This window comes from Mixophyes fleayi, chromosome 11 (assembly GCF_038048845.1).
Source record: "Mixophyes fleayi isolate aMixFle1 chromosome 11, aMixFle1.hap1, whole genome shotgun sequence".
Classification (NCBI taxonomy): Eukaryota; Metazoa; Chordata; class Amphibia; order Anura; family Limnodynastidae; genus Mixophyes; species Mixophyes fleayi.
The window spans coordinates 84,303,713-84,880,428 of NC_134412.1; the positions used below are offsets into that span (position 1 = coordinate 84,303,713).

At 41.0% G+C, this 576,716-nt stretch overlaps 6 protein-coding genes across 22 annotated transcripts in view; 2 read left to right on the forward strand and 4 right to left on the reverse strand.

The window, feature by feature from the left end:
• Nucleotides 1-32,608: 32,608 nt before the first annotated feature.
• On the reverse strand, nucleotides 32,609-217,862 carry NPHP4 (nephrocystin 4). 2 transcript variants are annotated; one of them, XM_075190020.1, is made up of 31 exons: nucleotides 217,553-217,862; nucleotides 210,432-210,598; nucleotides 194,582-194,734; nucleotides 175,019-175,188; nucleotides 171,400-171,464; nucleotides 169,704-169,739; nucleotides 165,751-165,906; nucleotides 160,084-160,220; nucleotides 157,636-157,820; nucleotides 155,903-156,029; nucleotides 136,463-136,645; nucleotides 134,284-134,422; nucleotides 119,254-119,309; nucleotides 118,373-118,498; nucleotides 104,299-104,444; nucleotides 98,531-98,722; nucleotides 97,381-97,568; nucleotides 94,883-95,043; nucleotides 88,024-88,204; nucleotides 59,697-59,825; nucleotides 58,986-59,197; nucleotides 56,616-56,842; nucleotides 54,801-54,990; nucleotides 53,155-53,238; nucleotides 52,289-52,445; nucleotides 49,843-49,928; nucleotides 47,010-47,095; nucleotides 42,409-42,580; nucleotides 40,214-40,393; nucleotides 36,462-36,602; nucleotides 32,609-33,154 (listed from the first exon to the last, which is right to left on the reverse strand). In XM_075190020.1, exons 1-31 carry the CDS (start codon nucleotides 217,584-217,586, stop codon nucleotides 32,999-33,001), a joined length of 4,422 nt encoding a protein of 1,473 aa, XP_075046121.1. In that variant the 5' UTR covers nucleotides 217,587-217,862; the 3' UTR covers nucleotides 32,609-32,998. The 2 variants fall into 2 exon arrangements, with proteins under 2 accessions (XP_075046121.1, XP_075046122.1); XM_075190021.1 differs by lacking the exon at nucleotides 169,704-169,739.
• A 647-nt stretch (nucleotides 217,863-218,509) lies between these two features.
• KCNAB2 (potassium voltage-gated channel subfamily A regulatory beta subunit 2) lies at nucleotides 218,510-341,656 on the forward strand. 9 transcript variants are annotated; one of them, XM_075190026.1, is made up of 17 exons: nucleotides 218,510-218,641; nucleotides 257,952-258,077; nucleotides 261,779-261,820; nucleotides 307,447-307,490; nucleotides 308,570-308,607; nucleotides 316,078-316,157; nucleotides 319,150-319,194; nucleotides 319,830-319,874; nucleotides 319,958-320,001; nucleotides 320,277-320,363; nucleotides 321,815-321,859; nucleotides 326,761-326,846; nucleotides 330,048-330,168; nucleotides 332,464-332,558; nucleotides 332,952-333,072; nucleotides 334,293-334,381; nucleotides 334,970-341,656. In XM_075190026.1, exons 2-17 carry the CDS (start codon nucleotides 258,001-258,003, stop codon nucleotides 335,057-335,059), a joined length of 1,149 nt encoding a protein of 382 aa, XP_075046127.1. In that variant the 5' UTR covers nucleotides 218,510-218,641; nucleotides 257,952-258,000; the 3' UTR covers nucleotides 335,060-341,656. The 9 variants fall into 9 exon arrangements, with proteins under 9 accessions (XP_075046127.1, XP_075046133.1, XP_075046132.1 ...); XM_075190030.1 differs by lacking the exon at nucleotides 218,510-218,641 and adding an exon at nucleotides 218,953-219,203; XM_075190027.1 differs by lacking the exon at nucleotides 218,510-218,641 and adding an exon at nucleotides 219,480-219,568.
• An 11,968-nt stretch (nucleotides 341,657-353,624) lies between these two features.
• Nucleotides 353,625-496,082, reverse strand: CHD5 (chromodomain helicase DNA binding protein 5). Of its 4 annotated transcripts, XM_075190058.1 has the most exons (42): nucleotides 495,638-496,081; nucleotides 479,897-480,027; nucleotides 452,013-452,195; nucleotides 448,004-448,122; nucleotides 445,975-446,213; nucleotides 443,361-443,485; nucleotides 441,904-442,027; nucleotides 434,837-435,009; nucleotides 432,186-432,410; nucleotides 428,955-429,155; nucleotides 427,783-427,994; nucleotides 415,242-415,373; nucleotides 414,765-414,870; nucleotides 413,552-413,743; nucleotides 410,335-410,535; nucleotides 409,658-409,795; nucleotides 409,209-409,330; nucleotides 403,848-404,021; nucleotides 402,741-402,882; nucleotides 402,142-402,273; nucleotides 400,596-400,713; nucleotides 397,555-397,679; nucleotides 395,583-395,814; nucleotides 395,226-395,264; nucleotides 393,116-393,288; nucleotides 392,573-392,747; nucleotides 391,679-391,771; nucleotides 391,157-391,245; nucleotides 390,403-390,536; nucleotides 388,315-388,459; nucleotides 387,565-387,724; nucleotides 378,191-378,270; nucleotides 374,464-374,581; nucleotides 373,537-373,626; nucleotides 370,866-371,012; nucleotides 369,543-369,651; nucleotides 368,211-368,343; nucleotides 365,706-365,901; nucleotides 361,728-361,888; nucleotides 360,057-360,168; nucleotides 359,870-359,923; nucleotides 353,625-354,311 (listed from the first exon to the last, which is right to left on the reverse strand). In XM_075190058.1, exons 1-41 carry the CDS (start codon nucleotides 495,699-495,701, stop codon nucleotides 359,916-359,918), a joined length of 5,772 nt encoding a protein of 1,923 aa, XP_075046159.1. In that variant the 5' UTR covers nucleotides 495,702-496,081; the 3' UTR covers nucleotides 353,625-354,311; nucleotides 359,870-359,915. The 4 variants fall into 4 exon arrangements, with proteins under 4 accessions (XP_075046159.1, XP_075046157.1, XP_075046158.1 ...); XM_075190056.1 differs by lacking the exon at nucleotides 359,870-359,923 and having other exon boundaries at nucleotides 373,537-373,623; nucleotides 495,638-496,082; XM_075190057.1 differs by lacking the exon at nucleotides 359,870-359,923 and having other exon boundaries at nucleotides 391,685-391,771.
• A 10,673-nt stretch (nucleotides 496,083-506,755) lies between these two features.
• On the reverse strand, nucleotides 506,756-513,861 carry RPL22 (ribosomal protein L22). The gene is made up of 4 exons (XM_075190043.1): nucleotides 513,758-513,861; nucleotides 511,156-511,260; nucleotides 509,522-509,646; nucleotides 506,756-506,952 (listed from the first exon to the last, which is right to left on the reverse strand). Exons 1-4 carry the CDS (start codon nucleotides 513,767-513,769, stop codon nucleotides 506,808-506,810), a joined length of 387 nt encoding a protein of 128 aa, XP_075046144.1. The 5' UTR covers nucleotides 513,770-513,861; the 3' UTR covers nucleotides 506,756-506,807.
• RNF207 (ring finger protein 207) lies at nucleotides 513,519-560,008 on the forward strand. Of its 5 annotated transcripts, none has more exons than XR_012679828.1 (20): nucleotides 513,519-513,904; nucleotides 515,254-515,421; nucleotides 522,006-522,198; nucleotides 536,764-536,896; nucleotides 538,332-538,476; nucleotides 538,708-538,789; nucleotides 539,527-539,602; nucleotides 540,736-540,861; nucleotides 542,391-542,437; nucleotides 543,306-543,378; nucleotides 544,379-544,447; nucleotides 544,569-544,637; nucleotides 544,852-544,973; nucleotides 551,823-552,015; nucleotides 552,787-552,972; nucleotides 553,378-553,429; nucleotides 554,398-554,515; nucleotides 555,125-555,205; nucleotides 558,676-558,899; nucleotides 559,708-560,008. XR_012679828.1 is itself a non-coding variant. In XM_075190039.1 (19 exons), the coding sequence occupies exons 3-19, from the start codon at nucleotides 522,008-522,010 to the stop codon at nucleotides 558,812-558,814; spliced, it is 1,902 nt and encodes a 633-aa protein (XP_075046140.1). In that variant the 5' UTR covers nucleotides 513,519-513,904; nucleotides 515,254-515,421; nucleotides 522,006-522,007; the 3' UTR covers nucleotides 558,815-559,654. The 5 variants fall into 5 exon arrangements, 3 of the variants coding, with proteins under 3 accessions (XP_075046140.1, XP_075046142.1, XP_075046141.1); XR_012679827.1 differs by lacking the exon at nucleotides 559,708-560,008 and adding an exon at nucleotides 559,286-559,654 and having other exon boundaries at nucleotides 558,676-559,138; XM_075190039.1 differs by lacking the exon at nucleotides 559,708-560,008 and having other exon boundaries at nucleotides 558,676-559,654.
• A 5,390-nt stretch (nucleotides 560,009-565,398) lies between these two features.
• The window catches only part of ICMT (isoprenylcysteine carboxyl methyltransferase), a 14,290-nt gene continuing 2,972 nt past the window's right edge, over nucleotides 565,399-576,716 (reverse strand). Inside the window, exons 2-5 of the mRNA XM_075190044.1 lie at nucleotides 575,639-575,727; nucleotides 574,765-574,934; nucleotides 573,665-573,882; nucleotides 565,399-570,100 (exon numbers count right to left, since the gene is read on the reverse strand). Of these exons, the coding sequence (XP_075046145.1) occupies nucleotides 569,918-570,100; nucleotides 573,665-573,882; nucleotides 574,765-574,934; nucleotides 575,639-575,727 (660 nt within the window). The 3' untranslated portion in view covers nucleotides 565,399-569,917. The remainder of the gene's footprint in view (nucleotides 570,101-573,664; nucleotides 573,883-574,764; nucleotides 574,935-575,638; nucleotides 575,728-576,716) is intronic.

Below are 576,716 nucleotides of genomic sequence, written 5' to 3' on the forward strand. Positions count from 1 at the left end.
GTAAGACTAGCAGCATTGTTTAGGTCCCATTCCTGTTAGATTTATATTAAAATTCACAGTAGAGGAGCCTTGAAAACCTTGGTATTCCTTTAATTAACAGATTATCCAAAAATGCCCAATGTTAATGGATTTTGCCAACTCCACACTACTTGAATTCATAACCTTGTGCATCCTGCATTATGTGCTAAATACATTATTTCCTTTTTTTCAGAACTTGTGTTTATATCCAAGAAGATTATTAAACTCGCCTGAAGGTATTACATCGTTACATTACTCTGCCGACACCGGTGTTTATTTACACATTATGTTGTGCAAATATGTGAGTCCACAGTCCTGTAGCTTTTTATATTTGCTTATATATTTACAAATAGCAAATGTACAGACACTAAAGAGCAATAACCAAGGAAGCAGTAAATGGTTGCCCTTGACTAGTGACTGACAGCTGGATTCCAAAACTAATAACATCAGAACGCCGTAAGGTAACTGACAACAAGAAAAACTGGATATGACCTTCAAAAAAAAGAAGTCCCAAGTCATTTCAGTTCACACAACAATACCGTAATAAACTGTATGTCAGTACTTAAACCGGCCTCTGAGATGCTATGGAACAATAATTTGATGCATGTCTCTATCGCCCTCTCAGACAGCTCCGCATTATAACTTCCATTTTAGCTAAAGAATAAATATACGTCCGCTCTTCACAAACTGAGGGTTTTATTGATTTTTTTATCTTTCACCATCATTGTTTTTTATTTGGTATTATTTTGTTATCACAACTGACAATAATGTTACAGTTAATGTTATTGATAATAATTAAGAAACATATTAAACGCCTATTAAGGGACATGTATATAAATATATATGTATGTCCATATAAAGGTGGTATTTAACCTCTTACTGTTCACCCAACGTGTATATACAGCCTGCTGAGCCATCCGTTCACACAGTAGGACTTTCACACGTGAACACTGAGAAAGTGGTGTCTGTGACATACTTTGCCCTGGGCAATTTCTTGGCAGTTAGCTCTGCAATGCACAGAGTTCTGCATAGAATGTGCGGCTGCAAGCATTGTGGAATCATGTGCATAGGCAAACCGAGGGAGGGGGTTTCCTAGTGCCTGGAAACCCCCCATCAAAGTCTAGGGCACTGTGGCTGGACCCTGCCCCCCCTTCACACGGCTCTGCGTGCACTAATAGTAGTGCACGCAGCATTGCCCCATCTGGGGGCAGCCAATCCTGCCCCCAGATGGATAGATTTGGAGGCTGCCTCTTGCAAGATTACCTCCTTATTTGCCATTGCAGTGTCTGAAATCACGTGGGGAGTGGGGATCCTCTCTTGAAAGTATGGCACTGTTCGCACATCTCACTTTTTAGCTACACCCCTTTGTCTGGCCTTTTGGCAGGGCACGAAAATTGTTATAATAAATTTTTATAATTCCAGACGGAATACTGGGGTCACTTTGCACAGTCACTTATTCCCAATGATCTGGGGGAGGTGGTGTGGTCCTAGTGGCTCCCATATCCCTGAAACCTCCAATGTCGCCACTGGGTCACTAACCTATGGTTCTGGGGGTCGGGGATAGAGTGACACCGCATGCTTAAAATAATTTGAAAGAAAAGTTGGCAGTGTTGACAGTGCACTGCCACCTGTTGTCTATAGCTGGTATTGCAACAGATCCTGGTCCTGGTCCAGCAAATGGTCTTGGCGTGCTTCCGTCAAAGAGTATTCAGAAATAAGAAGTACAGTGGGTATGGCTTGTTGGTCAGGTACAGTATACACTGTTAGAGAATATATTGCGCAAAAAAAAATAATTGCTAACTTGTAATGGAACAATGCACATATAAATTGTTTTTTAAAAGAAAATTCTAAATGAAATCACATTTCTTTTGATTGATACATTAAACGCATTTAATGTTTCTTAAACGATCTTAATTGTTTCTTCTTTTAGCCTTGAAGGATAAGCTATAAAGGCAACAGGTTTGAATAGTAAACATATAAAACGGCCTCTATTATCTTCACAAACAATTGATTTCTGTATTATTTTTTCTGCATATAAATAAAACCATCTACATTTGCAAGGCCACCTCCATAGTGGAAATTCACATTCTAAGCATTGAAAGGTGTGGAAAAGTTTTCACTATGTCAGGTTCAGAAAGAGCAATAAAAAATGCATTGCTTGCAATGAAAGCAAAAGCATTTTACGTGTCAGCTTTGAATAGAACAGAGAATTAAATATACAGTGTATATACACACTGCATATATATTGTAGCAAGAGTAAACTTCTGGCGAAACACACACACAAACAACTTCTTATTTTGCTTTAATGCCAGAATGGCAAAGCACTTGACAACATACAGATTCCATACACTTTCTTGTGACCCTGACGCTAAATTAACAGAGACCAGTTCTCTAGACACTGGCCGACTTATTCAGCATTGGTCACTCTGAACAATGAAACAGACAGGCTTTTATACTTGGTACTCCTCCCACAGCTCTAGTTTGATGGGCAGGTGACACTCCCACCTTCCCTTTAAAAGGAGTTCTCATCAGCTGGGGGGTTCATAGTGTCTGAAAAACCCCCTCCAATCCTGGGACACTGTATAATTGAGGTGGCTGGACCCTGCCCTCGCTTCACGTGCCTCTGCATGAAAAGAGAGCTACGTGCACCTAACAGTAGTGCATGCAACATTGCCCATTTATATTATGGGGATAGGAAGAGTTGAAGAGCAATCAAGCACTGTCTAAAATTATAGCAATGCCCCCATGTATGCTGGTCACGCCCACTGCTGGCGTGGTGTGGAACCCTCATCTGCAAATCCTGCGTTTGTCCCTGCATCTAGCTACTTCTCTCCCTCCTGCCCACTGGAGAGCACTCTGCACTGCTTACTCCTCCTCCTCCTACTTTTCTGGAATGCTGCAGGAGTCGCGACCACCCTTTATTGGGCAGTGGAGGTCACGTGACGCGGAAGTCGGCTGCTACTGGTCAGTCCAATTCTCAGCCTTATAAGAAAGAAGAGAATAACTCCGATGAGGAGCAACTGACTGGTAGCCACAGGAAAAGGCTGTATTTTTTTGTGACACATTATACATACAATAGTGAATGATATCATATAAATTATTTGCAGATTTCTTTAATGCTGCTTAGAAACTTTTGTAGAAGTGATTTGCAGACCAGTTATCCTAATGCTAAGGAAATATAACCTGTTTTCACTCATCACAAACCTCTGTAAGCGCCCAGACACAAATAAACTAGACCTGCTCTTGTGTAATCCAGCGTGTGCTCAATGACATTGTCGCCTGCTTGAAGGAAAATGCATCTTACCCAGTGAAAGTGTTTATGTCCCAGTCACTGAAACGTTGCCCATCAGGCACGATTATTTATGGAATGAATGCTAAAAAGTAATTGGACTCCAGATAAGCAATGCAGACCTATTCCATCTCGCTGATTATCTGGATGACACGTAAATAAGGCTGTAATTACACAATAAGATTTCACCATTGAATAATTGACGTTTGGGTGCTCAGACTGGCCTGTAATAGAAGGTATGTTTGCATGTATTTAGATATAGATGTGTAGATATACATGTATCACATACTAAAGTACTATAGTTTCAAATACTGTATAGAAGCAGACGTTTCAGAGACACACTGGATAGGTGCATTTGAATAAGGGATTCTAGACAGATAAATATATAAATATATGAGCTGTAATAAGCATGTATGGTGTTATATGGTGTTAAGTTATAACAGTGAACTCAGTGAATGGAATAGAGTTAGAAATTGAAAAAATATGTATGTACATATTCCGGGCATTAAATTGTATAAATTCCATTATACCCTTGGACCTGTGTTTTTCTGCAGGATGAATAAAAGAGAGTAGTGTATATATGTATATATAATGAGAGGAGAAATTGCATATTTTCACTTTTTATATGTTTACGTTGCATTTTGATCATTTATCCATTTCTACATTTGTACTTTTTCTTTTTTAAGCATGGCAATCTTGCCATTTGCAGTGACCACAATATAGTTTCTGCTATTATCTTTATGTTAATAATACATTATTATATACTATGCATTAGTCGGCATACTAATATCACATACATCATTAAACTGGATGTATACATTAAATCAATGCCCCAACACAATTATATTCTTCACATGCTACCAATTGCTTTTGCTCCTCCCATTTACCCCCTCGCCAGACCACTACTCCAAGGGGTATGTTTACTAAAGATTCTGAAAAGGGAGTTGTTGCCCATAGCAACCAATAAGATTCCAACTGTCATGATCTAGAATGTACGAAATAAATGATAGTTACAATCTGATTGGTTGCTGTGGGCAACACCTCCACTTTAAGATGCCTTAGTAAACTGAGAAAAATACACTGCTCCCTTATATTTCCTGCAATGACATATAATGGAATTCATATATTTAAATGCACGGAATGTGCCCACACATTGTTTTTCAGCTTCAAACTCTATTCCACTGACTGAGTTGAGTGTTTTATCTTACAGGGACACGACACCATATGGTTAATTCCACATTTTGAGAAGTGCAGACATGTCATTTATGCAGTGCTCAATCATCCAAATTAGTAAAAATGAACAGCAATCCAGCAACCCACGTGGGAGAGGAAAAGCCTAATAAATATTCTCTCTAGAATTCCAATGTAGGTTTTGCATCCTAGTTATGATTTATGATTTTCTAAAAAGACAAAGTATTTCATGTACACGAAAATACCTATTACATTTATATCGGACAGAGATGGATTTGTCCGCTGGTGGTTTTCAGACATTGGCTAGACGGCGTGCGCGCAAAATATATGCACATATTAATATAACTGGAGTTATTTTGTTCCACGTTAACTGTTTCGATCATGAAGGCAAATAAGAAGAACCAATTTGGTTATTATTATCAGCCTATATATTCTGCAGTGCTGTATACTTAATCATTCGCATAAGTAACTCCCTCAGTCGAGCTTACAATCTATATTCTCTACCACACAGACACACTGGGCCTGATTCATTAAGGAAAAGAAAGCAAGAAAAATGAGTAACTTTGCACCTTGACAAAACCATGTTGCATTGGAGGGGGAGGTAAATTTAAAATGTGGGGACAGATTTATAGTTGAGGTAGGGCATGTCCTAGATCATCTTTATATTTCAGTGTAAAAATAAAGCTATCAAGTATTTGTGTGCTACATGAAAAAACGGCCAGTATTTAACTTATGTGCAATATAATAAACTAATATGCACCCCTTGTATTGTAACATGGTTTTGTCCAGACGAAAACGTACTAATATTTTTGCCTTACTTTCCTTAATCAATCAGGCCCACTATGGCTAATTTTGTGAGAAGCCAATTAATGTACCAGTATATCTTTTGTACCAGTCTGTCTTTCATGTCTTTCTTCTGGGAAGAAACCAGAGCACCTGGGGGAAACCCACACACACACACACGGAGAACATACAAATGCCACACAGGGTGACAACACTAGCCACTGCCCACCATCAGAGCAGTCTTTCCCATTGGGCACACTGGGAAACTGCCCATGGGCACGTGCATAGGGGCCCCATAGAGAGGGCTCTGAAGTAATTAAGAAAAACAAAACTAAAAAAAATTACCTTTGTGCGGTCAAGCGGAGGCGATCCGGCTCCCTCTCTTCCTCTCCTCCCCCCGCTCGCACTGAATGATGGGCTTGACGTCATCATGCTCGACATTTCCAGTGAGGAGCACACAACGCGATGGAAAAGCTAGCGAGGAAGAAAGAAAAGAGAAAAGAAGAAAAAAGAAGAGAAGAAGGCGATAGAAGCTAAGTGAAGGGGGACAAATAGAAGAATAATGAAGGGCACAGTGTCTGATACAGGGGGAGACCAGAACCAGGATGAAGGGGGACAAACAGGAGCATAATGGAGGGCACAGTGTCTGATACAGGGGAGACCAGAAGCAGGATGAAGGGGGACAAACAGGAGCATAATGGAGGGCACAGTGTCTGATACAGGGGAAGACCAGAAGCAGGATGAAGGGGGACAAACAGGAGCATAATGGAGGGCACAGTGTCTGATACAGGGGAGACCAGAAGCAGGATGAAGGGGGACAAACAGGAGCATAATGGAGGGCACAGTGTCTGATACAGGGGAGACCAGAAGCAGGATGAAGGGGGACAAACAGGAGCATAATGGAGGGCACAGTGTCTGATACAGGGGAGACCAGAAGCAGGATGAAGGGGGACAAACAGGAGCATAATGGAGGGCACAGTGTCTGATACAGGGGAAGACCAGAACCAGGATGAAGGGGGACAAACAGAAAAAATGTATGTGGATTAATCTCTGTAGTACAGCATGTTTATTTAATGATTAAACACTGACTTTTTTTGCAGGTAACAATAAATATAAACTTAATTTTATCAATAATTTACATGTTTATTCCTGTGAGTGGTTGTGTAGTTAGGGCCCCAGTACACTGCTTTGCCCATAATGTTGTTATGATGGCCCTGGCAACCATGTTGTCTGTGTTTATATACACAATAAACAGGCTTTTCTCATTTGCAAAGGAGATAAGTTCCATAATATAATAAGGGACAAGCACATGTCACACGCTTACAGCATCCTCAACACATGTACAACTAAAAAGTGGTTATGGAGGTGACAGGTAATCTTTCTGCTGGGCCGTGGTGGACCTACCATTGGTGCACCAGGGCCCGTGGAGATAATGGGCCCCGCTGTGCTGGGAACTAGTGAGCTGTGGGCCTCCGTCCCCTCCTCCCCGCTCCCCTGCACCGGGGCCCACAGCTCACACGCCTCTGCTGCTGGGTGATTATCTTTTCTCCTAATGTCTTGTGGGTAAATCTGACAAATAACTACCAGACCAATGAAACCAAGATGGTAACCCCGATGTCCCGTATCTTATACGTACTCTACTATACCTGCACTGCTGAGTGTATCTGCACAGTCACCTGGTGCCAGGTAAGTAAGAGAAGACTCTGTAGGCTGTGCGGGCAGCACAACTCATCCAGCGCTTCGCACCTCGATCAAAATAAATGGGATATATTTGTAAGATACAATTATGAGACAATTAGGCAGGTGAATTGCTTCTCACGCATTCATGCAAAAATCTCCAAAATTTAATGAGAGATGTCAAAACATAATCCCTGTTATGTTAATGAATTGACCTGTGGTCTGTAAGAGACTTTTATAAACGTAGATTTGCCGCCAGGCTGCCATCGTCCTGGAGGATTTAGCTGAGAGTCCATACTATCGTGGAACACAAAAGTTATGTATCTGGCTAACATGGGTACATATTAGGGGTACCATGGAAATCATTTAAAACTAAATATATAACAAATACTCATGATGTATGTACATTTACTATACAGACATGCAATTATCCCCATTCTAACGCAGCCCGATAGCAAGTGTGTTACATAATTGCACAGAACAAAGATCTTGGTAGATTACCTTACCTTCATCGGGTAATTCTATGTATGCACAGTGCATCCAGAAAGTATTCACAGCGCTTTATGTTACAGCCTTATTCCAAAACGGAATAAAATCCTTTTTTTCAATCAAAATTCTACACACAATACCCCATAATGACAACATGAAAAAAGTTTTTGGGAGATTTTTGCAAATTTATTAAAAATAAAAAACTAAGAAATCACATGTACATAAGTATTCACAGCATTTGCCATGAGGCTCAAAATTGAGCTCAGGTGCATCCTGTTTCCACTGATCATCTTTGAGATGTTCCTATAGCTTAATTGGAGTCCAGTTGATTGGACATGATTTACAAAGGCGCACACCTGTCTATATAAGGTCCCACACTTGACAGTGCATGTCAGAGCACAAACCAAGCATGAAGTCAAAGGAATTGTCTGTAGACCGCCGAGACAGGATTGTGTTGAGGCACAAATCTGGGCAAGGTGTCTACACAAGTAACAATTTGTTCTGACAATTGGATCATATTAGATGAGATCTTACAATTAGGTGTGTGGAATGCAAAAGACCTTAGTAGAAAGGATAGTTCAGAGATAGGATCATTCAAGTTTGAATATATTAATTGCTGAGGACTTGACAACAAGTGTATCACTAGGGGATCTGGCAGATTGGACTATCACGATTAACCACTTTTTCTTTACATGCTCACTAAATGAATTGGATCAGATTTAAATTGTTGTGTGTGTAGAAAGCTGTCAATGAAAACATCATTTGTGAAACAAACTTTAAATTAAAATTCAGACTTGTTGGATGTATGGGTAACGTAAAACATGTGCTTTAATTATACCCCCTAGACACTTAAACGGTATTTCCTACTTAAAATTATTATACTGATTACTACAACTTATTGGAAAATAAATCTTGATACTTGAAATAGGACTTTTGCCTGAAATTGTCTGTCAAAGGCTCAGAATTCCCTGTTGCTGACATTTGACCAATAGGCTGGGAATAACGGACTCTCCTCTTTGTAACATTGCTATTCCCACTGTGCTTTAATTATACCCCCTAGACTCTTAAACGGTATTTCCTACTTAAAATTATTATACTGATTACTACAACTTATTGGAAAAAAAATCTTGATACTTGAAATAGGACTTTTGCCTGAAATTGTCTGTCAAAGGCTCAGAATTCCCTGTTGCTGACATTTGACCAATAGGCTGGGAATAACGGACTCTCCTCTTTGTAACATTGCTATTCCCACTGATGATGGCTTACCCATGGCTTTGCCTGCGGAAGCCTGTTTAACTAGGATCGCTGCAACGTGTTCATCTCGGGATGCGACAACAGGTGAAAGTCTTTGTAAAAATGCTTTATTCTTTAAATATTTTTCAATTATTATTTAGCTATTTAGCTTTGGTAGTTAACTCTCGCCATTATCGCTCAGCTTCCCCAGGTTATATTATCTTGATAAATTGCCGCAATAAGCCACAAAAAATTCACCCATATTGCGGCATTTTGATGAATAGACCTCTACGGGTTAATGTAAAGCTCTAGGCAAAATAACAAATTACCCATATCTATCAAAAATAATAGCAACTGTTTTTATTAGAGCTTCATTCGTTTTATATATATTGGGAAAAAATGGCTATAACATTTTCAAGGATTTTAGTTAATACATGTGTTTGATACATCCATAAAACTCCAGCACACTGTAGATCATGCTAAGACAATGCCCCATACATTTTACAAGTTATTACCTGTCAAATAAATGTAATGTGTATCAGCTGTCAAAAGACTAGAGGAAGATTACCTTGAATGGATCTTCAGACAGATGTTATACATTGTTCATGTCTAGTTATCCTGGCTTCCTATTATCATAATGTCTGAAACCATTGGTCTGAGAATACCAAATGACCCAGGTTTACCTCCGCTAAATGAAAATAATATTTCACCAGGTCATGGTTGTAGAATGGTGATCTTGCTTAATGTAAGCCACTTTGTTATTCCATTTATCTAGATACAATGAATAACCCATCCGTTCAATCAGAGGACATACACAGTATAACATCCAGAAGTCAAGACCTCTCTACTGGGAATCCAATCTTATCAGCTATAAACGGCTCTTTCAATACCAATAAAGGTGTGTGCCTTTGTTATTATGTTCAGATAAGCAGCTAATTATAAAAAATAATGTCTATATTCAGATTATGTTTTTCTTTTGATACTTTGTGTACTTCTACCTTCTATGATATCATGCATCGGAATGATCTCATTTGTGTGTTTGAGTTTACTGTTTATTCATAGAACACAATGGGAAGTCTTTAGGAAAAGTGATGCACAGATGACTGCAGAAAAAGGTCATGTGTCATGTGCTATAGTTCATGTGACCTATAGCAACTAAACAGACATCTGTTAACATTCTATAAACCAGTGATAGGCCACAGGTGGTCCGAAGGTCACGTGTGATCCACTGAGCCTTCTTCTCATTGGTCCTTTTCTCTGATTTATGCCCCACAAGCTTCACCCATGCTCCCAGTTCTTATTAAACAAGTGAGTGAGGGGCTGAGGATGTTTTAGGTAAATTAGGCTCTACAGGGCATATGTTGGTAATTTTGGTATGTGACATTTGTGAAAGGTCTAAGAGGTGTTTTGCTTTGAGTGACATGTGGTGTCTCTTTCTTTTATTCAATGTATTGTTTTATCATAATACTGAGATGAAGGGTAATGTGTGGCCCTTTTGAAGGTTAGAGGGCCACCCATGGGGCCCCTGAAGGAGCTCTGTTCTAAATGGTGCCAGAAAAATAACAGAATCTGGAAATATTTTACAGAGGAAGTTCCCCCTCAATTCCTTTTCCTGTGACTTCACTTATTAATTATAAAGTGAGGAGGGAGGTTAGGTCCCAACTAATGGTCCACAAAATTAATGTCTTTTATTATTATTGGTAATATTATGACAATTGATAGGCAGAAACTCCACCATTTGAAACCCGTATTAAGCTCTAAATATGGTGTTGTGTTTCTTAAGCCTATCTAACACTTAGCCTTATTACTTTACAGTAAGCAGCTAAACTGCCACTAATAATGTATGACAACATTTAGTAATTATCGGTTGAGAAATGTTTGTTACTTATTGCATAGTCATAAATATTTTTTTACAAATACAGTCCAAGTCAACTGCAAATTCTGCTTTCTGAATTGATTATGTGTTGATTGTCATTACTTAGTTCAGCCAGGAGGTGGCAGACTCTTTAATGCCTTACTACACACACAGGGAGGATGAAGCCCAGCTGTATATTGAACAAAAGAAGTGAAGCATCTCCCTTGGTTACATTACAATTAGCGTACTGAACTACAGTGTTGGTCATCCATGTCAACCGAGCTGGTGGGCCACAAGGAATCCAATCCATACAGGTCGGTCCTCAATCTAGAGGACCACTAACTCACACATTGTAGTAGCAGGATAAACAGATGTGAGTCCCCCTCATGCGTAGACTATGGTGCCCCTCCAGTAGTAGCAGGGTCAGATCACCTTCCTTACATAAGATGAGAGTAAGGCAATAATTAACATTAAGCTGGCATGGGTCCAGTTAATACCTCTTTCAAAAGGAGGCAAGTCCCCTCTATTCTTCAGATAGGGAAAGGCCTGGATAATAACTCACTTGCAGGAGTGCTGCGAGGTATGAAGAATGCCGGCCTGGAAGTGAGCATGGTGAGATCTTAAGTTGGATCTGGAAAACGGAAGCACTTCATTGCACCATTGTATAATAAAGTAATAAAGGAAATGAAGGACTTGGTGAGGTTCTCTTTAATCCTGGACTTCAAACCATACTCTTCACTTGACACTGTTTTTAATCAAAGTAGGGGCCACCTGATCAGACAAGCCACATTGGTAGGAAGCCCAAACAGACATTCCCCTCATGGAGAGACCATTGTGTCTTACACAGAGCATTGTCCTCTCCTAGTATATAAAGCAAGTAGCAGTTATACTTACTTTGGTGACAGGAATAGATCAACCTTTTCCTGTAGATCCTTTCTTGATGGAAGAAATCGATCGACCTTTTCCTGTAGATCCTTACTTTGGTGGCAGGAATAGATCAACCCTTTCCTGTAGATCTTTACTTTGGTGGTAGGAATAGATCAACCTTTTCCTGCAGATCCTTTCTTGATGGAAGAAATCGATCTACCTTTTCCTGTAGATCCTTACTTTGGTGGCAGGAATAGATCAACCCTTTCCTGTAGATCCTTACTTTGGTAGCAGGAATTGATCTACCTTTTCCTGTAGATCTTTACTTTGGTGGCAGGAATAGATCAACCTTTTCCTGTAGATCCTTTCTTGATGGAAGAAATCGATCTACCTTTTCCTGTAGATCCTGTCTTTGGTGGCAGGAATAGATCAACCCTTTCCTGTAGATCTTTACTTTGGTGGCAGGATTAGATCAACCCTTTCCTGTAGATCCTTTCTTGATGGAAGAAATCGATCTACCTTTTCCTGTAGATCCTTTCTTTGGTGACGGGAATAGATCAAACCTTTCCTGTAGATCCTTACTTTGGTGGCAGGAATCAATCTACCTTTTCCTGTAGATCTTTACTTTGGTGGCAGGATTAGATCAACCCTTTCCTATAGATCCTTTATTTGGTGACAGGAATAGATCAACCTTTTCCTGTAGATCCTTTCTTGATGGAAGAAATCGATCTACCTTTTCTTGTAGATCCTTTCTTTGGTGGAAGAAATCGATCTACCTTTTCCTGTAAATCCTTTCTTTGGTGAAAGGAATAGATCAAACCTTTCCTGTAGATCCTTACTTTGGTGGCAGGAATCAAGCTACCTTTTCCTGTAGATCTTTACTTTGGTGGCAGGAATAGATCAACCTTTACTGTAGATCCTTTCTTGATGGAAGAAATCGATCTACCTTTTCCTGTAGATCCTTTCTTTGGTGGAAGAAATCAATCTACCTTTTCCTGTAGATCCTTTCTTTGGTGGCAGAAATCAATCAACATTTTCCTGTAGATCCTTTCTTTGGTGGCAGAAATCAATCTACATTTTCCTGTAGATCCTTTCTTTGGTGGCAGGAATCGATCTACATTTTCCTGTAGATCTTTACTTTGGTGGCAGGATTAGATCAACCCTTTCCTATAGATCCTTTATTTGGTGACAGGAATAGATCAACCTTTTCCTGTAGATCCTTTCTTGATGGAAGAAATCGATCTACCTTTTCTTGTAGATCCTTTCTTTGGTGGAAGAAATCGATCTACCTTTTCCTGTAGATCCTTTCTTTGGTGGCAGAAATCAATCTACCTTTTTGTGTAGATCTTCTCTTTGGTGGCAGAAATCGATCTACCTTTTCCTGTAGATCCAGCAGCCCCAAGCAGTTACAAGTTTATAGATTACTGTATTCATATATATCTGCTTTTAGCAGTCTAGTGTAGACATACTAATGAAAACTGGCATCTGATTGGTCGTTATGGGTTGACCCACTATTAAATGAGTACCTTTATGTTTCCTTATATCAATATACTGCAACACAAGACCGGAAATATACCATAAAATGGTGCAATTACTGCACTATGATCTCATAATTGTTGCAACACAGCTAAATTTTGTTAAGAGCAAAATTAGTGTCTTAAATGTCTTCATTCCCTAGCGCCGTTATGTAATCTCCGACGCCTTTAGTCAGCCTGGCTTGAAAAGGGTCAATCCATGGTGAGCCACATACATTTCTTATTTCTCATTTAATCTCCTCCTGTAAAGAGAACGATCAAACTGTATGATGTTTGCCTGCTCCCTGGGGAAAGTGTCAAGCACTCAAGTAATCATGATAATTCACCGCATCATAAGAATTTACTTTCTTGCAGAATTGCCCGGGTGAAAAATCAATTCATGTAGTGGGACAATATAATCACAATGAACTATACAAACACCTTGCAATCAAAGGGATTGCCTAAAGCTAGGCATAGCAGGAACTAAGCACAAACTAGGATCTCTTATAACCGAGGGCAAAGCGTTAACCCCCTGAGCTAACACTATTGTTACATCATTTCTTTAACAAAAAGATATAGAATCTTCCTATGGGTGTATCCGACATCTCCTGGTCTTTTAATGCATCCTCCGCTCATCAGTCACCAACACTTCTAACTTTATTGGGAACCAATGTAATAGAATCTCAGCACAATGTTCAGCCCCGAGCTAAAGTGATTGAGGCTGCTTTCATAGACACATAAAACACATTTTCATAATATGATGATCTCTCAGGAAAGTGGCACCGAATTAAACAAATGGAGGGACAGCAACATCGTCAATAAATTACCACCAATTTGTTGTATGCCATTTCATTTACCAGGGAAATCTCTGAATTTCCCATTTAGTGAATTTGCAAACAGCGGAAAAGCTGAAAATATTGACCACCTTTGTAGTTAGATATAGTACTTAGTTACAGGGCAATTATTCCAGCCATAGCAATTCAATTCCTTACATTTTAACTAAAGGTGAAGCGACCTCTGGGGGAAGGAAAAATGCTAATTAAACCTACATGCTTGTTGAAAGTATCCGTTTTCCATTTATGATCTACAAGCTACAAAAACACAGTCACAAATTGCTGGACGGAGCAGCATAGCACAGAATGACTCATTTTAGTGCAATATGAAAGTTTATGCTTTTATTTAGGAAATCCAAGTACATTTTTCAAGAGCAAGTTATGACGCAGTTTCACACTGATGTAGAGTAAAGGCTGTGCAGTACTGTCCTGAATAATATACCTGAAATAGCAGGAATGTTTGTAATAAATGAAATATGCCCTTTCGCTCCTCTGCACCAGATGTCATGTTAGGGAGGTTTTGCTTCGCAAACTGAGCAAGCGGAATGTGAATGACAGCTTTGCAAACCTGCACTGTGTGGATCGAAGGATTCTTGAACAGGCTTATGGACCGTGACATCACAGTAACAGCCTGTGTTACCATGACGTCCGTTCTGTGTAATAAAGAGGGGAGGTAATGCTCTATTAAGAATGAGCTACAGATGGAGCACGTTCTGCACCCCAACCCTTTTTTTAAACTGTAAAACTGTAAAAGAATGTGTAATTGACATCAGACCTGTAGCGTACTAGAAACTTAGTATGGTATACCGGACACTGATGAATACAATATGATGGACAATGAAGTGTGTAATATATTGAAGACAGGTACGTTTAATGTAGAGATGCTCACTGACCCCCGTGAAGTGGTTTTGGTTTTGGATCTGGATTAGCTTTGTGTTTTGGTTTTGGCAAAACCGCCCTCGTGTGTTTTGGTTTTGGATTTTTTTAGAAAAAAATCCTAAAATATGCTAAAATCACATATTTTTGCTCTTCTTTGTTCCTACATTATTATTAACCTCAATAACACTAATTTCAAGTCATCTGTAGTCAATTTTAACCACCTCACAGGTCACAATATTATTTTCATACACTTTCGGACAAATACTGCAGCGACCTGGCTGGATGGTAAGCGACAGAGCAATGACACAAACACACGGCAGTTCCTACCACATCTAGGACACATTGGCACACAGCAGTGGCAGAAAAGAAAAATGGGGGTCTGCCCTCCCTCCCACCCACCGTTATTTTGGGACTTAAATAGGAATCCAAAACTCGCGAGATCTGACAACGTAACAATGACGATTTGCCTCGTTTTCGATTCTGAGGGCGCGCAAAAGTACCGAGCCGGCTCGTCTCGGAACTCGGATCCCATAAATTCGGGTGTGTTCGGTTTTCGGGGAACTGAGCCTGAGCATCTCTAGTTTAATGTGCTGGGTACTGTTGGGTATAATACGCTGTTACTAGGCAACATGTGTAAGTGTTGTTTCACTAATCATTTGTCTTAGACAATAAAGATATTTTCCCAGTGATACCACACCCACTAATTTACTTAACCCCTCCCCTTCACACATAAAATTCCTGTTCCAAGCACATCGCATGCAGCTCAGTGACCCACTGCAGTAAACACTGTCACAGGAAATTTAGCTGTAATTCACTTTTGATGTCAGTCATAATCATGTTTCATGATCCTGTTTTCCCTTATTGCAATATTTTACCATGTAGCACGTGTGTCAGCAGGTGTGTTAAAACACCACAAAGGTTGAGAGTCACTGGCCTAGGGCCATACTTAATGCTGAACGTAGCCCAATTCAGCATAATTGTACTTGTTCTGTCTGTGGGTTACAAATCCCTGTCTCCCTGTAGTCAGTTCAGATTTACTGAATGTGAGCAGATGAAATACAACCACAACTGTATTCTGATAGTGTTTAATGCAAAGATGCCAAGTGTCTCGGATTTCCAGAGGTTGTAAAGATTTATAACAAATATCATTATTTTTCCATTTCTGTCTGTCTATCTATCTATCTCACATCTCTATCTATCTATCTCATATCTATCTATCTATCTCATATCTATCTATCTATCTCACATCTCTATCTATCTATCTATCTCATATCTATCTATCTATCTATCTCATATCTATCTATCTATCTCATATCTATCTATCTCACATCTCTATCTATCTATCTCATATCTATCTATCTCACATCTCTATCTATCTCATATTTATCTATCTCATATGTATCTATCTCATATCGATCTATCTATCTCATATCTATCTATCTATCTATCTCACATCTCTATCTATCTATCTCATTTCTATCTATCTCATATCTATCTATCTATCTATCTATCTATCTATCTATCTCATATCTATCTATCTATCTCATATCTATCTATCTATCTCATATCTATCTATCTATCTCATATCTATCTATCTATCTCACATCTCTATCTATCTTTCTATCTATCCATCTCATATCTATCTTTCTATCTATCTATCTATCTCATATCTATCTTTCTATCTATCTCATATCAATCTATCTATCTATAGTCTGGTATAGTGTGGATGGATCCGAGGGGGAGGGACCCCACTCAGGTACCTTGCCTGGGAGCCAATGAAGTTTAATCTGCATTAAGGTTCATCTAAAATGCACTATTGTGGACATGTTTCATATGTGAAGGCCCAGACGCAGGGAACGGCCATCGTCGCAGAACAACTCGGTTTCTAAATTCAAGTTTCAAACCTCTCGGTGCACGCTCAGCTATTAAGAACTCACAGCTTATCTCTAGAGCTGCGGAAGTGAGAGGTATTGCATAACTCCCGACCTCCCCAATTTTGGGGGAGTGCTGAGAAAGGAGTTGAGACCTTAAGGAAAAATTGCGTATGGTGGGTGGCTTAATTGATTTCAAATTTCCAAATGCTGTAAGGTATGGTGCCTATATTAAGCACGTTATCAATACAGTGAACACACTTTGCAGCAATTTTAATAGTGAACTTGTAAATATTACATACTAGATTGTCACATTTTCCTCTGTGGATAATACTGTGTCCATTTCTGGCAGAAATATGTCCCAGAAAGTGATATTCAGATATCTAAGCTGTTTTCCAGATAGCAACAACAGAAAATAAAATCCTACTAAAGAACACAGAACAACACTGTAACACTGTAAATTGCTTTTACAGTTATACTCCTATACGCCGCACAACGCCAGCATACAGTATTATGACATTTGTTGGTCTCTCGTCCTACAAAAATATTTTTTTTTTATTGTTGAAGCATTACTGTAACTGTGATTCCCTGGGATTACTGCTGGCCTGTGACTCTTATATGTTTTCGTGTAAATGATCTATGTTCCCCATAGATCCGGGAGAGGCGGTATCCATAACTATGATGTATGGGCAGCCGGTAACCTTTAGCCAGCGAGCCGATATGCTCTATATTGCTGGAACCCAACTTATAACTTATTCAATCTTATAAATAAATAATTGCAAGAACAATAAAGGTTTTTGTAACGTGTAAGAGAATCATAAAAACCATATAAAAATATCTGCTAAGAGTGAATAGGACATTTAAAGGGGATGCCTGGCTAAAATGTGCTAAAATACTGTAAGAGAAGCATTGCTCATAGCCACTGATCAGTCTGTCCTATGCACTCTGGAATTGAAACAGTTAAATACTTAATGCAATCCATATTATAATATGTGCATAATCTTTGCTGTTTGCCAGGTACATATCTAAAGTCACATACAGTGCTATCTCGACAGGGCTTGAATATGTATTTTAATTTTTTATCTATATATTTGCAAATATGTACCCTGAATGGCTGCATTGAAAATCTGGGGGTAAATGTATCAATCTGCGGGTTCTTCAACACCCGCGTGTTCAGCCTCTTCCGCGATTAAATTTCAAGCGGCGCTGCATTGTGAAGGGTTAACTTCCCTTTACAATGCAGCGCCGCTTGAAATTTAATCGCGGAAGAGGCTGAACACGCGGGTGTTGAAGAACCCGCATATTGATACATTTACCCCCTGGTGTTCCTACAAAGAATGTCCTTTTTTCCTAAAGGTATTGTTTGTGAATATTCACAGACTGCAGCTTGTCTCTCTGCACTGAACAACTTTAATTCAATTTCGATTATATCAGAACTTCCTTGTCCCAAATTCTAGAGGTTAGGGGCTACAGAAGCTGTTTAGAAAGACAAAGCCAGCAACAAAACACAGTGATGGTGAGTTACGTTCACATATATTACATTTCTCTCCTTTGAATAAAGCTTCTGTTATATTTATTGCTCTGTTTTCTGTGCTGCATTTAGTGGTCTGTAAAACACTTCCCACATCCTGGGCATGAGAAGTCTTTGTGCCTGTGAATACTTTATAGACTCTTGACCAGTGTCAGTGTGGTCAGCTTGTGATGCTTCATGGGAAATATTTGGATTACGTTTCCAAATGTCCTTGATGCTGTCCTTTTTGATGTTGACCTGATTCCGGTTGGCTGCACTTGAGTAAGGAAAACTACAGTAACTTTAACACTTCATCTTCAGCTGTCCACCTGGCAATATACTAGAGTGTGCTCTGGGTGCATTTACTATAGCGTTCAAGGAGCTCTACAAACACAGCGCATTCGATCAAGCGATATTCACTCTGTGACAGATACAGAAGCATTTGCAGCTGTTTCCCTAGCTTGAACTTACCCTAATAATTGTCACCTGTAATCGAAACAACACATATATGTTATAGTTCTTTAAAATATGGCCATCAGTCCATAACTTTGGAGCAGATTATATTATTATATTACTAGCTGGAACATGATTTATACTACATAGCTCGACTGAATAAATATTATTGTAATCAATATGGAGGTGGGACTTGTTGCATAACGCTTAACAAGCTATCACACCGGCACAGAATAAGTTGAAAATACGCACAAAATAATTCTGCCATTAACTGGAGGGGATTTCACACGGTGGTAGGTGGGTGAGAGTTGACTATAAACTGCAGAATATATTAAAATGTATGCTGATGTATGCTCAACCCATTGCAGAGATTGCTAAGTGGGAGGTTTATTGCATTGTTTGACAGATTTTCCCAGTGGGTAAATAACAGTAGCTACAACAATACTTGGAATTCTGGGAAAACCCATACACTGACATCTGTATATTCATTCTAAATAGGAATAACAACTAGCACAAACTGTGGGTACAGCCTTTTTGCATCTGAAAAATGTCCCTTAGACGAAACACCATTTATCGGATTGAGCTCCATAGTCAAGAGGGATGATAGTGTCACCCCAGGGAGGGGATTGGGAGTTAGTAGTGGGTACAGAGGATTTAAAAGATGTCCCTGTCTAATCTCAGGAGAGGTCCCTGCAGGTCGAGAGATACGTAGATTCAGTCGTGCTTCTCTAATCAGACTTTTGGGAGTCTGAGCATGACCAGCGCCCAGGTTCAAACTCATTGTGATAATGTTAAATAAAATTGTTGAGTGGTCATTGATTAAAGGGATCAATGACCACTACTGCCAGTGTGGTTACTGCGTTCACCCTCCAGTGAACGCAACTCAGGTGAACAGACAGACGGTCAATTGGAACCTTCTGTATGAGCCAAAATTAATACTAAATGCTAAATACAATGCAAATAAGCAGCTTGCATCTGGACTAATAACACTGTAAGTATGCAGCTTCTGCATATCCTCTCTGCTTGGTAAACATATTGACATAACTATTTTCCTGTCAGCTCTCTCCTCTCCCTGCTCTCATACTGAAAGTGAGCTGACAGTATACTTATTAACAGTAGGGGACCACCACCAAAAGGGGGTAATGGAGGGAGGTTTGTCTAACTAGCTGGGGTTGCACAAAGCTACAGAACCTCTGAAAATATAGGACAAGTGAAAAGGGTTATCTAGTGCTAAATCGCTAATTCCTATCTTTGAGACAGAGCGGATAACCTGGATTTCTATATAAGCAAATTAAAGACGATTATTATTATTATTTATTTATAAGGCGCCACAGATTCCGTAGTGGCGGATAGAGAAGCAAGTAACAAATAGATGAGATAATACACATAAATAACACAGATGAGTGTGAGTAATGCTACTGGGACATGGGACAATAGGCAGGGCTTTCTTTTCCATTGGGCATGCTGGGCAACTGCCCGGGGGCCCCTCGGGGAAGGGGGCCCCATAGGCAGGGCTCTGAAGTAAAAAAAGAAAAAAACTTACCTTTTTGTGGTCACGCGGTGGCAATCCGACTCCTTTCCTGTTCCCCTTCTCCCTGCTGCGCTCGCACTGAATGTCGCATTTGACGTCAACACGCCCGACATTTTCAGTGAGGAGCGCAGCACGGAGCAGCCATGCCGCGACGGACAAGCAAGTGAGGAAGTAAGAAAACAGAAAAGAAAAAAAAAGAAGAGAAATAGGCGATAGAAAGGCAAGTGAAGGGGGCAAATAGAAGAATAATGGAGGGCACAGGCACAGTATCTGATACAGGGTTGTAGGGGGATACCAGAAGCAGGGCCATCTTAACAACATTATGGGCCCCCGGGCAAAGCAGTGCACCGGGGCCCCTAGATATAAATATAGATATAGATATATACAGATACAGATACAGATATAGATATATAGAGATAGAGATAGATAGATGTAGTTGCTCAGTGACCCTTGTAGGTCTTTTTTGCAGGTTTTTTTCTTTTACAGGATTATTTATTCTCATTAAGAGCCGTGCCTATGGGGCCCCCTTGCCCGTGGGGCCCCCGGGCAGCTGCCCATCGTGCCCAATGGCAAAGATGGCCCTGACCAGAAGCATGATGAAGGAGGCAAATAGAAGAATAATGGAGGGCACAGTGTGTGAAATAGGGGCAGACCAGAAAAATGATGAAGGGGGACAAACAGGAGCATAATGGAGGGCACAGTGTGCTAAGCACTTCAATAGTAAATTATTCTTAGTTTATAATAATTTTGTTTGTGTTAAACACTTGATTAATAATAAATAATTCATAGTTTATAATTATTTTGTTTATAATAATAAAAAAAATGATGTGGATTGATCTCTGTAGTACAGCATGTTTTTTTTTAATGTTTAAACACTGACTTTATTTTAGGCAACAATAAATATAAACGTAATTGTATCGATAAGTTACATTTCTATTCCCGTAAGTGGTTATGTAGGTAGGGGCCCCAGTGCACTGCTTTGCCCGGGGGCCCATAATGTTGTTAAGATGGCCCTGACAATAGGTAGAGAGGAGCCTGCCCGCAAGAGCTTACATTCTAGAGGGAGGGGTAGTGAGAGACAGTAGGACCAACTGAGAAAAGATGCAGATGGCAGGCCAGGAAGAGGAGGTGATGGATAAAATGGTTTGGAGATGGTAGGATAGGCGAGCTTGAAAAGGTGAGTTTTGAGTGAGCGTTTGAAGAGAACCTGAATATTATAATTTGTTGAACACAATAAAAGCACTCAGCAGTAAGATAATTGGCAGACACAGTACAATGTCATTTGTTCCCAATGCTACTCAGACATGACCTTAGTCAGGCAGCAAATAATGCTTTCCTTATATTGCTGAGCTTGCTGCATGCTTTATCCAACTCAGACTAAGAGGGCCAAAAGGTTGACACTAGCAATATTAGGGAACATGTTTTGGCCAACAGATTTGAGATCTCTTTCCAAGGAACATCAGGCCCTGACTTAGTTTACTGTATCAAATCCTCTCGAGTAATGGAATAACCCAGATTTAGGAACGCGTTCATACATCACAGTCCATCAATATGTTGTATTGCTTAATCACGAGCCCGAAGATATATAGATATATAGATATATATATATATATATATATATATATATATATATATATATTACACTATTATATTTTATAGTATATTTTGATACAAATGTTAGCAGAATGTGTTTTAAAAACTATAGTTATTTTTAGTATGAATTATTTTGAAAACTTGACAATACAATAAATGGTTTGTTTAAAGCAGAAATTTCTCGTATTCTGTGTCAGGGCCCCAAATTTAGCCCCAGAGTCTATGACCAGATTGTCACATTTGCCGTATGTTCAATTATAAACTCCATCTTTTAGGGTCCAAGAAGAATGACTCATTGAGATTGCGGGGTCTATTTATGACCATCGGCAAATTGTTGACGTTGATTTTCATTTCTTATCGCAATGATAAATTAAATAACGTGGCCATTTATTAATATTGATTATCCAGGATACCCGTCCTGAGATGCTCTCTACATATGTTATCTTCAGATGGAGTTAGTTACTGGGCTCAAGCTTCGAATTCTGAAGCTTGGTACATATGGCATAATCGCAGTCCCCATAGACACCTATGTGGAATGGATTTGCATTTGAAGAGACTGCAATTCTATTAAAAAGTAGCCTTGAAATTTGCAAATACGTCAATCCCAGGAAAACTGCACTTTTCAGGGGATTTAAACTTCTTCGGAGGATCATAAATAGGCCCTTTAGGGTCTCATGTAAATAATGATTAGTGCGCAGAACACCATGAACTCAATGTCATTTCAGCATTGAGTTCCAGCAACTTACTGGATTTTTTCAAGATGTCCTCAGTCTGGTCCACTAATATCACAGTGTGACCTGTAGCTGTAGGTCAGGGAAACAGGCAAGAATCAAGTCCAAATAACGAAACCAGGGGCCATACACGGAAAGACCAAAACAGCAACAGGTTCAAAGGCACAGGAGAATGGATCCAGTTCAGAACTGGGAAAGAACATCTGTTTTTTGCTGCAAACCCTACATTTATCTTATCTTCCTTCTGGTAGGGTACCCATATAAACTCAATTTCATTTTGCTGTAATATGTGAGGTTCTTTTTTTTTTTTATGTTTGAAATAAATTGGATTTTAAGAGAATCAGTATCAATCTACAATCATCTTTTTTATTTCTCCATCCGGATATTATGAGTCAAAAATCTTTAATGAAGAGCGAAATTATCTCAATATTTCTGGGTGGACTGTAGAGGGAATTATCTGACAGCTACTCTGCGGGAAAACTTCTAGTAAGTTTTTAATCACAAGGGGAGCACGTGTTGAATCATATCTCACTCGCACATCTGTTGAATCCAGATTTGTGACGGTTTATTAAAAAAAAGGTTTTCTAGTAAGTGTTCACTTCACAAAGGCAAGAGGAAACTCATCACCATATTGGACTATGTATTATTCTAATCACTTTTTTATATATTTTTTGAGTGTAAATTGCACCCAAGTTGCTGCCAACTCGGCATCAGACCTAATTTGTCTACATCATACAGCCACATGTTAGCTCTGTGGTTAATACATTTAAATCACTGCCTTCCAGTCTCCCACTTAACTACCTACCTTATCCTCTGCCTCTCCGCCTTCTTTCCCCTTCCCTGCCTCCGTCCCTCTACTCTCCCTCTCTCCCCTGTGTTTCTCCGTCTGTCCACCCCTCCCCTTAGATTGTACGCTCCTCTGAGCAGGGCCATCTCTCCTCCTGTTCCCACCACTTCTAACTCTGCTCTCCAGCTACTTTGCCCTCCTCCTTGAGGGCCCTCCTCCCCCCTCTGGGGGTCTCCCTGTCTTCCGCGCCCTCCTTTTGGGCCCCGTCATTTGCGGATACTCCCCCCCGCCCTCACTAGCTGTGCATTGAGCTTACTGAGTTACTGTGCTTTATGTTTACTGTACTGTGCTGTCTCACCTTGTATTGTAATTTGTTTTTGTCCCTGTACGGCGCCACAGACACCTTGTGGCGCCCTATAAATAAAAATTAATAATAATAATAATACCATGCTTAATAAAGGTAAGACTATATTCTGAAACAGCATCTTTGGTACAATAAAGTCTTTTCTTTTACTCTTTTTTTTTTTTGTCTTTTTTTGTTTTTACTTGTTATTGTTAAACAAAATCTTTGTTACTTTCTCCTCAATTATTATTACTACACAGTGTAGTGATCTTTTCAATGTATAAAAAGGTTAAGGTAAAACATTTATGAAATCTGTGCCACAGGTAGCTATGAAGAAAAGAAGGTATTGTCCCTTATAACGAGTCACATTTTATCCGTCGTAGTTCTAGTACAAATTACAAAATAAAAGCAAACATCTGAATGGTTGCTATGGACACCACCATCTTTCCTACACAATTACACTTTTCACAAAGGTTTACCTGTACTGGTTTCTCTTTCCGCTCTGACTTGCTGACATTTTTCATAACTTATCCCTTCTACTTTTTTTTCATTTACTATAAAGAGTCAATTCTAATTAATAATTAGTAGAGAAACCCGGCGGTAAACACCTTAAATTAAACTGAAATGTAATGACTAAATTACTTTATTAACAGAATACAATAACTTTTTTATACACTACATTACATGCAGAAATTTTAACAATGGAGTATAAAGAATAAAGAACTATATTATCAATCACTATATTAAAGGAACTAAAGAATTTCTTTATACACTACAATATATGTATAAGTTCTTCCATCAAAGTTACAATGCTGGGCATGGTCCCTGCAAGATGCGCTGATATATGTGGCTCCAAATAACTGTCGCAGTTTCCAGACCACCCAGAAGGTTACATGTTCCAGGTCACTCAGCAGGTGCACTAAATATTTGCTTAATTTTGTTTGCACCTCATAGAGATGGAGGATTTCTCTACTGTAATTGTCAGTACAACACACATTAACCACGCGCGACAGGTTCCTGCAAATTTAGCACTCAATTAAATCGCCCCCTTTGTAGTTTTTGCTTGAAATATATATATATATATATATATATATATATATATATATATATATATATATATATATATATAAAATGTCGCAATCCATTATGTGTCTGCAACAACATCATAGGATATACTATTTTATCACCGTAAAGGAATTGTCTGATATTTCAAATTGCAGACTCCAGTGTAAGCCGTACTGTTTTATAAAAGGCAGTGATTTCCTTGACTTGGTGGCTTACAACCCGTGGAGAAATATATTACGCTGGAAATATCATTGTTTCAAGGTTATGTCCTATGGATGAAAGATGAATCCTTGTCACATATCAGAGCGGGGGGGTGATTGACAAACTTTTCTTTTTAAAATTCCAACAGTTTAATGACCTTGGAATGTTAAAAAACAAATAGGTTGATGAATAACTTCACAGCTATACTTCAGTACTATAAAAGTTATACACGATAAGTGCATTATGTAAAGAAATGTATTTTCTAATTACACTTGTGCCATATTCGGCAGCTGTTAAGCAGTTGCTAAATAATTCAGAAATACATTTAAGGCTGTAAAAATCAAAACAGAGTTCTTTGGTATTGCTTTGTGTTATTCTGTAAAGTGTTATTGTATGAAATGAATGCAGATTCTAAAGCACTTTCTCTTTTATCTTAATGTGGGAACTGGGATAGCCCATATTTCCCAAATCTCCCGGACATTCCGGGAGACTCACAAATGCAGGATAGGTCTCCTGGACTCCTGGGAGAGTAGGTCATTCTCCTGGACCCTGCCGACTTCATAGACAAGTGGTCAGTACGGCTCCCTCAATGATGCAATTCGTTGAGAGTCTTGTCATTTTGGCCTCCGCCCCGCAACGAAATGATGTGATCGCGTGAGGGGAGAAAACAAAAATTGGTAAGTATGGGCTAGCCCTCCATCCCACTTCAAGTGCAATTAATTGTCTACCATGTTTTTATCAGCACGGTGGCTCAGTGGTTAGCACTTCTGCCTCACAGCACTGGGGCCATGAGTTCAATTCCCGACCATGGCCTTATCTGTGTGAAGTTTGTATGTTCTCCCCGTGTTTGCGCGGGTTTCCTCCCACACTCCAAAAAACATACTAGTAGGTTAATTGACTGCAATCAAAATTGACCCTTGTCTCTCTCTCTCTGTCGTGTGTGTGTGTGTGTGTGTGTGTTAGGGGATTTAGACTGTAAGCCCCAATGGGGCAGGGACTGATGTGAGTGAGTTCTCTGTACAGCGCTGCGGAATCAGTGGCGCTATATAAATAAATGGTGATGATGATGATGATCTTCAAAGAAGTATTTAGATTTTGTTGTGCCCTAGATTTTCCTTCCTCTATGTTTAATCAACCACTTAACGCCCCCTCTGCTATGATTAGATGGGCGGATGGAAAAAGCCAAGAAGTTAAGATAACATATTTGGCAAAGGCCTAAAATATTACTGTATATACATTTTTCTGATGTCCAATCTGTAGCTATCTAGGCCTATGGCATCATTTTGTGACAATCGTTTAGGGGGCAAAGCCAAAATGATGCGGTTCATCAAGGCCCGCTGCCCCACCTCCCCCGGGATCTCCCTGAAGCCAACGAGGAAAAGTTGACAAGTATAATGTTAGTCATATATACTTGATGCTGAGCTGGAGAGCATTACTAAGCAGTAGCTTCAGGAATTCTTTTCTCAGGTGGTCGCAGTGATTATTGACAGCGTGTGAACTCTTTTGGACTGAGAGTCCTCTTTATCCTGTACCCTATGTTAAAGGTGAGCGCCAGATTGAGTGGTGACCACGATTAGCTCCTCGCAACCACATCCAAATCACACGTACTTGGGAACGTTTATAGGACAGTCAGGGCACAATTGATCATTCAGTTGATCATACGCTCATAGCGACCCCCCTCACATTGCACGCCAGGCCAAGACGCAGTAGGTAAACAAGAACTTGCTCTTAATTTAAAGTCCGGGTTCCTTCACCCTCACCCCCCACACACACACACGAATGTTTATGTTCCTGTGTTTTCCAAAAAACGATTTTTAACAGATCTGTATAGCAGAATGAAGGTATGAATGAGCGGTACTGAGGATGAAGATGTGAAGGAGGAGGGGGCTGTCACATCTGCGCCTCTCCCCATCCTTGTCTCTCCGACTCGCTTATCCTCAAGCGACCACGACCAAGGATGACTCATTGTCTTCAGACTTCAGCGTGGGAATACGTTACGATTAAAACTTTGCTACATTTTTATTTCGTGTTTTCGTCTTACTTTAGAGAGCAACTATTCTCCTATGTTTCAAAATGAATTTCAGTTTACATCGCAGCCTATCACAATTTTGCCCTCCAGAAATGTTGCACCCTCAAAAGCCTCACGCCCTACGCTGCTGCTGAGTCAGCCTATTGGATAATCATGCTCTGGGGACATCTACTTACGTCCTATTTAACCCGTCTCAGAGGCAAGCAAACGCAGGATTTGTACAGGGGGGGGGGTTTTCCACTCCATGCCGCCAGTGGGAGTGACCAGCATGCATGGGGGTGTGGCTATAATATTAGACAGTCCTTGGCTGCTCTCCAACTCTTCCTATCCCCATAATATACATGGGCAATGCTGCGTGCACTACTGTTAGGTACACGCAGCTCTCCCTTTTCAAGCAGAGCCGTGCGAAGTGGGAGCAGGGTCCAGCCACCTCAATTATACAGTGCCCCAGGCTTGAAGGGGGATTTCCAGGCACTAGGAAACCCCCCCCCCCCCCCTGACTCGGTTTGTTTAAGCACCGAACAATCACGTTGTAATGTAACAAAGACCAATGTCAATCCCATTCTGCTGTGAGAACAAAGCCTGGCAGACAGAGCTGAAGCACACTGTATATATCAGTTTTACTTGATGATTAAAGGCAGAGAGTTACAGTTACATTTACTTCTCAGTTAGAAACTCTGCACTGTTAATTTAAGCAGCGCTAGAACCATCCTCTTATTTATTGCGCCGTACAAACCTTGAGACTTGGTAAGTTATAATGTAACACAGTTCTCTTGGTGGAGTAATAAATGTTGCTTTATTTACTAGTGCCCTGTACAGCTATTGTTCTGACGTCCCTAGCTAAACCAGGCGGAACATCGATCATTCAAATTGTTTTGCTGTGTCTCCCTGAAAACTATGTTAGCTACAACAGGAGCTGGTTTACAAATTAATGTGGGTTGGGGGAGAACGTGTGTTTTTGTGTAATGAGTAAATCTCTATGGCCCCTTTCCCATTATGGCGTACCATAGTTGTCACCTCTGGAATTCTCAAATAATTGTTTGTTCAAGGTCCATTTACTGTAATAACACTTTCCCCCCCTCCTGACGCCCCCCTGACGTTTCCAGCAATATCGAAGGAGGTGCAACTACATCATTTTAATCAATGGCCCAGTTACGTCTCTATAGAGAGTTTGCGGCTTGTTCTGACATTAACGTTCAAAAGCAAGTGTGTGCGATAAACTATAAAGACACATCTAGAGAATTGCTATATATAATTGTTCTGGTTGACGATGCCGACTGAGAGTTAGCAAATGATCCATACCAACTACACAGATGTAATGTAGCATTTTGAGAGACCTGTTTCAAAGCCATAAATTATCGTCTGGATAATTTAGATTGTCTCCAGCCTGCTGGTAGGCAGCTAAAACATTTGTATCCGTCACACAGAAATCCATCAGAAACAGCAACACAGACATCATTTTACAATTAAATATTTGATTAACTAAATTAAAATTGTATTTTATTTTATTTCTTTAGTATTAAGATTAAAAAGGCTGTATTTACCATATAGGCGCCAAACTGGGCACATGCTTAAGGCAGCTCTGTTAAGGGGCAGTATAGAAAAGGATTAATTTAAATTTTATTGCCCCTTTTAATACTTCTTAAGTTACTTGATCTTTCCAATCTAACCAGTTTGTAAGTTTATCTTCAGATCTGTGCTCTTCATCTGTCATAACCGTTGGCTTAAAAGATCGTGACTCTGTAAGCTCAATGGAGATCCTGATCCTGAGTGCATACACACTGCAGGATTGGAACGACTTTGGAACAAGATTTAAAGTTCTGCTGAATAATCATCTTCATCATTTATTTATATAGCGCCACTAATTCCGCAGCGCTGTACAGAGAACTCATTCACATCAGTCCCTGCCCCATTGGAGCTTACAGTCTAAATCCCCTAACACACAACCAGACAGAGAGAGAGAAAGAGAGAGAGACTAGGGTTAATTTGTTAGCCTATTAATCTACTAGTATGTTTTTGGAGTGTGGGAGGAAACCGGAGTACCCGGAGGAAACCCACACAAACACAGGGAGAACATACAAACTCCTCTCAGATAAGGCCCAGGTCGGGAATTGAACTCATGACCCCAGCACTGTGTGGAGTTTGTATGTTCTCCCTGGGTTTGCGTGGGTTTCCTCCGGGTGCTCCGGTTTCCTCTCACACTCCAAAAACATACTAGTAGGTTAATTGGCTACTAACAAATTGACCCTAGTATCTCACTGTCTGTGTGTGTGTGTGTGTGTGTGTGTGTGTTAGGGAATTTAGAGTGTAAGCCCCAATGGGGCAGGGACTGATGTGAGCGAGTTCTCTGTACAGCGCTGCGGAATTAGTGGCGCTATAGAAATAAATGATGATGACAATGATGATGTTCTGGGCCTTCCACTGGATGGATTTGGATGAAAACTTATTAGCCTAGGGCGACCGGAACCTCAACCAGTCCCTGCACTGTGTACATTTTTTTTTTATATATATGTAAACTCGTGCAGCATGTTGACACAGTGATTAGCACGGTTATCTCACAGCACTTGGGCCATGAAATCCAGATTCCAATCGGGACACTATCTGTGCGGAGTTTGTACGTTCTCCCCGTGCACACATTTCTAATCTGACGGTAAATTGCACTAACAATTTAAGATCGTAGTGCATGTGATGCATAATTATCTGTGAGTAATGTTACTGACACTACTATTAAACACAATAGTGGAATCTGCGGCTGGAGATCTATGGGAGGTCTCACTAAGTACAGTACATACAGCACTAATCTATAGAGAAACTTTAAGAACACAATGTAATGCTCTGTTAAGTAGGAGATTTTTAACAGGTGTTTTCAACGCCCGTCTGTACACTGAAAATAGGTGACTTGCCCTGTAGTGATTGGCAGATGCTTGAAAGTAACTGCAATTGTCCTCCCCAATCACATGGGAAATACAGACATATAATGTTATTCAATAATATCTTGACTATTACAGAAACAATTGTACAGTGCAGCTATTGTGCCCTTTGACGTTAATACCCCAAATAATAACAATGAATAAGCAAACTGGTGATCCATTTAGGCCATATTCAACAAAAATGATATTAAAATTGACTTTATATTTCAGGGGAAACATGTTTTACAGCCACATTCACAGACATTTGTGAATTTCGGAGACGGTAACTTTTTTTTTAACAATTTAACATTTAGCATTAAAAAGAGCATTACTGAAATATTGCTATTATAAAACGGCACCATGCTTCATGCAGACATAAGAGAGAGGGACACATTGGATGGATTAATGTCTCCGACTACTCAGAGAATAGGTCACATGAATGTGTAACACTTGTTCATATGCCACAACTGCAACATTTATCCCTGTACTTAAAGAATTCTAAAAAATATAATAAAGGCAGTACACATATATTATATAGGTCCTCCAGAAATTTGGGAGTCGCCCTCCGTAAACGGAAACCAACATTCAGCGACAGTAGGCAACTATGATATAGCGCCAATACTATAAAGCAGCGATTGGAACTCCATTGGAGTTTACAGTCTAAATTCCCCAACACACACACACACACATATGAACCAGCAATATTCTCAGGAAAGCTTAAGCTGTCTGAACTGATTTATCTCCAGTGACAGCCGCCTCTATCTAGATGTCTGTAACCCTGGCAGCTAAACCGCGCAGTATATAATACGTGATTGCAGGTCATTTAGTTATTGGGCACCTGGAGAGTAGGGTGATAAAAAGGAAGAACAAGGGGAATTATCTTTCTTTCTCGTGTCTTTTATTATAACGCAGAACTTAAATGCATCTTGGCGGTCAGATGGCGACGTGTGTGTCCTGCCTCCCCTTCAGGACATACAGCCATAGGGCTTCTACAGATGTCTGCGTGCGCGGTATCATTTCATTTCTGCATTTAATACAAATGTGAAATTTGCACCGTGCTCTAAAATAAAACACTGCAATTACATTATCTGACTCCCACTCTAAATAATCAGCCTGTGATTGCATTTATTATTTTCATGTATAACATCTAAAGCACTTTTATATGTGACTCCTGCGCTCATCTGATAGACTCAGAATTGATTAAGTGGCAAGACATAAAAGTGATTGACTGATTAATTAAAATGTATGTTATGGAAATTGTTTACGCTCCAAGCGTTATTTGGTTTATATGAATAAAGAGCTAAGGATATATTCAGTAACACTGCTTAGAAGTATAAAAAAAAGTTGTATGTATGAACTTTGCTTCCCATAGAGCTGCATTTGGCAACACAATCTTCCTCCATCAGTGTGACAGGAGACTCACAAAACTGTGCGGTCACCGGGGATCCTGCTCTTCCCACTATATAACTCTCAGTCTGTGGCATCCTTCTGCCTCCTTTCCCCTTCTCACAACATGTCACTGCCTCTGTCACATGCAGCCCTGTCCTCACTAACACATCACTTATCTCCTGATATACTCTGTGCTGCTGGGAGACCCTGCTCCTTCCACTATATAACTCTCAGTCTGTGGCTTCCTGCTGCCTCAATTCCTCTCCTCACATCATGTCACTGCCCCTGTCACATGTAGCCCTGTCCTCACTAACACATCACTCATCTCCTGATATACTCTGTGCTGCTGGGAGACCCTGCTCCTTCCTCTATATAACTCTCAGTCTGTGGCTTCCTGCTGCCTCAATTCCTCTCCTCACATCATGTCACTGCCCCTGTCACATGCAACCATGTCCTCACTAACACATCACTTATCTCCTGATATACTCTGTGCTGCTGGGAGACCCTGCTCCTTCCACTATATAACTCTCAGTCTGTGGCTTCCTGCTGCCTCAATTCCCCTCCTCACATCATGTCACTGCCCCTGTCACATGCAGTCCTGTCCTCACTAACACATCACTTATCTCCTGATATACTCTGTGCTGCTGGGGGACCCTGCTCCTTCCACTATATAACTCTCAGTCTGTGGCTTCCTGCTGCCTCCATTCCCCTCCTCACATCATGTCACTGCCCCTGTCACATGTAGCCCTGTCCTCACTAACACATCAGTCACCTCCTGATATACTCTGTGCTGCTGGGGGACCCTGCTCCTTCCTCTATATAACTCTCAGTCTGTGGCTTCCTCCTTGTCTCCATTCCGCTCCTCATATCGTGTCCCTCCCAAAAAAAGAGAAAATCCCCTTCTTGGGGCTGGTAGATGTATCCTAGAACCCACGTGTTGGAGTTCAGATAAGAAACATTTGACATTTTATTCTATCTGACCTAATTCCACCCTAAACATTTTTTTTTAGCTTTGGGTGTATAAACATCTCTATACCTGTCTAGTATTTCTCTATATGGTATTTATATAGTCCTTACACCAATAGAGTTAAACATGAGTATTCATTTTGTTCTTGACAATTCTATAACCTCTGCTGAGAGACATTAATTGGACAAGAAAAGTGTCAAGGTGCTCTAGTGGGATACAATAGTAACGATCATTATTCTTGTATGGTATCCACAGAGCTGAAGGTCATTCTTGAATAGCTAGAAAGAGCTTCAGTAGCGTTAGTGGCTGGGATTTAAGCCTTTATTCTAGAGAGAAATAACAAAGGACACTGATGTAATACAGTTGTGCTTTAGCCATCAAGAGGGAAATATACCCTGAAAGTAGGGATTTTGCACTCTCTATGATGCCCGTATAACTGATGCCATGTAGCCTTTCACCCAGCTACACCAACCGTCAAAGTAATGGACAATGTAATTTCAGAACAAGGTAGAGAGAAAATGTCAGCCCACATAAGTAAAACACATATGCAATTACATTAAAAAAAATCTTTAATTTTAAACATTTTTTATAAAATGAACACTTCAATAATTTTATAGTGCCAAAATTTTACAAAAATATATATATTTGATACAATATAAAACTATAAACTGATTACAAGGACACGAGCGTTAGCAAAACCAAGCACACAATTGATATATTTCACTGCATAAAACATAGCCTAGAACTTTTCAAAGTCAGAAACGCGCATTCGATGGGACGTTAAGACAGGCTCGGCTGAATGCGTGGCGGATACAGTGATAAAATATCCTTGTATTGTGTCCTTGACATCCAATTATCCAACTGTAAACTGACGACAGAATCAGATGCAAATCATTCTCTTCCTTTGTGCTCTAATGTCTGGTATATAGAAAAAGATTTTTTCAATAGACATGATATTTCAGCTTCCATCCAATCTAAACCTTCAAAAGGGTTATTTTCTTATTTGTTTGTCATATTTGACCTTCACGCAGAAAGTCTCTTCGTTTTTATCTTCCTGGTCATTGATAAAGATCAGGATTTCTTCCAGTCCGCTGCTGTCGCTGGGCGCGAAACGCAGACCGATAGTGTACGTCTCACCAGCAGCCACCTAAATAAGTATAGTTGTAGTTATAGAGGGACGTGCTTTAATATCATCATAAATCAGTAGGGTTGAAATAATGTTTCCCTAGGTACTTTCTAAGATGGAAATAAACACAGATAATAGATCATTCCGCCACCAGCTTCGACAAATGATTTGGAGGACTACGAAATATAATCTCCACTTGTAACCTCTGTTCCTTTATCTAACATGATCCCATCAAGGTCGCCCACGCTGCCGCTTGATCAATTTAAGGCTGCTAATTTAATAAGGCATTTATGACAAATGTGAACTTGTTAAACGGGTAAACTCTTACAATTACTGTAGCATATGACTCTATAATACATTTATGTCTATTGATTTAAGAGGAGCGGTTATTGTCTGGATTTAAGTACTTTCAAAGTCACTTCCCATGAACCTTCGCTCGATGTGCATTAGAATAACTCGCTATACAAGTGTCAGGAGCATACACGGGTGACCTATTGTACTCTGCAATTAGAATGTCTTAATTAGGTAGCGCACACGGAATATAAAGAGGAGAAACTAAATGGTATAGAAGAAACAGTCGTCTGCCCTATCATTGTCCGTTGTGGTGAAATTGTATTCATGATGAAATAATGTTGCCTGTTAGATGATGCAGACAGAATATTTAAAGCCGTAGTTCTATAACGAAAAACCACCATTGTTTTACTACAACGGTGTAAAGTAAGAAGTAGAATATAATAAGCTGCATTAGATAAATGTATTTTGTGTGGGGGGGTGAGGTGATGTATTGGGGAGGGGGTTTAGTGGTGGTTGAAGCACCAAGTACAGAGAGGTGGCAGTGAGCACTTGTTAGGGTCTTGTTTAATGTACTTTTCATGTTGTGAGGACTCTGGTTCTTAAATTGAATGAGCACTCCAAAAGTAGGGACATGTGGACATTAAATACATTAATAATGACTAGAACAGAAATGGAGAACCTAGAGCAACAAGAATACAATACAGAATGTTTAGGACGTAGGGGGTAGATTTACTGAAGCTTCTAAAAAAAAGGTAGAGGTGTTGCCCATAGCAACCAATCACATCATATCTACCATGTTCTAGAATGTACCAGTTAAATGATAGCTAGAATCTGATTGGTTGCTATGGGCAACACCTCCACTTTTACTTATTAGAACCTTTAGCAAATCTACCCCTTTGGGTTTTTTGGATAAGGGGTTTCTCCATAATTGGGAGCACTAAGCCTAAAATTGACAAAACAATATTTAATAATTACCCGTCTCTTTCCTACAGAGTCTTTGGCAGTTCCCTCTTTATTAAACTGTTTAGCAGTTCTGCTCACAGTGACAGGAGGAATCAGTCCGCTATCATGTCTGGGCGTAGGTCATTACAGAAAACCACCTATCATTTACAGTCTTCTTTTTTTGGTTTTATAAACTTTGTATAAAATGGTTTTCCAGATAAGGGATTACATTCCTGTATACATTTTATGTAAACGGTTATCTTCAAACAAGGAAAACATCCTGGAAATGTCTACCAAAGACTAAAGCTGGGTACACACTACAGAAATTTCGACCAACTTTTTATGCCGAGCGATTTTACATGCGATCGATGTTCCGATCGCTCGGTCCATGGACTGCATACACACTAGCCTTGTTTAGGACGATAAAGGGAAGAGCGGACGTCCCTTTAGCGACTTTTTACAGCCATGTTGTCCTGAGCAATGACTGTAATTTCATACTCACTGTTGTGGATCGGTCGGAAGTTTATACACAATACACAACGGAAACGAGATTGGAACGAAAATATTAAACGGTACGACCAACCAAATGAGGCGACAATCGTCCATTTGGGCAGACTTTCGACCATCGTGTCACTGCACACACTGACCCGACTTTTGAACGAGCGGTCGTATGTCGGCTGATTTAGCCGATTATTGGATGAAAACCATGTAGTGTGTACCTAGCTTAAGAAAACAACTTGGACACTGCTAGAGATAATCAGGTCCATGTTACAGCTAATATGTGACATTAGTCTAACCATCCAACACTGTCAATTACTGATGCAGAAAACAGCTCAGACAGGTGGAGCCGTTTGTCGGGAATGTAATTGCTCCTAAATTGACCAAGACACTTAAAGTAGAGCAAATTAAAACTTGGATATTAGAAAATAAAGCCTATTGGATTTGGTGATACACTGTAAATTAATATCAAGCCTCTAAATATATCCATTTGCATATTATATGATACATAAAGGATATGGCTGCAGTCAAAGTATTGATGGAATCGTCTTTAAATTAATGTATAACATGATTGTGTGTGTGTGTGTGTGCGTGTGTGTCTGTTGGGAAGGAAAATAGATTGTAAGCTCCACTGGGCTGGGGGTGATGGGAATGATTCAAATATTGTGCGCAAAAACTGTTAATAAATAAATATTACTGAAAATGCAGCTTAATATTTAACTAGGAAATAGTAATATGGTGACATCATTAAAGAGCCTCACTAGTTTCCACTGAACGGAGAGGCTAAATACTGGATTTACACTGTGCTTACAGCCAGGGCCGGATTAACCCGAGGTCTAACTGGGCTATAGCCCAGGGGCCTCGGGCATCCAGGGGGCCCTTCAAAGTCCTCAGCAGCATTATTGATAGGTCCGGGGGCGGGGGCGCCCCCAGCCCGATCAATGCTGCTGAGCACTGTCACTGTAGTCCTCCGTCCCCGGCGCTCAGTAATCTGCTTACTGAGGAGATCTCGCGAGTGAACTCTCGCGAGATCTCCTGAGTAAGGAGCTTACAGCGCGCCGGGGACGGAGGACTACAGTGACAGGTAAGCGCTTGGGAGGGGGGGCCCTCACGGGGTACGGGGGGGGCGGCGGGTGGCTCACATTGGGGGCCTCACGGGGGAATGGAGGCGCCCTTAGCCCAGGGGCCTCCATTCCCTTAATCCGGCCCTGCTTACAGGACACGTACACTTTAAAAAACAAACAGCTAATCCACTCCCCAAAAAACCCACATTGTTGCTGACACAATATCTCCCCTCTCTCCCTCACACAGCTCTGTGCGTAGAACAATATTCGGTGTAAGGGCAGATGGGCCAACCTTGTTGTGGCATTTTATCTCCTCAGTGGACAGAGTCTTGCTGGCAAATTTTAGCCCGGGGGGGGCGATTCGGCTCAGAAGCCTATTAAGAAAAAAAATGCAGGTGACCCAGCCCAAGGTAGCCCACTATGGGACCGGTCCGGGGAGGGCAGATGCCCCCTGACCCCCAGCCCCTGTTACTGGACATTTATCTTCTTAAAATAACAGCTGACACAAAATGGCCGACGCTGGTGTTTACCTCAAATGTGTTCTCCTTGAATTGCAGAAGATCCGGCCTGTTTGTATGGAGGGAGTACATCTTCCGTGTTTGGTACGGGTTGGTGTAAGTGATCCTTTTGTTGCAGCCCCTTTCTCCAGCAGAAATTGTGATTTCAAAAGCCTTTAAAGACATAAGGCATTGTTTAAAACTATATATATATATATATATATATATATATATATATATATATATATATATATATATTTTTATATATATATATTATGATTAGGTATTTGCTAATGTGTTTCCCTGTTTGGGCATTTGAAGTCTGGGGTACAACAATGGGTGCATATTCGGTGCATGTTGCACCCTGGTCATGTGACGTTAGGGGCTTACATACATTTGTAACCATATTGGTCACCTCATGTTGGACTGACTGGAGCAGACAGACTGAACACACAAAACATTATATGTGGTATAAACATCTTATACTATGGATACAGCACATAACAACATAAAATAAGGAGATAATTGTGGAAGGTTTTTTAAGTTAAAGGCTCAGAATACCCCTGAGCCAAAAAGAGGAAGGCTTGTATACGGAGCACATTTCCACTACATAAGACCCGTGTAACAAGGAGCAGGGATATAGGACATTCAGAGGGAGGAGCTTTGACAACCGTTGAGCTTGTATTGAACAAGGCGAGCGGTAAGAGGAGATTGGAGTGTGGCGAGACCCCATAAGATCCATCAAGGACCCCAATGTATCCTGCAAACGGTGCATAGCTGGTCTATATGTTTCAGATGTTCATTTCACCCAAAACTATATGTTCTGTTATGGGCCAAGTTCTTCTTTCATATATCTGTTTGTACACGCTGCCCTGCAACTTGAACTAAATACAATGCCTTTTCTTCTTAGCTTCTTTCTGTGCCTTTAAGCCTTGTCTTTATATCATCAAGCTGTAGTACTCATGGGGTACGACACAGACCTTTACTATGGATGCAATTATATTTAACGCAGCTCGTAAGAGTGCTTTGTTGTGACCTTGGGCAACAAAATGAGACAACTCATATGGCTAAAAAATATATAGAAAGATAAACAAAATATATTTAGTAAAAGTTGCAAACGGGCGTCCCTAAACCAATAAACTAAAGTCACCTGAAGGCGAAGATCTGATTTAATGGCCAGTCTGAGACGGGAATGACGTGTATTTTATATTTACACTGTCCGTCCTTGGGTTAGTTTAATTACAAAGTGCAAACGAGTGACTCCGGCCCTAGCTCACACATAATCGTGCTGCACGCAATGAGCTTGCTGTAGAATTGGGAGACAAGGCCATGCGCACTCTCCAGCTCGTTAATTTATTTCCATTAGGACCGCTAGATGGCTTATTCAGCTCGCGCAGCACTTTGAAAAATACATTACAGGAGAGCTTTAATATTTTCAGATTGTAATGTTTCATTTCTGCTCCCTTAGGAAAAACCGCTAGACATACTAATTCAAATTGTTTTAACAATGAACAGCCCGGCAAAATTATACATGTCAGCTTGTAATAATCCCTTTCAGTGAGGATGCTTCAGTAATTTATCATAATGCAAAATAAATCACTACTGCAAATGTAGAGGAATCTAGAAACCGGTGAGATATATACTGCATTATAATACAAGCATTATCTATTGGACTCCTTTGGGTAGGTGTTCTCGGTGGACCAAGGCAATAGACTGTCAGAAAAAGGTGGTAGGTTCCAGGGCAATTGAGAAGTATAATAAAGCTGCTCGCTAATCCAATATGCCCCTAGCAGTCTGGTAGTTGCCCAGGAATACTAAAAAAAAAGGAGGCGCTCTTTAAAATCCTTGAGTCTTGAGCCACTTTGTGACGTGAAATAATAGTATACTGTCTGTGGACAATCACATGTTTAAATTAAATGCCCTTGCGGTAGAGGCATTCTGGGGCTGAACCAATATTTATGAGAATATAGTCTATCAACTTGCTAAAACTAGTGACATCACTAAAGCACAAACTGGGGCGAAAGGGAGATAGACCACAGCTGCACCTGAACACTGAGCTGGCAAATACGGGCAAAACCACAGATGGTTGGCCAAATTTCACAGATCCAGTCTTCTGGCGGTTTTGGGCAAATGACCAGCCCACAGGGGAGGTTTCTTGGCATTACAATACAAAATAAACTGAAATCATTAAGAGCTCCTGTCACCTACTACAGTGGGAGCAGCAATGTTGTGGGCTGAACCGACATAACCCAATCGGCTCACCACAAAGTTGTGATTTTACTAGTTCCTAGTGCAGTGATGGCTAACCTGTGACACTCCATGTGTTGTGAAACTACAAGCCCCAGCATGCTTTGCCAGTAGATAACTAGCTGATAGCTGTCAGAGCATGCTGGGACTTGTAGTTTCACAACACTTGGAGTATCACAGGTTAGCCATCACTGTCCTAGTGATTTGATAGGCTGATGATAATGGTCACACAATGGCTTCCTTCGCTGTATATAGAGACACTTTAGCCTCGTTCACGAGACACTTTAACTGTTTACCGCCACAATTTATAATGTCACCTAACACAACCCATATACAAAGCCTGGCCAACCTGCGGCTTTCCAGGTGTTGCGAAACTACAAGCCCCAGCACGCTTTGCCAGTAGATAGCCAGCCGACAGCTGGCAGAGCATGCTGGGACTTGCAGGTTCACAACCCCAGGAGAGCCACAGGGTGGCCAGCCCTGCTCTATACCAAGGTAAGTGATCACACTTTACAGAACACGTACGCCTATCACATTTATGCTTGAAATGAAGACATTGCAGTTTGTATTATGATAAACAATATCTATATGTTGCACGTATGGATCAGGGCACATTAAGTACATTGTAAAGGATTTAAATATGAGGGTTTTAATAAACAGGCACCAGTCACACAATAAAATAACAACAATGAATATTGATGCGGTTTTGTGGACTGGTCGTCACTGGTGAAGCATCGTCAGGAGAGCAGAACAAGTTTTAGTTACAAACTTCTACAACTTTGTGTCTCAGTCTATAAGAGAGCAGTAAAACAGGAGATAAACCTCAGTGATGGATGGAGACTCCAGTGATTTATTTCAGACAAGAAACAGGTCACAAATGCACTATATAACTTCACAGACAATTATCTTGCAGTAAATTAGCAATGCATCTCAGCTGCATGAATTCTCCTATTTAATTGTTAGCCAGTTCTATATCTGCACTCCTCAGCTGTTAAAAAATATGTTTAACAGTTCTACATTGTCCCCAGGCAGGTCATACTGGACATTAATTGGCATTTTTCATTTTTATCGGGCTCACATATTTTGGAAGAATAAAACTGGACATCCATAAAACCCAACATTAGATCAATCACTGCCTACAAGATAAACCTGCATCATGTTAGCTGTAATACGGTTACCGAAAACTATTCCCGTTCAACCCTACTCTGGTAATACCGAAATCTACAGACATTTGCCAGACAGGCCAGAGTCAGGGGTGGCTCCAGAAGACAGGGGGTTTTGTGTATATCGCCCCCACAAGCCCTATTCTATTCACACTGAAAGCCATTGTCCCTCTTGCTTTAAAAATACTTTTCACTAATGTTTTGGGTTTAGGGAAGTTTCTGCATTGTTGAAGCAGTTACTTCAGTGTTTTTCTTGTGCAGGTGTAAATTAATCATGTTTCATCAATTATTTAAGAGCACATGTGGATTATATTTTCATTACAGCAATACAGGAATTCCTGGTGTTTTGTAAAATGATAAACGGCGCCGGCTTACCTTAGAAATGATGGGATTCCGGCTTAATACACAAACCAGCCAGGATGCTACAAGCTGGTGCTGATCAACGTCTACTAAATTGAGATAGATAAATTTGCTGCCGGCTTTGTGGGGGTGAACAGCGATGTGAAGATCTTGTATTCCATTCGGTGGGAGCACAAACACGCCCTCCGGATCAACCTACCCACAATACACAATGATTAGCAGGAACACACAGTAATACCTAATATTCATTTACAGCTCTGTCCTTCTGTTTGCAAGACTTCCGCAGGTTTGAGTTTCTAAGTTAAAGATGAATTCTTCAACAGATAACAAAAGCATAACTCCTAGTGACCTTATACGCTAATATTCATGAGAATGTAACCTAACCACCATCTCCTCCCCTTATTTAACTCCTCCCCATCCCTAATTCTACTCCTCCCCACCTTAACTCCTCCCCTCATCTAACTCCTCCCCACCCCTATCTCCTCTCCTACTCTAATTTCTCCCCAACCCTAACTCCTTCCCTCATCTAACTCCTCCACACTCCTATCTCCTCTCCTACTCTAACTTCTCCCCAACCCTAACTCCTTCCCTCATCTAACTCCTCCACACTCCTATCTCCTCTCCTACTCTAACTTCTCCCCAACCCTAACTCCTTCCCTCATGTAACCCCTCCCCTCCTCTAACTCCTCCCCACCCTTATCTCCTTCACTAACTCCTCCCCTCATCTAACTCCTCCCCACCCCTATCTCCTCTCCTACTCTAACTTCTCCCCAACCCTAACTCCTTCCCTCATCTAACAACTCCCCAACCCTAACTCCTCCCCTCATCTAACTCCTCCCCACCCTTATCTCCTCCACTAACTCCACCCCTCCCCTATCTTCTCCTCTAACTCCTCCCCACCCCTATCTCCTCTAACTCCTCCCCATCCCTATCTCCTCCCCTAACTCCTCCCCAATTCTATCTCCTCCAACTCCTCCCCATAAATATTTATTATTATTATAAACATTCTACATAAACTTCACTGAACTACTCATCAGAGCTTCATAAAACATATAGCAAAATCATCACCCTGAATTCACAGCAATATTCTCTCCCCAAACTCATCACAACACAGGACCCAATGTTCAATTGGTCTCCTACAGGAACAACGTACAGTATTGTCTGTACCGCTCCATCTCCCAGCTGCCGTGTAAGACGCTGCTCTTATAATCCACCAGTCAATGAATTGTTTTATAAAAGATACGACAAGCTAAGTGCACGGCACTGATCATATTGATATCTAAATATTAAAACCTCCGGCATTTCCATTGGTAAAAAGCAAAATTAAAAAATGTATAACGTGATAAATATATGGGTGATTTTTGTCCCTGATGCAGAAACCATATATTAAATCTCAAATCAGAGTTTAGATGGATGTCAATCAACACCGTGACACCTAATCTGTAATTGCAATTAAATAAAATGAAGAGAACTGAAGCAAGCCAGGCATAAGTGTGATACAGAGGGAGGTAGCAGGGTTCAATGATTAAACAGCTGGCTGAACTTATCTGCAGCTTGCAGGATAAATGAAGGCGCGCGCTTATCTCTCTTACTGCTTCACAGCCCGTACAGGGATATTGTGCTCAGAAAACTCGGGAACAGCAACTTACTTAAAGTTATTTAAGTCATACTTGTCTACTCCGCAGGAATGTTGGCTGGGGTGAGATGATTCATTGCACAGTGGGTGGTGGTAGGCTTTAAGTGTAGTGATTGCCTACATAGAGAAGAAGTCATTTTGTGGGCTGAACCTATCTTTCTTACATCACTGACTACTCATAAAAGTTTCCAAATGGTGCAAAATTTTGAATTAAAAAGTATTAGTATTGGTTTTTTTCCACAGTTTCTTCCACCTAGATGGCGCTGTGTTATTGCTATCAGTGAGAAACACTCTTATCTCAGAATAGGAAGCAGTATGGCAGCTCCAACTCATAATTAATAACAACAACATGTACTCTAGGCCTGTTCTCCACACTGGAAGCTGAGTTCAGGTTAAATCGCTGCTGTCATTGAATTACTGCTCACCACAGTCACCCGCTGAGACTTGTAGTTCAACAACATGCAGAGAATCACGTGCTGCCTCCTTTGCAATGCATTATTATGATTTTACAGAAAGTACAGTGACAATCAATGTTCTAAATTGTATATACTGTCTTTGTCCTTTAACAACTGACCTTTAGTTCTTGTGGGTGGGAGCTGTACGCTCTCACTTTCCGTACGACCTGCGTACCGCGGAGGACCAGAGACAGCTGGGTCATCTGGCCGTTTACACAACTGACGTCCACTCTCTTCAGGGAATGTACGTAGATCTGCCAGATCTGAATAGGAACAGCGAGCCATGGGTCCCTGTTCTCAGTATAAAAACACAAATAATTCATATAGAACAGACAAGCAGGAAACAAAGTTACAGCTAGTTACCCAATCCCTGGTCACATCCAGTCGGAACTATGTGATCTCTCTGACAAACAGTGTAGCTGTAACCCTGAGCAACTAATCATCATCATTTATTTATATAGCGCCAGCAGATTCCGTAGCTCTTTACAATTGGGTACAAACAGTAATAAAACAATACTGGGTAATACATACAGACAGAGAGGGAAGAGAACCCTGCTCGCAAGCTTACAATCTATGGGACAATGGGAGTTTGATACACAAGGGCATGTGCTACATCATATTGCACAATGGACCAGCTAGAATGCAAAGGTAAAAAGTATTTAGTGGGCTATGTGATCAGTCAGACAACTAAGTTGGTCACAGGGTTGTTGTCTTGTGTTAGCTGTGTAGAGGGTGGTAATAGGGTAACCTAGGGAGATTAAGAGGGTGGTTGAGGAATATTATAAGCTTGTCTGAAAAGATGGGTTTTCAGAGAACGCTTGAAGGTTTGAAGACTAGAGGAAAGTCTTACTGTGCGAGGGAGGGAATTCCACAAAGTGGGTGCAGCCTGAAAAAAATCCTGTAACCGGGAATGGAAGGATGTGATGAGAGTGGAAGAGAGACGCAGATCTTGTGCAGAACAGAGGTGTCGAGTAGGGAGATATTGTGAGACAAGTGAGGAAATGTATGTCGGTGCAATTTTGTTGATGGCCTTGTATGTTGGTAGAAGAATTTTATATTGGATTCGTTGAAATACAGGCAACCAATGTAGAGACTGACAGAGTGGCTCAGCAGAGGAAGAACTATTTGCAAGGAAAATCAAAATAGCCGCTGCATGCAAAATAGATTGTAGGGGCTCGAGTCTGATTTTGGGAAGACCAGTAAGGAGGGAATTGCAGTTGTCAATGCAGGAGATGATGAGTGCATAAATTATACCAACCTGCGTTCATTTTCAAAAGTGCGTCAGAGAAATAAGTTTGAGTCTGGCCTCTATGGGTTATAGCACATCTGTGCACACAGCACCTTTTCATTACATAATCCTCATTGTCAGCCAAGTGCAGAAGACAGAATGACTAACATCCGGTTCAGATTTAATCTCGTCATTGGAACCCCGAAAGGCCTGCAAGCGTGTGAGCACTAACAAAATTAAACAGTTAACTATATAAGACAGAGGCTGTTTATATCTGCAACTAACACTGATGGTGTAATAAAATAGGACACTCGCCTCCGACATTTTTATTGGCTGTTTTATAAACGTGTTTGAGACTGAATTTGTAAAGCTATAAAATGTGATTCAGCGGTAAGGACAGAATAAAAAACATTTCTCTTGTTACATTTCAGCCAGGCCATTCTTATAAACTGGAACAAGGATATAAACAAAACAAGAATATGCTGCAGAAAAATCTATCCTTTAAAATACAATCTGTGGCCCTTTTAACACTTTTTTGTGGCCCCCAGCTTCCCTAAAATCTCCATAGATTTTACAGATGTAGATGTTGCATTACATGATTATTTAAGTACAGCATTTGGTCTATAAGCACAGTTACAACATAGTTGACTACTCCCCCAGAATGTCTGTAAGACTCCCAAATTTCTGGGAGGTCACACGGACCCCCGTGAGAGCAGGATAACCTCCCACAGACTGCCCACTTCCTTAGAAAAGTGGGTGGGGCTTAGTGACGTGATTCACCTGCTGTAATGGGCTGAAAATGGTGTTGTTTAGGAGTGGGGGTGGAGCCTAATGACGCAGTTCCTGTGGCCACGCCCCCAGGACACAGCAGCGACAAAACTGCCTTAATACTCTATTACCATCTGGAACTAATGAGCTCCTCCCCCAACGCTGTAATTCCCGGGGTCCTGTGGTTCGTTCCATTGTGTGACGCTTTGGAGGGGGAATGTGATGTTAGAGGGTTGATTAATCACATACCCTGCTCTTTAGATGCTAATGGAGCTTGAAATTGACCATAATACCCTATTCACACTGCCTAAAAGACCTGGGTTTTTGCCAGGGTGAGCCCCGACTACCCGGGTCTAGGGCATCTACCCGGGTCTCCCCGAACACCATTATAAAGTTAAAAAAACAAAACATCATCACCACAAGAGGAGCCAATCAGAGCTCCTCTTGTGATGTTGCCATGGAGACCCGGGCAGACCCGTGTTCAATGTGAACACGGTCTACCCGGGTATCTGCCTGGGTGTCCTGCACTGTCCCCCAGCAATATCCCGGTTCATAAACCCGGGATATTGCCAGGGTGACAGTGATATAGTGGTATACATGAGTACATACACATTTGTTGCAGGACCTGTTGATTAGAAAAGGATGCAGTACGTAACTATAGCCTGCAGATGGCAGCCTTGCTTTTGCTGTCATTGGAGCTGTTGGTGGCTTGGTAACATTTTAATATCATGTCCAGAGGACCTTTTCTGTTGCCCAGGTGCATCTAAGCACGTCACGGGTAACACAGTCAGCAGACCTTGGTGCACTGCAATCCGTGGCATGAAAAGTTCACAGAACATAATGTCATTTTTTTGCATTTTATATATTTATCTTTAATATCTTTTAGCTTGTAAAGCTTAGAGATGAAGAATAGATAGTGATAATTCCATGTTATATACAGAATAATAGGGTCTGTACTTTTCTTTACAGCTTGGGATTGTCCATAGGAATTAAATTTAAATTATTATCATTGTGAATATTCATTTTATTATTTATTTATATAGCGTATTATATAGCGTAAATCATATTCCGCAGCATTGTACAGGGAATATGTAATCATTTTCCATTGGTGGTTAACATCTAAATTTCATGCTACACAAACCCACGCACATGGGTTTGAAATTATAGAGTATATATTCAACAGGAATAATGGTTGTTAAAGGATAAGTAACAATTCAGCTTTGGGTGGAGTTCAGTAAATTAATCATCATCATCAATTTATTTAGATAGCGCCAACATATTCTGTAGCGCTTTACAATTGGGGACAAACATAGTAAATTAATAAACAAACTGGGTAAAACAGACAAGGAGGTGAGAAGGCCCTGCTCGCAAGCTTACAATCTATGGGACAATGGGAGTTTGACACATGAGGTTAAGTCTATATTTGCAGTCGGCCCAGCCAGACTGCAAAGGTAAAAGTGACTCATAAGCTAAATGATCCCGTCACACAGCAATGTTGGTCAAGGGGTAGTTGTATAACAGGTGGTAATAGGGTAATGTAGTGAGGTTAAGAGAGTGTTTCAGAGAACGCTTGAAAGCTTTCCCATCTGGTGGGTCCTCCAAAGTCTGTAAGAGTCAAGATACCAGACTATAGACGGGTTGGGCACCTTATCATGAAGCTAACATGGAATAGCCTGATATGATTACAAGGAAGGTGACATGCAGGGCAGGGTGGTAATAGTGACAGCTTGAAAAGCAGACTTCAAACAGTTCCGATGAATGAACATCCCGGCAGCCTGCAATGACGTCAGTTTCAAGCTCCCCATTATCATTCCTGCTGTTAAGCTGTTAATTTAAGGAGAACCCAGCTGTACAATGTTCTAGGCTTTCTAAAGAACATTGTACAGCCGGGTCCTCCTTAAATGAGCAGCTTAACAGCACAATGAGAGTGGGGAGCTTGAAACTGACGTCATTGCAGGCTGCCGGGATGTTCATTCATTTGAACTGTTTGAAGCTTCCTTTTTGAGCTGTCACTATTACCACAAGGTCATTCATGTCACCTTCCGTGTAATCATGTTGGGCTATTCCATGTCCGCATTGTCAACTTTGTGATAATAACTACCACCGCTCCAGACAAGTGATATATTGACTATTATAGTTTTACTTAGTAAACTTCATCCAAAACTGAATTTTTAACTGGTCAATTAGGCTGTATAGACCATACAGACCCTATACATAAATACATTTCAGCAACATCCAGAGGCAGAACGGATGCCCAACTAGCCACATAAAATTCAGGTGTTGTCCTCTTTTTTTTATTTTGACTAATAATATATCCGTTGTATCATCAACATTTATTTATATAGAGCCAGCAAAATCCGTAGCGCTTAACAATTGGGAACAAACAGTAATAAAACAATACTGGGTAATACAGACAGACAGAGAGGTAAGAGGGCCCTGCTCACAAGCTAAACATCTATTGTCTTCAATCTGTATAAAGCTGTGCAAGTGTCACTGCCCAATAAACCAAAAGAAGTTATAATAACAATACTCCCACTAACAACAAAAGAGAGGAATCATTGCTTTTATTTTTGAGAGCAGAGGAATTAAATGACAGCACCCAAATATGGTGGAGTCCGTGTTTTGTACGTATGTATCCGATGGAAGAGAGGGATTATTAAAATTACTTAAATGGTGATATACCCCCAACTAAACTAGTAAATAATAGAATTGAGGTCTACTTACGTATAAAGTGCAATAAAGAAGTTTTTAATCTGCGGGCTGGGTCCTCCAGCGACCTTCAAAAACACGTCTTGTGGTTCTCCGTGACCCTAGATAATCACAGGAAAATTAAATGTCTGGAGAGTCGAAATGTCAACCCACATAAACCTACATTATTGTTTTATATAGCCGCCTATGGAGTAGTCAGGAAGAGGGATAATACTGTATGATATATGGAGACAGACTTTGTCTTCGCATGGTGGAAGACATAAGAGCATCTGGTTCTTTTGATAATAAATTCCTTTGCCTGTAGGACTTATTTTTGATTAATTGACTTTGTAAATGGAGGGACGATTAACCTCTGAGACATGTCTGTTGTTAACTAGAGGCTATTCCACAGAGGTGTAGTCTATAAACCAGCCGCTTGTTACATATCAGCCTCCATATCTCCGCAATGTCCGGGAGACTCCCGAATATCTAGGAGATCTCCTGGGAGATCAGTGTTACCTCCCGCATCTAGCCCCCTTCCCTTGTGCAGTGGGTGGGGGCGGGGCCTAAGGACGTGATTCTAGTCCTTAGTCCCGCTCCCGGCAGTATTATCACACACATGGCCAAAAATGATCTAGTCCTTTTCAAAGGGAGCATTCTGGAGCCTCACACTCCTTTGCTGATAGGAGGCAATTTGCCAATATTACCAGGTGTGTGGCAGGCATAGGATGGCTCAGGATAACCAGAATTCAGCTTAGGATAAAGTATGCCTCATAGTATATATAAATACACACACATATATATATATATATATATATATATATATATATATATATATATATATATATATATATATATATATATACACACGTACGTACGTACGTACGTACGTACATACATACATACACATAGAGAGAGAGAGAGAGAGATGTATGCATGTATATATGTATATGTATTTTAAATACCAAATTAAATTTCTTGGGACTGGAACGCTAAGAGTAAAACAAGACACTTCTTAAGGACGACCAGATCTAGCAGTTAGTTTTTACATGTCAACAGGGAGAAAAAAAGACAGTGCTCAAACATACCCATAATTTCTACTGCAGCTCTGTTTACAAGTACAAGCATGCTCTGTTACTCAGTATAAAGCAGACCTGTTACCATGTGCTTTACTATATACTAACTTGTGCGCTTAGTAAAAACTCTGCTCACATTTTGTTTTGTGTTATGCCCTCTCCCAGGCTGCCTCCATTCCCCTCCTCACATCATGTCACTGCCCCTGTCACATGCAGCCCTGTCCTCACTAACACATCACTCATCTCCTGATATACTCTGTGCTGCTGGGGACCCTGCTCCTTCCACTATATAACTCTCAGTCTGTGACTTCCTGCTGCCTCCATTCCCCTCCTCACATCATGTCACTGCCCCTGTCACATGCAGCCCTGTCCTCACTAACACATCACCCATCTCCTGATATACTCTGTGCTGCTGGGGACCCTGCTCCTTCCACTATATAACTCTCATTCTGTGGCTTCCTGCTGCCTCCATTCCCCTCCTCACATCATGTCACTGCCCCTGTCACATGCAGCCCTGTCCTCACTGACACATCACTCATCTCCTGATATACTCTGTGCTGCTGGGGGACCCTGCTCCTTCCACTATATAACTCTCAGTCTGTGGCTTCCTGCTGCCTCCATTCCCCTCCTCACATCATGTCACTGCCCCTGTCCTCACTAACACATCACTAATCTCCTGATATACTCTGTGCTGCTGGGGACCCTGCTCCTTCCACTATATAACTCTCAGTGTGTGGCTTCCTGCTGCCTGCATTCCCCTCCTCACATCATGTCACTGCCCCTGTCACATGCAGCCCTGTCCTCACTAACACATCACTCATCTCCTGATATACTCTGTGCTGCTGGGGGACCCTGCTCCTTCCACTATATAACTCTCAGTCTGTGGCTTCCTGCTGCCTCCATTCCCCTCCTCACATCATGTCACTGCCCCTGTCACATGCAGCCCTGTCCTCACTAACACAATCACGACTGGACAGATCACTGCCTCCCACATCATCAGAACACTCATCTGTGCTTCTGCCAACATTCTGATGATGTGATTGGTTACAGTCAGTTCTATTCCTCCCACTAGAAAGCGGAAGTAACCCTGGACGAGAAGATTTTTCAAAAAGGTTCCCAGAGCCTAGTCAAACGCAAGGACACATAGATTTTGCAATGTCACATCAGCAATTTTATTGTGTTAAAATATGTCCATTACATATTACATTTAATTGCAGCTAACCATCAATAGCAAAACTGCATACTGAGCATTCTGTGTTACATAATATCCTTACATGAAACGGAATCTTCTCTTAATTTCATTTACAATCTGTAGTATCTGGAAATGTTTTCCACTAAATGAAGAACAACCTGGTAGGGATATTATAAAAAACCACATGTACATTATCGGAGTAGCCTACGGAGACCTGCCTACATACTTTGTATAAGACACGCAAACATAAAGTCTATTTTTACTTAAAGTCGCAGTAAGGCTTTTGCTATTGACAGATAGCTGCAATAAAATGGAATATATCTCTAAGTGGTTGAGTGCTCAGAGGACTTTGGCTTTTTATCCGTTTTCCAGCTATACCCTAGTCTGCAGCAACATTAATGCTCTTGGACTGAGCGACACCATTTTTCTATATAGCTGTCCAATATATATATATAAATGTTTCTCAGTATGTGGTAACATTTGTAGACTGATTTATGTCGCTCTATCTGCGGTTCCTTTATTAATGTCTCAGAATATAAGTAGAACCTTAAAGTTAAGGTATTGATTGATGATGATGTCACATGAAAGACAACACAGTTACCAGTTTCTTAGTGTCGCAGATGATATTGGGGTCACTGCTGCGGGCGTAAAGCTCTGGTTCCCTACCAGGCGTTCCAACAGGGGCCCCTGAAAAACAAAACAAATATTTATTAACTTAGATTTTACACTTATCGAGCCTGAGTCATTAAGGCAAAAAAACGAGTAAATGTTCTCTGGGACAAACCATGTTACAGTGCAAGGGGTGCAAATTAGTTTACTATTTTGCACATAAGTTAAATACTGGCTGTTTTTTCATCTAGCACACAAATACTTGATAGCTTTATTATTGCACTGAAATTTAAAGTTGATCTAGGACATTCCCTACCCAAACTATAAGTCTGTCCCCACATTTTAAATTTACCTCCCCCTCCAATGCAACATGGTTTTGCCCAGGTGCAAATGTTACTCCTTTTTTATGTTTTACTCTCCTTAATGACTCAGGCTCATGTATTGGATCAAAATGATGATTTGGGTTATATACAGTGAGTTTTTTTGAATATGATTGCTATTTTTTTTTTAAACTCTTCATTTTCAAACTTTGGCATACAGCAAATTATTATTATTATTATTATTATCGTAGATTTGGAAGGCGCCACAGTTCCACAGCGCCGTACAGTAGAGAATACAGTACATTCATAAAACAGGACATACATGGCAGACAGAGTAATTGCAGACATGAAAACAAAGAGTATGGAGGACCCTGCTCATTAGAGAGCTTACATTCTAAGTGGAAGAGGACACAAGAGGAGCGAGTGTGGCTCAGAGTGGAGATTGGGACAATTGTGAGGGTGTATTAGTGTGAATAGTGTTATCGGGTTAAGGTCACCCCTAAAAAAGAGATGGGTTTTCGAAGAGTGTATAAAGATGTGAAGGGGAGAGTCTGATTGGGGGCGTGGTAGGGAATTCCATAAGTGGGGAGCAGCACGAGAGTAGTCTTGTAGGTGGGAGTGAGAGGTGGTTACCAGAGATGAGACAAGGCGCAGGTCAGAGGTAGATCTAAGAGGGCGGGAGGGAGAGTATTTTGATATGAGATTTGAGGTGTATGCAGGGGTGGTGTTGTTGAGGGATGTAAGGGAGAGCAATTTGAATGATAAATGGATAATAGGTAATAATAAATACAAATAGACATAATATAGTCATAATATATGAAAAGAACATAGATGACTCACATATCCTAATAGTCCATGTTGACCACCAACTGTAAGTTTATGAATGTATACTTCAAAAACATTATTATTAAAAAAAGAAACAACAGAACCAGCAGATAATATTAGTAGTATGTAAATATACTACGGTCCAACACTATAATATCTTTAATAATGTAGGATCTCAGAAAGGAGTCAGGAACAAGACAGCCATGTGAGTTCATGTACATCTAACTCATATTTCTTCGGTGTGAAGAATATATTTTGATTGGACCATGGACATCTGGTTTGAAATACTTTCTGAGCTTCGCCTGTGTCCAAAAGGGGCAGAGCTTGCAGATCTGGGTGGGGTTTTATATCGCTGGGTATACTGGTGGGGTAGTAGGGCAGATAGGCGCTATGGCCAACTGTTGTCCCCTGATTTTTCCCTGGAATGTTAAGAGGTGGCCTTGTCCCCTACATGTGGCACAAACACAATGTGTCCATCGCAGCCATATCATCATCATCAACTACGTTTATTTATATAGCGCCAGCAAACTCCGTATTATGGAGGTTGGAGAGATAAATGAAAAACATTTAGGGCATAGTTGCCTACTCTCCCAGAGCAACCTCCTGGTTCCTGGCCCGTTTGGTTAGTTGAGTGGCAAGGGGCGTGGCTTAGTGACACGGTTCACGCGTTATCACGCTCCTCCCCACTCTAATAGGCTAAACTGACTGTGACATGCTAAGGGGTGGGGCCAAGTTATGCATCCCGCTTGGCCACAAACCCGAAAATCTCCAGAGCAGGGAAGGGAGATCTCAAATTTTGGCATCTATGATTTAGGGTGCACATTTCCTTTAAGTTCTGCGAAGATGTGGAAAATGTTACATATATGCTGCTTTTTACATTGAATAAACCAGTAGTGTAGGTTTAGTGCTTTACATCTGAATTATAAAAGAGAACAAGGGGTTATCTGCCTCTGTCCGTCGCAGACCTTATTGCACCTGATAGGCTGAAAGGTGAAAGGTTAGAGGACAAGCTTTCTGGGCAGCACAGTGGTTAGCATTGCTACCTCACAGCACTGGGGTCATGTGTTCAATTCCAACCAGGGCCATATCTGTGAGCCCTGGTTGGAACTCCAAAAACATACTGGTAGGTTAATTGGCTTCTGACATACATGGACCCTAATATCAGTGTGTTGTAGGGGATTTACACCGTAAGCTCCAATGGGGCGGGGTCTATACTCTGTACAGCGCTGCGGATATACAAATAAACAACAACAAGAATAATAATAATTGACATTTTGCTCACAAACCCCATACCTGGAAGTGTGTACCATGGTGGTAAGCGGATGGATTTTTTTAAGAACGTTAGTTCTGGATGATAAAATCGAAATGTTTGATCAACAACGTGCGGCTGAGGTTCAATGTTCACTTGGAGAATTGCAATGGGCTTTCCATCTACTGCCTTGAATGACACCTGTTTGGGATGAATAAAACTGTCAGTGCTACATGAATGTAAAGCACAAGAGACACATAAATAATTGTGTAAACAACGTCTACAAATATGCCCTGCTCCAGACAAATCATTACATCAAATAGTGACCATGACATGAAGAACATGAAGGTAGACGGTGCACGTACAACAACGATCAACGATAATTCATATCCCCATATTGATATTAATTTGATTTGCAAGTTATAGTTATTAACTTTATATATAACATATCTACTTGTGAGCTGGTGTCAATTGAGTTTGAATAAAATATTTGTCCATGCTGGGCTACCCTCCCCTATCCACAGAAAAATGAATAATAACGTTTCAAACTCATCTTAGTATCTATTGGGGACTATGTATAGGAAATTATTGGGTATCTTCTTAATTTTGTAAAGGTAATGCTTAATTTTTAACTTAATAATTGAAAAAAATATAGATTATTTTCTGAAAATAGTTCTAGGATGTTCTGCAGACTATCCCATCCAACGACATAAAGAATCCTTTGTAGATTTAAATTTTTTTAAAAAAATTAAAAGCAAATTTTAAATTAGTTAAGGCGTTTTATAGCCCTGATATTACTATAGCAGTTTAAATAGTAACCGGTCTAAATGTTGTTGACATACAAATCGTACTTCATGTAAAAATGGAACATTAATCGGTCTCCGTGACAACGGCCAATGCACCTTCTTACCTTAATCCGTTTAGAAGACATGGTGTTTGGCTTGTACGGTAAGAATCCGTCAGAGTGTTTCTTCAAACCAGTTGTGCCAGGACTCTGCATCCACAGACAAACCCATTACATATTAATAGTTAAATAGGATGTATGTGCATTCACAGCATAAAGTTTATGTTGGGGACCACCGGCTGATACACTGTACTGCACACAAAACAAACCAGCTGCTATAGGTCCCAAGTATTCAACACTTATTGGTTCGCATTAACATATACCCATTCCTTTCAATCCTTGACAGAGTGAGAACAGCGAAACGCGTGCAGGATCACAGTAGGTATCACCAGCACACAGAGCGATTCTCCTTTATGTGCATGCTGGTCGGGACATGTCATCTATTTGAATCATGCACCAAATGCCTATAAGCAAATGCTAAGTGGATGTCTTCCCAATGCATGAAGCTTAACATGAATAAAACAGAGGTCTTCACTTCCTTCCCTTAACTCTTATCCTGAAGTCCTGATAACAGTTACACTAGACACCTCTTCCATTGAATACATTTCCCATGCTCCTTATCTTGCTGCTTATTACTTGATTCATCATTCCCTTTCACTTCATGTTCAAACAATCCCCAAATCATGCTGCTTTATTCTCTGAACAACTGCTAATATAAAACCTCTTCTTTGTCACTCAACAACTAAAACACAGGCCCCAATATTGTGTCGCACTGACTGCTCTAGTCCTCCTATCCGGAGGACCATGCACCTTTGCAAGTCATCCAAAATGCAGCAGGAATGATCCGCTGTGCTTCCTGCTCTCTGTCGTGGCTCCTTCTCAACGTTAGGATAACCGTCACTGTTCTCTAACTTGCATACAAGGCCTTGATGCTTCCAGTGCTGGGGGCTTGGGACTCTTTATAGCTCCAGCTTCTCATCCGAGCATATAAACAATTGTCCTTCCCCCAGGTAAAGGACTAGGGCAAAGGAAAAATATTGGTACCTTAATTAAAGGTAGTTAGTGTAAAGTGCCGTATTGTGTACACGGGTGTCCCTGTCACCATGTGCATTGCAGGCATCCCCGGCTCACACTAGGGGGCACATAGCACATCGGGCTTCAGGCAGCCGGATCAGGTGACAGCCCATCGACTCCAGGGGATGTCTTTAAACCCCAATGTGTACACTGACATCTACACCTGATCTTAGCCAACAGGCAGATCAAACATTTCTTCTTTCATTTATATATATATAAACCTGGACACCTTCTCTTCTCCTCTCGGCAGCTTTCACTACCATCGCTGTACCCGTCGGACCCTCTTTCACTCACTGCTCCCTCCCCTCCAGAATACTCTCCCACTGAAGATTCCCCTTCACGGCTTTCTATTCCCAGATGAAGACCACCTACCAACTCAACATCACAAACTAGACGTGCTGCATTGAATGATCTCCTGCGTTCACTGCATTTATAAGTTGCCCTAATGTGTCTGTATGTCTTCCTATATACCATTTAAATGTCCCTTCTCTTTGTACTATCTTACAAATCCCCCTATATTGCACTTTTCCTGTAACTTGCAATGCGCTGCGCACACTGATGGCGCTATATAACAACATACATACAGTTATAATAAATAAATAACAAGGGTTTAGATGAATGAATACAACTGTACACACCTGCAACATTGAGATATAGTTCACGCTGAAGATCTGGTACTTGAATGGGATATAAACCGTCTCCTTGGGCCGTAGGTACAGCTGGGGTCTATCACTTTGCTGTTGGACGTTAAACATATTTTCTTCTATAGGTGTCGTTGTATTTGTCAGTTCTTTAAAGTGCCTCCATTCCTGTGTATCCACAATCACCCTGGAAAGAAAGGTCTGGTCATAGATAACAGCCCTATGGAGGAGGCCCTTTAATCTTTCAGCTCATATGTAGATTATTATCTCTGTAATTTAAATAAAAAAACTATAAATAATTTGATTAGATTGATGATTTTGTTACGATTAGGGGTCTATATATCAAGTTCAGTCCATTATGTTTAATTTGAACATGAAAAGAACTTACTGTATTATTCTATTTGTCGGTCTCTGCAGTAAAGACTCCCAAGTTTTGTTATAAAATTGTGTCATAATACACCAAGAAAACCAGTGCTGTCAGGCCAAGACATCAGGATCAGAGTTTAGGGGTTTTTCTTTTGCGTTCTCTTACTTTCTTCAGCTTGTTGCTGAAGCAGTGGACCAGGGTCATTGCTCCCATCAGGCAACATAAGATCCTGGTTTCAGACAGCACAATTCTAGCAAAGATGAGTTTCTCACTTCACGTCTCGGCCCCCAACCTTCTTCTCTTCCTCCCAATAGCTCCAGTCACCACACAAACATTAGTTGCAGGATGAAGTATAAGGTGACACACCAATCACCTGCACTTCCTCCTGCAGCACTGTGTTATGAACTCAATGACATCATGGGGGAAGTAGGGGGTAGAGGCAGTATGCAGTACTCTCCCTCTGCAGCCCCTACTACACTCACCATGTTATTCACCAGGCTCTTAACATAGCGATTGCTGGAGGAAGCTTAGGTGATTGGCGTGTCACCTTGCACTTCTTCTAGCAATCATTTAGTGTGGGTGATCGGAGCCTCATATTTTAATGACATTTTCCTCTGAAATACTGCAAATTACAAGTATTCTTATACAAGTGAAAAACACCTGCTAGATCACATTTTTCAAAATATCTATAAAGTGGGTGTCCACTTTTGTCATTGCTTAAACAAATCACCCCCTGATTTACAGAATATAGGGATAATTGGGATCATAAAAAAATTGATGTGAGGGGCTCTTGTAGTCCTCAACTTGAGGACTAATTAAGTGACAAAAGAGTGGTTCTGAATATCAGAATCGTATCTGTGCTGACAAAATTAAGTTATACCTCCATATTTGCAATTTTACTTTATTAAACTCCAAAATGTTGCACCCTCTCTATTTCTTCCCTGACCAGTAGTTGCTAAAATGTACTTGTCACCTACACACTAGGCATGCAGTCGTTTTGTGGGCTGAACCTGTGTTCATGGGACTGCAGCCTATCAAACTCTTAGGAATTAGTGACATCACAGGAACATGAGCCACTTTGTGATGTCTACTCATTAATCGATTGGCTGCGATCTTATGAATATTAGTTCAGGTCACAAACTGGCTGCTTCCATAGTGTGTAGGGGACAGGTATAGAGGCACAGCATTCCATATGGTGCATCAAACTTTATTAACCTTGGACTTTGTCACTTCCGAAATCCTTTAGGAGAAAACATATTCCTGAGAAACATTTCGTATCTAAAGACACTTTAAAAGGGTTCTAATAGGTCACTTTCCACAAAAGTGTCAAAGTTGAAATACGTTTACGTTCTACTGTGCAATATAATAAACACACCATAATACAATTAATATATCTTATCGCACAATAAAAGCACATATCAAAACCAAGTCAATAAAGGCCGTACCTGAGGTCTGTGTGATCAATCTCAATAGATACGGTGTGCTGGATGTTGTAAGGGTTTTTCAGCTGAAACTCAAAGAATTCTGCAGTGCCCAGTGTAGCATAGACAGTGTAATTTGAGGTAATGGCCTGATTCAGCATGCTAGAGATACACTCTGCCTTGGTGCGCTCTCTGTATGCTTCAATGATCTGCAAATCTCTGGTGTGCTGAGTGCGCTCCTCGTGTCGAGACTGAACACAAAAAAAAAAATAGAGAGAAACAGATCAGTAGCCATGTGTTATGACATAAAAAAAAAATGGTTCACATTCCCGTTTTATTTCTCTATATTTATCTCTTTTTATAGATATATTCTATAGATTTTATCCTAAGAAAAATAAACAAGAGGAGCACTGCCGATTAGACGTTTGACAGATGGCGGTGTGTGACCTGCAGACCAATAGGAAGCTGTTGGGCTGGAAGGCCACACCCACAAAGGCCGCAACGCTGAAGTCCTAGGAGTAACGGTTCCAGCGTATTACCCCCTGGGCTCCATTACGGGAGAGGGGCAGCACAATTAAACCTGAAACCGTTTGAACCTGCTCTTTTAAAGCGGATATATTACAAGAAAATACAAAAGCGTATATTTAAAACTGCACAACCACATACGAAAATATTCTCATAAGGCGGCTCCTTCTTCTATACAGCCCCAGGCGCTGTTACCTACCTTTTTTCCAGGGCGTGCGGCCTTATAAACCAATATTAAATGGTTGCAGAACGGGTATGGGAGCAAGAGGACCAACCTCAACTCGCAATCTCTTGACCATACTTGCCCACTCTCCCGAAATTTCTATGAGGACTCCCCGAAATTCGGGGGGCCTCCAGGAACAGTAGTCAAACCTCCCGGGCCCTGTAAAATGCTGAAATTCGCGGCATTGAATAGCGGGGGTGGGGTTTATTAGCGTCATTAAGGCCCCCCCTGCTATTCAATGCCTTGAATTTCTATGATAGGGGCAGGGCTATAGTGATGCAATTACGCCCCCTCCTACCCTCTGTCACATGATCTGTACACCGATCTCCCGGAGTACAGATATAAAAAGTAGTCAAGTATGCTCTTGACACTTGGGGGTGGGTTTGAAAAAGTCTATAGCAATCAATCAGATTCTAGCTGTCATTTTGTAGAATGTACTAAATAAATGATAACTAGAATCTGATTAGTGGCTATAGGCAAAATCTCCACTTTTTTAAACCCGCAGTTTAGTAAATATACCCCTTGATGTCCAAATGATCACAATCCTTACAAATGTACCGTCCTGCCATTTCGTATAGCCAAAAGATACAGAGATAATAAGATAAAATGAGATGATATAATAAGTTAGCAAATTAAAGCAATTTGGGGAAAAAAAAGATAAGGCTTCCCCTTTAAAATAAGCACAATAGATGTCTTTTTTTTAACATTTATTTAAAAATATTCATGTGAAAGTCTAGCAGAGCTAAATAACAATCAATAGGTTCATAAAGAAGATATATAACTTTGTTTTGAAGTATACACAAAAATATTATTTGAAATTGTGTTTTTCTTGTCTAAAAACACAAATTTAAAAGACAAAATGCAATAACCAAGAAACTGTTGTTAGATCTTGTCAGCAGTGTACTGCTTAAAGGTTATAACATTTTATTTCCTTTCATTAGTTTGATTCTTTTTTGTTTATATTGTTTGCTGGATGATAAAATCATGTGATACGTTGTCTACGGACAAGTGCTGTAAGGTATACGATATATTTCCTAAGCTATACACGGTACAGAGATGAAATCTTGCCGGCAGTACCATTTAAATTTCAATATCCATTAATAAATCTGTCCTGACAGCTATGAAATATACTATGATTAATACATAAGAAATGATCTACTCATTTTTACAAAACCTTGTAATTTACTCAAATGGAAAATTGCTTTAGCCATAGTAAATTGAAGTTAACTTTTCACAGATAGGTAGGTAGGTCGCCAGCCAAAATAGGAAAGGTTTATCCTGACAACACCCAAATGTCAGCATTTCCACCTGAAAAAATTAAAACAAGAGCAATTTCTATTTTGTTTTCACTTAATTGTTTAAGGTATAGTTTGTTCTTCCTAATTTTTGCCTCTTCCAACCACTTTTTGGTAGGAGAACTATAGTTTTTATCAGATGTCTGTGGGAACAAAGAGGAGGTGTATGGCAACTTGATGTATACAAAGAGGAAGAGAAACAATCAAGTAGTGAAACAACGGAATTAGGCAGATTACTGCCTTTACTCATCTAACCTATGGCTAATACTTGGCAAAACAAGCATAGGTTAACTTTACTCAAATGGATAAATGCAATGGGAATATAAACATTCAACAAAACCTTTTTCTTACCATTATGACTGGTTTCCTTGTTGTATCGTCCTCCTGCGACTCCTGCTGTCTCACCGCCATCATCCTCTCCATCTTACGTCTCTGAGAGACGTCTGTCTGGCTGTTCGGCTGCTGGTATGCTATGCTAGCCTCTTTCATGCGACTGAACAACATCGCCGCCAACTCGCTGTCTAAATCAGCCAACTTCTGTGCTTGGGAGATATTTTTCCCTGCTAAAGATACATGAAAGGCTTTTCAGAAAAAAAAAGAGGATTACTGAGCCACATCGCACAATGGCTTTCCATTAGACATAATTGAGCTTGAAGTGACTTATCAGATGTGTGATAATTGGCATAGCTTCGGTACAAAGTAAGCCATTTTGTGTGTGACTGGGCCATACAATAAGAGCAATTTAAGCTGCATTGTCCATTCCGACTGCAATATGTACTATTATAAATGGAGTTCATTTTTTCTATGGCTAAGAGCGTTTACAGGTTTGATTGTGATTTGAAATTTGGATCATTTAATTACTATTCATCCATCCAAATCACATTTGCAATCTCTGTATCTTCTGGCAATTCAAGAGCGCAGGATAGTCGTCAAGAGATTACAGCTTGTGATTGGTCCTCCTGCTCAAATAGTATATACAGTGGAAGAGTATATTGTGGATACATCACGTGAGTACTACAAGGCAAATATGTTTTCAATAGTTCTTTTATGTTGATTACTTACTGCCCACAGTTTCGTTTGAAAACAAGCTGCCTCCGCGAAAGCTGCTTCGGCCATCATGCGCAGTGATGACACGAGACTTAGACGCGGGAAGCGTGTTGGATCTCTTTAATCTCTGATCAGGAAGGTGTCCTGTAACGTAATTGTATAGTTTTGTAAAAGTCTCCAGTTTCCCATTCATTAGATTTATTAACAAGTGTCATCATCCTAGTTTATCTATAAGGTGGCACAGTCCGTAGTACCACGCATTCAATAAAATACTAACAGGACACTATACAAATCAGTAAGGGACAAGAGAAACAATAGCATCAATAAAAATCGATAAAAGAAGAGATAATAGAAAAAGCAACTGTGTTAGAAGACACAACTAGGACAAAGGAAGACCTACAGAGGAGGCGAGGAGACTGGAGGCTTCTTGTGAGAGCTAACATTCAACAGGAGCGGGGAAGAAAACGGAGGCAATAGGGTTGGAGGGTTGAGTGGAAGGGGTAGGTGGAGTGAGAGGAGCGAGTTGTTTAGGACAATAGTACGCCTTAACAAGTACAGCAAAGAGATACAATTGTTAATGAAAAATTAACCCAAGCTGGGTAACTTCCAAAACGGTTAAGAACGGGTTATAACTGCATATATCAAGGGGTTTCTATAAACCCCTTGTGGTATACAATGATTGATGATCTCTAAGAGGGAGGAGACATTCAATGCCACTGAGGGTGGTTCAGAACCATTTTTTGCCATCTTATAGGGCACTCACTGAATGCTCCCTTTTTATCAGACCTCTCCCAACCGATAGCTGCAGAATAAAAAGCAATTAATTTATCACAAGAACTGTGTACAGCACATCTTGCTTACTTGACCAGGGAAACAAATTAGCACTTGAACCTTATGCTAACACCATATCAACCAATCAGCAAATAGCTCCTATCTATCTAGTGCAAGTCAGACAATGAAAGCGAACGTCTGATTGGTTATTATAGTTTTGGTGCAAATATATACCTTGGAGCAATGTTAGTAATAAAACCTAAAGTGGTCATTTTTCAAGTACTGACTAACAATAACGCCCCTATAAAAATATACAGTAGAAGTAACAAACACAAAAAAGGGGAAAAAACATTAGGACTGAAAACCTTTCGGGTTGTGTGCGGGGTGAGGTGCAACAAATCAATGTGTTTGTCGTCCCAAAATCTCTGACCAACCTCTGACTGGTAACTGGCAGAAAACATTGTTGGGCAATGACCACAACTGAGCAGTGTGTATAGTTATTAGCCTGATATGGATACTTGCTAACTTAAGCAAGAGGGTCGGTGAAGTACAAATACGGAAGAGCCTGGTCTGGGTGTGTCATTTTGGCCAAAATGATGCGATCATAGAGGCCTCCATCCCAATCCCTTCACTAGAGCATTATGTGGGAGAATGGTCTGCGATCCTAGGAGTCTGGTAGACCTACCTGGATTTCAGGAGAATGGATAAGTATACTAATATGATTTTTCCAATCAAAGCTATGGGAGCCTTTAATCCATGTCTTGAGTTGAATTAGGACACTAGCTTACACTAAGGCCCTCCCCTTTATACTCCATTACATGAGTGGAGAGCTGCTGCTACTTCTTAGGCTAGGTACACACTGGGGATTTTTCAGCTAATCTGCTATCTCAGTGTTTCCCAAACCCAGTCCTCAGGGACCCCTAACAGTGCATGTTTTCCATATCTCCTTGCTGGAGCACAGGTGTACTCATTACTGACTGATACATTGTAATTACACCACCTGTGGATCTGTTACAATGTGTCAGTCAATAATGATTACACTTGTGCTCCAGCAAGGAGATATGGAAAACATGCACTGTTAGGGGTCCCTGAGGACTGAGTTTGGGAAACACTGTGTTATCTACAGCAATTGTTCCTACGACTGAAGGTCCGACTGGTCGGGCCATTCATACGTACACACTATACACGAGTTACCTTCAGATCTGTGCTCTTCATCTGGTCCTCTAGTCGTTTAGAGAGTGACAGCACAATAGTAACTCATTCATTCATTCCTGTCACACTGATTAAAACCGCCTTGTTATAACTATCCACATGTCCTACTCCTAACGAATGTCCTTAGCTTCTGTGACTCTGAAATGAAATATTCTGTCTCAGAACGAACGAACAATCTATTCCATCTACAGCACTCTCTACATTTAGTCACCAGGACATGTTCATTGCCGGCATCGGCTGAAAACACCATGACTCTGTAAACTCTATGGAGATTGTGATCCTGAGTGCACACAGACTGCATGATCGGAAGGTGATGGGGACGAGATTATTAAACAGTACGACCAACCAAATGAAACGACAGTCGGCACTTTGGAATGACTGCCGTTCATCGTATGATTACACACATTAACGCAAGATGTGGCTGAGCGGTCGTTCATCGGGTGATTGGTCTGACGATCAGCAGAAAAACCTCCAGTGTGTACCTAGTCTTATGAGCCAAACTGGACACAGTCATACAGCAAAAACACAAACCAACACAACTAACAGGCTTTTTGTCTATTGTAACATTTATAAATGATTGCAGCAAGCCACAAAGGATACTGCAAGTGTACCATTATATACTAGTTCCCCGTATGATTTGATAGAACGATTTATATCCAGGGAAGTGACAAGTGGTAGAAATATACAGTCCTATTATCAGCGCTTCCCCACCACCAACCAAACACATATCCTCTATAATGTAACCAAGACAATTACTAGTCTAATCATTCTTTACATTTCTTCCTATTACATAACCTTGCATCACATGAATACATCAAATTGACCCGCGCTTCTAATAAAAATCAAAAAGAATAAAATATGATAACATTACTATACAACTAGAGAACGTCGCTCTTGCTTTGATCTGTAACTCAGCCTCAAGTGGATTTAGAGCGCACATCTCTAAAAGCTTGACAACTTCAAAGAGCACAAAATCCATGTTGTCAACATACTTCCAACGCCAGCCACTCGCTAAGAGAAGATGCATTTAGCTTTATGTACAGGATGATGTTGTATAGAGGTCTACGATTCAATCTAATGCTTCTTATACAAGATAATTTCGTTCCATTTTAGCAGAAAATTCACAGAGGGGGGGAAAATGCAGATACAAAAACCTCCATAAAGTGCTCTCCATAAGATAAGGGCTTCCAGGTCATTCTTCCCATGCTGCTGAAGAATATTGTAGTTGCATTTTGTACCAACCTATTTTTGCTATCAGAAGGATGGATTAGTACATACTATATTACAGATTGGAGGGGAAGCTGTTTTTTATATTTTCAAATTTGTCCAATCTGATCCCATTGTTGTTATCTAAGTTATCTATATGAAAATAAATAGCCCTCCCTTTGTTAAATGGCTATGGCTGAAAGGAATTTTAAACGGGCATGTCCCAGGGAGTGACCAATCATGGAGCTTTACTTTAACGCATCTTGTTTGCTGCATCCTGGTTTCCTAATTGTAAAAGAACATGTTTGAAATCACCTGTCAGACAAATACACAAGGAACGACTTATTGGGCAAATGTATTACCAAAAAACGTAGGACTCCCAGTAGAACAGGCAGAAGGGCACTTAACTGTCTGCAAGGTGGGAGTGGATGTGCCGTGATGAAACAAATGTTTTCTTCAAGTCATGTTGATCACTGAATGGGCAGTGACGTGATGGGCCTTGTTCTGCCGAATTATCATCAGAACCGCCCCTCCCTCCCCTTTCATTCCTTCTCTCCGCATCTCCCAGGAGACAAGGTCATTTTATTGGACTTTTATCATCATCATCACCATTTATTTATACAGCGCCACTAATTCCGCAGCGCTGTACAGAGAACTCATTCACATCAGTCCCTGCCCCATTGGAGCGTACAGTCTAAATTCCCTAATATATACACACAGACAGACTAGGGTCAATTAGCGAGCAGTTAACCTACCAGTATGTTTTTGGAGTGTGGGAGGAAACTGGAGCACCCGGAGGAAACCCACGCAAACACGAGAGAACATACAAACTTCTCACAGATAAGGCCATGGGTGGGTCAGCTACAGTATGCTGCCTATCACAGAGATACGGCCTGACTAATATTTATGAGGCCTGACTTACAATCATCAGGTACAGAATCCTAGTGAGCTGATAGGCTACATACTCGTGAATATCATTTCAGCTCTAAAAACACCTGTCAGAGTGATTTAATCTATATACAAATTAAAGGGCCAGTTTATGAAATGTTAAAAAGCCCTATTGCAATACTCCTAACATTACAATTTTTGAAGCTAGGTCACTACAAGAAAATAATAAAGAGGGGGGAGGTATTAGTAAGCATATTATAACATATCTATATATAAATATATTTTTAGATACAATAGTTTAAAAAAAAATAAAAAATGTATTTACTTTTTTTGTTATGGGAATGGAAGTAGCAGCTAAAACCGCACGCCATGGCGATAAGTGTAAATATAATAAATGTGTCCTTTATTCTCATAACTTGCATACAGCAATATGCACGTTTTAATAAATATACATATTTTTATTTTTATTACAAGTAATGAAATGTAAGCACTGCTTGGAAAACACCTACAATGTTTTTGCAGGTTGAATTAACAGATTGCTTGTGTGATTTGCCCGTTTGCAGTTTTCTTTACTTACCTCAACAGATTTGTGCTTATTTTTTAATTATTTATAGACTATAGAATGTGAGTGAAGGAGTTTTACAGAAAAGGATATATTCACTTTATTAACAATTTATAAAACTAAGGATGCTAACGCTGACTGACAGGGTACCCAGCCAGTAAGGGCGCAGAGCGGGTCCGTTCCTCCTCCCTGGTGATTGTGCTGGCTCACCAATCCCCATCCTCCCTGCACCCACCCCACGTCTTGTGGATCAGCCCTTTGTCCATCCTTCGGCACATGTGGGGCCTGTGCTGGCTTCCAACATGTGCAGACACTTCCCAGGAGGAAGGCAGTGACGATTCCAGAGTAGTCTAGCAGGGAAATGTGATGGTGGGGTATTAATTCAAAGTGGAGGTAATAGATGTAATGTGGAATTTACTAAAGTAAAAAAAAGGTGGGTATTAATGTAATGCAGTTGGGGCTATTAATATAATATGTAATATATTAATGTAATGTATTGTAGACTATTAATGTGATGTGTGGATTGGTGAGATCTCTATTAATGTAATGTGGGGTCTATTCATGTAATGCAGTGGCTGGTGGAACTATTAATCTAATATTGGGGGTCTCGTTTTATTATTATTTTGTATTAATATATTGTACAAAATAATGTAATGTGGGGTCTCTGCTTTAAATGCGACGGCTAATAATTTAATGAAGGGACTGGTTGGGGGGCAAGGAGGCCAGTTTATTAAATGTGAATGCTGTTAATTTAATGTCATAGCTGGTTGAGGGAATGAGGTCAAATTATTAAATGTAGGTGTTATTGATTTAATGTTTGGGCAGGTAGTGGGGAGGGATTCCTGGGGTTAGATTTACTAAACTGCGGGTTTGAAAAAGTGGAGATGTTGCCTATAGCAGCCATTCTAGCTGTAATCTTGTAGAATGTACTAAATAAATGACAGCTAGAATCTGATTGATTGCCATAGGCAACATCTCCACTTTTTCAAACCCGCAGTTTAGTAAATCTAACCCCTAGAGTGTTCTCTCACTGCTTGGCTTTCCAGGAGGAAAATATTACCTACTCCTTTTCCAAACAGGGCTGCATGTGACAGGGGCAGTGACATGATGTGAGCAGGGGAATGGAGGCAGCAGGAAGTCACAGACTGAGAGTTATATAGTGGAAGGAGCAGGGTCATCCAGCAGCACAGAGTATATCAGGAGATGAGTGATGTGTTATTGAGGACAGTACTGCATGTGACAGGGGCAGTGAAATGATGTGAGGAGGGGAATGGAGGCAGCAGGAAGCCACAGACTGAGAGTTATATAGTGAAAGGAGCAGGGTCCCCAGCAGCACAGAGTATATCAGAAGATGAGTGATGTGTCAGTGAGGACAGGGCTGCATGTGACAGGGGCAGTGACATGATGTGAGGAGGGGAATGGAGGCAGCAGGAAGCCACAGACTGAGAGTTATATAGTGGAAGGTGCAGGGCCCCCGGCAACAAACAGGAGTGTTGTGAGACTCCTCTATGGGTTCAGACATCCATAAACCAGCTGATCAATGCAATTCATTATAAATCCTGTGACAATCAAATCTAGAATCCTCTGTACCTATCTATATCAACTCTACATTCAAACACAAAAATATGCAAAATGTGTCAGTATTCTAAAATCTTGCAAATAAATAAATAACAAAATAAAAAAACACTTTACTGAAGAACTGTAGAGCAACTTGAAACTGCTAAACCTGCCATTAGCCAATGTTGTAAATTGTTATTCTTGTTGTATGTGTTATTTCCAGATCTTATAATATGGGTGACAGGAAACATAAATCATAAATAAGCTAGAAATCCTCTTTTTATTTCAATATGACCTAGATTTTCAATTCATTAATACGAGAGCGGGGGATTAGCAGCCATTCATGAATCGGATCTTACTGCGTATGATTCCCTAGACGACCAATAACCTCCCCCCCCCCCCCTGTCTGATTTCTATAGTGTTCCCATGTAATGTGTGTGTTCAGCCCAAATAACATCAGTGCAGACAGCATTAATAATGTGATTTGTATATGTATACACCCTGCAAATAAATCCATTCTAGGAATACAAAATGTATTATAATAAAGAGTAGACTTTTTGGATTCTATGTTCCTTAACGAAGCGATCTGCTTCCGCTGACATTTCACTTCTGACAGGTTTCGGATTCCGTGCATCACTTTCCCCATAAGCTTATCTTTTCCCTGCAGGCAACGTATGAAAAAGTATGATAATGGCAATTTAACTTTTAATATAGCTAATCTTTCTTATGATGATTAGATGTCAGAACCATAAAGAAGCTGCATTGTTTAACTGTACTGTTAAAATGAATTATGAGCATTGGAAGCAATTTGATAATATTGGGGCACTATCTGTAATAAATTAAGAGCTATATTTATATATATTTGCCCTGTGTGGGATGACAAGAAGAAGATGAATCTGAGAAACATAAATCTATGTTAGTTTGCTCTGTCCTCACTAACGATCACTGTGTGGACAGGTCACGGCCTCCCACAAGAGCAGTACAGTCCTCCGTAATACTCTAGGATGCATATAACCAACATTACAATTAGGTCACAGCAAATCGCATCATTTTGGCCCCACCCCCGTGTCGTGGGGGCGGGGCAAAAATTACGCAATTCACCAATTTGGGAGACCTACCCAAAATTCGGGAGTCTCCCATACATTATGGGGGAGTGGGCAAGTATGATTTAGGTACAAGGGGCCCGACAGGGCCATCTTAACAACATTATGGGCCCCCGGGCAAAGCAGTGCACCGGGGCCCCTAGATATAGATATAGATATATAGATGTATACAGATACAGATATAGATATATAGAGATAGAGATAGATATATGTACTTGCTCAGTGACCCTTGTAGGTCTTTTTTGTAGGGATGAGCGCACTCGGATTTATGAAATCCGAGCCCACCCGAACGTTGCGGATCCGAGTCGGTTCCGAGACAGATCCGGGTATTGGCGCCAAATTCAAAAGTGAAACTGAGGCTCTGACTCATAATCCCGTTGTCGGATCTCGCGATACTCGGATCCTATAAATTCCCCGCTAGTCGCCGCCATCTTCACTCGGGCATTGATCAGGGTAGAGGGAGGGTGTGTTAGGTCGGTGGTCCTCTGTGCTGTTTAGTTCTGTGCTGTTTAGTTCTGTGCTGTTTAGTTCTGTGCTGTTTAGTGCTGTGCAGTGCTGTGCTGTGCTGTGCTGTGCTGTGCTGTGCTGTGTTCTGCAGTATCAGTCCAGTGGTGCTGTGTCCTGTGCTCTGTCCTGCTGAGTTCCGTAGTGCTGCTGGGTCCTGTGCCGTGTCCTGTTCAGTCCAGTGGTGCTGTGTCCTGTGCTCTGTGCTTCTAAGGGCATAGTTATTTCCCCATTATTCCCAAGTTTTTAAAAATTAAAAAAAAGTAAAAAAAAATAAAAAAGTAAAAAAAAAATAAATAAATATAATAATTATAACCAAATTTGCAAAACCAATCCAGCAGTATAAGTCCATTGGTACTGCAATATTACCAAGTTCACACATTCTGCAGTATCTTGTGCTACATATAATGGAGACCAAAAATTTGGAGGATAAAGTAGGGAAAGATCAAGACCCACTTCCTCCTAATGCTGAAGCTGCTGCCACTAGTCATGACATAGACGATGAAATGCCATCAACGTCGTCTTCCAAGCCCGATGCCCAATCTCGTAGTACCGGGCATGTAAAATCCAAAAAGCCCAAGTTAAGAAAAAGTAGCAAAAAGAGAAACTTAAAATCATCTGAGGAGAAACGTAAAGTTGCCAATATGCCATTTACGACACGGAGTGGCAAGGAACGGCTTAGGCTGGTGTTCATGACTAGTGGTTCAGCTTCACCCACGGATCTTAGCCCTCCTCCTCCTCCCCCCCCCTACAAAAAATTGAAGAGAGTTATGCTGTCAGCAACAAAACAGCAAACAACTCTGCCTTCTAAAGAGAAATTATCACAAATCCCCAAGGCGAGTCCAAGGGTGTTGGTGGTTGTCAAGCCTGACCTTCCCATCACTGTACGGGAAGAGGTGGCTCGGGAGGAGGCTATTGATGATGTAGCTGGCGCTGTGGAGGAACTTGATGATGAGGATGGTGATGTGGTTATTGTAAATGAGGCACCAGGGGGGGAAACAGCTGATGTCCATGGGATGAAAAAGCCCATCGTCATGCCTGGTCAGAAGACCAAAAAATGCACCTCTTCGGTCTGGAGTTATTTTTATCCAAATCCAGACAACCAATGTATGGCCATATGTAGCTTATGTAAAGCTCAAATAAGCAGGGGTAAGGATCTTGCCCACCTAGGAACATCCTCCCTTATACGTCACCTGAATAACCTTCATAGTTCAGTGGTTAGTTCAGGAACTGGGGCTAGGACCCTCATCGGTACAGGGACACCTAAATCCCGTGGTCCAGTTGGATACACACCAGCAACACCCTCCTCGTCAACTTCCTCCACAATCTCCATCAGATTCAGTCCTGCAGCCCAAGTCAGCAGCCAGACTGAGTCCTCCTCAATACGGGATTCATCCGAGGAATCCTGCAGCGGTACGCCTACTACTGCCACTGCTGCTGTTGCTGCTGTTAGTCGGTCATCTTCCCAGAGGGGAAGTCGTAAGACCGCTAAGTCTTTCACAAAACAATTGACCGTCCAACAGTCGTTTGCCATGACCACAAAATACGATAGTAGTCACCCTATTGCAAAGCGTATAACTGCGGCTGTAACTGCAATGTTGGTGTTAGACGTGCGCCCGGTGTCCGCCATCAGTGGAGTGGGATTTAGAGGGTTGATGGAGGTATTGTGTCCCCGGTACCAAATCCCCTCGAGATTCCACTTCACTAGGCAGGCGATACCAAAAATGTACAGAGAAGTACAATCAAGTGTCCTCAGTGCTCTTAAAAATGCGGTTGTACCCACTGTCCACTTAACCACGGACATGTGGACAAGTGGTTCTGGGCAAACGAAGGACTATATGACTGTGACAGCCCACTGGGTAGATGCATCCCCTTCCGCAGCAACAGCAACAGCTGCATCAGTAGCAGCATCTACAAAATGGCTGCTCATGCAAAGGCAGGCAACATTGTGCATTACAGGCTTTAATAAGAGGCACAACGCTGACAACATATTAGAGAAAATGAGGGAAATTATCTCCCAGTGGCTTACCCCACTTAGACTCTCATGGGGATTTGTGGTGTCAGACAATGCCAGTAACATTGTGCGGGCATTAAATATGGGCAATTTCCAGCACGTCCCATGTTTTGCCCACACCATTAATTTGGTGGTGCAGCATTACCTCAAGAGTGACAGGGGTGTGCAGGAGATGCTTGCGGTGGCGCGCAAAATTGCTGGACACTTTCGGCATTCAGCCAGTGCCTACCGCAGACTAGAGGCACATCAAAAAAGCATGAACCTGCCCTGCCATCACCTCAAACAAGAGGTTGTGACGCGCTGGAACTCCACCCTCTATATGCTGCAGAGGATGGAGGAGCAGCAAAAGGCCATTCAGGCCTACACAGCCACCTACGACATAGGCAAAGGAGTGGGGATGCGCCTCAGTCAAGCGCAGTGGAGACTGATTTCCGTGTTGTGCAAGGTTCTGCAGCCATTTGAACTTGCCACACGAGAAGTCAGTTCCGACACTGCCAGCTTGAGTCAGGTCATTCCCCTGATCAGGCTGTTGCAGAAGCAGCTGGAGAAAGTGAGGGAGGAGCTGGTAAGCCATTGCGATTACACCAAGCATGTAGCTCTTGTGGATGTAGCCCTTCGTACGCTTTGCCAGGATCCGAGGGTGGTCACTCTTTTAAAGTCAGAGGAATACATTCTGGCCACCGTGCTCGATCCTCGGTTTAAAGCGTATGTTGTGTCTCTGTTTCCGGCGGACACAAGTCTACAGCGGTGCAAAGACCTGCTGGTCAGGAGATTGTCCTCTGAAGAGGACCGTGACATGCCAACAGCTCCACCCTCATTTTCTTCCACATCTATGGCTGCGAGGAAAAAGCTCAGTTTTCCCAAAAGAGGCACTGGCGGGGATGCTGATAACATCTGGTCCGGACTGAAGGACCTGCCAACCATTGCAGACATGTCTACTCTCGCTGCATTGGATGCTGTCACAATAGAAAAAATTGTGGATGATTACTTTGCTGACACCATCCAAGTAGACATGTCAGACAGTCCATATTGTTACTGGCAGGAAAAAAAGGCAGTTTGGAAGCCCCTGTACAAACTGGCTCTATTTTACCTGAGTTGTCCCCCCTCCAGTGTGTACTCGGAAAGAGTTTTTAGTGCAGCGGGGAACCTGGTCAGTGAGCGGCGAAGGAGGTTGCTTCCTTACAACGTTGAAAAAATGATGTTTATAAAAATGAATAATCAATTCCTCAATGAAGTACAGCACTGCCCTCCAGATACTACAGAGGGACCTGTGGTTGTGGAGTCCAGCGGGGACGAATTGATAATGTGTGATGAGGAGGAAGTACACACTGTAGGGGGAGAGGAATCAGAGGTTGAGGATGAGGACGACATCTTGCCTCAGTAGAGCCTGTTTAGTCTGTACAGGGAGAGATGAATAGCTTTTTTGGTGTGGGGGCCCAAACAAACCAATCATTTCAGCCAAAGTTGTTTGGTAGGCCCTGTCGCTGAAATGATTGGTTTGTTAAAGTGTGCATGTCCTATTTAAACAACATAAGGGTGGGTGTGAGGGCCCAAGGACAATTCCATCTTGGAACTTTTTTTTTTGCATTATATGACCAATCAACAGTCGTTTGCCATGTTCAAAAAGTAAAACCAAATGTAAAAAAATTCAAGAAATTAAACCAAAAGTAAAATGCCGTGTCATAATTTAAAACAAGAGGTATTGACGTGCTCTAAAACTACTGTATTGTTGTTTATATTTTATAAACACTACACTTGAAAGCTTGAGTCTTTCAATAGAAAAGTAACTGTCCATTGCACGAATATTTGCAACAGGGACAATTTTAGGGTTAAGAAAGTCAACTAATAACACTTCGACGCTGTCTGTCTTTATAAACACTACACTTGGAAGTTGGAGGAGGTATTGTGGCCCCGGCACCAAATTTACTACCGGGGCCACTCCACTGTGCAGTCCATATTTAGGTGTATCAGATATTAAACAACGGTGACAGTTGATGCCCAATTTTTTAATTATATTGTGGCCTCGGTACCAAATTGTGTACCAGGGCCACCACACTACGCAGTCCAGATACTTGTTTGGTGGAATTCAGACCAGTTGAGGGTTTTATTATTATATTGTGTGGACCACTCTATCTATACCACACTACAACTCTATACCACTCTATTTCATACTTTAATTCTATTTCATACTTTAATTCTATTTCATACTTTAATTCTATTTCATACTTTAATTCTATTTCATACTTTAATTCTATTACTAATTAATTACCATAAAGAGGAACAAAATAAACCAATTTTACCAAAAGTATAATATGACTTAGACTTACAAACACTACACTTGAAAGATCGTGCCTTTAAATGAAAAAGTCAGTCTTCATTGCACGACTATGTGCAACAGGGACAGTTTTTTGGGTTTACAAAGTCAAACAATAACACTTTGACCCTGTCTGTCTGGGATCTCAATGACGAATTGTCTGTACCATGTTTGGAGGAGGTATTGTGGCCCCGGTATCAAATTGGGTACCGGGGCCACCCCACTATGCAGTCCAGATACTTGTTTGGTGGAATTCAGACACGTGGAGGGTTTTTTAATTATATTGTGGCCTCGGTACCAAATTGTGTACCGGGGCCACCACACTACGCAGTCAAGATAGATAGATGCGTATTGCGTATCATAGATAAAGTACATTCAGTGGTGTGGGGCAAATTGAAAAATATTCAAAATGCACTGACATTATCAAAAACAAGAGGTTGTCACACGCTAAAACTCCAACATGTATATGATGGAGAGGATGGAGGAGCAGCCGTATGTGTAGTGTAATGCAGATCTGTTGAAGGTTTTTTATATATTTTATTGTGGTGCCCAGTGCCCACTCCTCTACGCAGTCCAGGTACAATTATTGGTGCGAATCATAAAAGTTCAGGGTTTTTAATATATTGTGGTGACCCACTCCTCTACGCAGTCCAGGTACAATTATTGGTGCGAATCATAAAAGTTCAGGGTTTTTAATATATTGTGGTGACCCACTCCTCTACGCAGTCCAGGTACAATTATTGGTGCGAATCATAAAAGTTCAGGGTTTTTAATATATATTGTGGTGACCCACTCCTCTACGCAGTCCAGGTACATTTATTGGTGCGAATCATAAAAGTTCAGGGTTTTTAATATATATTGTGGTGACCCACTCCTCTACGCAGTCCAGGTACAATTATTGGTGCGATTCATAAAAGTTCAGGGTTTTTAATATATTGTGGTGACCCACTCCTCTACGCAGTCCAGGTACATTTATTGGTGCGAATCATAAAAGTTCAGGGTTTTTAATATATATTGTGGTGACCCACTCCTCTACGCAGTCCAGGTACATTTATTGGTGCGAATCATAAAAGTTCAGGGTTTTTAATATATATTGTGGTGACCCACTCCTCTACGCAGTCCAGGTACATTTATTGGTGCGAATCATAAAAGTTCAGGGTTTTTAATATATATTGTGGTGACCCACTCCTCTACGCAGTCCAGGTACATTTATTGGTGCGAATCATAAAAGTTCAGGGTTTTTAATATATATTGTGGTGACCCACTCCTCTACGCAGTCCAGGTACAATTATTGGTGCGATTCATAAAAGTTCAGGGTTTTTAATATATTGTGGTGACCCACTCCTCTACGCAGTCCAGGTACATTTATTGGTGCGAATCATAAAAGTTCAGGGTTTTTAATATATATTGTGGTGACCCACTCCTCTACGCAGTCCAGGTACATTTATTGGTGCGAATCATAAAAGTTCAGGGTTTTTAATATATATTGTGGTGACCCACTCCTCTACGCAGTCCAGAAAGATACCTTGTTGCAACGTTTTGGACTAATAACTATATTGTGAGGTGTTCAGAATACACTGTAAATTAGTGGAAATGCTTGTTATTGAATGTTATTGAGGTTAATAATAGCCTAGGAGTGAAAATAAGCCCAAAAACTTGATTTTTAAACTTTTTATGTTTTTTTCAAAAAAAATCCGAATCCAATACCTTAAATCCGAACCGAGACCTTTCGTCAAGTGTTTTGCGAGACAAATCCGAACCTCAAAAATAACGAAAATCCGGATCCAAAACACAAAACACAAAACACGAGACCTCAAAAGTCGCCGGTGCACATCCCTACTTTTTTGCAGGTTTTTTTCTTTTACAGGATTATTTATTCTCATTAAGAGCCATGACTATGGGGCCCCCTTGCCTGTGGGGCCCCCGGTCAGCTGCCCATCGTGCCCAATGGAAAAGATGGCCCTGGGGTCTGATTCATTAAGGATCTTAACTTGAGAAACTTCTTATTTCAGTCTCCTGGACAAAACCATGTTACAATGCAAGGGTGCAAATTAGTATTTTATTTTGAACATAAGTTAAATACTAAATGTTTTTTCATGTAGGACACAAATATCAACTTTAAATTTCATTGAAAAAAATAAGCTGTCAAGTATTTGTGTGCTACATGAAAAAACAAACAGTATTTAACTTATGTGCAAAACAAAATACTAATTTGCACCCCTTGCATTGTAACAGGTGACTGAAATAAGAAGTTTCTCAAGTTAAGATCCTTATTGAATCAGGCCCAATATTTGTATTTACCCTCAGCAACCAATCAGCAATTGGTTTTAACTGTCTAGTGCAAATTAGACAATATAAGCTAGTGTGTGATTGGTTGCTATGGTTTAATGCTAATTTTCCAGACCCTCCAACATAACTGCTACCTGACTGAAAATGCTTTGCTCCCAAACTTTCCACTTAATATGCTATTGCAGCTACCTTTACTTAAATGACTATTTCATCAGTTAATGAATTCAGTCCAAGCAACTGCAATAGTAAATTACGTTCGGGATAACAAAATTTTGTGCCAGGTGGAAGGGGTCATTTTGGACAGTCTGTAAATGTTAGTAATTGAGCCTTTTACATGCTGAGGCATTTGGTATCAAATGACCCTCAGAGATAACTCATGTTAATAGGATTTTACTGTGTTTGCTCCCAATTGTAAAGCGGTACCAAATTTGCCGGCGCCATATGAATAAATGATGATGATGATGATGATGATGAAGTATGGTTGTGGACAGAAGCAAGTAAGGGTCAGTGGAGGGAATGAGATTGGGGAGAAATCGGCAGAGTCTCTGGGAGTTAGACAGGTACGGTCAAGACCAGATGAAGGTTTGAGCCAGGATGCAGACAGGGAAGGTCAGGCATTGGAGCCGAGGTCAGTAACAGTTAATCACTACGAAATCAATAGCTCTCACAAGAATAATACGTTTGCTTATGCAGCGAGCTCCAGGACGGTCTTGTTTCTATAGCGAATCAAGTCTATGTTTGTCACTTAGGAAATTAGTTTTCAGATTAGTTTAACAGTGCAATCAGTATACCAAAGTTTTGTTGCTTTGCAAATTAGTAACATACTGTATATAAGAGACTTTTACCTTCTACCCTCTGCTGACCAGTCCCTGTGCTACATGAGCTGGCTCTGGGGTCTGCTTCTCTTTCTGCACAAATGTCGTGCTGCATGAAACATACCATTGTTCTATAATCCCTGCTCATTCCAAGTCATTCTCCAGAACATGGGTCTCTACTTAGACCCAACGGGGTTGGTTTACTACGGCTTGTCCCCAGTACAGGCTACAGGCTGTGCATCTTCTTTGGATGTTGCGATTTTGGTTTTCTGCTTGTTTTATATGTCAAGTTTCTGTCTGTTTTCTGAATGGTCGGAGTTTATCTTCCAGTATCCGTGGTTTGTGTTGTTCCTTTATCTGTGTCCAAGGATTTTATTGTACACTTGTATCATTTGCACCAGATACAGGGCAGGTGTAAGTGCTGATTGATAGTGATGACTATCAGCATAGTCTTTTATTTGGAGAAGTACACGTATATGTGTGCCATTAGCTAGCACAGATCGTGTATACAATTAAGACAATAAAAATGCATTGTATATACTAGGGATGTGCACCGGCGACTTTTGAGGTCTCGTGTTTTGTGTTTTGGATCCGGATTTTCGTTATTTTTGAGGTTCGGATTTGTCTCGCAAAACACTTGACGAAAGGTCTCGGTTCGGATTTAAGGTTTTGGATTCGGATTTTTTTGCAAAAAAACATAAAAAGTTTAAAAATCAAGTTTTTGGGCTTATTTTCACTCCTAGGCTATTATTACCTCAATAACATTCAATAACAAGCATTTCCACTAATTTACAGTGTATTCTGAACACCTCACAATATAGTTATTAGTCCAAAACGTTGCAACAAGGTATCTTTCTGGACTGCGTAGAGGAGTGGGTCACCACAATATATATTAAAAATGCTGAACTTTTATGAATCGCACCAATAAATGTACCTGGACTGCGTAGAGGAGTGGGTCACCACAATATATATTAAAAACCCTGAACTTTTATGATTCGCACCAATAATTGTACCTGGACTGCGTAGAGGAGTGGGTCACCACAATATATATTAAAAACCCTGAACTTTTATGAATCGCACCAATAAATGTACCTGGACTGCGTAAAGGAGTGGGTCACCACAATATATATTAAAAACCCTGAACTTTTATGATTCGCACCAATAAATGTACCTGGACTGCGTAGAGGAGTGGGTCACCACAATATCTTAAAAACCCTGAACTTTTATGAATCGCACCAATAAATGTACCTGGACTGCGTAGAGGAGTGGGTCACCACAATATATATTAAAAACCCTGAACTTTTATGATTCGCACCAATAAATGTACCTGGACTGCGTAGAGGAGTGGGTCACCACAATATCTTAAAAACCCAGAACTTTTATGAATCGCACCAATAAATGTACCTGGACTGCGTAGAGGAGTGGGTCACCACAATATATATTAAAAACCCTGAACTTTTATGATTCGCACCAATAAATGTACCTGGACTGCGTAGAGGAGTGGGTCACCACAATATCTTAAAAACCCAGAACTTTTATGAATCGCACCAATAAATGTACCTGGACTGCGTAGAGGAGTGGGTCACCACAATATATATTAAAAACCCTGAACTTTTATGAATCGCACCAATAAATGTACCTGGACTGCGTAGAGGAGTGGGTCACCACAATATATTAAAAACCCTGAACTTTTATGAATCGCACCAATAAATGTACCTGGACTGCGTAGAGGAGTGGGTCACCACAATATCTTAAAAACCCTGAACTTTTATGAATCGCACCAATAAATGTACCTGGACTGCGTAGAGGAGTGGGCACTGGGCACCACAATAAAATATATAAAAAACCTTCAACAGATCTGCATTACACTACACATACGGCTGCTCCTCCATCCTCTCCATCATATACATGTTGGAGTTTTAGCGTGTGACAACCTCTTGTTTTTGATAATGTCAGTGCATTTTGAATATTTTTCAATTTGCCCCACACCACTGAATGTACTTTATCTATGATACGCATCTATCTATCTTGACTGCGTAGTGTGGTGGCCCCGGTACACAATTTGGTACCGAGGCCACAATATAATTAAAAAACCCTCCACGTGTCAGAATTCCACCAAACAAGTATCTGGACTGCATAGTGGGGTGGCCCCGGTACCCAATTTGATACCGGGGCCACAATACCTCCTCCAAACATGGTACAGACAATTCGTCATTGAGATCCCAGACAGACAGGGTCAAAGTGTTATTGTTTGACTTTGTAAACCCAAAAAACTGTCCCTGTTGCACATAGTCGTGCAATGAAGACTGACTTTTTCATTTAAAGGCACGATCTTTCAAGTGTAGTGTTTGTAAGTCTAAGTCATATTATACTTTTGGTAAAATTGGTTTATTTTGTTCCTCTTTATGGTAATTAGTAATAGAATTAAAGTATGAAATAGAATTAAAGTATGAAATAGAATTAAAGTATGAAATAGAATTAAAGTATGAAATAGAATTAAAGTATGAAATAGAGTGGTATATAGAGTTGTAGTGTGGTATAGATAGAGTGGTCCACACAATATAATAATAATAAAACCCTCAACTGGTCTGAATTCCACCAAACAAGTATCTGGACTGCGTAGTGTGGTGGCCCCGGTACACAATTTGGTACCGAGGCCACAATATAATTAAAAAATTGGGCATCAACTGTCACCGTTGTTTAATATCTGATACACCTAAATATGGACTGCACAGTGGAGTGGCCCCGGTAGTAAATTTGGTGCCGGGGCCACAATACCTCCTCCAACTTCCAAGTGTAGTGTTTATAAAGACAGACAGCGTCGAAGTGTTATTAGTTGACTTTCTTAACCCTAAAATTGTCCCTGTTGCAAATATTCGTGCAATGGACAGTTACTTTTTTATTGAAAGACTCAAGCTTTCAAGTGTAGTGTTTATAAAATATAAACAACAATACAGTAGTTTTAGAGCACGTCAATACCTCTTGTTTTAAATTATGACACGGCATTTTACTTTTGGTTTAATTTCTTGTATTTCTTTAAATTTGGTTTTACTTTTTGAACATGGCAAACGACTGTTGATTGGTCATATAATGCAAAAAAAAAAGGTCCAAGATGGAATTGTCCTTGGGCCCTCACACCCACCCTTATGTTGTTGAAATAGGACATGCACACTTTAACAAACCAATCATTTCAGCGACAGGGCCTACCAAACAACTTTGGCTGAAATGATTGGTTTGTTTGGGCCCCCACACCAAAAAAGCTATTCATCTCTCCCTGTACAGACTAAACAGGCTCTACTGAGGCAAGATGTCGTCCTCATCCTCAACCTCTGATTCCTCTCCCCCTACAGTGTGTACTTCCTCCTCATCACACATTATCAATTCGTCCCCGCTGGACTCCACAACCACAGGTCCCTCTGTACTGTCTGGAGGGCAGTGCTGTACTTCATTGAGGAATTGATTATTCATTTTTATAAACATCATTTTTTCAACGTTCTGAGGAAGCAACCTCCTTCGCCGCTCACTGACCAGGTTCCCCGCTGCACTAAAAACTCTTTCCGAGTACACACTGGAGGGGGGACAACTCAGGTAAAATAGAGCCAGTTTGTACAGGGGCTTCCAAACTGCCTTTTTTTCCTGCCAGTAACAATATGGACTGTCTGACATGTCTACTTGGATGGTGTCAGCAAAGTAATCATCCACAATTTTTTCTATTGTGACAGCATCCAATGCAGCGAGAGTAGACATGTCTGCAATGGTTGGCAGGTCCTTCAGTCCGGACCAGATGTTATCAGCATCCCCGCCAGTGCCTCTTTTGGGAAAACTGAGCTTTTTCCTCGCAGCCATAGATGTGGAAGAAAATGAGGGTGGAGCTGTTGGGATGTCACGGTCCTCTTCAGAGGACAATCTCCTGACCAGCAGGTCTTTGCACCGCTGTAGACTTGTGTCCGCCGGAAACAGAGACACAACATACGCTTTAAACCGAGGATTGAGCACGGTGGCCAGAATGTATTCCTCTGACTTTAAAAGAGTGACCACCCTCGGATCCTGGCAAAGCGTACGAAGGGCTACATCCACAAGAGCTACATGCTTGTTGTAATCGCAATGGCTTACCAGCTCCTCCCTCACTTTCTCCAGCTGCTTCTGCAACAGCCTGATCAGGGGAATGACCTGACTCAAGCTGGCAGTGTCGGAACTGACTTCTCGTGTGGCAAGTTCAAATGGCTGCAGAACCTTGCACAACACGGAAATCAGTCTCCACTGCGCTTGACTGAGGCGCATCCCCACTCCTTTGCCTATGTCGTAGGTGGCTGTGTAGGCCTGAATGGCCTTTTGCTGCTCCTCCATCCTCTGCAGCATATAGGAGGGTGGAGTTCCAGCGCGTCACAACCTCTTGTTTGAGGTGATGGCAGGGCAGGTTCATGCTTTTTTGATGTGCCTCTAGTCTGCGGTAGGCACTGGCTGAATGCCGAAAGTGTCCAGCAATTTTGCGCGCCACCGCAAGCATCTCCTGCACACCCCTGTCACTCTTGAGGTAATGCTGCACCACCAAATTAATGGTGTGGGCAAAACATGGGACGTGCTGGAAATTGCCCATATTTAATGCCCGCACAATGTTACTGGCATTGTCTGACACCACAAATCCCCATGAGAGTCTAAGTGGGGTAAGCCACTGGGAGATAATTTCCCTCATTTTCTCTAATATGTTGTCAGCATTGTGCCTCTTATTAAAGCCTGTAATGCACAATGTTGCCTGCCTTTGCACGAGCCCCCATTTTGTAGTTGCTGCTACTGATGCAGCTGTTGCTGTTGCTGCGGAAGGGGATGCATCTACCCAGTGGGCTGTCACAGTCATATAGTCCTTCGTTTGCCCAGAACCACTTGTCCACATGTCCGTGGTTAAGTGGACAGTGGGTACAACCGCATTTTTTAGAGCACTGAGGACACTTGATCGTACTTCTCTGTACATTTTTGGTATCGCCTGCCTAGTGAAGTGGAATCTCGAGGGGATTTGGTACCGGGGACACAATACCTCCATCAACCCTCTAAATCCCACTCCACTGATGGCGGACACCAGGCGCACGTCTAACACCAACATTGCAGTTACAGCCGCAGTTATACGCTTTGCAATAGGGTGACTACTATCGTATTTTGTGGTCATGGCAAACGACTGTTGGACGGTCAATTGTTTTGTGAAAGACTTAGCGGTCTTACGACTTCCCCTCTGGGAAGATGACCGACTAACAGCAGCAACAGCAGCAGTGGCAGTAGTAGGCGTACCGCTGCAGGATTCCTCGGATGAATCCCGTATTGAGGAGGACTCAGTCTGGCTGCTGACTTGGGCTGCAGGACTGAATCTGATGGAGATTGTGGAGGAAGTTGACGAGGAGGGTGTTGCTGGTGTGTATCCAACTGGACCACGGGATTTAGGTGTCCCTGTACCGATGAGGGTCCTAGCCCCAGTTCCTGAACTAACCACTGAACTATGAAGGTTATTCAGGTGACGTATAAGGGAGGATGTTCCTAGGTGGGCAAGATCCTTACCCCTGCTTATTTGAGCTTTACATAAGCTACATATGGCCATACATTGGTTGTCTGGATTTGGATAAAAATAACTCCAGACCGAAGAGGTGCATTTTTTGGTCTTCTGACCAGGCATGACGATGGGCTTTTTCATCCCATGGACATCAGCTGTTTCCCCCCCTGGTGCCTCATTTACAATAACCACATCACCATCCTCATCATCAAGTTCCTCCACAGCGCCAGCTACATCATCAATAGCCTCCTCCCGAGCCACCTCTTCCCGTACAGTGATGGGAAGGTCAGGCTTGACAACCACCAACATCCTTGGACTCGCCTTGTGGATTTGTGATAATTTCTCTTTAGAAGGCAGAGTTGTTTGCTGTTTTGTTGCTGACAGCATAACTCTCTTCAATTTTTTGTAGGGGGGGGGAGGAGGAGGAGGGCTAAGATCCGTGGGTGAAGCTGAACCACTAGTCATGAACACGGGCCAGGGCCTAAGCCGTTCCTTGCCACTCCGTGTCGTAAATGGCATATTGGCAACTTTACGTTTCTCCTCAGATGATTTAAAGTTTCTCTTTTTGCTACTTTTTCTTAACTTGGGCTTTTTGGATTTTACATGCCCGGTACTACGAGATTGGGCATCGGGCTTGGAAGACGACGTTGATGGCATTTCATCGTCTATGTCATGACTAGTGGCAGCAGCTTCAGCATTAGGAGGAAGTGGGTCTTGATCTTTCCCTACTTTATCCTCCAAATTTTTGGTCTCCATTATATGTAGCACAAGATACTGCAGAATGTGTGAACTTGGTAATATTGCAGTACCAATGGACTTATACTGCTGGATTGGTTTTGCAAATTTGGTTATAATTATTATATATTTTTTTTTTTTTTAAATTTTTTATTTTTTTTTACTTTTTTTTTATTTTTAAAAAACTTGGGAATAGTGGGGAAATAACTATGCCCTTAGAAGCACAGAGCACAGGACACAGCACCACTGGACTGAACAGGACACGGCACAGGACCCAGCAGCACTACAGAACTCAGCAGGACAGAGCACAGGACACAGCACCACTGGACTGATACTGCAGAATGTGTGAACTTTGTAATATTGCAGTACCAATGGACTTATACTGTTGGATTGGTTTTGCAAATTTGGTTATAATTATTATATATTTTTTTTTTTTTTTAAATTTTTTATTTTTTTTTACTTTTTTTTTATTTTTTAAAAACTTGGGAATAATGGGGAAATAACTATGCCCTTAGAAGCACAGAGCACAGGACACAGCACCACTGGACTGAACAGGACACGGCACAGGACCCAGCAGCACTACGGAACTCAGCAGGACAGAGCACAGGACACAGCACCACTGGACTGATACTGCAGAATGTGTAAACTTTGTAATATTGCAGTACCACTGGACTTTTACTGCTGAATGTGTGAACTTGGTAATATTGCAGTACCAATGGGCTTATACTGCAGGATTGGTTGTGCAAATTTTGTGGTAATTAAAAAAAATTAAAGTAGTTTTTGGTATTTTTTAAAAAAACTTTTTTTTATTTTTTTAAACACAGGGGAATATTGGGGAAATAACTATGCCCTTAGAAGCACAGAGCACAGGACACAGCACCACTGGACTGAACAGGACACAGCACAGGACCCAGCAGCACCACTGACCTCAGAAGGACAGAGCACAGCACACAGCACCACTGGACTGATACTGCAGAACACAGCACAGCACAGCACAGCACAGCACAGCACAGCACAGCACAGCACAGCACAGAACTAAACAGCACAGAACTAAACAGCACAGAGGACCACCTAACACATCCTCCCTCTACCCTGATCAATGCCCGAGTGAAGATGGCGGCGACTAGCGGGGAATTTATAGGATCCGAGTATCGCGAGATCCGACAACGGGATTATGAGTCAGAGCCTCAGTTTCACATTTGAATTTGGCGCCAATACCCGGATCTGTCTCGGATCCGACTCGGATCCGCAACGTTCGGGTGGGCTCGGATTTCATAAATCCGAGTGCGCTCATCCCTAGTATATACAGTATGCATTAAGAACATATTGATTTATGTATATTATGCAAAAATAAATGATATAAAAATAAATATATTTTTAAACCAATCATGTTTTTTTTAATGATTATACTGTTTACAGTTGTTAATTTATTTTATAATATAATTTTTTTTGGATGCGTTCTGATGTGACCGTATATTGCACATCCGCTTGTGTATATACTGCACTGCGTTCTGTCTGTTTACATATGACAAGTACTGTTTAGGCAGAGAGTACTTACACCCAGATTCAAATGGAAACGCATCTATAGACCTGCTTGGATTTGAATATCGTTGGAACTCTGCTGAACTTCCGCTCTCTGTTTTAAACCGCAACTTGTATGCAAGTTGTGTCCCAGTTTGGAACAGGCCCATATTTGCCATTTAAAGAACTCAGCCCAAATCTACAAATATAACAGGCTTAATAGTACTACTCTGTACTTCACTCTTCTCCTCCCCTTTACCTTTTTAAAATAAGCCAAGTGGCCTGGTGTGCCCCTTCCACATGAACTTCACATTTAAAGGGGGAATTCAATTCTGTCTTGTCGTACATTAACGCAACCCCAATATTGCATATTTTCCTGTGCACCTCTACGGGTGCGAGGCAAAATCTTGCATCGCAGCTGACTGCCCTCGTGATCATTTGGAGGCACATCGTGAGCAAATGAATTGCCCCGATAGAATAGGAAGTTCACAAAGGAAATAGGTGACAAGAAGACCGTTGAAGACGGAGTAGGACTGTTAGGCCCAATAGGGACCCCAAACAAATAATAAAGAAATTGATTTTTATTCTTTTCTCTCTTCAGTTTTGGTGAAGTTATCATTTGAAGTGTAGCTGTGGTCATGTGACTGGTACACTCGCGTCAAATATGAACATTTTGATTTTGGGATTTTAGTTATCCATTAATGAAACACAAATTACTATGAATGTTTGAGCTGAACATGGGCTTGTCTGATTAATTGAATTAAAAAATGTCATTCCATTAGCCCTGTCAGTCAAATATATAATACTCTCTTATTAATCACACACACACTAAGTTAATTAGTAAAATTGCCCAATAAAATAAAATGATAAGCTCTAATGAAATTAAAACTCCATTTCTGGGAAGAATGGCATTAAACGAGCTTTACTTATAAAATATGAGATCCAGGATACACCGAATCTTAGTTCTGATGAGATGAAAAATTAAATTAGCTCCTTTTGTTGTGTTTTTCAAAAAACGTATATACAGCTAATGATTAGACAGCACTTGGAAATTACTGAGCATTGTTTGGAGCACCTACATCTTTCTGCAATTAATGGTATATGAAATGTATTTAAAAATAGAATTACAGGCAAAAACAAAAGCGAAACCCAGAGCTTTCTACCACCTGCTGCGTTGTCACTGTGCCAGTTCCATGTTTTCTCCATGTTAGCAACAGATAAATGACACTTGAATCATTCTCTCTGCCGTCTCAGTTGGCAAATGCGCACTTTCAGGGGGGGGGGGGGGGAGCAGAAGCAGGTGGGTATTAGACCTGGATTTCTGGGAATTACATATAGAATTATGCTAATGACTGACTGTGCTGCCCTCTGTCTCCCACTGCTGGTCATCTACTACTCATCGGAACTTCTGATTGGTCGGAATCAGTGGCAGCCACATGTGCTGTTAGCATAGCATAGTGAGTTTACAGCTCTGAAACAGGGAGCCCATCGTGTTCTGTCCTTTAGCGCTGGGCTGGGCTCTGCATTCATCCTTATGTCTTCCAATGTGGGGTGACATGTTTATAAATATAGTGCTGCAAAATCAGTTTTATGACACTATAGAATACTTGCCAACTTGTTGGCTTCAGGGAGATCCCGGGGGAGGTGGGCATGTGGGGGCGGGACTTAACGAATTGCATCAATTTGGCTCCGCCACTAAACAATTGTTACAATTTTGGCCAATTACAGCAGGGGGCGGGGTTAAGATGACGCAATATTTGTGTCATTAAGCCCCCCCTCAAGTTATCTATTGCGGGGGCAAGAACCCGGGAGGTTGCCCTGCTCTCCCGTGAGCCCGGGAGGTCTCCCAGAAATGCGCGAGTCTCCCGAACTTTCGGGGAGAGTAGGCAACTATGCGTTAAAGAAAAGCAGCTAATGAATCTCTAGAGACTGAAGTGTCTTTTACATTTCTGTCTCCATTACTGAAGTCATGTTGTCTTACCAGTCAGTCTTTGATTAAATCTTGGTCTCCATGAAAATGGCCCCCTCCATAGGCATCAATACATGGACATAGAACACAATTTCTGAACTGTGTCATCATGCCACAGATGGTGAAGCCAACCACGTCTTGTACTGGCTCAGCCTCAGGGAGAATGCCAGACTCTCCAGGGAGTGGTGGAGATCACCCCTAGTTCAGGGAGTCTCCCTCACATTCAGGGAGAGTTGGCAAGTATGCACTATAGTGACTGTGCCGTTTCCCCTGGGGCCACTAAGTATAACTATCCACAATTAATGATTTCTAAATATAATGTTTAAGGATATGGATGCAAAGTGAACACTCTCTGATATATCATTTCTGCACATATGGTACAAAGAGCAGCAACTACGTTTAATTTCACTGGTCCCGATTCCAATATCTCTAACGCGCAGACCTGCTCTCTCTAGGCTGCCATCTGTTTTCATGGACCACCATGTCCCCAACCAGAAACACATTTCATCTGTATAAAATGTCAAGAAACAGTCCCAGGCTTTAAAGTTTTGTCCCTGGAAGTCTTCTCCTGGGTAATGTCCCAATTTTTCAATATTGACTGACTCCCCAATAATATTCCTTTTTTCTGCCTGTTAGATGCAATTCTTACAATATATTCTTAGTCTCTAGTTAATATTTATTGAAGAGGAGAATTTAAAATGCAAAAAGTATGTTATGAATATCCACCAAGACGTGACGTGCTTAGACGCACCAGTTCAGCAACACAACGTCTTTGGAAACAATTTTAAAAAAGCAAAAATAATACGTTTCAGCATTATATCCCCTTGCAATTCAAAAATGTGGATTGTTACACAAATCCAGCCCACGCTGGAAGTTGCCTGCTTGCGACCAACGCTTTTCCTAGCCAAAATAATTTGTAAAGGCTGCCCTATATGTTTAACAACACTTGAAATGACCATGTAATGTAAAAGTGGTAAGCTGTCCACACACAGTATATTGGGCAGTCAGTTTGGAATTGGCTGTTATTGTCTGCAAGTCCCAGCCAAAAACAACCAGCAATCCAACTCTATATCAGCGGCAACACTATTCTACATCAAGGGATGTAGAACGTCATCTGAAGACGGTGTTAGTCATTGAATCCTATGGGGAGGACATTGCGGTAGAGGGATCTTCGGATCCCTTCACCGCAGCTCAACTGTCCTCTCCCTTCTGGTCACTATCGCTAACATGTCTAACCTAAGGTCACGCATGCGCAAAGCAACTTTGCCATAGTGACCGGAGAGAAGAGACAGACAACGGGACTTTTAAAGGTAAGTGAAATCATCGCTGGGACAGCCTCCTATTAGATGCGCTGTCACGGGATGATTTTTTTTTTTTTTTTTTAAAAAATATTACCAAAAGTCATCATAATAATTAATGGGGCAAAACACCATTAATTACTAAATGGGCCCCCAAATCTGGTTGTCCGATGGCTGCAATCTGCCAGTGTGTTTATTTGTTGGCCGACCATACTAATGTAGCCTTGTGAAATCTGGTCACTTGGTGCGTGTTAATATAATAAGACTTGTCTAGCACTTAAAGCCACGATACTCCAGTTGGCCAATGGGTATCTAGTATCTAGTAAAATAAAGTGAAAACCCCTACTTATAAATACAATATATTAAAGAGCTCTTTAGCCACATTTAGATCTTTAAATTAATAGTTTGAGACGTGCCTCCTGCAACTTTGACTAAATACAGTAATTTTTCGCTCTACTAGCACAAAAATATTTCAAGTTTGGAGTGCTCTGGTAAAAGGAACGTGCATATAACGCTAGATTGCCACTTGGAAATGAATCTTGTACTGACAATAACAGATGTGAACAGATTCACTTGGAAACACTTTGCTTTTAAAGTTTTTCTAAATGTCACCCAAGGGGTTTATTATACGTCTTCACTTAAGAGGTCTTCAGAGACTTCAAGAACGACAAACTAGCCGGTGAATCCGGTACGCTTAAACGTATATTAAATATATATAGGTAGGCTTCTTTGTAAGTAGTCAAAGCGGCATTTATACACTGACAGAGACACAAACGATGAGCAATTAATTAAGCAATGACCCAGATACACAATGTGTACATCCAGGCATAGACAAGCTGTGGTCCTGCAGCTGAGCTGTCTATCCAGCCAGATAAATACACCATGGCATGCTGTGACTTGTTGTTCTACACCAGCTGGTATACACTGACACATCATAAAAGAGAGGAAACATATTAGAGCAAAAATACAATGAACGTGGAGATATGGAACACAATTACAGATACTAAAGGGTTAGATTTACTAAACTGCGGGTTTGGAAAAGTGGAGATGTTGCCTATAGCAACCAATCAGATTCTAGCTGTCATTTATTTAGTGCATTCTACAAAATGACAGCTAGAATCTGATTGGTTGCTATAGGCAACTGCCCCACTTTTTCAAACCTGCTGTTTAGTAAATATACTCCTAAGGGTGATTTACAAAACAGCAAGACTAAAAAACTGCAGCAACTTTTACTAGGTGGAGCTCCCAGTAGTAGGAAAGGTGCATTTACGAAGGTATTGCCTGTTTTATAGGAAGGCGCACATTTTTTTTTATCAAGCTGCTGGTTTGAAAACTGGAGATGTTGCCTATAGCAACCAATCAGATTCTAGCTGTCATTCTGTAGAATGTACTAAATAAATGATAACTAGAATCTGATTGGTTGCTATGGGCAATATCTCCACTTTTTCAAACCTGACGGAAACTCGCAGCTTGATACATTTACTCCCCAATGTCTCTTCAATGATTCATTTCAGGACATAAGTAAATCTAAACCAAGCAGAGTTTAGGAGAAAAACAAGAACATTTAAATGAATGAATGGAGGGGTCCTAGGCTGAAAACGAAGGCACAGATTCATTTCAGAGCATTGTTTCCCCAAGACCAGGAAAAGCTGAATAATACGCATGTAGAACAAACAGGTGCACTCGTGCAAACAGCAAAGCATGGCGAGCCGGCCTTCGTAACTGAGTCTATTTTGTTTAACGATTGTCCAAAAGTCATTACATTCCAAAGATAACCAACAAACAAAAAAAAAAAAACAATAGAGTCTCTGACGTAATAAGGCATAAAAATAATTAATTAACTGTTCAAAGACATAAAGGAAAGGCAATAGAAAGATGTGTGACTAATATAACATTGTACCTCTGAAAGAGAAAGTCTCTAGACTACTACAATGGTTACATTAGCTATCTTCAGGATTTCCGACACATATATATATTAAAAAAAAGCTTTTATTTAAGGAGAAATGAATATATATCATTTATTTATCTTTTATTGGTGTACTCCTTACCGACATTGCCCATACGCAGGTGGAGTCTGCCTTTGATAACAGTGTGAACCCCGATGGGTTTCACCGCGCCTTGTTTAGAGACGTCTCCACTCATCATCATCGTCTCTTGCTCGTATTCTGTCGTTATGACTTCAAGCTCGTGAGACACCTGCACCGCCGTGCGACCTTGACGCAGTAAGTGCTTGGAAACACAGAGAGAGAGTGACAGAAATCATCACGGGTTGTAGACTAGCGTCATATCTCATGCTGCATCTATTATGACTTGCTCTGTTTTTTTATGATGCATGGACCTAGTTTCTGCAGGTTGGTACAAATGCAAGTGAACTCATGTGCCCAATTCTCATCAAGGAATGTCCCAATATACTCGGCTACTCCCAGCAGGCGATGGAAACCTCTTTTTGCACCCCTGCCCACAAAACCATCATAGTCATCAGTAGCTATTTATATAGCGCCACTAATTCCGCAGTGCTGTACAGAGAACTCACTCACATCAGTCCCTGCCCCATTGGAGCTTACAGTCTAAATTCCCTAACATACACACACACACACACACACACACACACACACACACACACAGACACGGGTCAATTTGATAGCAGCCAATTAACCTACTAGTATGTTTTTGGATTGTGGGAGGAAACCGGAGCACCCGGGGGGAAACCCACGCAAACACGGGGAGAACATACAAACTCCACACAGATAAGGCCAAGGTCGGGAATCGAACTCATGACTCACAGAAGACCATTTGCACTTTTCCAAATGAACCTTTGCATTTCTTAAACCTTCATGTGGATACACCCTGGCATTCTGAAAAACTTTCATAGAATATCGCTGAAATAACCATTTTTATTAGAAGTTTAAATGAACTAAAAATTCTAATGCATAACAAAGAATATACATCTTATACTATTTATTAAAAAAATGACTTCTAAGCCTTAAATGACATTGCTTTACAGAGCCCAAAATTTGGCAAGGAATGAGAAAAAAAACAAAAAAGAACCTTAAACAGCGACTCAATACAAAAACCACTAATCACTGGAGGGGTAGCAGTTGGTAATCTGCTGCTAGAGGGTGATTTATTGCTTTTCTCCTTTCTAACTTTGCCTACTCTGTACTGTCCCTATTATTAGTCTTTATCTAGAGGGACACCTTAGTGCCTCTCATGACTCACCAGTCTTCCATCAAACCATAGTTTGAAAACCACTGGTCTAAAGAGAAAAGATGTAAACGCTGTATCAGCTTTATATATTTATACATACGAACAGCAAAGTAAAAAATGTGAATGATATAAAGTGCAATAAATAGTTTGGATATCTCCAGCAGGGGGCAGTGTTAAGCTTGGGGCTGCAACTCATGCGGAGATAGAAGTTTAGCCCCTGCTTATCAATTTGTATGTATAAATGTTTGTAGCTCCACCAGCCATTACAAAAAAAGTGCACAAAAATAAGGTGTACAAATTGATCTCAGATTACACTAAGTGTAAAATGACAACCACATGAGGAAATAGGGCCATACCACAAAGACCTTTCTATCGAAAATTGATGTGGTCTTGCATCAACCTCAATCCTGACACTAATACTTAGATACACTCCCAAAAAAGGTCTGGGAGACTCCTGAAATTCAGGGAGATCTCACGGGTTCCTGGTAGAGTGGACTATCTTCTGGATCCCGTTACTCCTTCTTGTAAAGAGGACGGGGGCTTTATCAGGTCTTGCTGGGCGGGTCCTGATGATGGGACTCACACCATAACGGCCTGTCCGCTCTGCACAATGTAATGTTTCCATCATCGCACCCCAGCGGTCGTAATAACACAACAAATCTCTCTTCCCTCTGTTCCAATTTTTATTTTAAGTAAATGGAGAGATGGAAGCTCAGATATAGAGCACTTATCAAAATGGAGAAGCGCTGGTATAGAGCACAGAATACACTGATTAAAGCAGATGTTGAAACAGATACAAGGCAAAACAGAACACACCCCAATGTCCCTTATACCTGTTCCATCGTTTGATTTGGTAATTCTCTATTGTACACTGTACCTGCATCTCTCCATAGAGATCAATGATTCTCTATGTGTCTCCTCGCCATAGAGATTAATGATCTCTATGTGAGCATCTATCTCTCCTCCAGCAGTGAAAAAGCAAATAGATGGAGATGGATTAAAATACGTCCATGTATGTATGTCCTAGGCCTCAGGCCTACCTTAAATTACTGCAGAATTCATTCCAAGCTACAGCAAAGTTGTCTACGCTCCCGGAAAGAGGCTACATAATTTCTAGGAGTTATCCCAGCCTCCCGGGAGAGCATTGCACCATCCAGCATCAGGTGCCACTTCCCTAGTGAAGGCAGCCTAATGGTTCTATTCACCCCTCCTAAAGTCAGAGCACCTTTTTGTTATCCCACTTGTTTAGATTAGCCCACCAGTCCTCCACATAACCATCTCACCATAGTATACCTCACCCTCGTCCATCCTCCATCTCTCCCACTCTTGCTTCTTGCCCTCAGATCCCCTTACATTGGCTCTCCTGCCTGTGTCAACCATCTGTCTGCCCCTTTCCTATTAGATTGTAAGCTCTAGTGAGCAAGAACCTCTTCCCTCCTGGTCTCATTACCTATAACTTTTGCTCACCAGCTACACTGCACACCTCCTCCGCGGGCTCTCTGCCCCTTGACTCCACTCCTCCATTGTCTTCTCACCCCTTTCAGTGGCTCTAAACCACGATAATGGACACAGGTTTCAGCCTGCGCTGAATATACCCCTTGTACCAAAGTAACTGTGCTGAGAGTTGTAGTGTTATGTGTTTACTATATTGTACTGTTATACCATGTACTGTCTTGTTGTTTTCCCTCTGTACGCACTGTGGACCTCATGTGGTGCCCTATAAAAGAAGAAGAAGAATGGAGAAAGAAGAAAAAAGAAGAAAGAAAGAAGAAGAAAGAAGAAAGAAGAAGAAAGAAGATCAACAATATTCCTTCTTCATGGCTGTGAATCCCCAGTATTAAAGTGGATTGTAATAGAATGTGTTGCCAATTAGATCAGAAAGTTCACAGCAGAATAGAGTATTTCAGGAGAGGCATGTGCTGATCTTGGGGGAGGCAGTGATTTGTCCAATAACATGATTATGTTAATGAGGACAGGGCTGCATGTGACAGGGGCAGGGTCTTTATGTGAGGAGGGGAGCAGAGGTAGAACTAGCGAGCTGGGGGCCCCAGTGCAGGGTGGCGGGGAGGAGTAAACCGGGGCCCCCAGCCCTCTGCATCTGCCATGCAACAGACCCCATTATCTCCCTGGGCCCCGGCAGAGCACCAGCTGCACCAATGGTAATTTCGTCACTGGAAAAGAGGCAAGATTGTGGTGTCAAATGCACGTCTATATGAAAACATTTTCATAAATACAATTTTTTATTTTTTTTTAAGGTGGAACGTATACCAAGCTCTTAGTCACTTAGTGCTGCATGGCATGGATATTTATTTTTATTATAAACACTTTTATGTTTAGAGTCTGGTGGAAAATAAAGTCATTTGAAGCTTCATGTTGTGAATTTCCTGGTTAACACCTTGCAAATGGCTTAGTTAACATAGCCGCTGACTGTGAAAAGCTGACCTTTGAGATTGCATTTCCACAATACAAATAGAGAAAGTCTTGAAGACCGACAGACTGTCATGTATGTGTTCTAGAATGATATCAAGAGACACAAAAACCCAAAGTATCATTTAGTTGCCGAGACGTTTACGGTTTTCATCTGACAGACGGCAGACACTGACTTTGATGTTTATCTCTGAGCATTTAGACATTTCCTGTATGTTTAATAACCTCCGACATCTTTTTCATCATTTCTGGCCTCGAATTTTATGAAATACCGGAGTTCAATGTTAACAGCTTTGGTTTTCTTTCCATTTTCCAGGGGTAATGTGCTGTTTCGCATTTCAGTCTCATTAAAGTGTCACAGACACCCACAATAATTTTGTCTTTCTGAAAGACAGCAGGATTGATGTCTTATATGCCATAAATCAATGTTGTTCCGCTTATCGGAACAAGATGGGGAAACACTGGTATGGAACAGAATACATATAAATCTCTTCAAGATGATATTTAATACCTCTTACAATAATTACTGATACAATAGTTCAGAACTGGACGAATGCCAGATTTTAGACAGTCACAATGGCTATGTATATACGTATCTATATACACACATACTACATGGCTAAAAGTATGTGGACATCCCTTCTAAATAGTGTTTTTGGTCACTCCACAGCACTTATTGTTAATAGATGCAAAATCAAGAATATAGCCGTGCAATCACCATAGTCAAACATTAGCATTAGAATGAGTCATGCCAAAGAGTTCAGCGACTTTCATTTGGAACTATCATGAGATGCCACCTTTTCAACAAGTCGGTTTGTCAAATTTAAGTTAAAGTGCAAATGTCTCGGAGCAACAGCTCAGCCACAAACCGGTAGATCACACAAGAGACAAGCATATACCGAATCCAATATAAAATAATTTTACTAACCTACAAGACCATAAACAAAGCTGCATACATCTCCTCTCTTGTCTCATAATATTTCCCAACTGGGCAACTCCGTTCTGCACAAGATCTGCGTCTCTCATCCACCCTCATTACATCCTCCCATTCCCAATTACAGGACTTTTTTTGGGCTGCACCCCCTCTATGGAATTCTCTCCCTCGCACAATAAGACTCTCCTCTGGCCTACAAACATTCAAGCGTTCTCTGAAAACCCTCCTCTTCAGACAAGCTTATAATATTCCTCAACCACCCTCTTAACCTCACTTACCCTATTACCACCCGTTACACAATTTCACACAAGACAACTACCCCCTGACCAACATTGTTGTGTGACAGGATGATTTAGCTTACGAGTCACTATTACCTTTGCAGTCTGGCTGGGCCGAAATGCAAAATATAGACTTAACCTCATGTGTCAAACTCCCATTGACCCATAGATTGTAAGCTTGCGAGCAGGGCCTTCTCACCTCCTTGTCTGTTTTACCCAGTTTGTTTATTAGTTTACTATGTTTGTCCCCAATTGTAAAGCGCTACGAAATATGTTAGCGCTATATAAATAAATGATGATGATGATGATGAAAGAACGTCTGTCCTAGGTTGCAAAACTCACTACCAAGTTCCACACTGTCTCTTGAAGCAAAATCAACACAAGAACTGTAGCTCCTAGAGTTAGGATCACAGAGAAAGTCAACAGCTGGCAAGCATAACTGTGCTCCCTCTTCTGGTTCTGGAGAAGACTTTTACTTTTGTGCTGCATGAACATTCTTGTGGTCATCCACCAGCTGGGAGTAGTCGTGTGTCCTGGTATATTTCTTTGGCTTCATGCTCACTGCTGGACACAGAGCCAGAGCACTTGTTCTACCGGTCCACAGAAGGTGTGGCGGCAGCTGCTTCCATTGTGGAGGCCAGGCAGATCACCAGAGGGGGATCAGAAATGGAAAGAGCTATGACAGTTGAACTCTCTGGATCCAGCAGCTGAACTGACATGTGAATTAATGTATTATGAAAGGGTATAGTGTCATGTGAAATAGCAATAGCCTTTCTTTCCATACAAATTAATAATTTTGATTAATTGCCATGGCATCTTTGAATGGCAATGAATTGAAAAATGCATTTTCTTATCGAACCCACAAGAGGAGACTCTGATAGATATAGCTTACAATTTCAGCATAAAATTAATCTACAAAAGTATTAATGTGATGTTAGTTGGCTGGAGACCACATTCATTAGCATATTGCAGCAATTTAATCTGGATAAAAGGTTAGAAATACAAATAACTTAGTAAGCATTTTATCAAGAGCAATTTAGGTAAAAAAAAGTACAACTTTAAATGACTTAGGATTGATAAAAAGTCCATCGTAGGTAATTATGTTGAGATATATTTTGTATGAGTTACAGTACAACGTGGATAGGTTTTATGAGTAGATGGCATTGAAGGGTGGTTTCAGGACAATGTCTTGGGTTGGTGCCAATTTATGTCATGCCTTTTTAAAGTGTTTTTGAGTAGGATCTGAACATCTTTTTTATATTACTATTTAATGATATGGGTATGCTAATCTTGTAGGAAATTGTGACCTGTCCACTCGTGTGATTGTGCTACTGAGGACAGGGCTGCATGTAATAGGGGCCATTTTATGATGTGAGGGGAGGAAGAGAGACAATCAGGAAGCCTGAGAGTTATATAGTGGAAGGAGCAGGTTCCTCCAGCAGCACATATTATATCAGGAGATGAGTTATGTGTCAGTGAGGACATGGCTGCATATGACAGGGGCAGTGACATAATGGGAGGAGGAGAATGGAGGCAGCAGGAAGCTACAGACTGAGAGTTATATAGTGGAAGAAGCAGGGTCCCCAGCAGCACTGAGTATATCAAGAGATGAGTGATGTGTTAATGAGGACAGGGCTGAATTTGACAGGGGCAGCAACATGTTTTTTTTGTTAGTTTGGTTTAAAGATCAAATGAAACGATACAATGAGCTTTTGAATGGTAATTGTTCATTGTTGCAGCCGCACTAATGTGATGTCGGGCTGAATGGTCGTTTAACGTGTGATTGGCCCGTTAATTAGCTTAAAACTCTGTAGTGTGTACCCAGCATTAGACAGTAAAAGGAGCAGGGACCCTAGCACCACAGAGCACTAATGTGAAGCTCTTATCAAATCAGTGCAGGATGAATGTGCTATCAATTTCAATTTTAGATGAAACAAAAATGTATTTAGGACACCTTGGTTATACAAAGTTTGCTCAATAAATTATTACACTGTGTATCCTTTAAGTGGAAGGGGGTACTATAGGCACATATAACCAAATATGAAGTTATAATGGACGTACCTTCATCTCAACAGCAGCGGAACCGATAAGAAGCAGCGACTCTCCATCCCAAACATCAATCTGAAGAGTTTGGAGAGCCAAATAACGTAAAAACCATTGCCGTTCTCCAGGCTTAAGGAACCCAGGATCCACCATGTACTTCAGCTGATACCCAGGAGAGCCTTTGAGAGAACAAAATATATATAATTATATAGTATTCACATGCTTATATTGTTATATCTCTATGATATTAACACATTATGAATAACAAGTTAACCCGTGCATGATACTCATGCATTCTAGTCAAATCAAGCTACTTAAGGTGTTAAAAAGGTTCTTGTCATGCATTTGGGCCATAGCCCAGGCCTCCTCAGGGGAAGAGCGTTACTTCCCGACGTAAGCGCCCTTTTTTAATGTGGTTTTGTCCACATGTCACCAACTCATCATTCTTCTCCATCACCTCATCCTTCATCTTCATCGCCACATCTATCCAGATGTCTATCCAGACACAGGGATCTCTCTCAGCGGTCCTGAGTATCACACTCCTCTCACTCTGTCACCCCTGGCAACCACCAACCACTCCCCAATGTCACCCCCAGCAACCACCAACCACACCCAACTGTCACTTCTCCTTCAAGAAATATATATATATTTTTTTTAAATCTTTATAAACACTTTTAACAATTAATAAATTAAATTAACAAATTAAAAACATCTTAGTATACCTAATTTCAGCCCTTTCTGAATTTTTTTTTCCACACACACTAAGAATTTAGAAGGTCAGTGTATAACTCCGCCCAGCAGGTGGCGCTGCAGCTTGGTTTTATTTTTTCCACACACACACACACACACACACACACACACAGACAGACTAACACACGCCACTAGGCATTTATATTATAGATAACATTACAAGCAAGAGACTGCTAATCAAAAAAAGAATCCACAATCCATCTCCTAGAAACACATTATTCAAAAGTCATTCCAATCAAATTGTAGCGGGACTCCAATTTTTTCTTATGGTGATGATGTGTGTTTTTTAAAAAAACGCACAATACTTTAGTTTTATGCGCCTTAATGAATCAGGTCCTATATGTTTTACAATACAGAGTACATGGACTATAAAAAGTGATCTGTGTCAGTTAATGTATAGGCTCTTCTCATGTCACTGTTTTCATCAATCTATTGTTCCCCACACACGGTCCTAAGGTCTCGCTCAGACGAGCATTGGAAAACAATGTCTGTTAAACGTGCAGACAAAACTTTGTACCTTTCCCTAACTTTTAATATGATGTTCGAAGCTTCTCTCCAACGTAGTGTACTATGCAATTAATTAGCGCTCCCATAGGATGCTGAAATTGACCCAAAGCGGATTGAATTCTTGTGAGAAACAGTGTGTATACAGATCAATCTGATTAAATTATTTATTGGGCTATCAGTCTTAAAGTGCATTTATCAGGCTTTAAGGAAGCGCGTGGAATGTGTAATAATAAGACCTGTGTGCAAAAAGACTAATACAGCTACAAGGGAAGGAATCAGCGGGGAGGATTTGTTCTAATTACAGTAGCCCTGTATAATATATATATATATATGGCCACGCTAGAGGTATCCACCTAGACTGGGCCACGCCAGAGGTATCCACCTAGACTGGGCCACGCTAGAGGTATCCACCTAGACTGGGCCACGCTAGAGGTATCCACCTAGACTGGGCCACGCTAGACATATGCAACTATATTGGGCCACGCTAGACGTATGCACCTAGACTGGGCCACGTTAGACGTATGCACCTAGACTGGGCCACGCTAGACGTCTGCACCTAGACTGGGCCACGCTAGACGTATGCACCTAGCCTGGGCCACGTTAGACGTATGCACCTAGACTGGGCCACGCTAGACGTCTGCACCTAGACTGGGCCACGCTAGACGTATGCACCTAGACTGGGCAACGCTAGACGTATGCACCTAGCCTGGGCCACGCTAGATGTATGCACCTAGCCTGGGCCACGCTAGATGTATGCACCTAGCCTGGGCCACGCTAGATGTATGCACCTAGCCTGGGCCACGCTAGACGTATGCACCTAGACTGGGCCACGCTAGACGTATGCACCTAGACTGGGCCACGCTAGACGTATGCACCTAGACTGGGCCACGCTAGACATATGCACCTAGACTGGGCCACGCTAGACGTATGCACCTAGACTAGGCCACGCTAGACGTATGCACCTAGACTGGGCCACGCTAGACATATGCACCTAGACTGGGCCACGCTAGACGTATGCACCTAGACTAGGCCACGCTAGACTTATGCACCTATCCTGGGCAACGCTAGACGTATGCACCTAGACTGGGCCACAACAGCCGTATGCACCTAGACTGAGCAATGCCCCATGGTAATTGTTGAATATGAATGTTTCTAAAGTGGCCACGCTGGTAATTGTAGTTCCATAGCAGCTGGAGAACAACAGGTTGTCTACCTCAGGTTTAGAACATAATAAAAGACTGATTTTATGGGACACTTGCCCTGGTTTATCGAGCCGTCCTTGTTGATTTGAAGAAGGACACGTGCTGGGGTGTCAGAACGTGACACACTGGAAGAATGCGTCTGTACAAGTTGTAGCCGTGGGCTGGTCACTGGCTGGAAGCGATAGAACTGGAACGTGAAGTAAATGGTTTGTGGCCAGTTTGCTGAGATGCTGTCTTCCTGCACACTGACAAACAGAAACCAGTGGTAATGATTACAGTCCCATATGAAATATATTACAACTAACTGAAGAACAATGCCTTAAAGTCAATGTTCTAAACAGACATTTAGGTTTCAGCAAATGCAGTTATTGCTGCACGTTGATTATCATCGCACTTAGTGAGCGACCTTCTATCACATTTGAGCCACCCCTCTTAATTAATTTGACCTTTCTCTTTTTTTTCTTTAAAATACTGTTTGTCTGAGTCTCGTTCATATAATGGGAGCAAAGTTATATTGGTGTGATCTTTATTTCATTGCGCCCATGAACGCACCATCCTGGTTGCTGCAGAAGGTTTTATACTGAAAGTAGAGAATGATGCCTGATTACCGGCACCTCGGGGACATGGAACGTTCAGGTTGTTTTGATGCTGGGATGGAACGCTGCTGCCGTCCCTTTAAGCAGGGACACCCCCTCAGTCTGCAAACTTCACCCCTCATTTAATATATTGATTCTGTCCAGCTAGTCCCATCAAAAGGAAAATATGTCAAACCACCATCATTACAGATAGTCATGCGCTTACTAATATAGTGTCTGTTATTCTATCTATATATCTATCTCGATCTATATCTATATATCTGTATCTATATATCTATATTGGGTACACTTAATGTGCACTTGTGCTTTAGTATTAATGTATAGAATCCTCTTTATAACAACTTTGCAGTAACATTTTGACGAGACGGGGCCACACAGATTCCACATATGAACGGAAATGACGGCGTGATTTGTTATACTATGACTTTATAGTCCACATAAATTCTGCCAGCAATAAATAAACCGGCAGAATCGATCAGAAACGCCACTCAATGAACTTTTCGGGACTGTGATTGATTAGGGTACAGATCAACCAGTTTCCAGCAACTACATATTCATAAGCAGCTCGTCAGATGCTCATCAGAGAAATTCACGGTAATGTCACTTCTCACCTGCTGAACGCCAGAAACTGCAAAACTATTTCATTACATTGTAGATAATCAGCTTCTTCTCGCTGGGGATTAAAGTTCACTGGACTTGATGGATCAACCACTTCTGCTACTTCATTATTGCAGTCAAAAATGTCAGGGAATCCGACGGAGAAGAGTCGAGCCAAGGTGGCCCGAGACAGGGTGGAGGCAGTGCTGAGAAAGGAAAGGCGACTCCATTTAGATTTACAGGACAATTTAATAATATGCTTCATTTACATAGTGAGTGATTGCTCTGCACAAAATAGCTGCCTCCCCTGTGAAAACAAACTCTACTTATACGCAAGATATATAGTATGCTGAGAACAAGCAGAACACACGGTAAAGGAAAGTCATGGATAATAGGCTACTTACAAAAGGCTATGTTGTGCACGGGCAATAAAAAAGCACTGTAGCATAAACTAAATGGTAACTTATATACACAGACTAAGTCAAAGATTTCAGGGGGACAACCTTCCACAGAGGTATGGCGACATCCAGTGAACAGGTAGGAGAACGTATGTAATGGACTTCTAATACTTCTCAATGGGAGGGGGGGCCTTGCTAAGTAGAGGTTAGATGCACGAAGGCACCTAGTTTTGCACTTCAGTGGAGAAAAGAGATTTAATTTTGGCAGACAGGATTATTTAAATGAGTAATCCAGTGTGGAGAAGCCCCCCCCCCACCCCCTTTTTACAGGTGAGCACATAGTCTATTCCTCAACACAAATGGGGTTGAATCCTCAAGCCGGTAATTGAAGTCTAGTAACTATACTTTTAATGAGAATAATTTTCCCCCTTCCAGTACCAGTGTTGCAAAAAAGCACAGAAAGTTTGAGATGAATGAAGGGGGTGGTCCAAGTAGTGGCGGTCCTACTAGGGGGCAGTCCTAGTAGTGGCGGTCCTATTAGGGGGCGGTCCTAGCAGGTGTGATTTCGTACTGACATTTTTACTGTATCCACCACGCACATTTTCAGGAGTATCCGCAAATAGAGGAGAACCCCCTCCTTTCACAGGAGTAGTCCCAAAGACCAGGAAGTGCTTGAAATCATCTTCAGCAGCAGCTATTTATATAGCGCTACTAATTCCGCAGCGCTGTACAGAGAACACACTCACATCAGTCCCTGCCCCATTGAAGCTTACAGTCTAAATTCCCTAACACACACACACACACACACACACACACACACACACAGATATACAGACTAGGGTCAATTTGAATGCAGCCAATTAACCTACCAGTATGTTTTTGGGGTGTGGGAGAAAACTGGAGCACCCGGAGGAAACCCACGCAAACACGCTCTGTGTTCCCCTTCACTTGGATCACAATGACATGACACGTAACGGTCCACGTCCTCGGACAACCCTATGTAACATCCTCACAGATCGTATTTTGATAGGACAGGATGGGCAGGCACAGTACAATGGTTGTCAGAACAAATCTGCAGTCCTAGTTTCCCATTGGGGTGAGAACAACAACTAATTGCTGAGCGGAAAAAATCCAACTAATAACACAATAGAATAAATCTGGGCTGCTTAGCTGGCTCATAGCACTGGCAAATAAAATGAACAGGTATATTCAGTATATGTGTTCCCTCTTTCTTACTGTAATGATAACACCTATTTGTGTGCCTCGAGTTTATCCTATTTAAGAATTACTGTTTAATACAGGGGTCAGGACACTTTTTTACCTTTTACCCCCAAATATATTTAGATACGCCGACGTTACCCCCTTGATCTGAAAGGAAGGAAATCATATATTATTAATTTTAATTTTATTGAACCTATTCAAAATTTCTTTGAAAGCTTCAACTTCAAAACTTCAGGCTTTGGAGAAATGATGTTGCTTTATATTTGATACAAGAGCATCAATATTGGGGTATTTTGATGTCAGAGCAATTTGGATACAGTGTTCAGCATCCAATCCATTTCTCTGCTTTGTTTTTATGTTCGTTAGAGTGGAAAATCCTTGTTCGCAAAGGTAGGTTGTTGCAAAAGGCAGCAACTTTTTGACTCCTCCTCATGTGCAATTTTGATGCCTTTGCAGCTGTTGACGTCCAAAAAATATGACAGATCTGCTTTGTTTTCAAATGCAATACGTGCTTCATTATTGCATCGAAGCTCAAGAAGTGCCTCTGCCAACCCTTGAGGCTCTTCTGGTACAACAGCAATTTCACATATAAAGGGGTCTACAATCCAACTGACAGCATGTGAATCGGCAGCATTACCCCCAGGAATTTCATTTTTACCCCATTTGGGGTAATTTACCCCTGTTCCCTGGCCACTGGTTTAATATATAATCCCACGGTCCTACTGGCCCACTTACCATAGATTATGGCAATGCAGAGCTCTCCCATTTTTTTCATCGCCTAATTATTGCTCACTGTGACTTGTAGATAACGCTGGGGCAGAACTCCCCTAAACTATTATGGCCGGTGTTTGATACAATTGCCCTCTATTGTGTGTCCCTGAAGACAGACAATGGCGCAATTAAATAGGACCTAATCATGTCTCCTAAGTAAAAGTGCGTAGAGCGGTTTCTTGTTTATAAATCATTATCATAAGCCAGAGCTTTGCAGATCATGGGCCACGGACTCCAGCAAAAGCTGTAACGGGGTGTAAATTGGTTTGTCTAAGGAAGATAAACACATTATTTATTACAGTCTTCTGCTTTCATTTTTCCAAATTTTATCTATGGCAGGTGATGAATTACTGGAGTACAGTAAGGAAACCCATGTACAGTTTTCATAAATAGCTGTTTGTCTGCTTAGAACATTATAGCAAGAAAATGTACAACATAAAAACATAAAATGCATTATTATATAACATGCTTACATATATACATGTACTGTATATGTAACATTATATATACAGTATATGTTATATAAACAAAGCAAAGTAGTAAAAGAAGACGCAAACATTAAAATCACCCAAGTAAGCAACGGAACAGAATTAAATCAGTTATTTAAGTTATTTAAAACCCTGATGTATTTTACAACCACGTCTGCTTTTGGGTTTGTTCCTCAATGACTGTGCCCGCTAGATGAAATTGTCTGCTCATTTGGAAAGCAAACATCAAAAATCCAAATTCTACAGCTGTAATGTGTATTCTTATCACCAGGCTAATATATGTATAAAAGAATGATAATACAGAGTCAACGTGAACAGACTGTGTGAGTCAGAGCTGCTGGCATGTTGTAGAAACACATGGGTAATGCTATTTCTGGTTTAGGAACATTCCTCTCTCTTCTATTCCAACTACAGAGAAGCAGAATGCACAAGGACACAATCGGAATTAAACAGCAAATAACAGAACATTATACACAGGGTTGGGTACTATACGACGATGCTGGAAATCCCGACACTACCCCGGCAGAATTACACCGAAGATCTCATCGCCGACTCACTGGAAACACTTGGAACGCAGACTTTGCTAAATTGCGGCAGCTCAAGAACCCGGCAGTGTCCGATGACGTCAGATTGAAGAGACACACTCATCCGAGGATTTAAGTTAGTAATTTAATGAGGCGCCGCCTTTATAAGGCTCTTTACTCTGCCAGGTACATGGTACAGATGGCTCTTCCTTAAGTTACTACCTTAAGGCCTTAGATGACAGTGGGTCCCTTCAATCTGACGTCATCGGACGCTGATGGGTTATTGAGCTGCCGCTATTTAGTACCGTCTGCGTTTCAAGCTGCCTGTGTTTCCAGTGAGTCGGCGATGAAGTCTTTAGGGGAATCCTGCCTGGGCAAGTAATGTCGGGATTTCAATCCCAGCATCGTAAAAGGGAGTATCACCATATACATAGTGGTTTTAAAATGATGAAAATGCTTCTTTGGAGAGGACATGCATTCTAAGAATTTTAATCAAAATATATTTTCACCTATTGTGTTTTTATTATATAATTTGTACAGTCATTGGAAGATCTAAAGATTTAATATATTGAGCATGTGCAGGAAAGAGATTGGGCAATCACAATTAAGCAATCTGCCCACACATATAGGATACAATTGTTTTCAAGTGCTGGGCAAAGTGATTGAACTTGGATGATCATATTTCTGAACTATCTTCTTGATTAAGATCATTTGTAAGATTGCATCTAACATGATTGCAGCGTGGCGACGATTTTTTCTTTTATTGCTTAATTAAAGTTTAAAAGGATTTCGGGTTAAGGCTTAATCTAATGAGAGCTGCACTGTGATGGTCTGCCATCGGAATCTGCCGTTCAGTGCAACCCGGCAGTATTGTCTTGATTCCTAATAAGTAAAGTTCGTAACACTGTCATTTACAGTCAATACTAGATCAGCAACACGACTGGTGTCCCAAACCTTAGCACCATTACTGAAACAGAAATGCAGACATCTGAAATTCGGTTTCATTACATGTGAATTTTTGAACACTCTTCAGTGATTGTGTTTTAATAGATGTTAGCTTTCAGCAAAGGAATAGAACAGGTATACTATGTGTATGCCCTACTGCAACTTTAATTAAATACATTGCGCCATCTTTCTGACTTTGTTCTGTGCTTTCCAGCCATGTATTTATATTACAGTTTATGTATGTTATACTGGACTAAGACATTGCTCTGGTGTGTTCATTGCATAACACAGCTGCAGAGAGTCTGACATTTAGGGCGACCAATGCCAGTTAGTGGCCAGTGACAGCTGGCAAAAGGGGTGTGGTCTTATGCAAAAGGGTGTTTTTTTCAGAAGTGGGTGCAACATGGGACTGAGGCGTGGCCTAATTTGTCCCAATTTTCCTATGGGAGTATGTTTTAGATACATATGTACCCAGAGAGCAAATATGTACCATACACAATGGCAACAGAATGACAATTATATCTTATGCTATAGTCAAGTAGAGCATAGAAGGAAGCTAGAACGTAAAAGCAATGTATTTAGTAAATGTCGCAGAAGGGACTGTATGAGGAAATAAAGCAAAGATGCCTGTAGGTGGAAACAGACTACAGTGTAATAAAATACAAGACCTTGTAATGAACTGTCCATGTTACAATGTATCAGTTGTCAGTGACAAAAGTATGTTAGAGACAATTCTCTAAGACAGAAAACACAAAAACTAGGTGGACCAGTGATATCTAGAGCCCAATATCCCATTATGTAAAAATCTCTGAAAAACATTATTTATATGTTTAAGAGAACATCTGTTAGACATATGTAATTTGAAAAATATAATACAGTGCTCCCTTTTTTATACCAACTCCCCCTATAACATCGTCCTTACTTATTACCAGCTGTGATAAAGAGGCCTATTTGCCACACCTCTCCTACAGAGGGATAGGTAAAGACCTAATGATTCTGCAGGAACCGGCTGCAGACAGGGTTTAATTCCCTCTGGGTTTCTCTTACAGCACACACACACAGGTGCATCACATGGGTGTAATTGATTTATTATTTTCTGAGATTGCTTTGTAGTGTTTGGGCGGAGGATAAAACACTGTCTGTTCTTGTGAGCAGGGTGACCGATGCCAGTTAGTGGGCAGTGACTAGGCAGCAGAACTGTGTCTAGCTAGAGCGAGGGTCGCCTGGTGTCATTCAGACAACAGTCTGCTGTGCAATTTGTGACGTGACCAATAAAAATGACTGTTTATCACACAGCGCAAAGTACAATAAAACATATTAATTCCATTCCCTGTCCTCGTTAAAGGCTGTGCTGGCTGTATAAACAGAGCGCTATGAATCGGAGGACTGATAGAGTGGTTATTACTTAATACTCACTGGGTGATATCAGTCTTACCTTCCAGTCTGAGTTCCCATCGCCACAATAGGGGCATGAACAGGAGAGAAAACGAGCTCCTGAAGATGGTCAGCACCGGGCTGCTCCTGGTTACTACCACCCATATCTGCCTCCAGGTGCGTTATTCCACTAGCACAGGGCATTTCCTGCAAAAACAATAACGCCAGAAACATTAAACCTAACACCTATGTGTGTGATACATTCTATTCAGCTGCTTGTTCAACACATCAAACACAGAACATGATGGAACTTAGATGCTTCTAACACACATCATCCTACCTCCCACCTGTCCTGGTTTATGCTGGATAGTCCTGATTTTAGTGAACTTCCCAGCTGTACCCACTGGTGGGAGGAGTGTCACCCACTGGTGGGAGCAGTGTCACCAGTAGAAGGGCTGTGAGAGGGTGCTGTATGGAAAGTCAAGGGTGGGAGCAACAATGCAGGAGTGTTTTAAGGGGAAAGTAGTTGGGGAAGCACTAGATACGCCCCTTTGGAACATGGCCACACCACATTTTCACCAGTATGCTCGCACTGGCCCAAAGAACACAGTTAAAATGTTGGGAAGTAAACATAGAGCCGCCACGAGGAATTTCTGGCCCCCGGTACAGCAACTTATTGGAGCACCTTCCATAGCTGCCTAACGGGGCGTGGTCACACCAAGTTAGTGGCTGCTCCCACTACATACGCAGGCTAGGGTATAAGTACTTTGTACCAGCCGATGCCCCCCCCCTCGGTGCCCCTGGGTATGCATAAGCAGTTCTTGGGGTATATTTACTAAGCTGTGGGTTTGAAAAAGTGGAGATGTTGCCTATAGCAACCAATCAGATTCTAGTTATCAATTATTTAGTACATTCTACAGAATGACAGCTAAAGTCTGATTGGTTGGTATTACACGGGATAATATGACCTTGTGAACAAGCTTTTAGTAGTTATACAATAGTACAAGGCTAAGCAACCAGTGGCTGTAGAACTATAAGTCCCAGCATACCATACAAGATATTCACATGCTGTGACTTGTAGTTCCACAATGGTCATAGAGACACAGCTCTCACCTAGCTCTGCAATAGAATAATTACATGCAAGTGCTGCTCACCTTGCAATAACATGAGATTACAGTGAGCATGTGACATAAAATTACTGCTCTGCGTAGGGAATACAGAGTCAAACAGCAAAGGACAGTAAAATGTCAAGGCATGATATATTCAAATGTGTCAGGTCTCTTATTACAAGAACTGTGTCAGGTAATTGAAAAAGAAAATGCTTTCACGCATCAGGGAACAATAGAAATGAAGACTACTAAACAGGGGTACCTGAAACTACATAAAACATTATGTAAATGGTATTTAAATATGCATCTTTGCTAGTGTTGCAGTGTGTAACTTTTGACACAGTCAAATTGTAGCTGAATATTATTTACATGGTAAATGCTAAAGGGAGGCTGATGATGAAGGATTGAGGGAATGTTAAACCACAGACTGAACTTTCCAGGAGTCATTGGTCAGATGGGTGGAGAACACAAACGCTGGGGTGACAAGTGACCTGGCCAAAATGTGAAAAAGTTTTTTAGGGGTAGTGTTTGATTTGCCCATAATGAAATAAATCCCCTATATAAATGTATACAGAATCTGGAATGGTTAAAGCTGTTTGCACACAACAAGAAGACTTGGCCCTAAGCATATAACTGCTTGGTAAAGCGCCATCCTCATAGCTCCAATCCCGCCACTCTGCATCTTATCAATGCCCTCTGCTGCCAGGAAGGGGACAGATTATCAGGTATACTAGTAGTCCAAGAGCCACACCACTTTCACTCTCATTTTGTGGGTTAGTATGATCATTGCAAAGGTTCCTTTATCTAACATAGATTCTCAGAGGTCTCTTTATTAATTTGTTAATAAGGATTTCGATTGCTGCTCCTCACTGCAATTGAAATATTTTTTTCTGCCAACTTATTAAGAAAATGTCTCCGGGTCAGATACCTGGCTGGGGGTAAATGTATCAAGCTGAGAGTTTTTCGTCAGGTTTGAAAAACCAATCAGATTCTAGCTATTATTTATTTAGTTCATTCTACAAAATGATGGCAAGAATCTGATTGGTTGTTATAGGCAACATCTCCACTTTTCAATCCCGCCGGAAAACTCTCAGCTTGATACATTTGCCCCCTGGTGATACTGTCTGGCAGCGGCAAGAGGAGTCTAAGCTAGCCCTGCGATCCTCTGCGCATGCTTGAGCCGGGACGCTAGCTTGGGTATGCGCACTGGATCAAGAAGCCGGGATTTGGGCATCGGGTGAGCCTGTTTCTGTCAGCATGTCTAGATTAAATACACGTTCAGTGCACTTTGCTGTACATGACCAACAGGTTCTTTGATGTGCTGATTTGTAGATAGCCCTCTGGATACTCATTAGAGACCTTACTGTTCATGGCCATCCCTGTGGCTGCTGACTGACTATCCATCCGCCTCTGATCTGGTCTTTTTCTGTCCACCCCACTCTATTGTGGAGTTCTGTCTCTGAACCTGCGCTATCCAATCTGACCCTTGTCTGTCTCCAACTACATCAGTGTCTTGTTCTTTTTCTCCTGGGCCCTGCACTACTGCTTAGTGGGGATAGCTTGGGAGCTGCACCCATTGGCTGTCTCACAGCCAAGCCGTTTGACTTGGGGGGTTTCCAGGTGCAATCACCAGGTAAGTCAGTGCCAATGGGTAACCGCTGGTATCTTGGACATTATGAAAATAGCCAAACACAGGCTTATATCTTCTCTAATTTGTTTCCAAATATTGCCTAATGTTGTCCTATCAGCTGTCCATCCTGCCTCTTTAAGGCTATTTGCTAATATGATGAGCCTTGATGTTGGGTTGCAAGCTTAAATGCTTTGATCAAAATATGAACCTATACCTCAAACTTTTTGTTTGCAAGATACATACAGATTTGCATTAGTAAGGCTAAGTGCTGACAACAACTGTGTTTTTTGCTTTGATTTCACTAATAGTGCCTATAAAACTATTATTTATTTAGTAATGTTACAGAACTTTTTTTTAGGTGGTGGGCTAAATGCTTTGGTAAACTTTTAATGATATAGGGCAACTCTCTAAAGATGACTTTAAATACATCTGTAATTTTTTAAAAAAAAATAAATCCCTGTCTTTGGGCTTTGATTGCATTTTTATTCCGCTGAATTAACAAGGAGAAACATTGTATTTCAGTGACTCATTTGCAAGACTATATCATGGGAATCCTCTGCTGTTTAAACACATCACGTAAATCTTACCTCACTGGAGTGACATGCTACTAGACACCTGAAATCAACTGGAAAATAGGCACTATCTGGATTCCTCAGAAATGCAATCAGCTGTGAAGCCTCTATAGATTTCCCCTGCTCTTACTTACAAATAATAAAACTGTATCCCAAAAAGAGACACTCACCTGAATTCCAGCTTCAAATAAATATCTGGACTTGACACATTTAATGATAGCTTATGTTATACTGGTATGTCAAGCAAGGAAGGAAATATTTAGCATGTGATGTGGCAAAAACAGTAAACATTAGCAAAACAGACCCAATTGCTCAGCATATTAGATGCTATTCATAGTCTGTTGCCATGTCAAGCACATAAAACCCAATGTCCAGCACATACATCCATGTCCACAACATACAGTGCCAATGAACACTAGATAAGATCAATGACAGCGTAACAACCCAATGACGGCGAAACAACCCAATGACGGCGAAACAACCCAATGACGGCGAAACAACCCAATGACGGCGAAACAACCCAATGACGGCGAAACAACCCAATGATGGCGCAACAACCCAATGTCGGCGAAACAACCCAATGATGGAGAAACAACCCAATGACGGCAAAACAACCCAATGACGGCGAAACAACCCAATAAAGGCATAACAACCCAATAAAGGCATAACAACTCAATGTCGGCATAACAACCCAATGTCGGCATAATAACCCAATGACGGCGCAACAACCCAATGACGGCGCAACAACCCAATGACGGCGCAACAACCCAATGACGGCGCAACAACCCAATGACGGAGAAACAACCAAATGACGGCGAAACAACCCAATGTCGGCGAAACAACCCAATGTCGGCGAAACAACCCAATGTCGGCGAAACAACCCAATGACGGCGAAACAACCCAATGTCGGCGAAACAACCCAATGTCGGCGAAACAACCCAATGTCGGCGAAACAACCCAATGACGGCGCAACAACCCAATGACGGCGCAACAACCCAATGACGGCGCAACAACCCAATGACGGCGCAACAACCCAATGACGGCGCAACAACCCAATGACGGCGCAACAACCCAATGACGGCGCAACAACCCAATGACGGCGCGACAACCCAATGCCAGTATGAGAACCAAATGCCACAACCAAAGGCTGCAAATTACAGTTCTGTGGCAGCATGAGAACTCTATGCAGGCATATACAACCCCAATGGCAGCATGCATAGTATCATCCTAATATACACAGCTTCAATGCACAATATACAGCTCCATGCCAGTATACATATCACTATGCAGCCAACACAGCGACATTATGCTCAGCCAGAGAGGATTCTCTACCAGGACTTGTTGGTGCTACTGCTCAAGTATAGAGTCTACTGATTAAAAAAGTAGGGAGCAACCAGTACAAAAACTGGTATCAGTGTTACGTTTGCGTTTCCTATGTAATGAACTGTGATTGGACAGAGCTACCATTGTGCCCAATGCATACTGAACGAGTGAGCAGTGGCCCTTGTAGCAGATCACTGTTACCGAGGTAGCTCACTCTCTAGTACGGGACCATGTGAATCGGAAGGTGTGACCCGTCTGATTTAGTTACCGTTACAGAAAGTGCTGTGCACAGTGTTCAAATCACCTGTATGTAATTATTGGCTAATGCAAAGATGTAAAGGTGCACATAGCTGTGGGATTCTGGGAGAGCTGCTCTACAACCATCCATGGGTACGAGCCATTAATGTATTAATGATTGTAAGTGATTCATTAATATGCAGAGGCCACAGGTGTACTTAGAAATGAGGGCTGGGACTGAGATAAAGGGGCTTCTACGATTTGTGCAGTCCGCCTATTTCACAAGGTTGTTCACAAAGTGTTACAACACTGTACCAGAATTCACATCTACAAGATCTTAGACGAAGAAATCATTACAATCATCATACAGGAAGACATGGCTACCAGCAGTCCATAGAGAAGCCCATGTCCACATAAATGTAATGTTTGCGTCATTTGTTTTTGAGTTCTTTCACACTGCACCAACAACATACTTGTGATAAAACATATATGTGGCCAAAACCAGCCTCAGACCACTACTCTATGCTGTTGGCAACATTGGCTATGAGTTCTCCAAGCCCCTCCCACTTCAAAATTTCCCACACTTGGACCCCCGTGAGTTGGCTGAGCTGAAATACTTGGTGCTGCTGTTATGAACTAATCCATGCATACCCAGTATTGAATAATGATTTCAACAGGCGGGCTGACATTGGCCAAACACCACCAAATAAAACTCCACTGAAAACACGATTGGCAGTGTAGTGAGCAAACAGTTAATGGACTAGCACAAAGGCAAGGACTGTATGTCTGTAAATGGAGGCGTTTACAGCTTTTGGCAGATGTCTTTGGTTTACTGAAGTTTATTTACAGTCAATGTCAAAGACTCAGCAAACTAGATGTTCACTTTTCATATGTGGAAACAAGTTTCAGTCAATTATTTATGTTGGAAAACCAATCTTGGAAAGCACATGGCATTAAAAATGAGTTTGTTTTAAATAGCTAATTGCTTTCTAGGGAGCCATCTTATTAGAATTAGCTAACTAATTAAACTAACTAAATATTGCACTGTTATAGGCACGTCATGGGATGCTAACCACATACAATTATAGTGAGCTAATCTGTTTTTTATTTGTGCTGCATAATCCCTTTAAAATGTACACAAATAGCAAAGTGTCAGGACATCCAACTGTTTGGCACACACACGCTCTTCAATTCCCCATGACACAGGAACACAAGTGTATGTGGCATTTTAATGCACCTGCAGGCAGGCTATGGTGCCGTCTTGTGTTCTGTACGTTTATCACAGATCTAGCTAAATTCATTTTCTTTTATCAAAAAACTCTGGCTGTGTTGAGGGCTCTGATAGGCTAGTAGAACACTACATGGTAGCTGGCGTTTCATAGGTTCAAGTCGCAGCCAATGGCGAGAGAGGGTGTTTCAAACCTGGCCAATCCCTGGCTCAGCTGTGGTAAAGGAATGGACCAATATACATGCTGGCTACGACATGGTTGCTCTGATGAGAGAAGCTGTGATCATAATAGCCTTCCAGCTGTGAGAGTGCAATGCATTCTGGGATTGCTACAGGGTTGATTAGTAGCAGCATCCAATGGCCTTTATTCCCAGTCCTCAACTTGAGAGAGAAAAATCAATGGACGCCACCTCATGACAATAACCTGAAATTGCAAGCTTACAGACCTTACTCGATTAAGATAACCCTGCCAAACCTGGGCTAGTTGGGAGGGCTTCAATCACAACATTGCCCTGATCCAGCTATCCTTTTAAGGTTAAGAAATATTTTGCATAGCATCTTATTCTTAGAGGAGGTCTTTACCCATGTTCTGTTTTTTTATTAATATCCCCCAACAGATTATAAGAGGACTGGCAAATTGTTATTAGATATTCTGTTGCCTTATGGTTGAAATACGTTATTTACATGTATCCATTTCCATACACCATTAAGGAGAAATTACAATCAAAAATGTATCAGTTATCTGCAAGCTCTAGTAAATAAGGCTACTGACTCACAATGTTCTACTGTAATAAGTTTGTCATAGCAAATATAAGGGAAGCGCAGTTGCAAAGTGGTTAGCATTGCTGTCATAGCACTGGGATACATGCTGCTGGCCACTGGATTTGACAACTGCCAGGACCCATGAACAGGTTATCCATGTAGAGAACAATAAATCATCAACAGTTGAGAATGACTGATGATGATGATAATACAAATGTGCCACAGACCACAATAATCTAATGACATAGCAAATATTCTAGGAGTCTATGGGGGTCAACGTTGAGGCTACTAAGATACTTGGTAAAATATAAACATATAATGCAAATATATTTTGTTAGTGATGCTGAGACATTTACTTCTGCTGTAAATTAACAAGTCTTAAATTTCAAAACAACTGCAAGCAATGCAAATGACTATGGTAAATATATTTACTGTGTATTTTATCAAAAAGATTTCTCATCCTTTCAGAGACGTGACTTATGGTCGCAATTACTTAACTTAAATATATGTTACAACTTGCAACCATGCTTTTAATCTTTTTTGCTTTTTACACCTTAAAAAATAATCTTATCACATAAATCTAAATGTGCAGAGTTACACTTATAAAGCACAAATCATTTCTTTGGTTTAAAGTTTACTTTTTTCTTAGCTGATGTATTATAAGGAACGTTCTATTTATCGAGTTATCTTATACTTGGCACTCTTTATATGTATCCCGGAGAGGACAAGTGTCAGGTGTAAGGGGGCGTGGCATCATTTTGGCCCCGCCCTTGATGTGCAATGCAGTAAATGCCACATTGCTCTGCTGGCCAAGATGAGGCAATTTGTTGCGAATCGCGTCATCAAGCCACCTGTCCCGCCCACCTCACTAAGAAGTGGGAAGGATGCGGAGGATGGCCTGCACCCCGGGAGAGCTACCCAATTTCGTTTGATTAATGTTTTCAAAGTATTCCAAACACCTGGATATAGTGGAGGCAGCCATTTTATGAGCTGAACCAATATTCTACCTAGGTCATAATTGTCCACTCACTCGGGAAACTCGCAAATTCCGGGTAAGAATCCAGGGAGAACATCCCATCCTCCTGCATCCTACCCACTTGCTAATGTAGATAGCCTCTATGAAGTGATTGGAGTCATTTTGGCCCCGCCCCCAGTGGCAAAATGACGCTTTTGAGGCATTGGGCAAAAATTATGTCATTCACCCTGCCCCCGCTTCTGTCCTCACTCTTCACCTCCCAGCCGTGATCTCCCAGAGGGACAAAGTAAAAAGTTGGCAAATATGAACTAAGCTCCATTCTCATGAATGGTGGTCAAGGCCAAAAATGGCTGTCTGTACTGCGAACATACAATGTGTGTAGCCATTTTGTGGCCTGAACCAATATTCTGTTTATCAACTCACAAGACACTACGGACCTCACTTTTTTTTATTTAAAGAAAAGCTATCTTGCGCAGTACAGTGAGGTTCACTTCTGTCAGGTTCTATATATAAACTAAAACCTCAGAAAAATACTTTGTAGGTGCCGCCAATGTGTTCTAAAACAATTCCATTAAGTCGAGTGAATGACATGCCATTTCCATTCAGCCGTGTGAGTTATGTATTATTATCATTTATTTGTTAGGCGCCACAAGGTATCCGCAGCGCCGCACACAGTACTAACAGTAGACTATACAGGGTGAAACCATACAGAACAATGAACAAAAAGTACCAATACTTCAGAAACTCCGGCTAGTCATATGCAGTAAAGACGGAGCGGAAGAACAGGTGAGGAGACAGGAGTGGAGGGGGCCCTGCTCATACGACCTTACATCCTAAGGGAGGGTAAACAGACCAGGCACAAGAGGAGCCAGTTGAGGCAAGAGGAGAGAAGGGAGGACTAGCAAAGGGAGGAGATGGGGGTTATGTAGATGGTTGGTAGGCTTTGAAAAAGAGGTGAGTTTTGAGTGCACGTTTGAAGGAGCACAGAGTAGGAGAGAGACGGATGGAACGAGGGAGGTCGTTCCAGGGAAGGGGGGCTGCACGGGAAAAGTCTTGGATTCTGGAGTGGGAAGAGGTGATAAGGGTGGAGGAGAGGCGGCGGTCGTTGGCCGAGCGCAGGGAGCGGGCAGGAGTGTGAATGGAGAGGAGGTTAGAGATATAAGGGGCAGTAGAGTTGGAGAGAGCCTTGTAAGTGGTGGTGAGGAGTTTGAAAAGGATTCTGTAGGGGAAGGGGAGCCAGTGTAAGGCAAGGCAGAGAGGGGAGGCAGAGGAGGAGCGGCGTGAGAGGAAGATGAGTCATGCGGCCGCATTGAGTATAGAGCGGAGGGGGGAGAGACGGGAGAGGGGGAGGCCAGTGAGGAGGAGGTTACAATAATCAAGGCGGGAGATGATGAGTGCGTGGATGATATGTATAATTAAAACAAATACTATCAAGTGTCACCTCGTATCATCTCTGAAAATGGTTCCACCAAGCAGTCACAGATGCGGGTAACCAGAAGACTTTTTTACTTCTGGGGGTCTAACAAAACTTTATTTTTTATTTTAGTGTAGTCAGTGCAGCCACATTCATCTGAAGTCAGGATAATTCTTATTTTCAAACAAAAGACAAGCACTTGAATAAAATGGACGTCCTGAAATATCCCTGAGAATAACCTACAACAGATTCAACCTCACAAATAACAAAAAAAGTTAAGAGACTGGAAGTTTTCATTCATGTACTGTAACACATTCATTCACTTAAAGTTAAGTTTTTAATATGGCAGTGATTTTCATTGGGAAAAAACACATTGCCACTCAGATGTTACAAGTGGTACCAGTATGAGAAAGCAGGCTATCAATTTGACCAGTGACTTCACTTAGGCAATTGATAAAAAATTACCAACACAACAGTGCCTTCATGACCAATCACCAAGAGAACAGTGCATCGTGACCAAATCACCAAGAGAACAGTGCCTTCATGACCAATCACCAAGAGAACAGTGCATCGTGACCAAATCACCAAGAGAACAGTGCCTTCATGGCCAATTAATAAAGAGAACAGTGCCTTCATGACCAATTACCAAGAGAACAGTGCCTTCATGGCCAATTACCAAGAGAACAGTGCCTTCATGACCAATCACCAAGAGAACAGTGCATCGTGACCAAATCACCAAGAGAACAGTGCCTTCATGACCAATCACCAAGAGAACAGTGCATCGTGACCAAATCACCAAGAGAACAGTGCCTTCATGGCCAATTACCAAGAGAACAGTGCCTTCATGACCAATCACCAAGAGAACAGTGCATCGTGACCAAATCACCAAGAGAACAGTGCCTTCATGGCCAATTACCAAGAGAACAGTGTCTTCATAGTCAATCACCAAGAGAACAGTGCCTTCGTGACCAATCACCAAGAGAACAGTGATCGTGACCAAATCACCAAGAGCACAGTGCCTTCGTTAACAAATCACCAAGAGAACAGTGCCGCGTGACCGAATCACCAAGAGAACAGTGCCTTTGTGACCAAATCACCAAGAAAACAGTGTCTTCATGGCCAATCACCAAGAAAACAGTGTCTTCATGGCCAATCACCAAGAGAACAGTGTCTTCATGGCCAATCACCAAGAGAACAGTGTCTTCATGGTCAATCACCAAGAGAACAGTGCCTTTGTGACCAAATCACCAAGAGAACAGTGTCTTCATGGTCAATCACCAAGAGAACAGTGCCTTCGTGACCAAATCACCAAGAGAACAGTGCCTTTGTGACCAAATCACCAAGAGTACAGTGCCTTCGTGACCAAATCACCAAGAGAACAGTGCCTTCATGACCAATCACCAAGAAAACAGTGCCTTCATGACCAATCACCAAGAAAACAGTGCCTCAAGACCAAATCACCAAGAGAACAGTGTCTTCATGACCAAATCACCAAGAGAACAGTGTCTTCATGACCAAATCACCAAGAGAACAGTGCCTTCATGACCAAATCACCAAGAGAACAGTGCCTTCATGACCAAATCACCAAGAGAACAGTGTCTTCATGGTCAATCACCAAGAGAACAGTGCCTTCATGGCCAATCACCAAGAGAACAGTGCCTTCATGGCCAATCACCAAGAGAACAGTGCCTTCATGGCCAATCACCAAGAGAACAGTGTCTTCATGACCAATCACCAAGAGAACAGTGCCTCATGACCAAATCACCAAGAGAACAGTGCCTTCGTGACCAAATCACCAAGAGAACAGTGCCTTCGTGACCAAATCACCAAGAGAACAGTGTCTTCATGGTCAATCACCAAGAGAACAGTGCCTTCATGACCAAATCACCAAGAGAACAGTGCCTTCATGACCAATCACCAAGAAAACAGTGCCTCATGACCAAATCACCAAGAGAACAGTGCCTTCATGACCAAATCACCAAGAGAACAGTGTCTTCATGGTCAATCCCCAAGAGAACAGTGCCTTCGTGACCAAATCACCAAGAGAACAGTGCCTTCGTGACCAAATCACCAAGAGAAGAGTGCCTTCGTGACCAAATCACCAAGAGAACAGTGCCTTCATGGTCAATCACCAAGAGAACAGTGCCTTCGTGACCAAATCACCAAGAGAACAGTGCCTTCATGGCCAATTACCAAGAGAACAGTGTCTTCATGACCAATCACCAAGAGAACAGTGCCTTCATGACCAAATCACCAAGAGAACAGTGCCTTCGTGACCAATCACCAAGAAAACAGTGCATCGTGACCGAATCACCAAGAGAACAGTGCCTTCGTGACCAAATCACCAAGAAAACAGTGCCGCGTGACCGAATCACCAAGAGAACAGTGCCTTTGTGACCAATCACCAAGAGAACAGTGCCTTCATGGTCAATCACCAAGAGAACAGTACCTTTGTGACCAAATCACCAAGAGAACAGTGCCTTCATGGTCAATCACCAAGAGAACAGTGCCTTCGTGACCAAATCGACAAGAGAAAAGTGCCTTCATAGCCAATCACCAAGAGAACAGTGCCTTTATGGCCAATCACCAAGAGAACAGTGCCTTCATGGTCAATCACCAAGAGAACAGTGCCTTCATGGTCAATCACCAAGAGAACAGTGCCTTCGTGACCAAATCGACAAGAGAAAAGTGCCTTCATAGCCAATCACCAAGAGAACAGTGCCTTTATGGCCAATCACCAAGAGAACAGTGCCTTCATGGTCAATCACCAAGAGAACAGTGCCTTCATGGTCAATCACCAAGAGAACAGTGCCTTCATGGCCAATCACCAAGAGAACAGTGCCTTCATGACCAAATCGACAAGAGAAAAGTGCCTTCATGGCCAATCACCAAGAGAACAGTGCCTTTATGGCCAATCACCAAGAGAACAGTGCCTTTATGGGCAATCACCAAGAGAACAGTGCCTTCGTGACCAAATCACCAAGAGAACAGTGCCTTCATGGCCAATCACCAAGAGAACAGTGCCTTCATGGCCAATCACCAAGAGAACAGTGCCTTTATGGCCAATCACCAAGAGAACAGTGCCTTTATGGCCAATCACCAAGAGAACAGTGCCGCGTGACCGAATCACCAAGAGAACAGTGGCTATTTTAGACATCATCAACATCATCAGTTATTTATATAGCGCCACTAATTCTGCAGCACTGTACAGAGAACTCATTCACATAAGTCTCTGCCCCATTGGGGCTTACAGACTAAATTCCCTAACATACACACACAGATAGAGAGAAAGATACTAGGGTCAATTTTGATAGCAGCCAATTTTCCTACCACTATGTTTTTGGAGTGTGGGAAGAAACCGGAGCACCAGGAAGAAACCCACGCAAACACGGGGAGAGCATACAAACTCCACACAGATAAGGCCATGGTTGAGAATCAAACTCATGACCCCAGTGCTGTGACACAGAAGTGCTAACCACTAAGCCACTGTTCTATTTTAGAAAATAAAAATATTTTAGAGTAACCCGGGCCCCTCAGTGCCCATTGGGCCCTAGGCGTGAGCCTAGGCTGTCTAATGGATGATTATCAGTGTGTTGTGTTCTAACTGAACTAACAGTGATGCCTGAAGCGATCCGTCCGTTTGGCCCAACGGGACCAAAAAGAAAGAAATATGTATAAATAAAATGTACCTATTGTCCTTTAAACTTTTTTAAAGAGTTAATATATCCGCGGGCTTGTAAAGGCATCATGAAAGTAGATGATAAATCCGTATATAAGACACCTAGGTCGAGTGTGTCTAAAAGTACTTTTTTCAGTGAAGATCAATGAGCTGGAAGCTATAGACTGAGCACATATGCCTGTGAATTTATAATGTACCATTAGCTGTTAAGGTATGTAAATAAATAATTCAACAGACATGAAATAGTCCACCAGAATAACCTTTTCTGACTGCTTAATGCTAATCCCCTGCTATGTAGTCAGCTCAGCCCCAGGTCACAAGTAAGACAGATGAATGTCAGCATTGTACATGGCACTGTTGTATTAATAAGGGACCACGCAATGCTTTGTTCATTCCCTCCCCCAAAGTTATAAGAAGATATTTATACGATAAGATACTATTAATTCTAATAACATTTACTGCTGCATTCTGGTGGAAAAATAGACATTATGAAAGTTAATTCCAACCCATCTACTGGTGAGCTGGAGATTACACCTGAGTGTATCAGGTGAGCTGAACATAAAAACAAAACCCAAAACACTTAAAAACATGTGCCCTGACATGAAAAACCCAATGCTTACATTCCCAACAATAAATAAATATAGTCTGACCTTAAAAATGACACGCAAAGTATCTGAAAGTGTTCAGCTAAATTCCGAAGACAAAAAATCCCGACACGGCGTGTTGGCGCCAATTAAAATGACGACCCTCATATTGGCGGTTTTAAAGCCGCAATGCCAAGTCCTGTGGCATAACCCTAACCCCAACACTTAGCTGCAAAATTATATAGCATTTAATATTGGTCTATAATATATTTGCATTGATATGTAGTTTGGAGCATAGCATATACTATTCAAAATTATATTTTTAAAATATGCAAAATAGAAATAACGACATAAATTCCAACAAAGAAACAGTATAAACCAGATGGGTTTTTTTTACCACTGATCTTTATTAGCCATCTAGGTAGATGTATTTTTTACCACTGAGATTTATGAGCCATCTAGGTTTTGAGCACTGTGTCACGTATATTTTTATAAACCCCACAAGTGCAGCAATAAGTAGATAAAACACCAATTATTACTTTGCACGGTTGTAATAGAAACAGTCCTGGACAAGCTGTAAAGGAAGCGATTACTGTAGGCATGATAAACAGGAACACTTACTGCGTGAGAGTGTTGATAGGCCATTGGCGAAGGCATGAGCTGGTTGGGGACTTGTTGGTGAGATATTTTAGACGAGTGGCTTATGGTTGGATAACGCGAAGATGTAGTCAACTGGGATATTGACAACTAAAGCAAAAACAAAACAACTACTCTCAATGGGTTTAATAAAAGATCAATATTAACATGTAAAACTACTTTAGTCCTGCACAGCTGGGATGTTTAAACGCTGTAAATATGACATTTGAAAGTCAAGCATATTACAAAAGTTAGAAGAGCTGAAAAACTTTTAAAAACTTGGGGATCACAAAATCCAAAGTGCTTTCTACATGGTTTTAAAACCCCAAGTGTGGCGGGTGCAGTTTTTCTAACACAAAATCAGACATTTGCTTTCATTAACTAAAACTTCTACTAGACTGATTAAACCTAACATGCTATTGTTTCATATGTACCCGCATGTCTATATTATTAACACAGCACACAAATCCATAGTGCCCAAACTCACCAATGCAGAGTCCATCAGAGAGACCTCTACAGATTGGAAACAAGTTGGAGGTATAAACATTTTATAATATAGATGTATCTTTGCCACCACAATAATCCTGCACCCATTTGACAGGAGCCTATTATCACTATACAATACAGTTCTGTATTACAGAACCAGCATAGCGCTGGGAATAACAGCTGCAGCCCTCGCGGCTCTGGCTTGAGGGAGGGGGCACCATAATAAAATATTTTCCTAGATGGTAGCGCACCTTTAATAGCAAACCATAGTGATTATCAGAAGCTGTTGTGCAATAGCGCCCTCTAATGGAGCTACTGCATTTCAATGCCACAACCCCACATTATCATGTCAAAAAATACTATTACAAGAAATCACTTACTGCAGGTCCCAGTTGAGTCTCTTGAAGGGAAACAGGATTTGTAACCAGCGTCCTCGCTAAAAAATAATAGAAAAACTATATTTAATCTTAGTAAACATACAATGTTAATAAAACAATGTTGCGATAAGCTGGTGGGCAAGTTAATTTGCATCATATGTGATTTAGTCAAAGTATTCTCATTGGGGTTTTCTAAAGGCAATTAACACTTGTGCTCCACTGATCTGTCTATCCATGTACAGTGAATAATTAGGTTTAGACAAGTGGAGTAACATGACCAACAATATGAAGGAGTTCTGCGAGGGAAGCAGAATTGTTTAATATGGGTGATCTCTAGATGATCTTGGAAATAAAAATGCCTACAAAGTTGTGTATATACACACACACATACATATATATGGTGGATATATATATATATATATATATATACACATATATATTATATATATATACATATACATATATATTATATATATACATATACACACACACACACACACACACACACACACATACACAAATACATATATACAGGGCTGGCAGAACACGTTAAGTCTGGTAACCGCTGCAGTAGGGCACCCGCCAGCTGAAGCTCCGGAACAGAAACGGAGGGGGTGGGGTTCCGGAGATGCTAGCACCAGCCCTCTATATATACTCCTCCGCAAACTAAGAATACAACTAGGGGGTATATTTACTAAACTGCGGGTTTGAAAAAGTAGAGATGTTGCCTATAGCAACCAATCAGATTCGAGTTATCATTTATTTACTACATTGTACAAAATGACAGCTAGAATCTGACTGGTTGCCATAGGCAACATCTCCACTTTTTCAAACCCGCAGTTTAGTAAATATACCCCTAGGTGTGTGGAAAGGCTGAACGTGTGTGCACTGCGCATCCACCCTCTACCCACCACACCACTTTAGAACCACCCCATTTCATTGAATAAAACTCTTCAGGTTTTCTCCTAAAATACTGCTCGATGTTTGTTCATTTATGGCTAAAATAATCCTAGGACTGATGGGACATCGGAGCTGCAATGGTTACATTAGTCAGTGGCTGAAGCTTTGTTTCACATTGGGCAAAGTTTATTATTGGCGGCTGATAACTGTGCTGCACTTTCCCCACCTGCTGCTACAATTGTTATTCCGCCACCACATGTATCATGTGTTCTCCACACTTAGATTGTAAGCTCCTTTAGGCAAGGCCATCTTTACCTTCTGTATCAGGTCATCATACGTCATTTTCTTTGTGTCACACTCCCCTCCATGTACAGCACTACGTAATATGTCAGCGATATATAAATATAAGACAATAATAAAGTGGATCCAGAAATGGGCTTCTCTGTCACAATACAACTTGTAGTCACAAAATGTGTGGCATTATATGCCCCATACAGTACTATGTGCCCCATTAAAAATACAGGACGAGGCCTGAGCTCCATCAGCTCAGCCATGGTGTAAAAGTCAAGTATTTCACAATAGTTGCCTCCCCCCCTCTATGCAGTAAGGAGCACCCATAAAAATACATCTTTACATAAATCCTTTCATTAGTGACTCATTTCAATAGATCTACATATGACACTAATTGGATCACCTGTGTAAGATGCACTGTAGACATGACCATACACAGCAGTGCTCTCCCCAGCACCTATTTCCCGAGTGCCCCACCCGGCTGGTTTTACTAGCCACCCGGCTCTTGGATCCTAACAGAGACCTATTACAATAGAATAAACCATTGTCTCAACTACTAGAACAGGCACTATGTGAGCACTACAGCCAGCAGTGTGTATTAGACCACTGACCACCAGTCTGACCAGTCCTGGCAGGTGCGGGCAATAACCTCCAACATTTTTCATTATTATTGCAAAGTATTACACTGCCCCCACCCGGCTGCTTCTTAATGCCACCCGCCTGGCAAAAGTTTCTGGGGAGAACACTGCATAGGCAGATTCCACTGCTCAAACAGCGCACAATCCACCAACTCAGCCATATACGTGTAGATAAACAGGAAAGGCCCAGCTACTGGGTACTCGGTCTTATAGAGTGCCCGGGCAATGACCACAAACACACTTAAATCACTGCCCAAATGCATTCTCTCTCAGTCCCAATCGACATTGTCCGATCAGGTGATCATCAGGTATGACAATCACCTTGAGCCAACACATAGAACGGTTTACGTCCAATAAGTTCTAAAGCTGCGCTACTGGCGGACAGAATGGCAGTGTGTGTGGGCACATTAACCAGCCCATGAGTATTGAGAAACACTGTCAAAGGTAACAATACTCTCCAATGGTTGGTTGATATAGCGTTAAGGACATGACCAATGATGTCTATAGCAAGTCTATAGGAACAGTCAAGAGATGGGCGGCTGTGTCTTTATTGATATCTCTGATGGGTGGGGAGAAGCTATTCAATAACGCATAACTTTTATCAAACCTGCAGTAAAAAGTCAGACGAAAATTTAACAGTGCTTTTATTTATTATTTATATATGCTTCAGTCATGACTGCCAACAATCTAGATATTGGGTGACGTCTCACTCAATCTGTTTATTGTGTTGGCAGATTTGCAAATCGTTTGTGTATGAAGGGATGGTCTATTTTCATCATCATCATTTATTTACATAGCGCCACTACAGGGGCGCACGGAGGATTGTCGGGGGGGGGCGGGTTTCTCCCCGCCGACCCAAAAAAAACAAAAAACCCCGAGAGACATGCGCAGCAGCTCCGTTTCGCCAGCGCTGTCCTAAACAGCAGCCACGGCGCTGTCTAAGAAGCGTCTGCGGCGGTGCTGTATACAATACGGACGCTTCTTTGACAGCGCCGCGGCTGCTGTATAGGACAGTGGCCACTTAGTTAGCGCAGGGGGGGGGGTTTTCTAGAGACTCAGAAACCCTCCCTGCGTGCGCCACTGCCACTAAGTCCGCAGCGCTGTACAGAGAACTCACATCAGTTCCTGCCCCATTGGAGCTTACAGTCTAAATTCCCTAACACACACACACACACACACACACACACACACACAGATATACAGACTAGGGTCAATTTAATAGCAGCCAATTAACCTACTAGTATGTTTTTGGAGTGTGGGAGGAAACCAGAGCACCAGGAGGAAACCCACGCAAACACAGGGAGAGCATATAAACTCCACACAGATAAGACCATGGTCGGGAATTGAACTCATGACCCCAGTGCTGTGATGTGGAAGTGCTGCTAACCACTGAGTCACCGTGCTGTCCATTTTTTCCTGGATCACCTCTCTGATCAGGAGTATTGGCAGATAGGACTTCCTTTCCTTATACAGCAAATCTGCTACTAAAACCATAAAGTAATACCCCCTTACCTCTGATGGAGGGAAGGACAAGGAACTATCTGCTTGTTTAAAAAATAATTGAACAAGCCAACGTTTTCGGTCTTAAATGTGACACCTTTTTTTTTTTGTGTATTTGCTCGGCCTTTTATCATGTATTCTTTTTGTGGAGTGTGTCAGAGGCAAACTTACTTAAAAGGAATTTATAGACCTCTCTCTGCAGCCAGGAATAGGTCAATATTACATGCCTTTTCATTTTCTTTGATGCTCAATGAAAAAGACCTGATTATTTTGTCTCAAGGTCATTCCAGGTTTAAATAGCATTGATCCACACCGCAGTTAGCTGTTAACTGCTATTTTAGATGATTCTCTCCTTTTTAAAGCCTCTTATATGATTAATAAAAAGTTTTTCTCAGATAAACTTATTATTATTTAGTTTGATCATAAATGTATTTTTATTTGGGAGGGGGGATGGGGAATTTGCCAAACACACAAATGTCGTCCTCTGTCGCTCAGGCGAATTGAAACAGACCCCAGTAGAATGTCATTAAATCACACCTATTTTTTGTAATTCTCTATTTATATTATACTAGGCTGGGGGAAACTATCAATTCAATTAAAACAATTATAAATGTAATTAAAACAGAAAAGGTTGTTAACAAGATAACTGCAATAAAATTAGTTTATATAGGCATGGTATATTAACTGAAAGTCTGCCAATTAAAGGGAAAAAAAAATGGCGTCAAAAAGTTGGCTTTGGATTTAAGGAAGTCATAATATTTGCATCAGCGGTATAAAATGCTTCATAAACTTCATTTATTTGATTTTTATGATCAATCTTGGAAGTCCTCAGAATAGCCATTTTCACTTTACTTATTTGGCTTTTGAGGTGTAATAAGAGGAATTTATTTTGGCATGACTGCTAGGAAAGGCTCAGTAGGTCAGCGCTGGGGCCTAGCCATAGTGTGTTCGCAGATATGGAGCGCTGAGGAGAGCCCAGAGATGAAAGGTCACCCCCTCCCACCAAGGCTGTATGTGGGGGGATGATAGAACAACACTGCTGCATATTATACTGTGAGTGGCCATTATGTGAACCTAAACAATATTCATGCAAATCCATGGGGAACCTGTTACATCACCGATCACACGAGAAACCTGTTACATCACTGATCACATGAACCGATCACACGAGGAACCTGTTACATCATTGATCACACGAGGAACCGGTTACATCACCGATCACACGAGGAACCTGTTACATCATTGATCACACGAGGAACCTGTTACATCATTGATCACACGAGGAACCTGTTACATCACCGATCACACGAGGAACCTGTTACATCACCGATCACACGAGGAACCTGTTACATCACCGATCACACGAGGAACCTGTTACATCATTGATCACACGAGGAACCTGTTACATCATTGATCACACGAGGAACCTGTTACATCACCGATCACACGAGGAACCTGTTACATCACCGATCACACGAGGAACCTGTTACATCACCGATCACACGAGGAACCTGTTACATCACGCATCACACGAGGAACCTGTTACATCATTGATCACACGAGGAACCTGTTACATCACCGATCACAGGAGGAACCTGTTACATCACCGATCACACGAGGAACCTGTTACATCACCGATCACACGAGGAACCTGTTACATCACTGATCACACGAGGAACCTGTTACATCACTGATCACACGAGGAACCTGTTACATCACTGATCACAGGAGGAACCTGTTACATCACTGATCACAGGAGGAACCTGTTACATCACCGATCACACGAGGAACCTGTTACATCATTGATCACATGAATCGATCACACGAGGAACCTGTTACATCACTGATCACAGGAGGAACCTGTTACATCACTGATCACAGGAGGAACCTGTTACATCACCGATCACACGAGGAACCTGTTACATCACCGATCACACAAGGAACCTGTTACATCACCGGTCACACGAGGAACCTGTTACATCACCGATCACAGGAGGAACCTGTTACATCACCGATCACACGAGGAACCTGTTACATCACCGATCACACGAGGAACCTGTTACATCACTGATCACACGAGGAACCTGTTACATCACTGATCACAGGAGGAACCTGTTACATCACCGATCACACGAGGAACCTGTTACATCATTGATCACATGAATCGATCACACGAGGAACCTGTTACATCACTGATCACAGGAGGAACCTGTTACATCACTGATCACAGGAGGAACCTGTTACATCACTGATCACACGAGGAACCTGTTACATCCCCCATCACACGAGGAACCTGTTACATCCCCCATCACACGAGGAACCTGTTACATCCCCCATCACACGAGGAACCTGTTACATCACGCATAACACGAGGAACCTGTTACATCACTGATCACAGGAGGAACCTGTTACATCACCAATCACACGAGGAACCTGTTACATCACGCATCACACGAGGAACCTGTTACATCACGCATCACACGAGGAACCTGTTACATCACTGATCACACGAGGAACCTGTTACATCCCCCATCACACGAGGAACCTGTTACATCCCCCATCACACGAGGAACCTGTTACATCACCAATCACTCGAGGAACCTGTTACATCACTGATCACAGGAGGAACCTGTTACATCACCAATCACTCGAGGAACCTGTTACATCACTGATCACACGAGGAACCTGTTACATCACCGATCACACGAGGAACCTGTTACATCACTGATCACATGAACCGATCACACGAGGAACCTGTTACATCAATGATCACACGAGGAACCTGTTACATCACCAATCACTCGAGGAACCTGTTACATCACTGATCACATGAGGAACCGGTTACATCATTGATCACACGAGGAACCTGTTACATCACTGATCACACGAGGAACCTGTTACATCAATGATCACACGAGGAACCTGTTACATCACTAATCACACGAGGAACCTGTTACATCACCGATCACACGAGGAACCTGTTACATCAGTGATCACACGAGGAACCTGTTACATCACCGATCACATGAATCGATCACACGAGGAACCTGTTACATCATTGATCACATGAATCGATCACACGAGGAACCTGTTACATCACGCATCACACGAGGAACCTGTTACATCACGCATCACACGAGGAACCTGTTACATCACTGATCACAGGAGGAACCTGTTACATCACCAATCACACGAGGAACCTGTTACATCACTGATCACAGGAGGAACCTGTTACATCACTGATCACACGAGGAACCTGTTACATCACTGATCACACGAGGAACCTGTTACATCACTAATCACACGAGGAACCTGTTACATCACCGATCACACGAGGAACCTGTTACATCAGTGATCACACGAGGAACCTGTTACATCACCGATCACATGAATCGATCACACGAGGAACCTGTTACATCATTGATCACATGAATCGATCACACGAGGAACCTGTTACATCCCCCATCACACGAGGAACCTGTTACATCACGCATCACACGAGGAACCTGTTACATCACGCATCACAGGAGGAACCTGTTACATCATTGATTACACGATGAACGTGATACATCGCCATTTTGCGAGGCAGGCATCTGGTATTCAGCCTAATTCATTAGAAACCAGTCACATAACACAAAACATATAGCCAGAGGAGGTCACTGGCTTCTAGTGTATTGATAGGATGCGTCTAACTATGCTTCAGCCCATAGAATAGGCTCTTCCATAAGGTGTAGGAGATAAGTGAAAACTTCTTATAGCCTTGAAAGAGGCACCAGAATAACATCTGCTTGTGTGTTTTCCAATCATACGGGATGTGAGGACAGGTAGCAGGTGGGAATCAGCACACAACAGCCTGTATTATGACACTCTGTGAAAACGAGCTGAACAGTCACGTTTCACAATTGGAAACAGTACATTCCGAGGCATCTGTTAAAGAAGAAAATAAACTCAAGGTTTCACTATGTAGATTTATTTTTTTAACTATTTTTTGTATATTCAATTTCTATATATAACTACTGGTGTCTATCAGAGTTGGATATTGAAATATAATATAAATGACTACTGATGTCTATTACAAGTGAATATTGTAGTATAATATAAATTACTGATGGCGCATGGTACAATTGAGCATTGTAACATACTAAATTAGGAAAACGTATTGAAATATTTAGTTGTTATACCTTAATCCCACCTGTCTTACTGCACTGACCGATTGGTTACTCTGCTGTAAGTGTGTGATTGGCACACAGTCCGCATCGTATAGTCACACTTTATTTTACTTGTTGTAATTGTTTTGCTTTTTTTTAGCTGAAGTCCTCTTTGCTAAATCACAAGCCCACTTTTTTTTTAATATTTCCCAATTGATAGTATGATGATCAATTCCCAATTAATATTTATTATTTGTTGTGCTGTCTGATAGTTGAAAAACAACATTTCATGACCCATGACCCTCACAAGGGGATAACGGTTTTGTAGAGAGCAGCAACTTTGCTGCAATAAAGTATAAACAAGTTGGATGTATGACTGATGTACATACAGAAGCGCGTTTCACCTTTGATGTAATAGATCCAGGTTAAGTTCTACTAAAGTGGCTATGGAAGGGAAGATGTGAAAAATCATTTAATACCATCTCCAGCTCACAAGTAGATCTGTTAAAATCAACTGTAATATATACTTAGTTTTCCACCAGAAAGCAGTGAGAAAAGTTAAGAAAAATAAATGGCAACCAGCTTCTTATTAATTGGAGAATATGATTTATTGTGAACTCATTTCAATAAATATTATATCATATTTGGGATTCCTGTCTACATAGAGAGATCGGTGAATAGGGCAAATCGCACGTGGAAGTCACAGAGAAAGATCGCCAAGTAGGGTAGATCACTTACCATTTATTTATATAGCGCCACTGATTCCGCAGCGCTGTACAGAGAACTCACTCACATCAGTCCCTGCCCCATTGGGGCTTACAGTCTAAATTCCCTAATATACACACTCACAGACAGATACACAGACTAGGGTCAATTTAATAGCAGCCAATTAACCTACCAGTATGACCCTAGTCTCTGTCTGTGTGTGTGTTAGGGAATTTAGACTGTTAGCTCCAATGGGGCAGGGACTGATGTGAGAGACTTCTCTGTACATCGCTGTGGAATCAGTAGCGCTATATAAATAAACAATGATGATGATACAGATCAACTGTTAGATCTATGTAAGATAACGTTAGGAGAGCTGAAAAATGGGGCAAAAACAATTACCCACCCCAAATTCAATTAGCACTATAACAGGATAATTAATTAATATTCGCATTTTTATTTAAATGCTCATGTTAATAAGGGGATTTCAGTAGCTTTACAGCAGCCATATTAAATAGCCATTGCTGATATGTTATTATTCCAGCAAGGATACCTCTTTACTGTACATCTTATCGTCTAACCCTATATTATTATAATTTATTTATATGACCGCAGCACATTATCCATAGTTACACTTTACAACAAACACATTAATAAAACAGGACTGGGCATTAAACAGACAGACTAAGGTACAAGACGACCCTGCTCGCAAGCTTCTAATTCATAGACATAGATTCCATTACTTTCTGATGCCTTCTCCAAGGTAACGAGGGCCTGACCCCGATTCTCTGTGTCCTTTCTTCACTGGCCTTAACCTGCATGTAATCTAGAATTCCCCGTCACAGGACAGTAGAACACTCCAGTATGTGTGTGTACGTGTAAGGGATCCTGGCAGTGCTTCAAAGCGACTAAACACACACACGCACAATTCCACTGCACGGCTGCCAGGGGCATTGTGATGTATCTACTGGCAGCTTCCAGCAGTCTATCCATCTAAAAATAATGGTAACTGTGGGACTGTAAGAGATAGAATAAAATTATTATCATGGCTTGTTTGTATAGTGCCACGAAGCGCTGTATTTGTAATCATTCACGGAGGAAAGCCACACACACACGGGAATAACATACAAACGCCACACAGATAGGGCCCTGGCTGGAGTCAAACTCATGACTCCAACGATGTGAGACAGCAATGCTAACCACAGTGCCACTTTTTAACGTATGTAAAAAAAAAAAAAAAAAAAAAAAAAGGTGAAATTAAACCACATAGCGAAAGAGATTTTAAACAAAAAGTGCGACTTTGAAGCAGAGTTCCATTAAAGGAACACTAAATGCCAAAATAACATTTTCAGATACCATCCATCAAGGTAAAACACTTTTAAAAATTAGACGTATGAACCCTATCCCTCTGTGTGTGAATCAACCAATCCAACAAGTTCATTTCTGCAAAGTAAGTTTGCCAAGTTGTCAGTCACTCTGGGCCTGAGTCATTAAGGAGAGCACAGCATAAAAAAGGAGTAACTTTGCACCTGGGCAAAACCATGTTGCATTGGAGGGGGGTAAGTAAATTTAAAATGTGGGACAGATTTATAGTTGGGGTAGGGCATGCCCTAGATCAACTTTACATTTCAGTATAAAAATAAAGCTATCAAGTACTTGTGTGCTACATGAAAAAACAGACAGTATTTAACTTATGTGCAAAATAATAAACTAATTTACACCCCTTGCATTGTAACATGGTTTGTCCCAGAGAAGATTTACTACTTTTTTTTTTTTACTTTACTCTCCTTAATGACTCCGGCCCTATGTATCTATACTTCCCTCCTAACATGACAGCCTGCTGCAAAGAAGTGAAAGAGCACAAGGGACATAATTATTCAAGCATAAAAATTCCAGTTGTTTCATGTGTATTATTAATGTTAAATAGTGGGCTTTACTTGTTCTTTAATAAGATCTATTTAGTAAAAGATAATGCAATACATTATCTAAGAAATATTAGACAATTATAGAATAACTGTGAATTTTGAAATAAATATAAATCCTGTTGAGTTTAGTAGTAAAAACTCAGTTTATTCCACAGAATAAATGTCTAAATCTTTAATGTAGATCATTAATTTCTTTCCATGAAGATGCAACATAGAAGGTAGTGAAGACTATGCATTACTGAGTTGAATGACATATGGGGAATTGTTCATACTTAACTAAACATGTCTATCATATGCTCTTTAACCACGCTGCAGCAGTTAGATGGCAGGTACATTTCTACTGGAGATGTCAGGGTGTGAGTGACAGGCTTGCAATCTTGCTCTGCAGATTGGTATATTCATTCACAGGGGCAGAGTCAGTGATGTCACAGCAGCTCAATAGACTGCAGTCTCAGCCTTTTCACCTTTATCAGATACCATAAGGATACTGTTCTAAGGACGTGGGATAGGCCTTAGCTATAATAATGGCATGGGGAGGTAATACTTTACTTTTTAAGAAATTCAGTGTAATGTTAGGTTGAACAATTAATTTTAGCTTCTGTTACAGCACGCACCACCGTGAACATGACATATTATGTACCTTGGGACCTACAAACGTTTATTCCTATTTGGGGTTGTGGCTATATAATAACTTTATATTTCACATGGACTGACACCATCTAGGTTCTTACATAGAGCCAGTTGGATTAACCTACAATATGATACGTGGACACACAGCTTCCTGGTCTCTATCCTAGCGTCCTGGTATCATCACACCTTCTTATGTACAAAAAAATACTTTTGTGGGGTTTGGGGTTTATTTAACATAATTTTTTAGGAAAATGTTTCAGCACAATCTGACATGTTGCTTACCAGCTGATTGATCTATTCATTAGAAGATACAGTGGTAGATTGTCCCAAAGTGGAGGGTAAATTAATGGCCCCAACTCACAACGCCTTTCCAACTTGATCACGCACTGAAGTATTCGTACATCTGTAGTATCCTCTCCAAACCACTTTTTATTAGAGCGCACAGCAAGCCTCTAGCCCAGCTGTCAATCAATATAAATATATACAGCAAGTCTCATACTTTAAATATGTTATAATAAAAGCAAGGCACTACTTGTACCCTTAAGTTTTAGTGGGGCAGCATGGTGGCTCAGTGGTTAGCACGTCTGCCTCACAGCACTGGGGTCATGAGTTCAATTTCCGACCATGGCCTTATCTGTGTGGAGTTTGTATGTTCTCCCTGTGTTTGCGTGGGTTTCCTCCGGGTGCTCTGGTTTCCTCCCACACTCCAAAAACATACTGGTAGGTTAATTGAATGCTATCAAAATTGACCCTAGTCTTTCTCTGTGGGTATATTAGGGAATTTAGACTGTAAGCTCCAATGGGGCAGGGCCTGATGTGAGTGAGTTCTCTGTACAGCGCTGCGGAATCAGTGGCGCATTATAAATAAAAGGTGGTGATGATGATGATGTCTAGAAGCAGTGACCTGGATTAGCATGTTAGACAGGCCATTTAGCATTCTAAATCTCTTGATTAGCATATTAATTGCCCGACCCACCAGAGCCTCTCCCAGGTGAACAGGGGGCTCTATAGGCTTTGAATAGCCTGTAGTTAACATAAGAATACTTGTCACCCCACAGATAGCAAACAGTAGGAACCCCCCAAGTACCATTGTTACCTCTCCATCTCTTGCTACTGTTCCCAGTGCTGGTGGCTCAGTGGTTAGCACTTCTGCCTCACAGCGCCGGGTCATGAGTTCAATTCCTGACCATGGTCTTATTAAAAGTGTACAAGCTCTTTATGGAAATTTTCTAAACATGGGGTGATCTGATCTATTGCATAACATAATCTCAGTAAAAAAATGTATTGAGCGTCTCTGATCCAAGCCTTTAGCTGCAAATAAGCCCCACCCATTTCAGTGACATCACTGACAATGTGGTCGGAACAAAATGAGAAAGATAAAAATAACACACATCTCATCTACCATATAATGTGGCATTGTTAAAAAGACTTAAAAATATCATGTAGAAATATCACCTTCAAAAGATCTAGAATATCATATAGAGCTTTTGCATGCAGTCATTTTATTTCATGTAAGGTATGTAAGTGTTATTTCTAAATATCAGCACATTACAATAGTGTCCAAATTATATATTATCAGACCAAACCTATGAAGAATAAAACACACAATTGAATCTATTCGCAGTGACACACTGCCTCCTGGTGGTCAACCAGCAATGTGCAGACAGGAGTCTGCATGCAACTGCATACTGGAGCCTTGAAATTGGAAGTAAATTCTTTGAATACAAAGGGGAAGGTTTGCATTTAAATATCTATTAACAGTATGTTTTTCATCATTACTGAGTTTAATTACTTTTCAAATTACGCTTTATTTTATTAACGTAGATTATATTGTAAACCTGTGATTGGCACTGATGCCATTTAAGAAACAGACAAAAATCTAAAAATACTATAAAACTACAAAAAAAATAAACATAAAAGAACAGACTAAAGACACTTTTATGAAGTGCGGTAACTTTTGACTTTCAGAAGTTTGTCCAAAGCTAAGAGCTCAACAAATTGCCTTGACAACAGCTGACGTGACATAACAATTAAACACATGCCCAAGAGGATTGTGGGTCAGTGTAAAATGAAGGAGCGCCATCTGTTCAATAATGCTGCTATCAAACTTCTAAACTCTCTTCATTAACTTCTGGCTGGAGGAGGAGGAATAAGGAAATCACAGCAACGGCGTAAATGCAAATAATATAGGGACATAACTGGGCACCAATGTGAAGGTTGAAGACAATAACTCACATTTCTAAAGATAGAGTAAAGCAAACGTTGCTAAAAAAAAAAAAAAAATCTCAGACACGATTCAATGGTTTTAAAGTATATTAAAAACATCATTAATGATGTAAAGAGTCAATAACAACATCATTTGCAGTGAATTATTGCAAGTTTATTGACTAAAGATATTTAATGAGAATCTCGGGTATTGTATAGGATTTTGCAGAGGTAACACAAGGGAGCAGGGGTATCACAAGGGAGCAGGGGTATCACAAGGGAGCAGGGGTATCACAAGGGAGCGGAGGTATCACAAGGGAGCGGAGGTATCACAAGGGAGCGGGGGTATCACAAGGGAGCGGGGGTATCACAAGGGAGCGGGGGTATCACAAGGGAGCGGGGGTATCACAAGGGAGCGGGGGTATCACAAGGGAGCGGAGGTATCACAAGGGAGCGGGGGTATCACAAGGGAGCGGAGGTATCGCGGAGGTATCACAAGGGAGCGGAGGTATCACAAGGGAGCGGAGGTATCACAAGGGAGCGGTGGTATCACAAGGGAGCAGGGGTATCACAAGGGAGCAGGGGTATCACAAGGGAGCGGAGGTATCACAAGGGAGCGGGGGCATCACAAGGGAGCGGAGGTATCACAAGGGAGCGGGGGCATCACAAGGGAGCGGGGGCATCACAAGGGAGTGGGGGCATCACAAGGGAGCGGGGGCATCACAAGGGAGCGGGGGCATCACAAGGGAGCGGGGGCATCACAAGGGAGCGAGGGTATCACAAGGGAGCGGGGGTATCACAAGGGAGCGGGGGTATCACAAGGGAGCGGAGGTATCACAAGGGAGCGGAGGTATCACAAGGGAGCGGGGGTATCACAAGGGAGCGGGGGTATCACAAGGGAGCGGAGGTATCACAAGGGAGCGGAGGTATCACAAGGGAGCGGAGGTATCACAAGGGAGCGGAGGTATCACAAGGGAGCGGGGGCATCACAAGGGAGCGGGGGCATCACAAGGGAGCGGGGGCATCACAAGGGAGCGGGGGCATCACAAGGGAGCAGGGGCATCACAAGGGAGCAGGGGTATCACAAGGGAGAGGAAGTATCACAAGGGAGCGGTGGTATCACAAGGGAGCGGTGGTATCACAAGGGAGCGGTGGTATCACAAAGGAGCGGTGGTATCACAAGGGAGCAGGGGTATCACAAGGGAGCAGGGGTATCACAAGGGAGCAGAGGCATCACAAGGGAGCGGGGGTATCACAAGGGAGCGGGGGTATCACAAGGGAGCGGGGGTATCACAAGGGAGCGGGGGTATCACAAGGGAGCGGGGGTATCACAAGGGAGCAGAGATATCACAAGGGAGCAAAAGTTACTTTTATTTAAACCTCTACCGAAAACAACCACCTCACCAATCCGCTCCCCCTCCCCATTGTTTTGCAGAGCTTCACTGTCCACGGTTCATCTTTGCTAACTCCAAGAGTTATCTTCAGTCAGCTGTGACTCTCCACAATGGCCATGATCTATAGAGGGGACTATGTGGAGCAGGACCAGGACCCAGCTGGACTGCTGAGATGTGGTTAAGCAGCATTATCCTGTCTGGGTTTCAGATGTTAATAAAGCAGAACAGTAGAAGATTTATGAAGTGTTTAGCCCGAATGCCTACAGCTCTCACTGGTATAGCAGCAGTAAGGACGGTAGACACTGCCCAATTCCAGCTATGCTAGACCTTGCTTTTATAGTAAACCCCATCCAGGCTTGCTACCAGTGTTTCCCCATCAGAGCTTCCTAGCAGACATAGTTGTCCATACCCCAAATACTGTCTAATATGGGCAGGCTTTAGATTAGTTGTTGGCATATGTAACATATGTTCGGCCATTATTCTCTATGTCGCTTTGGACATAGTAACACTTTATAAATTAATCCATCAATCCCATTTATTGTCTCATATTATACACAACGTTTTGTCAACCTATCAGCTTGCAGCTGATGTGGAAGTACCAGCAAGCTCCCCTGCCTCTCGTAGCATGCTGGGGATTGTAGTGGAGAGCAATCGGTTGCCTACGTTTTGATATGGAAGGAAAGCAATGTACAATTACCATTTGCCAAGGTTCCTTTTTTCTTGGCCTGAAGAAGCTCCTCAGACAAACTGTCCACAGACTCCGCTGTATCCTCTAACTGATGTTCCGACCGGACGCTAAAGCTGAAACACAGCGTTCCGGCTTCTACCTGTTGCACCTGATTGGACAAAAGGAAGATTGGAAATGACAAGCTGGCCTCCCACAGATCTACTCACAAAACCCTCTGTTTACATGGAAATAGCTGAATTCCGCTGGATCTTCTTTCATTCATCTCTTAGCTGCCAGAGTGGTTAAAAAAAGCCAATATTATTTTACTTCTTTTTTTTTCCTGTAGTCAATTGTCAGGGTCTGTTGAACCAACCTGCTGCCAGGAAGCGTTAGAAAGTAGTCGATTAACTCTATTGGATTTGAAATAACCTAATAGTAGCAGTTATGTGCTACAAAATAAAGTACAAAAGAGACAAATGAATGTTTTGTGACCGGTATATTACAGCAGTGACCTTGTTCATCTGCAATTCAGCCAACTGCGCTGGGTTTGTCCTAAATGTTTTTTTTGTCACTAATATTTCAGTGTTGCACAAGACGCCTGTAAATTATATCTATTTAAATGGTGCTTTTTGCTGTTATAATTAATGGTGAACCAAAAATATCTTCACTATAGCAGTACGAAGGATCAAGTATATATAATAAGGGAAAGTAGAATCCTGTACTGTAGATAATAAGATAATAAGGGTATTACAAGTCACTTCTGAGCTGGATTGGTGGAAAGGACTCCTAGGCCCTGGCCCCCTATATATCACAAATTTCACGAGTCTTAGTCTATCTACACGCTCTTAAAAAATTAATTCTCCTTATTTGTCACGCTTACAGATTTTCCTTAAAAGTCAATCCCTTCTCAGTCACAATGTCATACGTCTTTTGCATTTGTGGTGTTGACTCAGAATACATTTAGGAACTGTTCATATATATGTGTGTGCGTGTATCTATAATATAAAAGCCTAGTGGCGTGTGTTAGTCTGTGTGTGGGAAAAAAACAAACAAGCTGCAGCGCCACCTGCTGGGCGGAGTTATACACTGACCTACTAAATTCTAAGCATTATCTAATATATAAAAGTAAAAGCCTAGCGGCGTGTGTTAGTGTGTGTGTGTGGAAAAAACTATTTTCTCAGAAAGGACTCATCCAATTGACCTGAAATTTGGTATACTGACATTATTTGACAAAAAAATTTGAATAGTCAAGTCAGTTAACTTCCATCATCCCCCCTTCCCCCCGTGGGAGGGGTAGTAAAGGCTAAATTTAACACACATTAAAAAAGGGCGCTTGCGTCGGGAAGTAACGCTCTTCCCCTGAGGAGGCCTGGGCTAGGCCCAAATGCATGACAAGAACCTTTTTAAGACCTTAAGTAGCTTGATTTGACTAGAATGCATGAGTATCATGCACGGGTTAAACCAATTTGAAACATATTTAACACGTTGATTTGTAAGTGTTTTGTTTTTTAGGTTATTGTTTTAATAATCTATAGCGCCTAATAGGTTTTTTATTTTGATTTTCACCTTTAAGACCAGATTTGTGACCAACTAAAAGTTAACACCACTTTGCTTGTAGAGCAGAATCCCTGCATATAAAACTGTATCTAAATACTGATTCACTTCACGGAGACACATTAACAGTGGACTAATAATGATTCCCAGAGACGTGAGGTGATATCTGCTATACCTGTATAGATAACTCAGCATGTTGTTTAGAACACACAGTTGTATCATTATGTGTTACATTAACCGGTCCCTAGTATTTTATGCCGTTGCTCATTTATCGTTCACGCTGCCAGAATAATAAGTATTATAAAATATTAAGAAGGAAAATCATTTAAATGTCTTATCCGGTTGTTAATCAAGAATGCACTTTAATGTACAAGTATCACACTTTCAGAAAAGTCTGGAGCACATGGGTGTTAATATCAAGAATTCAAGGTGTTCCTTAAGCCCGCTAAATGCCCCTGAACTCAGTAAATAGACTTGCACACACACTTTCTGACAACTGTTCGCACCAATGTCAATGTTATGTACTCAGGTGCTAAAACGCTTGGTGCCTAGCACACTATGCTGCAGGGAGGCTTTGAGAACATGCTTTGAACAAAATATTAAGGACAACATGCAAGATTTTTAAAGTCCTACTACCCAAAGTTGTTGTTTTTACCTCATCTGAGCTCATGTTGGTCGGTGGTATCTTATATGCAAGGTTATTACAGGGGTTAGCATATGGTCCTCCTTGCAAAGGTAAGGTCACTTCCGAAGATCCAGAATTTAGCAGAGGGTTCCAGGTAGCCCAGCGAATCATACGCATGTAAGATGTATTAGACAGCCCTGTTGCAGGGGGCACCTAAAAATAGCAAAAGAAACAAGGGAATGAGGAAACACAAATCTGACGGTGGTAAACCAAATGATACCTATAGTAAGCAAGATATTGGTGATACACGTGTCACTATCTATACTGTGAGAAAGTACAGCATTCACAGGAATCCATATATATTATATATATATTTTTTAACTTAATAAATACAGTGATTTATTATCTTGTGGTCATTTAATATAATACATTATTACATTGGAATTTATTTATTGTAATTTATGTATTATTCAATTTGTTATTTGCCATAATTGGTAATCTGCATTTACCTATATTTTGAAAACTAAGTTAGTGCTAGTATCTTTGAACATTTTAATGAACAGTCCTCAAAATGCCTGTCTCTACTCAATGTGGGTGGATAGGTGCCTTTATACAGGACCGGGGGCGCTGAGAGGGGTAGCAAGACAGATTTCGGGGGCCAGGCGTTCCTATGTAGTGGGAGGAGCCACTAACCTTAGTGTGGACACACCCACAACCTCAGTGCATACTTGCCAACTCTCCCTGAATGTCAGGGAGACTCCCTGAAATAGGGGTGATCTCCCTCACTCCCTGAAGAGTCTGGCATTCTCCCTGATGCTGAGCCAGTACAAGACGTGGTTGGCTTCACCATCTGTGGCATGATGACACAGTTCAGAAATTGTGTCCTATGTCCATGTATTGATGCCTATGGAGGTGGCCATTTTCATGGAGACCAAGATTTAATCAAAGACTGACAGGTAAGACAACATGACTTCAGTAATGGAGACAGAAATGTAAAACACACTTCAGTCTCTAGAGATTCATTAGCTACTTTTCTTTAACACATAGTTGCCTACTCTCCCGGAACTTAATGACGCAAATATTGTGTCATCTTAGCCCCACCCCCCGCTGTAATTGGCTGAAATTATGGCAATCATTTAGGGGGTGATGCCAAAATGATGCAATTAGCAAAGCCCCGCCCCCGCACGCCCACCTCCCCAGGATCCCCCTGAAACCAACGAGGAAAAGTTTTCAAATATGCCTCAGTGGCTATAAAAGGGGACCCCAAGGAGTTACTGTATTGGGGCCCAAAAATCCTTAGTTCTGTATTTGCGCTGTGACAGCTTCACCACTTTTTATTTTGTTTTTAAAGTCCGCAGTTGAGCATTCTGAAGAGATATTTCTATTTTTTTTTAAACATTGTGTTGTAGACAGATGACACTTAAACCATGTCTATTAAATTAAAAAGGGGCTGACTTCAATTACAAAGCCTAAATTACATTTTGAACAAGTCCCGATACTGAACACAGAGCCATCAGTGTCACTAGCACTGGTGATAAAGCAGCGGTTGTGCTCATTATAGGCGATTTTAATGTATTATCTCAACATTTTATTCATGAAATGAGTATGCCAGCGTATCCTGTCTGGTGAAATGTGCTTTATATCTGGCTATATAAATAGAAGAATTAGATTTTAGCTTCAGCAGGTTTTTCTTACATTGCTCTGTCATATGTTTTGTACACAAAAAAAAACAAAGTGGGGCTGTAGTTTCCTTAAGGTGGATCTGTCACAAGGGCAGGTGACTATTTTGGGGGCTGCTCCAGTTTGCAGCCTATCAATCGGCTAGAAACCGGTGACATTGCTGAGGCACTGCCTGACGAATATTCACGAGGTCAGACTAATATTCACGAGGTCAGACTAATATTCACGAGGCCAGACTAATATTCACGAGGCCTGACTAATATTCACGAGGCCAGACTAATATTTACGAGGCCAGACTAATATTCACGAGGCCAGACTAATATTCACGAGGCCAGACTAATATTTACGAGGCCTGACTAATATTCACGAGGCCTGACTAATATTCACGAGGCCTGACTAATATTCACGAGGCCAGACTAATATTTACGAGGCCAGACTAATATTCACGAGGTCAGACTAATATTCACGAGGTCAGACTAATATTTACGAGGCCTGACTAATATTTACGAGGCCTGACTAATATTCACGAGGCCAGACTAATATTTACGAGGCCAGACTAATATTCACGAGGTCAGACTAATATTCACGAGGCCTGACTAATATTTACGAGGCCTGACTAATATTCACGAGGCCAGACTAATATTTACGAGGCCAGACTAATATTTACGAGGCCTGACTAATATTTACGAGGCCTGACTAATATTCACGAGGCCAGACTAATATTTACGAGGCCAGACTAATATTCACGAGGCCAGACTAATATTCACGAGGCCAGACTAATATTTACGAGGCCAGACTAATATTCACGAGGTCAGACTAATATTCACGAGGTCAGACTAATATTTACGAGGCCTGACTAATATTTACGAGGCCTGACTAATATTTATGAGGCCTGACTAATATTCACGAGGTCAGACTAATATTCACGAGGTCAGACTAATATTCACGAGGTCAGACTAATATTCACGAGGTCAGACTAATATTCACGAGGCCAGACTAATATTCATCAGGTTCTGGTTCATAGTGAACGGATAGGCCACATTTTCATGAATATTTTTTTTAGCCCACAAAATGGCTACCTCCACTGTGTGTATGTGACAGGTCCAGTGTAAAATAACAAATAATATCAGTCTTAAAATTCTAGTGAAGTCTGTAACCTGGAGAATATAAAAGTACATATGTCCCAAAATTCCAAATCTAAAAACAGGTATACTGTTGACTATATCCCGGCCTACCCAAAGCACACTCACGATCCTCCAAAGCCACAATCACAGTCCACTTGACCATGTACCTTTTTGCCCTTGGTAATAAAAAAAAACCACTGGGACGGTTCTGTGTAAAAACTGACTTTTTCTCCCAGGTACTGAACTTATCAACTTACTGTATAACATATAAGAGGTCACTCACAAGCCACAAGACATTTACTACACAGCGCAAAATCTGCTTTGAACTCATTGCATGCCGTCGTGTATGGGTTTTTTGAGCCAGACGACAACGTTTTGTGGGCTAGCGTTAGCTTGCACAGACAGAGGGGAGGAGTTAGGACGGAGTGAGGGTGTTCCTTGCATCTGTGCGCCTCATTGTGCGGAGGAGAGGTGCGCTGCTATTTCCACTCTGCAAAAGGTCATCAATTCTGCACCAGAGATCGGGTCTGGTCTTATACATTTTACTAGACCTGTTTTGCACCTAAACGTTGCCATTGGATGGAGAAAAACATTTCCAGACACACTGAAAACGCCGTAATAAAACATTCACACATATAAAATTATGCAAGTAACAAAAATAAATCGCAAGAGCCTTTTGGTGGCCATCACGCTCACCCCCTTCCTCATTGACATTTTAAGTTGGTAAATGAAAACGATTTTTTCCAGCTATGGGGTGGAGCACTTTGGTGAATTATTTTAGCTGGATGCTGGTTTGAATTGCTGTGCAAATGACCAGTCAAACTCGTGGCTCTGCCATATCCCTGTGTACTCAGAACAGTCTCAGCCGGTGGAAATCTCCACATTGAAATGTTCTAAGAAATCAGATTCACAGTGATTGTTGCGATGGATTCCTGCATTTGGATTATTGCTTTTGTAAATTGAAGAGATGCGCCAAAAATTAGGCCGTAAGCTTCAACGGACAGATATAGAAAAGAGACGGACAATATCACTGTGTAAAACTGTCAGAGCACGTTTAGAAGAATGTGACGTATATATATATATATATATATATGTCCAAAACAGAGCTTATTATCTTCCCTCCTACCAGAGTCACCACCTGCCTTCAAATCACCCTCACTGTCGACTGCACCTTAAAAACATTGACAGAATACACCCTTTTCTTGCTCGGCATGCTACCAAAATTCTTATTCATTCTCTCATCATCTCCCGTCTTGACTATTGCAACCTCCTGCTATCTGGCATTCCTGACACTCATATATCCACACTCCAATCCATCCTAAATGCTGCTCCAAGACTGATCTACCTCTCTCACCGCTCCACATCTGCTGCACCACTTTGATAATCTCTACACTGACTCCCTGTGTCTTCTGGAATCTAATTCAAATTACTCACCCTTACCTACAAAGCCCTCAACAACACCACTCCTTCATACACCTTAATCTCATATCAAAATACTCTCCCTCCCGCCCTCTTAGATCTACCTCTGACCTGCGCCTTGTCTCGTCTCTGGTAACCACCTCTCACTCCTACCTACAAGACTTCTCCTGTGCTGCTCCCCAGTTATGGAATTCCCTACCACACTCAATCAGACTTTCCCACAGCCTTCAAATCTTTAGATGCTCTTTGAAAACCCATCTCTTATTTAGAGGTGACCTTATCCCCAATAACACTATTCACACTAATGTACCCTCGCAGCTGTCCCAATCTCCACTCTGAGCCACACTGGCTCCTCTCATTTCAGCTGTGCCCTCTTCCACTTAGAATGTAAGCTCTGTAATGAGCAGGGTCCTCCATACCTTTTGTTTTCATGTCTGCGTTTATTTTGTTTACCTTGTATGTCCCTGTTTTATGTATGTACTGTACTGCATATACGGTTTGCCCTGCAGTACGGCGCTGCGGAGCACTGTGGCGCATTACAAATCTACGATAATAATAATAATGGAGTATAACAGAATTTGGGATGACGTTGCTATAGCTAACACACACCTACATCATCTGATGCATGACGATGGGTGGGGGCGGTATATGAATACACAGGTGCCAGATCAGAAATGGGCTACATCAGCTGTATAGTCAGCACAGACCCATGTGCCGTGGGGTAGTTTCGTCAGTAAATGTGATTCACGGAACATTTATTTCTATATGTGCTTTGTAAGGTTACTGTGAGATACACAGCACATTTTACCAGTCACAGTGTTAGACATATTCTCCTGAAACACAGTTGTACAAGTTAAAAGATTGTGTTTATTAACTGTACAACTTGGCATTGAAATCAATCAGTAAAACATGTGGAAAGATATTGCATAATTACGTTTATTAATGGATTTCTTAAAAGGCAATACCACAAATTCGTTGTAACCAATTAGAATTTAGCTTTCATTAGTCTATACATCGGCTGGCCAATGGAAACTGGACCTGTGTAATGGAGGGGGCGGGGTCTATGCAAACAGGCTGGCAATACATCTAGATATAATGGCTGGCAATGAGACCTGGGCAATGGGAGTTTGTGTAATGGGACACTGGATGGAAGACTCATGAGGGCACAGTGCTTATGGGTTAATCGTGTAAATGTGTCACGGAGATCGTTAACAGCCTTGAGCTCCTACTCCACCTAGGGACCGATTTGGGTGTGATTCTGATTGTACCTATAGACTCTCTTTGTACTAGAAAAACCTGCAAATAATGTGTATAGATTCTGGTCTCATGCATATCAGATACATGGCCTTTTATGGGCCTGTGGTGCAAGAGTAATGCTTAGGCCCCACAGTCTTAGGGATATATTTCATACTTGCCAACTCTCCCGAAATATCCGGGAGACTCCCGCATTTTGCGAGAGTCTCCCGGGCGAGTGTGGCAATCCCCCGCATCTGGATAATTCTGCCCACTTCCTAGTGAAGTGGGCAGAATTAAGTCCCAAACGCCGTGATTCCCGGTGAATCGCGGCGTTTGGCCTCGCCCCCCGCTGTCAAATGACGCATATTGCGTCATCACGTCATCTGGCGGGTCCAAAATGACGGCATTTGGAGCCCCGCCCCCCCGTTATGCCCACCTCCTCTGCAGGCTCCCGGATTTCACCAACAGAAAGTTGGTAAGTATGATATATTTACTAAACTGTCATTTATTTAGTAGATTCTACAAAATGACAGCTAGAATCTGATTGGTTGCTATAGACAACATCTACACTTTTTCAAACCCACAGTTTAGTAAATAAACACCCCTTAATGTAAGCCCCTCCTCCTCTCTCTCCTCCCACTCTCTTCCTCTTACTTCAACTCCTCTCCCATGTAGTCCTGTCTCTTACCTTTGCTAGTGAGAGACTAGACTCTAAATCAGGCCTGGCCAACCTGTGGCTCTCCAGATGTTGTGAAACTACAAGCCCCAGCATGCTTTGCCAGTAGATAGCCAACTGATAGTGGGCAAGGTATGCTGGGGCTTGTAGTTTCCTAACAGCTGGAGAGCCACTGGTTGGCCAGGTCTGCTCCTAAAGCAACTCTGAGGCATCATTACATCATGCAACATCCATGATGCCTACAAATAGTACAGTAATAGTGCTGTAATACTGAAATAGTAGTAATATCGCCTTACTAGCACTTTCTATCACTGTGGTATTACTAGAATGCCGATACCCTAGAGAGGAATGTGGGCAGTAACGTGGGCCCCTATACTTCTCTCCCCATCCGCCTTTACTATAATCCTCCACTGCCTGCCTGTCTGTGTCACTCGGGGGCAGAGGACCCACAAGACTAGAGAAATGCACTGGCCTTGTGTGCTCTGCATACCATGCACCCATTGGTCAGTTCTGCAAGGTGGTGGAGCAGTTACTAATAAGACACAAGGATAAGTAAATATAAAGTCACAATAACACTATTATAGAATTATACAGGTGTTTTACGGAGCAAAATGGGCAGCAGGACCAGGGGTGATCCGTTGGAAATACTGCAGAGATTTCTATCTCGGACGCCTTGTTCTAAACAGAACAGTCGCTTCTTTCAAGTACAAACTAAAAAACTTTTAAAATGTAAAATCTACTAAAAATAAATAAATACCCTCAATCCTGATATTTTTACTTTTTCACAGTCCCACCGATCCCCAATGCATTTTAATAGACACATTTCCCAGATTATACTCTTTGCAGTTTCTGGCATTTTACACCACCAATTGTTCTGAATGGAGGTTTTAGAATGCCATAGACATCTTTTTGAACATGTCCACTAGTCATGTTTTGCTATTGGGTCTAGTATTATTGTCCTTTATTTATATAGTGGCAACATATTCAGCAATGCTGTATACTCAGAAAGGTTACTCTTCAGCTCCTGCCCCGTGGAGCTTACAATCAGATTTTCCTGCTAGAAGCAAAATAACACATATACACCGGGACCAACTCCATCAGAAATCCATTAGCAATCCATGGGCTTGGAACAAGTGGGGAAGCAACTGAAGCCCAAGAAAACACACCCACGGAAAGAACATACAACGCACGGGCACAGTGGTTAGCATTGCTGCCTGGCAGCGGTGGGGTCATGGGTTCGATTGTGTGTGGTGTGTGTATGTTCTCCCCGAGTTTGCTTGGGTTTCCTCCCACACTCCAAAAACGTACAAGTAGGTTAACTGGCTTTTGACAATACGGATCCAAGTCTGTATGTTACCAAGCTATATTACAGATCAAGGCTATATGTCTTGCACTGTTCCTAAGAGAGGTAATGAAAGTCTCCCTTGAACTGTGTATTTCATGCATACATATGTATCCTTCCATTTTTTAATTCAAGAGATTTATTTCCGTGGTGTCTTTTACACCCCTCAGTCCACTATAAATTCTGGCAGCGGAGGGAAGTGACAGATCAATGTCACTGTGCTGGCTTTACAAGACACAGCTGTGTGTAATGGATTAGTCGCTGGGCGATATTTAGGTCCCTCGTCCCTAGTGAGTATGAAACCTTCTGAGTTATGATTAAGAGAATAGATGAGGATTTTCTTTCCAGTTTTATGTTTTAAGACTTTTCATTTGTCTTTTCATCCATCTTTTTTTCGCGCTCATGATCAATAGATCGTAAGTCATTGTTCCAAGCGTCAATACACATTCTGCAGTGAGCCAATACTGTAAGTCATTTTCCAATAGAATTGAAGGACACTAATGACGGAGGGGTGAAGTTATGTAACGGTCACCAGTGACAGCAGAAGGTCAGTCACTATAACCAGACTAGTTGTGGGCTTTGCATTTAGAATCCATTTAGACCAGTGATGGCTAACCTGTGACACTCCAGGTGTTGTGAAACTACAAGTCCCAGCATACCCTTCCAGCAATAAGCTGCTATATATTGGCAAAGCATGCTGGGACTTGTAGTTTCACAACACCTGGAGTGTCACAGGTTAACCAACACTGATTTAGACCAACAATTACTGTACTGATGATTGATCTAGGGGGGCGATCATGTCTCATATTTGCACTGGTTACAAAATGATATGTCTTCTGCTGCAATACATTAGATGCAGGGGTGGACCTAGTGAGCTGCGGGCCCCGATGCAGGTAGGAGGGAACCGGGGCCCGGACCCTCTGCATCTGCCATGCTGCGAGCCCCATTATCTCCATGGGCCCCGGTGCACGGCACCTGCCGCACCAATGGCAGTTCCGCCACGGATTGGATGGAAGATCAGAAACGGAGCGAAGGTCAGCAATAAGACAATAGCATTCAGGTCATAAAGCAGAACCTATAACGGCAATCCAAGTGACTGCACTTATATAGGCATTGTCACATTATAAAGTAGGACTTGGTGCCGGCTACTAGTACATAGGATCTGGGCACTGCTAGAAGACGCTGGATGGCTACGGCATCTCATACTTGCCTACTTCGAGGGATCGTCCTCCGGGAGATCCCTGAAGAGTGGTGTGGTGTGAGGGCATAAGGGGGAGTGCCATGGTGAATTGCGTCATTTTGGCCCCACTCCGTGACAAAATCTGCATTTTTGTCGCAGGGGGCGGGGCCAAAGTGATGCAATTCACCACGAATCGCGTTGGGTACATGATGCGGGAGACTTGCCTGCTCTCCGGGGAAATTTGGGAGTCTCCCGGGCATTCCGGGAAAGTAGCCAAGTATGCGGTATCTTTAATGACCCAGCTCTACAAGAACTAAATCCATTATCAGAGTCTGGCAGGAACCTCCTTGGAAATTATGAGTAAAAACTTATTTACCGACTCAATTCTGGAGTTCTACCATCCACATCCACTAACTAAGGGAACTAACAAAAAGTTGAATTAACTTATTAGATTATCGTCAAACCATGGAAAGTAAATAAAGTACAGTTTACAGACTGGCTGCCTCCACTGGAGATTATTTACAAAGCGCTCTGGCTGCGCCCAGCTAACCGCCTTGGTTATGCACTGATGCACCTTGATGGTCGGCTCTGCAGGATGTCAAGATTTGGCCACCAGAGAACACAATTCCACTGGTGTGTATGGAAGACAATAACAACAAGCTGTTTCCACTTGTGTTAAAGCTGCCCTCCTTCCCATTCCCTGCCGCTGGATCCGGAGCTTGTTGGTTGGTCCTGCAGTGCGCCTTCCTGCTGGTATGGTGGCCTGCGGTGCAGGAGGTGCCCCCATGTGTTTGCCCGGGTTCTGGTGCAGACCCGAGGGTTTGTGAGCTACGTGGTCATGAGCTCTGTTATCTAGGACAGGTGCTGGTGCAGCCCTAGAGATATGAGGAGCCACATGGTGCACGGGCTTGGTGCTAGGGCTATGGTCCTACAGCTGGTACAGTTGGTAGACAAGGTTGGTAAAGTGCACATTTCTTGTAGTGTGGATTCTGGAAGCCGTTCTCTTCGAGGAGTCAGCTTAGGTTTGGTGCAAGTACCATCCCTGAGGGTTGTCTTCTGGTGCGTTACAATTAGCCCAGATAGGCTCGGGTTCTGGAATTCCTGGGATTGTCCTTGTTTAAGGATAAAAGCGCTATGGAATATATTGGCGCTATATAAATAAATGATGATGATGATGAAATGACAAGGGTGCGCACAGGTAAAAATGGTGGTTAAGTACTGATGCCCCGAGGATGGGTGACCCGTGATGGGTCATCCGGTTTGCTATTTGGCATTTGCCGATTTGCCTACACTGTTCTCCCTCCACCATATTAGTGCGTGGTTAGTTAAATAAACAACTTGATTTGCCGACAAATCTGTGTGGTGTCTTATATTTAAATATGATAGTGTTACGGTTAAGATTAAGGATCTATAGTTATGTTATTAACCGTTAAGCATTTAAAGTATAGCGCTAGTCAAACATTGACGCATGAATAATTAAGAAGCAACACCAAGCTGGTTGGAAGACTAGTAAAACAGTATACTGAGTAATGCTCTATGTGAGCAATTAACCATTAAATCCTAGTTTCTAAAGTCCCCAGCAGGTTGTACGAGTCACATGCTGCCTCCCAGTACACTCATTGCCATACATCAATCAGAGGACCCTCGTGAACTTCTACATTATGAACCGCTGCATAGAGACATCCAGTTCCTGGGGGGTTATCATTGTTATAAAAATCAAAGGGGAAAAAAGCGTCCTTAGATTCTGAGGGCCACATTACCAGTATTTTCTCATTTCCCAGGATTATATTTCAGCCCCTACAGCTTTCTGCTCAGCAGGAACTGATTAAGCCGCTATAGTTGACTTGTCAGTCGGTTCAAACTGTCGTCCCAGAAGGAAAAAAATACAAGAGGAGAGTCAACAGTGCTGGATAAGGTGTCTCTAAATAAAGAAAAAGGGGGCGAGATCTGGCAGAGGGTAAAGAGACATGAAGAAGGATATTGCAATTACACACAGGCTGGGGATTGATAGAAATCTAAATTCAAAGGGACATAGGCAATTACATGTTAGCTGGGAAGAGGGCGAGTGTGAATAGCACTACAGGCCCCCATGTAAATAGACATTATGTATAAGAACAAGGGATACAGGGAATGGAATACGGAATCTCTAACCCATTGTCGGTGACTTGATCTGAACTCGTTACAAGCAGCCCTAGAATTACCTTCAGTTATAAACTAGAAGAATCAGAATATTGACACTAAATGCTATGTACGTGCTGCCAACCAGAACGCAGCAGACAGCTATACAATGAATAGTCAATAAACGTACAGTATTTCATTTAGACGTTTTTCTTCATTTCATTCAAAGATGAATCTAATGCGTAATAATGAATGTGTATGTGTAACGAGTTATAATGAATGTATGTACGGTTGTCATTGTTCAAGGCAAAAGGTCGTCCAGGCTGTGCCCAGGTCAATTCCATTGTTTTACTACTCTCGCTTCCTCTCAAAGCAATTCAGTTTGTGTGGAAGGAGACGAATTTAGGATGGGTGTGGCGGGGAACCGTGGCACGGTTGGCACAGAGGGTTACCATTCCTGCCTCCCAGCACACAGTCCTATGCACTATCTGTGTATGTTCTCCTCTTGGGTACACTCCAAAAACAATACAGGGAGGTTAATTGGCTTTTGACAAATGTAATCCTAGTCTGCGTGTGTTCAAGTGGTAGAGAATATAGATTGAACAGCACGGTGGCTCAGTGGTTAGCATTTCTGCCTCACAGCGATGGGGTCATGAGTTCGATCTCCGAAGATGGCCTTATCTGTGTGGAGTTTGTATGTTCTCCCTGTGTTTGTGTGAGTTTCCTCCGGGTGCTCCGGTTTCCTCCCACACTCCAAAAACATACTGGTAGGTTATTTGGCTGCTAACAAACATTAACACTAGTCTGTGTTAGGGAATGTAGACTGTGAGCTCCAATGGGGACGGATGAGAATGACAAATATTCTCTGTACAGCGCTACAGAATCAGTGGCGCTATATAAATTAATAATGATGATGATGATGATGATGATGATGATGATGATGAACCTCACCTTCTTCCTATATGTGTCTGTTTTACAATACAGCTTTTGGCCTGTGAATCTCCCCCTTCACCACACTGCTTGAAGTTTTGTTGACCATCCTGTCTTATTGATGCACTCCCTGCCCCATTATATGTTTCTTAATAAGGCTTTGGGCTTATGATCTCTCCCACTTCACCTACCTCCCCCTCACACCCATAGCTTGTTGGAACAGATGCCTTGTTGAAGTGATGCATGATTAGTGTAGTACGTAGTGTATAGTGTAGGATGTCATATCTTGTGCCTTATGTCTTATATTGTACTATAAAGTATGTCTGATTTATGTTTCACTATGGATAATGCTTCATCTGCGCTGCCACGCAGTACACTTGGATGTAATGTTTTATTATGTACGGTCTTTTTGTATCTTTCTGCAAAATAAACTTACATTTTCAATCAAAAAAGGAATATAGATTGTAAGGTTACCTGGGACAAGGACTGATGTTTGATTAAACATACTCTGTACAGCGCTACATAATAATAATAATAATAATAATAATAATAGTACCACAGAGACGGGGAGAGATATAGCCTTTCCACTCAACTGTATTTTCCTTACACAAATGATGAAAGAGAATGTGCACTAGAAATATTTTTAATAGACCACTGTTTTACAACAACTTCTATAGAGACATTTCTGCTTTAACAATACTGCTGTGTACAGTATTAAAGTCCATTTAAGTGTACAAAGCGAGTTGATCCTTATGAAAAGGCATCCTGTAATATTCACAAATGTATGAGTACATAAAAGGGACACTCAAAAATTGTCTAGGCCTAATGGAGTCTAGTAGGGGAATATGTATGCTGAATAAAGCTTTTGTTATCCCTGTGTACGTTTCAAACTTAGGACATTACTTCACACTTGCCAACTCTCCCAGAATGTCCGGGAGACTCCCGAAATTCGGGTCGGTCTCACGGACTCCCGGGAGAGCTGGCAAATCTCCCGCATCCCGCAATTGCGGGGCTAAAATGACAAAACGGCATATGTGTCGCGGGGGCGAGGCCAAAATGACGTGATTCGCCGCGCCCCACCCCCTCCTGCCCACTGGACACGCCCCTCTCCCGGATACAACTTGCCAAAAATAGGCAAGTATGCGTTACTTCAGCCACCTCTTTGGCTGCTCTCTGTCATATTTTCGGACACGGCCAAGGCTCAATGATACCTCACTCCACCCCAAATTATGTCACACATATCCCTAGACATTAGGCCACGCCTCTACGCTATTGGAGCAGCACAGTAGCCTAGTGGTTAACACTTCTGCCTCGCAGCACTGGGGTCATGAGTTTGATTCCCAGCCATGGCCTTATCTGTTCTCCCTGTGTTCACGTGGGTTTCCTCCGGGTGCTCCGGTTTCCTCCCACACTCCAAAAAGTTAATTGGCTGCTATCAAAATTGACCCTAGTCTCTCCCTCCCTGTCTGTCTCCCATTCTTTCTGTCTGTGTCTGTGTGTGAGTGTGTGTCTATATTAGGGAATTTAGACTGTAAGCTCCAATGGGGCAGGGACTGATGTGAAGTAGTTCTCTGTACAGCGCTGCGGAATTAATGGCGCTATATAAATAAATGATGATGATGATGGATTGTTAGAGGATTATCACACCTCAGTTAGGCTGGGTACACACTACAGAATTTTCTGACCAATGTGTTCTCTGGAACGATTGTATCAACGACTGAAAAACGTGCCGACCAGCAGCCGATTCCTATGCACACATTGTGCACGTTTTAAAAGATTTACTCAGATCTGTGCTCTTCACCTGTTAAAACTATCAGCTGAAAAGATTGTGACTCTGTAAACTCTATGGAGATCCTGATGGTGAGTGTGCACACACTGCAGGGATGGAAGGACGTCGTTTCATAGCTGAACAAGATTTATAGTTCTGCTGAACAATCAAATCAAACGACGATCCGTGCTTTGGAATGACTCTCATTCACCATGTAAGTATACACACTAATGCGATATTGGCCCGAACGGTCACTTAACACTCGATTGACCCAATAGTCGGCTGAAAAATCTGTAGTGTGTACCCAGCCTTAGACAGACAGAGGAGATAAGGGGATTCTAGGAAAGAGAAGGCAAACAATTTGTACTAAACAATGCTAGTAAGCAGACGTACCACCACATTCATAGAGACTAGGTAACGCCATATAACAAAATTCATCCCATATTTACATTAGACAATTAAAAAAGAAAAATGCAAGTAAGTGTATGGTCTCTTTGAGCCGTACTATAATGTCAGGTTGTCATCTGCCTTCAGGGCAGGACTGTTACATAAAAAAAAATATCAGATAATTTCCGCAGGCTTTGAAGATCTGTCGCAGAAGAAATCTTCACTGTAAGGTGAAAGGTCAATCTCCAGCAATAGATACTGCTCAGGGGAGGAAGGACCGGGGTGACAGATCACACAGTACTCTAAGTACATACAGCCTTCTCGTCTCATCTAGTACACACAGTACGTGTGCATGCAATGCGGCGGAAGCAGATTTGCAAGGAAAGAGGAAGGAGATTTCAGGGAGATGTGATCATCATCATCATCATTTATTTATATAGCACCAGCAGAGTCCGTAACGCTTTACAATTCGGAACAAACAGTAATAAAACAATACTGGGTAATACATACAGACAGAGAGGTAAGAGGACCTTGTTCACAAGCTTACAATCTATGGGACAATGGGAGTTTAAACATGTGAAAGTGATGTTTACTTAACAGCTTTCGGACTTCCGTTATGAAATAAGCTATTCACCCGAGTAGACTTATTTGGAACAGAATGTACACGTGCTATATATATGATACGTTTCTGTAACACAAGCCATTATTGTGCATAAAGTAATTTAACATTATCATACAACATACAAAAGTAACATATGCTATATAGAAAATAAATAAAAATCAGTTCACTGTGTACACGCCATCATCATCTATTTATATAGCGCCACTAATTCCGCAGAGCTGTACAGAGGACTCACTCACATCAGTCCCTGCCCCATTGGAGCTTACAGTCTAAAACCCCTAACACACACACACACACACAGACAGACTGAGAGAGACGAAGGGTAATTTAATAGCAGCCAAATACCTACTAGTATGTAGGTATTTGGAGTCTGGGAGAAAACTGGAGCACCCGGAGGGAACCCACACAAACACGGGGAGAACATACAAACTCCACACAGATAAGACCATGGCCGGGATTCAAACTCATGACCCCAGTGCTGTGAGGCAGAAGTACTAACCACTGAGCCACTGTGCTGCCCATTTACCTCTAGTTATGTGCACGTGTGTTTGCGGCTACACATGTAAAACTCTGTAGTGTGTACCCAGCCCTAGCAAAGGCTGATGGCCTGTGGAAGTGAAGTCATGCAAGATCCCCGATTAGGAATAACCAAAGGAAACGGATATACATGATGCATTAATTCTTTCACCTTCAGATGACTTTAAATTATTTGCTGCACATACCCTCTGGTAACTTTTACTAAACATATTGATTTTTCCATTCTGGCTTTCTTGAGTGTTTTTTTAAATGTTGCATTTCAAATTCAAAATGACAGGGTGGAGGTTTCGCCTTCAGGCTAGTGTTTTTGGAGTGTACACGGCCTTGTGCAAATTATACTAATTACATTGCCTTCTCTTCTTTGCATCCTTCTGTGTTTTTCACCCAAACCGTTATATCTACCAGGCAGAACTGTCTCCTTTGTTATTCTTGGATATGACACATAACCGCTCTGTGGGCAGAGTTCCATTTAGTGCACAGAGCAGAGGTAAGCTGTGTTGAATCCAAAGATAATGCAAATAAATAACTCGGATTGAATGATGTAAAGACCTGGATGATAGACACAGAAGGAGGTCACAGAACTAAACAAATATATCTATTAAAGGTTACAGGACATGTACAAACTCATAAAATATAATAGTCCAAAGGTGGAGAATGCCCTTTAATAGAGCAAGTGTCACGTTGGTGGAGGTATCAGGAATGTTTTATTTGGTAGAGGTAAAATGAAAAAAAAAAGCACAAAGAGAACACAAACAGTAAATGTTTTTTTTTCTCTTTGTGTTAAATAAAGTACTTACAATTGTCCAGAGAAGCAGAATCATTACTGAAAGTCAAAGTGATAAAGCTAAGTGTGATGTTCACAAGCACAGACCATAATCAGCCCTCGGAATTATTGGAGATACTGAAGGAAATAATAGGACCGGAGTGATTGAAAACTACTTGTGTGTAAAGTACAGAAAATGACAACAAACAAATCTGAACCCCCCACAATTATTAACTTCGCACCTTATCTGCGCTGACAGATAGGATGCGGCAAAACTGGATCTATTTATACAAAAACAATGTAAGATAGCTGACCTTGCACGACCAGAAATGACTTTGAAACCTCTGTACAGGAGACATTACTGAATCCATCTATACAGAGGTCTCTGTGTATTCTTCTTAGGAAAACACCAACTTCATATTGAAGGAGTTTGGAAAATAAAGAATAATTTTACAACAAAGAGTCTGCCGACAACTGACCCAAAGACAATCTCTAATTTACATAAAACCTTTAACGTAAATTCCACCCGGGAGCAGGTGCAAACGCAGGATTTGTAGATGGGAGTTTCCACGCCACGCCGCCAGTGGGTGTGACCAGCATGCATGGGGGCGTGGCTATAATATTAGACAGTGCTTGGTTGCTCTCCGTCTCTTCCTATCCCCATAACAGACATGGGCAATGCTGTGTGCACTACTGTTAGGTGCACGCAGCTCTCTCTTTTAGAGCAGAGCAGTGTGAAGCGAGGGCAGTGTCCAGCCACCTCAATTATACAGTGCCCCAGGCTTGGAGGGGGTTTCCAGGCACTAGAACCCCCCCCTCAGTTTGCCTATGGGGAGATGACTTCAGTTTATAGGTTTGTGCATGACCTTACGCCACTTTTGCTCTTTGATGCTGATTAATAGGTGTTTTAGGCTGGGTACGCAGTATATAAAATTTCTCCTGATGCGATCTTTAATGATTTTACCAACGATTAAAAAACAAAACTCCCGATCAGCAGCCGATTCATGTGTACACACTATACACGTTTTACAAGATTTACCTGATCTGTGCTCTACATTTGTCATAACCATCGGCTGAATAGATGGTGACTCTGCACAGTCCATAGAGATCTATGGACACTGCCGGTACTGAGTGCTACACACTGCAGGATTGGAACGGCATCGTTCCATCGTTGAACGGGATTTTTAGTACAGTTTAAATATCAAATGAAACGATACGATGAGCTTTGGGACGATAACCGTTCATCGTTGCAGAGTACACACTAACACGATATTAGGCCGAACGGTCGTTAATAGTTTGATTGGCCTGATAATCGTCTGAAAACCCTGTAGTGTGTACCCAGCCTCAGTTAGAGCAACATAAACAGGTTATAGATTCTTACCAGGATTATTAGTAACATGTATGGATGCTTAGTATGTTCCTTGTGCTTCCAGACAGCATGTCACTTTATAGCAATGTGTTTGGGCATTAATATAGAAGTATTTTAGTGCTTGCTTCATGTCTACCTGCAACAGTTTTGGTGCTCCAGGCTTGTAATGATCTCTCACCCTGTATTATAATGAAACAACGCTGCAGGGTTTAAGTCAGCTCTGAGGTCTCGTCATATCAGAGGTGAATGGGAACTTACATAGCTCGCAGTAACGTAAGCGGACGAGCTGAATGACGCCAGTGCCGGGCGCCTAACGAATATTCCTGACCCGATGGTTGTTCCATCCATATCAGATCCAGAATCCATAAGAGCATTCATTAGGGACCTAGTGGTCCCTATCTTTGCAAGGTAAGCCATAATAATTACTTAGAGGAGGGGGTATTAAAAAGGGCAACTGCCAGGTCATCCTTAAAGGGGGCTCCTGCATTTTGGTTTATATTTTACATAGCACATTTCCATTCACTGTATTATAGAAGTACAAAAGGTATTGACTGACCTAAAACCTAACGGTAAAAGACTTGAAGGAACCTTTATAACGTATTTTCAGCGGGTGACGATAGCTCATCTGTAAACACACTTTCAGCTCACATCTAAAAATGTACAACCGCCAGACCTCCCGACAGTCCTGATTTTGTCGGTACATGCTGATTCGCGGGTCACAAAAATGAGTGGGACTTAACAGGAAAGTGGGTGGAGTTTTGCCAAAATATGTCCATTGGTGTACAGAACAGAGGTGGGGCTTGTTTTGTCCGGCTTACGGGATTCTTATTGTTGGGAGATATGCAACCCAAAAAGTGGCACAAATAGGTAGAAAGAGGGGTTTGGTAAAACCTTTTGAAAATGTATAAATTTTTCCAGAACTCAGGGACAAACCTACACTGTATGCTGAGCTACACAACAATAAGAGGGGGCGAAACTCCTGTTTTTGGCTGTAAAAAAATCCATGGTTAACACAAGAAACAAACTATCCCCACCCACTTCTCATTGAGACAGATATAATAATTAAAAGATATAGGAATAAAGAAATAATTAAATAACTCAAAACACCTAAAAAATATGTGCAACACTCCCATTTCTTAACTCTCAGGCCCAGAATCCACTCCTTTCATGAGATATTAAACTCCCAGTAATGGTCATACTGTGCTGCTACAGAAATCTTAGTGCTACTGACTAGCTCTCCTTTCCAGACCACTCATTGGTCGCTGCTCCACCATCCAATCAGAGTTGACACAATTGTATACTTGCCAACTCTCCCTGAATGTCAGGGAGACTCCCCGAATTAGGGGTGATCTCCCTCACTCCCTGAAGAGTCTGGCATTCTCCCTGATGCTCAGCCAGTACCAGACGTGGTTGGCTTCGCCATCTGTGGCATGATGACACAGTTCAGAAATTGTGTCCTATGTTCATGTATTGATGCCTATGGAGGTGGCCATTTTCATGGAGACCAAGATTCAATCAAAGACTGACAAGTAAGACAACATGACTTCAGTAATGGAGACAGAAATGTAAAAGACACTTCAGTCTCTAGAGATTCATTAGCTGCTTTTCTTTAACTCATAGTTGCCTACTTTCCCAGAATGTCCAGGAAACTCCTGCATTTCTGGGAGACTTCCTGGGAGAGCAGGGCAACCTTCTGGTTCTCGCCCCGCAATAGATAAGTGGCGGGGGCGGGGCTTAATGACGCAAATATTGCATCATCTTAGCCCTGCCCCCTGCTGTAATTGGCCACAACTGTGACAATCGTTTAGGGGGGGTGGAGCAAAATGATGTGATTCATCAAGCCCCGCCCCCGCATGCCCACCTCCCCCAGGATCTCCCTGAAGCCAACAAGGAAAAGTTGGCAAGTATGCACAAGTGAGCAGTGAGGTCTTGAGAGAACAAATTCTAAAATCCTCAGGAGGCAGGAAAATATGACGGATATGAAATCACTGGGGGGATATGTGATTATCTTATGAACGGTATCAGTCTAGTATACGAGCCCTCTGCCATTCTACTACTTGAAAAGGGTTGTATTGAACCAAATTCTTATGGGTATTGTACTATATTTATTTTACCTGTTATTTATTTTATGTTATTTTACCCCCGTTACAGTAATACTGTATAGAGAATGGTTGTGTATGACTGTATACTGCGATAAATTGTACTTTTATTACCTTAACATGAAACCACAATCTAATAATACCAGAAAGATCTCCGCACTCTCCCAACAACAACAGGGATGGATGTAACTATTGGACGGTGTGCAGGGTAGTACAGTACCTTGCTGCCGCCTCCGGTGGGCACGCAGAAGACGTACTCCAGCTGAAAGACGATGGCAAATCCAGGATCACTGACCATCTCAGGCAGACGCATTCGGCTCCTTAATACCAGAGCTTGGACGGCAGAGCTGGCAGAAAAACAAATGTTGTTTTTTGTTCTATTCTGCAGATTACTTTAGGAGAGTTACAACTTTTCTTGAACAAGTTTAAGATACTGTGATTTACAGAAGGTTGTCCTGTTGTGTTAGTACCTGGTATTACTGGCAGAGAAACCATAGCTAATCTAGATCTTACATCAAAGCCCAGCACTTTAAAGTGCTACCTATCATGTAGGAGAAAAATGTACTCTTCTATGCTTTAAAGGCCTTTTATATCTTTACTTTACATGTCCTTTTTATGTGATTTGTTGTTCTCTTCTCAAAACCTAAAAATATAATTCTTTTCTTTTTCTCTTTTGATAAAAGATACGTGTGATGGAAAATAAGTTTTAGTAATCAATGAATATAGCACTAACCTTATCACCAAGACGGATTAACATGAAAAAAAACAAAAATCAATATAAATCAATATAAAAAGACAACAATCATTTATTTAAACTCCTTTAATGTGACTTAATTTTCAAGTTTAGGCCAGACTGATTTGTTACAAACATTAAGATTTTTTTATACCGATTAAAATTACACAATTAAAAAATATATATCATACATTTTCAGAACTTTCCTTCCAGCCTCTAAGGCTCAGGAGTTGGTTGAGTTAAGGCAGTATCCAGCACAACTCCATTGTCTCGCTAACTGATTGTTTCTCTTCCTCTCTGAAAATAGTGAACACTGTCAGTAGACACCGACACGTTTCTGAACGTTGAAGCACCAGGATGTTCCCTGTTCTATTTGTAATGAGCCAAACAGTTAATAAAGTGTCAGTGTGTGCTACCGCTGCCTTCACTAACTATAGATATATTATATCAAGTTTAACAGACAGCTAAGTGGTGGCCGCAGTGGAAAGCAATGCTCGGTAAATACCGGGATAAAATGGTAGTGTGTACATACGGTTATAACTACAAAAATAGGAAAAAAGAGGGAGCGCTACTACGAGCAAAGCCGACAGAGAATGACGTAGAACATTCCTAAATATTTTTATATAATAGATCTATAGGATCTTTTATCTGGAAACCAATAGTCCAGAATAACAGAATGAATAAACAAATAAATAAAACCTTAATGGCGGAGTCTGTCCCATATAATAATTATTTTTATTTATTTTGCAGGTTGGGGACAAAATTTCACTCCCATCACCCAATAAACCATACTTATTATAAGGAATCATCAATTACACTGTAGGTATCAGGAGGATAATGGGATCTCTTCTCTGTGCCAAGATCACCATCAATTTATGTTTAACCTCCAGCTATTATGCCATAGGCTGAAAACATTAGAACAAAACCTCTGTTCCCTGATAGTCTCACACATTGATAGTGGGTTGGCGAGACAAAAGATGCATTATCCAGGCCTGGCCAACCTGTGGCGCTCCAGATGTTTTAAAAAAAAAAAACTACAAGCCCCAGCATGCTTTGCCAGTAGATAGCCAGCCGATAGCTGGTAAGGTATGCTGGGACTTGTAGTTTCATAAACACCATAAAACAGAGGCCTATTATTCACTAGTATTGAGTCAAAGCAGCTGCTCCAGTAATCATTTACTGACTGACTGAAAAGTAACACCTCACACATGAAGACATACCTTAATGTTTGAGTGCCGGTGTGTCTAGTCTTCATGCTGACAGTAGAATGCCCGGTTATTATTCTCGTCTCTGGGACAACGACCACAACTTGCGGCTGCTGTACGAACCCCCAGCCGTTATGGACACCGATGTGTAACCTCCGTTCCTGGATTACCACACTGGTACCATCAATTACAGAGTTACCCTAGAGAGATAACCTCCACAGTTAGTCATGTCATTAGCCAGCCATTATACCAGCGTACGGTTATAATTCACCGAAATACCTAATATATAAAGGAGGTCTAGGGAAACAATTGCATACAATTTGCAATATAAAGAATCCACGAAAATAAAGTCAGCTGGATGATATAAATACATAATCATCATAATCTGAACTTTGCATCACTATTGAGAGGAGTTTGGTGTATTTGAGTGTTTCTTGCAACTTTTTGTACTCCACAGATGCCGCCATCTTGGCCCTCAAATCCATGCTTTTGCCTGGGTGCAGTTATTTAATAGCAGGTACACGACGTCACAAAGAAGCATTTACTTATTTACTTTGATAAATCTGCCCTTGGAGGCAGATTTATCAAACCTTCTTAAAAGGAAATTTGGAGGAGTAGCCCATAGCAACCAATCAGATTCCAGCTATCACGTCTCTGCTACAGTCTAGAAAATGATAGCTAGAATCTGATTGGTTGCTATGGACAAGACCTCCACTTTTCCCTTTTAGTAGGCTTGAAGAAATACCCCTTCATTACCTAAAGTATAAGTAGCAATTTCTAGAACACCAAATATGCAATCAACAAATCATGTTTATTTGAGATAGTATGTTTACTTTAGCTATTATTATATAATAATTTCTATGCTTCTTGTCTAACTAAAAAATACACATTAATCTTAATTAAAATAGGTAACAAAAAAATCTTATTTTTTTTGAATTTAAATAAGCAACGTAAACAAATTACATGGGAAGCTTTTGCATTCGTTTAAGTATTAGATAACGGTAGACAGATACTATTCTGCCAGAGAGAGAAGTCTAATATAAAGATATTCCTGAAGTTATGTCAGTTTCTAAGAGACGACAGTAACAGCTTGGAAGGATTTCAGACACTGGAGGTTTCTGAAAACACCTCACGTAGTCTGCCAGTCTACATATGTCCTGCTCTGATTATCACATCTGATAACGCTAAGCCTGTGAAATAACTAGAAAAACTAAGATATTGCGTTTTATTATTTATGTAGTGAATGCTGCTAGCAAAACACAGTTAGAAGACACAAAAACTCAGGTCATTTCTGAAGTTAACGCGATCTGTTCATATAAATGGGGACTTCCTGTGTTTGGCTTACGCCCACAGCGCTATGTCCGGGTGTCAGATGATGGAGAGCAGGTCCCTTACACGGGAGCCCATGTATTTAATGTAGAAATACCTTTATAAGACACATACATGCAAGACTCTGACAAAGTACATCCCCCGTAGTCTTATTAGGGCTGCAGTCTTTGGATGCTTGAGGCAGAAACCAAAATGGCGCCCTTCTCACCCCTTATACAAACTACTATAAACATTTGTATATGCTGTGAGCACAAATATCGCCATATTAAGCATTTTTAAATTAAATAGAAGGTAAATAAAGTCATGGGGATATATTTACTAAACTGCGGGTTTGAAAAAGTGGAGATGTTGCCTATAGCAACCAATCAGATTCTAGTTATCATTTATTTAGTACATTCTAAAAAATGACAGCTAGAATCTGACTGGTTGCTATAGGCAACATCTCCACTTTTTCAAACCCGCAGTTTAGTAAATATACCTCCTGGGATCTATTATCCAGAACACTTGGGACCTACGTCTTTATCCATAATTTGGAGAACTGCACATAAAATATGCTATGTAATATTATAAAATATATCTTCCCACACTGCCCCTGGCATACCCCTCTTTATTACATAGTGTTGCAGTGCTCCTCACAGTGAATGTAGGGGGAAGTACATGGTTTTCATGATTGCGTGGATGAAGCTGTCACCAACAGCAGCAATTTACTTTTTATCTTTCCAGCTTTCAGGCCTCTCTAGGTTTCCAGGTACAAGAACAAATACCTATACCACTAATTTAGATTTGTAAAGAACTGATATGTTCTTGCTCACTAATGATTTGCCTCATGCAGGGAGAATCTCTTTGCCAGATCTTTGCCAGCACATGTGACATTGGGATCCATGTTAAACTAGACATACGCACTGCGTCCGATGCCTACTGCCGGTGAAACCAGTTTTTTAAATGACCCAATATTCACGACAATGAAGTCTATCAATTCAGTAAACCTAGTGACATCACCCAGGCACGAGCCACGCTCAGTGATGTCACCATCATCTAGTGAACTGATAGGGCGCGTAACGACTCAAGCCACGTAAGAGCGGACATATAACCACGACAGATCATACTGGTTAATACGAGTTAATATAACATTACCTTCGGTAAACGGTCATTATTAACCAGCCCAATCAGTTCTTCTTCAAACTTCTCCAATGAGGGATACGGCAACAAGTACAGTTTATCTAAGTAACAAGTGATTGTCTTCTGCAAATGGGGTTTTCTTAAGGCGTCACCTGGACATTAAAAATAAAGTTTGGGCAGTTATAACGCAAGATCATAAATGTTTCTAAAACAGTAACAATAATCTTGTATCTACTTGCCCTATAACAAGCCTTCATCCATTGTATGACAACAGTGAGAAGTGTCTCACTCAATGCAGCCATAATTTTAAACTGTGAATATTATAATTTCAAATTAAAGATTAGCAGTGATGGACTCCAAATTTAAGGTGGAACTAAAGTGATAGCATTCGTTTTAAAACTCTATACAGCAACTATTAACACAGCGTATGGTACGTGAAAGTGATAATTGAGTTTATTATACTGACATAAGTTAAGCAATCTCAGGCTCAATGATCATATTAGAAGTTTGTAGGACCGGATATCGATTTTATTATATATATTTTTATCTCACTTTTTCACTTTTCCTGTGTGTTTGCACAACGTGCATATACTGTATATAATCTCTAAATAAACTGTTATAATTGAGAATTTAATAATTACTCTTTTAATATTCCACTCATTTGGGAATTGCTGCTAGGACTTTAATGAAATGAAGGTTACATTTTATTTGCACCATTTTGCAGACAGAGTGACCTGGCGCTATTACTGTCTTCTATACATTAATGCCATTGGGCTGTTTATTCATTGACTGAAGTCAGCGACTAAAGGTGGGGGATGAAATATAATGCAGTGAGACGTTTCCAATTTATTCAGCGTTCAGTGATTCATCAGCGTTGCCTTGTTACTTAGGGAAAGTAAGATGGTACAATGTATCCTTCTCTAGTTCTCAAAAGCAATATTACTTCCTCTAGAAGTAAATCTACTAACCATCAGTAAACATGCTGTCTGACCATTCAGATTACAGCTTACATAGAGACTGTTCTGCCCTTATTGGGGCTCATCAGTGCAGAAAGCCACAATAATGGCGAAACAGATTTTATTGGTGGGATTCTGTTTAGGCACTATCCCCATACTTGTCCCCACTCTCCCGGAATGTCCAGGAGACTCCCGAATTCCAAGTAAGGATCCCGGAAGAGCAGGTCATTCTCCCGCGTCTCCCCGGATGGGAGCCTCCGCGATGCAGTGAATCGTGTCATTTTAGTCCCAGTATTTTGGGCATGGGGCGTGGCTAAAATGATGAGAATAACCATGCCCCACCCCTTCCATCCTCACACTGGTGTAAGAAGTTGGTAAGCATGACTATCCAGTGCCATGTTCTGAATACCCGGTGGGTGACTGGTGTAAGGCGGCACTTTAGCGGACGTAACTTCTCTTCAACATTGGGTGTAAGCTTCTATCCTTATCGTTGGTATTAAGTTTGGTTGGGTGTGGTTGACATTGTCACATTACGATGATAACGGATATGAAAAGAATGGTACATTAATAAACATAATCACAGCTGAGCCCTGGAGACAACGATAACCTTTGTTCTACAATAATCACATCATCTGCATTATTTATAACACTCCTGTACACTGCCCTTGTTACATACATTCATGTTTTCCAACATAAAGCATCTAACGTCTATAAATAACACAAACTGAGAACGTGGTACCGGCAATAAGCATCACTGACATTAATAAAAGATAACATAATACCAAACACGCATGTTAATTGTAATGTTTGTTGTTTGGTCCCATCATAAAAAATTTAATAAATGTGTCTGAAGAAAAAAAAGTAAATGAGTTTCTATTGTAAAGCTGCATTGGGAGGGCTGAATGTGGAAATATTTTAGTGTATTGGTTGTTTGTAAATCTCCAAGGGGACGACAGTTTTGAAATAAGAAATGTCGGAGCAGCTGTGTTGTCCTCGTTGTTTATTTGTTGTTACTTGTTCCACCATAGATATAGCAGAAATGGTTCATTTTTTTCAGTTGCTGTATTCAAGTGCTCCCAGACATTGCTGCTTCTAAGAGTCTTGAGGGTCGGAATGCTCAATCTATTGTTTGGTTGATTGTGTGGAAAAATACAAGTGATAAAGTAGAACGTAGTCCATCTTAATTGAAAATAACCTTTCTATCAGTGGTTTGGATATTTTAGCACACAATTATTATTGTCAAGAAACCCCAAATTCTAAAAAGTATGAGGGAATTCAGAACCTCCAGATGTACATTTCAGCTGTCCTAGCGCAAATTAAATGTTTAAACCAGGGTTGTCCAACCTGCGACCCGCGGGCCGGTTGTGGCAAGGGGGCAGCGCTGTTAATAAAAAAAAATATCCTGCAAAAAAAAAAGAAAGAAAATACTTACCTTGCGGTCACGTCAGCTGGCGCTCCGGCTCCCTCCCTGGTCTCCTCCTCCGTGTGGTGCTCGCAGTGAATGTCGGGGGTGACGTCATCACACCCGACATCCATTGCGTAGCGCAGCACAGAGGAGTCACCCGCGCAAACTATCAGCAGCAGTGAAAGATTATCCAGTATCTTATTGTTGTTACTCTGAATTTTGACTTTCTGCACCATGCAATTATGAACTAGCTGTGTTCTCTGTATGTATCTAATATAAATATTAAGAGATAATTGTATTTTTAATATTTTAAACCATTTTAAATGTGCAGTGCTGATTAGGGTGAAATTATCACCCACTGTTGCCCTCATCGGAGGCTGCTCCATGAGCCATTTTTCCCGCCACCGTATCTTTAAATCTCTGTAGATTTCTATTAGTCCTCCTGATGCTCCTATATCGGTGACCATTTCAAAATTATCAATAAAAAAAATGATTCATGGGTGCAGAAAGAGAGGTAAAAAAAGTTTTTGGCATTTAATTCCCCGAACCCCACTAAGGGGCAGATGCAGGTAAGTTAAATTGTAGCTGGTAATGGGACTACTGCTTTAATCATGATTCTGCAACAGGTTTCCTAACTCTTCATTTCCAAGTAAGTTTAATATGTTAACTATGTTTTCTATGTTTTTTTGGGATGATCAGCTATCGTTAGTGTTAGTGTATTTTATGTGCGGCCCAAACCAACTCGTCATCTTCCAATGTGGCCCAGGGAAGCTAAAAGGTTGGACACCCCTGGTTTAAACTTTTATTTATCTATATTTTCAAATAATTTTTCTCCTTTTTAGGAGTGTTCACCAAGAACATGCCCATGTCCTAAACCAATCATACTGTCTGCATTCATAACACATAGGGGCATATTCAATTGTTGGCGTTCTAGCCAAAAATCTCGTGGCGCGCGCACTATTACCGTGATTACGGTAAATACCGGTATTCCGGTACTTTTCTCCCTGGATTTCAGCTCGCGGCTCAGGGAGCTGCGAGCTGAAATCCAGCTTACTATTACCGTAATAACGGTAATAGTTTAACGCTGCGGGGATATTCCACAATTGAATATGTCCCTTAGTGTATTTGATCTACAGGAAGACCACCCCCACTTCATCATTGAGCACAGTACAACTTGCTGACCACAAACCGGCAATAATACAACTTCTGGATCAACATACTATCATATCATTACTGCTATTAGCCCTGTCTAGATACATTCTTTTTTTTAATGTATCTAGACTGTCTGCTAATACCAGTTCTTATAGGAGAACATTCCATAGTCTCAAGGCTTTCACAGTAAATGCACTTTTCCGCAGATGGAAATTAATTTACTTTCTTCCAGTTACATGGGGGTGACCTAGTGTCCTCTACAGGAACCCTAAAATGGACATGTTTTTAAAGATTTTTTAGTTGTCAAAGACATTTTGGTATGGGTTAATATTAATGTATTTATACAAACTGATAAATTCCCCAATCTCTTCTATTGTGTAAATACATCTAACTCCAAGGGGTATATTTACTAAACTGCGGGTTTGAAAAAGTGTAGTCATTGCCTATGGCAACCAATCAGATTCTAGCTGTCATTTTGTAGAATGTACTAAATAAATTATAACTAGAACCTGACTGGTTGCTATAGGCAACATCTCCACTTTTTCAAACCCGCAGTTTAGTAAATATACCCCCAACAGTCTTTCCTCATAACTGGGATCTTCTATACCCATTATAAATGTAGTCGCCCTTCTCTTCAATCTCTTAAATCCCAGGACATACCTTTTGTGGACTGATCGACCACGTTTGCATCACGCTATTCATTTTGAAAGCGTTCTACAGTTACATTGAGATCAGTCCATGGGCAGTGACCAAAAGAAAACTAAGGTCCAAAAATACCAATTATGACTTGAGGACATCAATAAGCATAAACATTGGATCAGGTGCGGGATATACGATTAAAGATCCTTCACCATTTCCATCCGGGAGTCAGCTTCAATGTTTCACTTTAACTAGTGTACTGTACACAACTGACGGTGTACCTCCCACAGGATCCACTGCTGTGCTGCTAGGGATTCTCTGGTTCTAAGGACTTCTTTTGTTTCCTTTAGTCTACCTTGGTTCCGCTTGTTTTTGTTTTTTGTTTTTTTGCTTTTTCCATCCTTTACATAATTTGGGATCCTGTTTTTAGCCAACTTAACCAAGGAAACGCCCATAATTCACTAGTAAGGAAGCCAGGATAGAGAAGTGACAATTATATGCTTTTATTACATAGTATAACACACCCTCTCTGTAACATCCGTGTGTTGTTATTCCACCAGGTTAAGGGTTTCCGGGCATGCCCGCTGTTTACCATCTCGTCTAATGTGACGACTGGCAGCCATCTTTCATGGGGGTTTGAGGTTACCATAGGTTAAAGCATGGGCAGACTAGATGGGCCAAGCGGTTCTTATCTGCCGTCAAATTTTATGTTTCTATGTAAGCTTATCTGTTTCAGAGACTGGAAACTACAGCCAAATAGAAGGATAAAGCAGAAGATATAGAAAAAACTTGGAGCAAAACAAGCTGCAGTCTGCAAGAGACCTAGTAGATTTAAATTCCAGCAGGACGATGACCCAAAGCGTAAAGCAAGAGCCACATTGAAGCGACTTAAGTACCAAACTACAAATCAAAATCCTGGAGTGACCTGGTTGAAGACCAGACCTCAATCCTCTTCAGAATCCGTGGAATGATTTGAAACTTGTGGTTCACCATCCCATCCAACCCGATGGAGCTCGAGCAATGTCGTAAGGAAGAACGGGCAACAATCGCAGTGGCTAGACATCAGTGGTAGAGACTCCACCAAAAAGACTCCGAGTGGTTAGGTGCAGCTAAAGGTGTTTCGTCCAATTACTAGAACACGCGATTTACAGCAGCTTTTTTATTGGACAGTACAAAAAAATCCACTTTGATTCCCTGATGTAAGAAAATAAATGTGAAAAATGACAAAAGGATGAATTCTTTTAATAGCTGCTGTGTAGCAAAATTTGTCCAGAACGTAAAGTAGAAGGCCCATCAAAGGGGGTCTCGGTCAATATAAATAAGAGGGTTTACAACATCAATAACATCTAATTCACCAATATGATAGTCTGTCTGTCTGTCTTGCTGTAAGGTCCGCAAAGGATTTCACTGTTTACTAACCGCTACTCAGTTTTTTTGCTGACTGTTGATTTGTCCTCTTGCACTGAAATGACCACCAGCTACAATAACCCTGCGTCCAGCTTTTACCTACTGACTAATAATGACACTCACCTGTCTCGTCTCTCCCCTGGATGAGGCCGGGAATTGTTTCGGATCCGGAGAGAAGAATGTTTGGAGGCAGCAGATGAGTAAGATCCTGCAGCCCACTGTGTATCCTCACGTTGTACTGAATGTGGCTCTTCTCAATCAACGTCATGTGTCTGCTCACTGCAAGGAGACCGTTAACGACAGTGAGACTTGGAACCTAATTGCAGCAATTTGACTTACAGACCTACATCAAAGACACTTTCTGTTATCTGGCAGTGATTATTATTTCAGAGATATACTCACAGCAGTATGTTTAGAACACATTAGGCAGGGTGCTGAGTTTTGGATCATCAATTTGCTGATAACAATAGTCTAATACCCAATACCCTTAATAAAATAATCATGTGACATTATAAGCTAATTTCTATATATTATCAGAAACAACACAACTGCTAAAAAAGAAGGCTGCAATATTTAAGGGGAAGGTGCAATAGTTCTGGTTGGGGGGGGGGGGACAAATGGAAAATAGAACGATCATAGGGACAAACACAGGAATTTTATGGGTTTCCTTTCAAGCCTTATACTTTATCAAAGGCTACATTGATTTGCACAGCAGACATAAGATACTTGTGGCATGTATTAATACTGTCCTAGTACAGTCAAGAAACATTTTCCTATTCCACAATGAACATACAGGACCAGATACATTAAGGAAAGTAAGTAAAAAAAAAGAAGTAAGTTTGCAGCTGTACAAACCATGTTACAATGCAAGGGGGGCAAATGAGTTTATTATTTTGCACATAGGTTAATTACTGGCTGCTTTTTCATATGACACACAAATACTCGATAGCTTAATTTGTACAATGAAATTTAAAGTTGATCTAGGACATGCCCTATCCCAACTATAAATCTGCCATCACATATTAAATTTTCCTCCCCCTCCAGTGCAACATGGCCTTGTCCAGGTGCAAAGTTACTCCTTTTTTTTTTTGCTTTCCTTTCCTTAATGAATTAGGCTCATACAGTGAATGGAAAAGCCCTGCTGAGTTTTTGGCACATACTATTAACCTTTGTCGCTGACTGTAAGTTCTGGAATATGTCCTTTTTTTGTTTGACGGCGTGAGGAAATACTCCAACACACTTTACTTTTTAATAAAGCTGCAGTATACTATCAGGGACAGTTATAGGGAGAGATTTACTACAACTTCTAAAACAGAAAAGTGGAGGTGTTGCCCATAGCAACCAATCAGATTCTATCTATAATTTTCACAAATAGATGATCGCTAGAATCTTGTTGGTTGCTATGGGCAACACCTCCAATTATCCTTTAAGTAAATATACCCCATGCAGAGATATCTCTTTTTTTATCCATTTATCTCCAAGCTTATTTTTGCTGGGTTTAGCTTTCCTTTAATTGTATACTAATTATGAGTTTAGCTGTCATCAATAGGCAGAGTTCTATATTGTTCGATACAACCTATATGATATGTGTACACGCGGGAGCCCTAAGAACAATAAACCAGCCACTTTTATAATAGGAGTTATTCTTGTATCGCTGCAGAAGTTCTATCCAGGCCCCTGGGCTAAAAAGTCTACATAGTGTTCTAAACCAACTTTACCCGATTTGATAAACCTGCTGCATTATTCATATTTATTCATGAAACTGTTTAGTAGAAAGCTAGGTTTATCGCTGAATTATATCCCCTACCTGACAATCCATGCAGGTGCCCAGCGCAGCGTGTTAATTAGCTTCTGTGCCTGGCAAAAAGCTCCTCTAATTATACACAAAAACAAAACAGTTGTCTGTGTGTGTGGAGGCCTCTTGAAAAGATTGAGTATCCAAATATTTAGCTATTCCAGCCTTGCAAAGGATTACATGCAGAGAAGGATTAACCCATGTTATAGTGATAGAGTTTCCTACCATCGGGGAGAGAGCACAGACAAACATGGAAATATTGTATGTAAATGTGATCACTTGGTTAGAGAGAGGCCGTATATTGCACTATCCTCACTCCTGGGCAGCTTCAGTCATTCGTATTATTTGCCTGATGAGCAGCTTTCTAGACAGCTTCCTTCGATTAGTTGGTCATGAGGAGCTTCTTGGGCAACTTCTTTAATTCAGTTCCTTTGCCTCACGAGCAGCTTTCTGGGAAGTTTCTTTCATTCATTTCCTCTATCTCACGAGTAGCTTCCTTCACTTAGTTTCTTTGCCTTATGAGCAGTTTCCTGCACAGCTTCATTCATTCAGCTCCTCTGCACCACAAGCAGCTTCCTTGAGCCATTCTTTTCCTCACGAGCAGTTTCCTGGAAAGTTTCCTTCATTCATTTCCTTTATCTCACGAGCAGCTTCCTTCATTCAATTCCTCTATCGTGGAAGCAGCTTCCTTCATTTAGTTCCTTTGCCTTATGAGCAGTTTCATTCATTCAGCTCCTCTGCACCACAAGCAGCTTCCTTGAGCCATTCTTTGCCTTACGAGCAGTTTCCTTCATTCATTTCCTCTATCTTACGTGTAGCTTCCTTACTTCAATTCCACTGCCTTGACAGCAGCGTCCTTCTCTCAGTTCATTTGTCTTGTGGGCAGCTTACTGGGCAGCTTCCTTCATTTAGTTCCTTGGTTTCATGAGTATTTCAGTGGTGGGGAGCGCAGCTGGAATACATCTTATCAAAACTATAAGACAAGATCACATCTCCGCTAGCTCATAATTTGTTGCGCTCTTGAAGATTGGAAATGAATACGCCGCTCCGCACAGCAAGAAGCGCCCCTAGAAATACATTGTTTCCTCCTCTTTATCTTATTCCAATCATTTTGTGTTGTAAATTGAAATCTCTGAAAAAGCAGATGTACTGGAGCTCCAACTTCATACACTGTACAAAGCACGCTCACTCCGTCTACCTTCCGCCATGTCCAAAACACTGCTCATCCGCAAATGCCGTCACCTCGCTCCTTAAATCTCTGCACATTGGCGGAAATCTTGCATAGTTTGTGCAAAAAAAAAAAAAGCGGCTCAGCGACACCAAATCGTATTTAGCATCAGCCGTTTTGCACTTTATAAATGAGGTCCACTAAGTGTAGGTGAGGAATGGACTTTAATTCTCAGCAACAAGACTTATTTGACACGTCTGGAAGCTACAAAGTTTTTTTCTTACTTTCGTCAACTAATTGCCAACATCAGCATGATGCAGCACACAACCTGTAATATCCATTTATACAATTACTCCGAATAAATAGCAAAACAAAGAAATAATAAGAACGAAGCGAAGGCTCCACTGGAAAAAAAAGAATTGTTTATGATTAAAGAGATAAATGATGTTTGCCCTCATGGGTTGAAGATATAGCGTAAGGAGAACCTGCAATTACTTTTTATCAGTGTACATATAAAAGAAAATTAAGAACATTTATCTTTCTTATGTGTTCCCCATTCTCTCCAGTTTTCCTCCAGGCTGATTTAGACACTCTCCAATACTTCATTTTTTTATGGTGGATTATCAAGGAAAAATAGATAGATAAATTGCATGGATCATTTATGTTGTGGCTTAAAGGAGGATCGTTCTAAGTTGTTACATGGCTCAAAGGGCCGCGGGTATGGACAAATACACCCAAAGAGGAACCTGTTATTCTTTTGTTTTAAATCTAGGGCTGTGCATCAGTACATAATGGCACCCTCCCATTGGCTAGTACCTGCCCTGAGACTAATACACTACACCCCAGTGATGATAGCGATAGTCATGGTGAATACTGTACATAATACACAACTCTGGGTCCCATAAATACAGTAGTGGAAGCGGGCTGGTATACGGTAGTAAGGCATACCGTCGCGTCTCCTATAGCCTTCATTGTAAGATATTAAACTTCCGTTCCACCGTTTCTACATTTCCACTTTGACCTTGGATCTATACCCAAGGAAAGGTGGCACTCACTACCCACATTACAAGTTACCACTGTGCAAGGTCGAAAATAAAACTTATGGGGACTCACCCACGTCTTCAGCGAAGAGGAGGCCAACACCAGCATCTTAGAAGAATAGTGAAATATGAATTCAACCAATGGTGCATGTTACATCACAGAGGATATTAGATATGTAGTCTCTGTGTGCGAGTGTATTTGTGTATATAATTATATATATATATATATATAAATATAAATATTATAGATTTCACATGATAAGGTGAATACAAAATATTATTTCTATTTGTAACAGTGAAGTAGTTAAGTAGACAAATCCTTATCTTTATTTTTTCTGAAAGACAACATACAACAGGTAGTGGTTCACACACTGGCAGTGACGTCTAGTACAGTATAATCAGTATATCTCATGTGGCACATGTAGGTATTTCATTATCGGTAATAACAGTTCACCAAGGTTAAGAATATTGGAAACTATCAATACCATTGCATAAAAAATAGGTTTAGAACATGTAAAACCTTATAAATTGCAATACAAAACAGATAGGTAGTGGGTGTGATACATATGTTCAACGGTTACATGATATTATATTTACACCATAATATAGACAATCGGAACTGTCGCCCTAACAATACTGTTGACATTCAAATTGCCGCCCTAATAATACGGTCGACATTCCAATTGTCACCCTAATAATACGGTCGACATTCAAAATTGTCGCTCTAATAATATTGTCTACATTCCAATTGTCACCCCAATACTGTTGACATACCAATTGTCGCCCCAATAATACTGTCGACATTCCAATTGTTGCATTAATAATAATGTCAACATTTCTATTGTCAACCTAATAATACTGTCGACATTTGAATGGTCGATCTAATGTTGTCTACTTTTTGAATGTCGACTTAATGAATGTCTAGCCATTGAACACATACCTAAGTAACTATATGATAGACTGGGGAGAGGATGGGGGGGGGTCTCTCGTTGCATGTTAGATGTAAAGGAAGTTCCTTTTATCTTTTGCATTTCACCATAAACTAATACCTATTTACAGCCCTCAATCCAGCTCTAAGCTCTGTACCGGTGGCTCCTAAGAAGTAGTCTAGTTTTGTACCATGTTGCTGATTTGTAATTTAGTGATATTTGGTAGACTGTCAATGAAGCTTTCCCAAATTGAAGAAAAATAAGATTTAGCTCTATTCATTATACATGGATGTTTCTAAGCAGTCCACTCTAGGGGAGGGGGTTCAATCAGACACGAGGTGCCACAATGTATCTCCAGAACAGTCCACATAGACAAATCGCAGCAGAGGTTTTACTAAAATATCTGCTCATTATTTGAGTAAAATCTGCCCAGTTATTTTAAATAACTGGGCAGCACGGTGGCTCAGTGGTTAGCACTTCTGCCTCACAGCGCTGGGCTCATGGGTTTGATTCCAGACCATGGCCTTATCTGTGTGGAGTTTATATGTTCTCTCCGTGTTTTATATGTTCTCCCCGGGTGCTCCAGTTTCCTCCCACACTCTAAAAACATACTAGCAGGTTAATTGGCTGCTATTAAATTGACCCTAGTCTGTCTCTCTCTGTCTGTCTGTCTGTCTGTGTGTGTGTGTGTTAGGGAATTTAGACTGTAAGCTCCAATGGGACAGGGACTGATGTGAGTGAGTTCTCTGTACAGCGCTGTGGAATTAGTGGCGCTATATAAATAGCTGATTATGAATAACTATGGGAAAAACAATCCAGTGGAGGATAAATGATGCTTACATTCAGTTGGATCCTTAAAAGATGGATGTAACAGAGCTCGAGGTGATCCCTGATAAAGACTTAACCTGAAAAACAGAAAGAAAAATTCATGTAAATAACAACTTTATGCAATAATTCTAGAGAGTGCTACATTACAGTGTTTGCTATTCCCCCTGTATACAATTCTTTTAATACTAATTATAAATTTATGTTTTTGCTACTTTTTATAAAGGTATTTGCCGATATTACAGCAAGGGTCCTGTCTGCCACAGGATGGCAGTTGTCCTCTGACTTGCTCCATACGTAACACATCGGGAGCTGTTTGCTGCAAGCATAGGGATTAATGATCCCGATCATCAACTGTATGTCCTATTCACACATACGTATCAGCACAATGGACCACCAGCAATGGTGGACAATAAACACACCAGGATCAAACAATACACACAATAACGGACAAGCATATGATCAATATCAAAGCGGACTTTGGATTCGGTTTGGCAGTCGGCAACATGTTTTGTAAAATGATTTAGTATTAGGCCAAATATGGATTTAGTGCATTTAAGAGATCCTATTTTTGCAAACAAGTAGCAAGGGTCAAAGCTACAGAGATCTATATGAAAAGGAGGAGAGATTGACAGGTATTAGGGCAGCACGGTGGCTCAGTGGTTAGCACTTCTGCCTTACAGCACTGTGGTCATGAGTTCAATTCCCGACCATGGACTTATCTGTGTGGAGTGTGTATGTTCTCCCCGTATTTGCGTGGGTTTCCTCCGGGTGCTCCGGTTTCCTCCCACACTCCAAAAACATACTAGTAGGTTAATTGGCTGCCAATAAATTGACCCTAGTCTGGGTGTCTGTCTGTATGTATGTATGTTAGGGAATTTAGACTGTAAGCCCCACTGGGGCAGGGACTGATGTGAATGAGTTCTCTGTACACCATTGTGGAATTAGTGGCGCTATATAAATAAAAAATGATGATGATGATGTTGATTCTTGTTAGCGGTGTAGAAAATAGGTTTACGGGGAAGCAATTTATTTTACAAGATAAAAAAAACAGGATTTTTTGGTATTGTTACGGATAGCGAATGATAAAGTGATATGAGATCCACAGAGCATTGTGATCAAGTGGCACATAATTAAAATTCTATGAGTGGCAGCGTGACCTCAACGATGGAGATTACTGTGCATGCTCTACTAACTTAATATCTCTCTAACCAAATATTCTATTACAAATCCATCTCATTATTCACATCAGCAGAACGTTACATACAGAAATACAGACATCTCTTTAGAGAACAGCGTTGGAGATAATGACAGTTATGGCTATATTGCAACCTTTATTAAGCAGTTTGTGCGGAGCCCACGCCTTCGGAGGCAGCATGTTCAAGCGTGTAATCATATACACAATATGCTATAACATCAATCTAAATGAGAAAGCATTGTCCAAATTAAACCAAAATAAAGCAGTAAATATTTTCAGACATTGTTTCTTTTCTGCAAGGAGTATGAGCCATCTGGCCAGTTTATGGAGCCAATTGTTCATTTGTGAATTCACAAGCACACAGTAACCATTAGGCTCCTTATTTCGGTGTTCAGAAATGAGGTTTCTTTGAGGTATGGTGATGGGCACAATTTTTATTTGTAAGAAATAAAACTTATAGTGTAATTATAATGCAACATAGAAAATTATTACTGTTTTGCAGGCATTATCGTTTAGATGTCCACTGACTTCTACAAAAGCATGTCTGTTCTGGTGTATCACTATGTGCCTAAGATGATGAATGTAAGAATGGAACAGAGGCTCTGTACTCTCTTGTATCTGACCTGCCATGTTGCTCAATGCATGACCTAACCCCTAGATTTCACAGGCTGACTCTGTATTGGGGCACTTCTTCTACTCTACCAGGTCCTTCCTCCATCCCAGGCACTCCCGAGAGGGTAAAGAGTGCAAGTGGGAAGCTACTGTGTTCCCTGGCTGGTCAATAAGGCATCGCCTTCCCTTCAGCACAGTCCCACCAACTCAATATGCTCCCTGGCTGGCCAATAAGATGCTGCCTTCCCTACAACACAGTCCCGCTATCTCAACATGCTCCCTGGCTGGCCAATAAGATGCTGCCTTCCCTACAGCACAGTCCCGCTATCTCTACATGCTCCCTAGCTGGCCAATAAGGTTCCGACCTTCCCTCCAACACAGTCCTGCCAAATCTACATGCTCCCTGGCTGGCCAATAAGGTGCCGCCTTCCCTCCAACACAGTCCTGCCAAATCTACATGCTCCCTGGCTGGCCAATGAGATGCTGCCTTCCCTACACAGTCCTGCCAAATCTACATGCTCCCTGGCTGGCCAATAAGGTGCCGCCTTCCCTCCAACACAGTCCCGCCAAATCTACATGCTCCCTGGCTGGCCAATAAGGTGCCGCCTTCCCTCCAACACAGTCCCGCCAAATCTACATGCTCCCTGGCTGGCCAATAAGGTGCCGCCTTCCCTCCAACACAGTCCCGCCAAATCTACATGCTTCCTGGCTGGCCAATAAGGTGCCGCCTTCCCTCCAACACAGTCCCGCCAAATCTACATGCTTCCTGGCTGGCCAATAAGGTGCCGCCTTCCCTCCAACACAGTCCCGCCAAATCTACATGCTCCCTGGCTGGCCAATAAGGTGCCGCCTTCCCTCTAACAAAGTCCTGCCAAATGTACATGCTCCCTGGCTGGCCAATAAGGTGCCGCCTTCCCTCCAACACAGTCCCGCCAAATCTACATGCTCCAGGAACACGCCTGGAGTCTTCAATAGACAGACAGTTTTGGCAGATGATAGACAGGTTAGGTGAAGATCACAGGGAAGAGGTCCCTACCCTAAATGAAGGTCAACAAATTTGTTCTGTATTGCATGGAATTTATCTGTCCCTTCCACACACAGTTGCTCAAAACTTTATTTAATCTCCTCTATCTCTGATTTAACCAATTTTGTTTTATCAATTATACTTTTACTATCTCCTTCAGAGGGTGCTACTACTAGCATCAAATATTTGTTCTTATTAAAAACTTTATTTGAGTGTAATATCTTTAAGATGGCAACATATTTAATAAAAAGATTGTCTTGCTACATGATAACAATGTAAAAGTACAAATATCTGATGTAAAAATGATACATTGTTATGTTTGTTTTGCTTATTTTAAAAACACAATATAAATCTGTCTAAGTAAAGAAAAAAAGGATGAGAAATGAGCAAGAGATAATGAAGATAAAAATGATTGTGTATTACAATTTGGTGTGAGATTTCTGTCTTTCATTAAATATCAAAAATTTCATTTGAATGGAACCATATCTGATAAAGCCAGTGACTTCTAGGACTGACATTTTACATACAGACCTGCTAGCAGCTTCAGTGTATACTACAATATACTTGTCTTTACCTCCAATATAGCAACATCTTGGGGCCCCTTCCATAGCCACTGATGGGGACTGAGCCACACCAGGTTGGTGGCTACTCCCACTGCACAGGCAGGCGAGGGGCCCAGTACTTTGTACCTGGCCTGCCCTGCCTCTCATTGCCCCATGTGTATAGGTGACTGAGGCTAAGTAAGGCTAAAACCACCAATGGTAGGGCCATGCTTCCGATATCTCTGCTGTGAGCGTTACCTTTTGTTCTGATTGGTTTTATCCTCCTCTGATTGGATGTTAAATAAGCGCATTAGTCCAAAGCCACATGACACCTCTTGTTTAATCCCATCTCGTTTTTTGGTTATGGCGACAACCTCAACCACGGCCACGATACCGGGGTCAGTCAGTGACGTGTGGAAGTAGATGGTCTGAAATTAAAAGATGAGAAACTTTTTTTGTTTTGCCCATTTTTTTTATTTTATTTCTTTTCAATTTATAATGCAGCCGTTAAGCATTTTTTTTGCTTTTTAATATCACAGCAATTCTATTCTGTCATTTATACACAATCGTGAACATACAGAAACAACATAAAACTGTATCTTTGAAGTAGGAATATTAACGAACTCGTCTATAAAAATCAATTTATTTATACTAAACGCAATGGTAATGTGTTAAGATCTAGAACGTAAAGATGAATTAGTTAGAGCTGGCGTATAAATGAAAATGTGACTGCGTAGACGATGTACATGATCTATTGGTCCTTCTATCATTAGGCATTAATTTAGACAATATATGAGCACATATTACAAATATCGCTTGACATTCAGAATACAAGTTCTCTGGAGCTATGTTAATTCCTGCTTAATTTAAAATCATCTTAGTGTATTCACAGACCAGATATTTATCTGGCTGAGTTATTATGGCTCTGAGCACTGACCATTTCTATTTTTATAGAAAATCCTACAGGATAAAAGTCTGTTGACTCCGTTATCCAGACGGATTGTGGACAAGTTAGTTAGTTTCTTGCTCCCGTTGTCCGAAGACATTACACAAGTGCCAATGTGCGTCAGGTGACTGGATTTGCCATCTTGTCCAATCGATTTCGATTGGATTATGAAAGGACATGATTGGCACGCTGGCAGGCAGGTACGCCATCACCTACACATGTGTGGACTGAACAAATACTCAGAATATCAATTTACTAGGAACCATAAATCTGAATCCAAGGGAATTCATAGGCTGCGGTCTCTTGAACGTCAGCTCAGCTTTTACGACATATAACAAAGGCATAAACATTCCTATGCAGTCTCACACAACATCGCCATAGAGACACAAGTCAAAGTAGAAGTAAAACACATGCAATTAATTATTCAAGGTAAGCACCTCTACAGACATTGTTTCAACACTTTGCAATATAATATCAGCTATTGCAGAGGAATGGTCATATTACTAGTCTAGGAAGAAAAATCCATTCTAGACTAAAACACATCACTTATGTAATTCTAAGCAAATAACTATTCGGGGAGATCTCGTTTCCACCATGACAACGTATTTCCTAAAATTTGATACATTCATAGAAGTAGATCACGGTTTCAACGTAAACTGGATCACAGAAGTTACATTAGAAACACACAGAGGACCTGACACATGTGCACAGTGGAGGCAGCCATCTTTATACTTAACATTTTAAAATAGTTTCCAGGGACAGTTTGCGGCTGAGCCAGTACATCTAATCACATGACACACGATACTGTCTGAGCGAACCTTGGAGCACTACAACTCCCATCATGTCATTACTGGGTTTGATTTTTAACATTGCCTTATCCATTTTAAATATTTTCCATCAATATAATACTTACTAATGAAGCATACTTACTTACTTTGTGCATCAATAATTGTTATTGAAAATGTTTGCAAAATATATGGGCTGCAGAAAATAATAAATGGAGGTCAAACAAAAAGAGGGGCACAGGGGGGACCCCCTCCCCTAGTTGAGTATCGCAACATAGGCAAGTCCACAAATTACACAAGTGATATAGGTAAAACGATGCAGATTGAAGAGACATTGCACATTATAGTGACATAGACCTTTAGAAAGACATCGTAGGGAGGACGACTAGTTATTCCCGGGAGATTTAAGCAGGGTTAGAGGCGCGTGAGTGGGAGAGGGGGGAGAGGTTCCTCTAGATGCACCTGCACCCTCCGTGGTGTATACATGCCACTTGAACCATTTCATGATGGCAGCAGAAGTGGTGTAGGGCATATCTATCATCCCCATTTCTAAGCTGTGCTGGATTTTAGAAATGATTCGAGACAGGTTGGAGGGGGCAACGGTCTTCCAATTCGGTGCGATAGAGGCCCTGGATGCTGTCAAGATATGGCCTAGGAGGTAGTGGTCATCTTACTTACCTTTTGGACCTCCAGTCCAGGAGCTGCTAGCGGGGAGAGCCAAAGGACCATTGTGGGGGCAGATTGCTTCATCGCAGCCCCGTCCCCCAGTGCACAAGGCTGTGATGGTCATCGGGACGGTGGTCTACTCCCCTCAGAGTCCATGAGGAGTCCACTCCCGAAACGATCGGGTAGTTAGTGCGTTATAACGTTAGAGAACAGACCTAAACAGGGACTGGCTGGCAAATCTTAACCCGGGGGATGAGATTCGGCTCAGTAGCCTATTAGGAACAATTTAAGGGGAAAAATTCAGATAGCCCAGTGACCCAGCCCCAGGTAGCCCACTATGGGACCTGCCCTGCCAGACAATATCAGTCCCTGGTCCTAAATGTTACGAAAGGCACATAACATGCATGGAAAATAGGAATTTTACTTCTGAAAAATAGGGATCTTACCAGGGACCGAAAATCCTAGGTACAAATTTATAAAACCTGGGAATTAGGGGAAGCTGGTAACTACACATGTCCTGTGAGGAGCAAGTCTGCAGCCAATTACCCCAGAAGACTGCAGAGATTACTATTTAAATCTGTGTAATGAACCATAACTGGGGAGTAACATCTGAGACTAAAGCTAGAATCACATGAGTGGATCCAACCCGATTTATTTTCTCACGATGGAAAAATCAGGAATGTTAACGATGGGCAATATGGACAAAATGTCACAAAACAACATAATAATAAAAAGGTGAAACTTCGGTACTGAGTTACTGACACGTTTGATTGATCGTGGAGAACGGGAGCCCAGAAAAACTTGAACACAGCAAAGTAACTGGACAGTCCCTCGAAATACCCTACTGTATGGGCATCACCAACCTGGGGTTGGCTCCATCCCTGAATGACTAAAATCTATTCCTGTATGTTCATGGTCAAATTGTCCACAGATCTGGTCATCCGGCAAGTGGACTGACCAATTAATTGGTTGCTAGTAAATTTTATATTATATAGGGCGGTCATTGCATTTACAACAGACACTGCTATAGTACACTAAATCCATTAAATCAAGTTTGAAGGTGGCATTGCCCTTGTGGTACACGAGTCATGTACAAAAGTGTCTACAACAGTATAATATAGGAGGTTACTAACATAGTGCAAAAATCCAGTAATACTGGACACACCGACTGCGATATTGGATCATTGGATATTTTGGTACAAGCGAATGAAAGGTTACCCCAGATGACAGCTATTGGCCGGTGTGTTTGGTCCTCTTCCTAAAGGCCCTGGTAACACCAGAAAAGGTCCGGTTGCTGAACCAGAGCACTGAACAACTGGATCACGTCAGGACTCCGGTCCTGTCAATCTACGCTCCGTCTGATTGGCAGGATTGTACCATGTGTGCGGCCGGCATAACTCAGAGCATCCAATCAGCTTTCATCGATCTTGTGCAAGTTAGACAATGAAAGCAAATGTCTAATTTGGCACTATTACTGTACAATTGGATTTTATTTATTTATAGTTAAATTTGTTGACAAATATCTACATGCACTTATGTTGTTTTCAAATTATGAGCTTACCATAAAAACAACATAGGCTCAAAAGTTTAGGATCAAACAAAGCTGGAAGTTTAAGCCTCTAATCCCCAGAATCCACATTGCATCATTACTCCCATCATCGTCATTTATTTATATAGCGCCACTAAATCTGCAGCGCTGTACAGAGAACTCCTTCACATCAGTCCCTAACCCATTGGAGCTTGCAGTCTAAATTCCCTAATATAGACACACACTCACACACAGACACAGACAGACAGACAGAGAGGGAGAGACTAAGGTCAATTTTGATAGCAGCCACTACTAGTATGTTTTTTGGAGTGTGGGAGGAAACCGGAGCACCCGGAGGAAACCCACGCAAACACAGGGAGAACATACAAACTCCACTCCCAGTCTACTCACCGTATTGCTCCCAGTTTTCTGCAGACTCACTGACATTCAATCTACACATCCCTTTACCCATACTTGACAGTTACCCTCTATGAGCGGGCAAACAGATTTTCAAATCATTTAAAGCCCCCTCAGATTTAACGCTGGCTGCACACAGACCATTTAGCACTTACACGCAGCTTTCATTTCTCATCAGAACGGGGATAATGAAAATGATGCACAGACCGGCGAGCGTGCTGTGAGGATCTAATAGATATTTCAGATCTTATCTTCAATAAGGTCATAAACATTTAACTAATGTGCGCTAATAAAAAGACTTCTGCAGTCTCTTCCTAAAGAACGAAGGAAAATGTAACAGAAAGGTCTGAGAAGGGACTGGGGAGCATTTGTGATAGTAATAAAATAAATATGGCTTCATGCAGTTTTGTTATGTTCTCAGAATGACAGGAGTTTTAGCTTCTTAGGGAAGAGTGAAATAGAAGAAAGAACATTTATTAGGTAAGTGTCCCTTTAATTGCCTAAAACAACACCCTAAGGCAGCGATTGGGCGGCCCTCTACCCTATAGAAGGGCCACACATTACCCTTAACATAGGCAAACCAGGGGGGGGGGGGTTCCTAGTGCCAGAAAACCCCCTTCCAAGCCTAGTGCACTGTATAATTGAGGTGGCTGGACCCTGCCCCCGCTTCACACGGCTATGCTTGAAAAGGAAGAGGTGCGTGCACCTAACAGTAGTGCACGCAGCATTGCCCATGTGTATTATGGGGATAGGAAGAGTTGGAGAGCATCCAAGCACTGTCTAATATTATAGCCACGCCCCCATGCATGCTGGTCACGCCCACTGGCGGCGTGGTGTGAAAACCCCCCTCTACAAATCCTGCGTTTGCCCCTGCTTAATACCAGTACTAAGATAAAACCATACATTTCATCAAAGAAAGAGACCCCTATCTATAATAACATATCAGCAGGTGTTTTATAACAAGTGTTACAAGCTGTAACAAACACATCTAACAATAAAGTAGGAGGAAACTGGGGTTCGCAGTGGACGGCTTGGGGGGCCACTTACAGTGCTGTTACCCATCACTACCCTAAGGCATCCTTGATTTCATTGTAATTATACTTATATTTTAGTATATTAGCCACTGCTGACTGACATGCAATTTCCCTTGGTTTTTCTTTTACTTTCAAGTGTTCATATTTAATATATTAAAACTATATGAAAAGAGTAGAAACATGTATAAGAATTATAACTCCTTCATTTAAGGCTTTGCAGTTTGCACACGACTGGCTGGAGTATAATTTGCTATTTGGCTTGACTGTACAGAACATATTAAAGCCATAAATCAAATTTAGTGTACAGTAGTAAGAACAGGACAGAGGACCCAGCACATTGTCTTCACCCTCTTTTTCTAATCACCAGAAGTATAAGAGGAGCTAAGCAGCCGGATACAGGTCCTTGCCATCCCATTTATTTATTACCACGCACACAAGGGTTAATGTCGTCAGGAGACAATTAACCTACTAGTATGTTTTTGTAGCATGGAAAGAAACGGGAGCACTTGTAGGAAACCCAGGCAAACACGGGGAGAACATGCAAACTCCACACAGATACCTGGTCAGAACTGAACCCACGACCCCAGTGCTTTAAAGTGTCAATGCTAACCACTGTGCCACCAGAAGGGAGTAGCAGACAGGCTAAGAGAAGTAAGAGAGACGAGACCAGTGTATGACTAGGAAACAAACACGGGGAGAACATACAAACTCCACACAGATACTTGGTCGGAACTGAACCCACGACCCCAGCTCTTTGAGGCGGCAATGCTAACCACTGTGCGACCAGAAGGGAGTAGCAGACAGGCTAAGAGGAGTAAGAGAGAGATGTAAAGATTTAGGGCTGAGAGAGCATTACAGACGGGGAGAAGACAGTAATAACACAATAATAATGTTAGAATATAAATCCTGTCTTAGCCTGTGATTAATAGTAATATTTAGACGACAAAACAAACACGGGGTGATTGTGGAAGCGGACGGAGGGCAGGTCAGAGCCTGTGTTATAATTTCATCTCTCGCCTCTCCAACAACACAAACCACTGCTTTGAAATAACCTTGATAAGATAGAGTCTGGGGAAGGTGACATATTGTCACATCTCAGCATGACATTCCTCCATGCAGCGCTCGTTAAGAATAATACCGACATGTTCTGCAATAATGTAGTAATACATAATGATTGGCTAGTTAGCGGCCATTGTTCTGTGCATCCAATAAAAGTGCCTTATAACAATATCTCCATCATCTGGCTCGCTGCGGAGAGGATGAAATTGCAGATCCGTGCAGGTGTCCCATTAGCCTGTTTGCCAATGCAAATGCTAAGTCATAAAGCAACGTGAAGATCCCAAAATCAGCCAGCGGGGACTGCGGTCAGACTGCCCTGTAGAAACCGAGGTATTCTCGTTTCAAGGTGCCCCGTGGAGAATTTATAGCTGCAGTGGTTTCATTAACTTGGGCCTGGGTTGTCAGTCATATTTTTTATAGTACAGTAATTTAATTATTGATTTTCTACTATGGTTATAAAGCACAGGCAGGGGGTGTAGGGAGGGAGCTTGTGTTCAGGATGCTTTGCCATATATGTGCTGCATCTCTGTAAATCATTTTGTGGTTTTGCTTTTTATGTTTCCAGATAAACTGTCCCCCCCTCTGCAACACCTCAAACCTCTTCTTCCACCCCGTGACCTCAACCACATCCTGATCTTCTGCCAACCTAGACCCAGGACTATGGCTGGGTACACACTACAGGGCTTCCAGACGATTATTGGGTCAATCACCCGATAAACGACCATTCGGCCCAATATCACATTAGGGTGTACGCTCCAACTGATGAATCATTATCGATCCAAAGCTCATCGTATGGTTTCATTTAATATTTAAACCAAACTAAAAATCTTGTATAACAATGGAACAATGTGGTTCCAATCCTGCAGTGTGTACACACTCAGGACCGGCAGTGTCCATAGATCTCTATGGAGTGTGCAGAGTCACTGTCTATTCAGCTGATGGTTATGACAGATGAAGAGCACAGATCAGGTAAATCTTGTAAGACGTGTATAGTGTGTACACAGGAATCCGCATGCTGATCGGGACTTTTATTTTTCCTGTCGCTCGTAAAATCGTTATTGATGTTGCATCGGGAGAATTTTGCATAGTGTGTACTCAGCTTATGTGCCTATTACAAAAATATTGGTCTGGCATCAAACGCCCTACAATAATTCTCCACTGCCCCCAAGACGCTGAGATGGGCATGAAATTCAAATATCCTTAAAGGGACCTGAACATGAAAAAGAAAAATTCTTAGAGGGGAATCCAATTTGTCGCGAGATGCCTCAAACGTCATTTATCCACGTCTAATGCAGAGGTGAGAGCAAGAATTGGCAACATCAATTCTAATATGAGATGGGGGATTCTAATATGGAATCCCCCATGCCAAGAATAGTCTCCAAAAAGATGCAAATAACCCTTTTTCACCACAAGGTGGCGAGGGAGAGAGGGACGAGAGAGGGGCGGAGAGAGGGGGGGAGAGAGGGGCGGAGAGAGGGGCGGAGAGAGGGGGGGAGAGAGGGGGGGAGAGAGGGGGGGAGAGAGGGGGGGAGAGAGGGGGGGAGAGAGGGGGGGAGAGAGGGGGGGAGAGAGGGAGGGAGAGAGACAAAAATGTACATGAATTAATCACAGTTACAGATCAACAAAACTTGCTGCCTAAAATAAACTAAAAACCAAAACAAAAACAAGGTATGATGTAAATAAGATACAAGAATATAAACATGTTGCAACAGAAAGAATAAAACTATTTGTAATATAATGTAGAAGAAATAAATAAAACCATATTACATCGGAGGTTAGCTCTGTTGACCGGTGAACTGAATTAGCCAACACGGCAATTACTTTCCATTATGGGCATCAAACCTGTCAGACCTCAGGGCCTACGTCCTTCTACAGGATTCTTATGTGACTGTCATATGAGTTCATAATATAAAATGAACGTTAGATTAAGAAATATTCAACCTGCTGTAAACACTTTATAAATAAGTGAGCTACAGCTTTTCAATAGGCTTAGGCACAATGTGGCCATCTATGTGTTGTGGAACTACAAGTCCCAGAATCCCATGCCCGCTAGTGGCTGACAGCTTGTTGTGGAGCTACAATTCCACTGCCTCCCCTGCAAGCCAGCACCAACTAGCTGCTGTGGAACTACAAGCTGCATCATGCCTTGCCAGTCAGTAGCTCCTAGTTGTTGTGGGACTACAAGTCCTAGCATGCCTTGTCAGCCAGGGAACCACAGCTTCTGTCAAACTACAAATACAAGCATGCTGGGGAAACAGCTATAGGGCGACCTCTGCTTTAGAAGGATCTAGTACTGAAATCACACAGGCTTCATAAATACTCCTATATGATGTTCACATCTGCTATCACACTTATAAGATGAGGCCTAATACATCGCTCTTATCATCGTACACAAGTTTATTATTATATTCCTTGTCTCAGATCTGTGATACTTGGCATTAATGAGGTCTATCTTGTAAAGCTTACCCTGTGCAATACACTGGAGAACTCAGTGCTTTTATGGATAAAAATCTTCCCGACTAGATCAGAAAATGAGTATGATCTATCTAATTGAGGCTTATCGAGAGCTGCATTAATGAGTATGATTGAATTTGAATAGAAAATTAAATTATCTCTGTTGTCTGCAATCTGAGCAGCTCCTTTAAACAGTTTGTAGAAACATGTGTTCAGTGTTGTCACCTCTGCTCGGAATGCAAAGTGATTCATTTACAGTTCTACATTCTGTGTCAGGCGCCACAAGGTGACTGCCCCCTGCTGGTCCGCGCTATGATTACTGGGATAATGAACCTATTATTCTGCTGTTAAGGTTTTCAAAGAATGCTATTTGTGGCACAACTATCTGTGTCGAAATAAAGCGAATCATTCTTTATGTTAATTTCCGTTCAGCCATGCAGATGGAAGACATCCAAGCGGAGGAACCGCCATAAATTTTGTTAAGTTGGACAAATAGGGTGGGACTCAGGGTTACTCTTTACTGTTAAAAAGGTGGGATTAGCGTTTCATAGAGAGAACTAATAGCAGCTAATCTAATATTAATTTTCTTTAGTCTGACAACACTATACCGGCAACAACTGTTATCTAGGGGTGCACTGGGGTACAGTGGTTAGCATACCCCCCAACAGTCTCCATTTAGGCAGGACAGCCCGCCAGCCAGGACATGTGTCTCAACTGTCCCACTCACACCCATTAGGCGCAGTGTCCCAATGCCAAAAACTGGCATGTTGGGAGGTGTGTGGTTAGCAATGCTGTATCACAGCGCTGGGGTCATGTGTTCTATTTCTACCAATCAGGAAGCATGTAAAAAAAAAAAACTAATATAAATTTGATTATTCCTAAGGCTGCACCCAGAAGACGATTTTTATTTCTTCTCATTTTAAAAACACCCCAGCTGTTTCCTTTCCCCTCATGCCACATCCAGGAGAGTGGAACGGTCCACAGTTCCACCCGACATGTCCGAAAAAACGCTAAGAAGAATTTCTGAGCTTTTCTTTCATCATCATAATTTATTTATATAGCGCCACTAATTCCGCAGCGCTGTACAGAGAACTCACTCACAACAGTCCCTGCCCCATTGGAGCTTACAGTCTAAATTCCCTAACATACACAGACTAGGGTCAATTTTGATACCAGCCAATTATGTTTTTGGATTGTGGAAGGAAACCGGAGCACCCGGAGGAAACCCATGCAACAAACACGGGGAGAACATACAAACTCCTCACAGATAAGGCCATGGTCGGGAATTGAACTCATGACCCCAGTGCTGTGAGGCAGAAGTGCTAACCACTAAGTGACCGGAGGGGCGTTTTAGGAGCATATCTGCAGTGTTAAAGTGCTCTAAAACAGTGTACCCTCAGACACAATGTACAAGAAAACAATAGCCCTTCCCTGGAATTAAATCAGGATTAGACAAACGGCAGTAAATGACACAGGAAGCTGGAAGAAGCCTTGTCCTGCGTTTGCAGAGTGACTAATCCGCATCTGTGCAGAACGTACAATTAGGTGCATGGTTACACAGACACCAGCACCTGGCATTTGACGACGGTATCTCTCAGTGAACTGTTATTTGGTACCAATTTTCCCAGTTAATATTCATTTCTCGGATAGGACATTTCTGGTAAACACCTATGATTATATTAGGACACTGATGTAGCTAATGGCAGCCGACTTAAAAATAAAACAAACAAATGAGAAACAGAAAAATACCTCTTGCAAACACCCATAAATATTAAACATTTAGGGCTTCCAATTAAACCACCTGTCAACATTGAGCTGTACTTGAGAACCATGAATGCACTTTATATGTATGCGTATATATTTAAAACATCTTCCCACTCCGCCAACAGCCAGCTCTCATGAATTAGAAGTGTCAGGAGAATGACAGAAAACTGCAGTACTGAATATATGTCATTAATTCATCATAACAACCAAGATCTATGTTGTTCATGGAACGTGACTGCCACCTAGTGGCCACAATACAAAATGTGCATATCGAATAAACAGCAATTGTTCTTGGAAAAGCAAGCATAAAGAAAAGGTTTTTCAGCATACACAAATTTGTGTGCTAGAAATGTTGTTTTCTTGTCTGACTTCTTAATACATAGAATCCATGGCCCCAGGTAGCAATGCTAGCCACTGTGCCACCCATATATAGTGAATATAATATCCAGGGACACTGCTGATGAGCATAAGGAAGGCATGCGTGGTGTAGGGTATGAGGACCTTGCTGCACTAAAACATTCATTATAACATGTTCACTGAACTTTGTTATCATTTTTTTTTCCTGCATTTTAAATACACATCATCAGCATTTATTTATATAGCGCCAGCATATACCGTAGCGCTTTACAATTGGGAACAAACACTGTGATAAAACAATACTGGGTAATACAGACAGAGAGGTAAGAGGGCCCTGCTCGCAAGATTACAATCTGTCACTCCTTTATGATAAAAACAAATTACATTTTTTGGGATGTGTCAATTTATACATAAATAACTTTATTTCTTTGTCTACCCAAAATAATACATTGTTTTTTTCATGGTGAAATTGGAGCACTTGTTTTTATTTTATAGGCAGAATGCAGGCAAAAATAGGAAACTAGTTTTTGTTCCATGACTGTTCCCATAGCGATTTTACTGTAATTAGTGCAGCATAGATATGTACCCTGCTATGTAATCAGCTAGCTCTCTCCTGAGTTACGTCTGTCTGGCTGCATGCCGCAAACATCAGCTTTGCTGTACTAAGCGACTTGCACATGCGCCCCCCTGCTCCCCGATCAGAACAGCTTGCGTCCGATTGGCTGGAGTGTATCTTTTATCCAATCATGTTGCAGCTCAGATTGGAGCAGGTTCTATCAGGGCCTTTTGTCCAATTGGATTTGTTCAGGACAAGAGAAAGAAGATACCAGATGGATTTAGGAGAACAATTAAGTGGTAAATTAAAGGATATTATTAATATCAATAAATTATTACAACATTTCCCCCAGATGGTATAGCTCATCTGCAGATAGGTACGCCTGTGCGTAAAGCTTCTTAAGGTGGGAATAAGGGGAGATTGATCAGAAACAAAATTTGCCAGCTGTGGGTTGGGGGGTGGACTGTTTCTTTAAGGATTGGGGTAACACACAGTCTGTCTGACATATACCCGTCATTATGCGATGTCTGTATTATGTCTTCATGATGCAGTTTGGATGGGGTGGGAGAGGAATTAGGGGTTCTCAGAAATATTTATTTTACATTTTAATGAGCTTCTATTGTACGGACTGCAGACAGGCACTTAATCCATGTCTCCCTCACTCCCTAGTAATGTTAGGTCTCTTAATAGTGGAGCCAGAAGTTTATCCATACTTGCCAACTCTCCCGGAATGTCCGGGAGACTCCCGAAATTCGGGTAGGTCTCCCGGGAGAGCAGGCAAATATCCCGCATATGACATCTTGCTCCTCAAAATGATGCGATTTGCGGCAAATTGCGTCATTTTGGCCCCATTTTTGTCGCATGGGGCGGAGCCAAAATTGTGCAAATTACCGCGTCCCGCCCCTCCAACCACGCCCCCCTGCCTGGGATCTCCCGGAATTAACTTACCAAAGGTTGGTAAGTATGAGTTTATCTGCACCCTTTCAATATAGTTGGGAAGCGAATTAAAAAAGATTAACTCACAAATATGATCCAGATGGGTTAAATCCAGATATCCAGTAAAATCATTGTCAAACGGTCTGAATTTATCACTTAAGCGCCCATCCCGGCCTAACATATTGTGTTATATATATATATATATATATATATATATATATATATGCAATTTTTATAGTGTATATGTAAGTATGTGCCACATTTGCTCTGATGTACAATGATATAGTCCACACTGTGCATGGCTACTGATCGTTTGCCCACCTCAATCTGTGCCTAGTTCCAATTTGTATTAGAGCCATTGTCTATTTAATAAGCCTTCCTCATTTGATTAATATAATTTTATTTTTTTTATCTGATTATTGTTGACATTTGTATACTTCTTTCTACCTTAGACAAATGTTTGTTAGTTAAGTAAATATTTATATATTAATATTGTAGGGTTAGTTTTACTACTGTTTATTTGTTTTGATAAAAAAAAATCAATAAATAAAAATAAATATTTGATTAAAAATATTAACTCGTACAGTATTTCATATATACATATAAAGATCAGAGGACAACAACAGATAGCATCAATAAATGTACATGTTATATGTGTAATATGTGAAACTGTACTGTAGAGTTGGTGCACATTGAAAAATAGGGACTATTCCAGGGACAAATCTGGGATAGTATGTACCTGAAAATTACAGTAAGTTGGTAACTGTTTAAAAGTGTTCCCGGTGAATCAATAAATTAAAAATAAATATGTTATTAGTAGAAAACAGCAATTATTAGGGTACATAACCCAGGAACATACAACATACATACATGACCGCACTGCTATTAGCTGTGTTTTACTGTGCATTCAATTAGTTGCATTATTGTTTGGCATCAGTCATCTTCCATTATATATCCACTGCCAGCAATAAAATGACATAAAATGTGACACCTATTCAGTTTGTCACATGGAACAAGTGCAACATGTCAAACGTGTGGCGTGACAGCTGCATGTGTAACAAGGCCCACGGGGGACCACGGTCTACAGGTCAGGAATCATTATATGACAAACACTGCTGGCATAAGAAAATACACAGAGACAGCTCTGCATCAACTGAGTACTAAACTAAGGGTAAATCAGCATTTATTTATATAGCGCAAATTCCGTAGCGCTTTACAATTGTGGACAAACACGGTAGTAAAACAATACTGGGTAATACAGAGAGGTAAGAGGGCCCTGCTCGCAAGCTTACAATCTATGGGAATATACTTTCTTATAGCATTCTAAAGTGATTATTTGTAACTGTAAAGAAATATTTACATTTCCAAAACACAGGCGATGTATTTCTTATAGCCCTTGCTTTTTTTCCCCAGCTCAACAGACTACAACTGCAGTGTCTAATTACATGTGGATAAGGGGACATTGTAGCTCATTGTAAATATGTATATTGGTTATTGTATATTGTTGATGTGGCAGTGAGGTTATTCATTGTCCTTAAAGTGAAGCCAGAGGAGTTATGGGTAGGGATCAGATTGCAAAATACTGGTGAGGAGGGAGGCTAATTAGTATCCATTGTTATCACAAGACTACTCCAGACGTTTGGTCTACAATCTGGAGGGAGAGGTTCAGGAAAACAGCTCAACTCCACTCCCCTCTCCAACCGCCCTAGTCCAGCACTCACCAATGTTTATCAAGGAGAGGCCCAGGTGATATTCATTCTGGGATTTGAATCATGGAACGTGCAAGGTCTGGTTTTGAGTTTTTCTTCTCTACCAATGGACTACAGCTGCAGCTAAGAGAAGAACTCCATGGGTCTAAGTCAGGACATCCAGGTGACTGTAGCTCCTTAAGCTAGTGGGGTAAGTGACAGATTATGTGGTAAATCTGCCTGGCATTTATTTACTGTGTGAACATAATAATCTAGTGATTGTTTTTATTACAATAGATGTATTGCTTTACTTTCTAACTGTATTTGCCTGAGTGACTAATAAGAACCTTAGAAGGTACTTGCCAGGCTTCCCTGGCATAGGAAGGCACCCGTGGGTGGCCAGCCAGAGTGAAGAGGGTAGAATTGGGCCAAAACACCCGGTATCTTCACAGGGTGAGTGGGACAAAGGTTTATTCCTTGAAATTGCTCCCTGTACGGACAACTTAAAAGTCTCCACCGGGCTGTTAAACAATAAGCAGCTGTAGTCACTGAACAGCTGATGGTGCTTCTGTATAAATGTGAGTCTCCAGCAGACCAAGAATAAATACCTATATATCACTCCAAGTGAGAGCTAACACCTGTACTAAACTCTTCTATCAACTAAGGGCCGGTACCCACTGGCGTGAAATGATGACCCGGATCTGGCGTTTTTAAGACAAGTGAAGAGCATGCATTTGCATGTAAAAATAAAACCCATGCTATGTGTCCATACTAATTTGCATCCATATATTCACTGTGTGTTTGCGGAGTAGTTTTTTGGAGGCTGCTTGCTCCGTTTTAGTGCATTCAAACCATGTCGCTGCGCTTGAAAATCCAAATTTCTAGATCAGCGCATTGTGTACGTACCCACTATAACAGAGGCATTGTGTTGAATTTTTTCCACGCAATCCATTGCAGTGACATGTAGACACCCCACTGAAATGAATGGTCCATTTAAATGAATGTGCCATTGATATGAATGGAGCTCAATAGAATTGTTGAGTCTCCCCCCCTCATCAATCAATTCGAGTCTCTGGGACTCCAGCCAATCACACTGCAGCTAGATTGGGAGACCACTTGTGATTGGCTGAGTGGCTAAGGATAATTCCAATCAATCCGATTCACAGTTATTCTGCGGAAAGCAGTTTTATTATTCCTGCGGGAAGAACACTTTTGTAAATGACCTTTATAATATATCTGCCTACAGGGATTCCAATTCAATAATTCAGAGACTAAAAATCATTTTGAATTCAGAACACAGATTACAGGATACCGCTTGATTTTTAAATATATAGAACACAACATATGTTCATAATAATGTGTTTTTAAGTACTGAAAAATCATGCCCGCTGGGGTTTATATGTTGTACAGTTCCTGAGTAATATCTCTTTATTCTTTATAATATTAACAGAAGGGACGTACGTACCGTATATCAAATCAACTGACTGCTTTAAACTGCCATCTTTTGTTCTGTGGTGCTTATGCTGCCTGTCAGGACACAAGCTATTCATGTCTTTTGTCTCGTTAAAATGCCATTTTACAAGATTTAAAGGAATTGGTCCTCTGCTTCCATATAAATTTTATTTTTTCTCTGTGCGTCTGAATATGCCTGAAATGTGCCATTTTCTGTCTAGATTCACATATTTCATTGACATTTACTCTGCTGCAAGGCATAACAAGAGGCCGACGACTATTTAGATGTGAGACACGTTGCTAACGCTGGAGGTGTCATATATAGCGCTCTGTGGCGCTGCTTGCGGAGGAGCAGGAGTTTGCCCGGACAAACTAAGATTTGGCATCTGGAGAGAACACTTATTATTTGGGAAGAATAGCTGTTACCTGAAGTCCAGGTCTAATCTAAATCTAAAAAGATGACCTCACACATGGTAATTCTGCCCAAAATAACTGCTTATTTGGACTCCAATGTCCACCAGTAAAGGCCAATGAGATAGATTCAGGATATGAAAGTGGTTATAAGTGTTTTATTAAAATATAACTTTTACTGCTTGTGTAATTAAAATATATATAATAAAAAGCAGCAAAATGTATTTGTGACAAGTGACATAAAGGTGAATTAAAATTGCTGTGTGTGAATTCAGATCTATATAGTCTCAGACTATATAGATCGAGAATCACACACACACACACACACACACACACACACACACACATATATCTAATATATAAATGTCTAGTGGCGTGTGTTAGTCTGTCTGTCTGCGTGTGTAAAAAATAAAACCAAGCTGCAGCACCACCTGCTGGGCGGAGTTATACACTGACCTACTAAATTCTTAGTGTGTGTGGGGAAAAAAAATTCAGAAAGGGCTAAAATTTGGTATACTAAGATGTTTTTAATTTGTTAATTTAATTTGTTAATTGTTAAAAGTGTTTATAAAGATTTTAAAAAAATATATATATATATTTCTTGAAGGAGAAGTGACAGTGGGGAGTGGTTGGTGGTTGCCGGGGGTGACAGTGGGGAGTGGTTGGTGGTTGCCGGGGGTGACAGTGGGGAGTGGTTGGTGGTTGAGGCCTGGGCTATGGCCCAAATGCTTGACAAGAACCTTTTTAACACCTTAAGTAGCTTGATTTGACTAGAATGCATGAGTATCATGCACGGGTTAACTTGTGTGTGTGTATATATATATATATATATATATATATATATATATATATATATATATATGTATATATATATGTGTGTGTGTGTGCGATACAATTCAGAGCCTCATTGTTAAAAAAATAAAAACAGAAAAACAGACTACGAAGCAGTCCAATACTGGGCCGTCTAGAACATCTAGAATTCAATAGGCAACTCCGTTTCTGCAAATAATTTCTCACAGGCGCTTGGTTCACAACAGTAGTATTTATGCCTCTGTTTGCAATTAGCACCCTTTGCTTCTAGGGAGGAGCAGACTGTCTGAACCACCAACAGTAACAGAGGTTTATTTAGCACTCCTGTGACCATATTCTCCCAGATAGGTAGAAATACATTTGTTCATACTGATATGTTACCTGGCTTCCATCCCTCATCCATTAAACAGCTCTGTATGACAGCCATGCTGCTCATCTGCACTCTCTAAAGATCTTGGCTAATGACCAAAACATTTCCATCCTCCATAAACATACAACAATCCTTATTAACCTGTCAGGCTGGAACACATTTAGATTTATTGGCAGATTGATCTTTCATTTGTAACCTGAAAACAACAAATCTGGATTTTTGTGAGTATTCATCACATTCATTAAACTCAACCTATCAGCGCATCACAAAAATGAATGTTTCCTGACCCACCAAGATGACCCAATTTGCCCGGTACAAAGTTCTCTGCTTCTGATCTTCCTGATTTTATTCATATCGCTGTAACTTGGGCTGAATTCATTAACTGATGTTTAAAAACACGATGAGGTGAGATGAAAAGAAAAGTGGAACATTAAGTAGCAGAGCATTGTGTACCGGCTGACACGGCGATGTTGTGTCTATACTTTCAAAGGCCGCATAAATGTGAGTTTACACTACGCTGTTAGGTTTTGTATTTTGTTTCTCCGCTTTTCAGGATATTGTCTTTTGCATCCTGAGCCCCATGTCAAGCTTAATTGTTTCATGACCTAGACCTTTGAGCACGCCCGATAACCAGGTTGGAAAAGGTACATTGATGGTCGGAACTGGCACATGGGCAGCATTCAGCCCGGGGGAGGGGGGGGGGGGGGGACTAGTTTCTCCACCGACAACTTCATCTCGAGAGGTGTATAAGGGGTGCCTTGCAGTGCCGATGCCTCGCTGCTCCCCCTTTTTACAGACCTGAATATGGGCATGCAGTGAAGACAGCTTCCTGAGTACATGCTACTGAGCCAAAGGTGGGTCAGGCTGTCCGAGCTCATGCTACTGAGCCAAAGGTGGGCCAGGCTGTCCGAGCGCATGCTACTGAGCCAAAGGTGGGCCAGGACGTCCGAGCGCATGCTACTGAGCCAAAGGTGGGCCAGGACGTCCGAGCGCATGCTACTGAGCCAAAGGTGGGTCAGGCTGTCCGAGCTCATGCTACTGAGCCAAAGGTGGGTCAGGCTGTCCGAGCTCATGCTACTGAGCCAAAGGTGGGCCAGGAAGTCCGAGCGCATGCTACTGAGCCAAAGGTGGGCCAGGCTGTCCGAGCTCATGCTACTGAGCCAAAGGTGGGCCAGGCTGTCCGAGCTCATGCTACTGAGCCAAAGGTGGGTCAGGCTGTCCGAGCTCATGCTACTGAGCCAAAGGTGGGTCAGGCTGTCCGAGCTCATGCTACTGAGCCAAAGGTGGGTCAGGCTGTCCGAGCTCATGCTACTGAGCCAAAGGTGGGTCAGGCTGTCCGAGCTCATGCTACTGAGCCAAAGGTGGGTCAGGCTGTCCGAGCTCATGCTACTGAGCCAAAGGTGGGCCAGGCTGTCCGAGCTCATGCTACTGAGCCAAAGGTGGGCCAGGCTGTCCGAGCTCATGCTACTGAGCCAAAGGTGGGCCAGGCTGTCCGAGCTCATGCTACTGAGCCAAAGGTGGGTCAGGCTGTCCGAGCTCATGCTACTGAGCCAAAGGTGGGTCAGGCTGTCCGAGCTCATGCTACTGAGCCAAAGGTGGGCCAGGCTGTCCGAGCTCATGCTACTGAGCCAAAGGTGGGCCAGGCTGTCCGAGCTCATGCTACTGAGCCAAAGGTGGGTCAGGCTGTCCAAACTCATGCTACTGAGCCAAAGGTGGGCCAGGCTGTCCGAGCTCATGCTACTGAGCCAAAGGTGGGTCAGGCTGTCCGAGCTCATGCTACTGAGCCAAAGGTGGGCCAGGAAGTCCGAGCGCATGCTACTGAGCCAAAGGTGGGCCAGGCTGTCCGAGCTCATGCTACTGAGCCAAAGGTGGGCCAGGCTGTCCGAGCTCATGCTACTGAGCCAAAGGTGGGCCAGGCTGTCCGAGCTCATGCTACTGAGCCAAAGGTGGGTCAGGCTGTCCGAGCTCATGCTACTGAGCTAAAGGTGGGCCAGGCTGTCCGAGCTCATGCTACTGAGCCAAAGGTGGGCCAGGCTGTCCGAGCTCATGCTACTGAGCCAAAGGTGGGCCAGGCTGTCCGAGCTCATGCTACTGAGCCAAAGGTGGGCCAGGCTGTCCGAGCTCATGCTACTGAGCCAAAGGTGGGTCAGGCTGTCCGAGCGCATGCTACTGAGCCAAAGGTGGGCCAGGACGTCCGAGCGCATGCTACTGAGCCAAAGGTGGGTCAGGCTGTCCAAACTCATGCTACTGAGCCAAAGGTGGGCCAGGCTGTCCGAGCTCATGCTACTGAGCCAAAGGTGGGCCAGGCTGTCCGAGCGCATGCTACTGAGCCAAAGGTGGGCCAGGCTGTCCGAGCGCACGCTACTGAGCCAAAGTATATACTATATAATGTATTTTGTGCATACAAGAAGAGCACTTTATGCTGGATCCACTTAAAAGATCGGTGTGGTGGGAAAACAGGAATCCTTATTAGCTTTTCCCTTGATATTGTACCTTTCAGGTTTCTTTCACACTTACAATATGATATTTTGTAAAAACAGATGGAGAAATCTATCTTCATATAATGCTATAGACCATCATTTTCTTACCTCATTGAAGAAAACCTTGGATGTTTGACCTGTGACTGTTTTCAATGGTTTCACCAAACTTTTCCAAGTCCTTCCAAAGAAATGGTGATAAGTGATATCAAAGAGTGAGAGTCGGATCTGATAATGTGCTTCAACATTTCCCTCTGAAGTCTCCTAGTACAGTGACAGAAATGGGAAATCAAAATCAGCCCAGTGGTACATTGCATTATACAGTATATATCATTTCCATCCATGCCAGAGAGAATGCAGCAGAACAGTTATTACAAACAAACCTCCCAACTATTTAAATTTCGGGGGAACCATCCCGGGTTTGAGGGGCTGTTCCACTGTACGCATGTTTGTCCCACCTCACAGGAAGTTGGGAAATAAGGTATGAGCGGGTGCATTCGGTGTGTGACACCAGTGTTTTTTTTAGAGGAGGTGAGAAGTTTGAGAGCGGCCTAGAACTTGATAAGTGCTAGGCTTGCGGCCAGGGGGGTGGCCATACCCTCTATGACACGAATAAGCCCCTAACATGACATGGTCCGCCTACTTTTCGGAGGCGACATAGTCCCGTCTCGATTCGGACTTTTGAAATATAGGTAGGTAAGTTACCAGAAAGTATGTGCTTTCTGTAATCGTGCACTTTTATTTAAAGGGCCTCTACCTCCATTTTTTTGCTTTCATAATTTGTGCTGTCTGTAGGAAAACAAATGAGAAAATACTGTTTTGTATATTCTATATTTAAATTAATTTCGCTGGCAGACAGTGGTTCAGGGAAGAGGAAGGTAAAGGGGAGCTTTTGCTTCCTTCCTCTCTCAACTCCCATCCTCTTCCGCTCTAAACAAATGTCTGATAAGAAAATAACGCGTTTCTACCTACAGTAGGGGAGGGGGGGCGTGCTGACAGTGGTGGGGTGGGAACGTTTACTGCACACATCAGGGGCGCATGCAGGATTGTCAAAGAAGCGTCCCCGGCAGTGCCGTATACAATACAGTACCGCCGCGGACGCTTCTTTGACAGCGCCGCGGCTGCTGTATAGGATAGTGCCACTATGGCGGCCATTTAGTGCAGGGGGGGTTTCTGGAGACTCAGAAACCCCCCCTGTGTGCGCCACTGCACATATGAGAGGTGTTATCTGGAAAGACACCAAGAACAATGGTGGTGCTTCAAGTGGGATGTTTAACGGCTGTTTGTAGTAGAATGTTCAGAGAACCTCTCTCTACATATATTTATATAAAGCCCATTATATAACTCATATGGGGAGCTTTAAGAATAAAGTTTATGCGAGTTTAATATAATCATAATAATAATAAAAAAACAACACATTATAAAGCATAAGAAAATCACAGAAAATAGAAGAACTATGTTGTTTTTATAGTACCTAGTTGAAAAAATAGTGTATTATTTAATGTATGGAAAAAATCTTTTTTGAATAACTTCTTAAATGAAGGTCCTACAGCCATCTTTTCACATCCAGAAATTGATAATATAATAATTTGCAAATCCTACAGCATTATGATTGAAATACAGCACTTGTTTAAACGATTCCGTCCTCTGCAGATCCGATTTCCCAGAACGTAGCATGCACCCGAACTTAAACTGTGTATACATCTGCTGGTCAGAATGCCTATTCCCCCACAGGCAGAGGTGACATAGAGAGATCAGGGAAGGTGTATTAAGCAAAGAGTGTTGATATAGCAACGATAGAGCCACTCATAAACGTTTGGGTCACTCGGCGCTGCACCCTGCCTTCACCAGCACCAATCCTGGCAGAGCACAGTTATTATGCATTGAACAGTGATTCTGAGCTGTGACTCCAAAGAAGAGGAGGCAATAAATGGTGCAGGGCTGACTCTGCCCTGCAGAGGCAAACGCAGGATTTGTAGAGAGGGGTGTCCACACCACGCCGCTAGTGGGCGTGACCAGCATGCATGGGGGCGTGGCTATAATTTTAGACAGTGCTTGGCTGCTCTCCAACTCTTCCTATCCCCATCATATACACAGGCAATTCCTATCCCCATCATATACATGGGGCAAGCCACCTCAATCATACAATGCCCCATGCTGGGAGGGGGTTTCCAGACACTAGGAACCCCCCCCTCAGTTTGCCTATGTCCTGTATACGTTCCACCACATCAATCAATATACCTTGTTTCACAGTCAGCCAAAAGAGAGAACAGGGGTGCTCATTGCACCTTGTGACATCCCAATAGGGGCACAGCTAAAAAGGGAACACTACCCCCTATTCTAATAAGTCATATTTGGCCACATGAAATTTGAGAGGTGAGAAAACTTGTCACATTTCTAAGTTAATCACAAACTAATTATCAGGCACTAAGCGGATGAGAGAGCCTAATTTATATGAAAGTCTGTTGTACCAAAGTGACTTGTCCTTGAGACAACTACAGCGACCTAAGCTTCTGCTCATCAGCAAGAAAATGGTCACGGGAGGAATGTGCAATAAACAGAGAGTTAAATTACTGTATTTGTATATGGAATACAAAGGGCATCGAGGGCATGAGAGCGGGATACAGATGCAGGTGTAATATCTGCGTAAAAGCCACAGAATAGACAAAGCAAATTATTTTTTGCTTCTGAAAACAAAAACCAACACCACAAGACACAGCTGAACTAGCAAACTCCAAGGGCACGTAGTGCACAGCTAGTCTTCTGGCAGACAGCTGCAGAGTCGCTGACATCATTGAACACAATGTTCCATAAATCAATAGACTTTAATCCAAACGGCATCATCTTTTCTTCTTTCTGCAAATATAATGAAATGGCGGATTTTTCCAATAATTAAATTGTTGACCTACTTAGCCTCAACCACTTCTGTTACTAAACTAGCTTAGAATTTGTTTTTATTTATTGCCAAAAACTCTTTTTAACCTTTCAGCAGATATAATATTTTCATATTATTATTATTATTATTATTATTATTATTATTTGTGGTTGTGGACAAATATTTATTTTCTCTTTTCTCAAATAAATAAAATAAAAAATAAAAGGAATAAAGTACAATTTACAAGCATTGTTTTTAACTCTATTAAACTCCTGGGGCCTGATTCATTAAGGATCTTAACTTAAGAAACTTTTTATTTAAGTCTCCTGGACAAAACCATGGTACAATGCAAGGGGTGCAAATTAGTTTTCTGTTTAGCACATAAGTTAAATACTGACTGATTTTTCATGTAGTACACAAATACTTGATAGCTTATTTGTACACTGATATTTAAAGCTGATATTTGTGTGCTACATGAAAAAACAGTCAGTATTTAACTTATGTGCACAACAGAATACTAATTTCACCCCCTTGTATTGTAACATGGTTTGTCCAGGAGACTTAAATAAGAAGTTTCTTAAGTTAAGATCCTTAATGAATCAGGCCCCTGGATAGGAAATATACTCCTAATTATAAGTATTTTCCATACAAGTTCAGTGCAGCAGAGCATTACGGGCAGTACTGTGGCACAGTGGTCAGCATCGTTCCCTACCTGTGTGGAGTTTGTAAGCTGTTTGCATAGGGCTCCCCTGGGTAGTGTGCATGCACTTGTATTCCAATGGTAAAGATAAGTAGTTCGGGTTATCTGCGTTTCCTGAGAAATGTGCTGCTATGGAACTTGAATAGAGGGGTTTCCCTACCCTCTAATCATGGCCTGATCAGCCAATAGGCTGAGGCTGATCAGGCTGCATCCTGGGGCGCTGGGACCTGGGGGGCGCTGGGACCTGGGGGGCACAACGTCGGCACCATGTAATATTGTTTGCACGAGTGTGTGTTTTAAAGGGCGACAGAGTGTGTACTTAGGGGGACAGTGCAGAACGGGGGACAGAGTGCAGAACGGGGGACAGTGTGTGTTTATAATTATACTTGTTAGGTTTCCTATGTCTCTAAGACAGGATGCAGGAAGTCAAGGGACTGATGTAAATTTTGTTAAAGCTTAAATTGTGTTAACTCCTAGCCTGGAAGATTTTACATCCTGAGATCTGATGTAATATGTCAGACGTTGCGGAACCATCTAGGATCAGAGGGCGGTGTTACACCCTCTCAAGCTGTTTCCAAAACTGTATAAAATAGCACTGTTGACCATGTAATGTATTATTGTTCCATCTGACGTTCTGATCACTAGTACCATATACTAGTGTGAACTGTCCTTATTAGGACACTTGAGCTAATAAACATCATTTGCTTCAAGACCCTGCTTGACGACTACTTCCCTGCTGTAATTCCTGTGACCTACAGACTAGACGCAAATCTTATCTGTTATCCAGCTGCTCTGTGGTTTGGACCCAACTTTCCGATACCACCGCTCTGCCCGCTACCCAGCAGCTCTGGCCAGTGTGATAGGCCAGAGGGGAACCATCCACAGCACCCTGATCTACATGGAGAGGTTAGGGATACCAGTCCAGGTGCCCAGCGAGGGGGGGTACACTAGCACCGACAGTTACCCAGAAGGAAACAGTCCTGAATGCCGCTAAGGAGTCCAGTGGTGGCAGCATCGTAAGCCCCTCCTACTGTAGTTAGAGGGCGCAATTGGGATAAAGAAAGGGGACGGTGGTGAGGTAAGCCCAGTCAGGTTAGCTGGGGGGAGGATTAGTGTTGATTTAAATCTGATGGTCACAACTGTTGTCTCAGTAAGACGCAGGTTCTCATAAGAACTCCTTCAAGTGCACACACGTATAACATAAAGTTAGAGTGCTTTACCCGGGCTACTATCCCTCTTTTTATACCACTTCAGGTGGGTGTGCCTGCGAGCCTGAGCCAGTGTATCAGGGTGTCCAGCCCACCTCAGCACTGTCTGGCCTGGGAGATCTAATCTCTAATTCCCCAGGGCTTTGTTACCGGCATCTAGCAACGCATTGAAGTTTAATTTAGCTCCAGGAGGTTTAGTGCACGATGCTGGAGATGTATCAGAAGCTGGAGCACACAGGGCTCTCAGCAAAGGTCACCTTCCCAGTCCGTCAGAACTAAAGGACCCAGCAATAGCGCCAACCACAAACCTTCAACTATGAAATATAATCCTTAAACACAATGCAAATCCAGAAATATATACACCTCACCGAAAAAAACTAAAAACAATAGATTTGTAGCATCAGCAATACGACACATAAGTGAGCGTAGAGTCATAAAAAGTATAATTCACTAATGATATAAATCCATATATGTCAGGATCCAGATGGTAAATGTTCGTTTTCGATCTCAGAAAAAGGGGAAAATAAAAGATATATAGTAAAGTTCTGTGATATATCAAACACAAACAAACAAACACCACTCGCATGCAGTGGTCGGTACATAAGACTTTCACACGTCAAAGGTGTTGAAGTCTTCGTCTGATGGGAAGATCTTAATAATAATAATAATAATAATTTCTCCAGGAACTATTTTGTTGCCCATAGTCTTATCCCAATAAGCAGTAGGTTACTGTGTTGGGATCAACACCATTTACAAGCTTTAGAATTCCAAAAATTACATTTATAAATGGGTGGAGTCCCCCCTGCTAGAGATATTCACCTGATTGGATGTGTAATTTCATGATTCCATATTGGTCAGACCATCTCAAACTGGCTTAAATATTGAAATGTAGACATGATGCTATATAGGGGGCGATATGGTGGCATGTGAAGCATGTCTATGGGTAATCCTGCCAGGTGCCAACAATGTAGGCTAGTGGTGGCGGTGTGGCGGTGTAATGGTGCGAGATTTGTTTGTGTGGACTTCTTGAAACAAGTGGAGCAAAATGTGAGCAGGATATCTGAATAGCTGCACCACTTTGTAGTGTTTTCCAACGGCTTCTCCATCAAGAGAATTCTCCATGCCACAAGACAAGGAAAGTCCTTTATTGGTTCCATGAACATGACTGTGAACTCAGCTTAATACAGTGGCCTCCGCAGTCACTAGACTTTAACCCAATCCAACGTCTGGGGCACAAGATAGAGGCCATTAGATGAGCCATTTGGAATTTGCAACAATGGAGTAGACATGGGCCAGTATCTCTGCTCCGCACTTTCAACGCCATGTAAAGTCCACACCACATTCCCTGATATATTAAAGGGGATGGAACCCCCGGGATACACCTCAGTAATTATCACAGTAAACCAGAGTATTCGCAGCAGCTGGGTGTGCCTGGCTGAAAATGGGGTCCCAGGGTAGGATGCGAGTCGATCACAAAACGCTCATGTTTAATAAGGGACACCTTCATTGTGCCAGAGACACAGCGCCACTGCAGAGGCAAGGACCAATCACAATAAACATTGTAATATAGCAGGGACGGTCCACCCACTTTAAGGTTATTATGACAGTAACTGGGGAAGCAGCTCGTTATTATGTATATAAACCTAACACAGGGGCCACTCAGTGTATATCCTGCAGTGCTGTAAAGTATGGAGAACTGTAACACACGCAGATCATAAACACATTAAACACACTCTGAGACATGAGTAATACATGAACTGCCCATATGAGCTTACAATCTAAAGAGAAAACGGCACGTGAAGTTCTTACACACTGAACTTTTTAAGATACAATCAGTGGGATTTGAATGTCATGATCTCATTGGTCAATAATTATCTATACATATTGTTATAGACTATTGAGGTCAGAAGCTCAGCCTATGTACAGCTGGATTTACTAATGAACTGCTAACCTCTGGGTGAACCTGGATTAGGGAGAACGGTACCATGTTGGCATCTCAGATCCTCAGCCTCCTGCTAGCTGCACTGCACTAAGATGATGAGCAATGGACCGTTATTCTATGTGCTCAGCTCAGTGTATAGTAATTGTCATAAATCTTTAACTAACCAGCAACAGAGACACTTCTTTTTAACACCTGGCACAGGTGGGCTCTATATATACAAACTAAAGCATCTGTTGTGTTTAAAGGATAATGATAAATTACTCACTTTGAAATCTATGGGGGTAATTCAATTCTCCATGATATGCTGAAAAGTGTCTGTGGAACGGTTGTGGGGGCACTCCCTGGTAATGTTCTCTCCTAGTCCTCCAGCTCTCTCCCACAGTCCACAAACATACTGCTAGGTAGTGTCCAGCAGGGAATGATAGGAGTTTTTAAAAACATTCTCTGTAAATTGGTGCCTAATATGTTGGTGCTAATTAAATAAAGGATAATAAATAAATGTATCTTTTTGCTTAGCATGTGAGAGTGATAAGGGATAATCATTTGTCTGTGTCACAAGTAGTCACACCCCTCCTATAAATCTATATAACAAATTCTGTTTGGGATCCTCAGCAAATGTTTTCAGCAAACGACTGGATCTTATGGGGCAAAACCAATCCGGAAATAGGAGTGCGATAGAGCAGCAGTGCAGCAAATGTGTGCCGACTGGTGGAGTACAGTACTTGTGCAACGTATGGGTGGCAATGGGGGGGGTGTATTACTGTGCAACATATGGATGGCAATGGGGGGTATCACTGTGTAATATATGGATGGCAATGGGGGGTATCACTGTGCAACGTATGGATGGCAATGGGGGGTATCACTGTGCAACGTATGGATGGCAATGGGGGGGTATCACTGTGCAACGTATGGATGGCAATGGGGGGGTATCACTGTGCAACGTATGGATGGCAATGGGGGGGTATCACTGTGCAACGTATGGATGGCAATGGGGGGGTATCACTGTGCAACGTATGGATGGCAATGGGGGGGGTATCACTGTGCAACGTATGGATGGCAATGGGGGGGTATCACTGTGCAACGTATGGATGGCAATGGGGGGGTATCACTGTGCAACGTATGGATGGCAATGGGGGGGTATCACTGTGCAACGTATGGATGGCAATGGGGGGTATCAATGTGCAACGTATGGATGGCAATGGGGGGTATCACTGTGCAACGTATGGATGGCAATGGGGGGTATCACTGTGCAACGTATGGATGGCAATGGGGGGGTATCACTGTGCAACGTATGGATGGCAATGGGGGGTATTACTGTACAACGTATGGGTGGCAATGGGGGGTATCACTGTACAACGTATGGGTGGCAATGGGGGGTATCACTGTACAACGTATGGGTGGCAATAGGGGGGGTATCACTGTACAACGTATGGGTGGCAATGGGGGGGTATCACTGTACAACGTATGGGTGGCAATGGGGGGGTATCACTGTACAACGTATATGGGTGGCAATGGGGGGTATCACTGTACAACGTATGGATGGCAATGGGGGGTATAACTGTACAACGTATGGATGGCAATGGGGGTATCACTGTGTAATGTATGGATGGCAATGGGGGGTATCACTGTGCAACATATGGATAGCAATGGGGGGGTATCACTGTGTAACATATGGATAGCAATGGGGGGGTATCACTGTGTAATATATGGATGGCAATGGGGGGTATCACTGTGTAATATATGGATGGCAATGGGGGGTATCACTGTGTAATATATGGATGGCAATGGGGGTATCACTGTATAATATATGGATGGCAATGGGGGGTATCACTGTGTAATATATGGATGGCAATGGGGGGTATCACTGTGCAACGTATGGATGGCAATGGGGGGTATCACTGTACAACGTATGGATGGCAATGGGGGGTATCACTGTACAACGTATGGATGGCAATGGGGGGTATCACTGTACAATGTATGGATGGCAATAGGGGGTATCACTGTACAACATATGGATGGCAATAGGGGGTATCACTGTACAACATATGGATGGCAATGGGGGGTATCACTGTACAACGTATGGATGGCAATGGGGGGTATCACTGTACAACATATGGATGGCAATGGGGGGTATCACTGTACAACATATGGATGGCAATGGGGGGTATCACTGTACAATGTATGGATGGCAATGGGGGGTATCACTGTACAACGTATGGATGGCAATGGGGGGTATCACTGTACAACATATGGATGGCAATGGGGGGGTATCACTGTACAATGTATGGATGGCAATGGGGGGGTATCACTGTACAATGTATGGATAGACATCAGAGTTTTCCCTGACACCAATGCCAATGTTAGGGAGACATTTATACGGCATGTACTGTATGTCTGGCAATGGATGATCTCTGGACCCTCATATTCCAAACCTAAGAATATAACTATGTTCCAAGCCCAGGTATATTACTACATTACATCCACATATTCCTAGCTATAGACTAGGAATATGAGGATCCATCTTCTAATCTATATATGTATATGGGAAGACTTGCAGAGTATAATAATGGCAATTATTGCTGTGTAGGTGTAAGGTGATCTTCTGCTGCTGGGTAGGAGGACGGTGACCACACACAGTATTGTGCTTTGCCAAACCTACTATAAAATCCCTTCCATGTCCAGAAGTTACCATTGCCAAAAATGGTGCTCACCACCCACACATAAAAAAAATAATTAACTCCGTAAATAACTTCCTATCAAACCAGTGATCTCAGAGGACACTTGTGTATTGTAATCTCGTCACCTTCCCCAAGGATCACTATAAATCTTTCATTAGAGCCGTACAACACGATTGTTAATTTGTCCTTGTGTTTCATATTACAAACGTCATACTTCCTGCCAGCTTACAAGGACTGGGTTTTGTAGATTGGGTTCTTGCAATGTGCACTGACGTGACATAAATACCCCGTTAACTTAAGTTTAATGGATGCCGCTGAGTAGTTTTATTTCAGGAGTCAGAAACCAGATGTATATCAGAGTTTAGCATATATGCCCAGCATCACTATATGACCCTATATTTTACAACATTTTCCTTTTCCAACACAACGTGTCCCGGGCCCCTCTCTCTCAGGGAGCCCCCAAGATGGTACATGTCAGTACCAGCTCAAGGGGTGCCAGCGGGGCACTGTATGGTTCCTGGCGGCTGGCCCCTCTTCCAGGGCCAACCACCTTACTTCATGTGGCCGCGGTTCTTATGATTCGTTCTTTCCTCGTGCTCTTCCCGTCAGTGTCTGGCCGCCTCCTCCTGTGTCTGGCCGCCTCCTCCTGTGTCCATTACTGACACAGCGCGGCTGGAAGAAGGACGTGTGAGGGAAGGGGGTGGGGTACCTTAATGTAATGTGAGTAGGAGGTTGGAGGTGGGCTCTTAATTTAATGGTGGAGTGTGGGTGGGGGTAATTATTTAATGATGGGTACTATTAATTTATTTGTGGGATGATGGTGGGGCTATTTAATATAATAATGGGGCCTTTTAATTTAAGGTCAGGTGATGGGACCTTTAATTTAATGCTGCAGTGGAAGTTTTTAATTGAATGTAGAGCTGTTTGGGGAGAAGGAGGGTTATTCATTAAAGATGAATATGAATTACTTCATTAACCAATTATGTTTGTGATATTTGTGGGAAATAGTATATTTAGTAAATGTGAATACTATTGATTTTATTTAATAGTTTGGGCTGGTTGCAGGGAGAGGCCTACTTATTAAACATGGGTGCTAATGATTTAATGTCAGGGCTGGTTGGAGCTTTCTAAAGGTCAGTCTTTTTTCTAAATAGGGACCCCAACTTTTCAGGATCCAGACAAGCAGCAACTGCGTTAAAGACACCAGTACCCGCAGGTGGTGAAACCTGCAAGAACAGGTAGAAGTGAGTACAGCATGGATCTGGTGGGGCAGTCCCAGGTTTGGGTGACTCTCCCACTTATTTAATATTTGGTCAGACTGCAAGGACAGTTGGGAAATGTCATTATCATCAGCAGCAGCTATTTATATAACGCCACTAATTCCGCAGCGCTGTATAGAGAACTCACATCAGATAGCAGCCAATTAACCTATCAGTATGTTTTTGGAGTGTGAGAGGAAACCGGAGCAATCGGAGGAAACCCACGCAAACACAGGGAAAACATACAAACTCCACACAGATAAGGCCATGGTCGGGAATCGAACTCCTGACCCCAGTGCTGCAAATGTCCCGCTTCACACTGTACTGCTCATGAAGGCACAGCTGTGTGCACCTAACAGTAGTGCACACAGAATTGCCTGTGTAATGGTCTCACATTTGTCTAAAATGATAACCATGGGCCTGATTCATTAAGGCCCCATATTACACCATAGCGGCCCCCTAGCTAAAGAGCCCCGGCCCCCCAGAGACGTAACCCAGCTCCTCCATCATGCAGTAAACAACTTCTGAATAACTTTCAAACTATTGTTTTCAAGATTGGGTCCATTATAAATATTACACTTCTCCTTCACTAAAAATGCCACAAAAAATTGCATAATTACAGCAGTGATAGTTAAATGACATAGGCAGCCTGCGGCGTTCTTGCTGTTGTGGAACTACAAGTCCCAGAATAGGACTGGTACATGTAGTTCCACAGTTGGACGGCCACAGGCTGCCTATGTTTTATGATCAAGTCAGACAGTTTCCGATAAAAAAATACTTCTTATTTTCCTTGGGTCACCAGCATGATATAAAAAAGTGTATGTGTCTCCAAAGAGCGGAGAAGCCTTATTACATAATATTACAGCACTAGCTCTCATCTCTCCTCACGCCGCATAATTGCTATCCGGGATGAGTTTACACAGTACAAAGTGTAATCTCACAATTATCCCGGGGCACTTATGTTTCTCAGTGCATCAGTAATACAACAGGGGGTTGAGATTCAAAATAATTACAGTTACAGGACAAACTAGTCCTGACCTAAACTTCATCATGAGAAACTTTATCGGGTGACATAATTCACACCGGGTGCTGCGACGGCAAGTTCTCGCTGTATCGGAAAGTAATCTGAATGTAAGCTGTAATGTGACTGCCTTGTAAGCTAATACCCATTGTCTTATTGTCTCCTTTATTTCACAGGCTTCCGTTCTATCTACCATAGCAAGAACCCAAACTTTACCTCACCTGCCCCCAGGGCCGGAGCTGCCACTAGGAGTCATTGAGGGTCTTTATATTCACTGACGTACCCCTCACTATGTGCCGGCCGCTGACATGGAGCGGAAGCAGCAGGAAACTTCTTACCGGTGAAGCCGCCGGCTGCTGCTCTCCATGTTGGTAATGGACTGGGAAATGATGTCGCAGCTCAGCACCACACTACCAACAGGAGAAGATGCTGTGTCACCCTTTCTTCTCCATAAAAGGGAAGAAGTGGAGGGTTGGGGCAGTCTCTGCCTCCCCCATTCACCTATCATGACCACGTCTCCCTATTCAGTGCTTCTAATCACTTTCCATTTCATCCTTCTACACCCCTACACTCAATATACTCCTCATTTACCCAATTCATCCCCCGCCATATTACACTATTCCATCTCACCCCATATCACGTATAACATCTCTCTCCACGTCTTTCATGCCATCTTCTCACACATCACGTATAATCACGTATAACATCTCTCTCCACGTCTTCCATGACATCTTCTCACACATCACGTATAATCACGTATAACATCTCTCTCCACGTCTTCCATGACATCTTCTCACACATCAAGTATAACATCTCTCTCCACGTCTTCCATTCCATCTTCTCACACATCATGTATAACATCTCTCTCCACGTCTTCCATTCCATCTTCTCACACATCACGTATAATCACGTATAACATCTCTCTCCACGTCTTCCATGACATCTTCTCACACATCAAGTATAACATCTCTCTCCACGTCTTCCATTCCATCTTCTCACACATGACGTATAACATCTCTCTCCACGTCTTCCATTCCATCTTCTCACACATCACATCTCTCTCCACGTCTTTCATTCCATTTTTCACACATCAGCCCGTTTCACTTTCTGCTTGCTTACACGTTTCATGCCAATTAACCCCTACTCTGCATTCCATGTTACCCCACATCACATTACATGCAACCTTTCTCCTCGTCATCCTACACACCAACCCATCTCATTCTCTCACTGCAACACGTTTCACCCTTCTCCTTAACAACCCATGTCATGCTCCGTCTCATCACCCTATTCTTCCTTACATTGCTTACTTCATCCTTCCTGACATAGCCCGACTTCCTCCTCATTCTCCTCCTGACCTTGAGTTCCATCCACTCCAGACCTCTTCTGGGTCCTCCAACACACCGACCAAATTCATGTCCCTCCTGCCTTCTCCAACTCCAGCTTCCCCTATACTACACATCTCAACCTCCCTGACACAGCGACCGTCCCTCCTCCTCACCTTACAATTCCATCCTTATCCCTCCATCTTACCCTCTCCTCAACCAAAACAACATGTCATCCTCGAACATATCTCCTCCTTTCATCAGCAACCCTTCACCTTCCACCCTTCCACCTCCCACCCTTTCACCTCCCACTGACTACACCATTATCTTCCTCCTCCATTCATCCGCTCTCTTTTCACCCTAATTCCTATTATAATTTCATCCTAGGACCCTCTTCACTTATCCATAAGGTTCTATATTGTAGATATATGCCAGGTGCAGACATAAAACATGACGCACTGTATTTAATAATCTGCCTACCCTCATACCTCCCACCTGTCCCGATTCGCGGGCCAAGAAAGGAGTGGAGCTTACTAGAAAGGTGGGTGGAATTTTGCAGATATAACAATTTGTGGGCGAACTTTGTAAAGGGCCGGGCGGGACTTATCGTGTCCTGATTTTTGGAATTCTAAATGTTGGGATGTGTAATAAATATATATACACCCACATAAACACACATTATGGGCGAGATTCAATTTAGTGCGAGGTGCAGCTGTGACTATTGCCAGCCATTACCGTAGGAATCTCTGCTCATTTTTCTGCAAACCTCTATGAGGTACGAGAAAAAATGACCGGAGATTCCTGTAAAATCTCCGACACGATGCGTCTCCCCCTATGTGTCCTACCCTAGAAGAGTCTAAATGCCACAAAGTCCTTGTTTTGGAGACGTCAGGTGCAGACACATTCTGTTCCCCTTTTTGATCTACAGCTCTTGTGCATTTAATTTTCACCTTAACATCAGGCAATTTTTATTGGTTAGGGTAGTGGCTCCCAAACTGTGCGCCTAGGCTCCCTGGGGTGCCTCTGCGATCTTACAGGGGTGCCTCAGCCAGGACCAGTGGTAAGCAAGGCGGGGGACTACTTGGTAATTATTTTGGCTTAGGGTGTGCCTTGAAAAAATTATGGAAACCCTAAGGGTGCCTCGAACTGAAAAAGTTTGGGATCCACTGGTTAGGGGAATTCCAGCCACAAGGGGGCGTAATATTTTGGGCAGAGCTGGCATTTGTCCTGTCTCCCCAGCTCCCCTATGCTGTTAAATTTGTATTACTAAATAAATGACATCATCATCATCACCATTTATTTATATAGCGCCACTGATTCCGCAGCTCTGTACAGAGAACTCACTCACATCAATTCCTGCCCCGTTGGAGCTTACAGTCTAAATTCCCTAACACACACACACACACACGCACACACACACACAGAGAGACTAGGGTCAATTTTGATAGCAGCCAATTAACCTACTAGTATGTTTTTGGAGTGTGGGAGGAAACCAGAGCACCCGGAGGAAACCCACGCAAATACATGTTCAATTTTTAATAAAGGTGGACATTGGGGGACCCAACGTTTTTCTCAAACCATTTAAACCGGTAACCCCTCTTATCAACTACAGCAGCACTGCAAGTTTTCAAGACTATAAACTCTGTAATGATATTATATAAACTTTGTCAAAAGCATTTAATGCCTATTTTTCTACAATCTCTTACAAAAACAAGGTTCTGAAACATCACTGAGTTGATTTAGCCGCTGGGACAGCAAATATACCAGAGACGATCATGATTTTCCAGAGCAGCTGTTATAGTTTGTGTCCTGTTCCATCCGTGTTTACTCTCTCTCTGGTTTCACTAAAACAGGGATTAGTATTAATTATTTACCCACAAACCATTGTTTCAAACTTTAGCAAATTTTCCCCCAGTAATAAAACACTAAATGACTTCCTATTAAGCGCAGTCATCAGCAGCTGTTTGGATACTATAACTTCATAAAACAATTACTAAACAAGAGCCTGCCCGAAACTTGTTGAGTGTTAAAATATATACATATTTTTAGAATAGTTAGGAATAACTGAATGTTTTGTTTACACCGTGTTATTGGGTCCGGTGGTAGCATCACAAAACAAGGCTGCAAATAAAGAAATGTTCGGAAAGCTTCAATGAAATAATAATAATGACTTGTACTATAGTGATGATCAACATTACACAGTTACCCAGCAACACCATCAATTTTAAGTTATGCACTAAAGGTAAAGATCATTGTCTATGTGTAGAGATGTACAGTAAATCCTACTTAAACTGAGAGTTTAGTTTTTGATTGCTTTCCTGTGAATTTTTAGGAAAGGATGTAAGAATAAATAAGGCGGCTGGCACACAAGGGCATTTTAAAACCAGCCAGTTAAAGCAGCTGCTCAGTATTACAGAATCCTTTTCCTGCTGTCGGGAAAGTTCTGCATTAGGCCTGGCCAACCTTTGGCTCTCCAGCTGTGGGTAAAACTACATGTCCCAGCATGCTTTGCCAGTAGATAGCCAGTTGACAGATGGCAGGGCATGCTGGGATTTGTAGTTTCACCCACAGGATGGCCAGGCCTGTTCTACATAGTACCCTCTCTGTACGGCGCTGCGGACGCCTTGTGGCGCCTTATAAATAACTATTAATAATAATAATAATAATAATAATACCCAAGTAGTTTATCAGCAGCTGCTTAAAGGTGTATTACCACCTAGATAAAATATTTTACGAACGTGCTCCTTCCCCCTAAGCAGGGGCTGCTACATGCAGCTGAATTTCCTGGCAAACTACAAATTAATTAAGTAAACCAATTTTCAATGGCTGAGGTGGCGAGGGTGTGAACGGGTGGACCAATCATAAGACTGCAGCTTGAGATTGGTCCTCACGCAATTTCCACCTCAGCATTAGCGATTCCTACTGAACCTCCAAAGTGAATGATGCTCCAGATCACCTGTTTATTTGGGATTCCTTCCAGAGTGCCGAGGAAAATCCGAAATCCCACTGAGTCCCCGGAACGGTGCTTCCATCTTTGTACGTGCTGCGGTATTACCCGATTTTGGGCAAAGATGGTCCCCCACTCGGTCATCTTCATTCCAGTGCCTCTTCTTAAAGACATGTCTTCAAAATAAACCAATGACATTGAATGATAAACCCAAACATCAACAGAGGTCATGCATTTAAGGTTGTATGTCTACATCCGGTGTAATAGTTTACACGTTTTCATTATATTTTTTATCATTACATGAAAAGACAATTTAGAAGAGAAATATCACTAACAAACATTTTAAAAATAAAGGTGTTGCCCATAGCAACCAATCAGATTCTAGCTATCTTTTATCTATACATTCTAGATAATTATAGCTAGAATCTGATTGGTTGATATGAGCAACAATTCCATTATTACAATTATTGAACCTATTTATCCCAGTAAATCCTAAATCCTGTGCCCATTTATTATTAGAGGTTCACAGTAGATATCGGTCCCTGCATACTGGATCACAGATGCAGTCCCCATAGGTGTCCATAGGGACTGTGAAAATGCCCCATTTATTAGGCTCCAAAATTCGGAGCTTGACCACGACAGCTCACGCCATCTGAAGATGATGTCAGCAGGTCTAACCTATGGGGAGAGCATCGCAGGTGAGGGATCTTCAGCTCCCTCCCAGACAGGTTCGTGCTCTTCCCCCTCCTTCCTATAGTGATCACTTTACTATAATGTATTGGCCGGGACAGGCTCCTGTCGGAACATCTGTGCCGCTGAAGAATTTTAATAAATAGAAATGTTAATTCATTTCTTATCACTGCCACAAGAAATGATAATTAATCTTAAGAAAAGGCTAGGGGTCATAAATAGACCCCCTAGTCTCTTGCAGCCTGTGCCTTCATTTTGGAAATACAGTGGTGTACTTTATACTACCTTAGTATAAGTGTCATTATAAATAGGATGACATGTAACTGTTATGAATAAATTTTCATGCACTTTTGTTAAGAAACTAATTGGTAGATTTATCAAACCTTCTAAAAAGTAAAAGTGGAGGTGTTGCCCATAGCAACCAATTTAGATTCCAGCTATCATTTATGAAGTACATTGTAGAAAATGATAGGTAAAATCTGATTGGTTGCTATGGGCAACACCTCAACTTTTCCTTTTTAGAAAGTTTGATAAATCTGAGGTTTCCTGAGGAAGCTGTCCCTGACTGCAAAACTTAGTGGGGAACAAAATGAAGTGAATTATGATAATAAAATATAATAACATGCCATTTGTTAGTCAGAATTCTTAATTAGCAATATTTACCCATTGGCGTATCTAATATTGCTTAAAATGACAATATTTGTCTTTAAAAGAAGAACACACAACCCGCATACAAACGTTTATGGTAGTTTGTGCAGGGGTTATTAAGGCCATCATTTTAATTCCTGTCACAGACAGCTGAATGGCTGGGCACTCTCTGCCGAAGGTACAGCAAACAATAACCTTCAACTAAATTTAATTTTGACAATTAAAAGTTGCCTTTGTGTGTTCAGCACGGAGAACAGTACAAAACTCCTATTGTAACACACCAACTTTTTTATGTTACAATCAATCAACAACGCTAAAAAAACACGTTTGGTGATTATAATTAGGATCAGAATTCTGTAGGTTCTGCTTGAAGTCTAATGGATTAGTAAAGAGCTTTGAGAAAAGAACATTTTTTTATGTTAAAACTGCTGGTTAACAGGAGTAATATCATTACTGTTTACTCTGCAATTAATTTGGGAACAGTTGGCCACTCTACATACAATGACACTCACTGCAGATGAAAAGAGGTGATTGTCTCCAAGGAAGCCTATGACCAACTGCTGGTTGAGGGCTTAAAAGGGTTATAAAGTCTTAAAAGAACAAACCAAACATTATTAATATATTGCTGAAGGGTAAGGATGTTGGTAGCACTTTGTGCATTGGGTAGCCTGCAAATTTTTTACAAAATTACCCCCTACAATGCCCAGTGCCTTGGTATGACCCACTGTGCTTGCAGAGGAGCCTCCTGGAGGCTTGAGTGACAGGGAGCCCAGCCAATAGCGTGTAAGGAATGGGAGAGATCTCCGTACAGTAACAGAGGCCTCTCTAATATGAACTGTTCAACATTGCAGAATCCCCCCTCATCCTTCCCCTCTAAATGTAATGGGGAAGAAAAATAAATTATTTGTTTTCTGTTTCCAAAAACTCTTTCTATTCACTCTAGTTATAACACTGACACTTAGGGGTAAATGTATCAAATAGTGATTTTTGCAAATCCCTGATATCCGGCGACTTTGGATGGTAATTTTAAAGTGGCAATGGCTTTAAAGGCAAAACTTGCCTTTGAAGCTATTGCCGCTTTAAATTTACCATCCAAAGTGGGCGAAGATCAGCGATTTGCAAAAATCACTATTTGATACATTTACCCCTCAGTTTCAGTTACTATACAAACAAAAAAATATAATTCATGTTGCATAAGACACAGGACCAACTCATATTACAGATGCAGTTATATGCAAAAATGTGGACACCCCTGGTCAAACTGCATTTGCACTAAGTCGCAAAGTTAACAAAAAATGACCAGAATCTTTGCAGGAATGTAACAGACTGGGAAAAAAAAAAAAACATTAAATGTGGCATATGCAAAAGTTTAGGCACCCTGACACTTTGGGGTATATTTAAGAAAGCACGGTAGTGCACTTACCGTGTAAATTAGGCCAGGATGTGCTCTCCGCAAATTTATTAAAAGTGCATCGCAGCAGATATCATTGATATCTGCTGCTTTGCACTCCTGATCGTTTTTGCGAGCAGTCACCATTCAACAGAATGGTGACTGCTCCTGGCCGCAATCTAACAAGTCCCGAAAAAATATTTTTTTCGGGAACTTGTTGTGTTAATGTACTGAAGCTGGCGTACATCATAGGAAATGCTTGTAAAACTTCCGTTCTTCGTTATGTCCAGCTCTGCTCCGGAGAGCAGAGCTGGACAGCGCATGCGCAGGGAGTGATCTTGTGATCCCTCCCTGTCACAGCCTCAAGCTCTCCGGACGGCACATGCGCAGTAGCATGAAGAAGATAAAGTGCACCGAAGAGGAGGAGATCCGGAGACAGCGCGACAGAAGAGCCAGTGGTGAGTATGGGTTTTTTATCACAGAAACAGCAGTTTTTCGGAACTGCTGTCTCTGTGATCCATTTTTAATAAATTTGAGAAATACATCAGTCCTTATCCATGCGATAAGGATTGATAAGTATTTCTCGTTTTGTCCGATAAATGATAAATGTGCCCCTTAGTACTTAGCAGCGCTTAAGTTGGTATAAGTCATAGCTAATGTTTTCTTTTTTCATTCCTGCCACTACTTCATGGCTGATCTTAATGTATGATTTGGATCATTGCCGTTGAACTATCCAACCTCTTTTCAGCTTCACTTTCTTCCCTGACTCTGGGACATTAGCTTCCGAGATTTGTTCTACCTTCAACTCTGATAATATTTTCTGTACCACTGGCTGCCACACAACCAAAGCACAATAGATCCTCCGATGCTTAACCTATTTTTTTCCAAGTATATATTTTATGGTTGTAGCCAAAAATGTACATTTTTGCTTCATCAATCCACACACAGGATCAAACACACAGACAAGCACAGACTCACACATACACACACACAGACATGTAAACTGTCACGCACACACTCTTACCTTCTTCTGCCTCCTGCATCACACCCATGCCGGCCGTGTAGGAGGAAGGGGCAGGGCCAGACTTCCGGGCCGAGAGCTATGATCACACACCTGGGGAGGGGACTTGGAGACGATAGGCAGCAACAAACAGTAGTGGCTGGTCCTGGGAGAGGGGCCACTGTAAGCATAGGGCACGCCAGGCGTTTCTGGGTCTAGGAAACCCCCCCATGGGTGTGCGCCTGGGCTCCCTCCTATGGAGCATCCCTATTGGCCCCTATGAGTATAAATGGCAGAGAGGGCTTAGCCTCCCTGCCGGATCTAGCGTCCTTGCCCTGCAATGACGAGAAGCCATCTGTGTTGCTGCATCAGATACCTATTGATTGTCTATTTGTTGCCTGATCCGGCCTGTTTCTGGAATCTCCTTGTTTGCTGTCCGTCTTGACTAGTTTTGTTATTGGACCATTTTCGCTCGCTGCCAGCACGCCCTGACTTTCTGGCTTGACTCTTGACACTCCTTATTGCTGCCTGCCCTAGACCACTTGCATTGGTTCTAGTTATCCTGTGTATACCGCCAGCTGTACTACTAATTCCAGCCTACATAACCCTGGTTACTAAGATAAGCCCTTAGTACTCCGAGTACAAGACCTGGGGGCATCCAAGCAGTGGTAGATCCAGGGGGGGGGGTCGATCGGGGTGATCGGCCCCACCCTACCAGGGGCTTGCTGCTGACAGCTGCACACTGTGCAGGTCCGTGCAGCAGTGACAGTGTGCTGCCCGGCTGCTCTGATTGTGTTTTAAACACAATCAGAACAGCCGGACAGCACACTGTCACTGCCGAGCGGACCTGCACATAGTGTGCAGCCGCCGGCAGCCTTAGAAATCAGAAAAGGGACGGGGCCTAAATCACCCCCCCTAAAATCGCCCCGGGTAAAGCAGTTGTCTAGATCCACCCCTGCATCCAAGTGCATAGTGTCTACACTGCAACAAAATTAAGGCCTAAGGCACAAACAAGAATAATGTTTGTGTTACTTACCTATCAGCAGTGCACTTATACAGACCTTGCAATTTGATTGGACATTTTTCTCTAGTGTTATTTTGGAATAAGTGTTCTATTTAAGAAGCTGCGATGAACCAAAGTAGAATAGCTACCACAGCTCTTCCCTCAATACATCACAAGATTTCTCTTGCCTTAACCTATGTTACGTTGGTTACTGTAGTCCCAATAGACCTCTATGGGGACTGTGATCTGACCTAACTTAACAAACCACAAAAAGCTGACTTTTTATACTCTCTTTACTAAGCCCAGTGATTAAGGGCCTGATTCATTAAGGAAAGTCAAGCAAAAGTAAGGCAAAACCATGTTGCATTGTAGGGGGAGGTAAATTTAAAATGTGATGGCAGATTTATAGTTGGGGTAGGGAATGTCCTAGGACAACTTTAAATTTCACTGTACAAATAAGCTATCAAGTATTTGTGTGCTACATGAAAAAACAGACAGTGTTTTCCTTATGTGCAAAATAATAAACTAATTTGCACCCTTTGCATTGCAACATGGTTTTGTCCAGAACGCATGAGTAAGTAAACGTACTTAATTTTTTGCTTAACTTTCCTTAATGAATCAGGTCCTTAATGATTTTCTCACACCAATAAACTCTGTCTCATGTCTCTCGTGTGCATAGTGGAGACACTGGCATTTGGCATGACAGCTAGAAAAGATATACAGCGATTAAACATAATAAATATAGAGAGAGTGGAAGGGACAAAAAAAAAAGTATGCAGTCATACTTGTACTTGTAGTTCTACAACAGCTAGAGAACCACCATTTGCCCAAACCTATATGATTGGAAAAATCATTTAGAATATTATATATATGTCTTTTACTATTAAAATTTTATATTCATTGCTACAGATGTACTTTTCAACACAGTCCTCGGTTATATGCCTGTTTGTCAAAGAGAACAGTGGCAGATTCCTTTGTAAAGTACATGAATGAGGTCATAGTGCGAGAGGAAAACATAGCGACAGGGGATGCTCCGGTGAAACAATTTAACAATGCGATATTACTCCCTACAGGCATATATTAAAGGCCACACAGCTTCCACTATAATCGGCTACCCCAGGTACAAAATTGACTTCTGTTTACCCTACTTATTGCTCTATTGCAGTAACTACAATTGAATATTTTATTTGCTGTGATGCTTCCATCAAAAATTGTGCACTGGTTGAGAAGGTTCATGATGTGAGGCATTGAAATTCCGTACTTCTAGGAACTCACCAAGGACATTCTAAACATGTTGGCCAGGAGACCAACAACATGTGGGATCTAACAGCTTGCAGTTGTTTTAGGACTTACAAAAAAAAGCGCTTCTTAGGCCTCTGCGTTGTGCCCAGGAGTGTTCAAATGCTTTTTTGCATGCACCAGAGATTAGGGACTGTTAATCCCTTTGGTGAACGTGCCATCTGTACATGCAGGCATTCTACAAGCAGCATTACCCTGGGAACAAACACCACCCGGCACTCAGTATAACAGCAGCAATGCCCTAAGTCTTAAGTCTGCCCAGCGCTCGCTATGAGTCCCAATGTGTATAGAGGGTGCTTTAGCAACAGGGATCAGCGAGCCCTCAAATTCAGACAATAACTTGAACACACTGCGTCATGTGTAGAAGCTTTTAGAATAGAATATATCCTAGATTAGGTGATAATAACAGAAACTGTGAAAAATCTGGATAGAGGGCTAATTGATTGCAATATTTTGTTTATAAACCCTGACAGGACAAGATCATCATCATTTATTTATATAGTGCCACTAATTCCGCAGCGCTGTACAGAGAACTCACTCACATCAGTCCCTGCCCCATTGGAGCTTACAGTCTAAATTCCCTAACATACACACACAAACACACAGACAGAGAGAGGCACACACAGACTAGGGTCAATTTGTTAGCAGCCAATTAACCTACCAGTATGTTTTTTGGAGTGTGGGAGGAAACCACCTACAAGTTCAATCCTCCCGTAATTAACTTGCATTAAATCAGACACCACTCACAGAGAAATACGTACATACACCCTAGTGCGTTTCCCAAACCCAGTCCTCAGGGCTCCCTAACAGTGCAGGTTTTCTGGATCACGTGACATAATCAGGACCACCTGTGGATCTGTTACAATGTGTCAGTCAGTAATGAGTACACCTGTGCTCCAGCAAAGAGATATGGATAACCCTGCCCTAGTGTATAGACTACATATACAGGTAACCTGGGGAGCCGCTGTTGTTGAACTACAAGTCTCAGCATGTCATTCCAGCCTAAGAGACCTTAGTGCCAGAGAGCCACAGCCTGCCCAAACCAAATACAGACCCCATCCAGCCGCCACCTCACCATAACAACATAACAGATTACTCACCTCCATCCATCAGCACTGCGCTGCCATCTTCCATCTGGGAACGCTTGAGTCTAAGTAAAGGATCATTATGGGGGGGGGGGAAACCTGCTGGTAATGAGATTGTTCCTTCGAGTAAATACCTCTCATTATAGATGAATGTCTTGGCTGCCGACCTCAGTATTTATTATCACTCTCTCTGCGTCTATAACAAGCGCTAGAATAGTTTAAAATGCATTTCATGCCAATCCTAAGATTAACCTCCCCCTACAGAAGAATCATATGGTTTCTTCCATGGCCCAGCGTCTGTTACCATGGAGACGGAAATCTCAGCCTGAGACGCCTATTTTAACGGCCTCTGCGTCATGGCGCCCGGTACAGGGGATGAAAGACCTCCGGATACAAATACAAAGACCTGTTTAACTAAGCAGAGGACTATATGATGCGTTATTATACGAGTACCACTCGGTAGACAGGGCCACGACAACCTGCGGCTTTCCAGCGGTTCTTAAACTACATTTCCTATGAACCTCCACCATTGTTTAGTACGGCCGGGGATTCTGGGAAATGTAGTTAAACAGCTGCATTTGCTCACCTGTCCCCCGTAAACGCAATAACGCAGACTTTTTTTTTTTTATATCGTGCGTCGGCGGAGTCTAGACACGTAGGACTCATTTCATCCCACTATATGCCTAGTATTACGGACATCTCTGACGGTTAGCTTTCGACAAGGAGACGAGGAGAGGGGGTCTCCGAACAATAATGACATGTTTATTAATAATGCGTCAAAAAGAATGGTAAGGGGGGCCGCCAATGCAGACATTTGTTATCCTGGGAACTGACAGGACCGCTCCTCAGTCAGCCAATCAGCGGTGCCGCCGTGTTGATTGTCAGTCTTCCGAGCCAATGGGAGCTGTGTTTACAGAGCTGGCATGATGGACTGTGATGGTCTCTGCCAGGGAGTGGGCGGGGCCGGGCAGCTGCTCTCCCACGAGGTCAGCAGTGCGGGGAGAGCAGGAGGCAACGGCGGCGGTGGCACTACAGGGATTGCTGGGGGAGCGGAGGAGAGTGACGGCCGCAACGCTGGAGGAGGTGGCGGGAGAAGAGCTGCAGGTGCGCAAAGACATCCAGTCTATCTGCCCTATGGTCACTGCACGTTCCTACCACGCAGGGATCAGCTCTCCCTGCAATCTAGGGCATAATCATACTCAGGGATTTATTCTAAGCTTCACTAGATCACAATATATAATGATGCTAAATGCATTTATTATTGCAGGTGCATGTCATTGTGTTCTAGTCATTTAAAACATTAAGGTTGCAAAGATTTTGGAGGCTAGAATAAATGCAACATTGCATTAAATATTAATATTGGGAAAATATAAATGCATATTCTATTCAGAGTCCTTTCTCTTTATATCTCCAATTGAAAAGTCTGTGCAGAAAAAGTACATGGTTACTGGCAGGATTAATCACCCTGCACCTTAGTGTATGCATCTGTCGCCTAAATAAAGAATATGCACTGTAGTCTTAAGGACCACTGGTGTTGAGGCTGTTTGTAGCCCCCCTCCCCTTCCTGTACTGCAGCTTTGCAGGAGGGAAATAGTCTGTAGACCCAGCAGCATACAGAACCCTCAACCACATCCTTTAGCAGAGATTACTGGCAGATTTGTCATCTGTAAGTTTTGAATTAATTTATTTTAATTTGTATTTATTTATTTTTTTGCAATTACTGCAGTGGTCAGCAGCATGTTCTTAGATGATGCTTGCTTTGCTGGCATTGCGTTTTATATTTTGTGCAGTTTACAATCAGCACTGTGACAGCACTACATAATCATTGCAACACGCCAGGGATCTGCTGTATCATCATTTATGTCCCCACTCCCCTCCCCTTCTTACACCGTTGCTACCCACCCAATTCTCCATCCTGCATTGCTGTGAAATAAGGAACAGTTTCACTTGGTTACACCACGCCACATACTTATCTTTAGCGATTGGTTTGTGTGGTCCCTCTGCAGACTGGTCAATGTCATTGCCGCAGAAGTGAGTTAACACTCTTGATTTCACCATTGGATTTACATTCTTAGTTTTTGTCTGATGCTGCTGGAATATGATGCTGCTGGTCTAAACCCAGTTATCTGCAATTTAATTTTCTCAAGATTGCCTTCTGCTTAGTGGTATCTGCATTGCAAGGAAAACGCGCTTGATGGCTGATTTAATTTGTCATTGAAAATGAAATACAAAGAGTTATCAGTTTAGTGAGGGATCGTAATCATTTAGATTTTTTTGCATTGCATTTCAAGGCTGCAGGCCTCGGCAGTTTTGTATTGGAATACAGTTTTATCCAATACAACGATCAAACATAAGGGTACATTTTTATCAATTCTATATTTAATGCATTTTGGAGAGTTTGGTGCTTTTAAAGACTGCTGCATGCATCTCATACTTCCTGTTCTAAAGATATACTTAGACAATTTTGGGTATGTTTGTGTGTGTTGCATAAGTTCACACAGTTGTCTTAAGATTTCAAAATATTTTCAAATCTTTATCTAATCTCAGTAGCCAAATGTATTTGGAACTTCTGTTGTGTGAAACAGTTTCCGTGTCTGTGTTTTGCTGTTACATATTTGTTTTTTGTTTCATGACTCCCTCTCAGATCAAGAACACTTTGGAAATATTTAGCTTATTGTTTTCAAATAAATGCTTTTCCTGTTAATATTGATAATAGCAAACAATCTTTATGCATCACTTGTTTAAAATAATCTCTGTCCAGGGAACTCTTGTTACGGTTTATGTTGCAGATATTTATTGCATATATTCTCTACAAGGGGTTTGACTGCCAGTTGATGTTGTAATGTGCTGTGTATGGAATCACAGCTGTGTTGAAAAGGCCAATAGAGAGATTGGATCTGACCATTACTTTTGGGCTGAGAAGTAGCATCGTTTTAGCAAAAAGCAAGTTCCACTTATTTACTATAGTCAGCAAAAGTCATCATTTAAAACCTGCATTTAAGAAATAATAGATTTGGTGATTATAATAAGCTATTATCTCATTATTTGCAAGTATCCGTAAGCCACCAATAACTTCCAAACTGCCTCTGCAAGATGGTTCTAAGTTAAGAAGTTAATCAACATTTTGTTACATCATATTTATAAACGGAGAGTGAACAGTCACAACGGAACACGTGCTATATAACCAGTGTGTCTGTGGGAACAGTAGATTTCTGTTTTCTACATGGTGCTGTAACATCCAAAGCTGTTTCTAAGGGTTCCTGATCTTTGCCCAGAAATCAGGGATTGTCGCTGACAGCGAGGTTCCTATGCGGAGGGCTGAGGATAGTGGTCATATTCCAATGGGTATATAATACTTTATATATGATACATATATTCAGCTGTTGAAACAGTGCAATACAACATATATAGTCAGTGAGTAGATGGGAGTTGGTTAATGGGGCATTGCACCTACTGGTTAAGTTATATAAAAAGTTTGTGTGTGTATAGAGATAGATATAGATAGATAGAGATATAATAGATTATTTTTTATTTTTTTTATTATTTTACAATACTTAATAGATTTTTTTTTTAAAAAAAAAGCAATACCTTCCCAGGTAAGTATCCAATATGGGTTTACAAATGTTCTGTTCATCAATACAAGTGCTACAGAACAGACACTATAGGATCTCTTCTGAAACTGAAATTATTAAGTAGCTTGGAAATGGTTTATTTTGCAACTAGCTCAAGGAACATTGCATACGTTTGGGACAGAGAGGTGGCACAAAGTTGCACTCTGGTAAATCAGACTGTGGCCATAAAAGTTCATTTTTATGGTAGCCTGTTATGCCCGTAAGCGACTTATATTATTTTTTTTTCTTGTGTTTAATTCTGTAAGATTTCTTTGTGCGCAGTGTAATTGTAGCGCTGCGTTCTTGGCTATCTATGTCATTGAGATATGAACATTTGTCGCTGGAGCTGTTTAGACATTTAAAAAATGTTTCACAAAATTGCGAAAGAGAATTTTCACTACGCAATCGGCAGTTTTATAAAGGTCCCAACAAAGATCCCTAGAAATGTAAAAACAAAATGAAGGATTACATTGTATAGGCCTAGTCGTAGCATTCAGCCGATTTTTGATATCATCATGTCACTCTGCCTCGCTTTATTTTTAGTTAGAAGTACATTTCAATTAGCGATGCACATCCCTCATTTCCGTTTTATTGTGGTTTCTCTGTTTTTATAGATTACGCTATTTATTAAGCACAAAAACGGCTCCACCTGTAATGTAACCTCCGTAGAAGGAACCCAAGAAGATTATGTTGGAGAAAATAATGTATAAGCTATATAAAAGTTATTTAGATGACCAATGTGACTATTTAAATCTGTAGGTAAAACTGGCAGTACATCAGGGAGTTTTATCTCTAACAAACTTAAAAAAACGTTGGCGATTATTTTTGTGCTTGTTCACACCCATGCGTAAGTAACAAGGTTTGCATGCGCTACTTAATGTTTTAAAATAAATTAAAATTCGTCTTAATTGAGCTTGTTTGGACCTCTGCGTTGAAGTACAACCGAGCTTTGAAGAAAATGGTCCGCTAGAATGTAAGCTCTGATGAGCCAGGGACCTCGCTACTCTTTATTTTCATGTCTTCTCTAATTTTCTCCTGTTTTATGTTTTCTCTGTTCTCCTCAATGTCCAAAGCCTCAAACCACTAGCACCTTACAAATCAACAACAATAATAATAACAATGTAGTTTTCATCTGGCAATGCAGGCTTATCCATTTTCTATAATTAAGTGGATTTTTGCTCAATGCATTAAAAAAACGTTTAAAAAAATTGTTTTGTTGAAACAGGAAAACCATTGATGTGAATAAGCCCGAATCTTTGTGTCATTTATTTTCATATTGTATTTCTTAAAATTCCTAGGGGGAACTCAATTGGCTGCGTTATTGCCGAAAGTAACACTGCCTGTGCACTATTACCATCACTACGGTAATAGTGCACATTATTACCGTTAGTACCGCTGATTTCTGCTCAGGGAGCCGCGAGCAGAAATCCAGGTTAAAATTACCGTAGCAACTGTAATAGAGCGCAGGCCGCTTTACTTTCAAAACGAACGCAGCCAAGTCGTACATCTGTTTTATCTATACTTGCATATACCTCGTGGAATGTAAAATAGTAATTACCAGGAATGGTAGTAGTTTAAAAAAAAAAAAAAAAAAATTACAAATGGTTTCTCTTTGACAGTTACCTTTTAACAGGGTCCATTCACACAATACAACTTTGCTGTATTTGGATTTCATTTGAAGTGTGTTGTCTATATAATTGTTTTATATAGCGGCAATTATATTATGCAGCACTGTACAGAGGATATATAATCACTCGCATCAGTCCCTGCCCCATTGGCGCTTAGTCTGTGGGGGATATTCAATTACGATTCGCGGCCGCACGGGTCCCGGTACCGCGTAATCACGGCCGCAAATTGTAATTGAATATGCCCCTAAAATCCTTAACACACACACAGACTAGGGTCCATTTTTGCAGAAGCCAGTTAACCCACCAGTATATTTTTGGACTGTGGAAGGAAACTGGAGCACCGGGAAGCAACCCACACCAACACGGTTAGAGCATACATACTCCACACAGATATGTCACTGGTTGGAATCAAGCCTATGGCAGCAATGCTAACCACTCTGCCACAATGATGCCTGTGTTCTTATTATGCATGTGTAATGCTACAGTCCCAGTTCCCATGTTCTGTATGATGAATGTTAGTCTCAGTATTTGTATTTATTTTAATTCATCTTTTATATGTTGTTACACAGTACGACTTACCTTGTTTTGTCTATTACTTCCAGTGTCTTTATTCTTATCTTGTTTCTGTATAGGATACTACAACTACTATTCCATATTCTAGAGATATTCTGTATGTATGGTTAGTTGCATATTACCACTCCTCTTGTTCTGTTTCCTGGATGCTGTTCTCAGTATCTGATCTTATGTTTTATCATCCTAGCCAGGAATAATTATTATTAAAAAAAAAAAAAAAATCATATATTTTTTTTTTAAACTTTATTTACTCCTATCCTTTTCACTGGCGTTTATTTTTTTCATCAAACTGGTAATGCAAGGAAAGGAGAGAGAAGTTGTAGACGAAGCGGGGAACCAGGGCCGTAACTAGGGCTGTGCGACAGGGGCGACCGCCCAGGGCGCAACGCTGAAGGGGGCGCAATTTAGGAATATTTTAGGTTAATTTGGTTAAAATTGAGGGCTAGGGGGGCGGCATTTGTCTTTTTCGCCCCGGGCGCTAGAATTCTAAGTTACGGCTCTGCGGGGAACATACTGTATGTAGACGTTAAACATGTGGGGACTGAGTCCCTACTTTTATGGAAGGCAGTACAGGTGCTTTAGTTAAACCATCGCTGACGTATAATACGTCATTTATGGACCGGGTAACCCCACACAGTATAGAATATTTCCTTATTACCATATTTCATACAACCGTCTTCAGAAATCTCAAACCGCATTTTCTCATTTTTCAAACGTGGAAGACAGGAAAGCAGTAAAATGCAACCACTTAACGTGACCATAACTATTTAATAAGCTATTTCTTTATTAATGACTTGGCATGTGCCTCCTCACGTGGGAATAAGGATGTCTCTATAATATACTTCTGGAAGGCTGCTCTCTGACTGCCCGTTAGATGCAGCTTTCTGAATACATATGGGCTGTAATGGAAAATCTGAGCTAAAATACAAGTAGCTGACATTGGAGAGAGCACTTTGAAAACTTTTAGAAAGAACTTTAACATTTTGGGCTTTAAGTGGGGATGACTCCTGAGTTTTCATGTGTATTGCTGGTACAAGCTAAGCACAAGATGGCTGCCTCCGCCAAAGTGTACATGTTATCAATACATGTCCATGTGTATGCATGCTGTCATGTGATATTCTGTGAGCCAATGAGAACACAGTCTATCATGTGACTAGGAACTAGTGACATCACAAAGTACCTCATGCCTCACTCATGGTGGCATCTAGTTCCTAGGAAATGTATGCACTGCATTCTGGGAAATGTTTGGTCAGCCTATAAAGCGGGACTGGCTCTCCAGGTGTTCTGAAACTACAAGTCCCAGCATGCCCTAGCAGTGATCAGCTGCCTTTCTACTGGCAAAGCATGCTGGGGCTTGTAGTTTGGTGGCCTTATGGTGCACTCTTTGCACTACAGCGCAGAGGAAGGGTCTTGGGACGGGACTTTTGCAATTCAGGTAAATGCTGAGAGGAATTCATTTTGATAAATATTTTAGCAGGCTTTAAGAACGGTATTGAACACTTGATTTCGACGGGTATATGTATGGGGTCGAAAAACTGCATTGTATTAGGGGGAAAATTTACCTTTCCAAGTTGCACAGAAAAGAATCCTTATCTCGTTTACTTCAAAGAATTTCATGATGGTTTTTATGTGGTGAATAGAACTGTAATATCAATAAAACGTGAATGTATCCTACCAAAATTGCAACGTTTTTTGCCACACATTTTTAAATGTTGCATTAATAGGTTTCCTCTAACCCCTTCATGACCATAGGTAGTGTACCCCCAGACAGGGCTGTTGCTGGAATCTCCGGCACCGAAATTTGCCCATTGGGACTTCATTGCTCATGTGTCGCTCCTGCTTACCCCTGGACCTATTCCGATCCCTTGGAATATAAGGGGTCACAACTGTCCAGAAACATTTTTTTTCGCCGCAGGTGGACTCCTCCTGCCGCACTTCCCAGGCTTACCGTGTTCGTCCGGCATGTACATAAATACTGTTTTGGAATTGGTGCCCAAACTGGGCATTAATCCTATCACCCAGTGCTGGCAGCACAGGATCAGCCTGTGTGTGGTCCGCATTAGTCTGCTCTCTCTTTACTTTGTTATAGGAAGAAAGTATAAAAATAGGTTTAGTCTTGGCCTGAATTACAGAATCATCTGTCATTTCTTAAAGGAGACCTGTTTCCTTTATACCTCTCCGCTCTCCTGTCCGATGGAGCCTGGTGCTGAGACAGTGAGCGATCAGCTCTCTTGGGGGTTTTGTTTTGTTTCTTAAAGTTGTTTATTTAAATGGTTACCATTAGATGATATAAAATAGTTGACCTATAACTATATTTACATTTGTACATCATAACATATTGTAAGAATTAGGATGATGCATACATGTATGGTTTATATAGTATAAATATGTACCAGTGATAAATATGGGGAGGATTGGGGCAGTGAGGGGAGGGGGTACATCAGAAAATATTTGTATGGGAGAAAGTGTTTTGAGAAAACTTCATCTTATGACTTGGAGTAAAGTGGTTTACAGAGCTAAGGGAGGCTTTTTTTCCTTTTCTTTCCACCCCCCCCAAAAAAAAATGTAGTTTAGGGTAAAGTACACTAGGATTAGATACAATAATAAAAGTTTTAAACACTGATAAAAATAGCCTCTGTTATTTGCATTAAATTGTGTTTGCATCTACAAATCCTGCATCGACGCAGGATTTGTAGAGGGGGGTTTCCACGGTGCCAGTGGGCGTGACCAGCATGCATGGGGGCGTCGCTATAATTTTAGACAGTGCTTGGCTGCTCTCCAACTCTTCCTATCCCCATAATATACATGGGCAATGCTGCGTGCACTACTGTTAAGTGCACGTAGCTCTCTTTTCAAGTGTGAAGCGGGGGCAGGGTCCAGCTACCTCAATTATACAGTGCCTCAGGCTTGGAGGGGGTTTCCAGGCACTAGGAAACCCCTCCCCCTCTCGGTTTGCCTGTGTGAGCATATTAATGTTTTCAATCTTCATTTCCTGCATATCTGGGTCTAATTCCATTGTGAACATATTTGCCTACTCTCTGGACCTCCTTCTGTGGGGAAGTGCAAATTGCGTGGCAAAGCGATTTGCGTCCTCACAGCACCCGTCCCTTGCTGAACACTGATGCGCAGAAGAGAGCCGGGATCCGTGAGGGCAGTCTACTCTCCCAGGAATCCGGAATGATTCACTGAAATGCGGTAGTGTCCTGGACGATGCTGGGAGAGTAGACAAGTATGCTGTTGAAGTGGGCAGGCATAGAAAGTTGAAGGAAACAATCAGATCTTTGGCATGTACCCAGAAGCACAAAGTATTTCAGGCACCAATCTTGTGTGATTTATGTTAATGAGGACAGGTCTGCATGTGACAGGAACGGTGTCATAATGTGAGGAGTGGTTTAGAGGGAACCTGGGAGTCACAGATTGAGGGTTAGTGGAAGGAGCAGGGTCCCCTTGCAGCACAGTAGTGATATGAGACTTCTGATTTAGACAGGTTGTGGTACCAAACGCATTTCTCTATATGAAACCATTTTTGAACACAACTTTTGTTTCTGAAAGCTGAAAGTCCTGTATACAGAAGGCGTCCGTGAGATTAGAAAGGACTGGAATAGCGTTCTACCATGTGCGGCAAAGGTGTGTTTGTGCAAGAGAGCCCTTCATCTTACAGTATAAGCCCTTTAATGCTTGTATCCTGCTTCTCTTTGTACATATTGTAAAAGAGCATTATTATTTTGCATGTTAGGGCCACTTTATTCATATAGACGGATACATGTTTGATCTTGCTACTGTAGTTAAATAAACATGCAAACAGTCCTGCAGATTTCCAGTCAAAAGTGAGTATAAGCTTCAGACTCTAGTATATATATTAAGATAAATATTATTATTTTGATTTTAAGAGTCTACAGCACTGGAAATCTGCATCGGCAGTGAGGTGACTCAAACATTCACTAAGAAGTTGAAACGGAGGAGCGTGAGAGAAGCCAAGAGGACCTTGATTGTATACCTGAAGAGTGTGCTTCAAATAAACACTTAAAAGTGTAACAACGGTGATTTTAGAATTTAGAAGTTCCCTCATGTATAAAAAACACTATCATAAAAGGTTTTACAGTGGCAAGTAGATGTACAGTATAAACTAAAATAATTGGAAAACATAAACTGAAGTTCAGCAAGCTGAGTGATCCATATGTTTTGAACGGATATGTAATATCAAAGCATGAGGTGCACTTTTTATATTTTTAACATAAATCACTGTGGCAGGCTACAAGAAGAAACATAGTAATTATTATTTTCCTAATGATTAATAATTCTGCCGTTTTTACTGTGTCATGCCACCCACAGGCGCGTGGCACATGATATACTAAGTAGAGAGGCTTTGGAACTCCTCTCCCAGCTCCATATACAAAGTGTACTGTAAAATTTTGCACATAAGTTAAATACTGGCTGTTTTTTCATGTAGCACAGAAATACTTGATAGCTGTATTTTTACATTGATATTTGAAGTTGATCTAGGACATGTCCTACCTCAATTATAAATCTGTCCCCACATTTTAAATTTAGCTCCCCCTCCAAAGCAACATGGTTTTGTCCAGATATATATATATATATATATATATATATATATATTTTTTTTTTTGCTTTACGAATCTGGCCCTGATCACCCAGGCATGTTTGCAAAGGAGTACACTGCTTTCAGTTTTAAAACCTGTATGTATATATTTTTATTTATTTTTGTTAAGTGACTTCTCTTTTCTCTCTCTCATAAAAAAGAGTCACGTGTACGTAACTTGTGCCACATATGGACACTTTATACAAGTCTTTAAGATTTGTGAGGTAATACATCACTAAAATAAGCATGGAATGAAATTTCAGATCAGTCTACATGTGTTTTAACATGTCATACTCTAAGCTTTACAGGCAGAGGGGTGACACTGTGAAATAAATGCCCTTGTATTTTTAGTATTTGTTGGTCGTGTGTGTATGTGTGTGTGTATATGTATGTATGTATGTATGTATATATGTATATGTATATATATATATATATATATATATATATATATATATATATATATATATAATGATTGGGCTATAGTCACACAGCTTTATCCTGGGGGGGATGTTCCAATCTGTTCACCAGGTGAACATATAATTATACAACAGTTTCAGCTGCTCAATCGATTTATAGGCTCATAGCAGGTGCTTGAAAGGGTGGGCTTATCCTAAAAGGAGCAAACACAGACAAAATCCCCCAGCACACTGCTATAGTCAACAAGGAAGTTGCCATTTCTACTTGTACATAAAAATGCAAAAGTCTCAGTTGCACACATTTGCAAATGTATGTTAAGCTATCCGCCTCTCCATGGCGCTTTTGCTAATAGGGTGGTCCTAACGCTAAACAGTGAGAGTCCCATATATTTGGGCCATATATGTATTTTTAAATTGAGAGCTAACTTACCAAGAGGTACCCCAGAAGTCTATATATAATAACATATTATCCCAAAGCATGATTTTTTTTTTACCTTTTATAAAAGTGTTTCAAAGTATCAGTGCAAAACTTAGCTCTCCTACAGAGCCATTCTCTCTCTTGTACATTTTTATTCATGTTTAATAAACATCTTCAGGCAAGTCCGGGAAAAATAAAATAAAAATGACAGCAAGCTGAGGATTGGCAGACACCAACCCCTAACATAGCTCATAGCCGGTACTTAACATAAAACTGTGTAGATTATGCTCTGCGAAGACCATGGGGTATATTCAATTGGCTGCGATGTTCCTCCAAACGTCTGGCTGCGCATGTTTTCTGGTACTACGATACCTTAACATTGCGGATTTCTCCTCGTAGCCTTATGGAGGGTGAAGAGAAGTCTGCAATGTTAAATTTCCGCAGAGGGCCTTTGTGACCGATCCGGAGGCACTCCGCTGCTAATGGAATATGCCCCCATGTTTGAGGTTAGAGTGCTACTATCCTCTTTGTTTTATGGAGGGTAGGAGTATGAAATAATTCCATGAGGCAGCCAGTAACTTATACAGCATGTTGTTGTCTTACTAGTTTTGGAGACAGGAATGAAAAGGTAATTCCAGATTCTGTTCTGTGTGTGTAAAATTAAAAATATACCCTAACCCTACCCTCCCCCCCCCCCCCCTAAAGAAAAGTCTAATTACTCACCTGAGTAGAGTATGTGTGGACTTTAACTGTGTCCTGACATGCTCAACTTGCTAATAGCCTTAATTAGGATCCTTAATTAGGATCCAAGTCAGTCAATCATTTTGCATATTGGGTTTGCAAACGAACTCAGGGTAGAGGAAGGCTTCCATTAGCACAGGGTTTCCCAAACCCAGTCCTCAGGGCTCCCTAACAGTGCAGGTTTTCCATATCTCCTTGCTGGAGCACAGGTGTAGTCATTACTGACTGACACATTGTAACAGATCCACAGGTGGTCTTAATTATGTCACATGTGATCCAGAAAACATGCACTGTTGGGGAGCCCTGAGGACTGGGTTTGGGAAACACTGCATTAGCAGATTTGTTGGGGTTTTCTTTTTTTTTGGGGGGGGGGGGTTAATTTAAGGTTTTTAATTGTGCACCAAACACTGATATTACAAAAAAAACCACCAATCCAGAAGCACTGCCTCCCCCACCCTCACATGCCGAAAGGGGTACTTTAAAGATTTTTGTATGTGATTTATGCAAGGAGGACATCTTCACTTTATTTTTGGTTGATTGTTGATGCTATTGTTTGATTTCATTTTCTCTTGTTTTTGTTTTCCAACTATAGCTCAGATCTTGTTTTGGTTGGCGGAGTCTGTCTGGCGGAGTTATGGAAGGTTACCACCTGTCCAATATATGCAGATTAGATCAGGGAGATGCTGCTTTCAGCAATCAGTGACTGGCATAATTATCACACTCGGGCTCTGGGTCTCGGATCTATTTGGGTTTGTGTTTTTGTCTATACTGATGAATGGCAGGCTTTTCAGTATTTAAATGCAAGGCATGCTCTATAACACACATGTGGTTAAAACCTGCTAATGATGAAAAGCAGGCTACTACCATCACTTTCTAAGACATCTTCTAATAATAAAAGAGAAGTGTTTTATTTATTTGCACAGTGAGGGAAGGCATTTAAGCCATTATGTTTATCTTTTTGGTAAAATTGCGCAGTAGCGGTCGTTAGGAATCGGTGACTTCTCCCTGTCACCGGTAGCTAATGAACTTTTATTTACATTTTTTTTACCATGCACCTTTTGAATATTATGCGATGTTTTGTGACAAATTGAGAATGGGGGGGCGGAGCGAGAGGAGATGAAGCAGGGGGGGGCGGAGTGAGGGGAGATGAAGCAGGTGGGGCGGAGCGAGGGGAGATGAAGCAGGGGGGGGGGCGGAGCGAGGGGAGATGAAGCAGGGGGGGGGGCGGAGCGAGGGGAGATGAAGCAGGGGGGGGGGCGGAGCGAGGGGAGATGAAGCAGGGGGGGGGGCGGAGCGAGGGGAGATGAAGCAGGGGGGGGGGCGGAGCGAGGGGAGATGAAGCAGGGGGGGGGGCGGAGCGAGGGGAGATGAAGCAGGGGGGGGGGCGGAGCGAGGGGAGATGAAGCAGGGGGGGGGGCGGAGCGAGGGGAGATGAAGCAGGGGGGGGGGCGGAGCGAGGGGAGATGAAGCAGGGGGGGGGCGGAGCGAGGGGAGATGAAGCAGGGGGGGGCGGAGCGAGGGGAGATGAAGCAGGGGGGGCGGAGCGAGGGGAGATGAAGCAGGGGGGGGGCGGAGCGAGGGGAGATGAAGCAGGGGGGGGGCGGAGCGAGGGGAGATGAAGCAGGGGGGGGGCGGAGCGAGGGGAGATGAAGCAGGGGGGGGGCGGAGCGAGGGGAGATGAAGCAGGGGGGGGCGGAGCGAGGGGAGATGAAGCAGGGGGGGGGCGGAGCGAGGGGAGATGAAGCAGGGGGGGGCGGAGCGAGGGGAGATGAAGCAGGGGGGGGCGGAGCGAGGGGAGATGAAGCAGGTGGGGCGGAGCGAGGGGAGATGAAGCAGGGGGGCAGAGCGAAGAGATGAAGCAGTGGGGGGGGGGCGGAGTGAGGGGAGGTGAAGCAGTGGGCGGAGTGAATTAGCTGTAAATTATAATTATTCTTTGACCGAAATATAATTGAGAAAATATGTATAAAAATATTCTGTCCTAGCCTGTTTAGCAACAAGTATACCTTTAGGTGTCACCGTTAAAATCCTCCTCGGTCTCCATTCTTAAAGTATGAAGCAGCCTATGAGGGGAGGGGTCTGACTCCCCAAAAACAAATTAGAAATTGGCAACGCCAAGGTAAATGAATAAAATGTGTTCAAGTGAATAAAATCATTTTGAGAGAGTGCTGCCAGGTTAATTAAGGCTGAACCAACATTAATGAGACTGCAGCGTATATGTCTGTCATCATCGGTCTTTAGACTGCAGTCCCCTGACTTTAGATGCTCATATCACCCACCTGTATTCTTTCTAGAACTGGTTTGTTTAATCTGTTTGCACTTCTACTCCTGAATTTTGGTACAGGCCACAAAATGCCTCCACTGTATAGGCATATACCTTGCATCATTGCAATCTCAAAAATGAAATCATATAGGTCATGTTTTGTTGTTTAGCGTGGGTTGTATTGTATGCTTCCTCTTAGGCAGATGCATAGAGAACTACTTTACTTTTTTTATTTACATTTTTACACTGTGCAAAAGCAGTATTAAAAAGTAAATAAATATTTTAACAAAAAGTGACAGGTTCTCTTTTAGAATATTGCCTACGTTAATGGCAGCATGTGATAACTATATTTTCTTTCACTTTGACTTTCTTTGTTTTCATTTTTTTACTTTTAAACATTTGTTGTGCAACCTTTAAATATTTTGCAATGTTTTTATAACGCATTGGAAATGCTTCTAGAAAAGGAATAGCATAATTATCAGCAGAAAGAAAAAGGTTGACCTCATAACCTGCTTTTTAGCCTGATTATCCAGCGGAAGCATGCAGTCAGTCTCCAGGATTAAAGCCCCAAGGAGGCCCTTAAACCTGCATGAACTGTAAGGAAGACTGTAGTCCGTATGACATTGCCACTGGGATCATCTCCGTTACAATTATGACATGAGCATGCTAATGGCATTACTGAAATTAAGTTTAGATATTGCTCAATATGACTTAAAGTATACTTAGCATGCCTTCCTCTGGTCTCTTTGCCTGTGGCTTTAACATGCAAATTAGATGCTGTGCAGCATTCGTAGACTGGCCTGTGGGAAGTCAGTATCTCTTGCTTAACTATCTAGTAGCATAATAATGACTGATAATGCTGAGCTGTTCTCTTGAGAGAATAACAGTCTCTCTGACATCCTGCCCGAGCACAGTACAGGTCTAAGTTTTGGGCGTGCAGGGATATTTGAAAGTTCAGTGCCCGCGCAGCTAATATAGGTGTAAAATGGCAAGTAATAGCCAGGAGAACCTTTGCTACGGACCTTCTACTTTTGTCCTTTGCTTTTAACAGAGCATTGAAAGCGTGCTCTCAAAGCCCCTCTGTAGCATAATGTGCTATGTACATGTTGTGCGCTCCCATAGAGCGCCACACTGCAGGCAATTGAAGCAAAACAAACACTTGTCACATCCATTCCATAGGCAAACCAGGGGGGTGGGGTTTTCTGAGTGCCCGGAAACTCCCCTCCAAGCCTGGGGCACTGTATAATTGAGGTGGCTGGACCCTGCCCCGGCTTCACATGGCTCTGCTTGAAAAGAGAGAGCTGCGTGCACCTAACAGTAGTGCACGCAGCATTGCCCATGTATATTATAGGGATAGGAAGAGTTGGAGAGCAGCCAAGCACTGTCTAATATAGCCACGCCCCCATGCATGCTGGTCACGCCCACTGGTGGCGTGGTGTGGAAACCCCCCTGTACAAATCCTGCGTTTGCCCCTGCATTCACTTATATTATTTTTTATTCTATCCGTGTGAGCGCATTTTCCAAGCTTACAGAGCCTGTATTGAATGCCTCTTTTTAGCATCTGAGTGTACAAGGCCGTCTACAGAACTTCCTTTCGATAAACTTTTTTTCATTTTTATGTTCTAGCACCTTTTCAATATTAGCATTTGTTAATGTTGCATTAATAAAGTCCTATATATCTGTAACACCCCTTTACAGATGGGCTGTGCGTCCTCTACTGACTGGCTCTTGGAGGCTCAGTACCTCTACCCAAGTTCTCTGCAGTCTGTGGGGATGTGAGCAGGTTGCTGTACCCTCCTTCCTTGTATCAACAGACTTTTCAGGAATAACACATCACAGCATATAAGTAGAAACTACCATGGTGCATTTATTAAAGGGGAAAGGAGGATAGGTAAGAATAAAATGTAATCCAAGGGGAGGTGTAGAATAATTTAGAAGGCGCAATATAATGATTTGCAGTATAGCTTCAAGTAGATTAAATTGGCGTCCGTAACGTCAGTCAAACAATGACTCTCCAAGTTGGACAACTGTCTTTCACATTGCTATCTATGAGGAACAATGCACCAATCATATTTTCTGACAGTCACAGCTGGTCACGCAAACCAAACCTGGTTGCCTGTCGGTAATCAGAGCTCATTGCTAAAGCGGCATTAATCCCACAAACAATAGGACTTTAAGAGTACTCCGCTGTATTTACTAGATGACCAATAATTAAATCGAATGGAGTAGAATTAACCTGAATAGAGTGGAATCAAACAAATTAGAATGGATCTGAGAATAAACATTGCCAGCATAATAAACTAGTCTCAAGTTCCATACTGACCTACTGTCTTAAGATTCAATATAACGTTTCACGTAGGTAGCTGATAGGACTGAATGACACCACAGCATAGTCAGTAATTGTTGAGATATAAGCCTCCTCTGTCCACATGATATTGTAAGGGTATACTTATAGTTCACACCAGCACACTCTCTCTCACAGTAGGTAAATAATACAGACAATATAATAGCCGTGTTAAACGTTCGGTATTGTCGACGCACTTGGCCAGTAACCCGGGTTACATGAACGTGGCAAAGGCAGGTTAATGTCAATGAAGCCTGCGGCAGGGAAACACTACTGTAATGAAGATAGCAGGTTTTGTGTAGTTATGTCAAATGGGAGCACCCGTATCTGTCAATGTAGAGCTGGGACTCTTGATGAGATTCAACAGGGACTAGACCTCCTCTTGCTGGATGTCCTCTCTCTTTACACACAATTCACCCAGGCCAGGGACTAGCTTTGAATGCCCACCGCAGCAAGTCTTTGCTGGGCTTCCCTGGAGGTTCAGTGGCTCAACTTGTAAAACATTTCCCACATTCAGAGCTGGCTCAGTACCCATTTCCAGGCTGTATATCTTTCTCCACTCCCAGTCCTCTTCTCTAAATGCATCCATTGTTGTTCTGGCATTCAATCTTCCCTCTCTTTGCTCTTCTGGTCCCTCTTCACCGACCAGCAGTGTCTCCCAAAATGACACGTACCCCCTTTTTATCAGCTCCAGTGGCGCCATTTTGTTGAAGCACTGCAATAGTGAAGACTACACATCATAGAAGCCATTTCTTCCAGACATTATTTCTTTTTAAACAGTTGAGATTTGTATTACTTTTTCTAATCCCTTCCTAATACCAGGACCATTCTGTGGGGGGGGGGGGGCAGAAGTCTCATTCATAACACCGTTTTAGAAGTTTAAAGAACGTGGCTCCTACCAGTAGCTTTGTGGAAAGGAAGAAATTGCCATTCTCCGCTTAAAGCAAAAAAAAATGAACTGCATAGTTCTGGTGCAATTACACTGCTCTCCACCCCCTACCTTCTGCAAACTAGTTGCCGGTATAATCACCAAATCCCTCCACCCTATACGCGGCTTAAAATTTAATATTCCAGCCACGAACAGGGAGTGTGATGTCAATTTGTACTTTAACCAGCCCTCCAGCAGAACATAGTTATTTTGTAGTTTTCAGGGTAGAACCCCTTTAACAGTCCACCAAAGCTGAGATACAAGTTGGTTTATGTAGGAAAGTTGCCAGAAACATTTAAGAACAGTGTGAAAATATTTTAAATAAACAAATGGTGGTGGGTGGTGACTTGTAGTTCCAAACGGGCTGGAGAGCAAGAGATTGCCAAAGCCAGTGTATCTGGTTATAGCACATGTATACAATTTGCATCATGTTATTAAATCAACATTTGGCATATTATCTGCAAATGAGTATATATTGGGTTATTAGAGTGTGTTATGACGTGTGTGTGTGTGTATATTTACAAAGCTATCACTGGATTGGTAACGAGCGTTCAGCAAGTGCACAGTATCTGTGTATTCTGGAAAGAGGATTAGCACGATGGAAGCGGCCTACATGTTGTTTTTGAGAGACCATCTGCTAACGCTGATGCAGAGGGTTTATTGTTGGTAGAAACCCAAATATTTGGTAGCAAATTGAAAATCTGTTTCCATGGAAATACTTTGCCAATTAAGCATATATGTTAGGAAATAAGCAGGTTTCTATTGATTAATAAATGAATACTGTGTCGACCAGCTTAACCAGCGTCTTAACGTGTTGATTTTAGATTGAGCAGGGCCTACTTTACTTGTGTTGTCTCAGTGTTTTATCTGTCATACAAATGATTTAGAAGTAATGTGTAATATTAATATTGCTTATTTATAAAGAATCAACATATAATCTGTTTGGGGTAGACTTAACTATTCTTGCTATCATTTTCTAGAATGCACTAGATAAATTATAGCTTGAATTTTATTGGTTGCTGTTGGGAACACCTGCACATTTAATTTTTAGAAGGTCTAGAATCTACCCCTTTTATCTCCACTATAGATGGCTAGAATTAAAATATGTGGTTGAAAAGCACAGAAAGACCCAAGAAATGTAATACTATGTTGCAGGATTAATAATAAAGTAATGCAATTAATAATAATGCAAAGGCAGCACAGTGGCTCAGTGGTTAGCACTTCTGCCTTACAGCACTGGGGTCTTCAGTTCCATTCCCGACCATGGCCTTATCTGTGTGGAGTTTGTATGTTCTCCCCGTGTTTGCGTGGGTTTCCTCCGGGTGCTCCGGTTTCCTCCCACACTCCAAAAACATACTGGTAGGTTAATTGGCTGCTAACAAATTGACCCTAGTCTGTGTGTGTTAGGGAATTTCGACTGTAAACTCCTATGGGGCAGGGATTGAGGTGAGTGAGTTCTCTGTACAGCGCTGCGGAATTAGTGGCGCTATATAAATAAACGGTGGTGATGATGATGATGATGATTATGTATTTGTGTATACATCCGTCAGCGGTGGTCAAATATGAAAGATTCCGGAAGCCAGTTAGTCAGATCTAGGAACCAGTGAGATCTAAAGAGCCGGAGAAGATGACATAGATCTGGTCATATGGTCAGTGACCACAGGAATGAATGATCTAGGCGTGTTGTCTGCCTGTCTCTTTGTATATTTGTCCTACAATAAAACTGAGATTATAGATAACATTCTCAATCACACACGCGGACAAACCAGGTGTAACCCACTGCTACAGACAGCCCACAGGATAATATAATGTAGTTTATATATTTCATATGGCAGTTCTCATACGATACACTGCTAGAGAGTCTCATGACTACCAAATATCAATGTATTTTAAACCTTAATGGCACTTTGCGAAGTGACCCTGTGCAATTACATTAACGAAGTGTGTTCACTGTTTCTGGAAACAAAATAATCTAGTTTAGATGGCAAATAATTCACAAAACATTTCCTCAATGGTTTAAGTTTAACACAGCAAAATCCAAATGAGTAATTACAGTTGCCTACAAAACAAAACAGGGCAGAGCGTGTCCTATCTTTACACCAAACGCATGATAATAGCAAAACATCAATGAGTAAATGATATCCATACAAAGCAACGTGCAGGATATTGGTATTCATTCTGCATCAATGTTTTATATGGCTCCTCATGTCCAGTAGGATATAATGATTTATAGTCAAATTATACGTTACTATATCAATTACATAGAGACTCAAATAAGTGTAATCTCCAATAGCAGCAAGAAGGGGAGCTGGAAAGAAGAAATCAAATCAACCAAAAATAAAGATTTACATTTAAACCATAGATTTTCCTAATTTGATAAACTTGTGTGCCATTAAGTAGCTTAGTCAGGCACCATTCCCTCTCTCCCGTAATCACACCTATAAATACTAAATATACCATGAGTTTGTATGTTCTCCCCGTGTTTGCTTGGGTTTCCTCCGGGTGCTCTGGTTTCCTGCCACACTCCAAAAACATACTGGTAGGTTAATGAGTATACAGGATTTACATTCGAGTGCATGAGGCCTCCTATGACTGGAGAGAAGGGGCATAGCCCAGGTACAATAAGGGCAGATTTGTTCAAATCCCGGGTGATGATGACAAAGACAGCATTACCTCAGCAGGTTTTATTTTGTTGCACGCTACAAGCTTGCTAGCAAAGCGAATGTCCGCAGTTGTTTATTATTCACTAACTGCAATAATACTGTGTTGTGCTAGGATTGGGCATGCTCATTGTGGAGCCATGGACTTTGCAAATAGGATTTCTTTTTAGCACAATGCAGTATTTTTTTTTATTTTTTTTCTAAAAAAAAAATTTAAACTTTTACAAAAGTGGTCATTTGTTTGGGACGATTATAAAAGGCATGGAAAAATTTTCAATAGTAAGAATTTTTATTTGTGCATTCTGTTCTGACACATATAGGTGGCGCATCTGTATCTGTATGCGTGAATGTAACTAGAGTATCTCCGCACTTCTGCAGAGGGGAACGCTCTCTAAGATATGATTGGCTATAAATATGGGCAGAGATCCTCCATGGTTGTATTCATTTCGCGTCCGACTAAATCTGGCCCACGATGTTTAATTACCCTGTCCCTAAGTCACCTGCAAGTCTCCTCTTTGTACTGAATGATACAGATAATTAGATTACAAATTCAGTTTTCAAAATACGTTGCTTATTGAAACGCTGTTTACCTGTAACTGCTGATGAAAAGGATACAGGCACATGCTGAAATCTACAATACCTACAACGTTTGTATTCACACTTGTAGTAAATATTCTTTGTCCACGGAATAGGCTGGGAGACAATATGTCCATGTGAGCTTTTCTTCTTGGGTGGCACAGTGGTTAGCACGGTGGCTCAGTGGTTAGCACTTTTGCCTCACAGCACTGGGGGCATTAGTTCGATTCTCAACCATGGCCTTATCTGTGTATGTTCTCCCCGTGTTTGTGTGGGTTTCCTCCGGGTGCTCCGGTTTTCTCCCATACTCCAAAAACATACTGGTAAGTTAATTGGCTGCTATTAAATGGACCATAGTCGCTATCGGTGTATGTTAGGGAATTTAGACTGTAAGCCCCAATGAGGCAGGGACTGATGTGAGTGAGTTCTCTGTACAGCGCTGCAGAATTAGTGGCGCTATATAAATAGCTGATGATGATCCCTAGAAAATGTGATAAAGGGGATCAATAAAGAGGATGGGTAAATTCTTCACAATGTTCTTACTTACAGACTCAAATTCACAGCTATAATCTGTTACATACATGAGAGCATTTTCTTTACTGTCTCCCAATCTCCGCCCCACTAGAGCTTACACCCGTACTGGCAGTGCCATGCTTGTTAACGTGCACTTGTCACCTACAGAACGGAGAATTCAGCCCATTAATTCCCAAAGTGCCAGTGATGTATCTGCTGCCTGGTGATTTCATAAGCTGCTTTCTCATTAATATTGATTCACCCCACAAAATGGACCACTTACAAATTAAACAAAGCATATTTTGTAAATCTATTCCAGCTAACTAAAAGCAGAATAATGCTCAAGATGTTGGAAGATGAGTTTTTCTTGAACGTTGCAGAAATTTGTTTTCCTGCATTGCTGTCCATTTCATAAAAGGGTTCAGTCAGCTTTTCTTTTTATTAAGGTATAAACTAGAAGAGCTTTAGGGGGAGAGGCGATACTAGTATAGCTGATTGGTGCTGCACATCCCAGTATTTCTATTGGTGGAAGAGAGGCGCTGAACGATTAACAGACGTGCAGAAAAATCTTGGTTTAGTTAAATAAACACTGACACAAGACTGGTATGGAATCTTATTATCAGTGCTTGAGATCTTACCCAGGTCTGGATAAAGGGGTTTCACCATACTGTGGAGCATTATACAGAAAGATTATTAAAATACATTTAAAAAATCTTCTTTCCCCATCTCAATAAATCACTTAGCAGAGCTCTGTATCATAAGTGTAGGGGAAACTCTTGATCATATTTGTGTTTGTCAAAATCACTGCAATAATGTTCCTTATTTTTATAACTGTGGATGCTATTACATTGCATTTAAGATGCAGCCTGTCTGTATTAGAAGAATAGTTTATCGGTACAGATCTAGCCATCACACCAACAATATAATTATAATGGTAGGTGCCACGGTTTTGCAGAGGACTAAAAATACTTTAAAGCTGCCCTTCGACCTCAGAAGCAAAATCTTCAGACTGGCTGCAAAGGAGGGCTGCCAGCGGGAGTTATGAGCGGATCCACGGAGCACCGGGATAAACCGCTGTATGGAGCAGCCACAAGGGCTCTGTGCAGGGGAAGTAGCAGAATAGAGCAGTACTGGCCAACCTGTGGCTCTCCATGTTTTCTGACACTAGAAGCCCCAGCATGCTTTGCCAGTAGATTGACAACGGGTAGGTGCTGGGACTTGTAGTTTCACAACACCTGGAGAGCCACAAGTTGGCCAGTCCTGGGTTAGCGCATAGGTGATAATGTACAGGCCCTGATTACCCAATAGGCTAACTACGCTATAGCCTCAGGCACAAGACTTATTTGGGGGTGGGGGGGGGGGGGGGGGGGGTGCGCGCTAAATTGGGAGAGGTATAAACTGAAAAAGGTTTTTAGTCTGGATGTACTCCCATGTTAATGACTGAAGACAATGATCATCAGTTCTGATTTTAATGACTGCAAATTAAATGACAACGATTGCTGTGACCCATTTAAAAAGCCAAGAGGAGCTGAGTTTTGAAAATTCGGGAACATAAATTCGGGGGTGGGTGGCAAAGGAAGCCAGAAAAGCCAGATTCTAAATTAAGCACAATTTCGTTTTTACGTACCACGTAGTAGCCTGGTGTGGAAGGCGAAAGGGGCTTTGCGAGCACATTGGCGTTGGCAGCCTGAACCCTTAATCAGGTCCTGGTAATGTAGCTTCAATATTTTGTACTGGCGAGGCATTGGTACTGATACAATGGCGGCCACACACTTTAATAACCTTGCGGATGTATTTATATTAGGGCAGGAGTACTGCAGACCTGCGCAGACAGGAGCGGTTACCATTTAATTTGCAGACAACAATAAAAAATTATAAAATAAGTTAATGAGAAAAAAGTTTGCCAGTCCCCGATGTAAACATAACATTTTGACTATTCAGTAGTATTGTTAAACAGAAATTATAGGTACGTTTTTAATCCTTTTCCCTTATTTCATTTTTTCCTATTAAATTTTTTTTATCCCAGCAATTCCAATTAAGTATTTTGATGAAATCAGATGTGTTTTAATCAGGGAAGAACTAGATATACTGCCCAGGCCTGATCTGTCTGTACTGGAGAAATAAGCTAGACTTAGAGAGAATTTTATTTAAAGTTTAATAAATAGTGCCTCATGGAGCTCAATTAGTTAAAATAAAAAAAGTAATACTCTCCAGGTGTGTAATGCTTTCCAAATGCATCTAGGTCCTCGTTATGTTCCCTAATCACCTGCCTGACAACCAGACCCGGTGGGTGTCGATGCCCCTCCCTGTGAACTGCCCATTCATTCCCATTTGGCACATTGCAAAAACCTAGCAATTACAATTTTATTTAATAAACTAAACCCAATCTACAGTTTTAGTTTAGTTTTCTGTTAAAGTATCCCACATGAAACAAAATTTGGTATGTGCCCAAACATGCCTCTATGTAAGGCTATTTAGTAACGACCTGGCTGTTTAATGCTTCACATATGTATGAAGAGTATCTGTAGATCTGCCAAATCTCTGCTTCATAAATAATTCTGTTCTACGCAAACACAGTCAGCGTGCAATAGGCTGGACATAAACCGAAATTGCTTTCCCGTCAGTGGTTGCATAATTTTAAACCCTCGTCCTGCCATTACTCATTCCCCAGTAAATTGTTGATTTATGGCAACATATTGTCGATTTGGGTGCAAAGGAATCTGATTGACGTTCTCTTTGTGGCGCTTCTATCTGTCAGGGATGTCACAGGACATTACTTCAAAGGAGAAAATCTCCTGTTCCGTCCTATAGGAGGCAAAGTTGCAGACTCAGTATCTGAGACCAGCATTAGACATTGCTCCTGCAGAAGTAGTGTGATTTTTATGCACCCACCTCCTCCTAACTAACCCCTCTTAAATGGATTTCAGCTGAGCAGTAAAAGCAATATATATACAAAGCTTTTACTCGGAGGGATCTGCTTAAAATGCATTCCTCTCTGTTTCTGATGCAAGATTTGCACAATCTGCAGATCTTTGCCTTTATCTAGACCGTCCCTCTGGTGGGTTCTGTGAGTCTCCAATCCAGAAGTGAGGTGAGTGCTTATTGTGTTGTGGTCCAACTTCTGGTTTAGGGTTTTTTTGTGCTACAGTTCAGACCTGGAAGGAAGTGTTAGTGTGTTAGGTTAAAGAATGGTAGAGCAGTGATCAATTTTCATTTAGCTTACAGCTTTTAAGGTGCATGTTTGTGTGTGTGTGTGTGTGTGTGTGTGTGTGTGTGTGTGTGTGTGTATGTGTATGTGTATGTGTGTATGTATATATATATATGTAATTTATTTTTATTTGGCAATAATAATCCTTTGTATTGGGTTTTAGTTACAAGATGCTTATAAAAGTGTTTGTTATGTATTGACGGGTTGACCTTAGACACATTTTTTTATTCTAATGCTTATGCACCAACTGCATCCTATTCTTACCTGCAAAAAAACAATCATTGTAATTCTTTATTTGTAACCCATAACGGAGGCAGTTGACCTGTGTCCATGAAATAACATTTTGTGATACAACAGTCATACTACCAGGTATGCACTGCTCCAACATTGAAACTCAAACAACTTTCTTAAGTTGTGTTGCTAATTTGTTTGTCGTGTGTGTGTGTGTGTGTATATATATATATATATATATTATAATGGCTGAAATGATCTATTATGGATAACAATCCTTATGATGTGTTTGTTGCGTTGCTGCTTTATCACTGTTTTGTATATTACAGTAGGGTCACTTTCACAGGTGGCCGTAAAAGTGTAAACCAGGCTTAGTCAGCGTTCAGCTGTTGTGGAACTACACATCCCAGCATGCTCGGACATTTAGTTGTACAACATCTGGAGATCCGTAGATTGCCTAAACCTAGTTTAGACTTTGTGTGGTTTTCTGTGCATCATGGACTGTTTGTTTATTTTGAAATAATAATATTCAAATCATCAATCAAGATTTGTCTAGACTCTGTCATGTCTCTCTAAAAAATCTTTAATTCCTCCTTAACCAAATTAACCTGGAGCTGTCGGTCATGTTGACCGATGATCCTAAATCGCTTCAAAGGGAAAAAAAATCACATCTTTTGCGTATGAATTACCAAGTTGTTTATCTCTCGATTCCTGACTCCTTGACATAAATCAAGGTCATTGCGATCTATTTTCTGCCACTGAATCCGGCGAGTGTCATACAAAGATGATGAGGGGATAACATCCGTCATTATTTATTTAAACACTTTTAATTAATTATGAATGTGTTACAGTCCTTTTTCTCTCTCTCTGGAGTGAAGAGGCAAATATTCTTGCCCAGGGTTTCTTAAACGGTGGGTCGCAAGCGATGATCTTGTGGCCACAGGTTAAAGTGGTCCCAATTCCCGCGCGTCCCCTTTTAGTAATGCATTAGGGACAGGAAGTCACAAAGAATCTCGCATCAAAACGAACCACTCTGGTGGATTGAGGTTTAGCGTCGGACATGTTTTATGACCCAGACCCTACTTCAGTTTACTTTTATTAGTTTATTAGAATGTATGCTGTGTGTACGATTGGTTGCATAATTGTTTGCAAATAGAATACTTAATTGGTTTTTTTTCTCCCCACAACACTTTGATCTGCAGTTGGAAAAAAACATCCTAGTGACTTAGAAAATGTCCCAGTGGTGGGTGATATATTCTGTTGTAAAATATATATATTCCCCAATACGTTATGTTAACAATTTTACATTTTATTTATGTAAATGGCAGTCATTTTGGCATAAGCTATATATAATTATATGTGACAGATTTTGCTAATTGTACAGCAGATTTTAATGACATACAGGGTCAATTATCTGGTATGATTGGAGCAGGTGTTTCCAGATAAGGTTTTCCCTGTAATTTGTCTAAAATATATTCAAACTACATTTAAAATATCAGTTTGGCTTTATTGATCTACTGCAGTGTTACCTTGTGCACTATGAATTTAACAAAGCAAAAGTGATTTCCTGTTGGTCTCTGCGACCAAGTTGCGTGCCATGCTCGCTCCAGCTTCCTCTATACCTCACAGCTCGCCTGAAGAGCACATAAATAGCTTAGTATACTAAATGCTCTCTACGTCACAGAGGAAACGTTTTGCATTTAGCAGAAACAATTGAGGTTTCTCCGTGGAGAACCTGGTCCCTCATTCTTTAGTAGTGCTCCTCGCAGTGTCTTTAGGAGTACGCACTTGGTGATCACGCACGCATGGCTTTCTCGCAGAGCTTTTCACGTTTCTTCCTGGATTTTGGAACTTTGTGGATAACTGGTTTCCAGAAAAGATTCCATATTTTTGTTTTAGAAACGTGCAAAGTTACTCTCAGCTAGAACCTATGAAAAGAGAACTCTTAGACTTTTAGTAAATGTCTAAATGTAATGTTAGTGGGCTTGTAAGATGGCTACACACTGGCTGATTCCGGCACTCAGATTCATTTTCACTGTGACCGTGTAGATGACTAAATTGGCAAGTGATTCACCTAGGCAATCTTTGGGGACTGTTGGTGTTGTGGGAATACAACCGATCACGACTGATATTGGACATGTCTCTCTCAGTACGATTATTTATTGGAGATTGCCATACTGCTGTGATGTTGGGGCCAATTACCCAAAGTCACGTGTAGCCTGCATTAGAAATTGGGTCTTGGCCAAACAGAAGCCATGAACACAAAACCGAAAGCTAAAAAAAAGAAATCAAATTATTAAATCAAACCGTATAGGTCTTTAATAAAACCATGATAACAATCCTAATCAATGGGGGACACGCAAGAAAACAGCAGGATCATTGGGTCCAATAGGAAACACTAATATAGGATTTATTTTTTTAATGCCATATTTTATGAGTCAAGGGTACAGTTGTGCTACAACCACAAGTATTTGGCTATAAATCATTGCAAGGATTTTTGCCTCTACATAGGCTAATAGGTTGTTATTAAATGACTTGGTTAGGTTCTATTTGGGTTTCAGAAGAAAAATTGGGGATGCAGTCTTGAATGCAGAAAGACTTATGAAAAAAAAAAAAGATATTGACGTTAACTTTTCCCTATATACTTTGAAGAAGCTTTTGTTGTCTGGACCATTATTCAGCCTATGAAGAACCAGTCATTCAGTTCATGACCAAATATTCATGAGCCACGGACTTCCTTGATTTTGGTTTACTAAAAAAAAAATGTCTGCCTCCACAATGTTTGGTGATCTGTAAATCTAACATTACAAAGACCTTTTACATAGGTTCCTGCCCCTCCATCAGAGGGATGGGGTCAGAGTCGTATGTGGCCAGACATGTGTAATTGTGGAGCATGTGGTCAGCAAAACTTTATTTAACGTGATGAAATTGTCATTTGAAAATATAGGATTTGAATGTGTTTCATTTTTTTCCCTTTCCTCACTAAACTCCTTTGTGACTAAAAATGTCATTATAACTCACAGCAGATTGTACATTGTTGTATCTGGGTCAGATAGAAGCATATTTCATCATACCCCAGGTACCTTCAAACCCCTAGTAAGTATTACTGGTACTCGTATATACTGGTATATAATATTTCTTTGCAGGACAACAAACCTCCTTAATGCTAAAGGGTGTGTCTTACACTTTTACTTAACTTGAGGGGAGCGTGTGTATCACACTTAATATAAGAACACCACATGCCCATTAGTATGTGTCTGTAAACGATCCACCCTGAGCTGCATCTTGCATTGTCACACAGTATATCTGCTTATGTTCACTTCTTCCCTCCCTGCCGGGACTAGTGCCAGGGTAACGGACAGTACTTATCTAAACCCCATAGAGATCCTTAACTACAATGCTAGCTGTCCATTGTGTAGCACAACGGATAACTGAAGGGTCTTGCTTGCCATGTTACACTTCAACCACTTTTCTTCGTTATCCGTGCAATGAGAGATGCAGAAACAGTTAGATGTACTGACGAATAGGAGAACATGTCAATGGGGAAAAATGAAATAGTTCTTTAATGGAGTCTCCACACTGCAATCATCATCAGTCTGTATCATAGTTCTTGTTCGCTTTCTAGCTGCTTTTCTTGATTTCAAGACTAATGGGTAAAGGTGAATTGCTGGTCAGATCACACCTTGAATACGGGGTAGCTTTCTGGTCACATGTATAGAAGAAGGACGAGGTGGCTCAGTGGTTAGCACTTCTGCCTCACAGCACTGGGGTCATGAGTTCGATCCCCGACCATGGCCTTATCTGTGAGGAGTTTGTATGTTCTCCCCGTGTTTGCGTGGGTTTTCTCCAGGTGCTCTGGTTTCTTCCCTGGTAGGTTAATTGGCTGATATCAAAATTGACCCTAGTCTGTGTGTCTTGTCTGTGTGTGTATGTGTTAGGGAATTTATACTGTAAGCTCCAATGGAGCACATAATATAATGGGCTCAGAAGCTGATTGCTTGTCGGCTTACGCTCTGCTTATCTCGCTGCTCTCTTGCTTGGCCTATTAAACACTGTCCTAGATAAATCTGTATTGCACTGTATACTATGTAATAGCAAATAAAAACTTAGTTTAAAACCTGGTAACGGGTTTTACTTAAGGGAATGGAAATGTTACATTATAAGAAAATTTTAGGCAAATATTAGTTTAAAAGAATTACTTATGATGTGACCTAATTAGCATTTATGTAGAAATATATCGCAGGTCAATGTAACTATTTTGTCAAACTAACTTTTTATACTCTGGCTGTGCAAGTGACAAGGAGACATTTTATGGAGATCGAAGCAAAGAGGGTTTTGTATTCATGATAGAATGGGGTCAGACTCGGGGGGGGTATTCAATTGTTAGCGAGTCTTTTGTTTTTTCCCCGCGGTGGGAAAAAAAATATCTCCCGTGGACTTTTGACGCCAATAGCGACTGTTTTGAGTTAGTGCAGCGGAAAAACTTGTGAAATTCTATTGAAAAAGAGGGAACGCTGCCCCCATGCATTAAGCATTGTGTGTGCGAGATTTTAGGGGAGTGAAGGGGAGTTTTAGCGCGTATGTATAACACCCAAAAATGGTTTTGCATACATTAGATTGCATTACATATTGATAATATCCACATTACAGTACTTTCTTTAGCATATTTTTTAATTGAACTAGTTTTTACCATACAATCATCTATACCAGGCCTGTCCAACCTGCGGCCCTCCAGGTGTTGTGAAACTACAAGCCCCAGCATGCTTTGCTGGTAGACAACCAGTTGATAGCTGGAAGGGCATGCTGGGACTTGTGAAACTACAACACCTGGAGGGCCTGCAGGTTGGACAGGCCTGATCTATACCATGTGAAAACGCATTACTATTTTCATATTTGTACCAAAAACAAACATAAATGTAATTAATTAGTGATTTTAATTTTTTATTTTTTTAAATGTTTATTTTATTTCATTATTTTTTCACAAGAAAATCAACTTACACAAGTTAGGCATTAGTGATAAACATAAGTTTAACTTTTTTTCCCACATCATTACATGATTTCCAATACTTTTCAGAGGTGGTTTAATTTTAACACATCCCAAGGAGGTGTGAGATAAAACTTCAGTAGACCTTCTACTGGAGCGCGAGAGGACTTTTTCATGAAAAAAATGTAGCATTAAAAATGGAATTGAATTGCGGGTAAAGTTAACCCGCTCGAAAATTATAAAAAACAGCGGTAAAATGACTTAACGCGGTCAAAAAAAAATAACTCTCTGACAATTGAATACCCCCTCGGGATTCTATACTAGTGGATTTAATGGGGCATATTCAATTGTTAGCGTTTCCCGCTGCGTTAAAAATATTACCGTTATTAGGCGGGTAATAAGCCGGATTTCAGCTCGAATCCAGCGTTAAAGGTACCGTAATAACGGTAATTACACGCACTATTAACGTAATGGCGGTAAAAATGCGCACGTCGCGTTACTTTTCCGGGTAACGCCAACAATTGAATATGCCCCGATGGGTCTAATCATTCATTGGCTTGGATGCCTTTATATCAAGTCCTACTATCTCTAGCTGTAAACTATATGGTGACTGATTCACATAACTGATCTGGTTGCAGATTATAAAAATATTTTGTTTCCGTCCACTGATATTAAATTGGCAACTGCTTTGCTAGGGCTTTGTTTTGACTTTCTCTGGATCAACAAGAATTTAGAACGGAATCCTGATGAGAGAGAGGAGAGGAATTGAGGTATTCAGTTGAACTCGAGCCACTCGATTAGTTTGGAGACGAATGGGGATGTGAGAAATAGAACCGTTATTGCCATGAGAGGCTCAAGAGAGGGTTTCTTTAGGATTGGAGAGATAAGTGTGTGCTCTAAACGAGGCTGTGCCACCGGGGAGAGACGGCTTGAAGAAGTGGGCTAGAGGCGGCGTACAGTGGTGGAGAGAGTAGTGTCAAGTTGGCCTGTTGTGGGGTAAGATGAGATGAGTGCAGTGACTTCCTCTATTACGGACAAGAGTGGATGAAAGGTGGATTTGGGACCCTGTGCAGGAATATAAGGCTGGAGCATGCGGCTCGGGAGAGATCATGTAGATGGCAAGTCATGGTCTGCAAAGGTAGAGGAAGTACTGGTGGGCTGAAGATGAAGGTGGCAAGAAGGTGTTGGGAGTTATACTGGCTGAATGTTTTGCTTGGCAAGTGAAAGGGCAGTTTTGTGAGATGAAAGGATCATTTTATAGTGAAGTCCATGTTGGGGCACAGTTGCCTCCAGTGGTGCCCGTCAGTGCAGGACCAGTTTAGCAGGCAGTGTGTGTATTTAGTATGCCGTGGGTGATATTTAGATCGCTGAAGTGAGTGTGCTGTTGTAGAGAGATTTCGGTATTTTATTATGTTTTATGATGCTTAATTCTTTATTTTTGTGTTTTTTTTATATTTTTTAAACGTGAGGAGGGAAAGTTGTCACACAGCTGATTGGTGACGAGATTGTCTGTGCCAAGCTGCACGGACAATGTGTGGGGTCAGTTACAGGTCTGTGCTAACAAAGACTTGTCTGATACAGGTACAATATGGTAAAGGAAGCAGAAAAGCTGCGAGTATTCTACAAACACACAATATGAGGTGGGACATATATTATCTCTCTAACATGGATGGGTTGTGTCCTAACCATGGCCACTGTAATGAAGGATATCTTTGACTTGTGAGGTTAGAGAGAAGTTGGATATCTTTCTTTTCTATATATGTATTCGCACCATTGATGCATTATAACAGTCCTAGCTACATGTAAGCATCTGTGCAGACGGACAATATGCCAGTTGGCATCAGTTATGTGACTGATCTGTTTTTATTGACCACTTTTCTTAATAACAGTCAAAGTGGGCAGTAATATGTTAGAAAGATATCAAACAAGTGGTCTGACATATTTCATGAAAGCCTGGCCAGTAGGAGGCACTATTCAATCATTTGCTTGAGACTTGTATTTACCCCAAAGGCCGCTTCAAAGCCTCTGCTCACGAAGTTATGTGCCATGTTACTGTGGTTGCCATGTTGATCTGTGACAATGAGCAGAATTATACATCGCTAATAGCTGTCTGAAGAAACAAGCCAAGGGAAAATGGTGAATAACCATATTCTACTTATGGCCTGTCAGAGATTTATGTTAAAGATCACTTCATGTTTTCGTGTAATTGCTGCTTTAATATCTAGAATCGGTATCTAAAACTTAATTTGTATCTTTAGTGGTAATAAGCAGCCCAAATCTTGGCTAGCTCACATGTTTTATACAAGGGTTTCTGTTCCTGTAATGGTACCACTTGTTCTGGGTAGTGGTTTGTGTCGTCAGATCACATCTATAGAGTATTTGGACACATTCCGCTATCCCATGTGCTGAACGAGATAATTCAGTGCGTGAGCTGGCGGCTGTAATGATATACATAACCATTGCGTTTACAACCCAAGACAAGTGCACACAGACAGAATGTATAGGAGACAGATGTATAGGTTAACAGTATGGAGGACATTGTGCACTTATTTTATAGTACTACCACTGGCCCATTTGAGAACAAATGGGGGCGCCAGACAGTACAAAACTGTTTTATTGTACGATCAATGAGCTTCTTATTCATAGCAATTTGGATGCATGAAGTTTTATTTAATTAAGAGATTCGTTTCACATCGGTTTTTCTGCATCAGTTGTACTGGAGCCTCACATCTACTTGCTTTTGGAGGACCCAGGGCTTTCTGCTATTAAACTTAGTCTGTCGCTTCCTACTTGCCCTGTCCTCAATAACACGTCAGTCATCTCCTGATATACTCTGTGCTGCTGGGGGATCCTGCTCCTCCCACTATATAACTCTCAGTCTGTGGCTTCCTGCTGCCTCCATTCCCCTCCTCACATCATGTCACTGCCCCTGTCACATGCAGCCCTGTCCTCACTAACACATCACTCATCTCCTGATATACTCTGTGCTGCTGGGGGACCCTGCTCCTCCCACTATATAACTCTCAGTCTGTGGCTTCCTGCTGCCTCCATTCCCCTCCTCACATCATGTCACTGCCCCTGTCACATGCAGCCCTGTCCTCACCAACACATCACTCATCTCCTGATATACTCTGTGCTGTTGGGGGTCGTTGCTCCTTCCACTATATAACTATCAGTCTGTGGCTCTCTGTTGCCTCCAGTCCCCTCCTCAGATCTTGTCCTGGCCTCACTAATACAAGCACAGGAGCGGTCAGGTCACCACCTCCCACAAGGTCCACGCAGTTATCTCCTGAAATAACCAGTGCTGCTGTGAACATACAAGTGATTTGATTAGTTGGTTAGTCGGGTTGTTCTAATTCTCTCCCCCATATTCGGCTCATCAATTACCTAGGAATTATTGACATCACTGAGCTTTGAGGCAAAGACTACCTTTTGATGTCGCTGGTTCTTAGTAAATTGATAACCTTCTTTGTTTTAAACACGAAAAATGTCTGCCTCCATTCTGCGTATTTGACCTGTTCACTCTGTGCGTGAAACTTTCAGGATTGAGACCAGGTAATATTGTAACCACCTTCTTTCCTTTTTTGGCAACGCTGAGCATCTCGTAAAACAAATTGGAGAACAATGGCCGAGGAAATCAACACTTTGTAATTAGCGAGAAAATAACCCCTCTCCTTTTTATAGCAGCCGCTATTGTTGTGTTGTTTGAGGACAAAGGGAAACGAGGATTCCTGGGTCAGATTACATTATAAAACACTTACGGATTAAATAGCACACTGCAAGTACTCATTGTCCTCCCAGATTTCAACAAGATCTTTTCTAACCACTGAGTGAAAGAAGCTGCTGAAATTTACACTCTCCCCATGGTGAAGGGTATCGTTCAGATCCTATCAGAGCGCTCACCTTCAGAACAGGAACTTTGAAGGTGCAGATAAGACACTGCTTGAAACTTGGGCTATCTCCTTTTTGGTAAGTGCCAGAAATCTGCTTTTTCTTTAACTACGAGAGGAAATCTCCTTTTCTAACCTCAAAAAAATAAATAAAAAATAGAATTTCATGGTGTATTAAAACCAGATGGGCTATTCTATAGAAGACTGAGCTTTATCATTCCGAATATCGGAGCATAACAGCAGCTCACAGTTGTATTATTCACATTTTTTTCTGTCTAGACTACATGTAATTACACAGTGGGTGGGAAATAGCAGTATTGATCATTTTTGGCACGAAAGTTTAACTTGCATCATAGCTGAAAAAAGGGATAATCTTTTGTTTTCTTGTCTTTGTTTATGTTTCTCTATTAGTTTATTTTTATCATTTTAATGTTAAAAATGTCTGGAATTTTTTTTATTTTTTTTCTTTCTTACAAATAGTCATTTAGTTTGTGGGAGTAACGAAATAGAGATGAGGGTTAGAAACTAACTGGCCAAATCTTAATGATTAGACTGGACTGAATTATGTTAGTATTTGTACAAATCATGGATTTGAACTTGAGCTGCTATTTAAGTCCAGGTATAATTGCAGTAAATCTATACCCACGTCTTTATGTGGTAGAGGTACGGAATGTTTGGAACACATCCCAATATTCTATCTTAAATTCTGTTTTTATCACCCGGTCTCCTAATTGTGTCACAGATGAAAGATTAGAGTTCAGGGTCACAATTCTCTGCTGTAAAGATTTGAGTTTAATGCCCTTGTTAGAATTTATCTTCATCAAACAGCTTCAGATTAATGGACAATGCAGTATTTCTTACCCAGAGAACTGCAGCATTTTATGTAGCCAGTATTTTATGTCTATACAGCTAATGCCCAATTAAGCTTTAAATGGGTTTTCAACTTTAAATATGAAGTTTGCTATGTCCCTTTCCTTACCAATAATAGTACTTTGGTGGTCTCTCCCTCGGCACGTACACCAATTTTATTCATGTGAATCCCGGCACTTATATATAGCAGGAACCTCTGCTGCTCACCTATGCTGGTCGGCTCTCTGTCGCTAGAGAAATCAGACGCAACATCGGTAATTGAAAGCCTTAATGTTGCAGTGTTGGGTCTCCACTACTGCGGAGAGACCCGAGCAGCGCCAAAGTGGATCTAGAGGTGCCTGGACCCTGCTAAATACAGCAAATGGGTGGGAGGTTTCCAGGGATGACACCTCCCTCAAAGTACGAATATTGGGAAGGGAGGGGGTTTAGTAAAATTAATTTACCACTTAATGGCCAGACCAATTTTCACATCTTTTCTATGCATGAAATTTACTAGTAATATTGTTTATATTTTGTAGTTTGTTTTAAGTGAAGTGTGTTTGTATTTTTCTATTTTTGTTGTTTAATCTATCCGTATATCTTTGACTTACAATTATATATAGGGATACCAAATATGTTTACGTATGTTAATGGTAGAGTCTATTTACTTTCTAAACCTTTTTTTAAACATTTCTTTAAATAGTGTGTATTTTTTAAACATTAATTTAAATTTGGTAGCAACCTAAACTTTTTAGTGTATATAGATAAGGGCTGAATAAATGTCAGAAGTCAGATTGCTAACACTCCTAACAAAATTACTTCTGGTGTTTAAACTTTGCAAGTGCTTTCTATTGATGTTAATGGATGAACGTTTTCCCTGACCCCTAAAGTTGAGTGGCTGGCTCCTGAATTTTTTTTTTCTCTTATATAATCATGTTAACTTGGGCTCTTGACAGTGGGGGAAACTTATCAAACATTGGTTTTGTGAAGTTGCTGATTCTCTGCAATTTAAAACGGCAATTTAATTAAAGGCGAAACCCACCTGGTATTCTCTTTAATACAACTGCCGTTTTAATACTGATTGGCAAAAATGCAGAAAATCTGTGATTTGACAAAACTGGAGTTTGATAAATTTAGTGTCCCTAATCTGAGAGCATTTCTGGGTCTTATTAGACTTAGGCTGGGTACACACAATGCAAAGTTTCTTCTGATGCGATATCCTCAACGATTTTACCAACGATTAAAAAAAAAAAAAAAAACAGTCCTGATCAGCAGCTGATTCATGTGCACAGATTAAACACGTTTTACAAGATTTACCTTCAGATCTCTGATCTTCATCTGTCATAACCATCGGCTGAAAAGATGGTGACTCTGTAAACTCTATGGACATTCTGATCATGAGTGCGTACACACTGCAGGATTGGAACGACATTGTTCTATCGTTAAACAATATTTTTAGTCCGATCTAAAAATCAAATGAAACAATACAATGTGTTTTGGATCGATAATCGTTCATTGTTGCAGTGTACACACTAATGCAACATCTGGCTGAACATTTGTTTATTGTGTGATTGGCCCCGATAATCTGCTGAAAGCCCTGTTGTGTGTACCCAGCCTTATAAGTGGATTTCATAGCGTGGGCACCATTAACCATCTAAACAGGTTATATGTTGGGTACAGCACCCAAAAAAAAATCAAGACTGTGAAGTTCTTTAAAAGTAGAAAAAGTATTGGAAAGAATATTTACATTTACAAAATATATTTGGTATAGTCTTTAATCATTTTCCTGCCTAATTCACAAGCATTATTATTTTAAACTTCATTTAAGCAATTTATGAACATGAGCAAAAGGCATTAAAATAAATTGTCTGAAAACAAAGCAAAAAATGTTTTCCTATTCACCAGCTTTCATAAATGTACCCCAGTATGTTAAATAATTTGACACTATAAACTTATGGTAAGACTCCCTCCCCCCTCAAATAAAAAAAAGCATTGATACCAGAATTTGGCTTTGTGATTTTTTTTTAAAAAAAAAAATATTTTATTATTATTATTATTATTATTATTATTATTATTATTATATATTTTTTGTGCTTATAACCCAAATTGTATGCCCACTGTGACCTAATGGTATCCTCAAAACTAATAGTTCCTCTTTGGCTCAGTAGTAATTTGTATCTACTCATAAAAAAAAAAAAGCAAAAAAACCTCCCTTTTGTGACTACTTGGGAAGGTGTAGAGATAATTGAACACAAACCATGTCCGCATATAACGGTGTCTCTGCAGAGTGCTGCTTATGATGTAAGGCTGGTTACACACAGTCTTATCCTGTCACTCGACCCGAATAACATGGCAGTCATTCAAAATTGGTCACGTTTCTGGCACAATTAGGTGAGATCCTGCTGTGTGGTGCACAGGCCAAGGGGTATATTTACTAAACTGCAGGTTTGAAAAAGTGGAGATCAGATTCTAGCTGTCATTTATTTAGTACATTCTACAAAATGACAACTAGAATCTGATTGGTTGCTATAGACAATCTGCAGTTTGATAAATATACCCCCAAGAGTCTCTCACTTCAGGCATCGCTGCAGTTAGTGCAGTCAGACAGAGAAACACCTAACAGTCTTCTAATCTTGTTAACCAAAATGTCCAATAATGATCCATTTTGTTTAGATTATTATCGCACGCCACGGTTGTCTTGGAGCCAAACACATAATTTTGATGGGATTGCAATAAACCAAGTTATCATTTCTACCAGTCTCCATTTTTCTGTATGTATTTGACATATTACATGCAAACATTTATTACACACCTAGGACATGTTATGTCACCATTAATTTGTGAATTTTTAATAACGATAGAACAGTTTAATAAAACTGTCTAATTTATTAGCTTAAGTTAATAAATGCCAGTTTTTCTACTTTAATTGTAATTTTGTGTGAGATGTTTAGCAGCCTCTTCATTATTTTTTTAAAGTTGATGCCAGTAGCTATAATTAAGTGCCATTAAAGGTGATTTTCTTTTTGGTTTTTTTGTTTTATATTATTATTATTCTTAGTTAATGTTCCGTTTTGGTTGCTCTTTACTCTTTGTAGCCCACTAAGTTTCATATGTAAAACAAACCCTACTGTGCTACTCATAGCCAAATATATACTTAATGTAGCTTTTACTAATGAGGAAATGTGGTTTTTATATATTCTGAGCAAATAGCCAATGCTTGTAAATTTTGGCAGTGATTTCTGTTGTTCTATGAATGCACATCTCCCCTGGCTTCTTAAAAAGTTCCGCTGACTCATAGATTTGACTGTCTGAGTGCGGAAGTCTACGTTTTGTCCACCTCCGACCTAATTGTTCACACATTTATTTATTTTTTTAGCTTGAAAGGTTTTTATTGAGTTTATAAAGAAAACACATAATACACCTAGAAATGGTTACCGAGTACAATCTGAGAGGTAAAGAAAAATTTAACGATCAACATTACCAACACGTAAAAAATAAATAAATATACACTACATAATACTTATGACAGGGATAACTAGAGAGGAGGGAGGGACATATCCAGAGACAATCAGTGTCAATTGGGTACCATCAGGTCCATCAATAATAACAAAGAGCGAGACCTGGCATCAGAGGTTAAGGGTCTTGTAGGAGACAGTGTTCCGTGTAGTATATGTACCACTGGAATCACTTGATCAGCGGAGAGGATACGGTTGTAGAGTATTTAAAGCCAATGGTTTCCACCAGGGCAGCATAGTGGCTCAGTGGTTAGCACTTCAATGACACTATAGTTAGTGTCAGCAATATCAGTATCCGAATAGTGGCTACCGCTGCTCCTGACATACTTTTGTTTCTTTCAAAGTATCTAAAGATTCTTCTCTCTTTCAGAGACAGAAGATCATTCTTGGACTTGTAGTTCTGCAACAATTACAGATCCCCACATTGTCTTTATTATTATTATTATTATTGTTATTTATTGTAATAAATAACAATAATAAATAACAATAGTTATTATTTATTATTATTATTGTTATTATGATGTTTTATTTATAAGGTGCAGCAAATGGTCCGCATCTCGGTACATGAAAATTACCGTAGAATACAATACACAGACAGCATAGTAAATTATATATATATATATATATATATATATATATATATATATATATATATATATATATATATATATATATATATATATATATATATATATATATATATTACTAAACCTAACATAATTGTACAAAGACTTGGTAATGCAGATCAAGTTATTTACGGGACATTGAGTGAGACTGACAGTAATGTCTGACATGAACAAGGCCTGAGCTCAAGGAAACAGGCCAGGGTAGAAGGCCTGGAGGTACAGAGGGTGATGGGTTAGTAGAACACCAGGACAGAGGGCCCTGCTCCTGAGAGCATGCATCCTACAGGGAGACACAAATAGGGGACAGCAGAGGCACTAGAGTTAGGAGGAGGGCTGATGGGCTAGAATAAAGAAATGAGTTTTAAGGGCAAGCTTGAAGCATTAAGCTCTCTGTTCCATCTGTCCTCATTCTGACTCCAACCCCTATCCCCGAATATGTCTATTCTTCACTGTTGTCCCTGCGTTTGGTTAAGGAGAGAGGAGAGATCCTGCTGCTGTGCACGTCCATGTATCTGCGTTTCAGTGGGACTCAAGTAAAAGTTAATGCAGTCATGGGCAACAAGCGGCTCTACGGTCGGATGCAGCCCTCCAAGGCTTCATCCTTGGCCCCCCAGCCTCTTCCTGCTGTATTGTCAGATTTGTTGGTTATCGGCTATTTATATAGTGCCAATAGTTCCGCAGCACTGTACAGAGAACTCGCTCACATCAGTCCCTGCCCCTTTGGAGCTTACAGTCTAAATTCCCTAACACACACACAGACAGACTAAGGTCAAATTTGATAGCAGCCAATTAACCTACCAGTATGTTTTTGGAGTGTGGGAGGAAACCGGAGGAAACCCACGCAAACACGGGGATAACACCCAAACTCCGCAAATTTGGCCCCTGAAGTGTATCTGGTTGCCCGTTACTGAGTTAATGTTCCTATTTGCCGACACAGAATGTGTTGCGCATATTCTGAAACGCTGGCAGACCACCGATGGCGGGCAGCTCATACTCGCGTAATGCATACATAGAAGTTCTTCCACAGTCGTCGTCTTGTGATCTTTTGTCGAGTCACTTTGTCCTCCTTTCCCGGGCACCAGAAACTGTATTGTAAGCTTGATTGTGCCTGGAAATAAATATTTTGTTTTCATTACCGAAAACTCAATGATTAATACTATTGGAAAGTTACTCTTATTGCTTAATTATATACCAAAATAAAACTACAGGTCATTAGATCTTGGTATATTTGTTGCAATAAATCATCAATAATTCTCTGTACACGGCTCTCGAGAATATTCCCAGTAAGATCCGTGTCACACGTCACTGTGACTTTTAAATAACACTTCGCTCATTTAAGGCCTCTCCTAAGATGTAATTTAGTCAGGCAGTAAACGTGGCTAGTTTGAAGGATGGATAATGATACACATGCAACGTGGTTACTGCAGAAGACAAGCAACATGATCTAAAATTGCTCCGAACCAGAAGAGGTGTAAGATCTGTGTAAGATCCTACCACTCCGTGTCCGGAAATCGGTTGAACGCCAAATTTATAGAACATTATTGAATTTCATATTTATGTTTAATAACGTAAATGAATGCTGTGCTGGTGCAGATTTGTACAACTGCTGACGCATATTGGCGCCATTCATGCATACTGATCAAATGCAAGTTAACTTGTGACCAGCTGTTATCTCCCTGGCGTGGGGCATTGTGAGTTGTGCCCATTTTTGCTTTACAGTCATGGAGATGGTGTATAATTTTGTGTTTTTTTGTTTTTTTTTGTTTTTGTTTTTTTTTGTAGTATAGGCTTGTTGTAAAGTTTACTCGTGTCTTATACCTATATCTGTGTCTTTGTGTATTAGTATTTAGACGGCGACCAGCACGTTGAGCACAGCAACTGAAGCTGGCTTCATGTATCCGGAATCCACCACCGACTCCCCCGCTAGACTATCACTGCGTCAGACTGGGTCTCCGGGAATGATTTACAGGTGAGTCGGCGTCCGTGCCGTGGTCTCATAATCCTCGTGTCGTCTTCCTTTTCTTTATATGTTTTTTTTATTGTATATAATGTATTGTGTTGCACGCAGGCAGGTATTATTCCGCAAATGTGATGAGTTTAAAGAGCTCTCTCAATTTCCCCAACATCATTATGAACAATAGCTTCATGCACATTTATTTTTATGATACACTTTGTCCACATAGGCAATAATTGCAACCATAGGTGTACAAGCTGAACAAAGCATTCTTGTGCGTTTTCCGCTGACCCCTGTGTTTATCCAATTGTCCTCTATACATTGATCTGATCTGAGTGAATTGGAAGTAGCCCCAATTCACTAGGAACCAATGATAACCTTCAGGCTGGAGACACAAACGGCATATTGCAGAACATTGGCCTGCCACAAATCAGTGGCGGTGTACACACAGGGGGTGTGGTCACATCACCGCGCAGCGTGCTTGGCACTAGGCTGCCATTCTGCCTCTTCTCTGTATGAACGCACCCTTTAATTGCCACACGCACCAGTGGGGGACATACCTCCCAACGTCCCGGAAGTCTGAAGGGCACGGTAATGCCCTCAAATCAGGCGGGGGGGTGGGGGGGTATGCAAAGTGTCTGAAGCCAGATTTAGGGATTCCATATTTTTGACCTGTAGAACCAGGAGCCCCATGTGACCTGTAGTTTGCACAGACCATAAAATCCACATTGTACTTCTTATTAGGCCCAAAATAAGGTTCTGTAGTTCTAGTAAACTAGCCACAATGTCGTTATGGGTGCATCCAAGTCTGAGAACTGGGAAATATGTATGAGTTCTGCTGGGGAAAACCAGGACAAGTATCACTGTGAATAGTGAATTGATGCATTCTCGTATATATTGGTTCTTTTGTGCCTCATGCCTCAGTGAGGCACAGACAACCAATTTTCATAACAATGCATCTCCTAAATATTGGCTCTGAGCACTAAATGGCTGCACGCACTGATCATTGCTATTATTATTATTATTATTATTATTATTATTATTATTTATTATTATTATTAATATCATCATAGCGCCCACATAATCCACAATGCTTTACCATTATGAAAGAACACAACAATAATAGGAAGGTATGAGGAGGTCTGATACAGTAGGTTAAGTACTACATATTGCTTATTGGTCTAGGCAGATTACAATGGTAAGTGCTTACTGGGTCTATATCATCCAGTCACACAACAATGTTGGTTGGGGGGTGGTCAGTAATTTACATATAGAAAGAGAATAATGTATGTTTTACCTGAGTTCTGTAGAGTAGAAGTAATCTGGTAGAATAGGCTAAGGACGTTAAAAATGTGGGTGCAGCCCAAAAAAATAAAAAATGTGAAAAAAAGCAAAGTAGTGAGTGTGTGAGAGCCGCAGATTTTGAGGAGAGGGTTCTGGTTGGGAGATATTTTTTGACGAGGGACGTGCTGTATGTTGGTGCGGTTTTGTGTATTGGAGGTAATTTTATATTGTCTTCTGTAAAGTACAGGGAACCAGTGTAGGGAATAGCTGAGTGGAACCACAGGTTTGGTAAGGAAATTAAGTCTAGCCGCTGCGTCCAAAATGGATTGTAGGGCGCAACACGTCTCGGTCCTCCAAGGATCCATCCTCGGCCCTCTTCTCTCTACCTCCTCCCTTGGCCCTCTCCGCTCTGCTAACGTCCACCTCACTTCCCTACAGATCCCCTCTTCTCACTCTCTCAATCGGACTCCTCACCAGACTCCAACGTTCCTTTAAAAAGACTCTGTTTTCATCAGAGCCTGACGGTCCATCTCCTGACTCCTCCCCCACACCCTATCTCGTCAGCCCCTCCCCTTTAATTGCAAGAACCTTGCAGGCCCTCTGTTCTCTTGTTTCCCTGCCTACTCCCACCCAGTGCAGCCTTATCCGTTACCTTCTGTTTGGTCTCTGTCGCCTCCTACTGCGTCTTATGTATGTTGTGCGCACATATCAGCACATTGGGTTGTCTCCGCTGTTGCCCTCAGCTTGTTCTTTTCTCCTCTTCTGTTTTATGTAATAGTTGTTTCGTTCCGCTCCCCATTATACGGCGCTGCGGTCCTTTTGTGGCGCATTATAAATAAGTGATGATAAATGTGTGCGTTATCAGCATAGAGGGTGATGTTGAAACCCAGAGGAGTTTAATTGTTTTTCAAGTAAAGTGTTGTAGATGCAAAAAGGCTGAGGGCCTAGGACTGAGCCTTGCGGAGCTCCCATCTCCTAGAGCAGGGTTTCCCAAACCCAGTCCTCAGGGCTCCCTAACAGTGCAGGTGACATAATTAGTAGCACCTGTGGATCTGTTACAATGTGTCAGTCAGTAATGAATACACCTGTGCTCCAGCAAGGAGATATGGAAAACCTGCACTGTTGGGGAGCCCTGAGGACTGGAATTGGGAAACCCTGTCCTAGAGGAAGGGGATCCAGAGAAACAGACCGGGAACAAGCAGTTTGATAAGATGAGAACCAGGATAAGACATTGTCTGTAAGACCAGGGAGTGTAGTATTTATAGGAGAAGGTAGCGCCTGACTGTGTCAACTGCAACAGAGAGGTCCAGGAGAATTAGGAGTGAGCAATGACCTGGGATGAAAGCCTGACTGAAGCGGGTCCAATAGCCCAGTGTAGGTAAAGCCTCAGTAAGCTTGGGAGAGCATGGTAGTTGAGAGATGGGTTAGTATCTTGAATGAGAATTCGGTTCAGAATAGACAGAAGAACCTGATGCATGGTTGAATAATGATTGAAAGATACCAGCAGCAAGGAAGAGATTACAGATGTTCTCTAAGTTTGGGATGAGCACAAGAGACGGCGAACAACTGAATTGAGATGGTCATTCAGGTAGGAGGAGAAGGGGATAAAGGCCAAGATCAGATGAAGATAAGGTACCAGATGGTGCAGGAAGGAAATGAGCAGGTTGTTGCTTGGTGGAGAGTATACTGCTTTATATCGGATCTGGTTCTTGAGGTAGGAAGCAAAATCTCAGTCAGTAATAATGATTGGAGGGATTTGTGTGGGAGGATTGAGGGCGAGATTTAAATGTACTATAGAGGCTTTTGGGTCTAAAAGGCTGAGCGGAGATGAGAGATTGGAGGTATATTCTTTCGGCGGTGTCAGAATGTTACAGCAAGAGTGGTATCCCTATATACGAAGAGGACATCAGACGTACCAGACTTTTGACTTTTTCAAGGGCTGTTACTGGGGTGTTTTTAAGATGTGGGATTGCCAGAAAAGGAACAAAAAAAAAAAAAGTTTTGTTTCTTTTTTTTTTTTCTACACCTCTACATGCATATTTCATTTACCTGCTTTTATTTTTGTATTGTTATAGCTTATTTTGTGATCTATTATGTGTTTGTTTGTTGTTGCTTTGTAAATTTATTGGCAAAAATATTCACCATTTATTTATTTTAGATATATGTATCGGTCACGACGTGCACGTTTCAGTATGTGCGTTGAAACGGCTAGAAAAGCTTCAAGAACTATATATTCATGCTTTTTGTAGTGTTCATTTTAAATGCGGTAGTTTTCAAATGTGCCACAAGGTGGTGCTGTTGTACTAAACCTATGGACAATGTATGTGTTAGAAGCCTATTTGATAACTGATCAGCAGCCATAGTTGTACATTCAGTATTTGCAATGTGATGTGTGGAATCTTCTTCTCTTTTTTTCCTTTATGCTTCCAAAGTGCTCGATATGGGAGTCCAAAACGGCAACTGCAGTTTTACAGGTACCGGTGTACTTTTGTTTTTTTTTAAGCTTCCTATGGGAATTCACTAGTGCATGAATCTGTTTTTTAATCTGAAAGAGAAGAAATTGTTTTCTAATCTTGTCGAATGCTAAAATGACTAAGTTTTCCATCTTTGGTAGTCTGGATTTGTGTGTATCTGTTGAGATCTATCTTTATTTCATAACAGCGCTGTGTTAGATAACCAATATTAGTTCATACTTGCCAGCTTTTCCTCGTTGGCTTCAGGGAGATACCGGTTAAAGTGGGTCTGCGGGGGTGGGGCTTAACGAATCGCATCATGATGGCGAAGATGACGCAATGTTTGCGTACTTAAGTCCCACCCCCTACCACTTATCTATTGCGGGGGCGAAAACCGGGAGGATGCCCTGCTCTCCTGGGAGCCCGGGAGGTTTCCCAGAAATGCAGGAGGCTCCCGGACATTCCAGGAGAGTAGGCAAATATGCGTTAAAGAAAAGCAGCTAATGAATCTCTACAGACTGAAGTGTCTTTTACATTTCTGTCTCCATTACTGAAGTCATGTTGTCTTATCTGTCAGTCTTTGATTAAATCTTGGTCTCCATAAAAATGGCCACCTCCATAGGCATCAATACATGGACATAGGACACAATTTCTAAAATTTTGTCATCATGCCACAGATGGCGAAGCCAACCACGTCTCAGCATCAGGGAGAATGCCAGACTCTTCAGGGAGTGAGGGAGATCACCCCTATTTCAGGGAGTCTCCCTGACATTCAGGGAGAGTTGGCAAGTATGTATTAGTTTGGTAATTAAAGATATGAATTATGCAGATATATTTGTGTAAGAGCTTTCAGGACACAAAGACCATCCCCTAGGCAAGCTTTTATATGGATGTGTATCGCACAAAGTACCTTGCGATGAATGAGGGGGCAGCGGTCATGTGACTGAACCAGGCCCTACTGCAAACAGCCAGGTGAACACAAGATAATAGATAAATCCAACGTCTGTGCTGCGTAGACGCAAGCGCCTCTCTTAAACTACAATAGCACACACATGGCCAATAGAAAAAGCTTTGCACGCAATATTTTCAGAAACCAATGGATGGTTCAAAAAAAAAAAAAACGTATTTCATCCCATAGGACACAGACATGAAACAGATGACTTAACGCGTTTTGCTCCAATAAACGCGTTTTGTTAGAGATTATCTTGCCACCCTTTCACGTATCTTATTGTTCTACGTTCCACTTCAATCAACATTGCCGATAAAAACACATACTTTACGCCAGAGGAGTAATTGTCCACCCAAAAGCTTAAAAAATATTGAATAATACAAATAATCAACTTCAATGTGATTCATATTTACACAAACTGTCCAAAATGATTATATTGTTACATAATAAAGCCGTTACTAAATAAATAAAGAAATATGATACTGCTAAAGAAAAAAAAAAGTATGCTAATCCCAAAACGGTATATGTGCTCTGTACACCAATTCATGAGTGCTGCATAAGGGCTGATTGAGACACTAAATAATATAAATATGTAAACACAAATTATTTCACTTTGTATAAACTACAAGATATACTACCCATATGTTATAATATTTATCTTTAGAATATTACTGCCAACATATCACATAAAAATTAATATGCCTTATCAACTGCATAATAAAGTGCAATATAATTAAACATTGAAAGGGCAGAAACTGAAGAGCACAAATGCAATCAAAGTCCGGGTACACGTGGGGAATATCATCATCACCATTTATTTATATAGCGCCACTGATTGCGCAGCGCTGTACAGAGAACTCGCTCATATCAGTCCCTGCCCCTTTGGAGCTTACAGTCTAAATTCCCTAACACACACACACACACACACACACACACACACACACACACACACACACACACACACACACACACACACACACACACTTAATAGCAGCCAATTAACCTACACACACACACACACACACACACACACACACACTTAATAGCAGCCAATTAATCTACTAGTATGTTTTTGGAGTGTGGGAGGAAACCGGAGCACCCGGAGGAAACCCACGCAAACACGGGGAGAACATACAAACTCCACACAGTATAGTATATTCCATTAATATTCAAAAGATCATCACATCACCCGTGTGTTTACATTCTGAATTTGATGCATGTTTTTGTATAATAATGTACTATATTCCCTATGTCTTTCCCGTACCCAGTTTAAATAAAAATGTCTCTTTCAGAGAGCAATTATAAGATATGTCCACTTATTTTTTAATACTGGCTTCTCTATAGCTTGGGTGTATTCTACCCATCTGTCATTGCATTTTGGTGTAACAGGACACAATTCTGGAACACAATTATCCTTTTTATGCAAATTCAGAATATGCCCCTAAAAATGGTATTTTTTTTTACTTTTTGACTAGTTTGTTCCACATCCACAGGCTGTATTTACAATATGTCATATTAACCAGCCCTGGTCAACCTGTGGCTCTCCCAAGTATTGTGAAACTACAGGCAGATAGCCAGCTGATAGCTGGCAGGGCATGTATGACTTGTAGTTCCACAACAAGGAGACCCATGATGATGATGGTTGTTTTTTATCCTGTTAAATGTAGAAGCCTTTGTTTGTGTCTTTCCACATACTAGGGAGATCTGGACAAATGAATGTTTAATCGTCAAAATAGATCGCATCATTTGTCTAAATTGGACAAACTAGTCCAAGGAGATCTCAAGAATATTAATTATGCTATTAAATATATTGCTAAAGTGAGCAATTAAGCCATTTTTCCTAAGGCTTCAGGGGCAAACGCAGGATTTGCATAGGGGGGTTTCAACACCACGCCAACAGTGGGCGTGACCAGCATGCATGGGGACGTGGCTATAATATTAGACAGTGATTGGCTGCTCTCCAACTCTTCCTATCCCCATAATATACATGGGCAATGCTGTGTGCACTACTGTTAGGTGCAGCTCTCCCTTTTCAAGCAGAGCCGTGTGAAGCTGGGGCAGGGTCCAGCCACCTCAATTATACAGTGTCCCAGGCTTGGAGGGGGGTTTCCAGGCACTAGAAACTCCCCTCTTCGGTTTGCCCTATGGGCTTCTCCATACAGCCCTGGGTGTCAGACAAGTATGATTACTGTGATGAGAGAGGTTTTGGGTGCAATCTCCTGCTCATCACAATATAGATGGGTCACAATGATTGTTACCTTGCTTTAACCAAAAAGTTTTTAGAGCCTGTAAACTTAAAATAGTGAGTAATTAATAACACGGCCCAGCGAAAGGAAGGAGAAGAAACATAAAATAAAATTTTTTGAAGCACATTTGAATGAATTTAGGGTATTTTGTGGTTGCTGAATTCAAAAATGAAAGTAGTTTTTTTCTAATTGGCTTTAGTGCTGGAGATAATGGATACCCTCAATTTAAAGAGAACGTAGTCATAACGCGTGCATATGGCAATCTATCTAGGTGTTCACTCCGCGATTGTTCTAGAATATTCTCCCTCCATATATAAGTGGTCAGTTGAGCAGTTTGGGTTGTCTATTTTGTTTTTCTTGTTTCTTATCCATGTGATATATTTGTATACATGTAATTAGTGTAAAGAAGTCAAGTTGTGTACAAAGTGGTTGTGACCATTTGTGTGTATATCATATTGTGTGTATTTGTGTGTTTCAAGTAAGAAAAGGGCCTGATTTAGTTAAATACTGGCTGTTTTTTCATGTAGCACACAAATATCTTTAAATTACAGTGAACAAAATAAGCTAAGTACTTGTGTGCTACATGAAAAAACTGACAGTATTTAACTTATGTGCAAAACAGAATACTAATTTGCACCCCTTGCATTGTAACATGGTTTTGTCCAGGAGACTACTTACTCATTTTTTTTACCTAACTTTCCTTAATGAATCAGGCCCAATGTCAGTTAACGATAAAACTTGGTTTATATACAGCGCCTACGGGACAATAACATATTAAATAATCTTTATTTTCAATGGTGGTTTGTTTGTTTTTTTTTGTTCCCTGGACTAAACATGGAAAAGCTAAAAGCCGGAATCTTTGCTGGCCCTCAAATTCGTAAACGTATCAAGGATTCTACTTTCACAAAATTTATGAATGGTGTTGAAGCTTCTGCCTGGTGCAGTTATGTCTCAGTTGTTGAGAACTTCTTGGGTAACCACAAAGCGGATAATTATGAAGAATTGGAGCAAAACATGCTCACGAATGTTAAATATTTGTGTACTAATATGAGCAGAAAGGTACACGTCCTCCATAGCCACTTACGTAGATTTTCGGATAATCTTGGTGATTTTAGTAAGGAACAAGGGAAGAGGTTTCATCAAGATATAAAGGTGATGGAGGAAATGTATGAAGGCAGATGAACTATTACTGGAGCCCCCAACATGATTGTTCTGAAAACAAAAAAGAAAATCGTACAAACAGCATTTAACTATGCATTAATTGTAATCATCCGAATCGGCTTACTATGTTTATCTGTTATTATGTCAAATTAAATGCCATTATGTATTTTACGTTTGTATGATTTGAGACCATTTCAGTAATATTCGTAAGTAGGCTCTACCTGACCGTTAAATATTTTTGCATGTTTTATTTTTCCATGGGGTACCTATTATCTCAAAACTTAGAGCCAGTCTAGCAAAACCGATGTCCTATTCCACAAAGTTACCCCAAAATCACTCTTATGATCGGCAATAACATGTGTTGGCAAGTGTAATTATTCTGATCTGCCCACTTTTCAGGTTGGCTGCTTAGTTACAGCTACACTTATTGTGTTATAACATTCTTTTTGTCTATTGATCAATACTGATATTTCCATGGATGTGGTACGGCAATGGGGACAAAATGTGTGCCCTCGTACACCAGCATGTACTTACTGGGAGTCGTACATCATCTTTGGGGATGGGAACCCATATAGATCTTACATCATGAAAGAGTTATTAATAATTTGATTTTTGTTTGGGGTGGCACTACTTATCAACTGTATTTTTCCCATGACTATGTGAATGACAACAATGTTTTTTCTCATTAATTATTTAACTTTACATGGAGATAAACCGTAAGGGATTCATATTTTTAGGAAAGAAACTGCTGGTAAGTGTATTATTACTGACCGCTATAGTCCCAGGGCAGTGATAGGAGTTGTCTTTATGGGACAGTTCCTGAGGCTTTGAGTGGTTCTGCTCCAGGGTGGTCTGCAGTACGTTTTTTTTTTTAATTAGATGCTACATAAGATGTCATGTAGATGGAGCCATTCGGGAGAATTAGGGAAATTTGGTGTTTTTATATATATATATATTTTTTTATTTCTGTAATACATATTTTATTGTGTATGTGGTGCGGAAGACTTTGAACGTCTGTTACTTGTCTGCGTTCTATGGGGATAAAAATGTGTGTGCTTTGCACTGGTGTTTGCAAATATTGATTTGGAAAGTTTCTTTCTCTTTGTTTTGTTCTTATATGGAAGGATGTGCTTTTTTTTTAGGGCAGGATACACAATAAACGTTTAGTAAGTAAAAGAAGCGATGGTTGGGAGGAGTAGACGATTGGCGTTCCAACTGCACATAGCGGTCCGTAGAGTCTAGTTCAGTGGTTCCCAAACTTTTGCAGTTCGCGGCACCCTTAGAGTCTCCATAATTTTTTTCAAGGCACCCCTCCAAAATAATTACCGAGCAGTCCTGTTTTTATAAGTAGTTGGGTCAAAAAACGTAATAAGTATTTAGGTCAGGACAGAAATACTTATTTAGTTGTATGCAAAATAATACACATAAATCCAAGGGAAAAGAATATTATATATTTTTTTCAATTATATTTTTGTCAAAGAATAATTTACAGCTAACTCACACTGTGCCCCCTTCATCTCTACACACTCTGTGCCCTCCTTCATCTCTACACACTCTGTGCCCTCCTTCATCTCTACACACTCTGTGCCCTCCTTCATCTCTACACACTCTGTGCCCTCCTTCATCTCTACACACTCTGTGCCCTCCTTCATCTCTACACACTCTGTGCCCTCCTTCATCTCTACACACTCTGTGCCCTCCTTCATCTCTACACACTCTGTGCCCTCCTTCATCTCTACACACTCTGTGCCCTCCTTCATCTCTACACACTTTGTGCCCTCCTTCACCTCTACACACTCTGTGCCCTCCTTCATCTCCACACACTCTGTGCCCTCCTTCATCTCTACACACTCTGTGCCCTCCTTCATCTCTACACACTCTGTGCCCTCCTTCATCTCTACACACTCTGTGCCCTCCTTCATCTCTACACACTCTGTGCCCTCCTTCATCTCCACACACTCTGTGCCCTCCTTCATCTCCACACACTCTGTGCCCTCCTTCATCTCTACACACTCTGTGCCCTCCTTCATCTCCACACACTCTGTGCCCTCCTTCATCTCCACACACTCTGCGTCCTCCTTCATCTCTACACACTCTGCGCCCTCCTTCATCTCTACACACTCTGTGCCCTCCTTCATCTCCACACACTCTGTGCCCTCCTTCATCTCCACACACTCTGTGCCCTCCTTCATCTCTACACACTCTGTGCCCTCCTTCATCTCTACACACTCTGTGCCCTCCTTCATCTCCACACACTCTGTGCCCCCCTTCATCTCCACACACTCTGTGCCCTCCTTCATCTCCACACACTCTGCGCCCTCCTTCATCTCTACACACTCTGCGCCCTCCTTCATCTCTACACACTCTGCGCCCTCCTTCATCTCTACACACTCTGCGCCCTCCTTCATCTCTACACACTCTGTGCCCTCCTTCATCTCTACACACTCTGTGCCCTCCTTCATCTCTACACACTCTGTGCCCTCCTTCATCTCTACACACTCTGTGCCCTCCTTCATCTCTACACACTCTGTGCGCTCCTTCATCTCTACACACTCTGTGCCCTCCTTCATCTCTACACACTCTGTGCGCTCCTTCATCTCTACACACTCTGTGCCCCCCTTCATCTCCACACACTCTGTGCCCCCCTTCATCTCTACACACTCTGTGCCCTCCTTCATCTCCACACACTCTGTGCCCTCCTTCATCTCTACACACTCTGTGCCCTCCTTCATCTCTACACACTCTGTGCCCTCCTTCATCTCTACACACTCTGTGCGCTCCTTCATCTCTACACACTCTGTGCGCTCCTTCATCTACACACTCTGTGCCCTCCTTCATCTCCACACACTCTGTGCCCTCCTTCATCTCCACACACTCTGTGCCCTCCTCATCTCTACACACTCTGTGCCCTCCTTCATCTCCACACACTCTGTGCCCCCCTTCATCTCCACACACTCTGTGCCCCCCTTCATCTCTACACACTCTGTGCCCTCTTTCATCTCTACACACTCTGTGCCCTCTTTCATCTCTACACACTCTGTGCCCTCCTTCATCTCTACACACTCTGTGCCCTCCTTCATCTCTACACACTCTGTGCCCTCCTTCATCTCTACACACTCTGTGCCCCCCTTCATCTCTACACACTCTGTGCCCCCCTTCATCTCTACACACTCTGTGCCCCCCCTTCATCTCCACACACTCTGTGCCCCCCCTTCATCTCCACACACTCTGTGCCCTCCCTTCATCTCCACACACTCTGTGCCCTCCTTCATCTCCACACACTCTGTGCCCCCCTTCATCTCCACACTCCTGTGCCCTCCTTCATCTCTACACACTCTGTGCCCTCCTTCATCTCTACACACTCTGGTGCCCTCCTTCATCTCTACACACTCTGTGCCCCTCCTTCATCTCTACACACTCTGTGCCCTCCTTCATCTCTACACACTCTGTGCCCTCCTTCATCTCCACACACTCTGTGCCCCCCTTCATCTCCACACACTCTGTGCCCCCCTTCATCTCTACACACTCTGTGCCCTCCTATATCTCTACACACTCTGTGCCCTCCTATATCTCTACACACTGTCTGTGCCCTCCTATATCTCTACACACTCTGTGCCCTCCTTCATCTCTACACACTCTGTGCCCTCCTTCATCTCTACACACTCTGTGCCCTCCTTCATCTCTACACACTCTGTGCCCTCCTTCATCTCTACACACTCTGTGCCCTCCTTCATCTCTACACACTCTGTGCCCTCCTTCATCTCTACACACTCTGTGCCCTCCTTCATCTCTACACACACTGTGCCCTCCTTCATCTCTACACACTCTGTGCCCTCCTTCATCTCTACACACTCTGTGCCACTCCTTCATCTCTACACACACTGTGCCCTCCTTCATCTCTACACACTCTTCTACACACTCTGTGCCCTCCTATATCTCTACACACTCTGTGCCCTCCTATATCTCTACACACTCTGTGCCCTCCTATATCTCTACACACTCTGCGCCCCCCCTTCATCTCTATCACACTCTGCGCCCTCCTATATCTCTACACACTCTGTGCCCTCCTTCATCTCTACACACTCTGTGCCCTCCTATATCTCTACACACTCTGTGCCCTCCTATATCTCTACACACTCTGTGCCCTCCTATATCTCTACACACTCTGTGCCCTCCTTCATCTCTACACACTCTGTGCCCTCCTTCATCTCTACACAACTCTGTGCCCCCTCTGCATCCTTACTCTGCCCTCCATTGCTGTTTCCTATCACTATTCCCCTTCGTTTTCTTTAACTCGCCATACTTTGACCTTCTTTCTTCTACTTCTTCTGTCTTTTCTTCATGTCAATTCGGCGGCGCCCGGACCCAGCATCCTCCTCTCTCCTGCCGCTTGTCACTGAATGGTCGGGCGTGATAATGTCACGCCCGACATTCAGTGAGGAGGCAGGAGGATGATGATGTTTTTTGTTTTTTTTTTCTCCCCTGGCCACGGCACCCCTGTGACAGCGCCACGGCACGCACTTTGGGAACCTAGGGTCTAGTCTAAGACTGCGACCTCTTCCTTATATGGGTGTTGGGACATTTCTAAGCACCGTGGAACCATAAATTAGCCATCATCAAGCGATGCCGCCATATACATACTGCAGAACTCCCTTTGTCCGGTCCTCTGAGGCACAAGGGGATAACATGGAAAGAAGCAATGTAGACAAATTAAGTTCTTTGAAGGATCGTTGGGGTTAGTCAGGATACTTGGTCGCTGCCCGTTGATACCAGTGTGTGTGCAACACTGTCTGCCCCCCGAGTAAAGTGTCTGGAAATTGTGAGGATGTCCGATCGAAAACACGCTGCTGCGTTTTACTCAGACCAGGGATAGCGGTGATGAAAATCATAGAGCATGGGTAAAGCTACTTTAACTTCTCTATGACTTATCAAGGTCCATTCAGCGCCTCTCTCATTTGTGCCATTAAAATAAATGTTTGCATGTTTTTATATTCTTAAAGGATGTTTTTTTGCATTCCTTTTAGTATTTGTTCCACTGACATTAAGTATCCAGTCCTTGAGTTATTATGGGAATGAGTTGACTTACTCAGCTGGTTTTGATGTCTTAGCACTGCTACAAAACACTATTTTGATGTCTAGCCACTTTGTCGCCTGAGTTAAAAAACAGATATTGCTCTCTAGGAGTGCAGCGGTGTAGGAATGCTGAGCGTGAGCAATATTTAGTGCACAAAGCCTCTTGTCTGGAATGTAATGACTTTTTTCTGTCCAAGGATCAATAACCCTCATCTGCTAATGATCTGTAAATGCACTTGTACTATACCCTTTATTGAAGCCTCTGTTCCTTTTAGCGCGCTTAAGTTAAGTGTTGATGTCTACTGTAGGCTAGATAACTGCATACAGAAGAGTTAGACCTTGTGCAGGGATGGGTAATAACTAGGGCTGTTCACTGACCCCCGTGTTTTAGTTTTAGTTTTGGATCTGTGTATTTTTTTTTTAAAAAAGCTAAAATCACAATTTGCTTTTTTTTTGCCTGCATTATTATTACCTCAATAACATTAATTTACAGTCATTTACAGTCAATTTTTGTCAAGTGACAAGAACACTGCTACCCCTGTTTCTGTGTGAGCAATGGCACTGAGCAATGTCACTGGAGAATGGAGAGTGACAAGAACACTGCTACCCCTGTTTCTGTGTGAGCATGGCACTGAGCAATGTCACTGGAGACTGGAGACTGGCAAGAACACTGCTACCCCTGTTTCTGTGTGAGCAATGGCACTGAGCAATGTCACTGGAGACTGGAGAGTGACAAGAACACTGCTACCCCTGTTTCTGTGTGAGCAATGGCGCTGGATCTCCTGGGGAGGGAGGTACTTATGGAATCCAAAACCTGCGATATCCGACAACGCAACAATAAAGTTTTGCCTCGATTCAAATCCGAGGATGCGGGAAAGTACCAACCCGGCTCGGTACTCGGATTGGCGATGTTCAGTGGGGGGGGGAGGGGGGGGATTTTGGTTTTCTGAAAACCGAGCCTGAGCATCTCTAGCAATGACTATTGGTCAATAGCATCAATTGAGACTGCACTACAGCATATGTCAGTCACTAGATTGTAAGCTCTGCTGTGCAGGTTCTTTCACCATGTCCTGCTATGAAGGCTCACGCGTTTTACGCTTAAGTGGAATGCATCAAAAATAGTCCGGGTATGAGCCTTATGTACACAATCCATAGTTATAATACGGCACAGTGCACTATTTCTAGGAACGTTGCTTAAGACAAGTCTTATCAGGGTCATTCCTCTGGGGGATAGGAGAGGTAGTTCATTGCTGTGCACTACACTCCTAAAACTTTGGGATTATTTCTGGGAGCTGTACAATGCAATGCACAGGGACCCTCTCAGGTTCAGTTTAAATGCTGATTTTTATCATGGTATATTCAGTATGTATCAGAGTATTGTTAAAATATGTTGGTGCTTTAAAGAAGGAAATCTTTGCTTTAAAGTTGCTGTTCCATCATTATCCCTTTTTGTTTTATTTTTTTAACCTTTAAATACACGGACACTCCACACATTAATTCTGATTGCTCATTGTCCTCTGTGTGAATTTCCTTGAATGTATTGTAGTATCCGAGGCTTCTAGTATGCCCGTCCCGGCTTTTTCTAAACAACAAGGTCCTGAATAATTCAAACTGCCTTCCCCGAGATGAAAAACTCCTAATACTTTGAGTCTAATAGGTCTAATGGATTTCTGCTCCAACACTGTAATCTGGAGGGAATTGTTTTATAAACCAATTGCTTTGAGCATTCAAACTGTAAATGACACTCCCACCGTCCAGCCGGATTGTTCCCAGATCACGTCCATCTTACTGCGAGCCTTTTATAAACTAGAACTTGTTTTTAATGAGGAGAACGCCAAGACCGCGGGTAAGTCTTTTAGTTAACGTTGAAGCTCGGCGTGAATTGATTTTCTTTCTTTTCCCCACCTTTTAGATACTTTCTTATATAGGACTTTTTTTCTCTATAGGAAATTGCAAACCTATAGCAAACTTGTTCTTCAGCAAGTTGTTAAATCTGATCCTGGATGTTTAATTTTTTATCTTAGGAATTCTAATAATTTTAAGTTGATTTTTTTTTTTTTTTGTGACAGTTTTGAGTGACATTTGCATCTCATTGTGTCCTTGAGTTTGTTTTATTCTGTACTGGGGAAATTAAGTTATCTAGAGGTTAATCTGCTACAGATACGTAGACTGCAGTCACTGTTTTAGAGTTATTTTGTAAAATATTAATTGCATCACTTCCTTGTTTTTTCTATTAGTTTTGCAATTTTATTTTTTTTTTTGCTTCTTTTTTTTTTGTGCATGGTGCTACCACCAAAACTGTCTTATTTTCTGCCTTTGCTGTGTTTTTCTTGGCAGTTTCGTGCGATTATTTTGTACAGGTCATGCCAGCAGCATGATATTAGCACGGTTTAGGGCTGCAGATCACACCCTCCCAAAGTGCGTCTTTAGAAAGTGACAGGATTGCTGGTGCTGATTCGTGCATATCTCGGCATATTCCATTTATTTTTTTTAAAAATCTCTTGGGTCATCTCGTCTAATAGGGTTTATACTCGATTGATATTGACAATTTGATAGATGAGGGTTTTAGAGGCAATAAAGCCTCCCTGAAATTGTGTTAGGCTTTCAGATCTACTGATGCTATTTCCCTGTGTCTATATAATTACTATTCTGTATATAGGTTTGCTGTAAGCCTGGAGAGAATCTAACTGCTTTTATCTTTTTTTGAGCGGACAAATGCATGATGCATTTATATAATTTTGGCTGTATAGTGTGTGTTTTTATCCAGGGGTTTTAAATATTATTTTAATTTCAGTTTTGGTAGTGACCAGCACATCAGGAGTTAATTGGGAGATTTGAAAGGCTCAAGTTTTTGGGCAAGTTGAAATTCGCTGTCAACGCCTTTAATTGCAAACACAACAGTAGAGATCAGAACTTAATTTTTGGGGTATCCAGCAGGCTTGAGTTATGGTTTGACCAGAATGTAATACACAGAACCTCAAGTTTTCTTATGGACATTAGGAGTACACTCAGTTTGTTCTATACAGGGATAAGCAGCGCAGACTTTCTTATTTATTAACCTTTTTACAGTTGGTTTAGTGATTTGAAAGCATCACCTCTGGTTACTCCAACAGCTGCTTAAAGGCCAGTGTTACGCGGCCACTGAAAATGGATGTGAGCTTGGAGGACCAATTGGAAGCAAGCAGCACCGGTTGTATAATACAGAATTGGGGGAGATCGGGATGATCTGTCTACAGGGGCAGTTCCTGGGGCTCCTCTAAGGGAATGAGCAGCTCTGTTTAACTTTAACATCTTACTGCGAGTACAGTTTTACTGGGATGATGGTTGTTTTATTAAGGAAGTAATCCACACGTTGTACAGATGTTAGGACAGTGTTTTACATTCAATCCCTGAACTGATTTTAAGATATATATATATATATAAAAAAAAGTACCCCCTTTTTTTGCCTCTGGTTTACTGCATATAGAACAGCGGTTCCCAAACTTGGTGCCACGGCCAGAGCCGGTGGTAAGCGAGGCTGGGGACTGCTTGGTAATTATTTTGGCTTAGGCGTGCCTTGAAAAAACTAAGGCTGCCTCAAACTGAGAACGTTTGGGACCCACCGGCATAGAACGTTTACACTACGATTGTAGTTGGAAAAACAAAGTAATGCAGCATTACAGTGAAAACTAGTATAATGGCAAACAGAAAAACAATAGTAATTATTAAGACTCCTAGTTTAGCTTCCTAGCAAAGTAGTCAACTCTAAAATAGCAAATCTGAAACGAAACAGAAAACCAGACTACAACAATTAATAAATTGTGTAAAGTATCCTCTTATTTTGTACCCATTGCCTAAAAGTGACAGCTACGATTTTGTGGGCTGAATATTCTTGCAAATGCAGCCTATGAACTCACTAGGGACCAGTGACATCACTGAAATATGAGCCACTGAGGGGCATTTATTAAGAAAAGGTTAAAGTGAGGAGTCCTCAATTATGGGCATTTATGTAACTTTATTTTGGAACGTAAGAAAAATACAGGAGAAAATATACCCCTGGCAAGACATGGCGTAGACTAGGTGCAGCTTCAAAACGGTTTCTAGACCACTTATGCGTATGGACACACACAGGCCCTGGTTTCATATCTGTAATCCATTTGTTTCTGCATTATTATTAAATATTTAAGGATAGTAACGTTTATGGTAAAGTGTTCATGGAATAACTTGTCCTTAACGTCGTCATTATTGCTGTATACGTAAATGTCAAATTATTGATCTAATGACCAGTAAGATGGAGAGACGAGAGGGGTGTAACAGAGTAATGGAAAACTGAACATTTTAAGTCAAAAGAAATCCATTTGGGATGTCCCATATCCGTATCAATTCCCAGCATATCCCATGGGAGCTGCTCTAGCAATCCCTTCCTGTAATATAGAGAGAGCTCCAGTGTTTTCATGGCCATTATCCATCCTCTTATCACTGTGTTTTATTCCTCCCTTTTCTCTGTTAAGACACATTTTTGAACCTGTGAACCGAACGATTGGAAAAGAAATACGTTTTACATGGCGGAGAAATGTGTTCTAATCATAGCCATTAAAAATATCCTAGAAATCTACACTTTTATTATGAACATGAACAATACAGATTATTGTGCTGATGAAAACACCCCTGCAACACATTTGTGTAGCTTTCTTATATCATGGCCCAGTGTGCTTGAGAAAATGGGTATATTCTTTAATGCACACCAGACTTTGGGCTAGATTTACTAAACTGCGGGTTTGAAAAAGTAGAGATGTTGCCTATAGCAACCAATCAGATTCTAGTTCTCATTTATTTAGTACATTCTACAAAATGACAGCTAGAATCTGATTGGTTGCTATAGGCAACATCTCCACTTTTTCAAACCCGCAGTTTAATAAATATACCCCTATGTCTATACGACTACAGATGGACCTTTCAGAGCTTAGAAAGGAGACTTTTCCCATCTCCTCCTAAATAATCAGTCAGCATTTGTGTCTTGTTGCTCTATTAAAGTGTAGTTGTACTCCTAAGATTATTTTGCCTAATCAAATCAATGTGTAAGGTACTACAATTTACTGGAATAACGCTGGATACTTTAATCCGGACTTCTGTTTGAAATCACCTGCTTAATCCCAGGAAACACACTGTAACTGTACTTTGCTTAAGTAAGGTCAGTAATTCATAACATATCTGTCAGACAGCCCACTGGAGTTAAGACAAATGCCAGTGACGTTGCATGTGTAAGCGATTGCGTTTGACATGCGGTGTATGTCACCAGCACATACCCTGCGTCTGGAGTTGTCCTCTGTTGACCCCTGTGCTTTTACTTGCAGTGAACACAAGTGAGTAGAGCAGACAGCGTCCAAAAGATTGTTTTTATGCTGCTCCCAACCACAAATGAAAGTGGTTATGTGGTCATTGTACCCAGTAGGTTCTGTTCCCTAACCTGTTCGTTTGCTTTTAGTGACATATAAAAAAAACTAGTTACCGCCTGTTTTTTGATGCCAGTGGGCAATTGTCCTTAGCAACATATTTAACTATGGAAATTGGCAGTGCAGCATTACCCTGGTAGATCACAGTAGCCAACTCCCAGTGCCGTGGTACTGACTGTATGTAGCCGAAACAATGCTACCGGCTTTCCTGTCTTGTCCAGACTTCCAGTAGACGTACCCGCCGACTACCAGTCCACATTGTTAGTATTTATACTTAATTTGAATCACATGAAACATCTCACCCAAAACATGTATATGACGACTATAAAAGCATAAATGCAACAAACCTTTATTACGCACAATCGTTTAAATAAGCTAGAAAGGTCAATATATGGTGAGGGCATCAAAACACAAATTCTATGGTACAAAAAATTAAAAAAAAGACCAACACTTGTCTCAAAATTGATGCGACAGCGGAATGCGTTAGAGGCATCAGTCAGAGGCCATCACCGGTGTCCTGCATATAGCCTCTGTAGCTCAGCGTGGTAGCCTTTAGTGTGGACGAACTGTACTTTAAGTGGAGTAAATGTAACCGTCTGGAGAGAGATCTGTTCATGCACAATCTCTGCTCCAAACTCACTTCCTCATCTAGCTCGTTCCTCATAATATCCACACACTCCTTTCATCAACTGTTACAAGTTTTCACCCAAAATCAGCCTCTTGTAGGATTTGGTCAATTAAACGGGGGTATATCTGTAGCAGACCCTGATAGCTGGACTCCCTCTACAAGCACCTCAAGTGTGGTGACACATCTTAGTGGCTACCTGGCCACGGGAGTCCACTTGGAGTCCATCTGTTTCATTTTCCCAATTCTGTTGGTGGCACGTTACTGTTGACCGCATTGCAGAGATTTGTTAGGATGTGTGTGTGTGCTGGTCTTGTGGGATGCAGTGACCTATCCAATTTTGTGAAGGTGGTAATTTGGTCTATAGGCCAAAGGGAGAGGAATGTAGTTACCTGCCATGTGCCGCAGAGTGCCTTCAGAAGAGTCGCGAAGGCCCTCGGCAGCGGCGTAACGTCATGGAAAATCCGCAATGTTCAGGTACCGTAGTATCTGATGATGAGCGCAGCTGGAGATCGTGGTGATGTCCTGCAGCTCATTGCGCCAAATCAAATTCCCCACTAAGTTTGGTAGTGGAAGGAGAAGGGTCTACCATGGGCGTAGAGTATGGATTCTATGCTCCAGGTGTGAGATGTTTGTGGGGTCAGGGACGTCTCTCTCTGAATTGACAGCTTGTTAGTAATATTGTGTGTAATAAAGGTTTGTTTTATATAGGGCGGTTTTAATGTGTCCTGTTTTCCCCAGTGTCCTGCACTGCAGTGCACGGAGGCATCTTACAAATAAATAACAGCAATAATAGCACCGTTCCATATTTCTTTCTGGTATATGTTGTGGTTAAGTGGTTGGATATTTTTTTTTTATTTTATTTGTCTCATTTGGTCTCTGGGTGGGGAAATAAAATATAAATTTTTAGCTTTTGTTTTTTTTTGTAACATAATAGCATGATCGATATTCTAATAATGTTCTATTCTCACAGAACAATACACATTAAAACCAGCGTGCTTGATAAACAGCCTCTCCATCACGGAAGGTGAGTGGTTAAGACTTCGCTGGCTGATCTCTCAGTGTTAAGTACATCTCGGCGAGTCACCGCCGAACGGCCCCCTTACAGGAAGCTTGTGTAATCCTTACAGGAATCTTCTGCAGGTTAATGGATATTGATCTGTGTAAGGTGAAACCGAGGAACACATTTTAAATGCTTTTGTGTGCTTATCTTACACCGCAAATTAGCCTGCATCTTTTTTATGCATGGTAATGGATTCTAAACTCCAATCTTGTGTAATTATGGCACTTAAAGTGATCAGAATGAAAGCCTTTATTTTATTATTATGGCAGCGTGTGATCCGTGCACAGATGTGTATATTTTGGTTACATAGAGTGGTGAGACCCCTGGAAACTTTATTTGAGAATTCATAGTAGGATGTTAGAAAACTGAAAGGGGGATAAAGTTGTATTTCATATCAACTAATAGGGTGTAAATTGATTTTGGAAAATAACATTGGAATAATCTTGGTTCCTATGGATTGAGCACACTTCCCTGTGTATCGATTTGTAAATGTATCCCATTATCTCTAGACCTGAAGTGGTTCTTTTGTTAATATTGCGTGAGGATGAAGAGTTACTCCACCTTCAGGGCTCATTCACACTTCACCAATAGTAACTAGATGAATCTTTTTCTTATAGGCTCGTTGCCACAATTACGGTGTATATTTTTGACGTAATGTATTGGGAAAAGATCAAGGCATGGAAAGCGTCAAAAATGTATCACAAGAATCATCATTTATTTATATAGCGCCACTAGTTCCGCAGCGCTGTACAGAGAACTCGCTCACATCGGTCCCTGCCCCATTGGGGCTTACAGTCTAAATTCACACACACACAGACAGGCAGACTAGGGTCAATTTGATAGCAGCCAATTAACCTACCGGTATGTTTTTGGAGTGGGGGAGGAAACCGGAGCACCCGGAGGAAACCCACGCAAACACTGGGAGAACATACAAACTCCACACAGATAAGGCCATGGTCAGGAATTCAACTCATGACCCCAGTGCTGTAAGGCCGAAGTGCTAACCACTAAGCCACCGTGCTGCCCAAGAATGCATCTAAAGTCCAAATGTGGGAATGAACCCTTTGGTACTTTTGGTTACTATTGTTTTGTTTTGGGGAGTTCTTCATATCTTTTTCTTCTCCTGTAACTAGCAAATTTGTGGGGGATACAAACTGCACCCACATTTGGCCTTTGGCTAAACACCCTAACTCAGTGTTTCTCAACTCCAGGTGACAAGGGAAATAATTACACCACCTGTGGATCTGTTAGAATGTGTCAGTCAGTAATGACTACACCTGTGCTTAAGCAAGGAGATATGGAAAACCTGCCCTGTTAGGAGTCCTGACGACTGGAGTTTAGAAACACTGCCCTAACTGGACACATAATATTCAGCCAATCGTCCCAAAGCTCCAAACAGCTGGATCTGTCTCATTTGGCCACGTACGTCTAAATATAAACTATGCATTGCACACTAAAGCATTGCCAATTTACACACTTATAATGGCTACACCTATTTTCAACTAGAAGAGTGAATATTGGGGTGTACAGATGATTCTAGAATGTATTTGTTTCCTATTGCTATTTGAGAGCCAATTTTTTTCTGTGCACACCAGACTTTTGTTTATATCACCGTAAAAGAAGCTTCTAAATAATTACAGAGGAAGCTTCTTTCTCATCAATTGAGTAACATATTTTGTTTAATAATGCATCAACATGTATTTTACCTCTAAAACAATCTCAACACTTAGGGTGACTATATTGAAGTGTAACTCCACCCAAAAACGATAATTGCCTCATTCCGGATACTTGAAATAGGACTTGTGCTTGAAACTACCTGCTTAAGACTCAGAAAACCCATTGTAGCAGATAACTGATCTTCCTTGGCAACAACCGATGCTATGCAGTTTGTTTCCATGGGTACAGATGTTAAGAAGGTTTAAATATTCACAGTCAAGTCGCTGCACCAGCGTGGTTTCTGAGTTTCACACAGATGATTTCAGGCAGGCCAGGATAAGATATAGACAAATCAAATAATTATAAATAAGAGCAAGTTAATATCTGGAGATGGTACTTTCGTATATAAATTCTAATGTTGTATAAAGGACTAACAATTGCTCCAAAGAGGTTGTATCAGTGGAATTGCTTAGTAACACCAGAGACCAACACCAATGTACCATGTATAGCGCTACAATTAATAACGTGATCATCACAGGCTTCGAACAGCTGGATCTGTCCAATTTGACCGCACACGTCTGCTACTGTGCAGTGACCTATATACCCTTTGGAAAAATAAATGATTCTCTTTGGGGTAATGCACCTACCGATGTACTTATAACATTAATAAACGTATCAGAGGTGTTGAGTGACCATATTAAAATACAGGCTGAGTTATGATGTCATCTGGTCACATGACCCATTGTGAAGCGTTCCGTGACGGAATGGACAGGACTGATTGGGAAGCAGAACACACCTGGGTATTAGGATCACTTCATATAATCAATGTGCATTATATGGAATCGTGACTCTCAGGGGTATATAATAACTATTATATTCTACAGGAGTGCATAGGTCATGCTTTACTGTACATGATGTTTCTGTACCAATTTAGAACTTGCAGATAAAGCTCCTCATTCATCCATAAAATGTTTTGCATACTGACACCTTGGTTTACCGATTGCCAGATCTTTCCCACCTTGTTCCTGATCTTGCCCTTCAGTGAACTTTGTCATTTTAATCTTCTTGTTATTTAATTTCTAGTTTCTTGGAAGCAAGCTATCCACGAACAGCAACTTGGCAATTGGATCTCTGTCAGACATTGGTGTACTTTTTCCCCTCATTACTAAATGAAGTGTTGAATTAATTGGCGAACGTTATCTTGTATAATGAGAATTTGCAATCCTTGAAGATCAAAGTAAATTAAATATTTTAATATTTAATGCATCCGTTAGGCAGACTCCATCATGTAATTAACAGTTGGTGGTTTACGTACCTCTGTGTTTCCTATTTTCCTAAGTTCTTTTCAGAATAGTGTAAACTACTATTCTACTACGATTGCGATGGTTCTCTAATACAAACAAGGGAACGTTTACCAGCAACAACATATATGAGAGAGAGAAAGAAAAGATGGAGACGTAATTTTCCTGACCTGAGAAACAGGTTACAGGGGCTGTATGGGGGGCCCTTTACCCTTCAAAAGGGCCAAACGTTACCCTTAATCTCACTAATAGGCTAAAACAATACATGTAATCAAAGACAGACACATCTATCTGTAAGAACATACCAGCAGGCATTTTTTACAAATATTACAAGCTGTAACAAACAAAGCAGGAAGTAGCTGGGGGCCACAGGTAAAGGCTCAGAGGGCCCCATGCAGCTCATCAGCGGTATAGAGAATGTAGATAAGAATATTAAGCTGTTTCCGTGGGAATATAACTATTTGCTCTCATAAGGTTTTTAAAAATGAAGGTTGTAAAATTATTGTACATTAGCAAAACATAGTATTAATCCAATGATCTGTGCAAATTGAAGTTCAAAAGGGGATGGCTGTACTTAGTGTTACTAAGTGTTATTGGTTGGGGAGTAGGGGGCTGAACGTTTGTTTCTAGACATCGCCTTTAAGGCTGGGTACACACTACAGAAAATTTCTCCCCATGCGATAACGTTACCGATTTTACCAACGACAAAGTCCCGATCAGCAGCCGATTCCTGTGTACAACACTATACACGGTTTACACAATTTACCATCGGCTGAATAGACGGTGACTCTGCACACTCCATAGAGATCTATGGACACTGCCGGTCCTGAGTGTGTACACACTGCAGGATTGGAACGACATCCTTCCATCCTTATTAGAGATTCTTAGTCCGTTTATCAAATCAAACGGCACTATGTGCTTTGGTTCGCTAAAACATGATCAGATCATTGCAGCCTACACACTAATGCAATATTGGACCTAACAGTTGTTTATTGTGTGAAAACCCTGTAGTGTGTACCCAGCCTGACAACAAAGAGATGAGTTAGGACAAGAATGGACCTGCACACACAGGTCAGACAGACGGAATGAGTCTGAGACATGTATTAGTTGTAGCTCTCCAAACAATGTTTATTCAGATCTGGGGGTAAATGTATCAAGCTGAGAGTTTTCCGGCGCGTTTGAAAAGTGGAGATGTTGCCTATAACAACCAATCAGATTCCAGCTTTCATTTTGTAGAATGCACTAAATAAATGGCAGCTAGAATCTGATTGGTTTTTCAAACCCTCCGGAAAACTCTCAGCTTGATACATTTACCCCCTGCTCTTTCCAGCAGACGGATGAAAATGAAGCCACCAACTGAAAGCCATGGAGCCAGTCTTTCTAGTGTGATTAACATGTATAAAGTCCGGCTGCCCCTGAAGCAGACTCTCCAATATAGTAGTTTGGTCCATCTGCCAGATGACAGTTTGGCCACACTTGGAAAGTTACATTTGTTTGGGAATGTCGAATGCTTTACTTAGAATGTTTCGTCTGCTAATGACCCCACACACATAAACTCCTGTAGTCATCAGGTGCTGGGATTTATCAACTCAGCCCAATCAAAATGTCATTTCCATGTGTTCAGACCGCACAGCTGTTTTGGACCCCCACAGAAACTGTTCCCAAGGGTACAATGTTTCCCGCTGCCTGATGAGCAGCGAGTTTCTCTGAAGATCTGATTTTAGATGAGCAAGAATGGAACATTAAGTAGCTTTCTGAGTAAGGATCAGACAAGAAGAGTAGGGCCTTGCCATTCTTCTCTGTGCTAGAACATGGCTGTCCGACATTTGCTCCCACTTTGCGTTTGACACCAACGTGGTTTATTCTGTAGACCTGGCTGCTGTGAGAACTTCGTGGATTGTTTACCTTGAGATAATCACCCCAATACCGCACACTTAGAACCATATGGGCCAACTAAGTCGCACAGCACTGTACTAAGTCGCACAGCACTGTACTAGAACCTATCGTCAAAATATTTAAGTTTAATTTCCTTTTTAAGACGTGCACTACCCTATGCTGAGCTACGGTAGAGTTTGTTTAATCTGCATGTGCTAGAAGTCTAACCGTAAGACGCATCTTGTAAGAGCTCTGTATTTTGCATGATGAGTTCACCCTTTTTTGGTTTTGCTTCTTAAGTGACTGTAGTTTACTATGTAATCAGTGTGAAAAGCTATCGGGTTCTCCTTGTATTGTTATGTCTAAGTTCTTGATACTGGAGTCATTTACCCATTGAGATCGGGTAACCAGTGACATGTATGTGTACATGTCTCGTTGGCGTCAGGGACAAAGGGAGTATATAAAGGTCTCCATTACTTAATAGAGAGGTTCCAGCTGCCTGGAGAGGTTACTTTTTTGTGAAAGTTTTTTTTTGTTTTTGTCGAGCTTGTAAGAAAATGTTTGTGGCTCAGAGAGCGACTTGCAATGTCCCCCCTGTTAAAAGGAACCGTTTGCCTGTTAAATCTGTACATCCGCAGATCCCCAGACCAGACAGCAAAATGCTGTCTATGTCCTACAGTGGGAGCTTGAAAAGTGTCTTAAGTAGGTACCACTCGGACTGGGGGATAAACCAGATCCATCAGGTGCATCCGGTTGATGTGGTGGAGCTTCAGCGCCTTCGAGATGTCAGAGTGGCTGCACACGCCAAGAACATGGAGGAATTCCTTAAAATGCACGGACTGTCCCTGGATGACTGCACCGCGCGTAAGACGGGCATGAAGTATAGGTAAGACCTTATTCCTATACATAAAAGAACATCTGTTGCTGAATCAAATCCCCCAGCATGCAATGTGTTTTCCTGCCTGAATTCTAGAATGTGGAATTCTGCTGGAGTTAACATTCACGATATACCTAAAGGTCCATAACGGAGTACGTGAGGAATGATTCATGTTCTAATAAGGCAAATAGAAATTAAGCAAAATGTCACCTAACTGAACTCTTCAATTTTGCAATTTTGCAGGAAAATAAGTTTCTTTTTCTGTAACTTGTGGAATTGTAATGTGGCTTCAAATAGCCACATTAACGTTGACCGGCATCAAACGTTTTGTAATAAATTGCAGTGTTCCATTATAGTTGGTTAGTTTTGTTCACAGGTTCACAATACAAGGTACATATATGTATATTGTTTCTGTGTTAATGGGTGCTAGCCATGTGTCTCCAAGTATGTGATCAGGTGCCCTAAAATTGTCATGCTTATAAATAGGAAATAAAGTAGTATGATACAAGTCTCTAATGACTAATGTAAATTTGTCCATTATAAAGTTTAGTTTGTTGCAGCTGCTGTTATGTTTAAGTGAACCAATAAAAGAGAAAAAGAGAGATGGCTTCAAGGACATAGGGACAAATCCACATTACTGTGGTCAAACCATTAACTCTGTTATCTGAAATTTGTTTTTTCACAGTCACATTTACACCCTTCCATTCATTTGCCACTCAATAAATACATTGCTATATTCCTCCTTTCTGTGTTTTTTATTGCCCTGTGTCCTATACACGTTATATATGTGTGTGTGTGGATATATTTTACACACATATAAAACAGAGTTTTAGCTGCCATAGTTGTTTGTTCCTTGTACATCTGGTAAAGGCAATGTTTGCCAGATTGTTTAATGAAAATAGCACTACATTTTAACTAATTAATGGAAAACAAATACACAGAAGAGTAAAATAACATATAAGAAAAGACTTCATGGATCGGTTGATTTCTGTTCTGCCCTGACATACAACACAAGGCTCCTTTCTATGTTAATGCAACGCAGAGAGGAGTGCTGTCAGATAAGCAACTCAGTCTGATTATATAAATACAGAGCTCAAAAGCTCTGTACAGAAGGCTGTAGCGCGGTCCTGCGACTTTTAATCAAACATATTTTTCTTTAAGGTGCCGTTCTGTGCTTTTCAGCCATGTCTTATATGAGCAGGCAGAGTTTATTTCTAATGTCATTGCCCAAAGCCGCTCTCGAGACAATGCAGAACTCGTAGCCCAGAGCAAAGCATAATGAACTCTTCTTATCTGGCTGGGGTGGAAACGTCCTTTAGAGGCAGCCAGTTTAGGGGCTGAACCAGACTAAAACCAATCTATCACGTTCCCTGGTTCATACTGGGTTTTGTGACTCTATTCTTATGCTATATGGAGGCGGCAACAGCAAATTACCCTAAGATAACCCCTCATTTCTAATAATACAGTGGACAGCTTTCTTTCGCTGGAGAAATACCACACCGCTTGTTTTATTCATCATCATCATCATCATTTATTTATATTATTCAAGGTAAAAACCTAAAAAATAATGGAAATGTTACTTTAAAGTGAACATAACTTTAAAATCACAAACAGTCAGCTGAGCCCTTTGTCTCTAACCCCGGAGCCTTTCACGTAACCACTGATATAATATGGAGATCACCAATACAGTCCTCCTCTCTGTCATCTGCAATTACAATAGTTAAAGGGGGGGGGGACTCTTAATCAAAAGGGTTTGGAAATATCTGCCCCTAAAGGACCCCTGATTTAATAATGGTCCTGCCCAAAAATGTCTTCCTCTGCTTTGTGTGGTAGATAGGGGGGGAAATGTATCAAACCTTATAAAACGGAAAGAATGGAGGTGTTGCCCATAGCAACCAACCAGATTCTAACTGTCATCCAGTACATTCTAGAATCTTGTTGCTATTGACAACTCCTTCACTTGTACTTTTAGACGGTTTAATACATTTACCACAGTGTCTTACATGTGCAATGAAATGTTCTTTCTTGTGCAGAATAGGTCTTAAGGTTTGGACTGAATGTATTTTTGGGCTGTATTTCATGTCTTGGGATATAGTTTTCTATTCTAAACCTACTTTTACTACTGTGTATTTGCTGGTGTTGTAGTGGTGTAACGGACAGGGTCCTTATGAAGCACAAATTGGCTATTTTAGGAAACACTTTACTGCTATTTCTTACATAAATAATATATGTGTGAAATATATATGCAGTGTCCTTTGTATAACCACATACCCAGGCTGTCGTCTTGTCACTTATACAGATCTATATATTTTAAAGCCAGAGTTTAAGTAGTATTAAAGCTAATCTTTTTCACCTTCGTATTTCTGATATTGTAAGTGTTTTATGGTAGCATTGGCTTCCGCAGTGTTAGTGTATAGGTGTATGGCCATGTTAGAGGGTTATCTAGCTAATATAGAATTCAGCCTCATGAGATGCTGAGTGACACAGGGGCATAGTCCTGGTAAGATAACAGGCGTGGTTATATCGTAACATTTCAGGTATAAAGACCTCTAGACATGCACAGTGGCGAGCATTGTTGCCTCACATAGTGCGTTTTATATAATTATGATGCTATTATGAAAAGCAATTAAAAATAATGAGAAGATATCATAACCCAAAACATCAGTGCTAAATTTTGTACCACACACTTTAATAAGCATTGACAAAACAAACTGATTCAAAGGGACTACAACGCACCTTTTGGAAAAGGGACATTTTACTTATTCACCTATGTTTATTTGTATGAAAGAATTATATATAATTAACCCTTGCACATCATTTTAGACTTTGCTGTAGGGGAGAATTATCACTTTTTTTATATCTGTTTTCCTCCCAGTAGCAGAGCAGTCGGTCACTCCCAAGGTGCAGATCCCTGTAATATGAATGCTCCTCACTAGAGGGCGCCTGAAACACTTTCCCATTGGATAAACTTTGGGAGATCTGCTTCTCAGAGTTAATGGATTTCCCAGAAGTGAAACGTCCACTTTTCTGCTAATAGAGAGATGTTGAAAAGAATAATATTGAAAACGTGATTATTCTCTTTTTATTTTCTCTCCAAAATAGTTTTTATTTTAACTTATGTATTTAACTGAATACTTTTAGATATGTATAAATATAGCACCATCAAATAACATTAAAAATTAACCTCCATGTTGCCACTTTTTGTCCACTTAAAATATAATATTTTGGCTAATATTTTTTTACTGAAACTTTTTTCTCCGCAATTCCATTTACATACACTAGATGGCAGACTTTACAAAGTACCGTATTTTTCGCTCCATAAGACGCACCTGACCATAAGACGCACCTAGTTTTTAGAGGATGAAATCAGGAAAAAAATATTCTGAACCAAATAGTGTCATTTAATAAATATATATTGACAGTGGGTATTGGCACAAAAAAGGATGATAATAAAGCTTTCGTTACCACAAGTATGATTACACACATATAGCAATATATTCTATAAGTGTCTCTGGTATCATATATCAACTGTCCAACATGTGGAGAAAGTGTCTAGTAAAGCCAAGAAGGTAAACTGATAATGTTTTATGAACCTGCAAACTCCTTGGTGGAGATATAGTAGTGGGTTTAAGCAAAATACTTGCAGTTCTGTTGTCCATTTATCGATGGTTCTTATTTCGGTCTCAGTGTCCGAAAAAGTCCTGGAGCTCCACTTGTAGTGAGGTGCGCACCTCTCAGCTGTCCGGATAGCTACAATGTAGCTGAAGAAAGGTTCCGTCCTGGTAAGTAGAGAAGTTTGAGGTCCCAGGCTGCTTCACTTGTAGTGAGGTGCGCACCTCTCAGCTGTCCGGATAGCTACAATGTAGCTGAAGAAAGGTTCCGTCCTGGTAAGTAGAGAAGTTTGAGGTCCCAGGCTGCTTCACTTGTAGTGAGGTGCGCACCTCTCAGCTGTCCGGATAGCTACAATGTATCTAGAGAAAGGTTCCGTCCTGGTAAGTAGAGAAGTTTGAGGTCCCAGGCTGCTTCACTTGTAGTGAGGTGCGCACCTCTCAGCTGTCCGGATAGCTACAATGTAGCTGAAGAAAGGTTCCGTCCTGGTAAGTAGAGAAGTTTGAGGTCCCCGGCTGCTACTGTCCGATACTTTGTGGACTCCTTTTTGCAGTATTCGCTCCATAAGACGCACACACTTTTTCCCCCACTTTTTTTTGGGGAAAAAGTGCGTCTTATGGAGCGAAAAATACGGTAAATGTTTCTCATACATTAGCTGATGGTATTTCTTGGCTGTGCAATTTGTCATTCTGTTTAAGGAGAATTTTAAAGATATCTATGAAAAAATAACAATGTTCTAGGTCAGTACTATGACAATATATTTTCTTGAAGAAGCCACACTTGAAATATGGCGACATGATCAATGGACAATTCCCATTTTTCCACCCAAAATCTTTAACTTACAATGTTTATGTTTTTATATAGAGCCACTAATTCCGCAGCGCTGTACAGAGAACTCGCTCACATCAGTCCCTGCCCCATTGGGGCTTACAGTCTAAATTCCCTAACACACACACACACACACACACACACACACACACACACACAGACACACAGACTAGGGTCAATTTGTTAGCAGCCAATTAAACTACCAGTATGTTTTTGGAGTGTGGGAGGAAACCGAAGCACCCGGAGGAAACCCACGCAAACACAGGGAGAACATACAAACTCCTCCCAGATAAGGCCATGATCAGGAATTGAACTCATGACCTCAGTGCTGTAAGGCAGAAGTGCTAACCACTGAGCCACCGTGCTGCCAAATTGTCAAGATGCATGTATAGGTTTCTATAACAATTCTACCTTATTTGGGAGCTGAAGGGAAGTGCGGGATGGATTTTATGAATTAATAGACTTTGATGTCTATGCACAGGCCAACTTGCCTATTTTCACTAATGCATGTGGTCAGTACTGTGCACATATGTTTGCCGAGTCCCGATATAGGAGGTCACTAGTAAAGTCATCTCTCTATAATGACCTCTTCTCTGACCATCTCTTGGACCCCTTATTCCGAAGCGCTAGATTGAAACTTTCTCAGAGGGGAACTTATCACACATCAGTTCCTCACTGATCCAGCGGGCTCAGGTTCGGCGGGGGCACAGACATCGTAGGAGAGGGGTAACTAGTAAAGGATATGATAGGATGACAAGTTAATGAGGGAGGGTCAATGATGCACAATGAATGAGAGGTTAATAGTGATTGATGCAGGAGATGATGATGCTGGACGATGACTGTGAATGGGGGTAATAATGATTTTGTGGATGTAGGGGTTCAATATTATGATTACAGTGATGGAGAGACGATGGCGTTGGTGATAGTGATGGAGAGGAGTATGATGGGGAAAAATTATAGAAAAGGGGATTAAGTGGACGACGATGATGATGGGGGGTAAATGGGTTTTAGGAATGAGAGAGAGAATAGAGTATGGATGTGAGGGGAGGAGTGAGATGTGAATTGAAGGAAAGGGAATGTCTAAGTGAAGTCGGCTGTGTGTAAAAGGCAGATGGGGTCTGAGCCTCGCCCCTATATTCATATGTTTGCTCCTAGATCAGTGTTGGCGCTAACCTGTGACACTCCAGGTGTTGTGAAACTACAAGTCCCAGCATGCTTTGCCAATATATAGCAACTTATTGCTGGGACTTGTAGTTTCTCAACACCTGGAGTGCCACAGGTTAGCCAACACTGTCCTAGATGCTGAAAAAAATTGTCAAGCCCTGTGAATTTGGAATTGACTCCTAACTTTTTGATTAATTTGCTGAGTCTTTGATTTTGCTGAATGTTGTAAACTTCCTACAATTGTTCATTAATGTAATTACAGTGGATACTTTCAATATTCAGCATAATAACACAGTGCTAACAAATTAACAAGGTGCTCAATTGATGACGTCCAAATCTCTCTTGATGTGATAAAATGGCAAATAACGTTGGTTACAGAGAAAGACGCAGAAATCCAGGATGGTTTAGAATTCACATGACAACGCCAGTTCTAACATCAGACTTTTCTATAACTAACCTATAGGCTACTAATGGCACACTCCATAGATAGAGCTTCTCGCATTCATTTCAAGGTGTCCATTCATTTTGACAGAGTTTGGACACCATTGACGTGCATGAAATGGGTACATTAAAATAAATAGAAATACTCCTAGATTTTTAAACATCGCTGATGAATTTACCTTTATTAAATTGATGCTAAAATTGCTGATTTGCAGATTAGAGATTCCCCGAGATTTACTTGATCATTTCACAAAATGTAAAATACTATATTTTGGCAATATATTGTATTAAGGATAGATTTTGGTCATAAAGTCTTGTCAGTTTTGCCAGCAGTGATTTTATAGGCATATTCAAGTACTGCACAAAGATATAGGATAATGTACAACTGATCCTCCATTGTAGAGGTGTCTTCTGTATAAATAACATTGCTATTCCCACTGCCATCAATTTTTTTTCCACAGGTTGCAATATCATCCTGTACCACTAGATGGAACTAGCTGCATTAGTTTTCATTATTTTCTTAATTCTGTCAGGACTGGAGGAGTAACACTGTTCTGTTTTTAAGATTCCAGTTTTCCAGAAGACAAACGTACATTTGCCTCTATACATACATTTATAGTTCAGTTTAAATTATATTATTTTATGTGCAGCAAGCCTGTGTTCTAACTGGTATAATTATTGAAGGGCTCAATATGTCATTAGAATCTGGGAACCAGAACCAAAAATTAGGAGACGGTTGTTTACAAACGTATTTCTGTGGCTGATAAGTATACATATCTATTAGTTCTCTCCTCCACGGCTTGTCCATACCACAGGCATCAGTGTTCCCCCTGCTATCTACATACATCTTCTGATTCCCCTTCTTTGTTTCACTTCTCTGTCCTCCAGTCCTGTATAGATGCACCCCCAGATCTAGCGCCCCTATATTAACAAGCGTTATGTGGCATTATAACAGGCCATGAATGGACAGGATAGGGATTCACATAGAACTACTGGTCCCTATTTTCCTCTTTCATCACTTAATTCGTAAAGGTCAATTGCCCCTAAATTCCACAAACATTCCCGGCATTTATGGATTTGTCCCTGAAATTATTCCTATGTTTTGTTTAACTATTAACCGACTGCAGCATAATTATTCTAATTCTTTACATAAGATGCAATTCTCTCTATCCTTTTTATCTGGGCTTTATAAGTTATTATTTTTTCTTAACATGCTTTATTACAATATAAAATAATTAGTTTATAGCCAAGTTTAATAAACCTGCTGGAATGGGGTTGTGGGTCATTTCCTTATATCCAACTGGTTACATCTGGAATGTATTTTAAATTGTTGGCACCTGCGCTACAGTCCTGGTTGCATCACCAGCGGTCCGAGTGTACCGCTCACTACCCTGGGGATCATATTAGAAACACTGCCGCTAAACCACGGTTCACCTGAGCTGTCAGATCATTGGACCTTAGAGGACACAAACCTAATGCAAGAGGTAAATTGAACAAGTCCCTATATATCCATGGGGTTTCATGTTTTCTTAGAAGTTCCAGGGATTTTAGTCTGTATATCCCACACTAATATATCTACTTGCACAAATGTTAACTAAATTCCTTCAATTATAATTATCTTTAAGTATACATTTAATATAGTGGGCTGTGGTATGCATATAATTATCTTCCTCTTGTTAAAAAAATTAGTTTAATGTATGAGTTGTATTAAGAGGGCACTTGTGAAAATTAGTCATGTTGCTGATATTTATTACTTACTATCCTCTGTTTCTTTTGTTTTCCTAATTGTTTTGTTTATTAAAGATGGATACATAAAATATATTTTAAAAAAAATAGATTGTAACCATTTTCAGTGAGTATGTCCATAAGAGCATATCTACCAGTATTTAGAGACAGATTTGGCCACGCCTATTTATTGAGGCCACGCCTCTTAGTGATGTCACAACCGTATCGGGCCTATAGGCAGCTGGGTGAGTGTTGCAGGGACCTAGAAAGCTCTGTCTATGTCACTGGTAACTGCATCAACTCCCTGGACGGTCTTCTCTAGTGTTACCAGCTATGTTATTAGGATCACACTTTCTGCCCTGTCTGATTACACAGATACATTTACTGTATTATGTAACACATCCGCAGTCTACACCACTAGTGTCCCTTAATCTTCACACCTTCTAGTACGTCTCCAACTACCTTCCTCCTGCAAGGGCAACCCTGAGTATTTCTGGCAGGGGTACCTGGCTCCTACACCCGGCTGTTTTGTGGACTGAACCAATAGTCATGAAAGTGCAGATGCTGTAGTGAGAAGTAGCTCATCACCAAGGGCATGGGTGAGGAGAAATGGTGCAAGTACCATCACAGCAGGGCGTGCTGATGCTACCAGGGCACAGGTGGGGAGGCCCGTCTCCCCGGTCAAAGCCATTCAAAATCTTGCAATGGGGCCCTCAAATGTCTAGTTACATCCTTGCTGAGGAGCTGGCTTGTCCCTCATCCCCCATAGATCTCTGTAGTTGTGCCAACTGTTCCTAACAATGACATTCATAGTTTACCAGCAGCCTAAAAACCACAAACCCGAGAAAAACCTCGGAACTATAGTTAGGTGCAAATACCACAATGGCAGGTTTTGTTTTTGGTTTTATTATGCTTCCTCTTCGCCCTCTACAAACTTAATGCTGTCTTGGGGAGTCCATTTATGACATATCGAATATTGTTCACGTTCATTATCATTTCTTGCGATAATAAGAAATGAATTAACATGGCAATTTATTAAAATTGATTAGCTGGGACAGCGGCGCCGATAGGAATGTGTCCTTCCCATTAATCTATAGTAAAGCAGTTGCAATCACTTCCACATTCTAACATGGCGCTTGCACTGCGCCAGTCCAATTTGCGTTCGTAAGGAGGGAAGGAGCACAAAGCCTATCCGGGGAGGGATCCCAAGATCCCTGTCCTGTGATTCTCTCCCTATTGGATAGAACAGCTAACACGATCATCAGATGGGGTTAGTTGTCGGGGGTCAAGCTCCAAAAGCTAAGCTCTTTGTAGCTTGATAATAAGTTTCAGACCGCAGTACTCATTGAAAATGATAGGGACTGCAGTAGTTTGCTTATTACAGGAGATATTTCTGATATATCCTGCGTTAGGCTAACGTTAAATAGTAAGATCACTTACCATTACCTAAACCATGCGGAAACAGACAATTTTTTTTTTTTATGAAAACAATGTTCCTTCATGTTGACGGCTGAAGGTTATTCCAGCCTTTGTATGGTCTACAGGTTTTCAGGCCTAAGATAGGGGCTTAAGAACAAAACTAATATGATTTTTCAGCTTGCATTTCATATGTGGTTTTAAAATTGACACCATATTTGATGCCTGACAGCGGGGAACAGTGCTTGGCACGACACTAAACCCTTCCGTAACGTTAACTCGCAGCGGACGGACAGCTGGCAAGCCATTAATTTTGCATGTCTGTTAAGAATGTAGCGAAATGAGCGTATGAATAATGCAGGTTTTTTTGTATTAGATTTTTGATTGACAAGGAGGCATTTGGAATTGAAAGTTATCAAATTAGTGACTGATAAAGGCCGTGTTATGAAGAAGTATGTCGTTTTATCAATTATTTATCATATAGATGTTACATCTGGTGTTACCTGATATAAGGCATGCTTATTAGTCCTAAAACATGTTTAGCTTGTTACGGACTTGGCCCTGGAGGTGACTGTCCTAGCTGATTAATGTTTTAGATGTATCTTCCAAAGGCCAAGCTTTTACACCATGTAGTCTGTCTTGCGTATATACCCATTTAACATGCTCGTCCCATCTTAGCTGTCATTTTGTAGAATGTACTAAATAAATGATGCCTAGAATCTGATTGGTTGCTATAGGCAACATCTCCACTTTTTCAAACCCGCAGCTTGATAAATTTACCCCTTAGACTCTCTTTATTTACATGTCTGTTTTTGTATAGTTCCAGTATGCTATGTAAACTAAAAGACCCATGTTTTAAACAGTGTGTGGAAAAATATAAGTAACTAGTAAGCTTATCAAATTATAAGAGAGAGAAATGTTCTGTTTATTTATAATTCGGCATGCCCATTTGTTACATATGCAGTGTCCCTTTCTTATTAAAAACATAGTGTAACCAAATGTAGTTGGTAATGGATATTCTGCAGCAATTTCTCAGCATCAGAAAATATCGATTCTCAGGATAGCTCTTCTGTTTTTATGTATTTTATCGCTTCCCAGAATTTGCCTCTCAGAATTGCTAGCATTGCAAGTTATTTTGATGTGACATGACTGTTTGTTTGCATTGGATCCTTTAACATTATTTATAGATTAGAAAAATACTTTGCAATGACATTCATAGTATGTATAATACAAATCCCAGTGTGTTTGGTTTTTATGGGTTAAAGCAGGTTCTCAAAAAAATAAATGTTGTCAGTTCTGTTATAGACAGGACATCCATTTTAATCACCTGTGTCTATATTATCATATACCTCGACATATGAAACATCTTTAGGTCAGAAATGTATTTGGACTCACAGACACCACTTCAGGCAGACTTATTGTGTCCTTTAATACTGCAATATAGATGAGCAAGGTTGTAAACAACATTCTCTTTTTCCACTCTCCCCATACCATTCAGCATGCTTGAAACAAACCGAGGGGTTGTCAGGGCCCCTCCCCTTTTGAGTAGGAAGTTCGTGGATGAATGTCATTCTTCATACCTAATGTTTAATACTAAACTGAGTAACTCAAATACATTAATGAACCCAAATCTGCAGAGTTCTGTTTTCTGAATTGCTTATATTAATGGAACATTTACAGACTAGCAGGAAGAATAAACTCTGAATAACATGCATTTCCCTTTCGAACCTGGTCTTGTATATGGTAAATGTACTATTGCCTTCATTTTTATATTTCACCCCTCTATTTCTTAAGTTAGTTTATTTTATATTCCTTCCAAACTTGATGCTACTTTACCAAACCACCAGACACATGAATGAATCTTGCATTGTTGCTCTGCGTTCCACGCTGTAAAAGAAAGATGCGTTGATTAAACTGTAAACAGATGTGACCCACATTGGACCCCGACCAGCTGTTAGGATTGTGTATTTGTTGTGAAATGCACTTTTAGATGGTAGCGGCAGAGCTGTGCCTGTGATAGCTCTGTGTATGAAATGTATTTATAATGCTAAAGCTATTCAGAATTGATCCTGATCGTTGCTATGTAAAGCTAAACCTATACATGACTCTACCCAATCAATGTGACATTAACAGATGTATTACAGTTTCTCAGTAATGCATTAGCTATATGCATCCATCCCCCTCTGACAATTGCACCTATAAACTTGCACATGGGATCAAATTATGCCCAAAGGGTCTGTAAACAAAGGCCATTACTTCATTTTAAAGAACTCCTATTTAAAACAGCTTTAAGGATTAATCCCCCTTCGTTCCAATGCTTGCACGGTTTATTGTGCGTACTAATATGCAGCAGTTTTCTTTTGTGGCAGAAAACAAGATTTATTTATTTTTTTGTAAAAAGAAACAAAACAAAAAAACTAGTGTGCGAAAACAGAATTCGACACACTGAATTAAAGCAAGAGATTAAAATGATTTCTGCGATGGTAGACTCTAGGAATCAGTAAGATTATGGTACTTATGCTTTCATAGCAGAGGCATCGAAAAGATTACATAGTTTAATCTGTTACAAATCTTTCCCTTGACATGATTTTTGGATGTTGGACATTCAGAATATAACATGCGTGGCAAAAATACCACCTGTGAGCCTGCTTCCACGTTTATTTTATTTAAAGGCGTTTCTGTCGTAGAACTTTTTTTATTTTGATTTCTCTTAGTCCTATTAAAGTGTTGTATTCATTGTAACTGGAAAAACAAAGGTTAGGCAAGAGATGTGAGAAAAAGAGGAGATTAGGGATGAATAGAAGGAGGAAATTAAATCTCGGTGGTTGCTATAATGGATTTGGGAAACGAGGGCTGCTGGTGTGAGTCTGTCACCTGTCAAGAGAGCCAGCCTGCATCTGTTAAAGGAAGTGTGTATGGGCAGCGGGGGAGAGAGAGGGGTTTTTAATATATTTATGGGGACACAAATATTTAGACAGAGTGTTTGTTTATCCCCTGTGTGCTGGGAAGCTGCACTTTTGTCATCTGAGTGACTTTAGCCTCCGCAACCTGTAGATCAACTTTCATTGAGAATTGCATTCTGAGTATGGAATTTGCAATACATCTTACCATAGAGGAGATCATCATCATCATCATTTATTTCTATATGCCACTAATTCCGCAGCGCTGTACAGAGAACTCACTCACATCAGTCCCTGCCCCATTGGAGCTTACAGTCTAAATTCCCTAACACACACACACACAATCCCACGGGTCACTTTTATGTTCAGCACTGACTAAATCAAGCCTTGCTATTCACCTACTATACCCAACACCTTCATCTTCACAGGTAAGTAAAGACCAAAATATTTTTTTCACATTTTTGTGAAGCCTTGTTTCCAGCGGAAATTACTTTTTAGTGTTCAGCGTCCTTAACTTTTGTGTTTGTTTTGGGGGTTTTCTATTTCCAGAAAACTTTTTCATTTGGTAGCGCATAATAATATTGATCTTTTTATTGCGCTGCCATTAGATGGAGACGATGGACAATATCACTCAAGTTACTCTCGTGTACTTTAAACTTTTGATTTTCCTGACTTTGATTTTCCTCTTTAATATCTCGGCCACAGAGCTTGCCATTGATCTGCTCCTTCTTCCTCTACCGGATGGCTGGCTGTAGCGCTGATGAGCTCTTGGGATGCAACAGAATTTAGCTTTGAGGGGTGGGGGGCCTCGAGAATTAACCACTTTCTGTTCTGCAGTGACGTTATTTCAGCGTGAGATGCATTGACACATGTATTATGCCGTTGCAGGTAATGGAAGGATTATCAGTGTACCAGTGTTAATAGACACAGAATGTACTCTGCCCTTCCATGGTCTCTTAGTATAACACCACATTTGTTAGTGTTTTGGAACTGTAGTCCCTGGGGGGCACCAGTATATAGCCACAGCCTATGTGACGGCACATTGTCTGTGTGTAGCTTCTTTAACATACGCTAGTTAACTGTACCAGCTAATTAATTAACCCAGCTGTCTTTACACAACCATCATCCTCTGTTATAAGTCCCAGAGGGCCCGGTTTGAAACACTGACTGCTATTAGGAGGAGCAATAATATGGATTTCTTTCTTAGCAGGGGGCACTTTTAATATGGCTGAGTTGTCTAAAAGTAAATTAATAAGGCGTTATTTCTCATTCATTTAAAGAGTTAGTAACAGTATGTGCAGTATTCTTACTGTATTCCATCTTTCTTCTATAAAGAACCAGGTTTTGAGATAGACAAACACCAACACACAGGATAAGATATTAATGAATCCCACCTTTATTTGTTTTATATTATGTGTTTATTTGACTTTCAAAAATGTTTTTATATTTTCCTGTATTGTGTTTATTCTTCTCCAAACACATTTCATTAGGGGGATAAAAGCCAATCAGAGCTGTTCACCTAAACCTCCATGTGTGATTAAACTAGTTATTACACTTTAGTATCAAACTCTACCTATGGAGAGACTCTGTAGGTGCATTTCCTAGTGGCTCTTTGAGTTTCTTTACTGATTTTGAATAAAGGACAAGTCCCTTTAGTATAACAATAAGTAGTAATTAACTTATTAATATAAGGATCATTTTGCACTAAATCTGGTCACCCAGTTTGGACAGTTTAGACCAAATTTACTAGAAACCATTGTGCGGTTATCACCACCAACGATGACCAAGAACTATGAATCCCTATCTTGTCACACGGGAACAGCTTACCCTATAATTACCTTACTATAACTGTTCGCTTGCTGCAACATCTGTCCCTCGCTGTGTTCACGGCCTTCTCTCATTAATCCCGGGTTGCCCGGGGAAACCATAAGTTTTATTCCTTGTAGTTGATTTAAGTTCAGTGCTCTCCACTGTGTCATAAGTTGGACAGAGCGATGATTCTTATGTTGGGTATTTAATCTCTATTACTAATTTTTTTTTTGTTTTTACCAAAGTAAATTTTAGCCTTTAGTAGAGTTTGGCCCAACTGAAACATACAGTCAAAATCAAGATACAAATATAGAAGTAACTTAACTATACAATAGTCGGATATAAACAGAGTAATGGTGACCATGGCCTTATCTGTGTGGAGTTTGTACGTTCTCCCTGTGTTTGCGTGGGTTTCCTCCGGGTGCTCCTGTTCCCTCCCACACTCCAAAAACATACTAGCAGGTTAATTGGCTGCTATCAAAATTGACCCTAGTCTCTACCTGTCTGTCTCCCTCTCTGTCTGTCTGTATGAGTCTGTCTGTGAGTGTGTGTCTATATTAGGGGATTTAGACTGTAAGCTCCAATGGGGCAGGGACTGATGTGAATGAGTTCTCTGTACAGCGCTGCGGAATCAGTGGCGCTATATAAATAAATGATGATGATGATGTCTAGATTTCTGACGTACTTTTATTGCAGCTACAATAATTAGACCTGTAAATAATTAGAAACGACCTGTAATTTGAGCACTGCAAATATGATGTACTATCCTCGCAATATAATGGCACGTGTCATCGGTGATCCAGGATACACTTAATCTTGTCTGATTGTCTGCTTAGAATTGTACATTATCACAATAGAGCTGCTTGTACGGGATTATGTAGAGCAGTCATTTTACGCTCGCTAGTTATTTATTTAAGGCAGTGGGTGTTTTGTTGGGCTTTTCATTTCTTTTTTTTTTTTTTCTTTTATTCTTTTGTATATGTGTATTACAGCACCTGTGCAGCGGCGTTACAGAGCGCCAGATGGTCTCTTAAACCGACAGTAGCTATAAATGGCAGGCAGGAAAATCATCTGTGGTTCCATCGCAGAAAACTGTACCTGACCTTTACGTTGCAACTTAAAAGATTACGAAATATTTGTTACATCCAGTGTTGGGTCCCATGAATATTCCTGGGGTTAATCTTGTTCATCCTCCTGACATTAATAATAGATGTGTTTTTCTATATTTATACATGGCTAGATAGATTTTTGCTATAGATATTGTGGGATGATGTAGTTGACGAGATTAGCGGCTGTTGTAAAGATCTGCATGATCGGAATTACAGAGAAGCTGGGTACACACTACAGACAATGACTGCAGATGGGATTTCTGTAATGATTTTACCACCGGCTGAAAGTCCCGATGAGCAATGCCAATTCATATGTACACAGCTACACGATTTACCGTCAGATCTGTGCTCTTCATCTGTCATAACCATTGGCTGAAAAGGTTGTGACTCCCAAAAAAAAAAAAACTGAGTCTACAAGGACTGCGCTCCTTCTTGTGGATGCGAGAGCAGCTCACACCCTCCCTGAAAATGGAAATAGAAGGAACAGGTGGGCACTCGTTGACTCTGGTTATAATTTCCCTGTGATTAAGTGTGTTTTAATCCGTTCCAATAAGACAAAAACCTGTATAGGGATTGTTCATGGGTTGATAGAGGACTTAATTGCTGCTAACGGTTGGTGTCTCACACCAGCTGCTTCTTACAAAGTGCAGACCTCTATGATTGGGGTAAAGTTGAAATTCTATATCCCTTACTGACATTCCCTAATAGTGGTTGGTTAATCTGACCCAATGGATATAGGCTTAATTGTAAAACAATTTATAGACATCATATAAAAAAAAAAAGTAAATTTATTACGAAACAGCATAAACCATTATATTCATCTATCATAAAATACCTCCATCTCAAAATATTGCAATATCATAAAAAAAGACTCTCAAAAATGATAAAATATCCTCATAAAAACATAATAAATATTGAATTGGAAGTATATAGTATAGTATATAGTGCTGTGAGGTCCAACATGCTCCTACAGGAGCTGATGAGTCAAGTCAATCGCAGGGTTTTATGCTGTTGTTTTGTCCACAAAATTGCTGATGTGATAGTAAGGTGGAAACAAGGAATTGTATACTTGCTGTTAGTCATCGTGATGTACCCAGTGAGGATCAGCTGCTGCGATGTACAGATGAGAATGGCTGCGTGCACGCACTCGCTGGACCGGATATCCTGTATTCGTTGGCGTGGCTCAACGCGTTTCGCCTGTAAAACAGAGTTTTCAAAAGCGCGCTCTGTAAATTCTATGGAGATCTGCCTACACTGCTGGTCATGAGTACAAACACACTGCAGATCTTGCCCAACATCGCTCCATCAGTTATAGATCTTTTCAGTCCGTTTATTAAATCAAACAATACGATATGTTTTATCGTTCCAAAACACGATCGTGGGGGCGTACACACTAATGCGATATCACTCAGACCTAACGGTCATTTATCGTGTGATTAATAACCGTGAAAACCTGTAGTGTGTGCCCATCCTAAGTATATTCCAGGGGCGCTCTGGTTTGAGTACTGAAGATACATTTACCATAGACACCAATGTTGTCTCTAATAATGCCCTGAAAGGCAGAATTTTATTGTGGGCTGGACAAGTCCCCGGAGACAGGTAGCTAATGTGCCACAAATAATTACTGCTGGCACCTACGTTTCGGAAACTCTCCAGCTAGTGTCTAGATTTGCCCACTGCCACTCACCCCTAACAATTTGTACATCACTCACGCGGCCAGTTTATATTGTGTAATACTTAGTCACTTTAATAGCAAGCTGCACCTCCAACATCAACACAAGTGCTATACATTTGTCTATTACAGATCTTGGCAGGGGTCCAGGATGATGTATAGACACTGCAGCTCCAGGGTAGATCCGGTTACACAATTTAAACTGTTACCAGCACGTGATGTATTTGCAGTTCTCGTACGTGTTGTAAAACAAAGTGAACTTTAAGTCTATACCGAGCACTATTCTGTATAAACACTTGTGTTACTTTTACATGCAATGCAGATTGTTTTGAGCACCTGTATAGATTACATTAATCTGTGATACTTCCCAGCACCAGCAGGTAATTAGGACGTGTTAATTAACGGATGTTTTTCCTCCTGAACGATGTCAATCTTTACACTAATCCTCCCCTAGTAGCAGACACAGTACATTCCTCTTTAGTTAATAATGAATTGCTGAGTGCATGCAGTTCAGTGGATTGGCTACTTTAATTGACTCAAAGAAGCGTGTATCACACAGTATCACTAGAGGTGCTGTAAGCTGTGTTCTCCAGAGGTCGGCTTGGCTCTCCGAGAAGAAACAACTTACTAGTAAGAGCTGAACAAGCATGCAGGACGGCAGAAGACTTCTGCAGCTCATTGACAGACCTTCTCTGTCTTTCCTGGGGATTTTTACCGTCTATTCGTGACTCCCGGCTTCTAAATCGGCTTTACTTAAATAGATTTTTTTAGTGATTTTCATCACTGGAGGTTTGTTTTTGTTTTTTGGTTTTTTTGTGCATTTTTTTTCCCCCTGAATGGAATGGCTATTTGATATTAAACCAACATAAATATGTAACCAGGAATGTGTATTTGGAATTGGTTTTTTGAAGGAGATTAAAGGAGCTCTTCTGCCCTGCTTTCCTGAAGATAAGGATTTATAATATCCGTAGCCTCTTGGTTAACGTTATTGCCTTCCACTAATAAAAAAATAAATATAGGTTTTAGGCTTTCTTTTGTGCCGTTACCTAGCAGAAGGCAAAGGACCGTGGTTGGATAACGCCCTAAACAAACTGGAACGTCGCCGGGACAAGAAGACGTCATGCAGGTCTCGTTCGCTTGTTCGGAACACAGCATCAAAAGTCGGAGCGCGGAGGATAGACTGAACCGACAGAATGTCAGCAGCCCAAGTCTCGGGGCTCGGACAAGATTCCGTACTGTGGCTATAGTCGCCCGAAGTCTAGGACACCTGTCGGTGCAAAATGTTCCGACCCCTAGTGAATCCAGCTTGCGTCAGCCAGGAATGAAGTATAGGTATGAGGTGGGGTGGCCGATGTAACAGTCTCCGTTCGTTAATTTATTTGTCTGCTAGTGCTGCAAGTTTTTAGAAACGTTTTCAGATCGTGCATATTCCTAGGGGTCGTCTGATGTGTTCCAGTCATTCTCCGGCTCTAAGCATCCTGCTTTGGCTTTAAATAGACACTTCACATACTATACATTACATTGCAAATACTGTAAGGAGTATAGAGGAACACAATCTGTTCACTGCCGCAGGGCAGTACACAATTCACAGAATGGGGATGGTGAGGATTACTGGAGAAAGACACGGTTGACAACTATAGTCATCCTTTTTAAATGTCAGTGTGTTTGTTGTTTTCAATATCTTTCCATCAGATTGTGTTATAATTAGTGATCAGAAGAAAGCGTTTGAATGGTTAGGGATCATGAGAGCGGGTTTGAATGGAAACTTGTCTGATTTGGGACGTGCAAAAATGATAGTAACTATATTAATACAGGAATCGAAGTTGGGAGATAAGAGTATAATTTGCATATAAGTTTCATTCTTCTAGTAACAGCCAAATGGTGAACTGTTAGTATAAAAGTGGTATAGGTTTGAAAAATTCATATAGTAACTTTGAAATAAGATGTATGTATGAGTGTTTATACATATACATACACATTGATATATACCTAAACATACATCATGCATATATATATAATGTATGAATGTCATTCTGGCAAAATTACCATAACAATGTAATCAACAACAGCAAAAACAAAATGTGGTATATATGACCCCACACGTCTCACCTTACCAATATCTGTTGTGACACTCGGGATAAAGTTCGGTTATTATAATATTGTTGACATTGAATGCAGTATTTTACCTTCATTTTTACCGAACTGATAAAATAAATGACATATTCTATTTAAACACAAAGGTATAAAAACAAAAGTCAAAGAGAAAAGTATCTCACTTTTAATTTTGTTCAATGTCGGGTTTCTATGAGGAAAGATCGTTGTTATTTTTATTTATGAAGAGGGTGGTATCAAGAACACTATATACATTTTGTTTGCTTGCGCTGTGTTGTCGTTTAGAATTTAGGATACACTGTGCTAGACTATAAAGGTCTTACCAGCCGGGCCTCTACTAGAGTTCACGTTGACGTTGTTTTGTTTTTTTTCTCCACACTTGTCAACACTTCTGTGTCTTGCAATATATTCTTATTTCTTGTGCACTGATTCCACAGTCCTTGTCCTTACTGCCGATACTGATTGCTTAGTAAATTTGTTAAAACAAGAGGTACAATTTCTAGCACAGAAGTCAAAGAGAACCAAGAAGACCCCTTGACATCTGCTGATGTTTCTGGCTGCAGGACATAATTAAACTCTGCAAACACAACATGTGTAGAGCAGGAGGGACAAGCTTTGCCTCTCATTCAACCTCTGGCAGCTTTGCAAGAAAAAGGGGATTGGATGGCATAATCTGATGATTCAGTATAATACTTTGATAGACATAACAGCAAGCATCTGTTATTGCAAAACCGACTTACCCCTCTTTACGCTCCAAGTACGTGTGCAGTTACGTAATAGAGATCCGTAGGAATGCCGTCTTGGTGCATTAGTTTGGTGATGACATCATGGAGGTGAATTCAGTCCATCATCATAATCCTCACCATTTATTTATATATCGCCACTGATTCTGCAGCGCTGTACAGAGAACTCACCCATATCAGTCCCTGCCCCATTGGAGCTTACAGTCTAAATTCCCTAACACACACACACACACACACACACACACACACACACACAGACACACACAGACACACACACACACACAGACAGACAGACACACAGACTAGGGTCAATTTGATAGCAGCCAATTAACCTACCAGTATGTTTTTGGAGTGTGTGAGAAAACCAGAGCACCCGGAGGAAACCCACGCAAACACGGGGAGAACATAGAAACTCCACACAGATAAGGCCATGGTCGGGAATTGAACTCATGACCCCAGTGCTGTAAGGCAGAAGTGCTAACCACTTAGTCCACCTCTTGAAAGTCAGGTGGCTGTTTATTTTTAATCTACAGTAGGATTTTCATATGTTAGTCCCCAAAGGTGTCTCATTGGCACATTTACCATGATTGTATTCAATAATCTGTAAGAATCTTGGATGATTTACTTACACGTCTGTTTCCTTAACAGAGCTTTTATGTTATAAATTGTAAAGCGCTACGGAAGCTGCTGGTGCTATATAAAAATAAATGTTGATGACGACAATGATTGCAAAGTTATTGAGATGTCTATATTTAGTTAGTTGTGCTGTATGTGAATTATCAGTCAGGGTAGGTGTCCTCGTTGCCTTTGACCTCTGAGCTCTTGCATATTTCAAAACCGAATGGGACTAGTGGTGACAGTGACCATTTGCACAGTTTTGATGTTGGTTAGCCCTAGGTCAGTGCTAGTTTACACGATACACTTCAAGGACAGCAGCTTGGGGCTGCAGGAGACGGCTCGGAGGCCTAGGACAGGCTGTAGCCCATCACTGCTGGAGGTGATCCAATAATATTTATGCCGCAAGTGAGGCTGGTCACAAGGACAGTAGAATGTTTTTGTTTCTGTGAGCTATAGTTTTATTAGATCATTTTACCTTATTTATGTTGTTTAAAGGGGACCTCTAAATTCTCATCTACACCATGAAAAAAACCATCCTTAGGAACGTGTATAAGTATGAATGAAGTGCAAACCCAAATATTACTCTGCTGTAGTAGAGCCTGACAGCCAGATGTCTCTGTATTAGAAAGACAATCGGCAAACAATGAGGTTCGTGTATCGCTGCAGCTGTTTGTAAAGCTACACTGGTGTCTCATCACCATCATCATCACCATTTATTTATATAGCGCCACTAATTCCGCAGCGCTGTACAAAGAACTCGCTGACATCAGTCCCTGTCCCATTGGGGCTTACAGTCTAAATTCCTTAACACACACACACACACTAGGGTCAGTTTGTTAGCAGCCAATTAATCTACCAGTATGTTTTTGGAGTGTGGGAAGAAACCGGAGCACCCGGAGGAAACCCACGCAAACACAGGGAGAGCATACAAACTCCACACAGATAGGGTTATAGTTGGGAATTGAACTCGTGACCCCAGTGCTGTGAGGAAGAAGTGCTAACCACTGAGCCACCGTGCTGCCCCACTCAACTAGTTTTGGCAACCGATTCCAATCCCTTATCGGCATAGGCCGCTTAAAACCATTTTCAGTTCCGATATGAACTATGAAAACTATTACGTCCGCTCTGTAAATGGACAAAATAATATTTTCCTGCCAGTATGTGCTGAGGCCGTCGTTGCTGAGCTGAGTAGGTGATGCTTGTAGCCTGTCCTATGGTGATTATCTGCACACAGGCTGATGGCCTGTCACTGATCTACACCTCCCATAGCGCTCAGTGCTGTAGGCTGCTCATCGCTGCTTCACAACGATGCTCTACATTCATGGAGAAACATATTTATGATGCACTTATAACTAAGCTTTTCCTTTGTGTGTCCTTCTATTTCAAGTATATTTATTTCTATTTAAAGTAGGAGAATGCTATTTAAAGCGAATCCATCGCTTACACAGGAGTCTGCAACGGAAGCACTCTTCGTTAGGTATTAAGCTGCGATATACAGCCTATCCATTCATTAGGAACTAGTGACCTCATGGAGGCAGACAGTGATGTCATTAGTCCCTAAGGAATTTATAGGCTACATTCTCATGAATTTTGGTACAGCCTGCAAGATGGCTACCTCCACTGTGTAGGAGTACCCTTTAAGCATTGTATATGTGTGTGTGTGTGTATGTATATATATGTGTGTGTGTGTATATATATATATATATATATATATATATATATATATATATATATTATATCATATTATATTATATTATATTATATTATATTATATTATATTTTATATTATATTTGTGTGTGTTTACAGGTTTTGTTTGAATACCCAATCTCACATGACAAGTATTACATTATAGTTTCTCGTTGGCTCATTACCTGGTTCTGGCTGTCATTGACAGTCTCACGGATCCAATAGTTTGATTGCTAGATAAAACTTTTAGCAGCATCAAAGGTAACGAGGTCTTATTATGGCTGTATGTGTGTGAGTGTGTGTCTATATTAGGGAATTTAGACTGTAAGCTCCAATGGGGCAGGGACAGATGTGAATGAGTTCTCTGTACAGCGCTGCGGAATCAGTGGCGCTATATAAATAAATGATGATGATGATGATGATTACTACATCACCAGGGAACTGACCTGGTCAGACTGCGCTGCTTCTGCACCTAAAAACTATTAGAAACATTAGACCTAATGCTAAGAAAATATGTAGTCACAACAATATCTCTCTCAGAAAATGTCTTGATATCATTTTGAAGTAGTCTGTCTAAAAATGTTTAATTATCACTTATATTGGTTAAAACAGAGCTAATTGTAAACGTTTTACTTGTTATGATATGACAGAGAATAATCGCCGTATTCCGTAAGTCTTTGTCCCATTTATCGTTGGGCAAGGAATTCATGATTTGTTGGTCTATGACTTTGCATACTTTAATTATAAACTGGCCTTTTTTTTCAACCTATATCAGCTTAGTTGATTTTTTATTTACACATCTGGAAAAACCTTGAAAAAGAACTCTGTATAAAACTATAAAAGATAGTAACCACGACCAAATACAAGGTTTTAAGATTAAATCTAATGTATTGTCTGTGATGCATCAGTCGACTGTCTCGGAATACTCAAATTGTCGACCCTCTTGTGTCCTATATACTACCACCACATGCCTACACATTCAGACAAAACTGTTGTCAATGCCCCTCCCCAAGTGCAAGAGTCATTCACAAGGGTGGGGCATCGACAACCGCTCTGTGAGCAGTTTTAATATACAGATGAGCAGCATGGAAATTAGGCCATTGGTGGCTTCCAGATTCAGCAAATCACACAGGGTACAAGATTTAACCCTTACATAGTACTAGATTTTCAGTTTTGGGATGAGTTCTTACTTAAGGAATATATCTAAAAAAATATATATATAATTTTTTGTTCTCTGCATTTTATTGTCATTTCTGACCGTTGCAGTCCGTTGTCCACGTGTAATAGAACTTCTAAATAACTGTTAAACTATATGAACTATGTGACACTTTATAGCATCAAATATTTGTACAAAGGTGACCATTGTTACACTACTGATTGACCAATGACGTGATACACCCAGACCTCTAATAATCCGGTGTTATATTATTCTTGTTATATTTTCCATGGCGTTATCCTTTAACGTATTGCTACAATGAAATGTGGATAACTTGAAGCACGTACGTATTGTATTAAATGCTGCAATTTCATGTTTCGGCAACGCTTGTTTTTTTCAGAAACCTTGGGAAGTCCGGCCTCCGAGTGTCATGTCTCGGCTTAGGTAAGAGAGCAATGAACATTCGTTTTTCTAAGCTACTTATAGGAAATGTTTATTTTTATTTTTGCCATGTGTAATTATTGGTCTTTGCATTGCCTTTATAACTATAAACGTTGTTTTTGAAAGTAGGGACACAGATCTCATGTTGATTGTGCAAAGTGTTTTGGGAGGCAATAAGGGAATTATGCCACAAGTATATTAGCTCTGCAGACAAGATGAACTCTGCAATTAAACTTGCAACACCATTTTAGTGGCTAGAAAAAGTCCTGCTACAGAAATATTATGCAGTGAAATCGTCTTTACAGGGAATATATATTCATGGGAAATTTTAACTAAATACCATCATTTTTCTTTTTTAAGTAGCAAGTTAAGAACCTTTTTAAGGATGTATCTGATCATTGTTTCTTACCCTATCCTCCTAAAAGTCAGTATCTTCTTTTCAAAAGCTCTCTGTTTGGTAAACACAAATGGCTGCCATACACAGTCAGTCTGCTATACAGTGTCACAGCCCTCAGCATGCCATGTGATTGTAGAGGGGGGGGGGGGAGAAGCAGGATATCACAGTGCAGACAGAGCTCAAAGGGGTGTTCTAAAGCCTCTCTGCTCACTCCATCATCTGCCTGTGGTTGCCATGGTAGTCAGCCCTAAATCAATAATAGCAGCCTGAAGAACAAACATTAGGGGGGGAGGGGGTAAATCCTAGCATTCTTCTAATAGCTAGCCACAGAGATTTATTTTATAATATTATTAAATGTAATAATATATACAGTGTGTGTGTGTATGTGTGTGTATGTGTGTATGTATATATATATATATATATATATATATATATATATATATATATATATATATATATATATATATATATATATATATATATATATATATATATATATATATTATAATTTTTTATTTTTTTTTTTACTTAAGTTTGCTTTGTGGTGTAGTTTTGTGTTTCACATGCTAAGGTTGTGTCTTTGTAAGAGGCCTCAGTATATGTATTGACCTTGGTATGTGTACGGTATGCCATTCAACTGAAACATACAATATTCTTGACATTATAACATCTGTGTGTTTTACAGGAACATGGGTGACGTTTGGAGGTCAGATTACGGATGAGGTAATCCATACATTAAGTTTATAAATAAAAGTAATTGTGACGTTGGGTAGGTGTGTTTCTCAGTACATCTGTCTGCGTTTCATCAGCCTGAACTATTTTTAACTTTGGTTGTCAAGGTTGGTCTGTGCTTTAGATTCAAATGTTTCCGGGGAATTTCATCTGTAACTTATTTAATCTTCTTTGTATCTTGGTTCGCTATTATGTTTTACAGACGACATTTGTCAAAATAGTTTCCATAGTTGTTAATGCTTCTTTAAGTAAGCATTACTGCTCGAATATTGTAAACTCCACCTTAATAGTGTATTAGTACCAGTTGTGAACATTGCTTTGAGACATTATTTAAGATGATTACAGATTACAGCTTACATATAGTACAACTGATGAGAAACCAAGGGGTAAATTTATCAAGCTGAGAGTCTCCGGCGGGTTTGAAAAGTGGAGATGTTGCCTATAGCAACCAATAAGATTCTAGTTATTTAGTGGTTTGGGTTTGAAAAGTGGAGATGTTGCCTATAGCAACCAATCAGATTCTAGTTATTTAGTGCTTTCTGCTAAATGTAACTAGAATCTGATTAGGGTGTGGGAGGGGGAGATTGGGGTTTCACCCTTAGGTTTCCTCTTTTTTTTTTTTTTATTGTATTGTAAATTACAGGATTGTTCCTCATATTCAATAGTATGTATAATATATAAATTTATACTATGAGAGACTCGTCATATTATAAAATTGCTCCTTAGGTTCCCAAAATGTTATGTCCTCTTTTTCAATACAATGCACAAAAAATGCATTAACTCACAGCAACTTATTATTGTCTAATCAATGTTTATTGGACTGATCAAAGCTCATTGCTGATTGGTTGTTATATTTTATCACACACGTCCTCCATGTTAGTGCATAACCCTCTACGTTTCTTACTCCTTCCAGTTTAGGATGAGTATAGGGTGATCACACAGGTAATGACCTGGTGGCGAGCCCGTAGGTCACTTATTCTGAGTAGCACTTGGCAGAGACATTAATTTAAATATTAATGTGTCTTTTGTGCTGATGGTTTTGTTTCTAGTAGGACCCACAAGAAAGGATTTGCTGGCTCAGCGATATAGACAGCTGTCTTTAATCCCAGTGGGGCCCGTTGCTTATTAAGCAGTGTTGTTACTTGGATATCATTTGTTACACCGCATATCTCTTCATTAAATAAGGTTTTTTAACGAGACATTCCAGTATAAAAATAAAACAATTCAAGTTAATCCCTACACATGTTACATTGCCGGGGCGGCAGGTATAAAGTGTAAATACATTTTCATCTAGGATTTACCAGTTTCTCCTCTCGTTCGTTTCTGTACCTCCTGGTTTAGATATGTTAGTTTTGGTTTTAGGAGTCATTTTAAATTGCATGTTGTATATTTACTACATTATATTGGTTGGTTGGTGGGTAATTGTCACACTAGTAGAGCATAGCAATTTTGTTTTTTTTATAAATAATGCCATGCTCGGGTAATTTCATAGTAGTCCCAATTTGCAGTTTTTTTGTGTACGTATTTTACTACACTATAATTTGCTCCCGCTCTGTACCCAACTTTCCCAATTACTCGCCACCGATGTAATTGTGGGAGGTGGATGGGTGATTTTTCCAAGTGTCTTCTACCCACTAAGCCTATCATTGGGGGATACATCTTCCTTTACTAAGCAGGCCTGGCTTTGATTGTGCAGGCATTTTGAGCCTTGTGTGCACCCGTTAGGACCGTACCCTAAGATTCAGCTGTCTGTGATGTGATATATAAAAGCCGGCTGGTCATTTTGACTATTTCTGAACATTGAAGGAAAATTCAAGTGTTTGTGTCCCTGCACCATGTTGGATGGGACCATTTAAATTGAAATTAGTGGTCCTTTAAACACAAAATGTCCTCTTATTGGCCCCTTAGTTATATACATGTGATTTGGGATGGTTTTTATATTCTCTTTGCTAGTTTGTTGTGTTCTTTTGTTCTTGTTTGACAGCAATGTTTTTACCCAGGTATTGTGTGCATGACAAAGTAGGGTTTGGTTTGTAAGACTACAGTAGCATCTAATTCTGTGACACGTGGATTACATAACTAGGACAAAATGCAATCTCAATAACAAACTTCTAGATCAATCATCCAGAGCAATTGACTATTCTGATGAGTTGGGTCATTTTACACCGATCATTTTACACTGTGTTCAAAAGAGCTTAGTGGAGATTTTATCACGTTACACCTCTAGGAACTTAGGACCCCTGTATTTCTGACATATCTATGAATGCAGGGGTCTTATATAATTGACTTTATTCACGCATACGTTTTTTAAGAAATTAAGATGTACAGATTTACTCTTCCCTCCCTGCCTCGTGCCTCCTCCCTGCCTCGTGCCTCCTCCCTGCCTCGTGCCTCCTCCCTACCTCATGCCTCCTCCCTACCTGGTGCCTCCTGCTAGAATGACTTTAGTTGCTGGTATGGGCGGCCATTCCTGGGTTCAATGATCACAGAAAGTTTTCCAACAAGCACAGTGTGCATGTGGCTGCCAATACGTGGCACGTTCTGTGTGGAGTTTGTATGTTCTCCCCCTGTTTGCGTCTAAAAACATGCTAGTAGGTTAAGTGGCTACTGTTGGATATGGGCCTTGTGCTATGTGCTAGATAACTTAGACTGTGAGCTCCAATGGGATGTCATGACTGATGTGAATTATTAAATATTCTCTGTACAGCACAGTCTAATAGGATTGGCGCTATATAGACAGACACAAATATATGAATGTTTATACACATCTGATCTGAAGATGTCTGAAAAGTTAAATTTCAAAAGACACTATACAGCTGGAAGACATAGTGAATGTACGCTATCTATATATTAATAGCATAATGATTTTTATGAGTGACTTATTTCTATGATGCCGGGCACATCATATACCATGGTCTGTAAATTTGTAGAAAAATATTAGCTTTGTAATCGGTTGCATGGTTTTTGAGTTATTTCCCAAAACGTCCGCCTGCCAATGCATTACTGTTGTCCTCTGGAAAATGTGACCTTGGCAATATGCCTGTGCACCTGCTGGTTGCTCTGGGACATGTGACCTGCTGGGTGGTCTGGAAACTGTGATAGCTATTTGCAACCCTTCTGGGTGACCTGGAACATTTGACCTGCTGGATGGTCTGGAAACAGTTCTTTGCAGCCACATATATCAGCGAGTGGGGACCATACCCAGCAATGGAACGTCGATGGAGGTACTTATACATATATTGTAGTTGTGACGATTAGGTAGTATATCTAATGATTGATTGTCATACATGAATTTGACAGAAAATAACAATGTATATTGTATGTAACCTTGTAATGTAATCTCAATGTGTACTTTGCTAAATGACATGAGTTTGAACATATGCAAGTGTCCATAATCTTTTGAAATTATCCAGCAATAGATAAGCATATCTCAGGAGTTTTTTGGTATACAGAGAATGTGGACCTGACCAGCCAATCTGAACGAGCAGAGGTGAGAATTCAGGTCCTGTGAACATTGTGATCTCAGGACATCCCTAGCTCACTTCGAAAGCCCTGTGACATTTGAGAAATCAATCTGTCCTTATTGACAGCTAAACTCCAAAGGTGTGTGTGGGGGGGGTAAGAGCTATATGGAAAAGGGTTTAAAACCTCCTGCCTTAGAAAATAACGTGTGCATTTTCATGAGGGGGTCTATCAAGACTGAAATGTCCCATATTTCTCAATTGTGTTCCCTCACAAACACAAAGTCTTAGCTAAGGAATTGTTTTATTTCTTATTTTAGTTTCTGAAACAAATTGTATATCTTGTTGTTAAATTTTTGTAACTAAGCCTTGGAAATATTTTTCAGATTAAATAAATTTTATCTAGCGTATTCTCCGTGATTCTTTGTGAATTTACAAAGCCCAGGGAGGCTCATGTTACATGTGTAGGTGATTTAAGCGTGAAACATTAATAAGTGGTTTTCGTGAACGTAAGGACATCATAATAAATCCTCTGTGGTGGCAGAAAAGTGACTAAGGTGTGACGCAAGTTACGGCCAGCTGTTCAGATCGCTGTATCTGGGACAGGCTGGGCGTTCATGACAGTAGTGTATAGAGAAACGTGTATTATTTGTTTTCCAAGACGGTCCCTGGATACTTTTTATTTTTGTTTTACAGCAGAGACCAACACTGGTCTCTTCCTCCTGTTTTGATCTATGTGAAGCGTAGTTGGAGAGTTAGAGGAAGCAGACCAGTTTGGGGAAGATCTTCTCTCCCCCCTGAGACGAGGTGCCTTGTCTTCATATTCATTACGGCACAGGGATTGTAGATGTCCGAATGCATTATGTACGTAGAGTAAAGCATGTTACCCCCACCCTTGTTGCCACATGAAGCTTGGAGGGCCACCAGATGGACTGCCTTGATCTAATTAAAGAGCGTGTATTCTGTAGCTCAGTGTTTGATTAGATGTTTTAATTGTTTATGGAGTCCTGAGTGCATCTCCTGGCAATAACGCTCTTATATTTTCTTCTATATGCCTGGGTGCACAATTATCCAGAGTCTGTTCTGCTAAGTAAACATATTCCATATCTTGATGATTCTCCACATTTTCCTGTTCAGCTTTTCTTAATGATCATATTAGTCAGTTACTTGTATATCATATTGCCCCAGCTTTCATCATCATCACCATTTATTTATATAGCGCCACTAATTCCGCAGCAATGTACATAGAACTAGCTCACATCAGTCCCTGCCCCATTGGTGCTTATAGTCTAAATTCCCTAACACACATACACATAGACTAGGGTCAATTTGTTACCAGCCAATTAACCTACCAGTATGTTTTTGGAGTGTGGGAGGAAACCCGAGCACCCTAAGGAAACTCGCGCAAACACGGGGAGAACATACAAACTCCACACACATAAGGTTTTTAACACTTAATGGATTTCCTGTGCGGAACATTGATGACAAACCTCTACTGGTTTCACAAATAAATTCGGTATAGAACGGAGTGATTTATGCCAACTGCACTAGTGATGAAACTAAATAATGTGCCCCTGTGACTTATGGCTTCCTGGTCTTGGTATTTCCTCCACGACACAAGCTGTGATGGATTGAAGTTTGCCGATTCAGCAACTGGTCTATAGCTGAAAATATTCCATTTTTGTGTGTGGAGACCATATGATTGTAGCTACATGTGTGGCACACACGCAGTCTCACTAGAAGACAGCTGTACACAGTTGCATAGAGTGTGTGGACAGATGGAATGAACCATTATTAATCATCCTTGTATAACAAAGGCTGTGTGATCGAGGTAAATGATGTACATGAAGCAGTTGGAGTGATATATACAGAATATGTCCGTGCACAGCACACACTGATTGGCGCCGCCGCTCTTCTCATTGTGCAACAGTGTGGTGTGTGTGCCCACTGTGTGGTTGTGTGCCCGTGCCCGCTGTCCGGTGTGTGTGTGTGCCCGCTGTCCGGTGTGTGTGCCCGCTGTCCGGTGTGTGTGCGCCCCGCTGTGTGTGTGTGTTCCCGTGCCCGCTGTCCAGTGTTCCATTTTGGAGTTCAGTTGTATTGTGCTCAAAATCTCCAGTATGTCGTATGTAAGGTGTTCCATGTGCATATACTTCTTTTAATACATAAAATACATTGTTTTTCAGTTAGTTTAGCTAAAATCCATAACTTGTTGTTGTATGATTGAGCAGTTTACGTTATCTTTAGTTTGTGCCATTATTGCCTGATTAGAACCTGCTCTATGTATCTATCCAGGTATTGTGTTTGAGGAGATGCCGTACAGCCTGACATTTACATGGACAAAGCTCCTTTGTGTTTGAACTGTGGTCACACTGTAACCAGATCTTATTTTGTATCAACCAATGGAAAGAGCAGAGAAAATGGTCCTATAATTGTTTTGCTCATATAAACTGCTGCTGTGTCTGCCCATTCCTGTTATACAGTGTTGGTGGTTACAGAAATAAAGTCATTCTATTTGCATGTAGTCCAGTACACAGCAGCATCTTCTCTTCTGAGTAGCCTGTCGTGTCGCATGTGAATGCAACTTTCTATTCTCGCTGAAAGAAAAATGGTACTAAATGTGAAGTTTCGGGGGCCCAAAGCACGAGATATATATATATATATATATATATATATATATATATATATATATATATATATATATATATATATATATATATATATATCTATATATATATATCTATATATATATCTATATCTATATCCAACCTATTGAATGCAATAATAATCAGCAAGTGCATGTTACTACTGGTGGTTATACTGGCAGGATACGCCTCTATTGGCGAACAGATGCATGATGGGAATTCCCTTCTAAGGCTTTTTACTTACTGCTTATTAAAACAAGGACATTTCCCAGCTCACCCTTCCAGTTACGTCATGTTAGTCCGAAGACATGGAAGTTTGATATAACTAATCCAAGTCTTTAGTTTATAATTGTCCCCGATTTTCACGGTAAGTCCCAAGTTTTAGAGATTTTTCCCTGTTTTTCAATTTTGACCTACTGCACTTGGTATATTTTATTTTCAAGGGCTTAACTTGATATTTGTTGAAGTGGGGTATTTAATGTTGAAGAAAAGTATGTTATTATGCTAAGGGAACATGACACGATGGGCTCCAAAGTCTTCTAAGACCGTAGCGCTTGTGACGGGCATACAGACAGCAGTAATACGTCCTTGGATATTATTTTAAAACTCTGCAAGTTACTTTTTTGTTTTAGTAAAAAAAAAAAAAAACTGAAAGAGGAGTGTGTGCATTGTGTTGTAAGGTGGTACTATGTACCTGTTGGGTGCTGGCTGCTGTGTTTTGCTATCTGTGCATGCACCTTTGATTTGCGCTATGATAAATCTGAGATCCAGTCCGTGTTTTAAGTACATCTGTTTCTCCAATAGACGTACCCATGGTGTAGGAATATTAATATTGTGGGGATGGAGTTTGTTGACCTGGTGAACACTGTATATTTGTCAATTGTCCTTAGGTTCCAGCAACGGTTCCAGGTTTTAAAGATTTGAATTTGATTTAAAGGCAAAGATTTCTGTAAATGTCCCTATTTTTTTTTTATTTTTATTTTTTTAAATTAACCATGTGAGCAGTATAATTCTCTGTGCTGAATACAGTTTTTACTGTCTCTTCCGATTCTCTGAGCTTTAGAAGTTCATATTTCTTGGAGGAGTATTTCAAATACAAAAACGTAACAGACGATACTGTTCTGAATGTGTTTAGATGCTCCGGCTTGGTAGCCATTTAAATGATATATTTTTTATTGTGACAATTATGACATAGGGTACTGTCATGAGAACCTACAGTTGAATAAAACAGTTAGATGCGTGATGCTCTGTGTCAACATTACTACAGATATTTGTTTTGCTAGTTTAAATCTCCCTTTATTTTGTGATTTATTTATTTATTTTATTTTTTAAAATAATTTTGACTCCTTATTTTACAGATGGCGGAGCAGTTGATGACTCTGGCGTATGACAATGGAATAAACCTTTTTGATACAGCAGAAGTTTATGCTGCTGGAAAGTAAGTGTAGTTAATGTTTTATTTCTGCAAAGATGCCATTCTTCTTTAGTGTGTTCCTCAAAATACCCAATTAAATCCAGGTGCTGATTTTACTTGAGTTTTTCAGAACATCTCCAATTGGATTATTGTTAGAGAGCACGTGATACCTGCATAGTGCAGGGGCAGCCATTTTTGACGCTAGCTTCTTATCTATCCGTTCACTAGAAACTAGCTCCATCACTGAAGCATGACTTTAATAAACAGCAATTATAGGTTAACCGATTTTAAACAAAAGAACATTCAACGTATAAGCATTAAATGGACAGTGAAGGCAATTTGTCCTTCATTTAGATGGCATTGAACTATAAAATCTTTTGTGTTTTCTTGTTTTTCTTTTTTGTGTGTTTTTTGTTTGGTTTTTCGTTTTGTTTTATAAAGCTACACTACCCCCTAAAGTGGCCACTTTGGCTGCAGAATGTGGTTGTAAGCGGGAGGGCTGCAACATCTGTAATTTTGGCTTCTCATAGGTCCCCTTCTCCCCTCCTAAGTTCCGGTAGGTAGAGACTAACCATGGATTTAATAATTCCGGGGGACCCGTCAACCCAGTGGTTTCGGTGAGGGACAGAGCTGTAATGCTCCATCATTTCATTCATGAACATCATTAGCTCAACATTCTGCAACCGCTTAATATAAACTTTAAACCCAGTGGAAACCATTATATACTCTTCACATTTATTATAAATGTGAAGAGTATATAATGTTATTGTTAATTACTATTATAAGCAATTGTAGGTGGGTACTGAATATTTTTCCAAAATGAGTCCTTTTATAGGACCATTAAACCTACCGGTTGGCTTATATAAAATGGCAACTACAAATTGTAATTATCTACATTTCCGTTCTACTTCTTTTATCTTTTATTTGTTTTTTTCTGTTTTGGGGAGAAGTTTGTGAATGGACAATTGTAATAATTACATTTCAATACCCAATCTATATGTTTCCAAAGGTAACGGCCCTTTTATGGGCTGGACTAAAATGTCGGAGAACGTAGCCAATTGACTGTCAACCTCATGAATATAAGCCGGGCCTCATGAATATTAGTCAGGCAGGCCCTCTGGAGGGTCCCAGAGAATTGATAGCTTGCATTCTGGCTCAGCCAAAAAATGGCCGCCTCCACAGATGACTGATCCACTTTACTCTACATAGGCTAGCAGTGCATGCTGGGATATGTTGTGGCTAGACCCCTACATTTGCTCAATAGTCTGTGTGACATTTGTGTCATTTTATACAATAACAATATTATGGGGGACACATTTTCTTGCAAATCACTGTTAAAAACTACAATGATTCAGCTGCAAATATTACTATTCCAAAACGTTTCCTGCCTTGTTTAAACAATCTAATATCTGTACATCTTCATCTCTGCACAATAGACATGACTTACACCACAATGTCCTGCTAAAAATAGCGTGAACGTGTGGCCTGCAGATTACAATATTGATTTTCCTCTTTCTCTAGCTTGTCTGCACATTCTTTCCTTGCCTTATTTTACCTTGTCGTCTTCGTTTATGATTCGTCTTCACTGTATGCCTATATTAGAGCATTTTCATTACTTAGTGTGCAGATCTACACAGCATTGTGCACAGGATTGCTTAGTCGTGGGTTCTACGCAGTCACGTTTCCAGTTTAATTTTGATTTTGTGCCGCAAAGAGGCAGCGATTTGTCCGTCTTTATAAGAAGCTGTTGCTGGGTCTTGAACTGAGTATTGCAGCAAGTCTTTTAATATTGTTTTTATTACACTTGGTACATTACACTACAGAGCTGCTCCCTCTCGCTGTATATGACATAGATATAGCTGCAGTTTAATTACTCATTCTAAGGAACTGTGTATCTGTTAGGTGAAAGAACATTGATTAAATGGACAACAATGGATGCCGAAAGCTGGGTACACACTACAGAATTTTCCACCAACTTTTTATGCCGATCGATTTTACATGCGATCGATGGTCCGATCGCTCTGTCCATGGACTGCATACACACTAGCCTTGTTTTAGAAGATAAAGGGAAGAGCGGACTTCCCTTTGGCGACTTTTTACGGCCATGTTGTCGTGAGCAATGATTGTAATTTCGTACTCGCTGTTGTGGATCGGTCGGAAGTTTATACACCCTACACAGCGGAAACGAGATTGGAACGAAAATATTAAACGGTACGACCAACCAAATGAGGCGGCAATCGTCCATTTGGGCAGACTTTCGACCATCGTGTCACTGCACACACTGACCCGACTTTTGAACGAGTGGTCGTATGTCGGGTGATTGAGCCGATTATTGGACGAAAACCGTGTAGTGTGTACCTAGCTTAACACATGCGTGAAGCTGTGAAAGACGTGCTCTGTCTGATATCTCTCTGTTCAGCATGGTGGTCATTTTAATACATTCCACACCAGAGTGACAAAGATCATAAACTTAAGTTGTCCATACTTTGAGCAGTTCTTACAGCTTCTCTGCTTCACTCGTCTCTTCCTCCTTCGAAGTTAAAATAGAACAAAAAATGAAATGCATTGTTAAACTAAAAAGCAAAGTGTATAAAAATATAATTTAATAAAATAAACATTTCATTCATGAGCATTTGCTCCTGTTCCACAATGTAGAAGTGGCACAATTTGCATATTTTTATTTTACAGCTTTTACTCCCCCTCCCCCCCCCCCCCTCTTATCCCATCTCCACTGGCTGATGTACCTGATTTTACACTCCCTGCTTCCACCTTTTACATAACACTTATTCCGTGTACAGTGTTTGAATAGTTACAGCGTTGTAAATTAGTGTTTTGTTGTATATCAGTGCAATTGCTTAGTACTAAGTTTCATATTTAAGTAAAGCATAATACTGTGCTATATATATATATATATATATATATATATATATATATATATATATATATATATATATATATATATATGTGTGTGTGTTTTATTATCTATTTTTAAAATATTGTATTTTGTTATTTACAGGGCTGAAGTAGTATTAGGAAACATCATCAAGAAGAAAGGTTGGAGGTAATTATTTTCACGTTAAAGCTGTTGAGTGATTAATCTTTTATGCAGTGAACAGTTTCATCTACACCCTCTTTGCTCAGAAGTTAAAAAGATCACAATAAATAATTAATACGGTCAAATAGTGCAGCTTAATTTCTCCATCTCTTATTGTCGGTCATGGAGCTCAACGTGGCCTCTGTGTTTACTCTGGTAGACAATAAGAGTTCAGTCTGGTACGATATAATGTATTGTGTAAAGAGGTGTTTTCTCAAGGCACGGGTTTAGATGTGCGTTTTGTTCTAATCGTCCTGATCAAAGACAAATACAATTATTTAGCATCGTAAACTGAACAATCAGTGATCTCCTTCTTGTTAATAATTATGGTATTATTTATTTATAAGTATGTAAAGCATTCTGCACCATTATGCAAGGCGTGTGTGTGTGTGTGTGTGTTTAGATATAGATAGAGAGATAGAGATAGATATGTGTATGTCTATGTTCCGGCATACTTGTTGTATAGTAAAAAATAAACATGTATATTACCTTTGCAATATTCTTTAGGAACTATAATAAGTCTCATAAATAAAAAAAAAAAATTTTTTTAAAGGTTTTATTTAGTAAAAAGCACTTTTTTTAACCACTCTATTCTCTTTCAGACGGTCCAGTTTGGTTATTACAACAAAAATATTTTGGGGAGGAAAGTAAGTCATTAAACATTCTGTGTGTTGGTGTAACTATTTCTACATAACAAAAATGTAGACAACAATATTTCTTTATATTCTAGGGCAGAGACTGAGAGAGGTTTATCAAGAAAACATATAATTGAAGGTACAATGTACATTACGTGTGCGGTTATACTAGATCATTTGTAATGTAGACAATGTAGGAAATATATCCTGTAGATTATGGTATAATGTATTGTAAGGATTGTATGTAAACATTTTGAAAATTGCATTGATAAAATGCAGCACATAGTCCTCAATACCTGGGACTGTGCAGCATCGCTATCTACGATAAATTAATACGAATTGCATTTTAGTCATAGAGAAAACGTTGGGTGTGGGTTCAACTGCTGATGTGTTTGTTACTTTCTTATTGTCCAGGTTTAAAGGCTTCTTTAGATAGACTTCAACTAGAATATGTGGATGTTGTGTTTGCCAACCGTCCTGACCCCAACACACCAATGGAAGGTAAGGCCCCACAGTAACCTAAAAACAATATAATGCTTCCCAGTGTTCAGTTTCCTATTGGTCAACTTCTCTGTTTAAATGTGATGCCATAAGGACTTTGTTTATGTAATAAATGCGATATTGACACACCTATTTTAAAATCTGTGCCCTCGATAGCTTGGCAGGAGGTTAGACGTGATGTAGACCTGTATACGTGTGTGTGTGGGTGTGTTGTTTATATAACATTTTATGCTTTATTTTGCCATATAAAATATACAATGTGTAGAATGAATAAAAAGGTTGCATACATTAAATCTGATATGAAGACACATGTACATGAAGGGTGCAAGTATCAACACAGTGATTTTTTTATCTCGATCGTGTTTTTACCCAATGATATGATGAAACCATTGCTTCCTATGAGAAATCTCAATCATCATTTCTTATTCCACCACACATTCCTTTTTAGTATATTTAAAACATCCCTCTATTAATACTAATGCTACTGTTTTAGTTTAATCATCGCTGTCATGGTTATGAAAATCATATCAATGTTAATTAATTCCTTTTATTCATGTTCTTTATATGTCAATTTATAAAAAAAAATCACCTGATTTCTGACTCTTTTATTTTCTAACAGTACATTTTTACATTTTGTATTAAAAAAAATTTACCTTTAATTTAGTATTATAATATTTCTAGAGGACATTTTATAAGAATTTTCAAATAAATATAGAAACTTATTATTTTTTTTATTTTATTTTTTTATTTTTACTTTTTTCATTTATTTTTCATATATTATTAAATATAGCAAATTATATTTTTGTATTTATTAGGTAAAAATTGCATTTTAATTTCCAGTATTAAACACAATTAGCTTTTGTCCCTCTGTATTGAAGGTTTTAATCACGAATACATTTACATTTTATAATAGGTTAAATGTACTTTAACAATCCACCTAGTGCTCATTTATTTGACACTATTTAAATAATTAAGGTATAATTAAACTAACTGTTTTTATTCCACCATGACAAATACATAAAAATAAAAAAAAGGATATATATAATTAATTCAAGTGCAGTCACATTGAGGTGATTTAAATGTTACAAGTGAAAAAATGTTGACCGTATGTCAAAGTCAGTGTCGATTTGTTATAACTTTTACTGTTGTAAGCTGAAGGTTGGTCAGGTTTCTCAAGATATTATTTATTTTTATTTTACCTTTATAACGCATCCAAAATTAAACCACGCAAGTGAAGGGCATTTAAGGGGTATAATTTTACTAAATTCCCAATTGAATTTCTTAGCCAGATATTTATGATTTTCTGCTTTAAAAAAAAAAAAAAGAAATCTATATTTTTTTTTTCCACCTACCAGTAAATGATTCTGAAGCCCTGTTGCCCTCTTGTCAATCAATGCAATGAACTTACAGCTGTAAACTCTGGTCTTTCTAAATCTTTCTTTTATCACCAGGAGACCCATTTAGTTCTTCCAAGTCGAGAACATTCATCATAGAAGGTACACAGTACCCACAGTCTCCATATTGAATTCCTTGTCCAAAAGGCATTTTATGGGACAGATAATGTATTTTTATCTTTACCATACAAGTGTTACCCCCACTCCCCCCCACCCCAGAGAAAAATTATCCATAAAATGCATAAACAAAGTTCCCTTTAAGAACATCTTGCAAGTAAAATCCTATTTTATCCCTTTAATTATTATCCCTTACCCTCTTTCTGCCCTGATTTGTGTATCATACCATTATACTTGTTATTGGACATTTTTTTTCCTTTTGCATGGTAGAAACAGATTGTTGTATTTTCTTTCCTTTTTTTTTTTTTTTCTAAGCTGTTCAACTTCTGCATCATTGGGGTTTTGTTCGGGTGATCTTGTACCTCTTCTGGAGCACATTACTGTTGCCAGCACTTCCGTAATGTGAAGGGAATACTCAATGATGCCGTTTGACCTTCAAGAAACATGAACCTGCATCTTTTCTTGAAGAGATTAGTGCTACTGCTGGGCAAAATAAAATAAACAATTTTAAAAGCAATTTAAATGACCATTAAATGGGGGGAGTTATTTTTTGTGTTTTAATAATAATATAATTCATTATTATTATTATTATTATTATTATTATTGTATTTTTTTAAAATGTGAACACTATTCAGCATAAAACCTTTGTTAATTTTGCAAAATTTAGAAAGGTAACACTCTAATAATTGTTTGTTATATTTTTGCCCAGTTATAGCATCTGTTTGTTATGCCTGTGTGATCTTATTTCGTACCCAACAGTGTATTGCTATGATATGCACTGGTGCACTTCTAAAGGACCTTTTTCTTCCAGTAGAATATGAGGCTTGTTGGCTCGATGCTCTGTGACGGTGCATGATCATTTCTCATGCATTATTCGAGACTTTTGCTTCTCTTAGCATGGGTCTATGTTTCGGGGAAAAAGTAGCATTGCATGATAGTAGTCAGTTGTGGCACAGGTGCCCTAAAGTGTTTCTAAAATATTTACCCTGTGTAAAGATCCAACTTTGTAGATAAACTAACATGCGAAAACCTGTACCTGTGCGCAAATGTTTGTGTTATGAATTTAATACGGATTGCTTGTAAAATATTAAATGGATCGCACATAGTGTGGTTATGTAAATATTAATTTATCATAATATTCCGTAAGATATCATTCTATATCGATGGATGAAATGCACACCTAAATATTTTTTTTTAGTTTTTTTTTTTTTACTGCTGGTCACAAATGCCTTTATTTTTATGAAATTGTTTTTAGAAACACTTAAAATTGCACTTTGCAGTATGCCTTGCAAGCACTGTAGATTTTACGATTTTCCTGCTCTATAGACAGTTGTCCACGCCCATCCATGACTACTCTGTGACATCACATTAATCTTATACAGAATACATTACTCTCCTTACACTTGGCAGGGTAACTTAACCTGTTGTTTTTTTGGGGGGTTTTTGCAAGTGTAACCACCTTGAGTAAATCTCCAGGACATTTTTGGGAATAATAGTCTATGTTGACTCAACATTTGAAGTGGCTTTTAAGATCAATACTAGCTTGTATCTTGCAATGGTGTAGTCAGTGTAGACTATCATCCCACATGTGATTTTGTTTTTTATTAAATTAGGCCTGTTCAGTTATGTTTTTGTTTTAGTTATAAGAACCGATTGTTTTTGCCTAGTTTGAGCCTAAATTCTGTGCTCTGTAAAAACCCATTTGTAGCTGTTAATTTCTGAATTAATCTGATGTTGATTCCTTTAAATTACGAAAAATGCTGTTCGTCTTAGACATGACCTTACAGACTCGTGTTGAATCTGCTGTTGTTTTTTTTTATTAATTTTATTATTTTCTTTTTGTGTTTTCCTCCAGCCGACTATTTAATCAAGAATAGGGTTTTGCAAAGCTTGGTTTGGCCAATAGTTGTGGGTAAGGCTGGGTACACACTACAGTGTTTTTATCTGCGTATTGGGTCAATCAAGCGATAAACGACCAGTCGTCTCAATATTGCATTAGTGTGTGTGCTCCAACTATGAACGAGGATCGTTCCAAAGCACAGATCATCGTTTGATTTGATTATTCAGCAGAATTATAAATCTCGTTCAGCTATGGAACGAGATCCTTTCCGATCCTGCATTGTGCATGCACTGACGTTCAGGATCTCCGTAGAGTCATAATCTTTTCAGCTGACAGTTAAGGCAGTTGAAGAGCACAGATCTGAGGGTAAATCTTGAATATATATAATAAAAAAATAATATGAATCGACATTATGATCGGGACTTTTTTTTGTTTTTGTTTGTACAATCGCTGTAGATAGCACAATGGTCGGAGAATTCTATAGTGTGTACCCAGCCTAATAACCAATTTAGGATATTTTCATTGGCCTTTAGACATTGGATGATACAGCTGGCATAATCTTAAGGTCTCTCCATTCAAAGAAACTACTAAAATATATACTTAAATACACAAAGGCTATAAAGCTGCTTTTTGGGTGTCTTTTCTCAGTTAATTAAACAATTAGAATCCCGTTATACTTGAGGATAAGTATAAAGATGATTGCTAGTTTACTTGCCCAATTTTTTTATCTAACATGTCGAGATCTTTGTTGGATTATTGGGGCACATTGTCGCCCATCACTGTTGTACCTTCTACCCAAACAGCCCTCTGAGTCTTCACCTATGGCCCACAGCTCCTTCTCAGATGTGATTGTTATAGCTTGTAACACTTGTTTAAAATATGTTAATGCAGATAGGGGTCTCTATTATTTGATTAAATGTATTGTTTTAACTTATGACTGAGATTAAGGGTCATGTGAGGCCCTTTTGAAGATGAGGGCCGCTCCGTCCGGCCCGGGCAGTGGTTCCGGTTGCCCATCGGTGAGGGACAGCGATGAAAACTGATCACACTGCTGACGCTTCATGAGGAGCTGTGATTAAGGCGATAGATGAGAGCCTGAGACCTCCGTTTCCAACTATTAGCAACAGATGGGATTTGTTGAGGAAGAATGAGATCACATCACATCTAAGAGAATTTCCAAATACTTGTACAATTAAGTATATTGTTTATTGAAGTCTTTGATAGTGCTTCGTGGCAGAAGTCCACATTAAGATTTTTTTTTGGGTGTATCCATTGTCTTGTTAATATTCCAAATCGTTACTGGGAGAAGTAATATTTTAAAACACAATGGGGTAAATGTATCAGTCGGTGGTTTGTTGTCATTATTTAAAACCTAAATTTTATTAAAGGCAAAGGCCGGTCTTGGCTTTAACAAAATTGCATTTTTACATAAAGACGACAATCCGCCTTAAATAACCGCCGATTGATACATTTTCCCCCAATATCTTAAAAGCACATACACGTGTTCATTTGGTCCTCTTTAACAATCCTGTGATCATGTGCTGCTTAAAGGGGTTGTTCACTTTTAGGCAGCCCCCAAAGTATAGCGCAAATAGGGGTCCTTAGCCCTGAGCGCTGGTTCAATAATATTTGTGTGATGTTACAGGAGAACGGCCTGTACTTACACCTTCATACCTTACATTTCAATAGAGAACTATGGGCAAGCTTCCTGTAGAGGTCTGCTATAGAATTATCCAGCTCAAGAGACATATTTCTAGTTCAGTTCATAGGGGGTCCTCTATCTGCTGCACACGTGTCAGGATTGATTAAGAAAGGGTTATCTAAAGTGAACCATCACTTTATAGTATAAGGGAAAATGTTCAGTTTAAAACCAGACTTGTATTAATTATATGCTGTCATTCCACAAATGAAAGCAGTAACTACACAGTGGTAGAAATCGGTCATTGCTACATGTTTTAACCGAACAATTTGCAAATATGGAACAAACACTGACCAATAGCAGAGTTTTTTAATTTCCTTTGTAACATAGTAAAAAATATCTTAACTGTATTTTCTTTTCTAATCATGTTGGTAATGCATAACCATGTCAAATATTCAGTGGTACCTTTCAGACAACAGTAACATAACTTGTTTTCTATAGAGAGACCCTAATGTCTGGCGTGTGAAATCATTTCTTACCATTTTTAATAAAAAAGAAAATAATTGTCCTCAAAACTAAAATTTTGTTATTTATGATATTTTGTACCTAAAAGAATTTCTTTTTGTATCAATCATAAGCCGCTTCTACGCACTTGTGGGTTAGAGTAAAGCTATGGATTCATTTTTGTTTGGAACATCAAAATGTATCTTCTTATGAAATTCCTCCTTTCGGTACTGATCTTTCAGGACCAGGCTCTGTCCACCCAGTGGGCCGATTAAGTTACACCAAGCTGGTTTTGTTGCCCCTTGCATCATAATCTCCTATTGTAGGACCCCTTTATATTAGTAATATATATAATATTTCCCGGTGGGATTAATTTTTAGTTTTTCTCAGCTTGAACAGCACTGGGGTAGATATACATTTTTTTTTTTATAATTACAGATACGATTTGTGTGACCTTCTATTGTTAAACAATATTTGTCACTGTTCACACAACATGAACTGGGGTAGAGCCGGATGTACGCCCATGTGCCATCACTGGTCATACATCTGTGTCATACCCATTGGACTTGGTTTTTATTAATGGTGAACATAGAAATGATCATCTTGCTGCTCTTGGTACTTAGAATTTGTAGACGAGAGCTTTGTGTTTCTCAATCTTTTTCCATCTTGATATTGGGAAAGGTGATAACGGCAAGAAAGGTTTTTGGACCTGTGTTTACTTCGAGTGAGCCAAGCGCTCTTACAAGTGGACGTAGATGAATTACACTGCTTGCAAGATGTCCTTGCAGTGTACTGTCCCCTCTCGGTGTTGTAGATTTAGCTTCCTGCATGGTATGAATCGTCTTTAAAATGTTTAATGGAATCTTTACTGGTCCTGCCTTCCCTCCGTTACTCTCTCCGCAGAAACGGTCCGAGCCATGACCCACGTCATTAACCAAGGGATGGCGATGTACTGGGGAACATCCCGTTGGAGCTCCATGGAAATAATGGTATTGTTTATACTTTTACAGACATTCTCTATCATTCCATCACTAAAGTGCTTCCTCTTTATAACTCCACCGGCGTATTTTCTGCACAAACATTGATTAAAATGTTTTAAGTCCATTATAAGACGTTCTCTTTATTGCGCCATTGTCCGTATTATATACGGGACCGCCCTGAATCGTAGGCTTTGTGAGAGGTGGAGCTTCTGCAGAAATGGGTGGGCTTTCACCAGAAACTGGGCGTTTTGGGATGGATCTGGGTGGGGTTAGGGCAGACAAGGGCTTATTTTGTCCAGATTTTCCATGTTTCAGGGTTGGGTGGAGTGTTATATTTTGGCTTGTGTTTTAAACTAGCAATATTAAGCTCTAAATAGTTTATAGAGGGCAATTTACTGGCAAAATGTAAGCGATTAAGTGGCCCAGAAACCATGACAATGAACAACACAATCTTGTATAAACAGGTTTCCATCTTCAGTTAACTTTAACTTATTGCTTTGTACATGCCCCCTGCAGCTTTGACTCAATCTATTGCTTTAATTGCTTTAAACAGGCTGTGTTTTTCACCATTGCCTGTACATCTACCAGGTATAACTATATGATTTTTGTTACCCTCGGACATGACAAAACTGTTCTTGGATAAAGTTGTACCCCCGGTGTGTCTAGTTTAAAATATGGACAATGAAATTAAACAACTCTGCTTGGTAGATATAAAAGCCTTGGTGAAAAAGACACAAGGAAGTCAGAAAAGTAAACAAATTATTTGGTAAAAGAGGCAGGATGCCATGGATGATTAATGAATACAGTGTGTACAGGAAAACTGCAATAAAGACTGCCGAAAATTAATGCCCAAAAATGCCCAATGTGTTTTAGTCCCCGAAGTGGCACCAGACACTTGTTCTACAACAGCCATCGGACCTGGCGTAGAACATGCTGTGGGTTTTGGGCGGTTTTGTGGCAAGTGATACTCCTTATAAATAGAGCTCCCTTTTTCGTTCACAGTTGCAGGAAATTATCATTCTTTTAAAAATAACATCATATTAAAACTTCTTCAATAGATATCCGAATTACAGCAGACTAGAGCCATTGTCCAGGTGAGCAAGTCGACCATAGCTTACAAAGCAAATGGTCTGTGGAATAGAGGATATAGGTCATTTGGGGATAAACTCCCTTCGTGAACTCGCATAAGTTGCTTGGTTAAGAAAAATCCACAGCAAAACAATCTTAACACGGAAATAGTGTCCGTAAGGATCATCGTTTCCCTGAGATAAATTTTTTAATGTCTTGTGAGTGGCTGTCCACAATAATTAGTGTGTTACACATTTCTGGCGTCTGAATTAACTGTTCCTTATTGGATGAATATGGATGTTTTACTGAGGAATATTAAGTTGTAATATTCAAAGTCTGTCCAGTTATGTGTAGTTGATGAGAGAACTCCGTTTGATTGTATGAACGGATCATTGCCTTACAGTTTAGCTCTTGAACTTGCTAATGGGGGAGTGCTAGCCATATTAATGTTCTGTGCACTTAGTCTATACACAATAAATATCATGCAAGCTGAATGGTTTAACTCTCCCTCTAATGTTCACCTCCCTCGTCTGGCTATTTAACTCTGAGGGCTAGATTTACTAAACTGCGGGTTTGAAAAAGTGGAGATGTTGGTTACAGCAACCAATCAGATTCCAGTTATCATTTATTTAGTACATTCTACAAAATGATAGCTGGAATCTGATTGGTTGCTATAGGCAACATCTCCACTTTTTCAAACCTGCAGTTTAGTAAATATACCCCTGTGTGTTTTCTTGTGTTTTTAGCCCATTGTAGCTACCACAGCCTCCCTTAAAACACAGTTCAGTGGCTAAGTTGGATTTCACGTATTACATGCTTTAATTAGAGTTTGTGGAAAGTGCTGCTGAGAATGAAAGACTAGTGAATATATTGGAATGCAACAGGGATTTTTCAAAGATAAAAATGCTCATATTAGTTGCCTAGTTTAAAAAAAAACAAAAAAAAAACGAGAGTTGATGATAAGTGGAGTGGATGGAAGCTTGTTACAGCTAGATGCATTCAGAAGAATTTAAGCTTAATTATTTTTGGAGTTGAGTGAGCATTTATCCATAACGGGGAAAAGCAGAATATGGAGTATAGGAAGGAATATGCACAATGTATATTATTCAGTTGACTTCAGCTATATTTAAATATGCACATAGCCATGTGCGCGTGTTAGTACATAGTCATATTTTCCACATTTATAGCTGTTTTTCAGTTTGTATTACTGTTTTTATGAATTTAAATTTTGCAATGTAATTTATCCATGTGCATTAATACCATTTTATAAAATGCAGTAAGTCTGACACTGGTCTGCAGTCTGTACCAAACTTTTGGTCATTGACTAAAGCTTGTCAAAGATAACAATTGCAACACTGACCCCTGCAGGTTAGAAGGTGTTAAACAAATAATTTGTACTAATTTGTAAACTTGTACTTATTAATTATACGGGCGCGAATCTAGAGGATGATCTGTCAGTTTCACACCCGAGTCCAGAGTAGGGAGTAATTATAATCCACCAGCTCGTTCAAAGAAGCAGATAACGGAATACCAGCTTAGCAGCTCAGACATGACTGGTTTGACAGAGGTCGGAGTTGTTAATGTCAGAGTGGCTTCTCCGGTTCAAGTGGCACCTGCATAATTAAGAATCTTAAAAGTACAGGTGGAGAGGACGCCTAATATCAGGAGGTATCGGAGAGAAGGCGCTACAGGGGGAGGAGGCACGGCAACTGCAGTGGAATCGGTGCCCACATAATTACCAAGTACCATTTAACATTGCAATAATATATATTATCTATTTATATAGAATATTATGCCTTTGGTGGGAAAAAAAAATCCCATTAACCACCCTTCTCCAAAGTAGAATAGAAGAGGGGTCATAGGCCTGGGGCCTGAGTAGTTCAGGAGGTAGTAGAACAGGTGGGAGAAGTTTGCGGCATAGGATGGTTGTTACTTAAGCTGATTGGGTGGTGGGTGTCGCTTATTGTGCAGCTGTTTAAGAATATTGTAGAACCACACACCTCATTGGATGCTGAGAACATAAATGGGTGGGGCTTGAGATAGCGTTGCCTCACAATACCCTCTGCTGGTCAATCAGTGTAACAGCAAGCACATGTTGCACGGTCGATGGTGTATAAACAGTTGGTTTATTCTCCGTTGCAGGAAGCTTATTCGGTGGCGCGGCAGTTCAATCTGATTCCTCCTATCTGCGAGCAAGCTGAATATCACATGTTTCAAAGAGAAAAAGTAGAGGTCCAGTTGCCAGAGTTGTTTCATAAAATCGGTAAGTTACCACCTACACTGCATGTTGGACTGTTCTCAGTGAAAAGAATTCAATATGATGTCTAGGTCTAGATAAAATATAGTGTAGACCAATCCTAAAGAGAAGCATTTTGTATATTTCCTTTAATGTTAGAGGTTTTACTGTCCTACATAGGAGGCTTCCACCTGCCATTCTTAAAGACAGAATTTAACCCCTCATATTTCGGTTTAACAGACAGTGCTATTTTTTCTACCTCTCTTTGAGCTAACCTGACCAACCCGATTGTGTGGTATTATTCTCAGTTTGCTAAAATAAGGCTCTGCGTCACCTGAGAATAAATATTATTGTAATTTTGAAATCTGTAGTGGTATATAAGAGGTGGGTTACTTATATTCCCATTGCATGTTTCACTGAATCTGTAAAGGTGTAAACACACCTCTGCTGTGTTCAAACGTAAACATCATCATCATCATCACTTAGTTATATAGCGCCAGCATGTTCCGTAGTGCTTTACAATTGGGAACAAACACAGTAATAAAACAATACTGGATAATACAGACAAAGTAGTAAGAGCCCTGCTCCCAAGCTTACAATCTATTGGAAACAATATAAACATATTTCTGTACAGTTTAATGTGCAATTATCTCTTTGCTGACTTTGCAGACACATGTTAGAGCAGCACGGTGGCTAAGTGGTTAGCACTTCTGCCTCACATGACTCATGTGTTCAATTCCCGACCATGGCCTTATCTGTGTGGAGTTTGTATGTTCTCCCTGTATTTGCGTGGGTTTCCTCCGGGTGCTCCGGTTTCCTCCCCCACTCCAAAAACATACTGGTAGGTTATTTGGCTGCTATCAAATTGACCCTAGTCTGTCTGTGTGTGTGTTAGGGAATTTAGACTGTAAGCTCCAATGGGTCAGGGACCGATGTGAGTGAGTTCTTTGTACAGTTCTGCGGAATTAGTGGCGCTATATAAATAACATGATGATGATGATTATACTGTGGATTTGTGTGTCAGCCAGTGATGGGGAATATTTTCCTGGGTGGCAGAAAAAAATGGGTTAATCTAAATATCCACAAATTCCGTAAGCTGATGTCAGGGAAGAAATTGTTGGACATTTCAGCAAGACTACGATCCAAAGAAGACCTCAGAATTTACCATGAAGTACAAACGGGAAAGAAAGAATAGGTTTTTGGTGTGGCCATTACAGTGCCCAGACTTGGATATTTTTTAAAATCTGTTGGAAGTTTTGGAACCTGCATTGTATGTGAGACAACCTAAAGTTAGTTCTGAGCTGGAAGAGTTCTGCAAGGGAAGAGCATAAAAATTCCTGAAATAAGAATAAAAAAAACTATTATCTGGCTACAAGAAATGTTCGGAAGTTGTGATCTTTGCTGAAGGAGGTTGTACTAAGCGCTGACCGACACGGTGCTGTAATGTCACGTCCACTGTTTTATTTTCTTGCAAAATTCAGAAAATAAATAGTAATACTGCGTTGGGATGTGTGGAAATATTTCATGCTTGTACCTTGCACAGTCTGTGCCGTCTCTTCCCTTTAGAGATTCAGTGAAACATCCAGGTTCACCAGGGGTGCTAAAGCCATTACACACAGTTGTATTGTGAGCATATAAACAACTCAACACATAGCACATTTTATTGTTACACAGACTTTACCCATAGTATGTAAAATATAACAGTGATCCGGATATGAAATGAGACGGAGAATGTCTGTATAAGCTGAAGGATTTATCTGGGTATTACTGTTCAGCCTCCTGATCTCTGTATTATATACGTGGAGCAGACATTGTCCTTGATCTGCTTGGTGAGTGTCCATCTCACATCCTATATAGGGGATATCGCAGCTTCTTGTTATGTCTGTGTAGAGTGACCCGTTACATCAAATAATTATAGAAAGTCAGGTGGATGTAGTCACTGGGATCATCCTTTAGGGAGGAGATGGATTTAATATACATGGTGGAGGACAGTCGTGGTTTCCAGCAGGTGTCTTAAGATATTGAATAAAGTAAATACTGCCCCACTACCAGCAACAACTTATTTCGTTACAATATGCATCAAGTGTTCCCCCCCCCAAACAGCTTAGATTGCAAGCTCGTGTGGGCAGGGCCATCTGTTTCATGTCATTGTGTGTCATTTATTTGTATCGTGTACAGTGCTGAGTAATATGTTGGCACTTTAAAAATAAAGATAATTATATAGTGTGTGTGTTTGTGTGTGTGTGTGTATGTATAGAGAGAGATATATATCATAAGGTTAACCAAAGGTTTCGGTGAATATTCTTCCTGATCATTTTCCAGGTGTAGGCGCTATGACGTGGTCTCCGCTCGCTTGTGGAATCGTTTCTGGAAAATATGATGGGGGGATCCCACCGTACTCTAGAGCATCACTCAAGGTATACTTGCAGTTAGTATTTGGGGACGTTTGTACAAGAGAGTTCTTTGTGACAATCATTGAAACAAACCTTTTTTGGTTTGTGTTTTCACTTACTCTGCATTCTAGAGAACATAGTTGTGTTTCCATGCTTGAACCTATAAAGAATGTAGCCCCAGAGCTTTAAATTGGGGACTTGCTCAGACCATGAGTCACGTGTCTTCTACATCCTCATAATGCCTGTGAGATGCCCCAAAACCTTAAGTGGAAAGATTCAAGGTCCTTTAAATTATTATTTTGTGCCAAGCAGGAACATGGCATTACAGGTCATGTAATTAATTTTAAAATAACTTTAGCACGGCTTCACCAGAAGTTGGTTTTTTTTTTGGTCTTACGTTATGCTCTGTATTTAAAGGGATATCAGTGGTTAAAAGACAAGATATTAAGTGAAGAAGGAAGACGACAACAAGCGAAACTGAAGGAGCTCCAAGCCATCGCTGAGCGTCTGGGCTGCACCCTTCCACAGTTAGCTATCGGTGAGTTGGTATTATAGTAACAACTCTTAGTGAGGTCTATTAGTCCGACATGTCCTGGTTTAAGGATGATTGATACAACCTGCAAAGCATTGCAAACCCAGGGTCCAAGAAGTTAAGGGCCACAAGAAACCTGTGCTGGGGTCAGATAGTTTCTGAGCCTCCAAGTGATCAGTCCTATTAAAAGAAAAGGAAAAAAAAATATGGAAAATTGTGATGGAAACAATTTATTATGAGCCAATATTTGTAAAAGTGATTTCAAATTTTATAGACTTTGGAAAAATGTAATTGTATAAGCTATGGAACTGTGTGTCTTCTTCTGATCGCCTTACTGGCGCCATTTAAGCTGGTAGAAGTGGCCAGGTGTTGTCCAATTTGGCCACCAACATATGTGGCCTCCTTTACAGGCGTCTTAGGTGTAATGTCCTGATTGGAGTGGGCCACATTCCCAGTATGCAGAAATGAGATGATGCAATGTTCTTGCCATGAGATGAATATGGTGTTCAGCTGTATATATTATGGTGTTCACTACTCAAGTGTGCAAATGTTTGCATAAGAGATGACGGCACGATGAACAGGCCCGAGTTATGGAACGGTCCCTTGGACCAGTATTCAGGGTGGTAAGATGCTGCTTGCATTTCTTACTAGTGCTTTGTAATTTAATATATATTTTTATTTTTTATTGGAGGTGTCTCCGCTGGGGTGTTAGAGCTGGTGAATCGGTGTATACATGCAAATATCCAAACACAATCTGTGGTGTTTAGATACTGGTCTACTATGTTGCTTTATCCTTCTGCAGGTTGGACCTGATAGAGGGGTGGAGCCGTAGAACTGCGCTGGGGGGGCTAACTGTATCTACACGTAGAGGACAAATCCCATATACATTATATAAGCTCACGCCTGGCGTGTGCACCTTCACCTGGGCACCTCTGAGCTGGGTGTACATGAGTCTTGTTTAATATGGAGCTAAACTCAGAAAATAAAAACACTTTTAAAGCAACATATAAAAGGGTTCATTGAGGGGCACTGTCTTATATTGGCTTTACAATCTCAGCCTCATCCTACTGAGAGTTGTAGTACTGAACGCTCTCAAAGCCAGACTTGACTTTAACAGCTATATGCCAGCACTCGTCTGCATGCAGTGAGCAACATTTAGTTACTTAGGGTACTGGTGAGAGTTAGCCGGACTCTCTCTAACCAGTAACATCTAATTTTCTTTGCAGCCTGGTGTCTGAGGAATGAAGGTGTTAGTTCCGTCTTGTTAGGGGCATCTAATGCTGACCAACTTCTGGAGAATATTGGAGCAATACAGGTTCGTATAAACACACGTTTAAACTATTATATACTCTCAGAATTACAGAGGATTGAAAGTTTGTGCTGGCCTGTCCTTACCATGGTCATCATTGTATGTCGGCCCCCATTATTAATCACTCTCCAAGCATTGCTAGCCAGCAAAGTTGAAACCGATAACTGGGAAGTACTAGAGCTGCAACCTTTCTTAGGTTTGAAAAGAAAAAGTTCTCTGTTCTTCTAGGGCTAGTTTTCTATTCTTCTAGGGCTAGTTTTCTGTTCTTCTAGGGCTAGTTTTCTGTTCTTCTAGGGCTAGTTCTCTGTTCTTCTAGGGCTAGTTCTCTGTTCTTCTAGGGCTAGTTTTCTGTTCTTCTAGGGCTAGTTTTCTGTTCTTCTAGGACTTCTCACACAGTGTTTTCTGCTTAGAATCCTGCAAGTAACCACAATAAAAATGGAGACTCTGATCTGTGACTTTAGATGACATATGCTAAATAGCTGTTTAGGGTCTTAAAAAATTAATAAAACACACTGCTAATAATGTTTACTAATTTGTAAGTGTGATACCTTTTAAAAAAATCTGCACTGTTCTGTTTCTTCTTTCCTGTCACAGGTCCTTCCAAAATTATCCTCTTCCATTATTCACGAGGTTGATAGTATTTTGGGCAACAAGCCATATAGCAAAAAAGACTATCGATCCTAATGCAGAATGCTACCATAAAGAACTGCTTCAATTCTTCTACTTGCCTGCTTTTACGCTTTACTGAATCCAAGTGGAGTGTGGCTGCATCAAAGAACACAACATTTCCGGATAACGCCAGGAAACTGTTAAAAGTATTAATGTGAGAAACCATATGCTTAATGTATGCAAATCTACGCTAATTTGTTTAGCTGCACAAAATTTAGTTACAGGACGAGCGCTGTTTGTGGTAATGGACAACCTTTCTCAACTCCTCTTTTTACGTTACTTTTGGTCAACTCAGGTTTAATTTGCAAATTTCCGCGGCTGTTGGCGATGGCAGAAACTTAAACTGTTGCCACAGCGCAAGTCTGTTTTTGTTTTTTGTTGTTGCATAAAGATACGCACCCTTTTCTTTCTCAATAACTGGAATTTTTACATTTACTGAAACCTTTTAAATTTGCTTTATGATTACATACTATACCTCAGCCAGGGGAAATAAGTCTTGTTTGGTATTAAGAATTTTTGTTTGTTTGTTTTGCACAAATGACCTATCAGTCTTAGAAATATTTACTATGTTTCCGTTTGTTGTTTTTGTATTTGTTTTTTATTTCATTGCATCTCAACTATGATTTCTGCTGTTGTGGCAGATTAGAATCGAATCCCCTTTAGTGGAAAGAATCCGTATTGAATTTGGAACAAACCATTTTGGTAACATTTCAAAGGGCAGCAATTGGCTCGTTGGTAATCTAAATGGTTAAATATATATTTGCATATCGGTTTAGTCGTGTTAATCTCACAACGATCTACCAGGAGATGCTTGCACTAGATTTGTGAAAAGCAAGAGATGGATGTGTAAAACCTCTTAAAGTGTACTTGTCACCAGTGGTGTAACGAACCCTGGAGCAGTCCATGAGGGCAGTTACCCCCCTGACAGTGAGAGTGGTCTGGCGATAACTGGTCCATGACGCTCAGAAGAGAAGAATGGCTACCTCTGGAGAGAGTGTACACTTATCCCCTCTCCCTTCCCAAATTTTCCTATGGGGCACACCGAACCCTATTTTCCTATGGGGCATGTTGAGCCTCTGATGTCTACATGCGGTGGATGCAGTACTTTTGTGGGCTGGAGAACATGACCTATCCATCCGCTTGGATCCAGTGATGTCACGGAGGCGTGAAGCATTTAATTGTGATGTTACTGGTTCCAAGTAAATGGTTCCGCTGCATTCTGATTGGTCCAGCCCACGAAATGCTCTCGTCTGCTTTCGTTTAGACGATGAGTACACTTTAATAGCACATTTACAGTCCTGATTTACAGAGGATTCCCTAAAAAAAAAAAATGCACATACCAGCCTTGCTGATGGGTGTTTACAGTCCATTGTGTGTTTGTGCACCATAGAGCAATTCACGTCGTATCGTCTGAAAAGTATGGAGAATACATTGCAGGATGACTTGTGCGTTGTTTCACAGTGTGTTGTCCTTTATTGATTATTGTGTGTAATGGGTAACAACGTTTGCTGTGTGTAAATCTGTGGTACCGAACCATGTGGGACGGGGGTGTCTGCTTTCCCTGCTTGTGTGTCTGTTTGTAGGGTTATTTTTTGAGAAAACGCACAATTGTGATGTACAGCACTTACAGCCATTGACTTGTCTGTTTCGCGTAATCCTAGTTGATTTGTGGGAGAAGATTTTGACTTGATACTTGTTGTATAATTACACTAGTCCTTGTTTTATCATTTTGTTCATATCAAATCTGCACAGTAATCCACACTGAAGGTGTATTTAATTCACAATAAGAACATTGTTAGGCTAACCTTTTATTACAGTACAGGGGTACGTAGGTCCAGCTGATGGGGAAATCTAGTGCGTCTACTTTACCTAATAATAGGTGGGACTCGGACGGTAAATGCAGCTTTTTATTTCTTTAAAACATCTCTCATGGTTTGAAAAAACAACCCAGGTCACTTGAAGGTTTAATTATTCTCTGTAGCTTAAAGGATATATACACCCACAGATCTAGATATATATATTTTTTTTTTTAGCCAACAACCCAACTCCACTCAATTAACAGAAATGTAGACGTCCCATCATCATCATCATCATTTATTTATATAGCGCCACTAATTCCGCAGCGCTGTACAGAGAACTCACTCACATCAGTCCCTGCCCCATTGGGGCTTACAGTCTATTCCCTAACACACATGAGACACACACACAGACAGACACAGACCAGGGTCAATTTGTTAGCAGTCAATTAACCTACCAGTATGTTTTTGGAGTGTGGGAGGAAACCGGAGCACCCGGAGGAAACCCACGCAAACACGGGGAGAACATACAAACTCCACACAGATAAGGCCATGGTCGGGAATTGAACTCATGACCCCAGTGTTGTGAGGCAGAAGTGCTAACCACTAGGCCACTGTGCTGACCAAACTTGAGAGCCGTGCTTCCATATTGTCTAATAACATTGCGTTTGTTGTGTTGGTTGCCTTTGTTGTACAGGTCAATATAGCGATAAGAAACCTACAACAATTACTTTACAAAGAGTTTTCTGCATGGATAATGTGCTCATACTTCCCGCTTGTCTTTTGGTGTCTGCGCATTGTGGCGGTGCAGGAGGAGGAGGCGCGGTGTCATATCTGTATGTAAAGTTTACATCATTCATTGAATGTGTTTATAGTCCTCATAAATCTCCTCACACAAACTCTCACATTGTGCCGCTGGCCAGGGTCCTAAGTCAGCTGGCCACGTAGCTTAGTGGCCATATTGGATGGGGTCTAGGTATTTGCTGCTTATACCGAGCAGTCGGTCCGGTGTCGCCTGGCGGTGCAGGTGGAAGATGACCACACAACACACAGGCTAACTACGGTGATCTGTGGTCATTCTCCCACCGCGTTCAGGTTTTAAATCCATTTTATATTTGAGAATCTTAAAATGGTGAAATCAAAACATTTTCGCGCTGCTGCTTATGGTTTTTACAGATGTGAAATATATTTTTGTAGACCTTTTACGTTCAGAAGTCTTAGCTTTTTGAAAACGTTTGCTTTAGTATATATTTTTTTGGTGAACAATTAGTTTTATTATCTGCTTTTTTTTTTTTTTGCTTTTTTTTTATTTGTCTATGTTGTATCTAAAGAATATTATCCTTATGTCCTGGCGTGCCTGGCACAGTACAGCCATGTGTTTCAAGGATCGTGCGTTGTTACGGTTACTGGAAACCATTTTGTTGTGGTTTGGGAAGATTTTTTTTTTTTTATGTAGAAACAAATTGAATCCAAAAACTTTATTAACAAAATACTAAATAACTTGGATATGTCTGCGTTCACTTACTTCCCAATAAATGCTAGTGTATTTTCCCATATCTTGCAATATCTCCATTTAAAAATAAAAATAATTATGAACATTTCTTCATAGTGCAAACACTTTATCAGCATTTTACCAATTTAAACATTCTATATCATGGGAAATTATAATTTTGAGTATTGGGGTCATAAAATATAGTCCCACCGCTTGTCTAGTTGAACAGATGTTCCCTATAGGATTTATGCAGAGACCTGGGGAATAAATGAAGACATAGCCCATCCACTGCAGAATTTCCTAGGCAGGACAGCCTGAAAAAATTACAATTTTCTTATGTGTTTATAAGAGAGACACCGTGGACCACAGGAGCAACCGTTCTGCCAGAATTAAGAAGCAAAGTGGAATAATTAAGATAATAGTGATTCAAAAATTCTCTTTTTATTCGAAATCTAGTTCTTACAGGCATAATTGCAACAGCATAATATAATTAACCACAACATGATTTATGACCCATTATTGTGATTAGAATCCCACAATCCCTTGTTCAACCGGGGAGACGGCAGTCATGTTTGCACGGTGTCCAATCTCTCCTCTCCTTTAGTGCTTCTACCACATTTCACCAAGTCTCCAGCAGGTCTGCTGGACCATGCAGATGGCCAGGTTACCAATACAGGGGGTCCTACCCGCGGGCTTGTCTGGCGCAAGGGTGGGGTATGTGGAAAATCCCTCCAATAAGACACTAGCATACTTATGTAATGACCCATAAACGCCAATCAGCAATTAGATCAGTCTATTTCAAATCAAACTATTTATAGCTAAGGTTTAATTGGTTGTTACAGGTTAATTCTTACTGTAACATATTTACTGAGGCGTTGCAATTCTGTTTGCTGGTTAAATTTGCACAAACTTCAGAAAAATTATTTTCAAAAACCATCCAAGTAAAAAAAAATTCCACTCTCCAGCCTGGAAGCCTCAATACAGCAAATGCAAATCCAGCTAATTGCCCCATTAATGTGAGAGCATATTGATATCAGACTAGGCACATATCACATTTCTCATTTCACTATTGCTGGGTATATTGTAACAGATACCTTACCGAGGTGACTTGAAAATGGCCCGAGGTCAAAGAACAGAGAGGTAGGGCGACCTGTGGTTCACCGGCTGTTGTGGAACTACAAGTCCCAGCATGCAGTGACACGTTGGCACTCACCGTTCTGTAACAGCCGGCGAGAGATGGCAGGAACCCATATTCTGCTCTGTACTTTCTAAGGCATCGGTTACTCACGTTCTCCTACATTTTGCAATTCTAATATAAAAAAAAAAAATCTATTTTTTTTCTCTTTTTCACAAACTTATTTTTTTTTTAACCATTTATCAGTGTAAAGTCAGTGTATTTTTTAGCTTTTTGTTTTAGTTTGCTATTGTTCTGTTTTTGTATTGATTAACACCGATCCATTTAGTGGGTTATTCACTGTGCTGTTGTACTTTTATAACGAGGTGCAATGAAATAATGTAAAGTTAAAGGAACGAGTTTACTCCGCTTGTGTTCGTTTAACCAAACAAGTGCTCTTTTCTCATCCAAATGCTTGTCATGCTTTTTAGTCTGAACTATTTAACTTAACCGTTCTTAAAATTTAATGCTCAGCATAGGGACAGACGTTAATGGTTGACATGAAATGTGTTTACTACGAGCGGGTGAAGGAAGCCAATAGCCATTGATCCGTGTTAAATGACCACTTTGTTAGTTCACGTTGCAGTCCTGACGCTCTGCTTTAATGCCCAATCAAACCCAGCCTGCTTTCTATCTGTTCTGAGCAAAACTATCAGAGCCACTGAATGTAAACTACGATTATATTTTTATTTATAGACATTGGGATTTTTTTTTAGGGGCTGGAGGGGTTTAAAGAAAACTGTGCCTGATCTCTGTTAAGGCAGGCAATCTACTATATTATGCTTAATTTAATGTGGTGTTTAGCTTGACAGCAATTGGAGCGTCTGCTGTTGTCTAGGCCAAAACTGACAGTGATCATCAATTTATCGCCCCACAAGGAAAGTTTACATTTCTTATGCTCAAGACCTTTCTCATACCCACTAATAATCAATGTAATCACACACAGGTCGATTAATCCAACTGTCAATTAAAGGGATTTAACACCCTTCAGAGCATTTTAGTTTATTAGCTTGTGCGTGCCCCCCTGAATATGTTTTATTCCCAGCTTCTTCCTGTGCTGTCTTTTGTTTCTTAATATGAACAGACAGACCTGTAAATATATTTTTTGCTGCCCTTGGATATGACGCACAGCTGCTCTGTTGGTAAAATTGTTTCTGATACAGAGCTCAGCGGGGCTGTGTCCTTATACCAGTGCAACAAACAAATACAATCTCTGGCTGCTCTTAGAAAGACCTAATAGGAAAGCAGAGATTGGAACCAGATTATAAAGCCGTGTATTTAGGAGGACAAGTACAAGCCAGTAATTTAGTCCTTGGATTATTAAAGGGGTTGTTGTCTTTTTTTTTAGATATTTTTACACACAAGGAACTAGGAAATCCCAGGAGGGGGGCTTGAGAGGAAGAGTTGTGAATCTCTCCACTTGACTGTATGGGGTAATTATCCCGAGGCTCCAGCCAATACAATAAAGCACGATTTACAAGTATTATATAATTTTTTTCATCAACAGTAATTGCTATGACTACCGCTGATGTCATCTACTCTGAATATGTATTTTGTTTGGCTGAGAAAATTCCGTTCCGGAACCTTAACGTTGATAAAGTGTCACATGGTTTATTTATTGGAGGTGCGATAAAACCACAGTTAAAGTGTACATTTAACGCACCGCGGAGGCAGCCATTTTCTGAATGCAGCGTCCTGTCACAGGTTCGTAGGAGGGATTCTGTAAAATTGGAGGAAGCAGAAAGTGGAGTTTAATTCCATATTCTATAAAAGCCACGTTTACCTCCACTTCTATAGATCCCCCCCCCTTAGTGAATTGATAGGCTGCATTTCCACAAAGGCTGGCTTACAAAATGGCCGCCTCCATTGTGTGAAGAGGGCGAGCGCACTTTCACATGCTTTAACTTTACATTTCAGGATGTTCAAGATGGCGGATTGAAACGGACTGCCTGTACCATGTTTTGTCCATGTGTAAATAAATGCTATCTTTTTTTATATTTCTGTACATATATTGGTTGGGTTGAGCTGCATCACATTAAGGACTGATGGCCGTGTGCATCGTGCTTCTGAACGGTTCGTTCAGAGATTATCAGCTAATGTATTAATGGAATGACAGCGAAATAAAAAAACAAAACAAAAAAAAAAACTTTTCCACTTGTACTGTGGTTTCTTCTCATCTGTATGAACTGTGTGGTGAGTAGGTGGGAGGATTTAAAGCTGTTCTGGGGTCCACTTGGCCTTCAGGTAAGTCTTACGAACGACATCTGGGGGTATATTTACTAAACTGAGGGTTTGAAAAAAATGGAGATGTCGCCTATAGCAACCAATCAGATTCTAGTTATCATTTATTTAGTACATTCTTCGAAATGATAGCTAGAATCTGATTGGTTGCTATAGGCAACATCTCCACTTTTTCAAACCCGCAGTATAGTAAATATACTACCTCTGGAATCCAATGTTCCTTCAGTGATTGAATGGTTTTATCCAGGGAGAACAAATGTTGGCAGTGACTGGTTGTGGGATAAAGGGCGGACCTTACTGAGAATTAATAATAGAATAAACTCAATAAGGTAAATAATGTAACAAACACAATAAATACAAAGGTGAATTAGTGCAAGTACAGATATAATGAAATAGTTTGTCTAACATGGCCATGGGTTTTCAAGCAAATTAAATATATGAAACTCCATATTTCAAAGCGCAATAACCAAATATAATACTGCACCATCCCATCTGACCAGTATAAAATACAGTGGCTCTTCTAGAGAGTAACTTACAATACAGTAAGCATTCTAGTATCCACTGTACAATACAGTGAGCATTCTACTATCCACTGTGTGCAATACAGTGAGCATTCTAGTATCCACTGTACAATACAGTGAGAATTCTAGTAACCACTGTGTGCAATACAGTGAGCATTCTAGTATCCACTGTACAATACAGTGAGCATTCTAGTAACCACTGTGTGCAATACAGTGAGCATTCTAGTAACCACTGTGTGCAATACAGTGAGCATTCTAGTAACCACTGTGTGCAATACAGTGAGCATTCTAGTAACCACTGTGTGCAATACAGTGAGCATTCTAGTAACCACTGTGTGCAATACAGTGAGCATTCTAGTAACCACTGTGTGCAATACAGTGAGCATTCTAGTAACCACTGTGTGCAATACAGTGAGCATTCTAGTAACCACTGTGTGCAATAGAGTGCATCTTAATGACCATATACAATGCAGAAGACATTCTAGTGACTGATTACAATTAAGACTACCCCAAATCTCACTTTGCTTTCTCATCAGACCAGTTTTTAATTAAACTGGTTGCTTGTGAGACAGGTTAAAATTTGCAGTCAGTTGATCTGCAGTTGTTCACCTGGTTTATTTATTTATTTTGCACTTCAGTTTAATACACAGATATTACAATCCTGGAGTTTGTGTTTCCCTCTGCTGTTATCATTTGCTTATGACTCTTTTCCCTTGAAATGCTATTCTTACATCACTTATACAATATTGTACGTGAAACATTAGTGAGTTCAGCTGCTTTAGTCAATGAAGCGCCTGAGAAACATATCTCGATAATCAGCCCTTGTTACAAGTCACTGTTGTTTTTCCTTGCAGCCATGTTGGCCATAATTATAGGCAATCTTATACTTCATGTATTGAAATGCTGGACTGCCCTGGCTGCTTATAATTGGGGATGTCAGTATAGAACTTCAAAGAAAAAACGTCAACGGGCAACAGTGGGTGGATGAGCAGACTCCAGAATTGTGATATCTATGCAATAGTTTGAAGAACAAAGAAACATAGATGAGCAGCTGAAGATTAATGAACTGCAAATTTCAACTTGTCATGAGCAGTCCGTCCAATCAAAAGTGGTCGTACAAGAACGCTCCGGAGCAGTGCATACTGGTTGGGTCTTGTTGCATAAACCGCACAGTTCCAGACTGGGTAGACTCAGCGCATACAGGACGTACGGATCATATGTCACTCTTATTAGGCGACTTTATATTGGTGTTTACATTGTCCACTACCAGTAATTCTTGCAGACTGTGGAATAGTCTCCTTTGTACAAGACATTTCCACAGAGTGGGTGCAGCCTGTAAAAGTCCAGAAATGGGGGCAAGTAATGAGTGTGGATGAGTCGTAGATTGGAGGGGTCAAGTTGGGAGATATTTATAGACAATTGCAGATATTTAAGTTGATCTAGGGGCTGACTGAGCAGAGCAGCACTACAAGGAAATTAGTCTAACCACTACACTCACTAATAGATTGCAGGTATGACAGTCTGTTTACGGAAAGACCAGTAAGAAGGGAATTGCAATAGTCCATGCAGGAGATTGAGTACATGAATTAAAGTTCTATGTTCTGGAGATGTCTTTAGATGTTTAACCTAATTTGTATGTGGATAAGAAGTGGTAGTTCTGAGTTAAGGGTGACACATAGGCCGTGAGCTTGATGGTCGGGTTCATTATTGTGTGGTCAACGGGAAAAGACAAATCCGGAAAGTAGATGCTGTCGACTTTTGTGGAAATATTCTCTTCATGTGTGGGTTGTAATGAAGAGATGTTACAGGGGGAGAACGGAGGAGGACACCACTTACTATAGGATCTTCTCTTCCAAACAAGATCTTCGACAGTGATGGTGGTCAGAGGGTTTGAGGGGAGGATTGAGAGATTTAAATCATTTGGGACTAGAAGCCAAACTGGGATTTTCCATCACTTTGTAAGAAAATCACAAATGTGTCCCCCTAGACCAGCGTTGGATAACCTGTGACACTCCAGGTGTTGTGAAACTACAAGCCCCAGCATACCCTTCCAGCAATAAGCTGCTATCTACTGGCAAAGCATGCTGGGACTTGTAGTTTCACAACACCTGGCGTGTCACAGGTTAGCCAACACTGCCCTAGACCGACCCTTAAGAGCCTCATTTACAAAACGCGAGCAAATTGGTCAGCTTATCACATTAATACCGGAAAGTAAGAGGTGATGTAAGGTCCGTCTATCACATCATAACATTTGCAGCATTGGTCAAGGCTGTAACATCAGTGATTAAAGTTGCTGAATGGAACATACAGATCACAGTCAGATGAGGTTCAGTTGGAGATGGTAGAAGTTATTACTAGTTGCAATTGTAGATCCATACATGCAAAGTACAGATTATTGTTCTTTTATTTATAAAGCATCAGCATATTACACTGCACTGTACATTGGAGTGATCATAATACAAACCAGATCTGTACACAACATGAAACTGAAGTGATAGGGCCTTGCACGGACAAGCTTGTGATCTAAGAGGTGCAAGTACATAAGATATAAAGCCACATGTGGTCCAGGAAGAGATGATGACATTTAATATTAGTAATTGTAGATATATATACCTGAAGTTGCATAGTTAACATCATTGTCTCTCTGCTGTCAACTTTCATGAATCTTTCTGATGTAGGTTAGTGCCCTCTGCTATGTACACACTAAGGGCCTGATGGTAAGTTAAATGCACATCCGTTTGTGTATCGTGAATTCTGTGATTACACTTTGTACACCCCCCCCAAGTACCTACACTTATACAGAGCTACATGCACCCACACTATAGGCAAACCGAGGGGGGGAGTTCCTAGTGCCTGGAACCCCCCCCCCCCCAAGCCTGGGGCACTGTATAATTGAGGTAGCTGGACCCTGCTCCCGCATCACACGGCTCTGCTTGAAAAGGGAGAGCTTGTGCACCTAACAGTAGTGCACGCAGCATTGCCCATGTATATTATGGGGATAGGAAGAGTTGGAGAGCAGCCAAGCACTGTCCAATATTATAGCCACGTCCCCATGCATGCTGGCCACGCCCACTGGTGGCATGAAAACCCCCCTCTACAATTCCTGGGTTTGCCCCTGCACACTTGTGTCTGAAGTGACGGGAGAGGGGAGTGGCAGTCTAATGGCCAAGTACTCCCCGTAGTGTTTGTGGAATTGAGATGCGATGCTGTCCTGAACATAAACACAGGAACATCTTATACAGCTGTATTATTTGCAGCAACCTAGGGGTTGGCGCAGAGACACTAGGTAACTGCTTCTGATTGGCTGATTGCGATAGTATAGGATTTTGTGTGCGCATTTATTAAAATAAAATAAAACTTTATTGTGCGAGAGAAGTAAAGTTATATCTGCCGTATTAGATGAAGCCTAATAACAAATGTGTTTTTCCCTATGAAAACTAATGTTTACAAAGTTTTATTGCGCTTACGAGTTGTTTCTATGTATGTGGGTGTAAGTACGCCCGCCGTGCCCCTGGCGCAGATGCTACAGACGTAGAGCTGAACTTATTTTGCCATGTGTGTATCTCGATATAGGGGCTGTAATATGATATTATATGCACGGTTTTGGGCCGTAAATTGCGTGCAAGTGGTGTTCAGGTCCAACGCAGTACACATATATGTGGGTGATTTTCCTATAACAAAACTGCAGATTGCTGGTGCCAGCAGCTAATGTTACATGTGATCACATGTATGTGAATAGTCTAACATGCTTTGCTACACACAGGACCCTCAGACTGTGTTACACAGACCTCTCACTGTAGAGTCTGTCAGTGCTTTAGTATTGCCCTCTAGTGGTGACATTTTGGAACTTTTTAATGTTGAATGAATAGCATGTTCTATAGAATCAAAATGTTCTTTGAACACACAAGATATAAAATACAGAGTAGCTATGCCTAAATCCTCCAACACTGAAAGCAGTGTGCAATGACGTATCATTTATTTGTAAAGCGCAGTTGTCATCTGTCTGCCGACACTGATGAAAGCTGATAGCTGGTTGACAGTTATAGATTATGACTCTTTGCTCAGGGGTATACTACAAAGACAAAATAGTGCTGAAATTGTGTTAAATCTGTTCTAAATTCTATTAAAAAAAAAAAAACACAACAAATTTCCATTTTAGTCACACAAACTCCAAAACACCTCCACTTTTAGCAAATTGTCTTACAAGGTGCTCTAAAAATAGATACAGATCAAGCTCCTCCACCATGCAAATTGAATAAAATGCCTTTGGCATGCATCAAATCATCTTACTCAATGATTTGCTTTAAAAATTACTTTGTATGTTTGTTTGGGTTTTTTTTTTATTTTTGTTATAGTTCGAAAATAGCTTTTTAGCAACAATTATATTAAGGGCATTTAAATGCCACCTTACAGGTGTCTTTGACTAGGGTCAGAGCACCTAATGCATTTGTTTGAGAATGGGTGCAGACAGATGAGCAAAGCTAGAACAAATTAGCCAATAAGAGCATTAGAATTTTAAAAGCGGCACAGAGTATTTAAACTCATCTGACCCTGGCCTGTCCGTAGGCAAGATTGAAGTGGGAGGCCAACGTTTAGCTAATCCGAGAATGTATAGCTAACCGCATGGACAGGTGAACTGAGGCTCCTGTGCAACTTGCAGGAAAATTTTGTCGACCATAGAAGAAAAAAAAAATTATACGTTCAACTTTAATGTGTATTATATTTTACATTCATCCTACTAAACTTTTATATACATAAAGCAGACCTGTAACCTCTACACTGGAGGCAGCCATATTGTGAACTTGACAAATAACCTCATGAATATCATGGCAGCACCTTAGTGATGTCACTGCTTCTTATCGAATTGATAGGCTGCAAACTGGTTCCGCCCACAAAATGTCTGCCACCAGTCTGTGGACGACAGGCCCAATTTCATAACAAAAGAGTTTTTATCTGTTCCTCTGAAATATATGGGTATTTGGAAATTAAATTACCTGTCCTCAGTACTCCTTGTCTGAGTAAGATATAAGTCGTATCTCCCAACATTTATACATGCAGAATCAAAACAAATTAAGCCCTGTTCTCGATCCACCCAACCCTCATCTGCTCCTTAACACCCAGTATTGGGGAAGCTCCACCCACTTCAGCGTAAGCGCCATGTCGCGCCCTCACCCACCTGTGCATAGGTGTCAAAGGGTTAATCCAAACAAAACCACCCGGTCTGTCTAAAAATATCTAAAATCCGCCCAAAATTATATCTCACATTCACTATTTAACACCCAACTCTGCCACTACCAGGATTTCGTTCAAGAGCTGACACTTTTAGGAACTCTTCAGATACTCCTTGAATAAAAACAGAAATAGTCATAGCACACTCACATTTTCTTTGCGTAATTCTGATGCCTTAGAAAGCCTGGAAGGTCCGGACAATTCATCTGTAGATGACTGACCATTTCTAAAATAAATTCTGGCCTTTTTAAATTATTTTCTTTCTATCCAAACCCCTCTTTCCTTGTGGCATCAGGGCAAAAAGTGTGCTGGTTTGCTAATCTGTTTTGCAAATCTTGTATTGCCCTTTTGTTCAAAAACACTTCAAGTAATAAGTTTTATACATATTTTAACTTTCTTCTAAAACATAGCAGAGATGTGTCCATTCAATGAAACCAAGAATGATTTTCTGCACATATGCATAGGAAACACAACGTTAGATGAAATCCTTGGGGAGATTCATTACCTCCATAGTTATCTTATGGGGCTTGTATTTATAAATGGCATGTCATGTGGCTGATACCACTGGTTACACATTTGAAGAGGTCTTCTCAATTATGAATTATGCAATGAAATGTATTGTTTTGATGTATGTTCCCTACAAGATATACACCTACGCTCATATGACCATTATCACCTGAATATATTTCCCAAAGCATCTCTGCATAAACACTCAAGGTACGTTGCACAAAGGTCTCTGAAATATACATAACGTTAACCTGTTGTTTACTTACAGTGAGTGCTGAATTAATTTTATTGAAGACAACTCATATTTTTCAGAATGACCACATATTTTATTTTCCTAAGTATACGTCCCTTTCAATGTCCTGACCTGACGATCTGTAAAGTTGGGAGGTATGTATTAGCTCTGACCATTGGTCCTGTGAATGCCATTGCTTATTATTCCTTTGTTCATGAACTTTTCCACACCTGGCTATCCGGTGTTCTCCGAGCCCTGACCTCAGCTAGTTATCTCAACCATTCTGCTCTCTCGAATGTGACCTTGATTGTTTTACACTCTCCAGTCCCTGACCTCGGCTATTGTGTTTGGTTATTCTGCTGTCTGGATCTCCTTCCTGGATCGATGAACATGTTCCAGTTCCCTGGTCCAGGTCAGTGATTCTAGTCCCAATTTGTGTTTGTAGGGTTCTACTCCTGCAACATTATAGTATGACACTTGGTAAATCAATCTAAAAGTTCACAGGTTTTGCGTGTTCAGTTGTGTTGATAACATCAGCCAAAGCAAATCCATATTTAAAGAGTTTAACACAGAAAACAAAAACACACATGTATTCCAAAGTAAAAGCACCTGTGATTGTACTCCACAAACCAGAAACACATTGTGTGCCTGCGTATTGCTTCAATGCACAAAAGTCAGCTCAAATTCTTATTTGTTTTTTTTGTTGTTTTTATTTTGCTGATATTGAATCTGATCACAGTCAGGAAAATACAGCATAGTTGAACAGTCATTTTTTATTTAAAGAAAATGCTATTTGTTAATGCTTGGTTAACGCCAGGAGGGTAACACTGAATCGCCAGGCCCCATAAGAAAATGTAGGGATGGGAGGGGAGTGGCGATCTGTTCCTGTGGCCCTAGCAATTCTGAAAATCAAATGGGACTTCACTGCACATGTGCTGCATTGCTGGGTCCCCCTCCCCGCCAAGCCCCATAGCAACTGCATGGGCTGCTTCAGTGCTTTAGTATCCCACTTCTAACACCAACAAAAGTTTTAATGGTGAAAACCGTAATTGGGTATTAATAGCTTGGTCTTCAGTAGAATGTGATAAACATCTTTGTAAAGCTTGGCCGTTTGCACAAAGTGGAGACAAGCCGTATTGTGGCTTGAACCAACATTTGGCTATATGTTTGCTAGGAACTATTGACGTTAATTAGGCAGGAGGCGCAGTATCTCCCAGGGTAGGAGGGGTGAGGGAGTTTACATTTTTAAACAGTGTAATAAGATATTTTGTTAAAAGGTGGAAGTAACTCAATTTTTCAATAAAACGGTCATCACGTTTAGATAACTCTACTGCATTTGCATGTGAACGACCCTGATTTGCCTCCTGATGCTCAAGGGGCTGCAATTGTTAAATACGTGAAGCTCAAAATACCAGTGCAAGCACTATGACCAATGATGCATGAGGTGCAAATTGACACTGCAAAATGCACTTATGTTCAATTCTAAATCACCCTGTGTTTAAAATCCATGTAATATAAGTTTAGCTAAAATGCAAGAAGGAATATATTGCATTGTTGGTGTTTTAAAACTGTATGTAGTCCAAGATTCTAAACTGAACTTTAAAATCAATCGTCTAGTCATATAATTTGTTACTTTTATTCTGTAATAAAGAAATGCCTTAAACAAAATGATTGGCGCATAATGGGTTCCTAAATATTTTGCCGTGGGGGCCAGTAACTTTGGTGGAAGGGCCACATTTTAATATATTTCCCTGGGCTCTTGATAACATACTAGTAGAACAGCCTGTGTGATACTTTACCGCTAACCTGGTCTTAAATGCAGAGCAATGCTAGTGCATCACGGTGGCTCAGTGGTTAGCACTTCTGCCTCACAGCACTGGGGTCTTCAGTTCAATTCCCGACCATGGCCTTATCTGTGTGGAGTTTGTATGTTCTCCCCATGTTTGCGTGGGTTTCGTCCGGGTGCTCCGGTTTCCTCCCACACTCCAAAAACATACTAGTAGGTTAATTGGCTGCTATAAAAATTGACTCTAGTCTCTGTCTGTGTATGTATATTAGGGAATTTAGACTGTAAGCTCCAATGGGGCAGGGTCTGATGTGAGTGAGTTCTCTGTACAGCGCTGCGGAATTAGTGGCGCTATGTAAATTGATGATGAATGAAAGGTAAAATATACATATCTAGAACAGTTCCAGTTATGTCCATACAGTATTAATGTGAATAGTAAGTCGGAAGTAATATGATGTTCTGTTAATGTCCTGAAATCAATTGTTGTTACCCTAGGTTAAAGGGTTACACACCTGATATACATTCCAGTCTCTCTTTTTTCATTGTGATTTGCTGAAGCTGATATAACGAGGAACGATCGGTGCAGTAACGGACAGCATGTGACTGGTTGTGAGTAGCTCGTACCTGACCATAGGCTTATTTTTTGGCAGAGCAGTCTCCATTTTTTGAGCCCAAAAAGGGGGTGGCCGATCAGGATATTGGCTACGGTAAAATTGGGTACATTGTAGTTTAGGCAGATTGGGTGTAGGGTTTAAGTCAATCATTTAGAGTTGTATGTACGCACAGTAAAACAATGTGTAGTTTAGAGTACAGCGTAAATGGCACTTGTAGCCCCCAAATGTCAGGAGAGGCTCATCGGGGGTATAACTGATAACGTAATTGTGGCGTGCCCCAACGGAGATGTGGCCTATACCTTACTAAAGGTATGTCATGTGACCAGTCTACTAAGGCTCAGACCAGGACCCCTGACAATACAATTCAGAACATTGGTCTCAGATTTAGGCTGGAACAATGAAGCTTTTGTTGCTGCATTTTATGTCAATTGTTAATATATAGTCAGGACACCAAGAACGTCAAGGTGGAAACTTTGTCACCCCTTGGAAGTGATTCTAGATCCATAATAAATTACCTCCTGGGAATAACCAGTTATAAATTACTATCTTTGACTCACAAGTCTGAATTTGCAGGAGTTCTAAAGACTGGATCTGCGAGACTATCCCTCTGGTCTCCTGGAGAGGAACCGTAGCCGGCCATGCTGCACCTCTCTGGATTCCTGTGTCTGGACACTGTGAGTGGCTTTTCTATATTTTCTATTATATAGTGTGACCTATTGTTATGCTATGTTGTGCCACCTGGGATCCACTATAGATAAGACTCTAGAACCACGTATCCAAGGGGAAGGAGAGTACCGGAGAGCCTGTATAACTCCAGGGGTAACGAGGTTCTTATCGGTGAACACAACGCTGGTCATGTTCTAGTCGTTGTATCTCAGGTCCCCTGTTCACATGGGTTTCCTCCGGGTGCTCCGGTTTCCTCCCACACTCCAAAGACATACTGGTGGGTTAATTGTCTTCCGACAAAAGTGACACCACTCTGTGTGTATTTAGTGAGTTTAGATTGCAAGATTTAATGGGGCAGGGACTGATGTGAATGATTAAATATCCCCTGTAGAGCACTGCATAATGTGATATAAATAAATAAACAATAAATCCATATACCCTTACAGACTGTGACTCTGTGCTATCCACTTAGCTTTTGGGCAGAAGCCTCCGAGTTGCCCGCAGTAAGGTGCATCATTCCCTTGCAGGAATCACTGGTGACCACGGGGTTCCCAGTAAACTCTGTTCCCCAGGTCAGCTAGCATAAATTGATAGTGGACCGATCATTATACTAAGGGCTCGGCTTACTAAAACTTCTAAAACATCAAGTAGAAGTGTTGACCATCACAACCAATCAGATTCTAGCTATCATTTATCTAGTACATTCTACAAAATGACCGCTAGAATCTGATTGGTTGTGATGGTCAACACTTCTACTTGATGTTTTAGAAGTTTTAGTAAATCTAAGAATTAACGAACAAGTTGTATGGTGCTTGGTACATGAATATAAACAGGTGCACATATAGCACTAACCTACATACTTGGCATTAACAGAATTCCTTGCTGCTCATGTATTATTTCTACACTGCAATTTTAACATTCAGATATCTTATATCTTGTGCTGCCGAGGTTGTCCACATGGACAATAATATCAGTGATGAGAGGAAAGTGTTGTATTGTGATGGGACGTCCAGTACAGGCAGCGTGGATTCACAAATGGATTACATTTATTTATATTACTAACAGACAGGTGTCTGGTTCAGCAGCCCCAGAGTGGTGACATCTTGTGCCCACTTGTCCTGATGTACCCAATTCCCAGATTGCTCCACCCACTTATGGGTCAGTAACAGATGTCCCCCCTCCCTTTTTTTCTTCGTTATCCTGGGTGTCCCCTCCCACACAAGAATGACCCATCTGTTCAGAAACGTTATGGCCGACTCACATGTCCTGAGTTTGTTATACAATCTGTGCCAAAGTCGATACTTGGAGATCTGCAGCAGGAGAGATTCCCCAAAAGAAAGTGGATCTGTTCAGTTTCAGGTCGCCAGTAATGGGGTGGGGCGGTGGATCTGTTCAGTTCCATGTGACCACCTCTGAGCACTGCAGGGAGGTCACGCAGCACAACCCATCAGAGGACGTGGAGGAGTCAGTGCAGTGCATTCTGGACTACGTCCTCTACGGGCTCCCGGCTGTGGGTGGAGATCTGTGGGGTGATGTCACTACCATGGGGGCAGTCTGAGTGGAATGTGGGGAAGTTTCATATTATATGTGGGCAGCACAGTGGCTCAGTGGTTAGCACTTCTACCTTACAGCACTGGGATCATGAGTTCAATTCCCGACCATGGCCTTATCTGTGTGGAGTTTCTATGTTCTCCCCGTGTTTGCGTGGGTTTCCTCCGTGTGCTCCGGTTTCCTCCCACACTCCAAAAACATACTGGTAGGTTAATTGGCTGCTATCAAAATTGACCCTAGTGTGTGTTAGGGAATTTAGACTGTTGGGACTGATGTGAGTGAGTTCTCTGTACAGCGCTGCGGAATTAGTGGCGGTATATAAATAAATGGTAATAATAATAATATGTGGGGGCATTTTGAAACGAGTGTAAGGGTAATGTGTGGCTCTTTTGGAGGTCTGAGGCCTGCACATTGGCACTTTATAGTGTATCCGTTTTACCCATCATTGGTCTAAATATTAAAAACTTTCACCGCTATATGGGTGTCAAATTCCCACATTGTTCAATAAGTGCGCAGTACATGAGCGTTAGCTGAATTGGGTGCTTAATGCATATCTCGTATTGACCAAATGTCTTAATAAACTGGTGCTGTGCTGAAACGTCACTGATTTATTTGTGTTTGAAATACTGCACACTTGAGAATGTCGGAATGTGATACACACTATGTATAAAAACACACAATAATGCAAGTTAGAAGAGATGAACATCGTGTCTACAGTGGGCGTGTTTTCCCTGTCACTGAACAATTCCAAAAAGAATGAGGTCATGCGAGTGGGCGGAGTTTGTTTATTGAGTACATGTGGACGGACAGACAGACAAGCACAATAGGCAGTTCTTGCTTTTTTTTTGGGCAAAATACACCTAGAAACTTGTAGTATTAGTAATCTGTGTTTGTGGTAGCAATAACAGTTGCTGGTTACTCCAGTCATGAAGAATGGGCTGCTGGGGAATGTGTGTTACTGTGACCAGCTAATGTTATCCGAAGGGCCAAATAAGTGCATGCAGCTTCTAAAACAAAACAAAAAAGGCATAAAAGATTTAACAAAGTCAAAAAGCTGCATAATAAGTTGATCCTTGACAACAAACTGGTTTCCTCTGATAAGAAAGAAACATAAATAGTATCGTATTACCCCTTCAGGTGTATTTCAACTTTTAACAAGACAAACGCTTCAAGTCTTCGATAAGAAAGTGCAAAAAATGTACAAGGAAATTAAATCCTCTTTTTTTTTTTTTCTTGTTTTCTATTTTTTTTTTTTTTAAACAAGTTCGTTAGATGGTTTTGTAGGACACTAGAAATGCGGATATGGCTGTCTCTGCGCACACGTTGCTTCAGGGCCCCCGTTCTAATCTTCGATAAAAATGATGTCATGGGGTCTTCCTTTCCGCTCTAAGGATGTTCCATCCATCAGACATTCTACGGATTTCCTGTCTGGGAAACAGGAATGAGCCCCGTTGGATGCTGCATGGGAGAGAACGAGAGAGGATCGGCAATGTATCGTAACTTTATATATTAACCCGGTTTTGTACATGCGACTCGGTCATCTAAGTTAAAAACATTTGGTTCCAAAAGAAAGAGGACAAAGCCCAAGTCTCTACTTTCACGGAAACCCATTTTATCCCATCACCAAGAGTTCTAGCAAGACCTCTACAGAAACACCCATGTACTCTGTGGATTTACAGTCACCAAAATACAGTATACGGTGGGATTGGAGGGGTGATGCTCAGGAAGGTGAGTGAGGGCCGACAATCCAAAATTAGCTAAGAGGCTATTGAAAGTCAAAGGTAATTCTTAATTGAGAGATTCGGTTTAAAGTCACATAAAAAAACCAAAATTGTGTATTTGAATCCTTTCTAAGGCGTGAACATTATATATACAGGAAATAAATGAACCCAGAGTTGGTTTAGTATGTGCCGAAATTGTAATATGCCTGCACGCCATCTGCCTTTCTAAGAGTAGGAAGGTATAAGGGCGAGGATAGGACTCCTTCTGAAAGCAGGCTGAGGTGTAAGTTTTGTAAAAAGAGATGATGCACTTATGTCCAAATCTACATGATCCCCAAAGACTTTAATGGATATTTGCTAAAGTTTTATTATCAATCTTGTACAAATCCCCAAAACCATACAACATACATCTTCAGTATTCTCCACTAGATTTGCATATTCACAATTTACTGATTGGCTAATGGTTTTCTTGTTGTTTTTTTTTTTATTTATTTCTCCCCTACCTGCCTTAAAAATAAGTATCTAAATCTGCACACTTTGGCCACAGCAACCTACACTGTGTTGACTTGTGTCATTTAAGGCTAGTATGTTAATATCACATCTGCCATATATGCAAATGTGACATTTAATCTGTGGCTTTGTATTTTAACAGCAAAGGCGGCTCTCGTTTCTTTATCAAATATCACTATTTTCTGCCTATAGCGTGCTAGTTGTCTACACAAAATGGAGGCAGCCATTTTGAAGGCTACAAAGTACATCCGCTTTGTCATTGGTTCTTAGTGAATTCTTTGTTTGAACTCTTAAAATAGCTGCCTCTACTATACGTACATGGGGGGATTTTGAACTAACTGAGCTGAGATTTAATTCTGAGGGAAGTTGAGTATCCACCAGTGATTTAACCATAATATGTGTAAAAAAATGTGAATTATGATTACTGTTCATTCCTTTTCCTCTAAATACCCCATGGCAGCCGTTGGAATGGGTAGAATCCCTTTCCTGTTCAGGTAGAGACAGCCCCCCCGCTGGTATATAAAGCCGCTTCTCCTCTTCCGCTATGTGTGTGAGTTACTTCCTAAGCTCTCTTAAAAATATAAATATAACCAACCTGGGTGGAGAAATTGGGCATTCCGAGGAAAAGGAATTAACGATAAGCATCATTCGCATTTTTCCTCTCCAATCCTCCACAGTAGCCATTACTATGGGATGTACCCAAGAAATACAGCATGGAGAGCTGCAAATACATTCATGATTTTGCACAATGTCTTCCAAACTGAGTTAGTGATGGTTAGATGTTCATCCAGCTATTTTGTAAAGCTCTGTTGCTGAAGCCTGAGCCTTTATCGCCCAAGATGTTACTGCCCGTGTTGAGTAGGTCCTCAGGACACCTTATCCCGTTACACTCTTGTATGGTTGTACAATTACTTCTCTGATCCATCGTGAGAAGCCACTCGAAGTAGACACTTGTATCTTAAGTGTCGATAAAGCGAGATCTTTGCTGAGACTTTCCTGAAGAAGAAGAAGTCAAGAGCCTGTGCAATAGCCGCTACACTTGGCTTGAACTTTGTATCACAACAAGTGATAAACTTCCTCCAGATTCTGTAATAGATTATTGAACTATTCTCTCTTGCCTGTAATAGTGTGCTGATTACTTGCTATGAGATTCCCTTAATTCTGAGCCATTTCCGCTCAATCTCTATGCCATTAAAGCTCACCGCTCTGAATTTGGATGGAGAATTGGGCCTTGATGTGGGAGATATGGCCAAAGAGGCAGAAGCCACAAGTGCTCTCGGAACAACTCCCAGGCTACAAGGAACCACAGACAGCGAGACCAAACTGGAAGGATTTCTGTTACTTCTGCTTTGGGATCTTTTTTAGAAAGTGAGCGATGAGGGGAAAAGACATAACCCAGGTGAAATGTCCATCCATTGAACATCTATTCCTTCTGTTCCTGGAGCTTTGTGCCAAGAAAAGAACCTGGATGCCTTAGTATTACTGCTTGTCGACAAACGTTCACTTGAGGAAGCACGAATTTCCATATCCTCAACTGGAACAGCTCCTGGTGTAGAGACAACTCTTGGATGAATGGGTTATTGACTAATTGGCTATTAGGTTTTGCTTACCTACTACATGCAAAGTTGAGAGCAACTTCATATTTTCTTCTGACCAAGATATAATTCTTGCTATTTTCACCATCAAAGTTCTTTTTCTGGTAACTCCCTGGCGATTTATGAATGCTACCACAATCTTATTGTCTTAGAACATTGAGAAAATTCAATTTTAGGTGTTCCAAGACATTTAAATTAAGTCTTTTCTGGCATTGTGACACTGAAGTTCGTCATGAGTATTATCCATTCTAGCTTCAAAAGGAACACTCTTCGTCTTTGGGCTTCACCACCACCCGAGAGACTCCCTTGTGGCTCTCGACAGATGATGGCATGATTTAGAGAATCTGCTTGTGACCCCAATAAAAACTTTGTTCTGTATGGTGTTTATCTGGACCCCCATAAACTGTATTTGTTGTGATTAGATGAGATGACTTTTTGCTCTGTTCACAATCCAGCTATGCTTCTGTAGTAAGGCTATCGCTTGAGCTGTTCTGTAGTCGCTTGAGCTGTTCTGTAGTTGACAATGTAGTCTGGACTCACTACCACAAGAATGTTGTCCAGATAGGACTATATCGTGAGTCCTCCTTTCCTTAATTCCACCATCAGCGTAACCAGCACCTTGGTAAAAGTTCTCAGATGTCGCCAACCAGAAGGGCAGACAGGTGAACTGAAAGTGCTGACCCAAGACCCAGAACCTGAGGAATTCCTTGTGATGAACTGAAACCAGCATATGAAAATAGATATCCTATTGATGTGAGAAAAAAATGACCTTAGCTGATTGGCTGCAATGATAGAATCCATGTGAAAGTGTCTATTGTGGCTTCTTGACCTGCAGAAACAAGAGGATTGCAAACTGCTGTGCAAGGCTGCAAATTCTATTAGGGTTGATGGAAGCCTGGATTAAAAGAAATGCCCCCTGGAGCACTGATGAAACTCTATCTTGTACCCAGTTCTCACAAAGGGCCAACACCCTTCGATCTGTGATACAGTGGGTCCATATTCCTGCATGCTGTGCAAGTTTGCCCCTTCTGCTGTTAATGGGGAATGATCCTGACAATAGCATTGTGGAGCCTTCTGGTTTTTCCTCCGTGAATCCTGAATAGACGGTTTGGACGTAGCAGGAATATTCCGCCGGACACACTGTTCCCCTGGCTTATAACTTTTCACCTCTTTGAAGTGCAGATGAGCCGATGAAGGACCTTCTATATTGTGACAAGTGGTTAGATTTACCCCCAGATGACTTCTCTATGATCGTGTCCAATTCTCCAAAGAGTATGGACCCGTTAAATGGGAGATTGGCTAGACTATTCCTTGACTGTCTGTCGCCCAACCAGGGAGCTCTCCCAGCCCTCCCGGTCCCCGGCTTACACCATTGGGTGGTGCGAGACAAGGTACCATCTGGGTAACCTGTCTCCTACCTGAAGGGATTCTACCAATTGTAATGGCTGCCGTGGAGGACTGAAGATGAAATACACATTAATCTTTACTTGACCTATTTCTGTAAAAGAAAAGAGAAAAAAAAAAGCACTTTGTACTACGGCTATGTTATCGTTATTGAAACAAAGAACATCTCAAGGATAAACTGCAGCCGAGTTTGCATTTTTTCAGCTCTGCATCAACTTTTAATGACTTTGACAAAGAGGATGCATCGGTAACTATATTTTACTATGACTTTCAAAGCGGTGAGTGGTCAAGAACTGGAAATGATGAATAATTGAATCCCTCTTATCTACAATGCACTTACAGCATATTTTTCTATACTGTGAATTAATGCCAATTTTAATCATTTAGACTGCCAAATTACTGTTGATTATGATACAAGAGTGGATGCACCCATTCTTTTGGCTTTTCATTTAACTACTATTAGACAAACAAAATACAATTTTGGCCAGCTTGGAAATCATTTATTACGTTAATTGTGTGTTTTGCTCATAGTTTCCCTTTAAGATGACTTTTGCCACGTATGATAAGATTTGAGGGGCTGCTATAGAAAAATATAGCAACAGTTAAATCAGAGATTAAAATAAAGTACAATATTGGTCGAGGTATACACAATGTAGACAAGATAGTCATGCCAGTGATGCAAGATGTAAATGATATACACAACGGAGGTAAATCTACATCCCAAGCCTTGCAATGATATCTGTGAAAAAAATAACCTGCGCGTTTCATCGCTGACGGAGATGGTTTTCGATCCATAGCAAGGAAGAGTTAGTAACCTTTATAAAGGGGGGTTTATAAAATTGCTTTTATTTAAAAACTGCATCCTATGTCTTTGGGGGTTATTCTAGAAGAGCAAATGATGTCAATTGTAACTGGTTAAAAATAGCAGCATAATCAAAATGTTACCCGGAGCTGATTGGAAGTGTTTATAAAAACTATGGTCCGAACACTTTTATTTCATCTTTTAAACCGTACTAGTAAAAAAAAAATGACAGACTCTGACTGATTGCTAATGGCAACAGCACCTCTTCTATACAAATAACTATAGAACACATTTCATAAATGTCCCCCAACTATTAGATTTGAGTAAATAAGTATAACTTTTTTTAAAATATATGGCATCATTTTTTGTTCATATTATTATTATTTATTTTTTTATACCAAATAAAGGGGAAAAAATTCCTCCACTTTTATAGGATAACCCCTTTTGGAAGTGCAGAATTTTGACATGGTTAACCCGCGCTAACTGTAAATGCAGTCATGAAGGAAAAGGGCTTCCATTGTTATTAGCTCAATAGTCCTGTTTAACATGGCACGGTCCCGATTTCCTGTGTCTAAAAGGGGCGTGTTCTGTCTTATTGGTGGTGAGGAAAATATGAAGAGTCGGCATAACTGAGCATATCAGTGGCTTAGACTATCGGGGGTGTGGCCCATTCTGTCCCCGTATTCTCAGTCCGGAATGTTGGGAGTTAGAATGTATCACTAAGGACTTCATAAAGAAAAGCTGATTATTCATCTTTAAATGCTGAATGCAAGGCTGAAAACAAACATGTTGTGCAGCATGTGACAGGACAAGTGTCTGATCAGCATGCCGAAAAGCCAATGTACCATCCACAGCTATGACAGTTTTAAATAAGGCACATATAAATGAATGGTCCTTCTTGGGCTTCATTTTCAATGGAAACACCATAAGGAACCACTATTAAAGGATGACACAGATGGTATGGAGCACAGAGAGTCGGCTTACCTCCTTCCCAAATGGAGACTGCCACAGAGGAAAATCTCGCAAACGGCTAAAAATCTATTGATAAGAGAGAAAACATCTGGCTTGCCGAGTGTCCTCTGAGCTTTACCGGCAGTCTATTGAAAATATCCCATTTCATTTGCATAATTCATATAAAAAAAATAAAGCCTGATAAGACAGGACCACCTACCGGTTACATAAGGCCCCAGGGGCATCTGGCTATAGTTGACGATACTGCCTGGTCCAGGCCCACGGAAATTTGGGCCAAAGTTGTTGTACATCTGCGAGGATCCAAATGTTCCCTAAAATTAGAACAATTTATTTTCTTTAATTAAACACAAAAAAAAAGGAACAATGATTTCATGCTATAACTATCTTGGTCAACTGTGTCTCTAATCCGTATAACGGCAACAGTAGTAATCTGAGAGCGGTATGGGGCATAGAACCGATCAGAGATGTTCCTACCATTAGGTGAGAACCTGACTACAGGCAGCAGACTTGGGGATCTCGTCTCATTTTCTAACCCACTACCCGTCCATTCCCAGCACCTCTCCTCCTGGACACAGCTCTCCTACAATATACTAATTACATGAGGTATCACAGTGACACAATCACTGAGCGCTTCCTCTTGCACTCTCCCTATCCGCTACCAACTACCGCTGCAGATTACCGGTGAGGTTCTCCAGCAGCACCTCCAAGTTGGGGGTGGGGTTTAGTTTCAGGGCGCAGGTGGGACCCGTGATCTGTTGTTCATATGATGCACATGTGAACTTTACTATTGCCGATTACTGGCTGTGTGGTGACCAGTAGGCAGGGCCGGATTAAGGGAATGGAGGCCCCTGGGCTAAGGGGCCCTCCATTCCCCGCGAGGCCCCCAATGTGAGCCGTCCGCCGCCCCCCACCCCCCACGAGGACCCCCCCAAGTACTTACCTGTCAGTGCAGTCCTCCGTCCCGGCGCGCTGTAAGCTCCTTACTGAGGAGATCTCGCGAGAGTTCATGAACTCTCGCGAGATCTCCTCAGTAAGCAGACTACAGCGCGCCGGGACGGAGGACTGCACTGACAGTACTCAGCAGCATCGATCGGGCCGGGGGCGCCCCCGCCCGATCAATAATGCTGCTGAGGAGTTTGAAGGGCCCCCTGGATGCCCGAGGCCCCTGGGCTATAGCCCAGTTAGACCTCGGGTTAATCCGGCCCTGCCAGTAGGTAGTAGCTGATTCACAGAGTGAAGGACCTTCTTGTCCTGCTCCGTATTTAGATTTCTGTTACCAGAAATGCTCACTGTTATGTAGAGATGCTCACTGACCCCCTTGAACTGGTTTTGGTTCTGGATTAGCTTCGTGTTTTGGTTTTGGCAAAACCGCCCTCGTGCGTTTTGGATTTTTTTGAAAAAAACCTAAAATATGCTAAAATCCCATAATTTTGCTTTTTCCCCACCCTACATTATTATTAACCTCAATAACACTAATTTCAAGTAATTTGCAGTCAATTTTGACCACCTCACAGGTCACAATATTATTTTCATACACTTTCGGACAAATACTGCAGCGACCTGGCTGGATGGTAAGCGACAGAGCAATGACACAGACACACGGCAGTTCCTACCACATCTAGGACAGATTGGCACACAGCAGTGACAAAAGAGAAAAATGGGGGTCCGCCCTCCCTCCCACCCCTCGCTATGTTGGATCTTAAAAAGGAATTAAAAACTTGCGAGATCCAACGACGTCACAATGACGTTTTGCCTCATTTTCAATTCCGAGGGCGCGCGACATTGGATCCCCTAACTTCGGGTGTGTTCTGAGCATCTCAAATCATATGTGAGCTCCATTGGCTTAGTGATAAACATTGGTTCATCTAACCTGGACTGTGGCATCACTTCCTCGGTTGGTCAGTCTGCTCAGGATACTGCGTTCGGACATCTGTAGGCGGGCAGCCACCGGCGGTACCCTAGATAGCATGGAGGGCAACCTGGTCACGTCCGCTTTCATGTCACTCAACAGCTCCTCCAGTTGGTTCAGAACTGTAAGACACCACATGTGAAAAGCCTCGTACTGGAGAAACACAAACCACGTTCTAGGGTATATGTTATAGCATGTAACTACACCTGCAACAGATAAAATGTATAACGTGCCCAAACAAATCTGTTTTAGAGTCTATAAGACAAATGACTGAAATGGTCTCATTCAATATAGTTTAGCAATGGACGCATTTCCCAATATATATGCAGTATATATTGAGATTCTCAAGTCTATAAAATCCAGCCAGACTCCTTTCAAAATCCAGATAGTGTCAAGATTATCCAGATTGCCTGAAATAAAGCTGTGTAACCCTAGGTCTTATACATGTCGGGAGTGTATTACACTAGCTGAACAGAGACGCCTATTGACTATTCGTTTATTGGGTCTGTCATTGAACTAATTCAATACCTGTCGCATTAATCTCTGCCCCCACCAGTGCGGCTAATTAATCCCTGCCTATGTTTGGCGTAATACGCTGTTGAAATCTCTGTGATAGAGGATTCCACCTATGTAGGAGAAGGATTGTTATGGATGTGTAGCTGTTTTCACAACACTTTTGTAACCATCTTATTACAACACTGTACTCAATAATAGCAGTTCATCTTGTAGATTTCCTAGGTCTTCTAAAAACTAAAAATGTATGTAATGTATTGTTTAGATTCCCGAGACTAGACAGTAATTCTCCCCAAGTGTCGCATGTTACAAAGTGTCCCACCAGTTACAAAGAAGCACAGTGCAGATGTATCTCTGTGATTGTGGAGATTACTAACAAACAGTTATAACATGTGGTTTGCAAAACACGTTTATGGCATTTACTATAAGCACAAATTATTGGGGCATATTCAATTAGGTTCCACGATCACGGTAACGCGCAGAGTGTGCATTACCGAAGGTAATACGGTACCACAAACACACAGATTTTCCTTTGCAAACCTATGGGGTGCAAAGGTAAATTGGCATTATTGCGGAGCCGCGTATTACCGCCGCGCTCCGTTCCAGCGCGTTACCGCGATCCCAGGACCTAATTGAATATTGTTTAAGCTACAAGACCAAATAATACTTAGAAACATGTTCTATTTAGGTGTAATATTTTGTGAATTGATGCAAAACACTTATTTAGATTGCGTACGTTACTCAGTACTAAATTAAATACGTTGGACCCTCGTTATAAATAAATGTCTTTAAAGTACAGATACTTAAAAATGTTTACTGTTGTATCAAAAACTTTCTGATGCTATATTTACAAGCAATGGTCGTACAATATTTGTGGAAAAAATAAATACATCACATAATTATATACATTTGATGCTGGCTTAAGCTTTTCAGGCTGGATAACCTTACAGAGTGGGGGAAAGGATAGGTGCACAGATGAGATCTAGGGGCCTGATTCATTAAGGATCTTAACTTGAGAAACTTCTTATTTCAGTCTCCTGGACAAAACCATGTTACAGTGCAAGGGGTGCAAATTAGTTTTCTGTTTTGCACATAAGTTAAATACTGACTGTTCTTTCATGTAGGACTGGTCAGGTCTCTACTGCTTGATGACCGTAGGTAGACCGTGCATCAGCAGGAGCACAATGCAGCGTTGAAGCTTCTGACGCCAAAACTCCGTAACTCATGAGAATCTAAACTGTTAAGACTCGTGTATAATATATAGTAATTGGTTAACCTCTTTATGCCTTGGGGGCATTTTATACTTCCAGTTTCCTCATTAACTTATTAACAGTCGTAAACATTTTACCTTTACCATTCCAATGCATCAGCCATGCTAATTTGTGAATCCAAGTGAATTTTGCAGGGATTATTTCTGTTGGTAGCATATTGGAATAAATATCTCTTTGTTTCATGAGAATTTTATACAGAAATTAGCAAGATGGCTAAAAAATAGATTGCAATGCCAACTAAGCTCATGTTAGACCATAAGGTCACTCCGTGAAATGTGGCCAGTTTAACATCGTCTATCTGGGTCTTCTCAAAGCTCTCCTTTATACATGGGGATCGCAGTAATTATATCATCGTGGTTTCCTCTATAAGTACAGTTATACAGTCTTTGGGATCTGGTGTCTGTGAATGGATTCAAACCGTTCCATAGACATTGTGGTGTGAGTACAGATATTGAAGCCAGCTTAATGCAGAAGACTGAGCAGCAACATCGCAAGGGCTCAGAGCTCCATGTCGGAATTTGTAAGCGAGACCCGCAGACATGGGCGACGTTGTACTGTTTATTTAATGCATAGATGAAAATTATCCTGTAAACAGTAATTTTTTTATAACTTTTTATTACATGAAGACAGACTCAGGCAAATCAACTGCTTAACTAACACTCTACGGAACTAGTCTAGGAAAACCAACAACATAAAGTCACTTTCCGACCATAAATTATGCACCCGTCGATCAAAACTGCTAGTGCGATATAAATAATTACACTTCGATGTGATGTTTGACTGGTGACCAAAACTGTCATACACCATGAGGTAGATTTATCAAACTCAGAGGTGTCTCTAATAGCAACCAATCAGATTCTAGTTATTTTCAAGATTGTACTAGATAAATGATAGCTAGAATCTGATTGGTTGATATGGGCAACACCGGAACTTTTCCTTTTTCGAAGGTTTGATCAGCACAGATTTGGGGATACGTTTACCTTATAGGTCCAGTCTCAGACAGATGTTAAGTTTCTTTATCTTTCTCTTGATTGAGCTCAATCACTGGCATGGAGTAGGCATTGTAGGGACAGAGAGCGATGTGCATGCAGGCTACACAATTACTACATTAACGTGTGTTTATTAATTAAATGGCTGCAGAACAGATCTTCTTTAAGAACACCTATCGATGTGAAATAACACTGTTTGAAAAGAGCGTCCTTTTATCTTCTTCGTGTCAGAGATGATATCTCCTGCCCTATGCCCGTAGGACAGTGGATTCCAATCTTTTTCAGTTCGAGGCACCCTTAGGGTCTCCAAATTTTTTTCAAGGCACCCCTGAGCCAAAATAAATACCAAGTAGTTCCCTACCTTGCTTACCACTGGCCCTGGCCGAGGCACCCCTGTGAGATCGCCGAGGCACCCCAGGGAGCCTAAGCGCACAGTTTGGGAACCACTGCCGTAGGATATAAATAAGATCCGAGACAGAATAGGCAACTGCCTAGTAATGTCTAATGTTAGACGGCCCTGCTTATAGCGCTGGCTGAGCGCCAAGTACTACACCCATCCTTATGGCGCATCCCTGCAGAATCTGTGCCTGGTCTGTTAACAGTTTGCTGAAAACAGTTATTCAGGCAGACCTATATGCTTTAAAGTCACTGGACCTTGTCTAACTGGCGGATGCTGACATATTCTTGGCTGAACCAATGTTAATGCGAATTCACTTGTCAATTCCTCCGGGAGTAAACATTACTGAGTAAGGTCTGTGTTCCCCAGTGATGTCACCAAGTTTCCAGTGACCTGATTGGCTGCGTTCTCATGAATAATGATTCCCTGCCTCCTCCGCTGCTCATGTTACAGCAAACACTTCTGTGCAGTAATATTAAGGCAAGCCAGGTACATTTCACAGGGATTTTGGAAACCCTGTCCAACCGACGTTCTAAATTTTCAACAGGGTATTATGTTCAGTTCCTAAATAGTAAACTTTACTGAAACAATCTACACTTAACACAAAAACCCGTCATTTTCTGAAAAGTATATTTATTTACAATCTGCACAAACACAACACAAACATTTTTTTTCCCGATTTTCAGAAATTTAAACTTTTTGCCTTGTGGCAAGTTGTGGTATCTGTGCCACCTAGTGGGCAGGAGTGGGTTAGATGATGGTCACAAACCTTTGTGCAACACAGCGTTGGCAGGCTTGTTCCCTGCCAGTGACTCTTTGGAGAGATGCTGATGGCTCTCAGCAAGACACTCCACTTCCGCCAGTCGGGCATTGAGTGCCATGGCTGGGTGGTTGGGATCCTGGGTCATATTGAGATAGGCCGCTCTTCTAAGCTGCTCTTCGATCACTAGTGCCTGTTCCAGCAACTGGGGGAAAACACACAAATAGTGTTATTTAGTAAATCTATTTCTAACATTCAGCACATGAGTGCAAGGTACAATGAATAGTGTAAGGCTGGGTACACACTACAGGGTTTTCAGCTGATTATCGGGCCAATCACACGATAAACGATTGATCAGCCTGATATCGCATTAGTGTGTGCTCTGCAACGATGAACGATTATCTTTCCAAAGCTCATCGTATCGTTTCATTTGATTATTAAACCGGACTAAAAATCTTGTTGAGCGATGTCGTTCCACTCCTGCAGTGTGTAAGCACTCAGGACCGGCAGTGTCCATAGATCTCTATGGAGTGTGCAGAGTCAGTCTTGTCAGCCGATGGTTACGTCAGAAGAGGAGCACAGATCTGAGGGTAAAACGTGTATATTGTGTACAGGGCCAGTCAACAAATGTGTGGTTCGGGCCGGGGTCACCTGCTCTGTAACTGGTCCCTCCCTGGGACCAGCCACCATCTATATTGCCCATTGACTGTGTGTGAGTGAGGGACCAATCTACTGTGTGTGAGTGAGGGGCCGGTGCATTTTGTGTGTGAGTGAAGGGAACGGTGTATTTTGTGTGTGTATTGCTATTTTACTTTTGTTGTGATGAGGGGGCAATTTAATGTAATAGTGGGGCCTATGAAGTTAAGATGGGGTGATTGGACCTTTAATTTAATGCTGGCGTGGTTTGGGATCTATTAATTGAATGTGGCACTGTTTGGGAAAAATTAGGTCTATTTATTAAAAGTGTTTTATGAATTATTTAATGGCTGGGATGGTTGTGGGAAATGGTTATATTTATTAAATGTAAATGCTATTTAATTTATTGCTGGGGCTGTTTGGAGGGAGGGAAATAGGTTTATTTATCAAATGTGAATACTATTATTGGTTGGAGTTTTCTAAATTTCATGTACCTATTTTTTTCTCCAAATAGGGACTCCAACATTCCAGGATCCAGACAAGCGGCAAATTAGCTAAAGAAACCAGCAGCCACAAGTGGCGACAGTGACAAGAACAGGTAGGAGATTGTGTGATTATGTATTTTTAATGCCTGTGATTGTTGTGGGAAAAGGTAATATTTGTTAAATGTAATTGCTATTTAAATTATTGCTGGGTCTGTTTGGAGGGAGGTAAATAGGTTTATATATTAAATGTGTTTGCTATCTAATGTCAGGGTTGGTCGGAGGGAAAGAGATCTATTTAGCAAATGTGAATATTATTTTAATGTTGTGGCTAGAGGGAGGCCTAATTATAAAATGTGGGTGCTATTGATTTAACACTGGGACGAGTTGGAGTTTTCTAAATTTTGTGTACTCATTTTTTTCCAAATAGGGACTCCAATATTCCCGGATCCAGACAACCAGCAAATGAGCTAAAGTAACCAGCAGCCACAAGTGGTGACTGTGACAAGAACAGGTAGGAGAGAGCAGGACAGTCTGCCAACTGTCCTGAATCTGGTGTGACAGTCCTGAATTTGGGTGACTATCTCGCTTAGGATAGTTGGGAGGTATGTCCGCTTCACTGTGTACTGCTTGTGAAGGCAGAACTGTGTACACTGTGTAACTGTGCATGCATCATAATGGGGATTTGTGTAATAAGGGGGCTACGTATAATGGCTGGTAATGGGGGTTCGTTCAAAGGGGGCTCTGTACAAGGCTAGCATGTATTTTACAAGAGCTGTGCAGTTTGCGGTGATGTGGTCTGTGCAATGTGCATGTAAAATTGTTGGCTGGGTCTTGGTTATAAGTGGGGGTCTGTGTGTACTGTAGTGTCTGGGGCATACAATAGAATGACCAGGTGCTGAAGAGATTGGAGCTGGGCGTGGGCCCAAATATATTCCCCTGCTTAAGTTTTATATTTGCAAGATGTCATGGCAGCACTTCTTATTGGTTGTTAGTTACAGTTGAGTTAAAAATCTTTATTTGGCAAAAAGTGAACCAGAGTCATGAAATTAGATGATAAACCTACACCACACGCTCTATGTTAATACACGTGGCCTTCTACCGCCACGGAAAAAAAACTCTCCTTCATAAACTTGGAAACTCTCCATAGACATTGACCACTTGTGGGAGGAGGAGAAGTTATGGATATAACGTCATGTAACAAGTGGTTGGGTTGTCCGCCAGTACAAGAGTGATTATTCCGACAGGTGTGATAAATCGTGTCTGCACAAGAGTAAGCGGGACATGTACTATGAATACATATGCACTAACAAATAGGCTCTACAAAGTACAAATCACATATTAAAAACTGCTTAAAGAAAATTCAAATATGTACAAAAATATATATAAAAAAAACCTTAAATCTTCGAGCAAGAAATTTATTTTTCATTTCCAGGTAGTTTCCCTTGTGTATCTCTGATTTAAAGGGCTCGTTCAAAATTAAATACCGAGGGTCGTTTTGAATATCCTGCCAGCGGGCATAGCCATGTCTAAAGTCAGGAATTAAGGAACATAACGAGGGGAGACAGACAGGATAGATCATTAGCGAGACGAAGCAGACTGGATCATGACAGCAAAAACTAATCTCCATACAAAGGGATCATTAGAAGAGGCAAAAAAATAAATAAAATGATATACATTACCCCCTGAGGGTGCCATAACCTTTAATTACCAATACATAAAGTTCAAGTTGTGCCCACATGCCGGGGTACACACAAGGCACACAAATAAGTAATGATATACAAGGCTCACGATGACAATACTGAGAAGGTCATAACCACTGCTTCCAAACTGGAGGTAAGAGTACAGCTGCTCGATGGGGTGAAAGATTATCATCAGCCAATTGTAATGTGCACATGGATTTTATTTAGAATTATAGCACAAATACCAATGTAACATTTTACCCGGAAACAACAAGGCTATTTGTTTTTTTTTGTTACATTTGTATCTCTAGATAGTTAAAAAGCTTTGCAATTAATTGTTATTTTTGTCTCTAATTTGCTGTAGGTGAGTGTCCGAGTAGCACCAAGTAGTGGTCAGTGACAGCTGGTTACTAAAGGTGAGAGGGACTCCCAAGACAAATCTGTAAAACGGGGTGGCAGATTAAGCCCATCCCATCGTAGTATGATATTAAATAGCCATTGAGTGTACTATGGTGGAGCGGTCGTTTGCTCAGTTTACGTTTAAGCATCAAAAAAACATGCCCATCGAGATTTTTTTCATTTCCCTATTATCTATTTATAAAAAGCCTACAGATTCCATAGTGCTCTATAACAAGGGAGCGAGATTTGTATATATGGTTGGCGTTGTGGTACGCCGACATTGCGTTGTCCACATTGCCAGCAAATACTGTAGGAATCTCCGCTCACCCCATAAAGGTGCCAGGAACAATGAGGGGAGTTTCCAGCAGAACATCAGAGCGAGGTGTCTCCATGGTCGTACCAGAGACACCTTGCGCTGAATTCAACACCCCCGCCCCCCCATAGTGACAAAACAGACTATCCAGTGAAACAGAAAGCGAGAGAGTCTTGTTCTCAAGAGCAACCTCAGGATTTAGGTTTAGGTTAATACAGTATCCTTGGACTAGGCTCTATGCACCTTCGGACACCGACATATTAGGCAAAATATATTCTATTCATTATAATAGCGTTTAGCACCCTTCTGTAGGCAATGCCATACTAAAGGATACGTGACAATTCCGGCAAGCAGCCAATAATCGTGCCGTCTGTGCCAGATTTCATATATTTTGCTAGAAGACACGGCAGCTCTTTCTTCATTTTGCCATAACGTGTGAAGCTCTGAAACAGATTAACAAACACAAACACACAAATATACATATCAAACTAAGCATGGCTGTATTACTACAAAGGCCAAACTATTAAGCGTAGGCTAAAAGTTGGTAATGCCATTGTGACTTTCTTCTTGACTGAACTACACAAAAAATACTTAGTTTGAAATGGAAAAGAACAATAGATTTTTTATTTATTTTTTTACTGCTAAATAATACTTCCTTCCATTTTGGCCATTTCTTAATATTAGAAATGGAAAACCTATGAGGTATACGTTCTGATAATACCTACTCTGCTGGTGCCACATTGTATAAAATGTAAAGCAAGTGTATGCAGACCAAAGGAATCTGATTTACATGGTCTCATTTCTTGTATTAGATTTTTAAATCTATTGTCCGTTTAATTCTATAATTTTTACATTTTGTGATAATTCCTTTTAAAAGGTGTTACATAATTAGATCTAGACTTACTAAATTAAAATTCATATATATGCATAATCAGGAATATAAAAGACTAAAAAAAAAAAAAGTTATTACAAAATGAGTCTGGGTCACAGAGCTGTCTTGTTCACCGTCTACAGTCGTCATACCTTTCTGTGATTGCTAATAAGATAAATGTGTGACCATGGCTGGAAGCATGAGAGATGCATTTTAGGGATCATTTCACCTTTTATATTCCAAATTTTAAAAAGCAACTTCCTCACCTCCGTTCTCACCAGTCACTTAAATTATGAGGTTCCATCCAATGACACCTCCTCCTCCTCTGCACTGTTGAGGTCATTGCCTACATTTAAAAGGTCGGCCCCACCTACTGCTCGGGTCATTTTACCGTTTCAGGACAATGATGTTCCGAGATCCCAGACCCAAGTTGTCGCTCTAGAAGCATCGCGTGGGTGGCCTGAAATGGTCCAATGACGAGAGCAGGACCCTACCTAGCAATTCGTCTTGTAGCCTACTTGCTTCTTGGGTCATCCATGGTGAGGCCAAAACTAGTTGTGGACCGAACAGTATAGAGCAGGATGACCAAGGGGAAGAACACTGATATTTCAGGTGAGGGTAAGCAAGAGGGGAGGGTGCTGACTTTTTAAAATATCTTAAATGTAGGAGGTTGAATTATCCTGGTAAGCAATATACATAACTATGGCTCACTGCTTAACGAGGAGCAGTTCTTGTGGTGTAATATTGGGGCTTACTGAGAAGATATATCTTGTATAAAACCAGTACCTGTAAAACCACCATCTGCAATATTAAACATAAATTTAAATTTTCCATTATCTTCTCTTTTTCCTTCTTCATCTTCTTGTTTTATGCAGTTTTCGCCATTCTGTTGGTTCACACATTCTTCTTTCTCATCTAGTTTGCTGTCTTCTTCTGCAACAAGAGGAAATGTGTCAGTAACCCAGCATTAAAAAAGAAAAAGAAAAGCTTAGGAATGACAATCTGATCTAATGTCGCAATGTTGTGGAGTAGCCTCTGGAAGAAGAATATTTCCTCTCTCTAACTGCTGCTCGAAAATTTGAATTACGACTATCAAATTTCACTGAATTGAAGGCCAAAAACGTGTTTGTGGTACAATTGCTCATGGACCATGTGGTGAAAACAAGGTATTAATATCACCCTAACCAGCCTGTCCCTTGTTTCTCACAATTGTGGCATGCACTTTTTATAGCCCTTGCATTTGTTCCCTAGCCCAACAGAGTACAGATGCAGTGTCTAATTACATGTGGATAAAGGGACATTGTAAATATGTATATTGGTTATTGTATATTGTTGATGTGGCAGTGAGGTTGTTATTCATTGTCCTTAAAGTGAAGCCAGGGGGGTTATGAGTAGGGATCAGGTTGCAAGATACAGGTGAGGGGGAAGGCTAATTAGTATCCATTGTTCTCTCAAGACTACTCTAGACAGGCCATCTAGCAGGGGAGTTTCTGTATAAGGACAGCTCATCTCCACTCGCCTCTCCAACCCCCCCTAGTCCAGCACTGACCAAGGTTTAACAAGGAGAGACCCAGGGGTTTGCCCAGAGAGGGAAAAGCTCTGTGGAAATTAGACTCTAGATATAAGGAGCCACTCCAGGGCAGGAGGGGTGTTCATTCTGTGATTTGAGTCCTAGAAGGTGCAAGGTCTGGTTTTGAGTTTTCATTCTCTACCAATGGACTACAGCTGCAGCTAAGAGAAGAACTCCATGGGTCTTTAATTCAGGATATCCAGATGACTAACTCCTTAAGCTAGTGGGGTAAGGGAAAGATGATATGGTAAACCTGCCTGGAATTCATTTACAGTGTGTACATAATATTCTACTGTTGTTTTTATTACAATAAATGTACTGTTGTACTTTTCTAACTGCATTTGCCTGAGTGACTAATAAGAACCTTAGAAGGTACTGGGTAGACTTCCCTGGCTTAGGAAGGCACCCATGGGTGGCCAGCCAGAGTGAAGTGGGTAGAATTGGGCCAGAAAACCCGGTATCTTCACAGACCCCTATTTGAATTTATGGTTCCAAAGTTTTGCTTTTCAAATTCGAAGTTCACGGTTTGGGTTTCACTTAAATAACAAGATATTTAACATTATATTCTGAACAGCAAACGCTATAGTGTCTGAAGTTCGTATTTTGCATTCATCTTTCACTGTTAAAATGTGTCATATGTAGCTTGAAATAGGTCGAATATGGTCTTTCTGGATCTAGCTAGATTGTTTTTTGTCCCTGGTGACTTCTAGAATTTTTGCACCGATTTTAGGAAACGTTTTCAGCTGCTGCGATGTCATTTGTAGGTATCGCAATCAACTGAAATTTCTCAACTCTGTTAAATTACTAAAGAGTTTTACAGAGGTTTAGCCCTCTCTCCAGCTAGCAGAAGCCTAGGCGTCCCTCTCCCCAGCTAGCAGAAGCCTTAGGCGTCCCTCTCCCCAGCTAGCAGAAGCCTTAGGCGTCCCTCTCTCCAGCTAGCAGAAGCCTTAGGCGTCCCTCTCTCCAGCTAGCAGAAGCCTAGGCGTCCCTCTCCCCAGCTAGCAGAAGCCTTAGGCGTCCCTCTCCCCAGCTAGCAGAAGCCTTAGGCGTCCCTCTTCCCAGCTAGCAGAAGCCTTAGGCGTCCCTCTCCCCAGCTAGCAGAAGCCTTAGGCGTCCCTCTCCCCAGCTAGCAGAAGCCTTAGGCGTCCCTCTCCCCAGCTAGCAGAAGCCTTAGGCGTCCCTCTCCCCAGCTAGCAGAAGCCTTAGGCGTCCCTCTCCCCAGCTAGCAGAAGCCTTAGGCGTCCCTCTCCCCAGCTAGCAGAAGCCTTAGGCGTCCCTCTCCCCAGCTAGCAGAAGCCTTAGGCGTCCCTCTCCCCAGCTAGCAGAAGCCTTAGGCGTCCCTCTCCCCAGCTAGCAGAAGCCTTAGGCGTCCCTCTCCCCAGCAACCAGAAGCCTTAGGCGTCCCTCTCCCCAGCTACCAGAAGCCTTAGGCGTCCCTCTCCCCAGCTACCAGAAGCCTTAGGCGTCCCTCTCCCCAGCAACCAGAAGCCTTAGGCGTCCCTCTCCCCAGCAACCAGAAGCCTTAGGCGTCCCTCTCCCCAGCTACCAGAAGCCTTAGGCGTCCCTCTCCCCAGCTACCAGAATCCTTGCCCTACCTCCTCCCCAGCTAGCAGAAGCCTAAGCGTCCCTCGTCTAGAACTCCCATGTAACCAAATTACAGAGCACTGAAGGGTTAATTGTGCAGATATTAGCAGCATATGTGCCTGATTTATAACAAGTCATCATCCACATTGTATAAACACACCTTTACGGTACTCCTCCACCATTAGAATGCCCTTTCACTCACCGGTCCACTTTTTGGACAGGCACAGAGTGATATCACGCAAAGTACGCTACGAAACTGACATACATCCCACTCAGCATCAGTCCATTAGTGTCCGGTTATACCTGATTTAGGTTCCTTGTCTTCCAGTTTATTCTGTGCATTGTTCAGTCCCGTTTTTTCTAAGGTTGTTTCCTCCTGAAGTACTTCTGCTGCTGAATGTAATAAAATATGATCTGTATTTTGTGGGCATTCTTTAAAAACCATATTCACTATGACTTTTCATTTTCCTCATATTATAATACTAATGTTATATTAAAGTGCACCCATGGACTACATATATTAGAGGTCATTTATCATTAACAAAACAACATGTTGTATACAATCCTGTTTGTCGCCCAAATGCATGTGTAATGAAAGGGTTGTATAGTAGTAGAAGATTGCACCGGCTGATAGGCAGAGTACAGAGTTTTGTTGTCAGTTATAAGGGCACTTTTTTGAGATTTTTCTGCCTCCCCCAAACCAAGGTGCATTAGTTTGCAGTGGTATCGCCCAAAAGCGGAGGAGTGCGCTCTGAAATGCACTGGTAGGACTGTATGGCTAGAGGCTGATTTTAGCTTTACTGTTACAGAATCGGATAATAAGGCCTCCTATAACAGCTTTAAGGCATAAACCACAAAGCATGCTTACTTATAAATAATGCTTTAAATAAGGCTGTTATTCAAAGATCATTTATCTCTAACTATTATTATTATTATCCTTTATTTGTTAGGCGCCACAAGGTATCCGCAGCGCCGTACATAGTACAACTATATACGAAATAATGGGAGCAGATAAAGACAGAACAGGAAGTCCCCGATTGAACGTCATCCGGGTAAGTGTGTGTGCCTAGGCTGTCACCATAGCTCTTGCTTCCTTGGGAGTCAAATAATGGATTTTGGGGGATCCTCCAAACATCAGAGGTTGGGTCTGTACTGTGCCCACATCTTCTTTTAAGATCAGCAAAACCGAGGCTAAGTAAAACTGTTCTCTCTACTGATATAGCATAGTACCTTTTTGACTCTGGTTCAAAGTCTCTTTCTCATCTTCCTCATCTCCAGAATCTTTTTTTCGAATTTCAAGATATTCCGTTTTTTCCTCAAGTTCATCTTTCTCCAGTTTGGTAGGAGGCTAAGAGAGAAAAAAAAGAAGAGGATTTTTGTACTCACGGTAAAATTTATTTCTTTGAATCCATTTGGGGGACTCTGCTTACCATGGGGTATAGAGGGCGTTGTGTTGGTAGTAAGGCGTTACCCGCTCTATGCCCCCTGTATGGAGACCCCTCCATTTTTTTATCCACCAAAGCCCCAAGAATAAGACAGAAATATTCAAAGAACCACACTCAACCGAAAATCAGAACAAAATTCCACTTCACAACTGCTGGCTATCCTCTCTTGTGTGTGTCGTACAGAACAAGGAGGCTATCTATTCTAAGCAAAGAAACTGATTGGTCCACACAAATCCTCAAGGCCCTAGTCACATCCAGCAAGTGGAGCGATTTTTCCCTTTTAGATGCCACAAACTAGCATAGTGCAGGAATAACAATATCCTGGTTGAAATTACATTTTTACATCAACTTGACCTGGAAAGACGTACTGGTGTGCAAAACAGTTCTGTCATTGTAAAAGACAAGAACAAGGGCCCCCCTTGCTAACTAGCTAGCTATGCGGAATTAACCAGACCTGCCTTCTACACTTGATGAACTAATTTCCCTGTGTACTAAAGTTGATTTTGCCCTTCTGCTCCACGGGAGGTTTCTGTCCTGCAATTCAGTTATTGGATTCACTGAAGCGATGGCCAGCTAGGACACCTTCCAGGTCAACGGATTCCAGAGGCTCGAAAGGCAGCTTATATAATGCTGAAAGGACCAAGTTCGGATCCCACGGTGCTACCTATGAAACAAAGGACAGCTGCACATCAAGATCCCCTTGAAGAAAGCTCTAGACCTCAGGTATAAAAGCAGTTTTCTCTGGAAGAAGATGGATAATTTTGACAACTGGGGGTATTATGCTCCGATTTTTTCAACTCGCCGGAAATCGGCGACTTTGCAGCTAAAATTTAAAGCGGCGATGGCTTGTAAAGGCAAGTTTTCATTTGGTAGCCAGACCAAAGGATAGTGCATTAATGGTTCTCCACCGCTAACCAGAGAAGACCGTGGTGGTGTTCCCATATTGGGATGTGAAGACACACATCATTTAAGTTCATGGAGGCGACAAATTTGTTTCGCTCCGTGGCGTTTATTACTGATAATGATTGCTTGGCCTTCATCCTGAATTTGTCCACCTTTAAGTGCAAGTTTAGGGACTTCAGGTCCAGGATGGGCTGGAAAGACAAGCCTGGTTTCTGTACAAGAAACAGGTTTGAGTAATAACCCAAACCCTCATGGCTCCTTCTGGACTACAGTAATCTCTCCCGATGACAACAGTGACTAGATGGCCCCTTGCAGGGCCAGTCTCTTGGCTCTGTTCCTTGGAAGGAAAGAGTGGTAAAGAAAAGATTAGGAAGCAGATCAAAGAGGTCCAAGAGGTAACCTCTTTTCACTAAGCCTCCCACCCACGTGCCTGAAGAACGGATGCACTAGTTCAGAAAGAGCAGGAGACGGACAGCAACCCACAGAGCTTTTTAGGTGGGGAGGGGACCAGTCATGTAGATTGTTTGTCAGCGGGGTTGTAACCAGGATGTCTGCCCGTCAAAGCTTGCTTACCCTTTGGTGAGCCCCAAATGGAACAAAGACCCCTCATGGAAGTTCCTCGTTTTACCAATGTAGCCTTTGGGCTACAAACAGGAAGAAAGGAGCTTTTTCCTCCTGTGGCTTGAGAGATGATCTTGTTCAGTTCTGTACCAAAAAGAACAGTCCCCACAAAAGGTAAGGCCTCAAGTCTTTTTGGACTCTGCAACTGCCTCCAATTATCGAAGCCAGAGACCAAGTCTGACTGCTACTGCTAAGATCGTTGTTCTGGATAGACACACACCTGCATCAAGGAAAGAGTTACCCAAGTATTCGGATGCCTACATTACATGGTGTCAACTCCGACCTAGCCATCCCAGATTGTATGCCCTCACTGAGTGGCCCAGCCTATTATTTTCAAGAATGGATCTGAGTGAGGAACCGATTGTGACGAAGATGGATTTTAAAATACCCTTGCATTTCCTATCCGTGCTGTCTTTAAATGAAGCAGCATTTGGAATAGGAATGGTAGTGGATTTAGCGAGATAGGCAATGGAGGAAGCCACTCCTGGCGAGATCTCACATTTTTCAGTGTCGGCTTGGGAGAAGGTGTAGTTAAACCAGAACCTTCTCGGAACTTGAATTTCCCTATCTGCTTTCAGCCAAGCCTCACACAAGAGTTCAGATTAATGTAGGAGGAAGGAAAACAAAGGGTCTGTTTCTTCCAAGGTTTCCCCGTCCTGATAATCAAGAGTCGGTACTCAAAAGATAAGACAATGGCGGTTACAGTGACAGCAGGGTATAAACAAGGCTACATGAAAGCACATTCATAAATCATTCTTGGAGTGAAAAACTTTTCCCACATGCAGAGGAGAACCAGGCACCGCAGAGGTGAGGAGCAAGTGATAAATGGAAGGCATTCCTGCACAGAATCCTGCCAAGAGGGAGAAGAACGCACTTCCTGCACTAGATCTAGCCCAATCATGGCGGCTACTTTCACTACCATCTTAGTCCCTGGTGTGTGGCTTACTCTGCACAGTGCGCACCAGACTACTTCCTTGGCTACCTGAGTGCCCAATGCTGTCTGCAAGCAAAACACAACAGACAGATGGGAAGCAGAGTCACTCTTCCTGGTAGCCAGGAGAAACCGCAGCCAGCTCTGTCTCTACCACGCTGGAAGAGACTGTAAGCTTGTGGTTTCCGCAGCTCATGAATGCTGCCCAGGTGCAGATCCTGGGGCCCTGGTGCAGATCCTGGGCTCCTGGCTGCCATTAGATGCAGCTGACCAAGTGACCCTTCTCTTGGAGCTCGGCCTTTGAAGAGTCGGGGGGAGTGGCAAAGAAGCACTGAAGGCACCTCCCCCCCTCTTATGCAACAGTGCTCTCCAAAAGGACATCGCTATTTGTAACACACAAATTAAAGTAAAAGAAGAGAAAACCTAAAGAAGAGTGCCCTACTCCTTGGGCACTAAATAAAAGCATTGAAGGGTCTCTGTACAGGGAATAGAGAGAGGAGGAGGAGGACAGAGACAAGTCTTTAGTTGGAGTAGTGCTAAATCCCAGCACAGCGCCCTCTATACCTCACGCAGTGTCACTGAAATAGAATGGATGAGAAATGTGCTTTACTATGTCCGTAGTATGTAATAGAAGCACACCACCAAACATGCTTTCCCCATGATCTCGGCCTTATCCTAAATACCATTACTTCAAGTACAAGCAAGGCATTGGAAAAACAAAGATGTACTTTTATTAATGCCGACAACATTATGGACCACCATTGGCTGTTAAGACCGAAGCAGCGAGTGTTCCCAGTATCCATTAAATCATTAAGCAGAAATACCTGGTGACTGTAATTCACATTATGGGGTTACTTCAAATTGTTACTTTGTTTAGATGTTTAGATATTCTCAAGAACATTGGATTGCACTTACATCTTTTACATGTCTTAATATAATACTGTAGATGGTTATCAGCGCTTGATCGGGAAACAATGTAACTATTATTATTTTGATGATCTGATACGGCTCTTGATGTGTGATATAAGAAGCTGGAAGAAAACAAAGGTTATTTCACCTGAGCTTCCAAATGAGGTTTGTTCTTCTGATCCACATTATCCATCTCCTCGGATAATGCACACTGCGCTTCACCTTTTTCTGTAAAGGAATAACAACAGATTTCTCAGTGAATTGTAGCTAGGTTCATTGTTGTATTTGTTTAGACAGTAAACAATATGGGGAAAGTACTATTATTTCTTGTAAGTTTCAAAACAACGGAGAAATGATGTGTGATGATCTTGGATAAAGGTTACTAAGGGGCTGACATATTCAAGTACCGCTCATTTATAGTCCCAAATTTCCTCATGATCAAAGCAAACCAAAAATGTGAAATCTTTCTATGTCTCTTATTTACACTTCAGTCATCACCTGTATATTATTCTGCTGATTAACACACAGCCTTTGCTATATATAAATGTCAAATAGTGGCTTTACTTCCTCTTTAACTGTTTTGTTGGAACCCTTCCTCTGTAAGGATTCTATGGTATAATTACTAAACGGCGGGTTTGAAAAAGTGGAGATGTTGCCTATGGCAACCAATCAGAATCTAGCTGTCATTTTGTAGAATGTACTAAATAGATAATTAAAATCTGATTGGTTGCTATAGGCAACTTCTCCACCTTTTCAATCCTGCAGTTTAGTAAATGTGCTTAACGGGGGTTGAACTCAGGAAACTGGAAGCTTTCTCACGTTTGTAATAGGGAAATCAATATCACCATGTGGCCCGCATTAAGCAATAGACAGTGTATTACACTATTATAATAATAATATTATAGTGACTGTGAAGGGGAGCGAGCGCCGGGCGGTACTTGTGTGCGCAACGGGCACGCGCACGTATGGGGTACTTGTGCGCGCGCGTGCACGTACCGCGTACAACTGCGCATGCGTGAGTCGTTGCATATTAGAATCCCCACTATGTGTGCCAACTCAAGTCGGCACATACACGGTGGGGAGAATCGCCAGGGGTGATGACATCATCACTCCTGGACGCACAGGAAGCTCCACGTGTGTGTGGTGAATAACCACACACACACGTGGCTGCTGGGCAGGCTGGGAGTGTTCCTAGTCTGGACTATAAAAGTCCAGACTCTGACTCCCCTGGCTCTCTCTGGATGCCTGCTGCCCCTTGACAACGAGTTCTACACTACACTACAAAAAATACATTACACACTAGGAACATTACTCTAGGAACACACTACACTGCAGAAAATACACTAGGAACATTACACTGCAGAAAATACACTAGGAACATTATACAAATAGGGATACACTACACTGCAGAAAAGATCTATAGGATTACAACACACTACAATATATATATATTACACTAAGCTACAAGAAAGGATTCCATGCTACATGAACGTTCCCTACACTGCAGATAAGAATCGGACCGAGGATACAAGGACTTGATAAGTATCATTAATATATATATATCCAAAGAGCTATATGTGTATTTGTAATGTGGATTTAACTATTTATATACATATAATTGAGTAGCTATTGTCTGATATCTGTGATAGTTAAATCAATATTATAAATAGTGATTCTTATTAAGGATACATATGTAAAGCTAGGCTAGTGTAAGGAATAATGGTGGTGAACCTAGGGTTAATGTTATATTGATATAATACGTTATGTTGAACAAAGTTATGATATATGTGTGAATTGTGAATACAAGCTTGTCTGTGTTAACAGTAAAATACTTTGATTTAAATACATACATATGTTGTGAGTATTGATTATTTATAATGAATATATACTGTGAAGTACTGCTGAGATACAGTGATTATTGGATAAATAGTTCTGTAAAACTTGTGTTATTTAGTGTGGTCAAAAGGCTGAGTAAGGCAACACTGTGTAAGGAAAAGTGCATAAAAGTGCGAGTTTTATAGCGAGTGTATCTAAGAACAGAATGAGAGGATAGCGTGCGCATGTAAGGCACTGGCATTGGCATTAACATTGGCGAGCCAAGCCCGACTGTTTTAATGGTAAATATACTAGGATATAGTAGTGAAAATTGTTATATTGTTAATCTAATTCGGTAGAGGGGCGGGGACGAATAGCATAGGTACACAAAGGAGGTGATACTTATGTGTTATTAGCGTAAGCTTTTTCTGGAAAGAGGTTTGGACAGGTAACATTGTTTTACTTGAGACCTAGAAGAAATACAATTAATGTCAGCGAATCAAGTTTAAAATTTAAAGTTTCTTGGATACTCGTCGTTTTATTTCTTTCTTTAAGAAGGAACGGTTCGTCGCACTGTGAGCGTTTGTGAGAAACGTGGATTCACTTTTCAAGGTTGCAACAGTCCTTTGAAAGGGTCCTGCTGAGAGGAGAAAGACGTTCCTGAACTGAAGAGGATCTTTCTGGAAGCAGCATTTTTAAGTCTCGGAGGCTTAAGGGGACCGGTATTACTACAGTGAGAAGTAACACTCAACACAGAACAAAAATGACTTCTGTATCTGGACAGGCGTGTATGAGTTTTATTACCATTGAGAAGTTGTCAGCAAATAGTTTAATGTTTAACCCAGAGATTCCTAATAACTACACATCTGCTGAAACATTATGGGCAACACTTTTAGAACAGGCTTATACACATGATACGCTGTGTATTAATAGGAGAACCGTGTTCATCAAGAAAAACTAAACGTCTCCAAATGTTAGCTAAATTGGTACATGCTTATGAAGATAGGATTTGGACATCTAAACACACGGAGATGATACTTAAAAACAAAAAGGGCACTGATGCAAATTCTCACTGCCAGTGCTGCATTGAATAGGTTAAAAGTGTTTCCATACTTGAAGCACAATTGGAAGACAAAGATATGGCCAATATAGATAGGGGAAGGCAGATTTGTATGCTCAATTCCCAAATATTAGAGAGAGAAAAATATTACACAGATGTTGATAAGGAATTGGCAGAACTGTATACAGAGATCAATGTATTCAGGAATAAGGTAGCATCTAATGAAGTTCTAATTGCTGAATTACAAAGTGATTTAATCAATAGAGCACGGATGATAACCAATATGCAAAAAATTATCAATGAGTCAACCCTTCTCCACAACATATAATACATCCATGGCTAGAAAGCATAGAAAGCAGGTATGTATAACAGATAAGAGAAGCAGTGAAACAGGGAGTATAGGACATAATATACATATGCCCATACTTCCTCCTGTGATCAGAGAAATCCAATAGCCTCATTGGCTGACCCTGTAGCACGCACATTAACTTATTCCCCAACACCCATGGGGAATGTCTCTAATAATCGTGCACAATTTTTAGATGATCAAGTTTTTGGCCTACGCAGCGGTTGGGAAACTGTACATACCGCTCCTACACCACAAACAAGTCACGGTAATGGCACAGGATTGCATGTTCCCCATCGAAATTATAGCATGGAGAAGTCTCAATTTCTGTTGAAAATCCGTAGGGAAATTCTAAAATATGATCCCATTATAGACCCTTTTACCTCCTGCGATATTTTTGAGGGACATTGTGATAAATTTAGTGTCGCCCCAGAACATCGCATAGTCTTGTTTAAATTGTGGTTACCCACTCACCTCAATCAGAGGTATGCAGCAACTGGAAAAACTACTACCAAAAATGGTGAATTTCACGATGAGGAAGAGAGACTTTCTGTCCTCATGAAATTGGCAACTGGCCATTGGGAAGTTACCCCAGAGATCCTATCTAACTTTAAACCAACCATTCACAATGAGCCATTGTCTCTATGTGGTAGGTTTGAAGCAATGTATAGAAAAGTCACCAAAGATCAAGGTGCAGACGTTGCATAAGGCATGATACGCATGTTTGTGGAAAGGTTTCCTTACATTGAAACAGCTGTTCGCTTAAGTGCGATAAAGAACTAACGCTCGCAGACGCAGCAATGGTTATAGAAGAGTATAGACAAGATTTGATGGAAAATAGGAAGTCACTGAAGATGAGGGAATATGTTGTGGTAAATGGCAGATCACAAGATAACCGTTACACAACATATGGCAATGTGCGCAGGCAGACACATATTACACCTACAGCTCCTCCCCCGGAGAAATGGGTGAATGTGCAATGTTATGCATGCCTAAACTTTGTCCATGTAAAACATAACTGTCCACAAGGTGTTCGCAAAGAGTATATAAGGGACTCTGAACACCTGGGCAATAACAATGGCTTTAAAAACAAGCCTCGAGTTAGATGAGCAAACACATAACCAGTCAAAACTGCAGCACCTGAATCAGATGCAAAAATGTGTGTCGCTTGTAAGTACACATACTGGCCAAACAGGACAGTCTCATGTACAGTCACATAACTCAGTGACTCCACAGACATAGAACTCTTTAGAACAGGTAAACAATTGTGACGTACAGAAAGCACAAGTAGCAGTTCGCACAGCAGATGTCCCTACTGGGAATCTGGTGCAACTATATTGAAGGTTAGGGACCCCTAAGGATCTGGCACCAATATGCAATATCATATTGGATTCCTCTGGGAGACCCCACATAATGGGCAAAATAAAAAATGAATTACTGAAAATTCTGCTTGATACTGGGGCAGAAATTTCAATCACTAATGTAGAACATGACTTACTACCAGACAGCCCTCAGTGTGTGGTGACTGGATTTGATCACCAACAAAGGGGGGTAAAAGCCCAAAGAATTGAGGAAGTCACTGTGGAAATCAACAATGATTTCACCTTAAAAATTCCTATGTGGTATTATTCAGGTTCTGATAACATCGGAACTGATGTAATGACACAGAATGGCTGGATCTTAGATCTAGCAAACTGTTTGTTATGGAAGTGCCCACGAAACTCAAAGGTCTGTGTGATAAAGAAACATCACTTGGGACCACCCATACATGAAATTGCTGGAACTGTTAACATGGTTGTACACAAATGGGCAGAGGTCTCACATAACACAGACCTTGAACCTATTGTATACAAATTCCCAGAGCTGTGGGCTCAAGGGAAGATTGATTGTGGAAAGATGATTGATGTTCAGGTGGACATACAAGGACAAGATCCACCACCTCAACACCAATATCGTTTCCCCCCTGAAGCTATGGAACCAGTGATAGAAGCTGTGACTGACTTAGAAGCAAGGGGGGTGGTCATAAAGGGAAATTCCAAGTGCAATAATACCCTATGGCCTGTCAAGAAGAAGGAGACCAACACCTGGAGACTCACAATTGATCTCAGGGTTTTGAATAAATATAGCCCCATGTCAGCACAGGTGGTAGCAGAGACGCCAGACATATTGGCAAGAATAAACGGCAAAAGTAAGGTATTCTCTACCATTGATGTAGCCAATGGTTTCTTTTCGATACCATTGACAGAAAGCTGCCGTTACAAATTTGCATTCACCGTACAAGATACGCAATACATGTTTTGCGTATTACCCCAAGGATTTCACAGTAGCCCCACATACTTCCATCAGGCATTAGCAGAAGTACTGAGTGTATTTTCACACCCAGAATGCCTGCTGCAATATGTGGATGATCTACTACTCCATACAGAAACTATGGAGGAACATTTGACTCTCCTAAAGGAATTGTTAGCCCTCCTTGTACGTGCAGGACTAGGTTATTCCTGGGAGTCAAGATCGCTCATGGGACAAAAGGTATAATGGCCGCCCGAGTTGAGGCAATGGTCAAATTACCTAGACCAAATACCCTTCAAGATTTGCGAAAATTTCTTGGGGTTACAAACTTCATGAGGGAGTTCATAGAGGATTTTGCTACAAAAGCGAAACCTCTGTATGAATTGCTCAGAGGTGAGGAACCTTCATTGAAAGGATGGGCAGAAGCACAGGAAGAGGCATTTTCTACTCTGAAAAGAGATCTCTCTTCTGCCCCAGTTTTGGCCACTCCACACCCAGAGGGTGAGCTGGCAATTCAGGCTCACGCCGGCCCAGAGTCCATATCAACAGTCTTACTAGTAGGATCTGAGACTAAGATATTTCTCAAGACTTCTTTCTCCTGTGAAGAGAGGTTTTGATGAATGTGCACAACAACTGGCTGCAATACATTATGCTGTCAAAGTGACAGAACATATTGTGGGCTTTCACAAAGCCAAATATGTATTGTCCCAACTGCTAAACAGAGCAGGGACGGAACACGACTGTGGACAAATGTCATATGATGAAACAATGACTTTGTTTAGACAAACAACACACCCGGATGACCGAGTCATCTTTGTTAATGGGTCTCGGTCTCACACGGATGGGAAATATGTGACGGGTTATGCAGTCTTGGATAAGACTACAGGGCTTCAGAGTTGTTAAATTACCTGGTCACCTGTCAGCACAAAGGACAGAATTGGAGGCAGTAAAGGAAGCCTTACTACTCCAACCTTCAGGACCACGTACTATATATAGCGACAGCTCATATGTAGTTCGGTCCCTGACATTACACTTGGATACCTGGCACAGGCGCGGATTTGTGGACAGCCAGTCAGTGCTCAAAGAGTTATGGGAATGGGGAATGATGCATCCTGAAGAGGCTGCGATCATTAAAGTTCCTGCTCACCAGAAAGGGAATGATCCCCTTGTCCTGGGCAATAACTCTGCAGACGAAGCAGCCAAACTGGCTTCCTTATCTGGGTATTTCCGAGACCCAGATTACAAGGAAGTATCATCCTATAAAGTGATGATACGAAACAAGACTCTGGATGAAAGCCCAATGTCATTTGAAGAGGAACAAGCAAAGGATCCTCTTCTTATACCCCACATTACCATGCCACAAGATCCCTGGTCAATCAAAGAGGGCATCCTGTGTCATACGAACAATGAGGGTTCAGAACCCCTGCCAGTTGTTCCTACACATCTTCAGGTAAAGCTGACAAGACTCAACCATCAGCTCCTCTGACACCCTGGCCGAGATAAGTTCATGTCCCTCTTAAAGGACAAAGTATACTAGTCAGGGATGTCAAAGACAGTGGAAATTGTCACTCAACAGTGTCTTGTGTGTGCACAAGTGAACCCCAGAGCTCCAGCTCTCAAGCCGGTTCTACAGCGTGTGTCCCCTGCAGAAGGACCCTGGGCTGCCCTACAGATAGATTTTATAGGATCACTACCACCTGGCAGTTGTAATTGTCGGTATGCCTTGGTAGTGGTGGATGTATTTTCAAAATGGGTTTCCATTCCAACTGTAAATGACTCTGCTACTACCACAGCAAGGGTTTTATGGGAACAGATTCTGTCACGTTGGGGAGTTCCCAGGATCGTTGAATCTGATCGGGGAACACATTTTACTGGCAAGGTCATGAAAGCGCTTTGTGAACTACTGGACATAAAACAGCGATTTCATGTACCGTATCATCCCCAGGCAGCAGGAATAGTAGAACGAATGAATCGAACAATCAAATCTCGTTTGACAAAGACACGGTTAGAGAAGGGCTCCTCTTGGGTGACAGCTCTGCCCGCAATACTGACGGGTATTCGGGCAACTGAGGCAACTACAACAGGGATCGCCCCATTTGAGCTCATGACTGATCGCAGAATGCCACTTTGCTTCCCCAATGGACCACGGTTGTCAAACCCCATCAAAGAGGCGATTGCCAGAGATGTGTTCTTACAAAATAACCTGAAGGAACTGCTGCCATACGCAGCCATCCGGCTGAACAAACCCTATCTACAGGGGGAGACTCCCATGCCTTCAATAGATAGTCTGGTAATGATCAAGACATTCCATAAGGCAGGTCCCTGGGATGCAAACTGGGAGGGACCATATCAGGTCCTTGAAGTCCTGGGTGATACAATGCTAAAAGTACAAAGGCCAACGACTACAAAGAAAGACTCTCGGAGAAGACGTAAAGTTCTCTGGGTCCACGTTGATCAAGTTAAAACCACGCAAACCTCCTTAACTGAATAGAGTGCTTCTGTGCTCATTGAGATGGGTAGATTGAGAAATCATACCCCTTCCAAATAAAATAAAATAAAATAAAATAAAAAAAAGGAGTTTTAACTGATCATTGAGAACCAAAATGTAAGGAAAGGAAAATCCTAAAGCCCTACCCCGATTACATCTTGTACTGTATATGCAACTAACAGCGCTCCAAGAGGGACACTCCTCCGAGGAGCATTTTGTACTCTTTCTCCCACTGTAGGTGTGGATGTGGCGGAGGAGATGGGAAGAACGCCAGCGACCCTAGAGAAGCGACTAGGTACCCATCCAGATACTACTGTGAGGCTTCAGAAAATTCTGTTTAGTTTTGGTTCAGAACTCAAGAATTGGATGCTCGACTTCGGGAAGGAAGAAGGCATACTGCAGAAACTTTCTGGGAATCCAGCTACAATCAAGCTGGAACATGATGCCAAAGTATCATTTTCTCATTCATCCCATAATAGTTCTCATTACATAACTACATAACACATGAAGACTAAAGGACAACAAATGATGAACTATTAAAGAAAGGGGGGGTATAGACTTTGCGGGCATTATGGACTTTGCGGGCATGGGATCTGTTTTACATGAATGCCTTTGCTTTTTTATTATTCCTTTGTGCCTTTTTCTCTTTTCCTCTTCTCCTTTCTTCTCTCCTGCTCTTCACACCCTCGGGGAAGGGTGTTTTTTTTTTCCACTATGGTTCCCCCCTCTAGGAGGTTTTTTCCTGTTGTGCGCCAATAACATAAGAGGTTTTTTTTTTATCTCCTCCATAGTTGGTAGGGAGAGGAATAGAGAGTTAAAAATTATCGGGGTCTTTCTCTCTCCCTCTTTATTTTTTTTTTAGTTCACCACCAAATCTAGGGACAGGTAGCTTTTACTTAGTCGGGCTTCCGACAACAGGGGGACTATGAAGGGGAGCGAGCGCCGGGCGGTACGGTGGTGAACCTAGGGTTAATGTTACATTGATATACTACGTTATGTTGAACAACGTTATGATATATGTGTGAATTGTGAATACAAGCTTTTCTGTGTTAACAGTAAAATACTTTGATTTTAAATACATACATATGTTGTGAGTATTGATTATTTATAACGAATATATACTGTGAAGTACTGCTGAGATACAGTGATTATTGGATAAATAGTTCTGTAAAACTTGTGTTATTAAGTGTGGTCAAAAGACTGAGTAAGGCAACACTGTGTAAGGAAAAGTGCATAAAAGTGGGAGTTTTATAGCGAGTGTATCTAAGAACAGAATAAGAGGATAGCGTGCGCATGTAAGGCGCTACCACAGGTCCTTTAACAGTGACACAGTTACACAGGAAAATTGAAAAAATTACATCAATTTCAACATTTTAATGTACCAACAGGTTTATAGTGTAAATTAAAGAAAGGTAGTATGCTAGTTGTGTTTATTCTTAGTGTGAGCCTTTAATGAGGTTGTTGCAGATATTTAAGTGGTGCATTTCGTTTCATCCGAGGAATAGAATGATAAATGCAGTGTACCTGGTATCGGGGCTGCCCCCGGCTGAATAGGAGCAGGACTCGCTGGAACCGGCGTGTTGGGATCTGATGAAACAATGTCAAAACATTTCTTAATCTCGGCACCCTCGGGGATCATATCCGGGGTACTGTACTTGCCATTCACTTGTTCAAACTCTTGGACCTTAGAGGATACAAACAGGTCATATGGTTTATTATCAAAAGTTGTTTATTCGACTCTCTTCTAGGACAGACAGCAGAAAGCATTTATGTGTTACTGAACCCAGAGGAACGGTCAGGTTTCGGAGTTATAAAAGAAACAAATATGCTCAACAAAACCATTATATTTTGGATACTAATTACATGTTTTCATATAATAGCAAATGTCCCTTCTCTAAAGGGAGGTTATGTAAGCAAAGGAGACATTTGCTCCTCCCATCAGCCAGCAGTGTCATAATGACTGACACTGCAGTTAGAGTAGAATAGTGATTGAATCTTTTAGATGCACAGTATTCTTCTTAAAGACAGCCAACAACATAAACTTTTTTTTTTTTAACAATAAAACATATTTTTAGTTTAATTAAAGGAGATGTACTAGGTTGCCGATGTAAAGTAGATTCCAGAAAGGGGTAAGGAGGAAAAGAAAAAAGCAAGAAAAATAAGTAAAAATCGATCTTCCATTCCATACACACATAACCATATTAACCATATGAATACACTAAGGTCAACAGCACAGTGTACCTTCATTGTTAGTGTAAACATTTACTCACCCACCTTCTTTCGAACCAGTGACATGACTCCAATTCTGGTCAGGACGTGCTGCCTGGAAAGTCCTTCTCTAGGAACCCCGTCGGCAAAGGTTTCTGCTCCGTCTGCCCCCGGTTCACAGAGGTGTCTCATAAATAGAGACACGTACGCCCTGAAAAATGAAGCCATTTAAAATATACCAACAGACCGTGTGGAAGCAAATCACCACCAAAACATTCTACCTGCGACACAGTGTTCTGTTCCTCTACCGGGCAGTTACCTCTTCCTGTGTGTGTTTCAGGCCTTATCTACCTGAGTCTCATCTCTGGTAGTCATCGCCAAATTTCACCCGTATCTACCCCAGTCTCAAAAAAAAATAAACGTTTCCTGGGATTTCTATTGAATGATTAGTTTCACGTAGCCTCATTCACCCTCTGTCCTATTCAAACTTAGAGGTCCTCCACCTTCAAGCCTAGTGTGTAGACCCTACAATACAGCGGTCAGATCAGTTCCCACCATTGGACCTCTCCTTGTTACTTTAACAACCAAGACATCCGTGGTGTTCCGTATCTGGAACGTGGAAGTCATTTCATGGGATAGCCGTGGCTACGTTTAATGACAAGCGACAGATCCCTTTTGCTTCCACCAAATATGAACCACCCGCATGTCTGCAATGCTCATCTCAGCGGGTGGTGAACCCAAAAGTTGATTTATATAAAAGTGCGACTAATAACATTCAGAAATCTACACGTAGCAGTTTCAGGAGTTTATCAGTACTACATATGTTTGAGATAAAGTTGTGCCTATGAGGGGTGATCCTGTTATTACACAGAGGAAAAATACAGCCAGCCTCTCGGTCACCTTTAACCAAAAATGAAGACACAGGACAATAGCTCGCTCTATAAATGTAAATAAAATGCTGGCACTGTGGATGACCCACAACCCTGCCCGCCAGCCCTCCCACCCCCTTCCTCAACTATTATGTCTGTCCCAATTGTCTCCACAAAGATTGTAAGATTATTTTTGTCATGGTCAGACTGAGGACAACGGAAAATGTAAGCTGTCGGGGGGGGGGAAATCTGTAACAGATGATTTGTGAAGAGGATATGCTACTTTTATTGTGCCTATAAATGCCTATTTCACCGGCTAGTGCCTATATTAATACACTTTGCCTTATAAATGCTTAAATAATTTTCACAATTTTTTTTCGTTAAATGAGGGTGTAATAAATGTTAGAGATGCTCGTATGACTGAAAAGATGTAGATCTTTAAGAGCGGAGAGGACTTTACACATATTTACCCACGCAGCAGTCATGGGTACAAACTGGATAGGCAAAACACAACAGAGCTGCAGACACGTAGCAGACGAAACTAGCAGATCGCACAAAACACTAGTAATCATCATTATAAAGCCTAAGTGCTGTGGAAACAGAACAAGTGTAGTTGAATGATCAACTGTGTTAGCGGTTTAACTTGTTGATACCTTATTTGAAATGAAGTTTACTGCACATTAAGCCGAAAGAAAAGTCTTCTAAAGCAATTGTATGTATGTATGTATGTATGTATGGCATAAAGAAAGAATATAACAATTATGCATTTTAAATCTCTCTAAAACTTGCAATTGTCTTAAAGAAACTGATGCATCTAAGAAGCATGACCTCAATTAAAGCTTAAACTCAAAGAATAATCACAGACAGGCAATCATCTATACCCTGTAAATAACTAAATCACCGTATAAAATGAAACATTGCTGCCCCCTAGTGGGAGACAGCTTCTACACCAACATAAGGTAAACTGAAAATGATAAAGACTTGTAAGTATTGTAGATACAATCAACTGATACACGGAAAAGACAATTGGACGCTCACCACATACAACTCTGCAAAACAAAATATCAAGTTCGCTGCTCCTTTAAGAAACCTCGTTGTAAAACGAAAACTAACTGAGGACGATCTACCAAATGTATTTGTAGGTCACCGATAGTATTTCTTTTTATCTATGAATAAACATTTGATTTATCATTTTGATTTCTATTCATTGATATAGGACTGGTGCCGCATCAATGCTCCTTTATCTATGTGTACCGTAGAGGACTCAGGAATGGAGACACTTTACCTAAATTCTTTCTCGCTCTTCCCTCGGAGGTCACGGACCAGCCAGTGGGAATTAAAGGCGTCCTGTGGAGGCATTCCCCATCTCATTATAGCGTTTAAGAAAGCCTTACGCTGCCGAGCATTAAACCCAAGAACCTTAAAACAAACAAAAAAGAATTTTAGTGTTCATTCTTTACACATTTTGTTACTACAGGACTAAGTTTAATCAGAGAGCTTCTCACCTCTCAATCTCATTTCTTGGTCTTTCCTCCTCTGTCACCCACTTCAAGGTGCTGATAAACAATCAGCAAAACTGACCTCTTATAGTCTCACCGATGCCTGATTGCCAAGACTTGGAAACAGAGCAACCCTCTCCCCCATTTCTGCCCTAAAGTTGTATATTTGGTTTATTGCCCGGATGGAGAAGATTACTTATCTTTTAGATGATAAGGATGATATATTCCATCAGGTCTGGGCTCCTTGGCTATCCTAGTTTCACTTTCGTTCCACCCAGCACCACATAATTATATAACCACCCCCCCAGTTGGCCATCACAACATGTCTATTTAGGTAGTTGAGCCCCTCACTGGAACTTTTCCTTGCATACCTCGCCTAGGTACTCCCTTTCACAGGTACCAAAAATTCCTTACTCCCTCCCAACTCCCTTTTTCCCCGTCCACCTACCAAACCATTTTCTGCTATTTGCTCATATTTGTATTCGAAATTTTGAAAATAAACAGTTTAAAAAACAAACACACGCCCCATTGTCCATGTACCTCAATGTTCCCTCCGACCCGCGCCAGAAGAGGTGGGAGGGGCTTGTCTCTGTCACTCTTAAGTTGACGACGAGATTGTCTCCTCCCACCTTAGGGAAAGAAACAAAGAAAGATTTCATCATTAAACAAACATGACATGTTCTAAAAATAATTATTCTATACCAAGGCTCCAAGCCGTCTCCTCTGAAAAACTCTGCCAAAAATACAGTGCAAGATGCATCTCTGTTCAAAACCCTACAGTGCTACTACAACATTTCCAAGAAAAGAGTGATATGTAAAGCACCGTTGCTCTGGCTTAGTAAATATTTACAGACATTAGGGGGTCTTTGATTGACAAACCCCGATTTCAGATGCACAATTGTCCCTTCTCAGTAGCATCTAGAGAAATGTGTTTCCCAAATCTTCACATCTAACCTGAAATCTGAGCAACATACGCAACCATTTCTCTATGAAAATTCCCCTTTTCTGTTTTATGGTCCTTTAGATGATCCATACGTAGTTAAAGTAAAAAGTTGAACTCACTCTGACCTTCAGGCTTCTCTTCAAAGTCTTCGTCTTCGTCCTCTGAACCGATGGAATATTCTGACTGGTTATCAGACAGTTCGTCTTGCCATTCTGCGAGAATGTAAAAATTCCGGTGTGGTGTTAAAGACAGGGAAATAAAATTGGGACCGTGGATAATCACCTTCCACTTTCACTTGAAATTTCACTGATTTTTAGGACAGTGATGATCTTAGAGTTTTATGAATTTGGTGCTGATTAAATTAAATCTTTACTGAACATATTCGTATTTTGAATCTCTTGAATTGTTTTTTTTACATTTAGTTGGTCTTTAACAAAATGTCAACAATTCAAATGATATAGGTAACATTTAAAATGGGCAAATAGATACATCATTATAAGGCCCCATCTACAGTTAGGGTGTTTAAAATCTGTGAACACATTTAGAGTTCGAAGGGGGTCGTGAGAAATTACATTTGCACCCTTTGCACGGTTTTACCAGGATGCAAGTTTGCCCCCTTTAACTGGATTGGCTCCTAGCGCTAATGGAGTCCATACTGACGGAAACAAAGGCTTGCAGACACCTAAAATTTTTAGATGGACAACTGGTGGGCTGACCGGTCTGCAGGTTTAATTAAACACCTTGGGCGCCTAACAGCGCAACAATGGGAGGTAGAACAGCCGACCAGGCTAACACCGAGGTGTCCTTCATTTTCATGAAATGACCAAGGTTTCAAAGAGAGAAGAAGCTGGATTCTGGGACGTTAAACTGTCCCACAAAGAACAAGAAAGGGCGTTACTATAATAGTGTGTTTTTGTTAGGGCTTGTGGCACTTAGTGTCTCAACGTGGCCTCAGGAAGTCACTGCTAAGTACAGAATGATTATGATTTAATGACTAGCACAAGAGACAGAACCTTGGTCCTCCTGCGAAGCATCGTTGTAGTTGACTTGCTTGCGAATGCGTTTTCCTTTCCCGAGATTCCGGGCCAGATCTTCTTGCTGCTGTTCATAATGATGGCGAAGCAGCTTCTCCCAATAATCTGGATCTACGTTCTCTTCCTGTTTTATAATTTCACGTTCAACCTCCTCCTGATGTTCAGCAATACAGTTAAAAAAAAACCACAACATGGTTACGTCATTATATTCATCATGTTTTAAAACACTGACTTAACTTAAACTGAGAAAACTCAAAGTTTATAGAATATGTATTAATTAGATTTAGCTTGTTCGATTGTTAAAATGATGCTGCTGGCATTGCTTGGAGCAGGAGTACCTGCATTCAGCGGTTTATTTTATTGTCGTCACAGAACTATCTGCTGGATAGTCAGACGGCGGTGACGCAGCGCCAAAAGTGGTTTTTAAGAGGTACTCTATCCAACTAATACCATAGGCACAAGGAGAGATGACAAAAAAGCAGGAGAACTCTATTCCTAATAAATGAAGAGAACATGCGTTACCACTCCGTCTTCTTCCCGCACATCATACTGAGCCACTTTAAAAGAACTCAGGTATTCGTTCATGTTCTGGATTTCTGTATCCTCGGTGGCGTCCTGGTTTCGGTCCAGCAGCTTGGAGATGGCGGGATCATCGTAATGTATGACGCTGCTGTCTTCAACGTCCTTGTTGTCGCCTGCGGACGACATCAACAATGATCCCTTAGTTACCAGGTATCTACAAATGAATATTTTATTTCTAAACTACAGCCGTCATCATCCGCCAGTCATCTGCTAGGACATAACGGGAACAGTGGTTCACCAATTCAGAGGGCTGTCGAGGCCATTTATTTGTTCGTAATTCCAGGAAAAACAGTGAATTATATGGAAACCAAATAAAAAACATTGCAACGCTAAAGATCGCGTTACATTTGCAGCTGTGGTGACAATTTACTTTATTTGTCAAGCAATGGAAATGAAGGGGATGTTAAGAGAGAGGGATAGAGTTATCAACCTTCTGAAAAGGAACAGTGGAGGCGTTGCCCGTAGCAACCAATCAGTCTAGCCATCGTATTCTAGAATGTAGAAGATAAATGATTCATAGAATCTGATTGGCTGATAAGGGTAACAACTCTACTAATGATTTTTAGAAGGTTTGATACAGTGACGGCAGACGTAAATAAGGTCTATAATACTGAATGTGACATAAAAACAATTAAGCCAGAAGTACCAACAAATAAATAATAATAACCAAAGTAATATTATATTATAAATACACATAGCATCACTTTATGTACTATAGTAAGTGGGTATTGTGGTGAAATTAGGGCAAAAGAGTATGTGCCATTTTTCCTGTCTGTTTACACGGAATACAATCAATGATCCCTAGTTTTAAAGAGAATTAGAAATTCATCCCTGGGAGGTAGACATTTTGTGGGCGGAACCGTAAGACGATACAAGTAACAAAAACACAATGATAAAGAAAAGCCCTAAAACAATTGTCTTCTGCATCTACGGTATTATGATGAGTAATATCTATAATAGAGTCTAAAAAAAACGATAGAAAACAAAATGTTACCTACCGCTGTGTCTTAACAACCCAACGTTTAATATTTGCATGTCATTAAATTCTATGCCGTTGGTGCCTCAGTTTATATTAGACTATGTCTTGTATTTAAGAAGAAGCAAAGAATGCAGCCAAAAATAAAAACAAAGCCTCATGTTCGCCCCCAGCTGCTGATCTCTGACTCTGGACCACAGGAGGAAGAGCGGGTGATTGTCACACCGCACTCTCCTGCAATCAGTGTGCGCGGTGACTGAGGAAGGAGCAGAAGCAGCCGAAGTGTGAAGCTGGATTGTAGTGCCCCTGGGATGAGTACCTCATCATGCCTCATGCAATGAATGGCCTTGAACGGACGGCATTCTGTACTCTCTGTTCAGTGAAATAAAATAACATTTCAGGTAAGTATACGAAGTCCGGTCAGACAAACAGTATGTAAGACCGCATAATTATCTCTATTTAGCTTAGGGGGTACACACACATCTTGTGACACATACCAATACCTGGTATTGATAAGGATTGGCCAAGAAAGGTTTGGGGGGGCAAGCAGTGTCATATGATTAACAGGGAGGTGCTCACACCCAATCATATGCCACCAGGGTAAGGCTGGGCACAACGACTTTGAGATAGACAGACAAGGGGGTCAGTGACTGCTGATACCCTATAAATTTGTATGACAAAAAAAAAAATGGCACTCGCCATGAAACCAAGTTACTAGTTCAATTGGGAATAGGTTCCAACAACCGGTTTACCGTTTTTTGGCACCTAGAAGGACGTACAGGGCGGGTTCTATGGACCTGCGCAAACATCTGGTCACATGGGCGTCCTGATTGTTCAATTTCAAATTTATGAAAGCCCTGCTTAAATGTGATGGCTCCTATCTATGAGCCGACTCTGGACTTCTGTAGGAGTTTGTCAACCACCTGTTACGTCAATAAACAAATTTTGTGGGACCTTTTATAGGTTTTGCTTTCTAACAACCGGTTCAGCATATTTCATGCCTGGGATGGGTCACGCTACACACTAGCCAATGCTCTGGCTGCATTTGTGCCATCCAATCACAGAGCTGCTCACCGGCTTTCTTGTACACTGTTAAGTTGCTACAATGATGATCTGCAGTAAAAAGGAGGGAAGACACAAAAACATCAATAAAGAAGTGGGACAGTTAAACAATCCGTTAGATACGTGCTACAAAACGCAGATAAAAGTAAAATAAAGAAATCAAGTATTTTTGTCAAAACAATGGTAGGGTGTGATAGAAGAATATATATTGTTGTATATAAAGGAGAACATGTTATTGTGTAATCTTCTTTCATACATTTTAAATAAAAATAAAAGCTTATAGTAATACAAAAAAATAAAAGCACAATAATTTATTCAAATAAATAGTCATGTGGTGGCAACGATTTTCAAATGATGCTTCTTCCTCACCTTCCACGTCATCCTTGAAGAGCTCTTCGGTTCCAAACTTTAATATATCGTCCAGTTCCTGCTTCGACATGGAGCCGGATTTAGAACCAAGCCCCGGGCGGACCACCAGGTGAGTCAGCATCATCTTCCTCTTTGCCACCTGGGTGATTCTCTCTTCTACCGACGCTCGTGTGACAAACCGGTAGATCATAACCTTCTTGTTCTGCCCGATTCTGTGAGCTCGGCTGAATGCCTGTAAGGAAGGATCCTCAATGAGCAACGTATGACGACGGAGCACAATACTGAGCCACTTTTCAGCCATACCTCCTACAACTCGTGTTCTTATCATTTTATGGCGAGCCACAGGGTACCAAATGCAAAGAACTTATATAGCAATAAGGTGTACTTACTAAAACGATGTGTGTCCTTCTGGCTGACAGACAGACATATATATTTTAATTACTTAAATGGCAGGCAATATGATATGAATTTACAATATATGGACACATCACTCGGACAGGTAATTTGTTTAATTTTTTTTATTGATAGCATATTAAGACTACAAATTGGCTGCCTCCGTTCTGCGCAGGTGACAGGCGCAGTTTCAGGCAGAACATTTTCTTTGGTATAGGAAACAAAGAAAGAGCGATACACCGCACGCTGTAACAGCAACTGCAATGTTATATAAATTCTGTTACTAAAATGAAGACACTAAACATATGGGACCTCATTTAGAGTCGGACGCAAAGTCCGTTTAAGAAGTGTAGGAGTGGGAGTGTGCCGCAGCTTGGTAGGGTATTACGAGTGGCAAGCAACCCCAGTTGCGTCCAACTCTTAATACCCTACCGAGCTGCGAGCAGTTCCTGCAGTTAGCTAACCGCTTGCGCCACCTAATTCCTGCCGCACAGCTTTAGCCCTGTTTTGACGTGTGTTGCGTCTGCGCCTCACTGCGACTAGGATGTATTTACATGGTCACGCCTTCACAAATCCGTGTTCCTCCCATTCTCTCCTAGTGAGTCGCAAGCTGTCGCAAGTGTTAATTGCGTCCATGATGCAGGCGGATGTGGTGCTTTCTGCACATACGTGGTAGTGTTTTTGGGTAAGATGCGCCTAAAACGGACTTTGCGTCCGACTCTAAATGAGGTCCATACAATGCAGGTAAAAAGTGAAACAGTGAAAGGTCGCCCCTTCTAGATAAGGCCCAATTACTTTGTAGCTGCCATAATAACCGTGTGTGCTTAGATCCACCAATGTAACAAATTAAAGTGGATAAAGGGTATATAACATAAAATAAAAATAAATGAATGATCCAACTAATATGGGAGGGTGCTTCTAGGCCTAATACAACCAAATCATTAAATTATCTGACTTAGATTTATCAAACCTGTTAAAAAGGAAAGTGGAGGTGTTGCCAATAGCAACCAATCAGATTCTAGCTATCATGTTCTAGAATGCACTGGATAAATGATAGCTATAATCTGATTGGCTGCTATTGGCAACACCTCCACTTTCCTATCATTTATCCAGTGCATTCTAGAACATGATAGCTAGAATCTGATTGGTTGCTATGGGCAACACCTCCACTTTTCCCTTTTCATAATTTACTTTATCTGAAGCTTTCTTTAGCGGATAGGTATTTATTTTGTCTAAAAAAAAATAAATCTGTGCCAAGTTCACTTACATGTAATTATTAAACCGTGGATCATCCTGGTAGGTCATACGTTTTAAAAAGAAGAATAAAGTGGTCTATTTGTATTTTTTCCGTCAGTGTTCCAGGCCAATAACGATTTATCAAACTCTCAAGTCATGTGTTCAATGTGTAAAGCGCTAATAGTGCATATTTTACCAATAATGATTACTATATTAATGGTAGATTACAAGGACTGCTGACTATTTAACCCACACAAATCAAGCAGATTGAAATATTTGGAAAGAGAGACAAGAAGCTGCTGCATACGACTCCCAGAAAATGAGTAATAAATAATTGAATGACCTGTATGTCGTTGTGCGGATTCCAGTCAGAGTCATAAATAATGACTGTGTCAGCAGTAGCCAGGTTTATCCCCAGTCCTCCTGCTCGGGTGGACAGTAGAAAGCAGAACTGCTGAGCACCTGGAGCTAAAGGAGAGAGGAAAATGTCAGCACGATAAAGCTCAGTTCATAATGTGCACAGAAATCTCTCCAGCTTCCCTCTATGCAGACATGGAAACACAGGGCAGAGAGGACTCTGCTCCTGAGAGCTTACATTCTAATCGGAGGAGGGAGTGTGGCTCAGGGTGGAGATTGGGACGGTGTGAGGGTGCATTAGTGTGAGTAGTATAGGTGGGAGTAGGGTAGGTGTGAGGGTGCATTAGTGTGAGTAGTATAGGTGGGAGTAGGGTAGGTGTGAGGGTGCATTAGTGTGAGTAGTATAGGTGGGAGTAGGGTAGGTGTGAGGGTGCATTAGTGGGAGTAGTATAGGTGGGAGTAGGGTAGGTGTGAGGGTGCCTTAGTGTGAGTAGTATAGGTGGGAGTAGGGTTTGTGTGAGGGTGCATTAGTGCAGGTAGTATAGGTGTGAGGGTGCATTAGTGCAGGTAGTATAGGCGGTAGTAGCGTAGGTGTGAGGGTGCATTAGTGCAGGTAGTATAGGCGGGAGTAGGGTAGGTGTGAGGGTGCATTAGTGCAGGTAGTATAGGCGGGAGTAGGGTAGGTGTGAGGGTGCCTTAGTGTGAGTAGTATAGGTGGGAGTAGGGTAGGTGTGAGGGTGCATTACTGCAGGTAGTATAGGTGGGAGTAGGGTAGCTGTGAGGGTGCATTTAGTGCAGGTAGTAATGGTGGGAGTAGGGTCGTGCGAGGGTGCATTAGTGGGAGTAGTATAGGTGGGAGTAGGGTGGGTGTGAGGGTGCATTAGTGTGAATAGTATAGGCGGGAGTAGGGTAGGAGTGAGGGTGCATTAGTGCAGGTAGTATAGGTGGGAGTAGGGTAGGTGTGAGGGTGCATTAGTGTGAGTAGTATAGGTGGGAGTAGGGTGGGTGTGAGGGTGCATTAGTGTGAATAGTATAGGCGGGAGTAGGGTAGGAGTGAGGGTGCATTAGTGGGAGTAGTATAGGTGGGAGTAGGGTAGGTGTGAGGGTGCATTAGTGCGGGTAGTATAGGTGGGAGTAGGGTAGGTGTGAGGGTACATTAGTGCAGGTAGTATAGGCGGTAGTAGCGTAGGTGTGAGGGTGCATTAGTGGGAATAGTATAGGTGGGAGTAGGGTCAGTGTGAGGGTGCGTTAGTGGGAGTAGTATAGGTGTGAGTAGTATAGGTGTGAGGGTGCATTACTGTGGGTAGTATAGGTGGGAGTAGGGTAGGTGTGAGGGTGCATTAGTGCAGGTAGTATAGGCGGGAGTATCGTAGGTGTGAGGGTGCATTAGTGCGGGTAGTATAGGTGGGAGTAGTATAGGTGTGAGGGTGCATTAGTGGGAATAGTATAGGTGGGAGTAGGGTAGGTGTGAGGGTGCATTAGTGCAGGTAGTATAGGTGGGAGTAGGGTAGGTGTGAGGGTGCATTAGTGCAGGTAGTATAGGCGGGAGTAGGGTAGGTGTGAGGGTGCATTAGTGCAGGTAGTATAGGCGGGAGTAGGGTAGGTGTGAGGGTGCATTAGTGCAGGTAGTATAGGTGGGAGTAGGGTAGGTGTGAGGGTGCATTAGTGCAGGTAGTAAAGGCGGGAGTAGGGTAGGTGTGAGGGTGCATTAGTGCAGGTAGTATAGGTGGGAGTAGGGTAGGTGTCAGGGTGCATTAGTGCAGGTAGTATAGGTGGGAGTAGGGTAGGTGTAATGGTGCATTAGTGTAGGTAGTATAGGCGGGAGTATCGTAGGTGTGAGGGTGCATTAGTGCGGGTAGTATAGGTGGGAGTAGTATAGGTGTGAGGGTGCATTAGTGGGAATAGTATAGGTGGGAGTAGGGTAAGTGTGAGGGTGCATTAGTGGGAGTAGTATAGGTGGGAGTAGGGTAGGTGTCAGGGTGCATTAGTGCAGGTAGTATAGGTGGGAGTAGGGTAGGTGTGAGGGTGCATTAGTGCAGGTAGTATAGGTGGGAGTAGGGTAGGTGTCAGGGTGCATTAGTGCAGGTAGGAGTAGGGTAGGTGTGAGGGTGCATTAGTGCAGGCAGTATAGGCGGGAGTAGGGTAGGTGTGAGGGTGCATTAGTGCAGGTAGTATAGGTGGGAGTAGGGTAGGTGTGAGGGTGCATTAGTGCAGGTAGTAAAGGCGGGAGTAGGGTAGGTGTGAGGGTGCATTAGTGCAGGTAGTATAGGCGGGAGTAGGGTAGGTGTGAGGGTGCATTAGTGCAGGTAGTATAGGTGGGAGTAGGGTAGGTGTGAGGGTGCATTAGTGCAGGTAGTATAGGTGGGAGTAGGGTAGGTGTCAGGGTGCATTAGTGCAGGTAGTATAGGTGGGAGTAGGGTAGGTGTGAGGGTGCATTAGTGCAGGTAGTATAGGTGGGAGTAGGGTAGGTGTCAGGGTGCACTGTTGTGGCAGTTCGTAGCAGCACAGAGGAGAACAACCTCTGGAAGCATCAGGGGTCCAGCTTTTCCCCAAGTTTGGAGACTCCCCAAGGTGGGACTTAAAAAGGCCTCAAACTTCCTCTTTCTCACCTGCCCACCCCTGTCAGTGCAGTGGAGGGGTGAGTCTGCTCCCTGTATGGGAGGGGGCTGGACAGACTGAATCCACCTGACCTGAGTTCACAGAGCAACACCCGGCTTCAGGTAATGGGGTGTCCTCAGGATAGAGCAAATTGGGTAATAGGGGTTAAGGATGGTAACAGGAATGTTGTGGGCGATAATATTTTTCCCAAAACTGAACTTCCCTTTAAAGTTGAACAACTGCTGCATGAAGGAAAGGTACACTTAAATGTTATTATTATAATAATAATAATAATAATAATAATAATAATAATAATAATATTATAACGCATTAAATAACTATATTACTATATTAAATTGTATAATAATATGTACCCAACCCATCAACACTGCAACAAACCAACATTAGTTGTGTGTAATAAAGTAGTACCATTAAACCTGTCAATGGCCTCCTGACGCAGCCCCCCGGTGATTCCTCCGTCTATCCGCTCGTACTTATATCCTTCATTCTCAAGGAAGTCTTCAAGTAAATCCAGCATTTTAGTCATCTATAAAACAAAGAGTGTGTTTTATGTGTGCAGCGTGACAGTAATATTAGATGTAACATTATCCACACTTTCGGTTTCACTTGCTTTTATCTGTTCCTCTGAGATATTAAATTGCCGGAATCCTGCTCAGCTGTGGAATTGACATCTCCTGTTTCATGTTGTCCTGGAGCTCGATGATTTAGCAGTGAAACAAGTAAAGGCCATTGGGATGTCTCCAAACCCATACTCTATATGCATCACTTACGACTGTTAATTTAGATCAAATTGGCATTAGATCGCCGGTGTGTGGGCCCAAAATGCCCTCTGTCACTCAGCATCACTAAATCCAGATCTATCAAATATAAATCAGGACTAGCAGGAAAAGACAGAAAGTCAGTTGACGTCTGTGATCCGACGCGTGTCCCAATCTGACTGTTATATGACTGTCTTACAGGACCGAGTTATTTGGCCCAAGCACCAAAAAGTTGGATTTGTTTTTATAACAATTTATTTTTTTTTCCCCATATTTCCCAAATGCCCTACAACCTTTTTTTTAAATCCTTGACGAACTCCCTGGAACAAGTGTTATACTGCTACCGTCATAGCTGTGATATTTACACGGTATACTCGTAAGACAATACGCTGTTCTGGTTACATTGGTGACAGACTGCAAAAACGGCGCCTTAAGACAGTGATTGAGACAGATTTGCGGCATGTCTGCGTGTCCGCGCCTCAGTTAAGACTTGTCCTGCAATTTTCTGCTAATATTTATTATTTGAAGACAATTTAAACTTCGTTTTATTTTCTAAGAAACTTCTTTATAAATGGCCGTCACACATGCGTGGGGCAAGATCTGACCTTGTTTGGGCACTTCTAAACTTTTATGAAAACAGGTGCACAGGGAACCGCGCACAAAGTGTTGTAACCAATAGCGACCAATCAGAATTTAACTCTGTATTATCTAGTACAGCTTAGATAATGAAAGCAAATCTCTGATTGGTTGGTAAGGGTTACAGCTTTACGGGCACAGTTACCTGTAAACAAGCTTTAATAAATCTTTCTCCTCCTTATGTCCTCTTTAAATGTTTTTTTCGGTCAAGAATAAATAATTATAACCCTTTGTTCACTCGCTCATTTTTCTTTCTGGACCAGAAATCCATTGACTTTGGTGTGACATCACACAGATATATAATGATGTCACAACGAGTGTGGGGCCAGCGAGGAGGGGAGTAACCGGGGTAAGGGGATTGTTCTTACCAGGCCTGGCTGTGGACACCGATGGGAGGAACATTTTCAATGTAATTAAGTATATTTAATTTTTTCACATTTTGTTGATAATGTTAATACTGTGTCATTTTTATTTTTTATTTTTTTAAATCCTTCCCGTCACTGGTGTTCACAAATAAAATCTTTTATGTGGATACATACGTACTATATAAAATGATGTACCTGAGAAAAAATCAGCACTCTGTGTCCTCCATCTTTCAACTTTCTTAACATTTTCTGTAGCAGCATCAATTTTCCCGAAGATTTTACTAAAGAATTTCCATCGTATGATCCATTTGGTAAAACCGGAGCTTCCTAAACGGAGAGGTAAGATTTAATAAAGACGATGACAAGCTGAATTTTACAATAAAGAGTTTCTGCTTAACCTTTAATCAAGAAAAAAAAAAAAATTATGAAGTACCTTACGTACAAATGAAATTTTAAAAAATGAAATCTTTTAAAATTACAGAATAATACTTCGGTCAACACTTTCCTTCTGTTATCTGTCCAGCAGCTTCACGGCATTGAATAGCGGGGGTGGGGCTTAATGTCATGATTAAGCGCCGCCCCCGATATTCAATGCCGTGAATTTCGGCAGTTATTAGGACCTGGGTGGTTTGTCTACTCTTCCGGGAGTCCGGGAGGACTCCCCAAATTTCGTGAGCCTCCCGGAGATTCCGGGAGAGTAGGCAAGTATGATTAATCTAGACAGGGCCTGATTAAGGGTTCAGACCACCCTAGAGTACATTTCCCAAAAACCTCCCAGGAGATGGAGATCTTACCATAGCAGCGACAGGGAATAGATAGGGGTGATTACAGCACTTCTTCAAGTCCATCATGATGTTCAGCAATGACACCTGGTTTCCTCCTCCTTTGGAGTTCAACGCATCAAAATTTCTGGTTAAAATGAATTTATAATACTTCCTGGAAAACATATATGTGCATTGGTATAAGAAACACCGAAATGACTAAATAAAATGAACAACAATGGACGCTTAGACAATTGGAAATGGCAGCATCCAAAAATGATGGACCCGGGCTATCAGCTAATGCTGCTATCCCCAGATCTAAAATACAGGACCGCAGGGGTACCGCCAGGGTCAAGAATCAGCCGCTACGGAGTTAAACAGCCTCAAGATGGACAAACTCTGCGTCCGTAGGTCACTGCGCTGACGTCAAACGTGTCACATTGAATACTGGTAGCTCAGTGGTTAGCACTTCTGCCTCACAGCACTGGGGTCATGAGTTCAATTTCCGACCATGGCCTTATCTGTGAGGAGTTTGTATGTGTTTGCGTGGGTTTCCTCTAGGTGCTCCGGTTTCGTGACACACTCCAAAAAAACAAACTCCACACAGATAAGGCCATGGTCTGGAATTGAACTCATGACCCCAGTGCTGTGAGGCAGAAGTGCTAACCACTGAGCCACCAGTATTCAATGTGATGCAGGGGCAATGTTGAATGCAAGAATATAGTACATGCAAGCCCAAAGAGACAATTACATGGAAAAATACCATGCAGTAGATATACTAAAGCTTCTACCAATCAGATTCTAGCTATCCTTCTCTAGAATGTACTAGATAAATGACAATAGAATCTGAATGGTTGCTATGGGCAACACCTCCGCTTTTCCTTTTTAGAAGCTTCAGTAAATCTACCCCTAAGGTGCCGCTATAAGTTTGGGAAGGGTCATGAAAAGTTCCTTTCAGTCATCTAAGGATATCCACATTAAAATAAATACATGTAAAAGATCTAATTTCAAATAATCAACTTTTACAAATGTTTTTTTCGTATTTTATTACAAATAATGTGTTCTTGTACCATTACAAGTATTATAAGAACTCGGGAGGCAAAGTGATTACAGTTTCATGTCTCGCGGGATTTCACTTACTTTTGCATTTGGCTAAGCTCCACTCGTACTATTAATTCTGTTTTGGCTGGCATGTTCTTAAAAACATCTGCTTTCAGCCTCCGCAGCATGTGAGGGCCTAATAAGTCATGAAGTTTTTTAATTTGGTCTTCCTTAGAGATGTCAGCAAATTCTTCCAGGAAGCCGTCCAGATTGCTGGGAGGGGAGAACGGCATAAAAAGCTTGTAAAGCGTTTGCAGAAAGAAAGAAAGATGTATCTGTTTCAGTGGCACAACTCCAACGCTTATAAAAGTCAGTGCGTAAAATGAACTAGGAAAACGAATAAAAAAATAATAAAAAAAAAAAGAGAGTAAAAGAACACCGCCACAGAAGACAACAAAGTTTGTGTTGCCAGATAGCGATTTACGACAGAACAAACTGAACACAAATTTGACATTTGAAGCGAGAAAAAAATATATATGATTATTACAAACTAAAGACACACGTGTATCAGATTGCCCATCACTTTATTACACTTTAGTCAGTAAGAGACATATACTAGTCATGTACCCCACACCCACTTTTCCCTTGCGCTTTATATATGGTCACGGAACTACCTGGTGACTTCTAAAAAAACTTTACAGTATTTTTTTGTTATTATTAATTCTTATAATAAACAGGCTTGAGTTTGAAACAGAGCAAATTGCTCTATCCAGCTGTGTTTTACCTTCGCTAAAGATTCCGTCACGGAACGCTCCCACCTGGTCATGTGACATCACTCCTCTACAAATATAAGTGATATTTTACAGGAGTGATATCACTACTTTCCAGCTCCAAATGATGGCATTAATTATTATTATCTCCACATGGATGTCCCAACGCTACCTAAAGTTCAACATATCCAAAACAGAGCTTATTATCTTCCCTCCTGCCAGAATCACCAGTTCCCATCAAATCACCCTCACTGTCAATAACACCACAATATCCTCAGTCTCCCAAGCCAGTTGGGTTGGTGTCACACTTGATTTCATCCTCTGCTTCCTCACATCCAGACTCTCTCCCAGTCCTGTCGAGTCCACCTTAAAAACATTGCCAGAATATACCTTGTTCTTACTCAACATGCTATCAAAACTCTTATCCATTCCCTCAACATCTCCCTTCTTGATTATTGCAACCTCCTGCTATCTGGCTTTCCTGACACCCATATATCCAACTTCAATCCATCCTAAACGCTGCTCCAAGACTGATCTTCCTCTCTCACCGCTCCACATCTGCTGCACCACTTTGCAAATCCCTACACTGGCTCCGTGTGCTCCAGAATCCAATTCAAATTACTCACCTTTACCTACAAAACCCTTAACACACCACCCCTGCATACATCTCAAATCTCATATCGAAATACTCTCCCTCCCACCCTCTTAGATCTACCTCTGACCTGCGCCTTGTCTCATCTCTGGTAACCACCTCTCACTCCCGCCTACAAAACTCCTCCCGCGCTGCTCCCCACTTATGGAATTCCCTACCACTCCTAATCAGACTTTCCCACAGCCTTCAAATCTTTAGATGCTCTTTGAAAACCCCTCTCTTATTTAGAGGTGACCTTATCCCCGATAACACTATTACCACTAATACACCCTCACAGCTGTCCCAATCTCCACTCTGAGCCACACTCGCTCCTCTTGTATCAGCTGTGCCCTCCTCCACTTAGAATGTAAGCTCTGTAATGAGCAGGGTCCTCCATAGCCTTTGTTTTCATGTCTGTGTTTATTCTGTCTGCCTTGTATGTCCCTTATACTGCTTTCCCTACTGTACAGCGCTGAGGAGCACTGTGGCGCCTTACAAATCTGCAATAATAACAATACTACACTCCAAATATAAAAGTAGATTGATCCAAATATTTTACATACACTGATGTTGCTTTTGAGGATATATATATATATATATTAATTTTATATTCATTTAAAATTAAATACAGAAACGTAAAGCACATTTGCCCCATTATTTCCCATTTAAAGGTACCTATGAACTGTGCAGAATTTATACTGCGCCCAGGGAAGATCCTGTTGTACATTCCAGGCTGTATGTAGGATGTGATTTATATGCTAATTTTTTGGGTACAGATTCACTCCTTTTGTGCACAACGAACACATATTTTGCATAACTGCTAAGCCGTATATTCATATGTGAAGAAATTATTCAAACCCAGTTGAAAATATTATTTATGAACCTCTCTTAGTATGAAATTCCTTGAAAATGTTTAAACTATCCAAAAATTGATGCAAAAAATGTATTTATGTTATTTAAAAAAAAACAAAAAAAACCACGCTTGCAAAAAGACTGTAATCAATATGCAGTCTGTGTGACTCAGACCGAGGACATGAAACCTCCCACCCATGAATTATTCATGATTTATATTTTTCCACAGTTGAAAACAACTGATTTTTAATGATGACAAGATTGGAGGCAGCCGCCAGCCAGGGAACACAAAAAGATGCATATTGAGGCCAAGAATCACAGGCTGCAGGCTTGGGGAAATGTTTCAGGCTGCAGGCAGGTTAATACACACGGCATCTGTTAAATCTCATAGCTGGAGAATTATGGTCCTAGTACGATTGTCAGTCACATTCAATAAAGTGTCATGTTTCAGTGGCTTTTTTTGTGCATTATATAAATGCATGCCAATTTACAGGGGCGCACGCAGGGGAGGGGTTTCTGGTTCCCCAGAAACCCCTCCCCTCCGCGAACGAACGGGCACTAAAGATTGCCCCTACACAACAGCACTGTACTGTCGCGGCGCTGTATTGTACGCGGACTCTTCTTTGACAGCCCCGCGGCTGCTGTACAGTACAGCATCGCCAAAATGGAGCTGCTGCGCATGCAGTTCTCTCTCTCTCTATATATTTTCTCTCTTTTTTTGGGGAGGTGGGGGGAGGAAACCCCCCCTTAAAAATTCTGCGTTTACCCCTGATTTAATTATATACATATATACAAACAATGCTCTTAAAATCCTCTTTCAAGTGTTTAAAATTAGGACAAAATTGTGGCTGGGAAAAAAAAACAACAATTCATACATAAACCTACACAACATGTTGTTCTATATTATCTACACGGAACCAAGGGAGGACTGTCAGAGTGATATCAGGTATAGCAAGAGGTGCACAGCTGCCATTTTTAATGTGGGCGTCTGGTCTCTGACAATTTACAATAATGCATAGTAGGCTTGGAATGCCTGTGTAATTTATGTAATATGGTGTTGAATCGTTCCACTAGGTGATTTCAAATGTAGGGTAAACGTGGCACCAGGATTTGTTTTTTGGTTGTTTTTTTTTACTTCATTCCAAATTTATTGCTACACTTAGGTAGGCTAGGACAGGCAGAGTAGTATTTTATTTCTGAGATCAAGTAAGTGTCAGCAGCTATTTTATGTACCAATACGTTTGAAGTAGTTCCCCCCCTCTCAATAGTCTCGCTCTTAAGGCTAGGTTGGAGTCCCTCAGGGCTCTGTTCTTGGCCCTTTACTCTTTTCACTCTATACTTCCTCCCTTGGGGCTCTCATCTCCTCTTTCGGTCTTCAGTATCACCTATATGCTATGATATTCAACTCTACATCTCTTCTCCTGATCTTTCCTCCTCCCTCCTCTCTCGTGTAACTGACTGCCTCTCAGCCATCTCATCCTGGATGTCCTCTCGCTTTCTTAAAATTAACATCTCCAAAACCAAACTCATTGTCTTTCCCCCACCCAGGCTCCCTTCCCACCATGACCTCTCTATCGTTGTTAACAACTCCACTATCTCCTCTGTCACCCAACTCCGCTGCCTAGGTGTCACTCTCGACTCCTCTCTCTCTTTTGCCCCCCACATTCAATCCCTTGCCCAAGCCTGTCGCTTCCAACTCCGTAACATTGCCGGCATCCGTCCCTTCCTCTCTCAAGATGCCACCAAAACTATCATCCATGCTCTCATCATCTCCCGTCTCGACTACTGCAACCTCCTCCTTACTGGCCTCCCCTGCTCCCGCCTTGCCCCCCTCCGCTCTATACTCAATGCGGCTGCGAGACTCATCTTCCTCTCATGCTGCTCCTCCTCTGCCTCTCCTCTCTGTCTTTCCTTACACTGGCTCCCCTTCCCCTACAGAATCCTTTTCAAACTCCTCACCACCACTTACAAGGCTCTCTCTCAGTCTACTGCCCCTTACATCTCTAACCTCCTCTACATTCACACTCCCGCCCGCTCCCTGCGCTCAGCCAATGATCGCCACCTCTCCTCCACTCTGATCACATCTTCCCACTCTAGAATCCAAGACTTCTCCCGTGCTGCCCCCCTTCACTGGAACGACCTCCCTCGCTCCACTCGTCTCTCACCCAATCTGTGCTCCTTCAAGCGGGCTCTTAAAACTCACCTGTTCCTTAAGGCCTACCAACCATCCACTTAACCTCTCACCTCTTTTGGTTCTCCCCTGCCCTCTTTCTCTCTCCCCGTTGCTTCACTGGCTCCCTTATGTACCTGATTCTGTTTACCCTCCCTTAGGATGTAAGCTTGTATGAGCATGGCCCATCTTCCCTCCTGTCTCCATACCTGTTCTTCCACTCCGTCTCTACTGTATCTGCCTGCCTGGAGTTTCTGAAGTACTGGTACTTTGTGTTTATTGTTCTGTACTGTCTTACCCTGTATAGTCTACTGTTTGTACCATGTACGGCGCTGCGGAAACCTTGTGGTGCCTTACAAATAAACGATAATAATAATAATAATAATAATAATAATAATAATAGAGCTGCGAAAACCAATAACCCTCAAAATACTTATTTCTGTACCTCCCAATCTGATTGAGTGAGCACCCCGCCTGTTATAATTTTCTATGACTACCTGAAATGCCATTCCAAATCTTCAATGAATATTCATTAAACTTCCATGCCAAGTTCTAGGAATAGGGATGGGATGTGTATTTTATTCAATAAAAGTAGGGAGGGAATGAAGAGGAGAAGAAAACAACACAGAAGGCACAATATGGGGAAAAATAAATAAATAAGATATCTTAACAAAATTGTCAAGGCTCTGTGGAGGCAAATGGCCATGTGCTCATGGCAGGGAAATACCCACACACGGAAAGCTGATGTAGGCTCAAAAAGTGGGAGAGAGGTGGTGGAAGTTCAGATGCCATCAAAGTGAAAAGTGATAGTACTTAGACTCAACTGGACTGCTCTGACAAGTAGATGGTTTCATGACGTCCCTTACGGAAAAGTTAAGAGTTCCAAGTGAACCTAAGACGTACAGACATTTACGTGGACAAAATAAATTGAACCATCTGCCCTGCAAATATATTATGCCAAATTAAAAGTGCCTAAATATAAAAACAACCACAATAACCTAGGATTCCTGTGGGCGAGAGTCTTGTGGGACACTTACTTGAATCTTTCAGGTGTGAGGAAGTTCAGAAGATGAAAGAGCTCTTCTAGGTTATTCTGAAGTGGAGTTCCAGTTAGCAGCAGTTTGTAGTCGATTTTGTAGCTATTTAATACCCTAAAGAACTTGGAAAAGAACATTATGTGGTGACAGTCCTGAGCAATACATTAATTTCAAAACAGGACAGCCATCTGTTCCTAACTTCTACCCATAAGGTAGATACTGTTTACGGTTAAGTCAGTAGTCTGTTTAGGGAGGTTTGCTTTGGTGTAATGTTTATTTATTATTCCAAAAATACAGGGGGAAAATAGAGGGAGGGAATAAACAATGTTAAAAAAAAAAGTCATGTGCTACTTGGCCACTACTTCACATTTCTTTCAAAGACAGAAAACTGTCTGGCGCCATTTGGCTACTGCCGTACTTCCGCTGACAGAGCTTCAACAGTGACTTACTTTTGATTGGTTGTTTTTCAGTCGGTGAGCTTCGTCCACCACAAGGCACGCCCACTCAATGGAGCCCAGGATGGCATGGTCAATAGTGATGAGTTCATACGATGTAAGCAGCACGTGGAATTTTATTTGCGCTTCTTTCTAGAAGTAAAATGAAGACGCCGAGCATGATGTCATTAGTGGGTGTAACAAACCCTTACTAGTTATCACTGTGGTTTAAGTGAATTATGACATCCTTAAGGTAAATTCAAGTACTTCAAGATATCTATTGGCCTTAAGGACAACGAGGCAACCAGTGTCTGGGCCATTTGTCATGGACATAAATCCGTATCTATTAAATCACACCTTAATATCACTGTGATGGAGTGTGTTCACAGGCTTGGCAGGTAGTGCCTTTTTCTAGAGGTGTCTTCGTGTAAAATGTCATTTACCCAGAAGGATCTTATTTTTAACAGATGTTCTAAGCGTTTGAGGTTGATGAAGAATAGAGACTTATGGTGTGTGCTCTATTAAGTTATAAATAATGAAAATATTTATTTTACAGTCTTCTCTAATCTGATGGAAAACTGTGCCACCTGTAATTTGTTAGAACCCAAATAAAAATAAATAAATAAATATATATATATATATATTATATATATATATATATAGTGGCCAGAGAGCCATGAACGTGTCCTTACTTTCATTCTAAACACCTTCTTCCCACTCTTGATGGCATTATCCTCAAAAGAAAATTCATTTTCCCTGATAACGGCTCGACTGTCCTTATCGCCAGTGTAAGTCACCACGTAAAACTCTGGCGCCCACATCTCAAATTCACGTTCCCAGTTGATGATGGTGGATAAGGGAGCACTGACCAGATATGGGCCTTTCGAATGACCCTGCGGAAACACAAATCAGTATGAGCAAGTAAGCTATTATAATGCAGGAAAGGCACCGGCCTTGCGGTGGACCAACCACATATGGCGTTACGTCACGTTCACTTTAAAATTAAGAGAGACTTCTCCTTCCGGATTGTCTACCGTATTTAATAGTACCTACACTGGAGGAGGCCATTGTGTGCTCCTAAGGCTCAGTGACTGTCCTCAGTGCCAAGTGAAATCAATAAACTGAATTCTCAAGAATATTGGTTCAGTCTACAAAATAACAGCAAGCATCGTCTACAGGCGACGGGACCACTATTAATAGAACTATAATGAGGCTCAATTAGAGCTTGACACATTTTACACTCTGAATGTACATGAATATTCTGTTACAAGAAAAAGTGTATTTGTGTGTTTATGTTGAGTCCCACGTGTCTGCAGACAGAACCAGCTCTAGAAGCCCAGTATTCCTTCATCGGGTGTACAAATGTGTAAACGTCCGCCCAATAATAACTTAGGCATACAGCTTCATAATACTAGTAGTAAATGCGTAAGTTTCATTACTCCATCTGTGCACAATATAACAATGTCATGAATTGTTATATACAAGAGAGAACAGTGCCATTAATAAATGTGTCACATTTTCCCATATAAAATGTGATTAAATACAAACCCCTCCACATACATAGATAGCCTCAACTTATACGATAGTGCTGCGATGTCAATGAATGAAGTATTATCAGCAGGAGGGGTCCATACGTAAACAAAAAAATCAGAAGGGATTAGATAGTGTTGATGATGGTCATCATCACATATCTTTACACCAGCCTTCGTAAGAGGCATAACTGGGGAACGTCCACATCTAATTATGTCGCATCTCCAGGGGATGAGCCACACTTCCGTGAACAAACCCTTACTCAACTAACGTCTCTGTTCCGCCTTTACAAACAGGGACGCAAACCTATGCACAAATCTAGATATGGATGGATTTTGGTGCCCACGGGTGGCACGGAAATGTGTATATTCCCGACAAAAAAGTTGACTTACGCTCAACTCTAAACAAGTTTCTTTATATGACATGAATTGTTCTGCCGGCTGTTTTGTTCGGTCCTGTTGCAATATTCATAGACGGCGCTGTCCCCAAAGCCACTCTATCCCTACAGTCAATGTTTAAAGAAAACACCATCTGCTATCATGATATCTTCCTGTGTAATGTGAATTAAAATTAAAAAAAGACATCTGTTGTACGCAGGTCGGTCACACGTGGGACCTGATCAAACAACCCGTGGTTATCTCACAAAGTATAATGATTCTAAGAGAGCTTTTATTTAAGTAAATATTACATTGTTTGTAAAGTCTGTAACTACAGACTGTCTGGGGTATCCATATATTTTTATAGCAGCAGATAATTCAGTCCATCCATGTTGAAGTTACATATGTTTTTATTATAAAGCAAACAAACTGCTGGTTAGACTCTAACACACATCTCAGTTCTCAGTTTCCGGTCTTCTGTGCTTTTTAATATTAAAAAAAAAAAATGCTTTAACAACTTAACAAGATTGTACAGCAGTTGTTGCCATTAGCATATAAATAAAACATTCTAACAACCCCAATTGAGCACTACTACTTGTGGGATTCCCATCCTGGTTTTGAGTTCCCAGTTCTGGAGCTGGTCCAGAAAGGTTATTTCTTAATCATTAGCTTCAATCCATGTTTGCTTCTTGTGGACATCCAATCTTGTCATCTCCTTCTATGACTCGGGTGCAGAATTCTGTATCCCGATTGGCTCTCCTTGTAGCCTATCAGAATTCATTCCCTAGCATGAGCTTCCCTTGGTGAGCGTTTCCTATGAACACGATGCTTCGCTTTCCAATATTCTAAGATGCTGCAGCTCAAGCTCCTTCCTATTCCACTGTCTGCATGGAGCTTTCGTTATATCCCCTCAGGGTAAACAATTTTAGATATAACAGGCTGTCATTATTGCTTCACCCTAATACATCGTTAGCTTATCTCATCAAAGAGCACTCTTCACCAGCTTCCACTTGCTGCTTACTTCAGCAAGATATATTTCTAGCTTCTCCAGTACTTTATCCTTTCAGTGAAGCAGGTAGACTAAAAATAAGTGTATTCTGACTGATCCTCAATGAACGTTAGAAAATACTTCTTCCTTCCTGGCGTCTCAATGCTCATCCGTTCCTACGTGTCCGTATGCATCAAGTCCAGAGGCCGTTCCTATGGCTGGATTTTAGATTTTTTTTTTTGTCATTTACCCTCTCAAGCAGCTTTTCACTTCGGGCAGCACTGATCAATCTTGATACCGAGAGCGAGCAGCTCTTTAGCTAACTATCTTGTTGCTTCAGGGGTTCTACGACCTCCACACTGATGCCACATATGGATGGCGGTTTATGTTGGTCTCTTTTTTTTGTTCTTATTTCAGCTGGTAAAATTCATTAGTAATTTTTCCTCCTCCAAGGGACCGACTCAATTAGTCTCGAGGTTCCGTAGTTATCGCACAGTTATGTTTCTGCGCAAATTACCGGCAATTACGGTAAGGAAAACTTTGTTTGCAAACCTATTAGATGCGGGGAACAATGAATACTTACAAAATACCGATTACTACAGAACCTAAAACAAAACATCTAAACTCCCCACCTCCACCATCAGGAAGTGACAGCGGAGGAACATTTACAAGACATTGTGTGTTTGGAACAGAGTAGCGGTAACAGTACTGTATAATTGAAGCCGTCAGAGGAACTGTTGTTTTGGGGGATCGCTGCACCCAGGATAAGTAGAGGGTTTTGGGCTTTTTGTTGTATTAGCAAATTTGCATTTTGGTGCATTTCTTCTTTATCTCCTTTAAGATGTCTGAGTATTGAACATTTGTTTTCTTCAAAAGGCTTTTAGAACAAAGCTCTACATCAAACAAATCATGTTTTAAAAAACACCCAAAGTATTTATTTAAACATCAGTAATAAAGTAATGAAAATAAGAGAAACACATACAATCTCTGGTAGCTGATGTAAGGAACGCATACCTCTTTATACAGGGAGTAGAGAAACACGATAGTTTGGACAGTCTTCCCTAGACCCATCTCATCTGCAAGGATAGTGTCCGTGCCTTGCGCCCAAGAAAACCTTAGCCAGTTTAATCCTTCCAGCTGGTACGGGTGTAATGTGCCGCCAGTCGCATTGATATACCACGGCTGTTTGTCAAACTTCACTGTAGGCTGCAAGAAAGAAAAATAACTGCTTTGGTAAAGTACTCGATAAAGAGGGACTGTCTAGTCTCATGGTTATGGCGGCAGAGGGACTGTCTAGTCTCATGGTTATGGCGGCAGAGGGACTGTCTAGTCTCATGGTTATGGCGGCAGAGGGACTGTCTAGTCTCATGGTAATGGTGGCAGAGGGACTGTCCAGTCTCATGGTTATGGTGGCAGAGGGACTGTCCAGTCTCATGGTTATGGTGGCAGAGGGACTGTCCAGTCTCATGGTTAAGGCGGCAGAGGGACTGTCCAGTCTCATGGTTAAGGCGGCAGAGGGACTGTCTAGTCTCATGGTTATGGTGGCAGAGGGACTGTCTAGTCTCATGGTTACGGCGACAGAGGGACTGTCTAGTCTCATGGTTATGGTGGCAGTTGTGGGGGGGGGGGTTAAACTATGGAAGCCACACTTCTAAATAAAATATAGTATTAAAGAGGAGCCCCCAGCCACGATACAATATTTTTTGCAGTAGCGTGATTGGCCAGTAGGTTAGACAGCAGTGGGGCGAACCTACAGAGCACCCAGATTGGATGAGTCCTGTGATTGGTTCACGTCCTAACCATGGCTCTTTGCCCCCTGCAGCCACTTTCTACAACTGTCGTTAACGTGATTTAAAGACTTGCTGCAAACACTTAAATTGGCACCTGCCATAAAATATATTTATTCTTGTACTTATCGTAATTAAATTGTCAGAACTCATAAGTGAGCTTTCATAAATCTAGAGCTTAATGTTGTGAAGTTTAGCCACTACTACTTAAAAAGCAACCACAGGAAAGGAGGTGTGGATGTCGCTGCTGGTTATATGATAAAGTTACGTCTGTTTTTAATAGTTGTGCACCAAATTAGTTTGTGTCTTTTATTTATCTATAAATACATCTAGTTCCATACACCAAAATGAAGTGGGAATTAATTTAATTTGTTGAGTGACTTGTAATCGCGCACAAACATATGAGACAATAATAACCTCCAAACCTCAGCGCTACTTACATCCACTATAGGCGTTAAAGGAGGTTTTTCTAGTTTTTCATCCTTCGGTTTCCTGTTTTTCTTAAATCGACAAGGAGTCCTTACATCTTCTCCCAACATTAACTCTCTAAAACAGATTATAACACCAGTCAGATCAATGTACAGTATTATAGTGTTCGTACAGGGAATGGGGTTAATTACATTTTGGGGGTTATTCTAAATTCGTGAGGATCTGTTTAAGGGCAGTTGAACATATACGGGAAGTGAACATGATGCTCTGCAACGGAGGACAACAAACATCTATAAGTAGAGGCCGAAAATGGCTGTATTTTTGACCCTTGTGATCGCCATAGCGATCTATGATCCATTGTTAAGGTTCTGATTCAGTTACATTCCGCAATTTGAACGAAGCGCAGTTGAATCTTTGTGGTAAAGTGGACGGCAGCGCAAGGCTGGCGACTTGCTAAGATCTCTATATGTCCTGTATTAGATCCATACCTGTGATTCCAATATGCTTGCTTGAGATTTTCATAATCTGGTATATCAATGTCATCGATTTCCCACGTACACTGGTCGTAGGGCAGATCCTTCCACTTAATCAGATAATGGACATCCCCCTTCTTATCAAAGCTGCAGGTAAGTAGACATATTGCTGGTTCATATATGTGTACACAACATATTATCATTAAAGGGTGTCTGTCAAATATAGTATACATAGTACTCCAGGGATTCCTTCCAGAAATATTACATTTATTTATAACTTCCACTCCATCTTCTGTCAGCCCCCACCTTAAAGCCAGTGGCATTATATGAAAGTTGGATGTAGTTCAATCTTTGGCTCTCCAGGTGTTGTGAAACTACAAGCCCCAGCATGCTTTGCAAGTAGACTGCCAGCCAATAGCTGTCAGGACATGCTGGGAAATGTAGTTTCACAAACCCCTGGAGAGTCGCTGGTTGGCCAGTGCTCCTTTATCTGTCAATGTAAAAAAAATAGTTAGCCCCCCCGACAGATCATTCACACAATGGTGGCGGGGCCCTTTCGTGGACTGAACAGATATTCGCACAAATATTGAAATAAAGGTGTGGCCTGCAGCCACTGTGACTTTAACTAGGCTTGGGCTTAGGTATATCCAGAAATCCAGGCCTGCAGATAATTTCAATGCTTTGCTCTGTCTGCGATTTGTGAGCAGGTAAAGGTGGTAAGGTCTGTCGCTCCAGGTAAAACAAGGCTGTGCAGGAAAGGTTTTGGTCAGTAGTTTCTTTTGAAAGCTAAGGAGATTCAGATCCCTACAAATGTGAGATGCAACAGGGAAATAGCCAGAGGATTATCTGGTATTATTAAACCATAACTTGAACATCACCATCTCTTAGGGATGAGGGTACAGGGCCACCAATATAAATGTGATCACTGGTCTAAGATATAGCTCTTAGACATATTGGAGATTATATAATATAATGGTGCAACATTCAGTCATCATCAGCTATTTATATAGCGCCGCTAATTCCACAGCGCTGTACAGAGAACTCTCTCACATCAGTCCCTGCCCCATTAGAGCTTACAGTCTAAATTCCCTAACACACACACACACAGACTAGGGTCAATTTGATAGCAGCCAATTAACCTACCAGTATGTTTTTGGAGTGTGGCAGGAAACCAGAGCACCTGGATGAAACCCACGCAAACATGGGGAGAACATACAAACTCCACACAGACAAGGTCATGGTTGGGGATCGAACTCATGACCCCAATGCTGTGAGGCAGAAGTGCTAACCACTGAGCCACCGTGCTGCCCTAGTCATAGCAAGGATTGTTTTCTGTTTCATTGTCATTTGTCCGTCTGCCCTACAAACACAGTAACGGGGTCACTGGTCACCGATTGTAACCATTTCAGTAAAGCCCCTATTTACATGATATAAAGCATTGCTAATGACTTTCGTCTAAAACATTTAATAATCATTATTATATAACTGACATAATTTCCATGTGAAACGGAAGAACTCATATTACAATATTCTCATGTCACATCTTGTTTAGCGAGGACAGGAATCAATCATTACACAGTAGTCCGCTTGTTCAACGCAAACGTGGCAGAGCAGAAGACTGGTATTTGCCTAAACGGATTACCGCTGTTGTGAGCGGAACTCATATCTCACGAAATGAAGAGAATGTCGGCCGTGACTGCAGATTGTCAGACGAGAAAGGTTTATGACAGGTGAAGAAGCTGGAGCAGCAAAAATAATCTTTTAAACGAGATGAATCAGGAGCCCCGGAGGGGTCACAGAAGTGTTTTTCGGTGCATTAAACCCAGGCATGAAATGCTTAGCATGTGCACTTTAAGCAATGCACAGTTACCCCTTTAATCTCCCCGATAAATATTTACATTTATGTGTGTTTCTTTTTATTTACATTTAGAAAATAGTTAGCAGCATAAAACTTGGCCAAGTGCTGCAATAAAAAAATAAGCAGCAGTCTTGTACTGCAGTATCCTCTATTTATTTAAAGCTGAATAGAAACTAAAATAATATTTTGCTACGCGGTCAAGGAGGGTGAAATATGTTTCCTAAAGAGACAGCAAAAGCACAATTTACTTAGAACTCGATCCCTGGAGGCTGTGAGAGTTCGTCCCACCACATTATTTACTTTGGTCAGTGTTTAAACCCGTTAGCAATAAAGTCTACTACAAAGGACAGGTGAGCGCAGTTTAAATGGACCAAAAACAGTGATCTTTCCAGTGACCATGAGTCTGTACTCGCTGGACGCAAGACGTGAATATAGACAAAGGGCTAGATTTACTAAGCTGCGGGTTTGAAAAAGTGGGGATGTTGCCTATAGCAACCAATCAGATTCTAGCTTTCATTTATTTAGTACCTTCTACAAAATGACAGCTAGAATCTGATTGGTTGCTATAGGCAACATCCCTACTTTTTCAAACCCGCAGCTTAGTAAATCTAGCCCAAAGTCTTCATCAATAGATCATTCATTTTTAGTCCGCTTATATTGTGTTCACCACGCAGGACCACTTTAAGGCATTCATAGTTCTAGGACAAAGATCGAATTAAGGGAACCACGGCTGCCTGTGTAAAATACAAGGTGAAACTTCATCTTAGCCCAAAAATTAGGATGCACAAGGTTTTCTTGACAGCAAAAATATCTCCAGCGGTATAAATTAATCTGTGTGAGGGGTTGTTGTATTATTACAATGTCAGGGTAGTTTTATAGTTTAAGGTAGGTTTATGTTTAGTCTAGGATTAGGGATTGGGGTAGGGTTAACATATGGAGTAGCTTCAGATCTGGGCTATTGTTAAGGCAAGGTAAGAGTTAGAATTTATATTATAAGGTTGGGGCTGGAATTTAGATTTTTTTTTTTTAGTTAAACTTGTTAACATGAAAGTAACCAGTAACCAGATTTTCTCCTAGTGCAGTTTAGACAATGAAAGCAAACTAGGTTGCTATGTGCAATGCCACTTCTAATTTTTGCATCAGTTTTCTTAAATGTCTCCCAATAAAAGTGATTGTCTTATTAGTTACTATGGTTAACTGCACATTTTCATTCTCATTATCTGTATAATTTATATCAACGCTGGGCAACAGCCGAGCCTTCACCAGTAATTCCCCCCGGCTGCTCCCAATCTTATCAGTATGGGGAGGCCAAATTTTGCGTCATGTGAACTTCGCTGCACAGTTCATGGGATTGCACAGTGCAGGGCGGTCACATGACATAACCAGAGGAGGAGGGGGGAGTGCACAGTGCAGGATGGTCACATGACATACCCGGAGGACAGAGTTCACAGCGCAGGGACGTCACATGACATACCCGGAGGACGGAGTGCATAGCGCAGGGAGGTCACATGACATACCGGAGGAGGGAGTGCATAGCGCAGGGAGGTCACATGACATACCCAGAGGACAGAGTTCACAGCGCAGGGAGGTCACATGACATACCCGGAGGAGGGAGTTCACAGCGCAGGGACGTCACATGACATACCCGGAGGAGGGAGTGCATAGCGCAGGGAGGTCACATGACATACCCGGAGGAGGGAGTGCATAGTGCAGGGAGGTCACATGACATACCCGGAGGAGGGAGTTCACAGCGCAGGGACGTCACATGACATACCCGGAGGAGGGAGTGCATAGCGCAGGGAGGTCACATGACATACCCGGAGGACGGAGTGCATAGCGCAGGGAGGTCACATGACATACCCGGAGGAGGGAGTTCACAGCGCAGGGACGTCACATGACATACCCGGAGGAGGGAGTGCATAGCGCAGGGAGGTCACATGACATACCCGGAGGAGGGAGTGCATAGCGCAGGGAGGTCACATGACATACCCGGAGGACAGAGTTCACAGCGCAGGGAGGTCACATGACATACCCGGAGGAGGGAGTTCACAGCGCAGGGACGTCACATGACATACCCGGAGGAGGGAGTGCATAGCGCAGGGAGGTCACATGACATACCCGGAGGAGGGAGTGCACAGTGCAGGGAGGTCACATGACATACCCGGAGGAGGGAGTTCACAGCGCAGGGACGTCACATGACATACCCGGAGGAGGGAGTGCATAGCGCAGGGAGGTCACATGACATACCCGGAGGAGGGAGTGCATAGTGCAGGGAGGTCACATGACATACCCGGAGGAGGGAGTTCACAGCGCAGGGACGTCACATGACATACCCGGAGGAGGGAGTGCATAGCGCAGGGAGGTCACATGACATACCCGGAGGACGGAGTGCATAGCGCAGGGAGGTCACATGACATACCCGGAGGACGGAGTGCATAGCGCAGGGAGGTCACATGACATACCCAGAGGACAGAGTTCACAGCGCAGGGAGGTCACATGACATACCCGGAGGAGGGAGTGCATAGTGCAGGGAGGTCACATGACATACCCGGAGGAGGGAGTGCATAGTGCAGGGAGGTCACATGACATACCCGGAGGAGGGAGTTCACAGCGCAGGGACGTCACATGACATACCCGGAGGAGGGAGTGCATAGCGCAGGGAGGTCACATGACATACCCGGAGGAGGGAGTGCATAGCGCAGGGAGGTCACATGACATACCCAGAGGACAGAGTGTACAGCGCAGGGACGTCACATGACATACCCGGAGGAGGGAGTGCACAGTGCAGGGAGGTCACATGACATACCCGGAGGAGGGAGTGCATAGCGCAGGGAGGTCACATGACATACCCAGAGGACAGAGTTCACAGCGCAGGGAGGTCACATGACATACCCGGAGGACGGAGTGTACAGTGCAGGGAGGTCACATGACATACCCGGAGGACGGAGCAGGGAGGTCACATGACATACCCGGAGGACGGAGTGCACAGTGCAGGGAGGTCACATGACATATCTGGAGGAGAAGAAAGCATTGTGCTGTACTCTCCCTCCTTCCGCTATGCGTCCTCTTTAAATGCTGAATTGCCGCACATACTTTTTTTTTACCGATTTCATTAAACGAAAAATCATTATACAGAAAATACATATATTGCAAGTTAAAAACAGAAAGCTGAACATACACTGCAATGTCCAGCCAAATACTACTTTACTAGAAGTTTTTATTATTATCCTTTATCTATAAGGCACCGAAAGATTTCAGCACCACTGTAAGTTGCACTAAATATTGTGTTTAATCATTAATCACCACCATAAATAACCTGAAAATGAAAGGACAGAAAAACGTACATAAAATTCACCTCCGCCTGATGCATCCATCACCTGTAATAAGCCACATTACATGGTTTCAAGTCATAATGTGAACAGCGGTGGAACTTCTAGCTGTCGCACCTCCCTCACTACAGCGAGAGGCATGTTGCCATATTAATAATTAACAGCCAGCTGTCCCGGCACGAACAGTATATGCATGAGTTGCATTTTCCTCCTATGAAGTGATGATGCAGCATATTTCTGAGAACTCGTGTTGTGCGTCATTTCTATTATGTGTACACAGCAGAGTAACAGGTATGGCGGACTACCAGTATGCCAGCAGACTGATTATACAGTGCTGCATGATGGCAACTTTTTTAATTATTTTGATCTAGTAGATGGGCTGATTGTGGCAGACGGGGGCATATGACCTGCGTAAGAATAACAGTGTGAGATCTTGTTATGCATGCAAGATATTTCTATGGGTTATACAGGGTGGAGGGCACGCTTGAAGGTGTTTCTAAATCAGCACAGGGCTTTGTCATCTTGCAACGGCCTTGATTGTAACATCAGCTTGCTGGTGTTCATTATCACTTTCAATGGGGTGGTGTAGTTTGCACGTCCTACGCACACACTAAAAGGTCCTTTAACAAGGTGCATTCATCTTGAAGGTTAACGAAGTGGTACACCTGAATGATACAAGAAAATAACTATTTATTGAGGGAGAAGTAAAAGTGGTGTTTTGTCCTAACTTTTTACGGCTGCTCCTCAAGCACAGAGGAAGAGCACTTCAATCAGAGGGATCATCAGCACGCACAGGTCAACACTCAATTCACCCATTTAAATGAAAGTAATGGAATCTCTATTAAGAGGACCCATGACTAATTTGTGTCTAAGAAGCTACCTGTTATACGTTGGTTATATTTCCACTAATGACTGTTATATATTAGCTTTATTCAGCTAATTACAAATGCATAATTTTATTATATAGAAGAATGTTCTGTATTGGGATGCACAACTATTTTCTATGGTTTTACAATATGTGGATCTGATCTTTACTGTACATTACTCCACTTTAGCCACATTGCTTTCCTATAAAAGACATTAAACTCAATTTCCTTCTTTTTGAAGACTACATCTCTCGTATCCATACAGCTCTCTTCTATGGACTGCCCCCCACAAGCTTGTTATCAGAGAATTACTAGTTCAGCAACGTTCCAAAACTAAAGTATGCAAGATAAAAATTTTACCTCGATCGCAAATTAACGACCCATTTGATGGATGATGCAGAAATAAGTACGAGAACAACAAAAAGCTTTTTTACGATAAAAAAAAACAAAACAAAAATAAGACACTACACTAGCTAGAAAATAAAGTCATCAACATTCACATGCACATATTAAAGCTCTATGATTGTATATTGGTGCGCTGGTTCATACACCCATTCTCTGATATTCTACACCAATTCCAAGATTACTGCATTAAACTGTACCATGGCCTCAATACTTAGTTAAAACCCCATCAGCTGTGCCTGTATAATTTCTTTCTGTAATCATGTCATCTGCAACTCAATATGAAGATCAAATATCACTGGGTGGTGACGAATGAGGGTGGTAGTTGATATTATTAAAGGGCTACACCCTTCTAAAAAGCCAGGCTTGGATGGGTTCACAACCAAAAAAATATCCTCTGTCCTAGTAACACATCTAAATAGTTTTCCTACTGTACATCTATTGATCCACCTCCAATATGCACCGAGTGAATCATTATAGTCATACCAAAACCCGGCAAAGATACATTGAGCTGTTCAAATCATCGGCCAAGCTAATTAATTAATCTAATACTCACATCAGTCCTTCATTTGGACAAAACGGAGTTTACCCCACTTCGCAGATCTACTGACAGCATCAGTAGATTCCTGCTGAAGTGAAGGCTCAACCATTAATGCTACTGGGATTAAGTAAAAAGCATTTGATTGGTTCGATTAGAGATAAATGAATATAGTCCGCCACCGATATTATGGCTCTTCTAAGGCTTCATCTATGAAGCTTTTTCCATGTGACCTATTTGGATTCAAAATTAACCATCACAAATCTGAATCTCTTAATATCTTCCCCATCACAACAGTAAATTAAACTTCTTCAGTTGAATTTCCAATTCTCATGGCAAAAATCTTTCTAAATATATCTTGGGAGTATTCCCAACGTCCTCCCTGCAAGATGTGTATGTTTATACTTTTATTACAGAAAGATGCAGAAGGACCTTCAATAGCAGCGTTAGGGGGGAATTCAACTGATAGTGTTACTCGTGAGAATAACGCAGCCCACGCACTAGTACCGTTACTCCGGTAATAGTGCGCATTTTTACCATTAGTACAGTCATTTCAACAGTGATGGTCTAAAAGAGGAAAGATGGCCTTTATGATCCTAGGCTTCTGGGTTACAATAAAACTGCCCGTATCACACAACACACACCATCATCATCATCAGCAGCTATTTATATAGCGCCACTATTTCCGCAGCGCTGTACAGAGAACTCACTCACATCAGTCCCTGCTCCATAGGAGCTTACAGTCTAAATTCCCTAACACACACACACAGACATATAGAGACAGACAGACTAGGGTCAATTTGATAGCAGCCAATTAACCTACCAGTATGTTTTTGGAGTGTGGGAGGAAACCGGAGCACCCGGAGGAAACCCACGCAAACCCGAGGAGAACATACAAACTCCACACAGATAAGGCCATGGTTGGGAATTGAACTCATGACCCCAGTGCTGTGAGGCAGAAGTGCTAACCACTGAGTCACCGTGCTGCCCCCACACGTATCTTATCACACCACCAGAGTTGGGTTTAACTAGAAAATTCATTTATAACTCCAATATCTGTAAAAGACCTGCTATGGTTACAGCCTTCTCACAGTCCACTCTTATCTTATGTTAGTCCTATTCTAAAACACTTGCTAGATGTTTGGGATGCCATGTTTTCCTCTCCTGCCAAACCAACATAGGAGGTCTGTTAACAATTTTGGGTCCCATGAATTTCTACCTGGACTTTCTCGTTCCTCCTTTCAATGGTGGCCTTAGAATAATTTTACACATCATATCAATAAAATGATTACAGTACAAGACCTAAAGTCTTCACATAACCTTCCGCAATCTGAGCCTCAGATACACACAGCTGGTTCATCTCATGAAAAGCTTCCCTACACCCTACAGAGACTTAATATAATGACAACCGTAATGGCAACCTTATAGCGTAATCCATTTAGATGAAGTTCTTTTTCAGCTCTATATCCATTCAACCTTTCAGCCTTAAAGACCAAACAGATGATCCGATGGGAGTCATGGCTTTCTGAAGAACTATCTACAGAAAACTGGTCAAGAAACCTTGAAAACTTGGATAAATCTTCCTTATGCACCATGGAAAGTGAGAACAATTACAAAATCTTCCTTAGCTGTAACCTTATCCTATATAAATCCCACCAAATACATAGAAGACTTCCCTACTGCATACTTGAGACTGTGGAGCTATTGGAAGATACCATGAATACGATTTCGGAATAGTCTTCAGGCTTATATCTCGAACACTCCATTCCAACAGTAATTGAAGTTAAAATGAATGGGATTTGAAATGAAAGGGATGAGACACCTTCCTGAAGGAAACTCACGAAAACACGGGGATATCATACAAACTCCACACAGATTGGGCCATGATGGGAACATAACCCATGACCCCAGCGCTGTGAGACCTGTAAAATAATACCTTTTATACATATATCTGGGACGTTCAACTTCACCAGGGCATGCCGATTGAAGGTGGAAATACTATAATGCCTGGAAGGACGCACATTCTCGCCTTGTAGCACAGGGTTTGTGACATAACATTAATCTTATATGAAATAACTGCTACCTATACAATCTAGACGTTTCCACGTACCACATATTAAGAATTTAAATTCCTACAGCTTTGCTACTTGTAACACTGCGATGCTGAAAGGCATATTGCTTTTTAAAGAGCTCCTGCAGATCGACTTGACGTATCATACCCTCTTAATTGCAGTTTCAGTATTCTGATTTTAATCATATGTTTAATATCATTACAATTACACCATTTAAAAGAAGGAAAAAAAAAAAAAGAGATTTTTGTCACTCAGGCATATTGTAGTCATAACATCAACTTGCTGGGGACGTTTGTTGCCATGACGATGATCACAGATGTAAAAATCCCGGGGCAGGTGCTTCGCTGAATACACAACCAAAATAATTTGGTGCATATTTTTTTTTTTTAATGCCTTTCAAGGACACAAGAACTGAAATAATATTTATATTTTTGCAGCGGTTGTAAATTTCAGTCAGGAGTCGAAATAACTCGGTAAAACAATGCACAATGGTCAAAGGGCTGTTTTTAATATAAGGGATAGATGCATATGCAATGTTAAAATCAGACCTACTGGAATTTAAAATGTAGTATTTGAAATGCAAATATGAAAACACATTACAGTGTATGTATGAGCAGGCCCAGCCATCGAATGTCACCGGGTAATGATGTCATCACTGGGAGCTGTGATAAATGTATTTATTTCCTATGAGGCGATGAGATTATGTATGTGGGACGATTGGAACCACTCAGGCTCTTGGCGGACAGTATATTGGTTCAATCCATAAAATGGCTGCCTCCACTGTGCATATGGGATTGGTCCACTCTATGATTAGGCGCACGTAAGAAAGAGCAGACCTGGACTTCTTCACATAAGGCAGGATGGATGACGGCTTGGTAATAAGGGATATATATCCCTTTTATCACATTCATGTCATATTATGTGAAGAAGCCTTTATGCATGTATTTGTTTCTTTTCTTAAAGGGATCAATAATCCCTACTGATCTGTGGCACCATTGCATCTATCTACTGACTATAATCATACTTGCCAACTCTCCCTGAATGTCAGGGAGACTCCCTGAAATAGGGGTGATCTCCCTCACTCCCTGAAGAGTCTGGCATTCTCCCTGATGCTGAGCCAGTACAAGACGTGGTTGGCTTCGCCATCTGTGGCATGATGACACAGTGTCCTATTTCCATGTATTGATGCCTATGGAGGTGGCCATTTTCATGGAGACCAAGATTTAATCAAAGACTGACACGTAAGACAGCATGACTTCATTAATGCAGACAGAAATGTGAAAGACACTACAGTCTCTAGAGATTCATTAGCTGCCTTTCTTTAACGCAAAGTTGCCTTGTTGCATAGTTGTCCCGCATTTCTGGGAGACCTCCCAGGCGAGCAGGGCAACCTCCCGGTTCTCGCCCCCGTAATAGATAAGTGGTGGGGTGGCGGGGCTTAATGACGCAAATATTGCGTCATCTTAGCCCTGCCCCCTTCTGTAATTGGTCGAAATTGTGACAACCGTTTAGGGGGCAGGGCCAAAATGATGTGATTAGTCAAGCCCCGCCCCCGCACGCCCACCTCCCCCCGGATCTCGCTGAAGCCAATGAGGAAAACTTGGCAAGTATGATATACTAGGAACAACTGGAACGTAGCACAGGCAGATTAAAATCTGCCAAGTGGGCTACCTCTAAATGTTCCATAACCAAATAACAACGGCCAGTCACATCGATATATATGTAAGTATAAATATTTAGGACTTGTTGGAATTTAATATTTTTAAGAAAATGCTGTGTGTGGTGTGTGAGAATGCAAGTGAGACTATTCAATGTATACCAGCAGAGAAACCAGGGGTGGGGAGCAGGAGCCTATAAGGCAGATAAGACAAGCTGGAGAGAGGGCGCCATATATCATTAGAAAAATTAAAGATATAATGTGGAGGTGGGATGGGCTAAAAGACTAGAGAACAAGAGTACACACAACATTGTCCTTCCGACACCCTCCAAGACGGTAAGGAGAAGCGGCATTGACTCTGCCCATGCTGCAGGCGAAGGAGGGAAATTGATTTGACGTTTTAAAGATAAATATATAACGCTGTAAGCCTGCAGCATTTCTTATATAACACAAAGCAATGGCTGGTGCATTATCTACAGCCAACGATGTATGTGCGTGTGTGTGTCAAAACTACAAATGATGCCTTCATGGCCTTTCCGCAGAACAAATTCCGAAAACCACTGACCATAAAATTCTTTTATATGCAATATATGCAGCATTGTGCTGCCAAGGTCACATTCTGCTTGCTGATGGTTAATAATGTAGAACGGAAACATTTTTATTTATAAGCTGCTCGACTAAATCTAAGTGGGCAAGAGAGGATTCCGTGAACAATATATTACACCCCAAAACAGAAATAACACCCACTGATAAAAGGGAAAAAAAACACCCCATATGTTTAATTTATTTTCTGAGAGTATTTGGACACGGTCTGGAAGAGTCCTTTGTGACCCGTGATTTAACTTTAATAATGTATTTCCTGATAAAGGGTGTCAGACGAGCGGTACCACGGAACACACGCACTTTTGGTCCTACAATGGTCCGTTCTCCAGCTCTCCTCACTTAGTGTCGGAGCTTCACTGCAATTATAACGTTCCTCAATATTAAATGAAGTTCCATAGCCATACCTAGGACAACCTTTCCTCTCCTGTGACTACCAAACCATTATTATTGATTATCCATGGGATACTCATACCACGGATACCATTTGATCAAGGCGGAGGACACAGAGATGGAGTATTCAAACCCACTGGTCTCCATAACAGAGCTGTGTTGCGTTTTTAACAACAGTTTTGGAGAGAGGCGGGGGGTGTAGGGGACTTTCCATCCTGTAACATTGAAACATCAAGGATGGGGCTGTAGAAATTTGAACAAATCTCTAACTACTAACCAGTGACCACTGGTCAATACAGCTATGGCCAACAACTTTTGATGGTATCTACAGTGAAGCCATAGTTCCATCACATCAACTCCAGGAGGAAGTTCTGCATATAGACGATGTTTGTAGCTTTGTCAATTATATTATAATAATAAACTTCATAATCGGAGACAAACTTTGAGAACTTTCTGAGAAAAACAAAAGGGCAGTATATTCTAGGTCACATAGGTACCAGGATCCAGAGGTTTTTAAACCCCAAGAGAAGATAAATGGTGAAGCCCATACGGAAATACACAAACCTTAAAGAGCTAAAACAGATTTGAATTGTATTTGTTTTTAAGCTGAGAACATAGACGTGATATTATCAGACAACGTGGCCACATTTCACCGACAGAGCCCAAAATGAAGAGTTAAACAAATCAAAATTTAAAATCAGAATTATCTCTGTAACACAAGACAATTCATAGCTAAGCCTGTGGTCACCGACCAACCAATGGAATGGTGAACACTGGTAGCCAAACAACCGCCGAACAACCAAACTGGAAGCGATCCCAGACGATCAACGCCTTCTCCTACCTGTGATTCATTATCCGATGGATCATCATCCACTCTGGCTTTATGCCGTAACGATAAAACTTCTCCTCCATTTTTGCATAATGAGGATCTTTATTCTTCCTTTTCTCGCTCTTGCTGTCCTCGTCCCCGGACCCGTAGTCGTACGGTGGCGGGTCATCCATGTCATTCTTTCTTTGGTAGTTCCGGAACATCACCGTGTGGTAAAGTTCCAGCTGAAATGCGGAAAACAGGAAGCAGTGAATACAAACACTAGGCAAAAAATAACAAAGTAGATCTATTACATAATATAATACCCAGGCACGAATAAAGACACCCTAATATAGTAACGAACTACCCCAAATTTTCAGGTCTTCCCAACCTCACCTACTCCTTAAAGCTGCATTACCACCTAATCCAGCAAATTTTAAAGTTAACCATTTTAAAATGGCTTTTAACAAAGTTTCTCTACCTAAATTCAAGAAAGTCTAAATCAGGCCTGTCCAACCTGCGGCCCTCCAGATGTTTGTGAAACTACAAGTCCCAGCATGCCCTTCCAGCTATCAACTGGTTGTCTACCAGCAAAGCATGCTGGGGCTTGTAGTTTCACAACACCTGGAGGGCCGCAGGTTGGATAGGCCTGGTCTAAATAGTCTGACCATGATCAAGATGGTTCACTCCTACGAGAACTGGTTTGAACGTGTTTGTGCTTAAATTAATACATGTTAATGTTTTTTTAATTACAAACGGGAAACGAGACACAGTCGAAAACCTCGATCACCAACCGTGAACCTTGAAACGCGTCAGCAAAAAATTTTGAACCACAAATTTGAACAATTTAGGTTAACGAGGTCCGTTACTTGGAACTGGCGTTCAGAGGCAACAAGGTCTGAGCTTTGAATTTGACTGTTGGATGTGGTACAGTGGAAATCAACTCAGCAATCAATGGGAGACACTTATGAAAAATGTTCTACTATGTAACGGTGCACAAAAGGTGGTGTTTCCATAGCAACCAATCACATTCTAAATGTCACTTGCCTAACATAACATAAAAGTAATCACCTGCTTTGTTCTACATTGTTGGAAAAGTTTTCATAAACGTCTCCCAATAGGCTTGTAGAGCAAATAAACACTTTTACTAAACAACTGAATCAAGTTATGTTGTATGTTTTGTAATAACATGACACGTTTCTCACCTGTAACTCTTTCACCCACGAGCAGTGCCAATAGGAGAGCCCCGCCCATTTGACAAAGAACTCGCGCTCCGGAATGCCTTCCACGGGCTTTGGGGGTGGCATGAGGGGGTCAATCTCACAGGTGGGCCCCAATATATGCGGAGGAGGTTCCCTCCACACCCAATGTAGGATCCTTTGAACTTTGCCCTTTAAAGGCAGACACTGTGAATAAGAAAATATTTTGTTGTTCAATAATAGAATACGGTGGCTCAGTGGTTAGAACTTCTGCCTCACAGCACTGGGGTCATGAGTTCAAATCCCGACCATGGCCTTATCTGTGTGGAGTTTGTATGTTCTCCCTGTGTTTGCGTGGGTTTCCTCCCACACTCCAAAAACATACTAGTAGGTTAATTGGCTGCTAACAAAATTGACCCTAGTGTGTGTGTGTGTGTGTGTGTGTGTTAGGGGATTTATACTGTAAACCCCAATGGGGCAGGGACTGATGTGAGCGAGTTCTCTGTACAGCGCTGTGGAATTAGTGGCGCTATATAAATAAATGGTGATGATGATGATCTATCCTTCCACTCATGTATAAGCCGATCTCTGCTTCACACACAATTCGATTGCTCCGTCCATGTTTGAATCTGTGACAATCTCTTGACCTTCAGATCGTTCGTTCAAGAACCCACATATTACTACTTTTAGTCTGTTTCATAATTATTGGTAATTCGTAGATTCACCATATTGGCGGTTTACACACTAATAAGCCAATTAAACACCTAAATAACCGCTTGATTTGTACATAAAGGAACCAGATCGATTTCAATGTTTTTGCAAGGTGACTTTTAGGAGGTGGGGGAGGAAGGTGGTATACATTAACTAAAATCAGGAAAATGTATTGTTCCCTTGCTTTTCTTTACAGTGAATATGGCAACTACCAAACACAATAATTACAATATATATTTTATTGCTATTAATTCTTCTTCTAAATCTTCACTTAGGCAAGAGGCATATTTTGTGGGCTGAACCAATACTCATTAAAATGCATCCAATCAATTCTCTAGGAGTAATTAGTGACAGTAACGAGGCGTAAGGCATAAGCGTGTCTCTATAATAGGAAGGATAACGTAACACACATCTGTATGTACCCCTAGGAGGCTCTATAGGAATGAAGTCATGATAGAATGTTCTAATTCCCTAAGAATGTGGTGAATGCTGGAGAACAAACTTTCAGAAGACGTTGCAGAAGGTTCAATTGCAATCATTTATCTAAGCACTTTAATTGGCCTTTTATTAAAGGGGGAACAAAGTTGTTTCTAGCTCAATTTTCTTGGGGAAGGAGATAAAGCTAAATTATGAGCCCCCTTATAAACTTTGCAAGAGAGGTACAATAAATCATAACGCAGATGCCGATCTGCTGATAAAGAGCTTCTACTGACTGTACAAATAATCACACCAGGAGATACTTTTAGAATACGATGTAAAAGCCCAGCTAAGATAATGGAAAGCAGATGTTCGAGCTCTCCGGTATCACATACAAATGAGTAGTATGGATGGAATTAAGAACCGTCTGAATCCCTAAACACCAACGGTATAATGATGATGCACAGACCGCCACAGCAGGACAAAGCTGCGATTTCACTGCTAATTTACACACAAACACATGATGCAAAATGGTTATAACAAATATTTTACACTGAGCTTTCCTACCACCCAAGGATAGCTGTCCTCCGCATTTGCCTAGCTTGGTACTTGAACCCAGACATTATTTGGGTGAACGGTATATTTACCAATTATTACAATAAGGACAGAAGAGAAGACAACGATAGACAGTTAGGTTTTCCTTAACATTGCAGAGACTTAATCACATGTCTTGCAAAAGCACATTTGGAGACTACGTAAAGGTGCAAAAACATTACACATTACACCAGCAATCCTATATGGATGATGCCGTAATGAAAGCTTGTATTCATGTGACTATTAGGGGGAAGGACTGAGCCATGCACGAAACAGATGTCCCGTGACTACGTTTAAACAAGTGCCGTACATACAATCAACTGTGCTAATCTCATGCAATGGATTCGTGTGGTATCACCATATTAGTTTAATCTACCCTAACTTGTCATCAGCCGCAGTTACTCAAACCCTATGGTATATGTCCAGACAGTTCCGAGATCACAAAAGAGACCTCACAGCTCTGCATGTGGTCCAAGAACAACCAGCTGGGTGACCCTGTATTAATTATACATTGTAACACTTGATATAATCTGTCACTAGGCAACAAAGTATCCTCTCATTGTTCTGTTGGAGCTCATACTGTGGAAGCCGATCTCCGTACAGTGATATGAGAGAGAGAAGCACCTCAGTACCTGAGCTGCTAGATATAAGAGCCTAAACTCTGATAAAAGGGAGCCCTACCATTATATATTTTCTTTGTCTAATATAACTAATAACAGATGAGTGTATAAAGATATTCTTGGTTTAGGACTTAACCTAGTTTCTGTGATGATGCTATTAAGGCAGCAGGCAGAGCTCACCAGTTAGTACTGTATCATTATTAGATCTATTCGGGGGGTACAGTTCCTTTAACATAAGCATAAGGATTAACAAACAGTTAAATGTAAGCAAACGTAATATTAGTACAAAACTCCTGGACGTCAAATGCAATAAAACCATCACAGGTACCAATCCCCACAATCCCATGCATCGATCTTTGTAATACACCGTGTCACACACATTGCTGACCAAATTGGACACGTCCAGCTGTTTCGTAGTTAGGCCAAGTGATCTGGTCAAATCGTAGCAGAGTTACCAATGCACAGTGCTCATCTGTCAACTGGATTTATAGGCATGCCTGAAAATGATACAACCAAGTTCGGAATTTCTGGAAAATCAAATTTTTTTCCCAACCAAATATTGGTCCAATTTCGAGATATTGAAGACGATATCGCTACGTGTGCGGCCACCAGCTTACATTTAAGACTTCCATGAGGAATAACGGGTCTATCCTGGTAGCGGAAGGGCAAATTGGGACTCTAAAGAGGACATCTATTTGCCCTACTGAACTGACAGTTTCATGTTGATTTTAAAGGGGTAAATAACAGATGGAGATGTTTCTATTTAATTATATTGATATGAACACAGGTCAAGGGAAGGCAATAGTGTGGGGGGATAAGTAAAACGTGGCTTTAATATGGAAATCAGATGAACAGGACAATGCAAATATACTAGTGGTAGAATAAAGCGACTTACTGTGCAGCGTGGGCATAACCATTCACCATTTGGTATTTCAGGCAAAGGTGGGTTAAGACAGTGCAAATGATAGGATGAGGGGCAAGTGTCACAACACAAGAGTTCCCCCCCATCTTTACAGACACGACAAAACTCCATGTGGTCATCTTCTTCATCCTCCTCTTCTCCTCCATCTTCTTCATCTTCATCCTCCTCTTTTGGCTCCCACTGGATGCCTTCCTTTTCCTAGAGACACATAATCAATGTCACGTTACCATCTTCTAATTCTATCTTAGAACGTTCTGCATCATTAGGCTGAAAACGTAAAACAAAATCATTTGCATGTGGCATGTTCATGTACAGAGACAGCAATAGACTAGACTACATAGCCCACCCACTTCTGAGTCACAGTATATGTGGGAGGAGTCACACTGTACACTACCAGCCCACCCACCTGTGCTTCACAGTATATGTGGGAGGAGTCAGTGTAAACTACAAGCCCACCCACCTGTGTGTCACAATACAAGAGGGAGGAGTCACACTATACACAACCAGCCCACCCACCTGTTTGTCCCAATACAAGTGGGAGGAGTCACACTATACACAACCAGCCCACCCACTTGCCTCTTTGATTAAAACTACGCTGTGACATACAATGGGACGTGGAGTTATCGAGTACATCGCGGCTTCGCTTTATTACCGTTTATACGGTAAAAAGCAACGTTAACTTTTACTCGCACCTCCATGGGGCGCAAGCAAAAGTAAGCGCTATTTGCAGTAAAAAAAATAAAAATCTCCGCGTATTGTGTCTCGCCATTCCAGGACACAACTCTGTGATATGTTTTTTTACCAACTGAATATGTCACAAGTCCTAGTTTTAAAAGAATAATGTTTGCTTTAGTGGAACAGTTAATATGCAACTTGATACCCATTCTTGTTTGTGTTATCTAAACTTGCTTTAATGACTAGTGCCAAATGGGAGCCGTATTTTTCAAGTTAGACATGGGTGTAGTAGCATATTAAATGTGATGGGGACACACGGATTCCCTGTCATGTGACAGCGCTTCAGCCTTAAAACTGCTGCCTGCAGGAACTTTATAGTCTCAACACTTTGAATCACTCTCGTGTGACAGGGAATATAATGTGATCAATAGTTTGAGTGCAAACTTCGTCTGGCTGCAAAAATGTCAAAAATGCCCATGAGACACCGAGCTAACAGACGGGCACTTCACCACGGCAAGCTAACTTTTATGTTTTGTCACGTGTCGAAAACTGCCTGTTGCATTCACCAGAATTACAAGTCTGCCAACTTGTGTGTCATCAAGTGAGCCAGAGAGAAACACAGAGACTGACTCCCCCCCTCGTGAGATCACACTTGCATCTCACAATAGCATTTCGGAAGACTGCTTTTTACAGCCAAAAAACTCAACTTGCTTAGTGCACTGTTTCACTGACACACATGAGTAATTCAAGTCTAAAAATAACACATTTCATAAACAGCTGTTACTGTACATATTTAGAGAGTCTCAAATAATATTTGCCACACAGACATCATTTTGCTTAAAATGTTGCTATAAATAAAATAAAGTACTAAGTACATGATGCAGATTGGAAGTGATGAGTTTCATCACGTAAACTCCAATCAAATACCAGCCTGTAGCAGTCATGTTCGCTCTGGCTAACGAAAGCTAGCGTTTGATTGGTTGCTATGGGTTACTGCCCATACGTTCCTCTTGAATTATTTTATTTAATAAACCCTAATGGGCTTTCACAGATCAGTCAAATTGGTATCCTGCGAGACTGATTTAAGCTATATCACACAACATGTTCCAGGAAATAAAAACACAGCCTCGCTAAATTATTAATTCACCCCCATATATCAATATTAATGTCATGTTAGCTCCCAGCGGGAAGCAACCAACGGACTGGAAATTAATCACCAGTTTGAACTTTTCTAGAACAGATTTTCATTTTCAGATATTTTTTTTTTTACAATTTTGAAAATATTTTAAATATTCATCAAATCTGTTTTGTTTTTTTTATGAAGAAATATCACAAGCCACAGCATCTATGATGCAGAATACATATTTCTGCATTAATAGCAGAAAAAGAAACAAGTAAATATCTCAAAATAAATCAGTTAAGCATTAAATCTATCAAATTCCTTTGCTGAAAACTAATCTGTTCTATACAATATAGGGAGTAAAATGTATATATGTATTTGCATCACTCTGGATTCGCAATAAACACAATGCGGTAATGCTAAAAAGCCAATAGCCTGGAAAGTAATTTAATTACTTGCAGTCTCTTAGGTAACGACATGTACTGTATTTATTGGTGAATTCCACCACAGGCACGTGACCAGCAAACTTAGTGCAACTTTTAAGGCACATGGACTCCTTTGCACTTTTTGATACTTCTCAGCTGCCATTTAGTGTTTTACTGCCGTGAATGAGAGATGTATTTTGCTAACTTTGATAACGATAAAATAAATAAGCCATTACACTTTATTTTCTAACATATTTGAAAAGTCTTCATGTTATGATGCAAATACTTAAATACATACATAGAACACCAATGTAAGCAAATTGTGAACGAGATTGTTTGCACGGTATTTCCCACACGCAGAACTCGCTTACAATACTGACAAACTCATCAAGCGTATGTCTTACACAGTGCGGACAGCTCCACTTGCCCTCTGGGGCTTTCTCAAGTTCGGGATCCAGGCAGACAAGGTGATAGGCACGAGGACACGTGTCACATAGTATTATCTCTCCCCCCTGTTGACAAACTTCGCAGTAATCCTGATGGTCCGTTTCATATCCATCTCCTTCCCCAACTTCAACTACATGGAGAAAACATTACAAATGTTAAACACAAAAGTATGGATGTTTCTCATACATCCGTATACATTTATTTTGTTTACAGCTATGAAAGACTTTAAAGTTAAAAGTATGTGGGACGTTAGTGGCTTGTAGCAGGTATTCTTGAAATTTCAAATGAGCGGAACAGAGGCACAATGGTTAGCATTGCTGCCTCACAGCGCTAAGGTCATGAGTTTGATTCCAACCAGGGTACCATTTGTGCGGAGTTTCTACCTGTGTTTGCGTGGGTTTCTTCCCATAGTCCAGTCAACATATTGGTAGGTTAATTGGTTAATGACAAAAATAGACCCTATTGTGTGTGTGTTTGTGCGTTAGTGAATTTAGATTGTAAGCTCCAATGGGACAAGGGTGTATGTGGATGACTTTATGTTCTCTGCATAGCACTGGGTAATATGATTGGCGCTACTTAACTATATAATAATTCTAGCAAGAGTGTTCTGCTGGTAAAAATAATCAAAACAGATAAGGTAGATGGAAAAAGGGTGATTATTCCACTTAAAGTTTGCCCTTGAGTTATTATCAGATTCATTACTTTGAGCATGGTCATAAAGTCATTTTTATTTTTTTTATTTTTTTTAAGAAAAAAGGAAAAGCGGATGAAGTTGAAACAAACAAAAGCAAAAAGGAAAAAGCAGGTAAATTTTGCGCAGTGGTTAGCATTGCTTCTCACAAAGCTGGGACCATGGGTTAGATGGGACATAGACTGATGTGAATGGATACATATTCTTTGCAAAACGCAGGATAACATAGTGGCTCTATATTAATAAATAATCGGGTTGTTGATATTAAGTTATTTCCCAAAAATTACATAAGTCTTTATTTTCTGCATTCCATAATTTGTTTATTAATAAAAAAATAAAAAATAAAAATCTTAAAAGGTCCACAAAAAACTGGGAACAGCCTCCGGGGCATCCGATTATATTGGGCCAAATAAGTCCAACTAAAAATATTAGCAAATATGTAGCTGAACTTCTTAAAAGCCTAGTTACTGATTTACTTTCATTTGTCCTTGATGAGGGGGATTTTTTTGGGTGATTTACAATTTAGTGGTACTCCAAGGATTCCTTTTGGTTGGCTTAGATGCGGAATCTCTACATAAATCCATGCCTTATGGATATTAGAACAGATTCCTTCTATTTGGAAAAGTGAGGATTTAAGTTGGCAGAACAAAATTAATTTATAGTTGAGATAGTCTCTATTAAAATATAATTGTTTTCCTTTTTACGATTAATTTTAATGACGGCTTTGGAGCATGGCCATGGGATCTACATACCTTATGTGTTTACACCTCAGGTGAAAATATCAGCTGCATTGACCATTGAAACGAATACTCACTGTATAAGATAAATAGGAGTAGGCAAAATTTCGAATGGCTCTCTTAAAAAGAGAGAATTATTTCTACGGTAACGAGTATGCATTGTCATAGATCCATTTTAATTCTCATTGAATGAGATTTTTATTTTGAAACTTGCAAGGAAAATTTTGTCATAAAGCTAATAATTATTTTATAATGAGTCAGAGGTGTGAGGATTTTATTTTTTAATTATAGAGTTCTCAGATGGATAAAGAATCCATTTCTGTTGCAAAGTGTAAATTATTTTAAGAGATGAAGAGATTTGTTTTGGGGTTTTCTTTGGCTCTAAATTTCAGAACTTTTGTTTTGGATGTTTAAATATTCACAATGAAGGCAAAATTTTGATTAGTTCCTGCAATGATAGAGGATAACTGGCAAAGACTGTAAATAATCCATTTGTCATTTATAATTGGTAAAGACTGTCTACTAAAAATTTAGATATGTCATTAATAGTCTAGTTATAATATGACAGATGATTAAAGTTGTTTTATTGGCAATAGTATTGAGCAATTTTTAAAAGACAATTGGTTACTATAGCAATGTGTAAACATTCTTTCCTTTTTTAGATAGATTGACTGTAGCTATTGAAGTTTCATTAAAGTGACATATACAAAGTAGTTCTTATATATTTTGAACGCACTGATATATTAATTATAGTAAAGGGTAAAAAAAAAAATCAGCATTATTTTTCTTAAAAGGCGTTGTTGCAATTTTAGCGTTTTTTTCCTAACGAGTTTATTCATATCGTACATATATTTGGAGAACACTATATTTGTGAACGTTATTAAAGACCTGGTGACTTAATTACTAAGCGAATGGAGAGATTATTTAAACCAGAACCTATTCCCCCGGTTTTCACATCACCTTGAAAAATACCTATTTACAGATTGAAACGCGTCAGTGTGAGAACACATTGTGATCTCTGCTTGGTTGATCTATAAGGACAGCCGGGATGGCTTGCTAGTACTTTCGGGGTAACAGGAGGATGAAGAACCCGGGTGTTCTCTGACAATCTCACAATATCTGCCTCTAAATGAACGGCTTTCCGTTAGGAATTCTGACAGATCCCAGGTGGGAGCTACATGCTGTTAGTGATTATTTTAGATGTTTTATTAATTGGTTTTAAATGTGAATTTAATAAAGAATATTTATGATTTAATATAGAACTGTATAAGGCATTACGTTAGTTTTTCTTGTACATGCGGAGGAGATTTAGAGGACTATTACCCAGAGAAGTAAGAAAGGTCGCTGTGTAATACACTATCAACAGGAGTATCACCAGTGAACACTATTACGAGCGCTTTGCTATATCGCCACCATGTGATTGTTGTTTGTGTATTTCTGGGCAGCACAGTGGCTTAGTGGTTAGCACTTCTGCCTCACAGCGCTGGGGTCATGAGTTCAATTCCCGTCCATGGCCTTATCTGTGTGGAGTTTGTATGTTCTCCCTGTGTTTGCACGGGTTTCTTTCGGGTGCTCCGGTTTCCTCCCACACTCCAAAAAACATACTGGTAGGTTAATTGACTGCTATCAGAAATGACCCTAGTCTGTCTGTCTCTCTCTCTCTCTCTATATATATATATATATATATATATATATATATATATATATATCTATATCTGTGTGTGTGTGTGTGTGTGTGTGTATATATTAGGGAATCTAGACTGTAAGTTCCAATGGGGCAGGGACTGATGTGAATGAGTTCTCTGTACAGCGCTGCGGAATCAGTGGCGCTATATAAATAAATGTGATGATGATTTCTATAATCACCTTGTAATGTCACTGTACTGGGTGCTTTGTTTTTAGTTACACAATATTACACTATTGTGTTGTTTTTTTATTCCTTTTGTACTCGATGATGGGGATGTTTTAACTCGGACCTCCGATTTATTGGCTTTTGGTTAGCTTCGATGTTGAATTTCTATATGCCTTAGAACGTCAATTAGAGTACTTTCCTTCTTTTTGGAAAAGCGAGGATTTAAGCTGTCAGAACAAAATCAATTTATAGTAGAGATTTTCTCTAAAAACATAATTGTTTCTCTTTTTATGATTCATTTTAATGACCGTTACGGGGCATGGCCATGGGATCTACATCCCTTCTTATGTGTGTTTACACCTCATTTGGTGGAAGCAATTTCAGATGTATCGCCCATTGAAATTTGACAAACACCCGGCCCTACGGCTTTGTTACATTGAGGTCTTTGTGGTTCTATAATGGAACTAAATGACTTTGCAACAAGTCAACATACATTAACACTTAAGGATTTCCCTGTTGGTCAGTTTCCTTTTTGTTGTTGAAACAGGATGGGCTAAATAATGAATTAAAAAGGTTTGTTCCATTGTCTGGTAACTTTCTGAGAAGAATTTTTATACGATGCCTCTGCAACCAATGTATTATTATTATCTTTCCTTCCTTAATGCATTTTATTTTCATTGTATAGGAAAATGCAGCAATATAGCACACTGCTTTGTACAAATATAGAGCTGACCTATGTATCGGTGTGTGCAACTGGCCGTGGGCATGATTTGCCAATCAAGTGGACAGGGCACCTCTATTTAAAGTCAATTATTCCATTGGCAGGTCCTGATGAAGCTCGGTGACACAAGTGAATTGCATAGGCTGTGACGACTCTCAGACGTGAATCCTCACACGGTGTTGTCCCACGACCTTCCACAGTTAGTCTATGCCATCATTTTTGGGGAGACCAATATACGATTTAGAATGATTACCCTGTTCATTTTACCTAGTTTCTACACTGCTGGTTTAATATCTAACACAGTGGGTGTTCGGTACCATTGTCCCTAATGTTACACTGATTTACGGATACAAGCAGTATGGAATATTAGAAGATTCTTTTAATGCCTCCATGAAATATACATCATAGATTACTTATTTTGTACTACACGATCATGAACTTGGCATTTGCATTTTATTTACATATGCACTTGTAAATTAAAATTCACAAATCCTTTCCATTTCACCAAATAATTGGTGAAAAATTAACATCCACTGGAGAAGCAGGCCAATCACAGAGCATGGAATGCAAAACAGCCAATCAGCAAGCTTCAAAAAAAACACCACGTCTATAGCATTATAAAAAGAGCTTACAGCCCCCTTGAACACTCATTCTTGCTGGATTTTATATGGAGAAATGTCCGTGGATAATCTCTGTAATTGTGACCATTGGTAGCCTAGACTACTGTGAACTCCAGGGCACACTGCCTTTGTAGACATATATAGCTTTGTAAGTAGCATTGCAGCATTGCCCGTCTACTTTATCTTTTAACGAACACATCTTACACCCCCATCACAAAACACTGACCGCTGCAAAACACAATTGTTTTTTGTACTGTACTTTCAACAGCGCCATTAACTACCTAGTATGTAGAAATACCCAGGCAATTCATTGTGATTTCAACCGGTTTATTATTTACAATACACGGATTGATGCAAAACACAATTTTTGTCATGCGTACAGGACAGCGGGAAAGTCTAAGCTGAAGGATTGGTTGACATCCAACATATGGTATATCTAGTGGAATGCGTCATTATATATCTCCTGACCCTCGACAGATCTACAACACTCCGGTGATAGATCTATCCCAGGACCCAGCTCCACTGGTACTGGTAACAACCTCAGATTTGTCGGAGAGGCACCTTCACGGGACTCCTCGTAGAGGCTAAGAGACAAGGTTTGGATATACATGCGTGCGGGAATAACTGCTCACACCGAGACTGATAAGCAATAAACCGAGACGGATAAGTAATAAACCAGATTTATTATAAACTACACAGAGGTTCATACAAACAGTTACAACTAATGCACTGAATAACTATAGGTCATACTAACTTTGGCGAAACAAGACAATCAAGTATCACTACTGGACACTTTGTACTCCTCCTGAGGATGGATCTTGGCCCTTGTAGTAATCTTCTATGGGGGGGGACGGGGGATTTTGCTATCTGTTAGTCCTAGGGTCTGACTTTCCTCTTCTGCTACTAAGCTCGGGCAGGCAACAGGCCTCAACCCATATACCCGGATGTGCGCTGATCCCACTCCGGACAGCTAATTGGCAAACTGTCCATACGTATCCCGTGTAACCCAACCTGATGACAATCCCCAGTCCAGGCTTGTAGAACGCTCACCACCAGAATCTCCTCCCCGTTCTCACGCCCCCACCGGTGTCCCCACCCCCCCCTCCCTCACCAGGCCCACGGACAAGCACAATACAGGATAAATGGTAATGTACACAACAACACAGGGACCTTGGAGCAATACTTTCAGATGATATGAAGATAAGCAAGCAGGGCAGCCAGGCAGCAGGAAAAGCCAGTGGAAAACTTGTTTGTATAGGAAGAGGTATTAGCAGCAGGAAGAGGGAGATTATACTGGTACGTTTATAGGTCACGGGTAAGACTTCATCTCTAGTACTGTGTACAGTTCTGGGGTCCTGTCTCCAAAAAGACATGGAAAAAAAAAAATGGGAGCATGGGCGGCATAACAAAACTCAACAGGAACATGTAGATTATTATAGGAGAGAATGGACAAAGGTGATATCAGAGAAACATTCAAATACATCAAACGGAATTTTCAGGCGAATGGAAGATTGAAAGGTAGGTAAGATAAGGAGGAATTTTGTTTTAAAGAAAAGTTGATAGATCCACGTCAGCAGTTGTGGGGGAGACTCGCACAGACACACATATTGCCATTGATAAGACGGAGATAGAAAATAATAAGAATAACAATAATAATTTAAAAAAAACAACAACAACAAAAAAACAACACGCAAAAAAGGTAAGATAAGATGGACGTTAAAGTCTATGTTTCTATGTCTTCCAGTCTCCCTATTCAGAGCATCTGATGTACATGCCCCTCATTTAATCAAAAAAATTCCAAATACCACCATGAACCCACCAAGGGGCGCCTGGTGGCCCCCCAGTAACAGGGGCGGGGGGCACGGTAACAGATGTGTCTTTGCTATTGTGCTGTCTCAACGCTCTGCTCCCGATTGCACGTGCCCAAATGTAAGCAATGCTCTGCAGACGTATGTGCCTCAATGGTCTAATATCTGAGCAACAGGCTTTGTGCCCGAGTTTCACGGTTATAGGACTTGTTTTTTAACAGGTGACCCTGAAACCTGATTCAGTGCCCTTCTGGTGACTAGCACACAATTCAAAGTCCCAGTTGGTTGACAAGTATACAATGCAAAATCCACATGCTGATAACCAGTATATTATGAAAAACCTTATGACCAGTATACAATTCAGAGCCCCATAGTGATGAACAGACAAATTTGACCTATTCAAGAAAAATAATTAAAACAATAAAGCTCATATTCCCCGGCGTGTTCTATCTACAGATGTCCCTTCTTACCCAAGCTCCTCACCATCGCCAATCTAAAGACATCTCGGAAAGCTTCATGGCAGAGTAGCTTCCAATCAGAAAGCAGGACACGGAGCAAAAATGTTGCAATTGGTTTCATTTAAGAGGCTTCTTACCTCGCTTTTTTTTTTTCCCTCGTTTTCCTCTCTTTCCCAGATTACTGGAGATATCCGAGCGGACGGAGGAGCTGTTGATACTGGCACTGTCAAAATCCGATTCCTCTCTCTCATCCTCCTCACTCTGTGTATAGGACCATAACAAAATTATCTCTGTGATTATAACAAATCGACACAACGTATCCGCAAATAATTATCTTTTTCCTATCAGGCTTTACTACAGAGCAAAATAGACTTTTTAATTATGTGACCAACCAAACTTCAAAGAGCGCAGCGCTTATAACCAAAAGTAACAATTTTAAGGTTTAAAATTTTTAAAAAAACGAGCACAATATGGACATATATACACAATTTTCATATAGCATGCACAACACCACGTTAATCTAAATAAAAATTCAAATACATGCCACAACACAACTTGTATAATGACAAACTCGAGAAGCTGGAGCTCAAGAATACAATATCTTAGTGATACTCCTAGGGCTAGATTTACTAAGCTGCGGGTTTGAAAAAGTGGGATGTTGCCTATAGCAACCAATCAGATTCTAGCTGGCATTTTGTAGAAAGTACTAAATAAATGAAAGCTAGAATCTGATTGGTTGCTATAGGCAACATCCCTACTTTTTCAAACCCGCTTCTTAGTAAATCTAGCCCCTAGTGAGAATATACAAACATAGCAAAATGTATAGTATATATGTCCAGATCCTCTGTTGTTAATCTGTGGAATCACACAATAAATGGCTTCAGATTTAGCACTTTTTAATTATGTGCATCCGTTTGTACAGAGTAGACACATGAGAACACAGCCTGTTAATGCACTTGGACCTAGTGCTATCACTGAGGCTGGGCTTGTTACAACAGGGGTTTGATATGTTGCGAAAAAGCACTCCACCACGCAGGCGGTGGAAATAACTTATGATAAGCCTGGCCTCGTAACCCACAACCCCACGCCGTGAGAAAATAGTTCCCGGGCATGCCCATTAAGAGATGAACATTATGATCACTGATCCCTATTTTTTAATCTCTTCTCTTGCTTACAGTTCCACCCACAATATATATATTTTTTAGCGGACATCCCCTTTCCGTCAACCAGTAGAACTGTTTGGGTCTTACACTCCAATGACTTAGTCTCCTCATTCAAGCTGAAAACACTTTTAAATACAGGAGCGGAAAGAGCCGAGGGCTCGTCATGGGACAGTGCCGCTGTGGATTGGCGATTCACCTGCGAGAATAAGCTGATGGAGTGTTGACATAGTGAGTTCTACCTCTGTGGAGCTAATTGGCATGAGGAACCCACAGTTCAGCTAGTTTTTTAGGGAAAATTATGCTTTAACCCATTTTGTTGTACGCCCTGCAATGAATAACTGGAGATCACATGCAGTGGGGATGCCAGGTGCACGGAAGCCTAATCCACCACCCAAGAAATCTAAAATCTAAATTCAGTTGCACGCGCTTACCGAAGACCTTTTTTTCCTCTTGTTCGCCATTCCTCCAAACTTAAACTTCAAACTTGCCGTTTTCTTGCCTTTACCTTTCTTCTTTCCATCCTTGGACGCTTTGGATTTTTTCCTTACGCCAGGCCCTAAATATCAAAACGTCATCATGTTATAGCAAAAAATAAAATGTATTGGCACTGGTAACCATATGACAAACATACATGCAAAAAAATTTTTGGGGAGTTTTGAATTCAATTTTCCGATTTGAATTATTAAAATCCTAAGTGCAGTCTTGAAATTCTTCTGGCATTTCTGCAAGTTACTTTTAGAAGTCCTGATGGATGATGATGATTCACATATTGTGGGGCATTGCTTCTACAGTAGATGACTGATGTATAATGTACTTGCTATGGGCTCTGGGACATATGGAAGAGATTATGACCACCATATGTATCATTCTGAAAGGTGAGTACTGAGTGATGGGGAGAAGGATTTCTGTTTTTGCACAATTCGGCTGTGCCTCAAACCATGCACTTCCCTAAATCTCCAGGTCAATGCTATATAGCTATAATAGTGTTCTGTTTCAATGTAATGTGCTATGAAATATACCACATTACAGTGTCTCACACAGGCAGGAGATCATTGATTTATTGCCCATTATCAAGAGCCACGAAGGGATAGAAGATTTGGTTCTAACTTCTTTAGATCTTTACATCAGGGGGGGCTATATCGAAATAGCAGTGGAGTCTAAAAGCAGAGCAAATTATTTAGATAGAAGCATCTTGTTCGGATATGGTTATAATCTGGACCATGTTTAGTAATGTCCTTCACACAAACATAATTGCAGCATTGTACAATACCAGCACAGGTAAATAAACCAGAAACACTGATATTTTAGATGTTTACCACAGGATCTAGGACATAATCATCATCATCATTTATTTATATAGCGCCACTGATTCCGCAGCGCTGTACAGAGAACTCATTCACATCAGTCCCTGCCCCATTGGAGCTTACACACACAGACAGAGAGGGAGACAGACAGACAGACTAGGGTCAATTTTGATAGCAGCCAATTAACCTACCAGTATGTTTTTGGAGTGTGGGAAGAAACCGGAGCACCCGGAGGAAACCCACGCAAACACAGGGAGAATATACAAACTCCACACAGATAAGGCCATGGTTGGGAATTGAACTCATGACCCCAGTGCTGTGAGGCAGAAGTGCTAACCACTAGGCCACCGTTCTGCCCCTATAATGATCTCAATGACATAATGATCTTTCCTTTAAAACACCACATAGTACAATATTTGACTAGGGTGCCCCTCCCTTTAGCCGGGAGTGTAAGAGATTGCAGTTTATGACTGATCCTCCAGAAAGGCCCATCTATTCAGGTATTTGCAATTCCCTGGGTTTCTCTGGCATTAGGCTTTATTAGTTTTTTATATATTCCGAAGGAAATTAGATATGGTCTTGCTTTCAGTTTGTTTTTGGTTTTTTAGCAGTTAGAATCTTCTCTTGCTAGCATAGTGGGAGAATAGGTGTAGTATACAGAAAAAATTAACAGTTACATGGCAAGAAGCAATGGTAGAATTTATAAATTTTCACTTTTCTTATGTATTTTCCTTTTTTTAAAAAAAACAAAACAGAAGGGGTCATGAAAAGTTACAGGAGACTCCAATGCAAATCGCACACCCGCTATTAACAGAACCTTAAGATTCAGCATAAGCGAACAACAACCGACAGTTTGACACTAGTTAGATCAGTTCACCTGAATCTACTAACGGAGGCTTACAGACAACTGAACCTGGGTCATATTAATAAAGGGACATTAGAATACTAGCAAAGGAGATTAGACAGAAGATGTCCTAAATTGCATCTGTAATTCCTTGTATGTTCGTAAGACAAGAGACCCCTTGGGGAGGAGGGGTGGGGGGGGGGATTTCTCTTCATTCAAACGTTTTTCTTGACCTGTTTCTAATATCTCATTGGACAAACAAATCCAACCTTACATCATGACGTAGATCAAACTTTAAAGTACTAAAGTGCTTACAGAGGTAAGATATTGTCTACGCATATAGTAATAATGTAAGAAACACCTCTACCAGTAGAGGCATAAAACTAGTACTAATATATCTGACTCACACATAAAGCGCTTAATCTGAACACAGTGAGTAGTGATCTCTAGCCCAAGGCTCTCATTGACTCAGGGGTACTCAAGATTGCCCAACCACCATCGTTAAAGAATTATTCTACATCCAATCAGATTTATTTATTTTTTATACATGTCTTTATAAGTGTCTTAAAATCTTACTCGGTATCTCCAACGAATAATTTTGTCTAGACCACCAAAGGCAAATTTTAGGGGCATATTCAATTAGGCCTGGAGATCGCGAATACACGGCAGCTGCGCGTTACATAAGATAATACAGTACCGCAACCCTATGGGGGGCAGAGGGAGACCTGCATTATTGCGGTAAGGTGTAGTACCATCACCAACCGTCTTTGAGCGTAACCGAGATCTCTGGACCCAATTGAATATGCCCCTCACTGTTTCCTTATCTATTGTTTTGCAAACAACAAACGATAAAAGGAGTCCAAGAGCTTACTCTTCACTGCCATGACGTCAACGTACCTTTCCCTTCCTTGGTTTTGGCCTTTCTTATGGGAGGGGGTTGAACTGCTGGCAGAGGAGCCACCAAGAGCGGAGGAGAGACCGCCACGGTTTCCACGGCAGCGGCCACCGCCGCAGCGGCCGCCGCCGCCGAGCTGCCCTTCAGCGGGTTGTTGGCACTGAACTCCCGCCATTTGGCACCGAGCACGGTCATCATTTTAGACATCGGGATCTTAGGATTCTTCTTGGCTATTAAAGGCCTGTAAGGGAATTAAAATTAAAAATTTATAAATTGCATTAAACTGCGCGGCAAATCCGTAAGGAAATGTACGTTATTTGTAAATGAAGAAAATGAAACATAACTCTAAACAAACTGAACAATGTTGTCACCATATAACACTAATTGTTTTCCAGTTTTACTGTGGTAACGCAAGACATGCGCAAGTTTAAATCTAGCGTATAGGTCTATCTGGGAGCCAACATTCGTCAACCATCATCATCTCCACAACTTGAACCCACTTAAGGTAAGCACACCAATTACATCTCGTAGCTAATGTATTTTAAGATCTATGTAATTCGAAATAGGACATTTAAAAGGGTCATCCTTAGCTCTCATACTGTACTGCAATTGCACGTTAACACCTCTGATCTGCTCCTCCTAGCATAAAGTACGTGCGTCTCTACAAACGCAAGTTGTGCGCATGAACAATGCATCAATTTTTGCACCCAAATGCATCTTTACGCTGTGCAAATTCACCTATGTGCCATTCTACATCAGGCCCTTTGTGTGCAGAATCCCGATTTAAAGGACGTAAGTTCTCCTTTAAGCCGCATAAAGATATTCATCTTTTAACATAATCACACAGCATTTATCTACAGGCTTTAGGAAAAAAGGCTATAAGCCATTAAACTAGGTATTTCTGGTGTAATTGGGGAGAACGCTGGTTTGCAAACCACAAACTGTGCCTGATAATGAGTGATTTTCAGTGTACTAATGGAATATCCATTATGTAGGGACATTGGGCATAATTATAGCCATACTTATTTCTTTTTGTAAGCAGCAAAGAAAGAATTAGAATGCATATGGCGGAAGAATTTATGTGCACAGAGCTGAAGCACACGGAATAAAAAGCCTCACGGATTCCTGTGCTGGATAGTTTGCACTTTTTCCCTCTGACGGAGGTTGCAAGGAGAGCGAAACAAACAACAACAAAAAAAGGAGTAAGTTTGCTCCTGGACAAACCATGTTACAATGCAAGGGGTGCAAATTAGTTTATTATTTTGCACTCAAGTTAAATACTGGCTGCTTTTTCATGTAGCACACAAATACTTGATGGCTTTATTTTTACACTAAAATTTAAAGTTACCCTAGGACATGCCCTATCCCAGTTATAAATCTGTCCTCACATTTTATAATTACCCCCCCCCCCCCCCCCCAAATGCAGCATAGTTTTACACAGGTGCAAAGTTACTCCCTTTTTATGCTTTGCTCTCCTTAATGACTTGGGTCCAACATGAGGATTTGTCCATATGTCTGTCTCTTAAAACCAGAAAGCAACGATTGTAAAACGTGTCCAAAGTACACAGCGGTCATCTTTCATTGTAAATATCTAAGCTGCTTATTAAAATCGGTTTATTCTCTCTCATCTGCCTACTAATCTGTCATTAAGGCAGGATATGTCAGCAATAACTTATGGTGGAAGACCAGAAAAGGAGTCTGTGTGGGGCGTGTGCAGCATGTGTGTGTTGTGTGGCTTTTGTGTATGAGGAGTGTGCGTCATATGTTGTGCATTGTGTTGTGCGAGTTGTTTATGTGTTGATTGGTGTGTATGTCGCATATCTTCCATGTTGTGTGTGTGTTGTAATTGTGCTATGTGGCATTTCTGTATGTTTTGTGCAGTGTGGATTGCGTGTGTTGTATTTATGGCATGTGTGTGCGTTTGTAGGATTACAATGCACAGACAACAGAGTTTGCATTCCCTAAATACCCGGCAGTCTGCCGCGTATGTAAATATTCCACAGATTAGCGGATCGATCCGCAGTGATTTACCTGAGAAACTGACTGAAGGCCTTGTAATTAGTCAGCGTGTGATAATCTTCCTCTGAAAAGGAATAGTCCACATTGTCCAGACCCCACTCCTCCATCAGCTGTGCCGAGGTTTTTGGTTCCTATGCAAAGAATGAAATTGCATGTTTATAAACGGTGAAGAGCTCACCTGCTTAACACGAAGAAGCCAACACCTGTGTGCGAAATGAAAGTGTCTCCTATTTACATTACCACAATTTAATCATACAACGCATGCTAATCAGCTTTGTTGAACAGTCTATAATTTTAAAGCCAACACTGTGGATGGGAAGTTTCTTAACAAGCTGACCCAGAGAGATTCTTCACAAGCTAAATCCTTAAATAGGAAGATCAAATCTAACTTTAATAAAATCTATATATACTTCTATCTGTGATCTTAAACAGCAAGTGAAGCCAGTATTTGACGTTGATTTATATAAAAAAAGATTGTGTGTTACTGAGCTGAATAATGTACATGAAAAAGCTGAAATGTTTATACTGAACTAAACAAGTCCACCAGATGCTCATTCACTACCTGCAACATGTTAGAGACGCACATCCTCCCCCCTAACATAGCAGACACAGAATGATTTACAGCTTGCCAGACTTTCTCTGTAGAACTGCATAGTGTAGACTGATTGCTTCATACACTGGCAGGGATGTTACACAGTAAGTGAACACACTGTATACTCAGTGATTTTACTTTAATCAGATCCCATGAAGACAATGCACTAAGTAAGTGGGAGGAGCTTCAGTTGTAACAGAATGGGGAGGAGACATTTGACTTTCTGTCAAGAGTCGCAATGGAACGTCAGGGTAACACTAAATCTGATTTACCTTCATGGTTGATGTCTGAAAATTCTAATTTTGGAGTTTAGTGGTCTTTTACATTCAGAATTTATAGTATCCTGGTAATAGATGTATAAAAATGTCACATGAGGAATTAACAAGAAATTTCCTTTTTGGAAAGAAATATTGCCCAAGAGGATAAAAAACGCAGCACCCCCCCAATTTGAAAAATAAGAATATTAGAAATCACCAGGATTGTCTGTACCCATATAAAGTGTGCTTGCTGTTTTTGACAAATTAATCAAATATTTGAGTAGTTCATTTACATTTATTTTTATATAGTCAGCATGCGGTTCAGTCATGTATTTATGTACACGGCTGTTGCTGGGTGTATTGTAGACCGAATAGTCACTTATTAAAGTGGATGGAAGAAGATAGAAATGAAGCACAGAAGGTGGAGGTATTGTTCAAACACAGTAAGGGCCATTCCCAAACATGTAAAATAAAATGTTCTACTTTTGCGCAAATGTACCTGTAGGTGCATAGATTTGCGGTACAAAGTTACGAAATCTGCGGAGGTGCAAATTACTGCACCCTCTGATGGGAGGAGTTAGGTAGGTCAAAGGCGTCCCTTGCTGAGTGCGGATTAAGTGGAGATTTCATTATAGGCGATGGGATTATTTAAATGCGTTAGTAGGATGTAGAAAGCACACAGAGAAGCACCTCCCCAGTTTTACAGATGGGCGCCTGGTCTTTTCCTCAGGGTAAAGGTCAGAGGTGATAGGAAACCCATTCCTGCTCCTATACTTGTAATGGGGACAGATTTTGCACTTTCTTCAGTGGGAGACGCATTTCTAGGCTCACTTTGACCAGTGTAATAAAGACATTCAAAACACAAAAAACAAACAGATGTAAATAAGTACAGCCCCAACGTCCACCTCCACTTTCATAAGCAATGAGGACAAAAGGGAAGGTTGCCTTGACAAAGCTCAGCTTAGCGAAACGCGCGTTGGCGTCAGTTTTTAGGCCTTACAGATAAAATCAACAATTCTAAGTAGTTATTTTGCCAAGGGATAATAATCTATTATATAGACAAACTAAACCCTTATTAGGCGAATTCTACTGATCGCATACTTTCTGACACTGTTAAGGAGGATTAATACCGAGCAATAAAGCTATCCGGGCTACTTATCAGAGTTTAGGGTCATTATATCCGCTATTATACTCCCCTTACTGGCGAAAATTTGTCATGCGTAGGCAGAAATAGATTCACTGGTGAACCAACAATATTGCTACCCTGTTATGTAGAGAAAATTAAAAAATTACTATTAAATTATACAACATTTGGATTAGGGTAGTCAATAACTCCCGGTTACATATACCGGCAGTATCTAATTGTTACATTTTGACGACATTTGATCCGTAAATTTTTGTTTTCCAGTGACAAAATTAGTTGACAGTTATATATACTGATTTCAATAAGAGCATACGGCGCGTCTAGCAGTATTCATCTGCTAGTTTTAACAGTCATCTTTTGTTTTTTCATACTACATTCAAGTTTTAATAATTTGCTAATGTTCAAGATATCTAGACTATTATTCTCATTTTAATGCATATCAATAAAGTATATATTATATTTTATTTTGGTCCTTGAGTGCCCTAAATACACATCTCATCCCTTCGCCGCCATAATTACTTTTATAAAAAAGGAAGGTACGACAGCAGCATTTCAGCGGAACACAGGAGTTTAAATTAATCAGCAACATCGATGCAATGTTTTTACGGGTTTCCACTCTGCACATTTTTCGCACTATCTGTACAGGTGTCATTGTGGGCATATTCCCCGTTACCAAGACTGGAATGTAGGCTTGAGCCTTCAGCATAGCGGACACTACGGCGAACTTGCGCAACTAATAACGCAGCGCAAGCCAGCATTGTAATGCAATTCACAAATGACTCTTGTTGTATGAACCACTGTGAACTATCTTTGTCACTCTCTGACAGATAAGACAGGTCCTTTAATGGACATCATATAGAAAGATATTATCTAGGAGGACTAGTGATATGAGTGTAACACAGCTAAGTATATTTTTTACAGCTGTTTAAACATGTATTAACACCACTAGTGTACATTAACCCCATCACATGGCCAATTTACCTGAGCTGCAAGCTCCGTTCACTTTTAACGACTAGGCCTCTAAGTGTTTCTTATCAATAAGGGAAATTTCATACATAATTCTGTCACATGGATACATCCATTTACTTGTACATTTTTTCCTTTATTAAATGCAGGGAATGAACAAACAAGATAAAACTGTAGACACAGGGTGTTGTCACACAAGCGTTCATTCAGCTTCGGAAGCGCTCATCCCTAACTTTTTTTTATAAAAATTAAAAAAACTCTGCAGGACAGGGTCTGCTCAAATATACAACACGTACATACATAGATAATGTGTTTCAATTGGAAATAGTTTCATTTGACACTTGTGAAAAACACGGCTGTCAGAATTTTAATAACTGCTGGGGCGTTTGCAACAAACAGCCAGACCCATAGAAAATGAAAACTTTGAACATGAAGGGAAAAGTGCCAGTGTGACACCAGCCTAAGTAGATCAACATAGAGAGAGTAGAACTTTGACAATTTGCGCTAATGACGGGGGAGCAGCATTCTAGGTGATCCAAAAAAGCAATAAGTGCAACAGAGGGGAATCCACTGTAAAAGTGGGAGGCTAATGGCTCTTAAAAAGGTCCCAAATCCTAAATCAGAAACTGTGAACACGTGCAAAACTAATCCAGATCTCTCAACTATACAGTGAGGACAGTTTCACGAACCCAATGAGATGAGGGACAAGGTCACTACAAGCCAGTGGCTTGGTCACCAGATCAGCATCTAACTTGGTGTGAATGAGTGTGGTTGGTCACAGATTTTGATAATTAAATCAGTAGTATAATAATTCTAATTTGCTAATTTTACCTTTGTATTAGTCTCATGCCAATATATAAAGATGTGTTTATAATAATATTCATGTTGCAGGCCTATACTTAGCTTCTGTGAAGGTACTACTATATCTGATGCCATGGGTTTCCTGCTTGTCCCGTAATTCTTGTCCCTTGTGTGGACAGATTATCCCATGTACCTGCACGCCATCATTTCACCAGACTAAAACCTGTTTTCCCCCTATAATCTCATACATCTCTGTGTTACCTTTACACATCCTTCTTCATTGTCTTCGTCTTCACCGTCTTTCTTTTTCCGTTTAGTTTTTTTCTCTTTTTTCTCCTTAAGTTTTTTCTTCTTTTTCTTATTAGGAGCATAGTCACTTCCTTCACTGTCCGACCTCTCCATTTCCATCTCGTCCTCGTTCTCCGACAGATCGTCATCACTTCCCTAAAACACAAAATGTGTTCAGTAAGGTGGCTGTCCATGTTGTACCTAATCATGCAAGAAGGTGAACAAGGCGTCCTGTACATAGTGCCTACGACGATGACATTTAATGACAAAGTCTAGAAAAGTTAGGGACAATCTAGCAGTAATCTCCAGGTATTATCTACCAACATGTGCAGTAGTGATTCCATTGTGTTCAATCTGATTGTTATCCTAATCGGGCATAGGGATCGTTTTGGGAGCACACGTTGCATATATTGTAATATACATGACCAGCATCAGATAGTTTCTAAGAGAACATTGATAAGAGGGGAGAATAGCCGTTTTAAAATCCTCCCAGGCACTTTCTAATGCTCAAGCGGTTAACGACCCATTAAACTTATCATAAGGGTTGGTTCGCATACAAGAGACACTTACAGCATTTACAAATACACATGTAAAAGATTCAGGAGCTAATCATAACTGACAATAGTTCAGATAGGGATAGATATTCCTAATCCTACTTTTGCACAAAATGACTGATAGCGGATAACAATAGCTCGTACTCAGATGCACATTGAATGTCAAATATGTCAAGTTCTGCCAAGATATAAGAACATATATAAATATATGTGGGACTAGATCAGGCCTGGCCAACCGGTGGCTCTCCAAGTGTTGTGCAACTACAAGCCCCAGCATGCATTTGCCAGCCTATAGTCAGCTGACAACTAGCAAGGTATGCTGGGGCTTGTAGTTTCACAATACCCGGAGAGCCACAGGCCTGTTCTAGATGTTCTATTACATAATGGAACACATATATGAGGATTGGTGGCCCTTTAAGAACTTGGGCCAATATTCAATGAAGGCCACACATGGTGAATACCCCTTTTTAAGAGAACCAATGAATACGCCAGATTCCTCTTTATTACAATTCAACTAGAAAATAAACAGCAACACAAATTCCCTTCTCCATCCATAACAAAAGCAAAGAGCGGAAAGCAATAACACCGGCAGGAACGCTAGACACTTTACACAGTAAGAAACATGTCTCAGAAGATAGAGCAATGATTACCAAGCGCTGGAGTCAAACGCTCTACTTTCCCCCTACTTAGTCCACTACCGCTCCATTCAGTCACATCTGGTTCCAGCTGTGATCTCCACCAAGCAGAAGTCTTCAACCTCTTCTTTCAAGCACCTTAATGACTACTTACACCATAAACAAATCGTCTCCAGATCTATCTAAGTCTTTAGGCTTCCGACCTGTGCCTTGAGTCTGCATTAAACTTCCTTGATGCTCATCTGATTCGCCATATCTCCACTAGCTGCCAGTTGGGCCCCCATCCATCTGGATTCCATGTATTCCATGGTTAACAGCTCACTAACTAAAGAAATTTGCAAGTTAGCAGAAACATGCTACAGGTAGGAGATATAAGACTATGGGACGGAAATGAAAAAGATAAGAAAACGCAGCAAGAAAATATAAAACTGCACTAGTGATCTGTTATATAGAGTAAAAAATATGCAAGGTAAACACACACACACACACGTAGGGGAGGGACTATAGGCTTAGTCCTGCTGCCAAAACTAGAAAGCTTGTACTATGTCTAAGCGAAGGACGGCCACCACTTTACCTGCACTGTAAGAGACTATATTTGCCTGTAACGAATAGAACTCTGAGCTTCTCCCCGGGACCTGTATCATTTCTCAGATATTCGTGCATTCAAAGTTAAGCAGCTGGATCTACGGAGTCAGGAAGCAGCCGATTGGACAAGCTGCAACTTATCAGGACTCGAGTACTTAGCGGCTGTGAATAGGCAGACAAGTGGAAACTCTGCCCCTGGTGGTAAGCACAGGTAAGACAAAGGGAAATGGTACACTCTAACCAATGTTATAAACAAGTCCATTCCCACCAGTGACACACATACTGTAATAAAAACAGTAGCAATGTTCCATCACACATGAATAAAATCGGAGACACAAATAAAACTAACATCAAGCAGTAATTTAGGAGAGAAAATTAAAAGGTTGAAATGAATAAGGAGTGGTCCAATAGGTGACAGTATAGGACGGACTTTCTAATAAACGTTTTAGGTTTTACACAGGTTGTTTCCAGCGCCGCGCGTCATATAAAGAAAAAATTCTGTGCACTACCCATGCATGTAACAATTAAATGAGGTGTGCCATCACAAACTCAAGCTATGACATCACAGAAGACGCAACTAACCCCTACGCGTTTGTCTGCTTCCATTGATTATGAGATAAGAGAAAACACATAATCTGAGATGAAAAAAATTCCAACTTGGGACTGGATGGAAGCAGAGACTGCGAGGGAGTTCGGTCCAGAGGTGGATGTATGTGCTTGGGATGGGACAACACAATATTACCACGGCACTCTACGGTGACACACAAATGTCCGACACAGGCAAAAAGAACAGCTATTAGAAGAGTCATTTAATGTCAAGAATAGACCGCTCTAGAAACATGCACAACTCCACAACAAATTATACAGTGAAAATGTCAAAGTTCTGGAAAAGAAGTCGTTTTCTTTTTATTTCTGGCATAAAAATGCAGATTATACCTTCATAAATGTTATGCCCGTTGTAGTCAAGGTTCACAAAACTTGTCCCGAATTCTCCTTTGCTATTTAGTTTTCATCACTTTGTGCCCCTGCATCTGCTAACCGACTAATCTATGCAAAGCGCACTGTTATTTACGGTCATTCAAAGGTAGGCGACATCCAGCTGTGGTGGAACTACAAGTACCAGCATTCCGCGTCAGCAGAGGCAGTAAGAGCGTGGTGGGGTCTCTTTAATTAGGGATCAGTCAATGAGAACGCAGAGAGAAATGGGAACGCATGAAGACAGTGCACAATCTATAGCCATGTGTTTGCCCGGCATGCTCATAAGCACCGACCAGCAGCTCTTCATAGGGATCAACAATCCCAATTTAAAGAGCCACTCGTACTATGTTTATTTCATAAAAGTCGGTTTTACAACACGTGCAATAGTTACACAATTGGAAAATGAAAAGTTTTTTGTTTTACAAATGTATTACTGGGATAATCTAATGTTTACATTTAACTTATAACATAACACATGAAATGAAATTGATACTTGTTCTTTGATCTTGGAAAGCATCCCATATTTCATCATCATCATCACCATTTATTTATATAGCGCCACTAATTCCGCAGCGCTGTACAGTGAACTCACTCACATCAGTCCCTGCCCCATTGGAGCTTACAGTCTAAATTCCCTAACACACACACAGACTAGGGTCAACTTTGTTAGCAGCCAATTAACCTACCAGTATGTTTTTGGAGTGTGGGAGGAAAATGGAGCACCCGGAGGAAACCCACGCAAACACGGGGAGAACATACAAACTCCACACAGATAAGGCCATGGTCGGGAATTGAACTCATGACCCCACTGCTGTGAGGCAGAAGTGCTAACCACTAAGCCACCGTGCTGCCTGATTTGTCCATATATTTGTCCATCTATTAAATATTTGTGCAGTTTATTCCATACAGAACTTTAGTACAAGCAAGGAAGACAAGGTGCTATTATTATTTTTGAATAAACATTTCTATTGGGTTTAAAAAAAAACAGAGGGGAGGAGACATACACAATACAGCAATCAAAACAATTGTTCATTTCCAGAGAGAGTAAACAGGTTAGAACTAAAACCAGTTACTATGGGGGGGCGGCAATAAGTGGAGCGATAAAGGGAAGAATGAGAGGGGAGCGACAAGAAACTATTTAGCAGCCAACTTGCAGGAGTTCCATGGCTGATTTAATGCCTTTGAATTAATCTGAAATAATTATAGCATACAGCTGGAATTCAAGTTAATTAATTGCATTTTTCTAATAATTAATTTCATCCTTCACAAATTTATCTGGCTTCAGCATTTAAAGTGTCCCCATTGTCTGACGCCTCTGAAATCACTGGCTCTTAGTACACTGATTGGCTGCATTCTCAGAAATATTGCTTCAACCCACAAAAATAAATGCCCTGCGTCGTGTCGTTGATGGGTACACTTTAACAGTGTATTGGGTTGGCACTTGCATACAAATTTCACTGCATTGATAACGCTAGCTTAAAACAATCTGGTACTATAGCAAAGGTGGTGTAATAAAGAAGGGGACATAATGGGAGCAATATATTTGAATGCACTTTTGTGCAGAGGATCATAGGCAAACCGAGGGGGGTCTCCTAGTGTCTGGAAACCCCCTCCGAGCCTGGGGTACTGTATGCTTGAGGTGACTGGACCCTGCCCCAGGACCAGCTACTTTGCAGCTTGTGTGCAGATCATTTCTGTCTGCACTGTTCATAGCCGTCTCTCCCCAACAAGTATTGAAAGCAGCAAGAACAGGTAGGAGAGAGCAGGACAGTCTGTCAACTGTTCTGACACACTCATTGGGACTTTGTCCTGATTGTAGGGACAGTTGGGAGGTATGTCCTGCTTCACACAGCTCTGCTCAAAAAGGGAGAGCTGTGTGCCCCTAACAGTAGTGCACACAGCATTGCCTGTGTATATGATGGGGATAGGAAAAGTTGGAGAGCAGCCAAGAACTGTCTAAAATTATATCCACGCCCCCATGCATGCTGGTCACGCCCACTGGGGTTGTGGCATGGAAACCCCTCTCTATAAATCCTGCGTTTGCCCCTGCAGATATACCTTGTGTTAAACATTACATAAGAGGGAACACTGTAAATCACCGGATTCATAGGTGATAACCCATTATGCCTAATACTTAACCAATAATCCCACCTTTTCAGTGAACAAAGTTACTTTGGCCAAAGATGCAGTCAATAGAGTGGATATCAAACTGATTAATTGTATAAAGTTCTCCAACACGGTTTATCAAATTCTGCATGAGGAAAAACTACAGATTTCTCATTGTGCACTTTTCTTTGTACTTTTTCTTAGAACATTTCTGAAACTGGGGCACACTGGGGGACGTGGGATGTAACATGAGCCATGGAGTGGGGGGAGACCACCTAGATATTGTGTTTGCAGTGCAGTATGCAGTTAATTTGGCTATGGGATGGACGGGTGTATAAACAGACACTCTCACAGGAAGAGTGTTTAAGCTTTAGATATAAAGACTGTGAAAAAAATTGGAACATCAGAGAGGATTTGTTAGGTATAAGAGAGATCTCTGGACCATACAAAGAGTCATTTACTAACAGCAAACTATGGAGGGACACAGAGCACAGACATCCCTTGCGTCTTTGCACATGCAGATCATGATTAATCAAGGCATGCAAAACAATCGTAATGTGCCGGGGTTAATTAAAAAAAAAAAATGCATGTAATTTGGACACGCGCACGTCCGTATTCAACTACAAGCGGATCCGAAGAAACGTCTCTTGCTGAATAGGGGTCTAGGTACGTTCTGCATACACGGCACTTGCTGTATTGAGACAGACATAACACACTGCTGGATACATGGGCAGCCTAGTGGTTAGCATTTCTGCCTCACAGCACTGGGGTCATGAGTTCAATTCCCGACCATGGCCTTACCTGTGTGGAGTTTTTATGTTCTCACCATGTTTGCGTGGGTTTCCTCCTGGTGCTCCGGTTTCCTCCCACACTCCAAAAACATACTGGTAGGTTAATGGGCTGCTAACAAACTGACCCTAGTCTCTGTGTGTGTATATTAGGGAATTTAGACTGTAAGCCCCAATGGGGCAGGGACTGATGTGAGTGAGTTCTCTGTACAGCGCTGCAGAATTAGTGGCGCTATATAAATAAATGGTGATGATGTTACGTACAATACATGTGTTCAATATAAAGTCCCAGCAAAACACAGAGAAAAAAACAAGTATTCAATTATTGTCAATGTTAATAATACAGTTATAGATTGTAAGCTTGCGGGCCCTCTTACCTCTCTGTCTGTCTTATACGGCCTTTGGTATGTTCTATCAGTGAGGTTCCACAGACTGATCAACATTTGATTAACCCATCAGCCGAATGGGAGCTTGCTCCTTTTTTATATTCATTTTAAGTTTTATTTTTGTGTGTTATTGACTGTAGTATAATATTTTGTTTGTATCGAACCAATCCTTGTCCTTCAAGTTTAACCAATTATATGCATTTGACTTTACTCTCCACAGCACGGTTCTTTTTTTTCTTTTTCTTTTTTCACTTTTTGGGGAAGTTACCTAGTGCAAGCAATTTGCGCGACCGTTTACAAGATTGTGGTCCCAAATGGGAATGCGGATTTGAGCAACAGAACAACTATACAAGAAGACGCGAGGTTATTGTATGTGTCACATTTGTACATGTCAATGCTCATTTTCTTGCATTCCTAGATTTGCACTCTGCTTTCTCATATAAATTGGGCCTGGGTGGGGAAAAATGTTTCCTATTAAATATATAAAACCACACCCCTTCTCTGCCACCTTCATGAATACGGAAAAGTCAAATGGTAAAAGAAATCTGCAATCTCCACTACTGCACGCAGGGCACATTTCTGCCCTTAGCAATAAATACCTCACTCCAACCCAGCAACTCCCTCTAGGGGGAGCTAAATGTTGCACCCCACACAGTATCCAAGTTCCATTAATGGCTTTATACTGTATTAATTATGGTTATTTTTCCATTAACATGTTATATTTTACCACACTTCTTATAGTACACTCCATATAATGGACTCTGGGTAAATGTTTTGTATTATTAGTAAGCCACATATGTTTAATGAATACTAGAATCAAAATTTCAACTTTAAAAGCACAAAACAAAAACAAAACAAAAAAACAATAACATTTTGTCAAACCTGCCACTGATGTGCTTTTCTTTTTCTTAGACAGAAAGCAATGTGTCTCTCAATACATTACTTTTATCACAAAATATAATTCTACAGTCATAATATTTTGATTGGAATGTCAGCTCACTGAACTCAGAGTATGTGTTACTACAAAATACAACAAGGAGCAGCCCTAATACTGGTAGAATGGATGTGCTGGTAATCATACCGGGGATACGATTTCAAGACTGATCTGCAGCATACATATTTATAAATACAATTATATGGCATCAAATTATACTAAAATAACCCACCATGTTTATTAAAGCTCCAGTATCTTTACGAGCGTACCTTATTTTAAATTAACTTTCCATGTATCATCATCTCTTATTTGCAAGATGCCTCAAAACAACGCAGCATTGAAGCAGTCGGAATAAGAAACGATACAAAGTACAAATCGTACATTAAAACAGAACACAGACATACGAGGTAGATGAAGCTGGTGCAGGCGTGACACAGAGGGGTAGAGAGGACCCTGCTCGTGTGAGCTTACAGTCTGGACCAGTGGTGGGCAACATGAGGTAGCTGGAAGGATACAGGACAAATGGGATCACTTGTGCGTATAAAGAGGTATATGGAGAGAGGGACAGGGAAGTGGGAAAATGAGGGCATTAATAGAATAGTCCAAGAATCCTGTGGCCTTCAGTCCTTCTTGAGTGGAACGTAAGCGCAAAAGTAACTTGCATTTAAAAGTAGCTGCATGCAAGTGTACACTTGACAACAGACGCACCCCTCAGACATTTACGTCAAACATGTACAAAATCTTTGTATATGTCGGGAATTGAACTAATGACCCCAGTGCTGTGAGGCAGAAGTGCTAACCACTGAGCCACCGTGCAATTGCTATGTAGCATTATTTAAACTTGAACAACCTAGCTAGCACAACGGGAACAACTTCCTGACATGCAAACAGAAAAAATAAACTACTAAAGTCTCAATAAGAAGCGGCTGCAAATTATTAGCAAACCTCTAATTACAAGCAGTTCACTAGCTGGGATGCTCATTATCATCCGCTGCTTACACCTTTAGCTTCCTGCACTGTGCTTGTGTGCAGGTCAGGGGGCCCTACATGTCGCCGTAAGTCAATACCACTTTCCTGTCTGTCTTTATAAAAACGGATGGCTGCTATACTGAGCAGAACAGAAAGTACAACCTTATGAACTGGCTTTGATATCATTTTAAACCCCCTTCAGCTAACTCTGACATTACAACTGCTACATTCCCTGCTGCAACTTTGACTACACACTGCTTTATATATTGGTTTCCTTCTGTGTTTTTCAGACAAGTATTTATATCATACATCATCATCATCACCATTTATTTATATAGCGCCACTAATTCTGCAGCGCTGTACAGAGAACTCACTCACATCGGCCCCTGCACCATTGGAGCTTACAGTCTAAAATCCCTAACACACACTCACACACACACAGACTAGGGTCAATTTGTTAGCAGCCAATTAACCTACCAGTATGTTTTTGGAGTGTGGGAGGAAACCGGAGCACCCGGAGGAAACCCACGCAAACACGGGGAGAACATACAAACTCCTCACAGATAAGGCCATGGTCGGGAATTGAACTCATGACCCCAGTGCTGTAAGGCAGAAGTGCTAACCACTGAGCCACCGTGCTGCCCTATACAGACTTTCCCGTGTGCTCTCTGCATATCCTATTATAACAAAACTAATAATCCTCACTTCCAGGACCACAAGTTCCTCACGTGTGGACACTACACTCTCCCTGTAGACTGATATCTTGCAGAATCAGAGTCCTCTATACCGGTTGTCTCACATCCAGTACTTGTCCTGTAGATTTCGAGAGCAATTTGTCCGCTACGCTCTTTATGCATAACTTGAGTGGACCCTAGGTGGCCTCTACACCCTCCACCCTCTCTCACACGCCTATTCCTGGTCTCGTCCCATTCATAAATAATTTTGTTCCTTATGGTGCTTATCAATGACTTGAGCGCGCCCAAGATGTCCATCTAATTCTACAGCATGTGTTGCGAATGTAAAGCGGATTGAGTCCTACCGGGAGAAATGGGCTATATAAATAAAAAGCATTATTATTACTATATTTTCACTGTACAAATGATATAAAAACAGAAGAGAACTGAAAGGTGGGGTCATACATTTACTAAACATTTCTGGAGTACAAAATCCGAAACATCACAGGTATCCAACAAATGAAAATCCATTTGATCATGGACTTGTTATGAAATCAAAAATACATGTATATTTTTAGGTCATTTTCCCCAACATGATTCCAAACTTTCTGTTGGCCGTCTATTAGATACATTTTTTTACATTAAATCACATTTTAGATGCTGACAAACAAAACATTAGAACAATCTAATATCCCTGAATTAAATCATGTCTGTATTCCAGAATGCTTATGTATTCAGAACATATTTAAATTATTTTATTTATTTATTTTCTCTACACAATGTCCAATCAATAATATTTTTTTAATATTACCCAGGAAAGAAAATCTATTTTGGAGGTCATTGTGATGCTAAAACAGAGCTTTCTGGCAGATTATTGTAATAAACAGATATAATTTAGCCATTGAATAATTGGTTTCTATAGTAACAGATTCAGTACAGGTTGAAATCATTTCACTCTCCTCACCAACCCCCACCTATCCCCCCCTCTCCATTATACCTCTGAATAACAAGAGCTTTCAGTTACACGAATCTAAGATTAAAATGAAAAGAGGAAGTCATTAAGAAAATGGAATAGGATGAGATAGCATCCCGGGCATTAAGGCCATTCCTTTCACTGCTGGTAAAAGTCAGGGTACATTTTATTTTTTTTCCCAATTATATAGTAAGCAACAAAATAACTACTTATATTGCAGACCGCAGCGCAATTATGCTATCTGCTTTATTTCATCATCGGTTTTCTTTTTTTTTTTTTCTTTATTAAAAATATATTTGGCAAGTTCATGTTAGTGTGGTGAAAATTAAATAGAACATTCTTAGATATTGTACATTATGTGAACCCTCACACAGCGTGATTACAGCTAATCAATCTTTATTATTTATGGCTGTACCAAGATACAAAATTGTCGCTGATCTAGGCAGAAGCAGAAATGTAACGTGAATTATTTATCTAAATTTTCTATAATTTTCCTGTTGCAATTACGTTTCACTGGGTACATTTATTTTTTTATCAATTTCACGAGAGATCTTTATTTCTTATTAAAGTACATCAATTTATTTGGTACTACCAGCTTTTTATTGTTCTTTCACATTTTTATTTTATTATTTTTTATTATTATTATTTTAAACATTAAGAGTTGTGCACACATATGTACTAGGAACATTGGTACAATACCTGAAAACTTTAGCTGTATTTAACCAATGAGCTTTTAACACATTTTTCCACATACTTTTCCCCACGCAATTTATTGCACTGGTAGCGCACCTATAAGAAACCATTTAGTCCTATTTTCAATGCAATTTGCAGATGAATAGTGATTTAACAGCAAATAGTACATTCTATTCATTCTTCAACGCTTGTTCATCTAAAATGAACTCAGTTTCGAAGTGGGCGGGGATAGAACAACCTGTAGCCAATCGGATCATTGGGAATGGTCACAGAAGCAGGAGATGACCTGGTCATGTGGGAAAGCAGTGACCTATCTAGTCATGTGACTGTATTAGTGAGGATAGTGCTACATGCATACCTCCCAACATTTGGGCAGACAGCACTGGACAGGGGTGGGGCCAGTGCACCATGGGGCGTGGCCAGCGCACAATGGGGCATGGCCACCCCCACGCTAGGCTGCCCCGTTCTCTCCTCCCCTCTTCTCCAAACCCCTTTCACAGTTTTTGGAAGGGAAGAGAGATTTCAAATGTGCACCCTAGTGCTTAACAGCACTAGTCAGTCCTCTCAGGGAGCCACGCCTCCTGACTCAGTGGTCCCGAGGACAGATATTGGGAGATATGCTGTATACATTATTACACCAGGACTAATATATTGGGAGATATGTTGTATCCATTATTACACCAGGACTAATATTGTTCTATTCTGGAAGCAAAACATGTTTTTGGATGGTTCTTTTTGTTAAATTAAACTTTAGATCAAAAATGATTGATCGGTATTGCCATGTGAGTAGACAGGAGTGAGATATCAATACTGTTCCGCAGAATATTTACTTCATTCCTGAATTTAGCCATGAAATTTAACACACTCCTCTGCCAAAATTTGGCCTCAAGTGTTCCCAGTCCTACGTCCTACCCCAGCCACGCGACAGAGCTGAATAAATTCCTTGTCACAGACTATACATTCTGCTAAATGGAAATTTACATATACAGTGCTGAATGGAACTTTGCGCAACGGTGAAGAAAAGCAGAACTTAAAAGATTGTACCTCCGGAACTTTACAAACCGTCTGTTCCGCAGCAAAATTCTATTGGTGCAAACAGCAACTTGAGAGCATTCCGCCATTCCTACACTGGAGGCAAGTACAGAACTCAGCTCCTACTGATATTACAGAAGCTATGTGCTCTTAAATACCAGTTCCTGCTTCTGACAGCAATGAGCTACGACAAGTTCAAAAAGCAAAAATGTAAAACATTAAATAAGAATCAACTAGATTGACTATGCTTTTCAATTATTATTATTTATTTTTTTATATTTATAAAGTGCTGACATATAAGACAGCTCTGTACATTGAGAGGATCATGACGGGACACAAACAAATTTCATACAATGACATGAAACAGAAGGTAAAGATGGCACTGTCCAAATAAGCTTACAATTTAAATTTATTTTGCACGCAGCAGCTAGATTGATTTTCCTTGCAAACCGTTCTTCCTCTGCTGAGCCACTCTGTCAGTCTCTACATTGGTTGCCTGTATTTCAACGAATCCAATATAAAATTCTTCTACCAACATACAAGGCCGTCAACAAAATTGCACCGACATACATCTCCTCACTTGTCTCAAAATATCTCCCAACTAGACACCTCCGTTCTGCACAAGATCTGCGTCTCTCTTCCACTCTCATCACATCCTCCCATTCCCGGTTACAGGACTTTTTTCGGGCTGCACCCACTTTGTGGAATTCCCTCCCTCGCACAATAAGACTTTCCTCTGGTCTTCAATCCTTCAAGCGTTCTCTGAAAACCCACCTCCTCAGACAAGCTTATAATATTCCTCTACCACCCTCTTAATCTCCCTAGGTTACCCTATTACCACCCTCTACACAGCTAACACAAGACAACAACCCTATGACCAACATTGCCACACACACAGCCCACTCAATACTTTACCTTTGCATTCTAGCTGGACAAATATGCAATATGATGTAGCACATGCCCTTGTGTTTCAATCTCCCATTGTCCTATAGATTGTAAGCAGGGTTCTCTTACCTCTCTGTCTGTATGTATTACCCAGTATTGTTTTATTAATGTTTTTATTAATGTTTGTTCCCAATTGTAAAGCGCTACGGAAAAAGAAGAACAAGAAGAACAAGAAGAACAAGAAGAACAAGAAGAACAAGAAGAACAAGAAGAACAAGAAGAGTCCTGATTTTGGCGATACCGGCTCGACTATTGGAACCCTCGATATTCACTAATTTGAGCGGATCTTTGACAGGCTTATCTTTGTCCTAAAACGTTGAGAGGTACAGATGGTAGCTGAATTTTTCTTTTCAACCTCAATTGCATAGCAGGCCCAAGCCCTCAGCTGTGGGCACCAGCTCCTACCTGCCTTATTGTCAGATGTGTTTGTTAAAGCTGGTAACACTTATTTAAAATGGATGCTGATATGTGATTACAGGTGTCTCTTTCTTTGATTAAATATATTGTTTTAAGGAGAGCAATAGAGCAAGGATTGAACAGGAGTAAATGCTAGGAGATGAAGCCTACAGTTCACAAGGAAAATAAATATATAGGAAATGTAATTTTTAGAAAGTCTGGGGGTTTTTTTTGTCTTAATTTAAAAAGGAAATTTGAGATGTTCCAATTCCGAATTGTCTACTTTGCAATAATTGTAATATTTTCATTTTTCAAAAATCAACCAAGCATAAAAAAAAAACTAAAATGTACAATTCCTTTCAACTGTTCAACATGAAACACTGCAAGGGAACGCCCCTTATATATTTTTTTATAGGCGCATAGAAGTCATTGTTTCCACAGGATTTGTGTTTACAGTTCAGCTCAACATCCCATATGTTTCAAATTATTCGTTTTCCCCTCTTTACAAACCCCTTCCGCAACAGGATTCTCAAAAATGCTGAAATCGGCAGAATCCATCTAAAACACTATTCTCAGTGCACACAAAGTAGCCCAATTATTTGGCATAGGAAAAAAAAAACAAAAAAACATTTATTCGCTTTTAAAAATAGTTATTTTTTTCCTCATCCTTAAACTGTACAGTCGCAAAGTGGTGGTAGCCATTTTGAGCTGAATCAATATTTATCACAAACAATAAATTCACTAGGAGCTAATGACATCACTTAGGTAAAAACAAATACCTATCTGTGCAAATTTGTACCTCATGGTTCAGGGATCTTCCTAGGTCATAGTGAATTAATTGGCTTAAATTTTGGCCTACTCAGCAAAATTCCCACAATTTATTAAAAAATAAAACAACAAAAAAACAACACACAACAATTAATTGCAAGGTATTGGGACACCGAGGCTCTGACAGATTATAACCACTCATTTTTTATAAGGTTGGACCATATACATTTGTGGGACTAAAAACCATTTTCAATAGCATGCTGGTAGTAGCCCAACCTAATCCAGAAAATTGCAGCGTCTATTGTTTTCATTAATATAGGATACACTAATCAGCCACACTATATTGTTTTCCATTTTATTTTACAGAGGAACAATTCGTTGTGAAATAAATAAATAAATAAATAAAAAATCCACAACGAATAGTTCCTCTGTAAAATAAATAAATAAATAAAAAATCCACAACGAATAGTTCCTCTGTAAAATAAATAAATAAATAAAAAATCCACAACGAATAGTTCCTCTGTAAAATAAATAAATAAAAAATCCACAACACAAGATTGCTGCAGACTTAATCTTGTAAAAAAAAAAATAAAAAAAAAATACGAAAACATCCTCATACTGATTGTTCTGGTAGAAACTTAAGAGCGAAGAGACAAATTAGGGGGACAATTCATCAGATAAGTGGCAGCTCACTTTTGTTCCCTGTGAAAGATACGAACAGATAATTTTCTACCTTAAATCAATTTTATTAGCGGAGAAAAACCAATCAGCGGTCAAAAGTGATGCTGTGATTTGTCTATCTCTCTGTGTTGTTTTTATCTTAGTTTGACTATAAGCCGCACTGTGCGCCCTCAATTCTTAAATGCGTGAAGCTTTCCAATCAATATAATGGGGGGGGATACATAATACACGATGTTCCGTTTTTAAATAGGCTCCTCCCATCACTTCCTATATGACTCTAGTTCCTATACTGACTTCTAAAAAGGACAAGTGAAGATCTTGGCCATAGCAACCAATCAGATTCTAGCCATCATGTTCTAGACTGTACTAGATAAATAATAGCTAGAATCTGATTGGTTGCTATGGGTAACATCTCCACTTGTCCGTTTTAGATGGTTTGATAAATCCACCCCTCAGCGTTGGTCACATTGCATTTTTAATGGAACAACCCTTTTAATAAAAGTACAGTGACAACAAAATCTTAAAGGTAACATTGTCCGAAACAAGGAATTACATTTTTCTCTTTAAGATAAAGTTCAGATCACATTTTACATCAATGTAAAGCAGCAATACGGATTATTTTACAACCCATTAGATAAAAAAAAATTGCAATTTAGCACTGTAGGGTTTATTCTCAATTTATTTTTTGTAAAATCTGCAAAATCAGCATTTATTTTTTTGGGCAAGTTTCCAATTATTTGTGTCAATGAAATTTTACTGTGATTGCTCATTTCTCAAAAGACATCAGCAGGACGAAGCTACAGTACGGACACATCATCATAAACAAGTTGGAGGCACGAACTCTCACAAACAACGGGTGTTCTGACGGCCTAGACAAACACACCTAAAGATAGCCGTAGATCTGTGCAAATCAATGCCCCGAAAAATATATCTGCACACATACATTGTATTCAAAATAAATGGTCATTTAAGTACAATGCTTGTTTAACAGTTTGTAGCAATGTCCAATAGAGCAGCATTTTCTCCCAAATAAGGAAAATTTACTAAGAGTCATATCAAGGAAAGCAGAATAATATTCATAGGCAGCAGTAGTCTGACCCCGCGCAGATGTGGTAGTAGTATTCCGCTACAGACATATCACATATAGGTCCTTCACTATAACAACCACAGTATATGCCCGCTGTGACAGGTTCAACATGGAGAAAAGCAGAGGGAACACTGTTTAAGTCAGGAGCACAGAAAGTAATTATATAATCTTCCTTTAACACAGGAGCCCTGCACATCTTTGGGCAGCGATTTAAAAGATTCATGAGCTGAAACCGAAATCCACTTTTTCCCCAACCTTTCACGATTTTCCCTCATCTGTTTTTTATTCACAATGCACTCCGCTCAGCTCCACGTTCCAGCCTGCATGGTTATGCATTAGATGGCTCTTCAGACCTCTATTATCATGCAGCTCTTTTGACTCTCTAATATACTGCGATGCGCTGTATTTGATTACAGAACATTACTGTGATTAAGTTTGCTATCTTTTGTATTTTACAGTGCATTAGAAAGCCGCAGATCTGCATGGGAACACGGGGTCTACGGATCCATTAAATTCATAACCACGTGGGATGGAACAGAGACACGTGCACAGTGTCTAAACAACACTTCGGGGTATATTTACTAAACTGCGGGTTTGAAAAAGTGGAGATGTTGCCTATAGCAACCAATCAGATTCTAGCTGTCATTTTGTAGAATGCAATAGATAAATGATAACTAGAATCTGATTGGTTGCTATAGGCAACACCTCCACTTTTTCAAACCCGCAGTTTAGTAAATCTAGTCCTTCATCTGTTCTGTATAATTAAACAATAATTCCACCCAAAACTGGAATTGACGTTTTAATTGGCATATCCCGCATAAAGCCCATCTTGAAAAAATTTACGCACAAGGAGTCTGGCGTTCAGGCAGGGGCTGGAGATATCAGCTTCGCTTCTCAAGAGGTTCCCAATCTCGCCCAAAAGGGGGCTATTCTGTTACGAGTCGCGGCGGTGCCCAGCCGCCGCGACTCACTCACCTGCGTCCTGGCCGTCGCTATGGCGACCGGGACGTCACTTCCAATGCAAAGGTCGGACGCCTCCTATTCAGCGCCGCGTCCCGGCAATGAGAGAAAGCCGGGCGCGTGCGCTCATCAGGTCCACTAGCCTGCAGGCTAATTAATGTATCAAATCAATTATGCAGGGGGCTGTGTATTGTCAGAGCCAGGCTCTGATTGGCTGCTGGTCTGCTGCCTGATTGCCGGTTATAGCGTCTGTTCCAGTCTGCTGACCTGCTCTGTGCCTTGTTCCTGCCTATTGAACTTTCTGCTGATTACCCGTGTATGATCCTTTGCCTGGATTTGGACTTTGCTAGTGTATCTCGTGACCCTGACCTCTGGCCTGTCTACCGATCTTCCTGTCTGCTCATGTGACCCTTGACCTCGGCTTGTTAAGTGGAATCGCTATCTGCTGCCGGCCCTTGACCTCTGCTTGGACTTCACTCCGCTTGCCTGGGTTCTCCCCAGCCGGTACACACTTCACTACCCTCTGTCAGTCTGCAGCCCAGCCTGTCCCCACCATCAGGAGCTCCAGTGAACACCTGACTGGCAGAGTAGACTCCGGGTTGTGTTGTGCCGGCAGGAGGGGTTCCTAACATTTTCCCCCCTTTATATCTTAGCTGCCAATATTCAGTATTGCACTATATCATTTACATAAACACACACACTATAATCTTGCATCAAACTCAATGTGGGTGTGCTGGAACTATTTCCTATATTGTAAGTCTTGGTGTTTAGTAGTGATATATACCTGGATTAACATATTCTCTTATCCTGGCCCTATACTGGTTTCTATGATACGTTTAAACATTGTTCTCCGCAGCAATGCCCTGCTGCTTTGTTACATAAGGTCTTCTCATACACTCGGCAAGAAGCGGCATCTATCCAGGCAGACACGTGCTCAGGTCACAAACGCGGCAGCTCCGGCTCAGCTCCTTGCATTCCTGTCTGACAAACTCTCATTGTCTGGACCATAGGAAAGGAACAGACTAAAAATAAATCAACTGCAGAAAGATCAGCACAAGACTCATTAAGTAATGACTGGCGCTCGCTGCAGAACACTTGTGAACTGTTCTAACAGAAGCTTTTCCATCTGCTAATGAAGGCACGGTATCATTAAATTAGAAAAAAATATGAATATATAAATATCAAGGGAAGCGATATAGATATATATATATATATATATATATATATATATATATATATATATATATATATATTCACTCTTGAACTGTATATCAGTCAATATACAGTGGCGTAACCATGAAACTATTAATGGAGGGCATCCAACACAGGAAAAAAAAAAAGAAGGTTTATTCATGTAAACAAGTGTGTGTGACTGTACCAATAAATAAACAGGCCCAGCAAAACGCGTGGGTTCACTGAAATGCAGGTGCGTAGTCCCCACAGATAAAATGTATTACCTTGGTGGCCAACAAACTATACCCACACCAGGCAGAGCATAAAATAACCAAGACCTACAAAAAAATAGTAGATGTAATAAACCAGCAGATGTGAACAGCTTTATTTTAGCCACTAGTAACCATCACCCTCACTGGTTATCGAACATCCCATTCGGGCAATTTAGACGAATCAGGAGAAATTGCTCAGACTTAAACACCTTTGAGAGCCAGGGACAACAACTCAGAAATCAATTTTTGGGAAAGAAGATACAATTCCAAATTAGTTGTTAAAGCTTTATCGGATACCACAAGGTTAAATATGGATGACCTATTGACCTATTATTATTACCATTTATTTATATAGCGCCACTGATTCCGCAGCGCTGTACAGAGAACTCACTCACATCAGTCCCTGCCCCATTGGGGCTTACAGTCTAAATTCCTTAACACACACACACACACACACACACACACACACAGACAGACAGACTAGCAGCCAATTAACCTACCAGTATGTTTTTGGAGTGTGGGAGGAAACCAGAGCACCCAGAGGAAACCCACGCAAACACGGGGAGAACATACAAACTCCACACAGATAAGGCCATGGTCGGGAATTGAACTCATGACCCCAGGGCTGTGAGGCAGAAGTGCTAAACACTGAGCCACCGTACTGCCCTACAAAAGATTCCAACAACCATGAATCCGGTAATAATAATAATATCTACTTTAAAACCGGTTACAATGACTCTGCACTCAAAGTCAGAAATGTTGGGTATCAAACAATTAACATTTATTGTAATCTCCAATGTACATTTGTTTCTATTGTTGCACAGGTAAAACGTGCAATAACTCAGCACCAATCAGACAATTGCTTTCAATTTTTAAAAAAATCCACTGAAAAACCTGTCCTCTTACTTGCTTTTAGTTGCTTCAGGTTACAACAGTTATCCCATGCAACTCTATGTTATTAAGTACTATCTAAAGTTAAATGAAGTTAAAGATATGCAATGTAGATGAGTGAGATACATCTTAATTCAAAAATGAAAAGAAAAGGCTAAGATTTGTTTGGTCCCTCATGTTTTCCTTCCTGCTTCAAGTTTTATACATGACATTCTGCATTTTATTTTGATTTAAAAAATATTTTTATTGAAAATATGAGGAAAAACAAACATCAACAATCTAACGCAAACGTTTCCAGTATTTTTCACAATATTAAAACATGAAAAATATAACATTGGATCTTAAAGTAACAAACATGTGGAAGAAACAAGAGGAAAGTGTGGGTAAGTGGAGGGGGTCAGGGGGCATTCTGGGAGGTTTGTCAGAGAACAAAGAAAGGTTTGAATCCAACATGGCCGCTTCTGCCCACTGATGTTGTGACCACACCCACAATCCACTTTTGTCCCAGGTAAAATCAGGACTGCCTTGTGAAAAAGCAGGACTGTTGGGTGTTTTGGCCATGTGAGTTGTGTTAACACCTTTCCAAATAACGCAGTAGCAGGTCCTCCACACTTATATATCATACTTACCTACTTTTGACAGGATCCCTCCGGGAGATCATTGAAGAGGGGTGTGAAGGGAGGGCGAAAGGGGGGGGGGGGGACGAGGCTTCGCGATTCACGTAATTTTGGCACCGCCCCCTGAGATGTATGCCTGCTAAGATGTATCTCACTTACAGTGGTAAAAAGACGCAAAGCAGGCATTAAGTCTCTGGGGACAGGGCCAAAATGGCGCGAATCGCGACGGGCCGCCCCCCTTTCGCCCATACATCCCTCCATGCCTGCAGATGTGGGAAAATTGCCAGCTCTCCCGGGATTCCGGGAGACCTACCCGGAATTCAGGAGTCTCCCGGACATTCCGGGAGAGTTGGCATGTATGTTATATATTAGTGTTAGGTTGGCCAAAATAAAAGGTTCCTCATTGTAAAGCATTACATACGTGCTAAATCCTTTTACAGGAAGAGAAAACCGTGTGAAAAAGACTGAAAAAAAAATGAGACTAGCGCTTTGTTTTTGCTATTAAAGCGAGATATTATAATTAATGTTTACTAATAAGCATCATTACCAGCTTAAATACGGTGACTACAAACACTTGTTGCTAATCAGCATAACCAGACAACGAGCCGGCAGAGGTTTATCCCTGATAGAATCCGTCACACTCCAGGATGCTAAAATTCTCCTGACGTTTCTCAATAATTCCACTCTTCTTTTTTTTTTTTAAATTAAGAGAAATACTGAAATTAACGATTTGTCATTTTGACAACTGCAATTAAGGAATCCGTTTTTCAGTCCTTTCATTTGGAGAAAGTGCCCCCCTTACCCCTCCCCCCGACTGTCTGGGAAACATGGGCTCACTAATGAAATACTGTATGTATCGCTGGCACTGCAAATTATAATCCTGGATATATTTCTGAGACAGGGAGAGGCGGGGGGAGGCCGTGCCACAGCGAGACACCTTCTAATTCATTAAAAGCCAGGGAGGTTATAGTAAAACCTACATTTTGTGTGGTGTATTGTTCATTTAGGTTCAAATTAAAAATATCTAATTTTTATATAGAATACCAATACCACATTACACTATTTTTTTTTTTTGCTTTACTATATAGTACAGGTCAGAAGAACCTGTGGCACTCTAGGTGTTGCAAAACTACATGTCCCAGCATGCCCCGCCAGCTATCAGCTGGGCATCATCTGGCAAAGCATGCTGGGGCTTGTAGTTCACAACACCCAGAGAGCCACATATCGTCCAGGCTTGATATAGTACCTTGTGCACTATGTAGTAAGCAGACACAAACTAGGGTTCTCCCGAAACTGCCTTCACCAGGGCATCACGTTCTCCCCTGCGTCCCTTCATATAGCACTGACGTATAAAGGAAGACAGCCCACGTTAGATTCCATAATGATCTGCTGGACGGCATTATGGAGGCAGCATGGTGGCTCAGTGGTTAGCACTTCTACCTCACAGCACTGGGGTCATGAGTTCAATTAATAACTAGGAACCAGTGACATCACTATTAATGCAACCAATCCACTCAGGAATACTGTTCCAGCCCACAAAATGTCTGCCTACACTGTGTGCAGACAACAAAGGGCACTTTAAAGTATATGATTGTTGACCAGACAAATGTCATCTCATTTCTAGCACAAGAGAACAGAATTTGGCTATGGTGCCTTTTATTCTTATCAGCTCAACTCTATTAACTGTATCTAACTGGCGATCCGGTAAAAATATGTTCCTCTGCCACTTAGTCTTCGGTTTGTGCGACGGAAGAAATCTTACTTCATTCCCCTGAACAGAACATCTCACCAGATTTAATGTAGCCCTTCTACAAACTAATATTTCTACGTAGTGCGTGACCTGCAACATTCTCTCATATTTGGCAGTCCTGCTTGGTTTGCTTGGCAGGGCGCCCTCCATCTCAGAGATGGGCAATTAGGTGACTATGTAATATTTCACTAATGGTCATAACAAGTTGGGATCTTGTCCCCTGGCCGGGTGTCGGTGTGTGTAATGTTATGCTATCCATCTCAGTCTGTCTTCTTGTCCTTGTGATTTTAGACGTTTGTTTTATCCAAAATATCAGAAATTGAAATACCCTTCAAAAATAATACAAGCTGGGTCATTATTTGGATACCTACATACAAGACAGATTATGCCTCATGCTTTTGATAAAAGATATCTCATGAATCACAAAGTACTGGAAAAATTGATTCTACTGGATCAGTAAGGGAATTTGATCAATAAGGCGCAGTGTAAATGGGTTTAAGGACACCTTTGTGCGAGAACAATTGTACCATACAATAAGACAGAACCTGCAGGTCCCGCTATCTGCACCAATTTTAAGAGCTAAACATCAATCAAAATGTCAAACACAGAATTTTACACTGCCTACAACAATCAAACAAAATAACCAAATCCAACTACATAAATTCTGATTAACTGTGTCCCCCTTCCCCTTCCCCAAAACAGCAGCAATGTGGGGGGGGCTTCTCTTGGGAAAAATATCAGTCCCACAGGGAGTGCGTTACGAAAAGCCAATCAGGTGCCTCCATGGCAAATATACCCCTTAGTTCTTCAAGTTGAACTGCAGCAATTTTCCCCCAGGGCTTTATAATGGTTACGGCGAGGTTTCGGATTGGGCTGCAGAGGCCGATATCTAAGAGACAAAAAATGACCCACGTGCAGTCTTTGAGGTGGCTCTCAGGAGCGTCGAGGCAGTTAGTAGAGGCCAGCTAGCTCAAGCCTGCTGCACTGATAACCTTAGACTCACTTAGATCATGTCTCTCTTGCAAGCATGTGAGTGACGGTCTGGCACCCGCCTCCGCGGTACACTATGCCACAGACAGTCTAGCACCCGCCCCCGTGGTACACTATGTCACAGAGCGTCTGGCACCCGCCCCCGTGGTACACTATGTCACAGACCGTCTGGCACCAGCCTCCGCGGTACACTATGCCACAGACCGTCTGGCACCCGCCCCCGTGGTACACAATGTCACAGACCGTCTGGCACCCGCCTCCGCGGTACACTATGCCACAGACCGTCTGGCACCCGCCCCCGTGGTACACTATGTCACAGACCGTCTGGCACCCGCCTCCGCGGTACACTATGCCACAGACCGTCTGGCACCCGCCCCCGAGGTACACTATGTCACAGACCATCTATCACCCGCCCCCGCGGTACACTATGCCACAGACCGTCTGGCACCCGCCCCCGAGGTACACTATGTCACAGACCGTCAGGCACCCGCCTCCGCGGTACACTATGCCACAGACCGTCTGGCACCCGCCCCCGTGGTACACTATGTCACAGACCGTCAGAGTGCAGCGGATTCATTCTATTTTGCTGCCAGACTGTCTCTCTTCAGAAAGACGATGTGAGCATTCAATGTCTGGGACAGAAGCATTATAAGGAGAGCCAGGACTGTCCCTGTGGACCAGTCTCCAAGCTGTATTTACTAATCACCATGGCGAACTGATGTGGATGAGCTGGGGGTCTCATGGTGATCTGTCTAAAAGTGGCTGCTATTGATATATGTTGAGAGCAAAGATAATTCTACAATTGCAGAAAACTTTGAAGCAGCTACATATTGATTCACAGGGGGAAACAAAAGATGTATATGAATAACAACTTTTAATGCTAATTCTATACCTTTCAGCAGACGGAGTCTTTACAGAGAAAGAAGGACAACATTACAATAAGAGCTTAATTTACAGTTGAAAAGAAGTCCATTTGAATGACTTACACCCTCTTTCCCACTGCCTCTAAATCTCGGGTGATTGCCGGGGCAAGCCCTTACGACCTGGGTTGAGGCAGAGTATGAAAGGGTCCAGGTCTAATTCCCCAGTCAGATGACCTGGGAATTAGACACAGGTCTTTTGGAGGGTTATTCCCGGGTCCGACCCCGGTAGCCTCCAGTCTGAACGGTGAAAGAGTTAAAACGAAAAAAAAAAAAAAAAATGAATGGAAAACGTCTACTTACAAGTAGACAGGTGGTATTTCCCCTTTGATGTCCGGCAGCTGTAAAATCCGACGTTCAGACGTGTATAGAAAGAAATTACATCACTTCTACGGGCCAGCTGAAAAATATGCTTTTAAAGCGGCAATAGGTGGACCCTACTCCTGTATAATGTAATCCAGGCGTAGAGTCCGCCTATTGCCGCTTTAAAAGCATAATTTTCAGCTGGCCCATAGAAGCAATGTCATTTCTTTCTATACACGTCTGAACATCAGATTTTACAGCTGCTGGACATCAAAGCGGAAATACCACCTGTCTACTGGTAAGTAAACAGTTTCCATTCATTTTTTTTTGGCAGACCCTGGTCTTCTGCCCGAGCTCAGTGTGAACCCAGTCAACCCGGGAATTAACCGGGGTGGGAGGCAATGTGAAAGGGATATTAAAAATGTGTTTTGTCACAATACTCGCGTGCATATTTAAAGGTAACCTTGCATCCTGAGAGGCGGATCTGTGTGTGCACACGCAAGCCGCTTAGAGACGCATCCTATATTGGCTTTCAGGAGGTATATTTCTTGTACTTCCATAAGACTACTACAGTCTACGTGATGACAATGATCTGCGTATCTCTCATTGCTTTAAAAAAAATACAATTTTCCCACCTGTTTCACACTAAATGGTCCCCTCATACGTAATATGGTAGCCCTTGAAGCCAGTTGAGAAATCTCTTTTACACTCAAATCCAAAACAAAACAGTAAGATTTCTGATTCTTACAGGATAAATAGAAGATAAATTAGTAACTATTGTCTCTATCTATACCCTGAACTCTAGACAGATACCGGTTTTGAGAGACATGTTTGGTGAAATTGATAAACACAAAGAAGGCAGCTTAATAATTCTAGGAGACTTTAATATTATACCAGATCCCAAACTAGACAGATCCACAATGCCACATTCCCGTAAAAAAAACAGCTCTTATAGGTCCCTCAACAACGTAGTATGATCTGTAGGACATCCAGAGAGTCAATGCACCGGGGGAGAGAGATTATACATACTTCTTCTCAGGTCATAATTCTTACTTAAGTATTGATCTCATCTAGTCAGGCAAATGGACTCTACAAGGTACTTCAATAATTTTTTGTTTGGCTAGTTCCCAGGTCCATACCTTACAGCCCTTAAATCCCAAAATGAGTCTCACCCATTTACTGAGGTCAAGAATAAGTTGAGTCAAGTAAGACGCCAACTGAAAAACTCTTCATTGCGCATACTCAAAATGCTCTAAATTAGGCAACAGAGCAGGCATATTAGTGGCTGGGAAACTAAGAGGGCAACCAGTGGCAGATCCAAGGGGGGGGGGCGATCGGGGCTTGCTGCCGACAGCTGCACACTGTGCAGGTCCGTTCAGCAGGGACAGTATGCTGCCCGGCTGCTCTGATTGTGTTTTAAACACAATCAGAGCAGCAGGACAGCACACTTTCACTGCTGAACGGACCTGCACATAGTGTGCAGCCGCCGGCAGCCTTAGAACACAGAAAGGGGGCGGGGCCTAAATCGCCCCCTTCTAAAATCGACCAGGGTAGGACAAATGTCTGGGTCCGCCCCTGAGGGCAACGAGCCAAACAACGAAAAAAATCTTACTGATAAGAGCTTAAAGATTTCTAACCCGCAGGATATGGTGATATTCTTGCTACGCTAACTTATATAACTTGAAAGATGGCAAAGACCGCCCCCCCTCCGGCCATGAATAAGCGATATAGGCTAGTTTCTGCATGATTTAAAACTGCCAACGCAAGATTTGGACATCGGACTAGCTCTTAACACCCCATGGTCACAAATTGTACCACATTCCAAACAGAATTGACTATTATATAATGCAGGTACAGAGAGAGGGAACAGTCCGACTGAAATGAGACACAAAACGTAACCATACCCAAGACAGGAAAAGACCCCACAAACTATCTCAACTATAGACCAATAGCTTTACTTAATACCAATATAAAGATTTATCCTAATCTTATGGCAAATATGCTTAATCCGATCATTTCGGAATTAATACACCCAGACCAGGTGACAGGACACCAGGCGTCAGACAATAGAAGAGTAATTAATATAATTGAACAGGTAACAAAACACAGAGGGTGTTGTTGGCGATTTCTCTCGATGCAGAGAAATAACTCGACCGACTACAATAGTGGGACAATAGGAGACATGTTTTGGTCTGATTTGACTTTCAGGATGAAATTTTTTAAGCAATTCTAGCCCCTTACAATCATCCCTCTGCCAGAGTATTTAGCAATGGTTTTCTGTCGGACGGATTTGGGATTACTACCATCACCACTTATCTTTATCCAAGCTATTGAGACACTAGCTGAAAAAATTAGACTTTCCCAAACCCTCCTTATTATTAATTTGAGAAACACTTCACAAAAACATTGCTCAATGCTGAAGACGTTACTTTTTGTTACTGATCTGGGGGCCTCGTTGTCATCCTAACACGAGATGTTAGAACAATACAGCAATGATTCCTACTGTAAGTTATATACCACAAAATCTGATGCTCTCAAGATAAAACATTTTCCAAGAGAAAGCTAAAATACCTCAAAAACAAGTACACATGGAAAACTTCTGCCATATCATATCTAGGAACACAAATTACTCCGCATTTAAACGCTATACTTGATTCAAATGATTCCTCTTTAATAATGACACTTACCAACGTTACTACATCATGAATGTGCCAGGACGTCTCCTGGTCCGGTAGACTTGCGGCATATAAAATGATGTTGGTTCCTAAAATGATGTATCTCTTGCACGTTACCCTTCATATTCCTACACAACCTCTATTTAATTATGGGTTCATATATTAGGAAAAACAAACCCTACGTATTGCCCGTCAAAGAATGAGTCATGCCCTTTGTCATAGCTGAAGTGTTGGTCCCTTCCACCACACCAGAAACTGTGGGTTGACTTGGAGAGGGCCTTTTAGCCATCTTTTCACATTGAAGATTTATTATGGATCCCTAATTTCTGGGGACCTCCTAAGGATACTTTATCTAATTTAACCAGACATTCGCTAGCAGCATGGGATAGAGTTACATTAATAGAGACCAAGTCGTCCCTACCAAACACCTCTCTCTCTTAAAACACGAGACAAGCTTATCCCTGACCACAACCTTTCCCCTGGCATGCTAAAGGTATCTCTACTTTCAACAATCTGTTTAATACAGAGGGATTTCTATCCTTCACGGAAGTCAGAGATCACTTCCACCTTCCGGACCGTGATTTCTACAAATACCTCTAAATCAGACATTGGATCACTTCTCTAAACAAGCAACACCTTTGATTACATTAATTCCCCCCCCCACCTTGCTTTTAACAAATAGTATGGTATATGTTTATGACACTGGTTGACACCCCACAGAAATCACCCGTTCAACTGAAATGGGAAACAGTCCTACACAAAGAATTTTCTATAGCACAATGGGAAGATATATCTGAGAAAGCCTATCGCATGTCCAGGTGCCTAAACCACACAGAAATGGTGATACAGTGAATTAATGGATTATACTTGACCCCATCCAAACTTCACAAGACATGGCCCACGCATTCAAGACTCTAGAGCTGCCCAGCAATTCAGACTCTTAGGACAGAAGTCTTCAACCTAATCAGCAAAATCACTAACAAATAACTTCCTCACCTGAATTAGCGCTCCTACGTCACTATCCTCCCCAAATCCCACTGTGCCAGAGACATGTGATTGGCAACAATAGCTCAATTTTGGAATAAGCCAACACCATCAACCCTCATAAAAAATTCCGAAGTTCAATTTAGTTTTCAGATGGAAACACTGTTTATGCCCTCTCCACTGCAGCACCTTCCCCTCTAATTAAGGGTTCAGCTGGTATGAATACATCACAGACAGAGAAGGATCCACACAACTGTTCTCTGACAACTCACCTCTTCGGGCAAGCTTATAATATTCCTCAACCAGCCTCTTACCCTCCCTAGGTTACCTCTACACAGTTCACACAAGACAACAACCCTTTGACCAACATTGGTGTATGACTGGATCATATAGCTCAGAGGTGTTCAAACTCAGTCCTCAATGGCTGCCAACAGTTCATGTTTTCAGACTTATTTAGTAATAAATTTGGACAATTGTGAACAGATCATTAGACTGTAAATGACTGTAAAGGAATGCTAATGCTATAAATAGTAAATATAGGAGCAAAAACAGCTCTAAATCACATTGTTTTACCTATTCTTCACAATTTTTAATTAAATACAGTCCCAAAACCAAAATCTTTCAGGATTTTTGGGCAAAACCTGCAACAAAATTAAAACACGAAGACGTTTTAGAACCAACTCGACATCCAAAACCAAAACACGGGGGTCAGCACATATATATATATATATAGCTTCAGTCTTACTTGCACACGGTTGTTAAAGGCAAGTACTCCCCAAGCAAAAGTAGCTATTGAACACCTAGGATACAGTACTGGTCACTATAACCATTTTTAATACACAAAAAAAAAGACAAAACTTATTGTACTCTACCACACACATTTAATGAATGTAAAGAAGATACATCAAAACTGCAAAAGGAGCGATGAACATACTCTGTAACACAAACAATAAATATAATATAATAAATATAAACGCCCAATATAGTGTAGTATAATAAATAACACATTCAGTAAGATCAAGGTGCCAGGTGAATCTCCTACCGACAAATCACTTCTCAAGACAAAACAAGAGGATGTTTCGCGTCCTCTTACCCAGAGCGCTCGCACCGCACACACTGCACATACCCCTCCTCTTACCTCATTTTTTCTCCTCTTTGTCTTGGTCACTTTGTTCTCCTTTGATTTTTTAGATTTCTTCTTCTTCTGCGCGATGACTTGTTCCTCAGAGAAGAATTCATCTATGGCTTCCATAGCCCTGTCGTCCTCATCTAAACAAACAGAAGACAGCAGAATGTAAACGGTTCTCTCCAACACCTCATCCCAATGTTCTAACCACTTATCGGGACTGCAACTTGGGGAACAGAAGGTGGATGTTGGTGCATTTTGCTGGTACTGAACCCCCCACCATCCCTTGGAACCGTAACATTAATGACTATTCCAAAGAAAGGTCAATGCCCATCAGACAGCAGCAAAATGTAAGAGAGACCTAAGCCAGTCCCTCCTTATTATTCAGAATCCCATTACTTCTCCTCTCCTTGTATTCATTAGAATATATTATATAGGACATATGCACAGAATAGGAAATTGACTAAAAATGGAACCATCTTAACTTCTATTCACAAATCACAGTGTATCCTCAAAGTGTCTGTCACACTATATATATATATATATATATATATATATATATATATATATATATATATATATATATATATATATATATATATATATATTTATATATAATATCCTGCAGAATAGTTTTGAAAACATCTACAAAAATATATATATCAACATATCAATGTGTCTCCATGGAATGTTTCTGGAAATGATCGATCATTTTTGCACACAGTTCATAGGAGTTCCGAGGCAACAAAAAACAACTTTTTAAGTACCATAACACCGGTTTAACACACTGCACTAAAGTTCCCATGGGAATTGAATCTGCCTCATGGTGGGGGCAGCCATTTACTGGCGCCCGTTACTGGCGTTTCAAGATCCCTCTAGGCTTAGTGTGTATACCTGTGATAAACCAAAGTGGACAGAACAAGATGCATTCTGAACACCGTAACACAAACAGAATGTATATCCCGCACGTCTAACAGCAGGCGGACATTACACACACTGGTTTCTAGTGTCATAGCAGTAGACGTGTTTTACTAACATTAATTACAAGTGTCTTACTAGTGTGTTTAAAGTCACTGTTTATCATACTTGCCAACTTTCCCTGAATGTCAGGGAGACTCCCTGAAATAGGGGTGATATCCTTCACTCCCTGAAGAGTCTGGCATTCTCCCTGATGCTGAGCCAGTACAAGACGTGGTTGGCTTCGCCATCTGTGGCATGATGACACAGTTCAGAAATTGTGTCCTTTGTCCATGTATTGATGCCTATGGAGGTGGCCATTTTCATGGAGACCAAGATTTAATCAAAGACTGACAGGTAAGACAACATGACTTCAGTAATGGAGACAGAAATGTAAGACACTTCAGTCTCTAGAGATTCATTAGCTGCTTTTCTTTAACGCATAGTTGCCTACTCTCCCGGGAAAGTCCAGGAGACTCCAGCATTTCTGAAAGACCTCCCGGGCTCCCAGGAGAGCAGGGCATCCTCCCAATTCTCGTCCCTGCAATAGATAAGTGGCAGGGGCAGGGCTTAATGACGCAAATATTGTATCATCTTAGTTGCAATTGGCCAAAATTGAGACAATTGTTTAGGGGGCCAACGAGGAAAAGTTGGAAAGTATGAGGTTTATGGTACTTAAAGCAGGAGAAAAATATCTGTCTCTCATTTTATTACTTACTGGGGATACATTGGGTGGACTTGTCCTTTAAGTGCTTAAGGGTATCTCAGAATGAGCTCCATCTCTCCATTAAATTTATACCCAAACTCCTTATACACTCCCTACTATAACTTATCACTGATAAAACTGCTTTCACAATACTGTAATACAATCATTTGTCTAAAGGTGTCTACACAACATCCAGTTTATGACACTATCCATGACTCATACATCTGTAATCTACATATAATACACCAGTAAATAAAAATGAAATGCATGATGTTTATTTTGCACCATACTCTGATATTACAAGTGAAACCTGTACTAGTATTATCTATACTGTGCCGTACTCAGCCGACAATAGGCCAGGAATCAGAGTGAGCTGCAAAGCCAATATAATCAGAGTTGATGATGCATACGTTGCTGCTCCCGGGGGAGACACAGACTAGACTGAATACAAAGCCCAGGTTACCTTGGAGAATCCACAACTCACATCCAGAACAAACTGCGACAAAACAGTCTGCGCTTCTATACTGAACGGTATCATTAATCACCGTTCGTTATCCTAATACTGCCCCCTCTCCTTCTCTAGAATGTGATATTTTAATATAATTTTCACAACTGGTCCCAAAATTATAATGCTTACTAGGTAGGTATAGTTGCTAAATCTTTCTAATTCCCAGGGGCTGTCCCAGGTCTTAAAATTTGTCCCTGTTTTTTTTTTTTTTTTTTCTTTTTAGGTTGTTGGTTTTTTGCATATTGATCAACTGCACAGTACAAAATCTAGATATTGGATATAATTCTCACTACCTAATGTAATATTTGATTCAGAGATCCAGAACCCCTCATATGGACATCAAGTTCACTACACACACACACACACCATGCAAAATGTTGTATGATTCAAGCATGTAAGTTATGTGAAATTGAACGATTACCCGCCCCCCCTCTCCCCTTCCCACGGTCATGGTGTATAGTCACTTGCTCCGTGGCATTGCCTACTTATACATAAGTGAAATTGCATCAACAAACAATTTTGAGGTTGTTTACAGCCATTGTTTTTCCCCACAAAGGGTACCAGAATCTAACAACTTAGGGGTATATTTACTAAGCTGGGGGGTTCCGATAAACCGCCGATTCTCTGCGCTTTGTCATTTTTTTAAAGCTGTAATTTTATTAAAGACAAAGCCCGATGGGCCTGGTCTTTAGTAAAAATCGCCATTTTAAAAAATGAAGGCAAAGCGCCGAGAGTCTCTGTATACCCCTTAGTCTTAGACACTCGAATTGTTGGGGGGCAAAATCATAGTATGTTGGCTTTAATCTCTGGACAATAAAAATTAGAAAAACACTGATGGGGAATTTGAAGCCAGAACCTGCAAATTGTGTAACAGGAACATTGGAATGTGTGTAAATAATTATTTAGCCATTTTGATTATTTCTCAGTATATTTTTTTTATCCTTTTTTTTATTTAAATCCTTATGGAAATGAGTATTCCTCTCATAAAAAATAAACATAACTAATAAATATAAACAATGCAGTTTGTGTCATTAGAGACATTTGCTTTATGTTAATTATAAGTAGAGTCTTAGGGATAGATTTACTAAGCTGCGGGTTTGAAAAAGTGGGGATGTTGCCTATAGCAACCAATCAGATTCTAGCTTTCATTTATTTAGTACCTGCTACAAAATGACAGCTAGAATCTGATTGGTTGCTATAGGCAACATCCCCACAGCTTAGTAAATCTAGCCCTTAATCTGATCATTATTCTCATCAGTACGTTATTATCTGAGGAGACCTTTTAGTCATAGGCTAGGTACACACTGGCCCCATCATTGCACGAAAAACCTCCAATCAGCCGACATACGACTGTTTGGTCAGATATCGTGTGAGTGTGTGTAGTGACACAATAATCTAAAGCAGTGGTCAGGGAACAGGGGTAAATTACCCCAAATGGGGTAAAAATGAAATTCCTGGGGGTAATGCTGCCGATTCACATGCTGTCAGTTGGATTGTAGACCCCTTTATATGTGAACTTGCTGTTGTACCAGAAGAGCCTCAAGGGTTGACAGAGGCACTTCTTGAGCTTCGATGTAATAATGAAGCACGTGTTGCATTTGAAAACAAAGCAGATCTGTCATATTTTTGGATGTCAACAGCTACAAAGGCATTCAAAATTGCACATGAGGAAGCAGTCAAAACGTTGCTGCCTTTTGCAACAACCTACCTTTGCGAACAAGGATTTTTCACTCTAATGAATATAAAAACAAACAAGAGAAATCGATTGGACGCTGAAGACTGTATTCAAATTGCTCTGACATCAAAATGCCCCAATATTGATGCTCTCGTATCAAAAATGAAGCAACATCATTTCTCCAAAACCTGAAGTTTTGAAGTTGAAGCTTTCAAGGAAATTTTGAATAGATTCAATAAAATTTGGAATTCCAATCATTAATAATATATGATTTTCTTCCTTTCAAATCAAGGGTGTATCTAAATATATTTGGGGGTAAAAGGTAAAAAAGTTCCCTGACCCCTAAGTGCCGATCATCGTTTCATTCAGTTGGTCGTACGGTTTAATGTTTTCCGACCAATCACTGACCGATCATGCAGTGTGTATGCACTCATCATGCTCACGATCTCCATAGAGGTTACAGAGTCGCGCTCTTTTCAGCAGATGCTGGCGATGAATGTCCCGGTGAATAAATGTAGAGAGTGCTGTAGAAGGAATAATTCATTTGTTAGTTCTGAGACAGAATGTTTTGTGTCAGAGTCACAGAAGCTAACGAAATTTGTTAGAACATGTGGATAGTTATAACAAGGCGATTTTAATCAGTGTGACAATGTGACAATAATGAATGAATGAATATTGTGCTGTCATTCTCTGAAGACTAGAGGACCAGATGAAGAGCACAGATCTGAAGGTAAATCGTGTCAGTGTGTACGTATGAATCGTCAGACTGATCGGACCTTCGGTGGTAGGTACAATCGTTTGAGATAACACGTTGGTCGGAAAATTCATCAATGTGTACCTAGCCATAGTTTCATAGCCAAAGCAACAGCTGCCAATGTCCCAAGACTGGATATTAAGGAGAAAACAAACTATAACCCGATCCAATGAGACTATACCACAATCTAGTCTCCAAAAATATCATTATTTTTATACCGCCAATCATATTACACAGTACTTCACAGAGAATACTTAATCATTTACATCAGTCCCGCCCCACTGGAGCTTACAATCTAAATTCCTTACCACACATACACACTAGGGTTCATATTATAAAAAAAAAAAACAATTATCAGTATGCTTTTGGACTGTAAGGAAACTGGAGCACCCAGAAGAAACCCAAGCAAATACGGGGAGGACATACAAACTCCACAAAGACATGACTCTGGAGGGAATCAAATCAATGACCCAAGGAGACAGCAATGCTAACAACTGTGCCACAGCACTGCAAAAAATATGTAGAAAGTCCATGTAAAACCGGACTGCGGGCCGGTATGCAATGGTGACATATACAAATTAAGATACTATAAAAAGGTAAATAGTAACACATTTTCTATATTTACACATAGGGAAGGCAGACGTTTTGTGGACTGAACCATTATCCATGACAGCGAATCCCATCAATTAACTAGAACCCAGTGACATCCCTGAAGTACTTTCTAGTGATGCGATTGGCTACATGAATAATACCTTGATTCAGCCCAGCCAATGGCTGCCTCCGCTGCGTACAGGGGACAATTACACTTTAAATTTAATCCCAACATCAAACAAAAACTCTTTAAACACTTATTTTAATGTAGTGATTGAGCCTCTTCCAGTTATGAATGAGAGAGGCAGTTTCTGGAGATAAGAATACAAATGAGTACACAGGAGACATAAATTATGTCAGCCAAATGATTCAATATCTAGAAGGAAACTGCTTCTACAGACCGTGCGAGGACTCAAGGTCAGGAACAGAGATTACTAATACTGCAGATGTGCGAATGCACTGCAGAATGCAAAACACAAGCCTAATTTTAAAACATGAAATCATACGTATGTCAGCTCTAGACTACGTACACACTGGCATCTGCAATACATTTCTTTTAAAGCACTTTAAAACTTACAAACTGCTTTGGGTTGATGTATGATCACCATATATTTATATAGCGCCACTGATTCCGCAGCGCTGTACAGATAACTCACTCACTGCCCTATTGGAGCGAGAGAGCGAGCGAGAGCGAGCGAAAAAGAGAGAGCGAGAGAGCGAGAGAGCGAGAGAGCGAGAGAGCGAGAAAGAGAGAGAGAGACTAGGGTCAATTTTGATAGCAGACAATTAACCTACCAGTATGTTTTTGGAGTGTGTGAGGAAACCCACGCAAACACAGGGAGAACATACAAACTCCACACAGATAAGGCCATGGTCGGGAATTGAACTCATGACCCCAGCGCTGTGAGGCAGAAGAGCTAACCACTGAGCCACCGTGCTGCATTTAGATACGTTTTCAAGAGCGTTTTTTAAACACGCGTCAAAACGGGAAGTGCCAAACGCATGTGCCAACGCCTCTGTAATCGCTTCTAAACCATCTCGCTGCATTTACAATGCGCTCCTACTGAGATGGATAGAAGCTTTCAACTAGGCTGACACGCACTGTTATAGAAAAGGCGTTAATGAAGACGCACTGCAACATCCATTTACCTGCACTTAACTTTAGCATTAGAAACACCTCTTAAATGCAGAATTGCATCCTCAGTGTGTACGAAGCCTTATTAAGAAATAAATATTATAAATAAATAGATTAAATCAAAAATAATTTAAGTTGCGACATAAAATAAGAGCTCTATTTCACGTTATTAAGAAGCAAAACTAAATTTGTGAAACAGGATTGGTACAATATATTATACATATATTTATTTTTTAATTGCAGTTATAGCACTTTATCAACATGGATAATGCGGATTTAAAGCACGATACCCAACATACTTATTTGGTGGCACTTCAGGTAACAACTGATCACTGTATCTACAACGGGAGAACGGAGAGCTAGAAGTGCCAAACATGAAAACAAGTTAGTAGATTTAAACTCCTGCTCAACGTGTATTTTAGCACGGTCAAAGCTGCGGCTAATTAAATAAGGAGCCGCGTCTCCGACGCACCTCTGACACAAAGGAAACTAGCAGCTGAATTCCCATCCACGTCTTTAGGACAGTGTCTTAATCCAATCTGATGCTAGAGAAAGAACCAAGATTGCAGTTTGCTAGTCTGCTGTGACATGACTCGCTCTCACCCAGTGTATGGATCTATCAATTCACTGCACAATTATACAGAGCAAGTCTGCACGTCCATCAGCCAGTACCTGTCTGCTCAGTTAGAGAAGCCCCTCCCTCCTAACATAGCGACCTGCTGCCGAGAGATCGTATGGCTGACTTATTTAGCTATTCATCCACACAGCTATTTCATAGCTGTGAGCCCTTCTGCCTCACAGCACTGGGGTCAGGAGTTAAATTCCCGACCATGGCCTTATCTGTGTGGAGTTTGTATGTCCTCTCCGTGTTTGCGTGGGTTTCCTCCGGGTGCTCCGGTTTCCTCCCACACTCCAAAAACATACTGGTAGGTTAATTGGCTGATATTAAAATTGACCCTAGTCTCTCTCTCTCTGTCTGTTCGTGTGTGTATGTTAGGGAATTTAGACTGTAAGCCCCAATGGGGCAGGGACTGATGTGAATGAGTTCTCTGTACAGCGCTGCGGAATCAGTGGCGCTATATAAATAAATGGTGATGATGATGAAAGTCTTAACGGACCTTTCCATACAAATAAAAAGTGCCCATCACAGAACAGGGTTTGGTTGTAAATAAAATGTTTCAAAATGCTGCTTTAATGTAAAATTATTTTCCATGCGCCCATCTTCAAACACAACTACAATGCAGGTATACCCAAGGTTTTTTCTGTATTAAATAAAACACAACAGCTAACTCTTATTTACAGTTTTATACAGTTCTATTTATTTTTTTTAAGTAAGAAGGATAATTGTGATTAAAACAATCAATGTAACTTGAATGCTTTCGAAATGATTTGTTGTTCTTTCACACTACGAGATATATTTACTAAACATTCTACAAAATGACAGCTAGAATATGATTGGTTGCTATAGGCAACATCTCCACTTTTACGAACTCGCAGTTTGGTAAATATACCCCCCAGGTCTCCTTTCAATAAAAAGAAAAACAAACAAAGTAGAGGGGAGAAACTGCACAATAAAACAATAAAAGAGCCAAGGGGTGAACGCTAAATTATTTATAATTTTACATACCGAGTACTTTGTCCACATCTATAACTGTTAGATTTCTGCCTATCTCAAACTAAACCCTTGGCTTGTTGTATTCCTAATAAACTAAAAAACAATTGATTGTGTCAGGGTCGAAAATGTTTAAAACTGTAAAAAAAAATAATAATAATAATAAAAAAAAACAAAAAACTGCCACATAAATATATAGTACTTTACACAAATAACTGCGTAGCGGTCAACGGCGCACTGGGTGGGCATCTAGGTAACACAGTGGCAAGCATTGCAGACTTTCAACGCTGGGTTCCAATCAGATACACACTGGTATGCTAACTGACTTCTGATTAAAATGGCCCTGTTGCTCCCGAGCCTGTGGCTGGATAATTAGATTGTAAGCTCCACTGGAGCAGGCAGGGATGTGAATGGATAAGCAAATGTCTTCAATTCTGTTTTAGACCCACTGCCTGATCACAGTTCTCCCCCTCACTTCAAACTGTCCCAGCCTGCCAAACTGCATCAGTACTAATTCAGCATAAGGTATCTTACGGTTTCCCAACATACACTTATCAATCAAATCACACTGTTCTAGGTTAAACACTCATTTACTTTCACAAAACTCAATTAGCTTTGGAACATATGGCTCACTAATAGGTCACACTGAAGAATTTTCCGAACTACGTGTTATCTGAAATGATTGAACCTACGACTGAAGGTCCGATCAGTCTGACAATTCATACATATACACTGACACGATTTACCTTCAGATCTGTGCTCTACATTGGTCCTCTAGTCTTCAGAGAATGACAGCACAATATTCATTCATTCATTATTATCACATTGTCACAGATTAAAACCGCCTTGAATAACTATCCACATGTCCTAACGAATTTCGTTTCTGTGACTCTGAAACTAAACATTCTGTCTCAGAAGGAACAAATGAATTTTTCCTTCTACATCACTCTCTACATTTATTCACCAGGACATTCATCGCTGAAAAGAGCCCGACTCTGTAACCTCTATGGGGATCGTGAGCATGATGAGTGCATACACACTGCATGATCGGTCAGTGATTGGTCGGAAAATATTAAACAGTACAGCCAACCGAATGAAACGATGATCGGCACTTTGGGACGACTTTTGACCATCGTGTCACTATACCCACTAACCCGACTTCCGACCGAACGGTCGTATGTCGGCTGATTTGCCCAAGTATTGAACGAGAACGCTCCAGCGTGTACCTAGCCTATGTTTTGGCTACTACATGTATATAACATTTTACAATGTGATGGTATTTATCCTCTCTAGTAACTAATGGTGTATTCTTACGCATGACTTGGTTAGAAAAAAAACATAATTTTGTATTGCATTTAGTCTCAAGGAACTGTGATTTCCCGTAGGATGATGGCCTTCATTATGTAGAAGGCTTCCTACTAAAAGTATTGCTCAGTGCATTATCTCCAGCACCCCTGTGGTCATTCAGAACTTACATCTGCTAAACCTATAATGGCACTTAAAAAAACCAAAAAAAAAAACCTCATCCATTCCAGTTCACTTAAGTATATAGTTTTGAAACATAAAGTCTTGTTTAGAGATCAATGAATTGTTTCGAACGTGTATACATGTGACGGAACTGGATCAAGTCACGCTCTGAAGAACTGTACTGCAATGCAAAATGGGAATGGACTTACTTAGAATAGTGATTATTACAGTCACATCCATTTACATAGAGTTAATAATGCATATAAAAATTTAAAAAAAGTTTGTACGTGGTCTTAAAACTATAAACATTTAAAATATAAAAGTTGAGAAACTGAGAATACACAGTTCTGCTGAAAACGTACAAAATGTTCTATTTGTGTGCGACAGAGCTATAAGTTGACATCATTCAACCTCGGCACAGAATTGTGCCGTTAAAGCAGTTTTTGCCGACAGGCACCGGCTAGTCGGTCAGGGCACAGTTAGAGTACGGGGTGCGATAGCATTCAGATGGTTTCACTGTATGGGCCAATCTCCCGATAAACGACCAGTCGGTCACATATAGCGTTAGTGTGTATACTTACACGATGAATGACAATCGCCCCAAAGTGCCGACTGTCGTTTCATTTGGTTGATCGTACTGTTTAATACTCTCATTCCAATCACCTTCCGATCGTGTAGTGTGTATGCACTCAGAATCACAATCTCCATAGAGTTTCAGCTGTCTTTTCAGCTGATGCCGGCAATGAACATGTCCCGGTGACTTAAATGTAGAGAGTGCTGTAGATGGAATAGTTTGTTTCTTCGTTCCGAGACTGAATATTTTGTTTCAGAGTAACAAAGGCTAACGAAATTCGTTAGGATGTGTGGATAGTTATAACAAGGCGGTTTTAATCAGTGTGAAAGAAATGAATGAATTAATGACTATTGTGCTGTCATTCGCTAAACTATTAGAGGACCAGATGAAGAACACAGATCTGAAGATAAATTATGTATAGTGTGTACACATGAATCACCCGACCAGTCGGACCTTCAGTCGTAGGAACAATTGTTGTAGATAACAGGTCGGAAAGAAAATTCTTCAGTGTGTACCTAGCCTGAGAAGCTATACAGAAAGATACGTAGGGGGCCCATAATGCTTGTTTAGGTAGCGCTTCGGTGTTACTTAAAACTTGAGACTTTAAGGATAAGAGGATGTAAATCATATAGGTCAAATACACAGATCAGAAACAACATGAAAACCACTGACAAGTGACGTGAATAACATTGATTATCTCCTGTCATGGGCTGGGATATATTAGGCAGCAAGTCAACAGTCAGTGAAGTTGATGTGTTGGAAGAAGGAAAAATGGGCAAGCTTAAGGATCTGAGCGACTTGGACAAGGGCCACATTGTGATGGCTAGATGACTGGGTCAGAACATCTCCAAAACGTCAGGCCTTGTGGGGTGTTACCGATAAGCAGTGGTTAGTACCTACTAGTGGTCGAAGGAAGAACAACTGAAGAACTGGTGACAGGGTCATGGGCACTCAAGGCTCATTGATGCCCATGGGGAGTGAAGGTTAGCCCGTCTGGTCCAATCCCACAGAAGAGCTACTGTAGCACAAATTGCTGGAAAAGTTAATATGATAGGTGTCAGAACACACAGTGCATCGCAGCTTGCTGTGTATGGGGCTACATAGCCGCAGGCCGGTCAGAGTGCCCATGCTGACCCCTGTCCACAACCGAAAGAGCCTACAACGGGCATGTGAACACCTGAGTTGGACCATGGAGCAATGGAAGAAGGTGGCCTGGTCTGATGAATCACGTTTTCTTATACAGCACATGGACGGCCGGGTATACCAACCAACTTGGACCCTGTATGTATGTATGCGCTCCAGAATACCAGTCCCAAGGCATTCTGGGGCACAAAAACATACTGGTAGGTTAATTGGCTGCTTTCAAATTGACCCTAGTCTGTGTGTCTGTCTCTGTCTGTGTGTATGTTAGGGAATTTAGACTGTAAGCCCCAATGGGGCAGGGACTGATGTGGGTGAGTTCTCTGTACAGCGCTGCGGAATTAGTGGCGCTATATAAATAAATGGTAATAATAAAAATAATAATTGAGCTCACTTTTGTTCCGGCACATCACAGCCCCTCCTATCACATACTTCTCTGGGAGAAGACCAGAACGCTACTTCATTTACCAGATCATGGGTAGAAATTGCTAAGCAGCGACAGCGCAATACTTAACACTTTAAGTAACACTTAAGCATTACTTAAAGTTAAAGTAAGAGAGATCTTTCATCAAGAGAGTCGATGTGTGTTCCCCACTTTTTCCAGCAATGACTTTTTATCTGTGCAGTGAATATTCGGCAATGCAAGCAAATGTCCAATTGGTAGCTGTGGCGTTATCACTGATTTGCACCGTTAACCAAACACCACTCACAAAGTGCTTGTACAACGGCAGCCAACAATTACCAGGTCTATTGGAGAGTTCTTACTTAATTTTACTTGCGGTGAACTGTATTCCTCTAGTGCACCACATAAAAAAAATAAAAAAAATAACCACAAGTGTTTCTTTGTATAAAAATGTGTAGCAAAAATATTTTTATTGTTATTATTATTGTTGCAGTACCGTGTTAGCCAGAAAAATCTATGTGATGTTAAATACTTTTGTGTCAAAAAAGACAAAAGTATTATAGGAGTGATACCTTTATTGGCTAACCCAAAAAAAATGAATGAATGATTGGGGAAAAAGCACAACATTTAAGAGCTGTTACATCAAGAAATTTGGGCAGGGGGGGGCCAAATACATCCAAACTAAACACGAGTGCACAGAAACAGCACATATCCTTAAATATTCTGTGCTGCAGTTCACCATGCAGCTGGATGCAACTCAGGTTGGACAGACATTGGGCAGATAACAAGCGCTCTGCAAAAACAAAAGCTTGGATTTTGGTAGAAGCTTGATGCACCTGGTTCTACCGAATCAGAAATTAGTCCAATCAGGAATGGACCACAGTAATATGTAATTGCTATAACATTAGGAAGAACATCACTCACACCATTTCTGCGAAATGACTGCTCTTCTGCAATCAAGCCTGGGTCTTACTGAGGTCCTTAAACTACTACACTTTCTTCACAAAGCACTAATCACCAGATCTTATCATGCGCTACAATTGAGGATCACCCAAAGCCAATCAGTGTCTGTAAAAAGCTTTGCCATTAGATGCAATCAAAGAAATGCAGTGGAAGTAGACACGTTTTTTAATGTTTGTAAGAAAAAGAAAACCGGGTAGTAAATTCTGTCACGACTGCGAAGGTCAATGCAAAAAAAAAAAAAAAAAAAGTGATACTAGGAAGAGAAGGGTTTGCAGGGAAACTGAAAGTAGCTGCTTTTGCAGCCTTAGGTGGAAAATGGGGACAATATTTAAATAACAAACAATATAGGAAGTGGCGTTTAATAAGCGCAAAAATTAAACTTATGACCAAAAAGGGCAGGCGGCCTGAGAATGGATAGCTGCCCAACCGTGGCAGAATAATCGCATTTCTGTGTGTAGATATCTTAAAATGGACCTGTCGCCTACACACTGTGGTGGGAGCAATTTTTTGGAGCTTGTTCAATATTTAGCCTATCAATAAACTAGGAAATAGCGACATCAACAAGGCAAATGCGACAGAGTGAACATCAATAAGACACTAGGGGCTAGATTTACTAAGCTGTGGGTTTGAAAAAGTAGAGATGTTGCCTATAGCAACCAATCAGATTCTAGCTGTCATTTTGTAGAAAGTACTAAATAAATGAAAGCTAGAATCTGATTGGTTGCTATAAGCAAGGGAAAATTAGGGGAGATTTCTACTATAATTGCCGGCAATGTGCGGGTACCACATCTCCGACAATTGAATCCTCCCCCCTCCCCCCCTCAAGTGTGCATTATTTCTTATAATAGATTAGTATTCGTTGTGGCTTTTAGAGAACACTCTCCAATGACAACTTTATATCTTACCGGGTGGATCCATCTGTCTAGCTGAACTCACAAGATGGCGGCTCCTGACGCCACTTAAGCAGATATATAAGAGAAGGGGTCTCAGGACGATGAGCCATTGGGATTTTACATGTTGGGGAAACTCCCCCTGAACAGTTCCTAAATGACTTTTCCAGTGAAAATCCTAAACAGCTCCATCACGACATAAGCTTGAAGCTGTGAACTAGAAAACGTTTGGCTTCCTTTTCTTGGTAACAATAAGTGGTGCAATAACAATACTATTCAATTAGATCACACTGATTAGCATATTGTATTATGCCTGAACTTTTCCTTGATTAAAGCTCAAGAAAGGGGGGGGCACCATCTTTTTATGCGGGAACGTCTCTTTAAAAGCGGTTCCGGAACACAAAAAAAAAATCATAATTATTCATAAGAGTCTAAGTACAACCGTCTTACTTCAAGGTCAGATACAGAACATTACTCTCATATTTATTTCTAACTGGGTATGACACCAGATACAGCAGTAGGTACATGAAAGTTTCAAAAGAAGACTTTAGTGCAGTACATTAAAGACCAAAATAGGTGGTGGGGAAGGGGGGTTTCTACCAGTAGTAAAAAGAAAAAAACATTTATAATAATTATTATAATAGGTAGATACATTTATAGAAGGAACAAAATGTGTATAATAAAAAAAAAAAAAAAAAAAGTTTGTTTGTTTATTTATCCTGAAGTTATAGAGGTATTTAAGGAAAACTAGTGAAAAAAGAAAATCAGACAGACATGACGTGACCACAAACATGCCCCCACCTCTTGCATTGTTACGTCACAATGGAATTGCAATGCCTTACCTATAACACATACAGTAAGGGGGGAGGCTAGATTTGCACAAAATAATTTTCAAATATTTACAATACTCTTATAATCTGTTTTTAAACAGATGACAAGTTCCATAAACAAAAAAACAGTTGCAATGAATGGCTTAATAAACTCAATTTTGAATTTTAAACATTTATCTATAAAACTTATGTCGCCACCATGTCCCCTAACCATTTTGACTTCTTTTAAACACATTGCAGGAGAGGTGATCAAGTTGCAAACTCAATTTAACCTTTCATTTTTGGATTACTAAAATCAATGTATTCCCCTGTATTTCCTGATAGCAGCAGAAGCTGTCTAGGTCCTACTCTTGTGTGATTGCACACTGATTGCGTTTTTTTACAAAATCTACGCACATGGAGGAACACAGGCGTGGTTAGTTAGCGAAGCTGAACCACTACACACAGTATCATTGTAGTGAAATGAGGAGAAAAATATAGGGATTCTCCCTTTGTATCCCTTTTAATGACAAATATTGTAAAGAAATTTACCTTGGAGAAAGGATTTTTAATGCTCAGTAAAGGGTTTTTAATGCTCAGTAAAGGGTCAAATCAGGGGCTTGCTTGATTTACTGCTGTCACAACAGGGTAGAAACATGGAATTACAGTGAAGTAATTGCTAAATAAATTATATAAAATATTACCTAGGTAAACATATAAATATTTTGATATTTACATGATAAATGATGTCTAAATGTCAGCTATGTATATAGAACAGAAAAGATGTCGCAGTTTATGCTAAAAAAAAAAAAAAAAAAAATCAACATGGCTTAACAATACACTGATGGTGGCTCACAATGCTTGCCCATCCTGATCAACACAAACACAGCTGGCTCTGTGCATGGTATCAGATCATTTTTAATCCAATATCCATGTCATTTTCACCCTTAATGACACATGGGTTAGAGGGAGAAGTGAAGCTCATCTGACAAGCTGCACCAGTGCTAATTAGAGGGATGCTGAGACAAACACAGTTAGCCACTGACATCCACAGACCCAACTCAGTGCATAAATTAGGTGCATACAGTAATACAAAGCAGATCACAGCCATTTTTCTCCCCCTCAGTCTATCTGTTGATATATGTAAGGGGGGGGGGGGGGGGGGTTCAACCCTGCCCCCAAAAAAAATAAAAAAAATAAAATAAAAATAAGCCCATCACAGACACAAAAGAAATCACAGCAAAGTGTGCAGAAATATGCATGCTTCTAATTTTGCATTTTAGGTGTAAAAGCCCCTTAGTAACTGAACCTATGAATACTAACAGAATGATTTTCATTTTTTTGGTGTCTCTTAGGTTCTCGGAGGCGCCCTTCTGCACGGGATTTTTCCACCGCGCAAAACTTTAAACTGGAGAACAATCCTGAGAAAGAGTAAGGCGGTTTCCCGTGCCCTCCCTCCCCTCTTTTGCAGCCGGCTTTGCAAACACCCACCGCCCGCAGGCACCTTGCCCTGTGCCCTCTCCGTGCACGGCACTGGCAGCACCCAAAGCAACAGAAATGCTCCCATACCTGACAGGTCTTCATTCTCCATCTCTTCCATCGGATCCTCTTCATTCCCCAGTGGCCCCCTCATGGCTCCCTCCCCCTGATGGACTGCAGTTTATTTTGCAATCTTGAGCCTTTTCTTTGCCCCCCCCAAACCTCTCCAGCTATTAACCCATAGGATACCAGGGGGGTTCCCAGCCTCCTCTGATCAGGCTGTGAATATGGGTGAGGTTTTTTAAGAAAGATGGCTGCCTATTTCTTTCTTTCTTTTTTTTAAGGAAAAACTATCCCCCCTTCTCTCTCTCTCTGCCCAAATCCCTCAGCCTGAAAATAAAAGAGAGAGAGGGAGAGAGAAAGAGACAAAAAATGGAATACACATGCCCAGATTGTGACGTCCAGTCTGGTTGCCGTGGCAACCACATCCCATAATTTTGGCAGAACTAGTTAGTAGTGATGCCAGAGGGTGACCAAGTTCAGGACTAGTTAGCGCTGCAAGAGGAGGGTGTGATGCAAAGCAAAGGGGGCACCTCCCACCCCCCAGCACTGGAGATGGGTGCAAGATCCCCCCCTATCCCGGGCATCAAGACAATAGAGGCATTTATTATGCATTCTCCATGCAAAACCTGGGTAAATCATCTGCACCAGGGACAATGTGCAATACAGATCTGATTGCACTGACTGCATTTCCAGGATCATTGCTACTTGTGCTGAAGTCACAGCATCCAGACATCGCAGGAAAAGTAACCCACCACTCCCCCCCCCTTGTACTACACAAGCATGCAAGAGACTCCCAACAACTTCCTAAAAAGTCCAAAAATCCTTCACAACTACAACTCCACCCATCCTCACCTACAGACACACTATATATATATATATATATATATATATATATATATATATATATATATATATATATATATATTACACCAAATTGCATGAGCATGTGTGTCTGGAGGTAATTGTGTGCACTAGTCCTTGCAGCAGCATGTAACATTTCGTTACTTTGTGAACCCTTCTATGTCTGGGACATTAACCTTTTCCCTGCCAGATTCACTTACGATTTCCTATTGAATAATGCATGTACTGCTACAGTGTAAAATAAAAGAATAACTGGCTGTTGCTTCACAATTAGTTATTCCTGAAAGGTTGCACCAGGACTAAATAGAACGAGGGTACTCTCGTTGTACGCATGGACAATATAGATAATGGTTTGTAATCTAGGTACCTGGCACAGAAGACCACCATTTGGAAGTCAGTGTAGTTGACGTTAATTAGTATGAGAGGATACATAGGAGCTGGTATTCGTTTCCTAATAGAGAACTTTGCAACGTGATGAGATTGGATACCTGTACTCCAGACCCTTCTCTTGTGGTTACAGCGCCCCCTCCTCTATCACAGCTTGGAATCAGCTACAAAAATTAGTAGCTGGGGATAGCAGCCTATATAGAACTTGCAGGAAGACTGCTGCTGGGCTAATGCAACTATTCAAGGCACATAGGAAATATATATATATATATATATATATATATATATATATATATATATATATATTTCATATTCCACTATGACAGTGTTGGCTAACCTGTGACACTCCAGGTGTTGTGAAACTACAAGTCCCAGCATGCTTTGCCAATATATAGCAGCTTATTGCTGGAAAGGTATGCTGGGACTTGTAGTTTCACAACACCTCGATTGTCACAGGTTAGCCAACACTTCACTATGATGTCATAATAGGGTGTTTTACTTACAATACAATAACCAAAAGGTAGGCTCTCCCATAGTTCTGTAATGGCTGCCATGCTGGGGCTTCTAGTTCCACAATAGCTCAGGTTGTCTAAAACCGGTCCTATGATAGCCCCTTAGATCCCCTGATAAAAATTAAATGATCATGTTTATACTAAACCTTCATTCATTAGTGGAGTTTTAAATACTCTTTATTAAACCAATTTACACAAACTCAAGAGATGCAACAAAATCTCCCAAAAGGAAACAAACGTCCAATCTACCTCCAATTTACTTTTTGATGTGTAATGTACAAATAGTTGAAGTTTACAACCTAAGAAAATAATCTTGAATAGTGACATGAGCAAGTCTGACAATTTTTGGTCGGAGGACGACCCCAAGCACTTGGTACTTACAGCAGATTTACGCCCACTCAGAACCAAAGCAAGCTAAAGTAAAATGGTATGTTTACAAACCTATCTAGAAGTGTCATACTACAAACTGCCACATCAAGTTGTCCTGGCCACCCAATCATTGCACAGATTTCAAGGTGTATTATATGTGTGAATGTCTGGTGAGGGGGGGGGGGCAGCCAGTGACTTTAAAATCACACCAGCACAAGAAATCTGAACCTGGACTCCTGCATACCACAGGAGCCATCTTTTTAAAATTATTTCAGGGTCCTCCTGTATTTCCCTCCCTCCCCTATGACTGAAAAAGTGCAGCAAACAACTTAAAGACTGGACCAAAGTGCATTGTAACAACAGGACAGAAGTGGATTCTTTTCCATCCAAAATGCATTTCCAGTAAGGCTTTTTGCACCATGTTGTCTATATCAGTGTTTCTTAAACCCAGTCCTCAGGGAGCCCTAACAGTGCAGGTTTTCCAGGTGACAAGTGAGATAATTATACCACCTGTGGATCTTTCAAAACGTGTCAGTCAGTAATGATTACACCTGTGCTAAAGCAATGAGATGTGGAAAACCTGCACTGTTAGGGGTCCTGAGGATTGAGTTTGGGAAATACTGACCTAGAATGTAAGAATCTGCCAGGAGACTAAACCATTGATGCTCTGACTTCACCCTTCAAAGGTGGCAACTGTGGAGTGTGATTGCAGGCATCCTATATAACACCCCTAACCTCTGAATAAATGCACAATAGCACTGGCCAATACCCGGGGTCTGGCTGGCAAATTTTAAGCTGGTTGGAACAAGACTCTGCTCAGCAGCCTATCAGAAACATTTTAAAGCAGTGTTTCCCAACCCTAGTCCTCAAGTACCCCTAACAGTGCAGGTTTTCCAGGTGACCAGTGATATAATTACACCACCTGTGGATCTGTTACAATGTGTCAGTCAGTAATGAATACACCTGTGCTCCAGCAAGGAGATATGGAAAACATGCACTGTTAGGGGTCCCTGAGGACGACACTGTTTTAAAGGAAAAAGAAAATGCAGGTGGCCCACTGATCTGGCCCAAGGCAGCCCAATATGGGCACATGCCCCCTGCCAATACCGTGCCATAGCCCAAAATATGTGATTATGGGATGTCAACCTCCAAAGCTGGAAGTTACGTTTTATACAGTTAGCTCAACATCAATCTGAACTAGATCACCCAGGATATTGAAATTACAGCAGGGAGACTGTCAGGCCAAGCCTAAGGGGCATATTCAATTCCGATCTCGATTCGTGGGATCGCGCCGGAACGGCCGCGAACGTAATCCACGGTACCGCAATAACGTGGATTTCCGTTCGCAGCCCATATGGGCTGCGTACGAAAATCCGCGTTATTGCGATACCGTATTACCGGCAGTAGTGCGCATTTTCCGCGTTACCGCGGATCGGATCGGAATTGAATATGTCCCTAAGTGTCCTCTACATGAAATGGAAATTTTGTATTGTGCCATTAAATTCCAATTAATTCCTCAGTGGCAGACCCTGGGCGGTGATCAAGCAACAGACCACATATATTTTTGGTCGCTAATGACCCATTAAAATACAATTCATTAAAATGTACTCCAGATCACATTTCCAGTGTACCCTTTATTTAGGACGTGCAACCAGACTATCATCATAAATGTAATAATTTTCACAGCAAGAATTCCAAAAGAACTTTTAGGGAGAACCTGCCCCCCCCTTACCTCACTCCAGTTAATGTGAATACACATCAAGGTCACTGAACCCTTTGTCAAGGCCATATTGGCAGTATTGAGTGTGATTGGGTAAGGTCTAGTCCCATTCACTGTGGTCCCAAATATATTTTATAATCTACTATTGGTGAAATGACTAGAGTGGCAGCGTGCATATGGAGGCCAGCTAGTTCTACTGCTCAGGAGGCCAAGTCAACACCTTGATCTCTTTGTCATGTTCCTCAAACCATTCCTGAACAACTTTTGCAGTGTGGCAGGGCGCATTATCCTGCTGAAAGAGGCCACTGACATCAGGGAATACTCTGCCATGAAGGGGTGTACTTGGTCTGCAACATTTTGGGAGGTGGTACAAGTAGCATCCACATGAATGCCAGGACCCAAGGTTTCCCAGCAGAACATTGCCCAGAGTATCACACTGCCTCTACCAGCTTGTCTTCTTCCCATAGTGCATCCTGGTGCCATCTCTTCCCCAGGTAAATGATGCACACGCACCCGGCCGTCCACATTATATAAAAGAAAATGTGATTCATCCGACCAGGCCACCTTTTTCCACTGCTCAATGGTCCAGTTGTGGCGCTCACATGCCTTTGTAGGCGCTTTCGGCGGTGGACAGATGGTCAGTACGGGCACTCTGACCTGTCTGCGACTACACAGCAAGCTGCAGTGCACTGTGTGTTCTGACACCTTTCTATCATAAAAGGAACAAACAGAAAAGTTACCCATCACACTGCTTTAACCAGCAACACATTTGCAAAGTTATGTTAAGTCATCCGCCCAGTCAAGATGCTTATGCTAATAGAGTGGTCTTAACAGTGAGTTTGTGCTGGGGGGTATTTCTCTATGTTTGTTCCTTTCAGGATAACTCCGCCCTTTCAAGCACCTGCTGTGAACCTATAAATTGATTGAGCAACTTCCACTTCTGTTTTGTACCTTTATATCATGGCCAGCATTAACTTTTTCAGCAATTTGTGCTACAGGAGCTCTTCTGTGGGATTGGACAGACAGGCTAACCTTCACTCCCCACGGGCATCAATGAGCCTTGGACGCCCATGACCCAGTTGTCGGTTCGCCGGTTGTCCTAGCTTGGACCAATTTTAGTAGAAACTAACCACTGCATACCGGGAACACCCCACAAGACCTGCCGTTTTGAAGATGCTCTGACCCAGTTGTTTAGGAATCACAATTTGGCTCTTGTCAAAGTTGCTCAGATCCCTACGTTTGCCCATTGTTCCTGCTTCCGACACATCAACTTCATTAATATTGCGACATCTACAGAGGTGTAAATCGTGTGAGCAAAAGTTTGTATCATCTCTTTTGGAGTGGATTGGGTGCATGTGCCTCTTCCGCTAATCCCTCTGCCACTTTCAGGGCAGAGTAATCATGGCAGCCTGTGTCTGTGGGTGCTGATTTTCTCTGGGACCACAAAACTCCGGAGATCTCCCATCCCAGAGACTCCATCTGAGCCTGCCATCCAAAGTACAGGTGTGCAACCAAGTGTGACCACTGTAACCAAACACAGCCACGATGATCACGAGAAGCCCACGTCCCTGTACACAATACTCTTCCCTCTTCCTAAATTAAATAGAACACATTCTGAGGATCCAAATACACAGCTTTGCTTAGCATGATTCACATTCAAAATGCAATGCGTATATATTATTGTCAGTATGTATTGCTGTAGAATATCGACATCAAGGCTGTGGCTGGTTATTTAAATGGTCAAACATATGGTCCAAAACTGACTTGGCCTGCTTCAAATCTCATTATTATAATTGGGCATTTAGGGCTAGATTTACTAAACTGCGGGTTTGGAAAAGTGGAGATGTTGCCTAAAGCAACCAATCAGATTCTACCTTTCAGTTATTTAGTGCATTCTCCAACATAATTAGAATCTGATTGGTTGCTATAGGCAACATCTCCACTTTTTCAAACCTGCAGTTTAGTAAATATACCCCTTAGTGTCTATTGCATAGTGTGCTTCATGTAACTTACATTTTCATTCGGTAATGGACCTTCATAGTTACAGTTGGATCCTTCATACCTCAGCCTGACAGCTTAAATATTTATGTGGTAGGCCTTGGATATGCTAGTGAAGAACGGAGAAAAAATATCTAAAATATTATTTTTAGTATCCATACATTCTAACATATAAAACATTCATAATAATAACATATACTAAGAATTACATACAGATCCCAAGATCAAAATGGTGCAGCTATCCATTCATACAGAAAAGAAAGATACTGAAAACTACACTACCCATACAAACATGTGAAGTAGCACTGGGTAAAAACAGATTATATTAAATTATATATAACATATAGAACATGAGATTGTACTGTGCAGGTGTTCATAACAAGAGATTAAGAACAGATACCAGGAACAGTCAGCATACAAAACAAGTGGTACTGCACAAGATCTGCGTCTCTTCCTCTCTCATCAAATCATCCCATTCCCGGTTACAGGACTTTTTTCGGGCTGCACCCACCTTGTGGAATTCCCTCCCTCGCACGGTAAGACTTTCCTCTAGTCTTCAAACCTTCAAGTGTTTTCTGAAAACCCACCTCTTCAGACAAGCTTATAATATTCCTCAACCAGCATCTTAATCTCCCTAGGTTACTCTATTACCACCCTCTGCACAGCTAACACAAGACAACAACCCTCTGACCAACATTGCCACACACACAGCCCACTCAATACTTTTACCTTTGCATTCTAGCTGGTCCATTGTGCAATATGATGTAGCACATGTCCTTGTGTTTCAAACTCCCATTGTCCCATAGATTGTAAGCTTACGAGCAGGGTCCTCTTACCTCTCTGTATGTATGTATTACCCAGTATTGTTTTATTGTTTGTTACCAATTGTAAAGCGCTACATAAATAATTGTTGATAATGTTTAGTTGGTTAGTCTTATAAAACATTGGTCTTCTCAGGGAAATCACTTTCAGACACAATCCCCTTATAAACAAGGGTTTTCCCTAATGATTGCTACTGTGCCAAACAGTGGTACAGAAACGGCTGGTAGCGTACATTTACTTTGCTAAAAGTTTCTCATCTATTGTAAATAACCGCAGCGCTATTTTATAGCTTCCTATTCATTTTCTCCCTTTGAAAGGGACCATTTTTCTTGCTAGTAAATCAAATAGAGACCCAAGCATCACAAAGGGTCTTTACATCAGGATGCAGACGTTTACTCGTATGTATATGCTCAGAGGATTGCTAAAGGGTCCTTAGTTTGGACTCAAAGCAACTGCCAATCATTAATGCGCAGCATGGTGACTCAGTGGTTAGCACTTCTGCCTCACAGCACTGGAGTCATGAGTTCAATTCCCGACCATGGCCTTATCTGTGTGGAGTTTGTATGTTCTCCCCGTGTTTGCATGGGTTTCCTCCCACACTCCAAAAACATACTGGTAGGTTAATTGGCTGCTAAGAAATTGACCTGTGTATGTTAGGGAATTTAGACTGTAAGCTTCAATGGGGCAGGGACTGATATCAGTGAGTTCTCTGTACAGCGCTGCAGAATTAGTGCCGCTATATAAATAAATAGTAATAATTGTTCAGTGGTAAATCTTCTGATTGTAATCAGCTTGGCATACATGCACTAGCTCAGCCAACTGGATTAATGGAAGATACAATGACACCCAATTCTCAGGATTTACGTCCAGATAGATCTGGCAATATCGGCAGAGATCATTGTGCGTGCAGTCAGTCGGCATTACCGTGCACCCTGGGCTTGGTCTATAAGCCTACGGAGGAACAGAGGTAATGCAGTATATAATGGCCAGTAACAACATTAAGTAGCTGACACACAGACTACAAGACCACAGCATGTTTGAAGCTTAAACACGCTAGACTCCCAACAGCTACAATTCCTGGGAATGTCAGAAAATGGCTACAAAGTGGTCCTATCAACTTGTGTGGCCAGTTTTAAATAGACATATATGTGTAAATGTTATTAGTCGCTCCTTTATATCAGGCAACTCTTCTTTTAGGTTTAGCAGTCTTAAAGTTTCAGGAGAACGCACCTTTAAATTAACATAGTATTTAGATATATCCCATTGACATTACCACCTCACAGTATCAAATTTGGGTCGGAATGATCTTTAGTTATGGCAGTAGTGATCTTGAACAAACAGGATTCATGTTGTTCACCTCTAAGAGCAAATAGGTCTATACTACCCAAAAATCCAGATCTACATTATTGGTAAAATGAAATAGATTAGGTACAACACCTCTGTCTGCAATGTTTTGTTTTTCTTTACCTATAAATCGCTTGTTGTGGATGTCTGTAAGGGAATAAGCTTACGGCGGTTTTCAGCACAAGATGTTTGCCGAGAAAAGAACTTCAAATTCAAACCACTTTCAAGCCTAAATCTCATTAGCCATGCAATGGATACGAGATATTGAATAATTCTAAATCAAAGGGGTATAAAAGCGTTCACAGAAGAAAATTGAAACATTTTCTTCCAGAGCGCTCGTTAAATTGCTTCCGGAAACAGTCCTCCAACATTTCTCATTGTGTTTATCTCGGGAATGACATGTTTTAACCTCAACAACGTTCTGGGAAAAAAGCCTCAAGCAATCCTTTATATTGCAATGCATATGTAATAAAATGGAGTCACTGATGTTCAAAGCTCAGGATTTAATCAGTCTACATTTAGCAAGTTACCCAAATCAAGGTCACTCTTCCTATTTACATAGAAATGGAACAATCGCATTCAAATAAAATATACCCGATTTCCTAGTGACGGAGATTAATGCTTACCACGCTGTGCGCCTTAATGCGGTTTTATTCTGTGTCGCAGGTTCCTGCAGTGTCTTACTGTACATTTTGGGATTCACAATGAAGTTCCATCAGAAAGTCAATTAGATTTTAGAGACTGGTAAAGATGTTTAATTCAAAAGACTACAAGATAGCCTCTGCTTACACATACCGACCAACATGAGAATAAAAAAAAACACGCGCACGCTTCCGATACTATGCCCGTTTTGGACGCTGTATACTGTTCAGCACTGGCTGTATACTGTTCAGCACTGCAGATTTTAGGATTGTATAAATTATGAAGTACTGAAAAGGTGGATCTACTGCCCAATTTAAAAAACACTTTAGATACATGCATAAAACATTCTCTGCAGAGAACACTGGCTTTACGATTACAGATTGGGATAGTTTCTATAGCCCAGAATACCAATATCGCACTACATCACCCTCTCCGAGTAAAGTGTACAGAAATGGTTGTCTCCAAGTCGAAGGCTGGGTACACACTACAGTATTATCAGCCGATTAATCAGGCCAAACGATAACCGCCCGTTCGGCTCAATACTGCATTAGTGTGTACGCTTAAACTATGAATGATTATTGTCCCAAAGCTCATCGTATCGTTTCATTTGATTTCTAAATCAAACTAAAAATCTCGTTCAACGATGGAACGATGTCGTTCCAATTCTGCAGTGTGTAAGTACTCAGGACCGGCAGTGTCCATAGATCTCTATGGAGTGCGCAGAGTCACCATCTTTTCATCCGATGGTTATGACAGATGAAGAGCACAGATCTGACGGCAAAACTTGTAAAACGTGTTTAGTGTCTACACAGGAATAAGCATTCTGTAGTTAAGGATACCACATCGAAATTTTGTGGTGTGTACCCATCCTAACAAAAGAAAATTTTCCTTATTGTGTACTAACTCACAATAGATACAAGGGTTCCCACAACCCCTTATAGTGATATTAACCTGTAATAAAAACCAGTTACCTGGAAGGGCAGACATGTTTTCTCACTGTAGAGTACATTCCTCTGCAGGTATTCTTGAAAATTTTTATCTTAGTCCATGACTAAAGCAGATTTATCAACAATTTGAAGATCACCTATACACTAAAGGAAAACATCCATATCAATTTCAGTTAATATAACAACTGATCATATGCAAAACTGTGGCTTGAACATTACAAAACATGTGTTTTATTATTTTATACACAGAAATCTCAGACACCCTTCCCTTCAAAATCAGCACAACAGAGTGCGTTCACGTGCACACTCATAAGGACTTAATAAACGCATCTCAGCCAGCAGCAGGGATGATCGCCTAGACTAACTTGCAATGATAGATGGCAGCTGAATTTGCATCCCACATTGATATTGGTTGAAACACTATTAATAATTACTGTATTTCAGCCTTAAAGCAGTTGTACAGCCGAGCAAGCCACTGGTCTTGAGGTTTCAGGAGGCAGAGAGGGTAGGTTTCAAAGAGACGGCATTAGATTGGTTATGAACTGCTCTCGTCACAACATTGGCTCCTGGAATATTTCCATCAATGCTGCTCTGTTGTGCTGTAGTGGTCAAGCATATATTTAAGCAATATTTCTGAATAAAAGCACCCCAATTTGCTGCAAGCCATGACCATTTACAGTCTGGATCCTAGCTGTTGGTCAGGCCAGTAATATTCAATAACACCTTTTAATGTCTGTTCCTTTTTGTATGCAGCCATTTGTAGTGCTTTTAATCAGTGCAAAAACTTCTACCTGGTTAGAACTACAAATTATGTAGGTCATTTATAAAAAAATAAAATGGGTAGTAAAGAAAGTATAGAGCACATTGACATTTATTATGGTGTCCTCAAATATTTTTTCTTCCCACTTTTATGTAATATCCTGCATGCTGATTAAAAAAAGAAAGAAAAGAAAAACCAAGTATAAAAAAAAAAAAAAAAAAAAAAAAAAATTTAAAAAGGAAAAGTCTAGGTGTTGCCCATAGCAACCATATTCTAGCTATCATTTATCTAGTACACTAGACAAAGCAAAAATATGATTGGTTGTTATGGCCAACACCCCCACTTCCTTTATAGACGCTTAAGTGATTTTAAACTTAATAAAAGGATCACACAATTCAAACAAGGCCTAGTCAAACATAACAGGTGAATGCAAACATGGCAACAGTTAAAAAGATCAGTGATCATAATTTATTGGGACCTTTATAGACCAAATCAATAATTAAGAGTATGACTCTTCTTGCCTCAGTGATGTCGCTAGTTCCTAGTACAGGCCTGGCCAACCTGCAGCTCTATGGGTGCCTTGCCAGACAATAGCTAGCAGGGTATGCTGAGACTTGTAGTTTCACCACACCTGGAGAGCCAGAGGTTGTCCAGACCTGTCCTAGTGAATCGATGGGCATCATATTGACGCAGAATACAGTGTGGCAGCTTCCACTGAGTACTTTGAGGAGTATCACCTAATACTGAAAGAAAGCTGCGAGAGAGAGTACCGAAACAATCCAATGTGTTTACATCTTTATTTTGAGTAATACAAAAGTCATCCAGATCCCACAATTTAATCTTCATCTTCTTCCTCCTCCTCATCTTGGTTGATCTGGAAGTATCTTAACTCGTAGCTTTCCTTACTGTTAGCAACCACACGAAGCCAGTCACGCAGGTTATTTTTCTTCAGATATTTCTTAGTCAGATATTTCAAGTACCTGTAAGAAAACCAGATTCAAAACATTACCTCTAAACTGCTCAAATGCTTCAATTCTTTATATGTACATAACAGTAAGGTTTGTGAGACAGGAGAAATACAGGATCTAAACACAGAATGGTCTGAACCTAATACAACTATCAAACCCGCATTCGGATGAACAGCCACGATATAGACACATTCTCCTATTTTTCCCATGTAGGTATTCATTAGCAGTAGGTACCAAAATAAAACACACTTTCACAAATGTTCCATTTCAGGGATTTATTTATAACACATGGGCAATTGGAGAATCAGAAACCAACATGTAATCAGCTGTGTCACTATCTTCTAATGGGCCAAACTCTGCACCTGAGCTGTCCTGCACTGTCCCCATTGTCAGACAAGGAAGGTCTTTCATATGCTGCTTAGCTATACACTCAGTTTTTTATAATATGCCACACCTATTACTTAGCAAACACCAACATTACACATATAGCCTCTTTTTTAAACCATATGAAACTACGTAACTCCCAATAACCATTTGCTAATTCCCCCAAACACTTAGAATTAAAACAATAACCCAGTTCAAAAAAACGAACCCATAAAACATATAATCTTTCACTCTCCAAACACCAAGGGTGAAAACTAAATTTGACTGTCACAGCATTCTGAAAAATACTGCCATAATACAAGTATAACCCATTTACAGCACGGTGGCTCAGTGGTTAGCACTTCTGCCTCACAGCACTGAGGCCATGAGTTTGATTCCCAAAGATAGCCTTGTGTGTGTGGAGTTTATGTATGGGTTTCCTCCCACACTCCAAAAACATACTAGTAGGTTAATTGGCTGCTATCAAAATTGACCCTAGTCTCTCTCAAGAGTGTGTATGTTAGGGAACTTAGACTGTAAGCTCCAAAGGGCCAGGAACTGATGAGTGTGTGAATTCTCTGTGAAATTAGCAGCGCTATATAAATAGCTGATGAAGTTCTTCTGTACAAGAGGTTTTGTTAAAGCAATTTATACAGTACAACACTTTTCCAAAACACCCATGTTGAAATAAGTAATGACCGTTAAGGAAAACTAATGTTTGCTGTACACCATTGGATTTTAAATGCTTTTGAAGATCTTTGTAACAACTCTACCCTTTTCTTTTACTGCTTCTCATCAAAGCAGGAAGCCACTCCAGTTAAATTTCATTATTTTCGATAGACTACATAGGAAACAACTGCTGCCAGTGCATGATAAAACATGTTGCTTTTAACCTTTTAAATGCAGAATACAGATTACGGTTTGTATTGGTGCCAACTACACCTCTGAAAGTGACCACTGAGCTCCTGAGAATCAGACAGATGTGAATCAACAACGTCTCGTCAGTCATGAGGACATTAAGTAAATACATTGACCAAAAACATTGCTACAACAGCAGTTTATATATATATATATATATATATATATATACACACACTATTACAAAATGGGTAGTTTCTTAATGGAGAAATGTTTTTCAGTAGTGCACAGTATTACAGAATAAATATCTATATATCCATTTATATCTATTGTAATAACTACAGAAATTTTCCCCTTTAAGAAAATATACCCATTCTGTATTAGAGCTTATCTATTGATATTTCCAGAGAACTTTCAGTTTAAAGAGAACCCATCACTCATTTATAATAGTAAACTAAACCCTTACAAAACAATTGATACTGAACAATGAATATTCTATGGGGCACATCACTGGAGCCAATGGTGTGGATGAACCTTATGACCCGATTTATACAGGGCGTATTGTGCAATAGAACAGGTTGTGCGAGGGAAATAAAGAGAGTATAACTGGTTCTGACACCAGCACAGGGAGAGTTCATAAAGGCTGTATGGACAGAACCAATAGGAGGTGCAGAGCATAAAACAATTTCTAGAGAGAACTGTTTAGTGTAAACTCTTTAAAACAGGAAATAACAGAGATAGCAGCGTTTTGCTCAGGATTTATTTATTTACTTCCATACTGTGGAGTAAATAAAACCACAGAGGGGACATAAAATACATCAAAATATGTGTCAAATATGGGACAAAATAACCACGATTTATACTTCTATTACCAAACTAAATGATCTACATTAAACACATACAGCTTCCTGTCTGCTCTATTCATATCCAGATAGATGAAGGGTTGTGCAGTGTAACAGAACTACTATACAAGGTGAAAGCTTCATACATCTGACTGATTGTACAGGGCATTTCTGATGCTGCAAACCAGAGTCAAGCACAGATCAGGTCCGCAAATAAATGACTTAAATAGAAATCAAAGCAACAACAGTCAGTATCCCACACTGTATTCAGGAAAGCCGAAAGAGGGGAGAAAAAAAATGTATTTTATTCCAATTAATTTATGGAAAAAGAAAGGTAATCTAAATAAAAAGCCATTTAAGCAGGTCAACAAACACAGAACATGACAGATGTCTTCATGCATTAACCTGACGCAGCCGTCTCATTCAGTGTGCGCCAAGAGCCAACCCATGCATAACATAGGATGGCTCATGTAACATCAGTGAACGGAACACAGAACACTAAGATAAGACTCACTCACCTCTTAGAAAACGGCACTTCTGAAGTCACAGTGATTTTACTCTTGCTTCGTTCGATAGTGACAGCGCCACCACCCAGGTTGCCAACTTTTCCATTCACCTTGATTCGGTCGTGCAAGAACTGCTCCTGTAACGGGTTTGTCAATATTTAGATCTGTGAGCTTTCCAAACGTTAACTCCATATTTTAATATGTATTAAAATGTTACGGTGGTTGATAAAAAAAAATATATCATGTGCTACGAGTACGTTTCATACCTCACTGGATAGAACCAAGATATCCCCACTTGCTGCTGTGCACTAGGAGTGTGCATAAGATAAAATGAACCCAACAAATGTACGCTGGTTCCTTAAGTTGCAAATGAATTAGAAGCAACAGCTTATATATTGCCTGCAGGGGTTGTGGGAGATTTTCCCCTATAGTTTTTGGGTTGAAAACCTCTTTAGTGTTTTAACTGTATTCCAACTTCTGGTATGAACAGTACATTTGTGAATCACTGCAATACAGGTTTAACTGTGCACCCAAGTGTCAAGCATTGCCAAGAGACCAGACAGAGGACTGTTAATGAGTTGGTGGCAGAAAGGTAACAGAAAAGGAGCTTCCTGAGGTAGGAGATACGGTACCAATTAGCTGCAGCACTGTTTAATAGTCTACATCATCAAAAGTCATTGCATGCCCCTTTAAAAGTTTTTGCTGCAATAGCGATAGATGGACAGACCCTTTTCATTATCAAGGCAGGTTTACACCAAAACATGTCCGTATTGTGTGTCAGAGGGAGGGAAGCAAAGCTTTATAGTGTGGATTTAAAGATTCTTATTTGCAAATCCCAGCAATGTTTTGACACATTGTCCATGCTGTTCTACTCTGCCCCCCCCCCCCCCAGAGAATTACAGGCTGTGAGGCTACTGCAAATATGGCCCTTACTCATTCTTTAACCACAGTAGCTGGGTTTGAACCAAGTAGTGCAAATAAATAGCAACAGTGCTATATAAACTCTACTACAGAAAGTATATAGAAAACCAATAAATATAGTATTAGGGCCTTTTTGCACATATAAACACAAACTTCCTGTCCCCCCCACAAAAAAAACTCTAAAAAGTTACTTACATGTAGGCTGATGTCACACGGGACCTCAAAACATGGGTGTTCTGCAGCCAAATTTAATATTCGCTCCATTACTATCTATATAAAACTCACGGCTCCCAGAGTCGCAAGCAAAAGGCCGACTTTGGCCGTACTAACAGTAATTACATGCACCATTACCTTTCACAGAAACACAGCCAATTGAATCCCCCCTTAGTGTCTTACTCCTGGCAGGATGAGATATACCTAGGACCATAGAAGTCAACTTCTTTAAGTGCACCAATGACTTAACAATGCCATGCACAGACATGTATAGAGGGCTTATGGCCATGGCTCTATGTCTCACAATGTTATATGAGAGAATTGGAAGTTTCCTGATGAACATGTGGTTTTTTTTTTTGCTCCCAGACCATTAACGCCTGCAGCAAATTTGTTTCACTTGACAAAGTCATGAATCCTAACACAGAAAACTAAAGAAAAGAAATAATGCAATGGAGAACCAGAGAGATCCAATCTCAGATGAGCTGCAAGACGCTGAGAGCAATCTGACTTACAAAATTAGCAGCATCCATGATGCCATCTTCCACGGGGTGTGTGCAGTCCAAGGTGAACTTCAGGAGCTGCTTCTTTTTTTTGCTGCCCTTTGTTGCAGTTTTTTTCTAGGGAAACCAAGAATAACGAGTTTACAATTTGTATCCAAATACATATTCCCCAACAGAGGCCACAATATTGAGATGTAAGAACATTTCTTAATAATGCAGACAACAAAGTCTAACTGAGAAGTTATCTGCAGGTTCCGTGAGGTTTATAGCTAGGAATCCAGAATATGCAGAGTGTTTTTAAAAACTGGCAACGCATGCGGAGTTCATTCCAGCAACAAAATATTGTATATAAAAGACACCTTTAAGGAACAAGGAAAGGGGTGTATGCATTTAGCAGTATATATAGATGCAAGCAGTAAAAAAAAAATTCAGCCACCATTGCTAAATTTCTCCACTCCTGCATAAAAATGTCATTATTCATTTAAGTATTTTTCCAGAAAAAGTTATTTGCCCCAGTCAACCTATGTCATTGCTTAAAGCTCATCATTCATGCAAAAATAAGTGTTTAATTTATCCAAACCCCTAAACAACCATAATCAGACTTTTAAACTAAATAGCAATCTGTTGACACCTGCATGTGCTATTTGCTTATACAATTCATATTCTTTTTGCGTAAGTTTCAACTGATCCTAACATCTTCGCTACAACTCCACACTTATTGGTCTACCCTATTTTGTTAATGGTATGACAGCAGGGTTACAGAACAACTGTGCGCGCCAAACTTAAAGTACATGACACAAATTGTCTATGGGTGTTCAATGTAATTGAGCAAGTTGATGTAAGCTTTAAGACTATTTAGTATTAGATACAGTAACAGTCAGTTCTCTGAAAGAGTGGCCACATTACTGGCATTTACCAGAAGCATGTAAGGGAGTGACTTATTCTGAATTTTTGAAACACAAATGATACATCTATGGATATTAAAACACCAAATAACTTTATTGTAGCAATGACACCTCCCCAAACGATGAAGCTGTGGTGGGGCTATAATTAGGATCCCCAAAGTTACAAAGTAATAGGTGCATAGTGGACTGTACAGGTTATCATTGCTGGAGTCTTATCTGTGAATTTTGTGAGTATGAGAATTTCCTCTCACAGCCCAAAAACACCGGTAGGTTAATTGATTGATAACAAAAATGTGCCTTAGTGTGTGTACATGTGTGTGGTAGGGAATTTAGACTGAGCTCCAGTGGGGCCGAGACTGATGCAAATGATAGATATTCTCTATACAAAACCAGTAGGAGCAAGATATTTCTGAATCATGGGACTCCCACTGTTCTGTTAATTGCTTTAATATAAGCTTTAAATGGGGCTATACAACTGTATCAGACATGTATTTTAATCTGTTGAAACATAACACGTCTGATCAAAGATTCCTAGCTGCATATTTTTATTAGTCATACTTGAATTTAGCAACAGTCCAAAGACTTACATTTGTTTCACTGGTTTTATTGTTTGAAACCAAAAGGGGCTACAGACGCTGGTAAAGATCATTGAGTGCAGCAATCCCATGTAGGGGGACAAAATAAATTAACCTACACATTGCCTGGGGTTGAGAGACACCGAATGGGGCTGAGCGTACATAGAAATACAGCTGCAAGGGGGGGATTTAAACTTTCTATTTTAAGCTTACACCCATCCCAGGGACCGTCTTAAAGTGGTGAACTATAATCATTTGCTATTGAAATAGAGATGCCATGTCTACCCTGGGCACAGCAGATGGTGATTCTTTTATCACCCACCCCAGGAACACTGTTACAGCTTATATTCAGGAACGTAGACAGTCTGTGACTGAAACCCGTACATCCTTACTCCTCCTACTAACAATTTTTATTTTAAAGTAACACAAAATAATTTTTAATACAGACATGTGCTTGGATACACACTGAAAAAAATGATAAAAAGAATCAAATCTAAACGTTATATATTTTTAATTAAAATAAGTATTAAATTACACAAATATTACAACAGGGCCACAGCCCCTCTGCTGATACTAGACACCCTATAAAGCGCTATTCATGGGGCCTGGAAGTGTAACTAATAGGCAGACTCTAGTGGAGGACATTAATAGCAGATATTACAGGTTAATGCTCTATATATAACACTCACAGGTTAATACAATATATTATACTACGCACTGCGATAATACAGAATCACATGGCAAGAGCCCTATGGAGGCTGCTGTAGTGATAATAGCTGGATGTGTGGGGCGGAGGGTGAGGCCTGGAACACCCGGGCTCCCTCGCCCCCACACCCGGGTTTCCTGCAAGCACCCAGCGAGCCCCGGCCCCTCCCCCACCAGGGCACACACCCCGATGCCCGGGCCCCACCAGGGCACACACTCCCTCGGCTCCCCCTCTCCCCAGGCCTCTGTAGGCCGCGGCTCCTCACGCTCAGCAGGCCGCCTCCTGGCAGCACACACCCCGGGCCCAGCAGGCTTAGGCCTGCCCGGCAGCGGAGCCCGCACCGCCGGGGAGCCGCCAGGAGGGAGAGAGCCGCGGCCGGGAGCAGCCCGGAGCCCCTGGAAGAGAGAACATGAGGAGCTGATACTGACCACTGGAGCCATGGCGACCTCAGATGGCTGAAAGGAAGAAGAGGCCGGTGCGCATGCGCTATGTAACCAGCCAGGCCGGAGGCATCGAGCGCCGAGCGGAGCGATAGATCTGCACTCTGCATCCTGCCTGATCCCAGGAAGAGTTGTGTAAGTGGCTGCTCATGTTATCTATGTTTTATATATATATATATATATATATATATATATATATATATATATATATATATATATATATATGCTGTACTGTGACACTCACCTTACCTGTACTATGGGGGCATCTTGCTATATGGCACTACCTATATATTATATATCATATATATATATATATATATATATATATACATACATATATATATATATATATATATGTATATATATATATATATATATATATATGTATATATATATATATCTATATCAGGTCCTGTGACACACTCATGTTACTTGTGCTATAAGGACTTGCTATACCACACTGCCTGTATATTATATATATCATATATACACTATATGACACTGCCTGTATATTATATATATCATATATACACTATATGACACTACCTGTATATTATATACAAGTTAACCCGTGCATGATACTCATGCATTCTAGTCAAATCAAGATACTTAAGGTCTTAAAAAGGTTCTTGTCATGCATTTGGACCTCCTCAGGGGAAGAGCGTTAGTTCCCGACGCAAGCGGCCTTTTTAATGTGTGTTCATGAGGTAAAATTACCTCACGAAAATGAGTTTGACCCCTCAACTCGTAAATTTAGCCTTTACTACCCCTCCCACGGGGGGAAGGGGGGACGATGGAAGTTAACTGACTTGACTATTCTATTTTTTTTGTCAAATAATGTCAGTATACCAAATTTCAGGTCAATTGGATGAGCCCTTTCTGAGAAAATAGTTTTTTACACACACACACACACACACACACTAACGCACGCCTCTACACATGTGTGTTCATGAGGTAAAATTACCTCACAAAAATGAGTTTGAGCCCTACCAAATTTCAGCCCTTTTTGAATTTTTTTTCCCACACACACTAAGAATTTAATAGGTCAGTGTATAACTCTGCCCAGCAGGTGGCGCTGCAACTTGGGTTTTTTTTTCCACACATACAAGCTATCCACCAACCCCTTTTACTTCTCCTCCAGTTCGCTCTCATCACCTTTCTCCCCTGGACCTTTTCACTCCTCCCGCGCTCTATCTCCTCAACTGACTTCCCTCTGTGACTGAGGTCTGATTACCCTCCCGTAGGATGTAAGATCTTATGAGCAGGTCCCTCTTCCCTCCTGTCTCTATACCTCATCTTCTGCTCCAACTTCACTACAACAGCCTCGCCTGCAGTTTCTGAAGTTTTGGTATTTTTCGTTTATTGTTCTGTACTGTATCACCCTGTGTAGTCGACTGTTTGTATTGTGCACAGCGCTGTGGAAACCTAATAAATAAAGGATAAAAATAATAATACTAAAACTTTGCTGATTTTTGCTCTTTCAGTAATACTTGAAAGTGGCACATCACTCGATGCTCCAAAGGGGATCTCGTGCACAATTGAATTTAAAATACTTCTCACAGGAAGCTATTAAAACCCTGCTGACACACCTGCCAACGTTCTTGCTTGAAAAATCGGAAACAAAAAAAGTCACATCCTAGGAGTGTTGGCAAGTATGTGTTTATTTTCATTTTTATTATTTTTAAAATGCACCGTAAAACATAAATGCTTTTGTGTTCCCTTCCCCCCCCCCTTCATTTTCACATGTGTTTGATAAGAAGTTGTGATCGTAGGTTATTTATGAATGAGAGTGGCTGCTCCTATTACTTGCAGTATTAAGTCCACTATAGAAATCATTCTACAAAATAAGCAAGGTCCTCCTCTAACTCAGTGTTTCTGAATCCCAGTCCTCAGGACCCCTAACAGTGCAGGTTTTCCTGGCGACAAGGAAAATAATTATAGCACATGTGGATCTGGAACAATGTGTCAGTCAGTTACTAATGACTACACTTGTGCTAAAGCAAGGAAATATGGAAAACCTGCACTGTTAGGGGTCCTGAGAACCAGGTTTAAGAAACACTGCTGTAACTGATGTGGCATATCTGGTGGACCTGCAGGATTTAAAACAAAATACTTAGCATTGAGCATTTTTTGTACCCAAATTAACAAATCTATTTGGGAAAAACTTTGTCACATTTCTGAACACCCTCCAGATTTTGAGATCCCTGGGTGAACTCTTCCTGAATATTACAAAGCACCTCTTTCTGAGTCCCTTGCTCACCCCTTTCCCTGCCTTTGGACAAACTTAAGAGCAACTTGCACACTGTAACATTATCTCGCTTTAATAGTGTGCGCTGTGTTCAAGCCCAGGTGCATTAATGACAGCGCTCCCTAGAGTACACAGTGGTCATTACAGCCCAACTCCTTTCTGCATCATCTCAGAATTTTATTGAGAAGCTGCTTATTAAAAAGACATGCTAATACCTTCTTATGTATACAGGTTTAATGAGTGTTTAAAGGCAATGTTACTCATAACCTCGTGACAATTTAGATACTCACTGGGAGTGATTTACTGCAGACATCTCTTTAATGAAAATACAGTTTAACAGTTGCACTCATCCTTAGTAACAGATGTAATATTTAGTTATGAGAGTGCAGTGATCTTCTTCTAGTTGTATGAACAGCTTTCAATATTCAGCACAGATGCTCTGACGGTTCAGTAGTTGTCAAACAAGAAAAGGTTAAGGGGTATATTTACTAAACTGCGGGTTTGAAAAAGTGGGGATGTTGCCTATAGCAACTAATCAGATTCTAGTTGTCATTTTGTAGAATGTACTAAATAAATGACATCTAGAATCTGATTGGTTGCTACAGACATCTCCACTTTTTCAAACCCGCAGTTTAGTAAATCTAGCCCTAAGAGTCTATTTAAATACCTGTCTGTCAACGATATGGTATACACTGAGTTGATGACAACAGTACAGCATTACAGGAGGTAACAAAGGATTCCTCTTACTGAGTGCACAAGTTAATGATAAAGTCATCTAACTCCTTTCCTAAGAGTTATTTAAATTGATGCTGTCTTTCCCCAGGTTAATTTATAGGAGAATAAACTACTGTACCTTTAAAATACTTTTTATGTTATGTACATGTCCATACCTGGCTGCTGTTTGAGAGTCGTTCTATTCGTAATTCATCATTTGGTGCAGCTAGGCAAGTAAATAATGTGACCACCGGGGGCGCTGTGCCATTAGTTTCTATGGCTCACAATGGGGGTGAATACTTTTTATAGCCATGGATACATTTATTTATTTGTATATATGTTTTGGAAATAGTGTGTGAATTGTACTTGCAAAGACGAGCCAGTGTTTGTGAAGTGCAACAAGCTGTTTTCATGTTTTACATAGGGTTGTAACAAATCCAGTTCAGTATTTGATTGAATCCTATAAATTTTATCAATAATCTGGATACAATTAATCCATAAGATTCTGAAAACCATGCAGAGTCTTCTTTGATCTTCATGATGAAGCTGTTGTTTAGAAATGCACTAACCAGCCGTGGGACAGCTCACAGAAACGTGTAGTTTTCATTTGAAGTCAGTTGAAACACTTTTGAAGACATCCGATAGCTTCGGCGTTGTGTGTTGGTATCTTAGCAAAGAGGTGAATACTTATGCAATCAATTATTGTGTGGTTTTTATAGGAAAATAATTAAGAACAAGCTGAACTTTTTATTTTTATTTGACTACAGAGTGTTTGTGGAAATGGTTCATGAAAAAATGCATTTGATTCCTTAATATAAGAAACTAAAGTGTGAAAAAAGGAAAGCGAGTGAATATGTTTTATAGCCACTATGATGTTTTAGATCTAGCCTGTACTGCATGCAGAATATGTCTGCATAGTCATTGATTACAGTAGGGATATTTTGTTGAAAGGCAAATGTAAAATTTCCCTATTGAAAAGTGTAGGACATTTAACGGTTTTCTTGAAATAAATTATTTATAATATATTGAAATAATGGTACTGATACAATTTTGGAAATTGTGAAATGTAAAGTGCTCACACCAAAAAGAATCTCAATCCTCACATGGGCCTACAATATCTACTATATAAATGCCTAGTGGTGTGTGTGGAAAAAAAACCAAAACAAGCTGCAGCGCCACCTGAGTTATACACTGACCTATATATTTCTTGAAGGAGAAGTGACAGTTGGGAGTGGTTGGTGGTTGCCGGGGGTGACAGTGGGGAGTTTTTAACACCTTAAGTAGCTTGATGAAGGATGTGGCGATGAAGATGAAGGATGAGGTGATGGAGAAAAATGATGAGGTGGTGACATGTGGACATAACCCCGTTAAAAAAGGGCGCTTGCGTCGGGAAGTAACGCTCTTCCCCTGAGGAGGCCTGGCCTAGCCCCAAATGCATGACAAAAACCTTTTTAACACCTTAAGTAGCTTGATTTGACTAGAATACATGAGTATCATGCACGGGTTAACTTGTATATAATATATAGCCAGGGTGAAATTCTGTCGTGAAGAGTGATTATAGAGGGTGCTACCTGAATAGGTGCTCTACTTCCTATGGGAAAATGACCAATATAGTAAACCACAACCTCTAATCACGATTCTTATTTTTTATGGAGTATCAACAATAAATACTAAAAAAACTTCAAACCATCAGTAAGAGTATAGCCATATAAAAATAAAATTGCATGCTTAGAAAAAATAATAAATAATAGTCCTTGATAAAAAAGAAAAAGAAGTCCTTTAAAAATCCCAAATTGGGATACCAAAAATAAAAATAGAATTAAGATGACAAACCAGACTTAATATGTAATATCTGTATTCCGAAGCGTGTCCTTCGCTGTACGAAAATAGAAGGCGTTCTCACCTGGACTCATTTTTATTTTTGGCATCCCAATTTGGAATTTTTAAAGGACTTCTTTTTTCTTTTTTTCTCAAGAACTAATATTTATAATTATTTTTTCTATGCATGCAAATATTTATTTTTTTACTATTTATTTATTTTATAAATTCTTTATTTATTAGAAAGAGGTTGTACAAAGATTTTTAGTATTTATTGTTGATACTCCAAAATAAATAAGAATCGTGACTAGAGGTGGTGGAGCCTGTTATCAGATCAGTTATTTGCCCCACTCAGCCTGTCCCCCAATTTAGTGGTGCATGGTACACCACTAAATTGCTGCAAGAGATCTGTAGCAAAATAGGGATCTGAGTATTGTATCACTGTATTTAGAGTAAGCTTGTTAATGGAAGATATTTGGTCTTGGCAGAGCATTGTCTCCCTAGATATTAATAAAGCAAAGGGTTATACAATTTGGAGCCCTCCTATAAGTGGCTGACTGCAATATTGTCTGCACGTCACTGGCGTGTATCCTGCCTTGGGAAAGCCTTTGCCGTCATTCCACTGTACTCCAACTAGTCAAAGCAGTAAGAAGAAGGGGCACTGCAACTAAGCATCCAAGGTCCTCACACGTCTTAGGAGGTAAGAGACGTTTTGCAATAAGGCTGGGACAAATATAGATGTTTTTGTGACTTCAGTCAGTGTTTTCTTTTCACACTGCTTCAAATTGGTTGTTTGTTTTTTTTTTGTGCTTTTAGTATATACCCAGGACTTATTGGTAATGTAGACACTTTGAAAACCAAAGATGCTTCTAACATTCGTTTTGCAAATTTCTTTAGAGGGAAGGGTTAACATTTTGCTGCTCCAGCTATTTGCCCTCTGCTTCCTTCATTTTCCAAAACCCTAGATCATAGCTTGCCCTTGAAACTCACTTGCTCGGATTGAATGAGCAAAGCTGAAATATTTAGTTGTGGATACCAGGCATTGTGTTTGGAGAGAGTCTAATAATCACACTGCATACTAACATAGTATAATGTTATATTATGTAAAACATGTAAATAATTGGAAGAAAGATTTACCTGTGGTTGTAAGTATTGTACCTTGCAGAGCATCCCATAGCAGCTGAGATATAAATGTATTATACCAGGGTTTCCCAAACCCAGTCCTCAGGGCTCCCCAACAGTGCAGGTTTTCCATATCTACTTGCTGGAGCACAGGTGTATTCATTACTGACTGACACATTGTAACAGATCCACAGGTGGTCCTAATTATGTCACATGTGATCCGGAAAGCCTGCACTGTTGGGGAGCCCTGAGGACTGGATTTGGGAAACCCTGTATTATACTGATTTGTTCTATGGCTGGTGTAGAACAGCGTTTCTTAAAACTGTTAGTCAGGATCCCTAACAGTGCATGATTTCCACATCTCCTTGCTTTAGCACAGGTGTAATCATTACTGACTGATACATTGTAACAGATCCACAGGTGCTATAATTATTTCCCTTGTCACCTGGAAAACCTGCTCTGTTAGGAAGCAATGAGATCTGGGTCTGAAAAACACTGTAACCATCTACACAAATCTACCAGTTATCTGTGATATAACTGCAAGTGAATATACCATATGTTTTTCATTATTTTAATTTGCTTTAAACTTGTTTTATTGGATGGGAAACTAAATTTGCTGGACTCTTATGAAACCCTAATTTATGTTGCAGGGATTGTGACAAATATAACTTATCAGTCTTTATAACAACTGTCAGACCTGCAGATATCCCCCACACGCTTTCTGTATGCTTATATGGTGGTATTCCTGCCAGTTATATAGAAGTAGTAAATAAAACCTTCTCAAAGCAAAATAGAAAGGGTACTTTTGTTTTTTAAACATTTACAGACAAAGGTTAAATTGGCAAACATGTATACACATTCAGGGGTACTAGATACATTGTTACACAAGAGGAGATGTTATTTGTATATTTATATAAAGCCACTATATTATGTAGTATTGTACGTGGGATATTTAGTCATTCTCATCAGTACCTGCCCCATTAGAACTTAGAGTTTCCACCACACAAACATATCAGGGTCCATATTTGTCAGCAGCCAATTAAATTACCAGTATGTGTTTGGACTATGGGAGGAAACTGGAGCACCCAGAGGAAACCCAGGCGAACACGGTACTTGATAAACAAAAAAGAATAAATTGCAAAGACTTTGAGAAACCCTTTACTGGAGGTTGTGACTCATGGTTTCTGTTGCTGATGGGTCAAGTACGGGCTTTGATTGACCTCTTGAGCTGCCATAAAATCATAGCAGCAAACAGTCCTAATTTACCAGGGGTAGTCACAATTTTCATTGGCCAAAAGGAGCGTGGTCTTACCCCAAACGAGCACAGTTTGTATGGATTGGCCTATTTGGGAGCATATATTGTTTGCACCATTTAAAATTCAAACAGTAGGGAAGTGGAGAATGTTTGTTTTAAAAAGGACTCTAGATATAAAGCGGCATAATTGTCTATTGCAAACATGCTCATTGCCCTCCCCAAATCCTGAGTGCTGCTCCTTGGAGCCATTTACGTCAGGAGTCTGCGCTTTTTCTTTCATCCCGGTCGATAAACCGGGGATGTGAGTAGGAGGACCAATCACGGAGACCGCAGCTTCTGATTGGTCCTCCTGTGAGCTTTAGAACGCCCCTCTAAGTTCAATCTGTACTGTAAAATCCCCCTTCCTTCTCTTCCCTCTGGCATCACATGACTTGCTGAGAGTCGAGGGTGTAAATGTATCAAGCTGCGAGTTTCTGTCGTGTTTGAAAAAGTGGAGATGTTGCCTATAGCAACCAATCAGATTCTAGTTATTTATTTATTACATTCTACAAAATGACAGAATCTGATTGGTTGCTATAGGCAACATTTCCACTTTTCAAACCCTCCGGAAACTCACAGCTTGATACATTCTCCCCTAGCAGTGTGTGTAGTAGTCATACTTGTCTACCCTTCAGAGAGATTTTTGAATTTGTCTTTTTTTATTTCTTAAATCCAGCTACTTAGCCTTCCTCCTCGAGGGTCCTCCACCCCACGTCCACTCTCGCTCCCTCCTCCCCCCTGGGGTCTTCCGCACCTTCCTTCTTGGGCCCCGTTGTTTGCGGATCCTCCCTCCCCCTTCCCTGCCCTCTCTAGCTGTGCATTGAGTTTACTGTACTGTGCTGTCTCCCATTGTATTGTAATTTGTTTGTCTCTGTACGGCGCTGCAGACGCCTTGTGGCACCTTATAAATAAAAATTAATAATAATAATAAATCATTGCTTGGATATAAATTTGACAACATTTTTGGCGTTCCCTATTCAGCAGAAAATCGTATAACATTTATATAGCAGCTGTGACTATTACGTATTTTACCTTCATAGAAATGTCTGGTGGGATATTCTCTCCCCTGGAGAATCTACATGACCTGGATAAGTCTTATTGCCACCCGCTGGCCTGTTTCCTTTGCCATGAGCAGTATGAACATCCATGTCTGCTGGACTGTTACCACAACTTCTGTGCAAGCTGCCTCCGTGGCCGGGCCATAGACAACCGCCTGAACTGTCCGCTCTGCGGGTAAGTGACAAGGAATGGATGGATTCCTAGGGGAAAATGTATTGAACTGAGAGTTTGAAAAGTGGAGATGTTGCCTATAGCAACCAATCAGATTCTAGCTGTCATTTTGTAGAATGTACTAAATAAATGATAACTAGAATCTGATTGGTTGCTATAGGCAACATCTACACTTTTCAAACCTGCTGGAAACTCGCAGACTTAAAGGAATCCAGTGTCATCTGTTGTGGTGTTAAATTAACTGTCTAATGCCGGAGACTGTTTTATGCTAATGCAAATATTTTGTTCCCCGTTGCAAAATCCCCATCGCACCTTTCCCTTACTTGTTTTAGCAATAATACAGCTCTATAACATTTCCTGTTTTTTTTGTTACCAACTGGAATTAATATTTTCTGATTAATAGCACATACCAATCTGCCAATGCATTATGATTGCTATTTGTCTTTTGTTATAATCTATGTTATGTAATACTAGTGAAAGAGAGTTTTCTAGTCTTCTAGAACTTTAAAAATGGCTGTGGTCACTGTGCCGGGTGGAGGAGATAGACAAATTCTTATTTGATGTCATGAAAATGAACAGGTCAGATTTAAGAGTGATCTTCTTAGTTCAGACAGGAAGTCGAGGTTGGTTTTTCTTCTTACAATGTAAAGGGTACAGTGAATGATAATTCATGTATTAATGCTAATCTTTGCATCAGTGGTCAAAGTCGGCTGGTGTTCTACCATACCGTCACTTCTCCTACTGCCTTCATTGTAAAACTATCAAATGCCATTCATTTACACTTTCCATGCCGTCTCTTCCAAATTTCCACTTCGACCACTGCTTTGCATAAGAAATATGTTTGTTTTTTGTAATAATATTGTGATCCTAAAATCCCTTTTGTAGGAGCATCTGTGAATACCAATAGCAGTTTTTCAGCATTATATCTAGCTCTGTGTGTAATGATTGTGGCATTAAACTACAACTCCCATCATCCATAGCAGCTCCAGAAGCATAACCGCAGTATTAGGCCGTATCGGTCCCTCCCCTGTGACATCATCACCAAGCTGCCGGCTGCATGGTTAGAATGGCGAGAGTTCCATTCCTGCTTTGTTCTGAGCTGACAGTTGCAGAAAACATGAAGTTAGAAGTGATAGGCGATGGACCCAGCATTACTAAAGCAATGTCATACAATTATTATTGCACAGAAGAATAGGCATTCTTGTATCTTCTAAACTAACACTAGAGGTACCATGTTGTATTGGCAGATATGTATGTTTGGGTCCAAAGAGTTAATGGAAATATATTGTTTGAAAATTAAAAAAATGTCAGTCTTCATGCATGTACGCCATGCTCATTTATCATTATCAACAGCTTTTTATATAGCGCCACTAATTCTGCAATGCTGTACAGAGATCTCATCCACATCAGTTCCATTGGAGCTTACAATCTAAATTCCTTAACACACACACACACACACACACACACACACACACAGACAGAGAGACTATGGTCAATTTTGATAGCAGCCAATTAACCCATTAGTATGTTTTTGGAGTGTGGGAAGAAACCAGAGCCCGCAGAGGAAACCCACGCAAACACGGGGAGAACATACAAAACTCCACACAGATAAGGCCATGGTCGGGAATTAAACTCATGCTGTGATGAAGAAGTGCTGACTTATTTAGTTATGTTGATGCATAACTAAATAAGTCAGCCATACGCTCTCTTGGCAGCAGGTCTCTATGTTAGGAGGGAGGGGCTTCTCTAACTGAGCAGACAGGTAGTGACTGACAGACGTGCAGACTTGCTCTGTATAATTGTGCAATGAATTGATAGATCCATACACTGGGTGAGAGCGAATGATGTCACAGCAGACTAGCAAACTGCAGTCTCGGTTCTTTCTCTGTTATAAGATCGGATTCCCTTCCACGTCCTAAAGACGTGGAAGGGAATTCAGCTGCTAGTATCCTTTGTGTCAGAGGTGTTTCGGAGACGCGGCTCCTTATTTAATTAGCCACAGCTTTGACTGTGCTCCTGACATGCCTGGGAATTGAACTCATGACCGCACCACTGTGAGGCCGAAGTGCTAACCACTGAGCCACCGTGCTGCCCCATACCAGACATTACGCAATTAGCGGGTAAGGCTCATAGCTCCAGCCACCTGGGCAATTCGGTGAAATGGAGAAAGGTCACATTTAATGGGACTGCCTGGTTATGGCATTGTGTAGTTATTATTAGTATCTTTTATTTATAAAGCACCAACTTGTTCCGCAGCCCTGTACAGCTAGTATGTAGCGTCAATATGCAGAATGGGTGAAAAGACAAATGTCATATACAGGAAAATTGTGCCTAATGTTTTCTACCTTTTGTGGGGTAGTTTATACCTTTTACGGCTGTGTGTGGGATTGCAATGTTATGTTTTCTCTCCAATCTGTACGCTGGTAGTAGACCCTCTCCTAGGTACCCTGCCTGTGCAATGCTTTTGTACCCTTCTGCATCTCTGGTGTGCAGCGAGACCTCCCCGCGTTGTGCAGAGGAGGTCACATGATATGGAGGTCACGTGATGTGGAGGTCAGCTGCTCATATTCAGTCTTTATAACCGCTGAGGTAGACTATGAAATGCACAACTTACCCTTTTGTTAGTAAATACCCCCCCCACCCCCCAGAGAGTCTAAAAGGTATTGTTGTATTTCCTCTTTACCATGCTTTATTTGGTACATATATTTATTGCACAGGAATGCCATCTATTTCAAGAGTGTATTGATTTTCACAAAATACAGAGATATTTAGGATCAGAACTGTTAGTCTAGTTAGGTGGTGATTATAAAGGTCAAACAAAGTTGAAGGTAAACATATCCATTCTGCTTTATAAAATTGCAGTAATGTTTGAAATATAATGCGGCTTTATCTCTGAACAGCTGCAGAGAAGGGCTGCTACTTTTAGCTCAGACATAATACAAGAACAAAGACTTCTGGGACACTATCAGGACAAAGGCAGCCGCACAGTCCACTTATCACTTTCTAGGCTGCAGAATTACGAGAGTGTGCTATGGCTTTCTGTTCTTATTCCTGTTTTATTTTAAGAAAACTGTATTGCATCTATATTTCTGGATGTCATTTGGTTTTCGCTAGTTTTATTCAATAAGGATTGTGATCTTTGTCATAATAAATGACATTTGTTAACGTTCTGTCTTTATATTCTTAACAACTCCACATGTCAGAATGGCTTAGTTTTTATAATGTTACAAGTATGCAGGGAATTTTTGGTTTACAGTTACTCTGATTAAATTAGATTGTAATTCCAGTGTGGGATAAGGCAGGAAGTAACTGAAGACTTCCAAGGGTGTCAGCTCATTAACTAACTCTTAGTGGTGGCAGAACTCCGTATTTAATAGTGAGGGTGAGCTATAATTTTATGACAGACGAGGTGGCTTTGATTAACCTTTTCATACCCAAATGTCATGTGTGCCCAGGTGGATCTTGTTGTCACAGTAAGGAAAAAGAAGCCTGTGATTGGTTAAAAAGCGTGGTGCTTTAGTAGGCTGCTTCCCTATTGGTGAAATGGCTAGGACATTTTTTTTCCCTCAGTCTGCATGCTTTTTTTACATTTTTCATCTCTTCCCAGGTTGGAACTAGAAAGTTTCTCCTGCATCCATCAGCCAAGACACTCTCACTCCCTATATCCATAACTTTTTTTTATAAAGTGTCTTGAAAAGAAAAAAACAACCAAGCCCGTATGGGGAAAATTATTTACAATCTGCATGACATAGGGACTAATTTCATCAGGTTTGGGCACCCTGGCTGAACTTGTAATTGTAATTTCATACTACTTCTAGCGTTATAGACCTCTATTACCTGCTGACCAAGTCACCAATATTCTTATCCACCAAATAGAGCCCTCACTTGGAACTTCGCCCAACACCCTGTTCCTGGGTACTATACTTCACAGGTGACGACCAATCCCCCCCCCCCCCTCCACCGGCCGCCTGCTCCCCATTCTGTTCTACAATAAACAAATCTATATAAAAAGAGCAAAATGGTTGAGCTGTTTGAGATACATTTTGAGATGTGCAAAATATTTATTTTTCTTTTTTCCTCTTTCTCTGACTGTTTATTTTCATCTACTTTGTATTGCCGCTCACTACGATTCTTATTTTAGACAGAGAAAATGTCTATTGTCATCTGTGCCATTAATTAGCATTATTTATTATCTGCAAATATTATGATAACACCTTCTAAAACACTGAAGTAGAGGCTGACACAGTCACGCAAGAGGGAACGTAAAGACGAGGAAGTGCTCAGAACTGCAGGTTTCGGCTGAATGTTGGGACATCATTGTCCTTCTGTTCCTCCAGACACTGGGAAAATATACGACTTTATTAAAGGACTATCTGCACGTAGCAGTCACATTTCATAGCTTGTGTTTTTACAGAGATAGACATAGTCTTCTCTAGAACAGCTCTTTCAGTAATCTAATAAGGTTTCAAAGCCTTTAATCCAACCAGTGGCTCTTCACTCCCATCCTGCTTCATAAAACCTGAGCAAAGTGTTGCTCTTTGTCAATGTAGGACTTTTATGGAGGCGATTTAACCAGTCCTTACGGAGTCTGGTGAGTAATGAGAAATCTGTGAAGATCTTGACAAAAACATAACGCAGATACAATGGGCCTGATGCCGGGTTGATCTTACGCAACTTTGTGCAGCGTAAATTCAGACAATTTGAACTGTGCATGCCCAAAGAGAGCAGACTCTTAGGCACACATGAAGAATTGTGCGCATATGACGCTTACACCTCGTTACGATTGGAGAGGTGGAACAGGAGAAGGAAGCGTTATTAAGTCAAATAATAATACACTTTTCTTGAGCTTATACGCGTTGTGTGCATGTGGGGTGTGTAAACCTAACATAATCCTGTTCCATATGCAAACGCGTAGGTTGATCCTCTCAGATCCGCCGTTGTAAAGATCACACAATTTAGTATTGTTAGGAACCAGTGATCTACACAAAGCAACTGTCAGTCTTCTATTAGAGCTTGCTTCGATCTCTCATAATGCTTGCAGTGTTTGCCAAGAAGATTTTAGGATAATTTACACCGGTGTATAATGGAAATGGGGTTATAATAATCCCTGTGCTCTGTGACTCTTAAACCTGATTGAGACAACATTACTCTCAGAGACAAGACTAGTCTTGACCGTTACAGCCTGTATGTAACTATAGCATAATGGGTCACAGGGCGAACTCACGCTGCAGATTTTGGGGGATGCAACATTTAGGGAATTGATTAGAAATGCAAGTTTCTTTCCTAAATCCCTATTCAGCCAAACCACAGCTACCATCAGCCAAGTCATGTTCCATCGCGGCAAAAACTCAAATAGACTCTTCAAATTGGGACTGTCCTGGCTAAAATAGTTGGAAGGACTGCTGGTGAAGGGGTATTAAGGAGTGTAACTAGACATGTTGGAGCTCCATAGTAAAAAGATGTTTGTTTTGTATTTTACTTTTATTTTTCAAATTCATATATATATATACAATTGTCAGAATGCAAGGTTTATAACTTTTAAATTTGTGTAAATATTATATATTTTTCTATCTGAAATATGTTAGATTAAAAATATTTTAAATGTGTTATTTAAAAGAAATACTATGCTGTAGAGTAGTTTGCTATTACTCAATTTCATTTTGTGCTTTTATCTGCTGTTTTAATATATATTTTTTGATGTTTTTTTTTTTTTTTTTTTTTTAAAGTTTATGTATTTCTTTATTGTTCTTAATAAATATGAATGCTGTGTCCTGTCCTACGTAGGAATGATTAGTTTAGGCTCATCACAGGTTAATCCTCAAGAACTCCACTTGTCCAGACATATTTTCCTAGGTTATAAATAGTCCGGGTAGAGAGGTCTCTGGCTCCGTTATGTTCACACAGGCCAACAAGAATGACTCACACCCACCCATATAGCTCTATTATCTTTTTAAGCGAAATGGATACATGTCGGTTAAATCTCCAGCTCACAAGTAGATTGGTTAGAAGCTGTTTTAATATATGCTTATCTTTCGACCAGCAGACAGCATGGAATTTAAAAGTAATAAAAAAAAAGAAGGTTCATTTAGATCCTGCACATTGCAAAACCGCAGGATAAATGATCTGACGGCACGCAACTACTCTCCCGCAGTTTCATCTGGTTTTACGAGGAAGCAAGGTTGAGATTGCTGCAACTGTAATGTTTGAGCTGGTCGATAGGAAGAATTGGGTGGTTGAGACTCGTTTCTTGGGGGCACATTTATCATTTAACGTTGAAATAGAGAAATGGTTATCAATCCTTATCGGACGGATAAGTATTGATTCATTTCTCAAATTTATCAAAACCGGAGTACAGAAACAGCAGTCCCGATAATCTGCTGTTTCTGTGAAAAAAAAATCATACTTACCCCCCTCTTCGGAAGCGCTGTCTTCGGGTCTTCTCCTTACTCTTCAATTGCGCGTGTCCAGTTCCAAGAACTGGACATGTGCACACAGATCCCCTCTCTGTCTCTGCAACGATAGTTGCAGAGAGAGAGCTGTGAGTGACAGGGAGGGATCATGTGATCCCTCCACACATGCGCTGTCCAGCTCTGCTCTCCGGAGCAGAGCTGACAGCATTAGATTTCCTCAAGCTGGCGTACATTAACATGACAAGTTCCCGAAAAAAATGTTTTTTCGGGACTTGTTAGATTGCGGCCAGGAGCAGTCACCATTCTGTTGAATGGTGACTGCTCCCAAAAACGAAGAGGAGTGCAAAGCAGCAGATATCCATGATATCTGCTGCGATGCCCCCTTAATAAATTTGTGGAGGACACTGTGGGACCTTAATTATCCGTTAAAAGCACTATCGTGCTTTATTAAATATGCCCCAGAGTGGGGCGTGGCCTGGACAAGCATGGAGTAGCACGTACTGTTACAAGCTCTCCAGCCTGAATATCCTGATATCTCCTGTACAGCGACTAAAATCGATTAAAAACTGCTTACCGAGTGTGGGAAGTGAACCCTGAAGCCCTGCAGATAAAAACGGGTCCACGCGATCCTTGTCTGACTCTGCTGGGTCTCTGGACCCCTCGGCGGCGTCTCCGCGATTTGCGGCCTAGCCGCGCCTTTGCAGCCTCGGCCGTTATTTCCTTTGATCGCCTGAGTGACCTGACTTCCGGTTTTCGGAGGTCAACTTCCGGTCGGCGGTGGGAGCCTGATCGCCGGAGAGAGGGGGACACAGCCTTGAGCTTCCGCTGCAATATATCTGCATCAAAGGCCCTAGAGAACGAGGTGCATCTACACATAAGGCCTGCCAGCACATTGCCGCGGGGAACCTCTGTTTAAAGTGGTAAGGAGAGGGGGCGGGGCTTAGCGGCGGCATCCAGAGGCACAGCAGACAGGGAAGGACTCGCTCCACACCTCCTGACATTCACCTGGATGGAAACATTATACGCTCCGGGCGCCATATTGCCTTCTGGCTGCATCCAAGTAAGTCACTGCTTAAGAGCTACAAAGCAGCTTGTGCACAATCTGTTTACACTGGAGACATAGATGTGTTAAGCTATTATCTGAACCTGCATACTACCAGGAGCTGTCTGGACTTTTAAAGCCTCCTACTGTTACTGTGACTGCTTTACTTATACTATCTGGTGGAGGGTGATTACAGCTGGCGGCCATCTTCCAAGTCCTGAGGGGGTCGGGCTGTATAATCTGTTGGCAGTACAACCCTGAAGCACAACTGTCTTGTTGGGTCTGGCCCTGATTCTCGGCCATATACAAGTTCATAGGAGAAATACTACCCACTTTGCTGTGTAAAACCATGGGGAAGCATGGTCAATCCACTGCTGCGGGAAAACTGGAACGTTTTGCCCGATCCTCCGAGTGTTACTGGCTCAGGTGAAACATCACAATCTGCTCCCCCTCCTCTGTCAGCACCGCAGGATGAGCAGGAGGTCACATTACAGCAGGTTCTACAGGCCATCGGGGCGTCTGAAAAGCGGGTGACTGATAAAATTGCAGAAGTACAGGTGGATGTATCTCTTCTCCGGCAGGATGTACAGAAGATTAGGGAGAGAGTGGGCGAGGTAGAGGCCCGTGTGTCCACGCTTGAGGATGGTTCTGCTCCGGTTGGGGGTCGGTTGGAGGGTTTGGAGTCCCAGGCCTTGCTTTTCAGGCAAAAGCTCACGGATATCGAGGGGCGCCTACGCCGCAGCAACATTCGTGTAGTGGGGCTACCTGAGAAGGTGGAGGGCACTGCTCCAGAATCCTTCCTGGAAAAATGGTTAATCCAATTATTTGGCGCAGATCCGTTCACAGCCCAATTTGCAGTGGAGCGAGCACACCGCATTCCAACTCAGGCACCTCCGCCTGGAGCTCCTCCGCGGACATTTATAGCCAAATTCCTGCACTATCGTGATCGAGATGCTGTACTACGCCTAGCTAGGCAGAAAGGCCCAGTGGAATATAATGGTCAACGAGTAGCAATGTATCCTGACTTTGCTCTAGATGTTCAAAAAAATAGGGCCCAGTTTATCCCGGTGAAGAGAAGATTGCGTGACTTACAGATCCCATATGCCATGATCTTCCCTGCTAGACTGCGTGTGGTCTCAGAGGGTCGCACATCATTCTTTGATACACCGCGTGAGGCTGCTACCTGGCTGGATCGTCTGGCTGCTGGAGGACGCTGAAACGGGATGTCAGATGAGCAGTTTAGCATCCCTCTACTTTGTCCTTGGGACACTCTGGTGCTGAGTTACATTATGCAATATGTATTGTGTTCTTCTTGGTACTTGCTACGCTCATTAAGGTTTAAAATGTGTTGATGAGAAAGAAAGTTGCTCTAAGGCTCATATATGAGGTAACGGGCTGGAGAGCCCATGGCTTTAAGGCCTATTCTGGTCTCAGTTTGCCCCCCCTTATTTTCCATTTGTTTCTTTTCTTTGTCCTTGTACTCTATTTTTGTTTACCCTCCTTGTTGGCGGGCGGCCTGTCTTGTTGAGCTCGGGCTGTTTCGCACAGTGCGGGCTTGACGGGTGGCTGTGTGCTGGCTTGTTGGGCATCCTAAGTTAATTACTGTTCGGGTCTGAGGTATACTTTAGTTGGGTGGAGTATACAGGGTGGGGGTAGGGGTTTAGTGTTAAGGTTACTAATTTAGTTTGAGTGCAGTTATGTGTTCGCAAAAATATGACCAATGCTTTTGTAAGACTACATCTATACTTGATTATGTATGCTCTGCGGGGCTGTGGGATACGGGGCAGTGGGTCTCGGGGGAAATGTTACAAGATTTTATGCTTTATGTATGTGCTCTGGTACATCTGACAGGGAGCTGAGAATCCTCTCCTGGAATGTTCGAGGTTTAAACAACAGTGTAAAGCGCTCCCTTGTTATACGTCAAATCAGGAAAAATGATCCTGACATAATTTGTTTATTGGAGACTCATCTGCATGGTGAAAGAACACTCTCCCTTAAAAAGTCATGGGTAGGTGGTGCGTACCACTCCACACACACAACTCATTCTCGAGGGGTTACTGTATTGGTTCATAAGCGTCTTAGTTTCACCCTGGAAAAAATACAGGTGGATCCAATAGGGAGATTTGTTTTAATGAAATCTGTCATTAATTGGGTTCCGGTGCTCCTTCTTGTGGTGTATATACCCCCTCCATATAATAGTGAAGTTTTAAAAAAATGTGGTGAGTTTATGGCAATGTCTCCAGAGATTCCTACCATATGTATAGGGGACTTTAACAATGTGATGAATAAATCTTTAGATAGATGGCGGGAACAAAATCTTGCAGTCAGTGACTCTGTGTCGGCCTTTGCTGCCCTGGTAGGGGAGTTGGGCTTGGTCGATGTCTGGCGCTTAAGATATCCAGAAGAGGTGCAATTCTCCTGTTTTTCTACATCATACAATGCATTTTCTAGGATTGATATGGCTTTGTTGTCGCATTCTCTGGTGCCGGCGGTACGGGGGGTGGAATACAAGGCTAGAGGAATTTCTGATCACTCGCCTCTTCTTCTGAATATTGACTTTGCTATTGTTAGAAGTCAGTCCTTTTGGAAGTTGAACCCCTTCTGGCTCTCCTTGATGGGTACAGGGGCAACATTGGTGGCTCAGTGGGAAGGGTTTTTCATGGATAACTCTGGTACAGCACGACCCCCTATGGTATGGGACACTTTTAAAGCTTTTTTGAGGGGGACATTAATTGCTAGTGTGGCGGAAATAAAAAAGTCGTCTAGGCATAAAGAGAAAGAATTGGAGGACACATGCAAATTACTAGAAAGGCAATATATAAATTGTAGGACTGAGGCCTCAAGATGTGTTTGGCAGGTGGCTCAGAGGGAGTGGGTAAACTATGTGTTTGATAAATCTAAACGTAAGTTTCTTTTCTCTAAACATGTACAGTATGCTGAGGGAGACAGAAATGGCAGTTTCTTGGCATACCTGGCAAGGGTTGAGAGGGCTAATGCGGCTGTTCCAGTTATTTGTGATGAAAGTGGGGCTAAGAAATTCCTGATGCCTGATATTGTTGAGGTTTTTTACAAATATTACGCTACTACATATAAGTCACAGGTTCAATATGATTTGGCCACCTTACAAGTATACTTAGATGCTATTATTCTTCCCACACTCTCTGCGGCTAGTAGGGAGTATTTGGACTCTCCTTTTACTGAAGAAGAGATTGATATGGCCATTATGTCATTCCCTAATGGAAAGGCGCCTGGAATAGATGGCATACCCATTGAAGTATATAAAAAACATTGATCCTTTTTTGTAGCAAAATTGTTGGGAACACTCGGCGAGCTGTGCGGGGCCAACGCCCTCTCCCCCTCCATGATGGAGGCAGTGGTGGTGGTGATACCTAAATCAGGTAAAGATCCATTGTACCCAGAGTCATATCGCCCGATCTCACTCCTGACGTGTGATGTAAAGATCTTGGCTAAACTGCTGGCACTGAGGCTAAATAGGGTGGTGTTGGAATTGATTCACCCGGATCAGACCGGGTTCATGCCGGGAAAGTCCACATCTATTAACCTTAGGAGGTTATATACCCTCCTACAGGTACGGTCGCCTCCTGAGGAGAGTGAAGTGGTGGTATCCCTCGACGCGGCTAAGGCGTTCGACTCGGTGGAGTGGCTGTACCTGTGGGAGGTGTTGTCCCGTTTCGGGGTGGGTTCCAACTTCATAAAATGGGTTAAGTTACTTTATTCACATCCTGTAGCTCGGGTATGTGTAAATGGCCACCTCTCCCAGCCATTTAAATTGGAAAGAGGCACTAGACAGGGATGCCCACTGTCTCCTGCTTTGTTCGCACTAGCAATAGAACCACTGGCCTGCCTTATTCGTAATAATAAAGATATTAAGGGACTTCAATCAGAGCATAGGGAAGATAAGGTGGCGTTATACGCTGATGATATGCTGCTGTTCCTTGCTGACCATAAAGAGTCTCTGGGTACTCTCCTGAGGGTGGTTGATTGTTTTGGGGTATTCTCTGGTCTGAAAATCAATTGGGATAAGTCCAGTGTGTTCCCAGTGGGTTGGAAATGTCCAATTACTCCACTAAAAGATCTCCAACTGAGGTGGACACCAAAATTTAAGTACCTGGGATTGTGGATCACTAACACCCCCTCAGAATTTATGGAACTAAATTTACAGCCTCAGGTTGAATATCTTAAATCAAAAATACATGTGTGGAGGAAGCTCCCTCTTTCTGTGTCTGGCAGGATAAACTTAATTAAGATGGTGGTGCAGCCAAGGTTTTTATATATACTTCAGCAATCACCTATATATATCCCACCCTCTTTCTTTCGCAGTGTTGACCGTTATTTGACCTCTCTGGTCTGGGGAGGGGGGAGGGCTAAGGTTAAGCTCAGCTCGTTGTGCAGGTCCAGGGCTGGTGGTGGTCTTGCGTTTCCAAATTTAAAATTATACTATATTGCTTCTCAACTGACCCACCTCAAGGCATGGATTTCCGATCCGGGTTACCAGGATCTACACTGGATATTAGTCCATCAATTTAATGCCAATCATACGCCTTTGCAGGCACTGTTGTCCGGGAGGCTCGGCCCACAGGCTTCTCCGCTCCTGATTCAGGCAATTAAGATTTGGGCAGTCAGTAATAAAATGGTGGGATTCACAGATATAGATCCATGTACTCCTATTTGGGGGGCGAGGAGATTGAGGGAGTTGGACACAGTAGTGGGGTCCAGGCGGTGGTCCCGGTATGGTGTAGTGGCTGTAGGTCAACTGTATGAAGTAAATGTTCTTAAATCTTTTGAACAGTTGTCCAGGGAATTTTCTGTGCCTAGAACAATGTTCTTTTCCTACCTCCAACTGAGACATGCCATGTACACACAATTCAAAGGGGAGTGACCAGTGGTTGCCATAGCCCCACTGAGAAAGCAGTTACAAGCTTTGAGCAACAGGGGTCTGATTTCATGTATGTACTCCTGTCTTTTGTATGAATCCACTGTAAATGACTTGAATGACCTGAGAAATCAATGGGAAATAGATATTGGGCCCTTAACAGACAAAGAATGGGGGATGGTCACGGATAGCACTAGTGGCTACACAGCATCATTAAAATTCCAGCAAATACAGGTGTTCATTCTGCATAGGGCCTACTTGACTCCTATTAGGCTGGCTAAGTTCCGCCCTGATAGCACTTCTAAATGTCCAAAATGTAGTTCGGAAAATGGCAATTTCTGGCATCTCATTTGGGAATGTCCCTGTATACAAAACTTCTGGCGAAGAGTCATACGATGTGTTCAAAAAACGGGAATTGAAGTCCCACTTAGGTCATCGGCCACTTGTTTATTTGGGCTCCGTCTGAAGGGAAAGGTCAACAAGCTGACAAAAATTTATATTTCCCAGTTGTTTATGGTGGCTAAGGTTAGCATAGCCCGCTTATGGTTAGCCTCGACGAGCCCCACAATTAAGAGTTGGAAAATCCTGGTAAATGCCACTATAGGGCATGAAAGATTTGTTTACACGAGCAGGCAGGCATTGCCAAAGTTTGAGAATATATGGTACAGGTGGGTGGAGTCTCCATTTTATTTTGTATCCTCTAGTCATGATGTCCCGAATACATGAGGGTCTGGTTCCCCTGGATTACATAATAACAATAATAAAGTTGATAACAAAAAGCAGAGCCCCGCCTCTGCAGAGTACGTATGCAAGAGTATTTACGATGTATATTCCTAATTAAGTATTGTACAAATGTTATCATTATGCGATACTGGTGTCTTACAATTTAACCAATATTTTATATTCAATATTGACATATTTGCGACTGTATTTTCTTTCTTCTGTATTTGTTTATTTTTTTTGTTTTGTTGTTGGTATGTATGTACCTTGAAAATTTCCAATAAAAAATACTGGATTTAAAAAAAAAAAATATGCCCCAGAGTGAATATACGGATTTAAATACTTGAGTGAATTACATATACACCGACGTGCAAAAGCAAGATTTTGTTTTGTCCAATTATTTAAATGAGACAACGGGGTAGAGAGGTCACATTTTACGACAGGTGCCACAAATTTTTGTTTTCTTTCTGTAATGGGAACGAAATTTTAGCAGTATAGTTCTTTGCGCACTTCCACCAATGTGAGGAAGAGCTCCCAACACACAAAGGACAGTCTCCGTTTCCTCTATTCTCATGACTAGTTCAAGATGTGGAGGAGGCTAAACTGAGCACTAGTAAGAGATAAATGGAGATGTGTCACTCCTGCGGGTTGTCACTCAAGTCTTCCTACACCCACATCTACACTTTCTACCATGCAGACCCACAAAACCGGGCGATGACTGATTTTCTGGGATCTGTTCCAAAGACTGTGAAGCAGACGTAGACCTTAGTGACCAAATAGGAGAAGTTGTGCACAGAAAGACGCATTGCTGGTGCCCTGGTTTTACTCTAGTTTTATTTTTCCATTATTATCCTACGTGCATTAAGTAATTATTTATTTGGAATTGCTTGTCTTTAAACCAATAACTTAGCATCACTTGACTGCAAGGTTTATATTTAGTAAATCAATAAGTTGGAATGGAAATTGTCCACTGTTTGCAAGGTGTCACAGAAAATAAATCCCTGTTCACCATTAACCCTAGGGCTCTGCAGTACAAGGGAATGATGTATTTGTGTGTTTATTTCTTACCGCATGATGGAGACCCCCATGGGTGGAACAACAGGCACCATTGCAAAACTTGGATGAGTGCCTGACTATGTCGTAACAGAACACAATGGCTTAGGGGAATAATCTTTTCATATTCAATAATGCAATATCTTAAGTTTGCAAACTTCATAGTACAGTGACATCACCAGCCTTATAACTGGCCAAATGGCAGAGGCCCCATTGTGGATGTGTTATTTCCTTCTTTCCAACCAATATTTTTATTTATTTATTTTTTAACCATGTGTGTTCCCTCCCCCTGTCCAACATGTCCCAGGCTCCTGCCCCCAGTAAATAGTCCTAGTTACACCTTTATTTGTTATGTATGTGACTTTTATTCAGTGTATTGTGTAACATTCACGTGTTGTAACCCAGAGACTGTGTATATAAGAGATTCCACGTTGTTTGTCCCCCTGCAGACAGCAGTCCATAGTAAAAGGACACAATGGTTTACCCCCGCTGGACAGACTGTTAAAGTTCCTGGTGGACAGTTCGGCAGACTGTGAAGAGGTCGTACAATGTGCCAACTGTGACCTGGAGTTCAAGAAACAGGTGAGAAGAACATCACAATATAACATAAGGTAACGTTATACTCCGCCCTACCCAGATCTACCCAGTCGTCGTCGTCATCATCATCATCATCACCATTTATTTATATAGCGCCACTGATTCCGCAGCGCTGTACAGAGAACTCCCATCAGTCCATGCCCCATTGGAGCTTACATTCTAATTTCCCTAACGTAAACACAGATGGAGAGAGACGAGGGTCAGTACTGGCACAAGGTGGGCATGCAAAAACCTCTAAGTAGAACAAAACTGGAAGGAAAGGTTTAATGGGATGATTTGATGGAATATATTCAGTAATGTGATTTATCATAAGTTAGACAACTCACTTCACCGACATACACATAGGGGGATGTCAACATTTTATTTATTGGAACCCTAGGCCACTACGGTGGCTCAGTTGTTAGCACTTCTGCCTCACAGCACTGAGGTCATGAGTTCAATTCCCGACCATGGCCTTATCTGTGTGTTTAGTTTGTATGTTCTTCCTGTGTTTGTGTGGGTTTCCTCCAGGTGCTCCAGTTTTCTCCCACAATCCAAAAACATACTGGAAGGTTAATTGGCTGCAAACAAATAGACATGTGTATGTGTCTGTCTGTCTGTATGTGTGTGTGTGTATATTAGGGAATTTAGACTGTAAGCCCCAATGGGGCAGGGACTGATGTGAATGAGTTCTCTGTACAGAGCTGCAGAATTAGTGGCGCTACATAAATAAATGATGATGATGATGATGAACTCTCCCTGGAAAATCACTGTTTACCTACTGTGGATCCATGGTGGGAAAAGTGAGAACATCACTTCAAAGTCCAGTTTTTTACCCTTTTAGGACCATCCGCTTTTATTAATTTAAAATTTTAGAAAATTAAATACTAATTTTTCCTGATGAATAAAAGAGCGCCCGGTGATTTATCGCGGACCGAGGCGGCAGGGGTGCAGGGCTGGTCAGGGAAGTTCGCTGCTTTTCCGATTTTCATCCCCTGCCTGTCCATGGCCCAGTAGCGTGTTGTGCTTCTGATTACAAGCGCCTTCTTTAGATTATTTTAATAAAAATGAAAATATTTACATTTATAAAGTGGATGGTCCTGAAGTGTTAGTAGGGTGGGCTTGGAAGTGATGCTTTACACATGGTAATTGGCTGTATATTAGTAAGTAAAGTGGCTTTGTGCATTGTCTGTGACTTGTGCGGGAGCCAATGGATGATTCGGCTTTGTTCCTTTCTCCTCTTACTACTCTGCTTCCACTGCATTAACACTTGCTTGTCCTATGTCAACCAGCCATAGCGGTCATTTTTAAAATTTAAAAATATACTGATGCTGATGAAGATTTTTCTGACCGGCTGAAGATGATGAAGTATTAGACTTGTCTGCAGCCTTCAGAAAACTCCCAACGCTCCAACATGAGTCTGTCCTTCTTCTTCTTCCAGGAAGGTGACTTGATGTATTACTGTAACACCTGCAATCAGCCTCTGTGTGGTCAATGCAGGGATGAAACTCATAAAGCGAAGATGTTCTCCAGCCATGAGATTGTGCCGCTGAGTAAACGTGTAAAGGACATACACAAGAAGTGTTGTAAGTATAGTCTACTATTGCTGGTTAAGTCGCGGGACTAGTGAGCTTTGGGCACCGGTACAGGGAAGCGGGGCCGAGGGACCCCGGGGCCCAAATCTCCTGTGCTACAAAACTTTAACTTTTACCTTGAAAGACCTTTTATAACTAGTGTCTATAGCTTTATTCCTCTACAAAACCCATTTATCAGCCGCTGTTTCCAACTATTCCTCACTTGTGGTATCTTTCTTGCAGCTTTGCATGAAGAGCCCTACATCATGTTCTCCACAGAGAAGAAATCAATGCTTTGCATTAACTGTTTCCGGGACATGCAAGTGTGAGTGTGCACTCTGGAAGCAGCGCTTAATACTAACCTGCACTTACATAGACATCCAGGCGATTTCACGTACGCTGGCGTCAGGTGAGGACTGACAGAAGGACCGGTGAGCCTGACTTTTATTTGGCAGTTCTGGACACCTTAATTTTTGTTAAATTGGGCTGATCAGCCTCCGTCAGCCGTCCAGACCAGCTACTATTAAAGTAATCACAGGCCTCAGTAATATTCTGCATTTGGATCCCACTATGTTACCAGATTAGTAGTAGTGACAACATATATGTAGCATGTGGACTGGTGTGCTTAGTATGTCATGCTGTTACTCTCCAGCCTAACTTTGGTTCACTTTAAGGAGAGTGCAAAGTGAGCAGGCTTAAAAATAATGAGCAAATGACAATTACGGTAAGCGCTGTTACAACACAATCATTTAAGCGGATGGACCATACATACATCAAGCGTCTCTCACGGTTCATCTGACTTTTGAGAGTATGATTACAGTGTTTCTCGTAGTGACCGCTTGCGTTAAGTCCGTTCCACGTGCGCTCACCTTGGGATGGCCGTGGGTACACAGGATAACACGATACGGGCAGGTGTTATAGGCTACAGATGGTGGTCTGTCCAAAGACGCGGCCAAGAAGCAAAAAAAAACCAATCCTTTATTTTATTAACCATAATATTGTTAAAAAGAAAAACAATTCCGTAACATTAGACATACAGATTGTTTTTCTCATATTCTACAGAGAAAGCCGGGTTCACTGCATCGATATAGAGACGGCTTACATGCAAGGCTGTGAGAAGCTGGACCAAGCTGTGGTGGTAGGTTACATATATAACTTCCTCTCAATATGAACCCAATAAGCACCGAGCACCTTCATACATTGGTTTACTATATATTAAGCATTTTGGAGCGTTGCAATAGTTTAAAACCCATTTGGGTTTTCCAGCTAATGACTATAATGATAATGACTATATCCCCATCCACAGGAGAACAGGATACTGGGAAAAAACGTCAGCTCAGTTAGTCAGTATACCTGTTGGTGGGAATTTCAGCAAAGCCCATGCTTTGTATCCTCGGTGACTAAAGCCCTGTTTCAGTCCTATTAGAGCTTGTCAGTGCAGGATAGGGTTTTCTGCGGACATTTGATGGGATACCTGAGCAACCTGTGGCTCTGCTGTTGCAAATCTACAAGTCCCAGCATTCCCTGACGTCTATCGGCTGGCAATTGGCCGGCAAAGCATGCTGGGGCTTGTAGTTTCACAACACTAAAAGAGCCACAGGATGTCCAGGCCTGGCCTCCAGGGAGAGTGTTTCTCTTTGTAGCCCAGGTTGAAAATCGCCCCTGGCAATTAAATGCAAATAAACCACTCACTAAGGACAGACACACACTGGGGTATATTTACTAAACTGCGGGTTTGAAAAAGTGGAGATGTTGTCTATAGCAACCAATCAGATTGCAGCTGTCATTTTGTAGAATGCACTAAATAAATGACAGCTAGAATCTGATTGGTTGCTATAGACAACATCTCCACTTTTTCAAACCTGCAGTTTAGTAAATCTAGCCCATTGTCACAACACAGGCTCGTTGACTAAAATACAAACCTGGCATTGGTACCATCCTCGTACCTATTTTTGTTTTACCTCAGGAGCTGATCCTCTGGTTGTAATTTGGTGTCAGAATATATTCACTGTCACTGTTCAGTTTTGGTTGCAATCGTAAATTCAACAATGCCGCTTACCTGAAGGTGCAATAATGCAGCTTCCAAGTGTTAATGAACCAGCCGTATCCCTAAATTTGGGTATCTATGCTGCCTGGACCAGACAGAGGAGAAAGAATTATTTAGAATAGCCGGAGGCTTGGTACCATATTTTAGAATTTAATGCGGACAATGGCCGTTCACATCCATTATTTATATGCATTTCCATGGTTTTGTATGTGCATTGAATACAGACAGTGAAAGAACTGCAGACTTCGACCAGAGAGGCCATTATTCTTCTGAAAGCCATGGTTGAAGAGGTTCGCAACAGCGCAGATGAAGAGGAAACGTCAATCAATACTCTCTTTAGCAGCATGCAGGTACCCCGGGAATTTACCCTTCTTCAGGCTTTGTCGGGCTTCTCAGATGTCGGTCACAAACGAGAAACAATTACTATTTATTCAGATTACTTAATATTTTTACTTTTACAGAGGAGACCTGTAGTGTAGTGGATTTGGGGTTTTAGTGCTGCTGAACCTCTTCTTTATTTTGAAAGGATCATAAATATTTTTTTTGTTATAAATACAGAATCAGATATTGTGTTGAAAATCCCTGTTGGCCACACTCGATGGAGGCAGCCATTTTGTGAGCTGTTTCTGAGAATTTAGCCTATTCATTCACAAAGTAGTAACATCTCTGAGGTACTAAACCTCATATTGGATGAACCAATATTCATGGGAATGCAGCCAATCAATTTCTCAGGAACCAGTGACATCGCTGAGGAACCTTGTGGAGGCAGCCATTTTGTGGGCTGAACCCAAAGTCCTGACAAGACAGCCTATGAATTCACTAGGAACAAGTGACATCACTAAAGTACCTGACTGATGTCACTGGTTCCTAGTGAAATGATTGGTTACATTCTCAGGACTATTGGTTCAGCTCTCAAAATGTCTGTTTCCACAAGGCTCCTAACGTCAGCCCACAAAATGGCTACCTTCAATGACACATCAAGGGACATGTCTACTCTCCGACCTTGGGAGATCCCACCGCTAATTGCCCCTCCGTGAGGCACAAAAATCTCCATTTTGGCACTGTGCAAAAGTGTGAATCAAAAGACAAATTGTGTGCAAAGCTTTTTATTACATGAAGTGCGTCTGGAAACGCGTTTCTCCGCCAATGCGTAAAACATGTTCTATTAAAAGTAAAGGACCAGACCTGTGGTGTGTACAGAGCAGCCTACCCTTCAGCACATGAAGGAACGCCCCTAACAATGAGCCATCTCCCCCACTCTCTGCGCTCTTAAGCAGACTGAAGCACATGGAGGGTCCAAGCCGCCTCTGCACTCTGCACTGTACACTAGTAAATCACCTCTCCGTGTGGAAGTGATGGGTGCACTTGAAGATATTTAGCATTACATGTTTTGTATTCAGTTTCCTTTCCAAGAAAGAGAAGAAGAAACCAGTCTTGCATTTTGTATAATATTCAAAGTAAAAAAAAAGTTAGGTTTCCTGCATTGGCTTTTGCCAGCAAGGATTATGGGTGAAATAATATAAACCTGCTGTAAATGTTTAGACAAGAAGACACAAGCAGTTTATTTTTCTTATTTCATCACTAGGTGGCAGTAGAGAGCTAATATTGATTTGTGGTAAATAGATGGCTAGAAGGATAACCTTTATAAAAAATGAAGGTATCCGTAACTACATTTTGGATTTTAACTCCTTGGTCGCAACTGATAAATTCTATATTAATTTAAAGGGGATTTTTATATTTTATTTTTTTTAGGGGTGTCTCTATTAATTTTATTTACATTGATGCTTCATGCTTGTTACTTGCAGCATTTACCCAGTGAGAGCTTTTATACGGTTTTTAACATGTTTCAAACTTTTTTGATTCCTGGAAATTTTCTCAGGAAAATCTGGCAGAGCGTAAGAAGGTTCTCCTGAAAGCCGTCCAGTGGTAAGAACCGGTCCCCCTCCTCTAACATGATGCTATTCTGTTTGAGTCTTACAATAAAACTCATCCTCCATCCAGCAGAATAGAGCACATTATTACTTATCAGTCCTGTATATTGTCCGACAAATCAGCCATCACTATTATGGGGGACTGGACAAGGGCAAACGCAGGATTTGTAGAGGGGGGTTACCACACTACGCTGCCAGTGGGCGTGACCAGAATGCATGGGGTCGTGGCTATAATATTAGACAGTGCTTGGCTGCTCTCCAACTCTTCCTATCCCCATAATATACATGGGCAATGCTGCGTGCACTACTGTTAGGTGCACGCAGCTCTCCCTTTTCAAATAGAGCTATGTGAAGCGAGAGCAAAGTCCAGCCACCTCAATTATACAGTGCCCCATGCTTGTAGGGGGGTTTCAAGGCACTAGGAAACCCCTCCTCAGTTTGCCTATGGGACATATGGTACCTGCATCTGGCAGATAGGGTTGAATCTGCAGTTACGGGGGTCTGGGGATGATACAGTTCTTTGCTTCCTATAAGGAGGAACTATCATTGTGTAAATATGTTAGGTGTGCGATATATTACCGCTATTACACTCCTGTCCCATTCAGCCCTTCCTACAAAACAGAGGAACAGGTCATTGAGATCCCTCAATTAAATAAAAACTATCTAAAAGATGCAGTACATCTGTACTTTGTAGATATATCTATACTAGGACGGATACATGCACACCATACTTCTGTGTATATTATATGTATGATATATATTGTCCAATCAAAGGGCTTTGTGCTAATGTAAATAGATGAAATCCGCAGATACTTGTTCTGTATTTGTTCCGTGGTTTTTACCACTTTGTTCTGTGTTTCAAGTCAATATGAAGAGAAGGAAAAAGCCTTCAAAGATCAGCTCTCTCATCTGGCTTCTCTCCTGCCCACATTACAGGTAAGTAACTACCTATGGTTTATTCTGTATGTATTCTGTATATCTGGCTTCATAACAAGTTTACTGTCCACTTTCTGAACATGAATGAGTTTCTAAGATCAGGAAGTCAGGGATATAGGTGACTGACAATTGTTATCAGTGGAAAGAGAATGAATTTCTTCTAAGGAATGGTATTTCTTATACATATACATGTATAACATCAATTTCCCTGCGATCTGGGATTTTCTGGATAAAGGGATCTTTAGCTGTCCTATGGAGCACCAATATTAAAATATTTGAAAGTACATTTAAAAATGACTCCACTGTTTCCCCACATTTGCCCCTGACATTGTCCTGATTGTTAGCAGTGCTCCTCACAGTGACTGCTGGAAGACACTCTGACATCTATGTGTATGACCTCCTCCTCCTCATCAGTTTGTGCAGCAGTGCTCCTTACAGTAACTGTATGAGGAGACCACTCTTTGAGGACATCTGACAGTCTCTCTTCCTCGTTACTTAGTGCTCCTCGCAGTGACTAGGGAGAAGCACCTGGTGATCAAATAATGTTTGTGTGTATGACCTTCTTACCTTGTGTAATAGTACTCCTCACAGTGACTGTAGGACACTCTGTGAGGATGTTTGTGTGTAAGACCGTATACTCCTCATTACTTTTTGCACAAGTGCTCCACACAGTGACTGTAGGAGGAGACACTCTGTGAGGATGTTTGTGTGTATGACAGTATCCTCCTGATTGCTATGTGTAGCAGTGCTCCTTGCAGTGATTGTAGGAAGATGTAATTGGTGATCATACCTGCAGGACATAAACATTGAACATTCGCTGTTCTTTATGTTTCTCTCTTTATGGTTTTCAGAATGTTTTGCATACCGGGTTCCAGATAATAGATCCCATACCGGTATTGTTATAAAATATTCATATGAAAGAATCGTATTTAGAGTCCCTACATTTACTTCTTGCAACAATATAAAACATATTATTACACGTGTCTTCTTTTATATCTAGGTCCATCTGGTCACCTGTTCTGCGTTCCTGAGCTCAGCTAACAAGGCTGAGTTCCTGGATTTGGGCTATGTAAGTATTTATATATCACGTCCTGTGTTCCAGTGTGTGTTTAGTAACGGGACGTATCGCCTAATCAGCGAGGGGTGAAATAAGTCTGCATATAACAATAACCTCATCTACTTCTATTCAGCAACTGATGGAACGGCTGCAGAAAATCGTGAAACTTCCCCACCGATTGCGGCCATCGCAGAGCAGCAAGGTACGCAAGACGGAGGCCTTTACTTTTATAATACTATGAAAAGTATTTCAGACTGTTATAATTTTTCTTGACATGACTTCCGCAAGGTTTCCAGATCAGTTCCGGCTTCTCTGGGGACCTTTGTTTGTAGTGGTTTGTTTTGTCCATTGTTGAATGTCAATCATGTAGATGGGGGGACTGGATAGGACAATAATTGTGTTTGTGTGAATTGCAGATCAATACAGATTACGGAGCGGAGTTTGTGCGATGCTTAGAGCCACTGCTGATGTTAAACCTTCGCCGGGCTGGTAGTGTGAATGGCACTTGTGTGGCACCAGGACACGGGAATAGCAGCTTGTAAGTATATTTGTGGCCCTAGCTCTGGGATAATGGGGTAGGGGGGAGTGACAGTTGCGTTCTTGCTGTGGTGTCCCGACCTCTTTTACCGAAACGTGGCTGCTTGTGGCATCTGAAAACTTAATAAGTTTAATTAAAACAGCAATCCCACGTAGAAGGTTTATCTCCTTCTTTAAATAGCAAGTTAAGTATCTTTTTAAGCATGCATTTCATAATCATTTCTCTTAGCTATCCTTCTACAAATCATTATCTTCTGTTCAAAAGCTCTTTCTTTGGCAGGCAACAAATGACTGCCAGACACAGTCCATCTGCTACACAGGCTTATAACCCTCAGCATGTCATGTGAGGGCAGAAGGATGATGTCACAGTGCAGACAGAGCCCAAAGGGGTGTTCCTAAGCCTCTCTCCTTACTCCTTGTGCCACATGACTGTGGTTGCCATGGTAGTCCAGAATCCTAAATAACGAATAGCAGCCTGAAGAAAAAATACAAAGGAAAACGGTCAATACCAACAACCTTCTTATAGCCTGCCACAGAGATTTATGTTAAAAAAACACAATTTGTTTTAAAGGGATTGCTGCTTTAAGTTTAAACTTTAACCATGAACAATAGAAATACAAGGCAAAGTTTGTGGCAGTAATTTCGATTATGTAGTAGACGTTAACAGTTTTTGTATAGTACTATAACAATCTGATTACTTACTGCAAAACAGCTGTTGGTGTCTGAATACACCCAATGCAGCCAATTAACCTACTAATATGTTTTTGGAGTGTGGGAGGAAACCAGAGCACCTGAAGGAAACCCACGCAAACACGGGGAGAACATACAAACTCCACACAGATAAGACCATGGTCGGGAATCAAACTCATGACCCCAGTGCTGTGAGACAAAAGTGCTAACCACTGAGCCACCATGTTGCTCCCCCCCCAAAAAAAAAGTTGATATCCGTACAAACAGGAAATACCAGCTTTACATATATACAATAGAACTATTATTTAAAAAATTTTATAGATGAAGAAGGAAAAAATGTCAGTTTCCATAGTATAATAAAAACATTTAGCAGTTTTAAAAGTTATTATCAGTTTTAATCAGTCACATTCCATCTGGTGACAAAAGTATTGTAACAACAAACACAGATTAGCAAAATAAATGAACAATGAACAATGATAACAATCAAAAGTATTATAAAAAAGGAAAAAACATGTTCTTTTATGAAGGTTCTACAAGTTAATTGGTTTTTAGTGCTTTACAGTGATTTGTAGCGTGCTAATTGTTAGAAGTAATCGAACCGTATTGTGCCAAGAAAACGAAACAAGCGATCCACTTTCATGGAATTCTGATCATATTCCGTTTTTCATGTAGTAACAAGTTTTTCTGTTGTGATAATTGCACACATCGCGCCTCTTACATGTGTTGTTAATTGCCCCGGAGTCCTGGGCTTTGACAAAGAATTAATGTCACAAAGACCGACAACAGCTGTAGGGATTAATGACAAACAGGCCGCCTGCTTATGACAAAGTTAAACGCTGCACGGACTGACAATTCCCGGGAAAACAGACTTGGAATGTCAGATTAACTGCACAAGGCGAGCTCAGCAGCCCAACGTCGCATTGTGTTGTCTGGTGTCCGTTTTCAAAGCAGATAGTCGTCATCAGCAACATTTATTTATAAAGCACCAGCACATTCCATAGCGCTTTACAATTGGGGACAAACGCTGGAATAAAACTTTTTTTTTTTTTTATATTAATAATTCCCTCGGAACTGGATGGATGTACCCCAAATTAATTAACAATTTTATATAGGGTTAGAAATGACGGTAGAATAGAGTGTGTATGCTCTAACAAAAAAAAATATTATATCATCATCATCATCTATTTATATAGCGCCACTAATTCCGCAGCACTGTACAGAGAACTCATTCACATCAGTCCCTGCCCCATTGGAGCTTACATTCCCTAACACACACACAAACAGACTAGGGTCAATTTTGTTAGCAGCCAATTAACCTACTAGTATGTTTTTGGAGTGTGGGAGAAAACCGGAGCACCCGGAGGAAACCCATGCAAACACAGGGAGAACATACAAACTCCACACAGATAAGGCCATGGAATTTAACTCATGACCCCAGTGCTGTAAGGCAGAAGTGCTAACCACTGAGCCACCATGCTGCCCGTAATATATTATCACTTATGTACAATATATTATCACTTATAAACTACTGCTCTGATGTTTTTCTAATTTCCACTCTTATTCATAAAAACAATTGTGTATCCAAACAATAAAATATCACTTGTTATTTAAAACAACTTTCCCTAAAAAAACTATAATAAATCATTACCTTCAACAGATATTTTATATATATATATATATCACTACCACTACCAGTTCACTGATAGTAAAAATGTTATAATTAAAATTGGATTGCCAAAAAGAGATATAAATATCTTTTTTTTTTTTTAAAGTGCTTGATAGGTATGTTATCCTTTTTGTGTATATTGAATTTGTACACTTAATCGTCAATATTATATGGACTCTTTTATGGTTAATCCATGAGGAAATAAAGCCAACATAGAAATATAAACTTGCATTTGCACGTTGCCAGTATTCCTGTAAAATGCAAATTTTTATTTCTATGTTGGCTGATTTCTCAATTAACCATAGGAGAGATCCAGAGAGGATGGATATATATGGGTGACAGAGAGGTGATGCTGAAACTTAAAGGAGATTATTAGTTTTCCAAGAGGAGTGGTATAAAGGGGACTGAGCCTTGTGGTACTACAACTGACAAAGGAAGCAGAGATGAGGTGGATCCAGAGAAACAAACACTGATTATTATTATTATTATTATTACCATTTATTTATATAGCGCCACTAATTCCGCAGCGCTGTACAGAGAACTCACTCACATCAGTCCCTGCCCCATTGGGGCTTACAGTCTAAATTTCCTAACATACACACACACAGAATAGGATCAATTTGATAGCAGCCAATTAACCTACCAGTATGTTTTTGGAGTGTGGGAGGAAACAGGAGCACCCGGAGGAAACCCACACAAACACGGTGAGACCATACAAACTCCACACAGATAAGGCCATGCTAACTTTTGAACAATTGATGTTTGGTCCACGTGGACTTGAATCGCCCTGTCAAGCGTAGCAGGTCGGCGGCGAAATCATTAAAACGGTGCCTGCGGGCTGCTTGTGTGTCCAGTCAGATGCATGCGTACTACGTCCGCGCTGGTTGTGATGGCACTGCTCAGCTTGTGGCGCTGCTCAGCTCGTGATTGGTCGTATGGTCGCACGCTGAGAGCTTACTGCGGGCAGAGACCGTTATGTTCGTTACACAACTGACATGTGTTGGTGTGTGTACAGTGATTGACTACGTGATGTGAGTTCCGGCACCTTTTTTCTTACAAAAAAAAGGCACTGCCGAAGAGCATCCAATAGGTTGTGTGACAAAGGGCCTCTTAAGTAGTTTGCAGGGCTCGAGAGATAGCTCAGTAACCTGAGGGAGGATCTGGGTCACAATAACTTGTTTTGTTTTTTTCAGGATAGGAGAAGTTGTCCGATGCTGGAATAATGACTGAAAGTTACGAGTGGGAATAGGGTTGAGTGTACTTGTGGAAAAGAGGGAGTAGACGAGGTAGAGACTTCGGGCTAGATTTACTAAACTGCGGGTTTGGAAAAATGGAGATGCTGCCTATAGCAACCAATCAGATTCTAGCTGCCATTTATTTAGTACATTCTACAAAATGACAGCTAGAATCTGATTGGTTGCTATAGGCAACACCTCCACTTTTTCAAACCCGCAGTTTAGTAAATATACCCCTTCATCTTCATAGGTGGGATAAAATAATCAGAAAGGTTCCATAGGGTGCGAGAGAGACACAGAACCATACACAAAGCCATTTCCTGAAATCAGTGCTACACAGTGACACACAACCAATAAATCATTAACACAATACACAATCGTCTACATCACGGTAAATAATAATAGTTATTTACTGCACTTTTTTATTCTTTTATTCTTTCCTCATACCTTTGTGCCCCATTACTACACCCAGAAAAAGTGAATTAATGTTGTATAATAAGCCCCACCCCTTCGTAGGTCCCAATTTACACCCTAGGTAGGTGACCTCAGATTCTGTAGCATCAGACAATCCCTACAGATATGACAGACAACACATGACGGCAGTTATAATCCATTAAATTTCTTACACATGTGTCCTGCAATGGTGTCACTCTTTCTGCCCATTATGCCTGCATAAAGTATGGTTGATGGCATTAACTGTCACAGACAAATACCCCCAGCAATAACTGTCAATCACTTAAAACATCACACCATTGGCTGCTGCAAGTGGGCGGGTCTTGTTCCTATTCAGACTGATCTGTGACATGTTAATCAGTGAAGGACCCTCTGGCATTTAGAGTTTACTGTTCAATGTTTTATAATTATACAAATCTGGTGAAAAGTAATCCGACATGCACATAACACGTACACAAACCTTTTAGAGGTATATTTACTAAACTGCAGGTTTGTAAAAATGGAGATGTTGCCTATAGCAACCAATCAGATTCTAGCTGTCATTTATTTAGTACACTTTACAAAATGACAGCTAGAATCTGATTGGTTGCTATAGGCAACATCTCCACTTTTTCAATCCTGCAGCTTAGTTAATATACCCCTATGTCTTTTATTTTATTGATCATCGTATAACAAACAATATACATCCGATGGTGAACAAATTACAATTATAATACTATTCTCTTATTCTTAAAACAAATAAGGGGAGGGGGGGGTGACAAAACAACAAAACCTCTTACAATTAAAACCTGGTTGCTTTGAAAATATATTAAGATTTGATGAATGTTATGCTATGATTATTTGTAATTCTGCTACAATATTTACAGGTATATTATTGATGATTATGTAGATGGTGTGTAAAATGGCACATAAAGACAACCATGGATAATTTGGTGGTGGCAGCAAACCATCGGAGTGTCTTTTATCTCTGTCACGCGGTCACAATTTTCCACATACTGTAAGTCACATGTTCCTTTATGTATTTACCTGGGTGATTAGTGCGGCGTTGGGGTTAGAGAGCAACTTGCAAGTACATTCTCTGCCTGGCACTATTTATATCAGAATTTCATGGAACTCTCAGAGCTGAAATCTTTAGCGCCGTCTATATATATATTTAGGCCGGCTGATGTCCCATAAAGCAGGAGCATATTAAACGTAGTGCAGATGGATAATGGTAACTGAAAGGACACAGATTGTCTGCTTTTCATCCACACTGAATCGCCAAGACTGGATTTATAAAAAACACAATACAATAGGATAATATTTATCACAGCAGAAGTCGAACGATTCAGGTAAACGTTTTTTTTTTCTGTTTAGATTTCGAATGTCCAGATTATGGGTTAAAAGTTAATTGTCGGACTGTCATCTGCAAAGCCTTTTTATTAGGACAAATATGTTTTGTTTGTGAAACCTGAAAAAAAAAACATAGCTCCAATAAATTGTGGGTTATTTTCCGCACTGCATGAGGGGGTACAAACTGTATAGAGATTAACAATATGTCCATCGGGACATAGTCAGTCCTGTGAACGTTGATTATTAATCGTTTATGCATCTTACCCGGACTAGAGGGCAATGGGCATGCGCAGTTTACAAACTATAATGGCGTCTCGTCTCCTGTGAATCATTATATCATTGAAACTGAAGCTTAGACTTGTTTCTCCAATTTAAGAGCAATATAAATGACCTTTAATGTAAAAGTTTAATGTGATGTGAACATAGTGCAAAATAAAGAATCATCAGAACTTACACTTTTTACATATTTAATTGAACGTTTCTGTTTTTTAAAAAAAGAACTGTTTGGAATTTTAGTGACATATTTTTGTGTATATTATTTTTTGGGTAACATATGCATTTACTGGATTTATAAATAATTTTTATAATATGGTAAACGGATCCGCAAGCACCCTCTTTCTCTTGATACCATATGTTCTTTCCAATGCAATTAGTAGACAAGTGCATTTTATTTTATTTTTTTCATATCTCAAATAGCAACAGAATTCTTAAGTGTTAGTTGTGTGTATTCATCTATGGATATTATTAAGAAGATTTCAACAAGGACTAAAAACAGACGGCAAACATCGGCATGTTGAAACTGTACAATATAAATGTATACATAATTTGTTTATGATACAAACGAGTATAAAGTTCAATAGATGATATTTAATGTCAATGTTTAGTGCCCTGCCAGCATCATTCATTTGAAGATCTCAAACGCTCCCAAAGAAAATGTAAGACGCCCTATACTTTATCACCAAGACAATCTTATCAATGGTAATTGTGATTTGATTGATTGATAGCCCACTTGTGTCTCATAAGACATGCTGGAACTTGTAGTTCAGCAACAGCTGCATAGCCACAGGTTGAATAATAACATTTAAAATATGTTTATATCAGTTATGTGGACAGTGTTGTTTGTGCCTTTGCTTGCTTGGTGCCGTTGCGCACGTTCCCTGCACACTGGAAGCAGCCATTACCATGTTGGTAAGGAAGGGCTTCGATGATGTCAGGGGGTTCTATTGAATTGAAAAACTTTATTCTTATGGACATTGGCTGAGCTCACAACATGTCTGCCTTCATTGTGTGTAGGTAACACATTTTTTTTCATAGGAACTAAATCTAAATGCATTGACCCTTTTTTTGCAGGATTTATGTTAATACCATGATGTTATTGGAGAAATTCAAAACCTTCTACCAGTGTATGCCAGATAACGTTATAGAGTTATAGCCAGTCTGGGAAGTCTAATAATGTCGCCCATATTCTGCTTAGGATCTCCAGTGGTCAATGCTCCAAGACGTTAATAATGCCTGGATGTACAGCCTCCTGCGATAAATTGTCCATCACCGGATCCATTGTTCGGAAGCCCACCATGCATCGATACATCAGCACGAAAGTCCTGCTGGCGGAAGGAGAGGAGAACCCCTTTACTAAACATTGCCGCAGTTACGAAGACATGTACAGGGTGAGTGATTTGTGTAGTCTGCCCTCTTGACATCAGGTAGCAGTAATATTTTAGTTCTATGTCGACCCCATCCTCCGCTTTAACTGTACACAAATAACGCTACCAGAATACGCTTCTTATAAAGCCAGAATTTAATTTTTTGGCCTCCCCCCTGGCCACTTTTGAAGAGCAGCCCCAAATGCCCCCATCCCCATCGTGGAAGCCCTTGAAGTTTCCTAAACTTCTTACTACATACTAACGACATAAAATAAATAGATGGAAATAATTCAGCATTGTGTCTTTGAATATAATATGTAAATAATGAATTGTTAAGAGATCAAATATGAAAAGTATTACAATGATGAAGTAAAGTGTCAGCTGTTTGACGGACATTGTCATGTGACCCGAGCACGTATAAAACAACTAGTGGCAGCCAATTAGATTGCAGTATTTGATCAAGCGCTTCAAACCCCTGAAGTCTTATTCACACATAAGCGCTGGAGAATTGGGTAAAAACATTTAAAAACGCCCGGTTTAGACACATTTTAGTGATGTTGTGCATTTTCCAATAAAATCTCTTGGTGCCAGTAGCATGCATTAATGTGTGAGAAATAGGCTGTGCCTCATTTGTCCTATTTTAACGCACATTCCTTGTGTAAAAACGTGCAAAAAAGCAGAGAGGTGTGAAAGAGCCGTCACTCTGGTCCAAACAACCCTCCGTTTATGATACAGTGATTAGTGGTGGTATTTATTAGTAACGACATTAAACACTGCATCTGTTTTCACCTTCAGACCATCCAGCAGGAGATACAGAACCTGAAGGACCAAGTCCAGGAACTGCACAGAGATCTTACAAAGCACCACTCCCTTATCAAGACGGATACAATGAGCGACATTATCCAGAAGTCTCTCCAGGTGGATGTCCACATCGCTTCGGAGTATTCATCGGTAGAAATGATGAGGACGGCATTCGAGGAGGTGAATCCAGTTTCACTTATGATGGTGTGAGAGGAGACCGATATACTTCTGGCTTGTTACATGGGGAGCAACTACGTGGGGTAGATGTACAAACCTTCTAGATGGTGCCGTATGGGTCCAAGTTGGGGCCATGAACATAACTTCTGCCCATACTGGAGTCTTTGTATTGGAGAAAGCCCCACTTTAAGTGGAATTCTGCTGTAAATGTTGTAACCATACGCAAGAATTATTTTTAAATAAGAACCATTGTGGTCTTTTACTTTGCCACGCTAACTACGACCTAGGATTGGGTCATGTACCGCCTTTTCCTAAACTCAGAACATATGGGTTGCAGATCATTCTATACACACTGGTGAAGAGACCTGGTTATAATATTACTGTATTCTGTGAATCCTTTCATTCCAGATTTGGGAGGAAACCTATCAGAGGGTTGCAAATGAGCAGGAGATTTATGAAGGTAATGTGGCTTTCTGGGTTATACATATTTACAGTTAAACAACACGTTGTGTACAATAATTGTGTTGGTTTGGATACTTGTGACAATTGTAGAACTTTTCTTACACTAGCATACGACGGCTTTTGGCAGATTTACATTGGCCAATTGAAGCCGTCTTTGTTGCAACATTAAACAGATTTGGTTTACTAATTACCATTAGTAGATAATGATTACCTTTTCCAATGAGTTGAATAAGGATTAGCTGTGAGAGGTTGTGCCCAATGGTGCTCTGCACCAACTACAAAGAGGTTTACTACATCTGTGGTGCCACACACTATACCAACACAGTGCCCTTTCCCACACAATATACCAGCAGAATGATCCTGAGCAGAGCTTATTCTGGTGGCTAGTGTACAATAGACCCCATTCTCTGGTGGCTAGTGTACAATAAATTCCTTTCTCTTGGGGCTAGTGTAAAATAGACTTCATTCTCTGGTGGCTAGTGTACAATATACCCCAATATCTGGTTGCTAGTGTACAACAGACCCCATTCTCTGGTGGCTAGTGTGCAATAGACCCCTCTATCTGGTGGCTAGTGTGCAATAGACCCCTCTATCTGGTGGCTAGTGTGCAATAGACCCCTCTATCTGGTGGCTAGTGTGCAATAGACCCCAATATCTGGTGGCTAGTGTGCAATAGACCCCTCTATCTGGTGGCTAGTGTGCAATAGACCCCAATATCTGGTGGCTAGTGTGCAATAGACCCCTCTATCTGGTGGCTAGTGTGCAATAGACCCCTCTATCTGGTGGCTAGTGTGCAACAGACCCCATTCTCTGGTGGCTAGTGTGCAACAGACCCCATTCTCTGGTGGCTAGTGTGCAATAGACCCCAATATCTGGTGGCTAGTGTGCAATAGACTCCACACTATCTGGTGGCTAATATTAGCACTATTCATACACATTAATTAAAAGTCTCTATCTGAATGGCAGCTCAGCTACATGACCTCCAGCAACTGAAGCAAGAGAACAGCTACTTAACGACAATTGCCAAACAGATTGCACCATATGTACGATCCATCGCCAAGGTCAAAGAGCGACTGGAGCCCAGGTATGACCACTTGTACAAATTAAATATTTATCTCATAAAGAATTCATACATAAGAATGTCTCTCCAGTATGTTCTTTAGTGGGGTGTACACAGTGACCACCGTTCATACTGGAAGGATAAGTGATTAATCCATCCTCTGCTCTGTCCATAAAGAGTAGATAGTTTATTGGTTTTAGGGGTAATGACGGGTTATCTATCCATGGATTTGCACGATTAGACCTGCAATATAACCCCTATTATGACCGGCGCAATAGGCTTATACCAGTCCGTGAACCAGTCACATATTAATTGTACCAAGCAATTATCTAAAAGGAAGTCCTGGACCAAACAAATGTACAATGTTGCTGTATATAGCAGGGTTGGGCAGCCTGTGGCTCTTCACCTGTTCTCATCCATTGACGGGCTGAAACTTGTAGATCCCAAAGATGTGACAGGTCAAAGGCGGCCCAAACTTGCTGAACACAGTATAAATAAAGAAATATTATAACGGGAATGTCTCAGGCTGTTGTCTGGGCCTACAACTATAGTAGCACATGACTTATAAAGTGAGTTATTTTGTTTTTTGATAGTTGGTGAATTATCTCACTCTATTTTATTTATACCAACTAGGCTGAAGGAGCCTCGAGAGCTGAAGGACGACGTATCAGAGAAAATATTTGAAGATTCTTTATTGGCTGAGATGCATACCAGGTACTGATACTATATACACCTTTATGTATACTTAGAGGGCTACATTGAAAGGGGCAATAACCTCAAAATTATTCTCTGAGTTTCATGCAGGAAAATAAATGTGAAAAATATTATCTGCTGTTATATACTACTTTTAGGTAAAGAGATTTCTGCGGGACACTGAACAGTGGCTTTTTTAGTCATATTAAACGCCATATAATGTTCTGTCTTTGTGTTCTGAAAGAATTCACATGTCCGGCTTGGTTTGTTAGAAAACATTTAAGGCAGCTAATTTAACCAGAATTACTGTAAACCAAACAATTAAATTACGATTGTATTTTTGGATAGGTCAGGGAGTAACTGAAGTCAGCTCTTGAACTTAATGATGTGTTGATCAACCCTTTCACACCCACACATCCCGCATGCCCAGGTGAGCCTTGTCATGACAGTGAGTCATCCTATACATTCACTGAGACATCTTTTACAGTTTCCAGGAGCAATTGCTACAGGAAAATGCTTTTCAAAGCCCAGTTTAACCAATAGAATATAAACATTGAAATGCTCAAAAGTGACATACATACTAAAAGTGCTCCAATATTCCATCATCACTCATAGTTTATTAAATTAGCATAAACCTGTTTCCTCCCACACTCCAAAAACATACTGGTAGAGTAATTGGCTGCTATCAAATTTCCCTTAGTCTCTCTGTGTGTACGTTAGGGAATTTAGACTGTAAACTCCAATGGGGCAGGGACTGATGTGAGTGCTCTGTACAGCGCTGTGGAATTAGCAGCGCTATATAAATAAAGAGATGATAATGACGATAAACCGTGCAGTATTTTAGGAAAAAAAACGGAAACGTTTACGTGAATGAAGGGAGGTCCTAGTGATGGAGGAGGGACTCTAAAAGACATTTTCACTATTCCGACCATGGCCATTTTAAATCCGACCTATAATTCCACAAAAGTATTGGTTAAGGTGTAGTTCCTAAAACTTGGATGTGAATAACAAATATGGGATTTGTGGGGTTCTGTGCGATGAAAACGTTTTGCACTTTCAGAAATGATCTTCAATGGGTATTGCGATAGAGGTTGGGGTGGGAATGTTAAGCGCACACATATATTTGATAAGGCCTTAATCTGGACAGGCAATGAGAACAATGGTGGTCCATCAAATAACTCGGAATTAAAGGGATATTGACCTTAAAATTTTTCCTTTTTTTTGTTTCATATTTGGTAGGGCAGTCTGTGTAAATTAAGAATAAATTTGTCTGTGCCCAAAGCTCATAGACATAGCTGTGATCCTATTCGGATGATGACCTGTATTGACACGGTCTGGCTCTAGTTGGGTACCTCTTAGGCTGCATGTGATCTTAAGATGGGTCAACGCCAAATAAGGTCAACGTTATGGCTTTGAGCTTTTGGTATGGAAAAGCACCTAATACCGAAAGGGAATAGGTTCTATAAATTTACATTGAACAGGGTGTTTACTCTGACAGCTTTGCCCAGACTACAACTAAGAAAGCACATGGAGTCAACTGTCCCTTTAACTGCAGTTTGTAGCAGACATTGTCACAGAATGTACCGATCGCATTTCATTATTATGTCTTACTCTAGAACTCCGTCAGATAAACGGCACGAGGAAGCTTGCGCTTAGTGCGCCTTTAATTTGCCTTGCTTTCCGATGTTGGTCATGAAGTGCTGATTTGTAGAGGATGCTTAGCAGGAGTAAGTCAGAGATAAACCAGGAAATCGGGAACTTGTAGTAGATTGCTCACTTTAATGGCTGCTTCATGGCAGATATGGCTCCTCTCCAACAAACCAATTATATCCATTTCCCATATCACAAGGACAGACTGGTATGTTGTGCTGATAAACGGTCCATCCACAGAACTGTAAACTATTCTGGTGCCAACTGAAACTGCACCATATTCATCACTGACACAGAAATACATAACTTGTACAGTGGAAAAACAGCACTAGTCAATTTCGTAAGTGATCAGAAAGATCCTTTAATTATAGAACAGCATAATATAAAAACATAACAAAATTAATATATCTGTTTGAGTATTCAAACAGTCATTTTCTCATTAAGATGGTCTTCATCAGTAACACTAAGCAGCAGTTTATACGCTTTAAAATCATTTTGTTTACATACATTTTATACACAAGCAGTAGATTTATAAACTTTACGTTCCAATAATAAGATATTTGTTAAGCATTATAAAGTAAACAAAAACATCTTACACTGTAAACATTTGTTTGGAACATTCCACACCAGCTTGTCTCAAGGTTCTCCAGTTAATATTAAGTAAGACAGGGAACTTTTTTACCCCCAAATATATTGATACGCCGATGTTACCCCCTTGATTTGAAAGGAAGGAAATCATATATTATTAATTATTGGATTTCAAAATTTGATTGAATCTATTCAAAATTTCTTTGAAAAGCTTCAACTTCAAAACTTCAGGTTTTGGAGAAATGATGTTGCTTCATTTTTGATACAAGAGCATCAATATTGGGGCATTTTGATGTCAGAGCAATTTGAATACAGTCTTCAGCGTCCAATCGATTTCTCTGCTTTGTTTTTATGTTCGTTATAGTGGAAAATCCTTGTTCCCAAAGGTAGGTTGTTGCAAAAGGTAGCAACTTTTTGACTGCCTCCTCATGTACAATTTTGATGCCTTTGCAGCTGTTGACATCCAAAAATATGACAGATCTGCTTTGTTTTCAAATGCAATACGTGCTTCATTATTGCATGGAAGCTCAAGAAGTACCTCTGCCAACCCTTGAGGCTCTTCTGGTACAACAGCAATTTCACATTTAAAGGGGTCTACAATCCAACTGACAGCATGTGAATCAGCAAAATTACCCCCAGGAATTTCATTTTTACCCCATTTGTGGTAAATTACCCCTGTTCCCTGAAGTAAGGAGACCTTTCCTGTATTACCTGACACTAATAGTTTTAAGGAGATATCATTTCTTTCAACTGTACAATAACGAATGCAAGTGTACGTAATCCTTTCACTTGTATACAGCTATATAAATCACAGCTGTAAGTAAAGAGGAGATCACTCTGTCAGTTCTGCATTAGTTAACAAACACCGTGAGACTATAGTTTTATAGCACAAATTAGAAAGCGATGGAACCGGAGTATTGGAAGATGTCACAATGCCGTAGGTTTTGTAAGAGAACAGGACGTGGACTATAAGGTGCTCTGCAATATTCATATGATAACTTACAGTTGTTGGCATGATCTTAGAAATACATACTATGGTATAATATAGGAGCTTGCACCTACACAGTGACTGCAGCTAATTTGTGGGTGCAGTCAGTGATTTCTGTGGGTCCTAGAGAATTGATGCTGCAATATTGGTCCAGCCCCCATAACATGTGTAGGCGACAGGTCAAAAGACGACCACACAAAAACAAGTTACACCAAAACCAGTGATTGTTTAAGTGTATATTATAATTTGACATTTACTGTCCTAGGACCGGTGGGACTGTTTGCCCGGAAGATCAGCTGGAGCTGAAGACATCGAACCTGCCCAACGAAGATCCCTTGTTAAAAAGCAAAGAACAGTACAAGCTGAAGCAGGGTGTCGCAGCCTGGAAAGGGTTAAGCGCATGAGGAGAAAAACGCAGAAAGACAAACCAACAGCTTTATGTCCTATCTAACGTTAAATTCAACCTTTCCAGATTTTGTTTATTACGAGGTAATTCTTTATATCTCTGGCTCACATTCTATTTCACTGTTCCTTATGCTGGTGTGCTGAACTTAAACCATTCAAAATTCTTAGTATTCTTAAAGCAGAACAGTCACCTTCAGACAGTGGAGGTGGCCATTTTGTGGGCGGGACTAATATGCTTGAGAATGCGGCCTATCCATTCACTAGGATCCAGTGCCTATGCATGTATGTCAGGCCTTATGAATATTACATAGTACCTCAGTGATGTCCCGGACTAGTGCAGTGTTGGCTAACCTGTGACACTCCAGGTGTTGTGAAACTACAAGACCCAGCATGCTTTGCCAATATATAGCAGCTTATAGCTGGAAGGGTATGCTGGGACTTGTAGTTTCACAACACCTGGAGTGTCACAGGTTAGCCAACACTGGTACACCACACAAAATGGATGCCCCCATCGTGTGTACGAGACAGGTCACTTTAATGTGAAAACCATATACCCAGTCCTTGTATTATCGTCATACATATTAACCCCATTATAATGTGTTATTGTGAATTTATGACCGGGTACGGCTTTGCCCTGCTCTGATCTCCCTTATATCTGTTCATATTTTTATTTTAAACATTTGAAAATTCACTGTACAGAAAATACTGTATACTTTATATAAGCACAACAAAAAACAGTCTTCTTTAGATACTAAACTGGGAAGCAGATGAAACAGCACCTTACACCATAAATAAACATGTAATGACCCAATAATATTTATTAAAATAATTATATTGAATTCAGTGTTTGTTTGTTTTTTTCTTTAATGTATTCATCTCCATCCATTCGTAGATAACACCGGTGGCTACAGTATGCAAATGAGGTAGGAGACTAATTCAGCAGAATTCTAACCGGTACCAAAAATATCACCCTGTAATTATAACAGTAATAAATGTAGCACATAATTATATACTTCCTCTTCTCTCCCCCACTCTTTTCTTTATCTCTCTCTCTATCCCTCCCTCTCGTTTCTGTATTGAGTAATTTCTAAAATATGACAGTATATTACCAATAACATGTATCCATATAGGTTTTAGAGAACAGTCCTGTTCTTCTCTGGAAACATGTACACAATCTCACCGTGTACATAAAACTTATCCTGTAAAAGATAATAAACCATATATAATATTTTGGGAGAGAACTGGGAGGAAGAGAGATACATATAAAGTGTAAAAGATAAAGTGTAAAAGATAAAGTGTGAAATATAGTTCAGATCTTTACTATTGCTAAAAACAGTAGGTACTAACAGGCACTCCACCCAAAATGACTGGATACTTTATATAAGGAGCTACTTTTACCAGTCAGAGGTGTTAATGAGAAGATGCAGGAGCTTATTAGAAGTGAAGATAAGTGTTTTTTTCCAGTGTACAATACACTTTTTACTACTATGTACTGAAAGAAATGAGACCTAATATTTCTGGTCCTATGATGGCATACGATGTAGATTAGCTTGTCATGTGGTAGCGAACAAGACTTTTATATAGGGCTGCCATCAGAAACTGGGGGGCCCAGTACTAATTAATCTGGCGGGGCCCCCTCCCTCCCTGGGTCCAGTACTAATTAATCTGGCGGGACCCCCCTCCCCATACATTTCCCCCCTACTCCCTCATCACAGTAAATGTCCTCCTTTCCCCTACCCGCAATCACAGTATATGTCCCCCTCAATCACAGTTGAGGTGCCCCTCTCCCCCCACAGTTAAGGTCCCTTCTCCCTCCCACCTCCACAATTAAGGTCCCCCTCTTCCCCCCCCCCCCTCTCTCTCCACAGATCAGGTCCCCCAGGCTCTCCCTGTTCCACCACGTCCCCTGGGCTCTCACTCCTCAAAAAAAAATAATAGCTCATTTACTTGTATATATAAAATATTTCAGCGCAATGGAACACTATTGTATATGGTGATGAGTTTAGCACACATGCATAATATACACAGAAGAATATGTTTATACTCTTTCGTTGAAAAAAGTTGCAATTTGGAAGTCTTACCCTGCTCTTTCCCTGTTCTCCATAATGTGAAATCCTTCACGATATTTTGAACTGGAAGTGCTCGCAGTATGGTCCTTTCCAGGGGAGTTTTCCTTAAAGGAATGGAGGGTAATTCCGAACAATGCCTCTGATGTTGCCGCTGCTCAATTATTTAGCCTTCTGCTCCGCGATGCTGCAGCTCTGCCTCCCAGTCACTGATACACTGGGAGTGCGGCGCGTGGTGATGACGTCACCACTGCGCGCTCCCAGCCTATCAGAGCCTGGTAGGCAGAGCTGCAGCATCGCGGAGCAGAAGGCAAGAAAAAAAAAAAAAAGGGAAGGCCAGTCGGTGACTGCAGGACCCGGACAGTCCAGGGAGTCCGGACAGATGGAGAGGTCTGTCCGGGCCCCTCACAGCAGTACTGGCCGTACCCCCCGGATGGCGGCTCTGCTTTTATATACCATAAAAGTTCATGTGATGGGAATGTTGCAGATTTATTTATTTTAATAGATCAAATTGTATTTAAAGCTTAAGGAACCTTTATTCTAGTGAAACCACTGTTTGTAGGTTACTGATGCAATTGACCCCTTATAATATATTAACAAAAATACAATCAGACAACCCCTGGTCTCCTATAACAGAAGAGCAGAGCAGGACTCTGGTTATCACAGATAGTCAACTTCTATTTATTTCAGACATTCAGGCATCTGGAGACAGCTGTATGGGGTAACCCCTGGGGGTTTGGGGGCTATGATGGGACTGCACTCTCTAAGCAAGGGCAGCAATGCTGACAAAAGACCATAGTCCAGTAATACTGCAGTAATCGGAACAGTTGCCATTATAACTTTACGGTATTTTTTTTATCACCACTAGAATAACAATGTATTACCCATCCCTAATTCTGAGGAGGTAATTTGCTGATTTTATCATTGAGGGTTCTAGCCCGGTATGGGTAAAGTTACATAGTGTGGTGTGAGACGGATGAATCACAAGCCTTAATAAAAAGTTGGCAGCTTGAGATTCGTCACCCTGCTCGCACCTCTCCCAGTTACGTGTGGTGAGCTTCACTGATTTGTCAGTTCTGTATTGCTTTGAGCAGGGGGTGGGAGTGCACTGTAGTAAAACATTTTACCTAGGTCAGCGGCTCCCCTGTGTGCCGCTACACTGTCACAGGGGTGCCGCAGCCAGGGAACGAAAAACAATTTACCAATCCGGCCGCGCCAGGGACCCAGCATCCCCCTCCCTCATCGCTTCTCACTGAATGTCGGGCATGACGTCATCTCGCCCGACATATTAAGTGAGAAGCGGCAAGAGAGAAGATAGAAGAGAAGACAGAAAAAAATAGAAGAAAGAGGGAGAAGTATGGTAAGTAAAGAAACAGCAATGGAGGGGTAAAAGAATTAAGGAGGAGTGGGGATGAAGAGGGGCAGACAGTGCGTGTGGGGATGAAGAGGGGCAGACAGTGCGTGTGGGGATGAAGAGGGGCAGACAGTGCTTGTGGGGATGAAGAGGGGCAGACAGTGCGTGTGGGGATGAAGAGGGGCAGACAGTGCGTGTGGGGATGAAGAGGGGCAGACAGTGCGTGTGGGGATGAAGAGGGGCAGACAGTGCGTGTGGGGATGAAGAGGGGCAGACAGTGCGTGTGGGGATGAAGAGGGGCAGACAGTGCGTGTGGGGATGAAGAGGGGCAGACAGTGCGTGTGGGGATGAAGAGGGGCAGACAGTGCTTGTGGGGATGAAGAGGGGCAGACAGTGCTTGTGGGGATGAAGAGGGGCAGACAGTGCGTGTGGGGATGAAGAGGGGCAGACAGTGCGTGTGGGGATGAAGAGGGGCAGACAGTGCTTGTGGGGATGAAGAGGGGCAGACAGTGCTTGTGGGGATGAAGAGGGGCAGACAGTGCTTGTGGGGATGAAGAGGGGCAGACAGTGCTTGTGGGGATGAAGAGGGGCAGACAGTGCTTGTGGGGATGAAGAGGGGCAGACAGTGCTTGTGGGGATGAAGAGGGGCAGACAGTGCTTGTGGGGATGAAGAGGGGCAGACAGTGCGTGTGGGGATGAAGAGGGGCAGACAGTGCGTGTGGGGATGAAGAGGGGCAGACAGTGCTTGTGGGGATGAAGAGGGGCAGACAGTGCGTGTGGGGATGAAGAGGGGCAGACAGTGTGGGGATTTGTGTACATGTTTTATTTTGTTTGATCTTTAATATTAGCTGTAAATTATTCTTTGACAGAAATATAATTGAAAAAAAATATATAAAATATTCTTTTCCCTTGGATTTATGTATATTATTTTTGCAAACAACTTCTTAAGTATTTCTATACTTAAAAATCTGGACTGCTCGGTAATTATTTTGGAGGGGTGCCTTGAAAAAATTATGGAGACTAAGGGTGCCGTGAACTGAAAAAGTTTGGGAACCACTGACCTAGGTGGTAGTGCAACGTTATCTTACCAGAGGGCAATTATCCTACCAGTTTGTTTGTGGGCTCTGGATAAAAACACCCGGGGAAACCACACATACTCTGTTGCATCACCCATTCCTGTTGTCCTAGTTTGGGGGCTATTTATCATACTACAATAAAGTATACATCATGGGCAGAGAGCAATATATAGCAACACATGGAAAAGCAAGATATACAATGTGGATTCACGACAGCAGATCATGCTTTGCCAGTAGATAACTAGCTGATAGCTGGCAAAGCATGCTGGGGCTTGTAGTTTCACAACACCTGGAGTGTCACAGGTTAGCCATCACTGGCCTAGGTAGCTCTCCTACTCTAACCCAAAGATCTACACATATTATAGATGTTTGTTGCACATGCTGGTGTTATGTCTACAGACTACAAGGGCAAACGAAGGATTTCAAATACACGGGAAATGCTGCGTGCACTATTGTTAGGTGGATGCATCTCTCTCTTCCCAGGCAGACCAGTGTGAAGTAGGATATACCTCCCAACTATCCTTGCAGTCAGGACAAAGTCATGACCGAACAGGACTGAAACCAGAATCAGGACAGTTGGCAGACTGCTCTCTTACCTGTTGAGGCTTTCACCTGTTGCTGATGTTGGTGTCATAAGCTCCGTTGCTCCTTGTCTGGATCCTGGAATGTGGGGCCTGTTTGGAAAACGAGAGGTACATGAAAAATGGAAAGTGTTGCAGTGAGGGAACCACTTAGGTCTCCCTCCCCCCAACCAGCCCTGAAGTTAAATAAAGAGCACCTACGTTCACTAATAAGACCTCCCTACCTGCAATCAACCCAACTTAGAATTAATAACACTCACATTTAATAACTAGACCTATAACCCTAAATATGCAGTTTATTAACACTTACTAAATACACCTGTTTCCTTCCCAGGCTCCACCTGCAATACAGGAAGAGCCTCTCCCTCCCCCTCACTTACCTTCTTCCAACGGCGCGGTGTTGTAGAGGCAGATGCTTCCGTCTGCCCCACTACTGTTCTGTATTTGGAGGGGTGTGCAGGTCATGTGATATGAGATGTCAACGAAGCAGGGCATATACTGTGGATCTATTGCGTTTCTCTCCTCGCAGTGTCGTCATTGGTCCCAGGAGGAGGGAACGCCTGTAAGTTCTGGACAACAGGAAACCTCCCCTACATGCGTGCCTGGACTGATTAATGGGAGTTTGCTCTTGGGACCTATAACACTGTGCAACCTACTTAGAGAGAGAGATCATCAAAGCAAAGAAAACCCCATAGTGATCAAATTGCTGCTCTCAATGTCCAGTTATTAATAATGGTGAGAAGCAAGAGGAAAACAAAACATACTGTAAGTCATTGATTTTTATAGTGAATAGAGCTGCAAGACCATACAGATCACCTTCCCAAGCAACCTATATTTTAAGGTTTAGTTTAGATTCTGGCATCACTGCTCTTTTGTAGGACCCTGCTCCTTCCACTATATAACTCTCAGTCTGTGGCTTCCTGCTGCCTCCATTCCCCTCCTCACATCATGTCACTGCCCCTGTCACATGCAGCCCTGTCCTCACTAACACATCACTCATCTCCTGATATACTCTGTGCTGCTGGGGACCCTGCTCCTTCCACTATATAACTCTCAGTCTGCGTCCTCCTGCTGCCTCCATTCCCCTCCTCACATCATGTCACTGCCCGTCACATGCAGGCCTGTCCTCACTAACACATCACTCATCTCCTGATATACTCTGTGCTGCTGGGGGACCCTGCTCCTCCACTATATAACTCTCAGTCTGTGGCTTCCTGCTGCCTCCATTCCCCTCCTCACGTCATGTCACTGCCCCTGTCACATGCAGCCCTGTCCTCAACAACAAAATTACACGACTGGACAAAAGACACTGCCTCCCACCAGATCAGCACACATACTCTGTGCTGCTGTGAACATTCTGATGAGCTGATTGGTTATAGGTCATTCTGTCTCCTCCCACTTTAAAGCAGAACACACCAACAAGTAATGGATGAAAAGCAAAAACAGAGAGCGCTCTGACCCTAATCAAATACACACCTTTAAAACAGATAAAAAAACATCACATGGTTAAAATGTGTACAGCAATATAGTTCTTTATTTTAATGTCTTTATAATGTGTTATTTACACGTGCAGAGTGTAGACAAGAATGTCTATTTAATACAACATTATACAGTAAAATAACATTATTAAACCCTTTAAAACCAAAGACAGATGACTATTTAGAGGTTTGTAAATACAGTACATATAATAAACATTTCACAGAACTCCGTTTCAATGTCATTTAATTTAGGAAAAAAAAAAAAAGATTTCTATTTCCCCCCAATAATAAATGTAATTGTCAAGTTTCTTTTATAAAATAATGAAATGGATTTTGACATTTGATTGTCCGCAGGAAATGCACAGGTAATAGGTGTTACCTGTCAAATACACAAGTAAAAAGCATATTTTCAACAGCAATTACAGTAGTGATCAGTAGTATTAGATTCGGCTGATGTGGTCGCCGGCGTAAATTCAACTTTGATTAGTTAACAATAAATGGTCTATATGGAGAAATTTAAAAAAAATAAAATAAAAAAAACACAACACAATGAAAAGGTGAAATTGACATGTAAGACATACAAAATATTGTTAACATATAATAACTCTTGAGTCAATCTTTGGTCTAAATACCCTCATACATTCGGAAGAGTTATGACTATTGCCTGTCTCTGATATTTTACCCTGGTCATTGCGTTCGATCCCTTCCTCCACCAATGCCCACTGACGGTTACCACAACTGACCAGCAGAGGTCCTCATCATGGCCTAGTACAGTGGATCCCAAAATTTTTCAGTTCAAGGCACTCTTAGGGTTTCCATAATTTTTTCAAGGCACCCCTAAGCCAAAATAATTACCAAGTAGTCCCCAGCCTTGCTTACCACCGGCCCTGGCCGTGGGACCCCTGTGAGATCGTCGAGGAACCCCAGGGAGCGTCGGTGTAGTTTGGGAACCACTGACCTAGTACTTGGATCCTGCAAAGTCAGGGGTCTCACTAGGTACTGAGGGGAGGGTTTAAAAAATGTTTTAATACAAAACCTAGTAGTTGTCTTTTAGTGGCCTCCCATTTTTTTAATCCAAAGTTTTTCGCCAACATAACTTATTTTAGAAACGTCCTAGGAGTGTAATACATTATTGGTGAAATACTAACCAGGAAAGTCTCCCTAGATAAACGGCAAACAAACCCACTGCATGTGCGCTAGTAATAGAAATAGACACCACTAATAATGACATCCCGTACTATTTAACTGTAAACATTGTTCCTACAATAAGTCGGATCTCTGGGAACCATGCCGTTTTGAAAGAAACTCACTGCGAGCGATTTTACAATTGCTCATTCTGCTGGTTGGTCGGATCAAATTTCACCAGTGCCGACAGTTGAAGCTTCTGCAGTCATCCAATCATTGGCCATGGTACAAGAGGCGGCCGCGGCAGCAAAACTCTCTGCTCAGAAGAATGAACAATTGCTGAGGGTTCCGGGGATGAGTACCTCCAGAACGCTAGTTAGGGGAGCGGGATATACAGTATAGTTATGTAACATATGCAGACATCTCCTTTGAAATAGACCATACAGCATTACGTACTTTGGTTTTATTAAACCCCTTACCCCTACGTACAGCGACAACAATGTACTTTGACATCTCAACCAATGTTCTGCAGCAATCTTCTTAGTCTCTCTGGTTTGTGGATACCCTGTAACTCATCAGTCTGGAACTGAATCCTGAAAGTGCTCCCAGTAATTCTGATGTATAGCTAATGCTACAGCTAAGTACACAGAAACCTCTAACAGAGTCACAGGGATTGTCCAACCAGCACTTTCTAAGGGCTTGTACAAGCCTTACGTAAAGAAACCACTATAGAAATACCATGACCTAGCGATCTATGGATTCCCCTTCTGGGCATCTGACAGTAACACTAATCTCGGAAGAGACTGCTGGAAAACCACGCTGACATTTTTCCACTGTAACCTCTGAGCAATGTTTTACTGCCATCCACATAGACGGTATAAGTGGCACAAGGAGAGTCCACTCCGGAACTCCAGTATGAACAATAGATCATGTTCGGGGATCTCTTTCACCGTGCACAGATGAATAATCTGATTGGATCAGTAATTATTCGCCTTCTCCCTCAGAGGCAAAGGCTTAAAATTCACCGGTTTAGGATTTTTGAGGACAGAATAGTAGAGAGATCACTAGATAACTATCCTACACTACTGTTCTGGCAGCTTATTGGAGAAGCGTTAAATTTGAAACCCAAATTGACGTAACATGTGACCCAGTCCTTATACTGTTTTATAGGCTGATAAATAACAGCATGGAGGCCCCTCAACCGGATATGATGGTACTTTATAAGGTACAACCCCCAAGTGCACCACCTATCAGCACACGGTGTAGGCAGCTGTACTAATAAGAGAAGAGCCTATTAATCCCCCTAGAAACCAGTGTCTCTGTGATGTCACTGATTCCTAGTGAATTCACAGGCTACATTCTCAGCAGTATTTATTAGCCCAAACAAATGGGGTTTAGGAAACACGTACACTAAATTAAGGTAGGGGCTGCAGAATCAAAATTCCTGCTTTTAAAGTGTACATCAATATGAAGGAACATTTTCAGATTAAGTATTTGGAAATCTACTAATACTTCTGGCCATTGTTCACGAAACTTTTACAGTTCAGCTCCTCACTTTCTGTAAACTCTCATCTCTTTCCTGTTGACGTTTCCTACACAAACTCGCTGCCATTTACATACAAACAAGATGGAGAATACGGATTCAGCAGCCAGTCTTGTAAAGTAAAAGGAGAGGTCTCTAGCATGGTAAATTTAGGGAGGGGTGAAGTAAGAATTGTGATCTATGTTGTTCTAAGGAGTGTAAGTATTCTCTCTTACTTACATACGCTTAGTTTGTGCTCTGCACCGCTTGTAATGCTTCCTCCAGTCCCCACAGTGAACAGCAGCCAGGGTTTAACGAAGCATCAGAGCATCCCAACATGATCAAAGCGGTGTGAAAAGAGCAGTCAATATCAGAACACCGCGCCGGTTTGATTTAGTTGGGGGAGCTGTGACGCTTTGAGACAGAAACCCCGACCGCTACTCACAGCGGGATTTCAAGTGGTAGAAAGTGTGGAGCACAAACGGAGTGTCAATAAAATTAACAATTGCATTCCAAACGTTGGAAAACAGAAACATCCTGTAGAAGCCGTCAATTCTGCATGTATATAAGTAAATTCTCTCTATAAGCAGCATTAACATGTAGCGTCTGAGACTGTCCAATTCCCCCCAACAAATCTCAATATGGTGGGGGGTTTTTTAGTAATGAGAATACCCTCTCTTTACTCGTTCATTTATTATCTCTTTATATATAGTCTTCCTAAAGTGGACTCAGAATAGATGGGCCAAATGGTTCTTATCTGCTGTCAAATTCTAGGTTTTTAAACTAATCTCCATAATGGCTCCCTCCGATTATTCTAGGCAACAGGTGCACTATTCATTCGGCCGTTGAGGAGCCCCGAATTTTTATTTTTAAATTTAAGTAAATCTTACATTTCACTTATTTTGTAACAACTTTTATCCATTTTAACCTATTTGAGTGCAGTACTTCTTATAGCCTGCAGGGGTCACAGTGGCACTTGCTATAAATAGAAAGAATTATGGCCAGCAGCTAGACACTCTCATAGCAACAGCAACCCCTGCAGGCTGAAAGGAATCACTGTCATATTTCAAAAAGAAAAGCCTTTTAGATACTTGGAAGGATGGATTGTTATATCCTGCAAAACCGCGATACCTTCCCTTTAGAAATATGATGTAATATTTCTCCATAATACCAGGGTACACTAATATAATCTTATTAAAGAAAAAAACTAGAGATCAGGATTTAAAAATATAAATAAAAAGGGAAAATCTTTTCTCAGAGAGATTCTGCTTGCCACCAGCCTGTAGCAATACATCCTTCTTGCCTATGGTTTACAGTTGCCGGTGATTAGTGCAGCATCCGTTAATGATCACGTCACACATATTTACTGCTAATGCTCAAAACGAGGCTAAGTAAAAAATAAAAGCCTTGTGTGCTTCCGGTTTGCTACGTTCCCCGTATTTCCCGCCAACGTAGCATGGTGCACGTGTCTTTAGGACCAGTATTTTCACATTCATGCATATAAATAATCTAGAAACAGGAATATGCATTATCCACACTGGATTCAATGTTCATTAAATATATAAAACGTTCTATAGAAAAAAAGTTGAATGTGTCAACTGTGTGCGAGGTATAACACCTTATCCCCACCCGGTATAATTATTTATATTGGACCTGCAGAAAGAGCCTTGGGGCCAGTTAAGATCAATGTGCAGGAAGCCATTGTCTGCTTGGGTCTTGTGGACTGAATCGTCGTAGCCCTTAATCAATGCTCCTAATTTAACGGGCCAATGTAAAACCGGCATCTAGGTGTTCTTCGTTGGGCAGCGGTACAAGGAACGTCGTATGTGCTGGTCGTCTGGGACAGACGCGTATTCTACATCCTCAGTACAGGAACAGGTTGTCGTGCCACAGTACCACGTTACGGCTCCATCTTAACTCCACTTATAAACGGCAAGCCCGTAGAAACATTCCTTTTATAATCCACATACTGCTCTCCGAAGAAGTGGATCAGGGAGAATTCCTCCTCCTCCACTCGTTCACGGAAGAACCTCCAGGAAGCCAGCGTGTAGCCAACCAAACAGATCGGGTTACAGAGCAAAACCTGGGAAAACAAGAGAGCATTCTGGGTCATCGGGGATAAAAAACAACAACACATGCCCGCTTTTAAAAGCAAGTGACAAACACCACATTTTACAGGGTCACTATCAAAACGGTCTAAGAAATACTTAAGCTCAAACATTGCTTCAAAAGGAGTTTATATTTAAAAATATGTTATCTAAAACAAAACAAACAAAAAACACTTTGTCCACAGTGTACAGACAAGAAAACCATCAATGTATAATTTTGGGCGAAAGTAAAGCTATATACATAGACTTAACTGTCTTTTATACATGGTCTATACAAAAAGGATATATGGCAAATCATACAGAATATAAAATGAAAGAAAAAAAATTTCAAAGCAATAAAAGGAAAACAAAAAAACAACACACACTTGCTACGCACATTATACCGTAATGTAAGCGTTGATGAACTTTTCACCAGGAGTGCACAGTAAGGAAACCAAAAAGGTCAGAAAATTGTAAGATTCAATAGAGAACCGATTGGCGCAAGGGTTTTGGCGTTCAGTAAAGTGGAGATTGCTCGTGCAATTTCTGCGATAGTAATGCCTAAAATTTCTTAGAAGACCTCACCCCTCCCAGGCTGACACATGAGTATTTACGACAAGTAGTTTTCAGAGTCCTCCGGAAGGCAGCCAATAGTAGAGTGACTGGCAGGACCTTTTTAAAATTCCAGGCTCAACAACTGTGGCCTTCCTTTGTGCCAGTAATGCCAACATCTTACCACACTGGTCACCGTACAGGAATACATTGTTCCGTGAACAGCCGTTTGCACTTGGAACCTGCTAAATACAACAAGTAGTCAGAGTTCCAGTGGATAGTACCAGCCTAAGCGCTCACACGGCGTTGGTTAAATTCAATATTAAAGTCAAAAATCCCCTTTGAGGACGCTTAATTTATGTAATTTGTTGATGCAAGATAAAAGCTTTCTGCAGTTTGTACAAATAGATATTGAAGCTCCAGTTAATATCACTGTAGTTTTTCTGCTTAGCTTTATATGCTGCTCTCCCAGTTATATATGAAATACTCAATGATCCTATTATAAAGTTATCCAGAGTAAATCACAGATCCTATGTCGAGCCATCAATAACCCAGCCAGGAAAACAACACTATGATAATTACTCCTGTGGGTGGAAGTCTCACTGTATAAAAAACATTTAGGTATTAACCCTTCTTAAAGGTTGGTGAACCAGAGGACCGATCAAAAGTCACAATCAGCTTGTCTGTGGTCTTCCTACGAGGTGGCTATGCAGCTTTAAATTGGGAGACTCCAAAAAGGTAATACTGATCGTTCTCCAAGTCGCAATTCTGTATTACTATCTCAGACTTCTACAAATACCTAAGGATTCTGCATTCTCTCTAGTATGAAAACAGCCGTGATAAGACTAGGAACGTTTACAAACTTCTCCGAACAAACCTGCCTGTGGTTTCTAAACACATTGCCAAATGCTACCTCAACATCGCCAATATCCCAGTTTCAAATCCTGCTTCAGTTCTGGAAGCAGAAACGAGACTAAAATAATGGGACTAAAGCCTTAAAAAGACATCTCTAAATATACTAAATACAACTACATCACATTGGGAATTATTGACGGTAATCATCACTTTTCACAGCAAAGTTTATCCAACATCATCCAAGTATCACTGGAGTCTGTGATAAGATGGGACATTATACCGCGCCTGCCCCAGCAGCCGCTCCATTTGGAAACGAAGATTTTGTAACAATTCTATAGTAAAATAAATATCTCTTGACTAGAGATGCTCAGGCTCGGTTCCTCGAGAACCGAACACACCTGAACTTAGGGGGATCTGAGTACCGAGCCGAGTTGGCCCGGTACTTTCACGCTTTTTTGGATTCGAAAACGAGGCAAAATGTCATTGTTATCTCGCGAGCTTTGGATTCCTTTTTAAGATCCAATATAACGGTTGGTGGGAGGGAGTCAGGGAGGGCCCAAGCACTGTTCCATCTTGCACCACTTTTCTTTTCTGCCACTGTTGTGTGGCAATGTGTCCTAGATGTGCTAGGAACTGCCGTGTGTTTGTGTCGTTGCTCTGTCGCTTACCATCCAGCCAGGTCGCTGCAGTATTTGTTTGAAAGTGTATGAACATAAATATTGAGACCTGTGAGGTGACCTAAATTGACTGGAAATGACTGGAAATTCGTGTTATTGAGGTTAATAATAATGTAGGAACAAAAAAAGTGCAAAATTATGTGATTTTAGCATATTTTAGGATTTTTTCTAAAAAAAAATACAAAACCAAAACACACGAGGGCGGTTTTGCCAAAACTAAAACACGAAGCTCATCCAGATCCAGAACCAGTTTACAGAGGTCAGTGAGCATCTCTACACTTGATCCCCTCCCTGATAATTGCACTTATCGGAATACATCCTACCCAACTTCAGGCCGTGGTTCTCCTCCTTCGAACCCTCAACTTGGTAATACATCTACTATCTGATACTGCGCTAATAAACACTGACGGAGGATCAGCAGACACTTCTGACAGCCGCGAGCCCAGCCTGACGCTGTGTTCACTGTGATTGACGGCAGAGGAGCCCCAATGAAAGGCACCAACCACAGATGAGTATTGTGGATCGTTATTATGCGCTGCAGCACATGAACCAATAACGGGTACACTCACGCTGGATGAGCTGGTGCACCCCCATTACAAATTACTCTGCTGTAACTACATCAAGATACTTGTTGTAATCACCGATACAGAGGAAGTGAAATCTTTCTTACATCCCTCCTTCTATCGTTCTTTCCCTCCCCCACTTACTCTCATTTTTTATTAGACAAGCCGATATGTTTTATTATTCTTATTTCTGCCCTTGTGTTACGGGACCTTTCAGGTTATTTAAAACAATAAAGTAGAAATTTAAAATAAAATTGTAAAAAAAAACACTTTATATAGGACAAACTGATTACATCCAAGCACCAACGGCTGATAATAGAACAGTTTGAATTTGAGCACACTACAAGACATACAGCGTCATCTTCTGTGTAGACTGTAACACATTTGGCATATTTTTGAGAATTTAAACGGTCCTTTAATGTTTTGCTGTATTCTTTATTGGATAATAACCTGGTGTACAATTACCTAGAGGCCTGAAACATTTTAGCATCAGTAAGACCACATTTTAATCGTTCAAAATGTATTGCAAGCAGAAGCACTGGGAAGAGCTTGATTTCACGCAAAAGGCAATACTGTATAATGCTGGGTTTTGTAGTCCTTAAACACTTATTGCAAACGTCTTATGGGTTAATGCGCTATGTGGATAGAGCAGAGGAAATGATAAGACGCCGGTTGCATACAAATTACAATAGCTGCCAGATTACTGGGAAACGTATACGAAAATAAAGAAAAACACAAAAGATTTTAGTTTTCACTTGTAGCCATTACAGATATTTTTACTATTTTGCTGCATTGCAATAGAGATGGGGGGGTCTTCTGTGTCCAGCACAGAACAGCATTACATACAACAGCTTGTGGTTCACTCGATTCACATAATGTATTTTGCGGAGCTCAGTTGAGCCGATGATATTACCTGGGTGCCGATGCTCCAGTAGAACCAGCCCACATAAGACGGGTGTCTGAACCACGAGTACACACCAGAGGTCACCAGCGTGTGCGAATCGGACTTCTCATTCTGAACGATGTGATTGAAATTGGAACCGGCTGTGAGCATGGCCGACTTCCTCAGAGACTCCCCAAAGAACACCATGATTAATCCAATGACACTCAGCCACGTTATCTGCTTCATATCTGCATAATAAGGAAACGCTGACAAATTAAAACTAAATGCCACCGAATTTCAATTTAACGAGTGGTATTACGGCCGGAAAGCCAAATGCACATCTCTATGTCCAACATGTCCCATGTATAAAAGGCCCGGATTGCACAGACTCAGTTGTAAGGCAACTGGGTCCATGCAATCAAATTAGATAGTGACTGCAGATCTAACTATGCATTACCCATAGATTGCAAGCCGGGCCTTCTTACCTCTATGTCTGTATCACCCAGTGTTGTTTTATCACTGTGTTTCTTCCCTATTGTAAAGCGCCAGGGAATTTGCTGGCGCTATATAAATAAATGTTGAGGATGATGATTGTACAATCAGATTTTCAGTTCAACTAAAAGGGACAGATGTTGACGGCACAAATGTGCAAAAATGACTAATCCCGACTATGTTGAAAATGAACATCTGACGTCTCTAAACATAACAGCTAAAAGATGGGAGATTACTTACAAATCCAGATCATCTATTAGTGGGATAAAAATGACATCTACATAACCAAAGTGACATAATAACATGCAATTTGAATGGGGACATAACCTTTAAGCAACAATAAAAAAATAAATAGCTCAATATATTAGAGCAATAGAGAAATATGGGGGTACATTTTGAGTTTCTCTGGGCAGCGGTTCAGGAATATTATAATTCACTTTTTTTTTTATACTAAACAAGTAGCAAAACTTGGAACAAACTTATATGCGTTGTAGATTGAACACCAAGATCTTTACAGATTACCAAACACCCAGACGGATAGTGGACATCTCCCAGCCGCATTATCCAATAATTATGATTTTATTGCAATTGCTCAATACCAATTTCTATTCCTTCCTGGGTTAACACGAGACACAAACCTGGATAAATGGTTTTCTCTATGGTAAATTCCACCCAGGAGGAGACCGCTGCCAGGGTGTATTCCAGACTGTGGTTCAGCAGGAAGGAATCCAGAGACAGGCTTCTAGGATTGTTCAACGCAGTAATTAAATACTCAGAGTAGTGGAAAAACGAGAGGGAACACATGTACCTAGGAAGGAAAAAAAATAACCATTCTGAATTGTGAATAAGACAATCAGTATTGCAACTAAATTACTATTTTCAGGCTTGTTAATTAATTATAGGGCACATAGCGAAGATAAAGTAATTTTGCTCATAGCAACCAATCAAATTCTGTAATTTTTCCAGTGTAGCTTAGAAAATGAAAGCAGACATCGGATTGGATGTCATGGACAACACCAAGTCTATCCTTATGTACAGTACAGGAAATACAGACCGGCGTCATAAGGGAATTGCATAGAGTGGAGGAAGCAGTATATGGAGGTAAAAATTCTTTGTAAACTATGGAGTTAATTTACCTCTGTTTAAAACTGCCACAACTTTTACCTTCAGTCTATAATATTTTTTTTTTTTAAAAAAAACTATGGACTCAATTTAAATAATTTTAAAGTTGTTTCCACTTTCTGCTTCCTACATGATTATAGACACCCCACCCACTCCCCAAATGTGGGTCAGTAGACAGACGCAGTAGCTATTCCATTAGTGTAATAGTATAAAAATTTAAATCTTGTGTTTGTCAATGTTCTATGGGGAGAAGGTAATAGACCATAACGAAAGTTGGTTTCATGCAAAATAAACAGCCCTTGTAGATGTGCTGATGAATGTTGTGTGTTTTTTGGGTTGTCGTTTTGTTGTATAGGCTGTTGCTTGTGTTGTCACCGTGTGACTACTCACCATCCGAAGTGCTTCCACGGTGACTGACTGACACTGATCAGTAAGCCACAGCCGAAGGCAAAGCCTAGTAGAGCTGCTCTGATGGCCACCTAGACATAGACACACGTGTTATACACATTAAGTGGACATGTGCAAATACATACAGTTACACCCCTTAGTACCCTCGGCAGGTATCAGTTACTTCCTTCTGCAAAGTCAACCCCATTAACAGATAGAAGATATAAATATACTTTAACTTAGAAGTGAAAAATAGATATCATATGGTGTCTTCACCCAATCTCTTATGTGAGTGCACTTACAAGATGGAAGGAAACAACAGGCCTGGGTTCAAATTTCTTTAAGGACCTCCCATATGGAATCTCAGGATTCTCTCTCAGTTAGGCATATTCCATGGGGTATATAGAAAGCAAAAAAACGGATTCTAGCGCGATACCGTTTATACTAAAAATGTTTATTACATAGACACATATATATATATATAAAAGTAATTACATAAAAACTGGACCATAAGATCATTTTATGTAATTACTTTTATATATATGTGTCTATGTAATAAACATTTTTAGTATAAACGGTATCACGCTAGAATCCGTTTTTTTGCTTTCTATATACCCCATGGAATATGCCTATCTGAGAGAGAATCCTGAGATTCCATATGGGAGGTCCTTAAAGAAATTTGAACCCAGGCCTGTTGTTTCCTTCCATCTTGTAAGTGCACTCACATAAGAGATTGGGTGAAGACACCATATGATATCTATTTTTCACTTCTAAGTTAAAGTATATTTATATCTTCTATCTGGTGAGTGGATCCACATAAGAAGAAAGGATTGAAGTTTTTTCTACACATTCACCACACAACTTCAACTTTTGTGACTGTATTACACTATGTTGTGTTTTTTGTATTTTTATGTTACACCATCATATATTGGAGGAAAATTTTGAATGAAAAGATCTTCACATCTCCAAATTTAAATATTCTTTTTTATTTTATGAATATTTGTACCATTTGTATTATCAGAGGGATTGTTGTTTTTTCCTATGTGATTACTACCACAGCGCTGTAACACTCCTATTTTGA

Excerpts from the sequence above, each read along its gene's own strand:
- RPL22 (XM_075190043.1), bottom strand. Across the intron at positions 509,647-511,155 it reads TCATGGATGCTGCTAATTTT|GAGCAGTTCTTGCACGACCG; the intron begins GTAAGTCAGATT and ends AACCCGTTACAG. Across the intron at positions 506,953-509,521 it reads GAAGTGCCGTTTTCTAAGAG|GTACTTGAAATATCTGACTA; the intron begins GTGAGTGAGTCT and ends GTTTTCTTACAG.
- KCNAB2 (XM_075190025.1), top strand. The coding sequence starts at position 283,840 with ATGCTGTCTATGTCCTACAGTGGGAGCTTGAAAAGTGTCTTAAGTAGG. Across the intron at positions 319,875-319,957 it reads AAAATATTTTGGGGAGGAAA|GGCAGAGACTGAGAGAGGTT; the intron begins GTAAGTCATTAA and ends TTTATATTCTAG. Across the intron at positions 320,002-320,276 it reads AAGAAAACATATAATTGAAG|GTTTAAAGGCTTCTTTAGAT; the intron begins GTACAATGTACA and ends CTTATTGTCCAG.
- RNF207 (XM_075190039.1), top strand. The coding sequence starts at position 522,008 with ATGTCTGGTGGGATATTCTCTCCCCTGGAGAATCTACATGACCTGGAT. Across the intron at positions 538,477-538,707 it reads GGACATACACAAGAAGTGTT|CTTTGCATGAAGAGCCCTAC; the intron begins GTAAGTATAGTC and ends TCTTTCTTGCAG. Across the intron at positions 542,438-543,305 it reads CTCCTGAAAGCCGTCCAGTG|TCAATATGAAGAGAAGGAAA; the intron begins GTAAGAACCGGT and ends CTGTGTTTCAAG.
- CHD5 (XM_075190055.1), bottom strand. The coding sequence starts at position 495,701 with ATGAGGGGGCCACTGGGGAATGAAGAGGATCCGATGGAAGAGATGGAG. Across the intron at positions 415,374-427,782 it reads CATCGGATAATGAATCACAG|CTTTGATAAGAAGGGGGATG; the intron begins GTAGGAGAAGGC and ends ACTTACCTGCAG. Across the intron at positions 414,871-415,241 it reads CAAGCATATTGGAATCACAG|AGAGTTAATGTTGGGAGAAG; the intron begins GTATGGATCTAA and ends AATCTGTTTTAG.
- NPHP4 (XM_075190020.1), bottom strand. The coding sequence starts at position 217,586 with ATGGAAGATGGCAGCGCAGTGCTGATGGATGGAG. Across the intron at positions 165,907-169,703 it reads CCTCTTCGCTGAAGACGTGG|TGAGCAGACACATGACGTTG; the intron begins GTGAGTCCCCAT and ends GTCTCCTTGCAG. Across the intron at positions 157,821-160,083 it reads ATAATGACCGTTTACCGAAG|GGTAACTCTGTAATTGATGG; the intron begins GTAATGTTATAT and ends TTATCTCTCTAG.